Raw genomic sequence first — 543,914 nt, forward strand, 5'->3', positions numbered from 1 at the left:
TATGAGTGTGTCCCCGACCTTAGACCCAAGAAATTTTCTCACAATACTTTACTATTGCGAAAGTTTTTATACTTATGTTGGGAGTGTTTTGGAGAGTTGAAGTTCACAAATTGGTTTTCATGATCAAACCCGTCATTTTTAATAAAATATAGAACCAGTTAAATTCAGCCTAGTCTATCGCAGCGTTTGCGGGACTAATTATTGATTGATTCGACTAAGCTGAAGTTCATCTGAAGACATAATGACAATAAAAAAATATTTAATTTACAACTAAATTAAAAAATAAAACTGAAAACTGGCATATAACACGCAAAACCGCGAAAATTAGGCAATGTTTACAACTATATATTATTATCTGTCTGAGCGAACGAAATGTCTGAGCGGCTTTAAAAATTAGAAATGGTACGTCATCGTTGAATTTTGCTGATTGGTCATTGTTACGGAGATAAACGAGAAACTCAGTGCTCGGGGAAACATCCAGTGTAAGCCACGTAATAGATTATTCTTTGTCTCTTTTGGATAAATATATTTTACATTGGACATAAATTGAAAAGTTGCAAAAAATTATTTTGAAAACAGGTTCGCTTTTATGTCACTAACAACAGGTTTCCTCATTTGCGAAAACGTATGTTTGCATTTACGTTTTAAATAAATCTAATACATGACTTTTGAAACGCCAATTATAACGCTATTGTCAGTTGCGGTGCACGTTATTCATTGTCTGGGGTTGTCTGGCGTCAAAATCAAGAACAGTTTCGCTGATACGCAGGTATTCCAAGAACGGATTCACGAACCCCGTGGATCTATCCACCGATTGTCATGAAACGTCAATCTAGTCTGACTAATCGCTGTCTGAACGTGAAATAAAATATTTCAATTGAGAGAAAAAAAATAACAGACGTACAATAATTCGACTGCACCATACGAGGAGCAGCGAACAACTATAAAGATAACGTGTCGGCGTCATCTAAATTGCTGTATACAGCAGCAAATGAGGTCAAATAAACAGTACTGTATACGACTATCTTCTTTTTTTTTGAATGAACACAACTTGAAAAATGCAAATCGAATAGAGGGAATCAGTGAGGAGAAAATAGTTAAATAGAAAATAGACATGAAAAACGAGAGAGTCAGTCGGGGAAAAATGTTTAAATTGTCCGCGTTATGCTCGGGTCGGCGCAGTACAACTGTCGTGCCTCTGACTAACATAATGCTACCTTGCGGAAATAATTTAATTATGTCACTTGAGACAAGGCACTATCAAGAAATAAATAATGTAAAAATTTATAACAGGGTGACAAAAAATATAATCCATAAATTTCATAATAACTTAAATGAAAATAAAATAAAAATATTCAACAGTCAGATCTTGTTTTCCATCTTTTTGAACAACAATATTTTTTCTTCTTGTTAGAACTGGTATTTTACACTTTGGAACACCTTTGGCGCCAGAGCACAGCCACTCGGTCGGTCATTTGCAGTTTAGCTACGCCAGGCCGCAGATCGCAGCGATGCGGCTTGGGCTGTATTGCCAGTATTGGTATGATTTGGTGCGTTTCAGGGCCTTTCACCTCAGTGTAATTGTGGTAGGTTGTTCAATATGATACAGGGCCTGCTAGTTTCTGATGTAATGATATGATAATGCATGGTTCGATACGAGAAGATATTGAATTGTAGGTAGGCTAATATTATTATTAGTACAAACTGCACTTCTGGATCTATTAGATCTCTGTTTGATATTTTACTATTGAATTAGATAGCACTGGTATTGTTGAAATTGTATTGAATTGGAATGTCGTTAATTATCCTCTAGCTGACTGAATTGAGTTTATTTCGACTTGCTTTACAACTTGACCAAATTTATAGTTTAGCAGGATTATTCCGTCTTAAGCAGAATGTGTTTTGTTCCTATGTGGTGCACGGAGTGCATTGTTTACAGTTTGTTTTAGATTTATTTGGATGGGAATGGCGTTCATTGGTTCAGCGCTCTATGTCTATATCTACAAATTTCATGATGTACAAAGTGTTTGTCATGACTTTCAAACCAACAAACTATTTCAGAAGCCAAGTTGGATTTACAAAATTGAGTATTTTACGCAAAGTGAGGTGAGCCTTAATTATATTTGTTTTAAATTAGGGTAGGATAAACAGTTATCTTAAAATTCACGTGGTTAACTCAATTGATTGAAACATACAAGACTCCATTGACTTCCAAGGGGAAGGGCCCAGCGCGTGCCGCAGTGGGCATTTCGGTTTTGCCGGTTTAATTTTGGATATCCCTAAAACCAGGCACTTTCCTAAAACCTAACGTTTACGATTACTAACAAAGAAATCAAAAATACGGATATCGTGTGATTTAAATCTTTTTAGTAAAAAAAGGCAATTGTGACTGGCGAGACCGAGGGCCCTTTAATTACGTCAACAAAATAAGGCGAAGGGCTTTGCGCTTTGAATTTGGTCTTGAGTTGGCGGTTTTCCCTATTATTGCAGTGTGCAGCTTCGATTAATATATATGATTCCTCTTCAAAACCTACCTAGTTTTTTTTAATTGTCGTTAAATTGCGATTAACAGGCTGCTAAGATACCGGTAGGAGGCCGTTTCATGCTACTGCGATAATATTGCAAGTTCCAAAGCTTTCTTTCTATTACAGCGCATTCTAGTATTCGCTACATTGAATGTGACTAGTGTAGTCTCAAGAATGTTTGCGTATGTCATTCATTCCACACTCCACCTGACTACGTATCCTAAATATCACTCCCAATCACGTGGTAGATCTCGACAGCGTGTAGAGCAGGAGTGTGTGCAACCCTTAATACAGGAAGGCCAGATACGAATAACTGGGTGAGACCAAGGACCGCACCTTGATTTAACATTGCTTTTCAGTAGTTGCACGTGCAAAAATTTTGATTATTGATTTTTGGGTACTCCCGAAGTATGTAAACCAAGATGGTGGACACCGGAACGTAGTATGTGTATCATGTTAGGGTTAACATTTCGAAGATTAGCCAAGTGACTCCTGTAGTATTTGTAGCTGAAATTATGGCCTAACCTGCTACACATACGTTCCGGGTCCGCCTTCTTGGTTCACGTACTTCGGGAGTACCGATTTTGCACATGCGTTGTTCGCTTCTCGCAAGCTAACTGTTAGGGCCTTGTAACGCCATAGGCGTAGATAATATTTGGACTCAGATATAGGTTTTGCAGCGCAAAGGCATTGGAATGACTCACACGTACCAGATTAGAATAAGCCACAAACCTTATACAATCGGCACTTCTCCGTTGAACGCACAATTTTTCCCTGCGGATCGGTCTCTCTCCTCTCGGATTGTTACACAGAGCAAAATAAACCCATCAATTTATTCATATTCTTAATGTTGTAAATATGCCTAATGTTGTGAATATGCCTGTCGGATGCCAGGCATCATATTCCAAGCTTGAAAAATCATACTTCCCTCATGCCAATCTTATGAATGAATTTAGTGAAGTGACACTGGATGTACATTTATTCTTCTTGGTAGTCGTCAACAAACTGATATGCGCAATTGAAATAAATTTAAGAGTCAAATTAAGATCAAAAATGCCAATCAATGACAAATTTTATTGAAATAAACTATTCAAATTTGCCTAAAAAAGATCTTTATCATTTCAAATCTATTCCAAGAGGGAAATTGCATGCACAAACAGTTTATGAAATTCGGCCCTATAGAAGATGTGGCTGGAGGTAAAGCAACAAAAACCTGCGCTCCAGTAGTATGTGAACCAAGATGGCGGACAATTGTATTGCTTACAAACATCTCAAGTTTCTCATGAGCAATAGAAGATATAAAATATCAAGGTTGCCACAGACACTATAGCAGCGTTTCTCAAACTATGTGCCGCGGCACAGTAGTGTGCCGCGAGAGATTCGCATGTGTGCCGCGAAACTTTTTGGAATATTAGAAAAGAAGTTTTTCGTAATAAACATAGGCATGAATGCAACCGGCAAGCTTGTGAGACTTGGGAATCCTTAGTTAAATAGACCGATAATATTATTGCATTTGCGCTGTCGTTTTAGAATAGTTCCGCCATAATTCTATTGTGATATCATATGGGACATCCACCATGATGACTTGCACGTTCATTTAGGAAACAAGAGAGCAAGTTCGAGTTTTGGCTATCTGCTTACAAGTTATATTGAATCATCGATGCAAAACCCATTAAAATAATCTAGCCATTTACATCTCCATGGTTCTTTTAACACGATTTTTCTGCTCTGACTGAAATTAGAAGCAAAAATGGAGTGAGGGAACGTTTTTTCGATTGTTTCTTAAAATTAGCACACATATCGCATTAACATTTGCAGGATAATTTGTTTAGGGCTAGCTTTATATTTTCACAACTGTGCCGCAAGATTTTTTTAATTGCTTAGTGCGACGTGAACAAAAAAAGTTTGAGAACCACTGCACTATAGGTTTCTACTTTGCATTCTTTATTCTATTAAGTTCAGAGCCATACGCCACCTGAAGTTACAGGTTATATCGATTATTCGTAAACACGACCGTAATAATCAGGTCACGAGATTATTATAAGTATCAAGTTTGTACTTACAACTTCTGGTAACTTCTTGATTGGAGTCGTAAAAGTGAGCTCGGCATCCATTGCATGATGTTCTACATTGCGCATTGAGATTTGCTGGACATCGTGCTGTCTCACAGTCGTTTCTCAAGCAGTTTGTAGGGCATTGGTTCCTGCCTAATCCACCAAATACTATCCATAGAAGCGCTTCTATAATGGTAGGTTAAATAACTTAACATTTGAAAATTGAAATGTATTTTACTCAGTTTATTATTTTAGTTTTTCATATAATACAGACTCAATAAAATTCGAATGCAAATAAAATTAGATCAATTGTTCGAATCTGATACTCCGCGCCCACAGGACTAGTGATAACTAGCCAACACACACACACAGCCAAATTATAGTTTATGGTTTACAATATAGAGATCCCCAGCTCGTGAAAAAAAAATCTTCTCTTCCCCACAAGGCAAAATTGCTGGTAATGATATGGAATGCTGGTAATCATTTGAAGCTGCTTTCAAATCCTACACACACAAAATGGATACGGTCTTAGGGATTTTAGGAAGATTTTTTTACATGGGGCAGCGCACACACCCGCCCTGTCCACAAAAAAATTAGCTAGAATGCATGGTTATTGTTTATCACAAGAATATCGTTGCCCTTTCCCACCAAGGCTAGGGAAATGGAGATTCCCCTCGCCCACTACAACAAGGTTAGGTTTATCTCATGGATATACCTAGAGAAGGATAAGTTGCAGGGTTAAGGTTTAACATATGATGATGGCCTGCAAGCCCCCCTCGTACCTCACAAAACTATATCTTAGAATTACGGTTTTCCTATGGAGACCCCCCTCCCCACTCACAAGGCTACATCGTAAGGGTTGATGTTCATCATATAAAGCCCCCCTCATCCGCCCACACACACGGCTAAATAATACGTCAAAGTTTACCCAATGGAGACCCTCTCTCTCCCATGAACACACACAGCCAAATTATAGTACAAGGTTAACTATATAGAGATCCTCCAGCCACAATACTAGTAAAATGAATATAATCCCCTCTCCACAAGGTCGTAGGATTAAGGTTTCTCATATGCAGCACCCCTTAAATGAAGCAAGATTGGGGGTCGAGGTTTTTCATATCAAGACCTCCCCTTTCCGCAAACAAACACACGCCCACAATAATAATAAAACGCCAAACGCCAGATCATATCCCAGATAATTGAAGGTTGCACCAAAACAAAAATGCTAATTTTTTTTCAAATGGTTGTAATACGAATTTGAACTTTTAAGAGAACGCGTTTAGAAAATAATCTCACCTCTGGAAATTGTTCGTTTAGGTAAACCCCAACAAACAGACGTTCCACATTTTGTAGGGCAACCAATCTTCTTATCGTCATCGCAATCAGCATTACCTGCACAGTTTGCGTCAGGACGTGAAGTGTACGTGTTTGTGAGCAGCAGGACATTTGGGATCATATTCTGAAGAAAATTTTTCAACATTGAATTTTCGAACTGCATGTTGGAATTGGAATATGGTGCTATGCTATAGTATGCATTTATAATATTATTTAATCAATATTTGAATGCTTTTGTTCAAAACAATGTTTCGACTCGACATCCTTATGATTCAGATTATATCTTTTCAAAAAAATCCAGTTAATCCAACTGGTGTTTCGATTTCCAGTTTCGGTCGCTTAAAGGTCTGTTGCCTGATCCGGGCAGGCAGTGAAACTTCAAATAACATTTATCAAAGGGCCCAGTTCAATTTAAACCAAGAATTAATTTCAAATTGACCTCGAGGTCAATGCGTTTACGTATTATTGAAACAAACAGAACTCCATGCACTTCCGAGGGTGAAAGCCGTGCTCGCGACGCTCGCTCGTGATCATTTTCTGGCTTGCAGGTTTAATTTAAACGACAGACTAAGGCTGGCTGTGCGCTATGATCGTGAATTAGTGAGCGCGCGGTGTCTGTATCATTGCAATTTGTAGCTTTAGCTAATAGGTTTCGTGTTCAAGGGTTCTCCAGTTATTCAATTGCCACCACAAGTCTTGTGAGTTACCGGTACAGTACCGCAACATGCTACTGCGCTAAAAGTGCAAGATTCAAAGCCACATTCAGATATTTCTATTTCAGCGCAGCTAGGCAGTTGCTATATTGAGTGGAAGAGTGTAGTTCACGTGTCTCGGAAATTTTTCCATGCGTCATTCCACATTCCCACCTAACTACGCATCCTTAATATTACCGGAATGTGCCGGGCGGGAATGTGCAACAATCGACACGCAGCCACAACCCGATCCGCAAGCTATTCAGTGTGGCCCTTGTCAACAGTCAGATTGTCCCAGTCCGGTTCGTTACGCAGAGTTCAAATGAACCCATCATTCATACATAAACCTATTAGTGGTGTGCAGAATCCGGTTGCCGGATTTTCAGGATTTTTCCGATACCGGATTGGATCCGTATTCGAAAATTAGCCACTGAGCGGGATTCATCCGGATTCTGAAAAATCGAAATATTTTTCTTATTGATGGCGCTAATTACAATTTTTTTAAATTTTGGATAGCGAAATCATAAATTTCTCTCTATCCGATGTGCTCTTCGTCAATCTGCACCACACATTTTATTTCGCACGGGATTTGGTGAAACGTCGACGGCGTGTAGTTTGGTATAAGTTTTTGTTCCCATCTAGCTATCTTGAAACTCTAGTTTGCCAATGGCTGGTTCAAGTACCAGCACCGATGCCCTTGCAACACCTGGTGTGATAATCGAAAAAGAACTGGAAGACGCGAGAAACGAAGTTTGGAATAACTTTAAACTACTATTTAATGCAGGGGTGGGCAACATAAGGCCCGCGACGAGATTTTGAACGGCCCGCTGACTGTATCCAACCACACCCTGTAATGTGGTCCGACGCATCGTTCCTGAAAGTTGCCGATCTACTCTCACCGCACTGTCAGTGTAAGCTGGTAAAATAAACAATTGCCTTAGTGAACAAACAATTGCGTTAGCAAACTTGTTAAACATACAATATAAGGTCAAAGCAGAAAGCGTTGTAAACATTCCATAAACATAATCCATATCCACATAAACAGATTTATTATTTTGTCAACCAAAAACAAACGGTCATCGATACGAAAAAAATACATAACACAAATAAAATTGCTTCGGTATTGACAGGAGGGAGCGATACGACCATGAGGTCTTCGAGGTCAACTCCCACCCTATTTTCTGAAGTGAGTAAGTTTCACACTGAAGATGACTATTAGAAAAGTTGGTCTGTCAAATAATACTTTTAAAAATCCAATGTAATCTCAGAAAACTATTGGGGGAGGGCATGTTTTATTGAGAACTCATTTACACAATAAAAGTTTTATGCTTTAGATCAGTGATTCCCAACCGTCGGTCCGTGGACCGGTGCCGGTCCGCGAGGCTTTTTTGCCGGTCCGCGGAAAATTTCATTTTGTTGTTTTTCTACCGTTTCAATTGTTTTACCAAAGACGAAGTTACGTTGGTTTATTACGCAATTTCTCTTCCGCCATCATATTGCTATTGGATACGTGCGGGGTGGCCCGGCGACGTCTTGGCGCCGAGTAATCAATCATACTTTTTGGTTCATCGCAAAAGCGCTCCGTCAAATCTAGCAAGATTCAGAAGCCTGGAAATCAGCATGCGTGCTTTTACTGTTCTGCATGCTTTTCTTGATTAATAGATCAAAGTTATGTTGGTTTATTACGCAATTTCGCCTCCGCTGTCATATTGGTGTTTGATAAGTGCGGTATTATTGGCCCGGCGACGTCTTGGCGCTGAGTAATCACTTTTTTCTTTTTCGGTTCCGATTCATCGTGAAAGCGCTCCGTCAAATTTCGCAAGATTCAGAAACCTGGAAATCAGCATGCGTGCTTTTTCCGCTCTGCATGTTTTTCTTGATTAATCCAAATCCATCCAAATAAAAGGTTATGAATAATTCTTTGTTTAAACCAGAATATATCAAGATAGACAGTATGATATTCCAGAGCATCACCATGAGCATCTAAAAAAGATTGGATACCAAAGAATTTTTGTAATCATCTGGCTCGCCGAGTACTTCATTTTCCCATATCTGGCCCGCCGACTAGAGAAGTTGCCCACCCCTGATTTAATGGGTCAGAATATACTGGTTATGTCAGGTATGATAACTGCAAAAAAGATCTCAAACATGACAAAGCACTTAGTGAGACAAGCCATCTTAAAAATCCTTCGGCTAAATGCCGAGGATTAAGCAATAGTCTGAAAAATAGCCACGGAAGAATATCGAGCTCTTTTCATGTAAAAAAAACATACCCAAAGAAACAAAACCCAAAGTTTTAGATCAGGGGTTCCCAAACCGCGGCCCGCGGGCCAAATCCGGCCCGCGTAACAATTTAAAATGGCCCGCCGAACTTGAGTAAAACGATGTTGTTATGTCATAACCACAGTTTAAGCATGTGTTTATCGCGTAACAATTCAATTATGCCGATATCTCAATAATACGTACCGGTATTACCATGTTTCCCCCAAAATAGAACAGATTATTTCAATTTTCTTTCGAAAAATATAACTAGGGCTTATTTTCGGGGCGTGTCTTTTATTTTCATGAATCAAAAAAAAATTACAAAGATTTTCAAATATAAAAAATATGAAAACAAATATCCATTTACTTAAATGGCACGTATTCCTCTTTCACACTTGTTAGATTAATCATTTTCAACGTGTAGGGGAGATTTCCTGCTATCGACTAGGTGCTACTGACTATACGTCTTATTTTACGGTGAGGCTTATATTAAAATCATTCTTGAAATTCAGGCTAGGTCTTATTTACGGGATTGGTCTCATTTTCACGGAAACACGGTAGGATTACAAAGAGCAGTAATTAAGTAATCAGCCTTATAAGAAAGCTTACAGATGTCAAAGAAACAAACAAAACTAGACTTCACAAATAGACGTTTGCGGGATAAATGGTAGCTTTCATATTTCTGTATTGCAAAGAATCAAACTTCAGCGATTTGTCTTCCTTGCCAATGAAATATTCCAGTTCTGAAGGAATACGACATTAAATGCCATTGTGAGTCAAACAAACAGATTGCAAAAAATGTCAAATGAAAGTGAATCCACTGAACCCCAGCTAAACCGCCGCGAACTTTCGGGCGCTAAACTATTCCGGCCCGCGAACATTCTCCCGATTCTAAATTTGGCCCGCGTCCAATAAAGTTTGGGAACCCCTGTTTTAGATGCTGCAGTCGCTTTTGTCGCTCATGATATAAGGCCATAGAGGGTACTGGATTACAGCAACTTATGAGCTGCTGTATTCAGATTGGGGCAAAGTTTGGTAATGTGCCTGTGATGGACATCATACTGTGTCGAACAACTGTGCAGCGCCGGCTTATTGAGAATGCAGCAGCTGTCAAAAGCTCTCTCATAGATGAAATAAAAGTAGCAGTAAAAAGAAATTCTTATTTCCTGCCACTTTGGTTATGTGGACGGATTTTAAAATGCGAAATTTTATTGGTTTTACTGTACACTTTATCGACGAAATGAACATCCTGAAGTCTCGTATACTAACTGTATACAGTTTTGAGTAAAAACCTTAATCTGGTGAAAATATTCAATTGAGTGTGGAATCTGCTGGTGAACAACTCGGTTCCCAACAAGAGCTTTTATCGCATTTTGTGTTTGTGACTGAACAAGGTAGCAATATAATGGTTGCCCTGGCTAGTTACAAACGTGTGCTCTGTGCTTGTGCATGCTGTGCATGCTTGAGACTGTTCTGAGACATACTTTACAACTTGATGCATCAAGTCGCACAGTAGAACCAATTAATTCTGATGATCAAAAAATGATATTTGTCGATAAAGTGAAAGCAACGTTCAATGGAATTAAAATTTTTGCAAAATTTGTAAAAAAGTCAGGATTACATGATTCTATTTCTCTTGGATTAGTGAAAAGCTGTCCAACACGATGGAGTTCAACTTTAGCAATGCTACGATCTTTCACTCGAACAAGGCTCCAACTGCAAAGAGAATTGTCTGAACGTGGCCAGGGAGATAAATTATTACCTATTAATACAGCAGTAGTATGTGATCTTTTCCAATTTTTATTGCCATTTCCCGAAGCCATCAAATTTTTGGAAGATGATTCATACCCTACGATTCACAGGGTATATCAGTGGATAGAAAACTTAAACGGGGACTAGTTCCAAAACCCAACGATGCAATTTTAACATTTAAAAAAAAGGGGGTTTGTGTGCTTGAGGGAAAAACTTGAAATTCATGATATGCATCGTTTGGATTTGTTCCTAAATCCCATATACAAATCACTCATCGTCTTCGATGATTATGAGAGAAAAAGGATATACGCAATGATTGAAGATCTTTTAGAGCAATTTGAGTTATCTGGCATAACGCCTAAAGTTAGTGTGACCAGGGAGGACCACACTTATGCTCCAGAAAAAAAAGATCAAGATGTTTTGATGATGAGATTTTAGAATGGCAAGACTTGCCACAGCCTGCCTAGAATTTCAAGCAGTGAAGTAGAAACATACGTCAATGCCATATTTGTGTGAATGATGGAAACTTTGGTATTATAAAATTCTGGACCAATAGTGACATAAAGCAGGCTTACCCAAAATTGAGTCGTTTAGCTTTAGGAATCTTGAGTATTCCTGCTTCAAGTGAGCCTGCTTTCAGTTTTTGTGGCAATGTTATGACAAAAAAGCGAGCATGTTTATCTGCATCTTCAGTGGGTGCACTTGCAGTGCTAAATTCGAATGCTAAATTTAGTCCATGAGTTGAGTAAGAGTTACTCAAGTATTTGTTGTTTTTGAAGTGATATCAATAAGCATTATCTGTTGTATAATGAGATTTTTTTAGAATGTCTATATATATATACCGGTATATATATATATATATGTGAGCAAGCATTAATTGTATCATTAATTATTTGAGAAGAATTATTGCAGTTAAGTTAGATGATTGCAGTCTTGTGAATAAGCAGTAATTTTGGATTTCTGCTAGCGTGTTGAATATAGGATATTCAGCCTAACTTAACTTGGTATAATGGAATTGTCCACAGTTTATAGTATAGATTTAAAGTGATCAATGAACAGTAAAATCACACTGTAGGCCATATTTTACTTTAATAAATTTGAGTCGTTTAGTCACTGTTTGATTTTTCGTTATCTTTCTGATTTTCTTTGTTACAGAGAATATGACCTTAACTATGTTTACAAATGGATAAGAATAAGTTTTTTGTTTACTGAAGAATTTGCTGAAGTTTGTGGAAATCTCTACTCGATAAAAGGCAGGATTTTTTCGGATTTATTTTTCAAAGATTTCGGATTCGGACGGATTCTGAATTTTTTTGGACGGATTCGGATTCTATATTTGATTTCTATAACATTGATTACGCTTCTAGGATGCCAATCGAATCACGCTAATCTCATGACTGAAAATAGTCTGGTATAACTGAGAAAAATATACATTAATTATTATTGTTATTGATAGTTGTAAGCAAACTGATATATACAGTCATCGTAAAATGAACAAATTGAACGGTTTTCGATAGTGAAGGAAAATGCCAATTAAAGACAAAATGTATTAAAGTAATTCATTAAAATATACCTATAGGATAAAGACCTTAGACAATTAAAATCAATTAAGCGAGAAAAATGGCATGCACAAACAGTTTTTAATATTGGGCTTTATTTGGAATGTGGTAACTAGAAAATGAAGTAGCAGTTGTTTGTCGACTGGCCATATTAGGACGCTTTTTACGCTGGGTAGCAAATTTCAGATTGTCCCATAATATATTCGCGAGTGCATTTTTTGAAAAAAAACAATTTTAACGAGTTTAGATATGCTGCCAATAGCGATGGTAGATTCTCTATTGAACTGTCGTGGCGGGATAGGGTAATAAGAAGGGCATGGTTTGATTTTATCACGACAGGAGTGGCCTGGAACTATGCGGGAGGTAAAACAATAAAAATCATTTATGGTATTCCACCACAATGACACGACTACCAAAGTCATATTCAAGTTTTTTTTCCATCCAGTAAAAAAAGTTAACATGCAAAATTAAGACGAATAATATTCAAACATGTATTTAAATCAGCTTATAAAAGTTTCCAATGAACTTCAAGTTTTCGTCCTTATATTATGTAAGCACGGATAATAGGCTTAAAATCAGGTAAGTTTTGTCGAAGATTAATATGTTGTGTCGAGATCCGTCTTAGATAGTCTGCAGTACTCATTCAGCAATCGGTAGAATTGCCACTGAAAGTATGATAAAGTAAAATTATATTAAAATGTTTCTTCACCCACAGTGAAATTATTACACACATTTCCCACATATGATATTTTACTAAGTTTTTTTTAATATGTGAACCCCCCCTCTTCACATAACAAATGAAACGTATACCCCACTTTCCCGCACGACAAGATTGCAGCATGGTTAAGGATTATCATATTGAGCTCCCCCCCCCCCCCCCCCCCTCCACACACACACAAGGCTAGCTAGTAGGATTACGATTTATCATACCGAAAGATCTCATCCCCTGAAGGCTACATACTGGGGTTGAGGTTTATCGTTTCGGATAAATTGCAGAGTTAAGGTCTTCTAGATAATTTTTCTAACATCAACCATTTAATCATGGTGCTATGCTATAATGATACAGCATTATTCAATTATTGTTTGAATGGTTTTTTTCAAAACAATGTCTCGACACAACTGCAACATGATTCGGATGCAGACGCGCAGCCGGGATTTTTAAAGGGGGGGTTGCTTCTTGCTGTTTCAAAAGCTTACGCGGATACAGTCGTGTTTCGTTCTGAAAAATCTCCTTTTTCTCTGAAATTCACCACAAATATATTTGAAACATTACATACGTCGACATGTTGGCACTTCTCCATCCCATTCAAGATTAGCTTGACACGTCAATGTAATGCTGGTGCTTCCGTCGTCAAGAACAAAACCAGGTTTGCAAGATATACTGGAAAAAGTAATATAAAAGTAAACTTATGATCAAATATTTTTCAATGTTACACAACCAAGCAGATTATAAACGAAGCCATGATTCCTTTTTACGTTTATCATTTTAACTCTTATAATGTTCCAAATTAATCGACTTGTTTAGTAATTCTTACTTCAACTTTATAATAGGAGTGGGCGTTATTACTAAATGACGGTGTTTGTCGATTTTCAATAACACGTACTACCATTCTCGTACTTACATGCAAGTAAGCGAGTCTTCGGAACAGGAACGCGTTTGGGTTTCCATGTTTATTTGTGGGGGCGAGCAACTGAGTTCTGTAAATGAACGAGAATCGGAATTAAATGCGGTTGAACAGATTGAATAAGTGTGTCCGAGGTAAAAGTAACAAAAAAAAATAGTTTCATATTGCGTGATGATCATATTATCGTAATGTATAATTCAATAGCATATGTCGGCAAAACCTTGGTAGTGTGCAGAATTACACACGTGATAATGCAGTGGTGTGCAAACATGGAATATTTGGACACCAAGATAATATAGTCAACAGGAGCCCAGACAATATTTGAAGAATAATAAATGTAATAGTTCTCAGAGCGACTTGGACTGTTGACTACTAAATATATATAGTAGGATAGACTAAAAATGCGATAACATAAATGTCAACAACTAACGTTCAGTTTCGCATATAACACCTCTACCATAGACCTTGGTGGTACCCGTCACAATGCCATTATCAGTGTCCTCAGAAGAATTCGCAATAATTATCCCTACTTCGGTGTTGATTTTAGAAGCTCTAAACCTCTGCGTCCACACCGAATCCGGCAAATCTGCGATCGTAATTGTTGACGTAATTTGTCAACACATTGTTCTGTCACGAAAATGACATCCATTATTCTATGGAAATAAACTTCTCTCTATTGTTTTCATACCTTTTAACAACGAATTACCCGTGCCATATTTTTTACCTTACGTGAACCTGTATTGCCTGCGGAGTCATCAAAAATTAAAAGTTTAAATAAAATGTAATTAATTAAAAAATTTTTACATAACATTATAAATGATGAATCCTTATTTATCTCTTCAAAACGAATGAAAAAATTCAAATTATTCTATAGCACTTGTCGTTTGCATAATCATATAAATATGCCAATATTCATTCACATACGAAAACGAAAATACCATTTACAGAGTTACAAATCGGTCAAAATTAATATTTCTTACACTTGGATCGTACTTCATTCCCAAAAACGCGTCGTAAACTGAAGCAGATGTCGGATTTTTTCCACGTCCATAACTTAAAAGTTGGTTAAAGTGCTGTATATCGTATATGTTGGCCGGTGAAGCATTGAATCCTTTGCACTTTTCTTCTGCCTGTGCACTTGTGAATCCAAAAGGAAGTTTGAATAAGATCCAAAAACATCTCCGGTTATAAATGAACCCTTCTTCGCGACAGATGTGCTGTTTTTCTGCAAATTATGGAAAATTCATTTATTTTAATGCCATAATCGTTTTCTCTGATAACGTACTGGTTGGTCTCGATGAATTCATTATGTTGAAATCGCAAGTTTAAATTCCATCCCGAAAACCCTTGGGTAAATCGTATTCCGAATATAAAAGAAGCCTTCTTGGAACATCGCGTCGGCCTACATATCAATAGGAATATCCGACTTTTCACTCCAGAATGAAAAGTAAACAGATTGGCGGGCTAAATGTAAATAGACGTCTCACCGTTAACTTGCTACTGACCTCGCTACTACTGATATAATATGAATATATATCAGTCTGTAATTGGACACGTTTAGTGGACATAACGATCGTTTCAATATTATGTTGTTATTGTTATCATTTGAAAATTGCTTTGAAATTTTCAGTGAGTAAAGATTGATTTTTTTGCCAGAAGGCTATTACTTTTATTTATTTTTAAATTTCGCATGAAATCTGACATTTCGTCCAAAATTTTGCTGTATTATTTTATCCATGGGAACACTGGCTGTCCGGTTTGATTCTGTAAATTATTTCTACGCGAAACTCGGGAATTTTTTGTATATATTTAGGCGTAGCTCTCTTGTTTTAGTTGAACTACAATAAAACTCATCTTTTGAAAGGTGGATGACAGTAATTGAATAAAAGTTTAAGAGAAAATAGTACAAATACACGGGATGCCAAAATTAAATTATTTCTATCCCTGAAGCCGGAATCAGGCGATTAGTTGTGATTATGACAGAAGTAGTTGTTTTCAAGCAATCCGGTACTTAATGACAAGAACAAAATTTTCACAACAAAAAGAAAGAAAACAACAACTAGAATAACAAAACAATCCATAGGTGTATTTCGTTTCCAATAAATGATTCTAGTTCTGACATGGGCAAACTATGACATGTGGGGCCAATCCGGCCCGTTGGGTAATTCAATCTGGCCCTCCCGATGCTGCCAAACCAAACTAAAACCAGATTTGGATGATTTAACTATAAAATATTCCAAGGAATTTGTTGAGATTGCGATTAAATTTAGATTTGGCACGATTTTTATTGTTTTCCATTTTTGCTTCTGTAACAATGTATATAGTGTTAATAAATAGTAACGTTTTACGCCACAATTACATGACTCGTCAGTTTATTTTTAAATGTGTTTAACTTATTAAAATATTGTGTTAATTTTTTTAATATACTTATAAGTTGTCAGAAAATCTCAAAAATTATAAATGCGCTTAATTAAAGAATAAGATGCAACACTTACCTTCTGCTGTGGAGCAGATAAATCCCATAAACAACAGCAAAAGTACGTTACTGCCTAACATGATGTGGTGCACAATTACAGCAACAACAAAATAATGATATTTTTGATCAACGCCTTGTTTCACTAATTATTTTTTCAACCGCAAACTTACCCGCCGGCACTTTGTACCATCATCTAATGAGATTATATCTAAATTAATGTCCGTGTGATGTCTCCGTCCAATCAGAAGTTATTTATATTATGTACCGATTAAAAATTCTTTACTACATTCTCCTAATTTATATTGTAAATATGTCCAACACTTCCACTGTTCAACCAGTTCTTTTTAACGGAATGTCGAGTGGCTGCAAAAATTAGAATTGGTACGTCATCGTTAAATTTTTTCTCATTTCTCATTGTTACGGAAATAAACGAGGAAATATGCTCGGGGAAACATCCAATATGACCCATGTAATAGATTTGACTTTTTCTCTTTTGGATAAATATATTTTACATCAGAGTAATAAAAAAGTTTCTGATTCAAACTTTTAAGAACGGCCCTATTTCATCGAACTCACTATATCGAAGATATAAAATCGAATTAATTTAATTCATTTCATTTAAGTGCCTGAAACCATTTAATATAGTTTTCTTTGTCTCTTCTGAATAAATTATTTTACATTAAAGATAAAGTAAAAAGTTTTTAATACAAACTTTTAAGAACGGGTTCTCTTTTGTATCGAACTCACTAACACCCCCGTTAGGAAAACGTATGTTTGTCACTACGTAAGCTGCTTTAACGCTTCAAACGAATCCATTACATGGCGTCAGGGGCGTCAAACTCGTGGGTTTTCAAGGGTCGCATTGCATTTTGGGAATTGTGCAAAGGGCCGCAAACAGTTTTTGATATATTTTGATAATATATACTTAAAGCATATTTTTAGATAGGTGTAGTTTGTGACATATATTGTGATGCAATTAAATAGCCGAATATAGTTTTGTTATTTTTTGAAATTTCAAATGACATTTACATATTAATTTCTTGGTATTTCACTATTATTGCAATATACTGTATTTATTACAAAAAATTTTTTACAGCTATCCAAAATATTTTTGAACATAGATTTGATAAGGAAAGAATAATACATCAACTAAAAATGACCTAATTTAAATATATACCCCTAAAATTTACCAAAATACTACCGAATAAACTCAATGTTTTTTTTTTATTACGTATGTCCTGGCGTTTGGCATCTCTTTTGTGCCACCAGCTTACTAATATGGGGCTGAATTGATTTTACAGTACCAACTCTAATTAACGAGTTCACATGATCGTCGATCATACTGGATCGTTGAGAATGTTTGATTAATTTCAGTAATGCAAAAATATTATATTCATCATTTCATGTATAAATCAGTAAATAAAAGTAATGACTGAGTTTTCGGACCATACATTTCCCGCCACATTTTCTACCATTGGCACCACGTGACATATGACCGCTTGGGTTATGATTTATATATATTGATTTTTAGTAACTATGTAGTTGTATAACTATTATCATCTACAAATACATAAAAATATTCTATTTGAAGTTGATCTTTAAATTTGTCATATTGACTGCTGAGCTTATTCTGATAATGTCTACGTATATTGTATTCATTGTGCTGATAGAAATGTGCCAAATTAAACAATGTGCTTTAGAATTTTGAGAAATACAGAAATATTGCAACCTCCCTTTTTCTTCAAAAATGCCACCTTCTTCGTGTACTTTGCGTTTCATTTAATTGCTGAAGAGTTTTTTTTTCAATTATTTTTTTGCTAGCTTTGGTCATATTGAGAACAAAAAAAATTATTTTTTGAAACTACTTTCTGTAAATTGTCCTTTTTTGTGTGAATAATCAATTTCACTTTGTAAGGTATGAAAAATGTATTACATTTAGATGGAAAAAAACTATTACAATTATTGTTAAGCGTTCAAGGGCCACATTGGAAGTTCGCTGGGGCCGCATGCGGCCCGCGGGCCGCATGTTTGACACCCCTGGCGTAAGTTACCCTATCGCCACTTTTTCGTAGGGATCAATCTGAATTCTATAATATTTTACGTACCATTTTCTCTATATTGTCTACTTAGAACATGAGTAACCCAACGAAGAAAAAAATGCCAACAGCAGCGAGCCCATCAATGAATTTGCTACAGCCAGTGGTGGGATTCAAATTTTTTGGTCAGCCGGTTCCATCATAAAAGTCATATTTTTCATCCCGTTCTGTTACCAAAGTCATATTTTTTTTTCAGCAAATAAACTAATAAACTGATTAATGCTAACCGGTTTGCTGATTTCTTAAATTTCCGTGAGGCGGTTTCATAGAACCGGTGCGAACCGGCTGAATCCCTACCTACTGCCTACAGCGATATCTCACTATATTGGAAGAAATGTCAGTGTGACGATAATAGGAATTACGATTGCCTCATTATCGCCACTTATGTCAACCATTTCAAAAAGCAACTATACGGCTATTGATTGCGTTGTAGTTTAACTTTAATAAATGAAGAAGGAATCTCGTCTAACCCACTACCGTACTATCGAGTCTTGTCTGTCTCGTCACTTTTGATCTACTTGTTTGGGTGACTCAGAAGGCAAGAGGACAAAAGTAAATTAAATGACAAAATATGGAAAATTAATAACATCAACAATAATCAACGAAAAAACGTGAAATATAAAGCTATTACGTATTAAAAATTTCTCTGAACAAGGCTATGAATGATAAATTGGGCTACAGCTAAAAGACCCAAGCCTAACCTGGTACACATACTACATTCCGGTGTCCACCATCCTGGTTCACGTACTTCGGGAGTACCCAATATTTAATGGCAGGCATTCGGGACAAGTCCAATTAGGGCATCTCAGCTTGCTGCACTCAACCCATTTCAGCTGATTACGGCGAAGGTCTGTATTCCTTGTAATTGTAATTCTTTCCGCAAATATCATATTAATCGTCGCCAGGCCGGTTTTCTGTGCTTGGAAGTCTTAGACAACGCAAATCAGATTATTTGTTTCCTTCATTTCAATACCGCGCCTCTGCTCATTTAAATCTTCCTTCATTTCATTCTCTGTCATGATTGAAGTGTTTAATTAATTTAACGCACAAAGGAAGTTTGCGCTTTCTGGGTAAAAAATTGGTCCACTGGTGTGAAGACGTCGGCCAACTCTCCGGGAATTATTCCATGCCTAATTAACGGCTTTTTTGCATAGGAAGTGGGAACTAATAATTTTTTTTATGTTGAAGGCTCCTGAATATCAACAGTTTGAACAGCGATTTCAGAAGTGAGCTTTATCGGTTGAGACAGATCGACGTACCCATGCCCTCTAACCCACGGAAAAAGTTGTTTTTTTTATCCACGGCGTTCAAACTGAAGAGACGAATACCCGCTTTTGATATTGCTGACGGTCATACCATTTTCTAGCGGATATTTAAAAATGCAAGCAACATCCTTTCTGCACCCCAAAAATTTCCTCTCAAAGATTGTCCTATTGATATTAAATTGTCCGATTCATTTTTTAAACTTTTAAATACACAAACATCAAGAGTTTGTGGGAGAGGGCTTCTGTCAGCAGGGCAATACTTCAAAAAAAATTTTGAACTATTTGATCATCAAAATATTGGGTACTCCCGAAGTATGCGCACCAAGATGTCGCACAACCTCAAGCCTAACCTGGTACACAACCTGAGTTCAGGTTGTGCGCTATCTTGGTGCGCATACTTCAGGAGGTCCAAATATTGTTTATGTGAGTCATTCTCCGGCTTGGCATATGAATCGCCATTCGGTCCGTTGTTTGCGTAGTTTCCACCAGGGCCAGCTTAGGAAAAAATAACAAGTGGTGGCACGCATTCGCACAGCCGGCAAAATTAATGCAACTGCTAACTGTTAGGTGGTCCCGAGGAGCAATTTTACAACTATACACATGTTTTGTGCCACAAGGAACCAAAACCTTCTTCTGTTTTTTTTTTATTTGAATCTATCATTGTTTCGTCGCTATTAAATATCTATATAATTTGTTCATAATTGTTCCCAGATCCTGGAAGTAATGACGTGAGTCCTCCACAATGGTTATGCTAATCCGAGCTCGGTCTGATAAATCGGGGTTTCTCTGTTTCAGGTCGCAGATATTTCTGTTGCGCTTCTGAAATCCCTTCCACCAGTCACACCGGTCCCTTATTGCTAAATTTATTTATTTTTTTGTTAGATTTATCGACTAGCCACGCCTGTTGTTTCACTTGTTGTATACTTAATGGCAATGTAACCGCACCAATCCCCACCCTTCCGTGGCACATTAAATTTCTCTGTTGCCGTTTTAATTTTCATTCCTTCGTTGACCGCGCGATATGCATCGATCATCGTCGCACTATTTTCGTGGTAGTCCTTTTTGGCGTGCCATAATGATTTTACGGCGTGGTGGTGTGGCTCATCGTGCTAAGTGTAGCGGCCATGATTCTGAACAGTGACCGCTCTTATTGTAATTAAACTGGCAACGGTAACTTTAGGCATTGAACCTTGACCACTTTGGCGTTGGCGCGATCTCTTTCGGCGTGAGCCGCTTGTAGGTAGGACGTGTAAATTTGTATCCTAACTAATCAAAGGGGGGTTTAGTATTATTAATTAGGCTTAGTTTCAATTTACATCTAATAATTCTGTTTTCCTTGTTTCGTATAGTTATATTTGTCCCTCCTGTGTAATAGCACTGTATTTTACCGGATTTCTGTTTGACAACTAGCCTATTTCACCATTATTTGACTATCATTTAACCAACTTTTATTTAAATTATTCAACAATAAACATCTTTGAACGATCATTTCAAACTTTGAAAAAAAAACATAAGACATAACCGCGTTATCAAGGATAAAGTGCCTGTGCAATCTATCTATTCTTAAACTCAGCCCTCCTTCAAATTCCAACTAGTGTGGCGTACCAAAATTGATATCACCACTCAGGTTCTTTCTGCCAGCTTATCGGACACTGAAGTTGCAATAGATATCGTTCGCAAAACAATCTTCTTGCGGTTCCAATTACAGCAGAGTAACTAAGTTAACTAACTAGATTAATTATACACCTGTAAGAACTTAATACAACCAAATACTCCAATAAGAAATACCTTAAACAAATAAAAACACAGTACAAATACCGTAGGATACATACGCAACACAAGATACGGAATTGGTCTATGACGTCACAGTCATGAACTATTTACTTATAATGGGATACTAAAAACCGGGTAAAACATACCTAGATATACATAAGAAAAACTAGTATGACACTAAAGATACAACACAAATCCTATCTTATCGACAAACACGTAATATACATGGAAATACGCATAGAAATCACACAGGAAATAAACTGCGAAAATAGACTAGTTACGGAAGTGTTAAATACAAGCTAACTAGTGAACAGAGCTATGCCAAACTGGAGAAATAGTAAACCTGTACTACTAATATCATTTTACAACAATAATTACACAAATTAACGGCAATAAAACACTATAACAATAACCTAATACCCAGAGAAATATCTACACTGCCGGCAGTCTGACCAATGACATTAAACAACATGATAGGCAACTCTGACGTCACTCCATAAGACTACAGGCAAAACATTGTATTTCATGATACGCTCCAATGCACATATTTCTCGTCGCCTTTCGCGTCCGTTTTCCGCTCGCTCTTGCTACTCGGCGTCTTTTTTACGTATAGTACCTGCCTTTTTGCGCCTGTAACGAAACAAAATAATCTCTATATCTAAGAAGTTTTGCTTACTTGGAAAGCTGGAATAACAGGCAAGCTGTAAAGAGCAATTCTGGACATCATAGACGTTTTTTTTTATCAGAGAAGATTACAAACGCGATAGCGGAAAGATTAGTGTGGAACATTTTGCAGATAATGACAAAGTTCAAAGTTAGTAATTTTAATGTTTGCGCTTAATCATTGAAATTTCATACAAAACTGTGCTGCGATACAATTCCATAACACAAAGTTTGCACCTATCGAACTTGCTTTTGTAGGTGAATTTATTAGACATATTACATATTCAGTTAATCGTAGGTAACATTGCTGGTACATAATGCATCGTAGATAGGTTTGTTTAAATTTAGGAATTTAGCTCATAGCCCTCTAATTAATATTATCTTCTATGCAGGAGGTTGCAGGGCTGAATTCAACTTGCAGCCTTACCGATCACCTGACGATGCTCATTTAGTTTGGCTCGAGCAAGTCTTCTTGAAATGCTTGTGTGGATGGAAACTACCTATATTTTTTGCCTTCCTCCGATTTTAGACAAATTTATTCTGAGGGATTTCGCATATAATTCTCACTGATTGTTGGCTGTTTATAATTCCTATTGATTGTGAATTCTGATTATAACAATGAGTTGAAAATTTTTTTACCTAATTTACTGGCACCTTTTTCTTGTCAATACTCCAAGCTGAGGTAATAAACATGACAATACATTTATGTCATCTGGAAGCAAAATATGCACACTAATTAATAGTTTGGCACATTGAGATAATATATCATGACAGAAAATACAAGTTAAAGATATGTATGACCATCACATGGTAATTAAAATTAAAAAAAATTAATAGGGGCTGTGGAGTATGGAAAGTTCAAGACAAAGAAAAGAACAAATGTTCATAGCTCATGAACTCTCAATTTTGCCTCCATTGCTTTGTGAAGGCCAGTATATTTCGAGTGGCTGAATTGGTTTACCTTTATGATAGCACGATTTTGTATTTAATATAGCGAGATTATTTCAATTTAATTGAAGTGATATAATTTCCCAAAGCAATGCTTGAATCGTCTAGAATAGATCAGTGGTGTCAAACTCATGGGTTTTCGAGAGCCGCATTGCATTTTGAAAATTGTAAAAAGAGCCGCAAACAGTTTTTGATAATGTATACTTAAAAGATATTTTTAAGATAGTTTTAGTTTGTGACATATATTGTGATGCAACTAAACAGTTGGATTAAGTTTTATTATTTTCTTCAATTTCAAATGCAATTACATATTAATATTTGCATTCCACTATTATTGCAACATTTGCAAGTTACAGTATTTATTATAAAAAATCATAAAATTCTATGTACAACCATCAAAATCATTTTTGAACAAGCTTTGAATAAGGAAAGAATAATACATACACTAAAAATAACTTAATCTAAATATATGAACCTAAAATTAACAAAAATACTACAGTATAAACTCAATGTTTTAATAATTACATTTGTCCTGGCGTTTGGCATCTTTTTTGTGTCACCAGCATACTAAGGCCAGTCTGAAATGATTTTATAGTACCAACTCTAACTAACGAGGCCACATGATCATGGGTTTATCTGGATCTTTACGAATGTTTAATTAATTCCAGTAATGCAAAAAAGTTACTTTTATCATTTCATGTATAGATCAGTAAAAAAACAAATGACAGATTTTTTCGACAAGACATTTTGCACTACATTGCGTGGCATGGGATTGCTTGAATTATTATTGATATTGATTTTTAGTAACTAAGTCGTTGTATAATTATATTAATATACAAACACATGGAAATTTTCTGTTCGAAGTTGGTCTTCGAATTTGTCATATTGACTGCTGAGCTTATTGTGTTTTTTGATTGTATTGATGGAAATATGACAAATTAAACAATGTGCTTCAGAATTTTGTGAAGAGCAGAAATGTTACAACTCCCATTTTCTTCGAAAATGCCACCTTCTTCATGTACTTTGCGTTTAATTTAATTACTCAAGTGTTTTATTCAAGTATTCTTTTGCTAGCTTGATGTGTATTCTTAATTGGGTCAAAATGTGGACAAAAAAAATCAATATTCCAAAACTACTTTCAGTAAATTGTTTTCTGTGTGAATAATCAATTTCACTTTAGAAGGTTTGAAAAATCTATTACATTTAGATAAAAATAAAAAAACTTCCAAAATACTATTACAATTATTGTTAAACGTTCGAGGGCCGCACTGGAAGTTCTCTGGGGCCGCGAGTTTGAGATCCCTGGTCTAGATTGAAGTTGTTCAAAAAATATATGATAGTATTTTATCATGAATGATGATTATACCCCTTCCGGAATTTCTTCTATAGTACTACCAAAAGTTGATGAACCAAATATAACACAGGTGCAGTGAGGTACCCGTAATCCTCATTTCCAAAGCTGTTTTAAGTATGTCTGGCGTGTTTTGTGCCTTTTTACAAATAAGACCGCTTATGCAATCTTACGCTTTGGAATTTTTAGTTATTTTCCTCAAGCCCTGCAGGATGTGGGGGCCATACACAACTCTACCGGAGGGTCAAATGTCTTTGCATGCCTCCATAGGTTGTTTTTCTATTGCAATTTTCTATTTTCAAATGCATTATATTTCTTGGAATCACACTGTCACTGATATGTCGCCAGACTTCTGATATCTCCCCGTCTGCTATAGTTGTCCTGTAAATAAATAATAAGAAATTGAGGATAGACGAATAGTTGAAAGTTTTGCTTTATGTCGGCTTAATTTCTTGATTGATATACTTACTATTTCTGCTATTGCCTCTTGTGCTGCAAGAGTCTCACAATGCTTAGACAGGTTTGTCCACAACTTTCACATCTGAAGAAAGAGAGGAGATTTATTAATTTTCGTTAAGAATAAATAAAGCAGTCTATATGATTCAGAATGGAAAAGCTAATAAATCCAATATCTTATGTTTTATTTAAAAAATATTTTACTGAATTTGGTATATAAACCAACTAATAAAAGGGTTTAGTCAGAAAATTACAAGCATTCGTGGCTCCAAATACTTGAGAAATCAGACTATACAATATAGACCGGTATGAGTGAAATGTTAGGTGAACTTGTTAACACTTTGATTCAATACGCAAATAAAAGTGAATGCGTAATAGTATGTTACAATGAGCAGCAATCAACAATGAGTATATATCCTCACTGATTAAAAAAATCTAACTGGAGGTGCATGAACTATTTGAAACCATAAGGGGTAAGTAAATATGTAATTTCGGCAAATGGGCAACTACGTACCGTACTGAATTAACAACTTCGTAGTATTTGACAAAGGCTGGCTTTCCCACATGTACTTAACAGTGCGATGCCCGGGTGTGATATACAACAATAGTATTCACCTTACCTTTTACCGATTTATTTTTACCCCAACTTTCAAAAATATCATTAAAATCGACAACAACTGTCAAAGCAGGCACGAACACCATTCGTGCTACGCCTTGAAAGCAGCACACATCCGCTCGTTTTCGTCTCGTCAAGTATGTGCATTGGAGCGTGCTATCGAATACGATCTTCGGACAAAAATGCCGGAGTTGCGCATCATGTTGTTTAATGTCATTGGTCTGACCAATGACATTAAACAACATGATGCGCAACTCCGGCATTTTTGTCCGAAGATCGTATTCGATAGCACGCTCCAATGCACATACTTGACGAGACGAAAACGAGCGGATGTGTGCTGCTTTCAAGGCGTAGCACGAATGGTGGTCGTGCCTGCTTTGACAGTTGTTGTCGATTTTAATGATATTTTGGAAAGTTAAGGTAAAAAAAAATCGGAAAAAGGTAAGGTAAATACTATTGTTGTATATCACACCCGGGCGTCGCATTGTTAAGTACATGTGGGAAAGCCAGCCTTTGTCAAATACTACGAAGTTATTAATTCAGTTCTTTGCCCTTTTGCCGAAATTACATATTTACTTACCCCTTATGGTTTCAAATAGTTCATGCACCTCCAGTTAGATTTTTTTTATTCAGTGTGGATATATACTCACTGTTGATTGCTGCTCATTGTAACATACTATTGCGTATTCACTTTATTTGCGTATTGAATCAAAGTGTTAACAAGTTCACCTAACATTTCACTCATACCGGTCTATATTGTATAGTCTGATCTCTCAAGTATTTGGAGCCACGAATGCTTGTAATTTTCTGACTAAACCCTTTTATTAGTTGGTTTATATACCAAATTCAGTAAAATATTTTTTACATAAAACATAAGATATTGGATTTATTAGCTTTTCCATTCTAAATCATATAGACTGCTTTATTTATTCTTAACGAAAATTAATAAATCTCCTCTCTTTCTTCAGATGTGAAAGTTGTGGACAAACCTGTCTAAGCATTGTGAGACTCCTGCAGCACAAGAGGCAATAGTAGAAATAGTAAGTATATCAATCAAGAAATTAAGCCGACATAAAGCAAAACTTTCAACTATTCGTCTAATCTCAATTTCCTATTATTTATTCACAGGACAACTATAGCAGAAGGGGAGATATCAGAAGTCTGGCGACATATCAGTGACAGTGTGATTCCAATAAATATTATTAGAGTACTACATAAATGTTTGCAATAGAAAAACAACCTATGGAGGCATGCAAAGACATTTGACCCTCCGGTAGAGTTGTGTATGGCCCCACATCCTGCAGGGCTTGAGGAAAATAGCTAAAAATTCCAAAGCGTAAGATTGCATAAGCGGTCTTTTTTGTAAAAAGCCACAAAACACGCCAGACATACCTAAAAACAGCTTTTAAAAATGAGAATTACGGGTAACTCACTGCACCTGTGTTATATTTGGTTCATCAACTTCCCTCGAACGATTAACAATAATTGTAATAGTATTTTGGAAGTTTTTTTTTATCTAAATGTAATAGATTTTTCAAACCTTTTAAAGTGAAATTGATTATTCACACAGAAAACAATTTACTGAAAGTAGTTTTGGAATATCAATTTTTTTTTGTCCACTTTTTGACCCAATTAAGAATACACATCAAGCTAGCAAAAGAATACTTGAATAAAACACTTGAGTGATTAAATTAAACGCAAAGTACATGAAGAAGGTGGCATTTTCGAAGAAAATGGGAGTTGCAATATTTCTGCTTTTCACAAAATTCTGAAGCACATTGTTTAATTTGTAATATTTCCCTCAATACAATGAAAAAACACAATAAGCTCAGCAGTCAATATGACAAATTCGAAGACCAACTTCGAACAGAAAATTTCCATGTGTTTGTATATTAATATAATTATACAACGACTTAGTTACTAAAAATCAATATCAATAATAATTCAAGCAATCCTATGCCACGCAATGTGGTGCGAAATGTCTTGTCGAAAAAATCTGTCATTTGTTTTTTCACTGATCTAGACATGAAATGATAAAAGTAACTTTTTTGCATTACTGGAATTATTTAAACATTCGCAAAGATCCAGATTACCCCATGATCATGTGGCCTCATTAGTTAGAGTTGGTACTATAAACTCATTTCAGCCTGGCCCTAGTATGCTGGTGACACAAAAAAGAAGCCAAACGTCAGGACAAATGTAATTATTAAAACATTGAGTTTATACTGTAGTATTTTTGTTAATTTTAGGGTCATATATTTAGATTAAGTTATTTTTAGTGTATGTATTATTCTTTCCTTATCTAAAGCTTGTTCAAAAATGATTTTGATGGTTGTACATAGAATTTTATGATTTTTTATAACAAATACAGTAGGCTAACTTGCAAATGTTGCAATAATAGTGGAATGCAAATATTAATATGTAATTGTAGTTGAAATTGAAAAAATAATAAAACTTAATCCAACTGTTTAGTTGCATCACAATATATGTCATGTCGCAAACTAAAACTATCTTGAAAATATCTTTTAAGTATACATTATCAAAAACTGTTTGCGGCCCTTTTTACAATTTCCAAAATGCAATGCGGCTCTCGAAAACTCATGAGTTTGACACCACTGATCTATTCTAGACGATTCAAGCATTGCTTTGGGAAATAATATCACTTCAATTAAATTTAAAAAATATCGCTATATTAAATACAAAATCGTTGCTATCATAAAGGTAAACCAGTTCAGCCACTCGAAATATATTGGCCTTCACAAAGCAATGGAGGCAAAATTGAGAGTTCATGAGCTATAAACATTTGTTCTTTTCTTTGTCTTGAACTTTTCATACTCCACAGCCCCTATTAATTTTTTTTAATTTAATTACCATGTGATGGTCATACATATCTTTAACTTGTATTTTCTGTCATGATGTATTAACTCAATGTGCCAAACTAATAATTAGTGTGCATATTTTGCCTTCAGATGACATAAATGTATTGTCTTGTTTATTACCTCAGCTTGGAGTATTGACAAGAAAAAGGTGCCAGTAAATTAGGTAAAAATTTTTTAACTCCTTGTTATAATCAGAATTCACAATCAATAGGAATTATAAACAGCCAACAATCAATGAGAATTATATGCAAAATCCCTCAGAATAAATTTGTCTAAAATCGGAGGAAGGCAAAAAATATAGGTAGTTTCCATCCACACAAGCATTTCAAGAAGACTTGCTCGAGCCAAACTAAATGAGCATCGTCAGGTGATCGGTCGCTGCAAGTTGAATTCAGCCCTGCAACCTCCTGCATATAAGATAATATTAATTAGTGGGCTATGAGCTAAATTCCTAAATTTAAACAAACCTATCTACGATGCATTATGTACCAGCAATGTTACCTACGATTAACTGAATATGTAATATGTCTAATAAATTCACCTACAAAAGCAAGTTCGATAGGTGCAAACTTTGTGTTATGGAATTGTATCACAGCACAGTTTTGTAGGACACCCTCTTTAAATGAAATTTCAATGATTAAGCGCAAACATTAAAATTACTAACTTTGAACTTTGTCATTATATGCAAAATGTTCCACACAAATCTTCCCGCTATCGCGTTTGTACTCTTCTCTGATAAAAAAAAAACGTCTATGAATGCCAAGAATTGCTCTTTACAGCTTGCCTGCCATTCCAGCTTTCAAAGTGAGCAAAACTTCTTAGATATAGAGATTATTTTGTTTTGTTACAGGCGCAAAAAGGCAGGTACTACACGTAAAAAAGACGCCGAGTAGCAAAAGCAAGCGGAAAACGGACGCGAAAGGCGACGAGAAATATGTGCATTGGAGCGTATCATGAAATACAATCTTTCGCCTGTAGTCTTATGGAGTGACGTCAGAGTTGCCTATCATGTTGTTTAATGTCATTGGTCTGACAAACCAGCTGAAAGAGAAAGTTACACAGCTGTTCACTAGTGACTCAAGTGGTAAGAATAAATATGGGCATACAGAATAAAACAGAGTTATAGACGTGGTCGTCTCACTAGTTTAGCCTAACCGGCTACGGCCAACCAACAAATTTCCTGTAACAAACAATGGACACCAGCTTTGCAACATTTGATACCTATAAAAATTCCAAACCTTCCCATATCTTCATCTGCTTGATTACACTACGGACAATATAGGCCGCGAGCCGAAGCCCTGAAAAACGCCCAGAAAGTGAGTTTCGTAGCGCACATCAGGTAACTACCTGAAAATGATTTTAAAATGTTCCTTAAAAATTTAGTAACAAATATTGCCTTGTTCCCACTTCCAAAAGTTGCACGTTTTACGGAAAAGACGTTTTTACTACAAGAAATATGTGCTACGATCTGTCCTATATCCTCTACATTTCCGGCAATGAACAATGACTTCTGCATGACGTAACAATTGAATCGAATCAGCGGTTAGCGAGCGGATGAATATTAGTTATTACTGCTCGACCTTGCGTTCAGTTGGGTAGCCTTTCCATAGCCCTGTTTAGTTATTATTGGACACGAAATGGACATACCGATCGTTTCAATATTATGTTTTTCTTGTTCTTTGACACGTTTTTAAAAAGTCGCTTTTCTCTTCGAATACTGGACCAATTGCTTTGAAATTTTCAGTGGTCGAAGATTAATTTTTTCGCTAGAAGGCTATTACTTTTATTTATTTCAAAATTTCGCGTGAATTCTATGAAATTTGATATTTCGTCTAAAATTTTGCTGTATTATTTTTTATCCATGGGAACACGGATTTTAGTCAGTGTCATGACTGGCTGTACGTTTTGATTCTGCAAAATTCTTGCTACTGGAAATTCAGAACTTTTTTGAGGGTACCGGTAGCGTCAAAGGTACCGGTAAAGACTGATTCGCTCTGGTCTGACGTGTCCATATATTTGTGCGTAGCTCTCTTGTTAGTTAAGTTATGCTAAGACGTTGTTGAAAAATGTATAAGTAAGTTATTAAACACTTGTAGATTCTTACCACGGATATGGGCCGTGAAACGAAGCCTTGAAAACGCCCAGAAAATGAGTTTCGTAGCGCACACCTGGTAACTAAATAAATTCTTCAGTCTTGTGTGAAAATGAACATACTAAACGCATTACAGCTTGTTCCACAATCGTGATGCGAAATTGAATATAAGAGGTTCCCGGAAATTCAATAACCATAAGTTTCCAACACATACATAAGAACTATGCAATTCGAGAGCCCTACAGCACACTAACACAAATGTATTCCTGTAAGGCGCGGCGGTGTGGCTCAACGGGCTAAGCGTTAGGAATACGCTCGCCACCGCACCTCTAATTACTCTGCGTGGGTTCGCAGGTTCGAATCCCATGCAGGGATGGTTATGTGCGAGAGGATTGCTGGACTCCTCCCGTCGTTGGGTGGTTCACGTAACCGCTGGTCGGTTACGGCTTCCTCCACCACCAAGTCCATGATCCGAAAACAAACAATACAGTAAAAACTAATCTCATACCCGACTTGGAATGGTAACCGGACGAGAGGCCGTGGTTCGCCATATGGATAAGCTGTCTTATCGGCTTTCCTCTCCCCCGGGATAAATATGTAAATCCTATCCTAATGTTTTGCCTGACCAAAATCAGACTTCCTCAGTCAATCATAATTTATTAGGTAGATTACGAAAAATATGGCATACATGTAACCAACAACAAAAAATACTTTAATTGTGTGACAGGAGTCGCGAGTGACCTCGAAAGCAGCGACACCAACAACGCTGATTCACATTAGCGAATAAATTTTATGTAATAACCACAAGCAGTTTACAACAAGAACAGCATAAAAAGCTACATTCATTTTATAGAAGCTATCAAACGTATTTATTTTTAAGCAATGAAGTCACAAATTAACATCGTGAGCCTGAAAACACATATAAATAAGATATTTCCCACTTAGAAATTTACCGGAAAAGTCAAGAAAATTAAATGAATGTACAATATGTACATAACATAGTGAACAGAAAAATTACGATTAGTCTTTTTTTAGTTTATGTGATTATGTATTTAAACAAAGGCAATATTATTTCTAGAAACAGGACTACGACACTAACAAATGTCCAACAAAACAAATAAATGATACTTATTAAATCAACTGCAATATCTAATTCACTGTTTTCGAAATCCACTATCTCGAAAATCGACTTTTCCTCTATAAGTGTACTGTGATTTTTGCAGTCAATACAAAAACAATACAAATATCTGTGCAATTTTAGTTGATTTTGGCACACTTGCATAAATTATTTTGACTATTTTTCTTACACCTGCAGTTTGCCAACTCAAGAACTGATTTGAGGGCCACATGCTTCTTCAGTGAATCATTGTTGGGTGGAAAGTATAATCCTTATGTTTGCCAGTGTTAAATAGACGTGCCCTGGTATCATTTACATTCTTCATATCCTCTTCATACAGTGAACAAACAATTTCCTCAGCTTTATTTATTAATGCCTCGTTAACCTTAAAAGATCTTCATAGTTGAGAAAAAATGAATTGAAAACCTCAATGAAGTCTCCAACATGAGTTTGATGGGCAGTTCCAATTGCAGAAAAGTGCTAAAGTATTTTAATATGAATAGCCCACCTAAGCTGTTTGCAACTATTATAATTCTCATATACCTTTACGCTTCAAGACTTCTTGTTCAATCCATTTTATAGCACTGATAGCAGCAGGGATTAGAGCCTGCGTTAGATCGGATTGGTGGAACATTGCCATTTTTTTTTTTTGTAGTACAGTATCTAAATAAGGAAGAAAATCATATTTGGAACAGCATGAGTGTAAAAATACCACTAAATACTAACTAATACCTTGAATACATAATGCATTTTATCTGATGTACTCAATGAGCGTATATATGCTCATAGCATGTACTACAGTCCAGCAGTGTTTACATACCATTACTAGACTATATCTACACTAAATGTTGATATATCACAGTCTGAAATGCCCTATGACAGTATGAGTATGGACTATAGACTATATTTTAAAACATCAACTGTCTGTCTACAACTTGATTTCTCACCCCTCAATCGTTTCCAATGCTACTTTCTTTCCACTCCGGCAGTACCTATCATTGCTTCCCAGGTTCTTGTCGACTCTATGAATTTAGATTCAGACCAACCGACATTAGTAAAATTGATTATTTTCTTCTCTTTCACACAACCGTGCATTACAAAAACAGCCATTAATTTTTGTCTGCTGAATAGCCAAGAAGAGTCATTAAATTAATCATAAACATTTCATGCAAGCCAGAAAATATCGTTGTTTGTGACATATTATTCTAGGTCTAGCCTTCCTTGGAGTTACCGCACCGTACCTATTTTTAACGTCTTATGAGCTAATGCTCAACTAAAATTGCTATTTATGGTAAGGATATACAAGTGTTTAATATCTTACTTATACTTTCCAACACCTCCTTAGAATAACTGAACTAATAATAATAACTAAAAAAAAACGATGGAAAGGCTACTCAACGCGAAAGCGAGCAGTAGTAGTACATCTGATATTCATCCGACCACTGGGGATCCACCTACAGCTGACTAATTTGATTGTTACGTCATGCAGAAGTCTGCGTTCATTGGCCCATGATACCGGAAAAGCAGAGAAATAGGACAGATGGTAACACATATTTATTGTAGTAAAAGCGTCTTTTCTGTAAAACGTGCAACTTTTGGAAGTGAGAACAAGGCAATATTTGTTACTAAATTTCTAAGGAACATTCTAAAATCATTTTCAGGTAGTTACCTTATGTGCGCTACGAAACTGAAAGATAAATGGCCTCGGCTCGCGGGCTAATAACAAGATTTTGCCCGGTCGACAACACGAAAATCAGAGCGCGCGATGAAAATCTTAACAAGAGAGAAATGCTCAAATATATGGACACGCAGAACAATTCCCCCAAAATCATATGTGGTGACTTACCAGTACCTGTATCGGGGAACGGGGTACCGTGACTGTCATGGATATTTTAGGTCATAGTCAAGTTTATTTTTTCCATCCAGTACAAAAAGTTAACATGCAAAATTAAGACGAATAAATAATATTGAATACACATTTCACTAGGGAAGGGAAGCCGCGGGGAACCAAAGCTGGTTATCAAGCAGCGACACCCAATCATGTGACAATGATCCATTCTTCTTGATTATATTGAAACATCAATTAAAATATCTCGTGATATGAGTCAACTATGTACCGTATTACCGGATCAGGTACCGAACCACAGTCGAACATTTCACATAAAAACGTTACTAAATAACATTCGTCAACTTAACACCACCTGAATCGGGTTACAAATTTTGGTACAGTGACTGTCATAGTCATGTCAGCCGTTTAGGGCTGATGGACAATTCGACTACACGGACAACTCACCAGGTCTATCTGTAGTCGGGTTGTCCGTGTGTAGTGGAGTTGTCTGCCTCCCAATTTCGTATTCCTAACACTTAGCATGATGCGCCACACTGTCGAGCCAAGAACATACTGTGTCACACATAGCAATGTTTCGTAGCTTGGAACGCTTTTCACAACAACAATTCTCTTGCAAAGTCTGTTTTGCGGCCTCTGGCCAGACCACCTAGCTGTTACAGTCTAACTTGACTATTACAAATTTCAGTACGCCTTCCCTTTTTGGCTACACCCCTGCTAGTGTTAGCTGTGGTGCACGTTACAAATTTCTGCGGCTGTGTAACGTCCAAAACAAGAACGGGTTTGCGAACCTCGTGAATCTCAGAACCGCTTATCATTAAACATCAATCTATTAGCTGTATGAACTTGGAAAAATCTTAACCGCCAGTCTTTTGGTTTTGCTGTTTTATATTCTTAATTAAAGACGGGGTGTATAAATACCAGAATATGACAAATTAAAGTAAATATATCTATATAAAATGATTAAGCTTCATGTCGGCTATGGGTTTCAAGCAGCAAGAAATGCGTTATGTGGCTCGGTATTTTGCTTCCCCGCACTTTCCTACACTACCTGAAGGGTTTTTGGCTACATAAAATAAAATCCATACAAGCATACCGATTATTGATAAGAATTCACGACAACATGGATCTAAGGCAGTGGAGCGAATTGTCATTGAGTTAGATTTGCAATCTTCCTGGAGTCGAGTCGAAGTTTTGAATTCTCAAGTCGGAATAATGATGACAAGACAATTAAATTCAAAATTTTCTACGAACATTTAAAGAGATATTTTACATGTCACGTTAAATACTCTTAAAGTAGAAGTAGTTCAAAATTTTCTCATAAAATTTTAAAAGCCTACAGAAATACATCTGATACAGACTCAATGCATTGAAAAAGAATTCAGTAATTTAGGACAGCACAATATCAAGAATGAATAATAAAACAAATTGAGAGGGGTAACAAAAAAAACAGAACCCATAAAGTTCATGATAACTTACGGTAAATGAAAATATTTTACATAACAATCAACCTCTGTTCAAGTGTATAATTGCACACAAAAATGTCGGCGCTCCGGAAGTATGTGCTGCAAGATGGCGCACAACCTGAACCCTAAACTGGTACACATACTATGTTCAGGTTGTGTGCCATCTTGATACACATACTTCAGGAGCACCAAAATGTCAGTAACCTAGGACAATTTGCACAAAAGTTATGTTTTCTCTAGAAGAGTGGTTCTCAAACTTTTTAAGACACCTTTTTTCAGTATTTGTCAAGTCTCATGCCCACCACAAAAATAACTAGATAACAATACGCTACAAATAACAGATAGTGAGGCGAAAGTATGTTTTATTCAAAATACATGGATGGAATCACAATCTCTAAAAAATAAAGAAATGTAAATATACAAAATAAGGAGGGCAACATCAAATCTAACAAATACTTTAATTTTCAATTAGCCTCACTCCCCCTAAAAAAATGGTCCTTATGGGGCGCGCTCCATGGTTTGAGAACCACTGCTCTAGAATATGTTCAGTCTACAAAAATGCAATTCTTACATACTCACGCATGGAAAAAATTCGATAAATTTAGGAACAATATTATCTAAAAAACTGCATAAATTGCATAGAAAATTTCGGTAATAAAAATATATGTTCATGATAGTACACAGCCAATGCCATTTTAAAATCAATTGCCAACAAATTAACAAGTACGCATCAATTGTAATAATGTCAGTGCTAAACTGCTAAAAATGATTAAATAATGAAAAAGAGATCCATATTGTGGAGCAAGCAGTACTACTACGGTCTGGCACAATTTACACAGCTAATGCAATGAGGAAATGATTAAATAGAGAAAAAGACATCAATGTTAATAATTAAACAGTTCTACTATAGTTTGGAGGCAGTATGGCACATCGTGCTAAGTGTTAGAAATATGCTTGCCACTGTACCTTCTGACTACCCTGCATAGGTTCGATTCCTGTGGAATATTTATGAATGCAAGAATTGCTGGTCTCCTCGTTGCCTCAAGAGGGTTTTACTTACCTGCAGGTAAGTTACGACTTCCTTCACAATCAAGTCCATGCATCTTAAACAAATAACTGGCCAACTGACCCCATCCTGGACAATATGGACTAATAACCAGAGACATTGTGGTTCCCCATATGATTTAGCCATTAATAAGTACACATCAAATATAGATTAAAAACTGCATAAGTGTAATAATGTCAGTGCTGAACTGCTAATAAAAGAGTGCCCTATATTATAGATCAGGGGTATGCAACCTGCGGGCCAAATGCGACCCACAAGAAAGAATGTTGCAGCCCGCGTAGAATGCCAATTTTGAATGGTGAGCGGCCCACAAAATTAAGTTGGTATGTGCGAGTACCGTCATTCCAATCCCTTTGCGTTGCAAAGGTTATACCGGAGTCCAATTTAATATCTATACCTATGACGCCACAATATCCTAACAGCTATCTTGTGCAAAGCGAACAACGCTTGTCATAAAATCACTAACCAAAGTTTTTGTGTCTGCAACAACTAGAAAGCCTATGTTAAATGAAGAAACGGCCCGCCATTTCAATCAATTATTTGTAGCCGGCCTTTCTGTATTTAAGGTTGCACACCCCTGTAAGAGAAACAGTTCTACTATAGACTGATGCAGATTATACAGCTAAGGAAATTTAAAAAATAGTACGTATTAATCATAAATTAAAGAATGCATAATAAAAGTCAATGATTAAATATAGAAAAAAAGGGATGCTATGCTAGATGTATCGTACAGAAAAGTAATTTTCAAACAAGGAATTAAATATAAAGATATGAATGATATTATTAAGAATAAAATAAAAATGGTAGATATTCTGATTCGAATTAATTTATAAATAATTTTGAGAAAGAATTGTAATATGTGAAATGTGATTGAACGTATTCATAAGAAAAATTCTGTTAGCATGTTATGTTCGACTGGTATAATTAATTGTTAGACTTCTTCATTGAAGTCGCAGTTTAACCAGTACAGGCTTATCGCACCTCCTTTAGCCTTGAAATCAAATCTAATATTACATCACTCTGTGTGTATTTTTCAGCAGGGTGAAAAAAAACTACTGATTACTAAATTTATTCCCACATAATGTGAGAATGTCAGTAGTATGGTAGTGGCCATAACAAAAAACATGATGGAGCCAGGGCCATTGTGATTTCTAACCAGATTGAATACACAGTAGAAATGTTTTTATACACATAGGGTGTTGCGATATCATGATCATATAACAATCAAAGCCAGCTATCACCAAATGCTAACTGAAAAAGAATTGTCAAATAAAGATTAATTAATAAAGATAATGAATGATAATAAGAATAGAATTAAGAACGATATGCTGATTCAAATTAATTCTTTGTTTTTGGAAAGAAACTTATGCTGGTTGATTGAACAAATACTCATATTTTGTTAGTATTTAATGTTCAGCTCTTTTGTACTTTTCATAACTCGATGTTAGACTTGTTCATAGCAGTAAATTCATAGCAGTAAATATCCTAAAAAGTTTGTCACTGTTTCATGGCCTTGGCAATGTAAAAAAATTTTTATAAAAATAACTAAATTATTCAAAACATGTATTTAAAATAAATTATAACGTTTTCAGCGAAACCAAAATGTTCGGGTGTTCTTTCCATAGATTTAAAGGCATGTTTTACAACCACTAGATCAAAAATAAAATATTGCTAATTACAATAGATTGCATAGAGGTTATGAAATATCAAAATATTCAGTCATCAAAACTCTGATTTATATTTACGATGCCTGTAGCTGCTGTACCTTCTAAATATCTTCTGTCACAAAGCAAATTAGTCAGCCATGGAAAATGTGAGCATCTAGCACGTGTGTACTGAATCATGAAAATCAGCACAAGAATGATAAGAGCAAACAGGTCTAAACAAACCCACATTGCTATGTATTCACCATTTGACAATCTCCATATTGGATTAGATATGTTGCTAAGCCTTTCACATTCATTTGTTGTTACGTACGTTGTACCCTGACACCAAGTGTATGAAAACAGCCAAGGAGTATTCACAACGTACTGTATAACTGAGATGTTGTTCCGAACAAAGTTTGAGATACTTTCTGGAGTGTGTTCAAGATATCCTAAGTTTACAATGTCAATGTTATTTTCTTTCAGAAAATCAATAGATTGAAAGACTGAAACAAGTCGAAAACCTGGTGCTTGCTCGTGGATGTTTTCACGATTATTACTCGGGAGCCATAATACTTGTTCTTGGGGTAATCCGGAATTAAGAAGAACATTCATTACGACTTCTGTATAATTGAAACGATATGGGTTTCCAGTATATGGACGATACAGATCAAAAATTATACTATTTTGTCCGATCATTCGGGCTATTTGATCTAAACTTGGTATTTTCTGTTGCCGAATTTCTGTCTTTTCTCCTTCTGATAAAAAGCGTACTGTGTTGAACGGGTCCTGCTGAAGAAACCAACTTCCAGCGTCAAGTTCCTGAAGTTCATTCCAAGTAAAAAGCGATGGCGCTTGATCCGGCTTATTCGCAAAAACTTTCTCAATGTTTGTTGTCCTTTTTAGTGAATCCCAATCGTGCATTAAAAATGGAACACCATCCATAGATATCGAGATGTCTGTTTCAACAGCATAATTTGAGCAAGATGCCGCTCCTTTTTCATAAGCTAAAATTGTGTTTTCAGGTGCGGTTGTTACTTTCCCAAGTCTATGTCCAATGAGCAATGGTTTCGGAATAGAGCCCAGTTCTGGTCCGATACAGGGTGACGTGATGAGTAATGGAATGAAGAATACAAGTAAAAATAAAACCAAAACACCAATGTTCGATGACAACCATATAACCCGATTTTCAAATCTCATTATTTCATAAAACATGAGCCAGGACGATGCGGTCACCACAAACAATAAAGCAATGTGCAGAAACGGCCCGGTCATCTTCAAAGCAATAACAGCTGCATAATACTCTTCATTCCATAGTTGTTGAACAAGAATAATTCCGGCAAGAATCAACAGAAACGAGACTACAACACAAATCTTATGGCATAAATGTAGATGTTTCTGTTTCCCTCTTGCAATCATTACAATCCCAGAACATGCCAATATGACGAGATAGAAGACGACCAGTGAAAAAACAACCAAAATTAAAATCCCAAATCCAAACCAGATGCCAGAATTGTCATAAATAAACCACTCAAAGTCATTGTAATCGTTGTTGAAAACGCTCCAGCAAAACAACCACATTGTTGCAAGCATTAAAATTAGAAGCAAAACCGACCACCAAACCTTTTCTACAATTTTCGTTTCTTCATTATCATTATCTGGTATCTTCCATTTGCATCCATAAATTCCACTGTTTATAATACGACAGTAATATTCGATACTATTAGACATGTCCGCTTATAAATGATCAAAATATCAGATATTATCATATCGCTGCCAGTTCACACATCAATCGATTTCAGTAATTTTGGGCCATCAATTCTACTTTGACTATCTGACTATAATAAAAAATATTATTATTTATAAACACACAAAATGCAGAAATGGAGAGAATATTAGGTTTCAACATTACTCCTGGCAGCTGGGGTAGACTGGAATCATACTGTCATACAGTGTACAATGACCTGACGAAATGCGCATTACAACTTTAACATAAACGAAAGTAATCTCAGAATCTGGGTAAATGGTACACAGACGTGGAGGGTTTCCTGAAGTACGCGCCCTCAAGTACTTCTACTCTAGTGGGCGTAGCATAACAATTTTATTAATATAATATTCCTAACCCTGTAACCCCCACCTGAGTACGTCAGCCAAGAATTACATCGCTGTGACATCACAGAGCTTGCTAAAAGTATAGCTATAACTACAATCGTCCGAAATGGCATATGTGCCAACTATAATGAACTCACTAACGTCAGCGATCTTTCTCCTACAGTCTTATCTGTATCGTCTACGAGAAAACGAGAGAAATAGCTTCTCGATTTCAGAAGATTGTCTGCGCGACCATCCGTACCGGTAAACTTTGCAGGGCCGTATTACGGGTCTAGTATAGTTTGGTACGGTACCACAAGTACTTCCAGTGGGCATAGCGTAACGAATTTTGCATATGTTATTCCTAACCCCCACCTGACTATGCCATCTAAAAATTACGTCACTACGACGTCATCATCACGTCATAGGGCTTGCCAAAGTATAATTACGATCGCCCGAAATTGCATCTGCGCCGCCGATGAGAACTTGCTAAAGCCGGCGATCTCTCTCCTATCGTGATCGTTGCGACGAGAAAACGAGAGAAATAGCCTGCTCGATTTCGGGTTATCGTCTGCGCGTTTTGTACGACCATCCGCATACTTCGGTATTACGCCACTGTGACGTTGGAATGACGTAATTTTTCGGCGACGTAGTCAGGTGGGGGTTAGGATTGACCTATGCAAAAATTGTTGAGCCAGGCCAACTAAAAGTGGATGTGGTACTAAACTATACCAGACCCCTGCCTAACTTCGTACAAAAATTTTAAACGATCATATCTTGACTAAAAGGCGTCGTATATTGCCGATTTCAATTATTGTAGCACTGTTATATATACTTCTATTATCTTTTTTTTAATGTTGCATAAAACGGAAATTTTGCCGAAAAATGACTGTCCGGTAACCTATTCAACTGCGCAGAGCGTCGCTCCTAGCCTCCTACTCAAGCTATCATTGTCAAAATGCCATCATTCGATAGTGTATAATTAATTTATCAGAGTGATCGCAAGATGTCGTACGTGATTCGAATAAAATCTAAAGTTCTGAATTATGAATTATTTGTTTGTTGATTGATATTGCTTATTGCAATTTTATTGCAATATTGTTTTATTTTATAAATTGCAATAATGATAAAATAAAAAAAATATGAATTACGTAAAAATATTGAGATTTCACGCTGCGTCAAAAGTTACGTCAAATTGACGCCCGACATAAGGGAGCCAAATTAACATTTTCCGTTTAGATAAAGACGACGTTCCAGTGTAATACTTTTGTATTTTGTTCGAATCATGTGTGAATATATACCAATATCACATTAATGAGAATACGTGTCTTACTTAATCAACGACGTCAAATATCGAATATATGAAACATTAGAAAAAACCCAATGTCCATTATGGCACTGTATACTGACTGACTGACGATTATTTTATGCCTTGAAATCGAAATGACAGTTATTGAATACAGCCGGATGAATTTTATTCACTCGAGATGAAAAATTAATCCAATTTCTAACAAAAATCCTGGGACCTATCTCAATGTTAACAAGATTAAGTTGAAGATTAAACTTTACAATTGGGTTCGCCGCGTGTTTGATATAAATTTATCACTAATAAAGTTAACAGCGTATCATCAAAGCTATCCGTCGAGAATATAAACATTTCGATAACTTACAATACAAGCCCTTTAAAATATTTCATTGTAGATTAAAACGGTTTGCATGATATATATTGACGTATGTATTTCCTGATTAAAATGTATGTATGTATATATGTTTATTTGTCTCGTAAAAAGCAACAAAAGCGTAGATAGATTATCATTACTGAAGACGGGATGTATGCACAAGACCATATTGGCCTAAAACACAAACGTGCAGCATGCACCCTCTTTGAAAAGTTTCAAATAGAAATAAATCGAATACATATAATATGGTCCCTTATACAGACAGCTGTGCAAGGAGAGTGGGTGAGTGTGGTAACAGGGGTAAGGGTGGAGTATACAAAACTGTTTGTACGAGGGAATTTGTGGGACAAGACAACATCCATAAATAAAACATAACACAATACGAGAGAAACTGTATGTATAAATAATACCAAAATTTAGCATTTGGACATAAATACAACACCCTACGTGACTAACGTGTTATTACATTATACTGTTGTGGCGTAACGAAAATAACGAACGAAAGATGTAAAGATAGTACGACGGAAGTTTCAAATAATGCATTTTCGGTCTCCGGTCCGGTGTGAGCGCAAATCCCGACTCCTGTTGCTATATCGATAGCTTAGTAGAACGTTAATGATTGATGTTAAATTAATCCCTGCCGCTCGTCACCGACAGCGGTGGTCATGGACCGCTCGCACTTTCTTTGAAAAACAAATTCCGTGGCCCAATAACTTCCTCATGCTAGGAAAAAACTACAAGAAAAAAAAAACTTGTCATCTAAATGAAGCTCACGTAGAGACAAACATACATTCTCTTAAACGAGGGAACCTGTTGTTATTGCGTACGATACAAAAGAGAACCCGTTCGAAAATTTTAAATTTATCTCTAATGTAAAATATATTCATCCAAAAGAAAATCTATGAAATGGCCCTTTGTCTACAGTACCGGCAATTAAATCTCGGCCGATATTGTGTATCGTATTTTCACTTTTCCTTCGAACGAGCATTTGTTTCCCCAGATAAAGCTAAGGCCGAACTTATTTTGCCTCCCTCGTTTCGCCTTACACCGCGCAAGAGCGTTCGTCTCTCCCCGGTTATGTAAAATACTTTTGTCCAAGAGAGACAAAGCAGAGTCAACTGAATGGTCTCGGCCATCTAGTAAAATGAATTGAATTGACTCCTCGGATATCCAACTATCAGCACATGCATGGTTGAATATAAACCCATGAATACTGAATCTCAGATGATTCTTTTAATTAATGGTTAGGTAGCTTAAAAGGTTTTGACAGAAATTAATAAAGAACTGGTTAAAACAGTAGGAGTATTTGACATGTTTACAATATAAATCAGGAGAAAGTAGTAATCACCGTTTAAAATAAGTGGTACATAATATAAATAAATAAAAAAGTCCGATTGAACGGAGACATCACACGGATTAATTTAGATATAATCTCATTTGATGATGGTACAAAGTGCCGCCGGGTGAGTTTGCGGTTGAAAAAATATTCAGTGAAACAAGGCGTTGGTCAAAAATATCACTATTTTGTTGTTGCTGTAAATGTGCACCATATTATGTTAGGCAGTAACGTACTTTTAGTGTTGTTTATGGGATTTATCTGCTCCACAGCAGAAGGTAAGTGTTGCATCTTATGTTTCAGACAATTATTAATAAATAAAAATTATAACAATATTTTGTTTAGATAAACATATTAAAAAAGAAAGAAAGAACAGCAAGTAAATTTTGCGATACATAAATCTTAAATTTTGCCGATGATTTTCAGTTGTCGCCATAGGCGTAGCAATTGGGGTTGGGGGCCATGGACTAATTCCCGCCCATTATTATATCATTATAATGAATGTAATTTTATTAATTTGCAGAAAAACAGCACATCTGTCGCGAAGAAGGCGGAGTCGTTTATAACCGAAGATGCTTTTGGATCTTTTATGACCCGGATGTGGTAATCACAAGTGCACAGGCAGAACAAAAGTGCATCGAATCTAATGCTTTACCTGCCAATATATACGATATACAGCATTTTAACCAAATTACAAATTATGGACGTGAAAAGAGACCCGGGGCAACCTATGCAGTGTTTCTAGGAATGACGTACAATCCAAGTGTGAGAAATTTTGATTCTTCGTTTGGAAATACCGATTTGGAACTCTGTAAATAGCATTTTCTTTATCGTACATAAATAGATATTGATACTTTTATATGATTGTCCAACCGACAAGGCCCTTAGAATGATTGTAACATTTGTATTCGTTTTGAAGAGATGAAAATGGATTCAACATAATATGATGTATGGTGTTATGTAAACAGAAACTTGAAAGAAACAGAAGCTTTGTCAAAAGTATATGAAAACATAGAGAGAAGTTTATTTCCATAGAATAATACATGTTAATTTCATTACAGAATAATGTATTAAAAAATAGGGATGGGACGATTTCAAATTTGCCGGATTCGGTGTGGGTGGGATGTAAAACCTACACTGAAGTAGCAATTATAATTGATGCTTCTCCCGATGGCTCTGATAATGGCCTAGGAACAACAACTAGACCAACGGATACTTTTCGAGGTGTTCTATGCGAAATTAGTAAGTAAAGGTAATTCGTTGACATTGGTGTTACACATATTTACCTAAAAAATTAATCAACTCCCATTGTTAATGAAACCTTCATCGCAATCTGATTTTATTCGTGAAGGATTTTGGGCGCTCCTGAAGTGTATGTACCAATTTGGTGGTAACTAATTTTGTTCGCCTACTCGACATCAAGTTGTGTAAAGAAACTGAAACCTACTACGGACATGGGGTATAATAGAACTAAAAAAAGGAAAATCGGAATAAAATTATGGCCCAACCCTACCTAACCTGGTACACACCATACGGGGGTACCGGAATTCGCATATTTTATTTTCCCAATGATTTTTAATTTTATGTAGTCATCAGGCATAAAATTACAACACTCCTGCGTTATCGTGAATATAAAAATAATAAATTGTTGGAAATTTTCTAAATTCAATTCAATATTTTCGTGAAAAATCCAACCCAACACAATCCAACATATCTCTATTTGACAAAATAGACCAAATGGACAATAGATTGTTGTCTGAATTGATGATGTTTTTCCGATAAAAATTACAATTATTAGATCAATCAGTTTGAATATTTAGTAGTTAAAGTGTCGATTGGAGAACAATTACAACCTCTAATATTCTAGGAATTTTGTCTGGCTTACCTAGAAACTTCTTCGTTGACTATATAATGTGTCACTCCCGAAGTATGTGCACCAGTATAACGCACAACCTGAACCCTAACCTGGTACGCGTACTATGTTAATGTTGTGCGCAATCTTGGTGCACATACTTCGGGAGTACCTAAAATGTTGGTGTCTAAATATTCGATCTTTGCATTCAAATGCATTATCGCGTGTGCATGTCCATGTTTGTTAATTCCGTGTGTGACCCAAATTACAAAGGTTTTACATGCATATGCTATTGAATTGTGCAATACGATCCTCAAGTAATATAACAGTATTTCTTTCGTTTTCACCACAGACACAATTATTCAATCTAGCCAATCGAATTTAGAACTGATTCTCTTTCGTTTACAGAACTCATTTGCTCTCCTCTACAAATAAACATGGAAACCCAAACGCTTACATGTTCCGACTCGCAAAATTGCATGTAAGTACGAGAATGGTAGTACGTGTTATTGAAAATCGACAAATACCTTAATTTAGTAAACAATGCCTACTTTTAATATAAAGTTGACGTAAGAATTAGTAAACAAGTCAATCAGTTTAATTCTCAAATATCCATCGATGTCAATATAAAACAGTGGTTCCCAAAGATGATCAACCGGGGGCCAAAATTATAAACAGAAGAGTATTCGCGGACCGGGAAAAGTCCCGTAAGGTCGAGACTCGTACGTAATCCTAATACTATATTGGTACATATAATTGAGATACCCGTATAGGTGAATTTTCCCAGATATACACGTGTTTAAACTGTAATAATAACGTAACAATTAGTGGTATATAGTCCGCAAAAAGGAAGTACTGAAGGAGTACCAAAAGTTCGGCGGGCCATATTAAATTCTTACGCGGTTTGGGAACCACTGTTTAAATCCCTGTTCTCACAATTAAAATATGGAGGAATCATGGCTTCGTTTATAATCTGCTTGGTTGTGTAAGATTGAAAAATATTTGATCATAAATTTACTTTTATATTACTTTTTCCAGTATATCTTGCAAACCTGGTTTTGTTCTTGAAGATGGAAGCACCAGCATTACATTGACATGCCAAGATAATCTTGAATGGAATGGAGAAGTGCCAACATGCCGAGGTATGTAATTTGGGTTTTAATATTTGGAAACAGGCTGTAGAAGTTTCAATAAAGTAACTTATTTGTGTTGAGATTTCTTTGCCGTAATGTGTTACCAGAAATTCACAGCAATAATATTAGAAACAATATCTCACTTTTTATTTAAAAAATCAGAAAGTATTTGGCAACTGTCCAACAGATTCATTTTTTTTACAAATTTTTACTCACGATAGAGAGGGTATTGCTATGTTTTTTTTGTCAGCTGTCGAGTGCACAGTACTCAGTTTTGATGGGCAATCAGGACTTATGCAATGCACTGGGAATAAATATCAGAATGAATGCAAGTGAGTGGAGTCTCCCGCAAACTATCTTCAAAATTCAAATTAACCAGTTGATTTAGATTAATTTGTAACAATAATCTTTCTTCAGCTTCGTCTGTGATTCTCACAAACAACTCAAAGGACCAAGAAAAAGAATCTGCAATGAAGACGGGACATGGTCAGATATACAACCAACCTGTGAAGGTGAGAATGTAAAGTATTGATTGGAAGATTCGAAACATTCAGTTTTTGTTATATTTGTTTCTTTTGTGCCAATGAACAATTGAAATCCACCACGTAGTTATTGGGTAAAATCAGACTGATTTTCGTGAACGTACTTTGATAAATTCATTTGGCAAATTTTTCTCATTGGTGAAATTATGAACTACTAAATATTTCTGCGGTTTGCGATATCATCGTGCCCGTTTAAAGTAGTAACACAAACATTTTGGTGCGTTCACATCATATTGCGTTCACAAGTCATTTGTATTTTAGACGTTATTTGCGAACCAATAGATTTCTCGACCGAACAAGGAACATTTGATTGCACGGATGGATATAATTACGCGAGTTACTGCAGGTGTGTTGATTAATATTTTATTCCAATGATATTACTAAGTTGTCTCATACTCAGGTTTGATTGATGATTTGGTAACGCGTATTAGTTATGGCCGGTTGACAAACAAGCCGTTACCGCTTAATATAAGTTTATTTATCCTCGTATGTGACCTCGTACAAACATAAAAGCCGTTATTAATTTGCAATGAAGAAAATTGTAATCGCGTCTTACAATTTATGTTATGAATTCAAATCTCTGCCCGAGGCAAATCAGACCAGACGCGTAACTAAGCGCCATCTACCGCCTCTCTGAAAATAAACAAATATATTTATTCAGGAATGTAAAGTAGGCAGAATTACAGACAGACAAAAATGTTTTTAAACCAAATTGCATTACCTCGAAAATAGTTAAGAGCAAGAGTAGGTTTTCAGACAAGGGGCCAAAAGTTTGCTCACCTAGATTAGAGGTCCCTGTAAAAGTGACGTAAAAATATACGTTTAATGAACAATATTTACAGTGTTACAAAAGCAAAATTTAAAAAAGATAAGCCATGTGCCAAAAGTAAATTTAATCTCAATCTCAACAAATTCCTCAGCTATTTTTTGCTAAAACACCAAAAATTGGTTGTGGCAGCATCAGGCGGGCCGAATTGAAGTACCAAGCGAACGGATTCGGCCCCACGGGCCTTAGTTTGTCTATGTCAGGTTCGGAGTCTGTAGAAGACGATTGCCTTGTCATTTTTTTTTCGTAGTGCGACCTTTGCACAAAGACGTGATGTTAGTGCTCATCTCCTAGTTTACGAATACACTACTGCTCATACAAATCCTTTAATAAAATGAATATTTTTATATATGGAAATAACTCTTATTTAGGTGACCGTACATTTGAACCCATGTACATTTGAACCCATGCGTATATCCACGGGTTCAATCTATATGCGGGTGCTAAAACCCATGGGTTAGGGTTAGTATGGGTTTAACTATCCGTGAAACAAAAAAAATTCCATAGGTTCAATAGCATACAGGTGCAATTGTCATGGGTTCAAATGTACGTGGGTTCAAATGTAATGGAACCCTTATTTAACATCAGTAAAATTAAAAAATTCACTTTTTTAATAGTTTCTACTGCAAATCTGGATTGCAAAGATGGGGAGCAAAAAAAGTAGTTTGTCTTTGGACAGGAGAATGGTCGGAAGAACCACCTACTTGCAAAAGTAAATTTCTTGAATTATTGATATTTAAATTCTCAAACAGTTGAAAGCCAGGTCAATTTGAAATTAATTCTTGGTTTAAATTGGACTGGGCACGTTGAAAAATGTTGTTTGAACAGAATTGAACTCATCAGTATTTTGAATATTCACGAATGTTCTACCGCCTGTCCGGAGCAGGCAACAGGTTTGTGAGCGACCAGAACTGTAAATCGAAAACACTAGATGGATTAACTGGACTTTTTGTAAAAAAAAGGACCTCCAGAAGTATGTGCACCAAGATAGCGCACAACCTGAACATAGTATGTGTACCAGGTTAGGGTTCGAGTTGTGCGAAATTTTGTTGCACATATTTTGAGAGCGCCAAAAAAAGATATAATCCGAATCATATGGCAGTTGTGTCGAGACATTGTTTTGTCAATTAAATAATGTTTTATCACCATAGCATAGCACCAAAATCCAATTCCAACATACAAATTGAAGATTTGATGTTGATAAATTTTTTTCAGAATATGATCCCAAATGTCCTGATGCTCACGAACACACTTCATGTCCTGACAGCAACTGTGACGTCAATGCTGATTGCGATGACGACAAGAAGATTTGTTGTCCTACAAAATGTGGAACGTCAGTTTGTTGGGATTTACCTAAACGAACAATTTCTAGAGGTGAGATTATTTTTTAGATGGGATCTAGCATGAGAGATCTCCGTTTAATCATCTTAACTCCACGATCTTGCCTAAGAGAGGATCTTCATACAATCCCATTTTCTCGTACGATTTATATCGGTGAACTCATATCAATATATAATAATAATTTAGTGAAATAATCTAGACCAGGGGTGTGCAAACTGCGGCCCGCAAGAAAAATTTGTGCGGCCCCCGGAGAAATAACAATTTTAAATGGTGTGTCCGCGAACGGAGTATTTGGTTTAGGTTTTCTGGTACGTGCGTGCAATTCTAATACTTCTGCGCCACAAAGTCTATACCAGAACTTGTGTGCCACTGTCATATTGGCAAAACTAGCTAGCAAAATTATGTTGCAAAATATATAATATACATTACAAAAACGTGTTTTTCACTGAATTGAATTGAAGTCGGTGTGGCGATAAATTTAAATAGCAGTTTCTTCAGAAGTTTATGCGTTTAACTCACTATTTCTATAGAAACCCTAATAATGCCGTGAGGTGGCTAGCAAAAATAAACAATTTTTGTGCATGTAACGACTGGAAAGTCTATATTATAGAAAGGTGTGGCACGCGGCTTCACTCAGTTACTTGAATTTGGCCGGTCAGTGAAAAATGTTGCACACTCCTGATCTAGACTATTAGTGAAATATTTGTTTTCAACTAAGCGAGGTCTCAGATTGAAACAAATTATCTCATTTATTTTATGATTTTCCTGCATTAAGTCGTGATTATATGAACAAACTAAAATAATAAACTTGGTGAAATAGATTAGAATTTTCAGTTCCATTATCTTTGCAACCGCGGACATTCGCACCCCTGTACATTTGAATCAACAGATATTTGCCCCCGCGGATTTTTGCATCTGCGTATCTTCATGGGTGCAATTGTACGTAGGTGCAAATGTACGCGGGTGCAAATGTACGCGAGTGCAAATGTACATGGGTGGAAATGTATGCGGATGCAAATGTCCGTGGGTACATATGTACATGGATTAAAATGTCCATGCAAATGTCTGTGGGTGTAAACGTCCGTGGGTGCAAAAGTATGCAGGTGCAAGTTTCCTGGGTGCAAATGCTCTGTCAACCAATTTTCAAATGTAAAGTTGTTTAACATTTTAATACAGAAGCACTTCTATGGATAGTACTTGGTGGATTAGGCAGAAAGCAATGCCCTACAAACTGCTTGAGAAACGACTGTGATACTGCACGATGCCCAGCAAATCTCAACGCACAGTGTAGAACATCATGCAATGGTTGTCAAGTTCACTTTTACGATTTTAATCAAGAGGTTACCGGAAATTGTAAGTATATACTTAATATTTGTAATTAGCTTATAACCTAATTTTCACCGTCGTAAAAAATATAGAACCGTATAAAACATATAGAACAACATTATAATCCGCAAATGTGGCGTCTTGCCTTGAACTAAAAAGCATATACTATATAACCTAGCAACATATATATACTAGCTCTCTGTAACCCTAACTCTGACATGGACAAACTATGGCTCGCGGGACAAATCGCGCCCGTTGGGTAGTTTAATCTGGCCCGCCCGATGCTTCCACAACCCAACTAAACCCTAATTTTGATGTTTTAGCTAAGAAATTTCCCAGGGAGAAGTCCAAAACTTCGGCCATCCCCTTCTAGATGTACCTTTTCGTATCTTCTATTTATTGTATATAGCTAATTGACAGAGAGAATCTTAAATTTTTATTAGAATATAACCGCTCAAAATTCTGATTAGGCAATATGCAATATAGTAGAGACCAGCATTTGAATGATACTACATTATTTCATTTTGATTTATTTAATTCAGGTCAATGTCCAGGTGGTTATGTCGTGCCAAACTGTAATCAACAACAATGTGAAAACTACAGATGCATCACACACGGCCAGCAGATGCCTTACTACTATGCCAGTCAATACTACAACCCCAACATACTATGTCGTATGAGTAGCTGTGGTGGATGCTTTCCCCAATTCTACGATAGACGTGGGCGAAGAATCAATTGCAGACAAATATTGCAACTTGTATCAAATCCAGGAATTCCTGGTAGGGATAATTTGATTATTTTTTAGGGGGCAGCACATTGCACCCACGTACATTTGCACCCACGGAAATTTGTATCCATACCCATAACAATATTCCACCCGCATATAGATTGCACCGCGGACATCTGTACTCATGTACATTAGCACCCCTGTACATTTGCACCTACAAACATGTGTACCCGCGGATATTTGCACGTGCGTACATTTGCACCCACTCACATTTGCATCCATGTACATTTGCACCCACTCATAACAAAGTCATAGCCACTTGCTCAAGAGTGGATTTATATTTGAGTGTACATGTACATGGGTTGAAATGTCCGGATGTGCAAATGTACGCGGGTGCAAATGTACATGGGTGCTGATGTACGTGATACAAATGTTCATGGGTGCAATCGGTAAATGGGTTCTAAAATCTGCGCGTGCTAAAATAGTGAAACCGATTTTATACAATATTTTTTCCACGAAAACGGGTTTGGTCAAAATTGATTAATAGTTGATCGATCGGTTTTGGTATTTCAACATTGAACAGTGAACAAAGTGTCAAATAGTTAAATTATCCTTTATCAAACCATCTGAAATACATGAATTAATGAAATTTCAGATGCGGTCCTATCTCTTTCATTACTTATAATATCACGAAAGCGTTGTACTACACAACTTTAGTAAAATAGCATATGTGAAAGTTTATAATTTTACTATTTATAATTTTGCTGTGTCTGAAAAAACATTTCAATATAATTTATTTACTTGATCATACTTTCAGTGGCGAATCTACCAATTACCGGATGAGTACTGCAGACTATCGAAGACGGATCTCAACACAACAACAACGTATTAATCTTGAACAAAACTTACCCGATTTAAGTCTGTTATCCGTGTTTACAAAATTTATAGAAGAGGACTTGAAGCATCATCCAAACTTTACTTAAATATATGCTTAAGGACATTTACAATCATGAGAATTTGGCATCCGTGAACAATGAATTAAACTTTTGTGGCCGTGGCATACTAGAAATAATTTTTGGAACCTCCTGAAGTATGTGCACCAAGATGGCGCACAACCTGAACATAGTATGTGTACCAGGTCAGAGTTCAGGTTATGCGACATCTTGGTATACATACTCCAGGAGCACCGATTTTTGTTGTTTTACCTCCAGCAACATCTAGTTACCACATCTCCAATAAGGCCCAATGTCATAAACTGTTTGTCCGTGCCATTTCCCCTTGTGGAATGAATTTTAAAATAACAAAGATCGTTTATAGGCGTATTTGAATTGTTTATTTCAATACATTTTGTCATTATTTTGCATTTTTCATCACTTTCTCCTAATTTTTTATTTTACGATAATTGTGTATATCAATTTGTCATTGACTGGTATTTTTTCATAACTTTCGAACAACTCTCATTTTGTTTCTTTTACGATAATTGTTTATATCAGTGTGTTGACGACAACCAATAATAATAAATGTATATCCAGTGTAAGTTGAGTCTAAATTAAGTCAAAAGATTGGCGCGGGTGGATTATGATTTATCCATGGTCGAAACTGGATGCCTGGCACCCGGCAAGCATAATCATAACGTTAGGAATATGATAGAATAGTTTGCTCTGGGTACCGATCTGAGAGGAGGGATACCGTTAGGCGTTAGGGCTTGTGATTTGGTCGCGGGCGCATTTACGGAGATCGTCCCACAGGCTGGCAAGAACTATTAAGTGATTGAAAGGTAATATGTAGGATACGTAGTCAGATGGAGCTCTGGAATGTCACATCCAAAGAATTTTGAGACACCTGAACTACACTCAATGTACACCCCAATCAATGTAGCAAAATACCGAACTGCGTTGCAACAGATAGCTTTGAAACTTGCACTATTATTGCAGTAGCATAATACAGCACTTTACTCACGACTTAACGGTAACAGAAATCAAATAACCGAGAAAGTTTTGGACGCGGAACATATCACCCGGAGCTGAAACTGCCATAACACGGATACCGAACGTCCACCAACGCGAGATTAGAGCACACAGCTTTTCGACAGCCTCAGTTTATAATCCTGCAAGCCCGAAATGCACACTGCGTCCCGACTCCGAGCACGGCTTTCACCATTGGAAGTGCATGGAGTCCTGTATGTGTCAAACAACAAGAGTAACCACTAAAGCTCATCAACCTCGACAATCCTTTTGGCGTGACGTTTTACCCTACTATAATTCAAAAAAAAAATTGAGGCTTACCTTAGGGCAGTGGTTCCCAAACTTTTTTTTCGCGACCCCAATTTTTATAAAATCAAAGCCTTCATATACTCGCGACTCCACAACTAAAAACGTTCAGCAACTTCAAAAATTAATATATTAGTTTAATTACGACTGTAAGTGGACGTTAGCGGAGAACATTGGCACAAAAAATCTATGAACAAGTCCGGCAAATCACCGGAAAAACAGGGAAGCCACAGAAGATTTGATAACACATGCCATCGTATGAAAAACACGGCGGAACAGTCTCTTAGATCAGAGTTATAACCGTTCTTGGGCGAAACATAGACAGACTTGATAAAATGTGGTAGATTCTAAGAAAGCGTACGATATTTCGGAAATAGTAAGATTGCTTCTAAATTAAAATATTATTTAGTATATATATTCCAACAGGGTCTTCATTATTTTTAGTTTAATATTAACATATTACAGAATGCTCGATTATTAATTCGAACGTAAAACAGAGAATGGAAGTAAAATAGGAAAAAACGTGTATGGAATCACATCTTTTAGGTGACTTTTATTATGTTAGAACTTGTTGTGGTTTCGTGTTTGACTCCTCGGAACGCTTCGAAATTATGTATGAAACGTCTAAATACGCAATGCTGCAATACGAAAATGTTCACTTTCACGCGGAGGCGATGTGGACTTTGCGACTTAACGAAGCGCTTTCGCAGCAGATCGACAATGAAAGTGTAATTACTCGGCTAAGACACCGCCTCGCAACCGATACCCTACTTCTCAAACACCTGATTAAGTGCCAATCGCCAAAAAAAGCAACTTTGTTTGCATATTCGATAACCAATCGACTATAATGGTACAAAATAACAAACCGAAATAATTTCTCGCTGCCTGGCAAAAATCCGATTCGCTTACCAGCGGGTCAACTACTCATTCGGATGCAACATGGTCGAAAAATCTATAAAATGGAAAATATTATTGGCGTTTGTACCACGGCATTTCAATTACATGCCGACCAGTTAAAAAAGTATCGCATGAAAGTTTTACCGAGCAATTTTGGCACCGTTTGCATATTAACCCGATATTTAGACAGAGAATATGCGCATGAATTCTTGATGACAATATAGCTGGCTTTCCTATGGCCTCCAGGATAATGTCACAATTACAGACAGCACAGTGTGCGAAGCACTCACCCTTCAAGCTTCGTTTAACTTTGAATTCTTTCCCGTTCTCATCACAAAAAACGTTCTTAAATTTGCTCATTTTTAAATTTAGACTAAAATACCACCACCACGACAATTGTTTTTTAAATTCTAAACATGAGTAAATTCAATGTAATTTAATGTGGAATAACAATATTTCTACTCCTAATGTGGGACATTTTATTTTTGATATTTTAAAAAACTTAATTTTATAGATCCCATTTGGGTAAATTCCACGATTTCAATTTTTCGAACTTGAATGCGCATTTTTTTTACATTCCAATAATAATTGAACGGCTCCAGAAGTGTGTGTACTAATATGGAGGTAACCAGTAGTGGGATTCAGCCGGTTCGCACCGGTTCTATAGAACCGTCTCATGTGATTTAATGAGAGCAGCGAACCGGTTAGCATTACTGGTTTATTTGCTAAAAAGTATATGACTTTTGTGATGGAACCGGCTGACAAAAAATTTGAATCCCACCATTGGAGGTAACTAATTTCGTTCGCCTACTTTACATCAAGTGGTGTAAAGAGACTGAAACCTATGTACAGGAGGGGGGCAGGGGGTATATTTACTTGGCTAACACAGACAGTCTTCGAACTCGTAATAAAACTAAAATAAGGAAAATTGGAATGAAATGATGGCCTAACCCTAACCTGGTACACACACTCCGAGAAAACCAATTGAATTTCATGCTTCCTAAAATAATGTACTATTGAAATTCTGATAATTTCAATTTTTCGCTCCAATGAACTCTGGCAAATTTCTTTGTATTGAATCTCAATATTTTACTAACTTCTATGTGAACACTGCCGTGAATCGTGGGCTAGGATCACGATCGCTTCAGAGCTGACATGGGCCAACTACGGCCCTTGGGCCAAATCCAGCCCGTTACCTCAATCTGGCCCGCCTGATGCTGCCACAACCAAACGAAAACCATATTTTGATGTTTTAGCTGAAGATTAACGAAAGAATAGGTTGATATTGCGATTAGATTTATAGTTTTAGCACGGGGCTCATGGTTTTCCACTTTTTGCATTCGTAACACTGTAAATATTGTTCCTAGAATGTATATTTAACACCGCACTCACATGGCTCGTCAGTCTAGATAGGCAAAATTTTGGCCTCTGGTTCGAAAAACTTGCCCGCCTCTGCTTTAGAGTAAACCTCGCCTAATGGTAAATCCGGCCCTAGTCCATAGATAATAGAAAAAAAGGTAAAAATAATAGTCCTTTAAGAGAAACCTTCTTTCATTTTTAAAGTTCGGGGTTGTTATTTCTACAAATTACGACAGAAACATTTATTAGCGTTGCGATCCATTGGGCTTATGCCGCGAGAGGTCAGTTAAACATAATTCGGTACTACTGAAGTATGCGCACCAAGATGTCGCACAACCTGAACCCTATCCTTGTACACAACCTGAGTTCAGGTTGTGCGCCATCTTGGTGAGCATACTTCAGGAGGTCCCATAATTCAATGGTTATACCCGTCCACCAGCTACGGTAAAAAAACGTCTCGGCCTTACTCTTTGTTCCACTCTTTTGTCTCTATGCTTTCGTTTTTATTCCAGAAAATATCAATTACATGTATGTGTCTGTGTTTGTTCGCTTCGCAATGATAAGATATACATGGGTGGCGATATTGCAAATTGCGACGGCACGCTGAAAGCGAAACAATTTTAGAAATTGTATGGTTTAATAGGGCCTCGTGCAATGCAAGTTTTTATATAGAATTTGGAATCTGAAAGGGAAGTAAGCAATAATATGGCAAAGTTGCTGATATCAGTGAATTTTATGCCGAATTAAAAATGCAAGCCGTTAGTTGTTAGCAGTTATTATAAAAACTAGACCTTTTGCGTTGAATTTTGCAATCCATAATAATTCAAACACTGATGCTGTAGCTTAGATAATACTTAACAATGAGCCAGTAATAACAGTACAAATCAGACTAAATATGAATCTCAACAATATTTACAGTCATTGAAAGATTTCAAATATTACTGTCGTGTTATAAATAGTGGAATATACGGATGCAAGTGGAAGATATCGGATGATAATAATGAAGAAACGAATATTGTAGAAAAGGTTTGGTGGTCGGTTTTGCTTCTAATTTTAATGCTTGCAACAATGTGGTTGTTTTGCTGGAGCGTTTTCAACAACGATTACAATGACTTTGAGTGGTTTATTTATGACAATTCTGGCATCTGGTTTGGATTTGGGACTTTAATTTTGGTTGTTTTTTCACTGGCCATGTTCTATCTCGTTATATTGGCTTGTTCTGGAATTGTTATAGTTGCAAGAGGAAAACAGAAACATCTACATTTATGCCATAAGATTTCTGTTGCAGTCGTGCTTCTGTTGGTCCTTGTTGGGTTTATTATTGTCCAGCTATTGTGGAAGGAAGAGTATTATGCATCTGTTATTGCTTTAAAGATGACCGGGCCGTTTCTACACATTGCTCTATTGTTTGTTGTGACCGCATCGTCCTGGCTAATGTTTTATGAAATCATGAGATTTGAGAATCAATTTATATGGTTGGCATCGAACATTGGTGTTTTGATTTTATTTTTACTTGTATTCTTCATTCCATTACTCATTACATCACCCTGTATCGGACCGGAATTGGGCTCTATTCCAAAACCACTTTTGATTGGACATAGACTCGGGAAAGTTACGATCGCACCCGAAAACACAGTTTTAGCTTACGAAAAAGGTGCGGCATTTTGCTCAAATTATGCAATTGAAACAGATATCTCGATATCTATGGATGGTGTTCCATTTTTAATGCACGATTCGGATTCATTGAAAAGGACAACAAATGTCGCAGAAATTTTTGCCAGTAGGTCAGACCAAGCGCCATCTCGCTTTACTTGGACTGAACTGGACGCTGGAAGTTGGTTTCTCCAGCATGACCCGTTCAACACAGTACGCTTTCTGTCAGAAGAAGAAAAGACAGCAATTCGGCAACAGAAAATACCAAGTTTAGATCAAATAGCCCGAATGATCGGGCAGAATAGTATTATTTTCGATCTATATACTCCAAATAGCGGAAACCCATATCGAGGAAATCACACAGAAGTGGTAATGAATGTTCTTCTTAACTCTGGATTACCACAAGCACAAGTTTTATGGCTCCCAAGCAGCAATCGTGAAAATATTCGGCAACAAGCACCAGGTTTCCGACTTGTTTCAGTCTTTCAATCTATTAATTTTTTGAATCAAAATAACATTGGCATTGTAAACTTAGGATATCTTGAACACACTCCAGACAGTATCTCAAACTTTGTTCAGAACAATATCTCAGTCATACAGTACGTCGTGAATACTCCTTGGTTGTCTTCATACACTTGGTGTCAGGGTACGACATACGTAGCAACAAATGAATGTGAAAGGCTTAGCAACATATCCAATCCAATATGGAGGTTGTCAAATGGTGAATACATAGCAATGTGGGTTTGTTTAGACCTGTTTGCTCTCATTATTCTTGTGCTGATTTTTGTGATTCAGTACACTCGTGCCCAATGCATGCATTTTTCCTGGCTGAGCAACCTTGTCTATAACAAGGTACACTCCAACAATATTGAAGGCGTCGACAATGTCGATATGAACGATATTGGTGATGAATAGAGTCGCTAGATGCACATACATACTGGGTGATCGAAGAACCATGCCACTTCTCACGCACGTAACTCAAATAGCTTACAGATTTATGTGGTCTCCGCGGACACCAGTTTGAGAACCACTGTTCTGGAAATACTCCTTTTGTGTGAAGCGTCTTGCATTACTAAAACTTTTGGGCACAACCATACAAAAAAAAACAGTTCAAGTGTTAAATAAATTTTCATTATTTTTGTAAGAGTTATTATAAAATATCTAGATTATATTTTTTGGGGTCACCCTTATGTAAAATTTTAAATATCATTTTGAGTTTTTAAATATTGATTTGAGATTGTAAATTCTAAGTACCTAAAGTTATTACCTATATTATCAAAATGGTAGATGTATCTAATACCGATACATATAACAAATATACACCATTCCTAACAAAGACTTAGATTTAATTTTGTTTATATTCCTAGATGTGGTGAATTTTACTTTTTCAGACAATACATAATTTCTGTGCTAACCAGGTTATTTGATATTTTCATGAGAGGGCTATTATGCGATCAAATCAAGGAACTCACATACTACAACGCTTGATGCCATAATAAAGGGACCATGAGTGATGGCGTGCACATCACACAGGGTGTAATAAATTAAGCAGGCAAACTGAAAAACTCCTTCTAAATTATAGTGAACTCTTTATCTTACGCTGACTGTTTGTGCTGAGCCATGTTCGGAGTGAAAGAAATGCGTATAAATACGTCGTATACAAAAATTCTAACGTAATAATGATCGAGGAAGTCAGGCGAAATCTCCACAGTGCAATTCTCAAATATGTAACCACGGTAACAGTGGTGCATCTACAAAAGAGGCGCCCATAACAAAGTATAAAAATGCTCCCATGGATCGTTGATTACATAATTTTGATAACTGTTGTTGAATCAAGATACCTACGCGTTATTACTTAAGTTTCAATGATTTTCAATTTAAATAATTTATTGAAACATTTTACAAATAGAACTTTTGTACCCCATAGCGAAGCGGCGCTCATGACACGAGCCACGGGTGCCATATCCTAGATACGACACTTCACGGGGTCGCGCAACGGTACCGGTATGACTCGCTGGGAGTCGAGTTTTCTTAGCTTCAAAAGATCGGGGAGCAAGCGTGATGAAATAAAGTGTTCCCATACGCCATTAAAACGTTCCCATAAATACAATTCAAATATCAAAATTTTAGGTAACCTATCGGTTCCCCCTTGCAAAATAAAAAAAAACGTCTAGCGTTTTTTTTCATCCTTAAGTACCGGAAATTTAAAATCATTCATATTAATTCCAATGCTGTTGCGAGGTAGTCAACTTGCAAGGACGCAAACGCGAAGCATATGGAGTTGTAATCAGTATTTTATTTTATCCACTATACATGAAATATCGTACACCAATGAATACAGAATGTATTCGAGGTGAAAAGGAGCCGCGAGAAACCAGAACTGGTTATCGAACAGCGACATTCGAGAAAAAAAATCTAATAGTAATTAATAATAGCATAAAAAAGTCGAAAAATTAGCGAAAGAAATACTGAAAGTTGGGATATATGTTTTGGTTACCCATTGTTGGAGGATTAAATGAGGCAGTCAATTAATAGATAAATCTAAGAAAAGAATTTCTTCTCTGGCGACCACATTTCTGATGTTCAAATTTAGTTGGTAATGACACTATTCATTTATTTATCCGCTAAGACAGGGGTTCTTAACGTTTTCTCTGTTAGGTACCCTCCGAGTCACGAAACAATCAACGTGAACCTCCGAATCACGAAACAATCAACGCGAACCCCCAGTAATCAGACACCAAACAAAATGGTGATATATTGACTAACAATTTGCTGTAACGACTGGCACTCACAACAACGCAAGATCAGGGAAAATGTACGCTGAGTTTCAATTGGCACTTATTTCCTCCGGTAGTTACTTTCTTTGTTAAAGGATATTAAAAAAAAGCAACACACGAAAACTCAACTGTCATCCAAGTACCCCTGAAGACATTTTCGTGAACCCCCGGGGATTCGCGAACCCTAGGTTGAGAACCCCTGCTCTAAGAGGTTTAAATGACTAATATAGGCGCGGCGGTGTGGCTCAACGGGCTAAGCGTTAGGAATACGCTCGCCACCGCACCTCTAGTTACTCTGCGTGGGTTCGCAGGTTCGAATCCCATGCGGGGATGGTTATGTGCGAGAGGATTGCTGGACTCCTCGCCGTCGTTGGGTGGTTCACGTAACCGCTGGTCGCTTACGGTTTCCTCCACCACCAAGTCCATGCTTCCGAAAACAAACAATATAACTAATCCCATACCCGACTTGGAATGGTAACCGGACGATAGGCCGTGGATTGTCATATGGATGAGCCTCCTTATCGGCTTTCCTCTCCCCCGGGATAAATATGTAAATCCTATCCTATACAATCAATCTTTTGATAACCTTTGACCCCGGACAAATTCTTTCACATAGTGTACTGTACAGCAGGGGTTCTCAAACTTTTGATGTCGTGGAGCCCTTGAAATTGTTGACTATTATTCACGGAGCCCCAAAATAAATGTTAAAATTGTAACTTCCAGATTAATATTCTTGAGCAAGTTAAAAGTACTTTACTCAATTTAAATGCTGAACCTTTTTTAATAGAGTTAATACAAGTCATAAATATATCTAAATTTCAAACATAAATTATATATACTAAAGCTGTAAATTTGACACTTGACAAACATACTAATAAATTCGGGGTTCGAGTCTTTTCCCTTTTGACATTTTTGGAAGACTTAAAAGGCCGCTAATAATGTGCGCGATTGCATTTTGTTACAATCGCCGATTTTTTCCTCAGCATGGCGGCGTGTATTTGAACCTACAATCTTTACGCCGGTGTTTATTCTCCCTAAATCCAAAATTGCCCTCGGCATATATATACATGTATTGTTACACAATGACGACGTTCATTGCTTTTTTGTTCTCGTGGGGAATTATGAGTTCAATGTGAAAAATATGTTACCATTTTTTAGTCATCGGCGACGAACTGCTGAAAATAATAATTAATGAAGAGGTAGATCCGCAACTCAAATTTCTCGATTGAAAAGCGGCATTCCAAAATATTAAAACTTAAAATGAAAGTTCACACGTTTGGTTTCAGCAGACTCACCTCAGATTGAAAACGCTTTTATAGACATAGTAAATCACCAAATTTGCTGTTATGTTAGATTTTCATCGTAGTAACTGCGAAATCGTCAATTGTGCGTGCGTCAATTGTGCGTGCGATGTACCTTTTTTACCCATTTTGAAACTGCCGACGGAGCCGCACGCAATCAATTGTGCGCGCGATCTGCGATGTACCTTTTTTCATTCTGAAACTACCAACGTAGCCGAATGCAATAAAATAAATTTCAATTGCTCGTATTTTGCCCAGACATTGTGATTTTTTAAACGGCGATATCTTGCTTAATAATAATCTCAAGTACGGAAGAACAAATCAAGTTTGACAAATCCCAAGATCGCAAATATACGACTCCAATTTATTTATAGTTGGCAGTTTATCACATATTTTATGTTATTAGAATAGTATTCTTTCATTTTAGTAATCCTAATAGTAATCTCGAATCAAAGGTGAATAAAGATGAGCACAATTACATTATAACAATGAGACATTTTAAATGCTCGCATCGGTCATGGATTGAATATTTTACGCAACAGAAATCTCGTCATCCGTTTTTTAATCGCGAATGTTGCGCGGAAATTGAACCACCTCCCTCTTAAGAATCCTGGCTGCGCTCCTGCTTATAGATAATGTCATTTTTTAATTCCGTCTCTTTGCCATATTTCGAGGCTATATTGTTGTTAGATTTTATCAAAGCTGTTATTTCTTCTTTGAACAATTACAAAATTAGTCAGTATTTTGAAAAGTAATCGAATAGCTCGCGGAGCCCCTGGGTTTCTCTCGCGGAGCCCTGGGGCTCCGTACGGAGCACTTTGAGAACCTATGCTGTACAGGACCTACTATTGAAAAGTTTGCGATGCTCATTGGACACGTTAGTGGACATAACGATGGTTTTGCATTTTATGCTGGCACTCTTGTTGTTGTTGGTCTTGTTGTTCTTTGACAAATAATTTGATCGATATTAAAAAACCTCTTTTCTCATTGATTACTGGACCAACTGATTTGAAATTTTCAGTGGTTGAAAATGTAATTTTTACTCTAGAAGGCTGTTACTTTTATTTATTCCTAAATTTCTTATTGGATTTGATATTTCGTCCAAAATTTCGCTGTATTATTTTTATCCATGTGAACACGGATTTTAGTTCGCGTGATGACTGGCTCTACGTTTCGATTCTGCAAAATTCTTGCTACTGAAAATTCGGAAATTTTTGAGAGTACCGGTGTAGCGTCAAAGGTAACGACTGAATCGCTATAGTCTACGTGTCCATATATTTGAGCATTGCTCTCTTGTTTTAAAAGTAATTTTTTTTATTTTTACATATTTATCCCGGGGGAGAAGAAAGCCGATTTGACGGCTTAACCATATGGCGAACCACGGCCTCTCGTCCGGTTACCATTCCATGTCGGGTATGGGATTAGTTAGGTATTTGTTTTTCCGAAGCATGGTCTTGATGGTGGAGGAAGCCGTAACCGACCAGCGGTTACGTGAACCACCCAACGGCGGCGGGCAGTCCAGCAATCCTCATTTTATTATTACAAATTTATTTATTAGTATAGTATAGTATTTTACAAATTGACCATTACAAATTGGTTTTCATTTCAAACCTATCATTTTGAATCAAAACAATTAAAATCATATCCAACTTACGGAATACACAACTAAAATCTGACCAATATTTCTACCATGCCCGAAAATAATATGTTTGTTCGAAAAAAGCATATCATAGTTCGATCTTGCTGATTAGCCAATTCTGCGGAAGTTAAATGGAAGTTGATGTCCGGTGAAATGTGCACGTGGTATTTGTTTAGAATCGCTTGAGTAGTTCGAATTGTAAACAAACATAAAAGTAGGCGTGGTTGAGGCGTGTCACAGGAGCGACGAAGGAGTTTTCTTAACGTTTCAATATGAGATTGGAAGGATGTCACAATTTGAACTTTGCATGTGGTTTACGTCTACCAATGGCTGATGGTATACAACTGCTTCTGGTACGGATATCCGGTAGGTGAACTTGAAGATTTGTTTTGCTAAAATAGAAGTTTCACCTGTGAACAACCTTCCCAGCAGTACCTCATCATTCAGTCATTCCAGTGGTATTTATTATGGTATTTTATTTGATAGATTTCATTATATTTAAACAATTCCTGCTCAACAAAGTGAAAACACTCTGTGAAATAACCTTATCAAGCAACGAAACTAAGATGTACGAAATGTTTTCTTGTAACATGCAAGTAAAATTAGTTTTGCCCCTAGTTTTGTGACTCAACTTCAACTGCCCTCTGGTCCTCTTGAGAGGCCATGGCCCACGGTTGGGAATCGTAGCTTCACAGCAAGGAATACAGTATTATCATTCATGAGATTCTAAACTATGAACTCCCAGATCCTAATTAGCTATGCAAGAAAAGCATGTTCTTGACACTTCATTCATTCTTGGCTCGGCGGTGTGGTGCATCGTGCTAAGCGTTAGGAATACGCTCGCCTCTGCATCTCTGATTATCCTGCGTTGATTCGCAGGTTCGAATCCTATGCGGGGATGATCATGTGCGGGAGGATTGCTGAACTCCTCACCGCCGTAGGGTGGTTCACGTAACCGCTGGTCGGTTACGGCTTCCTCCACCATCAAGTCCATGCTTCCAAAAACAAATAACTAACTATTCTCATACCCGACCTGGACCGGTAACCGGACGAGAGGCCGTGGTTCGCCATATGGTTAAGCTGTCTTATCGGCTTTCCTATCCCCCGGGATAAATATGTAAATCCTTCCATTCATGCCGAAAAGCCAATAAAACAGCTTACAGGGCATCTCATTTTAAATGCTGTGTATATGAATCGATAAATTCATTCAACCTTTCTATGTCGTTTATGTTATGTAGTGTCTTCCTCTATTGTTTGGTAACAATAGAGATAGACACTGCTTGCTGCAATTTGGCAAGCAGTAGTTTATTTATCTGCTGAACTGAGTTTAGTGAACATGAGTGATTTAGACATAGTGATATAGTTTCATATTGAGCCTCTGGCCCCGTAAGCAAGTCTAGTATCTGGAACCGGCCCACTGAGGAAAGTAATTGCCCACCCCTGCTCTAATCAGTAGTGCAATGCATGAATTGCGTGAATGTTTGCCAGGCTTCCAGTACGGAATTATAGTATTTGTTTGCAGTTTTTTTTGAACAAATTTTGGTCAGTTGTAGACATGTAATGTCACAAGTGTTGTCAAAAGTCAAAATAATATAACAAAATATAAAGTCAAAAGTAGGGACAGTAGCAGTTGAAGGGCCAATACATAAAAATGAAGATATTGTTATTTAAATACTTTTTATCACATATATTAGTTGATTTTTCACGTGTGTGCATTATTTTTAGTGTGCATTATATTTGCAACAGGTCAACATATTAAATAATTATTTTTATTCCAGGTCTTGGGAGTTGGCTCGAAATTACGATGGCTCTGATTCCACTGAAATTCGCTGGCATGAAACATCAGTGCCCAATCATTTTGCAGAAGGCTATAATGCGATGTCAAGAATATAATGTAAGGGTTTGAAATTAAACTCCAAACTTTTGAATATTAAAATTTAATTATGAACTTTCAAATTAATATCAAGATCAAGGGTGGCCAACTTGTCTTCAACTGAGATCGACTAAATATTTGGTAATATCTTGCGATAAAGAAGTCACACACAATATTGAATGATCTCTAATTTTTGAACTGAACATCAAACCTCTAAACACCAGAAACTAGAGCTCTTGATCAAACATTTTGTAAATTAAAAATAAAGATGGAAAAATCATATACCAGAAATTTTATCAAATTTATATAATATTCGAGAATTATGAATGTGTGAAAATGCCAATAAAATTTCTGGTAGATCCAGCTCTATTTAATATCTATAATATTTATCTATTTAATATGGCAAGCTTGCTATTGGTCAAACAAAACATTGCATCTCCAGCTTCCCAGCCCTGGTCATTACACAAACATTTGTGCCTAATAAAATTGAACTGAGCAATCCTTTCTGATTACGAATAATATGAATATCTTGCAATGAGAATTGATTTCATTTCGTAAGAATGGTATGCAAAATGACAAACGTATCACAACATTAATTTTTATACTATGCAATTCAAGAGTCCTGCTGCGCAATAACACAAATTTATTTCTGTAACGCTTCGTCTGACCATGGTGTAAACTGCTTGTCTGAGGATGTCTGATTTTGGTCAGACGAAACGTTACAAAAATAAATTTGTGTTAGTGTGCAACAGGACTGCGTAGTATAGTATTTTTATTCCTGCAACAGCATCCTCACATTATACGCATACGAATCCACTAATGCAAAGGCATTGAGGAAGGATTGGGAGTTAGCCTTCCGTAACCTCTACTGATAATCAATTTTTGTTACTGAATTTTTTGAAAGCCCTGTTGACATTTCAAAATATAATATCTGTTGTTTTTTCTTGTATTTTAAGGTTTTTATATTTTTAGACTAAGCAAGTTAAATATGTATTATAGGCCTTAATATGTTTTTTCAATAACCAAAATCTTTCCGATTCGGGTAACACTAACCAGTAATATTGGTGGCAGTAGCCTCTTAGCTAGTAGCTGCCCAATTTAAAATGAATATTAAACTTTACTGTGAAATTTATATGGACCTCCAGAAGTATGCACACCAAGATGGCGCACAACCTGAACATAGTATGTGTGTACCGGTTAGGATTCAGGTTGTGTGACATCTTGGTGTGCATACTTCTGGAGCACCATTTATATTTTGAAATTCTGCAATTTTGCATTATTTCAGAGAAGTGGAGATCAAACAATAAAACAGAGAAGAATGTTGAACATCAATGCTGTTGAATATACATCATTCAAATATGCCGGAGATTGTGTGGATAAAAGGTAAGATTAATGAGAGAGAGTGAGACTCGGGAGAGATTCAGGTTTACCCGCAGTGTGTGTACCAGGTTAGGGTTAGATAATAATTTTATTCCGATTTTCCTTATTTTAGTTCTATTACGAGTTAGGACTGTCTGTGTTAGCCAAGTGAATATACCTCTTGCTCATAAGTTTCAGTCCCTTTACACAACTTGAAGTAAAGTACGCGAACAAAATCAGTTACCTCCATATTGGTACACACACTTCTGAAGCGTCGTGATTCATTGTTTCATCAACCAGAAAACAAGCTTTGCAAGGATTAGAAATTTATTCAATGTGGACTGGAGGGAGCGATACATATGCCCATACAGTCATCAGAGTCTACCCCATAGTCACTATTATGTATAAGATTAATATAAATATCTATTTATTTCCCTGGATTGCATGCATTTTTCTTAATATTTTCATGGTCCAATCATGAAATCACCCATATAAACATATTGCTTTTTGTAATTTAAACTAATTTTAGCACATCATGCTAAGCATCAAGAATATGCACACCAGCACTCCATTACCCTTTCTCAGTAACAGCTTTTCACCATCCGTGCACTAGATCAAATAACTAGCTAACTAATCTCAAAGCTGTCTAGTGTCTGTTTGCCATGTGATTTGTCCTGAGTAAATGGAGAGGAGGCGAGACTGATACATGTGTTTAGTAAGGCCCATGAAAGTGAGTATACCAAAGATAATATGTGAAGTCGATTTGCAAAAAATATAGACCTAACAATAACAAGAAATCACAACATTGCATGTCACCCTTATAAATATATTTGTTTTTATTTGACTATTATTATAAATAAATGAATGTACTAGAAATTATACTGTTATATTCAAATCCACCCTTCAACTCGAACAACTAAGACACTAAATGTTGTCATTAGGCCAGTTAATTTAGTCGCATTTTTCAAAATTTCACTACAACAGTATGAAGTGGCCACTCCAAGTTGTCAAGAGGTTCTATTGTGATAATTATTACTAGATAATTGACTCTTTCTGATCTCACAATGCTTATCTGTAAACAAAACATAATTTCATTTACTAAATATTTTGTTTAATTCTTGGATTGATTTTACTTAAACGTAACTTATTTTACAATCACGAATAATTCTACTTATCAATACATTATGTAAAATAAAGCAATGACTAACAACAATGCTTGAATACACAGCCATTAAAGCACCTTGCACATCAACATTAATTTTGATGATTGATGTAGGATATTAATCAAATTTCCTATACATTTTTAAAAGTGTTATATCTTTAACATAATTTCAACGACCATACTGATCATTAATATGTTGTACAAATATAGGATTATGTGACTCAGACACATTTCTTTTCAATTTGGGATTATTCAATTATTGTGATGTCAAAGTTTTTGTATAAATATACAACATATCAGAAACTTTTAATGTTTGTTTACCTGCATGCTTAGCATTCCTTTCATTCATAAATATAATGATTCATAAATAGCCATGAAATTTACTACACATTCTTATAAGTATTGTCCTTGTATTGTGCAAACAAAATCATGTGTGAATCACCCATGATAGCAATTTCCATGCTGTAATAAATTCCATTCTATCGAGTTAAACTTATAACAATCGGAAATTATTCATTAACTTATTATCAATAGGTGTGCTGAGGGTTAACCATTTTTGAGATCTCTCATCGAGGGTTGGTTAGACACTTACAAGTGAATGGGTTTCGAGCTTGTCAAATATTAGTATTAGATTGTAGTTTAATGCGGTCACGTTTTTGCCCAAGCTTATAATATTAGTAAGTTTGGGATGTATATAGCCAGGGCATTTATATCTCATTTAATGACTGTACATACTTGGGAGTTAGATAATTTAAATGGTGGATGAGGAATATCTACTTACATTTAAAAATTTGTTTTCTTTAGATTTGGTTTTATGTTATTGCCCAGTTATAAAAGGAGTGATTGGTTAGCAGAATTGAATGTGCTAAGGAGTTGAAAAAGCTCGCTTTTCTCATGAAAAATTTAATAGCATTTAATAACATTTAGGATTAATTTTTCAAGTTAAATTAAACAAAGAATTTAGATAAATTTCTGAATTTGATCAATTTCATTCAGCTGTATGTCGGGAGTTGATCTTTTAAATAGAAGCTCCCCCAAGGAATCATTATATTAGATTCGAATTTTTATGAATCATGTTTTTCAATTGTAATATAAATTTAATTGTCTTCACCATCTTGACATTGTGAACAAACAATAAACCAATATGAAACTACAATGAATCGCCGATACTAAATATGTAATATGCGATATATATTTTGATATTGTATATTTATGTACCAGGAATTCAAATCAGGCATTTGTATTCGATTCGCATTCATTTTCTTTTATATGGACAAAAAAATATTAAAAACAATAGGTTTCATATCTGCACTCGAATTCAATTTGTCGTAAAAAGTTAAATTTTATTCACAACGAGGTCAAATGTTTTTTATTTGCTCTAATTATATTCCCGATGAACGAGTGTTTGAAAACTCTCAAATTGAAATCAATTTTTAAATTCCGTTTTTATTTTGCTTTAAAATAAATCTGAAACTTGAAATGTACTTGAGATTTTGAGGGACTTCTTACCATTGTTGTGCGAAGTTGTTGAGAATGTTATTTCTACTAGTAGGTATTTGTTTAGTCAATTGTGAAGAGTGGATTTTAGCGAAGTTTTATATAAGTCCAAAAATGAACTGGCTTGTTTGGCTTCCGTAATACTCTTAATTTTCTTCAAGGTTATAGATTAAGTACTTGAAACATTTGAATAGTTGGAGTAAAGTTTAGAATGTTGGAAGTAATTAGTCAGTCAGTAGCTGTTTTGAGTTGCGTGCGACAGTTTTTATAAAGTTCTAATAATGCAGTGTTAGAAATTTGAGTGATACTTTTTAATAAATATGAAAAAAATGCATTGATAGAAAATCCTTGAGTTTTAGATATTTTTTGCATTCATTTCTCATCTTAAATTGCAGTCATCTGCTTCATACTGTTTTTGCCAGTTCATTTGCTCTATTATTGCAGTGCGAGTAATAAAATAAAACAGATTGGTAAGAAATCCAGGGTTTCAGATTTTTTTTTCTTGCTGCTTTTCTCTGTTTTTGCATTGGATTTAACTGCTTCAAACTGGTCCTGAATGGTTTTTGCCAGACTCTCTAATTTTTGACATGCGAGTAATACTTTCCGTTAAATGAAAGAAATTGTAAGGGCAAAACACTTTTGGACGTTCCTGCAGCTATTCCTCATCTTCACTTTGGATTTACCTGCTTCAAACTGGTCTCAACTGGTTTCTACCGGTTCATTGCTGATCGCTTCTAAAATCTAGCTTCTGTCCATAACTTGAGCAAGCCCTAATGACATTTTCATTTTTGTGTTTCAGTCAACTTGAACATGTAGAGATGATGAATAACATATTAAATACCAAAAATGTTAGGAGAAGGAAAAACATGCGAGTCACAAACTCTGAGAAGGTTAGTATTAATTTAAATAATTTTTTCAATTTTGCAGGAATGACAATTTTACTCATACCTTCACGCACATGAGCACCCCCAAGAAGTTTTATCTAGAGCCAACCACAGCCTTTGCGACGCATGTGGCCCGCCAAAGCATTTCATGTGCCCCCTTTGTACTTGGAGAAGGTTGAGAAAGCTAGATACAAAATTTGGACCTTCTGAAGTATGCGCACCAAGATGGCGCACAACCTGAACTCAGGTTGTGTACCAGGTTAGGTTTCAAGTTATGCGACATCTTGGTGCGCATACTTCAGGAGGACTCAAAATTGAAATTTGTTTTTAAACCTTATCCAAAATATATAAACTATGAATTGGTAAAATAATATTTTGTTTCATCTTCGTTCCAACAATTTGACACTATCAAGCAAATGGGAATAGCAACTGTGATATCATATGTGACTTTTGCAAAAACGATTTTCTGAATGTCTCCTTTGCAAAACTTTTTTCACCCCTGGTATAATAGGTGTTTTACCTTTTCAATGTTTCTAAATTATTACTCAATAATTAGGAGTTAGGTTGCGCGACACTAACTCCCAAGCCTTCCTCTGTGCCTTTATGGTAGTGAAAATGTATGCGCATAATGCAAGGATGCTGTAGCAGGAATAAATAAAACTATACAATGCAATTCAACAAGAGTCCTGCTGCACACTAACACAAATGCATTTCTGTAAAGTTTCGTTACAGTCAGACTTCCGCATTCAAGCAGTTTATTCCCCCATACTTGTATTTCTGGTTAATTTTGATTAATTATGTGGTCAATTTAAAGTGTAAAGTCTTCTTGTTGCCAAGTGCTTATTAGTTTCATTGCTTTCATCAAGTATGGTTCACCAAACCACTTCAGACTAATTTGCCACAATGACTCTCCTACAGAACCAAAGTTATAGTACAACAGTCAACAAATCAATATTTCTGTTAAATAAAAAAGCCTGCTTTTGATAGGTTGGAGCTTCAATAAAGTAGAGGCTCATTAGGAACGAGGATTAGCATTGCACAGTGCATGTTTTATGAATCGTCTATATTCTTGCTTACTAGGAGTGTAAGTTTCGGAATTTCAAATGTAAGGGATTTAAATCATTATCACTTAGTAAGAATATAGTAACCAGTAGTAAGTAAGAATACATATGCCTATTCTTGTTTAGTTAAAAGTCTTTGTGCACGGTAACACAAATGCATTTCTGTCATTTTTCGTTCTACTTCTTCTGACAAGCATATCCAACTGGTCTGCTCTCAGAAAGACATTTGTGTTAGTGTGCAGCAAAACTCTTAGACCTATTACCTATGCATGTCTTTATGGTTCACTATATGAAATATTTCTTTAAAATTACTTATTTTCACAGATCATCATTGATATTGATGAGAATGAGGATGAAAGACAGATTGTTAACGACAAGAAATCTTGTGAGTATGCTTTTTGGGTACTCCCGTTATGTGTGTACCAGGTTAGAGTCAGCCATAATTGTTATCCGATTTTACCTATTTTAGTTGTATTATAAGTTTGAGGACTGTCTGTGTTAGCCACGTGAATATACCCTCTGCGCATAGTTTCATTCCCTTTATACAACTTGATGTAAAATAGGCGAACAAAATTAGTTACCTCCATATTGGTACACACACTTCTGGGGCGCCGTTCTATCAACCACTGAAACTATAGGAATTATGGTGATGAATTGTGTATGAGTAAATAATGACAGATTTAAGGCATATTTGCTTGAATACGTATGTCGGGCGAGACAATTTAATATTTGTATAGTTTACATTGAATTGTGTAGGATAATGAATGATGCAATGGAGAAATTATTCTTATGCAAAAATAATACAACTGCCTTCGTTTTCCAAGACTGAATTGTAACGTTTTGACTATAGCAAACTTAAATTTGTGCTGATGTATTTTTAGCCTGCTTTCTGAATGAAAAATGTTATTATTTTAAAATAAAATACTTTGTTATTCAAACTCTATGTAAAAGCTCTCAATAATGTATTATTTGCTCCTTGGAATAAAGTATTATATTGGCCTGGGTATATCCGATGTTGAAATGTCGATTTATTGTGTTTAAAAAATTGTTTGTTTAATCACAAAGAGTTTAATATGAGGTCATATAAATGATCTCCATTTGTCAATAAATCTTTTGTTTACTTTGTCAGTCTTTTGTATGGCAAAAATAGCTCAATTTATCATAAAGATAAAATTTTATTACATTCTTTAAATTGTAAACTTTTTCAAGGAAATGAACTTTTATCTTTTTATTTGAGATTAGATGTTCTTCAAATGACTAGAATACACCTAGGCAGCAGTTTCTACTAATAATTGAACAATTTTCGGTACTCCTGAAATATGTGCACCAAGATGTCACACAACCTGAACCCTAACCTGGTACACAACCTGAGTTCAGGTTGTGCGCCATCTTGGTGCGCATACTTCAGGATGTCCCAATTTTTTTCAAAATTTTCGTATCGCCATCGTAGTTACCATAGATCAGTTATGTCTCCATCAAGTCCATGCATCTGAAATAAATAACTGGTTTTCATTCCCAAATTGGACAAGAAGCTGTGAATCCTATTAAATAAAGCAGTCTTATAAGCTTTTCTCTCCCAAGGATAAAAATGAAAATTCTGATCTTATTTTAATTCAGTATCAGTAGTTTATTTTTACACATGCCGAAAATACACATTATACGAATAGGATTAAGTAAAAAAAGAAAAAAATGCATTTTAGTGTGAAGGAAGACGCGATAAACCAGTAATGGTTATCGAGCAGCGTCACCTACAAGGAAGTCTAACATCAAATTTTATAAAGGAATAAAAAGACGAACATTAAATACTAAGAGAATACGGAAATAGAATATATTCAGGCGACCCGAATATCCGAGTCTCGTTCATAACGAAGGAAGCAAGCGACTCCAGTCACAACAAGCGGGGTAACCATGTCAACCGCGTTTTATTAGATATCAAAGTGATAAACGGACTAAGAAACCTCGCTTGTCAGCTGCAGTAAGGGCCATTGTTTTTGGGGCAGTACCTCATTCGGAAGACATTAATATCAAATTAATTATAATTGATCATGATTTTTTTCTGCCTTTTCAGAGTCCTAATATTCATTTCTCATAATATTACATCCACCATCCGTGATTATTTTTTCCCCATATTTGCTGAGAGGTAAGTTTCATTGCACCCTTAAATGACAGTCATATTGCTGACTTTTTACATTATAACTACTTTATATTTGTTAACCTCGGTATAAGCATGGATGAAGGGTTTTATCCATAATTTTATGGTTGGCCACGCTTGGTATACTATAAACACAATAAAGTCCACACACCTGTACTTAGGGCATTGTGACAAAACAAAGTCTCCTCCTTTGTCTAGCATTCCATCCATTGTTGAATGTAGCTATTATTACTAAACAAAACATTTCACGCCCAATTGTTGCTTCATCAAATACTATTGTGACAATACAATAATGAATGACTCTGTCAGGAGATAGGATTAGGAATTCACTAAGTGAAAACTGTTGATAGGTTTGTCTTTAGTTTTCATTGTAAGATATTTTCAGTGATTAATTTTTATTAATGAACAACCATAATAGGGCAGTGCAGCGCAGGATTTGCGGTACTCCCGTAGTGTGTGTACCAGATTAGGGTTAGGGCATAAGTTTATTCCGATTTCCTTATTTTAGATTTATTATGAGTTCGGAGACTGTCTGTGTTAGTCAGGTGAATATACACCCCTATAGGCTTCGGTCCCTTCACACACATTTTGACATATTTTCATACCCTAAAAAATATACTTTCTCTGGGATTTTGTGCAAGTGAACCATATGCATATAATACAAGGCTGCTGTAGCACAAACGGAGATGAATGTTTTGTTATTCAAGAGTCTTGCTGCACACTAACACAAATGTATTTCTGTAATTTGTGTTGGTGCTTTGAAATTATACAATGGCTGAGATGCATAATGGCAGTGGTTCCCAAACTTTTTTCTGTGGCACCAATTTTCGTGGAATTAAAAAATTATAGATATTTGGTAGCTCCGGAAGTATTCTTACCGAGATGACGCACAACCTGTACAACCCTAACCTTGTACACATACTATGTTCAGGCTGTGCACCATCTTGGTAGGAATACTTCGGGAGCACCAATATTTGTGACCCCACAACAAATAAAGTACAACAATTTCAAAAATCAGTAAATTCTATCTGTACTGTTATACAGATATTCTCGACACATTGTACATTCAGCGGAAGATGTCCCCTAAATATCTTCAAGTGACCCCACCTGGGGTAGCGACCCGAAGTTTGGGAACAACTGCATTATGGTATAATTCTTGACAAGTTTTTTAATACAGTGTATTAAGTAGCCTATATTATACAGTAATAAAGGATCACATTTTATGGTTTTCAATCCTAATAATACAGTTAAATGAAGGAAAACATTTGTTTCAGTTAGATATGGATAGAAGCTCCATTTGATGAGTGTAGTTCTAGTTTTTCTTCTATAATATGCCTTATTAGTATCATTGTTGCATCATAATTTGAGTTTGATTTTGACATCAACAACACTTCTTTATCAAACTGCAAGGTGAGCTTGTATATGTAATTAAATTGATCTCCCGTTTTCTATTATTGATATATAGGATGTCCCTGAGGTCTTGAAATTTTTCAAAATTTCAAAGGGAATTTATCAATACTGTATATTGTTTTGGCCCAGAACTAAAAATACTTTACTGATTAAAAAGCATTACTGATTAAAAAGCAACAAATCTGGTTAAGATATATCGAGAACTGACTTCATAACAAAATTGAAATTTTAAAGGGACTTAACGGACAACCCTGTATGTTTACAAGTAGACGATTACACAAATAATCGGATGAAATATTATAGACTTTTATGGGTATTTGAATGATTGTCAAACAAGATATACTCTTATACATATATATATACATATAGGTTCCATTACATTTGAACCCACGTACATTTGAACCCATGACAATTGCACCTGCATGCTATTGCACCTATGGAATTTTTTTGTTCCACGGATAGTTAAACCCATACTAACCCTAACCCATGGGTTTTAGCACCCGCATATAGATTGAACCCGTGGATATACGCATGGGTTCAAATGTACGGTCACCATACATATATACTCTTATACATACAAGATGTACATTTATAAATGTGATTTAAGGAGCTTTACCACTCACTTAAATGAATGTATTTTTGTAATGGTTCGTCCGACTCAGGTCCACAGATAAGGATAACACATAATTCCAACTAATGTCCAACTAAATTGAATCTAAAAGGATTTCATTTAATATGTGAATGATGTTTGTCGTACATAATGTTAGATACAAAGAAATTTAATTTGGGAAGACTGTTGAAATTTTCATTTCTTCTTTATTTCTATTTTGTTGATGTATAGGTAGCATCGAAGCCTAATAGAAAATCCAAATTTAGTCTCAATACATGAATTTTATTTGTATTTTAACTTCAAACCATTTAAGGAGTTTTGATCTTAGGATAAATTTCTCTTCACTGTACAGCAATTGTGATCTGACAATTTCCTTCCTGGGAACCTTTTATGATCTAATAATATAAAATATAAATGTCATCTTCAGGACAAGTATGGACGGCATGTGAAGTCCAATTCACATATCCTTGCTCAAGCTTGATAGGGTTCCGGTAGATCCCCCTTCTTCCACTGTTATAAGATGTAGTAATTGGCCTGATTATTTCCGCTACACGTTGCTTGTTATTGGAGTTCTTGAAACTTCTCATTTACTGCTACGTTTGACTAGATTTTTTTCTCCTTTTTTAGTAAATATATGCCAGTGAGAGCAGTTGCAATAATATTTAAAATAGTCCATGTAGTACAATGCAAAGTAAAAGTATAGGAGCTTTATCTTTTTGTGTATATTGTCATAGGTGTCAATAAGATCAGATTGGATGGAATGTCTTGATCAGTGCTTCACAAACTTTTTAAGTCGTGCCTCCTTTGTAGAAGTTGCCCAAGTCCCACCTCACAAATAACTATCTAACAATAAGCTAGAAAGAACAGATAGTAAGCTGAAAGTAGGTTTTATTCAAAAAACACCTTGAAAATATGTGGATGGAACATAAATATCCAAAATAAAGAAATGTAAATCTCCGAAATAAGGCAGGCACGATCAAATATAACAAATGTTTTCAGTACTAATTAGCTTCACGTCCCTCGAAAAATTGTCTACGCTTCACCGTTTGAGAACCACTGGTCTAGATTCTGTATATAACTATCTTATTTTCTGTGAGTAACTCTGTAAGAACAGTTTTAATGATAGTTAGCATGCCAAGTTGAACTGTAAGAGTTTTTGTCCACTGGTGTATATTGACAGCTGGAAAATATGTTAGGATTGGATATGATCTCTAAGTTAAATTTACAGAGAGAAAGGATAACCCAACGGCTGATTCACATGGCGTTGCGGCTATATCTAACATTTCTTTTTAGATGAAAATAGTTGTTTTTGAGAGAATTTAAACAATGTAATAAATTGTTTTGCTTGAACCATTTTTGTGCAACACTGTGAAACAACTTACTATCATTTATGTTGAATTAGTATTATGAAATAAAATACGAAAACATGTAATAAGTTCAGGTCCCATTTCAAACGTTAATAATATAAATAATATCAAAATATAATCTCAATAGTTTATTCTTATATTGCCTAAATATACAGATATGAAAGTTCATCCATCTACATTCTAGTATATCACATTTTAGAAAATTTATTGTAGCTAAAGCAAATATTAAAAATAGTTTGTAGTATTTACCTTGTGTGTATTACGTCATTTATGATATTCTATAATCTGTCGGTCACTGACTTTGTCAAACTGCAGTTAATTTTCAGTTTATCTCGTAATAATATTGGTTGCAAAATGTAGGGTGTAGGGAATTCTATTCTATATTGACACTAAGTAAAATTTTATTCAAACTAAAAATCAAAACTTGAGTCAAGGAACATATAGGTTAAGTTTAAGTTTATTTTGACTCCATAATCAGCATAAAAGACGATATAATAATTGCTAAAAACAAAATGAATAAACCTGATTATAGAATCTGGAGAGCAAACAAAACCTTAAGTAAGGTTTAAAGAGTACAGAATTTAGATGGAAAGGTATTGTTAAAAGGAGTAGCACGTGTTTGCACATTCAAAGTAGTATGAACATATTCTAGAGAGAAAATAACTCTCATACAAAGCGTCTTAGATTTCTGAAACTATTGGGTACAAATTATACACAAACAGAAGTTCAGGTGTTGCACAAATTATCTTTGTTTTCGTAAAAGGAATTTTCGTAAAAGGAAAAAAAATTACGAATTCTGCCCTGAGGAGTCACCATGTATAATATGTCTCTTTGAATTCAATCCAAGTTCAAGAACATCATATAAGTTTCTCCAATTTGACAAAGCTACGCAAACATTGAGCGGAAGCAAATGGGTTAATGGTATATTCCTGAGATCTGAATGTTTGCACAGACAAAGTATTCATTTGATATATTGACATAGAAATTTGTTAATTCATCTTTGAAACATGGTTAACCTACCATAATTTATACTCGCCGAAATTATTTATTCCAATAGCCCAAGTATGGACAGATCCAGACTTTATAAGTAGCATAACTGTCTTCAAATTTATAAAATATAACGACTTATTAATGGATATTTCGAGCTTAAATTACGTCAAACTTTTCAACAGCAAACAATGAAGTATCATTAAAGTTATTCTTTAGCTTTTCAATGACTCAAGTATTTTAATTGAACCTCTTAAATCTCTACCAGTATCTTGAATTTCTCACAAGTTTCGTTTTAGTTTAATGCCAATGGCTGATGAAAGGATGTCTGCTAAATGCAAAGCCAGGGTAGGTTTTATATAATTATACTAGTTGTTTGGGGTATTGGTGGCAGATTCAAAATTTTTCTGTATATTTGTTTTCTTTGTCCTGGGTTATCAAGTTTTTTTACTTCTATTCTGGGGCTTATTTTTTTGCTTATAATCATGAATAAGTTGAAGTATATAAATAGATGAAAGTATTAATAATAGTAGGTAATTTAATTTGGTGTGACTTTTTAGATAAACGACATGATCGGATAGGATTTACAGTTTTATCCCAGGGGGGAAAGGAAAGCCGTTAAGTCGGCTTAATCATACGGCAAACCACGGCCTCTCACCCTAATACCATTCCATGTCGGGTATGGGATTAGTTAGACAGTTATTTGTTTTCGGAAGCATGAACTTGATGGTGGAGGAGGCCTTAACCGACCAGTGGTTACGTGAAACCACCCTACAGCGGCGGGGAGTCCAGCAATCCGCTCGCACATAACCAACGTTTTATAGAATTCCAACCTGCGAACCCACTCAGGGTAATCAGAGGTGCTGGAGTGGCAAGAGTGTTTCTAAGGCTTAGCAAGATGAGCCACACCACCATGCTTGGCTCACTCTTTGAACAAGGCTCTGTATATGAAGCCACTGATACACAAGGAGCTAGTTGCAAAATGTTTAAATTTATTGTTCTAGCTCTATTATAATTAGCTCAATATGAATGGATTAGACAGGCTTATCATATTCATTCTTATGAAGGGGAAGGCAGTAAGACAGCTAATTCATATGACAGGAGATGATTTTTTGTACAGTTAGGTCGGGCTGGATTGAGAATACCTTTCCAATTAGTCGCTCAAAATACATAGACTTGGAATTTTAAATCTTAAATTAAAGGGTCTTTTTCTAGTGTCGTGGCATGTTAATGCTGTAGATGAAATCATGGTCTCCATAAGGTGTCCAAAAAATCGGTACTGCCTTTCAAATTCAAGGATAGAACACATTTACTCTGAATGAGATTCAATTGTATACAGCAGTGGCTATCATATGCTAAGGTTTTTTTTACACGGGAGGGTGATATTAATAACCATTGGCATCTCGTCACCCAGTTCGTTTGCTGAAATGTTTGAGAGTCTTGATGCCATTTTTTATTTCAATGTTGTCGTATTTTTTATGGAATAATATTTATGCAAATGTATATTTAATGGTAGGACCAAGACGTCGGTGTGGTGCATAACTTTTTGAGCATTTCGATGTCATTTTTGTTTTTCAACGTCATGGTTTCGACGGGATATTTGAATTCCAACTTTTATTTATTTTGGCTTTATTTCAGAAACCACCACCCCCTCGGCCGAAGCGAATTTCTTCAGCAAAACCAGACACTGTTAATAGGCAGGATGACTCAATATCATTTGATAGTGGGTTTTCTGGTAAGTTGAATCTTAATTTTTGTAATTAAATTTTTCTATTTTGTTTCAATGATTCGCTTTTGGGTTCAGTTTTTTTTTTCAAGTTAACTTTTTCATTTCATACCTGATGATGAAAATCTTTTTTTTTTTATAATATTTAATCTTTTAGATTTGGGGTTTTGAATTAACTTCAGTCAGAGTTATTTCATGTTTACCAGTAATTATCATAGTATTTTTTTCATAATTATAATATTCTATGGCCTTCTTTAGGGAGCTCAAGGGAGCCAAGATGCCGCACATCCTGAACATAGTATGTGTACCATGTTTGGGTTCAGGCTGTGCACCATCATGGTGCACATACTTCAGGAGCGCCTTCTTTAGTAGTAATGTTTTCACACTTTGAATAGGGATGAGTTCATATGAAAACCCAAATTCACTTGTTAACATGTTCTAATATCTGAAATAATCTATAATGCTGGAATTTTTTATCCAGGTTTTGAACTCTTTGAATTGAACAAATTTGGTTATTTGTTTTGTCTTATAATTTACCATTTTATTCAGATATTCAAAACAACAACGGAGCATCTGCCCTGGGCGAAGTTTCTTATGGGAATGAACAGATTGTAAATGCAGGAAGTATGGGTTCCAGTCCATCAATACAAGCCACAACAAGGCCATCATTATCAAGTCAAACTTCAATGAAAAATGACCTTTTGACCCTTAGTCATGCTCCAGTGCTTGAAACTGCACAAAATGAAAACCAATATGAAAACAGTTATAATGTGCCAACTTGCGGGACAAAATTATCTCACGAACCAATGAGCATTCAGGATGAGATGACCATGGTTCATCGAGCGCCAATTAAACCGCTCCAATTCAAACATTCAACATTCAAAGGGACTTCAATGTCAGCAGTCACTATGTCTCGAAATTCTCCTGAAAAGCAAACACCTTTTCACCCTCAAAAAGGGAAATATGAGTTTGCACGTAGCTCATTTGAGAACGCTGACTACTTGAAACCATCGACTATTAAATCTGGATCCATAAGATCTCATGAAAGCAATTCTCCAGGTATGTATTAACGCTTGAAGCTAATTTTTTCCCTTCTACCTTTTTCAGCTATTTATAAAACCATTCTTATAGACGAGACCAGCCTTCTTGCACAAATCTTGTGACAGGACTGCTTTGAAATAGTACTTTTTGATGAGAAATTTCGCACTTAACGATCGAAGAAGGCTTTAGTAAACCACTGATATCATTTAAGGTTGTAAAATCTTAATGCAAGATAGGAGAGGGCCTGTCTGGTCTCTAAATTCCGATTGTCCAGTTAACATGCAACATAACGTTTCGTGTCAAAAAACATTCACCAAATTGCCATATCCATTGAGTTTTAGCAACCGAAAATTACTGAATAAGATAAAAAGTAGGGTACTCCTGTATTGTGTGTACCAGGTTAGGGTTAGGCCATATTTACTATTTATTGCGATTTTCCTCATTTTATTTCTATAATGAGTTTGAGGACTGTCTGTGTTAGCCCAGTGAATATACCCCCTGCCCATAGGTTTCAGTCCCTTTACACAACTTGATGTAAAGTAGGCCAACAAAATTAGTTACCTCCATATTGGTACACACACTTCTGGAGTGCCCACTAAATTGCCATATTCATTGTGTTCAAGCAACTGCGTGTTAATGAAAAATAGAATGTAACAAAAATAAAATTTTCTCTTTTTTCACTTAGATTTGCTCTTCACTTCATCGAAAATGGCTGAAACAAAAATTGAGGAGCCAATGGAGAGTAAAGCTGCGTTGGTTTATGGAACTCTTCGCAAATCAAACTCTAGTGGGAGCTATGGTTCAGTTACAGAATTGTTTAAATCAAAAGTTCGAAATTCATTCCGGAATTCCAAATTTTTCTCGAGGAATTTGGCCACTGAGGTTAGATGTTTATTTGGCGCTCACAAAGTATGTTCACCAAGATGGCGCACAACCTGAACCCTAACTTGTACACATACTATGTTCAGGCCACCCTGGCGCCAGCTTGGTTTATATCTTTCTGGTGGTCCGTTTATTTTATGTGAATATTTGTTGTTAGTACATCTTCATTAAGCTTAATTGGGTACGCAACTGTACATTTATTATATACTCACATATATCATAAGATGGAACGATAGCCTAATGACCAAAGATGGCAAACCACTGACCCGAGGGTCACAAATTGACCCATCATGCTTTTTCAGTGACCCTCCAGGTCATGAATTTGAGCAAAAAATACATTAAAATATAAGTGATAGAAATTGATCATGAAATGTGCTTTATTTCAACGTAACAAAAGTTGAACGAGAATCAAAACTACACAATACTAGTCAAAGATTATGAGACTCAAGAAAAAGATGCAGCAAAGAGTTTCTCATTGACGCACACATTGACTAAAAACCTATGACACACAGTTTCCTTTTCAACAATAGGAATAGAATTTTTGACACATTCATTGAAAAAGGTTTGCTACCTCTGGGTCTTTGATGGTTAACCCAAGGGTACTCCAACTTCCAGGATTCATTGCCCCCTTTGAAAGACTCTCAACACTTGTCACTTGTTTTGACACGTTTTCATCGGTTATTTAGATGCCATGTTTAATAATAAAAAGTCAAAATCTATTGACTTAGCTATTTAAATATTTGAGAATGTTTTATAACTTTTTCAATTGCGGTGGAATGATTCAATGAACCGCTGATAGATAGCGAGAGAGAGAGAGAGGTCTGCTTGAAAGTCAAAGCAAGTGAAAGTTATATTGCTATTGTATTTGAATCGTTTAATTTATTTAACAGGAGAAAGATCCAGCTGCCTCTTTGGAAGTACCGCCATCGAGTGTTGAACTTTACGACCCAACTTTGCCATATCCAGATGATTTCAGAGAAACTGAAGACAATTGGATGTCTTTGTCACATGACTCAGGAGCATTATTCCATCACAAAGCACAATCAAGTCGAATTGTTCTACCAGTACAAATCCCCTCACTCGAAAGAGAGAATATATATGAACAGATACCCACTGATTTTACAAAAAATAATGTAAACAATAATACCAAAATAGCCGATACATCGTTCCTCATTGACATGACAAATAAAACAAAAACAAGACACAGAGATGGCCACACCAGTCCTGGATTTACATTTGATGAACAAAATCGCTCAACAATCGTTCCCAATTTTCAAACCTTCGAAAACGTTAGTGCAGAAGCGTCCGAATGTAACAGCACCTCATTTAGTTCAAAAAGTACAAGCCAATCATCTTTGACTGGAAACTCGAAAACTGCCGAAGAAGAGTCGATTGAAATATTAGATGGAGTAATTCAAAGCCACAGTAGTGAAAGTCGTTATGTTACAATGTCCACTATAAAATCCGCTTTGTCATTCAGAAGCGAGGTCAATATAACACTAGGTGGCGATGATTTACATGGTACTGTGGAACCAAAAGGACAAGAAAGTAACCTAAAAACATCTTTAGCATATTCTCCTTCTAATAACCAAAAACCCCCAATGCATCCATCTACAAGTGAGCCAAAAATACCAAAGTCTCAGAAACTGACCACTTCACCACTAGAGGGATCAACAAACTTTTTAGCCGTTGAACCCACAAATTCAAAACTTAACTCACTAGTTCTGCAAGACCATATTAACGTCTCTGATAAGAGCCTGGCCCCCAATGGAAGTCTGTACGGGCCATCAAGCAATGCATCGATACCTTCTGGTAAAATAACCCCTAAATTGCCTACCGACCTTCCTGATATTCATGGTTCATCGCACATTGGTCATGCTCCATCGACTGTTGTACCTGGTTTATCAATAACCGATGTATTGTCTCAAGAATATACCACATATTTGCCTCCAGATTCCACATTTTTGAACAACCCTCCTTTGCGGTTAAATTCTTCTTTTAAGTCCCAAATTTCCACGACCTATGACACCAACTCCTTCGATGACGACAGTTCGACTTCATTCTCCGGTTCGCAGGAATACGTTCTTTCAGAAGGTTAGTGTAAGATTCAATGAAAAATACATTAATTTTTGTTGAAAATCCACATAAATAAATAAAGGTTATGGTTAATTAAATAATAGGCTCTCCCGAAGTGTGTGTACCAATATAGAGGTGACTAATTTTTTTTCGCTTTCTTCACATCAATTTGTGTGAAGGAACTGAAGCCTATGGGGGTATATGCACCTGGCTAACACAGACAGTTCCTGAACTCCTAATAGAACTCTAATAAAGGAAATCGAAATAAAATTATGGCCTAACCCTAACTTGGTACACACACTACGGGAGTACATACCGGTAATATTCCGCCTTCGACATGTTATCATTGTATCAGATTCGATAGGCCAACACTAGCTTGAGAGTTTCAAAAGTACAATGGTCCAAAACTAGAGTAAATGGGTATTTTTGTTTGTTCATTTCTGGCCTGTGCCTAGTTCACCTAGGTTTGTGTTTTTTGCTCAATTCTTTATGTATGTGTGCGAGTGCATGATATTTCTCATGTTTTAAACTTATTTGAAGGTTTGCTCGCCCTCTGAAATACTCCATTCTGTGTGTATTATGAAGTTTTTAGAATAAACTATTTTCTAAATTTTGTTGTCCACATATTGAAATAAAATAAAGAAATTTTGTTGTCCACATATTGGAATAAAATATTTTTTATTGTTGGATTTTGTCCAGATGCGCAAGAGATTCTTTCCAATGATGGAACAATCAAGAAGACAGGCTGGTTGATAACGAAACATCTCTTGATCCAGAAACGTGGAAAGCTAGAGAAGCCTGGCCGTAGAAAATGGAGGAAATACTGGGTTAATTTAAAAGGTTCGGATTTTATAAACTATATTCTCTTTCAATGAAGTTCAAATTATCACAGCTGATAATGAACAAATACCTGAAAACATTAAAAAAGCTGTTTCTTTTACCTGTTATGTTTTTATCTATTATGAATTGCGATGTAATAAGCCGTATCAGTGGTTCTTAAACGGTGGATGGGCCCCACAATGGAGGCTTAGACAATTATTTGAGGGGATGTGAAGCTCATTAAAAATAAAACTACTTGTTAGATTTGATCTTTCCCGCCTCAATTTGGATATTTACATTCCTCCATTGTTTAGAGATGAAGAGAGCAGTTGTGCTTGTTGTTATTTTTCTTATCCTTTATATTACTTTTGCCTTACAATCTGTTATGTGTAACTTATTTTTAGCTGGTTATTTTTGAGGTGGGGCACGACAGTTGACAAATTCAAAAACGGGGATGCGGCTTGAAAAGTTTGAGAACCACTGCGCTATATCACCCTTATGAAACTAACTATGTACCCAAGCCTTCTTTACTTGGAATTTATGCTCCCTGTAAGGCATAGTATGGATATTCATAGAGTAAGAGTCATGGAAGATCTCATTACTTTCATGTATCTTCTTTAAAAACCCTGTTTAGTTAGTTGTTCATGCTCTTATTCTTAATTTCAGTCTTGTTAGCCATCCTGTGCTTTGTGTATGCAGACTGATTTTATCTGTGTAATTCTCGATTTTTGAATTGGCAAATATGTCAAAAAATATTATGCCTATCATGCTAAATTAGGTTACAAAATAACACGCACGCAAATTATTTGTCAACTTGAAAAAACAAGAGCGAAAAAAAATGGCGATTTTGTAACCTATAAAAATAACTGCGAAGTGAACACTGATGCCTATATCTAGAAAACTATATCAACAAAGAATTGTTTTCTATTTCAGGAGATCGGCTTCTTTTTTACGTTATAACTGATGGCTCAATGCCAGAGGATACTGATCTTCCAGTACTTACATTATCTGTGGGAGGAGCATTAGTACAACCAGTACCTGAACATGTAACCAGGGATAATGTTATGTGCATCAGTTGTGCTGATGGTTCAACTTACTTGCTCCAGGTAAATTTTTGGGCGCTCCATAAGTGTGTGTACCAATATGGAGGCAACTAATTTTGTTCGCCTACTTTACATCAAGTTGTGTAAAGGGACTGAAACCTATGGGCAGTGGGTATATTGCTAATACAGACAGTCCCCGAACTCGTAATAGAACAAGGGAATAAAATAGAGGAAATCGGAATGAAATTATGGTCTAACCCTAACCAGGTACTCATACTATGAGAGTACCAATTTTTGACTCTGTAATAAGAGCACTTTCAATTGTCTGATTTTTCGTATCATTGTTCAGGGCAATATGTTCTGAGTGATAAAATTGTTTTCATACATGTCTCAACCAGTTCTAACCAGTGTAACCATCGGAAATATCACATCTATGTCTTATTCAAGTTTGACTGACTTGTGTTGTGGTTAGTCGGAGACGAAAGCAAATAAATGGATGTTAGGGTTGAGTTCTGTCTTGTTGGATCATTCCACGGAGAAATTTTTTTTCCAGTAATCTTAGAAATTTGCAGTTAGCTGTTAAAATTTTTCTAATAAATTATTTTCACAATTTTAGGCGAACACCCAGACTGAAGTAGATGGATGGATCCAAGCAATTCATGTAGAAGCTGCAACGTTGGTTGCCAGAAATCTGTCTGGTGGAGAAGAAAGTACTCGCAAAAATATCAAAAACTATTTAAAACAAGAAATTGACAAAATGAAACATGAAATCGAAGAGGTAAAAGATCTAATGTTGCTGTTTCAACAATTTAGCTTTGCAATATGTCTTTCATACAGGCAAAAATTGTTGTTAAATGTTGGCCAAAGGGTAAAGTATAAGTTTGTTTTAGTTGGGAGATACAAGTCACCTGCAAAAATTCTTGTTAAGCATTGTCCACAAATTGATTGTGAACAATTGTTCAATTAGGAAAAAAAAAAGTTAATGCTATTCAATAGATAGTGAGTATAATTGATAATGATAATTATCCATATTGAAAGCTCTAATTCTAACTCTAATATGATATCGCAGGTTCAACCCCTATTTCAACTTTCTTACCTAGAGTTAAATAAGCTTGATTGGTAGAGCCAAACTGACACTGGCTTAAAAATAGTAGTGTATGATATAAAATCGGAACGTTTCTTTCTGGTTTTAAATTGAATTTGTCTTCATTAGGATGAAAAAATGAGGAAAATGGCAGAGTTGCAAATGTCTCTTGTGACCGATGTTAAAAGTAAGAAAGCAATTACAGATCAGATATTGAAATGGGAAGAAAATGCAGAGAAAAATCAAGTTCATGTGTTCAGGTGCAGACTTAAACTTCCTTTGCTTCATTGCATGGTTTTATGAATTAAATTTCTCAATCAGATCAGGGCTTCCAAAATGTCAAGCTCACGCTCGATATATAATAAAAATTTTGTGACCCCTGTCAAGTCGACATTGTTATGCAAGCGTGCGCCGTATTACGATCAAACCATGTGCATTATGATTAGAAGCTAGAAATCTTTTGAACTATTCTATGTTTTGCAGCGGTTTATATAACTACTAATAAGTTACGCTTTTCTTCGCCATGCAAGTCCATGGATTTGGAACAATTAACTCAATTCTAAGACCAAACCTTGAATAGTAACCAGACAAAAGACATGATGATTTTTCTCTTGACCAATGAGTTTAGCTTAATGGATTTCTATCTTTTGAGATAAATAAATTTCAATCCTATATAAAACAGTGAAGAATGTTCATTATTCTTTTAATTACATCAAACCAACTTTACATTCACAGGCTACGTTGCTACTTGTCGTCACTAGAGGGCACTGAGCAACCAAATCCACGCTTGGCAATCTCTGCTGTGTGCAAGACATCAAAACAGCTCTTGAGCACCCTCAAGTTGTTCAACATCACAACACTGCATTCATTAGTTGCATCGAAACAACAAAGTCTTGCTCTTTCATCAAAGAAACGAAGCTTTAATCTCAATCTCAAAAGATCCGGTAGTTTTACAGGATCCTTGAAAGATGATTCTTCATCAGTTAAAAGTAGTAAGTACATTTGAATAGTTTGTTACTGGTTTAAATATAAAGTGGTCAGAACGTTGGACCAGTCTATTTTGGCATGACAGCATGAAAATCTATCTGGAACTCCACTCTATTTAGGTTTCAGTGAATTAGGGTAGGCAATTTGCTATTTTGCAGACACATCAAAAAGATACTGACCAGAGTGGGATGAGTTTATTTCTGGGGCCAAGCCAAATTTCGACTTGAGAAGGTTAAGAGTACCTGGGTTTGGTTGTTTTAAATTAGCATACTAAATTATACACGACTTGGGTATATTAGTGGCAATTGGCTATTTGTTCATGCACCTACGGGAACCTGTGTGTCAAATGTGTAACCATTAGCCAATAGATCATCTGAAATGTTTAGTTTTCTACATGGGTTCTCACATATCGATTTGTGATATCCAAACATAGCCTCTGGCTTGATATTTCTTCCTTTTTTCGTTTTCGCAACTGAAATGATTACCTAGTTAGCATTTCCTGTCCCTGTTCTGGTCATATTCTGCTATATTTACAATTTCCCCACTCAGGAAAAAATACGAAGATTCCTATTTTAATTTTCACTTTTTTTTTCACCTCCAGGTCCATCGAAACCAAAAAAGTCATCGATATTTGGTTCATTACGAGGGTTCGATACATGGCGCGGTTCATCATCTAGTGTTAGTGGGGGTAAGAAAAAAAAACATCACCATAGGCCCTCAGTGAGCGGAATCATTTCAGCATTTACATCAAGTTCTAACTCGTCGAGTTTGAAAGATAGTGACACAAATTATGGCAACAAAAAAAGAGTTTCTGCACCAGCGATTGTTAATAGTGACGTAACAATTCGGAAAATGGAGGAACAATTTTCAACTCCGGGGACAGTTTCTGAAGATGACATTACAGATGGTTTTAATTCTGTCGGGGGGTCATTAGATTCATTGCTGCTAGCGCCACCTGATGCATGGTGCGTACCAATTGAATCAGACTCGTCATCAGTACGAGTTTCTATTGGAATAAATGACTTTATAAATGTGACTATGACTTATAACATGACTTTTCGTCAGCTTTTGGAAATTGTTTGTCGACGTAGACAACTTGATTCTAATGATCATTATTTGGTGGGTGAGGGCAGCAATGGCATGGCGTTTGCACCCACAGACAATGACTTACTCTCAGAGGTCAAATGTGAAAGGTTGAAGGTCAAAAAGAAACGCTCATATAGTGTGGATCTGGAATCGAATCTTGAAGGGTTTGGATTCTCAGTTTTACCAAAAGCTCTCTGCTGCCCTCTTGTTGTTGATATTGTGTCACCAGGTGGCAAAGCGGAGTCAGTTGGACTACAGAATGGGGAGGAGATTCTCATCATCAATGGCGAGTTAACAGCTGAAATGAATGAAGATGACGCCCAGAAATCTTTGGAAAATGGTATTAAATGATTTTTGTGTGTTGATTTTTAAAACACACTTTTTAAAACACACTTTAGCTTCAAACAAGGCTCTCTAGCAGAGAGCTACTAGATGCTTTGTTATCTTTATGGCGTTCTGTGTTTGCCATTATTTGACCTTTGACCTATGCATCGTCGTTTTTCTATAACGGGACTGTGCGTCAAAGCCCCCGTAGGGATTTTTCTTTCAAATAATTTTACAATTGTTTATTCGAGTTTTTCTTTTCGATCAGTTGCTTGATAAGTTTTTAGGATTTTACGCGGCTAAAATTGCGGCAACTTTTCTGACACCCCTTGCTTGAAACTCGCAAACTCAAAGGGATTGAGTAGCCATGATTTTGTGGTCTTTATTCATACTGAAAATCCAAATCAAATGAGCTTTTGCTCTACGCAAAGTTTCTGTCCTCCCTGAGCTCATCTTAGGACTGGCTAGGTTCCAAAATACACCCTGGGCGAGACATTATTCTTGAACTTATCAACATCCAGGTTAAGATCTCCGTTCTGGATGCGGTATAGTTAACGAATACGGAGGAAGGTATTTCATGGTTGCGGATTTTTATACACAAAATGTTCTCTGATTGAAATGTTGTATTTCAACTATTCCCAAGTTTTCAATATTTTCTTACTTCCTCATTATGGTCGGAATTCCCTGATATGACTGCCTAATCATATGACGAATCTCAACCTCGATTATCAAAACAGATGGGATCCAGAGATAACCAGTCAATCATATTAGTAGCATTGATTTTGGAGAAAGCCACATTCTAACAGCAATCTCATAAAGCTATGGCTTTTAAATCACCTTACTCACACAGATATTTGAAGTTCCATTTTCTACGCTACAACTACAATCTACCAACTGTCTTTCATTACTTTTATAGAAAGTTGATATAGATATTTTGAACTCTGTAAAGGTACAAAAAATACTAAGACACAAGACAAACATACAGGATGAAAATTTGAAAAACTTCGAATGTCGTGCAAACATGAGACATAATATTACCTTGAGACTCAAAATCATGTGATCAATTGACTTTTTTTTATCTTCAGGTTATCTCAGGCTACTAGTACGAACCCGCAGTTATGAAGCAAATTCAAGATTAAAGACTTGGTGGCCAAATGGCAATCAAGAGGACGACGGTTCGAATCCCAGTGGCTCAGACACAACTTTCTCCCATGAAGACAAAGAGCGCAGTAGAAGTGAACACTTGATGGCAGTATTAGAAGATTATTTGAATAAAATCGTTGTTCCCCCACCACCCGTCACCTCTAATCTTCAGGTTAGTAACAAGGTTGTCTCAAAATGAGATTTTTTTGTCATTCATCCAAAGCATTAGGAATATGCTTGCCACTGCACCTCTGATTACCCTCCGTGAGTTTGCAGGTTCAATTTCCACGCAGGGGTTAATTATGTGCGGGAGGATTGTTGGACTTTTCGTCGCTGTAGGGTGTTTCACGTAACCGCTGGTCAGTTACGGCTTCCTCCACCATCCAGTCTGTGCATCTGAAAACAAATATCTGGCTAACTAATACCATAATCGACATGGACTGGTAATCAGATGGTAGGCTGTGGTCTCCATCTGATTAAGCCACCTTATCCTCTTCTCCGGGATAAATATGTAAATCCTATCTTATAATGTTTGACCTAACTATGTTTGTGTTGTGGGCTGAAGACCTTTGGTTTCGTTACCCATTGTAATAAAATATGATAGGTCAGCCATTGCCGAACCAGAAAGATGCTGGTCCTTTTAAAAATAGAAGCTTTTTCACACTTTAGTGGCGCCACTGAAACAAACTTATTACTTACTTACTATTACACCCCCGATATTCATATGATGATTGACAGCTATTTGTCTGGTATATAGTCCATGATGGATATAGGCAGAATTAACCATATATCCTTCTTGACATAAATATAAAAATCCTATCATTTTTCAATCTTTCTTCTGGTCAATCGAGCAATAGTACTACTAGATCAGTTGTTCTCGATATTTTACTGACCGTGTTCCACTTTGCTGTTTTTTACTCTGGTCGTATACCACCGACAAAGCCCCCTTTTGGGGTAGGGAACAATGGCACAAGAAGCGAGCTATGGGAGTATTTAATAATGTGGCACAACATCCTTTGTGAGCCGACTCAAAAGTTGATTATTGCAATAATTCAGGGCTGCTCGTGTACCACTTAAAAAGCTCCCGCGTACCACTATTGGTACGCATACCACGGGTTGAGAACCACTGTACTAGATAGATACTAATATTGTCAGTGCAAACTATTTTATTTATACCTACTCCTCTCACTTTTTTTAGCCTTCATTCATTCGATCTCCATTCTCATCATCAAGCCGTTTGGAACTTGGTAAAAAGCATGGATCAATAGAAGACATCATGAATCTGTTAGTTGTTCCTCCACCTGAACATAGACTCCAACCACCCCCAGAATTTGGATCTGAATTGAAGGAATCTGAGAACGGAAACAGTAATAATAACAACCATGCTTCAATTTTGACTCCCAAAGAATGTAAGTTTAGCCTTTTGGATAATTGCAATAACTATTGAAAGTTGATGTCGAGACAGACAGTACTAGGATATTTTGTATTAGACTAATGATGAATAATGATAAATAAGGATAACTTGATCACTTTTCTCAAAATAGCAAGTCCATTGGTAGCATTTTGTTAGGCCATAGTAAGATATGACCTAAATGGGCAGTTTGATTTGTTTGGAGATTTCAGGACTATGATCCAACGAAATATACTTGCTAGTACAAATAACTGGTTAACTTTTCCCTATTGCCTTCGTATGGTTGGTTTAAAAAGTTTTACTGAACAACAATTGTGTGAACCAACTGGTCCCTATGATGTTGAGGAGTCCAAAAACCTCATTCACACTTTAATTTCGAGAGGAGAACAATAAACGATCGCCAAGCTTATTTTCCACAATTTCACTTTCAAAGATAAATTGCTAAATTAAAGCTAAAATCTCTTTACTACCATCATTTGATATTTTTTAATATGACTGTTCTTGCACATCTTTAGGTGATGCTTTGATTGACAACCTGCTGCAAAAATCTGAAGCAGTTACAGCATTATGCCGTCGTCTCATGTCACATGACTATCTTGTCAACCAATCAGAATCAAGCTATCTACAGCAATATCCGAATGACATTCAAAAGATTTGGAAAGTTCTGCATGAACTAGTTGACACTGAAAGAAATTATGTGAAAGACTTGGACTGCCTATTAAAAGTAATGTATTATGATTTTCAATAGATTTTCGATAAGTAACTCGTAATAGTGACAAAGTAAATTGACATATGAGAAGGTTTTCCTATTTTATGACAATTTTCTGTTGAACTCATTTTCTATGTGGAATGTTTAGCAAATGGGAATATAGGCAATTTACCTCTTGAATATGTTAATACAATGAATACTATAAAAATAGGACAATCTGTGTTATCATTTAAAGTATTTAATTGTTATTCAAATTTTTTAAATGATGTTTATTCACACATTTTGCTGCTAACAAGGCCCTGTAAAGCAACCATTTATATCTAATAATGAAGCTCCAGAAGTGTACCAAGATGGCGCACATCCTGAACATAGTATGTGTACCAGGTCAGGGTTTAGGCTGTGCGCCATAGTGGTGCACATACTTCGGGGGCGCCCTAATAATATGTGAGGGGCCTTTATTTTTGAAAAGGATCAGAGATTTTTCAGTTTGCCACTGCCTATCCAGTATATATATGTATTCATCCATGAAGTCATAGACCTCGTCAAATAGCTAACAACTATTAACAATCAAAATTGTGGTTTTAAAATAGGTCTCAGTCATAAACATGGCCTGGTTTATAGTATATTCCAATGTGTTCCAGCTTGAGTGGTATTCTATTAATGAGGGAAATGTAAAATTTAGTTTTTATATTCCAGAGATTCTTGGAACCTCTGCATTCGGAAGGAATGCTTGATGTTCAAGATATAGATTCATTGTTGAGAAGTGTTCAAAGAATTCTAAACTTTCAAAGAACTTTTCTAGATGACTTAACTGAAGCTTTAGCCCATGATGGTAAGATGTTGTGTTGACTTATCATTTTACAGCTATGACTGCTCTTGTTCACAACTAGTCTGGAGCAGTCAATTCTTTAGAGTAAAGTAGTCATCCAACCTAATTTTTTGGACCAAAGGATGAAATGTTCAATTTCCTACTATGCAGATTGCACATTCACAGCCCCTTTTGTCCGATGACCTAAACAATAATAACAATAATAAGCCTTTCAATATTACATTGTGTTGAAAAGGTCTCTAGGCAAACAATCACAGATACAATGGACCTACTATGTTTGAACTCCCCAAAATATTTTCGATTTGGTATAGCAATATGGTCTAGCCAATTTAGTATTCCTTCAGTCATCAGCTGGCTGGTTGACCTAAATATTTTTGAAACAAATACATTTTTTCACATTTTTCTCATTCCGTATTTTTTCAATTTTAGAAGTTGATTCTTTTGCATTGAATCGGAGTCTTTTATCTGTGACATCATCGTTTCTACAACACGCTGCTCAGTTCAAACTTTATGCAGTTTTCTCAACCTGTCACACGGTGGCGCAAGACATCATAGAACAAGCAAAATCCGAATCGTCTGATATCAGAATATTTCTAGAAGCAAGAAATCCGAAGCATCAACATTCTTTATCTTTGGATTCTTATCTTATCAAGCCTATCCAGGTTGGTTGTTTGTGTCTTTTCCCAAATTTCCCAAATTCCCCAAAAAGTCTTTTCCCAAATTTCTAGAATTATTTTTGTATGTGACTTTGATCAGGGGCTTTCAAACTTTTGGTGTTATGGAGCCCTTGTAGACGTTGACTAATATTCACAGAAGCCCACAAATAAATTTGCGCCACAAATTTTACACTAAGCAACCATATTAATAAATTAATGTCATATTTGAATTACCACCTAGTTGTCACATTCCGACGCTATCTGTCTAATTTTATTAATGCTGTTATTGCTTATTGAAACAGTTAAAAAAATAGCCAAGTCATTATTTTAATAAGTAAACGAATAGCTCGCGGAGCCCTAGGTTTATCTCAAGGAGCTCCAGGCTCGGTATGGAGCACTTCGAGAACATATGCTTTAGATGGCCTAGCAGTTTAATTGTTAGACTAAACTGTGTTGGTATTGCAGATTACATATCTCAGGTTCTAATCCCTATCATCACCTAGGTTTTAATAAATTGAACCGATCCTTTCAAAAATAATAGTTTTTACGTATCATAGGCCAGCACATAACCTAAGCCTTTTTTTAGAGGTTTTGAACTTCTCTTGTCTTAAATAATAAATGAATAAATTCTCAAAAATTAAATGAGATAATGTAATCTTGTGTGAATGCTTAAAAACTTAAAATAAAGCAGTTGCTGTTATCACCTTTTCTAAGAGAAAAAAATCTTCTCGCCCTCAATTTATACATTGCCATTGTTACTGACCATTTATCATAATTATGCATCTCAAATGCTTCAACAACTTGACATGCCCAAATCCTGTCCACAACGATTTTGATATACAGGGTGGTCGCTAGAAAAGCAGAAAATTTGTCACACAGCTATTTATTATTACAAAGTTTTTTAAAGGCGTATGTTATATTACATAGAATATTACAGAAATCAAATAGAACTTTAAAGATATCGACCTAAAACATCCCAGAACCTAAGAGAAATAAAAACGCATCGAAAAAAAGAGTAAGCACACACTTTATTCATGATCTCGTGTGACCTTCAAATTTTCCTCTTTTCTAGTGACCTTTATAATCAAATTGTCTAATTATTATCTTTACAATGGAATAAATATGCTATAATGCAAAATCAAAGTCATACATAGTTTTTTTTATTTATTTCAGTAGTCACCTGAACATTTCATTTGTCTTAAATTTAGAGAGTTTTGAAGTATCCACTCTTAATTCGAGAACTGCTGTCACTGAGTGAATCCATAGATGTTGTGAGCACCAAAGCACGAAATAGACTCAGATCAGCCTTGCACGCGATGCATGCAGTTGCAAGACATATAAACGATACTCAAACCGTTCATGATGAATTTGGAAGTCAAGGTTTCATTGACGTTATGGATCATGCATCAGAGTATGTTGGACATGATGTGAGTAATAGTTTGTTTGGCTAATGTTTCCTAGGAGGAGAGACGATAATACAGCTTAATCATATTGTGAACCACGGTCTCTCATCCGGTTACTTGTCCATGTTGGGTATAGGATTAGCACACCAGTTATTTGTTTTTCAGATGCATGGACTTTATGCTGGAGGAATTCGTAACTGACCAGCAGTTACGTAAACCAACCTACAGCGGCGAGGGGTCCAGCAATCCTCTCGCACATAATTTACCCCACATGGGATTCAAACCTTTGAACCCACACTTGGTAATCAGAGGTTTGGTGGGGGAACGTTTTGCTAACACTCAGCACGATACGCCACACCACTGAGCCTTATTCACCGCCTGGTTATTCATTCCAGACGCGCCATTCCTGGACTGATAACCAGATTAGAGGCAGTGATTTGTCATCTTAAACCATCTTACCTGCATTCCTCGGGTCTGGTATAGTTTAGTACCACATGCACATCTAGTTGGCCTGGCTCAACAATTTTTGCATAAGCTGATCCTAACCCCCACCTGATTACGTCACCAACAAATTACGTCACTACGACGCCACAGTGGCGTAATAAATAACTCTAAAGTGTACGAATGGTCGTCCAAAACGCACAGACGATCACTCGAAATCGAGCAAGCTATTTCTTTCGTTTTCTCGTTGCAACGATCCCAATATGAGATAGATCGCTGGCGTCAGTGAGTTCGGTATCGTCGGCGCAGATGCCATTTCGGACAATGGTAGCTGTTCTTGGCAAGCTCTATGACGTGATTGTGACGTCGTAGTGGCATAATTTTTGGATGACATAGTCAGGTGCCACCGGAAGTACTTGTGGTACTAAACTATACTAGACCCCATTCCTCTATCTTTTGATATATATTAAAACCCTACCTACCTAAGTTGTTATATAGTGAACCATGTACCATTCTACAACAGCGAAGAGTCCAGTAATTCTTTCACACATAATTATCCTTCTTGGGATTTTGCACAGGGTAATCGAATGTGCAATGACAAATGTATCCTCATAGCATGATGTAGCAATCGTCGAGACAGGTCATAACATCATCTGTAATATCGTCCTTAATCATTATATTCTTTCAGACCACAATGATGCTGAACCTGAATGAGTTATTATGTTATTGCAAGACAGAATGGACAAATTCTCCTGATGAAGTCAATACCAAGATAAAGAAAGGAAATATTATTGAAGCACTAATATTTGGTGAGTACCTTGTGTTAATATGAAAAGATGTGAGGTCTGAGTTAGAGGGCTTTTTGTTGGGTGTTTTTACTGGGCTCTGGCCAGCAGTCAGTGCTGAGAAGAAGCCCCGAAACCCTGAGTCGCTTGACAGTCACTAGAATTCTTCATAGTGTCGATAGCTCTTGGCATTTCGGTGGTTGTCTGCAAATTCACTAAGGAATCATTCTTCTTCATTTCTGAATTAGTTCTTGTGACCTTGCTTTGAAAAATACTTCAAAAAAGATGTACTGGAACCCTTCCGATTTTCTTTGCTTATTTTATCTTCTTAACTTCTTTTCAAGCAAATTTTGCAAAACACAAATAGTGTAGCTCCTTAGTTTCCAATGCACTCGAAGCCCTTCTTTCTAATCCTATGCTTCAACCTCACCCACTGTGTAATAAATTGGATAGGCAATGTCTAATGCAAAAATTCAGGTCTTTTCAAAAATAATTGCTCTTTCCGTATCAGTGGTGCTTGTACAGAGCCTTGTTTGCAGCAAAGATTGCAAAAACGCCACATACAAAATATCTTCTGTGTATTTCAGTTTTTCAAAAGGCAGTTGTGGTACTATGTCGTGGAATTAAACATCGAGAAAAAAAGAAAGCCACACCCCAACATGATAGTGCACCAAACTTGCGATCATCCGTGCAGACAGAATTTATACATTCCGATTTCATTCATGGAACAGAATTGAGTGTTGATGAGAATTTTTCAGGTGAGTTGACAGAAATAATACATGTAAAAGTAAAGTATATAGACTATAAATAATTTCCATATAATGTTTTTTTTCTGGCACCAACTAGGGATTATGAGTATAAGTTTATTCTGAATCATCAGAAGAATAAGCAATAAATTTAGATCGGATAAAATAACATCTTTATGGAAAAAACTATAGATGGCATATCAAATGGTGAACCACAACTTTTTGAGATTAGTCTGATTCAAGTATATGAAAAGTTCAGTTTAATTTTTTTTCACTGCTTAGCCATCATTGGCAGATGAAGCTATAACTAATCAGTACTTCATTGGTGGATAATGGGTTGGTGGGTGCTCAGCGTTGTGGTGCATTGTGCTAAGTATTAGGAATCCACCCGCCACCGCACCTCTGATTACCCTACGTGGGTTCGCAGTTTCGAATTCCATGTTGGGATGATTATGTGCGAAAGGATTGTTGGACTCCTCGCCGCCATAGGGTGGCTTGTGTATCTTCTGGTGGGTTATAGCTACCTTCACCATTAAGTCCATGCTTTCCAAAGCAAATAACTGGTTAACTTATCCGACATGGAATGGTAACCTGTCAAGATGCCGCGGTTCTCCATATGATGAAGCCGTCTTATAGGCTTCCCTCTTTGCCAGAATAAATATGTAAATCCTAAGTTTGATTGGGGCTATTGACAAGTAAGCATACTGAAGGACGTGAAGCATATCCTTCTGCTCAGTCCATAATCCAGTATTCGATATTTTATATATTCAGAAAATAAATTGGAAATATTGAACAAAGTAACGTCACAATCTTATCAACTCTGCTGCGATTCATTAGAAACAAAACAACGAATTGTGAAGACTGTTCGTTATGTTATCAAAGATTGTGCCAGATCGTTAAAAGACTGCACAGATTCATTACAAAGTTCTGAAACACCATTAGATGATGGCACACCATCAGTGGAAAATTTTGCCATGCCCGGTGAAAGTACAGCAGACAAGGATACGAACATAAACGTGGGTTATCTAATTAGACATATCACTAATTTGTTGCAAATACATTTGTCATAGTATCCCAGATAAAACATTTTACAGTTTATTTGTATAATAATAAATGATTTATATTGAATTTTGCTATGGCACAGGCCACAGAGTGACCCAGAAAAACACATAACTCATAAATTTTTCCGAGTACTTTTACAAAAATGAAGTGAATTCTTTAATTTTGTCTACATTTGAACTCCTGCTTGTTGATGACTGTGCCCAGAAGTGTCAATAATCTACAGTAAGTCATCAATCTGTACACAACACAGAACACACAAGAGAGTAATTCTGGAGAGTCTCACATTATGACATATAATAGAATTAAAAATCATTTTCAAGGCTTCAAGCTTGTGAGCGTTGTTATAATAATGTCATTGTCATGAAACATGTACACATATTAGTCTAGGCATGCTGGTTCTTACCTAAAATATCACATAGGTGTTGCAACTAACAATAAGCAAAATGCGAAAGTTTAATTTGAAAAAATTGTTCAATGGAATTCAAAGCTATTCAATTTTGGGTCATCGCAGGTAATACTTTTGTCGTCCTTTTGTAGTGTTGGTTGAGTAACATGACATGTTTCTATATATATTTTTAGGTCAAGACACAGAATGAAAATTTAAAGAGTGATCAATCTGACAGTGACATTGATAGTAACAGTGTCATTAAGATTATCGAACCAACTGCTCGCAAGAAACAAAGAGAATTTTTCTATCGACCAAATGAAGGAGATAGGCGAGGCTCTGAAGCACATATGAGTGATGCCATCACAGACTTGAAAAACTCAATACTACCATCTAGTGGTTCAGTACGAAGTGCTTCTCCGATCCCGATAGAAGGTGCTAAGAGATTGACAGAATCTCCCACACCACCTAGTGACAAAAGAAGTGAGCTTAAAGTTCCAATGACATTACCTTTGCCTACCTATGAAGTTGCAGTGTCAAATATTATGGCTAGCAGTGAATCATTGAAATCACCTAATTTAAGATCCGGACTTTGGATTTCAAGTGCTCCAGCCTCGATTCGATCATATAATACTGGTTCAAATAGGTCACTGGTTAGCTCCTCTTCCAAAGACAGTGTATCGGAATCCACCAAAATTGATAGTTATGCAGATAAGCCAGAATCATCCATCCATGACTGCCAGAATATGGAGCAGGACAACAAAAGCTCGAAATGGGAAAATGTAGAAAATAAATCTCACAACAATATTCCGAAAATGTCCAAGAATGGCTCACCTGCAAGGTATAATATGGTTTATGGTGTAGCTCCTTTTGAAAGTAAATTGTAATAAATATTTTTTAAATATCATCGGGTCCCAGTGTGCCATTTTCGTCCATGCTTTGTGTCTTTGTGACATAAGTATTTGTCCTGTAAAAGTGCCATGTCTTTTATGGAGGATTACGAGATGTAAAATAATATTAACCGATAAATTTCAGATATGTGAGATCGCTATTTGCCATTGGTTATTGGCCATCCCAACCCATAGCCAATCAATTCAAAGAACCAAGCAACCGATCAGTTTTTTTAAGGTTTTTTGTTTAACAGAAAATTATGCTCTGAATATTCAGACACCTTCAGTAAATCAAATTCGTGACAGTCACAAAAATTTGGCGTCTCCCGAGATCGTTTCGATTTACTCGATCCTGACTTGCTTTATTAATGATAAAAATTGTACATGTATTATTGATGTTTGGGCGATCCAGAAATATGTGTACCAATATGGAGGTAACTAATTTTGTTCGCCTGACTGAAGCCTATGGGCAGGGGGTATATCCACTTGGCTATAACAGACAGTCCCAGACTCGTAAAAGAACTAAAATAGGAAAAATTGGAATAAAATTATGGCCTGACCCTAACCTGGTAAACATAGTCACATACTACGGGAGTGCCTATATTTGCTAATCACCAAAGTCAATATTTTATTATTTATCTATAGCAAGGAGTGAAATATTTCTATCTTGAATTCTTCTCTCTTTAACATTCCTATCGTTTTCTACTTTTTCAATATTTATTATCATTATTACAATACACTATTTTCATATATTTTTTACATGAAATATCCTAGATGTTCCAAATATTGTGTTTCAGCCAAATATGTGAGATTCTCAGTATTATCCATCTGTGTTTTTGTGTCTTTATTATATATTAATGAAAAACGTTTGCCAATGGTGTCTTAAGTATGATAATTTCTCTATCCATGTCTTTTTCAACTTTTCATTAATTCTTCAACCTAACAGTAATGAATCGATTAGAAAGCTGTTATGTATTTGACTAATATATTACTAAATTTACTAATGTATTACTAAACTTTTGTATTGACCATGCTCTTTGATAACTGTTGATTTATGAATGAGTTATTTTACCTGTCTTAAATACTGTATTTTCCGATGTTATTTGCTAATGCCAACTTTCTGTATACATAGATTATTATTCTAAATTGAAGTCTCTAAATCCTAATCCAATTAGGAAATTATGAAATTTATTGGCGAAATTGCTTGACAATAATATCAAAATAATCTGTTATTTTAAAAGCGAAATCATGCAGCTTTGGAACAACTATATATGGAAAGTACCATTTCACTATCGGCTCTATTTTTATTTTAATAAAAAATTCGTGCTATGTTGCCTTTTTTTGATAAAGACGATTATCCGGTAAAACTGTTATTATATTCTTGATTGGAAAATTATGTTCCGCAAGTTCCCTATTCTTGTAATAGCTGTAGTTTATTATGGTAACTCTGCCAATAACATCAATTGTTTGAAAACCATGTTGTATTTATTTTTAATGTCACAAATTAATTTTACCTACAGTGTTTATTTTGTCTTTATCATGTTTTAGTTATGGTCTATCCACTGACTCTACAAAACACATGATAAATTCCTGCTTTAGGTGATTAATATCAAAAAATGACACAGCATTTACAAATACTTGATAAAACTTGTGATATATGTGTAGTATACACTGTCATTTTGTATTTTATACTTTCATCACTGTATCATTCGCAATAAATTCATGAATGAAAATCTTGAAAATTACATTTAAACCATTCGGAATGGATAGCGCGTTATTGCCACCAGTTAAATTCATATCGATGATAAATAAAGCACAACCGGTGTTAGCAGAACGATTTAATTTGCCGACGTTCCGAATTTCTATTCAAAAAAACTTTATCAAGGTATGGTATGAAAGCAACACTATCGTAAATATATATAGTGAAAAGAAAGAAAGAAAAATTTAAAATCGTTTTGCTAACACCGGTTGTCCTTTATTTATCATTTCGGTTGGATGTTATATTATGTTGTGGAAATGGAGAAACCTGTTACAAGCCGGTAGTTTTGCGAATGGCTCTGCGATGACGAAAAGGATTCGAAATTGATACCAACAGTATTTCAGACATCAGCCCACCTCGAAAACTTCCTATTACCGCCAGATGACTCTCTTAAGCCGTGCGTATCGTATTTATTCAACACAAACCGGATTGCAGTCAGGTGACTTAGAGTGCAGGAGTGACGTTTTAGTTGACAAAACGGGATTTTTAGACCAAAAATAACATGATTCGTAATTTGGTGATCTTCAGTTGAGGCTCGATTTTAAAAAACGAACAAGGTCAGAATAATATAATTTATGAATTTCACATCGGCACTAAAATTCAGAGAAGAGCAGCAACAGTGGACTATACCGATATCTGTTGGATTTTTGCAGCAGTGAGTGAATTAATGTAGGGTACCGGTACTACCGTACAGTCTGACAGTCAAGGCACTAAAGTTAGAATAGAGAAAAACGATTTCTGAATTTAACTGCCATTAACACCACCCAATAATATAAGGGGACCGAACCTTTTCTGCCTTTCCAGCTATTGCAGTCTGATTGTCATAGAAAACTGGTTGAACTGTGTGTTGGCAGGGATTGTTGGTTTCTCAGTTACCGTAAACGCAGGTAACTTCGGATGGTTTATAACTTCGGATGAAATTTTCAATCGTTTATATCTCGACTAAATTACGTCATATTCTGCTTCTGGCAGTTTCTATGGAGAGTCCTTATATATCTTAATCTCTTATCATATTCAGTCGCCTAATAGGATTTATTTTTTGACACAAAAAATCACCTTTTTGCCAAAAATTGACACCTCGCTTTTGAGCGGCTAAAATAGCGACTTCTATCGACGCTAACTTCACTAAAAGACCGTCAATCGCTAGAGGGCATACACAATGTACAAGGAAAATTACAGTGATCACGAGATGTCGTACGAGATTCAAGTAAAATATATTATTTTGATTTAAAAATTTCGTCAAAATATCGACGTTACGGTGCTTACGCTGAACGTGACGTCAACAACGTGATTCAATTTCGCTCCATTTAAGGCCGACGTCACATTGCGTAACTCGTGCGTAACTCGCTGCGACATTTGAACGCCAGACTATGTGGCGCCACGTGTAGATAAATATAAAGTGAAAACTCCTACCTGATCCTCGTCACCAAATCCTACAAAAACTTAATTATAGCCCCGGTCATATGCTGTTTATTTATTGTGAATCCGATTAATGCACATTAAATTTGTGTGTTAACATTTCGGCATTCTTCGACCGTATAGATGTTGTTGATACGTAAGGCTGATGAACAGCCAGATACGCGTATCTATACTATCACAATGACAAGGTTTTACGATCGGCGATGATAATATATTAAGAGTAGAATGTTGCACAGGTGAGCATGAAACTCTGCACAGGTGCACACAGCAGGAGATTGGAGGTTTTTGGCGTTTTTATCCGTTTCATGTCTATCTGCCTGTGAATACATTATATCTGAATTATCAACACGGCCACAAGCTACACTGTTCCATATTGTTGTCCACTTCCATTTTTTTTTACTTTTACTACCTACCGTAATTCATCATCCATTTTTCTTTTTTATTATTTTCATTCGTTTCATTTTTGTTTTGTATTAAAAATTGTTTTCCATTTTTACTTTTACGACTTATTTTATTCGTCCGTTTTTTATTTTCATTTGTCCCATGTTGTCTCATTTTTGTTTCGTATTGAAACGATCATAATAGCAAGATATAGCACTTTCATGAAATTAAGAATAGTCAAGAGATAAATGGTTTAGTTTTGCGAAACGTCAGGAATAGGGCTGGGCAAAATTATTACATGCGTTGTATTTTGAAGCATTTAGCGGTAATAATTATGGCGCGACACTGTCAAAATCGTCGAGTAAAGTGCTGAGTTCGCAAATTCCGCAGATAAAATTGTGAATTAGTCGGTAACGGTTTTAGCTATAATAACCGTTGGGGTATTGTTTTGTTCAAAAAAAAAGTTAAAACTTGAGGGAAATAGTTATAATTAGTGTCCGACCCGCTATCAGGACCAAAAGCCTTATGACAAGTATAAATGCATAACGGCCGATTTATTCAATCATTATTATAAATAAAAATTCAGTATTCGCACAATCGCGGGTGCAAAGCATAACAACATCAATCATCGTCTTAATAAATATCTCCATCTCGGCGACGATAATAATATCACCGTTCGCTTTAAACTCGAACGATTAATAGTATACAAACGGTGATAAGTAAGATCAAAGCCAACACGTAAGATTAAATCAGAACAAAATTAATTTGGGTTTTGAAATCAGTCCTTCTTGTCTTCAAGAGCTGTTGCCGATGTAAACACACGGGTACACCAGATATATAAAACTTTGATGTCCGCCGACCCGGAAGAATTAATAATCACAAAAACGGCCATCATAGATGAACGTCAGTGTGCGACACGCAAAACGAATCACGGCGTCGTAAGTTCTACGCAGCGACGTTATCACGCGTCACTGATCACGCAGACATTTCTCTCTCACGACGAAGTGACGCAAAGCGAAAAGTGGCCATCCGAAGTTATAAACATTTGGAATACAGATCGGCAGGCAAATAAAGTCAATAATTTGAATGAAAAAAAGTATTGATTGATATGAAACCGAGTTTATCGCGAGGAGAAAGGCTTCAATGTATTATATTCCAAGTTTGGCTTCAATTGAACAATAAACGGCGGAGAAATTGTTCATAATATAGTGAAATCATCCGAAGTTACCTGCTTTTACGGTACCTATCCTAAATGTCAAGATAATCCAGTAGATAGTATGATTTTATCAATTTTCTTCTACATTGTATTTGCTGTTCCTATCTGTGTGAGGGCAAGATCTCGTCCTAATATTGTGTTTATTCTCGCTGATGATCTTGGATATAACGATGTTGGATATCATGGAAAAGAACATCTTTCTGCTTTGAAGACCCCACATCTTGACCATCTTGCTGAAAATGGTGTAAAACTAGAGAATTATTACGTGCAACCACTATGCACACCCACACGAAGTCAACTTTTAAGTGGCAGATACCAAATCCATACTGGTTTGCAGCATAAAAGTATTTGGCCACCAAAACCAAATGCTCTTCCAATTGAAAACATACTTTTGCCTGAGCAACTCAGAAACTGTGGTTACGATACTCATATGGTAGGAAAATGGCATCTTGGATTTTATAAGGAAAAATTTTTACCATGGAATAGAGGTTTTAATTCATATTTTGGATATTTAACTGGAGTTGAGGACTATTACACCCATCAGCATTTTTATCAGCAAATGAGTGGCGTTGATATGTGGGATTCTAAACTTGGTCCTGTCAATAACACATGGGGTGAATACTCTGCTCATTTATTTGCCAGAAAAGCAATCGAAGCCATTGATAAACGAGATCCTGCAAAACCTCTATTTTTATATCTTGCCTACCAGTCCGTTCATGGTCCATTACAAGTACCGGAAAAATATATTGAACCATTTAAACATATAAAAAATGAAGCGAGAAGAGCGTATGCTGGGATGGTTCTAGCAATGGATGAATCAATTCGTAATGTAACTCAGCATTTAGCCGATGTTGGTATTTTAGATGATACAATTATTGTGTTTTCAACTGATAACGGAGGTCAGACATTGAGAGGGGGTAACAACTGGCCATTAAGAGGCAGAAAAGAAACCCTATGGGAGGGAGGAATAAAAGGTGTCGGTTTCGTGCATGGTCGTCGTTTAAAAACTCATCACATAACTCATGATGGACTTCTCCATGTTTCTGATTGGTTCCCAACTTTAGTAGAAGGTATAGCTAGTTGTCCGAAAGTCAATGGAACGCAGCCATTGGATGGCTTCAACCAATGGGACGCCATCCAACAAAAGACTTCATCTCCAAGAAAGGAACTGTTACATAATATTGATCCATTGTACATATCTCATATCAATCGTACTACCAATAGCCTGAAACATGGGTTTGATGTTAAAGTCAGAGCTGGTATTCGTGTTGGTCAGTGGAAATTGTTAACTGGTGATCCAGGGTTTGCAGGATGGGTGAAGCCCCCCGAATCCAACAAGTATGATGATAGTATGTACGAAGGTGAATCAATTTCATCCATCAAAGCAACAAATGTAAAGTTATTTAATATTGAAACAGACCCTTATGAATACCATGATGTAGCTGATAAATTTCCATCTATTGTAGAAAAGCTTCTGACTAGATTAGCAAAATATAATTCTACTGCTGTGCCAGTGAGATTTCCACCGGATGACCCAAAAGCGAATCCTCGATTTCATGGGGGATATTGGTCTCCATGGATGGTTGATTAATAGAAATAAAATATGTAAACTATTGGCTACTCCAATAGTATGTGTACCAAGATGAACATATATTTATATATTTTATTGAGTCATAAGATTATTTTACGTCATGTCCTGAGCCAGGTAGAGTCCATGAGTCATTAGTATTAGCAATCTGTTATTACCTTTTTCTTACATTCCCCTTTCCTTAGTTTAGTAATTTCACCATTTCCCCTGATATTGGTTCTTCACATAATAATATTATAACATATTGGTACATACACTTCTGGAGCGCCAACTGTTGCACTTATCAAACACTCTTGGAAGCATCTAATTATGCTAATGTTTCATAGCTGCTGAGCTGCCTCATTGGTGTGTACAAAACTATTTTATTGCAAAACTGTAGGTACAAAATTTTAAAAGTATGAAAATATAGCAATTGTTACAACATTTGCAAGCCTTTTTATATTATTGTTTGAAGTTTGCTTCTTTACTGTTTCTTAGGTTTGTTCCGAACTATTTTATTACTTGTTTACTCCGAAATTTTTTGTAAAGTTTTGCCCTTCACAAATATTTATGTAAAGTCAAAATTTTGATATAAAAACTAATGGCCTAATTATGTAGTTTGGAAATATGAAAGAAGTTAGAATGCATATACATTGAAAGTAATACTTTCATCAATTTTTACATCATACTGCCTAACATAATATTATACACAATGTCTTATACTGTTCCTAAGTTAAAAGCTTCTGGCTAAAACCTACCAACATGTCCAAGCTATGCGTAACTGAAAAGATCTTAGTCTTTCAAAAAACATAGCTTTTTATGAATTAGTGCTCTGCGCAGAGCCTGGCTGAAAATAAGGAGGTCACACCTCATTAGATATTTTGCCTATGGATGAGTCTTGTAGTAACCTTGTTACTAACTTTCAAAATCTTTTACATGTTCCATGTTCAGTGTTACCATTATAAATTGCAGTTCCATTTAGTACTATATTTCTAGACTATATGACACTTGCACTTATTAATCATAGATTTCCCTGTTTGAAAGTATTATTACTTATCGATATTAAGATCGGTAAGTATGTTGATAGGTGTTTGTTTGTTTGTCTGTCTGTTAGATGCACGCTATATCTCACGAAAGCGAGGTTGAATCTGCTCCAAATTTTGCATGTGCATTCATCATATCTCGGACCAGAAGCCCATTGATTTTGGATGAATTATGTCGTATAATTAGCGAGTTATTAATTAATTAGTGATGGGACACGCGGTGTCACTAAAGAGTCATGAATCAAAACCGCAGTTTCGATCGATAAGTCTTCGGCCTCCGACCGATATTCTCGTTTTAATATTATTGTGTTATTTTTGGCAACTTTCACTATTTGCAGCTATATACCTATGATTTCAGAAGCGATTATGTTATGAATATTTTGTGCGAGGACAATCCTATATTAGCGATTTTATTTGCAATATGTTTCATTCTACTAGATCCTGTCTTGCATTCTAAATTACATTTTAGTTTACTGATTTATTAAATGCTGCTACAATTATTGTTTTGTTCATTTAATATTCGTGCACGTCTGCTAAACAACTTTTCTGGGCCTCACAGTGTGATTGTTGTTAGTTATTATAAGAGGGGCCGACATTTTGTTCATCATTTTGCAATAAGTTTTCATTATATCTTGTAAATCTATTATATACAATGAATTATATTTTCCATTTTTTTTTTTCTCATAATTTTATAAATACCTGAGCTTTCAACTAATTTTGTGCCAAAGGCATTTTAATTTTACTGCAATAAAGTGCAAAACATTTGGTATTTGAAAAGTAGGATGTCTTAGACAAAAAGTGTCCAAATTCTGTACCTCACTAAAAATCCATTGCCTAGTGACTAAAAGCATTAGTCTTATCTGTCATGAAATCCCAGGATAAAATCTTGGGTTTGACTCCTGTGCCACTACCTCACCCATGGTGGGTTACTAGGTAGGCAATGGCAAAGCAGCTCATTACATATCAGGCATAGCCTAAATTGTGTTGTATGAAAAAATTGGATTGTCAAGCTGTCAACTAATTCAGTGCCAAAATCAATATAGTGTAGCAATACTTTAAAAAACAGTTGGCATTTGGAAACTTTTGTCTTACAATCAATCATTAGGTACGATTTGATTTTTGATAAAATTTGGACTGAGATTAAATTGCATTTAAAAATATGTTCCTACTTATATTACAGTTACAGCTGACATGCAAGTATGCATGTTTTAGGCATTTTTAGTTTCATTCTGCTGTATGCTGTGTCCTATGCAAACTCTGATCGTCCAAATGTTGTTTTTATCCTCGCTGATGATTTGGGATACAACGATATTGGATATCATGCGATCAACCATGATTCAGACATGAAAACCCCATATCTTGACCAACTTGCTAAAGACGGAATAAAACTTGAAAATTATTACGTTCAACCGATATGCACTCCATCTAGAAGCCAACTTATGAGTGGAAGATATCAGATACATACTGGATTACAACATGGTGTTATCTTAGCTGGCCATCCTGATGGTTTACCATTGGATAATATAATTTTACCGGAACAACTTAAAAATTGTGGCTACGACACTCATGTGGTAGGAAAATGGCATCTTGGGGATTTTAAAAAGGAATATATGCCGCAATATAGAGGTTTCAATTCATTTTATGGATATTTGAACGGCGCTGAAGATTATTATAAACATACTGTTATGAGCAATATTTATACTGAAGGGGTTGATTTCAGAGATGAAAACGGGCCGTTCAATACAACATGGGGCCAATACTCAGCTCACTTATTCACTGATCGAGCTAAAAAAATTATCGATGGTCGTGATAAGTCAAAACCACTGTTTCTGTATCTTCCGTTCCAATCTGTACACTATCCAATGCAGGTGCCTGATCATTACATGATACCATTTGCTCATATTAAAGATAAAACAAGACGAACATATGCAGGAATGCTTGCCGCTCTCGATGAAGCTGTTATGAATATAACAGAGCATTTGAAAACTTCAGGAATGTTTGATAACACGATTATCATATTTTCAACGGACAATGGCGGACATACAGATTATGGAGGAAATAATTGGCCACTAAGAGGCAGGAAAGCGACTTTATGGGAAGGAGGAGTAAAAGGTGTCGGATTTGTGGGGGGAGGGTATTTAAAAATATCGGATATTAAAAGCAATAATTTCATGCATGTCTCTGATTGGCTCCCAACTTTACTCTCAGCAACAAGTTGCACAAAAATGCCTGGAACTCAACGATTTGATGGTTTCGACCAATGGAATGCTATTCTTCAAAAGGAGCCTTCACCAAGAAATGAACTTTTACATAATATTGATCCGATTGGTCATGCGGCAGGAAAAGAACGAAAATTTGTCAATGGATTTGACATTACCGAATATGCTGCAATAAGATCTGGATCATGGAAGTTGTTAACAGGCGACCCTGGGTTTTCTGAATGGGTCAAACCGCCAGAATCACAAAAATTAAAAAAGGCACTGAACCATGAAAAATTCTGGCCACATATTGCTGTAGCAAATGGCTATGATCCATATTTACATGATAATGGTGCTTCAATCAAGCTATTTAATATTGAAAATGATCCTTACGAGCGAGAAGAATTATCAGCAAAGTATCCTTCTGTAGTGATGGATTTACTAGGTCGACTAGCTTTATATAACTCCACTGCTGTGCCTTGTAGAAACCCTCCTGCAGACATGAATGCGGACCCTAAATATTTCGGAGGGTATTGGGGTCCATGGATTGAAGGATGAAAATAATGCTAATACGGTTTGATGTGCAATAATTTTATTATGGGTTTTAGAAAGTCCTGTTACAATTTCAAATTTTGTTATGAAGTCAGTTTTCAATCTATTTTAACCAGGTTTGTTTTATTCCAATCAGTTTTATTTGAGTTGTTTTCACTTCATTTGATATACCTTTATATGCAAACCATTAGTTGCTCGAAGCTTCAATCAAAGTTTTTCACCTAATTTAACCTTCACCTCGCCGCCGTAGGGTAGTTCACGTAAATGATGGTCGGTTACGGCGCTCTTCGCCATCAAATTCATGCATCTGAAAACAAATAACTGGCCAACTAATCCCATACGTGACATGGACTGGTAACCGGACAAGACATGTTTCGCTATTTATTTCAGCTGTCTTATTGGCTTCCCTCTCTTCAGATAAATATGTAAATGCTTTTATGGTACCTATCCTAAATGTCAAGATAATCCAGTAGATAGTATGATTTTATCAATTTTCTTCTACATTGTATTTGCTGTTCCTATCTGTGTGAGGGCAAGATCTCGTCCTAATATTGTGTTTATTCTCGCTGATGATCTTGGATATAACGATGTTGGATATCATGGAAAAGAACATCTTTCTGCTTTGAAGACCCCACATCTTGACCATCTTGCTGAAAATGGTGTAAAACTAGAGAATTATTACGTGCAACCACTATGCACACCCACACGAAGTCAACTTTTAAGTGGCAGATACCAAATCCATACTGGTTTGCAGCATAAAAGTATTTGGCCACCAAAACCAAATGCTCTTCCAATTGAAAACATACTTTTGCCTGAGCAACTCAGAAACTGTGGTTACGATACTCATATGGTAGGAAAATGGCATCTTGGATTTTATAAGGAAAAATTTTTACCATGGAATAGAGGTTTTAATTCATATTTTGGATATTTAACTGGAGTTGAGGACTATTACACCCATCAGCATTTTTATCAGCAAATGAGTGGCGTTGATATGTGGGATTCTAAACTTGGTCCTGTCAATAACACATGGGGTGAATACTCTGCTCATTTATTTGCCAGAAAAGCAATCGAAGCCATTGATAAACGAGATCCTGCAAAACCTCTATTTTTATATCTTGCCTACCAGTCCGTTCATGGTCCATTACAAGTACCGGAAAAATATATTGAACCATTTAAACATATAAAAAATGAAGCGAGAAGAGCGTATGCTGGGATGGTTCTAGCAATGGATGAATCAATTCGTAATGTAACTCAGCATTTAGCCGATGTTGGTATTTTAGATGATACAATTATTGTGTTTTCAACTGATAACGGAGGTCAGACATTGAGAGGGGGTAACAACTGGCCATTAAGAGGCAGAAAAGAAACCCTATGGGAGGGAGGAATAAAAGGTGTCGGTTTCGTGCATGGTCGTCGTTTAAAAACTCATCACATAACTCATGATGGACTTCTCCATGTTTCTGATTGGTTCCCAACTTTAGTAGAAGGTATAGCTAGTTGTCCGAAAGTCAATGGAACGCAGCCATTGGATGGCTTCAACCAATGGGACGCCATCCAACAAAAGACTTCATCTCCAAGAAAGGAACTGTTACATAATATTGATCCATTGTACATATCTCATATCAATCGTACTACCAATAGCCTGAAACATGGGTTTGATGTTAAAGTCAGAGCTGGTATTCGTGTTGGTCAGTGGAAATTGTTAACTGGTGATCCAGGGTTTGCAGGATGGGTGAAGCCCCCCGAATCCAACAAGTATGATGATAGTATGTACGAAGGTGAATCAATTTCATCCATCAAAGCAACAAATGTAAAGTTATTTAATATTGAAACAGACCCTTATGAATACCATGATGTAGCTGATAAATTTCCATCTATTGTAGAAAAGCTTCTGACTAGATTAGCAAAATATAATTCTACTGCTGTGCCAGTGAGATTTCCACCGGATGACCCAAAAGCGAATCCTCGATTTCATGGGGGATATTGGTCTCCATGGATGGTTGATTAATAGAAATAAAATATGTAAACTATTGGCTACTCCAATAGTATGTGTACCAAGATGAACATATATTTATATATTTTATTGAGTCATAAGATTATTTTACGTCATGTCCTGAGCCAGGTAGAGTCCATGAGTCATTAGTATTAGCAATCTGTTATTACCTTTTTCTTACATTCCCCTTTCCTTAGTTTAGTAATTTCACCATTTCCCCTGATATTGGTTCTTCACATAATAATATTATAACATATTGGTACATACACTTCTGGAGCGCCAACTGTTGCACTTATCAAACACTCTTGGAAGCATCTAATTATGCTAATGTTTCATAGCTGCTGAGCTGCCTCATTGGTGTGTACAAAACTATTTTATTGCAAAACTGTAGGTACAAAATTTTAAAAGTATGAAAATATAGCAATTGTTACAACATTTGCAAGCCTTTTTATATTATTGTTTGAAGTTTGCTTCTTTACTGTTTCTTAGGTTTGTTCCGAACTATTTTATTACTTGTTTACTCCGAAATTTTTTGTAAAGTTTTGCCCTTCACAAATATTTATGTAAAGTCAAAATTTTGATATAAAAACTAATGGCCTAATTATGTAGTTTGGAAATATGAAAGAAGTTAGAATGCATATACATTGAAAGTAATACTTTCATCAATTTTTACATCATACTGCCTAACATAATATTATACACAATGTCTTATACTGTTCCTAAGTTAAAAGCTTCTGGCTAAAACCTACCAACATGTCCAAGCTATGCGTAACTGAAAAGATCTTAGTCTTTCAAAAAACATAGCTTTTTATGAATTAGTGCTCTGCGCAGAGCCTGGCTGAAAATAAGGAGGTCACACCTCATTAGATATTTTGCCTATGGATGAGTCTTGTAGTAACCTTGTTACTAACTTTCAAAATCTTTTACATGTTCCATGTTCAGTGTTACCATTATAAATTGCAGTTCCATTTAGTACTATATTTCTAGACTATATGACACTTGCACTTATTAATCATAGATTTCCCTGTTTGAAAGTATTATTACTTATCGATATTAAGATCGGTAAGTATGTTGATAGGTGTTTGTTTGTTTGTCTGTCTGTTAGATGCACGCTATATCTCACGAAAGCGAGGTTGAATCTGCTCCAAATTTTGCATGTGCATTCATCATATCTCGGACCAGAAGCCCATTGATTTTGGATGAATTATGTCGTATAATTAGCGAGTTATTAATTAATTAGTGATGGGACACGCGGTGTCACTAAAGAGTCATGAATCAAAACCGCAGTTTCGATCGATAAGTCTTCGGCCTCCGACCGATATTCTCGTTTTAATATTATTGTGTTATTTTTGGCAACTTTCACTATTTGCAGCTATATACCTATGATTTCAGAAGCGATTATGTTATGAATATTTTGTGCGAGGACAATCCTATATTAGCGATTTTATTTGCAATATGTTTCATTCTACTAGATCCTGTCTTGCATTCTAAATTACATTTTAGTTTACTGATTTATTAAATGCTGCTACAATTATTGTTTTGTTCATTTAATATTCGTGCACGTCTGCTAAACAACTTTTCTGGGCCTCACAGTGTGATTGTTGTTAGTTATTATAAGAGGGGCCGACATTTTGTTCATCATTTTGCAATAAGTTTTCATTATATCTTGTAAATCTATTATATACAATGAATTATATTTTCCATTTTTTTTTTTCTCATAATTTTATAAATACCTGAGCTTTCAACTAATTTTGTGCCAAAGGCATTTTAATTTTACTGCAATAAAGTGCAAAACATTTGGTATTTGAAAAGTAGGATGTCTTAGACAAAAAGTGTCCAAATTCTGTACCTCACTAAAAATCCATTGCCTAGTGACTAAAAGCATTAGTCTTATCTGTCATGAAATCCCAGGATAAAATCTTGGGTTTGACTCCTGTGCCACTACCTCACCCATGGTGGGTTACTAGGTAGGCAATGGCAAAGCAGCTCATTACATATCAGGCATAGCCTAAATTGTGTTGTATGAAAAAATTGGATTGTCAAGCTGTCAACTAATTCAGTGCCAAAATCAATATAGTGTAGCAATACTTTAAAAAACAGTTGGCATTTGGAAACTTTTGTCTTACAATCAATCATTAGGTACGATTTGATTTTTGATAAAATTTGGACTGAGATTAAATTGCATTTAAAAATATGTTCCTACTTATATTACAGTTACAGCTGACATGCAAGTATGCATGTTTTAGGCATTTTTAGTTTCATTCTGCTGTATGCTGTGTCCTATGCAAACTCTGATCGTCCAAATGTTGTTTTTATCCTCGCTGATGATTTGGGATACAACGATATTGGATATCATGCGATCAACCATGATTCAGACATGAAAACCCCATATCTTGACCAACTTGCTAAAGACGGAATAAAACTTGAAAATTATTACGTTCAACCGATATGCACTCCATCTAGAAGCCAACTTATGAGTGGAAGATATCAGATACATACTGGATTACAACATGGTGTTATCTTAGCTGGCCATCCTGATGGTTTACCATTGGATAATATAATTTTACCGGAACAACTTAAAAATTGTGGCTACGACACTCATGTGGTAGGAAAATGGCATCTTGGGGATTTTAAAAAGGAATATATGCCGCAATATAGAGGTTTCAATTCATTTTATGGATATTTGAACGGCGCTGAAGATTATTATAAACATACTGTTATGAGCAATATTTATACTGAAGGGGTTGATTTCAGAGATGAAAACGGGCCGTTCAATACAACATGGGGCCAATACTCAGCTCACTTATTCACTGATCGAGCTAAAAAAATTATCGATGGTCGTGATAAGTCAAAACCACTGTTTCTGTATCTTCCGTTCCAATCTGTACACTATCCAATGCAGGTGCCTGATCATTACATGATACCATTTGCTCATATTAAAGATAAAACAAGACGAACATATGCAGGAATGCTTGCCGCTCTCGATGAAGCTGTTATGAATATAACAGAGCATTTGAAAACTTCAGGAATGTTTGATAACACGATTATCATATTTTCAACGGACAATGGCGGACATACAGATTATGGAGGAAATAATTGGCCACTAAGAGGCAGGAAAGCGACTTTATGGGAAGGAGGAGTAAAAGGTGTCGGATTTGTGGGGGGAGGGTATTTAAAAATATCGGATATTAAAAGCAATAATTTCATGCATGTCTCTGATTGGCTCCCAACTTTACTCTCAGCAACAAGTTGCACAAAAATGCCTGGAACTCAACGATTTGATGGTTTCGACCAATGGAATGCTATTCTTCAAAAGGAGCCTTCACCAAGAAATGAACTTTTACATAATATTGATCCGATTGGTCATGCGGCAGGAAAAGAACGAAAATTTGTCAATGGATTTGACATTACCGAATATGCTGCAATAAGATCTGGATCATGGAAGTTGTTAACAGGCGACCCTGGGTTTTCTGAATGGGTCAAACCGCCAGAATCACAAAAATTAAAAAAGGCACTGAACCATGAAAAATTCTGGCCACATATTGCTGTAGCAAATGGCTATGATCCATATTTACATGATAATGGTGCTTCAATCAAGCTATTTAATATTGAAAATGATCCTTACGAGCGAGAAGAATTATCAGCAAAGTATCCTTCTGTAGTGATGGATTTACTAGGTCGACTAGCTTTATATAACTCCACTGCTGTGCCTTGTAGAAACCCTCCTGCAGACATGAATGCGGACCCTAAATATTTCGGAGGGTATTGGGGTCCATGGATTGAAGGATGAAAATAATGCTAATACGGTTTGATGTGCAATAATTTTATTATGGGTTTTAGAAAGTCCTGTTACAATTTCAAATTTTGTTATGAAGTCAGTTTTCAATCTATTTTAACCAGGTTTGTTTTATTCCAATCAGTTTTATTTGAGTTGTTTTCACTTCATTTGATATACCTTTATATGCAAACCATTAGTTGCTCGAAGCTTCAATCAAAGTTTTTCACCTAATTTAACCTTCACCTCGCCGCCGTAGGGTAGTTCACGTAAATGATGGTCGGTTACGGCGCTCTTCGCCATCAAATTCATGCATCTGAAAACAAATAACTGGCCAACTAATCCCATACGTGACATGGACTGGTAACCGGACAAGACATGTTTCGCTATTTATTTCAGCTGTCTTATTGGCTTCCCTCTCTTCAGATAAATATGTAAATCCTATTCTAACCGGACTTTATGAATGTTCATACCTTTATTCATATATATTAACAATATAAATATAATGCCATATAATCTTCTATCATTGCCTAAGCTCTTTGCTTATTCTTTATCTAACAAAATGCCTTATGTGGTATGTGCATACATGAAACTGTTGTAATGAAGCACTGCAACGAAATTTCGATTTTTTCAATATTGTTAATTTGTATATTCACTGATAGAACAAAATATTCATGATCAAATTTAGAGATAAACAATTTTTAAACTATATAGTACAACATAGATTTATAGTATTATTTTTAACAGCCTTCAATACCATCATATCTCGTTGCCAAACTGTAAAAAAAAAATTTGAAAACTTTTTTTTCTATAGTTTTGACGTCCCTTCCACAAGATGTATCCTGGTATTTATTTAGTATGTTAATAGTCATGTGCCTGGGGAGTTGCAAATATGTCACACCAGTTTAATTATTGGCAAATAGGACTGTTACTCAAATGCATTTGTAGTATGATTTTAAATTTTCCTTGAATCTCTTATAAGCACTGAACTATCCTTTAAACATTTTAATCTGTGATTTTATTTTTTGATTATAAAATTTTTTTTCATTCAAGTATTAAAGTTTTGTATGAATTTGAAACAAGCTTTTCATAAATTCTTGATTATCTTTTATCTCAATTTTATGAATTCATTTGCATTGATATGTAATATCAGCGACAGCATGGTTCAATAGATATAAATTCAGAAGTACTGAGAGAAACTTGAGAAAATTAGCCATTGCATATCTTCTCAAAAAGTCTGCAATAAAATGTGATGATAATATGAATGTGCTATAGTGCAAATAAAATGTTTTTATACATAGTTTTGTAAAAAAATCGAGTAATTTCAATACAGTAATTTTATAAATTTTGATATACGGCCCGCAATACTAATCAACAACTGAGATTTTCTATTTACGGTAATACTGTGTATATATATGAATTATATTCTACAATTATAAACTGCATATACTACCATAGCATATATATATGAAGGGTTCTCCAAAAAATTTTGCCCAATTCTATAGTATCAACAATTGTGAGTTTAAATAAAATTATGAGCATTAAATTAATTAAATGGAAACTACAAGCACAATAAGAACTATTAATAAACAAACACAAATTTTTTTTTGATTATCATCACTATAAAATTTTCCTTGAAATTTGAAATTTTTTGGACACCCTATATATCCACAGTGCGATTGGTCCCACCTAAGTATTACAATTTTATACTCCTTACCATAGCATATATATATATATGGCCTATATTCAAACTTTGTTTTTTAAAATCTGTGCATTCATGTCGATGACAAATTTATTATTCATGTTTCAATATGCCAAGTAATAATTAAAAGGAAGTTAAAAGTATGATTCATTGGAAATTACCCACCTCTATAAAAGATTCCTGAAATCAGTAGGCCTAAGTATCAGGCACTTTAAAACTATTTGAATTGATTTTGCGTATTTTCATATACCGGTAAGTTATCAAGTCAGGCCAAGTATTCAGATGGAGTTTTCTCTGAATAAGTCTTTACACAAGCTGGCCATTGGTAGGTGAGGAGCTATTATAATTTAGGACAGGAATTTTTTCATCTCTGCATTGTTTAGATTAGTGGTTCCCAAACCAAACGATTGCAATTACGGTCCACGTAATGTTTCAATATGGCCTACCGAACTTAATTGCAATCATTTAACAGTTTTTTTTTGCGTTCTCGGTACCGTCAATTGTTACATCATTATCACAGTTTAAGCATGTGTATATTTGTTACGATTCAATTATACTGGTATCTTAATTATCCGTACCGGTATCGGGCCCCCACTGGCGCTCTACTCTTCTGACCAGTGAATATCCTTCCGCTTCTAATTTTGTCCCCCAGTCAATCACCTTTGGGAACCACTGGTCTAGATCTAGTTCGTTTTGTCAATGTTCCATCATATACATATCTGCTATATTCATTTTTCTCAAGTTTTTTTAATATTAAACTTATCAGTAAATCTTTGTTAATTTCAGATAGATTTCTAAAAGATACATTTAAATACTTAAAAAAAATATAGTTTTATTTGTGAGGGAACCAGCAAGACTCGTTATGTCAACGAACTGCACTTTATTCGGGGGCGATGAACACAAATGCAGTGTTATCATAGGCTTGAAAAGAGGATTCGGTACTTTATCACTGATTGGATGTCTCTTTATGATCGGTACAATATGGCTGTTCCGAAAATATCAGGTGAAAGCTCAACAATTGATACTTTGTTTGAGTATTGCCGCTTTTTTCGATACGATTGGGTACATGATAGGTGATATGACGAAGGATGGACCGCTCTGCGATTTCGAAGCGTGGTGGATGACATATTTTGATTGGACTGTGCTAGCTTGGACCAGCTGTATAACTTTCAATTTGTATCGAATGTTGACGCGTCAAGAACATACTCCGCATTGGTACTTCCATTTTGTTTCTTGGATTTTTCCACCTCTAGTTCTCAGCCTGCTTCCTCTTATTGGAGATAATTACGGACCAGCTGGTGCTTGGTGCTGGATTAAACATGATTCAGTGGCTTGGAGGTTCGTGATTTGGTATGTGCCGTTATTTCTGATTCTAATCTTCATGATTATACTCTGGGGGAGAACTCTGTATCTTCACAAGCGTTCTATACCAAGTTGGCAGGGAGGGCAAGACACCAATGCAGAAATGATGAGAAGTCTTATCGAGGACGATATGAAGACACTGATATGGTATCCTCTCGTTTATCTGGTCTTATCATTCTTTCCACTCATATTAAGAATACACAATGCAGCTACAGATCAAGGGCAAGATATTTATTTCCTTTGGATAATGACAGCGATTACAGCACCTCTACAAGGAGCTTGCAACGCAATTGTATTCGGTCTCGACCCAGAGACAAAATCAAAATTAACGTGGTTGCATATTCGGATGGCTTGGGCAAGTAGATTTTCTCAGAAAGATGTAATACAAGAATACACAGTTGAAAATGATTCAACGGCTTTCGGAGATTCAGAAACAAGAGCAAGTGGAGCTTCTTCAAATAGTGAGAATGTCCCTTATGGGTCCATAGAAGGAAAGCAACTTTGATTCACCCATTTGCTGCAAGAGTATTCATAGACAATCATGATTTGAGTATTTTCTTTTTTATATCTATTGCACTATGAAAAAAAATTAAAGTTGAAGTTAGGTCAAACTTTCACAATTGTTGATAGTTTGCTGGACTAAAAGATATGTGACTCTCTGACAAATTTATCATCAATTTGTCTTTAATCTTTATAATCTTATCTTTACCCTCTAGTGATTACCCTATATCCTCGCATATTGGCCAAGTTTGAAACTCAAATCATACGCAAATAACCCTGATCACACTAAAAATTCAGCTTACACGTAACACTTATCGCACTGAAACGAAATGACAATATGCTTACCTAATTCCAACAGCTACAATTCGAACCAAGTTCTCACAATAAGAACGTGCATGTACACACGCAAAGCAGCTCTTGGTACGCTATGACAGTGATAACAGTCTGTGATTGGTTGTCATGATCGCTTACATGTTTTTGCTATGACAGCAATACCAGTCTGAGTTGGCTTAGAATTTCGATATATATTCACTGTTTTAGTGGTAGATTTATATGCGAGGATATATTCCCATTTTTCCATTCTTAAACCATGGGCTCATTGCGATGCTGTTCTTAGTGTTCTCTATCACTTCTCAGATTTACTGTGAATTTTAAAATCAAACAAACATTTATAAGTGTTCAGATTTTTTGGGGTGATGTAAAATTGTTTTTTCTATATATTAAATTATATTTTGGTAAAAATTCCCATCAATTCAATTACACATCGATATTAATATAGCGGTTCAGTGGTTCTCAAACTTTTTAAGCCACGCCCCCCGTTTTAGAATTTGTCTCGCGCCCCACCTCAAAAATACCTAGCTAACAATAAGCTACAAATAGCAAGGCGAAAGTGTGTTCTATTCGAAAAACATGTTGAAAAAATATATGGATGGAACGTAAATAATGGAATAAATGAAAGTTTTGAAATGTTAATATCCAAAATAAGGCAGGCAAGATCAAATCTAGCAAATATTTTTATTTTTGCTTAGCTTCACACCCCCTCAAAAAATTGTCCACGCCATTTGAGAACCACTTTTCTAAAGGTACCAATACCATATTTACCATAAACAAAGTTATTTTAAAATTATGAATCTTATGAATTTTAAACTTTATTATTTTAGTACATTTTTTTTAAATAAAATTTGGCATCATAATAATGAAGAATCGTTACATTTTACCGTACGTATCTCTTTGCATTGACTCCCGATTTGATATATCGTTTCATTGGTATTTTTTCATAAATCACAAATCATGCTATAAGCAGAAGACACATGGAGCATACACTTGCTTAGCTGTTTCCATACCCGCATCGGCACTCGCAATTAACCAGATTATCACAGAGTGTGAAAGTCTTTTCGTACGGTGTGTTTGTAAGCCTAAGGCTCTGATTATTTTGGAGGTCACTATCGTTTCAGCACTTTTTGTTTATTGTCCTGAGTTATGAAAGGCATGTGCTAATCCTAACCTGTGTTTGTTTTATGCATTGTTACGGGAGTGTTTAACTCATCTATAAAAAAGATACAATACTCCCCATGTTGAGCATCCCCTGTAGGCCCTTACTTTAACACCTCATTCTACATCCTATTTGTTTTATTCGGTGATCGTACATTTGAACCCACGTACATTTGAACCCATGTGTATATCTGCGGGTTCAATCTATATGCGGGTGCTAAAACCCATGGGTAGGGTTAGTATGGGTTCAAATATCCGTAAAACATAAAAAAAATTCCATAGATGCAATAATATGCAGGTGCAATTGTCATGGGTTCAAATGTACGCGGGTTCAAATGTAATGGAACCGTTTTATTCAGGTATTAAATTTAATGTAGTATATTTATATGATACTTTGGTTTAGCTGTGATAAAACTTGTTTTTCAAATCTTACTGAATCCAATATATACTTATTAATGATTGTTATCAATTTTTCCATGATTGATTGCCTTTATGTCATAGTTTCTATTACTACTTTATGCCAGGTGTTCTCTGACTTTTGGCGTGATGAAGCCTGTGAAGGGGTTGACTATGATTTATGCAGCCCCACAATATATTTAAATTAATTAAAATTGAAGAATTATCTATTGCAGGGTGGGCAACTTCTCTAGTCGGCGGGCCAGATGTGGGAAAATGAAGTCCTCATCGGGCCGGATTATTACAATAAATACTTCAGTATCCAATCTTTGTTAAATGCTCGACACTCTCTGTCAACTTTACGTTTCTTGGGATATTCCATGGTTAATAAAACTTAATATAAAATCTAATTTCTAAAATCTATTTATATTTAGGTTCCAAATATAACTGATAACATTAGTGGGGAATGTTTACAACGCTCTCTACTTTGACTTTATATTGTTTGTTTAACAAGTGTGCTAACGCAATTGTTTGTTCACTAAGGCAATTGTTTATATCACCAGCTCGCATTGACAGTGAGGTGAGAGTAGAGCGATTGGCAACTTTCAGGAATGATGCGTCGGACCACATTACAGAGTGGGGTTGGATACAGTCAGCGGGCCGGTCAAAATTTCGTCGCGGGCTGTATGTTGCCCAGCCCTGATCTATAGGAACTTATAGATATTGTCATATTTAATTTACCGCCTCACATTTCCACGGTATTTTGTTGATGGACCTGAGCAATTTAATAATTCGCGGTATTTTGTTGATGGACCTGAGCAATTTAATAATTCGTGTCATCTTTTTATAAACTGTGTCTTTGAATTTATCTCTGTTTCAAATATATGCCAGTATTCTTGTCAGACAAAGTAATCATTGATGGAATAATCGTCCGGTTGCCAGTTCCTGTCAGGTATGAGATTAGTTAGCCAGTTATTTGTTTTCACAAGCATGGACTTGATGATGAAGGAAGCTGTAACCGACCAGCAGTTTCGCGAACCCTACGTAGGTGGGGAGTTCAGCAATCCTTTTGCACATATGGGATTTAAATCTGCGAACCCACACAGGGAAATCAGAGGTTCGGTAGCGAGCATGTACCGTATTTCTAACGCTCAGCACGATGCGCCACATTGCCAATACTCATATACTATCACACTTAGAAACGAAGATTTCTAAGTTGAAATTTAACCACAGATAGGATAAGCAGCCAATCACATGCATATTCCATCCATTCAAGTATTTTCTATATTTTTGTTTGCCAGTTTAAGTATGTTGACTTGTAATATGCCAAGTTTATAGTGTGAATTATATGAATTTAACAATTTATTGTCATTTTATTGCCTCACTTTGTCGAGGGAGATAAAATGTCCATTTTCAATATGGTATTTGTTATAATTAGAGCATTTATATTTTGTGCATTTTTGTACTTTATTTAAATTAGGAATTTTGTCATTTTCATAAAACTTTTAATCATGAAATTACCAATCATGTATAGCTCAACAATATGGGATGTCCAAAATGTATCCAATATTGTCTCCGTTCTAGTTCAGGGCAATTTAAATTATTTTCAATTGATTATTTGTGATTTCGATCATCTGATGCAGCGTTTCTCAAACTGTGTTCCGCGGAACAGCTTCCTCGGAGTGTTCTGCGAGACAGGGATCAAAACTGTGACTAAATTGGTCGCCTCTGGGTCGTAAATTTGTCTCCCAACATGCGGCAAACAGCATTTTTTTAAAACAGTTTTGTCATTTTCCCCTCTTTTGGGTTAAAGCCCTTGCATTATAGAACTTTTTAAACTAAATCATAGATGATTTTATTGTATTTATATTGAGTTAATTTTCTGATAAAAGTTGAAATAAACTTACAATTATCCATTTATTTGTTTCATAGCCTACAGTCCTACACAATGGCTAATACAGCTCTATGTATAATCTCTATTTTACTGAGTGTAGCAGCAAGTAAGACTACAAGACCAAACATAGTTTTTATTCTTGCTGATGATTTTGGATACAATGATATTGGCTACCATGCTCAAAATCATCATTCTGATATGAAAACTCCGTTTTTGGACAAACTCGCTGCCGATGGGATAAAACTGGAAAATTATTATGTACAACCGATTTGTACACCCACACGAAGTCAGCTTATGAGCGGACGTTACCAAATTCACACTGGTCTACAACATAGCTATATCCACCCAGATCAAGCCAATGCTTTACCATTAGATAATATAATTATGCCAGAACAGTTGCGACAATGTGGGTATGACACTCATATGATAGGAAAATGGCATCTTGGGGATTATAAAATCGATTACGTACCATGGAAAAGAGGGTTCAATTCTTATTACGGCTTCTTAACTGGTTCAGAAGATTATTACACTAAAGCTTTTTGCTGGGGGAACGATGGGTGTGGGGTTGATTTTTGGAGTAACTCCGGTCCTACAAATAAAACTTGGGGCCAGTACTCTGCACACTTATATGCAGAAAGAGCAAAAGAAGTTATACATAGCAGAGACAAAACTAAACCTCTATTCCTATACATGGCTTTCCAGTCTGTACACAGCCCTATGCAAGCTCCTGACCAGTATGTAAAGCCTTTTGATCACATTAAAGACAACGCCAGAAGGATCTATGGTGGTATGGTAGCTGCATTAGATGAGGCAGTTGAGAACATTACAAAACAACTTGATGCTGAAGGCTTGTTGGACGACACAATAATAGTGTTTTCAACAGATAATGGAGGACAGACCCTAGCTGGTGGAAACAACTGGCCTCTAAGAGGAAGAAAAGTAACTCTATGGGAAGGTGGTGTCAAAGGAGTTGGATTTCTGCATGGGAAACCACTAGGTGTTCATGGTATAACTCATAACCAGCTTTTGCATGTTTCAGATTGGCTCCCTACTTTATTAGCAGCTACCCAATGTCCAGCAGTAAACGGGACGCAAAATTTTGACGGCATGAACCAATGGAAGGCTATTTTGCAAAAAGAACCTTCTCCAAGGACTGAGATTCTCCACAACATTGATCCAAGATATGATAGAAATAAAGATCAACTTAGTTCTGGAGAATCAGAAAAATTCAACACCAGTAAAGGTCATGCAGCGATCCGTTCCGGGCCATGGAAGCTTTTAACTGGCGACCCAGGATTTGACAAGTGGGTAAAACCACCAGAATGGGTTCAAACTCTCTCAAATACAACTGACTATGCAAGGGAAGATCACACAGTGGCCAAGACCATTCAGTTATACCATATAGAAACAGATCCATATGAAGAATTTGAGTTGTCCGATAAATTTCCAACTGTTGTGGAAGATCTTCTAGCGAAGTTGGCTGCTTACAACAAGACCGCTGTTCCGGTTAGCTTCCCACCAACTGATCCGAGATCTTTCCCAAAAAATCTGGGTGGATTTTGGGGACCCTGGTTATAGAAATATACCAGGTTGTTAAAGTATTTCCCATAAATTTTATTCTATTATTGATTTTTCATCTAAATCAAGGTTATGGTGCTTTAAAAATGACTTCAAGCCCTCAGGTCGAGCGTTATGCAAAATTCAACTTCTTCATTGTGAAAGGAAACCATTTCAGCCCAGGCAAGCAGCGAAGTATCAATTTCGTGATCAGGCCTGTTGCACAACTGGAGTCAAGGCCAAAAATTGGAAAACTATGAAACCAAACTTCATTGCAAAGTTATTTTGAGAGTCCCACTGCTATTTTATAAAGCATCGAGTTATACATAAGAGAGCAATAAATACTCAATATGCAACAAGATTTTTGAAGCCTGTAATTTAATCACCATATATCTATACAGTTTCAGTGGTCCTCTGTGACATTAGCCTCCTTTAAATCTGATCTAGCATAGCCTTGGTCTATATATATTTGTTCAATGAAAACAAACTATCAATTCTAAATTTAACTTTTTAAATCCCTCTGGCATATTTGGGATGTCATTGCCAGAGGGTATAATAATATCTCTGACAAAAATGAAGCATGAGTAGCTATTTTTAAATATGGTGCCAACAGTGCCAGATTTTCACATGATTTATTAATGTGCTTATCTTATTGCCCTATAGCGATATATGCATTCCTTTATGTTATGTCATTATATGCATCAATTTATCCAAATCTGATTTGTTCATCTATATCAGCGTTTCTCAAACTTTTTTGCCTCAGAACACCTACTAGCACGAGGCCTGTCCGCCTGTTTGTTGTCAACTGGGAGACAAATTTCCTACCCAGAGTCGCCATGTACAACAGATATGATGACCAATTTAGAGGCTATCCATATTCTGTGGAACGCTTCAAAGAAGCTCGCGGAACGCAGATTGAGAAACGCTGATTTAAATAGCTAGTAATGGTTATGCTACTGGAAATGACCACTGTTATCTAATCAAAAATTCTAACCGCAATTTACATTCATTGAGATTCATTCATTCACGTGTCATGTGCAATTTCTTAAAAAAATTTTTGATAAACTTGATACTTTGGAAAGTGGCTATGATTATTACCATTAAATTTCAATTATAGGGATTTTGAAATCGTGACTCTCAGTTCTGAGAATAATTAGAAATAATCATATATATGACAGAAATCTGGGTCACGATGATCGAACGCAAAGGTGTGTGTTCCTCTTGGGGTGTTTGGTTAAATTTTCTGGCACAGCATATAGTTCCAATCCTGTCGAACTTTTCACTCTAAGGCAAGGGTTCCCAACCTTTTAAATCTCTTGACCCCTTCTGCAGGCTTCCCCATTGTTCAATATTACAATGGTATTTATAGTGTCATTTGGATTAGTGGATTCCAAATCCGATTATGTTCATATATAATTCAAATAATTCATGCTCAACAATAGGATAACGGTAACACCCTGTGAAATAACTTTATCAAGCAATGAAACTAAGAAGAAATGGGAGTATTCTAGTGAAAGTAAAATCAGTTTCGTGCCTGTCATGGAGGCCCCCCTCCAGCTGCTGAATGGCCCTCTTGGTGGGCCACAGGCCCTCGATTGGGAACTACTGCTCAAAGGTGTAGGTGAAGTGGGTGACTTACTTTTCAACTTAATGCCTCCTGAGCCATCTGACAATTTATTTCAATTTTTTTTTTATCGTGTAGTTCAAGTTTCTTTTCTTTAATCATGTTTCCCACTGTGGTTTTGATAATTTGTCACTTCATATCAGTTTCCAATAAAGCATTTAAAAAAGCTTCGTACTTTGTGTTTAGCAGGTCAAGCGTACATTTAGCAGCTGACTGGTTGTACTGTTGTATAGGACCTTTGTTGGGGCAAAATGTGTGATTAATAGTCATAAAAAGAACTTTTTCTCTAGGTCTTTTTTCTAGTCTTTCTATAGTATTATAAGCATGAGCTTTAGTGGTTTGGCCACCTGGTTTGCTTCCAAACTACAATAGTTTTTTTACCCAGCATTGGTTGCTTGCCCAGAGCCTTGTTTGAAGTGGAAGGCATATAAATATGTTGTACAAAAAAAGTGATGGGATTGGATATTATGAGCAAAGCGAAAGTCCAATTTTTCCAAGTGCATCTGTCGCAAGGTCAAACCTCTCATCAAGACAGAAATTCATTAATATGATTAAACGACTTAACCATGTTTATGAGTCAAACAAAAAATACTGATGTGATTGGGTAATACGAGCAAAGCGAAAGTGTCCCTAGTTTTTGCGAGTGCATCTGCCCCAAGGTCAAGCTTCCTCATCAAGACAGAGATCCGAAAAATATAATTACTTGAGCACACACAACTCCAATGTCTCCCCTAATGTTCAAGGGTCTTGTTTATAAATATTGTTCATCTTGTTATGATGAATATTAAATTTTACTGTTCCAAATACATGACTTGCAGATCAAACTTTATACCTTTCCAAAGGTGATTTATCCAGCATGAACTTACGCATAATTGGTAGACTCACCACTGTAAAGGTACTAATACCCTTATGAATGACACACCTGAATCTTCAAACTTATCCAAGAATATTGCAAGACCTTGATTGAAGAAATTCATTTTATGGTTTTGTTATACAATGACCCTCAGCAATGAGACCAACAAACCATTATTATCTCATGATAACTCCAACACTTCACAATTTGAAATTTTCTTGAGTCAGTATTATTTGCCCGTGCGCATTTGTCATGAAGACTAAATAGCTAAATTAACTAATTCTTTACGGCGCTCCAGAAGTCAGGAAATGTGTGTACCAATATGGAGGTAACTAATTTTGTTCGCCTACTATACACATCGAGTGAGTGGTGTAAAGGGACTCAAACCTATGGGCAGGGGTACAGACAGTCCCCGAACTCATAATAGAACTAAAATAAGAAAAATCGGAATAAAATTGTGGCCTAACCTGGTACACATATACTACCGGTCTACGGGAGTACCTTCTTTCTACTGATGTTCTCAAATGCTTCACAATGAGAATTCTAGCAATGATTGGTATTCAACCATAGTTAGATAATAACTGCATATCTTATGGACCCATTAAAGCCTTCTTGCTCTGCCTTTCTCACTTCTGAAAAGCAAGATCCAGTATTTCTATATTCAAAAATTTATTGATAAAAAAGTATAGAAAGTTGAAAATGAACCAGATATGAAAAAGAACACTTGGAGACTGGAATTGCACAGTTATAATTCTCATTAGGCTGGTGTTTTCTAGTATTTCATGTTCCTTGATTTTCAATTAAATCTACATAGAGTTTTTTACAATTTCAATTTTATTATGAAGTCAGTTCTCAATATATATATCTCAACGAGGGAGGTTTGTTAATTTTTAATCAGTAATTACTGAAGTATTTTGACCTCATAAAAAATCTGTGAGGGTCAAAACAATATATCCCATTTGCAAATGTTAAAAAATATCAAGACTTTATGGCCACCCTGGTTAAAAAAGGTATGCATAGACACTGGCTCTTACAAATTTGGCTATCAGAATTGTTTGGAATTGCACACTGCTCAGTACTAAGAAGGATAGGATAGGATAGGATTTACATATTTATCCCGGGGGAGAGGAAAGCCGATAAGACGGCTTATCCATATGGCGAACCACGGCCTCTCGTCCGGTTACCATTCCAAGTCGGGTATGGGATTAGTTTTTTACTGTATTGTTTGTTTTCGGAAGCATGGACTTGGTGGTGGAGGAAGCCGTAACCGACCAGCGGTTACGTGAACCACCCAACGACGGCGAGGAGTCCAGCAATCCTCTCGCACATAACCACCCCTGCATGGGATTCGAACCTGCGAACCCACGCAGAGTAATTAGAGGTGCGGTGGCGAGCGTATTCCTAACGCTTAGCCCGTTGAGCCACACCGCCCCGCGAAATCTACGGGAATGCTGTCAAAATATTTCCATCACATGAAATTGATCTTTAAATAGCATGCTGTATGTGTATCTAGTGGGAAATTCATGCAGAATAAAATTTATCAAAAACTATGGTTAGTATACAAAAACATTTTTGGAGCAAACATTGCACTAAGCCTATTTGAAAGTAATTAAGTACCAAAGTTCAAATGCAAAGGAGAAATCTAAAAATACTATATCTGTTATGTTACATTCTTTGGCATAACTTATCATAAGTAGCATAAAAAATTTGCGCAATAAACAAAAAAATTGCAGTTATTACCTTCCGGAAAAAAAGCAATTGCAGGTAACTTTCTATGGCATAACTTATTGTATGTAGTATGGAAGATTTGCACAATGAACAAAGAAATTTGGCAGTTGTTATGCTTAGGAATAAAAGAAACTGCAAGTGAATGAATATTTATAGAAACTCATCAACAGACAGTTTTATTCTCAGATTAGATATCTGGAGTTTTCAGCATAGTCTACCCAAGGTATTGCACCCTGGATAGGATAGGATTTACATATTTATCCCAGGGAAGAAGAAAACTGATAAGAAGGCTTAATGACGTGTCACATGTTACCAGACAATGTAACAGTAGACTGCTACTCTAATATTTCGTCCGGTTCAACCCTAAACTTGCTTTTAATAATGTATTTTGTAAATTCTAACGTAAATCAGATTCACTCTACCCAAGGACCCCAATACCCTCCATGATATTTGGGAGAAGCTTTATTATCACCAGGGGGATACCTTGGTGGTACGGCAGTTGCATTATACGTTTTGATTCTTTCTAGTAAAGCTGTCACTACAGATGGAAAATAGGATGAAATTTCATGGCGTTCGTATGGGTCAGTTTCAATGTGAAATAACATGATAGCAGAGATACGTTTATAAGAATGTGCATTCCAACCCTCTAGGTTTTTGTTGGAATCAGACATAGAAGAAAAATATGGATTTATTTTTCGCGACTCTGGTGGATTCACCCAATCAGAAAAGCCAGGATTTCCAAGTAATAACTTCCAAGGTCCAGATCGTATCCCGCATTGAATAGTTATATCTACGCCTTGAATAATTTTTGATTTAATAGGCTTCCCTTTAAGGGGGTCAATATTATGCAAAAGTTCTTTTCTTGGCGATGGCTCTTTCTGAAGAATGGCGTTCCATTGATTAAAGCCATCGAGTGGTTGAGTTCCGTGAATTTTTTGGCAATTTGCCGCTGACAATATAGTAGGAAACCAGTCAGAAATATGCAAAAAGTTACTGCTTTTAACATCCGATATTTTCAAATCCCCTCCACTGACGAATCCGACACCTTTTACCCCTCCCTCCCATAAAGTCGCTTTCCTGCCTCTTAGTGGCCAATTATTTCCTCCATAATCTGTATGTCCGCCATTGTCCGTTGAAAATATGATAATCGTGTTATTAAACATTCCTGAAGTTTTCAAATGTTCTGTTATATTCATAACGGCTTCATCGAGAGCGGCAAGCATTCCCGCATATGTCCGTCTTGTTTTATCTTTAATATGAGCAAATGGTATCATGTAATGATCTGGCACCTGCATTGGATAATGTACAGATTGGAACGGAAGATACAGAAACAGTGGTTTTGACTTATCACGACCACCGATAATTTTTTTAGCTCGATCAGTAAATAAGTGAGCTGAGTATTGGCCCCATGTTGTATTGAACGGCCCGTTTTCATCTCTAAAATCAACTCCATATTCTGTCGAGGATGTTTTTAAATAACGTGTGTAATAATCTTCATCACCATTCAAATATCCATAAAATGAATTGAAACCTCTATATTGCGGCATATATTCCTTTTTATAATCCCCAAGATGCCATTTTCCTACCATATGAGTGTCGTAACCACAATTTTTAAGTTGTTCCGGTAAAATTATATTATCCAATGGTAAACCATTTTTCTGATTTGGATGAAGCACAGCATGTTGTAATCCAGTATGTATCTGATATCTTCCACTCATAAGTTGGCTTCTAGATGGAGTACATATAGGTTGAACGTAATAATTTTCAAGTTTTATTCCATCTTTAGCAAGTTGGTCGAGATATGGGGTTTTCATGTCTGAATCATGGTTGATCGCATGATACCCAATATCATTGTATCCCAAATCATCAGCGAGAATAAAAACAATATTTGGACGATCGGCTACCACAGCGTTATTTAGAATAAATAAACTAAACAACTTTACCCATGCATATCCCATCTGATTTAAAAGCATTGTGTTGGTTATTTTTTAAAACTGCAAATGGAATTAATCGATACCATATATTGTTTTGGCACTCACATATGTATTAAATGAAATAAAAATACTTGACCAATTACTGAATAAAAAAACAACAAACTTGGTCAAGATATATTGCGAACTGACTTCATAACAAGAATGTAATTGTAAAGGTACTTTATGGACACCATATGTATAACAGTTACATAGAAATAAATGCGATGTTGGCATGAAAGTGCCATGATTGACTAAACTAAATGATGAAATTGCACAAAAATTGATTGTTATACAATTTAATAGGAAAGCAAACTAAATTTATTAAGTTTTCAACTCTAAAAAATCATTTGAAAAGCATAAAAAATTACTGCAAATAAGAAAACTTTGTGTACGAAACTGCAAAAATTAAATTAACACAAAAAGGCATAACTGGTAAGAAAAAATACCAGTATTTGATCTTAAAGATATGAAAGCTTTTGACGCTCGTAGTTCAAAGTATGGCACTAGATATAGCCAGTTTAGCCACTCCAATATAATTTTAGTTTCGGTCATAGTTTGTCAGTAAATATGAGAATAATAATCTCAGGACACCACATCAGACACAGTATATATTATATAATATTTAAATATCAATATTTGTGAATTTCTAAATATCAATTTTATAGTTTCTTCATGTCTCATGAATTCAAAAAATATGCAATATTAAAATATGAAAATTTCCGCATTATTTCACCGTTTTGTGAGAATTCCAGTAAACAATATTTTACTGGTCATGGAGTCTTAGCAGGCGCAGGGTTGCATTGTCAAATTCCCTGAATTGGGAGGTAGAATTGGAAGTAGAAATAAATCCTCGGCTTAAATATGAAATAATATATGAAATGCTGTATATGAAACGCTGGCAAAATGCAACGGGGAGTGTTATTACTTATCGATCTCGATCTGTAAGTATGTTGATAGGTATTTGTGTGTTTGTCTGTTAGACACTTTCGTATGTTACGCGATATCTCACGAAAGCGAGATTGAATCTGCTCCAAATTTTGCATGTGTATTTATCATATCATAGAAGCCTATTGATTTTGGATGAATTATATCGTATAATTAGCGAGTTATTAACTAATTAGTGATGCGGATGGTCGATAAGTCGGCGGTTTCTGATCGCTATCTCGGTTTATGATTTAAATTCTAAAGTCAGGGTTAAGTTTTATGTGAAGTATGTCAAAAATTTGAGGGTCCGAATATATTTTGATAAGAGCTTTCTAGGACTCTCCAAGCCTACATTTATTACTTGGAAATTTTTACCAATACATTGACAGCAATCCAACAATACTAAAAAAGGCAAGTAATGCAATGAAATATATTCAAAATCAATAAAGGTATAGGAGAATAAGAAACATAGGAGATACAGAATTCGAGTGAATCTTCAATGTGATAAATCATAAGACTTTTACGACACTACCCGTTAAAAATTTATTTCATCCAAGGGCCCCAAAACCCCCCATGCAATCTTGGGTTCGCGTTTGGGTCAGGAGGAGGGTATCTAACAGGGACAGCAGTAGAGTTATATACAGCAAGTCGATTTAATAGTTTCTTAACAATAGCAGGGAATTTGTCCGATACATCATCATGTTCATATGGGTCAGTTTCTACATGAAATAACTTAACATTTGAGTCGCTGGAGAAAGAGTTTGAATAAAAGTACTCAAATGTGGTGTTACTTGAAAAATCAGTTGTATCTTGATTTGATTCTGGTGGTTTTACCCACTCATCAAACCCTGGGTTTCCAGTTAAAAGCTTCCAAGGACCACTACGTATAGCGGCATGAACTCTAGTATTAAACCCATTTGAATATTCTGCCATATTGGAGTTATAATTATAAACATACAAAGGATCAATATTATGTAAGATTTCTTTTCTTGGAGAAGGGCTCTCCTTCACTATAGAATCCCATTGATTATATCCATCTAAAGGCTGGGTTCCATTACTTTTAGGGCACTTAGCTACTCCTTGGACCAGAGTCGGGTACCAATCAGAAACATGTAATAGTTGATTATGTGTCATACCCCGCTTTCCAAGGGGTTCCCCATACATGAAACCCACCCCTTTCACGCCTCCTTCCCATAGAGTGCCTTTTCGTCCCCTGAGAGGCCAATTGTTACCACCAAACAATGTCTGGCCTCCGTTATCAGTCGAAAACACTATAATTGTATCATCTAAAATACCGGCATCCGTTAAATGCTGAGTTACATTACGAATTGATTCATCCATTGCTAGAACCATCCCAGCATAAGTTCTTCTTGCTTCATTTTTTATATGTTTAAATGGTTCAATATATTTTTCCGGTACTTGTAATGGAGAATGCACAGACTGGTAGGCAAGATATAAAAATAGAGGTTTTGCAGGATCTCGTTTATCAATAGCTTCGATTGCTTTTCTTGCAAATAAATTAGCAGAGTATTCTCCCCATGTGTTATTGACAGGACCAAATTTGGAATCCCACATATCAACCCCACTCATTCTATGATAACCATGCTGATGGGTATAGTAGTCTTCTCCGCCAGATAAATATCCAAAATATGAATTAAAACCTCTATTCCATGGTAAAAATTTTTCCTTATAAAATCCAAGATGCCATTTTCCTACCATATGAGTATCGTAACCACAGTTTCTGAGTTGCTCAGGCAAAAGTATGTTTTCAATTGGAAGAGCATTTGGCTGTGAAGGCCAAATAACACTGTGTTGTAATCCAGTGTGTATTTGGTAACGTCCACTCAAAAGTTGGCTTCGAGTCGGTGAGCATATTGGTTGAACATAATAGTTTTCTAGTTTGATTCCCTCACTAGCAAGATGATCCAAGAAAGGTGTCTTCATTGCTGATTCATGCTCTCTTGCATGATAACCAATATCATTAAATCCATAGTCATCAGCCAATATAAAAATAATATTGGGACGAGATTCAGCTGTCATTATACCAATGCAGCATAGCGTTAATAGGCAGGATAGAACAGTATTCTTCAGTGCCATGACTGGTGCGAGATATGGTTTTAAGATAACTGAGAAAAAAAATATATCATGAGAGTAAGCTATTCATAGTATTACTTTAGACTACTGCACTGTCTGTCTTTTCGATAACAGCAGTCGATGAAGCATTACCAGCCAAAATAATTTTATAGCAACTGACTGTAATCCTGTCATTTTACTTTTTTATGATTGATTATTCCTGGATCTGTGGATATAAAAGTTAAGGATGGTGTGGTGGACTATCATTGGCTCGGTGGTGTGGGGCATCGTGCTAAGCATTAGGAATACGCTCGCCACCACACCTCTGATTACCCTGCGTGGGTTCGCAAGTTCGAATCCTATGCGGAGTTAATTATGGGCGAGAGGATTGCTGGACACACTAGGGTGGTTTGCGGTTTTCCCCACCATCAAGTCCATGCATCTGAAAACAAATAACTGGCCAACTAATCCCATGTCCCAGTTTTTTGTTCCATATTTACATCTAAGTCCACTAAGATTTGTAGTGCGGTAGGTACAGAATATTGAGAATTTTTGTATAAAAATTCAAATTTTCAAACTTCCATCTGTCCTACACATTATCACAGTAAAATTGAAATGCTTTTGGCACAAAAATTAGTTGACAGTTCGTGCACTTAATAACGTGAGTGTGGTATGATTGAAAACTAGGATTCAAATTATATATATATATACCTATATACAATAAAAACAGAATAAAAACTTATTGCAAAACAAGAATTCATAAACAATGCTGAGAAACTTTCTAACACATCAAATACAATTCGAATGGCCTTGAAACTTTATGTTGTGTAGTGGACTCGTGTATAATACAGTGGTTCCCAACCTTCCATGGCTCGTAGCCTCCTACCGGAGGTTTTCAGCACTTATGCCACCTTGTTTATTATTACTTATCGATTTTAATCGGTAAGTATGTTGACAGGTATTTGTCTGTCTGTATGTATGTCTGTTAGATGCACTAGATATCTCAAGGAAGCGAGATTGAATCTGCTTCAGATTTTGCATGTGCATTCATCCTATCTTGGACCAGAAGCCTATTGATTTTGGGCGAATTATGTCGTATAATTAGAGAGTTAATAATTAATTAGTGATGGGACACATGGGGGGATCCTCTAACTTTCGATGGATAAGTCTTCGGTCTCTGACCGATATTCTCGTTTATAGTGTTATTTTGATTGGTAGATTTTAATAAATTCCATTATGCTCAAACAATTCATGCTCAATAGAGTCAAACGACAATGAAAATAGGAAGAACGAGAAGTTTTATTGTCAAGGGGAGGGGAAATCAGTTTTGTGCCCAGCATTGTGGCCCCTTTCCAACTGCTCTGTAGCCCCTTGAGGAGCCAAGGGCCCCCAATCGGGAACCACTGATATACATACATGAATGCATCCAATGCTATAATAAAAACTTATTGCAAAAAAAAGTTGGAACATTTTATAATCATTAACATATCACAATCACAGTCGAGGCCTTGAAAAGTTGTTTATTTCCAAGACTGGTACAAATAATGAATGGAAGAGGCAATAATTGTAGCAGCAATTCATAAAAACTAAAATAAAATGTAATTTAGAATGCAAGACACGATCTAGTGGAATAAAACATATTGCAAAAAACTAAAATCTCTAATGTTGGATAGTCATCGTACAAAATAATCATAACAAAATGGCTTCTGAAATCAAAGGTATATAGCTGCAAATAGTGAAAGTAGCCTAAAAATAAAAATAACAGAACAATATTAAAAATAATACTTTCAAACAGGGAAATCTATGTTTAATAAGTGCAAGTGTTAAAAAATACTCTAATATACTGATCATGGCTAGAAATATGGTAATAAAAAAACTGGAATTAATATTGCTAACACTGACCATGGAACATATAAAAGGTTTTGTAAGTTAGTAACAAGGTTACTACTTGACTCATCCATAGACAAGATATCTGATAACGTGTTAAACTCCTTATTTTCAGCCAGGCTCTGTGCAGTGCACTAATTCATATAAAGCTATGTTTTTTTGAACGACTAAGATCTTTTCAGTTAGGCATATCCTGGACATGTTGGTGGATTTGAACCAGAAACTTTTAACTTAGGAACAGTATAAGACATTGTGTATAATATTATGTTAGGCAGTATCATAATGAAAATATTGCTTCCAGTGCACAGGCCTTTTTTATATTACTAAATTACATTAGGCCATTGGTTTCTATATAAAAATCTTGGACTGACATAAAATACTTGTTTAGGGCAGACCTTTGAAAACATTTTTGGAATACAAGTAATAAAATAGTTCAGAACAAACCTAAGAGACAGCAAAGAAGCGAACTTGAAACAATAATACAAAAAGGCTTGCAAAAGTTGTAACAAATGCTGTACTTTCATACTTGTATTAGATTTAGTAGTTTACTTGAAAATTTTGTACTAACAGTTGTGCAGTAAAATAGTTTAGTAAACACCCAAGAGATAGCTCAGCCGGTATCTAGGGAACCTTGATTGCAAAATTAATATAAACATGCTTTCAAGAATGTTTGATAAGTGCAATAGTTCACATAATTTATTTTCATTAATCAACCATCCACGGAGACCAATATCCGCCATGAAATCGAGGATCAGCCTTTGGGTCATCTGGTGGAAATCTCACTGGCACAGCAGTAGAATTATATTTTGCTAATCTAGTCAGAAGCTTTTCTACAATAGATGGAAATTTATCAGCTACATCATGGTATTCATAAGGGTCTGTTTTGATATTAAACAACTTTACATTTGTTGCTTTGATGGAAGAAATTGATTCACCTTCGTACATACTATCATCATACTTGTTGGATTCGGGGGGCTTCACCCATCCTGCGAACCCTGGATCACCAGTTAACAATTTCCACTGACCAACTCGAATACCAGCTCTGACTTTAACATCAAACCCATGTTTTAGGCTATTGGTAGTCTGATTGATATGAGACATGTACAAAGGATCAATATTATGTAACAATTCCTTTCTTGGAGATGAAGTCTTTTGTCGAATGGCGTCCCATTGGTTGAAGCCATCCAATGGCTGCGTTCCATTCACTTTCAGACAACTAGCTATACCTTCTACTAAAGTTGGGAACCAATCAGATACATGAAGAAGTCCATTATAGGTCATGTGATGAATTTTTAAATGACGACCATGAACGAAACCAACACCTTTTATTCCTCCCTCCCATAGGGTTGCTTTTCTGCCTCTTAATGGCCAGTTGTTTCCCCCAGCCCTTGTCTCCCCTCCATTATCAGTTGAAAACACAATAATTGTATCCTCTAAAATACCGACATCAGCTAAATGCCGAGTTACATTACGAATTGATTCATCCATTGCTAGAACCATCCCAGCATACATTCTCCTTTGTTTATTTTTAATATGTTTAAATGGTTCAATATATTTTTCAGGTACTTGTAATGGAGAATGAACAGACTGGTAGGCAAGATATAAAAAAAGAGGTTTTGCAGGATCTCGTTTATCAATCGCTTCGATTGCTTTTCTGGCAAATAAAGTAGCAGAGTATTCTCCCCATGTGTTATTGACAGGACCAAGTTTTGAATCCCACATATCAACCCCACTCATTCTATGATAACCATGCTGATGGGTATAGTAGTCTTCTCCGCCAGATAAATATCCAAAATATGAATTAAAACCTCTATTCTATGGTAAAAATTTTTCCTTATAAAATCCAAGATGCCATTTTCCTACCATATGAGTATCGTAACCACAGTTTCTGAGTTGCTCAGGCAAAAGTATGTTTTCAATTGGAAGAGCATTTGGCTGTGAGGGCTTAATAACCTCGTGTTGTAATCCAGTATGTATTTGGTAACGTCCACTCAAAAGTTGGCTTCGAGTCGGTGAGCATATTGGTTGAACATAATAGTTTTCTAGTTTGATTCCTTCACCAGCAAGATGATCCAAGAAAGGTGTCTTCATTGCTGATTCATGCTCTCTTGCATGATAACCAATATCATTAAATCCATAGTCATCAGCCAATATAAAAATAATATTGGGACGAGATTCAGCTGTCATTATACCAATGCAGCATAGCGTTAATAGGCAGGATAGAACAGTATTCTTCAGTGCCATGACTGGTGCGAGATATAGTTTAAGATAACTGAGAAAAAAAAATATCATGAGAGTAAGCTATTCGTAGTATTACTTTAGACTACTGCACTGTCTGTCTTTTCGATAACAGCAGTCGATGAAGCATTACCAGTCAAAATAATTTTATAGCAACTGACTGTAATCCTGTCATTACTTATCGATTTTAATCGGTAAGTATGTTGATAGGTATTGGTCTGTCTGTATGTCTGTTTGTCTGTTAGATGCACGCGATATCTCACGAAAGCGAGATTGAATCTGCTCCAGATTTTGCATGTCATTCATCTTATCTCGGACCAGAAGCCTATTAATTTTGGGCGAATTATGTCGTATAATTAGCGAGTTATCAATCAATTATTGATGAAGTGATCTAGATTTTTGTAAAGCGAGAGAATTTTGAGACCCGCCGAGTGTGTGTGTGCGATGTGCAGTGCGCAAGTCACAAGAGCGGATGAATCGGAACTGCAGTTTCTGTTTTGGGGGATCCCCTAACTATCGATCGATAAGTCTTCGGTTTCCAACCGATATTCTCGTTTTCTTCTTTATGATTGATTATTCCTGGATCTGTGGATATAAAAGTTAAGGATGGTGTGGTGGACTATTGTTGGCTCGGTGGTGTGGGGCATCGTGCTAAGCATTAGGAATACGCTCGCCACCACACCTCTGATTACCCTGCGTGGGTTCGCAAGTTCGAATCCTATGCGGAGTTAATTATGGGCGAGAGGATTGCTGGGCACAGTAGGGTGGTTTGCGGTTTTCCCCACAATCAAGTCCATGCATCTGAAAACAAATAACTGGCTAACTAATCCCATGTCCCAGTTTTTTGTTCCATATTTACATCTAAGTCCACTAAGATTTGTAGTGCGGTAGGAACAGAATATTGAGAACTTTTGTATAAAAATTCAAATTTTCAAGCTTCCATCTGTCCTACACATTATCACAGTAAAATTGAAATGCTTTTGGCACATAAATTAGTTGACAGTTCGGGCACTTAATACCGTAAGTGTGGTATGATTGAAAACTAGGATTCAAATTATATATATATATATATATACAATAAAAACAGAATAAAAACTTATTGCAAAAACAAGAATTCATAAACAATGCTGAGAAACTTCCTAACACATCAAATACAATTCGAATGGCCTTGAAACTTTATGTTGTGTAGTGGACTCGTATATAATACAGTGGTTCCCAACCTTTCATGGCTCGTGGCCTCCTACCGGAAGTTTTCAGCACTTATGCCACCTTGTTTATTATTACTTATCGATTTTAATCGGTAAGTATGTTGACAGGTATTTGTCTGTCTGTATGTATGTCTGTTAGATGCACGCGATATCTCACGGAAGCGAGATTGAATCTGCTCCAGATTTTGCATGTGCATTCATCATATCTTGGACCAGAAGCCTATTGATACTGGGCGAATTATGCCGTATAATTAGCGAGTTATTAATTAATTAGTGATGGGACACAAGGTGTCACTATGGAGTAAGAGCGCTGTTTTGGGGGATCCCCTAACTTTCGATGGATAGGTCTTCAGTCTCTGATCGATATTCACGTTTATAGTGTTATTTTGATTGGTAGATTTTGATAAATTCCATTATGCTCAAACAATTCATGCTCAATTAAGTCAAACGACAATGAAAATAGGAAGAACGAGAAGTTTTATTGTCAAGGGGAGGGGAAATCAGTTTTGTGCCCAGCATTGTGGCCCCTTTCCAACTGCTCTGTAGCCCCTTGAGGAGCCAAAGGCCCCCGGTTGGAAACCACTGATATACATACATGAATGCATCCAATGCTATAATAAAAACTTATTGCAAAAAAAAGTTGGAACATTTTATAATAATTAACATATCACAATCACAGTCGAGGCCTTGAAAAGTTGTTTATTTCCAAGACTGGTACAAATAATGAATGAAAAAGGCAATAATTGTAACAGCAATTCATAAAAACTAAAATAAAATGTAATTTAGAATGCAAGACACGATCTAGTGGAATAAAACATATTGCAAAAATGTAAAATCTCTAATGTTGGATAGTCATCGTACAAAATAATCATAACAAAATGGCTTCTGAAATCAAAGGTATATAGCTGCAAATAGTGAAAGTAGCCTAAAAATAAAAATAACAGAACAATATTAAAAATAATACTTTCAAACAGGGAAATCTATGTTTAATAAGTGCAAGTGTTAAAAAATACTTTAATATACTGGTCATGGCTAGAAATATGGTATCAATAAAACTGGAATTAATATTGCTAACACTGACCATGGAACATATAAAAGGTTTTGTGAGTTAGTAACAAGGTTACTACAAGACTCATCCATAGGCAAGATATCTAAAAAGGTATTGAACTCCTTATTTTCAGCCAGGCTCTGCGCAGTGCACTAATTCATATAAAGCTATGTTTTTTGAAAGACTAAGATCTTTTCAGTTAGGCATAGCTTGGACATGTTGGTAGGTTTTAGCCAGAAGCTTTTAACTTAGGAACAGTATAAGACATTGTGTATAATATTATGTTAGGCAGTATCATAATGAAAATATTGCTTCCAGTGCACAGGCCTTTTTTATATTATTAAATTACATTAGGCCATTGATTTCTATATAAAAATCTTAGACTGACATAAAATACTTGTTTAGGGCAGACCTTTGAAAACATTTTTGGAGTACAAGTAATAAAATAGTTCAGTACAAACCTAAGAGACAGCAAAGAAGCAAACTTGAAACAATAATATAAAAAGGCTTGCACAATTGCTGTACTTTCATACTTGTATTAGATTTAGTAGTTTACTTTTAAATTTTGTACTAACAGACTAACAGTTGTGCAGTAAAATAGTTTAGTAAACACCCAAGAGATAGCTCAGCCGGTATCTAGGGAACCTTGATTGCAAAATTAATATAAACATGCTTTCAAGAGTGTTTGATAAGTGCAATAGTTCCCATAATTTATTTTCATTAATCAACCATCCACGGAGACCAATATCCGCCATGAAATCGAGGATCAGCCTTTGGGTCATCTGGTGGAAATCTCACTGGCACAGCAGTAGAATTATATTTTGCTAATCTAGTCAGAAGCTTTTCTACAATAGATGGAAATTTATCAGCTACATCATGGTATTCATAAGGGTCAGTTTCGATATTAAACAACTTTACATTTGTTGCTTTGATGGAAGAAATTGATTCACCTTCGTACATACTATCATCATACTTGTTGGATTCGGGGGGCTTTACCCATCCTGCGAACCCTGGATCACCAGTTAACAATTTCCACTGACCAACACGAATACCAGCTCTGACTTTAACATCAAACCCATGTTTCAGGCTATTGGTAGTACGATTGATATGAGACATGTACAAAGGATCAATATTATGTAACAATTCCTTTCTTGGAGATGAAGTCTTTTGTCGAATGGCGTCCCATTGGTTGAAGCCATCCAATGGCTGCGTTCCATTGACTTTCGGACAACTAGCTATACCTTCTACTAAAGTTGGGAACCAATCAGATACATGGAGAAGTCCATTATAGGTCATGTGATGAGTTTTTAAACGACGACCATGAACGAAACCCACACCTTTTATTCCTCCCTCCCATAAGGTTGCTTTTTTGCCTCTTAATGGCCAGTTGTTCCCCCCAGCCCTTGTCTCCCCTCCATTATCAGTTGAAAACACAATAATTGTATCATCTAAAATACCGACATCAGCTAAATGCCGAGTTACATTACGAATTGATTCATCCATTGCTAGGACCATACCAGCATACGTTCTTCTTGCTTTATTTTTTATGTGTTTAAAATGCTTCCTATATTCATGAGGTACTTGTAATGGAGAATGAACGGACTGGTAGGCAAGATATAAGAATAGAGGTTTTGCAGGATCTCGTTTATCAATCGTTTCGATGGCTTTTCTGGCAAATAAATTAGCAGAGTATTCACCCCATGTGTTATTGACAGGACCAAGTTTAGAATCCCACGTAGCAACACCGCTCATTCTATGATAATCGCAAACATGAGTGTAATAATCCTCAACTCCAGTTAAATATCCAAAATATGAATTAAAACCTCTATTCCATGGTAAAAATTTTTCCTTATAAAATCCAAGATGCCATTTTCCTACCATATGAGTATCGTAACCACAGTTTCTGAGTTGCTCAGGCAAAAGTATGTTTTCAATCGGAAGAGCATTTGGTTTCGGTGACCAAATACTTTTATGCTGCAGTCCAGTATGGATTTGGTATCTGCCACTCAAAAGTTGACTTCGTGTTGGCGTGCATAGTGGTTGCACGTAATAATTCTCTAGTTTTACACCATTTTCAGCAAGATGGTCAAGATGTGGAGTCTTCAAAGCAGAAAGATGTTCTTTTCCATGATACCCAACATCGTTATATCCAAGATCATCAGCGAGAATAAACACAATATTAGGACGAGATCTTGCTCTCACACAGATAGGAACAGCAAATACAATGTAGAAGAAAATGGATAAAATCATACTATCTACTGGATTAGCTTGTCATTTAGAATACCTGAGAAACCAACAATCCCTGCCAACATACAGTTCAGCAGTTCAATCAGATTTCTACAGTTCTATGACAACAATCAGACAATATGCCAAAAAGGTTCGGGTTCCCTACAGTGGTGGGATTCAAAATTTTCGTCAGCTGGTTCCATCATACAAATGTCATATTTTCAGGCGGTTCTCTTACAAAAAGTCATGTAATGCTAACCGGTTCGCTGATCTCATGAAATTCTGTGAGACGGTTTTATAGAACCGGTGCGAACCGGCTAAATCCCACTACTGGTTCCCTAGTATTATTGGGTTAGTGTTGAATAAATAAAATATAGTGCTGATGGCAACAATCCAGAAATCGCTTGTTTTTCTCAATTCTAATTCTCAATGTGTACCAGTACAGCGGTACCGGTACCGGTATAGCACCCTAATTACTGAATTGACCTATTTGAATTATTCACTGCTGTGCTGTAAATCTATCAAATACCATATATGTTAGGAATATTCCACCGTCTCACCGTTGTTGCTCTCTCTGAAATTCATATTCGGAAATACAGGTTATCGACATGATGATGTTCACGTCCTAAATACCCACTTTTTTGCCAAATTCAAATCCATTGCCAAATTAGATTTATGAAAATACCCACGATATCTTCACTGTGCTTAAGAAAACAATTGGCGATTTTAACCAAATTTGACTTTTCCAGAATATCTCCTCCTGTTAAACTTTTTCGCCACCAGCTCATTTTATTCGATGTTACCGGTTCGTTGAGGTAAAGACGTTAGGAGCCACTGATGTAGCCAGAGTAATTATCACCTTCAACTCAAATTCTTGTTGTGTATAGTAAACTATCTTACAAATATCAAAAAAGTATCTTTCTCAATTTGTTGTTATTAAAATTTTGAAATCTTCCCCACCCACTGAAAAAGGTTTTTATTTTTTGATATCCTTGAGGTGTTTTATCGTATGATGATGTTTTTTTATATCGTTTTCAATTAGCTGTTGAAATTTGAAACACCATTATCGGGAAATATTGAGATGTTTTACTATATAATACAATAATTCAATTTCCTGATGTTGTTATTTTTAGATAGTTTTCAATTTTTTTAATTATTAAATATCATAAAAGTACGCTTACTTGTGACGGCTATAAGCTCGATTCAGGCGAATTAGATAACAAAAACATATTTTTAATTATATGATGCTAATATGGCACAAATGGTCAAATCAGATTGATGGAAAAGTTAACGATTGACAGAACGATGGCATGTATTCATATTTATAAGTTATTGGTTTTAGCAATCGGACGAAATGTCATCCTCTCCCTCGTCTTGAACATGGCTGTGGAATTCGTATCTGGCATGTTTTATCTGTAGTAGAGCGAAAATCGTATTTTTCTGAATGGGGATAATTGGAGATAGAAACGCAAAAGTAGTTGAGTTGGCAAAGCACCCTTAGGCATTTAAAGAATGCTTCCCCAAATTAGAATATTGGGCGCCTTACTTATAAATCTTTTTTCTAACATTGCGGCCACCTAGCGGCCTTCTTCAATCAAATTCATCGCCGCTAGAGGCATAGTAAATATGTAGTGGCTGGAGTCCAATTTCTTCGGTTATTTATTACCGTAATCGATTAATAAGCGAGCCCGTACCTGCTTGAGAATATGAAACAATTAAATTCGTATTTTGTTTCCAAGTTGAAAAAAATATTTAAATTAGTAATATTTTCATCAGTATGTCAACGAATGCATATTATTCAACTATCTCGCATTGTTGACGATGTCATAGCAACGCTACACTCATCCTTCCGGTTGTTGGTTTCAGATTTCTGGATTGTGAAATTCCGAAGTTTCAGTAACGGTGCCGTGTCTGATTACCGTCCTCATTATTTCAGTAGTTAAACGCTTCAGAAATGTATTTTGATGACGACGGAGATGGTTCCCCAACTTATGTTGGTAACTTAACGCCATGCGGAATATGCGGCAGGACATTTAACCCAGAAACACTTAAAAGACATCAAGGGATTTGCCAGAAAAATGCTGCCAAGAAGAGAAAAGTATTTGAATCACAGAAACAGGTATTTTCACAGTGCCTAGCCTAAGCTCATTACTGTTTTACGGACATATATCATCCAACTTGGCAATACTGATTTGGCATTACAGCATTCTGGCATTAGGTGACTCCAATTATAATCAGCTTGGTGATATCTTTTGAGGAATATTTTTCTATCTCTACCAGACTGGATTCCATGGCAGGTTCACGCCCGAGGGCGCTAGCGCTCCGCAAAAATGCACGCGAGCGAAATCAATTTTGCACGCCAAAAATTTGCAATTGCTCACCAATGTAAATCGGTTTAAATGGTTTTAAAATCAATAATCCAGTAATATAAAGATGCCAAAATATTATAACTCCACAATTGTCGACAAATACCAGCTTGCAAGATTTGGTCTGATCGAAATATTGCGAAGCAAAAAGACCATGGACCTTTCCCCAACCTTTGACCCGCGAAAAATTCCTCTCATTGTTACGTCCTTTTTTGCATCTTGCTGATTGGCCAATGTCACGAAGTAAACAAGGAAGTCGATGCTCGGGGAAAGGTCCATATCGTGTTGAATGATAGGAAATAGGAATCCCGTGAGAATAGTTATGGACGAAAGGATCGCCTCCGCACCAATGGCCAAGTACGGCTCTGATTCAGCGTATTTTTCATACAATAATTTTACACGAATGTACTGAACAGTACCGGTATCTAAAGTTGCTCAAACACTCTCAAAATTAGTGACAAAGTATGAAAATAATGTTTGGGGTCAAAGGTCAAACGTCCATTTTGCTCTAATTTGACGTATTTTTTATCCATTAATTCTACGTAAAAACACTACCAAAATTAATGACAAAGTATGTCCATTTTGCTCTGGTTCAACGTATTTTTTATCCAATAATTTTATGCGGATGTACTGAACAGTACCGGTATCCAAAGTCGCACAAACACTCTCAAAATTAGCGACAAACTGTAGAAATAATGTTTGGGGTCAAAGGTCAAACGTCCATTTTTTCTCTGATTCATCGTATTTTTTATCCGATACCGGTAATTTTACGCGGATGTATTGAGAGGTATCTGATGTCAAAGTAATTGCACGCGAGTGCAGTTGTTTTGCACGTCGTGAGCTATAATTGCACGCCAGGAATTCTTATTTGCACGCGGGAATTTCTGATTGCACGCCCGATTTCTCGTTCAAAAAGGCCATGAAATCCAGACTGGTATCTCTACCGGTAGTATATAACTCTAGTTGACTAATTCGGTATCCAATTTGGCAATCCTCATAAAATTATTAATTTGGTGTGGCAAAAGAATTTATTCATTTTTTTATTTGTTTTTATATTTTTCTTTTTCATAAGTTATAAGTTTATTGAGTCGAAATAAACTTATAACTTATTCCTTTTACTGAGTGATTTAATTGATTTTAAGTCTCACTTTTTCACTTCCAACCTTATCATGTCTCGATGATATGTGTGTGTGTGTACGTGCGTGCGTGCTTTAATTTGTTTTTATACTTTTGGGTGAGCGAACCTGTACTACTTCTTTTATCAATACCTTTCCATCCAAAATCTGTACGCTTCAAACCTTACTTGAGGTTTTGTTTGCTTTCCCAATTCTATAATCAGTTTTTTGTCTTTATCTATTATTTTATCGTCTACTGCTGATTATGGAGTCGAAATAAACTTATACATATCTGATTTCAACTTCTAGCCTTATTACTGCTGTTCTGTCTGTCAGTCTGTATATTATATCTATTTCAGTATTTCTTTTACCACACCAGTTTCACATTCCTGTTGCATGAAACAAAAAAAGTCTGTTTCACTGCAGGTGCTATGGACAGTAAGACAGTAAAGTGTCAAACTTTGTCGTCAGTGAGAACCTTATTAAGCTCTTTGCCTTTGCTAATGAAGTCTACTCAATACTCTGAATTACTAATTACTTGGATCATTCTGTCATTACTTGGGGTTCTTGAACTTCATGCCCAAAACAACCAAAGGCACAACAAGATCATGGTTTCCAAATTAAATAGGATAAATATTGAAAAGTGGTACCTACCTTAATTTTTTTTTTCTTCTGCAGCGTGATTTGCCAGGTATCTCAAAAATAGCAACAAAGTCAAAACCTCAACGATCAGCTCCAGCAGCAAAAAGCAGATGGAGGCAACAACATGAGGAATTCATTCAAACTGTTCGGTAATTTTGTTACTCTATTTTATTGGTCTATTCCACGTGGTATATATAATGCAATGGTGCTCAAACTACCTAAGTCGCGTTCTATTTTTCGTATTTGTCAAGTCTCACGGCCCACCTCAAACAGTTGACATTGTATGGCAGATTCTAGAATCTGTGAACTAACAACTAACAGCATGAAGTTAAACTCCCAAACATGCACACTAAGGATAATAAAGATACAAGCACAACAGCTCTCTGCAATCTCTAAACAATAAAGAAATATAAATATCCAAACTAAGGCGGGCAAATCAACAAATTTTTTTTTTTTTTATTAGCTTCACGCCTCCTCAAAAAATTGTATATGCCGCCCCTTGTGGTGCGCTCCGCATCGGTCGAGGACCACCGATTTAATGTAAAAGATATTTCTATTTATTGAAAATAGCCCAAAGAAAAGGTGGTGGACCGAGCTTTATGCTCTTTTTGGTATTATTTGTATGTCCATAAGCTCAATTTCAATAATAGTTGAATTTTTACTTGAATTTTAAGTTGATTTTGTGAGAAACCGTAAAAAGCATAAATAGAGTTCATATTTACAACAAAGTTTGACACTGTGCTTGCTTTGTTGGAACAAAAGTAATTCGGACTTATGCTTAAGTTTATGCATCTGGAACAAATAACTGGCAAACTATCCCCGTACCCCACATTCAGTGGCGTAGCCAGGGGGTGGTTTTGCGGGTCGAAACTCCCCCTTTTGAAATGTAAAAAAATAAAATCATTTTTCTGTATCATAGATAGCAATTTTCCGTAGCTTGAAATGCTTTTTAGACCCCAAGACTAATAAAAACACGCTGTTCCAGCGTTCGATCGGCCCCGCTAGCTGTTTCGATCTAACTTGGCCAAAAAAAAATTCAGAACCTCCCCCCCCTTTGAAAATTTTTGGCTACGCCCCTGCCCACATTCACTGGCTTGGCGGCGTGGCGCATCGTGCTAAGTATTATTAAGGATATGCTCTCCACCGCACCTACATGCTTCTGGCTAACTAATCCCGTACCCGACATGGACTGATAATTGGATGAGAATGTTTGCAATATGATTAACCCGTCTTATTACTTTCCTCTTCCCGGGATAAATATTTAACAATTCTCCCATCCTGGTATCCAGGCAAGAAGCTGGGATTCGCCATTTGATTAAGCCATCGTTTGGGTTCTCCTCTCTCTTAAAAAAGTGTGAAATTTCTATCCTTCTATCTATTCTTTATTTGTCATTGCAGAGCTGCACGAGGCGTCACCAAAGCAATCAAAGAAGGCAAAGAGCTGCCACCCCCTCCCCCGCCAACAATAAACCCAGACTATGTTCAGTGTACGTATTGTTTACGCCGATTCAGCAAAAACGCTGCGGAGAGGCACATTCAGTTTTGTGCTGATCAACATAAAAGATTGGAGACCAAAACTAGATCAAAAACCGCAGCGACAGAAAAAGCTGCCGCAAAACAAGAACGCAGAAATGCTTACCGACCTCCGATGCCATCATCAGGGGTTCGAAGAGGAGGAACCTTATTAAACACGGACTCGATTGTAAGCAGCCACTCAAATTCAGCAGCAAGGCAAAGGTCAATGAAATTTAATTCAACTTCAATAAGGCAAGATGGTCGAAGCAATTCTGATGTCTCTAGAACCCGTTCGATGAAAAACGATTCAAAATTCGACACTACTTTACCAGCAAGCGCTGTCGTTAGAACAAGAACTGGTCTAAAAGCTAAAGTGCTCGCAAATAATTCATCGAGTGATATTGATTCGTCAGACTTTGACGCTCCGAAGCGCAGACCGACTGGGTCACAAGGCAGAAGAAATGTTTCTAACGGCCAAGGACATTATCAACCCCCAGCTAACAGCCATGGGGGCAGAACCGGACAGGGACAATCAACATCCAAATCTACCAAATATGACTGGGATTTTAATTTTGAATCAGACTCAACTGACCATATCAAACAAAATGGCGTTCGTAAGACTTCAACAACAAGAACAAGACAGCAGGCTGCTGTGAACCATGGAAACAGTCTATACTCAGGATATAACCATAATAATAATAACTTTGGACAATCGGCGCAAAGTGGATACGAAGACTCATTGAATGATTTTGTCGCAAAAGAATTTGGTTCAAGATATAAAAGTCCAGGCTCTGGTGCAAGTAATCACCAGGGTCATTCTGACGCCTCGTCTCCCTGGGATTCTGATGCATACAGAGGAAGAGGTAGTTATTTATTTATATTACCTATGCATAATAATCGCATATCTGTACTATAAGTAGCTTTTCACTCTTCGGACATTTCAGTGGTGTTGCCAGTAATATTGCTCATACACCAGTATTCTCGATTTTTGAGTGAATGTGCTTTACTTTGCATTGAGCAAGCTATCTTAAAATCCCGAGCGATTCAACCTAAAGTAAATAAATCTTGTAACAGGGATGGCTAAACCTGACCAAATCTAAATTTCATTGCGTAATAATTTATGAATACATTGCGAAATAGCGCTTACGAATATGGAATATCGAATATTTCTAAATTGGTGTTGTTCGTAAATTCGCTGTAGCACATTGGCCTTGAAGCGTTAGACTACTGTGTTGAGTTGACGTTCCAAATCTCATGCCCACCACCTTTCCCAGAGTGTAATAAAATAGGTAGACAACGCCAAACCAGAAAGATTTCAGTCATTCCAAAAAATAGTAGATGACATTAGATATCTGTGGCGCTTGTACAGACCCTCGGCTGTAGAGAGCAGTGAATAAGCATCATATAAACAACGAGTCTTCGAAAATTGGTGGCACATGCCTTTACCTACTTGAAAGTCATTCAATTACTGTAATAATAATATTTCAATCATTTATAGGGGAACCAATGGCTCTCCACAGAAAAGAAGACACATCGTTCGACTCTGAAAAATCAGGCAGTTCGCTTTCCAGCAACTCATCTTCAAGATTTTGTCATGAATGCGGTTCTCGCTATCCAGTTATGACAGCAAAGTTTTGCTGTGAATGTGGAATGAAGCGTATAACAATATAACTTTGCTGTCAGGTTTCAATACTGTGTTATTCCAGACTTTTCTTTTTTGTATATTAACCACCATTGATTGTAAGTGTTTAACTTGGACATAGCGACAATTTGCATTAAAAATTAATTCAAAGTTATTATTTTAGTATCTGATTGGCCAGCTTTGCAGTTTTGAAGTTTTTGGATATCTTGGCATTATGAGTCTCCAAAGTTGTTTTTATTCCAATAATACTTGGTCTGAGCTATAGATTTCCAGCATTTTGATTATTATCCATTAAGAACCTGTCGCTCGAAATTAACTGAATATTTTAAAAAAATGTAACGAAATAAATAAATGAATAACACCCCAACTGACAAAGCTATAATTTTACAAAAATTGCATTATAAGTTCAATCCACTTTGTATAAATTCAAATTTTTAAAGCTAAATCATAATTTATGTGCTTTTATCATACATTTTCAAAGTTATATATTTATATGTAATATTAGATTTATGTATATTGTGTCGCTTTGTTTATCTTGGTACTCGATTGCTGAAAGCAGTTGAAAAGATACATGAAGCCCCAGTCAAAGGTAATTGTGGGTATTTTGCCAACTGAAGTTAAAATAGCTTTGTATAATTACACCATGGTTATGCCCAAGTCCACGATTAAATGCCAAGGATAATATTGAGATTTTTGAACTTTGAGACAAAAGCCTCTCAATAAATTTAGCGGTTGTAAACAATGACTTCAGCATATTTTTTTAACCCAAACTAACTGTAGACTGTTCAGCAATTACTATCACACTTAACTCAATTTTGGTATAAAATAATTGTCATAGAAACTGACTAAAGAAAGAATCATATTCTAATATGGCTAGATCCAACTCTATCGTAATTTTAATTTCAAATCTTTATCAGTTCTTCAACAAGAAATAGTTTGCAAGTACAGTTGTCTAATGGTGTGTATGACCAGTATGAGCATTGCAAGTTTATATAACATACTCGTTTATAATCATTTGATTTGGAATCTTTCAAAGCTAATGTGGTTAGCTCAGCATGATTCCACAATTAAAATTTATTGCTTTTATAATATGACAGTTTTTTTTCTCATTTTTTTGTAGCTAAAACGACTACCAAAACTATTTATTTATGTTGTTGATTCTTTGATTAGAAATTAAGCTACTTGTAAGGGATCTTACAATGTGGAATATGAGTGCCTGAATCTTGATTAAAAACAAGAGACATGGCAGGTTACAGTGTTCGTAAATTCATAAAACTCAAGCTTGAGATTTAGTCAAGCTACTCTGGCATTTGTTAAATCTGAATCAAGATATTTTTTTAAATGTCTCTCAAGTTATTGAAATATGTGACTTGTGCCAGGCTAGCATCTGAACAACACGGTATTATGTGTCACACTACAGTGTTCATGAAAGTCTACTATTACAATTAAATTCCCCCATTTCTAAGTAAGCGCATATGACCTTGTATATCACCTAAAGCAGGGGTGTACAACCTGGGGCCCACGGACCAAATGTCACCCACAAAGAAAAATTTTGCAGCTTGCAGAGAGTTTTTGATTCAGTTTAATTTGGTATGTGCGAGTATTTCCAATCCCTTTGCGTTGCAAATCCCATACCTGAGTCCTACCTATGCCTATGTTATTATAATTCATGTCATAAGATTGAAACCCAAAATTTGTGTGCTTGCAACTACTAGAAAGCCTATGTTGAATGAAGGCGCGACCCGCGGTTTTCATCCAGTTATTTGTATCTGGCACTCATGTATCAAATGTTACACACCCACAAACTAAAGTAATGTTCAGCAATTCAAAATTCACATTCCAAAAAAATCTTTATCATACTCTGTAATATTTTTAACAAGTTTTATTATTTTAATTCTATTGATTTTTTATTGTTCAGGATTTTAAATAAGCCTCTTTGACACCACTAATAGCATTACATCATATTATCCAATTGATTATTTTATTGATTGTTCCGGCACTCCATATCTCGAGTCTTGAATGAGATCCTTTATATATATAATAAACCGGTATTAGCTTTAGTTGAATTCCAATACTCACTTTTTATGCCAACTCAATCAGAGTAAAATTTATTTACGTCTCAACTATGATGTGCACACTGTTGACAAATTTTTTAAAAATCTTATGTTGTATATTTCGTACTTGACCAAAGTTACACTATTTCATTGTGAAACATTTGCATGCAGATTATTAGTGCTTTGAATAATTCCTGTTTATTCAATATTATTCTGCTTATGTTTAATTTATGCTATATTTTTGTACTACTTGGTTCAGAAATATGGCAATCTTTTGAAACGAATCTGACTCTAAATATCTGATTCATTTTCATGTTTGAATTAGTTTCAGTCAACGTTACTTTTTCAAATAGAAATGCCCAGCTATTTTTCTAACAGATTTTGCGTAAACTTGAATGGCATTTTCACAAATTCTAACTTAAACGAACACCCTCAGGTGGAAGACAGTTTGTCAAAACAAACAAATGTAAAATGTACTACACGAGAATCTCTCAAAATAGTGAGCTATTAGGTTCATGCAAAAGTTTTCCGACTTGTCATTGCGTACTTAACTTTCCCAGGTGTGGTTCATGTCCCATAGTATATCAATCCCCCACTTTAAATTCGTCGAGTAATTCTAAATGGCTGGGGTGTGCGACCTGCGGGCCAAATGTGGCCCACACGGAAAAATTGTGCGGCCCGCGAAGCGATTTTTTAATTTCGTTCAATCTGTTTTTGTTTGTGCTACTACATAAAAGCCTATGTTAAATAAAGGTCCTCGGTGTTATTCAGTAATTTGTATCTGGCGCTCCTGTATTAAAGCTTGCACACCTCTGCTATATGGCACTAGTGTTTTATTCGCATTCATCCTAACTTTTATACTTTATTTCACTTCTTACTCTGTGCTCTAGATTTAGTACTGATAATTTTCTTGATAATTGTCCATATATCTATTTATGTTTGTGAAAAGTTCGTTTTTTATGAGCAAAGACCTCACACTGTAAAAAGAAAACATTGTTCTTTTATTTTTGTTATTATTAGAGTGGAATTTGGTTTATCTGCAGAAAGAGTGACAACTCCTGGGGTTTCGAGTGGAAACCGCTTAAAAGAAATTATAGAGAGAGAGAGATTTTATTATTTGTCAACCAGAAAAAACATAAAAACAATGATAATAATACCGACAGAAGACAGGTGGTACAATCACAGGCCTGCATCGGTAACAGAAAATTGAAATGTAACAATTTTGTGGAATTTTACTGTTTACACTGACAAAACTATAGGAGCAAATAGACCTGATATTATAGTAAAAGATTTCATAAAAAAATCCTGTCTGCTAATTGATGTGGCTATACCATCCGAAAGAAACACCTTTGAAAATAAATAAATATATTTGACTCTATATTTGAAAAAATCTTAAAATACAAAGATCTAGAAATCGAGATACAAAAGATGTGGGGACTCAAAACTTAAACAATACCGGTGGTGGTGGGGGCGCTTGGACTTACCGGAAAAGAATTTGAAAAATATGTCCAACGTATTCCAGGAAAAATTAATGCAGGACAGCTCCAAAACACCGTTCTTCTTGGAACAGCTCACATCTAACGTAAAGTATTTTCTATCAATTGATGACCTCAGGAACTTGGAAAGTTCCCGGTCGCCAGAAGGTTGAAATAATAACATAAAAAAGAAACTAAGAAATAATAAAAAAATATAAAGCAATTGAAATAACGTTTCTTCAGTATGGACTGGAGGAAACGATACGACCATGCCATGACATTGACCACGAGTAAGTTCCCACCATGTTCGCACCAATTGAAATAGGCTCACAGTAAAAATATTTATTATTATAAAGCGGTTGTAAATTCTAGAATTCTGCATCTTGAAAAAAGAGGAATATCGACCAAGAGTTTAGCCTGTTCTTAAAAGAAAATGTCTATTTGGAATTTGAGTACAAAAGTTGACAATGTTTGCCCAAAATTTTGTAAAATAGGGTGCTAAAACGTTTTCTCTTTGTTGGGAACGGGATTAAATTGTGATTATAATAATCAGAAAAATAAGAACACGTTTCGCAGTGCGTATCCACAGAAGAAAGGAGGAGTTAGTCAGCAAAGTATTACTTTGGGACCCCAAGCATGGAACGGCAAAGCGTTAGGAATACGTCGTGCTAAGCGTTAGGAATACGCTCACCGCCGTACCTCTCTTGTTACCCTGCGTCGGTTCGAAGGTTTGAATCCCATGCGAGGATAGTTATGTGCGAGAGGATTGCTGGACGCATCGTTGCCGTAGGGTAATTCACGTAACCGCTGGTCGGTTAAGGCTTCTTCTACCATCAAGTCAATGCTTCCGAAAAACGCATACCGGTAACTAATTAATCCCATACTCGACATGGAATGGTAGCCGGACGAGAAGCCGTGGTTCGTCATCTGGTTGAGCCGTCTTGTCGGCTTTCTTCTTCCTCGGAGTAAATATGTAAATCCTACTCATAGAAGACACTGTTCTACATCTTGCAGATTTTCCTAATGCTATGGACAATAGAGAGCTGTGAGGGATGTAGTCAACTCGGTACGGGCCACTCGCCAGATAAGATGATGATGTAATAAATTGTGTTGATAATATGAAGATAGATAAGATAAGTTTATTTCGACTTCATAATCAGCATAAACGGCGACAAAAATTCTCACTCCTAATCCGGGAACGAGAACACCATCCTAGCCTGTGTATCAGTGAATGCTTGTCTAGAGCTTTGTTCCGAGCACAAATGTGAATCGCTTCGTAATATGTCCATAGCCGTAGATCGGGGTCGTTTTTAAAGTAGTGATTCCGAAAATCACAGCTGGGCCGCCATCTTGGTGGATACGCCCCTTTTACGTAAAGGATCGTGAATAAATATTGGATTTCGCGATAAAAGTACGTCCTTTAAAGGGTACTCCCGAAGTAGGTGAACCAAGATGGCGAACACCGGGACGTAGTATGTGTACCAGGTTAGGGTTAGGCCATAAATTTATTCTAATTTTCCCTATTTTTGTTCTATTACGAGTTTGGGGCGTAGCAAAGTGACTCCCGTAATATTTGTATCTATAATTATGGCCTAACCCTAACCTGGTACACATACTACGTTTCGTTGTCCGCCATCTTGGTTCACATACCTCGGAAGTAGGGAGTACCCTCAAAAGTGCACCTTGTGGTGCCGCAAGCAAATAACTTTTTATATATACGACCAAGGTTGATAATTTCAGGCTTTTAACCTGGTCTTGGTGGCAAACTTTATCAAACAGAAGTCTCTTACATTCGCCATGCTGCCAACCGTTTCGAAAGGGTTTCCATATTTATTTCGCGGAAAGGAGAAGCGGATAACACGACTCATGCACTGCTTTGATATAGGGTAGAGTAGGATTTAGATATTTATCTCGGGGGAGAGGAAAGCCAATAAGACAGCTTAACCATATGGCGAACCACGGCCTCTCGTCCGGTTATCATTCCATGTCGGGTATGGGATTAGTTAGTTATTTGATTTTCGGAAGCATTGACGTCATGGTGGAGGAAGCCGTAATCAACCAGCGGTTACGTGAAGCGTGAACCACCCTACGGCAACGAGGAATCCAGCAATCCCTCTTGCACATAACAATTGGTTTATGATCACCCTTTTTTTTTGCTTTATTGTTCATTTGTTTGTGTTTGTGACTTGTTTTCTTTCTTTTTCAGTAAGTGAACGCGTTTAATACATTTTAAACTTAATTTATCAGGTTTCGTTCACTTTCCGGGTTCTTCGCCTTAATCGTTTGTGTATATATGTTTATTTTGTTTTTGCGACTGAATCGAAATAAAATCTTATCTTATTTTCATTGAATACCATTACATATGAAAGAATAGGAAACCGTCAAACAGTCACCAATTTCCCAATGAAAACACGATATTCTCATTTCTTTAATATATATTTATCAAACCAAAGACTACGCCTCCCCAACCTCTTGTACACTTTTCTTTCTATCGCCGCCTCCAAGTGCTTCAGCATTCCACCCATGCTCCATCGCATCTGATAAACTAAACCTCGCGTCTTTATCATGAGTCAACATATTTTGCATTAAATCTTTCATAGACGTCGACAAACTTTTTTGAAATCGAGCTGAGTATTGCAGAGGCCTTGACTGGTCCATCATAAGAGTCTTTATGTTGCCGTCTCGGAAAGGCATCATTGCACACGCCATAGTGAACAATATGACTCCCAGGCTCCACACGTCCGCTAAATCTCCTCTGTACGGTATCCCTGATAACAGTTCCGGCGCTGCATAGGCTGCGCTTCCGCAGTATGTTTCACTGAGATCATTATCTCTCTGTTTTCTCGCAAAACCAAAATCGGCAATTTTTGCTGTATTTTTTCCGCTCAAAAGTACATTTTCGCATTTTAAATCTCGGTGGACGACCTGTTTGTTGTGAATATATTCAATTCCTCGACACATATCTCCAAAGAGCCCAGCCGCTACATTTTCAGGCAATGGTCCTCTAAGTTGTATGAATTCGAGTAGATCTCCTTTTGTGGCTAATTCGATTGGAATATACACTTTATTTTTTGCTTGTATTACCTCTATTGTTTTTATGATGTTTGGATGGTCAAGAACCTTCGAAATAGAAAGTTCGCGTCTCAAAAACTTCTTTTTAAATTCCTCCTGAACCTGGTCCAGTGCGATTATCTTTATGGCAATATGTTCCTCACTATCGTTCTTTTTCCGCGTAGCTTTATTGACAGTTGCGTAACTCCCTTGTCCTAGCACTTGTCCGAGCGTGTATCCCCTTTTCTGCAGTAAACTCTGATCGCTTTTGCTAAAAAGGCCCATTTTTATGGACCTCTAGGCCTCCACTACTTCACAATGGTCCGGCTAACTTACATGCTTCCAAAATAAACGCTTTGTAAAATGAAATCAAGAATTATTCGTTATAAACTATGACGTCACAAAATGTTTGGGATTGGTGGTTTCGGTTACGGGGATTACCCTTATATTCGGAAATCACCATGAAAAGTAAAAAATAAACTCCCTGAAATGCGAATTTTTATTCATTCAAATCTTATAAAATGGAATAATAGTCTATATATTATTTATGAAACTATACCTTAATTTTATCAATAATTTCCAGTATCATGAATATTTATTTCCAAATGAACAAACTTCTCTATTATCAGCTTGTCAAGTTCAACTAGGGTTGCCAACCGTCCTTTATTTCAAAGGACAATCCTTTATTTGAGATTTTTGTCCTCGTTTTTTTTAAGGTGATAATTGTCCTTTATTTTTTCCAACATCGTTTTGCCCGATAGTTATAGTAGTACTGTGTTTGATATTGTTCCGTTTTTAAATTGCCTCCGTTACAACCTCCGTTACAACAACGCCTCCAATTTACAACTTGATTGGAAAAGAGCAGATAAGTGCAGATAACGCAAATTGCAACTTTGGAGAAAAACATTCTCTTCATACTAATGTTCGCACACTAAATGATGGTATTATTAAGGCTAACTGTAGTGCACACATTGTACACAATACATTGAAATTTGCTTTAGGAAATTTGAATGTTGACATTGAAAATATTGTCTTGAAAAGTTACTGTCATGTCTTAATGTCAGCAAAAAGACGAGAAACTCTTATAGAAATTCATATATTTGTAGAGACGGAATTCCATGGAATTCTGCGTCATCTACCTACTAGGTGGCTATCTCTGTACCCATGCATCGAGAGAATCTTACTTTCTTGGAAAGCTTTAAGTTCCTATTTTTTTGAGCAGACCAGCTGAATGTTCCAAACAATTACTTACACTTCTTATGATTGACAATGAGTCAACAGAAGTTCCTCAGCTTATTAAAATGTATTTAATATTTTTACATGTAATGGAGATATTTAAATTAGCTTTTCAAGAACTGGAATAAAATGAAACTTCAACAGCATATGTTTTCATTATTCTTACTAAATTAAGAAATAGGTTAAAATCTCCATCTGATGAAGAATTTATTAGGTATGATGTTCACCAACTTCTTGCAAATGTGAGTGCTGCTGAAGCTCAAGAGGCAACTGAAGGTTTTAGATTATTTCTCCACTCTGCAATAACGTATTTAGAAAAAAGATATGACTTTGATGAAAATTCAACATTTGGAAAATTGGAATCAAAATTATCTGTCCTGAATAACCTTTCTCCAAAATATCAGACACTTGTAAAAATTGTAAGAGCATTTGAAGCTAAAAGACAAACTTAATCTGAATATGAATGACCTATTTGATGAAGATGCACTCATTCAAAAAAAAATTGGCACGATTCAAAGCACAAAACTGTTCACAGAATGCAAAACAACAAGCAGTAAATGGCAATCTTAAGTGTGTTAATGTTTTCAAAATAGTTTCATTTCTGCTCTCTATTCCCGGAACCTCAGCTCATTGTGAACGCATTTTTAGTGTAATGTCATCTAAATGGCGCAGTAAAAGGAACAGATGCTCCATACAACTAATGAAAAGTGAGCTTTTACTATACTTCAATTTGAAAGACACGTGTCGTGTCGTGAATTTTCAGAAAAAATAAAACGTGACCCACAATTGCTGAAGTCAGCAAAGAGTCAGAACAAATATAACTTTAGGAATTATAAACTTATGCAACTGCAAAATTAAAGCTTGATTGGGTCAATGTTAAATGAACATTAAATGAAAAACACATGAAGATTTTTTAATATATCTTTTTAGCTTGTATATAATTTGTATTTCATTGTTTTATATTGTTCTTTCCTGCAAGTTACAAAATAAATGATGACGGTAATCTATGTCCTTTATTGAGACTTTTCATAGTTGGCAACCCTAAGTTCAACTCTGGTTCAAATACAACCATTTTTTCTTAGAACTAATGAAAACTCCAGGCTCGTTTCAGAAACCTTATGGGCCTGAGGAACCAATTTGAGAAGCACCGGTGTGAGGTGCAATGACGAACTAAGCGTGAATTCCCTTGAACGCTGCTAGTGAGTGATGTAAACAGATTTGAAACTTTTTGAAAGAATCAAATTAGAATTACGCTCGTCACCGCTCTGATTACCCTGCGTGGGTTCGCAGGTTGGAATTCCATGCGGGGTCTTCTCCTATATTAGGATTACCATATCCGGAAAGACAAAACTTCTGACAAAATTTTAATGAGACACGTTGATGGATTTTGCGACCAAAACACTTATATATATTATAGTATAAATTCACGATGTTTCCAAAGGCACAAGCTGTCGTCGCTTTCTCGTGAGAATAGAATAAATACAGAACAAAAGGAGCAAAATTGTTGCTCAATCTTTACAACTAGTGACTGAACCCTAGCACGGAATAAAGTACAGGTAAAGGTATTTCAACCAAAATATCGATTACAATATGCTGGCAATTCACATATGTGACATCACAATAATCTGAGTGCGACGCAATCCGTGTTGCACAAAAATGATAGAATGTGACATATTTCTGAAAATATAGGATTTCGTGAATGCGCAATATCTGAAAACTCGGGGATTTGTAGAAGGGATCCACTGTATTCGAAAATTCCTGACATTTAAGCACTTTTTAACATTTCTCCCTGACGCAAACTTGACCACTAAAATCCCGGACATGTCAGGGAAGAATATGGCGTATGACAAGTGACAACCCTATCCTAACGCATTGCTGGTGGTTGACGTAACGGCTGGTCGGTTACGGCTTCCTCCGCAATCAAGTTTATGTATCTGAAACAAATAACTAATCCCATACCCGACATGGACTGTTGACCGGGCGCGAGTCCGTGGTTCGCCATATGGCTGAGCCGTCTTATCGGCTTTCTATCCCCCAGGATAAATGAACATATAAAAGGTTTAGAACCACTGAGCACAGACATAAGACTTTAATATCCGGAGTATGATCATATTACTTACCAACTTCCGCTTGTAAGTTTATTGTCTTGCCACAAGACGTTCCAACGGTATATATCGTTGATTACCTTTTGGTTAAAGTAAATACAACGTGAAAGTGACTCATGGTATACTGTTAAAAAAAACTTAGCAAAATTACCCTATTTCCCATGCAATATACACAGATCACGGCTACATGACGCTTTATAAAACGAGATCACGTCTTTTCCAATACGAAATATGCTACGTATTTGATTACTTATGATTCAAAGACGTGTGGTCCTATTGAATTACTCTACTATTTAGGTATTTTACTGTATCATTAAAAGAAAAATCCTAGCATTCTACCTTTATACGCTTATACTGAAATTTGATCACATATGGGTTAGGCATGGTACGTCCATAACAGTCAAAATCATCTTCGTATCATATCTGGGCGGTGGATAAACAAAACATTCATTTGTATCCATGTATATAAACGCCTACGACTAAAAATAAATTAGTAAATGTTTAACTATAAGATCGATTGAGACATAGGTTATGTTGAATATACTGTTTCTATTCAGTGAAGATATTCAAGATATCAGTTGGCTTTTTGGTAAGTGTATTTGTGTATATTATTCCAGTATACAAGTATTATTATTATTATTTGATGGTGTTTATAACTGGTTTAAATTGGTGTACCAGGACTATGATATTTTAAAGTAAGTTAATCAAACTCTTTTCCTCGTTATGAGGACATATTTTGGTACTCACGTAGTATGTGAACCAAGATGGTGGACACCGGAACGTAGTATATGTACCAGGTTAGGGTTAGGCCATAATTTCAGATACAAATACTACGGGAGTCACCTGGCTATAGTCTTCGAACTCGTAATAAAACTAAAATAAGGAAAATTGAAATAAAATTATGGCCGAACCTTAACCTGGTAGACATACTACGTCCCGGTGTCCGCCATATTGGTTCACATACTACGGGAGTACCCATTTTCATACCATAAAGATAATTCTGAAATTTGTTAACAAGTTGGTATTGTTTACCGGGTATATATTCAGTTCTTTGCGATAGATATTGGTGTTCGGCGCTTCTGCCATTTCTCAAATTGTACTCGTTACGGTTACACGATAGGCGTGGCGTGTGGTTTCTGTTCTCACTATTCTTATGTTTGGCCATTGCGTGATTTAGCGCAATAATACAAATATTCCACTCTTAATTGACCTTCAACTAATTCATTCTTGTGTTTAAAAACATTTATAATTTGTTTATTCTTCTAATTATTTTTAAAGTTAGGTTTCTGAGGCATCGTCGTCAAAAACTCGCCCTGAGCAGCAGAACAGTCTGACTCATCTGATAGATTGGTTACGCAATGCCGAACATTTCGTTACTTATAGTATCTTTAAATACCGTTGGATATCAGTGGATGCTTGTTCACGGTCTTGTTCGCAACAAAAGGGTGTATAAGCGTCGTATAAACAAGAGAGCTATCCTCAAATATATGGACACGCAGCTATGGCAAATGTCGATGACGCCATGGCACACGAAAAAAAACGAATTCCATACAGTTCAAGTTCACCGGAATATTTAAAATAAATAAAAGTAATAGCATTCTAGCGAAAAATTTAATCTTTGACCACTGAAAATTTCAAAGCGATTGGTCCAGTAATCAAAGAAAAAAGCGATTTTTTTCTGTGACAAAGAACAACAAGAAGAAGAAGAGTGCCAGCATAAAACGCAAAACGCAAAACTAACGTGTCCAAAATACAAGTCCAATATACAGAACACGCCGAAAACGTTCTCGTTCTGTTGTATTCCACCGCGCGCCAGTGACTAAATTGCATTTGAGTAAGAATTGGAATATCCGCACGTTTTGTCGATATGCACGGTTTCGCAGATCATCGCTTACCAATGTGTGTCTGATGGCGGTGATTAAATTTTAGTTTTATGCTGAATGAACGTGTTAGGCCATACCACGAACTGCTAAAAGCAAGCAGAAAATAAGTTGAATTTTATGTGCATAGCATAACAAAAACTGAGTTATAATTCGACATTAATAGGTCGTACATAATTGTAGACTTCGACTCAATATTTGAGTCTGTTAGTGCAACTTTACGTCGCATTATTGGGAATTTCAAACGGACGTGCAGCAGCCTAAATTTGCCTATTTTTACAGAACGTTTTGGCTGCATTGGTCAATCATTTCATGATGCGTTAAAATCAGTGTCCGGAACGTTTGTATAGTGCTTATTTATTACGCTCCGATTTCGGTATTTTATAGCTAGTACAGTAGATTAGTGGGAAAGCAAAATTTTTGTTATTTTAGAATTGCTTACCAATGTTTTTGTTGTGCTTATGAGGTATCGCTATACATCTATCCATTGCTTACCAATGTTTTTGTTGTGCTTGTAAGGTATCGATATACATCTATCCATAGCTAAATTTATTTGTATTATATTGTTAAGTCCACAAGTAGAAATACTCTTACTCAACAGTCGCAGTCATAATAGTTTGCTATGCATTTTGAAGCGAAAAAGTGACGTCAGAGATAAGCATTGTTTGTGATGGATCAGCGGCATTTTAGTATCATCGAGTCGTACTAAGAACTAAGAAAAGGGCCGGATTTATTATTTGGCAAGATAGGTTAAGGGTATGTCCCTGCTTTTTATTTTGGGGGAGGGGGGTGGTTCCAATTTAGGGGACGGTAGATATTTTGTTATTAGTGATAAAACTATTTGTAACTTATAAAAATGTATTATGTATTTGACTGATCAACTTCAACGGCATATGAGCCACTTTCTGCATATTCGAATACATTTTAATTACATTTTAATTGCATGGAAATCACCGGGCTGAAGGCAAGAGGCTTCGACATTCAATTTTTAAATCATTTCTAAATAGTTGAGACTTGTTCCAGAATAAAACCTGCTTAAAATGTCATAAAACCGATATTTGTCAATTTATTATCAGATAAATAATTCTTGTCCCAAATCCGTTCGAATATATATATATCTATATATATGTTTAGTTCTATTGCCCTCTACAAAGGCTATTCAAATGGGGATTGGCACCATTCATTCATATTCCTAACTTTTGTTCCAATCTAGTATACCGCATTACGCACTTACTATAAAATGAGAGTGAAATATCTGAACTTTCTGTCAGTATTTTGGTGCACGTCAGCAAATTCATGTTCATTGTCGACCTTATCTTAAAATCCCAAGGGTGTGTTGGGTTCCGTTTTAGTTCACCACAATTTATTTTAAACTTGTACATTCTTAAGTATGAGCGGTTATTTGGTCGCATGGTTTTCCAAATAACATTTTAAATGAATGTTTTTGAAAACTGATTCATTGATATTAATAAGACTATAATTCACTTTTTGTACCAATAAGGCTGGCATGTTAACTCGCCATGTTGGTGCACTTGACCTATCGATGCTAAATATTATATTACTATATTCTCTAGCGTATTCAAGGGCATTAGATCTCCGTCATACTTTGAAACAGCATTATTGGCTCACATAAACGTAGTATGGCGTCACGTTGTGTGTTATGACGTCACGTTTCGTGAATTAACAGTTCACTGACCGCTCACGTATCAGACCGTAAAAAACTGCTGACCAGTAGCTTGCTTGTTATATTTATGTTATTTAATGACGTAATACGACTCTCATCCGTACTTTTTGCTCCGAGCAAGGCTAGACGAAGGCAGCCACTGATATTTAACAATATCTTAAAGAATCTCTCTCCAGACGTACTTTGCTGTCGAAGTTATCCAAAATAAACAAGCGTATATTTTCATCTATCTCGGTCGGTTCATTTGATGAAAGGATTATTGATTGCAAGTCAGGAAAAGTCAGTTTTTAGTAAATTGTTTGAGAAAAGAATAAAATGACGTTGGAAGCGACGTAAGAATTTATATCTTACTGCAAAATTGCATTTAAAAAAAGTTGAATTTCTTATATTGTGGCGTTTGGATAGGGGCGCATAAACGGCAGAAAGATTAAATTGCAAAATGTTTTAATAAAGTCATTTCAAATTGGAAATGATTGAAACTTTTTACTATATTTTACCTAAATGTGAACGTACAAAAACCTTTGTTCAACGAGAGTCGTTCAAAATTGCCAATCAACGATCAAAGGGGCGCGTTTTAAAACTTGCCCATGGTGCCATTTTACGTAAATACGTCAATTTTGACGGTCTTCGCGTGGCCCGCAGGGCCATCCTTGCTATAGCTTATATGCGATCATATGTTATCATACCATATTGCTCAATCAAAATGCTGTGGAAATACAATATTGGTATTTTGCGCTGACCTAGGTCGTTGTTTTGTTATTACTTCCTGATTCAGAAAGCAACGTGACACGGTAGGGTTTGCGACCGTGTTGTTTTTTGAACCTAGTAGATAGCAAGAAATCTCTGCTACACGCCCAAATGAGAGAGGAAAAGTTTATTTAAAAGTAAAGTGGATATCGGTTTTTATATTTTGGCTATTTGAAAAATATCGTAATTTTCTGCTTTGTAATTTTGTTTTTGATAAATGAAAATAAAAGACATCCCCCCAAAATAGGCCCTAGTATGTATATTTTTCAAAGTTTAAATTAAAACAAAAACTTGTATAATTTTCGGGAAACACATCTTACATTTGCAGCTGGTCGTTGCATGGTTTTTATCAGACACTGTATAATTCCAGTGAATTTCTTGGATAGTTATATTCATGATTTTGGTGGGGAATTCCTCATTGTATGTTATGCGTTGCAATGCTCAGCATCAGGAAATCCTCTCTATGTTTTGAATGTATTGTGGTTATTTATGGTTTGACACTGAAACAATCACTTATGAGGATTTGCAAACAAATCATTTTTTTGTATCTTGAACGCTTCGAACGAGGACACAGTAATGCGAGTATAAAGTTGAAATGGTTGAATGTGCCGCATCATTTTGGTTTGACTGGCCTACGGTATTGTTACTAGTAAAAGTAGGATCATTTTTGTATTTGAGCGGTCGCAACTAGGAAGTAAATTTATTTCACTTCGAGGGCGTGCTAGAGATCTTGCTTTTATCAAATTATCTCTTGAAAAATCACTGTTATTCCTGCACTAGCCAGCTCAGTTTTCAAACGTTACGGAATTGGTCAGACTATGGGAAACCAAAGGTATTGTGGTCCTTACTCAGTTACTAAGCGTCTATTTGTACAGATCCTCTTTCTGAGCCAATCGGATGATAGCTCATTCATAGCGATGGCATGCAGTGCCGAACCATTCCCTTTAAAAGCCCCAAGCACTTAAGATTTTGGTGCCCAATATATTAAATGAATTTATAACGAAACTGGTTTTCCATTTTTATTTAAAAAAAAAAAGTAAGTTTAGTGTTTATCGAATTGAGAGCAGGGGTACTCATGTAGTATGGGGACCAAGATGGCGGACACCGGAACGTAGTATGTGTACCAGGTTAGGATTAGGCCATAATTTCAGATACAATTACTATGGGAGTCACTTGGCTAGTCCCCGAACTCTTTATAGAACTAAAAAAGGTAAAATTGGAATAAATTTATGTGCTAACCCTGACCTGGTACACATCTACGTTCCGGTGTCCGCCATCTTGGTTTACATACTACGGGAGCGCCGGGGCAGGTCATGATGCAACAGTTCCTATACTTATAAACATTGATAGAAAGGTTATGATACTTGGGAACTTTATTTCAACCGGGTCAATTTTGAGGTCTGTGTCGCCTGACCAACTCGAATTATTTTAATAAACACTGGGGCATCATTGGAAATTCATCTATGGAAATTTCTGGGATGCCCCCTTTTACTTGGGTGTCCTGAGCATGGGCTTTTTTGCTTAAGTGTTAATCCAGCACTGATGGCATAACGTTAAAAGCGTTAGATTCGATTTTGCTGGCATTGCAGGTTGTGAATGTAACGTTCGAATCCCACATCACCCAGGTTGTAACAAATTGTGTAAGCAATGCTGAACCGAAAAGATTCGGTAATTTGAAATAATAAGACTCTGTACATCTTGTTGGATATCAGTGACTGCTTGTATATGTCCTTGCGCAAAGAAATTCGAAAATAAGCGTCGTATTATCTCCAATACGTTATGCGTAGCCGTTGTCGAAACATCTTTTATTTATGTAAATTTAACTGGTTTATTAATTTCTCATTTTTACAGTTTCAAATGTAGAATTCAACTGGAAATGCAAACCGTCCCTTACGGTGAGTATAAATGCACATTTCATTGAATCATTGAGTTCATGATTATATTATTTTAAATCACAATAAATGAGAAGTGAAGAGGTTCAAAATTATAAGAATGGGTTCTCTTTTGTATCGAAGTCACTAACAACAGGTTCCATCATTTAGGACTTTTAAGTAAACGTATTATTGTCCCCACGTAAGCTGCATTAATATGACACGCTTTACATAAATCTGATACATAACTTTTGAAACGTCAGATCTAACGCTAGCTGTCAGCTGTGGTGCAGTACCTAGCCCAGCGGTGTGCAATCTGCGGCCCGCGGGCAAATACGGCCCTCAAAGAAAAATTGTGCAATTTTGAATGATGTGCGGATCGCAAAATGAGTTTTGCTAATTTAATCTGGTACTACGAGTAATTCTAATCCCTTTGCGTTGCGAAGCAATACCTGAGTTCAATTTATTATCTATGCCTATGACTTTACAATGCCTTAACAATTAGCTTGTGCAAACAACGCATGTAATCAGTAATCAGTAGTTTATTTCATCAGAATGCCACAAGATCAATAACTAATTTTTTTGCGCCTGCTATACATAGTCTGTGTTAAATGAATTAGTGGCCCGCGGTCTCACCCAGTTATTTCTATCTGACCACATGTATTGAAGTTTGCACACCCCTGATCTGGCAGACCACTGCTCTTATCCCATCTTAACATAATACTGTCGTGAGGTGTCGCTTTCACCCAAGTTCAAAAATGTAGCTTCATTTTTTTGATGCGTTGCTCGTTCCGATTTAACTTTAAGGTATGTAATCATTGTTGTAAAAAACTTGTGAAATATACTTTCATTTGCATGAAATTGAATTTCGAATAAATCACGTGGATATGAAAGCAAATTTTACGTGTTTCCTAATAGTGCCAATATTTTATCATGCGATCAAATAAAGTTAACATGGCAAGAGAAAGCGACATGGACGAAGTGATTCTTCTATTTGAACAACCCAAGACTTATATCAGGAGATGGAATCGCTGCATGTGGATACTAATCATCTGCCTGGTGTTCACTCTGCTTATGATTGGTACTCTTATACCTGGTGAGTTATTTGTTTACGTTGTCTTTTTCGGAGAATGTTAGCGATTGCCTACTTAAAATTAAATTGAATACCGATAAAAAGGACTCGTAAACCAGATATTTAGAGTGTCAATAAAGTCTTAACATTTTTTAAAATTAAAAATGGAATTTATCGATACCTTCACAGATGAATTAGATGAGGTAAAAATACCTAAACAATTGCTGATTACAAAACAGTAAACCTGGTTAAGATATATTGTAAACATACTTCATAACGAAATTGTAGAGGAACTTTATGGGCACCATTTGTAGAAGCGAAATATCACAAATAGTTATACCAGAAATATAGGTTTATTTTGCTAAAATGTTTATAGATTTTATTGGGGTTTTTGGTATTTGCTCGAAAAAAGGCTCTTCACATGGAATCACTGAATTATAGCAAGCTACTGTGTATTTAAAAAATCGGCATATCTTCAGTCTGACCAAATTTATTGAACCCTGAAAAAAGTGGTGGTCATGGGACTTGAACCTGGGATCTTTACCTTAAGACATAGTGGTACAAAATGGACAAGTGATGTATCTCTGTGATAAATACTAATTAACGAATTATGTATCATTTTGTACAAAGAACCGCGATACGCTTGCGGCTACGCGAATATCTATTTTAATCTTCTGATGTGAACAATATTAGCGAGTAGCTATACAGCTTTCTTATATATATCAGTTTTCTTGAACCCAAGTCGTTTGCACTCAAATGAACTTGGAGAAGCACGCTAAATGATACACTTATTTTTGTCAAGGAGATGCCTTGCGGTTAGTTAGATACATGATCTTAATCGGCGTTGGAGTGGCCTCCTTTGTAGATGGCTATTGTTATGTTGCAATAAAGATAGCAGGATAAGAATAGGGTGGATATATTGTTGCAATCACCATTTATATGGCCTTTCTTCGTAGAAGGGCGAGGAGGGTACTTGCTTATTCAGTCGTATAATATACGAATTCTTTAATTAATATATAATTATACCTACGTGCTTTGATATCATATTCGAATATTTTTTTGCTTAGAAATTGTATTTTATATAATCAGTTCCTTTATTATGATATACATCGTCATAACGTCGTTCAACTTCGTAGCTATCGGTGATGACATCAGTTTATAACTTTAGTTAACAAATTTGATCATTTTTTCCAAAACCTCACTTTTTACTGACATATAGCTCTATGCAATATGGCTCAGTTCAGTGGTGGTTATGGTTCAGTGGGTCTTAATCTTTTTTATGACGCACCCAATTTGAGTTGGCATAAACCTACGACGAACCCCCCTCTAGGTTTCTGGCAGTTTGGAAGAAATAATTTATAATTATTTACATTTTGACGATAGATCATAATTTTCTTTCGGCGTATAACAGCAAAGAGACGATAAAACAAGTTTAAAAATTACTTATCTAAGCAGTTTTTGTTGTAACGTATTATATAATTTCCATATTACTTAACTTTACAGGTGCCGTTGGTCTAGCCCAAGGCGATAGGAGTGACGACACGCTGGTATATTTGAGCTTAATAGCTTTCATATTTGCCGGGCTATTCTTCATGTTCTGGTACTCGTGTCAAATTGAAACGACAGACGTGCATTACTATGAAAGAGAGGACACGCATAAGTACGTACGCTGTTGCGAAATTTCATAGTATTGATAACTTGCTTTGAGCCCGTCCAATTGACATTGTAGCTATTGTAGTTTGACCAAGTGTGGAGTATTGATGCCTTTGTCTTGGTTCCATTACATTTGAACCCACGTACATTTGAACCCATGACAATTGCACCTGTATGCTATTGCACCTATGGAGTTTTTTTTGTTTTTCGGATAGTTGAACCCATACTAACCCTAACCCATGGGTTTTAGCACCCGCATATAGATTGAACCCGTGGATATACACATGGGTTCAAATGTACGTGGGTTCAAATGTACGGTCACCCTTTGTCTTACACAAGTTACTTCATGGCAAACAACAGCTCCTCACCCATTTACTAGTTCACATCGATTATGTCAGTGGTTCCCAACATTTATTTTTAGGCGACCCAAACTTTTGATGAATAATTTTTTTTTAATTTTCGCGACTCAAGGATATGCTTAAAAATACTAGGCGTTATTCAATGTTCACGTCTACTATTGGGCAATACTTCAATGCAAATATGAAATAAACAATAACATTTGCTAGAAAATAAAAGCAGCAACTTTTAGGTCTTTTTTCAAAACGAGCGACCCAAGAAAAAGTCCGGGCGACCCATAGGTTGGGAAACACTGTAATAGATCCTTTACGGTTGCGGGCATTCTGGTGGTATTTATATGTAACGTACCTAGCTCTAGCTATCGCGGTTATAGTGAGTGTGGGCTTACCATGCGTCCCGCTTTAGGCGGAGCAGTCCCGCTTGTTAGCGTTGTATCCCGCCGTCCCGACAAGTCGTCCAAAAGTCCCGCTTTGGCGTTCAGCCATCCAGCGTAATACACGAACATGTTCTAGTTACTGTTGTTGCTGTGTAGCGCAGCCTACTTACTGAAGATAAATGCGTTATTGCGTTTGTTTCGCTGTTTCCCGCTAACATTGATAGCAAACGTATCGCATGTAAAACCAATACTAATTAGTCTAAATTCGAACTATTTGTACCGGTATCGTTAACGTCAATTCCTTTCTATTTCTCGAACTGAAACCGATATTTGGACAGAGAATAAGCGCATGAAATTTCGATGACAATATGGTCAATAAAGACAGCCAGGATAGCTTTAAATGTAGGCCTATGTGGTAAAATCGTGAAATTTAAAGTTACAAAATCACAGCCGTTGTCTTTGGGGGCGTCCCGCTTTGAAGTCACAAAAATATGGTAACCCCAACTAAGTGTGAAGTATTGATAACTTAACCTTAAACAATTTATATTATCACGATAATTCTCTTCGATCACTCATAACCTCACATTTGACATTATAATCGATTCACCGATTCCTAAACTTAATATTGATAAAGCCATTTTCTCCACGACTGTGCTTGACTTGAGTTCTTTGTATAGTTCTGAGGTGCTAAAACCCATGGGTTAGGGTGAGCATGGTTCAAATATCCGCAAAACAAAAAAATTCCCATAGGTGCAATAGTATGCAGGTGCAATTGTCGTGGGTTCAAATGTACGAAAACCGAAACTTCAGTGTAGTGATTCGCAAGGTATTTCATAATATTATTTTCAAATCATTTTTTTGTGCAGATCTATTAAAAGAAAGGACGACGGGCCTCGTCATATGAGACCAAAATCATTACGAGCCCCTTTGGCAAGCGTAACCAGCATTAAGAAGGGAGGAGAACTTCACGAGAGGACTAGTTTAGTAGAAAATGAAGTCACTGTGAAAGCTGAAATTTAATTTTCATCCAACTATTTCACCAACGAAATTTAGGCCGATTTCAAAGGTTGTAGACCACAAGTTGTGGTATCAATATAAATTACGTAAAGTTACTATAAACAAACGAAAGAAACCTGCTTTAAAAAAGATCTTTTGTAAAGAGCCCCCGCCAAAATAACGCTCTCAATAAAAAATTGTAAATATCCAGTTAGGGTTAGAAATGCGAAAGTTATTTCAAACCCAACTGGATAAATAATAATTTTTAATATTGGTGGAGGCGTTTTTTTAAATCTCACAAATTATTTTTGCAGGGGTTTACAAAAGTTCCAAATCTCACATTTTTATATCAGTGGCGGGGGTTTTGTATAAATAATCCAACAAAATAGATAAAAAAAGCTATAAAGTGGTTAATAATTTGCATACCTGCAATGCAAATTAATTGATATGTGATATGTAAACGCGCAAACGCAAGAAATCCGTCTTCCAAGAAGCAAATTTTATTGAAAAAACTAATTATACACTGTGTCGTCTAGCTAAATTACTATTGAAGTACCAAATTTTTGTAAACATTTATGTGCCATTGAGTTGAAAAATCGTTGCAATGCAGTATGACTTATATACTGGCTGTGATTAATATGACCTTACGGAAGAAGTGTGCTCCAGAAGTGTGTGTACCAACATGAAGGTAACTAATTTTGTTCGCCTACTTTACATTAATTTGTGTAAAGGAACGGAAGCCTATGGGCAGGGGGGATATTCCCTTGGCTAACAAAAAAATCCCAGAACTCGTAATAGAACTAAAATAAAGAAAATCGGAATAAAATTATGCCCAAACCTTAACCCAGTACACACACTACGGGAGTACCGACTTTACTGCCAGATAACGGCGAGTCATTGATGAGGTATTTACAGTGAAATGCAAGTAAAACTTCGGCCATTTTATACATAAAATATGATCTGCCTCTAAATCTCAGCAATCGTCAAATAAGAAAGACATTTGTGAATTTTATTGTAAATCCACAGACAAGGGCGGATATTGGGCACCCATTGCCCACCTAGTGGTTGGTCGAGTCGGCTTGCATCGCAAAACCTCGGAAGTGTAACTTTTTTTTTTTACTCATATTTAATTAAAATATGCAATCATTATATAATTTAATCAAATTCAATCAATCTGTAATGATTTCTATTTTATGTTTATTGAATTATGTTTAAAAAGTTTTGTTTGAACTTTATATGAATGCAGATGAATGCGTAGACGAGTCCTACAGGGACTACAAAATTTATGTTCCCTATAGAACAGTAGTTTCAAACGTTGGGGTGCGCCACACAAGGAGGACGTAAACAATATTTTGAAAGGGCGTGGAGCTAATAACAATTATTTGTTAGATATGATCTTTTCCGCCTCGTTTTTATATTTCTTATTTTGTCAGCCAAAACAACTGCACTAATAAGTGTAACAACAAATTTTGCTTTTTTTTTTAAAAACGTTTCATTTATTATGTTCCTCTCACGTATTCCTAGCATACTTTTGCCTTACTATCTGTTATTTGTAGCTTATTGTTCTGTAGTTATGTTTGAGGTGGGCGCGAGACTTGACAGATCCTAAAAAGGGCGCGAGACGCAGAAAGTTTGAGAACCACTGCTCTAGAATATGTTCCAAATGACCGGGATTCTATTTTTTGTGTCACTCTGTAGAATGTTCGCCTACACTGTTTGTACATGGTTTGCAAGAAAGTCAAGCTACTCAGCACCTGACGTGCCATAAAGTTTTCTCAAACCACTGTATATATGCAGTGAGCAAGATTAAAGAACCTGCATGAAACATGATCATTTCCGAATAATCACTGCTTCTCATGTTTCTGTGGCAGTGGTTCCCAGACCGTGGCCCACGTAACGATTTAATATGACCCGACGAACTTAAATGAAATAGTTAAACACTTCATGTTTTTTCTTTTCATGTTCCAGATATCACTAAGCACGTGTTCATTTGTAAAAATAAAGTTCGGTAATTTATTATATATACCAGTATTGAGAGAGTTTACTCTCCTGGGCAGCGAATATTCTTCTAATTTTGGCCCGCGTTCAATCAACTCTGGGAACCACTGCTCTATGGGATTCTGATCCTATAACTGAGGGATGAAGAGATTTTTCTGAACTTATCATCATCAAAATATGTCTATCTATTATTTCATATTTAATATGTTAATAAGATATTCAAGTACAACGTTCCAACTATTTGGAATACTCTTTTTATATATATATATATAGCAACTGCATTATTTTATTGCCAAGAGCGCTTCAAATTCATGCTACTCTCGAGACAATAATACTGGAAATCTAAACACAAAAAAAACAAAATCACCGAGAACCTTGCAAAACCCCTGAAAAACCACCAAAACAATAGTCCAATAATTTTATAGTAAGAAAAATGTATTTAACTGAATACTGAGGCCAGACCAAATTCTAAAACTCTTTCCGGCCGATTCTTAATGTAAGAGGCTAAAATGCACCGCATCCCGAAAACAATGATCCATTTGGGATAGTAGTAGAACTCTTTGTCACTAATAAAAGACGAAAATATCACAAATTGGTTTTACGTGATCTTTTTTACAAAGTCGTATTGTTCACTCAGTGAATTCTGATTCAGTCCGGATTGATTTGCATTGACTTGCAACTCCTAAATATCTGCTTTTAAATAATACATTGATTCATTTTCAGTCCGGGACTCTAATTCAGTCCGGGACCCTACAGATTTGATTGACTTGTGACTCTGAATATCTGCTTTTATTATATCGATTTGTTTTTTGTTCAACTTCAATTCTGTTACTTATCGTACAATCGAGCCTTTGTAATAAATCAAGTGTTCTTTTACATAGTGTTTTTTTAACATATATATATATTTGAATCTTCAGTTATATTTAGTTTATGCGTGTATACTAAATCAGGGTTGTGCAACAGGCTGCCCGCGGGCCACAATCCGGCCCGCCAAGCCATTCAGTGTGGCTTTTTTCAACACTCAGGTTTTTCTCAATCAAGCATAAAATCCTAATACGTCAGTTTATATTTAACAAGGCGCTCACATGGGTAAAAATCCTTAACGTTTTTCTGCTCCTGTCGCTGCGTAAAAGCTTTCATCGGTTTGTACGGTGCATTCATTACTGTACCGTTAAGCAATAGCTGCATTTTCTAACTTGCCTTTTCCGCTAAAGTTCTGGGCGGTCCCGCTAGATCAACGGTGCACAACCTGCGGCCGTCGTGAAAAAATAATGCGTCCGTCCACATACAAAATCCTATGAACAAAAAAAAAAGTTCAAAATAGATGATTTGGCGGCTATGCTTAAAATATTTGACTATTTATTATATATAGCCTACTTTTGGGGACAAGAAAATTGGGGCGACCGTCCCTCCCCCTTCTCCGACTTTCGATTTTTTTCAAAATTGTGCAACCATTTTGAAACTTGCTGCAATATATCTGCTCAAGAAAAAGTCCACCGAAAAAAAATCAGTTTATAATGCGAATATTATACTTCCAAGCAATCCTATACATACTTCATAATTGGGCAGACTGCACCTCGCATGAGTCAAATACGCGGCTATGAAGTCATAAAAGCAACAACAAAAATTTCGCGCGCCTTTGGCGCGCTCATCAAACCCCTTGAGGCCGTATTGAATATAAATAAATGCCATGTGGCCGCCAATAGCAGAAAGGTTGTGCACCCCTGAGCTAGATGTTGAAAGTTGGCTATATTGCCCACAGACAAAAATGGTGTGGGCTACACCCTTGTACTAAATGTTTAGTATATAACATGTATCCATGCTCGGAATGGAATCCCTAAAAAAGCAGAAGGGGAATAGTCTTTGGCTTGATGTCAGTCAAACAAATTCGCAACAATCATAAAAGCACGGCTCTCGGTTTCAAACTGACAGGGCTTATATATAAGTAAATTTGTTAGTATAAGAAGTATGGTGTGAGACTACAACTTTACAGTCCGGCAAAAACAGCCCGTGTTGTCCCCGGGCGACAGATTGGTATTTATTACATTGTACAAGGAAGTTGCCTGATTAATGTAATGCAAAATGTTTGCGATTCACTCTGTCCAATATGGCGTTAATAAAACTTTCGGCATTCCCTTGGTATATGTACCAGGGAAAATACAGGTTAGGCCATGATTTTATTCCGATTTATTACTAAAGCTTTCCGGTTGAGAATATTTTAGTTCTATTACGAGTTCGATGACCGCCTGTGTTAGCCAAGTGAATATGTAGCCAATTAGTTGTTATGTAACTACAAAATTACACCAAATTGGCCCAATTCGTGAGAAACTCATGAAAACCAAAATTAATTATTCCCGTTATAGCAATTATCAATTTCTCAAAATCCAATTTTAAGATTTAATAGCCTTTCGGTGCCATCCCATGTAAAAATAAAATTTATTTCCAGTAATATTCCAATAACGTAAATTCGAAATATCTTGTTAAAACCAAATTATCCACTTGAGAACAACTTTTTACATCTCATAATTGGAGTAAGTACGTGACCAGGAACACGGTGACTTGGCAATAACAAGTTAATTGCTAGTAATGAACTTCAAGAAAACACTTTTAATAATGTTTGATTATAGTGAACCGAAAGCTAACCAGAAACCGGAATGACGCGTGATTCTTTAATCGTTAATGTAAAAATCTGTTTCTTTATTCTATTTTAATTGCTTGGTAGAAAGCTATATATTCAGCAACGTGTTTTGTTTTAATCAGACTAGATTTGATCAAATTGTGTGTACATTGTATTTCTGTATATATTGTCGGAATTGCAATAAACTCATAAGGTGTTTTCAAACGTCTCCTTACTACAGCCGAAGGCTATCGACAGATAGACAGTTCGAGTTAACGAACGCAAGACAAAACTATTGTCAGTCAATGCTGGGGTTATAATACATAAACCAGACCAATCTACAAACAATCTATGTGTAGTGGTAACTAATCACTATAAATATACCCCTTGCCCATAGGTTCCAGTCCCTTTACACATTTGATGTAAAGTAGGCGATTAAAATTAGTTACCTCCATATTGGTACATACACTTCTGAAGCGCCTAATATTTTTTATCTGTCGCGGAGCTTCTGGAAAAAACTATAGGATGTCTTTTGATTTTATTTCAATTTGCAAATACAGCGCGATATTCAACATTTTTCACAAATCTGAATCCATCTGTCGTCTGCTGTTCAATTTACGTTGAGAGCAGTGGATCGATTCAGGTTTCTCGCGAACCTGTTCCTCCTTCTTTGTGGTATCACCCGTTCTTCATTTGGTTTTGAACTCAAGCAATAAACGGGTCACGTGCACCACAGCGCGACTAGCGCTATATAGCCCATTAAAAAATGCACCATGTCGCTCCTTGGTATCAAATAGGGGGAAAACGATGCTAATGCTTACAATACAAGAAGCAGATGCGCTCCGAATCGAATAATCGACGGGTCCGGATTTGGACCGCGGTCCACCAGTTGAGTAGCCCTGCCTTAGACAACCACAGAAAATGGGTGACGTGCACCGCAGCTGGCACTAGTGTTATATCTGGCGTTTCAAAAGCTATATGTATTTGATTTATGTAAAGCGTTTCATGTTAATGCAGCTTGCATGGTGACAAACATACGTTTACTTAAATGAGGGAACCTGTTGGTAGTGAGTTTATAGCCTTTATAATAGTATTATTTGGCGTTGTATAGTGAAGGAAGATGGGAGCGGCCCAGTCCTCAGCTCGTTCTCCATCGTACCCTCTTTCTGAGATTGCCTGATCTCCACTCCCAGCAACGAATGCAAAGATATCAGAATTCACCAGCACACAATTGATATTTTATTGCCAACTTGATCGACACAATTCTACAGTATCTTGCGGATAAATACTGTTACTTTTTGTCTTGACTCTCGCCTCTTATCTTTTCTAATACAAACCATGACGTGTTTATATATATTAATTTGAGTCCATAATGTACTGTCAAGCACGGCATGAGCTTTTATCTATATTGTCCGATCAAAACAATATAATTTATCCTCGGGCTATGGTCTGCGACGCGAATGACGCACAACAACTGAGAATTGTTGTGACCAACTGGTTTCGTCCTAATTCAACGAATCTGGGTTAAACCCGATTTACAGCTAATAATACTAGTTTTGCCCGAATTACCGAAACTCAATCAACTTGATATTATTTTTCCTACAAGTTCGATACAAAAGAGAACCGTTCATTTTGAATTTCACCACTGACTTACATGCAGAGATAAGTCTAGTCAGTCAGCACAAGAGATCAGAAAGTTCCAACTTGAGGAATTTATAACACGTTTTCCAATCTTAGTATACCTTACTATGCAATTCACGAGTCCTGCTGCACACTTACACAAATGTATTTCTGTAATGTTTCGTCTGACCGAAACCAGACTTCCTCAGACAAACACAGTTGTTGCTCTGCAGCAGGAATCTTGAATTGCATAATATGGTCTGTTTCTTCCTACTACAGCATCCATTACATTCATACGGGTTCACTACCATGAAGTCATTAAAGAAGGACTGGGAGTTGGTCTCGCGTAACCTCTACTGATAGTTAGTATTCCTTCTTTGAAAATCGGAAATTTGGGTTGCGAATTCGCTCCTTTATTGTCTCCAAATTTAAAGTAAAAGCGTCCTTCTCACTTCCACAGCACAATTCCACAGAAAATGAATCGATATTCTTGAGGCACAAGACGTCGGGTACATTTGTTTTGTCTACGGGCAGAAATATTTAGAAAAATTACCTATTGTAATTGATTCAATTGTATAATTATATATTCGTAAATATTGTATTATATGTTAGTATAGGATTTTTTAAATTCAAAATGATCAAAGGCGCAAAAGACCACTGAAGTTATAAGCGCCATAAAACATAACAACAACAACAACAACAACATTTGTCGACAGGCACGCGTGAAATAGGTAGAATTTGCGAAACCGTTGTAAAGATATTCACATACAAAATAATCAAGCCATGCTGACGGAAATAATCAGCGAATTATCTCTGTAATTACGCGTTATAAGTAGGGCTGGGTATTTTCGAATACCTGGTGATTCCAGAATCGAATCGAATTTTTTTTCCGAATCGAATCTCGAATATTTGGAAGATTGATGATCGTATGCGATTTTTTTATTGTAATAAGTCATCCAGACTTTTGAATTGCTGAAAAAATAGAATCTACCACCGAGACGGTTGTCTGAGTGTTCACAAACAATAAGAAACATGTTCCATCAATAATCAACACTCCATCACTCGCATGGTTCTTTTTTGTATCGGATTAATTAATAACAACGGGTTCTCTCATTCCGGGAAATGTATATATGTCACTACGTAAGTTGCTTTAACGCTTCAGACGAGAATATCGGTCAGAGACCGAAGACTTATCGATCGAAAGTTTGGGGATCCCCCAAAACAGAAACTGCGGTTTCGATTCGAAAAATTCTGCAAACCCGAACTGGATTGTTTTGAATAGTTTTCAGCCAATATCAAAAATGTAGGAAACAATAGCCAACTCCCCATGTCGTCGTCGAAATACTACTCGAAGAAATACTTTTATGAAGAATTCTGAAAAAACCGAACTGGATTGTTTCGATTAGTTTCCAGCCAATAGCCTTTTTACCAATCCTATATTTTGTGTCAAATACAACGGCGCTAACCCGGGTTGCGACGTCTATTCAAACACAGCCTAGCGATATTTTGGTGAGGAATTCTGCAACCCCGAACCTGATAGAGGGATATGGACATTGCTTAAACTTTAAAGAGTAATTAATGTTAAAGTAACGAGATACGATCTAGCGGTGTGTATCCTTCGCTCTGACTCACTAGCGTGAAAACTTGCGCATTGGACACGCACACACACATTCAGCGCGTCTCGAAAATCTCTCGCTTTGTAAAATTCCAGATCTCTTCATCACTAATTAATTATTAACTCGCTAATTATACGACACAATTCGCCCAAAATCAATAGGCTACTGGTACGAGATATGATGAATGCACATGCAAAATCTGCAGCAGATCCAATCTCTCTTTCGTGAGATATCGCGTGCATCTAACAGACAGACGGATAAACAGACAAATACCTATCAACATACTTACCGATTAAAATCGATAAGTAATAAATGTAATACATAACTTTGGAAACGCCAAATATAGCGTCACGGTACACGTAACCCCGGAGTAACAAGAAGGGATTCCCAGACTATCACGACATTCCGTTCGCGCGAGAACCCGCTGAATCTTTCCACTGGTTATATACGACTTTGTCATATTCCGAAATTTCTTTGCTGCGCCACTAAACATAAATTGTGGTATTAATCTGGCCTTGTTATAAAGTTTACCAACTCCCGGCCTGGGTTATTTTTTGGGAATAAAAGTTGTTCAATTCTAAATTATATTCACAGCCTAGACATGGGTATTGTACGAGTAGGGCAATCTGTCAATTTGTCTATCTATCAATCAATTTGTAAAAGATTGTTTTGCATTTGACTGAGTGTTCCCGTTGATATATATCGGATATTTACGAAGGGCACTTGAAATTTGATAGTGGAGAATTTCACACACCGCCGGTGATCAATATATGTACTCACAAATGCACGTAGGATATTTAAATCTCTGCGCCTCGTCGCAATGAGATAAACACTCGGTGGAGGGATTCGGAAGTTTGAGCGAACCCTTTCTTAGAATGACCCGATATTCAGCGAGCTCGTTCTTAGGCGTAAGACGACCGCAGGAAATGTGTAACGTGCACCGCAGCTGACAATAGCGTTATACAGGGTGTCCATAAGATCTCTTTACAATTTCAATTTTGTTATGAAGTCAGTTCTCAATATATCTTAACCAGGTTTGTTATTGTTTTAATCAGTAATTGTTCAAGTATTTTTACTGCATTTGATACATCTGAGAAGGCCAAGACAATATTGTAATTTTAAAATATTTTAAGACTTAATGGATACCCTATATTAGGAGTTATTTACTAGGGATGCGGCGAGATTTCGTACGGTGAATTTTCCGGACCTGATTTACCAGATGAAGTATGTCGCATTTTAATGTAGCTTATGTAGTGGGTAGTAGTGGCAGAGGTATATTTATCAAATGAGGCAACTGTTGTGTCAGTGTGTTCGAATCAAAAGATAGCATGTTTTAAAATTCCACGACTGAATGAAACCCACTCAAAAAGAGATACAGCTACCTTTGAACACCACAAAATGGATAGGAATAAGCGTTGGCCATCCTACTGACACTTTCTAAAATGTAAAAAGGTTTCTTTTCTTCATATCAAAAATGGGTGCTCCAGAAGTGTGTGTACCAATATGGAGATAACTAATTTTGTTCGCCTATTTTACATAAAGTTATGTAAAGGTACTGAAACCTATGGACAGGGGGATATTCACCTAGTTAACACAGACAGTCGCCAAACTCGTAATAGAACTAAAATAAGGAAAATTTGTATAAAATTATGGCCCAACTAACCCTAACCTGGTACACATACTTCGGGGAGTACCCAAAAATGAGCACTGATTTCCACAACTGGGGTAGAACTCTAATAATGAGATAAAAAAAAAAATTGACTTAATTTTGATTTCAATTTTATTTCAGATATAAATTAAATTTTAATGATATATAATAAAAAATTATTGCATCGAAAAAAAAAGATCAAAAAGCTGCCATAAATCAATGAATAAGAAATTCAATAATATGAACCTAATTTTTGAATATAATGAAATTATAAATGCGTACAGATAGATGTTGGAATGCTGTAATCAAATTGCTGAGGGCGCATATCGGTATCGAATGCTTTAAACTAGATCGCCGGTTCTTAACCAGTGGGGCATGGTCCACAAATCTATTAAAATTGCTAGAGTTATTGATTGATAAATAATTTAATTTTGATTGTAGCAGCAATGAATGATGCTGTTTTCTGCTTCTGAGTAGTAATTTACATTTCAATTATAAAAGTGGAAGACTCTATATTTTTTATTTTTCTTGTAGTTTTTCCATTGCATGAGAAAGGTATTAAGGTTGAGAACCAACCACTGATCTATTTCAATGACTAAGATATACAATGATATGAATAGATATTTCAAATTTAATACTGATAGACTTTGGATAGACGTTATCAAATCGACACATTTTAGTATCAAGAGCTTAAACGCAGAAGGGCGAAACTTGAAAAAGGTGCCCTGAGAAAATGCACATTATTGATTTTCAAACTCCTGTAATTTTTAATTAAAAATTTTGGAGAATATGGCTTCAAATTATGCATAGATGCCAAATTGCAATCACGGCAAACTCCACATAAAATGGCAGAACAAAAATGAGAGAACATGGCAGTCCAGCATGCATAAAGGATCAAAGGGGGTACATAATGAAGATGTATAGCACTCAACAAAATTAGGCAGGCGACAGAGTCTGGTACTCTCAATAAAGCAAATGATTTATCCATGACGTTTCTGACTTAATATTCAACTTGATAAAAGCAAAAATAAACGAATTAAATTCGATATGAAGATTCAAAGATAAATTGCATTTAATTTCTAACAAAATTAAAGAATATGTTGTCATAGTGATATCACAGATTACTTTTAGTCTTGGTGGCGCTAGAGTACTGCATCCATTGGCTCATATCAAGATCCCCGCGTTTCTCCACGATGCGTTCTAGCATTGGACTAGGAGTCCACTGTGGCACCACATTTCCAAACTTTTCATAATAATGCTTTATACGAGCCAGAACTTTCGGAAGGCCAATTTTACTTGCATAGTGCATAGGACCACCGGTGTGACTTGGGAAAGCGTATCCGTGTATCCAGATCATATCTATATCCATAGGAGAGGCTGCGATTCCATCATCAAGAACTTTGAAACCCTCATTGACGAGAGCGAACACCAATCTTTCGATCACTTCTTCATGATCAATTTTACGCGCAGTAGCTCCAATACGACTCCGGTAATCGCTGATAATTTTCGACACTTCGCCTGACTCAACAGGAATTCTGCCGTTAGGGTAATCGTACCATCCTTTCTTCGTCTTAAGACCGTACCGTCCGACTTCTACAAGATAATCAGGCAATGGGCAGTATCTCAATCCACTTCGAACGTTCTCTTGGGTTCCAGGAATTTGCTGTTTTGGTGTCAACCCAAACGCAGTCCGCATACGATATCCAAGATCGAGGCCTGAAAGGTCATCCACAACATATGCCCCCATTGCGAATCCGTAATCTTTTACTGCTTTGTCGACTTCCACTGGCAACGAGCCTTCTTCGACGAGGTACCAGGACTCAGCTTTGTAATTAAAGTACATTCGGTTGGCAACGAAGCCGTAGCAATTACCAACAAGTACGGTGACTTTACCCATTCTCTTTCCCATGTCCATACAAGTTGCGATTGTCTCACTAGAAGTTTTCGATCCCATGACATTCTCCAAGAGGCGCATCAAGTTAGCTGGAGCAAAGAAGTGCATTCCCATCACCTTTTGGGGCCTTCTGGTAAAAGAAGCAATTTTGTCAATATCTAGAGCGCTGGTATTCGAGGCCAGTATCGCAGAAGGCTTGCAAGCATTATCCAGCGCTTTGAAAACTTTTTCTTTAAGTGAGATCTCTTCAAAAACAGCTTCAATGACTAGATCGACATTTTTTAAATCGTTATAATTCAAAGTACCAGTCACGGCCTTTTTCATCATTGCATTTTGCTGCTTAGTGATCTTTTGATGGCGTTCCATGTCGTCAATGAGTGCATGTACTGATTTCATACCAGCACTGAGAAACTTTTCGTTCATCTCTATAACAATAACTGGAATCCCAGCACGAAGGAAATTTATGACAATTCCTCGCCCCATTGTACCGAGACCAATAACGGCACCGAGCTTTACAGGCATAGGTTTGGAGTTATGCCATGATATATCACTTCCAGGAACGCTCCATTTTTGCACTTGTCTTTCTGCAAAGAATGCATACCTTAGAGCAATTGCTTGGCCAGATTTTCCCAGCATCGATATAATTTCAGATTCCTTTTTCAATCCTTCAGCCAGGGTGCTTTGCGCAGCATATCTTACAGCTTCTATGCAATAAATCGGGGCGTATTGACCTCGAGACTTTTTATGCACAATTTGCGTATATTTTGCTGCAATTTCATCCACACAGTCGGCATCTTTGACTCTTCTATCAGCTGATCTTCTTCCTAATAGAGACTTAGTCGCCACAATTCGAGCAAAAGCAATCGACTCTTTGATAACATCAGTCCCTTTCGAAATAATTCGATCAATAACGTCAAGTTTTGCTGCAGTATTGGCCGAGTACTGTTTTCCTGTAGTGATCCATTGCATTGCAGCATCTAGTCCAGCGATTCGAGGAAATCTCTGCGTTCCACCTGCACCCGGAAGTATTCCTAACTTTACTTCCGGGAAACCCACAACAGCATCTGAACTGGCGACTCTATAATGACAGGACAGCGCAATCTCAAAACCTCCACCAAGGGCGTAACCATGAATCGCAGCCACGACTGGTTTTCTACTGGCTTCAATCTCGTCACAGACATCGCCCAAATGTGTTTTGATGGAATCCCCTCCAAATTCTGAAATGTCAGCGCCGACTGAAAAATGTTTTTCGCTTCCACGTAAAACTATGGCTTCGACTGTTTGGTCATCCAAGGCCTTTTTTAAATACAACTTGATACCCGTCCTCACAGATTCGCTGAGTGGGTTCAATTTACCATTGCTTAGCTTTATAATCGCAATATTCCCATTGACTGAATATTCCGCCATAATATCTGTTTATCTATTATAACAAGAAGTAAATCCAGCTGCCAACTATACCGTTAACCCCACACAAAACAGTAGAACCGTCAGCTTGCAGAAGAGGCAGCAAACAACGTACATTCAGACATTACACAATCTTTGCTAACCCTACGCCGTCATGACACAGCTAAAATTACAGCAACGATGAACAGAACATACACATCGCATTCAAACCAGAACCTACACCTGCAGCAGACTGTTACGCTATACCTTATTTACTTAGGCGACTCGCTTGGGTGGTCTCTGTATAAGCTCGTTCTATTCCTCTATCATCGACAGCAGTGTAAGCGTCGCCCTAGGCATGTAAATTTACCGGCTTTCAAATGCGGCATTGTCTGCAGTCGTTTCGCTGTATGATTAACTGAACACCGGTATTTAATCAACCAATACTCACATTGTAATAAAGAGCTAACCCTTGAATATCCTACTCGCAGATTTGTTTTCTGTTTTTCAGGTCGTTCTGTGATGATCAATACAATGGCTAGTTTATTGAATAAAATGGTGTCTACAACAACAAAATTCGCAGGCTGATGTCTCATCCACGATAAACTTGAATCTATTACGCCACAATAATTAAATGAAGAAATGATCCTGTGAAATAACAATACTAATTCCTTTATTCCTAATTCCTTTATCTTTGCAGAAGTCAATATCTAAGAATGAAAAAAAAAACCTTATAACCTTAGCAACCAACATATTCATATACCCTATCTTTCTACCTTAATTAATTATAATTACTCATACTTATAAAGTTACTGATGGATTTAAATACTTATTGCAATCTGGACTACAATTTTTTTTTTTTTTTTTTTTTTTGTTTACATTTTTTTTTTTATTAATAAAAACATCACATTATCACAACACATTTATATAGACACAATAGCACAAATACAATTGCATTTTAAAAAAACGAGCACACAATAGTTTTCCACTTCTTATTATGGATTGACAGTTTACCATTTTTAGTTGCAATAATCTTTTCACAGTTTATAATATTTTTTATCATATATAAAAATTGGCAAAATTGAGGCCTTTCATTACGCAGTTTACATTTGTATATAAAATATCTGGCACATAATAAAACACAGTTTATACCCTGATTTTGCCCTACCCCCAATAACATTTCTCTATGTGTCAAATTGAAGTTTAATCCATACTCAACGGTTAGCCAAGCGTTAACTATTTCCCAAAATTGCTGCACAAATTCACAGAGATAAAATAAATGTAACACGGTTTCAACATGCATATTACAAAATGTACATTTTGGACTTTGTGTTTTATTTATTCTATATAGCAGGTCATTAGTGGGCACTGCTCGCAAGGCAAATTTGACATGGAATGAACGAAGTCTGGATTCAATAGAGCAATAAAAAACTTTTTCATACAATGTAAACCAATCATCTAAGTTCCTGCACAATTCTTTTGACCATTTTTCTATTTTTTCAGTTGGCGGCAAAATTTTTTCATTACAAAGCTTATCATAAATATATCGAGACGTTTTATCAATGCTTTTAATATCTTCGATAAGACTAAGATGTGGATTGACTGGTGAGGTTTTTGATAAATTAGTTTTCCATTGCTGGGTTATACATGATATAATTTTTAAATACGCTAGCATGTCATCATAAAAACTAGAAAAACAATAATGATGAAAAACATACGGAAACATTGCAAGTTGCTGATTAGAATCACAAATATCTTCAACGAAACAAATATATTTACTATTCCAATCATCCATATATAAAAGTTTTCCTTTGCAAGTTATATTTTTATTAAACCACAAAGGTTCATGTAAATGACTTACATCCCTAATAATCTTGGATTTGAAAATAAACCAATAGTACAGAGTATCTCTCAAACATCTGGAATACATATTTTTGATATACACTCCATGCGGATATACATTTCCATAAAATAAAGCCTTTCCTCCATACAAATTCAAGAAAAACATTTCTATGGATTTCCATGAGACATCAATTTCGTCATTTATTAAACATTTAACCCATCTTAATTTTTGACCAATGAGAAATGATTCCACATCAAGCATATTGACCCCCCCTTCCTTCACAGGTGCAATTAATGTCTTACGTTTTATTCTCTCCCATTTTGAACCCCATAAAAATTCATGGCATATCTTATTTACTTCCATTATAAAACTATTGGGCAGTATTACTGGTAAGATGGAAACTACATAAACCAATAAGCTCAACATCAAAGATTTAATCACAGTGATTTTTCCGAGGAAATCTAGATTTCTTTTGGACCATATTTGTGCAACCATTTTCAGTTTTTGAAGTTTTGGCAAAAGGTTCACAGTAAAAAGATCCGTATCATTTCCACACACATTAATGCCCAAAATTTTAAAACAGCTAGGGTTCCACTGAAGTCCTCGGTCTTGCATAGGAAAATTTTGCCAATTATTATTTGCACCCAGGTATAATGCTTGGCATTTATTCGTATTTATCTTGCACCCAGACATGGTAAAGAAATTATCGGTTTCAGAAAATACTGTTTTAATACTTTTTTGTGACCCATCACAATATACTGTTGCGTCATCTGCAAACAAGGAAATTTTAATTTCTGTATTTCCGAGACATATACCTTGTATATTATGGTCTACAATTTGGCAATAAATAATAGGCTCTAGTCTGGGCAATGAAGTGGTCTAGCCCACCTCTTCATGCACCCAATTCTGGCAACTTTGGTTGGGCATTTTGGCATTTGACTCCATCTATAATCAGCTTGACAATATATTTTTTTATAAAAGTGGATCTTTACTGTTCACTCCCATTTATAAAATTGATCAATTTGGCAGTGGCAATCATGATAAATTTATTAATATGGTGTGGCAAGTAATTTTTATTTATTTATTTTTTATTAACTACCAGTATGTAATTTTTCATGTTCCCTTTACTTAATAACTTCTATATGGTTGTGTGTGTGGGTGCGTGTGAGCGTGTGTGAAATATTTCAATTACTTTAGGTGAGTGAACACGTACCACATCTTCTTGGCAAAACCTTCCATCTTATATACATTCTGTACGTTTTAAACCTTATCTAAGGTTTTGTTCGCTCTCCTGATTTCATAATCAGTTTTTATTTATTTATTTTTAGCATTCATTTTATTGTTTTGCTGATTATGGAGTCGAAATAAACTTATACTTATATACTTAAGTAGTCGAATTCTAATAGTTGACACACTGGGTTCAACAACAGCTATTATTTTTCAAAGCGATCAGATCCATAGGTCAATTTAGCGTTAAGTAAGCGCATCTCCTTCAGGCCCTCTGCATTTTGTTTGTCCATTTGTTGTTGTTTTGTTTCTTTCAGAGTAACCGAAATAAAATTGATTGATCTAATAAAATCGACAAAACAACTCGACAAACAACAAATAGTTATTCATCAATTGATCCAGTTTGGACTGGACGTTCAAAAACTTCCATCCAGACTTTATTGAATTTCGCGTTGCACCAGTTTGGAAAATCAGAACAAACCATTTTTTTTCATAGACCTATCGAGTTGTCTGATCAAAAGTCGAAACATAAAGGTACGGCACGTTGGTAATATCAGGTACCTCACAGATGTATTTTGTTAAAGATAACACTGCAACATAATTTTATAGTAGACTAGATTTCATTTTTCATACACCAACGCAGGCTCAAGTTGTCGGATCAAGAGGCAAAACATACCGGTATTTACCACCCTTGCCCAGGCCTATCGCAAGTACTAGTAGTATCGCCACCAAAATATGATATGGTTGATGAATCAAAACATATTGATAACCATGTAGGCTAACTCATATAAATTCACGGAACCGCTACCTACCTGCCACGGAAAGTAGAAAATGATATAGAGGACTTGCACGGGTCACGTGACTTTGTTACTGGACGGCAATAAAACAAAAACGTCCATTTGGCTCCTGTCAGTTGCAAGTCGGATTATACGTTTCCGTTTTGTTTGGCTGTTGAAAATGGTTATTTCGTATTGTTCCGTTGGCTGTACGTATAGTATAGACAACGAAATGGATCTCCAGTTATATTCCACTGATTTCAAAAGATCCGGAACGTCGCGCAATGTGGATATCATCTATTGGCAGGACTGCTTGGTGTCAAGTTCAGAAGCCTTCTCACTTGTGTTTCACTGTTTGCGCACTTCGTTGATGGTGAGTGATAATGTGGTGATAGTGTGCCGTTATCAATTTTTTTAAATATTCACAAGATCCCTCATTTCAATGGAAAGCAGATGACAAACTACTGTTTTTAGTAGGCCTAGGCATGGGCCTACTTGCAGTTGCAGACTTGACTTGTGTAAGACAGTAAAGAATTAATAATCAATTGCTATAAGGTATTGTTTCCCTAATTAGCAAGTAATCTATTACTAAGTGTGAAAGGTTGAATAGATAACTAAAGTTTAACACCAGTGGTCATGCAAAAAATAACCAGAATTCAATTGAATTCGCCATCTAGGAATACGCTCGCCACCGCCTCTCTGATCACCCTGGTAGTTTCACAGGTTTCGATCCCATGCGGGGATAGTTATGTGCGAGAGGATTGCAGCTCATACTCCCACCGAGGGTGGTTCACATGACCGCTGATCGGTTACGACCATTCCCCACCATCCAAGTCCATGCTTCTGAAAACAAATAACTGGCTCCCCCCAGATAAATCCTATCCTAATGGTGCTTGTACAACTGATCCATAGTGTCTTTTTATTGTCATTGTTAAAAAAGATATGCTACCCGGAATCAAATTCATTTACGACTAGTGGCTGTGGTGGGCTATGGACATAAATTTCACACTCCTTGATCGTTAGAAATCATGAAAACTCTATCTGTATCCATTATCTTACAGATATGGGTGCGACCATGGAATAGATGGATGGTAAAGTATAAGTTGCAACAAGACCACAGTGACACAAGACCTCAGCTTGCGTGACTTGATAATACATCCTCAGTATCCATTTATTGATGCTTATCGTAATGACAAAGTAACTCGTGATTACTGTGGATTGGTGGAGATAAAGTGTCCATTGGGCTTTAACGAAAGCAACTTCAAGACGACCCTATCAAGTAAAAAAAAATTATTTCGGTGGGTCTGGTAGTAAAGGTTTTAGTCTAACGTTGGACACCGATACTACAACCAGATACAGTTGCCAATGAAACTTTCCGCGGCGTAATATTGCGACTTTGTGATCGGAAAGAAAATTCTGATGGGTAGCCGGCTAGCCGCAACCTTTTGTTTAAAGAATATTATGAGATATGACTTAAAAGTCTAAACTTTTATTTGAGAGCTAATTTGCAAATGGTATTCATGGTACCAAATTTATCACACACTTTACAGTAATTATAAATTATATTTGAAAAATAAAGCACATCAAAAATGTATTTTTAAAAAACAATTGGTTTTATCTGCAGATACTAGGTTGATATTGAGATTGACCATTTCAATGCTAAATTTTCTTTAGTCAAAAGGCACACTTGATTCGCAAAGATTTGTGAATGCGCACAGTACACCAATTTGTCTAATGTTTTGATTCCATAGGCAAGAGGTTGTGGATCGGTGCTGCTCAGGATGGGATATTTTGCCTCTAAATGCATATTACGTGTTTCACATGAATCCATCGTGCTCAGATTCGACTGTTTTCAAAGTCTGAAGGCTCCAACAGCCTTATTTTATGGGTACACAAGAGAATTTTCAGTGTGGCATGCATGGGTCAGTTGGAGTCACTAACCTCAAGATATCTATAAGCAAGGATAAGATAACCTGGAAGTAACATTCCATAATTTAGAGTAAAAAATGTATCTGCCTCCACAGCCTGTTCAAATAGAAGATATGATGCCTCGGCGGTAATTTCTATCAAATATTTTACAGTATTATGGTTCTAGTGAAAAGGGGTGTAGGCGGCTTTTTGTGTCTAGTCGAAGGTCTTTTAGATCTAGTCGAAAGACACATTAAATGTTTATGCTAACAACTGCAAATTAATATTGCAACGCATACAAGTTAACAGAATTTGTTGAAATGGTCCTGCCTTTTGCCTTTCTTCAAAATCCACCTTTTTCTAACTATTCTCTTCCTCTCTGGGGATGGCGAAAATTCAAATATCGATGTGACATATAAGCAGCTGATAATGGGTTATCTTCGCTTTTTCCTGAAAATAAATTAAACACTAATCATCATTTGACAGTGCCAAGTTTGTGTATCAGATCAGTAATAAATTACCTGCTAACTAACGAAACAATCAGACAACACCTTCTGACCATTAATGAAGCTTTCTTTCAATTTAAAACGCAACTATGCCTACCAATGTGGGTAGTTTTTAGGATAGAATTTATCTGTGGTTGGGGACAGATTGCAAGGTGCAACATCGTACGATTACCATTCTATGTCGGGATTAGTTAGCCAGTTATTTGTTGTAGAAGCATGGACTTGATGATGGGGGATGTTGTAATCGACCAGCGGTCATGTGAACCACCCTCAGAGTGGGAGGAGAGCTGCAATCCCCTCGCACATAACTATCCCCGCATGGGATTGGAACCTGTGAAACTCCCAGGGGGATCAGAGATGCGGTGGCGAGCGTTTTCTTAGATGGAGAATTCAATTCTGGTTATTTTTGCATTAGCACTGGCGTTAAACTTTAGTTATCTATTCAACTTTTCACACTTACTAATAGATTACCTGCTAACTAGGGAAACAATACCTTATGGCAATTATTGATTAATACCTTACACGAGTCAAGTCTGCAAGTAGGCCTACGCCTAGGCCTACCAATAACAGTAGTTTGTCATCTGCTTTCCATTGAAATGAGGGAGCTTATGAATATTCAAAAAAATTGATAACGGCACATTATGACTTACCATCAACGAAGTGCTGCCCGCAAACAGTGAAACACAAGTGAGATGGCTTCTGAACTTGACACCAAGCAGTCCTGCCAATAGATGATATCCACATTGCGCGACGTTCCGGATCTTTTGAAAACAGTGGAATATAACTGAAGATCCATTTCGTTGCCTATACTATACGTACAGCCAGCGGAACAATACGAAATAACCATTTTCAACAGCCAAACAAAACGGAAACGTATAATCCTCTTCTCCCCCGGGATAAATATGTAAATCCTAATCCGACTTGCAACTGACAGGAGCCAAATGGACGTTTTTGTTTTATTGCCGTCCAGTAACAAAGTCACGTGACCCGTGCAAGTCCTCTATATTAACCTACTAACTACGGTACCATTCAAAAGCACTAAGTCAAATTAGTCTTTTGGAAACTTTTTGGGGACTAAATTTGACTTATGACACTAAACTACAACTCATTGGAGGACAGAATGACCATCCACATATACAAAATATTCCTAAAACAAACACTGCCAAATAACTTGCGAAACTCCAAAAAATGAGCAAACATAACAACGCTTGAAAATCAGTCTGGGTGCCCAAAAATTTCAATTGTTATGTCACCTTGGGCCGTTTGCTGGTCATTGTTACGTAAAAAAGGAGGAAGAGGATGTTCCGGGGAAACAGCCATTGAGGTGTGCAACAATTCATCCATTCCATCGTCGTATCCCACTTTTTTTTCTGTTTCTATGTCGCGAAAATGCTGCTGCCATTGGCTGATATTAAGATTCCCCCGTTTCTCCACAATGCGTTTTAGTCCAATGTGGTAGTGGATATTCCCCCCCTCCCCCCCGAGTGTCGATTTCCTTGTTTATTGGACACGTAGTGGACATAACGATCGTTTCAATATTATGTTGTTGTTGTTCTTGTTCTTTGACACGTTTTTAAAAAGTCGCTTTTCTCTTCGAATACTGGACCAATTGCTTTGAAATTTTCAGTGGTTGAAGATTAATTTTTTTGCTAGAAGGCTATTACTTTTATTTATTTCAAAATTTTGCGTGAATTCTATAAAATTTGATATTTCGTTTAAAATTTTGCTGTATTATTTTTTATCCATTGGAACACGAATTTTAGTCAGTGTCGTGACTGGCTGTACGTTTTGATTCTGCAAAATTCTTGCTACTGGAAATTCAGAACTTTTTTGAGGGTACCGGTAGCGTCAAAGGTACCGGTAGAGACTGATTCGCTCTGGTCTAACGTGTCCATATATTTGTGCGTAGCTCTCTTGTTTCCGTAACAATGACCAATCAGCAAGAAGTCCACAATGACGCAACAATTGCAGTTTGTTCAGTCGCTCAGTTACTTCTTTCGCTCAGACAGATATTCAACGATGGTTATAAACATAGTCTCATTTTCAGAAGTCCATTTGCAACAATCAAAAATTAGTCTCGTAAAAGCTGTGATAGACCAGGCTTAATGTTTGTATCAATAGACCTACCTGTAAGCGGCACTTGGTTTAATGTTTTGAATAAAAATGATAGTTTTAGAGAAGTGAGCCAGTTTGTAAGCACTAACTATCCAAAAAACTCTCAAAAATAAGTGTTTAAAATTCTGCGATGGTAAGGGCAGGGGAAACGTTTATTTAGCTTTAGCCGATATCAATATATTTTCTTGTTGTCTAATAAGAAGGCAGATCGGAGTGCTCCAGTCCTTAGCTTAGTCTATATCGCGCCTTCTTTATGTGGTTGCCTGATCCTCACTCCCAACAACGAACACAAAGAAATCCGTCTTCACCAGCACACAATTGATATATTATTGCCAAATGGTCGTCACAATTCGAAAGTATCTCATGAATATACGGGTGGCCCAAAAGTAGGTATACAGTTATTGAACTATTTTATATGCTTTGAAGCTACTTTATGTTACTTGTTAAGTACAACAAAAATTGCTTATTTTTTTAGATATAATAAATCTAGTGTGAATTTTACATTAGTTTTCTAGCTGCTTGGAAGGTAATACATTTCGTAAATCTTTAGTTTATTTGAGGCTTAATGGCGAATAATTTAAATGAAGAGCAAAGAAAATGGATATTAAAGAAATAAAGATAAAGAAAATAAGAAGCATTAAGTGGCCACCACGCTCACCTGATCTGACACCAATGGATTTCTTTTTTGGGGGTCTTGTAAAGAACAAGGTGTATGAGAAGAATCCCGAAACAATAAATGAATTAAAAGATTACATTCATGACGCATTCAGAGAAATTGATGAAGATCGAAATTTGTGCCGTACTGTGTGTCAGAGTGTTTTGGACAGGTGTGAAGAATGTTGGAGGAGGACATTTTAAGCCCTTAAGAGAAAAAACAGTTTCTGTCCACGATATAGCTAGCATTCTTGAACTTTAAAAGTGCCTAAATGAGAACTACAAACCTACTTTTGGACCTAAACCCTACTTTTAATAACTGTATACCTACTTTTGGGCCACTCTATTCCTTTCTATCCTAAATATCTTGTTGGACACATAAGTGGACATAACGATCGTTTTGCATTATTTTTAGACATCTAGTAAAAAAAACTTAAAAAGTCGCAAAGTCATCGCGCACACAAAACGAATCCCACCGTCAACAGCATTTTTGAAATAATAAAATTAATAGCCTTCTATCAAAAAATACAATTCTTAACCACTGAAAATTTTAAAGCAATTGCTCCAGTAGTGAATGAGAAAAAATTTGCAACAACAGAAGAAAAATACCAACAAGATGATCAACAGCAACAACAAAATAAAAAAAGTGATCCATATGTACATTTCGTATCCAGTAACGATGTATTGGTTAGAGCAACGATTCCCTTACTTTTTGTTCGTGCGGCACCAAATTATCAGGGGATAAAAACCACGACGCACTTACACGAAAAATAAAATATTGGAGCGCCCAATTTGTCACACATTGCTTAAAAGTACCTCTGGAGCGATCAAGCGAATCTGCCAAGTACCGTGTCCATTTGTTTATAACGTTGCGTCACGTTGTTACTTATCGATCTTAAGATCGGTAAGTATGTTGATAGGTATTTGTTTGTCTGTATGTCTGTTAGATGAACGCGATATCCCACGAAAGCGAGGTTGAGCCTATTGAATTTGGATGAATTATGTCGTATAATTAGCGAGTTAATAATTAATTAGTGATGGGACACGCGGTGTCACTATAGAGTCATGATTCGAAACCGCAGTTTCGATCTTTCGAAGTCTTCGGTCTCCGACCGATATTCTCGTCTGTCTGTTGTTCAAGTGTAAATACGATATCAATTCAGTCCACGGTCTGGTATCGAGAAAGTTTAGCTGTGTCAGCGGACATTGTGTAATGTACGTTGTTTATTGTTGCTTTTGCAGGCTGGGAGTTCTAATTAATTTCGATAGCTTCGTGTGGGCTTGAGAATACACTTGGCAGCGGATTTACTTATTGTTGTAAAAATAAACGGCTAGTATGACGGAATATTCAGTCAATGGTAATATTGCTATAATGAAAATTTGCAATGGAAAACTGAACCCACTAAGCAGAGCAGTGAGAACGGGAATAATGACCTGTTTACGGAATGCCTTGGATGACAACTCAGTTGAAGCTGTAGTTCTATGTGGAAACAAGAAAAATTTCTCGGTCGGTGCTGACATTTCCGAGTTCGTAGGTGATTTGATTAAAACAAATTTTGGTTTGGACTGCGACGAGATTGAGGCCAGTAGAAAACCAGTCGTGGCTGCGATTCATGGTTACGCCCTTGGTGGAGATTTTGAGATGGCGTTATCGTGTCATTATAGGTCGCCAGTTCAGATGCTATTGTGGGTTTCCCGGAAGTAAAGTTAGGAATACTTCCGGGTGCAGGTGGCACACAGAGATTTCCTCGAATTGCGGGACTTGATGCTGCAATGCAATGGATCATTACAGGAAAACAGTACTCAGCCAATGCTGCATCGAAACTTGACGTTTTTGATCGAATTATTCCGAAAGGGCCCGATGTTATCAAAGAGTCGATCGCATTTGCTCGACTTGTGGCGACTAAGTCTCTATTAGAAAAAAGATCAGCTGATAGAAGAGTCAAAGATGCCGACCGTGTGGATGAAATTGTAGCCAAATATACGCAAATTGTGCATAAGAAGTCTCGTGGTCAATACGCACCGGTTTATTGCATAGAAGCTGTAAGATACGCTGCGCAAAGCACCTTGGCTGAAGGATTGAAAAAGGAATCTGAAATTTTATCGATGCTGGGAAAATCTGGCCAAGCGATTGCTCTAAGGCAGGGGTGGCCAACCTTTCACATACCATGCGCCACGTTTTAAACATAATGTTTCAAATGCGCCGTAAATCTCTTGTATTCCCACGCCTAATGTCCGCTTCTTGTTGAAATCATATAAATTTATAATACACACACATATATACACACGTATATGTAGTTTTTACAACTTCACATGAATAGAAATTGAGCAAGGAAGTATAATAAATAAAACTGATCAATTTTGTTTAAGTACCGCCTTTATGAGACTTTTGCTGCTGTTTTACTTTCGCCAGTTTTTTTTATTCTTGGAGTTAATGTTGTTACTGAGAGGAGCAGTGCATTCTTCAAATTTAAATCTGTAAGTCTTGACCTCGCTTTGCTTTTAATTAGTTTCATGGCAGAAAATGTTTGTTCACGTCTATATGTCGTTCCGAAACGACATATAAAACCCTGGGCAAATTTTCTCAAGTCTGGAAAATTTTCACGGGGTAACGATTGCCAGAACTTAATAAAGCTATTTTTAACAACGAAGAGAAAAAGGTACGATTAAGAAGTAAAGTTAGGCGTAATATTGTGACAACAGGCCTTTAGTATCAATATCTACTCTACTCTACCCTCGATTCTAATTGGCCTTTGCTGATCAGCTGTTTGGCCTAGCGTCGCGTGATTTTACTCCAGGCTTCTTCGAGATTAGTACTTGCGTCACAGCAAGCGATTTTACGCTTCGCTTTTGTTGACAACGGTCATTTGAAGTTTGGATGAAAAAGGTGGTATTTAGGGGTCATTTTCAGCATGTTGTGGGTTGATTTATAATAAATTTTTTAAGCTTGGGCAATTTAACTGGTTGTTCAATGGTTATTGGGAGATATTTGGGAAGTCTGGGCAATGGAAAATCCATGTTTCAAGCTGATAAATGACGATTTTCTATTTTTCCAGAAGTTCTGAACTTTTTACTTCAGTAGGGAAAAAATAGTGAATTTTAATAATTTTTGCTAAAAGTCTAGAATGAATGTCATAAAGTCCGTCCAAAAGCTGACGTCGATAATCGCCTGTTGTTTAATTCCAACAAGCCGTAAGTGGGCGACGTGGAGTAAGGAGAATAGATTTTAGGTACAATCAAAAGTCACCATGTAAATCGCAAAAAAACGGCTTGGCGTGGAGAAGCCAAGTGCAATTAACAATTTTGGCATGAAAAGAGTTAAAGATGCAATGCGCCACCTCTAATCATGCAATGCGCCACGTTTGGCGCATGCGCCATAGGTTGGCCACCCCTGCTCTAAGGTATGCATTCTTTGCGGAAAGACAAGTGCAACAAGAGAGCTATGCTCAAATATATGGACACGTAGAGTCACATAATTTTGATGACGTCATAGCGAAAAAAAAGTAATAGCCTTCTGGAGAAAATTTTTATCTTTAACCACTAAAAATTTCAAAGCAATTGGTCCAGTATTCGAAGAGAAAAGCGACTTTTTAAAAACGTGTCAAGCGGTACTGAGTTAGCAGTCAGGCAGCATCTTACCTGTACACTGTAGGCCATATACGGTAATTGATCACAGAACAGTTGTTCCCTTGCAAATTTTATGTTGTTTTCACTTTAGGACAGATAATTGATCACAGAACAATTCTTCCCTTTCAAATTTTATGTTGTTTCCAGTAGACTCTCATCAAAATAAACAAATATAGTAGGCTACAAGTGCTACAACGCTTGCATTACTGCACTGGTAGGACCGTGAAAGAATAAGTTACGGTAATTTCATTGTGGTAAGACACCGGTACCGGCACCAGTACCAGTATCGTACTTACGTAATGAGCTACCAGTACCGGTTAGCAGTCAGCCAGCATCTTACCTGTACACTGTAGGCCATATACGGTACCGTAATTGATCACAGAACAGTTGTTCCCTTGCAAATTTTATGTTGTTTACACTTTAGGACAGATATTTGATCACAGAACAATTCTTCCCTTTCAAATTTTATGTTGTTTCCAGTAGACTCTCATCAAAATAAACAAATATAGTAGGCTACAAGTGCTACAACGCTTGCATTACTGCACTGGTAGGACCGTGAAAGAATAAGTTACGGTAATTTCATTGTGGTAAGACACCGGTACCGGCACCAGTACCAGTATCGTACTTACGTACTGAGCTACCAGTACCGGTACCGAACCTGTAGGTCTGATATTCCGTTCCGCATACGATAGGCTATAAAACTTGCATTGCAGCATTAGTAATACTGCGGAAGGAATAAGTCAATTTCACTGCGTTACGGTACCTGTATGGCAACTTACCAGTACCGACCTACAGTAGCTGTAGTACTGAGCAAGACAATCGATCGCGAAACCGCTTGAAATAAGTGTAAAACAGTGTTCCCATGAGTAAAAATAAATACCGCGAAATTTTGTATGAAATATCATATCTCATAGGATTCATATAAAATTTAAGAATAAACAAAAGTAATAGCCTTCTAGCGAAAAAATTAATCTTTAACCACTGAAAATTTCAAAGCAATTGGTCCAGTATTCGAAGAGAAAAGCGACTTTTTAAAAACGTGTCAAAGAACAAGAACAAGAACAACAACAACATAATATTGAAACGATCGTTATGTCCACTACGTGTCCAAAAATGGAGCGTTCCTGGAAGTGATATATCATGGCACAACTCCAAACCTATGCCCGTAAAGCTCGGCGCTGTTATTGGTCTAGGTACAATGGGGCGAGCAATTGTCATAAATTTCCTTCGTGCCGGGATTCCAGTTATAGTTACAGAGATGAACGAGAAGTTTCTCAGAGAGGGTATGAAGTCAGTACACGCTCTCATTGACGACATGGAACGCCATCAAAAGATCACTAAGCAGCAAAATGCTATGATGAAGAAGGCCGTGACTGGTACTTTGAATTATAACGATTTAAAAAATGTTGATCTAGTCATTGAAGCTGTTTTTGAAGAGATTTCGCTCAAAGAGAAAATTTTCAGAGCGCTTGATTATGCTTGCAAGCCTTCTGCGATACTGGCCTCAAATACAAGCACTCTGGATATTAACAAAATTGCTTCTTTTACCAGAAGGCCCAAAAAGGTGATGGGAATGCACTTCTTTGCTCCGGCTAATTTGATGCGCCTCTTGGAGAATGTCATGGGATCCCAAACTTCCAGTGAGACGATCGCAACTTGTATGGACATGGGAAAGCGAATGGGTAAAGTCACCGTACTTGTTGGTAATTGCTACGGCTTCGTTGCCAACCGAATGTACTTTAATTACAAAGCTGAGTCAGGATATCTAATCGAAGAAGGCTTGTCGCCAGTGGAAGTTGACAAAGCACTGACAGATTACGGATTCGCAATGGGGGCATTTGTTGTTGATGACCTTTCAGGCCTCGATCTTGGCTATCGGATGCGTACTGCGTTTGGATTGACGCCAAAACAACAATTTCCTGGAACCAAAGAGAACGTTCGAAGTGGATTTAGATACTGCCCGTTGGCTGATTATCTTGTAGAAGTCGGACGGTACGGTCTTAAGACGAAGAAAGGATGGTACGATTACCCTAACGGCAGAATTCCTGTTGAGTCCGGCGAAGTGTCGAAAATTATAAGCGATTACAGGAGTCGTATTGGAGCTACTTCATGTAAAATTGATCATGAAGAAGTGATCGGAAGATTAGTATTCGCTCTTGTCAACGAATGTTTCAAAGTTCTTGATGATGGAATCGCAGCGTCTCCTATGGATATAGATATGATCTGGATACATGGATTAGCTTTCCCAAGTCACACCGGTGGTCCTATGCACTACGCTAGCAGAATTGGTCTCCCAAAAGTTCTGGCGCGTATAAAGATTTATTATGAAAGGTTTGGGGATGTGGTGCCACAGTGGACACCTAGTCCAATGCTAGAATGCATCGTGGAGAAACGCGGGAATCTAGATATCAGCCAATGGACGAAGTACTCTAGCGCCACCAAGATTAAAAGTAATTTGTGATATCACTATGACAACATATTCTTTAAAAGACCAGAAGTCAAATTAATTTTAGGTTTTTTATATCGAGTGTATTTCGTCTTTCTCTCCCCACAATTTGTACTTCTTGAAATCGAATATTGTACCATATTCACAGTTTGGGAACCACTGGTATATTTGATAATCAGGTCATTTGTATGTGTGGGCTCTTTTATCTCTTGTTTTTTTTATACAACGCTTCTCGCTCCAGATAAGGCAATGCACAAGTAGGAACTGTTACGCAGAGAGCTCCTCATTTTAGAAGAGTTGATATTTTTTTCCGTTCGTTCCTGGCGGGCAAGGGGTATATGCAAGGGCTTACTCTTTTTTTTTGAAATGTAGAAGACAAAATTGTTTGTGTTATACATAGCAATATTCCTTAGCTTGGAACGCTTTTCAGACCTTCTAGAGCTGGGGTCGGCAACCTACGGACCGCGGGCCGGATCCGGCCCGCGACGAGATTTTGACCGGCTCGCTGACTGTACATCAGTTCATTATGATAAATTCATTATGGGCTTTTTGGTCTCTATTTTTTTCTAGTTTAAACTTTACTTTAAACGCGATTTATAATTTTCTTTCTTGCATTAGCGAATAAATATGTGATTAAGATATTGAATACTATTTATGTTATAATCCGGCTTGCCGAGAACTCAGTTACCCCCCCCCCCCTCCTCTATTTAAAAATACGTGTCTACGGCTCTACGCCCTTGGATATATGCCCAGGATCAGTAAGCTTTGATCGTAACATGGTAAAGTCTGTCGACCCACGCCATGGGGCCAATTTGCGTACAAAATTATAAAACTTAGACAAAAGAAAAAAAATTTGAAGTATTTTTTTCAAGTTCAGTACAGCATTTAACCGCTTGAACCCGGCAAGCCGGTTTACCGGCTTGTTTGAGTACGCTCTGTGCCCCGGCAAGCCGGTTTACCGGCTTGTTTTTCGTGTCGGAAGGAATCAACTTTATGATCTCGTATCTCAAGAACCACAATGAGTATTTAAATAAATTTTATATTGCCTGAAAGCTTGTTATTGGGAATAATTATATTGTAAATATCGGTGCTCTAATATACGATGTTTCAGTAAAATTGGCAATTTGAAAGTGCGTATGAAATTATTGTATGATAACAAATATTTAATATAAAGAATTTCGACTTCTCGCCTAAATAGCCACATATTCAATCGGCAATATATGGGGAGAACTTGAATAGCTTTTTCATATACGTATCCAAAACGATTTTACGATGAGCCATTCAAATTTTATGGCCAAATATATTAGATTATCTGTAAATTTAACAGCGACGCTGCGTCAAAATGATGTTCTCGTTGAAGAGAGGCTACGTCTCGTCACGCACAACTTTACGTATATTACGCAAATGCAAATTAACGTGACGATATCCGCAATAACGTTACGTCGAGATGTTATTATTTAAATGTCCGCAGGAAGTAATTAATTAACCCGATGCTACGCATTCAAAATTCGCACTACGCTTTGACTTTGACTGCCCGCTCAAGCCCCATTAAGTTGTGGTTACGTATACGCCATAGGAACAATATTTGGATTTTATTAGCAAATAACGGAACAATAAAGACCATGAAAAATGTATGTACATGAAAGACTGCTTGCTAAAAATTTTAAATTGAATATTGCACTTTGTTGTGCCCGGAACAATGAAGAACATGAAAATATTATGCAGATAAAAGACACATTCTAAATCCAATATTGCACTTTGTTGTGCCAGTTATACCAATGGTTGTTGGTTTCGTTACCTATACATAGGTACTCATTACAGTATTTGTACATATATACTGTCTCGCATCGTTTCAGCAACGCTTTGTCTTTAGCAGCTGGCTTGGTTTTTTGGCAATAATGTAAATTTTGCTGCATACGACGCATCTATTATTAGAACTGGCGTTTTGCGGTAGGGTATCTAGTTCTGGCGACGCATATGATCTTGTTGGAATAAGAGTTGCTCTTTTTGCATTATTAGTTCTCTCAGATATTGATCCATCCACTTGCTTCGCCTAACATTCGTACAATCAGATATTTCGATCTGCAGAGCAGGCAAGTACTTATTTTGATTGATATTTGAACAAATACTGATGGGCGAATAAAACATTTTCCAAGTGAAATTTTATATGACGATAGTAACTTCCCTTCACTTCGCTATTACTGCACGCAGTACTCGACGTCGGTACTTCAATCCATACAGGGTTAATATCATATTGATACTCGGCGACCGATGTCCCGCTGAGAACGTCGTCGTGAAAGTTATATTGCGCATTTTGCCACGCAATACTTTTCGAACGTACTTATCAACATCTTCATGACGGTAGTCACGTGATCGGCTTTTGCGTAGCTGCGTAATCAGTGCGTCATGGCCGCTTATCGAAGTTGTTCACTCGACACAATGATACACAATTAAATATTTAAATATAAAATTGGTTATATGGCAGCCACAATAGTAATTCGAATATCAACAAAAAGCTCACAAAAAACTCTTTATGAACATCAAATATTGGCAGTATATTTTGTACCAAAGTAACAAAATTTCAAGCCAAAACTCACATACATGCAGAAAAATCACTGTTAGATTAGGGTCAATTTTATTAATTTTGACAAAATGTATTTCGAAATGGAAAATACATTCTGAATGCACGATAAAATTTCCTTTCGATTGAAATGTCACACAACGTGCTAACTATAATTGGTAAAAAATTATAAGCGTGCCAAATAGCCAGTATTTAGACTTATTTTATTGTTCTACCAATACGGCGCCGCGAACCTTCAGGGTGAGCGAGTAACTTCGCTCAGAGCCGTCAGAGTTCAAAGAGTTAAATATAAATTTGCGACCTACATCAAAGCTCTACGACCTTATAGTTAACCATAGGTCTAGTAGACGCTATGAAGCAATTTAAACAAAGTATATATATAGATATATATTATATTATCGTTTGAATTTAAAACATGAAAGCACTAATTTTACAGTAGAAATTTACAAAACTTTACTCAAAAATACAAAGTTAATGCATAATATATTTTTGGAAAGAAATTGGAGAAGGGACAAGGTTCATTTACCACCAAATGCAATGCTGATTTCATATAAAAGAAGTCACAAAAGAACTTTCAAAAATAATTTAGTAGTGGCCATGTAAGTGTGACGTAAAAAGTTAATTTTATGAACAATATTTACATTGTTACCATAAAAAACGGAAACAATAATCCTCGTGCCAAAACTACAAATTTAATCGCAATCTCAACGAATTCCTTGAGCTATTTTTTTTGAGCTAAAGCATCATAATTTTTCTTTTAGTTTGGTTGTGGCAGCATCAGGCGGGCCAGATTGAATTACCCAACGGGCCGGATTTGGCCCGCGGGACGTAGTTTTCCCATGTCAGAGTTACATTTAGGATCCTTTGGTTACTCCAACCACCTTATTGTGTCTTATTGGAGCTTATTATCGGCAAAACGAATTTATGATCGAAACATTATGTGACTAATAACTAATTAAACAACGTTCATAACACGTTTTACGTTGTGTGATCATTTCATAAAAATGTTCATTAACTCGTTGAAAATTGGAACGCTTTCTCTTTCATTCACCATCTACGGTGAATTGTTCAAAGCTTTGAAACGTTATGAATACACCTTACGACTTTTGGGTAGTAATTTTTTTTTATTTCAGGGGACCCTAAATATTGAATACCTAATTAATATACGTGAAAGGACAAAGTAATGCACAGCGTATACGAAACAGCGTACGTAATTTCCGCTATCATATAAACTATTTAATGCAAAATATCTGTTCAAAATGTGGATGTAAAATGATGCATACAACGAAAATTAGTCAGAAATGAGGAAATTAAAAACAGACGCTGATTAGTACAATAATAAAAAACATAAAATAAATTGATAATATGCTATCAGTCTATAACAGGGATGTTCAACATAATTGTCAGTGGGTCATATAACCATGGGGAAAATCTTAGTATTGACAAGGGCCACACTGAATAGCTCGGTGACCCGGGGGCACCTGTTGCACACCTATGGTCTATAACAGAGGTGGACAAGGTTTTAGACCAGGAGCCTGAAATTTTCCCAACTAGATTGGCGGGCCATGTAAGTGTGACTTAAAAGTTACATTTTATGAACAATACTTTCAATGTTACAAAAGCAAAAGTGTAAAATAATAATCCTCGTGCCAAAACTAAATTTAATATCAATCTAAACAAATTCTTCGATCTCATTTCAGCTTAAACATCAAAATTTAGTTTCAGTTTGGGTGTGGCAGCATCGGGTGGGCCAGATTGGATTCCTCAACAGGTCCGATTTGGCCCGGAGGTTGTAGTTTGCCCATGTAAGGTCTATAAGCATAGATGCAATTTTCCACGTTCAAAGCATAGCGAGGGAGATGAAAAAATATACAATTCTTGTGCATGACAATTCTTGTGCATGACCGATTAGAATCTACACCGTTTTGCCCGATTTCTGTTCTTGGACATTGGTGATTAAATCATTTTACAAACCAGACGGAGCACGATATTTCATTTCGGACAGGATATATGGATATAATGAAGAGTAACTATTAAAAAATGAAACATAATGATGCATAGTACATAAAAAAAACGTGAAACAGAGAAAATTTTCATTTTCGCACTTTTCATACAAACGTTGCGGGTATCACTAGCTTAAAATCTATTTATAGACGAACGAAGCAAATAACAATAAACCAAAACATATTTTATGCATAGCGGGGGGAATGATGAGTTCCAAACTATGCAAAGAAGGGAATTCAACAAGAATATTAGAAAATAAAGTGAAGCCACTCCAATAAAGAAAAGGGCTGTTTGGCCCAACGGATGAAAAAACATATCCCGCCCATATTACATTCTAGATTAGTTGGGGAACTTGGACCGAATCCCCGCAAGAATGTGTAGGTAAATTACCGCATCAAACACTAGGCAATATTAATTTTTTCCTGTAACATGGGACACAGATTAGTCATGACTGTGGGAAAAGCATGAAAATAAAAAACGAGAGGTGATCATCTATATACACGGAAATAAAATGACAAATATGGTCAATGCGATGTCAGCAAAATATCAACCAAATGAACTGCATGTCATATGCACCGAATGTCATATCACCTCGATAGAACTAAAGTTTTCGTCATACTTATGATCCCGTTATGGGCGGTGGTTCGCAAACGATGAGACGCGGCCCACAACGTAGAGAGGGGGGTAGGCAATTTTTTGAGGGGTGAAGTTAATCAAAAATAAGAATATTTGTTAGATTTGATATTGTCCGCCATTATTTGGATATCAACACTTCTTTATTGTTTATATTTCTTTAACATGTGCACACATTTTCAACCTAGTTTTTGAATAAAACATAGTTACTCCTCACTAGCTGTTATTTGTAGCCTATTGTTTGCTAGTTATTTTTTCGGGGAGGCGCGAGACTTGACAAACTCTCAAAATAATCGGGAGTGCGCAAAAAAGTTGGTGAAGCACTGTTTTATGGACTTGGATTTATAGGTTTCGGAAATTAGTAACATCGTGAAATGAAAATATAGGTTACATTAGATCCGTCAAACAGTCTACTTTATATAAATATTAAAGGATTCTTCATTGACATTTTTATGTAGTTATACATTGGCTACCAAAACTCCTAGCAGTCCAAATAAGAGGACAGACGTGTAGAATGAGAGAGATTGTAGAGAGCTTGCACCGCCGCCATCATCTTTGACGCCGCCATACTTTACGGTCTTGGTAATGGTGTTGCATTTATCTGAAAAACAAATGAGCAAATTGTACAATGTATTGAAAAAAACGTAATTCTGGTCCAGCTCGATTCGATATTGTGAACCAATTCCTAAAAGGTGGTATCCCAAAATGAGCTTTTATGTGAAATATCGGACCCCATAGAGCTCAGAGGGAAATTTGAGAAAAAAAGTATAGAAGCCTCTAGCGGCTTCGACCATTTCAAGTAATGGAGAGTTGAATTTTATTGCGCCATAAGATGCGAAATTGAAATATTGTTGCAACAACAAAAACTATTTAGCAATGCGCAGTTTTGCAGAAAGCATCATACCCTGAACTGGCTTATTGAAGACTAGCACCTACATGCCTGACTGAAATGACTTGTAGGGGCTGGGCGTTTCGAATGGAATATTAGAATCAAATAGTAAATTATTCTAATCGGTTTAGAGCAAAATTTGGAATCGCCCCCATCTTGTTTTTTTTCTTCTTTCTACCAATGGTCGAGGTCAATTTCTCAATTTTGTTTTATTGAAGCCCTATTTTTTCAATGCAAATCTGACATGACTCTTTTATGTAGTGAGTTATTGATGAAAACGTGTTTTTTATTGTTTGTGAATGCTCAGCAATCTGTCTGCGTGATCTATTCTATGTTTCCGGTAATTTATGTGTCTAGACTAGAGGACCCAATGCAATAAGGAAGTTACATACAGCTATATATCTCTCAAGTATTCGATATTCGATTCGAAAAAAATATTCGATTCGATTCTGAAATCAACACTGTCTTAGTCAACACTGTAGCAATCGACTCGCTCAGATATCAGGTTTTTGAGCTTGTCATATTTTCATGTAATTGCCGTCTCAACATACATGGGCATAAACAGCAAAACTAAACAATTCCATTAAGTAAATAACAATATCATATTACCTGTTTCACAAGTGCACCGTGACACAGATAAATTATCAACACATTCTCCCATGGCCTTTTGACTCACACATCCTCGTTCTATATTAATACCGTTCGCTGTAGAAGAAAAAATATATCAAAATCGTGGGTTCGGTGGCCTAGTGGTTTAAGAGTTACACTTAACTATGATTGCATCGCGGATTCAAATTTCGGGGTTTGACTCCCATGTTAACCACCCTACCCAGGGTCCAATAAATTGGGTGAGTGGGCAATGCCGAACGGGAATGATCCAAATTCACTATTCAGCAGTGAATGCTTGCAAAGGCGTAACCAGGGGGCCCGAGGTTGTTACTGTTACGCCTTTCCCAACACCGCTTTACTCTATTTTTGAACGATTTACTGAAAACTTCTGTAGATAGATTTTTTAAGATAATGTTAGATACCAGTGGCTGATTCTATCTAGCATTGTTCGGAACAAAACAAACGAACGAGTAAGGGATAATTCAAATTCCATACCCACCACGTTACTTAGAGTGTAATATAGTGGGTTGGCAATTCTGAACCGGGAATATTCCCTGAAAATAGCAATCACAGCAATGCAGGAAAGTATAACGTCCGCAGTGTAGAAAGCACTCTTTGCAAAATAATTACATACCCAGAAAAATCTACAACCCGAAAAGGTGGTCAGTCGATCAAACTTAAAAAGAAAGAATTTTGTTGTAGGCAAAAAAAGTAGCCCGATGAATATACATAGGAAAACTAGTGCTCAGATACAGACCTGTTGCCGTGAAGCTCGATTGACAAAAGTTCAAATCGGCAGAGCAGTTTTTCAGATGTCCGGCTGTTAATTCTGATGCTTCGCACGATGATTCTAAGCAATGGTAACAAGTCAACGCCTTCACTAAAAATAAAACCATGTAGTTTAGTTGTGTTCTACGATCCAATCACATAATCTAGTCCAATTCCCCCCAATTTGGGCAAAATGCAATAGCTTTGCCTTGTCACCAGAAAACATAGCAGTCCATATGTATACGCAGATACTCGGTTTTCATTCCCTTGCGGGTCGATGTAGTAAAACACATAATAATATAACGGATTTAAGTGCTTCAAAAAGCGGCGAAAACTTCGAAATATAAATTTTTGGACTTTAGCGAACCTATCTATACCCTTTCTGGGAAGAGACCAAAGTTAAAGGAAAATATGGATCCCTATCACTTACGCTAGGGATTCCTAAGATTGATAGAGCATGGGTCAAAATTAGAAGCTAAAAAATATTGCAAAGGCACGTTATCGGTATGTATAACTAAGATACCAAATTGTTATAATACCAAACTGAATTGTTACGTATATACACATGCTTAAACTAAGATAATGACGTAACGATTGGCGGTATATAAAACACACACACAAAAAAACATAAATTGTTAAACTAAATTATTTAACTTCATTTCGGCGGGCCATATTAAATCGTTACGCGGGCCGAAATTGGCCCAGGGGCCGCGGTTTGGGAACCTCTGATTTACGATATATACCACCCAGCTCAATTCAAATTTGTTCTCTCCTCCCTGACTAAGCATGAAACTTTGTTTAAGTTATTTGTTTTATTGTTAACGGGTCAATTGCTAGTGTTAAGCGCAACTCACACACTGGATTTTGTTTGAAAAGTTTAATACGTCGGCATAAATATGTAATACAAAACTAACTACCGTGTTTCCCTGAAAATAAGACCGAGTCTGATTTTTGAAAATGATTTTTAATATAAGCGCTTCCCTTAGACAATAAAAAAGACTCAGTCAATATCGCGAATTTTTTTTTTTCGACCTGTTCCATAGCAAGAAATCTCTCCTACACGTTTCAAATGATTAATAAATCTAGGTTTCGCAGTTATTTTGAATAAAAACGTGTTATTTATAAGTAAATGGATATCGGTTTTCTTATTTTGTATATTTGAAAATCTCGTAATTCTCTACTTTGTAATTTTGTTTTTGATAAATGAAAATATAAGACATCCCCGAAAATAAAACATCCCCCCTAGTGTTATATTTCGGAAGAAAATTGAAATAAGACCCAGTCTTATTTTCGAGGAAACGCAGTACTCCAATGCGGAGAACCGATTTTTGGAAAATAATTGAACTTACAATATATTTCTTACCTTCGCTGAATAGAATTACAGCAATAGACATCACAAGTAACGCATGTACTCCTGGCATTTCTGTTTTCGTTACGTTATTTAATAAATATCTACCAGAAAGAATTAAAATTATTTTACCGAGAGTATCTTCAAGAAAAGAAAGCATAGGCTGGCCTGGTGGCGCGACGGAAGCGTGCAAAACTGGTAATCAATGAGCTTGAAGCAAAAGTCCCGAAAATGAAATCTCGGACGTCCCGTTCGCAGTCCTGCTCGATAACCAACCTAGATTCTGCATCTGTTTCACACATATATCAATGTGAAAAACGTAATTAGACACGAAATGGACCAAAAGATCGTTTTGCTATTGTTGCCGTTGATTTATTTTGGTATTTATTTATTCGTATTGTTATAAAAATATCGCCTTCCTCATTCAACAATTGGAATTTCCAGTAAAGCTAGTATTTTTCGTCAACTCCTAGGAGTTAAGAAATAAGTTATACCTTGCCGTATGATCTTTGGTTTGGATGAGATCAGTTAAACTTTGCCGTTTATTTTGTGTTCTGGTGACATTAGTTGAACTTTAAAGTATATTCTGGCTTTTACACAGCCCAAGTAATCTCGGGTTCGGGTGACACCATTTATACTTTGCCGTGTGATCTCAGGTTCGGGTGACACCAGCTATACTTTGTCGTTTGATCTCGAGTTCGGGTGACACTAGTTAAACCTTGACGTTTACCTTGACGGTTCTGGTGACACTAGTTGTGCTTTAAGTCTATTCTGACCTTATACAGCCTGAGTGATTTCGGGTTCGAATGACACTAGTTGTACTCAAACGACTATTCTGACTTTGTCCGGGCAAAAGTGATCTATCTCAATGTTCGGGTGACACTAGTTATAAATTACCAAGTGCTCTCGAGTTCGAGTGGCACATATTAAACGTTGAAGTCTAATCTGTCTTTGCACAGCCATATGTGATCGCGGGGTCGGGTAACAACACTTTGTCTGTGATGTCGGGTTAGGGTGACTCCAGCTATGCTTTGTCGTCTATTCTGTCTTTGCACGACTTAAAAAGATCTCTCAACGTATCAACAAAAATAACGATAAATGAAAAACGTTCAATTTTAAGCAACCGAAAGTGATAACACATCAGAATTAGTCGAAAAAAAAAAATTGCCAGTGTTTCATACCAATATCGCAAGTCGGAGATGGATTGTTTGCAATTTTTTTTGACGACGGGTATAAATTAATAGATACGTTAGGGCACAGCAAATTCCACAAACTTACGGGTAAAACGCAAAAATAGTCTGTGTCAAGTTGGGATTGCTATGGCTAACAACGTAGTAAAACATTACTGGGATGACAACTCAGTAAAATCCACAAAAATCGACTTGTTACGAACGGTTTTCTCACCTTTGACCCCAAGTTGAATATAATACATGAAGCTATTTGGGCGCGCTTGCAGTAGTCCAGTGGTACCCAATCGATATTTTACTTGATTTGCCTATTCTGGATCTCTTTATTTCCCCCTCACTTTGCATAAAACTCTTTCTCTTTCATTCGTTTAGCACCCTCAGCTGGCGGAACTCGCACTCTGGCGTTTGTTTAGTATGAATGTTCAATAATGTGTCGAAAAGTATGCTCTACAATATCTAAACAATATAGCACTACCATGATTCCTCAAAAATAAAACAAGACCTCATTTCAATTTTATTTTTGAAAAATAACACTCAATCTGAACATAGTACGTGTACCAGGTTAGGGTTAGGCCATAATTTTCTTCCAATTTTCCTTATTTTAGTTCTATTACGAGTTCGGGGACTAGTCAATGACTTCCGTAGTATTTATACTTAAAATTATGGCCTAACCCTAACTTGGTACACATACTATGTTTAGGTTGTGGGCCATCTTGGTGCACATACTACGGGAGCGCCCTTATTTTAAGGGGAAGGATTATATGAAAGACATTCCTAAAATTTAGGCTAGGTCTTATTTTCAGTCTAGGTTCTTATTTTCAGAGAAACACGGTGCTAAATACAATACAATACCAGTAAAACAACACCAAATAGAAATTAATATTTCTTTCCCAAAAAGAACTAAAATCCTCCCCGTTTGGGAAGCGCTCCTGTAGTCGCACATCGCGCTTCTGTCTAACCAGTGTATAATGAATTTACTAATATACCGCCCTTTCGTAATGATATTATCTAACTAACCTTCAGCGCGCAACGTTGATGTCCCACGTTATTGCGTTTGAAAAATAGTAGCGAAAGTTACCTATAATTCAATGTAATCCATACAAAAATGACTTGCAACCTTGTATGTATATGAAGTACTCACTGCTGAAATATATATACTGAGACAAAGGACGCACAGTACTCTTTTGTACTGTAATAGATTTTTAAATAGGGTTGGATACTATAGAATTCCAGTTAAATATTCGTTTTTTTTATAATATTGCAGCAAGCCAGTGTTTTGTATGTTGGTTTGTGTTACGCGTTATTACGACTTCCTCATTATTGACGCGCATAAATTTGTGTAAGGTAACTAGCTATTATTAGTAAATGTGACACAAAATATTTAAATTGCGCATGGTGATGTGACCAGCAGGATCATATCCTGGAATGATGTAATGAGAGTATGGGGTCGTGAAATTTCTAATTTCCAAGGCCGTATTAGCTAGCGCAGTGGTTTCCAAACTTTTTGAAAAAAATTCCATGACGGACCCTTTGCAATTTTTTTAATGATTCCCGGCCATGCGCACAAAAATAAAACATTAAAACAACAACAACAAATATGGTGCGCCCTGTAGTGAAACGAACAAAAGAATACTTATAAAGCGCAACCCTAATGACATGTGCGACATCCAGTTTGTTTCGATAATTGATGAACGTGCAAAAGGGCAGCGTCAGCTCTAGCTCTGCAGTTTGTAAACTTGTGAACTTGAATTTGAGAAATTGAACTCTCTATGTGATATCACAGGCCTACAGCTTTGTGACATCACAACGGGGCAGAGTGATCGTAACAGAAAGTGAAGAATCAGTGTCTCCAGCGGTGACTGCGAAGTAGCAAAAGGCAACGAAATGTGTGTTTGGAAATTTAAGGACTTAATTTTTGTATTATCAAGCTATTAGCCATATTACAGATTTGTTTCGCGGACCCTCCGGAAGTGCTTCACAAATCCCAAAAGGTCCGCGGACCTCAGTCTGGGAACCACTGACTGCTAACGGGTCTGGCCAGAGGCCGGAAAACGTGGGTTCTAAAGAGTCTTTGGTTGTTTAAAAAGCGTTTGAAGCTGCGGAAAATTTCTATGTGTGAAACAGGAAAAAGGTCAAGAGGGGCGGTTCCGACCAACACCATGGCTACGCAGCTGTCGCGACATTTGACGAAGCGCTTCACGCGTAGCTGTGCAAAGTATGTTTGAATAATTGTAGCGATATTTTATGTAATAAATAAATCCACAAACACACATGACCACTGGGTGACCACTGGGTGATATTTGACCACTGGGTGATACCAATGGATATTGCGTCGGACTTTACCTATGTTTGCGATAGGATTTTTTCTTGTGTGTTATTTTTCTCGTTGTTGCTGTTTTGATTCAAGTGTTATTATTAATTTTATTGGTCCCGCCGAACAAGGCACGTTGCAGGCAGGGGAGAGTGTCTGCAAGAGAGAATATCTGCTTGAATTCGCTTGATTGTCGCTTTAATTTGTTTTATTTGTTGTTTGATTAAGAATAAAGTCGCAGTCGAACCTTGAGATCTTCCGAATTTAAGCGTGGTTTATGACGTCATAAGGACCGAAAAAAACTGGGACATGTTGGCATGGCAACCCGATTTCCATCACCTCACTAGAGATTTTAAAAATTGGTAAGGCAATGCCCAGCTGGGAAAATGCCGGTGCAATCGAAATGGACATTCTTACATGTTTGTGTCAGCTTACACGGAGCTTAGGTTAGAGTAAAAGGGTAAAGTCGTCGTAATAATATATAAATGCGAAGGTAAGCCAGGGAAACCTGGCATGACTTGAAATCGCAATATCATTTGTATTATGACGACATGTTTCACTTCAATGCTCCCCCCATCCATCAAGGCATCAAATCTGATTAAGGTTTGTCAATATTTTTCTGTTCCATTCCCATCCCATCCTATAGCAATCATGCTTGTCACATCCTATTCCATCCCACGGGATTCTCATTGGAATAAAATTCAATAAAAATTGTTAAATTTAGGTTTAGCGTCTACTAAATGCACATGCAACACAACAAAATTTACGGACTTTGTTAACTTTATATTCATAACTATTATACATGTGTCCATCAGCCCCTTCACGAAGTATATTGTTAATGCTGAATATATTTTGCTCTTTATAGCTAACAAGAGAGCTATCTCAATTATATAGACACGAAGTCCATAACGAAATGTTTTACCATCATTTCCGAAAAAATCATACGGTTTTCGTGTCCCATGAGAAATACAAATGTGTGCTGTCTCCTCCCATGGGACGTTTCCCATGGAACTCCTATCCCCATGGACAAGCCTGGATATAATGTGCCGATTCAGGATAAATCACAATCAAATTTTTTTTTTAACAATTCAGATTAATTCACTATATTACGGGGATACACCACTGATTATTAAAATATATTTATAGAATTGTGTAGAAATGAAACTAAACATAGCATTTCTGAACTCAAATAGCAGAAAATAGCGCGTTTGGTGTCTTACCATATTTGGTAACAAACTCGAGGGACGTTTATTTGCAAGATGGTGAACGGGTGCACTGATTGTTTATGCCGTGCATGTGATGTTCCGGGTGAAACGGAGGGTATCCGAGTCACAAGGGTTTTGATAATTATAGCAACAAATTGCGTAAAGTAGAAATAAAAAATGAACACGTTGAATATAACATCGCCCACAGAAATAAAAGGTCGAGGGTCATGGAGGGTTAATATTATTCTATAAGGCACCAGGAAATTAATATTTCTAAATTATGACTGAACTATTCACCAAGATGTGTGTGTGTGTGTGTCAAGATATTTGGGCGGATACACTAAATGTTCATACCCTACATGCAGTGGTGGGATTCAAATTTTTTGTCAGCCGGTTCCTCAACAAAAGTCATATTTTTACAGCCGGTTCTGTTACAAACAGAACATTGACAGTAACCAGTAATTCTAACAGGTTCGCTGATATCATAAAATTCCGTGAGACGGTTCTATAGAACCGGTTCGAACCGGCTGAATCCTACAACTGCCTACATGTACGTGACATGTTAAACATGACACTTACCACAAAGAGAGGTCAATAGGTATGAAGGGTTAATCAAACGAACATAATAACGAGGACGAGGGAGGCCACTGATGCAAAAATGTGAGATTTGAGACGTTTTAAAATAACAAATTAGCAATTATTTAGTTAGAGTTAGGAATGATTTGAAATTTTGAATTGCGTGCAATCTGCATTTCTAATCTATACCCTAACTGTATAATTACTAATTTTCTTTATTTTGAGCATTTGCACGGGTGCTTTTTTTGGCTAGGGCAGGGTGGTCCAAGATTGGCAGCTGCGCGGGCCACAAAATATATTTGCATTGTTCGCGGGCCACAAAATTGCCAAGAACTTCGCTCGTTTAACTTCGCTAGTTGCCTCAGCAAGCCATAACGCTAGTCAATTTAGTGACATTAGTGATGCAACAAAATGTCAAAAGATTTTTTTGGTTGATTTTATGACAAAACAACACGAAATGCAATTTTTTGATTCCTCTCCGAATGCGACGCGGGACACAGATAATGAAGCAGCGGGCCACATGTGGCCCGCGGGCCTGGGTTTGGACCACCCTGAGCTGGGGGCTTGTACAAAAAAAAACACCGTCTCATCAAATATCTCTATCTAGTTTTCTTACAATGAAATAACGTATATACTGTAGGATAGACTGTACATAAGACTAGAAGCAAAATAATACGAGCTTCTTAGTACAAGCGTGTTCTGCACGTTTTATACGCTACAAACAGATCTCTGAACATTTCATTATACAAGGATATATGCTTAACTATCAAATGACCTCGCAGTGAAATAAGGTTCGTTCCCCTATAACTCAATTAGTTAACCCGAACATTGAGTAATACCTAAAAATTTCTTTGCTATTTCTATACCACGCTTATTAGCAATCTTGATTGTGATTAATAAGGGCAGGGGCGGAAATATTTATATAGAAGTTCAGGAAATGACCATTGCAAAACAAAGGTTAAGCTATTCACCACGGTGTCGTGTGCCAGTCCTGAATTGTATTTCATCCGCTTCTTGCATAATGTAGTGTAAATCTTATTACATATGGCCCGATGCATCAGTGAATAGTGAGAGTGAAGTATATTTATTGTAATGAAATCATTTCAGAAAACCATGAACTCTAGTTCTATAACAATACGTCATATCTGATGACGTCACTACGTAAGCTACATCAACATGACCCATTTGCTGTCGTCATCCAAATGCTGAAACAACACAAAAAACACATTTGGGAGCGCTGAATATAGCGACATTTCAACGATTGAATCGAATCCTAACTGGTTACCTGCCAAACAGTGGTGTATCTGCGTAAGTTGTCGCCCATTGCGAAGTTTAAAAATGCGCTTCCTTGATCATTGATTGAAAATGAGGATAATTGTACGTTAATATTCAAGTAAAAATACAAGTTTAAATTTTTTTCAAATAAAGACCATTTTATTGAAACATTTTACAATTAAAACTTTTCGCCCGTGTCAGAACGGCGCCCATTGTGCAAGACCTCGAAGAAGAAAACGATATATTAACTGAACGACAACAAGATCAAGAACGTCGTTCCAGACTAGACAATCTAGAGTTCCATAACATCCCTTACACAGTTGGCGAAAACTGTGAAAATTTAATATCTAAAATTTGTAGCAAATTGGATGTCCCCCTACAATCTATTGACATATCAAATTGCCACAGACTTTCAAAATATAACACAAGGAAACCATCACCTATTATTGCTAAGTTCATTAACAGGAAAACAAGAAATAAGATCCTAACGAATCGTCGCAAGCTAAAATCCCTGGATATTTCTACCATCTTCCCAAAATTTCCCAGAGCAACAAAACTTTTCATTGTTGAGAATCTGTCTGACTCCAACAAAGACTTGTTTTTCAAGGCCAAAGAGCGTAAACAATCTTGTGGCTACAAGTTTCTCTGGACTAACAATGGGAAAGTTCTGATAAAAAAGAACTCTGATACAGCTACGATTCCAATCATCACTGAAGATGATCTACTCTTGATAAAGTAGGTTATCAATTCATACTTAATGGTAAATTTTTCCTTTTCCATTACTACTATTTTACTCTCAATAGGTAAATGTCGAGTTATTGTAATAATGTATTAGTAAATAATCCTACTTGTGAAAACAGTTTGAAACACTGTGAACAATTTAATAGTTGCCTGTGTAGCAATATTGAAGTTTCAGATTTGAGTAACATTTCATCTGATTCCGATTTAACGATTATCCATGTAAATATTCGCTCTATTCAAAAAAATATTGACCAACTTACTATACTATTGTCCAAATTCTCTATTTCTCCCCATGTTATAGCCATTAGCGAAACGAAATTGCATAAAAATTCTGCAATTATAAGCCTCGACGGGTATAAATTTTTTCATGTCACTTCTGCCTCGAAATCTGGCGGTGTTGGTGTTTTCATCAGAGATGATGTTAAATCTACAGAGTCCCCAGAATATCATTTAAATTATCCTAATTGTGAAGATCTCTGGTTAGAAATTAGCTTGGCTAATATGGATAAAAATTTGAGTATTGGCATAATATACAAACACCCTAAAAATGATATCCCTGCTTTTACAAGCATATTTGAAAACTGTCTCACAAAATTAACAAGTAAACCCTTTATAATAATGGGCGACTTTAATATAAATTTATTCGCAACATCGAGTAGCACTCAAATTACAAACTACTCTAACATGCTAATTGCTCACAATTCAATCTCACTAATTACCAAACCAACTAGAGTCACACAAACATCATCCACACTTATTGATCATTTTTATTCCAATATAACAAATAAAAAATTAGATTCTTATGTTATTAGATCAGACATTACAGATCATTATCCCATCATGTGCTGTATAAGTGGCATCAAACCACTTAGTAGAAATGATCTCATCATAACGAGAGATATGTCTGCTTTTTGCATTGAAGAGTTTCGCTCAGATACGCAAAACTTGATAAACAATCGCTTTCGTTCATTATATTTGAATTCTCAAAACTATAACGCAATATTTGATGAATTCACCCAATCTTTTGTTGGTCTAATCAATAATCACGCCCCATTTCGACCCTTGTCGCGCCGTAAAAAAAGAATAAAGCTAAAGCCATGGATTACGAAAGGAATACTCAATAGTATTCGCATAAGAAATAAGATGTTCAAGTCACATTATCTAAATGGCAATAGTTCCCAATGCTCTTATTTTAAAAAGTATCGCAACGTACTGAAACACACTATTGATAATGCTAAACAAATCTATTATCAAAACCGTATTGCTTTCTATAAAGGAAACCCGAAATCAACATGGCGAATTGTTAATGAAATTGCATCCACAAAAATAAATCTAGGCAAAATATTGATGTAATTCATCTGGAAAATGGCATTACTATAAATGATAATCATTTGATCGCGCAAGAATTTAATAAGTATTTTTCTACTGTTGGTTCCGCTCTTTCTGAAAAGTTCGGTAATGACATGGATGGCTTCAAAATTTACCTTGGCAAACGAGTAAACCAATCCATATTCTTGAGTCCAGCAACGATGAACGAACTAACTATAGAATTAGCTACCCTGCGGGTCGGGAAGGCAATTGGGGCAGACGGCATTCCCAGTCGCTTTCTCAGATATGTTGCAGATATATTATCACCATGTCTGACAGAGTTCTTTAACAGCTCGCTTCGATTAGGCATTTTCCCATCTTCATTGAAAATCGCCAGAGTCATTCCGATCTTTAAATCTGGTAATACAAAACATGTATCAAATTATAGACCCATATCTATTCTATCTGCTATTAACAAGGTATTCGAACGCTTAATTAATAGGAGGCTAATGGATTTTTTCACAAAACATAGTGTACTTAATAAATCACAGTTTGGTTTTCAAGCCAAACATTCCACTTCGCATGCAATTCTAGACACTATATCCCATATATACGATAAATTAGAGAAAAAAGAATATATTAGTGCAACTTTCTTAGATCTTAAGAAAGCTTTTGACACTGTTAATCACCAAATCTTAGTCTATAAGCTGTGGCATTATGGAATTAGAGGAGTAGCGAGCCAACTCCTGGCAAATTACCTGACAAATAGAACACAATTTGTTCAAATGGGTTCATACTGTTCCCCCACCTTACATGTGACTCATGGAGTCCCACAAGGATCATGCTTGGCCCCGACATTATTCCTTATTTTCATCAACGATCTTGCACACAGCTCCTCATTATTTACAAAATTATTTGCTGATGATTCCAATCTTCTAGATAGCGACAAGTCTCCGGATGTGCTTCAGTCCAGAGTGAACACTGAAATAAGAAAAGTAGCAAATTGGATGAAACAAAACAAATTAACATTAAATGTAAATAAATCAAAAACTATGTTGTTTGCTCCAAGTAAATCCAAATCACAGACATCTGTGAAAATTGAGATTGAAGGAACTATTCTTGACAACGTTAGCTCATTCAAATATCTTGGTATCCACATTGATAACAAACTGCAATGGGACATTCAAATAACCAACACTGCTGTTAAATTAGCCAAGGCGGTAGGAATGCTTTATCGGCTTAGGCGTTATACTTCTTTGTCTACGTTACGCATGATATACTTCGCTCTGTTTCAATCTCATTTGCAATATGGTATTATAGCTTGGGGATCAGCTAATAAAACTTTGTTACACCGGATTGAAGTATTACAGAACAGGGCTATCCGTGCTTTGACCCATGCTGGACCAATGTCAAGATTAGATCCTCTTTACCATAAGAATCAAATAATCAAAATGTCAGACATTTATAAAATCGAGATACTGAAACTCATGCACCAACACCTAAACAATAAACTGCCTATGGCTTTTAAATACTATTTTGTCAAACAGATGAGTGTTCACTCTCATTCAACTCGTTCCGCTGCCAATAGCTCATACCATGTGCCTCGCTTTTCTACCAATCGTTCACAAAGCTCTATTAAATTCATCGGTGTGAAACTCTGGAATACGCTCCAAGACACACTTCGCTCTAAGACTTATAATTCATTCAAAAAAGCACTAAAATTTCTTTACTTAGATTCTTATATCTGTCAGTAGGCTGGCAGAGTTGAAATGTATCTCAGACTGTTTGAAACTCACTTTTTTCAAATTATGGGTGTTACCTTCATCTTGTCATTATTCTCATGATATGCTATCACTATCCTTGTATTATTATTATTTTATTTGCTCTTCAATACTGTGGTATACTCCAATAGTATGTGCTGCTCACAGAGCATGACTTTCTCTCACAAAGCACTTGTGTTTCTTACCTTTATTTGCTCAAGATTCTATAATAAGCTAGGTATCCTTTCACCTTATTGATTTCCATTACTGCTATTTTATTATTTAATAGCATGTGCTCCTTATGAAAGTCACTTCACAAAATAACTGTATTATGAACTCTTATAACAAAGACAAAATTCAAAAACTTTAGTTACCTCTAATAGTCATTGCTTCTTTAATATGCTTTCATCCATTGTAGTTCACATATGTCGTTTAATATTTTCCAATATATATGTGCTCTTTGCAATCCAAAATAAATTGAATATGTCTTTTTCTTAATCATAATTCATTGGTTATATTAGTAGTTCCACTGCTGCTGCTGCAGGGAATTCCCCAAGTAGTCAACAACATTATGCTGCGTCACGCACGTCAGCAATTTCTTTGTTGTTGGCGTGCTCGGTGGAGCATGGCGTTGAGTTGTTTAAATTCGTCAATGCTTTTTTCTATTTAATCGAATCTTCTGTTCTCACGTACATTTTAGTTCCCAAATTGTTTCATTTATTTTTGCTGATTTATTTCTGTATTGTTTGACTTAATCTGCTTCTATAATGGTGTCGCTGACATGATGACTTTTGATAGTCTTTTCGCGATCCCTCGTCTATTGCAGTCCAAATATTGTACCTCTTTCTTTCAATGTATTTATTTAATTTTTACCATTTGTTTAAATGTACAATGTTTTTGCACGACGAAAAATAAATATCTGAATCTGAATCTGAATCATGGCACAAGCCATAGCTGCCACACCCGAGATATGCCACTGCTGCCACACGCGCCATCTGATGCTATAAACTCTGTTGCATATTCAGGCGCGGGACAACCTCTTTTATACATTTCATGTCGTCGTTTATTTGATACCAGCGTTTTAAAAAATAAACTACTGACTGACTAGTACTATAATTGCTGACGTTTTATAACCTAATTCTGCGTTTCTGGCTATATAAGAGACACTCGTTCATACGTTACTACTTTACAAAAACCTTCATAAAAATTTACGAGGCCGAACTCTCGCACACGTAGGAAGAAACTGTAATTAACATTAACTCATGCAGTTAGCTATATTCAGATAGTTCACTGACTCTTCTATGTACGTTAATCGGATATGAGTAATCTCAAAGCTGAAATAGTAATTTATTCAAATACTCAGTCCGATATATCCGTTTTTACATATTGTCCTACAAAATAGACGACTAGGACTGGGCATTTTCGAATACCTGATGATTTCAGAATCGAATCGAATATTTTTCTCCAATTGAATATATGTAATGGTATGTAATTTCCGTCTTTAATAGGTCCCTCAGACACATGAATTGCTAACAACATAGGATCTATCACTCGAACAGTTCGCTGAGTGTTTACACACATTCGCCAAACAAGAAGTGAAATTATCGTCTTAACCGAATCGAATAATTTACTATTCGCTTCAAAATGCCCAGCCCTATAGATGCAAATCGTAAAAAAAAATTGGTTACTTATTTAAAACAGTGGACGTAATCGTAGTTGAATCCGTTGATGTCTTCGAAATTTTAAAAACGGATTCTCTGACGAGGATATGACTGACAACAGGTCTCATCATTTCAGAAAACCTTTACGAACTTATAGCTCAATAACTGTACGTCATAATTACTAATGGCGTGCTCACTACGTAAGCTCCATTAACATGACACCGACACGCTTTACATAAATCTAATATAAAGTTTCGCAACGTCAAAAATAACGCTATTGTCAGCTGCAGTGTACGTTACCCATTTGCTGCGGTTGTTCAATATCTAAAAAAAAGTTCCATTACATTTGAACCCACGTACATTTGAACCACGTACATCTGAACCCGCGACAATTGCACCTGCATACTATTGCAACTATGGAAATTTTTCTTGTTTTACGGATATTTGAACCCATACTAACCCTAACCCATGGGTTTTAGCACTCGCATGCGGATATACACATGGGTTCAAATGTACGGTCACCAAAAAAACGGGGTCGCTGATTACCATGACATTGCTCGAATCCCACCACTGGTTATATCCTTTTTTTCTTTAGTACAAACAAAGCACCCGCTAAAAACAACCTCACCACCGCTCAAAATTAGTAATTATCCAGTTGGGGTGAAGGATTAGGAAAGCAGATTGCGCACGAAAAACAAATTTTGAACCATTCCTAACCCAAACTGAATAATTACCGCCACTACCGTGTTATTTTAAAAGGTGGCGGAGATGTTTTTTTTAAATCTCATTTTTTTGTATGATGGGCGGCAGTGTTCCCTCTAAGAAAATGCTACACTAAGCAAATGTTTATTTCACTGAGCATAAACATTTTAAGTCTGAGCAGAGTCCTACATGATTTACAAACTTTGTGAACTATTACAACAGTATAATATATTATCGGAATGCGAACAAAGTAAAGGTTTAACTCACGGAATGCCCATTCTAGCTAGGCATGGGAAAATTTTAACGAGCCACGCTTTAAAAAGGTAATGTTGCAAGGGCGCGAGATTCAGATTTTACTGCGCGAATGGTCTGGTGGAACTGCGCAATGGCGCACTTTAAAGGGGATTTGATGGGCGGGGGCTTTGTAACAAAGATTCATGTCTACCTTTACAAACTATACTACAAAATATATGACTTGAAGGAAATTTCAGTTACTCGTAGCAAATGAATGTCCGCGCCGAACACTTCAAACGGACCAGAATTCTGCAGAACGATGACATTGTGACTAAAAAATTGTGAATTGACACGTTGACAACAGAATTTAATTGTTCCGGGAAAAGTGACTCCAGTAACGCGGTATAGTAAAAATGAGGTCGTATGCATTAACTACTTTCAAATTTAACAAATGATGCTATTTGGATTCCAAATTATTGACTTGGACCGTAAAATATTCAAAGACTACATAAGGTGTAGTTTTATTTCATAAAATCTTTGGTGTTTCACTTCAAATAAGACTGCAAGTCGCTGACCCCTTTCGATTGATTCTCAAAAATGCACAGTCCAGTGGTTTCCAAATAGGGGCCATTTCCCACCAAGTGGGCCATAGAGCAGTTGAAGGGGGCCACCATTCCAGGCGCAAAGCTGATTTTACTTCTACTAGAATACTCCCCGTTCTTCTTAGTTTCATTGCTTGATAAGGTTATTTCACAGGGTGTCTTCACTTTGTTGAGCATGAAATGTTTGAATATAATCGGATTTGGAATCTACCAATCAAAGTAACACTATAAATACCGCTGGAATAATAAACAACGGGGCTAAAAGCCTCCAGAAGGGGGTCAGATATGTAAGAAGGTTGAGAACCACTGCCATAGACCGACCATTCAAATGCGGTGTAGATATGCGCGTACGCGGAAATATATGAAAAAATATTTCTAATTCGACCTTACTGCTTCCGAAACAGTCTTTATGGCCAACGTCGCTTATAACCCTGCGACGATTGCAATCGTACCCTGTGTACGATTGCTCTTACCTCGGTACTAAAGCAGTTTGGCACGCGTGTTACGGGTTACCCACCTCTGTACTATAGTACAATAGGAATATGACATTTATTCAGAGGTCGTGGAAAGCTCGTCATATAACGAACCACCGCGCTCGTTCATTCACCTGACGGGTATTGTGAACAATCCTCTACCTATTTGTTACAGATGCACGGACGTGGTGTAACAGCGGTTTCTCCAAAATGTTGTGTCCCACTTGGTACTACACGTGGTACAGGTGGGACATGACATTTTGGAGACACCCATGTAACAGGGCATTACATGAATCACCAGCCATCAATGAGAGCTGCGAATACGAGCACCGTAATTATTATAGGTGCGACGCCAAGCATGTTCCAAACGCATAGCACGATGCGCCGAGTCCTCAAAAAGCCAATTATAACGATCAACATAAAAATCGCACTGCGTTGACGGCTACTGTCTCGTTACATAAATCTAACAATCCATCCACAAGAAATAACTTACACAATAAAATTAATTATACAAGCTCTATATTTAGGCCGATACATTGTTCTATTCTTAGGATATAAAAATATAAAGAACGGAAATTGTATTGCAGCTGTTGAATTGTATCAAATGACGAATTAGTGAGATTGCACGCTGCAAATTAAACACACTGCATAATAGGAAGGCATAGTTGTTGTAAAATAGTACTAACTGGTTCAGGACAGTGATGGGCTGGAAAAATCGTAACAGCCGGAACGCACCAAATTCGCAAAAATGTAATATAACACGACACGGACGTTTACAGAACTGCAATGAACTTATATGAAATATGTTTGTGTAAAATTACAAGAGTATTCATAGCAATTCAATACAAATCTTATTATTGAAAAGGTATAGAATGAATATTCATGGGGTTAAAGGTCGGGGAAACATCTAATACACGTTACTGCTGTACTAATTATTGATGTGACATAAAAGGCTTAATATGATGTAACGAACCATAATTTAATAACTAAGTTTACCAGAGAAACTAGACTTTATACCATAATTTTATTTCAACAACAGGAACGCAAATGCAGTAAAATGTCCAACAACCGTAACGCGGTTCCGGTGCGTTTCGGCTGCAGCTCACCACTGGTTCAGGGTATCTCAAACCAACCTTTGAGCTCATGAAGTCGGGATGGGTACAAGTGCTGCTTGGAGTCTGCGTAAGGAAAACGTGAATCATTAAAATTTCAGAAACACAGAACTTAAATCAGGAGTTAATACAGAAGGACTTGTACACAAAATTGATTTTCAAGACTTGCTTTTCTTTCGGATATTCCAATTATTTTCACAGTACCATATTTATGTATGCTATCGTTTCGATCTTATTGGCTGAAAAAAAAACAAAATCGACCATTCACTACTTTCGCGCAATAAAATTTAAACACACAAAAAATCAGACTACTGATAGTTTCTAGTCTGGATAGTCTAAATATTACTGATAAATTATGTTTGTTTTCCTTTCAAATTACTGTTTTGGCATGGATTAACTGACTAATTTTTTTTGAGCTGAAGCGCAAGTTCTGACCGACTTTTGGGCAGAATATTTGAAACAAATTCTACACAGAATAAAGGATTATTAAATTCCGCCAGCATGTTCCTTCACAAGTTCTTTCACTTCATCAGCGAGTTTGTCAGCGTTTTCCTGGAATAATGAGATGTAGGTTCAGTCATGATTGTGTATGTATACATTACACTGCCAATTTTTTATTGAGACAAGATTCTCAGCTTTTTTGTGGTAAAAATTATTTTAACAGCTTTAGAAGAAAAGTTGAATTATTGCGGATTTGACAGCAAACGAAACACAAGAAACCTCTCCAATAAGTTAAAAATATCATCGAATCCTTATGTAACCATTAAAAAAGTGTGCATTAAAGTAATAATAATGCTTCATCTATTGAGGCAATTCCTACATACATAATCGCCTTTTTTGCAGATTACTGAGTCAAAATAAACTTATACTTAATGGTAGAATGCCTGTCCTAAAGGTCGTTTTAGCAAAAAAATTTACTATTCGAGATTGGCGCCTTGATGAAGGTATTCATAATGGGGCAACAAAATAGAGACAGGTTAAGATTTATATACTTTTTCTGGGGGAGAGGAAAGGCAATAAGACGGCTTAATCATATGACGAACCACGGCCTCTCGTCAGATTAACAGTCAGTGTCCGGTATGGGATTAGTTAGTTATTTGTTTAAGGTGCATGGACTTGATAACGACGGTCGACGATGGACAATAACCAGTTTACCTGTGTGTCACTCTCAGCATATACTCTGACAACGTCCTCGGTACCAGAAGGTCTGACAAATGATCTTCCATCGGGATATTTTGATACGACATCGTCTATCAATGTTTGTAGACCTTCAGGGTTGGTTAATTTTTGTTCTGCATCAGTGGTTTTTACAACTGATCGATCTTTCACCTATGAAAAATGCAAGGACTAAAGATTTATTTAAAGTTTAGGATTGGAGTATTGGAAACTATACAAGAGTACTTTGTATTTATCACAGGAGGAAGGAAAGCCCGATAAGACAGATTAATCGTATGGCAAACCACAGTCTTATGTCTAGCCACCATTCATGTCCGGTATGAAAATAGTTAACTAGGTATTCTGGACTGAAGCCGTGTATGGATGGTGGAGGAAGCTGTAGCTGTCCAACGCTTTAAACCAGGGGTGGGCAACATACGGCCCGCAACGAGATTTAGACCGGCCCGCTGACTGTACATCAGTATATTATGATACTACATTATTACATTACTTTTAGTACATTATGATAAATTCATTATGTGTTTTTTGGTCTCTATTTTGTTGTAGTTTAAACTTTGAACGCGATTTGTAATTTTCTTTTTTGTATTAGCGAATAAATATGTGATTAAGATATTGGATACTATTCATGTTATAATCCAGCCCGCCGAATACTTCATTTTCCCACATCTGGCCCGCCCATCCCTGCTTTAAACCTCACTCGAGGTTTCGTTTGATTTTCTGATTCTGTAATGAGTTTTATTTATTTTATTTTTATTCATTACTTTATCGTCTATTATGCTGTTTATGGAGTCGAAATAAAGTTATACTCTAGAGCTACCCTGCAATGGCAAAGATTCCAGCAATTGTCTTGCACATGATTATCCGCCATGGAGTTTGAGCCTGTGAGTACAGCCCAAGCAAAGTCCTTTTAGGTGCGCCTTTTTCCATAATTAGGAGAAATAAACATACTTTAACTTTGAGTTGTCTGTTTGGCAGCTCTGTATAAATCTGACTCCACTCTTTAATCGACCAATCTCTGTTGCATAGAATTGCTTCAACTACTAACATGTCACTCATTGCATCACCAACAGTCTGGAAAAGAAAGCATAATTGACAACAGTGCAAGGGACTATAACGATCAGTAGAGGTTGCGCAAGACTAACTCCCAATCCTTTCTCTATGCCTTTGCGCTAGTGGATCCGTAAGCGTATAATGCAAGGATGCTGCAGCACGAATAAAAATACCATATTATGCAATTCAAGTCCTGCTGCACACTAACACAAATATATTTCTGTAACGTTTCGTCTGACCAAAATCAGACTTCCTCAGACAAGCAACAATGCAACAACAATGCATACTTAATGCATATTAATTTTTTTCAAATACAAATACAAATAAGCAAATACATCCGAGTTGAAAAATAAACTAAGTTTACTCGGGGATAATCGTTAAATAAATGTTCGTTTTTATTCATTATGGGGCTTCGTAAATAATAGTCAACTCCTCAGAGTCTCCGCAACACCAAAAGTTTGAGAATTCCCAAGCTAAGTCAGCATACTATTATAATTTGGTGAAATACTCATCAAAATGTAATGTACCCTGAAAACATACTTCATTAAACTTAAATGTTCAACGAGGGGCAAAAATCCCTGACCGACCTGATTTATCAAATCAATGAAATGAGTCAATTTTTTTGAAGCTTTCAACTGACATTCTGTCGATTCTTTGTTCGTACTTGCTTGTCGAATCTTGTTTTCCGCTTCTGGTTTCAAAATTACCTGAAACACACATGGTTTGTGTTTATACAATAATGAAATTTAAGATAAGGTCAAATCGATATGAATTAATCATATTTAGTATTCTAAATTCTTAATAAATATTCAGTTTCGAGTATTTGAAGACTCTCACAAACTCATCGGTAATATAGTGTTGAGTATAAGACTCTAAACCCAGGGTCAAAAGTCAATTTAAGTCAATCACTGGTTTTGGTCTCACTGGCAGTTATGGTAGGTCCAGTGGTTTTCAACCTTTTTCTTTTCTTTTTCTTCTGTTGCACAAAAAATTCTGTGACCTATTAACTTTCTCATGCAAGGAAAAAACTATGAAACAAATTTTTTTTCGCCAAGATAGACAATTAGCTATTTATACTGGGCTTGTGTCCCAACTGAAAAATGGGGGCTCCCGAAGTATGCGAACCAAGATGTCCATGTGTACTAGGTTAGGGTTAGGCCATAATTTTAGGTATAAATACTACGGGAGGCTCTTGGCTAGTCTTCGAACTGATAATAGGACTAAAATAAGGAAAATTGGAAAAACATTATTGCCTAACCCTAACCTGTTACCCATGTTACGTTCCGATGTCCGCCATCTTGGTTCGCATACTTCGGGAGCACCGAAAAATGTTTCTATGGCTCAGAGAAGTGGATCATGGCCCATTGTTTGAGAAACATTGGACTAGTCCGAATCATTTTATTTAGATCAGAGGTCGACAACCTACGGCCCGCGGAGCAAAATATCCGGCCTGCGACGCTTCACTGAATTATGCTAACAAATTATAGCTGTTTGGTCGATTATATTCTTTACGCAAAAGACTTTCCGTGTAGACTGAATTATATTATAACGTAACAAGTATATAATTCACACTTACTCGTTTAATGAGCATATAATTTAATTATAATTTAGACAAATGACAACAAAACGCAGAAAAGTTGATGCTAAGTGCGAATGGTTTAATGGCGCAAAAAATATTCAAACGGTCAGTCTTCGCACGATGCTTAAAATTTTTTTCTGATTTGTGTGATAAAATGTGATTCATCGGTCATCCATTCGATTTTTAACATTCTAAAAATATGTGCGACCCGCCAATGACTTACAACCTTCAATTTTGGCAAAAGGTTGCCGATCCCTGATTTAGATGACTCAAGAGTTTTCAACAAATGGCTACTCCGAGTTAAACACGAGCGGGGCCAATGACTTGACCCTTCTAAACACTTTTGTCTAGATCAGGGGTGCGCAACCTGCGGCCCAAAGGCCAAATGGGCAAGGGAAAATTGTGTGACCTTAAACCAGTGTGACCAGTAAAACAAGTTTTTAATTTAGATCAATCCGGTATGTGCGAGTAACTCCAATCTCTTTGTGTTGCAAAGCCTATACCTGAGGCCAATTTAGAATCTAGGAAGCCTATATATTAAATTGAAATGATTTTGAAGACATACAATGCTGTAGTAAAATTTCAATTGGCATTAGAATCTAGGAAGCCTATATCAAGGTGCGGCCTACGGTTTCACTCGGTTATTTCTATCTGGCCCTCCGGTATTAAAAGTTGCACACCACCCCTGGTATAGTTTATAAGGAAACGTTCTCACCGTTCCATGCCCATTTGCTTCAAAATAAACTCCAATATCAAAGTCTTTTGCCTTATGATGCAAATGTTTCACTCCAGTCTTAGTACAGGCAACAGGAATCTTTAACCTGTCGGTCAAGTAATTCGTAGAACTTCCATTGGCATAAGCTGTTTGCACAACTCCAACTTCAAGTGAAATGTTTGCCTGAAACGGATGTATTTAAGAGTTTCTTAATATTAGCCGGTTTTATAATTTGTAAATATCATCCACTGAAGTACCTTACGTCAAATTTTTCAGAAATGAATTTTTTTGATTTTCTGTCATCGTTTGAAAATATGATTTTGTCTCAGACTCAATATCAATAAAAAACTATCACCAACTAGAAAACAGTCGTCATGACAACAGTAGTCTATCACCATCCTCCTTGGCATCTTTTATTGGCGCTCAAGAAGTATGTGCACTAATATGTAGGTAACATATTAAGAAAAATAATAAGAAAAATCAGAATAAAATGATGGTCTAACCCTAACCTGGTACACACACAACAAGAATACCCATTTTATTTAACCAACCTCTTGCAGTAGCTCTTTGAACAAGGAAGCAATCAGAGCAGCAATTTTATCGCCGTCTAACATGACAAACTTTCCTTCATCTGTAGCACTGTAATATATCAATCGATCAGCATCGCCGTCAAAAGACGCAAACCTTTCATTCGGCTTGATTGTGATTCCTGTAGGAGTGAACAAAATAAAATTACATGGACAAAGTAGAATAGTAGAAAAAGAGATAATATTTCCGGAATGATCTGGATCTTTCTTGTTTTGCATCACCTGCTTAATTTATTATTTTTGTTATCATAAAATATGTTATCACTGTTATATGTTGATAGGTATTTGTCTGTTTGTTTGTCTGTTAGACACTTTCGTATTTTACGCAATATTTCACGAAAGCGAGGTTGAATCTGCTCCAAATTTTGCATGTGCATTCATCATATCTCAGACCAGAAGCCTGTTGATTTTGAATTATGTTGTATAATTAGCGAGTTTTCAATTAATTAGTGATGGGACACATGGTGTCGCTATTGAGTCAGACTGAAGGAATCGTACATGCGGAAGACTGATGAGTCGGCGGTCTCCAATCGCTATCTCATTATGATTGTTCTCACATATCTACAATCCCAATAGGGCACAAGATAAGAAGTCACTGTGTAAAAAGAGCAAGTTGTACACTCAGACAAAAGCCAGTATGATCAAAAAGTTTCTGGTACAGACAGATAGGATTGCAAGGCCATGAGAAAGAGTTACCACACAAATAGATAAATAAACAAATAGATAAATACTATTATTGAAGGAACCGAAGATGTTCAGCATTGCCTATCTTATTAACGGTTACCAAACTGTTTGTTCGTGCGGCGCCAAACTATCAAGAAAAAAACTCACGCCGCATTTACTCTTATTTTTCAGGGCGTACTTAGCAAAATACCAATGCCACTGGGAACCACTGGTCTAAATTTATTGATGCATGCCAAAATATGTCATGAATAATGAAAGGTAGGTAAGTGGGCATATCAAACATTGAATCAAGGGTGATAAAACATTAGGTAAGGGTCAGGTAGAGTTCACTCGTAGATATCTACAAACAATTTTGGTGTAATATAGATTTTCTGAATAATGCGTTAGAATTTTAGGTAACATGTCTTTCCCCGCCAGAAGACTGATGTCACCCAAACAGTGTCTTTAGTATTTTAGAAGTTTCATAGACGGTTCTTAATATGTAAGCAAATAAGCATGACACTGCAGAAAGAGGCAATACAACATTTACCTGAAGGGCCAGTCTGTTGTATTTTAACAAAATCAGCTCCACAGTTTTCATTCAACTTGCCAATGGTCCCATCATTTAAAATGTTAATTTTCAGTTTTTCTGAAATGTGCTTGGAAAACTCTTTCAACTTTGGCGCACCAACGCCATTAGCACAGTCAACAGTGAGGTCCCCGCTACATGATTTCTGAAATTGAAAGTAAATTTGTTTGAAAGTTGCCAAACCTTCTTCAATAGCTCTTGGTTTAAAGAGGTCAAAAGGGTCAACCAATGACTAGGATAGCAAACAACCAAACCATTCATGTATAGATTTAAGGCTTTAAAAAATAGAAAGATTTTGGTGAAAGGCAAAACCCACCGAAAAAATTTCAGAATGCCCATTTAAAATAGTCTTGGATACTGGAATTAATAATATCTGGAATTCAATTCTGATCATTTCATTTTACAGGAAAATCATAACATAAACCCATATTAATTTAATATTACAAGAAATGAAACATGAAAGAAAACAGTTTAAATCATTGTAGTTCGGGATATGATTAACAAGAAGTTTACTTGGAATAAATATGAGAGGAGGAGTATATATAAGAGTTGGAGAATTCCCACTTCTTTGCGAAACGAATAAGCCACTTTTAGTGGCTGCAGCATAGTTACATGGGAGCTCCAGAAGTATGTGTACCAATATGGAGGTAACAAGTTTTTTTTTACCTACCGTACTTTACATCAAGTTAAAATCCTATTTGTTTCTGGAACCTATGGGCAGAGGGTATATTCACTTGCTAACACAGACAGTCCCCGAACTTGTAAGTTGTAATAGAAACAAAATAAGGAAAATCGGAATAAAATTATGGCCTAACCCCAACCGGGTACACATGCTACGGGAGTACCGTTGCATGAACTTTTCCAATAATTAGCAGTGCATAAATCTCAAAACTTCAATCAATATAAAAACAATATTTACCTCTCCCAGAGCTGACGAAAATGCGTCAGATAATTTCTTATAATAACCTTCTTCCGTTGCTGTTCCATATTTTTCATCGGTATTTTTACAAACAACCAAATAATGAAGTTGAGGAGTAGTCAGGAGTCCGAAGTCTTGATATTTTGCACCGAATGCAGTTACTCCATCCTTTGCTGCATTACTGAGAGTTATGCTACTTGGCCTGTAAGTGGGGGAATCAGATTTAAACTCGGAAGTGATAATAACGGGATATAACTAACTAGGTATGTCCATTTTTGTCAAACATCCTCATTATAAGTTAAATCAATCAATCATCATTTATTCGTCAACACAATTTAAACATGGTACGATATATAAAAAAATATTACAAATACAAGTGGAAACTAACTTAAATTGTGTGACAGGAGTCGCGAGGGACCTCAAGAGGTCTTCAGGCAGCGACACCTACAGGGCTTTCATCATCACGAGAAAAATAATAAGGATGATGGTAAAAATGAGCTGCTCAAAGGCTTAAGATTCTGCCTAACAATTCTATTTTGAGTTTAAACATCAATAATGTGTAAACTTGTGGCAATATTACTTTTCTTTAAATTCCAATAGAGAATGTTATCTTAATCATTTCGATACACAAAAAACTTTTTCTAGTAATACACAAATTTTTTGTGATTAAAAATTAATAAAAAACAAATCGAAGTGGAGCATCAATGAATAAATGTTACTATAGCAGTATTACTTACTGGTCACTCGTCAGAATAATGATATACAAAATAAAATGATAAATTCTGTAATTCCACACTGTATTGATTTTTTTATAAGAGATTCAAATCGTAGAAATTACCTGGTATCTCTTCCAGCTATAACTGAAGCTGAAACCTCCAAATCAATTTTATATTTTTGAACAATGTTTTTCAAAACATTGACCAAATCATCATTACTAGCATTGGCAAGTTCTGTTGCGATGGACTCCCATGATTCTTCTAACATTTCACCCATTGGATCGACTAGCTTCACTCCATTATCTTCCTAAAAAGCAAAAGGAGATGAGGTTTTAAAGCAGTTTTTTGATTGTAGCTACTTAATAACATTGCGCATCAAAAGGTCGAATATTCTGGGCTCAAACTTGTGCCCACTTCCTTTTTTAGGACACCATAAATAGGGTGGGAAATATAACCTATCACTATTGGTAGAATATTATATAATCAGAACCTTAAATTTGTCCAATACAATAAACTGCTATTACTTGTATTTCGTTTGTTTTAAAATAACATAAGAAAATCATATTCCACATGATACCAGTCGTCTTGTTCAAGCATTCTTTTGACACAGGTAACTCACAGATCCAGTAAGACAAAAAAAGCGAATTGAATGACAGGCAACTTCATAGCTTGTAACACAAGCTCTATTTTATAGGCCTCATTCTGAGCACTGAACAAGTCTCTGCACAAGCAGTCACTCTTAGACAAGGGGTCACTATCTTTCAGTTTGACATTGTGTGCCCAATTTGCTACACAATGGTGATTGTCATAGCATTGGAACTAGAAATTCAATATAAATAGGTGTAATGTTTCCATTTTCTCACAAAATTTTTTTCAAGAAAATATTTAAAACAAACCTCTGGGTTATGAGAAGCAGTTGTCATTAGTCCAATTGTTGCTGATTTGAACTTTGACCTCAAGACAGCAAGAAGACCCATTCTGAAGAATACATGGTCCAATATATTTGCTTTGGCACGAAATCCAGCTGTTCCATACGTGATCTGCGAGGTTCCTGGATTTCCATGGACCTCAGATAACTTACGAATATTATCGTAAATGTCAGCCATTATACTACAGTGGACTATAGATAGTAAAATGTAGAAAAAATTAAATGAAATAACATCGCAGAGTGTTGTAATGCGCTGACTCATAATAACAATTTGAATATTTTTGTTGGTGAGCATAAAAATATCAAGTTATTCTGAGATAAAATATTCTCAGTCGCTGATTTGGCTGCCGAAAAGATCAAAGTATGAAAATATTTATTCATGCAAGATGAATGTCCAAAAATAATTTGCAACTATGGAAAAATGAAAAAGAAGAACCTACCAATACCGTCAAAGTTCTGAATAATGCAATATCCAAATTTTTATGTGGTCTATGCAACAGCATTGTACAAGTGAAACATAATAATGTTTGAAAACTATTGTCCTAATAAACCGATATAATAGAGAAAAATAGATGAAACAAGAAATCTTCCAGTTATTAATTTATAGCAGTTCTTAACATAATATACAAACTTTTATCAGGGTTTTCTCAATTTGGTTTTACCACACTATGCAAGATACCTGACAAGTTACCTATCAGTTTTACACAATGTACAAATATAAATGTATATGCTTGGTTGCGAAGTATAGTTCACTTCATATTGTGTAAGCGTATCTAACTACCAGTAGCTGATTTAGTCACCCATTGGAGAGCAGTATACAAATGAATTTTTCATCACTATAGCATTACACTGAATTAGCAAACGAGTATTTGCTCATAATTTCACCCATAAGCTGGAGTTCTGAAATCCACTTATGGCAATACTATTAGCCAAACTGAATTTATCGCTTTCGCAACAATCACCCAGACTGAGGAGTTGATAATACTTCAGCAAGTTGAGGACCAATCGAATTCGATTCTTTCAGTCTGTCTCGAATTAATTCAGCAATGGCACGCTGTGTCCTTCTTTCTAATTTATCAAGTTTTCCTTTTATGTCTCGTTTAAGATCCCAGTCAATTTTTCGAGGAGCAAGATTCAATAAATCCACTTCGTCTTTGACGGTTAAAGTCGGTGTTGCTTTATCAAGCTGCTCAGAAACCTCAGTTTCAACATGGACTGGTTTTACTTTGCCTTGCTCATTAGATACCAGATTTTCGTCGAGAGGAATATAGTTCCTTAATTTCAGTTCAGCGTTCGTCTCTTCTTTTGGATGCTTCGCATCGCTTGAAACTGCGTCTTTATCAGCAGCTCTTTTTCTCATTGCCATCAATTTTTCTCTCCTTTTACGAGCTTGCTCTTCTAATGAACCAACGTCAGCCATTTTGTAAGTCGTATCCTGTCACCGAAGCTGTATAGGGAAGATTTAAATAATACTTTAGTATGTAGTACTGGGTCTACAAAAAAATTCAATACAATTATTACCAAATCAAAATCTAACATCAAGTGACAGCTAGAAATTTCAAAAATAAGAGCAGTATATTGAATATCCAAAAAAGCAGATTTATGCAAATTTTTTGAAAGTTTTTAAAATGGAAAGCAAACAAATGGTAAATTTTGGATAGACAATCATGTAGCCCATTGAACAGATCGTGAGTAAACAGTACATGCCATGTATAATAAAGAGATGACTATTATATTAAACAAGATTTCTGATTCGATCAATCTATTTGCTAATCGCAATTTTGCCACGTATTCTACACACTTATATATCGAGGTTGCAAACTCTTATCATGGAGAGCGTGACTACAGGCTCAGAAAACAAAAGATAATTTATATCAACCAATTCTTGATTACTTGTGATAATTATAAAGGGTGTGGTATGAAGCAAGCCAATGAGAAAATTTGTATAAATATACATATCACTGTCACCAATACCTCAAATTGGATTTCATTACCTCATTCATTTATAAGTGTTACTTAAGTTGAGGGCGCTCCAGAATTGTGTGTACCAAATAGAGGTAACTAATTTAGTTCGCCTACTTTACATCAAGTTGTGTAAAGGGATGGAAGCCTATGGGCAGGGGGTATATTAAGCCTAACCCTAATCTGGTACACACACTACGGGAGTACCGAGTTGAGTATGCCATATGAAATTAGTGCTAAAGTAGCCATCATTAGAAAGTTGAATATTAAACAAAAGCATGAGCAAGATTGAACAGTTAGCTTCCAATAATAATATTTTACAAACAAAAAACAGGTCTGGTTTATTCCATCACCTATAAGCAACTGGTCAGTTAAAGTTCCATTCAAATGTGGGTTTAGTTTACACACTATTTTATCATAGCTTTCCAAGTTGCGGAGGGGCACACTAAGGATTAGTATTTAAATTGGCCAGTCAAAGACTGTAACACTCTTTTAAAACTAAAAATTTTTTTCATGCCAATTTTGCACATCATCAATTCCCCATATAGCAATTCGACATAGCAAAGATCTAATAATTCCGAAGACTAGTAGCCAAATTGGCTAATATGAAATGCATTTGCTAAATAATCAAGCAATAATGAATGTTATTTATATTTCCATTTTGACTCCATCCGATTTTGCTTTGGCTTGCATTTCATTAGAAAATGCATATTCTTTTCCACCTTTTCTTTGGGCCCATATTTGGATGTAAGCTTCAGAGAGAGTAATCATTTGTGGCAAAATGTCGCTCACATGAAGATCTTGCATCTCATACCATTGGTTAGATCCTTGGTGGAGAATATAAACACGATATGTGCCTTTCCCAATGTTCGGGTCGCCATCATGCACAATATTTGCAACCAGATCATAACATGTGTCTTTAATATCTGCATCAGCAGCGACAAATTCCGCGAGATCGATATTTTTGACGGGAAAATTAACAATTGTAGGATTTTTCTCTATGAAGAATAGATTTTTCGTGAATCGTTTGATGTAGAAAATTAAAAACGGAGGGAGACGTGTAAGCTCAAACTTTTTCATGGTGAAATCTCGTTTTCCTTTGTATTCTTTCTCAGTGAGGCCGTTAAATTTTGCAAGAAGGTTAAATAACGGAACTTGTGGGATAATATTTTGTTCCTGTTCGTCCTTGTAGAGAGGGGCAGCAAGTAGGTCTAATGTGAGATATAAAAACGGTGATTTTTGCATTGTTTCTTGGTATTCTGGCAGATCTAACAGTTTCACTTTTTCTTCTTCTGGTAGTTCAGGGTTAGGAACTTTTCTTGAATAAATTTTCATTTCTCCCTGGAAAGTTTCAGTGATGATGCTGGAACTCTTCTTCTTGGTTCCATTTAGGGCAACATGTAAAGAATTCAAAAACCAAGCAAGTAATTCAAGAGGATCACCTTGTACAGTGATTTGGAATCGTTTACGAGAGCAGAGCACAATGCTCTGCAGCATCTCGTGTGGTGACACATGGGCTTTGAAATTACGAGGATTCCATAATTTACGAATCAATTCTCCAAATCTTTGAGTTAAAAGAATCATGATGTCACCAGGTGGCCGTTTAATATGAGAGTAATTCTCTTCTCTCAAAAAATAATCCCTCAATGGAGGGATGTTTGACAACGCTTGTAAAACAACGTTACAATAATCATTCGCTTTGATGTTATTGAGCCCGACTATTCCTGGCAAGTACGTTGTGCTATCGTAAGCTCTACTAAGTTTGGAACTTGTGCTTAATTCAGCGATATGATTCTTTTTAAAAGTAGGGTTAAGAACATAAGTAATATCTTCAAGTGATGAATCTAAAATTTCATAGTTATCAGGGAGGCAGTAAAATTTCAGAGTCCTCAGATTCAAAAATACATGATGATTTATCTCAACACTGTGAGTGTAGGCATGAGATTTTTTGCCCCTTCCTTGAAAATATTTTCCGCAAACGAGACAAGCATAAACGTTCAAATGAGAGAGAGACACTGAGCACAATTTTTCGAAATCAAAATCTAAAACACTGCGTTTAATTGTATCTAAATACGGGCAGCTTCGACTTCTATCAATCTTTGGTTCGTCATCATACCTGTATTCTTCTTCAGACGAATATTCTTCAACCAAAGCTAATATTTTTTGTTCTGGAGCTTCTTGTTTAATTTCACTGTCTGAAATTTTTCGTTTTTTTGCGGGTTCAGAGTTCTCTTCCGAATCCACTTCGTTTTTAATACTTTTTATATCCATGATTAGACCTTCAAAATATACAGATTGTAGAAAAATACAACGCTCAGCGAATAATTTTCCCCACAAAATGCAGCATGAACGAAAATTGAACGTCGGTGTCACGTGTCAAAAAAACTACGCTTGGCTGATTCCGATAGGAAATAAGTTCAAATCTTACGAAAATGATATATTTTAAAAGAATTCAACAACACAACTTCATTATCAAATATTTATAATTCTAAACAACAAAACTTGATGCTAAAAAAACACTCAAATCTTTCGAACTTGAGCACGAAACCACATTAATATTAAAAGATGTTTTCTGGTTAACTCGGGAATTCCCCTTGTAGTAAACTTTTTAAAATGCACTCCTTATTTTCGAATATTTTTGGAAGGAAAAGATGCAAAGGCAAGGTTATTTTTCTAATATTTGTATCAAAAGATAGTAGTTCTAACTAAAATGAACATTGGAAGATTGATGTTGAAACGCAGCTACCCGCAGATAAAGTCGTTACGCAGTATTTTGATACCAGGACACGGTATTGGGATGTTGCAGTAGGATAGGATAGGATTTACATATTTATCCCGGGGGAGAGGAAAGCCGATAAGACGGCTTATCCATATGGCGAACCACGGCCTCTCGTCCGGTTACCATTCCAAGTCGGGTATGGGATTAGATTTACTGTATTGTTTGTTTTTGGAAGCATGGACTTGGTGGTGGAGGAAGCCGTAACCGACCAGCGGTTACGTGAACCACCCAACGACGGCGAGGAGTCCAGCAATCCTCTCGCACATAACCATCCCTGCATGGGATTCGAACCTGCGAACCCACGCAGAGTAGTTAGAGGTGCGGTGGCGAGCGTATTCCTAACGCTTAGCCCGTTGAGCCACACCGCCGCGCCGATTACTCAACAATAATTATCCTAGATATGTGTGAAAAATCAGCCACATAGAATTTCCGCAATTGGGTTGAATAGATATTTTCAATGAGTAATAAGAATTATATTTAAATGTAGAATGAATTAAATGCTCAGGAACATGAAATATGTCTAAATGTGATGCGAAAATTGTATTAAGAAATGCAATACCTACCTACCTTACGCAATACATATGTAATTTTATAGAACGCTTTTGATATGTCTGTATGTGTAAATAATACAAAATTGTTTTGAACTCATATCGTACTAAAGGGATATCGACTTTTTCTAATTCTGATTCCTATTTGTACTTTTACTAGGTTTAAATTGGAAATATGTGATTGGGACACCTTATTGGTTTGCTTCTCATTGGAATAATTACAGTAAATAGGAAAATCATATCCTAATCTAATCTTCAATTTATATTATTTTTATCATGTATTTTTCTAATCATCTTTTCCATGTATGTACTGGTAATCAAACCAAAAGCTGTGTGCTATGTGGTTGAGCCATGTTACAGTGTTATCATCTTCACTCTTCTAACTGTCTAAATGTAAATGAAAATCTTTTCTATCATATATGTCTTTGTTTTTTATGGCCAGTGATTCACTCTGTTATCTTGAGTACTACACTTTCAAATCCCATGATGCTGTGCATATTGCTTGTGGCGGGCCATGGTGCCAAGTTGGAAGAAGACATTAAAAATGATACAACTGGAAAATACAGCAATTTGATTGGTATTCCTAAAGCTTTGTTACCGGGAGTGGACGGGAAACTAATTATGGATTACTGGTGGAAGGTGGTCAATGTACGACAGATATTTAGTGAGGTTTATTTGGTTACAAATGCGGATAAATACAAGCATTTTGAAAGATGGGCAACAGCAAATGATTTTCCTGTTGAAAATATAGTTAATGACGGTTCTACGACACCAGATACAAAGCTCGGAGCTGTTGGTGATTTTGAATTGGTTTTGAGGAATAAAAACGTTGATGATGATGTCATGGTTGTCGCTGGCGATATGCTTTTTGAAGACCAGAATTTCGATATTTCACAAGTAGTGAGATATTTTCACTACAAAGCTGGCGACCTTGCAATTTATTATGAAATGGAACAAAATGAAGCTACAACTTCTCGTGGAATTGTTGAAGTTGATGTAACAACGAATAAAATTTTGCATTTTCATGAAAAACCAGAGCCTGGAGTCACTAATTCACGTTTGGCAAGTGTTGTCTTTTACTGTCTCAGAAAATCTACTTTGGCTACGGTTTCGTCATACCTGCAAGAATACCCAGGGAATGGCACTCGTACATTTGGCAAGTATATGTCATGGCTTATCAATGATAAAAAATACGATGTTTATGGCATGAAATTACCGACTCGTTTTCAACTGATTGGACAAGTGTCACTCACTGATTATCAAGCAAGACTCGATTATTTTAGCGACTTAAAACGACAGCATGCTCGTAAGAGACTTATTACAAGTCGTGCTTATGCTAGGATCGGTTTGATGGGAAATCCGAGCGACGGTTTTTATGGGAAAACAATTTCACTTTCGATATCAAACTTTTGGGCTGATGTTACTATTATGGAGAGTGAAAAACTAGTTTTGACCCCCCACCCTTTAAATGACCCTACGACCTTTGGAAGTTTGCAGGATTTACATGGAATCAGCAGAAAAGAGGGATATCTTGGAGGTTTGAGGCTTCTACAGGCGACATGCAAAAAATTTTACGAGTACTGCAATGACAAAGGGATTGCGTTGTATAAAAAGAATTTCACTTTGAGTTATGACACGAACATTCCCAGACAAGTTGGGCTGGCAGGAAGTAGTGCAATTGTCACAGCAACGTTGAAATGTTTAATGCAATTCTATAACCTCAGTGAAACAGACCTGCCTAAACCGGTTCGGGCCAGTTTTATCCTGAATGTGGAAACTGATGAATTGTTCATCAATGCTGGATTACAAGATCGTGTTGTACAAGTCTACGAAGGTTTGATGTACATGGATTTCAGCAAAGATCTTTTAGAAGGTCGTGGATATGGTAATTACGAGCGTTTACCAGCTAACGACCTTCCTCACATATGGGTTGCGTATTTATCTGATCCAAGTGATTCTGGAAAGATTCATAGCAATGTACGACAACGTTATGATGCCGGTGATACAGAAGTTTGTGAAGCGATGCAGAAATTTGCGGAATACACAGAGAAAGCAAAATCTGCAATTTTAGAATCAGATTGGAGGAAAGTAGCTGAACTAATGAACGCAAATTTCGATTTACGACAACAAATCTACACAGAGAGTTGCCTCGGTGAAGCAAATTTGAAGATGATACAACTCGGACGAGAGTACGGCTCTTCCACTAAGTTTCCAGGAAGCGGGGGTGCAGTGATAGGAATGTGTTTTGATTTAAACAAGTTATCGGACGTCAAACAAGCAATGCAGTCACAAGGTTTTGTTGTCTGTGAAGTTGTTCCCAATCTCGGCAATCAAGCGGAATGAATGGCAGCCCAATATCCCCTTCTATGGAGGAGGCTTTGAAATGGCAGTTTGAACCAAATATAACAATCTCTAGGCTACACTCAACTATATCGATAATCAAGTCTCTCTGTGTGTAGTCTCTGTAATCAAGTGGTGTTATCAATTCAAAATCTGTGAGCTTTTTTTTTTATTAGATGTATACTCTAAATAAAACACCACCCAAGCATATGCTTTTTTGTACAAACCTATCTTTTAATTAATTTATAATAATCCGGTTTTGACAGTGGTCATGAGTTGACCTAGTTTTATCATCAAGTGTTCTTTTTTCTATATATCTTATGGAAGTATTGATTCGAAAAACTTAAAATTGAATCATCTGTCAATATTTTTGATTGTGAATATTTTTCATTAAGTAATTGCGTTTTCAAAATAGTTTTAATTGTTGTTACTAATGTTGCAGAAGAGTTTTTCACAATATCACACACTTACATGTAATATCCCTGTGATTTAGATATTATAATATTAATATGCGGTGGCCTAGTGGTTAAAGCGACATAACTGTCTTTGCATTGCAGGTTATACATCTTCGGTTCAAATCCCATGTCTTCCCAAGATGTAATAAATTGGATAGACAATGCTGAATCAGAAATATTTTGGTCTTTCCGAAAATATTTGCTCCATACTTTAGATATCAGTGGAAGCTTTGTGCATTGCCTTGTTCAGAGCAAAATGCATGGATAAGTATCATAAATGATTGTAGCCATTTTTTTTAAAGATGAAAGTTAATAAGTGCCATCTGTAATCAGCATAATTTTTTAATTCATACCCAATTGTAGCATACGGTATTTCTGTAATTGTATTTCAATACCCACATACAAGTGTCTCTTTGTATATTATATTTGACTTTTATAATTTGGTAATCAACATTTAAGCTGTTGCTTACATGAAAGGATATAAGCCATGAACCTGCAATCTTTGTGTTAATATAAATGTATATTCAACAAATGCCAATAACTAAAGTATACAATTAGTCCCATAACACACCAACAAAATTAACTTTATTAATAATTATAATTCCACTCAAGTTTCTTACCATCTCTGTGATGATAGCATAGTTTATTACTATAAATGTATATTCAACAAAATAATTACAATAACTAAACTATATAGTTAGTCTTATACCATATCAATAGAATTAACTTTTATACTAAAGACCACATGTTCCTATGTCCTTCACAACACAGCTGTTTGTCTAGCATGGTCATTTGTAAATGTTGTGAAAAACCAAGCACCTAAATATTCTTTATACTTCATTACTGCCTTCACCATTCTTTGCACATAAATTACTGTACATTTCCACCCCAACACAGAATCACCTGACACATATTTTGGATCTTTTCTATTTTGAGTATTATTAATAAATAATATTATTATTTCATAATATTACTATTGATATTGTATTACTGCTATGTATCAATAATAGTTAAATAATTGTGATTGTGACCAATCAATTTTTGTGCAATTTTTATACTTTTTAATTGTTATTGTTTTAATTATAGCCTTCATATCAGTAAATATTGTTGCCATATTTTTAAACGACCAATTTTTTTTATGTTCTGTTTTTCAATATAGTACATTTAGTGTAATCATTTTGGAAAAATATATAATTTTGACTAATTCAATTGCATAATTGTTTATGTGTTTGTAACATGCTAAATTGGTTTAGTATTCTACTCTTGTGTTACCCAATGGTAGCCAAATATGATATGATTTTAAAAAATGTTTGAAAAACTTTTTTGAACAAATTAAAGATGCAGAGAAGTGTAGGCCTACATATTAACTTTTTTTTTTAATTCTTGCTGTTCCTGGCATCGTTTTTCATTTCTTTAGAACCCGATGGAACTTCTTCATTAAAGTTATTCTGTATAGCCCGAATATAGCAAAATATGACGATTTCATAAATTTTCTGACAAAAAAACTCTTTTTAACAAAATACGATAGAGATGCAGAAAAGTTTAAACTTTATTTTCAATGTTTACAGCTTTTAGTTGGGAAGTCATTCGAGACAATTATTATTTTCCCTGTTATAACTCAGACTAGTGGTCCAAGTCCTTATCGTACCCTGCGTGGTGCATGTCTTTTGTGTTCATATATTTGAGCATTGCTCTCTTTCCTTATAGTCAAGACTTTTATTTACAATTAATATCATTCCTGAAATCAAGTTAAACTATTTTTTCTTGTATTTGAATTTTCTATTCATTTCTGGACATCTCCCTGCACGTTTGGTTATTGTGAATTGGGTAATTTAGGAAGACTAAACACAAAGTGTACATATGGATCGTTTTGATAAGTTTTCGTTATTTGGATGATTTTCAAATTTTCCCCCCATTTTCTCAGATGGGACTCTATATTTAACCCAAATTTAACTTTACTTCTTTAAATTACGATGGGCAATATTTTATTTTGTTATGCTTGATTACCATAGTATAGCTTGTCCACTGATTTTTCCAGAAAACTCTGGGCTTTCAGTCATTACTATAATCGTACCGATGTACGACATTTGTGTCCATACATTAGGATAGCATTCACATACCATATTTGTAGCTTAGAACAATGTGCCACACCGAGCACTGATCTTTTATAATCATAATTCAGATGAATACATGACATTTTTGTTTAATATTATCACTTTTTAATTTTTCTTTCCTAGTTTATTATAATTATAAAATCCCAATGAATTTACTAATCAGAATGAATTTAAAATGAATTTTCGTTGAAACTTTTCAATGAAATGGAATCAAAACTTCAACTCAAGAACTGGGGGCTTCCTCAGTGTGTTCTGGATCAATACAATAAAAATGGATTGGAATCGATGTTTCAATGGCAGGCTGAGTGCTTGTCTATAAATGGAGTGTTAGGTTTGTAGTTTTTATAGTTATCCTCGTATAGAGAAGATATACGGTAGTTATCCTGAAGTTTTTATACCTATCCTCGTATAGAGAAGATGATAAAATGGCTTAATGAAAAGGCGAACCGTAACCCCTCATCCAAGTCCAATGCTGGAATAGTACATACTTAGTTGCTGGGGGAAGTAATCTATTAACAGTTATGCGAACCATCTTTCTGAAGATATGAGTCTGTCGTTACCGCCACACAGGGGCGTAGCACAGATTTTTCAAAGGGGGGGGGGGATTCAGAAAGTTCTAATTGCTAAGTTAGACCAGCAAGCGGGTCCGGTCTGAGGTCGGAAAATGTGGATTTACAAGCTTCTTGAGCGTTTAAAAAGAGTTTCATGCAATGAAAAATTGCTGTGTATGACACAGAAAAATGCTTTTTTTTTTACATTTTTAAAGAGCGGAGATTCTGACATGCAATGGTGTCCGTCTAATTAGTTTCTATCAAAAGACAACTTTTTTATATGTCATTCATTTATAAGATCATGTGCTTGAAGCCTTTCAAACTGACTGTTTGAATTTGGAGTAAGGAATTGGGGTGGCTGGTTAATAATGAGGTAATGATAAGGGTTCAAAGTTCAAACCAGACATCTCAATAGAGTAAAAATGGCAAACACTTAAATCTATTATTATGGAAAACTTGGCTTTGATTTATACTAGCATCACATTGTTAAAAAATGTTGCCTGCAAAATTCCAATGGCAATAATTTTTTTTAAATGATCTGAAATTCTCTTTAGATGGACGAAACTTGGTCTATGCTGCTCCTACCAGTGCTGGGAAAACACTTGTTGTTGAAATTTTACTTTTAAAGCGAATTCTGGAAACTGGGAAGAAAGCTTTGTTTATTTTACCATTTGTATCTGTTGCCAGGTTTGTTTACTTGAATCTACAATTTAATTCACTTTAACAGCTTCTGGATTTTTTATAAATTGAATATAAATTTATAGGAGTTCAAATCTGGGCTAGGTATTGGTTTGGAAACTTCATAGTCTCAACCGAGCTCAAACTCATTATATCCAATATTCTATGATGTGATTCACGTTGCTACAAAGGTAGTAAATGTCACAAAACTGAATATCTTGAAAAAACAATAGGTTCCTTGCATTTTTTCGCAAGTTCTTAAATTATTGTGTAGTTTTGCGAGCTTGGCGGGTCACCTAAAAAATGTGGTAGGTCAAACCGAAGTTCTTAAAAAACTTATGTTCGCTTTACTCGTAGGTTCATAGGTTAGAAGTCTTTCACACAGTAAAGTAATAACACAAACATTCGCTTGATTAACAGGTAACAGCCTTTAAATGTTTGGTGAATTGGATGAATTTATATATAAATTCGAATATTTGCTAGATATTTGGCTTGAGGCCTGTATTGTTTTATGTAAAATCAAACTCTTTCAATATTCTATAATTGAGTGTTAAGAGTGACAATAAGAGTTTCAGTCACTGCAAGTATCCTTTACAGTTTCAATTTTGTTATGAATTCAGTTACTAATATATTTTAACCAGGTTTGTTTTTTTAATCAGTAATTGTTTAAGTATATTATTAGGTATTTTTGTTTTGTGCCTTGCCCACCAATGTCATAGAAGCAATCATCAATCACTTGCTTGATGTTTTTTTTTTCTTTTTATATTTTACAGAGAAAAACTGTTTCACATGCGAACTCTATTTGAAGAAACAGGAATTCGCGTAGATGGATACATGGGTGGACATGCTCCTACGAACGGTTTCTCATCAGTAGATGTCGCTGTTTGTACAATCGAAAAAGCAAACGGTTTGATCAATAGGTTGATTGAAGAAAAGAATATTGATCAGATTGGTATGTCAAACTAGGGATTTCCATATCTTTACAATAGGATCTGGATTTTTTATGGAAATATTTGCTTTCAATTTTAAATCATCACACCTTAATTTAAATCTGTAATGTTACACCTAAACAGATTTTCTTCAAGTTCTAACACCCAATGGCAAATTATATACTAAAGCAGGGGTGCACAACTCAAATGAGGATACGTGCCAAATTTTTCAAAATAATCTTGTCGCGTGCCACGCACAATTGTGGTATTGTAAATTAACTCCCGCAAAACAAACAATTTCAATAATAATAATACATAATAACGGATATCTATTTATTGAAACAATTTAATGTCCTGAAATACTGCTGATTTTGATATAAACGTGTTATTTTAATGTATATCATAAATAATTTTATTTTTACAAAACCGTTCGCGTGCCACGTTTGATCGTATGGCGTGCCAAATTTGGCACGCATGCCCCGTGTTGTGCACCCCTGTACTAAACTTTGACAGTTGTTATATGATAACAATAACATTTTACTTCTACGTTTAAAAAAATTGAAAGTCATGATCTGGGAAAAATTTGAACAGTGAAACAAATATTGTTTTTATTGTTTGTTTATTGTTTTTTCACAACACTTTACCCAAAATATTCAGCAATAACAAAATGATTTTACTTTTTAAATTGAAACCAATTGTACCCACCTATTACCAATATTACTTTGTAGGTATGCTTGTGATTGATGAGTTACATATGGTTGGTGATGAAGGCAGAGGATATATATTGGAACTTCTGCTAACTAAGATAAGGTATTAGCGACTGTCACATTTGATTTTACATATATTTGCTCATCCGTTAGAGTTTATTCAGAAGAAACTCATTGGAGGTGGAGTGAAGTGTCTGTGGCTAAAATGATTTCAAATATATGTTGGACCACTGTGAGAAATAGATTGATGCCATAATGGTTTGGGGAGGAGATCAGTGGTAGTTAATTCCATATAGTAAATTTTTCGTGATTCTATAAAACACATTTCATGCATAAATTTTATGAGTGTGTAACTCATTCAAATATTAATTTCATTGCCTCACTGTATATTGTGCTAAACATTATGAACATGATCGCCATCTACCTGTGACTTACCTTGAATGGAAAGTGCTCACTTCCCATGATCAGGGATTATGTGCAAAAGCATTGTCTTGCTCCACACCATTACATGGTTGTTAAGTTAGCTAAAACACCACATTGTTTCATCCTGCCCACTTGTGTCTGCTGAAATTACGACTATAGTTTTTATTGATATAAATTTCTATTGAAAATATGGATGAAAATAAAGTCTTAATGAGCACAATTGTTACATTGTGCTTCACCTTATTATATAAACATTAGCCTAGCTGTTGGATAAGCTGTTGTGAATGAACTGGTTTTTATTCAGAGTTTTTCACAGTAACCAAGTCTTTTTGTGACTGGCTCGCTAAGAAAAGTAATTGCCCAACCCTGTTGTAACTCATGCACATTGTGAAGTCGTCGTGCTATTTTATTTGCTTCTCTTTACTCATAGATTCATGGGTAAGAAGTCTCCAACGCAGTCAAGTAATAACACGAACATTCAAATAGTTGGGATGAGCGCTACGTTACCAAACCTGAGTCTTCTTGCTGATTGGCTGGATGCCGCTCTGTATGTCACAGATTTCAGGTACTTGAGCATTAAAAGTTGAACTCAAAAAATATACAAGCTAATACTGGTTGCAAATCTTAGTTTGTCACTCGATGTCACACTGTGTCTATAGACACAGTTGAGCTATTTTTATTTTCTCAAAGAATAATTTCAGTTTTCAGTATTGGATATAACATTTCATTAAAAATTCATCGAAATTTAAAAAAAATGCACATGCTTTCTACATTTTCTAAAAAACTCATTTTTCAAGTTTTGACCCTCTCTCGAGAGTCTTGTTTCACATTGTATGAATTTAGAGTTGACTTTGATGTACATGATAAACTTCAGGAAATATGATACACAAATTAGCGAAGGACATAATTTCAACTTTATACTGAGGAGAAGAAAGATAATATCACAACTTACTCATACTGCAGTCCACTGCCTTACTTGTGGTTACCAATCCAGATTGGGTATGAGTTGCGGGTACACTTCATTTACCAGGTTGGCGTTCAAGATGGATCGAATTCAGAGAAATCTCATCAAAAATTATAAACAACCTTTCCTCATTATTTTACAGACCAGTACCTTTGCAAAGATGTTTGAAAATTGGCTCTGCAATATATGATGATAAAATAAATAAAATAAGAGATTTTGTCCCAGCTTTCAATTGCAAGGTATCTTTTACGTTTTTAATATTGTACTAATTAAAATTAAAGATTCAAACTAAGCAATTCGAAAGTCCTACGGCACACTAACACAAATGTATTTATGTTATGTTTCGTGTGATTAAAGCCAACTTTCTCAGACAAGCAGTTTTACTTTGGTTTACAATTATTTTGGTATCGGGCATGAAGCATATGGTAAGAAATGGGGCTTTATCCAGCCATGCTGACATAGGTGCAACACTAAAACCGTTAATCCATCTTGCCAACTGATATGAAGTGTATTGCTTAAGTATTAATAAGATTTAAAGATGCATATTGTTATAACACTTCAGGCAAATCTCTTTATCTCTTAATGAAACCAATTCTCTAGTGCGATGACCTAGTGGAGGGACTGTGTAAGACTGTATACTGTACAATTAAATTGGGTCAGAAATGCACAACCGCGAAGATCTGCTCTAAATGTAAAATTATTTTACTTAGACCGGTGGTTCTTAACTTTTTTCTTTTGTGTCCTACTTTTGCTGCACACAAAAATGCTGTGGCCCATTAATTTACTCATGCAAGGGAAAAACTACAGTAAAAACAAAAAAAAGCATTTTTGTAAAGATAGACACCTCCACTTTAATAACTAAGATGAGAATTATCACTCAGCAGCAAAAACAACATCATTCTTTGCTACTACAAAGTTTAACTGATTTATCGATAACTCTAGCAATTTATGGCTCACTTGAAAATGTTTCTGTGGCCCAGAAGTGGGCCATGGCCCACTGGTTAAGAACTGGTGGCTTAGACAAAGCTTTGTTCAGAATGAAGGTTTAAAAACACCTTATGCTGTTCAATTTGGGATACTTGAAGCTCGAATTGCCATTGGGCGTTTCCACACATTAACTTTAATGACTCTGCTCTACTCCATATTTGCTTTGTGTTGAAAATTGTTTGGTTTAAACTACTGGTTACTTGTTAAATGTCAAATCTATATTTCACAACAAACTTTGCATCCTCACTTATTTCGAATACTTTTTTCAGAATGATGATGACAACTTGGCAGCTTTATGCTATGAGACATTGAATGAAGGAAATTCTGTTCTAGTGTTCTGTCCGACTAAAAACTGGTGCGAAAAATTAGCGAATAATGTTGCTCATCAGTTTTATGATCTGAACAGGTATTTTATTCCTTCCAAGCTTCTTACAGATGATACAGCTCTCCCAGTTCAGTGTTAACTGTTAATAATATACAGGGTGTCAAAAAAATTTCGTCTGACTTCAGTAATAACAGTCAAAAATTTCCCTGTCATCATTTATAGTTCTTATTGCGCTTGCAGTTCTCATTTATCATGCAATAAAATTCATTTAAACTTACAATTGTTACTACAAAATCAGGCGAAATTTGTGATCTTTTTTTCACACCCTCACTTTAAACAAGGGTCCATACAAGCAGCCATTGGCACGTGAGAAGTTACTATATTTAGGAGGATCGGAATCTATCCATTTTGACTTGACCTGCCTGATGTATGGCAATCTGTGTTATACAAAGGGGTTTGAATCTGAAATATTTAGCCTGCACCAAAATTGTTATATCCAACACTCTAACCATGCCAAGTATGGGCTGCTCCAGCAGCACTGACTTGATAATGAGCCAATGGCCACATAAAAAACTTCATACAAGCAATTGACACAAGATAATCTGGTAAGCAGACATACACAGGCAACCAAGTGGCCATCGTGCCTCTGACTCGAGGCTCATCAGTTTTATGATTTGAACATATATTCAGCTTGTTCTTTGCTTGATTTTACATGACCGCCAAGTTTTTCCATAGTCTTTTGTCCATTATATGGTTAGGCTGTCTTGGAGCATTCCTCTCACGCAGGATAAATATATCCTATCGTAACTTGTAAAACACTTTGGTTTGCCATACGTATAACAAGCATTTAATTTCTATACACAGTTCCCATCAGAAAGACAACTCTCTCCTATTCGTGAAACTCGATCTTGAGACATTGAAAGAAATATTCGAGCAGTTATCTCAATCACCAGTGGGTGTCGATGCAATATTGAACAGAACTCTGCCATTGGGAGTTGCATATCATCATGCAGGTAATGTGATATAAGGGATTGCCAAAATAATAAAATTTAATTGATCTTAATACATTCTGAGCTAATATTTTTGAATAAAAAATATATATCTTAATGATAGCGTAATGTTTAGCAGTACAACAGATAATATGGGTGTATCAGGCATATTCAAATATTTCAGTTTGGGTAATGCAGGAAAGTTGAAACGAGAATATCGGTCAAGAGACCGAAGACTTATCGATCGAAAGTTAGGGGATCCCCCAAAACAGCGCTCTTACTCCATAGTGACACCTTGTGTTCAATTACTAATTAATTAATAACTCGCTAATTATACGACATAATTCATCCAAAATCAATAGGCTTCTGGTCCGACATATAATGAATGCACATACGAAATCTGGAGCAGATTCAATCTCGCTTTCGTGAGATATCGCGTGCATCTAACAGACAAACAGACAAATATCTATCAACATACTTACCGATTAAAATCGATAAGTACTAAACAATGATCTCATTTTTCTACAGTTTTCAGTATTCTTAGTTTTTTCTTCAGATTCATGTACTTGTTTGTGCAAATGTAAGATGATAAAAATAGTTTTGTTAGGAACAGATTTAAGAATGGTTTAATTCCAACAAAGTTTGAATTCCGCTTATGTTACTGAAATAATTTTTGCTTTCAGGACTAACCACAGAGGAGAGAGATATAGTTGAAGCAGGATTTCGTATCGGAGCGATACGTGTTCTCATTGCCACTTCTACTTTGTCATCAGGTAAAGAGTTTGTTTGTATAAAAGATTCAGTCATCATATGCGCCCTGGCCACTTTTACTGAAGTTATATTATATTGAGTTATATATTGAGTTATTTAATAAAATTATATATTGAGTTATACAAGACATTTAATTAACTGGATTTAAAACAACATGTTAATCATTAGGGTCGGCTATTGTATCTGCCCACTAAATAAATTTGAAGTTTTTAGTTCGACATTTCCAAAACCAAATGGACAACTGTTCAGGGCGAACATGATTTGTTGAATTGATATTTTTGAGACTTAAAATCGCGTTCCATTCAAACCACTGCTCATATCACTCTCAAATTTTCAACTTTTAAAGATAGAAAAGCGTACCAGTAGGTACCGCTGAGCGTACCACTGAGTTGAGAAATCACCTCGCTGTATGTTTCCTTCAGATCACCCGCATTGGCATTTTACTATTGGCATTTTACTATTTGAATATCCGGTACCACATGACCTGGGACGTTCTGCTTGGACACCGAACTCACGCGTCTCCAACTCAATCGTGAATTGTGCGAGATTTCCCAATGGCGGTCGCTACCAGGGAAAAAACGACAAATTTGAAAAGTTGTTGTCACTGGGTTATGGTGTTATATTTCCCACATAATTTATTTCAACAAGCTAGTCTTTGTAGTATTGTAACTATTGTACTCCATGCTTATATATATGTGCAAATTGTTTTCGTGTTATATTTAAATCCTTTGAAAGCCTGTACTTCGCATCGTACACCAGGACATATAAATCTTTTTAATATTGTTTCCCCAGGTGTTAATCTTCCTGCAAGAAGAGTTATCATTCGAACACCAACTTTTAATAGAAAAACACTCGATGTTCGAACTTATCTGCAGATGACAGGAAGAGCTGGAAGGAAAGGTGTTGATGATCAAGGTTGGTCTATTACTATGTATAATCGGTATTCAGGGTGTCCATAAAGTCTCTTTACAATTTCAATTTTGTTGTGAAGTCAGTTCTCAATATATCTTAACTTAACCAGGTTTGTTGTTATTTAATCAGTAATTGTTCAAGTATTTTCACTCCATGTAATACATTTGTGAGGGCCAAAACAATATATGTTATTGATAAATTCCCTTTGCAATTTTAATTTTTTTCAAGACTTTATGGACATTTCATACTTTTTATGCTATGTATGCTGTTTATACAGTATATAGATTTGGATTCATTTGAAGGGGGGGGTCTTATGAGGTTGGGATTTGGGAACCACTGCCAACATGTTGCGTTCCAAAACTAACCCACTAAGCGATCGCGTCCATATTTATAGTTTCAAAACAACATTACTTTTTCTTTTTAAATTCCTTGCAGGGGAAAGCATATTAATTTGTCGTCAAAATGAGCAAACTCGTGGAAAATCTCTTCTGACCTCTCGACCATTGCCAGTTAAAAGTTGTCTCATACAAGCTGATAATGAAGAGTTAACAACGAGCATGAAAAGAGCAATATTGGAGGTGAGATTGATAAAACTCTATTTCAAATCCCGTCCATGCCTGGTCTCCTAACCCAGAGTGTAATAAATTGGGAAGACAGTGCAGAAAACGGAAAGATTGCAGTCCTTTCTGTAATTGTTCGGAGCGAAAAGCACATATATATACCGCATACAAAAATAAAGAGCATTCTATTTTTATACCGTTTCGTTTACCCGAGACTTTCAGACTTCTTTGGACAGTCTCTTGTTATCAAAACATATAGTATTCATAACATATACCTTTCTGTAATAGCTCATTACTTAGTAGTGGCGGCTTGTATGTGGCATTGTTCGGAGCGAAAAGCACATATATATACCGCATAAAAAAAAAGAGCATTCTATTTTTATAACGTTTCGTTTAGCCGAGACTTTCAGACTTCTTTGGACAGTCTTGTAATCAAAACATATAGTATTCTTCTCACTATTCCTAGATCATCGTCAATGGTGTTGCATCATCATATGAATCAGTGATGGAATATACAGATTGTACTTTACTTTCAGCTCAGCTGAGAACTCAAGAACCAAAGGTAGGAATCATTTGATACTGTACAGTGGCATTATATTGAGCTCGAATCTTACGACAGTGCCATCTAATATTCCATAAATCATTTTATAGTAAATTTCAAACACAATTTTGTTCTTTTTATGATTACACATGAATACGTCTTTTATATTGAGTTGTTATCTTAGCTATAGTTGCTGCTGCCCTTCTTAGCCCCTCTCTAACTGCTGTGAGTCAATCCTGTATTATGTTTTATTTAATAAATATATTTTATTTTATCGTATATAAATTTTTGCGAGACAAAATGTGAATGTCCGAATCTGATGGGTTTGTCAGTCTCTACGGTACTAGGAAGCGGGAAGAATAAATTCACTGCATACTATGTTCAACATTCACGATCATGCGTCTGGATATAGTGATTAATTAATAATTAGATTTTTTTAATGCTTCATACTGGTAATCAATTATTCTGCATGAAGATGGTTGGCATGTTTGTAACCCAACTCGTTGGCTTTGCTTCTCCATTATGAATATTAAAAATTTATATTATTGTGTACAAATGTTTGTCTTGTTCAGAGTAGGGCGTGTAAAAATCTCATATATAACAGAAAAAAACAAGATATTTTTTTACCTTAAAAAATTTTATTGTTTTTTAAGGTAATTAAAGGGCCAATGACTCGACGTCGCTCATCCATATCTTCCCCAAGTTTGAAAAAAGATTCAGGATTTAATCGAGATGTGATCGAAAATTGTGTGGAATGGTTGGTTGAACATGAGTTTGTACATTTTCAAGATGGTTCCGGTGGAAATGAAGTCAGTGATAGCAAGCGGTGAGATGACATTTAAATTCAATTTCAAAATGGCTTTGCGGTTAGAGTGGTGTAATTGAGCTATGTTGGTATATCAGGCAAAATATCTGATACTCCAGAAGTTTGTGTACCAATATGGAGGTAACCAATTTTGTTGGCCCACTTTACATCAAGTTGTGTAAAGGGACTGAAACCTATGGGCAGGGGGTATATTTACTTGGCTAACACAGACAGTCCTGGAACTCGTAAGAGAACAAAATAAGGAAAATCAGAATAAAATAATGGCCTAACCCTAACTTGGTACACACACTACGGGAGTACCAAATATCTCAGGCCCAAACTCCATGCCCAAACAGCACCCAGGATGTAATAGGCAAAGTCTAAATTGAAGGACTGCTGTCCCATATAATAGTAGCTTACAGTGACTGTTTTTATAGGAAGATATGATAGCATTGTGTATAAGATAATATATTGGTGAGAGATCTGACTGATGTTCATTGGCTTTTACATTATTAGATGTGGCGCATAAAATAACTACCGTAACTGATTGAACCGCGGTACTTGCGAAACTAGCTATTTTTATAGAACGAGATTTTTCTGCATAACTTCAGAAAATGGAATTTGAATTATTTGCAATATTATTATTTCACACTAAATTATTGTAAATACTGGTAAATAGTATATAGACAATGGACATATTTTAAAAAAGCTCTTTATCAGGAAAACCCTAACATACTGGATTGATAAAGAACTTTCTGACCTCCTGAAGTATGCACACCAAAATGGCGCATAACCTGTACTCAGGTTGTGTACCAGGTTGAGATTCAGGGGATGCGACATCTTGGTGCGCATACTTCAGGAGTACCAAATTTTCTTTATTCAACTCCATCTGTCTTCCATCTTATACTATGTCTCTACTTGGTCATAATATTACATACTTTACAGACACATAATTGCAACTCAACTAGGAAGAGCTGCTCTACTTTCCTCTCTTCCAACATCAGAAGCATTGACAGTTCTTGCTGATCTGCACCAGGCTATGAAGGCATTGGCTTTAGATACAGAACTGCATTTGATATATTTGGTGGGATTGGTGTTTTTGTATTTATTCGTAACAGATAGAGTGACTCAATGATCAACATGGCAAACCGCAACCGCTTGTCTGGCTATCATTCCATATCAGGTGTAAAGTAGTTGACCAGTTTCTGACTCAAGATGCATGGCCTTGTTTGAAAAGACCACAACCCTCACATTATTTGTGTACGTCGCCACAATCTCACCTTATTTTGGAGTGTAAAGGAATGAAATAAATAATTGCTCTTAGAAATCATGTCATATGGCGACTGGTCGGTTTTCTACTTCCACCAAGCACATTGTGACGAATCCACCTGGCAAATCAATTTTATTCTTGAACTGAATTGATAACTTGACAATGAAGTATGATTTTTCAGTTGACATCGGCTTACCTCGGTTTCTCTATGGTTTGATATCATATTCTGAACATTTCACAACATCTCCAGTTTAAAAAAATCAATTCTTGTTTGCAGGTGACACCAATCTTCTGTTATAATGAATGGACAGGGCTGGATTGGTATCAATATCTCAATGTTTATGAATCTCTTTCAACTTCTCATAAAAATGCTGCAAATCTGATCGGGGTGACAGAACAGTTTCTCACGAGAATGGCATCTGGGGCCCCGACTTCTACAAGACGTGGAAAACAAGCTGAAAAGATGCAAAGGTTACTGGGGACACATAGAAGGTATATTTTATTCTAAAGAATGCTTGACACATACACACACAGCATGACACATATGTGAGTTTTTACTTTCCACTTTTTAGAAATTTTAGAAATTAAAAAAAAAAGTTTGATTTCTATTTTTGCTTATGCCATTGGCAGCTTGTCTTTTCACCACTTTTATTCTCATATTTAGGATAAGATAATTTAAGTTTATTTTGACTTTATAATCAGCAGAAAAGGCGATAAGATAAAATGATTGATAAAAACAAATAAATTGGATAAGGTTTAAAACGTACAGAATAAAAGATGGAAGGTTTTGCCAATAAGAAGTGGTACGTGTTCACTCACCTGAGCTGTATTTATTCAAATCTGTATTCATATATGAAGCTCAAAAATCAGGGTTGAACATGAGCACCTATATTTTCCGTTGTTTTTATTTCAGTTGCAACCATTCCTCATCTTTAATGCGTATCAAATTGATTATAGCTTTGGTCGATTATTCTTTATATTTTCTGGTCTAATGATGAGGTGATACTATGTCATATAAGTGAGCTATGCTCCTAACTTCCCGCGTTTCGACTACTACTGCATGTGACAAGATAATGCTAATTGTTTTTGTGTTTTATTTTTAAAAGTTTTCTTTTGATTTTCAGATTCTATGCAGCTTTAGCGCTTCATGATTTGGTGCAGGAAGTTCCATTATCGAATGTTTGCTCAAAATATTCCTGCAATCGAGGAATGCTCCAACAATTACAGCAGTCGGCTGCCTCATTTGCAGGTACAATTCAATTCATACAGGACGGGCAAAACGTAGATTAAAATTATGAAATTACTTTGTTGTTAAGAGCCTTTACCCTGGTTTTGGCTGCTTGTATATTAAAAATAAGATTTACAGTAATATTTTTCTGAAGAGAAATGTGAGGTTTTTTTCAAACATCGTATCGAGGTCCATTCACGAGTTCAGGCTGGGTATAGGAATATTTAACCGGAAACAGACCAGCGTTGTACTGGAAACATATTTATTCGCAATATAGCAATCATGATGTGTGCTGGACAATTAAGTAACCATCACGTTAACTTTGAAAAAACAGGGATTGCTGAATTATTCATCTTCTGTGAAATCAATCCAATTCAATGCCTGCAAAAGATTCTGACATTGGTTTTTGATTATGAGTTCCAACTTTCTTTTTATTTTTTCAATTTGGTCAAAGAGATTAAGAATGTTATATTCCATTCCATGACTTGTTATTGTTGCTTCAAAATGATTTCAAGTTTATTAAATTCTGTGGTGTTTTAACAACTTCAATATGACTTCATTTGAGACTGTTCCTAATGAAAGCAGTTGCAAAAATATGTCTTTCTCCATCTCATACCCTAATTTATTAATTCATGAACACCTGCAGTTGCTTCACATTTATCATTCTGTTGTTCAGGTATGGTGACAACATTTTGTCAGGAGTTAGGCTGGTGGAGTCTGGAAGTTCTATTGAGAGAATTCCAAACCAGACTTGCATTTGGTGTTCAGAGAGAATTGATGGATCTGATGCAGGTATTTGTTACATGCACTGTTGCTAATAATCTTCAGTTGTAGATAAATGTATATTTTAAATAAGTATGTGTACCAATATGGAGGTGACTAATTTTATCCGCCTACTTTACATCAAGTTGTCTAAATGGACTGAAGCCTATGAGCAGACATTCACTTGGTATACTCACAGGCATATTTACTTGGCTAACACAGACAGTCCTCGAACTCGTAATAGAACTAAAATAAGGAAAAACTGGAATAAAATTATGTCCTAACCCTAACCTGATACACACACTACCTTTGAATGTTCATATAGCATATTCCATACCACGTCTTATTTTTGCTTTTTGATCCTAGTTTTCTCAATATACATACATATATTTATTAGAATTGTCCGGCAACATGTGCAAGCAAAGCAGAATCCTATTCCATATAATATATTATATACACATATACTATATTTTTTCTTAACTTTTCTATTCCTGAAAATATCACTCCGTGTGACAGCGCAAGATGGTAAATATGTAAATATTATGGAAATGGAAAATAATTTGTAACTTTTATCGCTGCATAACACCTCTTGGATAGAAAATATCATTCATTTTTACTTTATCAACATTTCCAGATATCCCTGCTGAACAGTCAGCGAGCAAGAGCATTGTACACAGCAGGATTGATCACTTGTCAACAAGTATCTCACGCTGAACCGTCTCATATTGAATTGGTGCTCAGGAATGCTTTGCATTTCCAAACGTAAGTTTTGGGGAAAATTCAAACTGAATTTTTGTTAATTGCATAATTTCTATATATACTCATTTGAAGCATTACTACAGGGGTCGGCAACCTTTTGTCACTCGCGGGCCAAAATTAAAGGTTGCAAGTTATTGGCGGGACGCACACATTTTTAGAAAGTTAAAAATTGAATGGATGACCGATGAATCACATTTTATCACACAGATCAGAAGTTAAATTTTATGCAGCGCGCGAAGACTGACCATTTGAATATTTTTTTGCGCCAATAAACCATTTGCACTTAGCATCAACTGTTCAGTGTTTTGTTGCCATTTGTCTAAATTATAATTAAATTAAAGGCTCATTAAACGAGTAATTGTGAATTATATACTTGTTACGTTATAATATATTTTAGTCTACACGTAAATTCTTTTGCGTAAAGAATATAATCGACAAAACAGTTATAATTTGTTACTATAATTCAGTGAATCGTCGCGGGCCGGATTATATTGCTTTGAGGACCGGATCCGGCCCGCGGGCCGTAGGTTGCCGACCTCTGCATTACTAGAACCTCCCTTGTTTTCATGAGCTACGTGGTCTATTGTGTGGTATTTTTCGTGTGATTGACCCACATGTCTCAACAATATGACTTTGATGCAGACGCTAACAAGTACTCAGTTATTCATAAGGGGATACTTTTTTGGGAATAGAATCTATCTGCAGTCATGAGTATATATTTGAATCCGAAATATTTTATCTACAATGCTAAATGAAATGTTTCTATTAGACAGGTTATCCATGAGATAGGATAGGATAGGATTTACATATTTATTTAGATTGCCTATACTAATTTATTATCTTGAATAAACTGAACAGAAATCGTAAAGCAGTGAATGAATCAGATTGGGAAGTGGAGGAACGAAGGAAACAAAGAAACGTTCATGTTACTGGAAAGAGAGGAATCACTGAATATGAAGCTGCTCAGTTGATTATCGATGAAGCAAAGAAAATTTGTGGTGAGTTATTTGATAGTCCAGTGGTTCCCGACCTTTTTTTGCTCGTGGCACCCTTCTGGAGATTTTTAGCACCCATGGCCCCCTGTTTATCATTTCAGTGGTATTTATAGTGTTATTTTGATTGGTTGATTCCAAATCCCAACATGTTCAAACAATATCAAGCTCAGCAAAGTGAAAGCACCCTGTGAAATAACCTCATTAAGCAATGAAACTAGTTAAGAAGGGGGAGTTTTTCTTGTGAATAGGAATGTAAAATCGGTGCTCCAGAAGTATGCGAACCAAGATGGCGGACATCGGAACGTAACATGGGTAACAGGTTAGTGCTAGGCGATAATTTTTTTCCAATTTTCCTTATTTTAGTCCTATTATCAGTTCGAAGACTAGCCAAGAGCCTCCCGTAGTATTTATACCTAAAATTATGGCCTAACCCTAACCTAGTACACATATTACATTCCGATGTCCGCCATCTTGGTTCGCATACTTCGGGAGCCCCGTAAAATCAGTATTGGGTCAAGCATTGTGGCCCCCCTTCATCCGCACTATGGCCCCTGGTTGAGAACCACTGTCAGATAATCAGTAAGGTATTGAATTGAATTCTCCAATATTATAAGAGATGTTCTTGGCTATGTATGCGATAGAGAGAAATAGTTGAATTAATTTTTAAGCTTTACCTGTCACTTATAATTGAGAATTATACTTTAATAAAAATTTCGATCGGTTGAACAGAGTATAAGTTTCGCATTTTCATGTTTGATTGTGTTTTTTCTGGTGCTGTTATGGGTCTCGTTTTTGAATGGGATTAGGTTTAGCTATTTCAAAGTTTTGATTGAATCTTATCTAATCTCTGTACTAGTCATTAGTTTGGTACTTCCACGTTCAGTGTCTTCAAATTATAGCAACATTTGTTATCTTTTTAGGTTCGAAGCAAATAAAAGATGAGAGTTTTACGGCAGAAAAATCCCAGACTAAGAAATCAAAGACACAGTCATCACACAAAGACAATAAGCTGATTCTTTTAACTGAAGAAACTTCAATGAATATTGGGGATAATGGAACAATTGATAATGTCGATAAGGTTACACGAAATAAAACTCTAGATTTAGATCAACTCAATGGTGATTCTGCCAATGTTGCGAGTGTGAAAAGTACAGGCGAATCCCCGAGTAATAATAGAACTGAAAAAGTATTCACAGAAGTGCAAACTGGTGAAGTAGAGTCATTTAGGGATGATCAACCAAATATTAATTGTTTTCAAAATCAATTATTGTCTAGAAAAGCGCCCATTTTAACTAAAGAGTCAATGGAGAAGGGCCTATCAAATTATGAAAAAGTTTCCAAACAATTATCCCCTATAAGTACACAACACACTAGAGAAATGTTCAACAAACAAACAACTGAGTCAAATAGTGAAACATCTGGTGCAACATTGATGCCAGATCCTAATGATGTATCAAAATGTTCATCCCTGGTAGAAACACATAGACCTTATAAACAAGGGTTGCCAGATTTTAACTCCACATCAAAAACTGTTTCCCAGGTAGTAGATTCAGGTTCCAAACAAGGGTTGCCAGATTCCAGCTATGTTGTGAAGGAATCTTCAATTACTGAAGCACATAAATCTTGTAAACAAGGGTTGCCAGATTCTGACTCTACATCACAAACTGTTTCTCTGGTAGAAACATATTCAAGTTCAATTACATCCACCAAACAAGGGTTGCCAGATTCCGGCTCCATTGCAAAAGAATCTTCAATCACTGATACCCAATTACAACTGGTATTGGGTGATGATACAATGAACTCGTCTTTTTCTGACTCTGAAATTAAAAATGATACAAACTCCACTGGTAAAGGAAAGGAGGACTCTTCTAAAATTAATCCAAATTTAGTTACAGTTTCTGTCAATCAAAATAGCAAAATATGTTTGAATGATGACATTGTCTCAAAAGACGGAGAAAAACTTAATCAAAACACTGCTAGATATATAACTAATCAAAGCAAAGGTGAAGATGATGGTATTTCATCAGCAAATTTGAGTTGTTCAGAAACAAATAATTCTAGTATTCTCGAATCAGAGGATATTTTTGCCGAAACGAAATTTGATAACTCAATAACTGTTCTAGATTCTGTGAAAACAGATAATGCTGTTACTATAGTTGAAGATAGCCCAGCAAGTTGCAAAGAACTTGAGTTGAATATTGAAGACTCAATGTCTTCAGACTGGGATCAAAATGATTTGAACATGAATTCAAGCCCCTTAAATAATAGTATTACCCTCTTCTTGAGTCCTGCTAGTTCAAGTGAAAATCAGCAAAATAAGACGAATTCTTTGAATTTGAGTGAATCATCCGATTCTGAATCTCCGATTTCGCTTATTTTTGAAGCTGATTCCTCAGATGATTTGAGTGAAGAAGAATTGGTAGACATGGATGTTCCAATGTTTTCAAATTGTAGTTCTGGTGATGAGAACGGTTCAAAGGCCACATCTGATTACTCAGGAGAAAAACATTGCTTGGATTCGGTTTGTGATGGGAAGAATATTTCTTCGAATAGTGAGATTTCATTGAAAACATCGTTGACTGATTCGCAACTTGATGCAATTATGGATGAGAGCTTTTCACAAGAGAACATTGCACACTCTTCTAGAAAACCGAATAACGAAAATGTTGAAATAGGCACCAAAAAAAGTGTAGGACATAGAGTAGAAGCTGGATTAGGCAAAGTGAAAATGTTCTCAAATGCAACTTTTGAAAATTCTTATGGTTTTTCTGTAACTTCACCAACTCAAACTATATCAAAAAATGATTTGTCAAAAACAACTCAAAACAAAAATATTTATCAAGGACCAGCTCAGTTCTCTGAGAAAAAACAAGAGCCACCTGCTTCGCAAAATAGTGGACATTCTGTCGAGAAGAGAGTGTCAAATAACCTTGTTTCATCTCCTGATATCATAAAAGTGATGGACATCAGTGATAGTGTGATTAGCACACCCTGCAGCTTCAATAAAAACTCCAGAATAAGTGAGAACTTGAAAACTGAGAAATCATTTAGTAATCTGATTCTATCACCTGCCTTCCTTAAAGAGATGGATGTCAGCTTTTCTCCATGTAATTCAGCCGACAATTCTATCATTGCTAGCAACACTGTGACAGGTCTTTCTGAATCCACTAATAATTTGAATAGCACAAAACCCAAACCAATTTGTGACAGATATTATAACAGCAAATATAAAGAGGCAAACACTTCATCTTCACATGCGAAGGGTTCACCTTATGTTAGCCTTAGACAGCCAACTTCAAAAGAAAAATTTTCTGTTCATAATTCTTCGAATAGTAAACCGAAATCAGCTTTACCAACATCATCATTGGCAGGAGATATCCTATCTCCACATGTAAGTCTTGGACAACCAGTGTCTTCTACTTCCACTCCAAAGAGTCATATCCATGCTAAGGTATTGAATCAAAAATGGAAATTACCTTTGAACTCTTTTTCCAATGCTGCTATGTCGCCCTATGTAAGCCTTGGGCAGCCAGTTGACAGTAAAACTATTCTTGAAAAGTCGAAGTTGGTAAAAATTTGTTCTGCGACTGATGTTAGCACAGTTTCTGATAACAGCTTGGAAGATCTCTTCGACATGACAACCTTCGGGTCAAAAAGTTCAAATACAGAAAATTCGAAATTTGATTCAACTTTTTCAAATGAAAATTTAGACAAAGCTTTCAATTTCAGTGATTTATCCTGCAATGAAAGTTTTAGTGATAATATCACTGATAAAAAAATACCAATTCCTGATACAAAGAAATCAACTGATAAGAATAATGCAGTGTTGCGAAAAAGAAAATCTCCAACTGTTATAGTTTCACCTACTCAGTCAAAATCATCTAAAATTGCATCAAATTGCCCAAGTACTCCAAGTAATCATGTAACACATGAACAATTCATTGAAGAAGAGCAGTTAATATTATCATCTCAAAAAAGTCCTATAAATTCGAAACGAAAACTGAAAAAAAAGCACACGAAAGCTAGAGAGTCTATCATCACCGAGTCGAAAAAGAAAATACCAACATCGAAAAATGAAATTATTGAAACCGACTGTAAAAATAAAGAAATAAAAATGACATCACTTAATGATATTATCAATACACAGGATAAAGATGCGAACATCATGAATAATATCAGTTCTGGATTGAATACAGGAGAGGAGAACGGTTTTATTGCCTCGTCCCAAACTTTGGTGCCAACTGCAGTACCCGTTACACAAATCTCACAAAAGTTAACGGCTTCACAGAGTGGGTTGACGATAATTGATGTTTGCTCTCACACTGAGTTATTCAACACTTTCATGAAGGAATGGAATTCTAAAACTTGTTTTTCTTTTGCCGTTGCCACAAGGAGTAATGAAACACATAAGGTAGGTGGCTGAACTTTCAAAGAACGTTTAGCTAGTAGGTAGAATGTATTTTCAAAATCAGGTGTTTATAAGTTTTGAATGTAAGATGTGGATTGGGATAAAATTTTGTCACATTTTTGAATCAGGGGTAGAAGTTAAGGGTTTTAGGCTTTTTTCTGTGTCTCTCGAAACTTTTGAAAATTTATGGACCTACTAGTTGTTACGGTCTAACTTGGCGATTAGGAATTTCAGAACCGCAATCCCCCCCCTCCCCATTCTAAAATCCTGGTTACGCCCCTGACTTGAATTTGAAATGTAATTTTGGAATCACAGGAGGTAATGAAGCGCATAACATTAGTGGTTTATCATTTGATTTTGTAATAAATTTATTTACATTGTTAAGAGACACTTTATATACAAGAATCGAATGTTATTTAACGATATGTAGGAGCTGCTGTTCATCATTGCCTACCTAATTTATTACACTCTCAGGCTAAGGTGGTTCTTGTGGGATTTGAACTAGGATACCTAACCTGTGTTACCGATATAGTTGGGGTCTAGTATTTTAACCCAGGGGTGTGCAACACGCAGCCCGCGGGCCACAACTCGGCCTGTCAAGCCATTTAGTGTGGCCCTTGTTAATACTTGTCGCTAATGTATCCCGTTGCTGCGTGATTTTATAACACTCGTTTAAACTATTATAGTGTGGTGTAATAGTCCTTCATTGTGATTGCTTAGCACTTTGTTGTGTACATGGAACAACTAAAGTTGCTGTGTTGCAATTAACCATGCCCATTAATGTTAATATTGAGAATATCATGTTAGCAAACACACATCTCTATCCGAATTAAAGTAGATGTCTTAAGTTGGGTATATGACTCTCCAACAAAAAATGTTGCACACTGCTGCTTTAACCAATTGACCATGCCCATTAATGTTAATATTGAGAATATCATGCTAGCTAGCAAACGCATCTTCATAACTTTTTAAATATTTATATTACAGCCTCAATTCAAAATTGGTGTGCCGTCCTCTACGACCACTAGTAATCAACAGACAGAAAAAACTGAACAACAGAATTCATACAGCATTGCAGGAATTGCTGTGTGCTGGGGACAGCAAGATGCTTATTATATAACACTAGAATCTGAGGTATTGCTTTTGAATATATAAGTATATACCATAAGTATGAGTTTATTTCGACTCCATAATCAGCAAAAGATGATAAAATAATTGATGAAAACAAAATAAATAAAACTGATTATGGAATCAAGAAAGCAAACGAAACTTCAAGTAAGGTTTAAAGCGTACAGATTTTAAGTGTGAAGGTATTGATAAAAGAAGTAGTACGTGTTCGCTTTTTCTATTAATTCTATTTTCTAATTTTCTAATTTAATTTCTATTAATGGTGTTACTTTATACTTACTGGAGTTAATTATTGGACTCATTGAAAATTTTAACCCTATTTGATATGCTGAATAAAATTTATGAATAAACCGAGTTTTGAACCCAAGATCTCTAGCTTTTTTTGTTTCCTTGTATAAAACATTTTGAAAACTAAGTAACTATTATGTATAGTAGGCATTTAACAATGCTGGTATTGCATGTTGAAGATTATGGGTCTAATCACTATGTCCATCATCCAGTGATTAATTAGACTAAGCCAGAAGGATTTCATTCCCAAAGCATAGTAGCCCTACCATAGTCGAGGCTGCTTGTTTTGAGCCCTTGTCCAAATCAAAAGTGCAAAATGGTTTGTAAAAAGATATCAGTAAGAAACCAACTCAAAGCAAAAACAATTGTAATAATTTTAGTTCTCTTCAATTTTCTTCAGGAGAGTGAAGTAGATGCGACTTTATATCAAGAGAAGCCAGAATTTACTGAGTTGACACCCCCTCCAGTGGCCAAGAAATTAAGTGTTGAACAGCGAATTGACGCAGTGAGATCTTCAAATTGTGCTTTTCAAAGAAAGAATTGCATTTCTGGTGCTTTTTGTATCAAGAAGCAATTTAGAGTTTTGAGAAAAATTGTTGAAACTTCAAATGCTTTTTGGCAGGTGTGTGATTTTGGGAAAACAAATTGAAAAGTTGACCTACTACCTAATATGCTGTGCTGAGCTATGTTGTTGCTAAAATTAAATTATTCTGAATACTTAAAATTGAAATACCTTGAGACTACTGACTCTGGACGTAGATGTTTGAGAAATCATAGTTTGTCTTATTCTGTAGAACTGACTTTGATATTGTGCATTTTGATCGGCGCATACTTTTTGGCAGGCGTGTAACTTGATTTTGGGGAGGAAAACAGATTAAACTGATTATTCACCGCGTGAAGCGTGAAGTATTTAATGTTTCAATTAAAATAAAGTTGAAGATTGAAGTGGGAAAAATAGATATTGTAATTTCGCTCATATGGATATCAGATCTTTCATTCAAATTATTTTCATTGTTCATTTCTTAATTTTCTTAATGGTTGTGTATTGTTTATTGAATTTTATATTTTTATTTTTATAGTGTGTAAACATAGATCATTCTGATGAAATGGACTTCCAAATGTTTCTAATATTAGTTATGTTTATTCAATTTTCATTCCATACAATTTATTCACTCCCTTGTGCTTCTATATTTTTCTAGGACCCAACAGTAGCTGCCTGGATGCTGGACCCTTCAGCTAAAGAAAAAACATTGATTGGCTTGGTCAACCAGTTTATACCTGCAGATTCTCATCTATTAAGAGGTGAATTATTTTTTTCAACAATCTTTTAGTTTGGATTGATGATTTTAAAGAAATCTTTGCAGTACTGGCAGTTGATTTTACCCTACTTTTTCAGGAGTGAACTTTGTTTGAATTGAGAAAAATCACGATATGCAGATTGCAAAATAAGTTCTACGTTGTAGGAATTAGATTCAATTTTTTGATACAAAAAAATGAAGAAGAGCGCTCAAAACTATGAAAACGAGTCAATATTTACAGCATTGCTTGGGGGAGGAAAAAATGTCCGAGCGGCTGCTAAACGTTCTTGTTGATAAGCCAATGCAACTTAAATAAACAAAGATGCAGGGGCCAGGGGAACATCCATTACACACTGAAATATTAAAAAACACACCAGATAACGAATTCTTAGAATCCTATTCCTAACAGTGTGAATGCTGAATTTCAATTAGACCTTTTTTGGCCTGGATGAGTCATAATGGCTGTTCCTGTTGTCTAATTTAATTCAAGTTCATTGTTGTGTATTTTTTTACCATGATTGTGTAATTTGGAGATTATTTTTGGACACGAAGTGGACATAACGATCGTTTCAATATTATGTTGGTCTTGTTGTTGTTGTTCTTTGACACTTTTTGGACATCTAGTGGAAAATCTAAAAAAACGCTTTTCTCTTCCATTACTGGACCGATTGCTTTGAAATTTTCAGTGGTTGAAGATTAAATTTTTCTCCAGAAGGCTATTACTTTTATTTATTTCAAATATTTCTGTTAGCTCTGTGAGATTTGTTTTTTTTGAATTTGGAACTTATTAACTTATTTCTTGGAGACTTTCAATAGAGTATTTGATTTTTTTCTATTTTTTCTAGGTTTGAACAAATGTAGCAACTTTGGTTCCATATCATGTACCAGTAGAAATGATTCTTATGCTCCAGCAAGGATTCGTGCTTGTGCTGAGGCTATTTGCTGTTACCGTGTCATGAAGAAATTAAAACAAGAGCTGAAGAGTGTTGATATGTTGGATATGTACAGTAATGTTGAGATGCCGCATATTAGAAGGTTCGTGGGAAGGGAAAAGCTTTTTACCCCAAATTTTTCTGGTTTTCATATTTCAGGGTTATGTTTTCATAGGGCATTTGGTACAATTCATTTAATTTTTTATCCAGTACAATTTTTTGGCATTCGACAAATACTGACATTGTTTTTCAGCACTTATTTAATTATTTACCAAACATGCCATGCGTCCTTTCTGTCCATATACAGTATATTTAAGCATTGCTTTCTTGTTCCTAGATGCCAATCTAAATGTTAAAAAAATCTCTTATTTTCAGCCTAGCTTTGATGGAAATCAACGGCATAGGATTCGATAAAGAGAAATGTTCATTAGAAATAACAAATCTACATGAAACAGCAAGGCAACTAGAAAGAAAAGCTTACAAACTTGCAAAGAAACAATTCAATATTGGAAGTCCTACAGAAGTGGCAAAGGTAAAGGAGTCTTACTTTCACAAAGTGCTGCTCATCAGCACAAATGTATTTCTGTAATGGTGAAATATTTGGAAAAGCATTTCGAATCTTTCCTTCTTTACGCTAATACAAAAATTTTAACTTGCAAATCTGGTTTTTCACTCCGTAGCTCTGCTGCATTATTATTATGTTAGATGATCTGGAGAATTTCACTAACATAAAATCCACCAACACGAGAGCAAAGATGAAAGAGCGTTACCTAGGTCTGACATGGGGAAACTGCGGCCTGTGGCCCAACTCCAGCCGATCCAGCCAGCCAAATCCAATCTGTCCCACCTGATGCTGCCAAAACCAAATTAAAACTAAATTTGTATGTTTTAGCTAAAAGTAGTTCGAAGAACTTGTTGAGATTGCAATTAAATGTAGTTTCGGCACAAAGCTTATTGTTTTCCACTTTTGCTTTTTTAACACTGTAAATATTGTTCATGAAATTTGGCGCCTGGTAAGTAAACACTGCCCTTCCTTGGCCTAGGTACATAATCAACCCTTATTACTTATCGATTTTAATCGGTAAGTATGTTGATAGGTATTTGTCTGTCTGTTGGATGCACGCGATATCTCACGAAAGCGAAATTGAATCTGCTCCAGAATTTGCATGTGCATTCATCATATGTTGTACCAGAAGCCTATTGATTTTGGATGAATTATGTCGTATAATTAGTGAGTTATTAATTAATTAGTGATGGGACACAAGGTGTCACTATGGAGTAAGAGCGCTGTTTTGGGGATCCCCTAACTTTCGATCGATAAGTCTTCCCTCTCTGACCGATATTCTCGTTTTGCAGTCAGACATTTGGACTATCATAAATAATTTTAGGATTCTGAAATCCTGAATTTTCGTATTATATTGCTGGTTCAAGATATCTTCATTGATATTTCCCACTCTAATAAAAGAAAAGTCCAACTTGAATAAATTTTTAGGTACTTTTTGGTGATCTCGGATTACCTGTGGATGGATCAGATACTAAAACTACCACTGTGACAAGTTCTACACGCCCAGGATTGTGGAGAAAAAAGGGACGGAAAACCCCCCAATCCTGGAGCACAAAAAAAGAAGTTCTAGAAAAATTAAAGAAGTTTCATCCTCTGCCTGAAATTATTCTTCATTGGAGACAAATCAATTTTACTTTATCAAAGGTGTGCATTTTAGTTTTTACCATCAGTGTCAGGAAAAATTGTTTGAGGGGTCCTCCTGAAGTATGCGTACCAAAATGACGGACACTGGAACGTAGTATGTGTACCAGGTTAGAGTTAGGCCATATTTTTATTCCAATTTTCCTTATCGAAGTTCTATTACAAGTTCGGGGACTAGCCAAGTGACTCCCGTATTATTTGTACCTGAAATTAGGGCCTAACCAATAACCATACCCTGGTACACACACTACGTTCCGGTGTCCGCCATCTTGGTTCACATACTACAGGAGTACCGTTTGAAGAGCTGATATTACTTACCTAATTAAATATTAATCAGATGATTGTGCATTCGCATGTTTTGAACTTTGGTTAGTTTGTCGTTTTGAAATGCGATTGCAATGTTGGATAAAGAGACTAGCGGTTCTAAGTTTCATTGCTGTGTCCCACTATGTAATGATGATAGTCATTATACACCAAACTTCGTTTCATTCATTTCCTAAGGATGTTAGACTGTATTGTATTGTCCTGTATTGTCAGTTTATTCGTCGCAAACTTAGGTTTTGCTTATTTTCCAGACTTTTGTTACCGTATGTTATATGATTTGTTGGTTTCATTGAATGTTCTGGTTTCAGAATGCCGAAATAAATGCTATTATTAGGTTTTGGTAATACATTTGGGCGTATAATGTGGATTTCGCATTTATACTGAAACTTCTTCGTCATATGATAAGATATGTTTTTATTTCCATTAACTTCAGCTCATATATGAGAATAGACAAGGCAATATTTGTTGCCTTGTTGGGTTTTGCAAGATAGTTTAGTTTCCTAGGGTGCAAATAAATTATTTTTTATTGACTTGGAAATAGCATCATCATTTAAATAAATTGCTAGGTTATTGCGCTTCTTGAGCCTACTGGCTTCATATGTCTTGGAACTGACATGGGTAAACTAACGCTCGGTGTCCAAATCTGGCCTTTTGGGTGGCTCAATCTGGCCTGCCTGATTTCAGACTGACAATTGCCACCACCGAGGTGAACAGAATTTTGATGTTCAAAGCTAAAAAATCCCTCAATTTGTAGAGATTTTGATTATGGTGAATGTAGTTTTGGCACCAGGCTTATTGTTCTCAAATTTTGCTTTTGTAACACTGTAAATAAAAGTATGTTCATAAAAGTAACTTTTCACGTCACACTTAATTGGCCCGCCAGTCTGGATGGGCAAAAACCTTGCCCACTGTCTTATAATATTTATCGCAGGGTGGTCCAAACCCAGGCCCGCGGGACACATGTGGCTCGCCGCTTCATTTTTTGGGGCCCGCGTCGCATTTGCGCGAGGTTAAACAAAAAATTGCATTTGGTGTTGTTTCGTCATAGAAATAACCAGTAAAATCTTTTAACAAATTGGCACATCACTAGTGTCATTGAATTGACTAGTGTTGTGGCTAGCTGAGGCAACTAGCGAAATTGAATGATGTGCTTGGCAAGTCTAAATTGTTAACTAGTTTCATATATGTTACCGGTAACAAAATAGGCTTCAAAGAAAACTAAAAATTGAATGAGAAATCTATTAGCCTAGGCTGGCTACTCCTGATACCTAAATATTAATGTAATGGCCAACCAATATAATTCCTGCCAGGTGGTTGTTCACAACCAACATGAGTTTGAAAAGCAAGCTGACCAATTCAAACAGATTTTTGACTGGGCATGGGAGGGAAAATACCACAATGCTTGCTCAATATCTCTGTAAGTTGTGTCAGTGACAAACTTAAACAGCATTTTCTCCTTATGGCACTATCTCCGTCATAAAGATTTTGAAATCTTACACTAAATGTAGATATAGTAAAATTTTTGCACGTTTTAGTGAGTTTTTGGTGGTTTTGCATGCTTTGGCTTGATGAATGACAATTAATGACCAATGTGTTCGGACAATAAAAGTGTTTGTTTTGTTTTGCACTGTTTACCTATTCTTGGCACTGATGTGGCCCGCGAACAATACAAAAATTATAGTGTGGCCCGCGAGGCTGACAACCTTGGACCCCCCTGATTTATGATATCATATTTCTATACAGACATTGCATCCTTTGGTTCGAGTTAGTACTTTCTGCAAAGAAACAAAAATGAATCGAATTCATCCTGAATGCATCACACGTTCTATCACTGGTAGGGTCAGTGTTGCCGAACCAAACATTCAAAATGTTCCGAAGTCTTTCTCAATCAATATTGAATCTCAAGAAACTGAGGTAATTAGTTTTTTGTAACTAATCTGTCATGGGATATTTGACGACAACTACTACAAAGTATGGGATGTCTGAAAAATACCTTGTGCTACTTGTCTCATACTGGGTGACTCAAAAAAAAGATTCTATCTTTTAAAAGATATTCTATTCTAAAGAGAACATAACTTTTGTGCTAAAAGCCCTAGATTGAGCCTTAGGAAACAAATAACTATCATACACAATCAGAAGCTCAAGTGTTAAATAGATTTCCTTCATTTTCATAGAAGTAATTGAGAAATTGAGGGGGTTCTTTTTTTCAGTCACCCTGTACTTGGTATATTCTGAGGTGCTATGGTTTTAAAACTTTAGCATAATGAATGAATTCATCCACATCAAACTACTTTATAGCTTGGGCTTGGAGATGCACATGCTTTATATTAGAATTCCATATGTAGAGTTTTCGGCACTCACGTAGTATGTGAACCAAGATGGCAGACTCTGGAACATAGTATGTGTACCAGGTTAGAGTTAGTCAATAATTTTATCCCAATTTTCCTCATTTAGTTCGGGAACTAGCCAAGTAACTACCGTAGTGAAATTATGGCCTAATCCTAACCTGGTACACATACTACGTTCCAGTGTCCGCCGCCTTGGTTCTCATACTACGGGAGTACCGAGTTTTCTTTAACAAAAGTTAGCGTAGCATATAGTAACATAGTGAAATGTTTGGAGTTCGTATAGGTAAAAACCTCTTTAGAGGCATAACTGTGTCATTTTGGGTTAAGGTATCTTCTGAGCATCTGCGGACTTACTGATTCAAGGAGAATAAATATTTCATATGAAGTTATGTGCTCAGCATTTTCTCGGGACTAGTGTAGTGTAGTTTAGTACCACAAGTATCGTACTTCTAGCGGACTTAGCATAACCATTTTTGCTTATGTTATTTCTAACCCTCACCTGATTACGTCATCCAAAAATTATGTCACTCTGATGACACAATCATGTCATATACTATATAGCTTGCCAGAGTATAGCTAAGATGATAGATTAGAAATGACATATGAAAAAATAGTCGCGCCACACCCGTTGTGGTATGAAACTACACGAAACCCGTTTTTCTCTAACCAAGGCTTTAGACCAGCAGTCACTCAATTGTATGCCATTTCTTATAATAGAGAAACTAGATCTTATCATAGTGTTGTTATGTTTAGAAACATCCAGCGATTCGGGAAGTCTGCATAAGAAATTTGTTTATACCTTCTAAGGGTGAGTCCTGCATTTTTGTATAGTATATCTTCTAGAACAGGGGTCTCAAACTCCCTCGCCTTGGTATGAAAGTTTAATGTTAGTGCGGCCCGTAAGTCACTCAGCTCAGTTAGAATGATTGATGCATTTAATATATGATCAGGACAAGTAGAGCAAAACAAAATATTTTATAATCTATCTCCCGAAAGGAATATGAGCTACTAGTACCGTACCTGTAGGCATGATATTCAATGGACCTTTGACCCAAAAAAAAATTTTTTATACCTTTCCATTGCAAATTTTTGGCGCGTATTTTAGAGGTGGCTTCGAGAGTTGAACCCTATAAACCGGGGTATATGTTTCACGTCATCATTTTGATTCAGAACATTCAACAACCTGTTTTTCAACAGTATTTCTAGACTAACTTTTGATTACGGCAATTAAGCTACGACGCCCAAGCAACCAGAATGATCATTGAGTTCTTTGATTCATACTTGAATTTCTGAAACACAACCCAAAACTAACAAATAGCATGCAAAAACGAGGTAATGTTTACAAACATGCCTGAAAATCTTTCTGAGTGACAAGTGTCTGAGCGTTTGCGAAAAAGACTATTGGTACGTCATTTTTTGCATCTTGTTGATTAGCCCATGTTACGGAATAAACAAGGAAGTAGATGCCTCGGGGAAAGGTCCATCACGGAATTACTTACATTCATGTTTTTGACATGTTTTGCGTATAGAAAAATAGAGAAAAAGATTTACCTTTTTGACTTCAATTAATGCTTTTATTGTGAAAAACCAGATGCGGCCTGGACTCACTAAGGCTCCATCTCGGCGGCCCCCAGATAAATTGAGTTTGAGACCCCTGTTCTAGAATCTTCGGTGATAAATCCTTGACCAAGTCGTAACGGTCATTTTATTTTAATGACAATTTCAGGTATGAAAATAGCAATATGAATTTTTATAGATACAGGAACTACGTTAGCAGAGACAGCCTTACTGAACTAACTTGGAAACTTAGACAGAGAGATAGCTATCGCACATTATCACACTCCATTCATATGAACCTGCAAACCCATGGAACAATCAGCTTGGTCCTAATGCCTAGCCTAGCGTGATGTACAAACAATCTTACGGGACATTATTTTCCTAATGGTTTGCTACCTTTGTCCTAGAGCAGTTGTTTCAAAAGTTGATTAACTGGGGGCCAAAATTAGAAGCGGAAGGATATTCGTGGGCAAGGAGGGAGAGGCCAGCGCCGGCAAGGAGTCGATTGCGGTATCGGTGCGTATAATTAAGATACGGAACAATTAATTGTTACGAATTTACACATGCTTAAACTGTGACAATGACGTAACAATTGGCGGTATATAAAACGCAAAAAAGTAAAAACATAGTGTGTTAAAAAGTTCGGCGGGCCGTGTTAAATTTTTACCGTAATTGACCCATGGACGTGGTTTGGCAACCACTGATCTAGAGTTAGCGTTGTACTTTATTACCCAATCCTAAGATTTTGGCTCGCTGTTCAGTGCAAGTAAGAGATTTCTTGAATAAACCTAGGACCAGGGGTAATATATCACAGAGGATTTCCTTCCGAATACATCTTCCCTTACGTGCTAATCACTAGAGATTTGTTCTGACCAAAGTTGAAAACTGCAATATAGCATATGGCTGTATTGATAGACATGGGCTTCCTACAACTACTGACTACTTTGCTAAAGTAAAGGAGGGGTATTTCCCCAAATATCCCCCAACTGACTGCGCCACCTAAGTGCCCGAATAATAATGACAACATTATGAGTTATGTGATATTTTATGACTTTGTTTAGGACAAGGCTGTAAGGCAGCTACTGGGCCTTTCACAAAGACACTATCTAGTTCTCTTTTTTCACTAAAATCACAATCCCATATACCAGAGTTTCCCAAACTTTTTGGGCCGCGGACCCCTATATTATTTTTTACGAACCCCCATCCTATACTAATTTATGCGCGTAACTAAGGAGGGAGGATAATGTTTCATTTGGATTTAGAACACAACAACACAAACAAGCAAACTCGTAGGCCCAACTCTACGACAACGTACTAATTTATTGTATATTAGGATAGGATTTACATATTTATCCCGGGGGAGAGGAAAGCCGATAAGACGCCTTATCCATATGGCGAACCACGGCCTCTCGTCCGGTCACCATTTCAAGTCGGGTATGGGATTAGTTATATTGTTTGTTTTCGGAAGCATGGACTTGGTGGTGGAGGGAGCCGTAACCGACCTGCGGTCACGTGAACCACTCAACGACGGCGAGGAGTCCAGCAATCCTCTCGCACATAACCATCCCTGCATGGGATTCGAACCTGCGAACCCACGCAGAGTAATTAGAGGTGCGGTGGCGAGCGTATTCCTAACGCTTAGCCCGCTGAGCCATACCGCCGCGCCATATTCTTGGATAGTCTCTCACAAATAACTCAACTGGGGTCTACGCCTTTTTCTTGCATCAACGGGGCTCTAATGGCCTTGGCAAAGTCGCACAAGTTCTTGACTGGTGATAACTCAATGATGCATACAATCAATTATTACCGACGATGTAGCTCTGTGACAAAGCAACGATCGTCTACATTTACAACAACTTTTTCACTCCCATTGTTAAGGTCTTGTAACAATTACCATTTGTGATTGCGTTAACTTAAGACTTTATCTCGTTTATGAATGTCTAAGCAACAGTAGATTTACGTTAAATGTATATATTTCAGACTCTCAATATCGCTGCGGACCCCCTGTGTAGTCGTCACGGACCTCCAGGGGTCCGCAGACCCAAGTTTGGGAAATCCCGCCATATACTATGCAATTCGAGAGTCTCTCTGCACATTAACACAAATGTATTTTAGTAACGTCCCGTCTGACCAAAATCAGACTTCTCCAGACAAGCAGTTTACAACAATCATTGATTGTGCAGCAGGAATCTTGAATTGCATTGTACGGTCTGTTTATTCCTGATATAGCATCCTTGCATCACACACATACGGATTCACTAGCGCAAAGGCATTGAGTAAGGATTGGGAGTTAGTCTCGCATAACCTCTACTGATACCCATATATGCTTGTTGCTTATATTTTTGTTTTATTGAAATTTTATCATTTTGCCAAAAATTGAACTTTATTTAAAAATTGCTATTAGTTTTATTATCCCTTCTTCAAAGCTTCTATGTGTCTTCTGTTGTTTCATTTCCTTTTCCACGGCAGTGGGACCTATTCCTAAAACATAAAAAGAATTGTTCAATACAATACAATATAAATCTAAGGTTTCTAATTTGATTTCACATTCATCATTTATATTGAGATGTGCCCTAGAGTTTTAAATAACGGGAATTTTTCATTGAATGAAACGTTTACATACTTTATTAAACAGGGCATAATGTGGTACAAACATTCAAACAGTTAAAAATAGGAATGGATATTTGGTCCCACTCGCCTATTGGGTTGTTATATGATAACCCATACCAATAAAAGACCTCTAATGATAGAATCAGGAAAAGTCCATTTCTGGACAATGTTAAGTTATAATATGAAATTCTAAAACAAATATATTTCTGTGACATTTCTTCTGGCCAATGTCAGACTTCCTCAGACAAGCAGTTTACAACAATTGTTGTGGATTGTTGTAAACTGCTTGTTTGAGGAAGTCTGATTTTGGTCAGACGAAACGTTACAGAAATACATTTGTGTTAGTGTGCAGCAGGACTCTTGAATCGCATAGTATTTTTATTCCTGCTACAACATCCTTGCATTATACGCATACAAATCTACTAGCGTAAAGGCATTGAGAAAGGATTGGGAGTTAATCTCGCGCACCTCTACTGATAGTAATGTTAAGTTACTTTGGTTATACTGCAACGATGTGCATTTTTATCCCACCACTTTGCAGTTAGAGAGTGACTTATTTATTTACCGGCTGGCAAGTCCCACAGTCTAATCCCAACGGGATGTAGATACCACTAGGGAAGAGTTCACATTTTAAATTTGTCGCACACGGTAAACCGCAATCCGCACCACAAAACTCGCCTTGCTGTGCTGGACAAACTAGGCAGCATCTGTAATGAAAAATTTTGGGAAATAAGTGTAAGTTTCACACTAATGAAGACTAAGACTGGCTGATATTTTATGGGCGTGATGACCTATGGCAGCAGTTCGCCCCCCTGAGGAAACCACAGCGCATTAGGACGAGGGTCACAATGCTGGGCGCAAAACTAATTTTACTATTCCCTTTTCAGGAAAACTTCCTTCTAGTTTCTTTGCTTGGCAAGGTTATTTTACTGGGTGTTTTCACTTCGTTGAGCATGAACTTTTTGAATCTGATGAGATTTGGTCAATGAAGAGCAATGAAAATAACACTACTGTAATGATAAACAAGGGGGCATGAGTGCTAAAAGTCTTCAGAAGGGGGCCACGACCCATAAAAGGTTGGGAACCACTGGTCTAGGGGTTAAAGTGTTAGACTTAACTGTGTTGACATCGCAGGTTAAACATCCAGGGTTCAAATCCCATCCCCACCACCTCACGGAAAGTGTAATCAATTGTGTAGGTTATGTTGAATGGAAGGGATTCTTGTTTCTTCATATATAGTAGCTAATGTCGTTGAATGCTTTTTTGGTGTCTTTTTCGGGGCAAAATTTGCGTATAAGGGTTATGGAAAATTCGAAAAATTGTGGGGTTTCAATCATTTTTAAGTAGTAATCAAATCAACGAATCGAGATGTCTATTTAGTAACGGCAAAGGATAAACTTAACAAAAACTGCATATAATTATATTGTGTATCAGCTTTCAAATCTTCTTCAAGTCGGCAATTTAAATTATATTAAATTTCATGGAATGAGTGATAAATTCTGTTTCAAAAATTTTCAATTCGATTCCGAGAATCAAAATATCGTTTTTCGCCCGACAATAATAATTTTTGCCAATTACTGAGAAAATCCCCGTTGACCTTATGTGGGGTGGGGGGCGTTAATTCAGTATTTCTCATTCTAATGCTTTTGAAACAGTCGCCGCGATTACTTGCTCGTTAATGCTTGTCTGACACGTTGTTATCGACTTTTTTCATTTTAACAAAAATAAAAAAGGGGTGCGGGAGGGAAAAACCCCCTGGTTGCGTCACTACATGTATCTGGAACGTTCAACTGGTTACCTATCCCATACCTGACCTAAACTGGTGACTGAACTTCGATTTACTTCTTATGACCAGCTTATTCATAACATTTTGGTTATTGTGAAATCATGAAATAGAAATAGTTTTGTAAATGGGAAACGCAAAAGTCTTTTAAAATTGAAAGCAGAGTCAGATTCATCAAATAATTTTTCTGGTGATAGCCGACCAAATCCGTGTTTTCAAGAACAACAACACACAGGTACCCCAAGGGGTATGCAATCTTTATTACAGAAGGGCCAGATTCAAGTAATTGGTTAAAGCCGCGAGCTGAACTTTTATTTAATTAATGAATAATTTATTGTAGTTTCAGGCACAAAAAAATGTTTTTGCTACTCAGTTTTGTTAATATGACAGTGGTACTGGGGTACTGGTATAGGCTTTGCGACGCAAAGTGATCCCCTTAAAATTGCCACTTCTCCGCGGGCCGCACAATATTTCCTTGCCGGCCGCATTTTGCCGACGGGCGCAGTTTGCACACCACTGACGTAGCCAATAAAAGCTCGACCCCGAGTTTTTAATTTGTCGTTTTAGCTTTGAACAACGATTTTGTCAGCAGTCACGAATAAAAAAATAACTTACCGACAAGCAGGGTTGATGACCGGAGCCTCTCCGTTCGGGCATTCAACCGGAGGGCAGTTTTCTGGACAGAAGCATATCGGGGATATCGCCTTCGAGTAGGAAATTAAACTCGCAAAGAGAAACAAGATAGCGATCCACTTCATGTTTTAGTTGGGTTAGATATGTATTATATAAATCTGTTAAGAAGAAAATTGCATTTTTAATCATATAGGCCCTAAAGCTTCCATCCATACACTATAAAAGTCTGCCCTTCCCAACAGAGAGTAATTTCGTTATTCGGGGGAAATACAGAAAATATTGCTTTCCGTTCGGTGTAGTTGTACTAACATTGCTTATCTATTGGACTCGTTAGTGGACATAACGATCGTTTCAATATTATGTTGTTATTGGTATTATTTGTCTCCTTCATTTTTAGAAAATCGCTTTTCTCTTTGATTACTGGACCAATCGCATTGAAATTTTCTAGTGTTTAAGGATTAAATTTTTTGCTAGAAGACCATCACTTTTGTTAATTTTAAATATTCCGGTGAGCTGTATGGAATTCGTTTTTTGTGTGCTATGACGTCATCTAAATTTTCCACCACGTGACGCTACGTTTCCATATATTTGAGCAGAGCTCTCTTGTTCAGTGTTGTTATCAAAACGTGCAAAACCCAAAGTGCTACTTGCGCTTACCGCAAGCTAATGAGAGTCGAGCAAAAATTGGGAATAAAGCTCTTATAACCCCCTTTTTAGAATCTGTCAAGTCTCTTGCACCCCACCTTGAAAATACCTAGATAACAATAAGCTAAAAATAACAGATGGTAAGGCGAAAGTATGTTATATTCAACAAGAGAGCTATGCTCAAATATATAGACACGTAGCGCCACCCAATGGCAATAATTTTGATGACGTCATAGCGAAAAAAAAAGTAATAGCCTTCTGGAGAAAAATTTTATCTTTAACCACTGAAAATTTCAAAGCAATTGGCCCAGTATTCGAAGAGAAAAGCGATTTTTCAAAAATGATGGAGACAAATAATAACAATAACAACATAATATTGAAACGATCGTTATGTCCACTAAACGTGTCCAATAAACGTGTCCAAAAATTACGTTTAAAATACTTGGATGGAACTTAAATATTGAAATAAATAAAAAGTTTTGAAATTTAAATATGTAAAATAAGGCGGGGAGGATCAAATCTAACAAATATTTTTATTTTAATTAGCTTCACGCCCCCTCAAAAAATTGTATACGCCTCCTTTTAGGGCGTGCCCCACCGTTTGAAAACCACTGTTTTATTCATAGCAAGGGAGGAATGAAGAGTTCCGAAATTGTCAAAGGGTGGAATATATCGAAAAAGGCTGGGTACCACTGGTATAGGGTCCCACTGGTCAACAAAATTCTAATTTCAAGTCAATGGATGTTTCTACAATCTAGTACAGTGGTTCCCAAACCAGGGGTCGCTACCCCAAATTGGGTCGGAGTGAGAGTAGGTGGGGTCGCAAATAGGTCGTGGGGTCGCTGAGGTATGGTAGAGGATTGATGTACAAAACATCTAAGATTTGACAAACCATGTTAAATTTAGTAGTTTGTACCATGGCTTACTGTAAAACGGGCCCATAAACATCGTTCTATGCTTATGCTATAGAAAATGTAGGTGCCCAATGTGACATCACTGCTTGGTTTTAGCTTATTTAACTTAATACCACCACATGACCAAACTCAAAAGTCCAGTGAAAGTAGCTCTAAAGTTCATGAAAAATATATATATTGACCTGGGATCGCACTGGACACTTGAAAGTTGTCTTTGGGGTCGTCCCGAAAAAAGCTTGGGAACCCCTGATCTAGTATTTTCTTGACATCGTTGACTTTAATTGCTACCTGCGGCATATGCGTACTAAGAACAAACCAACGACATTTCTATACTAATCTTTTTCTATTTTGGCTTCGTCTTCCATTTTTTTTGACTGCGTTCCAACTCTCGCGCCAAATATATCTTCTTTATTCTCAGTTCTGAGAAGAATTAATTTACGCGGCTCATATATAGCTTACTGGTCAACGAAATTTTCAAGCTTAGTTTCCTCTCAAGAATTTCTGCTCTACTGTCTAGTATTCCTTGACAGTGCTGACTTGAATTGTTTCTAATCAGTGTAACCAGTGATGTACCGATGTATCGGCAATATCGGCAAATGTTTCGGTATCGGTATATATTTATCTTTTTGATATGATCCAGAGTGTTTTAAAAAATAAGTTGGAATACCAATGACCAAATTAATTTTTGCTTTTAGGGATCGTGAGCTATGAGCAATGCACGTCACCATCCCCATCGAGTTTGAACGGGAATAGGATTCTAACCTATTCTTAGCTATTTATAATTCAAACGATCAACTAGTTTGGATATTTTCTCTGCCAAATTTTTGTATTGACATTTTTAATAGTAATTATGAAGAAATATATCAATCGAATATTAGTGGATTTTATAATGCGTAAAATACAAAATAAGTCGTTATATTGACACAAAATCTTGCGCACGTAACTCAATGTATCAATTCGATAAACATTTATTTAATTTACCACCCTGGTAGCCAAACCTTATGATCAGGGATGGTCATAACCACTGACCATTTCGAACACCTTTCTAAAAATTTGGTCACTGAAATTTCAAATACATTGTAAAATCCCCCACATCAATACTATTCACTTTTCTAAAATCCAGGGACATAGAACTTAGACTTTGATAATGTTATTATTGTAAAGCAGTCATAAGGCATGTGCGATATAAATGAAATTGTGATTTTCTTGCTTCTAAGAAAAGAGACTTAATAAGCACTACGGTATATATACTTATTAATTGTGGTGTTAACTGACAAACACAAAAATAAAAGCAACTAGGCTCCCAGTTTCAAATCAAAGTAGAATCGAAGTCTTTATTAATTAACAGCATACGCACTTTTCGGCACTATTTTTAAATTCTAACTGTTTATCGTCAAGTGCAAGTGTATTTTAGTCATCGATATCGGTAAGCTAAATTCCGACACAATTATCTCTCTACACAGGTATTAAATATTGTGATTCCATCAATTTTAATTTTGTTTAACACAATTTTAGTAGTAGTTTTTTCGTAGATTTATTGCCGTGGCCGCCCAGACTATCTCGTAATATACGATAATAATTGCAACATATTATGGAATAATAAATTCAAAAACATCGACGTGTTATAGGTATTTCTTGTCGGCGCTGATTGAAATCCTTTTATGTCGGCTATAATTTATTGTCGCGACGCGCGATTACGATAAAACACAAAACATGATATAGGTATGTAAAATGTTTTCAATTAAAACGTGGACGGCGGCGCTAAGATCTGTGGGCGATATTCGATATTCTTATAAACACGAAAAACGATATTCGGAAGCCGCGATACTAATATTAAATTCAAATTGAACATCCCTGCATAATGAGTTTTCTAAGTTAACACCGAGATTACTAGCGTCAGTACACAATGCATCTAAATTAATTACCGCATCTGAATCCCAAACATCAATTTCTTATGTTGTATTATATCCCTTTTTCAATCTGAAATAATGTGTAGTATGAATAATGCTCAATGACTATTGTTTTAACCCGTCTGCCCTGCACACTTGAGGTAATAAATACATAGTATCGGAATATCGGCAATATTGGCCTTTTTTTAATATCAGTATCGGTATTGGCGACAAAAATGGTATCGTTACATCTCTAGACTGTAATCCACGTCACGGGCGTCTCCATACTAAGGACAAAACAATTAAAAATATTTCAGCTTTGTTTTCCAGTTTTTTTTACTCGGCCGTGTATCAACTGTCCTGCTTACTGCTATCTTCTACAATCTATGCGCTAGGGATAAATATATAACTCCTACGAGCCAGACAATCTATAGTCGATTGCAACTCTATCAGCATTTATCCCACTTTTGTTCTAGACCAGTGGATCTCAACTTTTTTTCTTTCTTGGCCCATTTTTGTTGCCCAAAAGTTCTTGTGGCCCATTCTACAAGAAAAATCAAGATCCATCTGCGAAAATGAACATTTAAACGTTTATAATTAAAATGTAAATTACTTCTCAGTAGCAGAAAACAGCATCTTCATTGATTGCTGCTACAATCAAAATTAACTATTGTGACATAAATAAAACGAGCAATTTTTAATAGTTCTGGGGACTAACTCAAAATCTTTCTCCGGCCCAGCAGTGGGCCATGGCCTACTGGTTGAGAACCAGTAGTCTAAACCTCGGTTTAAAAATAACAGGGAGTCTATATTACTTATCCGATTATTCATAGGGCTCTCGTAATAGGTAATATACCTTTATCGAAATAGTCTTATAAGATTTTTAATGTATGAAATACCTATACTGGAAATTCAAAGTTAGCTTAATTAGCGGAGACAAAATTCTCTACAAGACAAAATGGTTCTCTCGTAGTATGTGTACCAGGTTAGGGTTAGGCCATAGTTTTATTCCGATTTTCCTTATTTTAGGCGAGTTCGGGGACTGTCTGTGTTAGCCAAGTGAATATCCCCCTGCCCATAGGTTTCATTCCCTTTACACAACTTGATGTAATATAGGCGAACAAAATTAGTTACCTCCATAATGGTACACATACTTCTGAAGCGCCGACAGAATTGATCCTTTTCCAACTCTGAATAATATAAACTGCCTGATGCATCGCCCCATGCCTTCCTTTTATTCACCAAATTATCGTCATATCGAAACCAGACAAGTTCGGCGAAATATTTGATTGGTCATCACATTTTAATATTCAATGACGTTATTCGAACTAACCAATCAGATTATAGCATTTATTTAACCTTGGCCATGCATGTATGAACGGTCCATGGAACCTTTCGTCATCTATGGCCTCTTTATAAACTACACTATTCAAAAATACATTCATCCAAGTTTTTTCAGTTTTACGATGAATTTTCATTCATTTTACTGAAGTTTTCTACAGTGTACGGTTTCCGCTCAAATAATCTACCGTAAACGTATTTTTAAAAATAAACTGGCAAGTCAGCTTTAGCTATTTAGCAGTCTCGATATTGCGCTGATAAAAATAACTAAATTCTCGGCAGATTGCTGAGACATCGATGTATTTTACCAAAATGACAACATGTCAATAAATATATTTCATTACGTCGTGACTTTCAATTTAACTCATTTACATTTAACACCCGTTAGTTTGCATCAGAATAAAATCATTTTAGTTGCGATTTTGTTATAAAAATAGGACTTTGGGCGTTAACTTTTAGCTTGTGCTGATGGGCGATTTGCTTTGACAATAGCCTATAGTGATTAGTGCAACAACGCTACAGCAGTGATTCTCAAACTTTAAGCCGCGCCCCCTTTTTAGAATTAGTGAAGTCTCGCGTCCTCTTCAAAAGTAACTAGCTAACACAGTGGTTCCCAAACTTTTTAGAGTTGGTTGGGACCCACCATTTATTACCACAGCTTATGGCGACCCATCTCGTGATTTTCTAAAAAATAATTTTATTTTTGATAAATGAACACAAAAGACCTCTTCCAAAGTAAACCATAGTGTTATTCTTCAAAGGAAAATAAATCTAAATCCTGTCTAAATTTCGGGGAAACACGGTAAGAAGTGCATATGCTCATTCTTTGTGTAGCAAATTTTTGTTCCTTTGAAAAAATCGTAAAAAGGAAACTTTCACAGATTTGAATTTAAATTCAATTTAATTTCTTTTGTTTTATTGAAGATTTGCGTATTCGAGCCGCCACCGATCCTAATAACCAGTATAATTAATCAAAGCTTTCTACATCTTTTCACGGTGACCGTACTTTTGAACCCACGTGCATTTGAACCCATGCGTATATCCGCGGGTTCAATCTATACGCGGGTGGTAAAATCCATGGGTTAGGGTGAGTATGAGTTCAAATATCCGTAAAACAAAAAAAAAATTCTATAGGTGCAATAGTATGCAGGTGCAATTCTCATGGGGATTAAATGTACGTGGGTTGATATGTAATGGAACCCTTCTCACGACCCACTAAGATTCCTTTTGCGACCTACCAGTGGGTCACGGCCCATAGTTTGGGAACCGCCGAGCTAACAATAAGCTACAAATAACAGATAGTAAGGAGAAAGTATGTTTTATTCACAAAACTCGTTGAAAATGAAAGTAAATATCCAAAATAAGGCATGCAAGATCAAATCTAACAAATATTTTTAATTTTATCAGCTTCACGCCCCCTCAAAAATTGTCTACGCCCCCCCTTCTCGTTTTAGAACCACCAATCTAGTGATAAGTGCATACGACGGTGGTTCTCAATTTTCATCGTTAAATTCCTCCGTTCGCCCATTTTGTAACTCTTTATTCCTTTTCTATGTGCAAGTTATACTCCCACGTTTGTGCCATTTGAGTCAGGGGTGTGCAACTTGCGGCTCGCGGACCAAATGCGGCCAAAAAGGAAATATTGTGCGATCCTTGGAGAAGTGCCTATATTTTGTGTACTTCCGTAGTATGTACAACAAGATGGTGGACACCGGAACGTAGTATGTGTACCAGGTTAGGGTTAGGCTATAATTTCAGGTACAATTACTACGGGAGTCACTTGGCTAGTCCCCGAACTCGTATTTCGTAATAGAACTAATATAGGAAAAATTGGAATAAAATTATGGCCGAACCCTAACCTGGTACACATCTATGTTCAGTCGTCCAACATCTTGGTTGCCCCTCCCTCTAGACCAGTGTTTCCCAACCCAAGTCCGCGGTCTCAAATGATTCCGCAGAGCCTTTAAATGAGTCCGCAACGAGTCAGAATTTCACTGCTGGCCGCAAATGTTTTTGCGAAACTTAGTTAACTATTAGCCAAGTTAGGATTTGCGTTAGAATTAAAAAAAAACATAAAAAGTCAGTTTATCCACATGACATTAATCGCGTCAATAATTACTGGTTACTGAGTAGGGCTGGGCATATATTCGAATATTCAACTATTAGAATAGCACATTTACGCATCGAAAATTTGGTAACACGTGACGCGACAGGTCACTTGCGAGTCGCTTAAGCAAACGATTGGATTTCACAACTCACTTGTGGATTTCCGACGAAAACAAGAGTCTGTACACGCTTCAATAGATTCGTAGTAGGTGTTTTTCGCGAGTTCGAACAACGAGGAATAAATTATTTTTCTGGTAGGTGTAAATGGTGGCAACCCAAATTTTCTAAATTGAAAAGCGGTCCGCGACCGATTAAAAACGCTTTTTTAGACATTGCAAATCGCAAAATTTCGGGTGCTACCGTAGTATACGTACCAGGTCATTTCCTTTAGGATTCTCTGCTTTACTGTCTCCACATTAGTCATGTCGCACAGTAAGTACGCACAGTAGTAATGTCGAATTCACACAGATTTGTCGAAGTCACAAAAATTCGAATCAAATCAAGATGTAATCAGGCACTTTACCACGTATTTTTGCGTCCACGGATTGTCATGATATTTTTTGAGTAGTATTGCTCCTATTTCGTTAACACAACCACAGATTAAAAGAATCACAAATGTGGATGGATTGAATAATTTTGCAACAGAAAAAATCATCGAAAAATCGGCTCTTTAACGAGTGACGTATACGCGATGATTACTTCAGAAGTTGTTCGCGAGAATTTTAAGGCGATGAATATGTATTTTCGATTTACTAATATATATACTTTAAATATATTTTTAATAACTAATAAGTACTAAATTAAGTTGTACATTCTGGAAATTTATAGCAGATAGTAGGATTTTTCCTAACAGCGATAACAAATTCACAAGATCGCAAAAAATATGTATCAAAGCTGAATATAATCAGGCAATATATTCTCTCATTATTATGTTCGCATATGGCAGTGGAATTTAAAAAGAGTAATGCTTTTATCTTGTCGTAAGTCGACCCAACCGCGAGTTATCATGATGAACACAATTAAATTAAAATAGAAATACATTTTAAATTATCGTCGTTGTCATGGAATGAATACTGTGCGACAGAAAAATCCATTATACACCAAAAAAGTCGACTCTTTTAACAAAAGCGTAATTGCGGCGAATTTCCGATTTTGAAATTTCTGTTGTGTTTGGTTTTATTGCTTCTTCACACAGAGTACGGTTGCAATAAACGCACCTTGAGTCCGCAAAGGTTTTCGCCGGTGAGAAAATAGTCCGCGACCAAAAAAGGTTGGGAAACGCTGCTCTAGACACATCATCCCTGCTGTAAGAGCCGATGACTGAATAAAAATAACTACATTTTTATCAGATAAGACATTGATATAATTTACCAAAATAGTAACATGCAAACATAAATGCATAAATTTTTGCCTTCGATTCGTGACTTTCAATTTACCTCGTTTACATCCGTTAATCTATATCCCATTAAAAACATTAGAAGTTGCTTTTATGTTAACGTGCACTTTTGCAAGATGGGCGATTTGATTTGACAATAGCTATAACCTTATGATTAGTACAATAACCTCCAGTCAATCACGCCCAATTTCATTACGCAACACAGCTATTCGGAAAGAAATAAAGTTTATTGTCAAAATTTTCACGAAAATACATATTAAGGTAACAAGATAGAATGAATTTTGCCATCCTTTTCCGTGTTGAATCCTTTGTTTCTTTCCGTCGTGGTACTGTGAAAGAGGAAAAAAAGTAATGAATTTATGTTTTTATTAAAAGTTCTGTTTCGTTATTGCGATCACCCAGATTCAGATACATATCTTATGAATAAAATTACCTAAATCAATTGAGAAAAAATATCAGACATACAATCGCATTCGACGAGGGACGCTATATTTCTGTGTTACGCAGCAGATGATGCCATATAGCATGTTGGCCCTACCATTGGTTGCTCGGGTTGGATTAGGATTTACATATTTATCCCGGGAGAGAAAAGACGCCTCAATCATATGGCAAACCATGGCCTCTCGTCCGGTTACCAGTCCATGTCGGGTATGGGATTAGTTATTCAGTTATTTGATTTCGGAAGTATGGGCTTGATGGTGGAGGAAGTCATAACCGACCAGCGGTTACATAAACCACCGTACGACGGAGATCAGTTCATTTCGCACATATTCATCCCCACGGGGTTTGAACTTGCGAGCCGACTCAGGGTAATCAGAGGTGCGATGGCGAGCGTACCGCATTGCACGATGCGCCACACCGCCGAGATTAAGGACTAGACAAGGGATTTGAACCCGCTGTGCCATCATATTTACGTCTGGGTAATCCCTCAATGCAATATGTACTTTCTAAACCAGGGGTAGGCAAGGTTCGCAGACCGGGTCCCAATATTTTGCCCATTTAGACTGGCGGGCCATGTAAATATGAAGTGAAAGTTACATTTTACGGACAAACATTTTTAGTGTTACAAAAGCAAAAGTGATAAACGATGAGCCTCATGCCAAAACTCTATATGATCGCAATCCTACCACATTCCTTGAGCTATTTTTGTTAAAACAGCAAAATTTGGTTTTAGTTTGGTTGTAATAGCATCAGGCGCGTCTGACTGAATTACCCAACGGGCCGGATTTGGTCTGCGGGCCGTTGTTTGCACATGTCTGTTCTAAACGAATACAATAAAAATTCCGATTTGATTTCTTCCTACCTTGCAGGTTCCGCTGAATCCAAACCAGCCACCGTATCTATCTTCGCGGCCCATCCGGCTTCTTGAACTTTTTATTCCTGGGCTTTTCTTGGGGCAGAATCTGAACGAAAAAGTTGGAATAGTTCAACTATGTAAATACGGGATAACCCGGTAACTCCTCAAAAAGGTCATTTGAGGTCAGAGGTCATTTGGAGCATATTTTAGGCAGAACATAACTTTTGTACAAAGTGTCCTAGATCACTAAACTTCTGGGTACAGTCATACAAAAACAGAAGTTCAAGAGAGGAGTTATTTATTTTCGTGAAGTAATTAGGAAACTCATGGGCTGTGTGTTTTGAACTACGCTGTATGACAAAACTATATTTTGGCAGTATACTATGGGGAGTGGTTTGATACCAGACTCGTTCATAGTAAAACATGCACAACTAGTGATGAGCAGGCGATATACAGGGTTTTAATATTGTCCGTTAAAATTCCAATTTTGTCATGAAGTCAATTCTCGGTATTATATCTTAACCAGTTTTGTTTTATGTTATCTTAGTCAGTTCTTATTCAAGTTTTTTGAGGTTTCTTATTCAAACCTTATTTAAGTATTTTTTTTACTTGACTGGCTGCTTATCGAGAGTCTTGTATCAAGCAAATATGTGGAGTACTTTATAAAGAATAAATATATAAATCTTATCTTAATTAAAAAAAAAAGTTTATTTCTGAACAATGTGACTTAAGTTACTTTGGTTTTAGTGCGACATAGGGCTTCCTTATCTTAATCGCATTGCATCATTCTTCAGTTAGCGAATAATTTACTTATTTATTTACCGGCTTGCAAATCCCGCATTTATATCCAAACTGGATGCGAAATTGGTCACATTCTAGATTCCTCGCACACGGTAAACCGCAATCCCCTTCACACCGTTGTCTTTTCAGTGCTGGACAAACTGGGCAGCATCTGTAATAAAGAATTTTGAAGAATAAGTGAGAGTTTCACACTAATGAAGACTAAGGCTGGCTGCTCATCAATGCCATCTGGGCAAGGTCACCAATGGAAACTAGGATAGTTTGTGAGTGATGGGCTACCACTGTGGGGATGGTGTCCCAAGTGTAGCATTTTAGGGCTCATATTTATCATTCCAGTGGTATTTATAAGTGAAAACACCTGGTAAAATAACCTTATCAAGCAATGAAACTAGGGAAAGGGGGGGAAGATTTCCAGAAGGGAAAGTAAAATCTGTTTTGCGCCTAGCAATAAGGCTTCCTCTGAATGCTTTGTGACCCCCTTGGTGGGCAACGGGCTCCCGGTTGGGAACTGCTGACCTAACGGTTGAAGTGTTAAACTCAACTGTGTTGGAATGGCAGGTTCAACATCTAGGGTTCGAATCCCATGTTCACCACCTTGTACAAAGTGTAATTAACTTGATAGGCAAGTTAAGATCGTAAAGATTCTGTTTCCTCTATAAATAGCAGTTTCTTACATGTCGTTGGATGCTTTTATGGTGCTTTGTTTGGAGAGAAATTCGCGTATAATCGTTGTTTAAAAACTAATAAAATTAGGGGGTCAAGTTATTTTTTCAAGTGGTAGTTATCAAATCAACCAATCGAGATGTTTACTTAGTAACGACAAAGCATGAATATAACAAAAATACAAATGTGGTTATATTGTGTATTACCATAAAATCTTTCAAATTTTATGGAATTAGGGATAAATGCTATTCTATATTTGATCGATTCTGAGAATAAAAATATCCTTTTTTGCCCAGCAGTAACGATTTTGCCTATTACTTAGGAATTCTTGCTGACATTATCTTTTGTATTTATCAATAACTTGGTTAGAAGGCTTATATGCTTAGAAATGATTGCGATCGCATATTTTAAACTTTAAAATACTGTCAAAAACTACTAATAACCTTTCAAAAACCTCCATAAAACCCTCAGGCTGCCATGGTTTATCGCGTTCGTGATTTCGTGCGAGATTTGGTAGTTTTTAATTAGTCCTGTGGTTGGTTACGGATTTTTTGCGAAATACCGATCTAATGCTGTAGTGGAAATGAAACGTTCAACTGGTTAGCTATATCCCATACCTTGCCTACACTAGCGACTGTACTTGGGTTTACTTCCTATGACAAACTTATTCATAAAAGATTGGCTATCGTGAAACAGAAATAGTTTTGTAAACGGGAAACGCCGAAATCTTCAATAATTAAAAGCAGAATTAGATTCATCAAAATAATTTTCCCGTGATAGCCCACCAAACTAGTGTTTGCAAGAAGACACACACACACACACACACACACACACACACACACACACACGTAGAGACACTCACGTAGACCAGCGGTTCCCGAGCTTTTTGTTCACACGGCGTCAAATTATTAGGAAATAAATCTTACAGCGCACTCACACAAAAAAATGCTGCTTTTAAATAAAACTCAATTTTGTGATCGTTAAATTGTGTATTTTGCCTTTTACATTTGTAAACATGTAGGCCTTAGGAATAAAGGCGAAAGGTCAACTTTTTATCCTCATCTCGTATACACAACATTTAAAATGAGAAATGATAAAACAGTTTTAATAAATATAATATGTAAAAATATACGGCGCTCCAGAAGTGTGTGTACCGATATGGAGGTAACTAATTTTGTTCGCGTACTTCACATCAAGTTGTGTAAAGGGACTGAAACCGCTGGACAGGGGGTATATTCACTTGGCTAACACAGACAGTCCCCGAACTTGTAATGGAACTAAAATAAGAAAAATCGGAATAAAATTATAGCCCAACCCTAACCTGGTACACATATTACGGGAGTACCAAATATTCAATCATATTTTAGTTTTGTTCAGCTCAATTCTGGTAATTTTCGTGGCGCACTTAGCAACTTAACTTAGTAACTTAGCAACTCGCCGCGGCGTACCCTTTGGAAACCACTGACGCAGACATTGAGTGTAGAAGACCATTTAACAAAAAAGTCATCATATAACAAAAGTTCGACCCTGAGTTTCTAATGTGTCGCTTTTTGTTCCGAACAAGGTTTTTGACAGCAGTCACAAATAGAAAGATTACTCACGGACAAACAGAGTTGAAGACAGGAGTCTCTTTGTTTGGGCAAGTAACCGGAGGGCAGTTCGGATACGGATACGGACAGTCGCATGGTACCGCCTTCGAGTAGAAAATTAAACTCGCGAAAAGCAGCAAGACAGCGATCCACTTCATGTTTTATCCGGCTTAGGGTTGTACTGATCCGCCTTTACAATTCTGTGAAGAAGAAATTTCAAGTTCTTTGGTATATAGGTTGTCCATAAAGTTTTAAAAGGTTTTGAAATTAAAAACTTTTAAAAATTGGAATTGTAAAAGGACTTTATGGACACCATGCATAAGCCCTAAAGCAGGGGTCGGCAACCTACGGCCCACGGAGTGATATAATCCGGCCCGCGATGCTTCACTGAACAAAACAGTTGTTTTGACGATTATATTTCTTAGGTAACAGAATTTATTGTGAGACAGGTGTGGATTAGGTTTTATTATAATCTAACAAGTATAAAATTCAAAATTACCCCCTTAATAAGCATATAATTTACTTATAATTAGACAAATGGCAACACAACGCAGTGATGATGATGCTAAGGGTTCAATGACGCCGAAAATATGCAAATAGAATTTTTTAAGATGCTATGCAATGAGGAAATAAATCTATATTCTATTCGAGAGATGTATCACTGCTTGATTTTCATTATAAAAAGTATCATCCGTTCAGTTTGCGACCCGCCAATGACTTGCAATCCTTCATTTTGGCCCGCGAGCTACAAAAGGTTGCGCCCCCTCCCCCCCCCCCCCTAAAGCCTCCTTCCATGCACTGTATAAGTCAACCTTACCCGACCGGAAAGGGAATTTTGTTAAGCGGGGCGAATACAGAAAATATTGCTTGGCGTTCGGTGTGGTTGTACTAACATTGGTTATAGGTATTTCGTATTGTTATCAAAATGTGAAATTGAAAGTGCTAGATGCGATTACAATCAGCTAATAAAGGTCGTACATAAATCGGAAATTAAGTAGTCACACATAGCGAGGGAAGAATAGAGAGTCGCAAAATAGCCAAAGGAAGGAATATATTTCTTGACAGTACTGACTTGTTCCAAGTCTGTTTCGAGTGTCATAACGACAAAAAGTGTTTCAGCTTATTAATCTTCTGTTTTTTTACTTTACAGTGTGTCTACTCTCGGCCCTACTGCTATTTTCTCTAATATTCACTTTGAGGATAAATATACAGGGTGTCCATAAAGTCCCTTTACAATTCCAATTTTGTTATAAAGTCAGTTCTGAATATATCCTAACCAGGTTTTTACTTATCGATTTTAATCGGTAAGTATGTTGATAGGTATTTGTCTGTCTGTATGTCTGTCTGTTTGTCTGTTAGATGCACGCGATATCTCACGAAGGCGTGGTTGAATCTGCTCCAAATTATGCATGTGCATTCATCATATCTCGAAGCCTATTGATTTTGGATGAATTATGTCGTATAATTAGCGAGTTATTAATTAATTAGTGATGAAGAGATCTGGATTTTACAAAGCGAGAGCTTTTCGAGACGCGCTGAATGTGTGTGTGCGTATCAGATGCGCAAGTTTTCACGCTAGTGAGTCAGAGCGAAGGATACACACCGCTAGATCGTATCTCGTGATTAATCTTTAAGCATTGTCCATATCCATCTTGTAACTTTGACGTCGTCGCGATGCGCAAGTTTCCTTCGAGAAATTTTCCACGCTATTGAGTCAGAGCGAAAGATACACGCCGCGAGATCGTATCTCGTTACTTATAATTACTCCTTAAAGTTTAAGCAATGTCCATATCCCTCAATCAGGTTCGGGGTTGCAGAATTCCTCACCAAAATATCGCTAGGCTGTGTTTGAATAGCCGTCGCAACCTGTGTTAGCGCCGTTGTATTTGACACAAACTATAGGATTGGTAAATAGGCTATTGGCTGGAAACTAATCGAAACAATCCAGTTCGGATTTGCAGAATTTTTCGAATCGAAACCGCAGTTTCTGTTTTGGGGGATCCCCTAACTTTCGATCGATAAGTCTTCGGTCTCTGACCGATATTCTCGTTTTTTTATTCAGTGATTGTTTAATATTTTTACTTCATTAAACACATCTTTATAATTTAAATTTTTTTTGAAGTCAGTTCTCAAAATATCTTAACCAGGTTTGTTGTTTTTTAATCTTAATTGTTTAAGTATTTTTACTTCATTTAATACATCTTTGAAGGCCAAAAAGTATATGGTATCGATAAATTCCCTTTGCAGTTTGAAAAAATTTGAGACTTTATGGACACCCTATATATAGCTCCTAAGAAATTAGTAGTTGCTTGCAACTCTACCAGTATTTTCCCCTTTTAGATGGCGACCTTGTTTTTCAAAAACCTTGCGTAAATAAAACGGGGGGTCGAAATCACTTGTCTGATTATACATATTCGAGCTGTCGCAATAGATATTGTACCTATATCGTGAAAGTAGAGTCTCTGAGATTTTTCATGTATAGAATACCTATTTTTCAAATTTAAAGTTAGCTTAATAAGCGGAGACAAAATTCGGTACTCCTGAAGTATGCGCACCAAGATGTCGCATAACCTGAACCCTAACCTGGTACACAACCTGAGTTCAGGTTGTGCGCCATCTTTGTGCGCATACTTCAGGAGGGCCCAAAATTCTCTACAAGAAAAAATTAATAGTATTCTAACTCCCGAGTAATGTAAACGGCACTCCCGTAGTGTGTGTACCAGGTTAGGGTTAGGGCATAATTTTATTCCGATCTTCCTTATTTTAGTTCTATAGCAAGTTCGGGGACAGTCTTTCTTAGCCAAGTGAATACTCCCTGCTCATAGTAATTTTTTCCTTTACGCAACTTGATGTAAAATAGGCGAACAAAATTAGTTACATCCATAATGGTACACATACTTCTGGAGCGCCGACAAAATTGATACTATACTAACTCTGAATAATATAAACTGACTGATACACCACTTCAAGTCTCATTTTTATTCTTCCAATTATCGTCATACCGAAACCAGCTTAAATCTCACGTTCAAAGTATTTGATTATTCATCACATTTTAAAATACAATAACATCATTTGAACTAACCAATCAGATTATGGCATTTATTTATTCATGGTCATGTATGTATGAACGATGTATGAAACCTTTTGCCATCTATTTATAAACTATATTTATATTTTATATATATTTATATATTATATATTTATAAACCATCTTTTATAAACTACGCTCTGCCAAAACACATTCACAAACACACAGATTTTTAGCAATTACTGTAAATTTCCATTCATTTTACTGAAAGTTTTCTACAATATACAGTTTCCGATCAAATAATCTACCGTAATCGTATTTTTATAAATAAAATAACAATTCAGCTATTCAGCAGTGCTTATATAGCGATACATTCTTGTCATATTGCCAAGACATCGATGTAACGTAATTTACCGATATGGTAACATGCAAACATGTCAATAAACTTTTGCTCTCAAGTAGTAACTTTAAATTTAACTCATTGACATAATCTGCATCAGATTAAAATCAATACTGTTGTGTTTTGTTATGAAAATAGCTATCCGGATTTAAAATTTTAACTGCGATTTGATTGGACAACACAATGATCTAGTGTGGTGGTTTTCAAACTTTAAGCCACGCCCCCTTTTTAGAATTTGCGCCACAGAAGAAGTCGCGGCCCACTTCAATAATATCTAGCTAACAATAAGCTACAAATAACAGATAGTAAGGCGAAAGTATGTTTTATTCAAAAGTTCCGTCCCGCGGGCCGTAGGTTGCCGACCCCTGTCCTACAAGCTTCTCTTTCATACTGCTTTGGTAAGGCATTTTCATCAAAAAGCGACTGCAAACTACTAGAATGCCTGATCAAATCCCTGTAATTTCCCTAGTCATTTTTGGACACGTAGTGGACATAACGATCGTTTCAAAATTTTGTTTTTATTGTTATTTGTCTCCATCATTTTTAAAAAAATCGCTTTTTTTTCGAATACTGGACCAATTGCTTTGAAATTTTCAGTGGTTGGAAGATAAAATTTTCCCCCAGAAGGCTATTATATTTATTCATTTTAAATATTTCTGTTAGCTCTGTGAGATTTGTTTTTTTTGCAATGACGTCATTAAAAGTTCCGCGGACATCGGACGCCATTTTGTGTCCTACTGTACTGCTTCGCTTGGTGTAAATATATTTGTAGACTGTGATCTGACTGTACGGTAAACCGTACTGTACTGCGAACAGACCTGTCCATATATTTGGGCGTAGCTCTCTTGTTAACTCCTATATTTGAAAGCACCGCTAACTCGTCGATTCCATTACGTAACTCATCTATTGAGAATAAGATAAAGTTTATTGTCAATTTTCTAAATTTTTCATGAAATTGTTTATTGAGGTAACACGATAGAATGAGATTTGTCTTCTTTTTTTTCCTGTTCACTCATCATACACGTGTTGTTGTTATGTTGAATCCTTTATTTCTTCCCGTAAGAGTACTATGAAAGATAATAAAAAGTAGTGAATTTTTATTTTAATGAAAATTTCTGTTTCGTTATTGCGCCCATCCAGATTCAGGTACGTGTCTTATAAATAAAATTAAATCTTTGGGGAAAAATAACAGACATACAATCGCAATTGACGACGGGCCACGAAAGGCTATCAAGTTATAATGTTAGCGATAATGTCACTATATGTCGGCGATGTATATGTACTAATATGAAGATAACTAATTTTGTTCGCCTTTTTTACATCAAGTTGTGCAACATACTGAAACCTATGGGCAGTGGTTATATTCACTTTGTTAACACAGACAGTAATAGAATAAAATTTGAGAAAGTCGGATTTGAAATTATGGCCTAACCCTGACCTGGCACACAAACTACGGGATTAGCCGGAAATCTATGTGTTCCGCAGCAGATGACGTCAGATTTTGACCCTATCGTAGTTTGCAGATCTCCGGTTAAGATAGGATTTACATATTTATCCCGGAAGAGAGGAAAGCCTCTAAGACGGCTTAATCGTATGGCGGACCACGGCCCCTCGTCCGGTCACCAGTCCATGCCGGGCATGGGATTAGTCATTTGTCTGAGATGCATAATGCATAGACTTTGATGGTGGGGGAAGCTGTGACCGACCAGCGGTTACGTGAACCACCCTGCGGCAGCATCAAATTTGTATAATTCGTAACTTCTCAAAAATACGAATCAAAACTAAATATAATGAGGCAGTTTGAAACACTATTTTATGGCCGTGGATTGCCGTCATATTTTGTGTTAATGTTCTTATTTTGTCGACGCAATCGCAGGCTACATTCAACACACAACTAAATTAATAAAGCAAGACAATATAAATAGACTCGGAATAAGCGTCAATTGAATCCTTTGCGCAACTGCATAATTATTACCCGACAACATAACATAACAGAAAAATATTATTCTTCGAAAATCTGGCATTTTTTGCGAGTGGCCTGCCTAATTGCGGCGATAGTTTCATGGAAATTTCCGGATTTTCCCGATTTGCAGCCCAATTTGGTAATTATGGACGGCGCCCTTAAACGTATATCAACCCACGTCTTATCGAACCTTGCTTTATTACATTTTGTGTCGGGTTAATACGCAAAATTCTAGTTAACACCTAGCCAACACCACCGCCTCCGCTCAAAATAAAAAGAAGAAGAAATAATCCACTTACGGTTTTAAGATGAGGGCTAGTAATGCAGATTCCGCTGATAATTCAAATTCCTAAATCATTTTTAACCCAAACCGCAACTGGATAATTACTAATTTATTATTTCAGAACGCGCTGTTTTATCAAAGTTTGCATTAGTGGCGAGGGCTTTGTACAAAAGATCCGTATTTCACAAGCCTTCGGATACAGAAATCATAAACGAGTCTATCCTTCACGATTAACCGATTTTTAAGAGGTAGGCATATTTTCAAGATCTCTCATTGTTCCGATCATTCAGCTGAAGTTATAAAACTTTTTATTGCTTTTATGTGACTCGTGTATCGTGTGCCAAAACATTAATTACATTATCACAAGTACGGTTGCCCTCCCTCCATTAATCCCTATGCGCTTGGCGGACAGCGTAATAAGCTAACCCAATGGTTATTTTGATCCATTATTAATCCATCGAAACAAGGTGTATTGTAAAAAGCGTTGCCAGTAATATAAATAATACGGACGCTCCCGCTTTCCTCAAAGCCTGAATGCTTTGCGGGCCGCACGGAATTCCTTGGCGGGCCGCAGGTTTGTCACCTCTGTTCTTAACGAATGCAATATAAAATACAGATTTGATTTCTTCTTACCTGACAAGTCCCGCAGAATTTAAACCAGTTACCGTATCCGTATCTACAGACCAATCCTTTTTCGCAATCCACATGGCATGATCCACATTTATCACCTAGTCTCCCTGGGCATATAGTTGGGCAGCATCTGAACGAGAAAATTGGTCAGTACTACTCTCTAAATCGGACACGGGCCGCGGGCAAAATCCGGCCTGTTGAATAATTCAATCTGGCTCGCCTGATGCTGCCACCACCAACTAAAGCCAAGGTTTGATGTTTTAACCAGAAATAGCTTAGGGACTTTGCTGAGATTTCGATTAAATTTAAAGCACGAGGCTTAAATATTTTCCACGTTTGCTTCTGTAACACTTTATACATTGTTCATAAAAGAGAACTTTTTACGTCACACTTACATGGGCCGTCAGTCTAGGTGGACAAAATTCATGGATCTTGCGACAAAAACCGTGCCCACCCCTGCTCTAAATACAGGGTAACCTGGTAACCCCCAGTAATTTAAACCAGTTCATTTGGGTCATATTTTAGACAAAGCATAACTCATTCATAAGCGTCTAAGATTACCTCAACTTTCTGGTACAATCATTCACAAACAGAAGTTCAAGTGTTAAATCAATTTTCGGTGCTCCCGAAGTATGCGAACCAAGATGGCGGACATCGGAACGTAACTTGGGTAACAGGTTAGGGTTAGGCGATAATTTTTTTCCAATTTTTTTTATTTTAGTCCTATTATCAGTTCGAAGACTAGCCAAGAGCCTCCCGTAGTATTTATACCTAAAATTATGGCCTAACCCTAACCTAGTACACATATTACATTCCGATGTCCGCCATCATGGTTCGCATACTTCGGGAGCCCCCAATTTTCTTTATTTCCGTGGAAGTGAGTGATTAATCAATTTATGGGTTGTGTTTTTCGGACCACACTGTATTACAAAACTATATTTTACTAGTAAATAGTTGATATAGGAAGTGGTTTGATATCAGTTTCATTCATAGTAAAACATGCAAAACCAGTTAAAGCAAGGGATGTACAGGGTGTTTATAAAGTCCCGTTACAATTCTAATTTTGTTATGAAGTTAGTTCTCAATATATCTTAACCAGATGTATTTTATTTTTTTCAGTAATTATTGAACTTTTTTTTCACTTCATTCAATGCACTTGTGAAGGCCAATATCTTAACCAGGTTAAGTTTGTATTAATCACCGTTTATTCAAGTTTTTTTTTTTTTTTTTCATTTAATGAATCTGTAAGGGCCAACAGACCATATTTGGAATCGATAAATTCCCTTTGCAATTCAAAAAAACAATTCCCAGAGTTCATGAACACCATGTGACTAACGGAAAGATTTCGCTCCTTCTATAATGAGGTAGCTTTTTACCTATTAGCTGATGCTTGTGTGAAAACTTGTTCGGAGCGAAGGATGCGTCACATAGAAAAATATACAACTTTTGTATATCGTTCGTTATCTTAATCTAATTAATATTATTAAGAATCTAGGAATTTCCAGGGAGATGGCGGTCCGGAAAACGTGAATTTTCAAGTCTTGAGTGCTTAATAAGCGTTCTAAGCTACGAGAAATTGCTATGTTGGATAAAGAAAAATGCTTTTTTTACATTTCAAAAAAGGGAGGGGGGGTTCGACCCCGGGCTTCACTTCACACTGTTTATTCACTAATATACCGTATTAGAATACAGATAGGAGGTACTCACCCACAGACAGGCATTTGCGGCTCTCCGTTTACACAACCTATCTTAGGACATGCCAATGGCGACGGACATGGTACGCATGATAAGCCACTGGCATAGGTTAGACTCGCTATCAGTAAAAGAATTACAACAGACTTCATACTTGTTTTCGTTGTAATGTAAGATTTATTTACATCAATATCTAGGATAGAAAAAAAAATTTAATGTGCGTTTCTCAGAAAAAATCGGAACACAATATTTCTATTATCCGCGAGAAGGCGCTAAAAGTCGTGGATTCGTTTACGTAATCTAAACTTGGACCTCCTGAATTATTCGCACTAAGACGGCGCACAACTTGAACTCAGATTGTGTACCAGGTTAAGGTTCAGGTTATGCGACATCTTGGTGGGCATACTTCAGGAACACCCTAAAAATTTTTACTTCTACCTTCTACTTTATTTAAACTATTTTTCAATGCGGCGCAAAAAATATTTTGAATGCTATCCTTCAAAAAAAAATTGCCGACTTCTGCTCAAAGAGATCTCTATTATCTGGAAAAATTGTGAAATTTCCCTACAACTACATACAAAATTTAAATAAAAATTTAGATTAGTGGTCCTTGCAGAAAAGACTTACGTCCACTCCTGCGCAAGGAGATCCCGATTTTCGGGAAAAGTTGTGAAAATTTCTTACAGCTACATACAAAATTTAGATTAAAATTTAAGTTGACATTTGTTAAAGATATTTAAACCATATATGGATGAAATAAAAATGATGTTTTAAATTTTAACTGAAGATAACTAACTATATGATATGGTTCTTTGAAACATTTACCGACTTCTCCCAATGCGGCCCTTTTCACAAAAGATTTTTCTCAACGCGGTCAAACAATTTTGCCCGCCTCATTCGCAAGGTGCTTCTCGAAAGTATTCAGGACACCTTTGATTTCTCTCCTTTTATGCGTTTCCCTAAATTTCGCCAAGTCATAATGATTTATAATTGCAGCTTCCGAAACTAAACTGAGAGTATTAAATACTCGTTTTTAATAAAAAAAAACTAATTCGGTTTCATTACGCGATTTAAATTGGATAAAGACTTCGGCGAACGTCGGACAGACCATAGGGACGCGCTTTTTTTGGTACACCCGAAGTATGTGAACCAAGATGGCCGACACCGGAACGTAGTATGTGTACCAGGTTAGAGTTAGGCTATAATTTTATTTCAATTTCCCTTTTTTTTAGTTCTATTACGAGTTCGGGGACTAGCCAAGTGACTCCTGTAGTATTTGTACCTGAAATTATGGCCTAACCCTAACCTGGTAAACATACTACGTCCGGTGTCCGTCATCTTGGTTCACATACTTCGGAAGTACCAAAATTTCTATAGTTCCATGATTATTATCCTGTGCTTGTTCAAAGTATTTTTTTGCGAAGTTGTGAACATGATTTGTTTTAATTTCAGTCACTTATAAGTAGAACCGAGACTGCTATTCTGCAGAGCCTGATTGATAGCCAATCTGCTAAAATCAGTCACATGGAAAGAAAATCGAAATTGACATTTTTCGATGACTGGCCATAGATATTACATTGTTATTGAGAAGAAAGTGAATATTAAAATTTTAAATATTTAATTGCCGACTCGCGTCCTTTTATGGACTCATTTCTTGTAACAATCTTAAATTAATTTCGTCAAAATATGAGTCGTTTACCGTCGTAATATGAAATAATAAGGAAACGAGAAGCATTGACTAATCTTCTTGTTGATCGATTAGAATAGGGGCGTGGCCATTAGAATACTTTCAACCAATGAGAAAGTATTAAGCATAACATCGTATTAGTGCGTTGTATTGTGGTTATTTTTTGAAGTCATAGAAAGTCATAGAAAAAATACAGTAAATTAGTAGAAATAAATTAAAGCTGTATTTAAGTGATTTTAATAGGTTATGCTTTTAAACAAAATTCCGCGTTTGCAACAAGAGGGGCGTGGTTAAAAATACTCTCAACCAATTAGAAAGTATGAAGCACAAAACCGTGTTAGTGCATTGCAGTGTGGGAATTTTTTAGCCATCAAGACATGAGAAAAATACGATGAATTAATAGGAATAAAATTAAAGCGATTTTCAAGTGAATTTAATCGGTTTTGGTTTTAAACAAAATTTCGCTTTTGCAGCATGACTTTCAAGTTTTTGCTAGTTTGTTATTAACAGATTAAAAATGGCGATTTCGATTTTGTAAACGTAAACACGTATTTTGAAACCGCCCATTCGTTGTTGTTTTTAATCTTAAGTCTTTCCATTGGTAGCTCATAGTAAACTGGACATTTAAAACCTTAATTTTCGCCCGGACTGGGGGACATGCCTGTTCTGTCATGATTATTACAAAGACCATGTGCGCGATGGCTTAGCGCAAGGATGTGCGACATTTAATACAAGCGGACCACATACAAATAACCGGATGAAACCGCAGGCCTCAACTTTATTCAACATAGGCTTTCTAGTAGTTGTAGACTCAAAAAAATTATGGCGTAGCCATAAATTATCAAAGTGGTGATTCTAAAATTTCTAATCTTGCCCAATCTTGTCCAAGACTTGTTCCAAGCAAACCAATGTGTGTCGAAGCGTTCAAGAATTATCCTCCGCTTGGTCGTTTCGCCGTCCGCGACATGCGACAGACTGTTGCTGTTTGAGTCAGCAAGGAAACTACCAAAAAGGCCGGGAATGTGAAAGAAACCAAGGCAGCAGCTAAGGACAATAAAAAAACAGGAGCAAAGAAGTGACTGGAAGCATCTCGCCCCCCATCAACAGCCTAAACCTAAAAAAGTCTCACCCAATTGTTAATTGCCCAAGACCGTATCAGCTAGCGGGCAAGGCCGAAGCGTACGTTTTCAAGAGTCTGAAGGTCAAAAAAGCGTTTTAGATACGAAAAATTGCTATGATTGATACAGGAAAATGCATTTTTTCACCTTTCAAACGAGGAGCATTTTCAAAAGTAATCACTTCATGCTCGTGAAAGTTCCAACAAGAGATGGGATTTTTTGAAGTTGATTTTGGATATTTTATATTTACTTTGTTGTCTACAGGTTACGTCTTTGTGGCAGCTGATTACTCTCAATTAGAAATCCGGATTTTTGCTCATCTATCCCGAGACGAAAAACTTCTCCGGATTTTGAACACTGAATCCGGTGATGTTTTTAAAATGATCGCAGCACAATGGAAGGGTATAGAGGTCGACTCGGTTAGCGCAGAAGAAAGGCAGAGAGCGAAGCAGATTTGTTATGGTGAAAATTATTTCATAAAACATTGATCTTAATAATGATATAAACCTTGTGCATCCTTGTGAATTAATGGGCGCTGTCAATATTGTTTTCCATTATCGCCCGGTAAAATCCGGCCTTAATTGGGACATAAGTTTTTTTTTTTATTTTGCATGTGCAGTTTCATTTTATTTTGCATGTGCATTCATCATATCTCGGACCAGAAGCTTATTGATTTTGGATGAATTATGTCGTATAATTAGCGAGTTATCAATTAATTAGTGATGGGACACAAGGTGTCACTATGGAGTAAGAGCGCTGTTTTGGGATCCCCTAACTTTCGATCGATAAGTCTTCGGTCTCTGACCGATATTCTCGTTTAAATTTCAGTCCTAATTGTTTTTAAATTCTATTCGCAGGCATGTTGTACGGCATTGGAGCAAAAGCGTTGTCCCAACAGCTAGATATTGATGAGAAGTCGGCAGAACAATTCATGGAATCTTTCCTGAGATCGTTTCCTGCTGTCAAAGCGTACATTAGAACATTGGTGAAAGAGTGTGCTGAAAAGGTGGGCAAACGCGAGTTTTGTTTTCTGGCTGTGAAAATAAGGGCTCTATCTCCGAGCCATTTTAAAAACGTCTTCGACCCTCTGTTGATAATGTGCGAGTGACACAACTGCGGTAGGTTAACACTAGACAGGTAACACAATCAATTATTAAAGGCGTTTATTCGACAATGCATCAACACTCTCGACTCCGGAGAATTCATAATTTCGACTCCCGGAAAGTTGGAAAATAGGACTTCGGCTCCGAATTAAATCCTTCTAAAACCATGCCATACTCCGATTTTGTCGTAACTTTTTTTTAAACCATGGTCGCTGGGTCACGGTTGAAAATGCGGATTGTAGATTCGCTAGCCGGTACTCCCGTAGTTGTGTTCCAGATAGGGTTGAGCCATAATTTTATTCCCTGTTTTAGTTCTATTATGAGTTCGGAGACTGTCTGTGTTTGCCAAGTGAATATAGTCCCTGCCATAAGTTTTAGTCCTTTTACACAACCTGATGTAAAATAGGCGAACAAAATTAGTTACCTCCATATTGGTACACATACTCCTGGAGCGCCCGCTAGCCATTAAATGGGTGACTGATTTGCAAATGTATTCTTGTTAGAAAAGTTGGCGTGATTCCAATTTTAGTTTTGAGTCTATTTGAGATCATATTCCTATAGGCATTAGCTTTGGAGATGTCATATTATTGAAAACAAATCTGATCGTTAAGGGATATGGATAAAAACATATTCCGTTTTTTGGCGCTCCTGAAGTATACGTCCCAAGATGACGTGAACCGGAACGTAGTATGTGTACCAGGTTAGGGTTAGGCCATAATTTTAGGTACAAATACTACAGGAGTCACTTAGCTAGTCTTCGAACTAGTAATAGAACTAAAATAAGTAAAATTGGAATAAAATCATGGCCTGACTCTAACTTGGTGCACATACTACGTTCCGGTACGCATACCTCAGCAGTACCCGTTTTTTAATTAACACTGTTTTCTTCTTTTAATGAGTAAACTTCTATTTTTTCCAATCTTTTTTCCAGGGTTACGTTAAAACCCTACTTAATCGTCGTCGCTACCTACCTTCCATCACTGACACCAACATGTCCGTGAGATCTCAGGCAGAGAGACAAGCTGTCAATACCACGGTTCAAGGGTCAGCTGCTGACGTCATCAAGAAAGCTACTGTGAGGATGCATCGTACTATGAGAAAAAAATGGAATATAGTGATCGGGTATGCTGGCAATTTTTTAATTTTATTTTTATTTTCAAAATCTATTTCAGACCTGGGCTATAACTGAATAATCTATAAAACGGTATAGTGAATGCGGTGGGGTGTGGCGCGTCGTGCTAAGCGATAAGAATACGCTCGCCACCGCACCTCTGATTAGCAGGTTCGAATCGAATCATGTACGAAAGGATTGCTAGACTACTCGCCGCCGTAGGGTGGTTCACGTCAGCGCTGTTCGGTTACGGCTTCTCCACCATCAAGTCCGTGCATCTGAAAAAAAAACTAGCTAACTAATACCATACACGATATGGACTGGTAACCGGACGAGAAGCCATGGTTCGTTATATTATTAAGCCGCCTTATAGGCTTTTCTCTTTCCCGGGACAAATATGTAAATCCTATCCTAAATGCTACTATGTACATTCGAGGAACTAGCCATTCGTTCATATACATTGTTCTTGAATCTTCTTCATCATGTCGATTCACTAGAAAGTTCGAGGCTGGCCATACTACCTATATCGATATATTATGAGATCTAGATTTATTAGGGTCATCTTACCTGCGATATCAACATATTCAGAGTTAAGCACACTAGCCACTAGTCTACAGGGCTATCTACTAGGCCGGAGTTCAGATCTTGCAACCGAGCTGTAGTTTGCCGTCTTGTTGAGTCCTTTCATCAGTTTCCCTTTCACTGGATTAAAATGAATCCTATTTTATTTCAGGCAGCAAAGCCATCGATTGACGTCATCAAATCGTCATAAATTTCATGACGTCACTCATCCGGGATGTTACCTAGTTTTACATCTTCATGACGAACTCATGTTCGAAGTTCGTAGTGATATTTTACCGGAAGTTGCGTCACTAGTGCAGTCATGCATGGAGAAATCTGTGAAATTAAATGTTAGGCTGCCAATAAAGCTGTCAAGCGGGGAATCATGGGGTAGTTTGAAAGAATACATCCCGCCCAAAGCATAATTTGTACAGCTGTGATATTTGAGGCGTTTAATTTGAAGATGTAAAAAAGATTCTACCAACATTGTCACCGTCAGATGACAGCAAAGAGACCTGAAAATACTGACTAATTCAGGGCTGGGTATGGCTAATCGGTTAACCGGTTAATGTTACCTGGCCCTGCCATACATCAAAAATAACAGTATTGAAATTGGCTGTCTTTTGGTAACTGATCGATTAGAATATCTGCTCTGCCATTCGAAAACTACTTATTTATATTCTGTGAATATTTATCGCCTATCGGGATCCTCTGATGTAACGCGCCTTTACCAATGATTTAAAATGAATTAGAAAATTAGCACTTGATTCCTCAACTCATTTGTGTTATTTGTCTGTATGTTAATAGTAAACATAACTATTTATTGAATTAGAACCATGGGTGTGCAACCTGCGGCCCGCGGGCCAAATGCGTATAAATTGTGTGGCCCGCGGAGAAGTGTCTATTTCGAGTAGTTTGCGGCCCGCAAAACTAGTTTTTTAATGCAGTTTAATCTTAGTTTAATTAACCCATTTGCGTTGCAAAGCATATACCCGAGTCAAATTTATTATCTATGACGTTACAATGCCCTAACAACTAGCTTCTTTGATACCACGTAAACATTATTTAATTATTTACCTGCGATACTGTTTAATGAATTTAAACCATACTTGATCATAAATTAAATCCTTATAGATATTGGAAAAAATTGAGTACCTGATGTCGTATTCAGCGAGAACATCTGCTTTGCTATCAGGGGTGTACTCAAGGGGGTGATGGTCGGAATCCGCCCCTTTCGAATGTAAAAAACGACAACATTTTTCTGTATCTTAAATAGCAATTTTTCGTAGTTTGAAACGCTTTTTATGCCCTCAAGACTTCTGAAATTCCACGTTTACGGCCTCCGACAGGTTTTGCTACCTGGCGGTCTAACTTTCAGACCCCTCTTTGAAAATTCCTGACATCTCTGTTCGCTATGAATTCCACATTTTATGCTCACCCCAATTCGGACCGAACCGTGCACTCAATTTAACTCTCTGACTGATTTTCAAGCCCGAACTACGTAATATGTTCGAAGCTGCCTGTGTAGATGATGATTTAGTTTGTCTGTCTTCTGCTAATATTTAACAATGCAATACATGTTTATTTATCTCACTGTGTTGTTCCGATCATATACTTTTTGTTTGTTAAGTATATTTCACTGCCATTGTAAAGTTTTTTGCAATAAAAAACATCAAAAATAGTTGTGTTGCCAGTATTTTCCATCCTTATGCATCCTCGGTAAACTCTATTACTGATATGACAAACCATTGTCCCAAAGTATGTGAACCAAGATGGCGGACACCAGAACGTAGTATGTGTACCAGGTTAGGCCATAATTTATTCCAATTTTCCTTATTTTAGTCCTATCACGAGTTCGCGGACTAGCCAAGTGACTCCCGTAGTATTTGTACCAGACATTATGGCCTAATCTGGTGCACATACTACGTTCCTGGGTTCACGTGCTTTGGGATTCCCGATTTGTCTACCTGTCTCTCCTATCCTCGGTAAACTCTATTACTGATATGACAAACCATTGTCCCAAAGTATGTGAACCAAGATGGCGGACACCAGAACGTAGTATGTGTACCAGGTTAGGCCATAATTTATTCCAATTTTCCTTATTTTAGTCCTATCACGAGTTCGCGGACTAGCCAAGTGACTCCCGTAGTATTTGTACCAGACATTATGGCCTAATCTGGTGCACATACTACGTTCCTGGGTTCACGTGCTTTGGGATTCCCGATTTGTCTACCTGTCGCTATTAATGGACGTGAAAAAAAGTTTGTATTGTCACGAATAATCGATATATCCTCGGGGATAGCGTTGATCCAGTCATGTCCATGCTGAAAACGAACAATATGAGTTTCAAATAAAAATATTTGCTGATCTTGGACTATTTTATCATCGTGATCAATCAATGCCTTTGTTTGGGGAATAGCAATAGCCGGGAATCACGCATAATACAGTTTATCCACCTGCCGTTATTAATAGAGAGGTGACTATTGTTCATTTGAACGATCGAGTCGATATTATCGAACATTTATGCACTGTGTATCCTTAAGAGCCTAATCGTCGGAAAATAGTCAGTTCGTACGTTCGTAAGCAAATCAGCGTGGTGGTTAAAGCGTAACTGTGCTGACATTGTAATTTAAAATCTTGGGTTCAAATCCATGCGGAACCGGAAGGAATTAGGGGTTCTTTTGTACAAAATCCCCGCCATTAATGCAAAAATGTGAGATTCGAGAAAAACATCCCCGCCACGTTTGAAAATACCAGACTATCCAGTTCGAGTTAGAAACTATTTGAAAATATGAATTTTCAGCGCAATCTGCATTCATAATCCTAACTAGTTAATTACTGATTTTCTTATTTTGATCTCTGCCGGTTTTTTTGGCGAGGGTTTGTAAAATAGATCCGGCTCAAACACCCACTTCATTATTACAATCCTGATAAAGAACACCGCACACTCGTTTGAAGAATACGATTTGAACAACGAAGATTCCCTGTTTTCTAGGGCATCCATTAATTTTATTTTGACTCCTGCGTATAAAAATTTCCCTACAATTAGCATGTGGCCTATGGAAGTATAGCCTATTGCGGCTCATAAGTTCCAGTGGCCCATAAGGTCGCCCTGTAACTAGTATTTCTCCGCCCCTTTGAGAAGACATAACGTGAGCAGACGCGCGAATATAGATATACCCCCGTCTGTCTTATCCATGGCTACTCTTTTTGTAAACAAATTGCAACAAAGTGCCGTTCACATAAGCGATTATTAACATCACGATTTATCACTGTGTCCCCGGCTTTTATTATGAATATTAGCCACCTGTGACATCAATGAAAATGGTCAATTGTCCACTTCAAAGAAGGCTTATAGTGACCACCAACTCATTGTTCACGATCCAGTTCTGGGGGTTTTGTGTTTTTTAGTTTGGAAGTCAATCAGTAAACGATGGAGTAATAAGACACCTTATCGTAGCAGATTAAAAATGTTTCAAAATTGGAAATAATGTTTTGTTGTGTGTTATTTGTCAATTTGCAACTAAATTTGACATCACTTCAGATTTTCAGATAGTTCTATAAAATAGCTTTTAAAGTTGAACCATTTCTCTACAGAGATTGAATTTTTGTGTTGTACGAGTGTTTTTGTCTCTATCAAAACCAAAATCACTGTGTGAAATCTTTTTTATAGTAATACAGCCCAAGAGTAGTATGAATCTATCTCTATCTCCAAATTCATGAACTGATGCGTATAATACTTCAACAAATTATAATAAACAATACTTTAGTATAAAAATCGTTAACTTACATGAATGTATTATCATACTCTGAAATATCATTTATTAAATAACAGTAATGTCTGATTTGCCAAATGATTGAGCGGCTGTAGTGAAATTACTCCTTGCAAAAAAAATCTCAATCGCGAACTCTTGTTTATCATCAAATCAACTTGGTTCCAAAATCCTTTGCGAACCTTGGAAGTTATTTTTGTCAAGATCTCTTTTAGAGAATATCGCTGTATCTACTTGTTTGAAGAAGTATCTTTCCATTAAGCACGATTCAATGAACAAAAGCCTAAACGAGACTCGATATTACAAACTATTCAGAAGCCTATATAAACAGTTGTGTTCATTATTCTCCGATTAGGTAGAACTGACAAGGACCTCTGAAATAACACGGTTTCTCTATTCGCTTTTTTAACGCCCCACGCTTGAAGAAGTCTGGAGTATATATATTTTCTTTAGGCTTATTATAAGTTAACAAGACAGGACTCGTCTTTTATAACAAATACAACGTATGTACATTAAAAACAGCAATAAAATATCAATGATTTTCCTACGTAATTTGAAATCTATATAGGCGTACGGAACACAGAAGAACTATATTCCTATCCATTCTCTCTGCGTGTATTATAGGTTTTATTATATGAATCACCGCGAAAATTTAGTAAATTTGTCGATTTTTGATGTATTTTTTTAGTAGGATTGTCAAGGGTCATCATCGTTGATTATGTTTATTCTTTACGGTCTGACTGAAGCACGCTTCAAGATTTTCAAAACGTTCAACTTGAGTTGTGAAGAACAATTAATCCTCTATTTCTTGACTCCTTTTCCCTTGACTTACCCCCAAGACCGTGATAATTTCAGACTGCAAGAACGTTTTACACTCAATACGATTTTAATAGTAAGCTCCTCATCGCCAAAGCTAATTTTTGTCATATATTTTGGACTAGGGTATCCCGCAATACATTTTGAAAGAAATAAGGGAGACCTTTCTTAGTAGATGTATAAACAGGGTGCTAACAGTAAAATCTGCGCATCGCTTCAACTGATAAGTCAAATACCTACGCTTGGAATATAGTAGTTTTACTTCCTTTCTCAGGACAATAGCTAATTTTCATCGTGTACTTCTAACTGAGGGTTTTCAAACAATTTTTGGGAAGATTATTGAAGTTATTTAAAGCCCATCTCCAGTCGCGGTATATAAAGCTAGTGAAAGCGGTTAAACTTGGGCATTTCTTGAAATGATAAAGTTGAATATCTAAATTTAAAATTTGCGAAAAGACTTTATCAAATGCTATGGGTTACAAAGAATATATAAAAATTTCACATCAAAAATACCAACTTCTCGCCCACGGCTTCGTCCAGGTGTTCATTCGTTATTTGTTTTCTATTTCTGTTGTAAATTCCGCACAACAGGCGATATCTCATGTCCCAGTGGGTTTTGACAGTTTTGAAGTGGCCTCTCATCTCGTAGTCAACAACTACTCTGGAAGATCGGATTCTGAAACTCATTCCACTTATACATTTGAGTCATACTTTTAGTCTAGTAGATTCATGGCATCCCCATGTAATATAATTTTCGAATCTTAGTTTATTGGACACGAAATGTACATTAGGATCATTTGTTGTTGTTCTTGTTCGTATTTTCCTTCTTTTTGTCAAAAAAAAAATCGTTTTTCGCATTAACTGCTTTAAAATGTTTAGTGGTTAAAGATTGCATTTTTCGTTAGAAGGCTATAACTTGTTTCGATTTATTTCTCGATCAATTTATTTCAAAAATTTCAGTGGACTCAGTGGAATTCATTTTTAGTGCACGATGACGTCATATATCTATGAATAGATATAACGATTAGGTCTGAGCATTTTCGAATACCTGATGATTTCAGAATCGAATCGAATAATTTTTTCAAATCGAATCGAAAAATTGTATGTAACTTTCTTATTGTATTAGGTCCTTCATAGAATACATCGCTCAAGCAGATTGCTGAGCATTCACACACAAAAACACGTTTTCATCAATAACTCACTACAGAAAAGAATCATATGTCAGAATTGCGTTGAAAAAATACGGCCAGCTCTAATAACAATATTACCTATAGTAAGTTTGGTTTAGTTATCTGTTTAAATTTATTTATAGCCACGGCGTTATGTGCTTTCTGTTTTCCCCTTTTTAAGATGAATGAATTTACATTTTGGATATTTTCCTCCCTTTTTTATAACTAGTCTCAGTGTAATATTGAGCACGAAGCTATTTTCAATGGTCGATATTTTAATTGAAAATCACTGTTGGAGTCCCGCAATATACAATATGGTAATGTAAAAAAATTTGAATAAAACAAGGTCATACCCACCCCATCAGAATAAAAAGAGACTCCTCTAATCCACCGCTTCTCAGCCAGTGGGCCATTTTGATATTGGTCACAAACCTATAGCAAATTGCTATCGTTATTGATAAATTCACTCAAATTGGCTGTAGTAGTGAAGGATGGCGATGAAGTTTCTGTTACAGGGTTGCATTCATCATTCTAATATTTTTGAGGAAAGAATTTTGTAGATTTTGTCAATGGGTCACAGAGTTTTTGTGCAACGTAAATAAGCCATGAAATGTGAAAGGTTGAAATCCACTGCTCTAAGCCGAGTGGCGGTCAGGCTCTGGAATGATAAAATTATGTAGATTTAAGATGGTGCATTGCGCGTGAGTAAATGCCGATTGATGTGAGATTTGAAGCAGTTCAAATCGATATAATCAGGAAAACAGCTATCTATACAGTTATCTAAAGTCTAAATCGTGGAAAAAATTTATGGTGAATCTGCCGTGTTTTGTCTTTAAAAAAAACATATATATAAATATGACAGTAACTTTAACTTTCCAACCCTGAAAATTTTCGCGCATTTTAAATCAACTTATCAAATAAAAACATCTCGTTTAAAAATAAACGAAGATCGTTTTAAACTTTCCCTGTACTGTACTAATACCATGTTTAATGTTTGTAAGAAGTTCCTGAAAATTTTCAAGTACCATCTTAAAGGTATCGTTGGAGCAGCTGTGTTACGTAACAATCCTGTTTAAAGAATCCTAAACCAGAAATGCGTAAACGTTGCTGGGTAGGTTTTTCAAAGAAAATGGAGAAAGAACTCTGATATAATGTGATTGATCGGAGTAGCATATACTGAACTACCGCTCCTTTTTCTGTCTTTGTGTCGGTGTTAAGCTCCGAACATCAGTTCAATTACACATCAGATCATATTTCATAGTTTCTTGGAAGTGTGAAGTTTGTTTTACCAACAGTCGTGCACAACGTCGACCAAATATGCAACGCTTGTTGGTAATTACCGTAGGAAACATAGTTTGGACGTAAAAGTAGCTTGAGCCACGGAAAGAGATCTTACTATTTGTTACTAAATAAAATATTTCCGCAATTCCAACATGGCATGTTTTACCTATAGCTTGGGGCGCGCTCCAGATGTGTGTGTACCAATATGAAAGTAACTAATTTTGTTCGCCTACTTTACATCGAGTTGTGTAAAGGGACTGAAACCTATGGGCAGGGGGTATATTCACTTGACTAACGAAGACAGTCCCGAACTCGTTTTAGAACTAAAATGAGGAAAATCGTAATAAAATTACGCCCTAACCCTAACCTGGTACGCACACTACGGAGTACCAAACAAAATATTCGTAATTCCGACTCATCAGTAACGTGCCATGTTTTACCTATAGCTTAATATTTTGTTTTAATTTATATTAATACAAAACATTTACCGTAAAACAATATAAAATTTCGCTTTTATTTTGACAAAATATATGAAAGAACGGAACGTGGTTATAAGAAAAAATCTGATACCTCGAAAACAATGTAATATCCAAGTAAGGTCATAACCTTTTGGCAACGAGTTGTTCAATTTATCACATTCAACATAAAGTAATATTATATCGGAGACAAAGGCGTTCAGAACGTGTCCTCGTATTGTTAAAAGATATTACAATATGACGCTATGAATATCACGCTACGTAAACATTAAATATATTACGTGGCGGATCCAAATATTTGGAAGTCTTATAACAACCAATAGACTCGGATGAAGTAAATTAAATTCTCAGTTTATATTGGAGCGCTCCAGAAGTATGTATACCTATATGGAGGTAACTAATTTTGTTCGTCTGCCTTCTTTACATTAATTTATATAAAGGGACTGAAACCTATGGGCAGGGGGTATATTCACTTAGCTAACACAGACAGTCCTCGAACTCGTGATAGAACTGAAATAAGAAAAATAACAATCAAATTTAGGCCTAACCCTAACATGGTACACATATTACGAGAGTACCTGAATCGGTGCTACAGCGAGTTTCAACATTTAATTTCCAAAATATTCAGTTTCTATTTATTTCTAATGAGTGATTCAGCCGTCGTCTGGAGTCACATTTTCTCAAACAACGTTTCGTCTGACGTTGTTGTATGCATTTGGTAGTGTAATGCACGACATTTGCACTCATTATAACCGTTTTCTTTCCTACTACACCTTGGTGCATACCTATTTACTAACACAAATACAGAGAAAATGAACAGTCAGGTACATTTACATAGTTACATTTAACATGGTTTTCTATTGAAATTTGGCGTATCGCTAACGTTTTGAAGTATATTTCCACTTTCTGAATTTCTATGAATATTACTACATGAATATACTAACAAAGTTAGTAACATTAGTTACAAATATAAATGAGCAACAGCACTTTATAACAATCACAATTTCAGCTTACTTGGGACAGGATAGATATTTGTGAATCACTACTTTGCAAGAAAAAGACAAGGTCATCCGGCTGTCTGATTTAGAAAAACATTTTCAATTGTGAGAAATTTGTACTGATTCACAAGTGTATTTATACATACCGGTACATTTAAAATTCTGTATAAACCTGAAAACAATTTGGTTTACGAGATTCAAGATTACAATTAAATTATAAATCAGAAATGGACCAGGTAATGAAGAACAATTGCAAAGACTTTTTTGCATTTAGTTGGTTTCGTTTTTAATGATTGTCAAATATTTAGTAAAATATACACGTGCAGTATTCCACCGTTTACATGAACTTCATTCTGAGAGATGGTTTCATTTATTTAAATTAACGTGAATCATGTGAGCTCCCGAAATTTTCCGTTTTATTTATTTCGTTTCCCGCAAACTTTCGTTTCAAATCTGAGAATGATAAATTTGATGTTTGAATAATATGAAGGATCCTCTCAACGTACCTCATATTTCAGGACAATGACGCAGTTTTGGTTTTTTAAACTCCCCACGACAAATATTTTTACAGTAGGGACGGACAAAAGTACACTTTTAAAAAAATAAAAAAAATCATCGGAATTTTGGAGTAATCATTTGATGTTTGCATCATCAAGTCCCAGTGCTATCATATTTAAATTATAAATTTGCTTTAGTTACACGAGCTATTTAAATGAGAGGTAAAAATGATGAATTACCTTAAAATTCACGTTAATTTGTTTAAATTTCCACTCAACGTGCAATTCTATTGCGACGTCAGAGCTTCGGAGCACTTCACGCACTCCGTTTCTCTTGTTATTATCTTTTAAAAGTCTCACTCTTACTCTTTTCAGCCAATAAGATATCGCGTAGCCTTTGTTGATTGCTTTTATTTATATCGGTCGTTACGCGAGTCAGCTGGTCGAATAAAACTCCCTGACAAGAGGGACGGATCAGCCAGTCGCATAGCTCACCGATCGCCGCTACTTGGAATACATATCGCCGAACGGAAAGGATCGGGACAGCACTGACTAGCAGGTTTGTTGTATGCGGATTAATAGTTAATATTTTATAAAATAATTATTAGATATTTTGTCTTGAGTTTATTCGAGCATAGAGGCATGAAATTATAAAATTTTTCATGTTTAGCTCAGAGAGAAGAAAACCCGATAAGACGGTACATTGAGTACATTGAATACGACAGTCTTTGTTTTGGTTACCATTTCATGTTTGGGGAGGGAGTAGCTTAGCATTGGCTGTTCCGGTTACACAGACTTGGCGGTTGCGCGACTGAACCTTTGGGGTCGCTAATTATTTCTAAAACTTTCACCTAGATTTGCGGTAAAACAAAATTCAGCTTCGAAAATAGAAAATCCATATAATTTTGCGAACTTGGGTAGCTGTGGGCAAAGTCACCTTATTATACAAGTAATAAGTTGGTCTTCACAAAAAATTATTCACAATGTGGATTATTAAAGAACATTTATAATAGGTGGTATACAACGCTTTGATTGTTTCAAGCCTGTGTTTTTAGAGGGGTAAAAGGTTATGAACGACACTGCTATGTAATAACACACCAAGAATATATCAGTCAACGTAATATATTGTTCTATATTGAATAATATTAAAATAGTTCAGATAAGAGTAATAAAAACACTCGGAATTCATAGAATCGGCGCCATCTTCAAAGAATCTCGTCATTGACTCTTTCATATCAGCACGATGTCTTTATTACTTGGCTTTATGACGCTACAATGTTAACAAAACATATTTGTGATTTAACAATGACTCGTTGACCTGGAACCAACACGAGTTTATGTTTGAGTTCGGTGCTGCTGACTTGGTGTCTCTATTTTGTTTGGCCGGAGATTCAAGATTGTTTGAGTGATAAACGATGACGGTGCGTTAATTATGTATTTGATAGTAGATAAGCGATGTGCTGGTTTATTAAACTTAGTAGTAAATGCATAAGATAGCATCGGAAGTTCGCTTTATTTCGGATGAATAGACAGTCTATCTCACACGGTAGTCTCCGGAACAAATTTTTCACCAATGGTTTGTGAAAATAAGGACAAGTTGTAGTGTAAGCATTGTGGATTTAATTATTTTGCAGGTGCGCTACCAATCACCAACTGAAGATTAAATTTTTTTCACGTCCGTGGCAAAAATCTCCAGTTCAACATAATCTACAAAACAATGTCGTCATCGCGACTGACAACTTTGCAAGTTCACGAACGATTCAAACAAAACTACAACACTTTGTATTCAAAGATGGTAAGAAATACTTAATTTTTATTGTCGATATGGGTTCAATCAAGGATTCCCTTCGCCCAAGACTTCGCCCTAAAAAGGTTCTATTCTCTCAGACTTGAGCTACTTGGACTGCGATCGCCATAATTTGTGTCCTTTGGGTAATTCTATAAGCTGAATAAAATAGCAGACCAGTAAATATCACAATCCTTATGTCATGCCAACATGGTCGCCTCTCAAAATCGTGCCTTTTTTTAATTATCGAATTTCGCCGAGTTTTAAAATGAATTTCACTCTGTTGCATTTTTGAACTGAAAAAGCATTTATACAGATCATCATAACCTGTCGCGTCACTAAATAGTAAGTTCGCATATCGCAGAGGTCGGTATCCATGAAGTAGCTGTTTAAAAAATGGTTAGCCACAGCTGCTGACGGGTCTTCATTTTATTCTGCGTATAATCTTGATTTTTAAATTATTTTAAATCTATTTCTAGTCAACCAGTTCCTGGGTGTGAGAACATGTTGCTATTAATAATAAATAGTTATTCAAGGTAGAGAGTTACTGGAATATCCGCATTACAATCTTGTTTTACACGGGATGTTTCGTTTGAGTCATTCCTTATTTGAACTGCGGAGAGTTTTGTCATTCCAATGCGTATTTGCACAAGGTGTATTTGCGCAAAACCTGTCTTAGTATCTACCAAGCTTGTCTCGGGCATTATTTGAATAGTCTCACTGGCTTGGCCGTTTTGAGTACGTCCGAAAAATAATGATTAAAGTTTATACTAAAGTAAATGTCTTATATGACAAATGTTATTTTTGATCTGTCGGGTTACTATTCAATATTATGTTGAATTTTTACTGGAATCCTGCCTTGATGTATGTTAGAATGTGAATATGATAAAAGATGGCTATTGTTTGTATTTGTACATTTTTATAGAGCCCATTTATTGCAAATCATCTTTGAAATATCTTGAATTTCTTCAAGTTGGATTGGTAATGTAACAGAGAATCCCATATTATGTATTGTGCTCCAGTTTTTATATTCCATTCCCGCGGGTTTTGATTCTTACCCGTTGGCAAATAGGAATATATTTTAATACCTGTGATTCCTTGAAATATTTGTCATTGTTAGTTTCACGCCTAAAATTATTTACTTGATTTCAGATCCCGAAAGAAGATCTTTTTGACGACAGTTTGACGAACCTACAATGGCTTCAAAATCTAAACGTTAACATTGCCAACCCAGTGCCCCCAGTACCAATGGGAAACAGTCCAGATGGGACCAAGCGGGTCAACATGGCGTACCGTAAAATCAGGGGCGGAGACATTGGAATAAATAGATATAAACCAAGGACTGGCGATGTCGCTCAAGCGCATAACTTGGATTCGCCCGTCAAAGGCGATCCCGGTAGTCAAAGCATGGAAAGACAAAACGCTCAGAGATTGGAATCTCGTCTTCTAAATGGGAATAGTAAATCAAAATCTAAGAACAGTAAAAAGAATCCTTTGCCTCCGTTGATCCCACAAAGTCGGACCCCACTGCCTAGCCAGTATAGATCCCGTGTCGGGCCCCAACGTGACTCCCAAAAAGACTCTCTACCGCGTCTAAGCGGAAGCAACGACAGCTTAAAACTCAACACAAAACTTTGCGAGAACGCAATCACGTTAACTGCTTCACCGGAGTTAGCATTACTGTCCGACACCAGGAATCAGTACGTCTTATCCCCGCGCCAAATGGATCGAGATTTGCTGCCAGGACAAGTAGATTACAAAAACAATCCGTATGTCAAACCCCCTTTCTCACATTTAGCCTTGATCTGTATGGCTCTGCGACGAAATCGAGACAAGAAGATGACAGTCCAGAAGATATGCGAATGGATTAAAAATAACTTCATTTACTACAGATGTGTCGGACCAGATTGGCAGGTAAATTTTTATTTTGAGAGTTTCAAAAATCTCGCGTCACACTTTCACAAATTTTACTCAGAACCTTTCGTCTGAGAACTAAGTCATACTTCCTCAGACTAATGGTTTACGGTTTTTGACAGCTATCTCAGTCAGTGACTGACGAACCTATTTATAAGCACAAACCCCGAGTGACTCGCTTGGTGTACGAACCGACTATAAACTGCGAATGCGAATTTATGAGTATAAATAACCTCGAAGTGAAGTCTTGTGCTCGATGGAGAATGTATTTTAAATCAAATATAACCTAATAACCTTGGTGAAATAATTTCGAAGTTTCGATTATGGGTTAGTAATTGGGCTTTCCGTGGTTTGAAATAGTCTTAGACCCTATTTGAGCCCTATTTGAGTATTTGGTTTTACGATGTTCTAGTAAATACATCAATCAGTGCTTGATCTCCCAATGAAAATTTATTTGCAATGAAACCTTTTAGTTCAATTAAAACGTCGCACCGAAAACAACTAAAACTGGTTGTTGAGTTTCGGTCGAAACTAATAACTAACCGATAGCTTGAGTCGAAGAAACAGCGTCTTAGACTGGTATTCTCCAAGGGCAAAGTCGAAATTTTGATTTCGTTAGAACTGATTGAATGTCAGTCAGGATCCGGCCTAAATATTATTTTCTATACCAGAGGTGAGCAACAGTTTTGTCGGCGGGCCATATAACTAACTTCAGACATCTAGCTGGGCCACACAAAAAAATTAATTTTCCCATGTACACAACAAATTAAAAAATTCGAAACGAATTGGCACCGAGCAAAACGGCGAACAAAAACAGTCAGATTATGATATTAGCTTGGTGAGAAGTGTTGACAAGAGTCACACTAAATGGCTTGGCGAGTCGTGTGTGGCCCGCGGGACGCCTGTTCCACACCATGCTCCACCCTCGGCCCTGCATTCCCCCAATCATTTTGCGCGACAAGTTCATTTGGAGTAGCATGTTCTTTCATACAACAGAGGATATATCCTTGGTTATGTGATATATTTAAAACTTATTGCAAACGGTCACGGGATTTAATGGGTCGTTCAAACGAGACGCCATAATCGGTAAAACGAGTGAGTGTTGTTCTCTACCACGTATACTCTTATTACATAACTTCATCCCCACAACGTAAATTGTAGAAGCATATCAGTTAACGTGCTACTTGATGCTGATCAAATCAACGTCACTACTTCTATAGACAAATAAATATAGAGTTGAATTTCAGTAAATTTACGCGGTGACCAAACCTCGCCTTTCTTTGTGCATTAATTAATTCGCAATTGAGTGGCGACCTTCACTTAGATATATATACTCAAAAAGCTCATTACCGTGTAAGTGGGGGTGGGGTCCCAACTTTCTAATATTTATTCTTAACAATGTCGCCTTTGGGCAACAAAAGTTGGACACGTTCCAACTTTATCGCCGGGGACGTTGAAACACTTCGTTACGGTTTTCATAAATTTTGTTGTTCTGCATGTCTTTTCGTACATGTAGTCCTATTTAGTAGACGCTAAATCTAAATTTAGATGGGATGGGACGGGACAGGCATAAATTGCTATAGGATGGAACAGAAAAATGTGTTCCATGAACAAGCCTGACTCAATTTTGGTATGAAGTCAGTTTTCAATATTTCCTAACCAGGTTTGTTTTATTTTATTCTGTGTTTATCAATTTTTAGTAATATATTTTTACACATGTAGGGGACAACAAACTATATGTGTTATCGATAAATTCCCGTTGTGATCAAAAACCTATTTTAGACTTATGTATATATATCCTGGTCGTTTCGTGGTAGAGAATCTCACGGGTTATTGTTTAATGAACAGACTCAGATGGCGTAATATAATCCTACTTTGCTCAATTTGCAAACTTTTCAACGTGTTGATAAGTTTTGAAGTAGGTGCTTGCAATTTTCTCTTCGTGGGTGATTATGTTCGATACCTGCTGGGCGTCGTCTGACTTTCTTATTGTATTAGCATTTGAAAAGCCTTAGTTCGCTAAATATTTGTGATGTAATAATTCAATCGTATAATCATAATTGTTTATCAGATGCCACAACAATAAATTTGCCTACAGGTGAGCGGGTCACGCGCTGTGTCAAATTAAGGACAGAAAATCAGCGTGCAGTATGCGTGATAAAATATACGTACACAGTCTTTGCTCGTACACCACAAAACAAAGAGTCAAGGCGTTATTATTTTATTAGATGTTTGCAAAGCTGATATTGTGTCGATTTTTTTCGAAGACGCAATGTCACATTAAATCATCATTGAATCATCATAGTCTTGATTCGATTTATTTTAAAAATGCTATCCATCTGGTCGATACTTGAACTATAAAATTAAAATAATGGTTCTAAAAAGGACTTTGCACAATGAATGAATGCTGAATTTGTGGTAAATTGGCGCTTTAATATTTCGATAAACGGCTTTATCGTAAAACATAAAAGGCTCTTTGTTCAATATACGATTTCAGGAAGCTGATTTAATTCATTATTAACCTTTAATGAAAACTCAAAATTATAGTTGTTCGAATCTGATCACAACTTAATTCTCAATAACTAAATATAAGACATACATGTTCGAATATTATTTCCTTAATAAGCATAAAAATCTCGCCTAGCCCACTCGAATGCTTAAGTACGGTAAAATTAAAAGGTAAACACGAAACGCGTCTGTGTAAATCACCACACGCTCTACAAACACAGGGCTCAACAGACTGTACAGTAGTTTTAAAAAAACTGTAAATTCGAGCTGTATTTTACAGTAATCGCGATCATAGAAGTTCAGGTTGTATCAAAATTTGTTCATTTTACTCGGCTTGGTTTGGTTATTGTATGATAGACGTCTTGAAGATGCGACTTCATTCCCTATAGTACTATGCGAATTGCTATATGTATACGAAATTAGCAAATTACATACTCACTGCACAATTGCGATACTAAAATTTTAATTTGTATCAAAATTTGTCCATTTTTCTCGGCTTGGTTTGATTATTGTATGATAGACGTCTTAGAATGTGCGATATTATTCCTTATACTATGCGAATTGCTGTATACGATTTTAGCAAATTACATACTTACTGCACAATTGCGATACTAAAATTTTAATTTGTATCAAAATTTGTCCATTTTTCTCGGCTTGGTTTGATTATAGTTTGATAGACGTCTTGAAAGTGCGACTTTATTCCTTATACTATGCAAATTGCTATATACGACTTTATATGCTTATTATATTTAATTATGTTATGCTCACTGGTTTACCTGACCGATTAACTTTGATTGTTCAAGTGGTCATTGCCACCGTCATCGTCTACGATCGATCGCTCCGCGTTGCCAAATATCTTGTAATTCTGCTTGGTTGGCTTGGTTATTTGCTTTAGCTGTATAGGTTTATTTGTCTCACGCCAACTGGTCCACGGTGACACTGCGCTTTAACTCATGTCTGGTGATTCTACAGTTTTTAACATTTCTGTTTTCGTTCACGTTTGAGTGAATTTTTGAAACGGTTGCTCGTGATTTTGGTCTCATCAACTAAGGTTGATTGAACTGCTGATTGACCAATAATATTTAAATCGTTTAAAATTGAATTTTGAAAATTTGATGCGAATTACTTCGAAATCAGACGTAACTTTACGTCTTTAGCAGAAGAATTCAAATCATCTCTGTATGATTAAACACCAAACAATTGTCAGCAAAACTACGCCAACCAGATTACTAAAATCAATTATAATTTGTGGACAAACAGGTTTTTCATCTTTTGGTCATTATTTTGGACAGCATCGTTTGTATTTTCTTTTTTTGCGCGTGGAATTTGCGTTGCAATCTTTTCATATTTACAAAGCAATTTGTATGGACAGGGGTGTGACGGGTAATATGGACGCAAATAATCCAATGATTCCATCGATTATGGTCGCTTTTTTATGTTGACAGCTGCAATTAATATTATAGCCTCGTCAAATAGATTTTGTTTAACAGGAACTCTGGATAAATATTGTTTATTCTGTAAGATCCGCTATCGGGGTTGACATCGTTTTCATGAAATTAACTGGTTACGTGAACCATTTAAGGAAACATGTTTGTTAATTCTGTATTTTTTATTTGTTTGACAACGTCATCTTGATTGACAATGGCTCTTCTTTCTAAAATTGGTGGAAAGCTTTTGAGAGTTGCAGTCCGTATTAATCACACTCGGAGACATAGATATTTCCGAGTGCCATCCCAACGTTTATAATGGGCACCCAGGATTGTTTTATTGTTGTTTTTTGTGCTATTTTTCTTGCCAAATTCAACAAATCAACATTCTTGGTTAAGAAGACCTGCTTTAAACACAAAACAAATGTTGACAAGTGAGATATATTTTATTTATTTCAAGTTTTCCACAAATAGCTTTCACCAAATAAATTGTTTGTGCACATTCGGAGAAAATTTAATCCATCATGTGGTGCTGTTACATGTGTGGAAACGCAAAACGAAAATTGGTGTTCCACTACTAAATGAAAAACCGTGGTAACATTATAAATATGCCAATTTCGCCATCAACACAATAACCACATTCATCGTCTAACAATTTCAATAACCTTTGTGTGAGGTTGATATATAGTCAATGTTATCGGTTTTAACACCAGACATCGTCACCCCACACGTTGATTAATCAATAAGTATTTGGCTTTCTACTATGCCGACGTTAGGAAAAATAACGCGGGCCGAGTATAAACCCATTTCACGAAGATTCGTCGCATATTTTACAATTTTATGAATGAACGAGTTCATACTTATGACGTTAACAATGATAAAAAAAATTATTTAAGTAACCTCGCATTTGTCCTCATATATTTTATTTCGTCTCGTCAAATTCATTTTAATCTATGAATTCGGAATGGCAACTCATTCTCGAAGGGGCTGATGGACACGTGTAAAAATAATAGTTATGAATATAAAGTTAACAAAGTTCATGTATTTTGTTGTTTTGCATGTCTCTTCGTACATGTAGTCCTGTGTAGTAGACGATAAACCTAAATTAACAATTTTTATTGAATTTTATTCCAATTGATTTCACATGGGATGGGATGGGACAAGCATAATTGCTATGGGATGGTATGGGACAGAAAAATATGTCCCAATGACAAGCCTGATATATACCCCCTGCCCATGGCTCTCAGTCCCTTTACACAACTTGATGTAAAGTAGGCGAACAAAATTAGTTACCTTTATATTGGTACATACACTGCTGGAGCGCCGAAAAATTTACAACTTGAAACACCGGACTAACATGTTAAATGCCCCAACAACTCCAATTTTAGTAATTTTACGGTTCATGGGATTTTTGGTATGAAACTTTAGCTAAAATTTTTCCAATTAGAGGTGTTCCCATCATATTTCAAGTCATCAGTAAAACATCCCTGGTGACGTTTTTTTAAATAATATTTTTTCGTTATTTGAAACCCGAAGCTGACCTGAATGTAGAAAAATTAAATCAAATAATTATTGTATCCTCCGGACAAAAGGAAACACTTAGATCCACAATAAAAATAAAAAGATCTCTTCATGGTTTTCAACCTGTACGAACACGGTCATGACACGAATACCCAAGCCTTGCTATTAATTCTCTATCAATGGGCCATGTTCATTCTATATCAGATTCAACAAATATTTTTTGACTGCGTAGGGCAATGAAGAAATACAAATTTAATTAACTCGTAGACACACAATTCTTTTTGTGAGACGACCTTGCATAGTCTTTACTCAACAAACTTTTTATTTGCCGTTTGCCGGCCTAACCTCAAAACCGTATGACGCAATCTAATTCTCCCAAATTTTTCGCAAATTTGATTTTCCGAAAACAATGTTCCAACAATCATCGCAACTAGACGTGTATGTCTGGATACGCATCATGTTTGCTTGCCGACATGGGCGCTTTCTATTGTTTGCGACAAATGGGTTTGAAACGCAACTTGGGCATGGCCCCCCGCGACAAATCGAGACACTCTTGACTAAGCCTAAATATTGCAACTCATATATAACTATCTGTGACGGTGTTTCGGGGTCTGATCAACTGCAAACTCGGAACCAAGGTTTTATTCTCCCTATTACTATGATAGGGAATTTGGACAATTGAAATGGGACATTTTAAAAATCCTTTTTGTAAAGTCGTATCGTGAAATTTGTTAGCCAGATTAGCTGCTCAAGTTTTACTTAGCAGTATCGACAACATGACCCATCATACGCGAATTGCCCCTTGTTTAAATATATCCCCTCGAGGTACTTTAGCAAAACGTTATAGAGTACCGCAGACTTGAATAGGGATATAAATATGCACGTATCGGACACACGTTATAAACAAGTAAGTTTGTATTCGTTCCAGTTCAGAAGGGTCGTTTACGGAAAGTTTTAGTCAGGTTCCTCTTTAGGCCTCTTTAGCATCCTTGATTTCTTATAGCAAATATTTTGAGCTACCTCAAAATGTTGGTTATTTTACCTAATTTTTCATATTGCGATTGCGAGTTATTGGCCTTAGACCTGCCGCACGGAATTGTGTGTATTCCACGTCACGAATTTCATTTTATTACAAAACTTTGTTAATCTTTAAATTTGTTTTAAAGGGAGCGTACCTCGAACCCTAAAGAGAGGCTTGGCGTTTATATGTGCGGACAATAAAGGACGATCTATTGTGTTCCTTTAAACGTAGGCTTCGGGCGGAAATAAGTTGTAAAGGCGCCGATTTTGTTAACTCAGGGGTTGGGCTCCACTTTCGCGTGTATTTTCAAACTTAATATCACATTTAATTGTGTGCTTTAACAATTAAAAGTCGCCGCAAATAAAACGGAAACTCAACTAACCCATGCTGGAAAACTTATGCTTTGAAAAAAAAATTGAAAATTGCCACGCAATGGCCGGCCGTAGCACCACTGCGCGTTTTTCTATTTTGTGCTAATAATGTACTGTAGTGGTGTCCATGATATCGTGTCGCGAAAGCACGTGGAAATTATATACACCACAGGCATACGACTGACAACTTATAACTTTTTTTGAAACCCGCCAAACCACGTATAGCTATCGAACTGACTTAGAATGAGGGGGAATGGAACAATTTTGGCGCTCCAGTAATTTGTTTACTAATATGGAGGTAACTAATTTTGTTCGCTTACTTTGCATCAAGTTGTGTAAAAGGACGGAAACCTACGAGCAGAGGGTATATTCACTTGGCTAACACAGACAGTCGTAATATAACGAAAATAAGAAAAATCGGAATAAAACTATGACCTAACCCTAACCTGGTACACATACTACAGTGTGTACCCAATTTTGCACATACGTGGTTCCTATCTGTTTGAGCGTGCTTGTAGTTTTGTTTCAAGCAAACGTAGATTTATGAGTTTGTTGATATAGGTTCGAATTACGATCATAAGAGCCCCCTACTCACCGATGAGTGAGGTGGCACGTGCAAACTAATGCCACGCAATGTGTTGAAGTGATGCCATCAAATATTCAACCACACGCCGACAATAACAGTTTGACAAATGCTAACACATTTCAAGTCAGTACGGCCAGGGAAATAAAATTCCACTCTTTGGTATTAAATCGTATACTCTGTAGGTGTCCGGGCGAACCGAAGAAGGACAACTAGATATAATATGTCACAAGGAATGCGATAATACAACTCGAATAGGATGACGGTATCGTATGCCACGCCGTCTTTTGTTCTGATCCGAGATTCTACAAGCGTCACTTTTGTTATAGTTCCTTAAGGCGGTACAAAATACGGGCATTGTTTGAATAAAAAATTTTTTTTTAACCCTTTTCAATCTTTGACAGATAATTTTATAGTTTCACGATTGTGAATTGTGAAAAGGAAAACCTCACTCGCTTAGTGTCCTTAAAGATGGCATTCGGGTCATGAAACAATTATTATATAATTATAATTATTTTTGCTATCGTAATTTTCATCATGAGAGCACTTCTCTAATTACTTCAAAACGTGTTCCATTTGTGACTTAAGTTCGGCTAAAATAAATGCTATATAGAACCTCGGAAATTTACTTGTTTTGAAGTCACATTTATCTCCTATGGCAGGGATGCGCAACCCGCGGCCCGCGGGCCAAATGCGGCCCACATGAAAAAATCGTGCAGCCCGCGGATAAGTGCCAATTTTGAATGGTGTACATATTTTGAAGTTATGCGGACTTACTGTTACTCAATTATAAGTCGAAACGATTAAATATTTAGAACGAAGTTTTTGCTAACCCGAATCGAAAGAAATGCAATGTATTTTATACGTTTAATATCATTTTATAATATCTCCAAACGTGGCTTTGCGCAGGAAGCGCCCTCAGAAGCTAATTCGGTGTAGCTTACGCGCAATGGTTAAAATCTAAATCCGGATCTTCGGAATATGGTGATATCGGATTACTATTGTGTTCTTTAGCTCCGATTTGCTCCGTCCTGACACAAAATAGAGTTTTGCTTGGGGCTGGATTGCGTACGTATACAAAAAGGACAACTACTCGGAACAATAGACAAATCGGAAATATGTCACCGCGAATAACAATACTCCATTGTTAAGCCAGGACAAAAACGCTTGTCGCAGATCCTGTTAAAAATCAATTGTGTGCTTAAGTTGGCCGAAATTGGGGCATGGTTTCATCGCGCTTGGTAGATGTATTGTACCCCATTTGGCGTTTGATTAAGTGTGGCTGCTACGGCGTTTCTGTTAATGGAAAAATTGTCAAGTACCCTCGAAGCGTGAACGAGTTTTAACTGACTTTTGTCCATCTCGATCAGACTCGTCTAAAACAAACAAAAGAATGCGTGAATTTAAAATATTTATTATCGCGACCAATCGCGTTCTTTATTTTCAAATTGGAGTGTTTTAAAGGGCTAATGTCGCTGACACGCTTGGTTGCTTTGAATGACCTTTGACACGTAACAGGTACTGACGCATCAGAACCCGGGAGTCGTAATAGAAATTTGAAATGTACTCGCTTGAAATTCAGAATTTGATAAACCAACATCAAAAATTAATTTGTAAAATGTTTTTCAAGAGATTTACAACATATATATGATTACTTATACAAGTAAACAAGAGTGCAATGCTAGAATATGTGGACATTAACGTCGAATGTCAAAAGTTTTTCCATTAATTAAGATAAAACAGCAAAATTTTTGGTAAAATATTGTGCAAATTAGGTGTGGCTTTAAAAAAAATTAGCTTTCTATCGACTGCGTCCATCTTCGAGTACTGGAATTTGAAATCGATTGGGTCATCTGTATTGAAGTAAAGTATTTCTTCACAACAATAACAACATCAACCATCCCCAACAACAACATCAGATAAGCAAAGCGGTGTCGACTTTGTGTCTAATAAGAGTAATCAATTTTGGTTCTTTCCTGAATATTATGAATAACAGCCATTCATGCACTAAGCCTTTGAAACTAGTCGATGGCGACTCAAATTTTTTTCAGAACAACCGCGCTGATTATGGGTTGCGTCTCTAACAGCCTGACATAAAACATTCCGTGTGTGTTTCAGGAAACCAGCTTAGGACAGAACATTAATTCATCAATGACGATGACACTCACGCAAAAAAATACTTAAATTTTAAAATATCGTAATATTGTAAACTGCTTGTCTGAGGAGGTCTGATTTTGATCAGACGAAACGTTACAGAAATACATTTGTGTTAGTGTGCAACAGGACTTGAATTGCATATTACGGTATTCTTATTCCTGCTACAGCATCCTTGCATTATACGCATACGGATCCACTAGCGTAAAGGCATCGAGGAGGGATTGAGAATTAGTGTCTCGCAACCTGTACTGATAGATATATTCGTATGTTGCGTTCATTCACATCGTAACGTTCCTACCTAATCTTAACCGTCCTGTGGGCCCCATCTCGCCAGGTGGTGACAATTGTAATTTATTATTGTCTGGGTCTTATAGTATTAGCGACTAGACATTGATAATCCCCGTGACTAATGGTTAGTGACGGCTTGTATTTGTCGAATGGAAAATGCCAAACTAATAAATGTTTTTGTACCAGAGTTAACCGTTATAAATTATGTAGAACAAATTGAAAATTAAGGTTGTTAATTAAATGCGCTTCATCATGCTTACGTATAACACAATATGTATTTTTCCTCAACTATCAATAGAGGTCACGCTCGACTAACTCTCAATCCTTCCTAAATGCCTTATATTACCTGTATATTACAAGGATGCTGTAGCATGAATAAAAATTACATACTAGGCATTTCAAGAGTCCCGCTGCATACTAACACAAATGTATTTTCTAACGTTTCGTCTGGCCAAAATCAGACTTCCTCAGACAAGCAGTTTACAACCATGTCTTTTTGTTACTCGTATTCTCAATCGTGAATGGCCATGAATATCATTCCTGTGAATTTAATTAGATAGTTGGCCCGGCAATGTCCGCATCTTAAACTCTAGTTCCTAGTTTTTTTTTTTAAATGTTCAAAGTATAGTAACGAGCACAGGAGAATTAAAAGAACGGGCAATCAGGGAAATGCCAAGAGATATGTGAACCCGCTCAGAATTAAAGGAGACTCATATCTGATCAAAGTTATGAGTAACCTCTAAAATGCCAATAGACGTTGCCACAAAACGAACATCTTACTTGGCTCCTTTTTTTTAATTATAAAATCCTTCACAAAATTTAAAGTAATACCTTTTTTTTTATAAAATCATTACGGGAGTTTCTGCCACTTTCGAATTATCTTTTGCGACCTTGCTTTTGCGGAAGTCTCTAATTAAGAGAAAATGGAATGGGGGATATGTTGAAATCGTTTAAGAGTTCCGATTGTAAAATTCTGAAATCTTTATCAGTGTTTGCATTTGTCATCGTAATCGGTTTTTAAAACACAGAGCATTGTTTGTTTTGTCGCCTTATTACGTGAGCACAGCATGTTACGTCCTTGTAATGACGCACGGGACAAGACTATGAACGATATATTATAGATAAGACCAAACGGCACCTCTTGCTACTGTTTCATGACTAGAAGATTTTTTCCAAGTCAAAGTTGCTGTGCATGCAACGTTTGTGTAGTCACGACCCAATGACCCGTCATGATTACGAAGTGATTATGATGCATTTTTGATATGGAACTAGAATATATGTGATAGCGCTATCGCGAGTTTCTCATGCACCCCTAGGTCATAACTATGCCCTGTATGGTTCTATGTACATTGTGTTATGACCGTTTCAGTTACAACGGATATCGGCCGGAATATTGAGTTTTCGATATTTTTCAATTCATTTCACAGAAAAAAGCTCGTATTACTTGGTAATTCAATTCAAAAATCGGACCTCCTGAAGTATGCGCACCAATATGTCGTACAACCTGAACTCAGGTTGTATACAAGGTTAGGGTTCAGGTTGTGCGACATCTTGGTGCGCATACTTCAGGAGTACCCAAAAATCTTTAATTTCTAGTTTTTAGTAACACTTCGCAATTTTTGTTAGTAGTCTAGGACGCTTTGCGCAAAAGCTGTGGGACATATTCTTCCTAGAATACCGGCATTCTGTTTCTTTTTGGTCACACTGTATTTTATTTTATACTGGGCAAATTCCAATATACTAGAATAATTTTGTTCCGACATTCCGAGGCTTATCTTGTCTGTCCTCTAAAACGCGTATTTCTCCTCCGCGTAGGCGGTAAACGCCGCGTCTTTTGTGTGTTACCGAACAATAAGTTTGAATCAACAATAGCCTTCGCCAATTTCGTTTATTACCAAACAAAAAGCGCGTTGTTCAAAATTTCGTTAATATAATAGGGATTTACTGTTAAACAAATAGTTATCTTTGCGAAGAGAAATGACCATACTGTTCTATATACGGCCCAAGCTAAATCAATTAATACTAGTCCTTCGTATGGAAAGTTTTAATAAATAATATAACTCAATAAATACCTTGAAATTTTGGTAATTTTGCTTTGTATTTTCACCAACGCGAAATTCCTACATCGTAATAAAGCCGGCGGATTGATTCAGAAACCGGTGCAATAAATAACATTTGAAAATATTTTGATGCTCGAAATCTAGATAACAGACTCACAGATTCGTAACGACCCGTTATCATCACAAGGTCGTATGCCATACCTAGTCGTTAGGGGCTGTATAGACTGGCACTGAGTCTGTTGGTAGATATTCCGCATTGCCTATGTCTAATTTTTTCGATGTTAAATCTTCCGATGCAATTCCTATGTTTAAATTTGACCACCTTTTCCGAAGTATAAGGATATATAAAATGGATTAACATTTAATTATAAAGTAATCGACACGATATTGCCATAAAATGCTTCTGGTAATGTCACTGTGTAGCATGTCGTTATATATAAAAAAAAACTGGCATGTTATTTCATAAAAATCAGCACAATACTGTGGCATAAAGCGCATGTTAATGTGAATAACAATTTTATTTTAGTATCTTTTGGTTCCACCTATCCTTTAACCTCTTAAAATTAATAAATATTTTTTTACACAGAATTCCATCCGTGACAACTTGGTACGCCACAAGTGTTTTGAACGGGTCGGACGCAAAAATGATGCCGCGGGAAAGGCTGGATTCTGGAGAATCGATGCAAAGTATGAAGAGAAGTTTTCCAGTGGAATGCTTAGAAAAAGAAGATTGGCTTCTGCGGGAGAAGTGAAAGGACAGCCATCGTCTGCGTCGGGTAAGTTAAATTCATGACATAACGCTCAAACAACTTTTGGTACTCCCGTAGTGTGTGTACCAGGTTAGAGTTAAGCCATAATTTTATTCTGGTTTTTCTTATTTTAGTTCTATTAAGAGTTCGGGTACTGTCTGTGTTAGCAATGTGAATATATCCCCTTGCCCATAGGTTTCAGTCTCTTTACACAACTTGATGCAATGTAGGCGAAAAAAATTAATTACCTTCATATTGGTACATGCACTTCTGGAGCGCCCGACTTTTAGCTGGGATAACGCCATACTTATTAACTGTTCTTCCTCTATGCCTGGCGGATCTCTAAGTTACTGAGCAAAGCGATGACCGCTCTCAATTTCGATTCACTTTTTTTATCAAGTAAAGAGAATATTCCAATTTATCAATACACGCAACCTTCTTGGTGCTCTCTTACATTTGGCATGAAGTGAACGGGTTTGTTAAAGTCCTATTTTTATTCTCAGATAAATCTTCCAGTCGAGGTTGCAGCCCTTCAATTGAACAATGCTGCGACTACGATTTCCTTCGCCCAGAAGATTTCGCTGACGGAGATATATCAGGAGACGAATTTCTCGACGGCGAAGGGTTTTCTGGAAGCAAAAAGACTTCTTCGGCCGGTTCCTCAAACAAAGGTTCGGCGGGACAAAAGAGAAAACAGGCAACGCCACAGAAAATTGCAAAAAGCAAAAAAAGTAAACAACAACAGCAACAACAACAATTACAACAACCTAAAGCTGAAAAAATCAATTTATTCGAAGACCAAGCACCGGAGCTTGGTTATCTCAAAGGCGAATTCACTTTTACTAGTATTCTAGAGGAGATGCGACTCAACGGTAGCCATTGCGGTAGCTCTGTGAATTCATCCTTATCTCTACCCAACACCCCAAATCTCGCAGCTTCCCGCAAAAGCAGAGGAAACGCGCCAACTTCCGCCACAATGACCAGTAATGAAAGCCTTTTCACTGATGTCATGCTCCCGATTGACCCGAGCTTGTTGCTGACATCAAGTGGTGGAAGCGTGCATATTCCTAATTCCTCTCCTCTGAATCTCGACATGGACACCGTTCCTCATGACCTGATTGACGACTTTTTCAATACAGATAAACACGCCAGGGCTTCGATCGAGTCTTTGGGTCGAAGGCGTGGCACCGCCCTCAACACACCCACATTTGAACTAGATCCTAACGACGATTTTGACATTGGAATTTCAAAAAGCGTTGAAGCGCTTGACCTTACGGTTACCGGAAGTAAAATTGAACCTCCGGATGGGTGGATTCCTGACCCTACCACCTTAGACTTAGTACTTGGTGAAAAGCAAGACAATTTTGGACTGACGGAGCTTGATTTGGGTGTTGGCGCTTACGATTTCTCCGATTTTTGCGACATTAATGACGAGAATTCACCGCGCGGTAAAAAGAAGAAAGCGCGTAGACGGCCTGGTTCGGCGTCCTCGGGCACCGGATCTACTAACACGTCCCCAAGACGCCCCGCGAATCACCTGTCAATGCCGCCTCAATTGAAAACCTCCTCGCGGGCTTCTTCTCACACATGGCAAGAAACTAAAACTGCCACCGATACTATACAGTCCATTTTAGGAACGGAATTTGATGATCTATTATAATATAGTTATGTGTTTCAGAATTTTAAAATTTCAAATCGCCTATTCTGCACTTTTAAATATATATATTGAAGGAAAAAATATCGAATTAAGTAACAGTTAGTTACAGTGTTTTACTTTTACTACCACCCCCAGTAATTAAGGTTTTCAAGCCCAAACGTGTCGGTGTTTTGTTTAGCACAGAGGTAAATCAAAGTTGTCTGCCTTTATTATATTACTGATAAAATTTAGTTAATGTTCTGCGCTTTTTTTTTTATAGTATCCCTTACTCCGAATCATGACATCTTCGTTAGCTGTGGGCCATATGTAACCAAGCCCGAATGATTCCATTTATCAATGTTTCAAACATGAACAATATAACTTTGCGAATATATATTTAATCGTTTCACAATTGAATACCTATGGAAGTTAGTTTATATAACAGAAGAGTAGTTGTAGTATACATCTACGTAGTTTAATATCCCACGTCATCTTAAACCACCTTATCGAGGTCTTCAAACCAAATGTACGAAACTCAAAAAACTTGTTTTGTGGAAATCAGGAAAACGTATATTTTTGATTATTGAAATACTTTGGTGATTACCGCTTGAAACTTTGATCAGAAAACCGGTTCAAAAAGCGCTTATTCCCTTGTTTTTTTTTCGAACGAAATATTCGCCCTCTTGTCTTGAAATCCTCTACCGAAATGTTTAGTTAAATATCACAAGTAGAAGACTGATAAGGCTAAGAAACGTACGAAATGTTCTATATACATATTTCGTAAATTTAGAATTGGCTTGTATGTGCGGCATGATCTTTACTGTTTAAGTTACATATCACGCGCAGTTAATTTAAAAGAAACCATGCGACATGTACAATATCTCACGTAAATTTATCAACTGACTGATATATATAAATTTCATGTGTGTATGTACTATTGTTTCACAGCTCACTGTAGTTAATAAAGTTCTTCATTTATCTATTTTTCATTTTATTATTTTTTCTACTTTCAGCATCTTTGCACTTATTATTTTTACACCCTGTGACCGAGATTTGTGACGTACTATTATATTATTATGACGTAATTGACCATTGTGACGTGCGCATTCGCAAATAAAAGGAACATATACAATTAAAACGTAAAATTCATACTCCAGCTAAGAGACTTTTATTGATATTTGAAAAATGATTAGTTTTACTTTACAAGTTCAACAACATAAAATTGTGTAATCTAGCTTTAATTTTTCATTACGTTTCGGTTAAATTTTATTACGAAACTGCTATCCGTTCACAAATTTCTTCTGGCACAATAGTATTTAATTCTTCCAATTAAGCGAGTTGACACGGTCATTTACCCTATCCCAATTTTTCAAGTTGTAACTAATCTTTTATTATTTTTATCGCCTTTTTAGAGATATTTTTACACCATTTTATCGTAATTTTTTTTTATTTTTCTCATGAAATAAAGTAGAAAATTGCTTTCAGAAATTTATTACTATATGTTAGACTATCAGAAAATTTATCTATTGTACAGTTCATTTTTCCCGCGCATCTTGAATATTATTTTATATAATTTGTGTTGTACAGTATCATCATTGCCGAAAAGTATTAGAAAGGTTCGTCCATAATATCTTGAGTCCGTTTGACCAAACTGAAAGATGATTCGTATTTTGATTCGTTGCTTGCGTTTATGAAACGCGAAGGCTTGAGTATCAGTAAGATTGAAAAAGGATACTGTATTGTTTTCTCTTTCATAGTGTGTTCACCTAGACCAGTGGTCCCAAACTTTTATGGCTTTTACTCGCCCCCCTTCTGGAAGCTTTGAGCATTCATGCCCCCCCCCCCCCCCTTTTTATCATTTATGGTATTTTACTGGTATTTTGATTGGTAGATTCCAAATCCTATTATATTCGAACAATTAGTGCTCAACAAAGTGAAACCTTTTGTGAAATAATCTTATCAAGCAATGAAACTTGAAAGAAAGGGGAGTTTTCTTGTAAAGTGAAAAGTAAAATTAGTTTTCCGCCTAGTATTGTGGCCCCCCTCCAACTGTAGCCTCAGAGCCTCTGTTTGGGAACCAGTGACTTAGGCAGTATGTTACATCGATGGCAAAATATGGACAAACTGGCATCGTGCTTGAAAATTGAACATGTATTTGATTTTTCGTCCTCAGTGCGTTTCCTCTTTCCGAGGTCAGACGGTTACTTAGTGACTTGGACGCGCCTTGTTTGTGATTTGTGTTTAATTTTATTTTATTGATTTTACGTGTTTATATAACGATCCTTTGGATCAACTGTAATTGTCATTTAATCAGATAGAATTTTTGTCATTTTACGTTTTTAAAATATATATATAAAAATATCCGCATTCGGAAGTAACCCTGGTGCTGATCAAGTTGTCGCAATTTTCATACTATAAATAGAAGAATTTCTCTTTCGAAGCTGCAAAAACCTTACTAAACACTTTAAAAAATGGCCGATGTTTTTTCTATTTTGTAAGGCTCTGTAACGAATTGATGAAGCATAATTTTTTCTCTCAGTATATCTTCATCTTTTTAAATAGAATTTTTTAAATATAAATCAATTGGTGTAAATTGTAAATTGTTTGTAATTTGTAAATTGGTTTATTACTATGGCCGCCTAACAACTCAACAAGCTAAATGGCGTTGTCCCATTTTGACGATTTGTGAATATCCCTCGATAAAACTGATGAAAATATAAAATTGTTTGCTTTTGCTGTTCAATTCAAGACCAAACCAGACCCAATTTACGATCCCTTGTGTGAGATCTCAATTATCAGAGTAAATAAAATTGCACTGAACTCAATTTAAACTGTATAATGTTCTACTTTGCCAACTTTATTTGTTGTAAATATCGCTATTCTTTCTGCTTGTGTTATTTTTTCTAAAAATAAATATGTTTCTTGAAAGTGAAATGTTTATAAGTTTTATCACCCGGGGTGTGGATGAGATCAGCACCGCAACATGCCTGGAACGAAGCTCGATAGCACATCACCAGCTCAATCGGTGCCGCGATAGACGAGGAAGAAAAATGAGCGCTCCAGAAGTGTGTGTGCCAATATGGAGGTAACCTTGAGTGTTGACGAGAGCCACATTAAATAGCTTGTCGGGCCACCTGTTGCACACCCCTGCTTTAAAACCTTTATAAAGAGATAGATGAGGGAATATGTTGGAAAAATGTTCAAATATCTAATAAATATTCGCCTTTTTTAGAGAGAAAAAAAAAATTTCACCAAAAATATTATGTCTGATTAAAAACATCGAAATTTTGAGCACAACACTTCAATTATAGAATTATGTAAATATCAACATCATACCCCTAAAAATAAAATAATTGCTCCAACCAGACAATTTGGCGCTCCAGAAGTATGCGTACCAATATGGAGGTAACTAATTTGGTTCGCCTACTTTACATCAAATGTGTAACGGAACTGGAAGCTATGGACGGGGGAGATATTCACTTGGCTAACACAGACATTCCCCGAAACCCTAACCTGGTATACATACTACGGAAGTAACGAAAAATGTGCAATACGTATCTCGTTGTATATACCTAAAAGTGAAATACATTTCAATGCTTCTCGTCAGAGATGGGGATATAGATACGGTACTGAAGGGAGTGGTGCATGGCGGCTTTAAATGACCACGAGATTTTAAATAAGTTTTCTAAATAAGAAAAACAAGTTGAAATAAAAATTAATTTTCTGTCTTGGATGATACCCAGTACGCACTCGTGTTTTAGCGATGAAACTTTTCAAAAATCTAAGATTTGTAAGTTAACAGTGGATATAAGGGCTTTTTATGGAGTGCTTGAGCCCTGAATCAGGTTCGCATCGAGAGAGAGAAAGAGAGAGATTTATTATTTCGTCACCCAGTAAAAACATGAAATGATGAAACATGTTCGCATCGAAAAGCAATATTCGATTAGAATATAGTACATTCTTTGGAATTTAAACATTGCAAATTGCCCATTCTGCACTTTGAATATATATATATTGTAAAAAAAATGAAAGTCAGTAACTCTGGCCACGGTTAAAAATCACATCTGCAAGCGATAAAGCAAAGTTTATCTAAGTTCTCTACGAGTTCTCTCAGTCGGAGACGACTTTTAAATGTTTCCTAGCATTGTTGGCAAAGTATCACACAATGACGCAGGCAGTGGCTAAGTGGTCACAGGAACACGAACAAAAAGAATTACGATATTGTTTTAGACGAACTTTAATGCGTCATATACCGTCATTTCTATTGACATACGCTCATTTCTAAACGCTTTATTACTTCTTTACTATGCACAAAAAGTACTTTATTTATTCAATCTTTTATGGAACATTAGCTGGCGTTGTGTGCAAGTCGCACACCTGTTTTGGAAACTTAACTTTTAACGTATAAAGGAATAAGTATTATAGTGATAATAATGACATGAAGAATATTAGTAACACTATAGCAAATACAAAGACAAGTTCCTCCCCAGGAACGACAAAATTCATCTCTTGAAGGTAGTTCCTCTCCGGTTCCGAATTAGACTTTAAACATTATATTAAAGCCTCACACTGGTTAAACCATTAAGGGCACGTGGCCCAGATTTTATGATATCCGATCGTAAATTTTTTACAACCTCTAAAAACCGCGTAAGCCTACCACAAACAAATAGTTTATTTACTATTAGTTAATTTACTGTTAGGGATTGGCGTTTTGCTTTGGAGATACAAATTTTGGTGACACGCAATACTACAATAACATGTTTGTAAAGTCAATGAGTTGTTTCAGGATTTATTACTTTATAAATACAGTATAAAGAGCCTGAGTATATCTGAAGTGTTTCAACTCTTGGGTTCATACTAGGGTAAAGTAATTAAGTCAGCCATTTTTGCTCATATACAACTGTAGCTTCATTATGTTATTACAGGTTTGTAAAGCCATTATCGCCCATAAACAACTAGATTCTTGCATTTTGAATCAATGTTTAACAGCATACTTGGGTCTGTTTTGTTTGGTTCTCGGGTAAATTTTAAATTTCTGATAAAATATTGTTCTACGATTTTGTGTCGTCGCGAACCCCGGTGAGTTGCTAAATACGCTGTTTAAAGAAAAAAATTAACGTAACCTGATGTTTGTAGTCAGTTTGAACCCGTTCTGAAACTTTTTGATCCCACAACTGGCTTTAACTATTGGACCACCGCAAAGACTTACATTTTCACTTCAACGCAGTGTTAATCACGCTCTTCAAGTTCAAGTGAGTTAGTACTCAACCGCGGATTTATAAACCTAGTACAAACAAATAGTTAATTTACTTTTAGTTACTTTACCGTTAGGGTTCGGCGTTTTGGTTTGGAGATGGAACTTTTGGTGACACGCAATACTACAATAACAGGTTTGTAAAGTCAATGAGTGGGTTCAGGATTTATTACTTTATAAACAGTAGAGAGCATGTGTTTCAACTTCCGGGTTCATAGTTCATACAAGGTCAAGGTAAGAAAGTCAGCCATTCCTTGCCCATGCACAAATGAACTCTTTGATATACATATGTATGTATTTTGAATCAATGTTTAACAGCACACTTGAGTCTATTTTGTTAAGTTCATAGGAATGGAAGAATTTTCAAATTTAATATTCTGATAATTCTAATACAGGTATCACGCTATGATTATATCATTTTTCATCCTAGCATTTCAAAATACTGGAGTCCATACAACGGCAAGGTAAGAAAGTCAGCCATTTTTGCCCGTACACAACCAGATTCTTAGATATACATATGTGTCTTAAATCAATGTTTAACAGTACACTTGAGTCTGTTTTGTTAAGTTCTTAGGTGAAGTTTCAAATTTTTAATACAAGTATCATTCTACGATTTTGCAGTCTAACATTTCAAAATGCTCACATTATACGGGTGTCGAAGGCGGCATATATTTGTTTTTATATTTTTGAACAACGTCCTTAGCTCCGATTAAAGTTCTGAACTAGAAGTCGCTGCTAAATAAGGAGCTAAAAACAGAATCTTTCTGGTTCGCCATTGACTACTCAGGGCTACTCAACTATTTTTGCTAAAGGTCCGTATACAAAACTTGAAAATTCCTGGGGTCGGGTCCGGTCTTGCCAGAAAATACTGCGCCTAACTGTATTTTAGTGACTCTATCTTTTCGGTTAAAAAGATAAAGAGACGCGATTTGTGAAAAACTGAGTAAACGCAAAATATTCCACATCCTTTTACATATCCCAAGGTCAAGGGAAACAATCTTCCAAAATAAGAAAAAATTAGACGCGGTAAGAATCGAATACTTGAAAGATCCGGATCCGGACCGCGGACCGCCAGTTGAGTAGCCCTGGCCTACTCAAATTATTACACCCGGGACGAGGTGATGGAAATGTGATTTTAGTCTCTGATGCCGCCGAAATTACATCCAGCGCTTTATGAATGATATGTTTTTATTTTATTTTTTCAAATTTTTAAACAATGCATTTTACGTATTTAGCTATGAACAATACTCTGCACAAGGGGTCACTGTTAGAGAAGGAGCTTCTGTAACTTGAAAAGGGAATTATCTGGCTTCGAATTGCCTACTCAATTTATCACACACGACGGGAGGTGATGGAAATATGATTTTAACTTTTGGTGCCACATTTACATCAGTATTTACATACAGCGCTGTATGAATGATATGTTTTTATTTTTTTTTTCAAATTTTTCAAACAGCGTATTTATACGTATTCGGCTCCGAAGTAGGCTCTTCACTAGCACCCACTGTTAGATAATGAGCTGCTGCAGTTTAGAAAGGCTACCCAATTTATCACACTCTAGGCGGGTTGGTGGGGAAGGGATTTTAGTCTTTGGGGCCACAGTAGTTACATCTAGCGCTTTATTGGACACGTAGTGGACATAACGATCGTTTCGTTGTTCTTGTTGTTCTTTGACACGTTTTGAAGAAATCGCTTTTCTCTTTGATTACTGAACCAATTGCTTTGAAATTTTCAGTGAGCAAATATTATATTTATTGCTAGAGGGCTATTTTTTTTTATTTTTGCTATGACGTCATCAGAATTATTGCTACTAGATGGCGCTACGTGTCCATATATTTGAGCATAGCTCTCTTGTTAATGATATGTTTTTTTTTATTTTTTCAAATTTTTAAACAATGCATTTTTACGTATTCAGCTCGGAACAATACTTTGCACTAGCACCCACTGTTAGGTAACATTCTGCTGAAGGTAGGAAAGACAGCAATCGCCCCGATTCTGCATCGTCTATCAATTTATTACACCCGAGATGAGGTGACGAGAATGGAATTTTACCATCGAAGCCACAGAAGTTACATCCATGATATGTTTTTATTTTTTTTCTCATTTTATAAACAGCGTATTTATACCTATTTAGCTCCGAGCAAGGCTCTGCTCTAGCACTTAGTATTAGACAAGAAGCTACTAAAGCTTGTATAACCGAACTTTTCTGGTTCGACATTGCATTAAGGTGTTGGGAATGAAATTTTAGTCTTCGATGCCATCGCAATTTCATCTACCGCTTTAAACGGAGAGATCAGGGCTTCTCGACGGTCTCTTACAATGTTGTGATGATCGTCGAACGCGTTCTTGTTTTATTAGAGCTATAAGTTCGGGCTGGTTTTTCTGAAATTTCGTAACCTGTTCAAATAGCGCATGATTGCCGCCAGGTATAGATGTCAAGATATCCAGATATTCATGTCAAGGATCTTTCTGTGCTCTATATAGATATACAATAGTATACTTTCCTTTAATGCCCTGATGAAGTTTTTTTGAAAAGAAGAAATTCGAAACGTCCGCAATTTACAACTTTTCACCGGTTAGGATTTATTTATCCTTGACATTCAGAAACTGTTGTTAGTAGTGAGTTTGATTAAAAAGAAAACCCGTTTTTCACAGTTTGAATCCAACAACTAGCTTAAACTATAAGGCCAGCGCTCACAAAGGCTCACATTTTCACAGCAACGTAGTGTTAATCATGTCCTTCAAGTTCAAGTATGTTATTTGAGTAAACGTACTCAGACTTCCGATGAATCATTCATTTTACAAGCGGAACTTAAGACAAGTTCGAACAGGATTTATTTTATTAAATAATAATGTCGACGTGTTCGAGTAGTCTTAGTCATCTGTTATGATTTGTTATTTATTACAATACCTGTGAATTGTTCTTCGTTATTGTAATCGTACTGAGTGTAATAAACGTAAAAAACACAACGGTAAAGTTAGGAGAATAGCTCATGTGACAAGTAAGTGAATTCACTAGTGCTAGGTTTTTTCCGAAATTTTCAACATTAAAGGGTTGTTTATACAAATACCTACATTATCCGGTGTACATGTATACATTACTTCGAATTAAGACGAAAAACTGAGTTAAAAAAAATGTCAAATCTTGAAAGTCATTTTGGAAAAAGCTTACCAGTTAATAGAAACCCATCGAGTAGGTGGTTACCGTAGGTTGTCAAAAGAAAACAGTATAAATACGTATTAATAATTCAGGTATGAGACGACTCAATTGAGATACATAATGCATAGAAGTCATTACTTATCGATCTTTAGATCGGTAAGTATGTTGATAGGTATTTGTCTGTTTGTCTGTTAGATGCACGCGATATCTCACGAAGGTGTGGTTGAATCTACTCCAAATTTTGCATGTGCATTCATCATATCAGACCAGAAGCCTATTGATTTTGGATGAATTAGGTCGTATAATTAGCGAGTTATTAATCAATTAATGATGGGACACGCGGTGTCACTAAAGAGTCATGAATCGAAACCGCAGTTTCGATCGATAAGTCTTCGGTCTCCGACCGATATTCTCGTTTTGTTTTTAAGACATCTGCGGGGCGCTGCCAATTGCCTGTTATTGCATTCGTAGTATCTTTATTTGTTGGATCATATACTAATGCGTCATATGAGATTCCATAAATCATTAAGGCTCTTTACAAATACGACCATGCTTTCAGCACGTTAAAGTTTACTCTGTCGGGAATGTGCCATCGAAGACATATGCGTTACAGAGATACATTATATCATCGCCGATCTTGTTTGATTCTCGCAAATTCAAAGACGACCAACTCGCTAACGAGACTTCTGAACACCAACGCATGTCTGTACAAATACAACCATGTCTGTAATACGTTAAATTTTCATTCGCCAAGATTGTACATGCTTAAGAAGTGTATTATATCATCGCCGATACTTGGCTTGAGCGCCGATTCAAAAATGCCCAAGTCGTAACACGCTTACATACTCTAATGCCCATTTTCCCATGCTTGTAATACATTAAATTTTACTCTGTCTAGAACAGTGGTTATTAAACTTTTTAAGCCGCGCACCCTTTTTGAAATTTGCCAAGTCTTGCGTCCGACCTCAAAAATAACTAACTTACAATAAACGAAATATCGGTCGGAGACCGAAGACTTATCGATCGAAACTGCGGTTTCGATTCATGACTCTGTAGTGACACCGCGTGTCTCATCACTAATTAACTAATAACTCGCTAGTTATATGACATAATTCATTCAAAGTTGAAAGGCTTTTGATCCGAGATATGATGAATGCACATGCAAAATTTGGAGTAGACTCAACCTCACCTTTGTGATATCGCGTTCATCTAACAGACAAACAAACAGACAGACAGACAAATACCTATCAACATACTTACCAATCTTAAGATCGATAAGTAAAAACTACAAATAACAGATAGTAGGGCGAAAGTATGTTTTATTCAAAAAACACGTTGGAAATACGTGGATGGAATCGCAATCTCTAAATAATGAAGAAAATGTAAATATCCAAAATAAGGCGGGCAAAATAAAATCTTACAAATATCACGTCCTCTCAAAAAATTATCTACGAACCCCCCTCCCTTGTGGGGCGCGCCCCCCCCCGTTTGAGAACTACTGCCGTAGACATATATTGTATCATCCCTGATTCTTGGTTTGAGTTTACACTAAAATCAAACTAAATCTAAAGATGCCCAAATCACCAACGACACTTCGGGACACCAATGTCTGTTTGTACTAATACAACCATGCTCATATTATTACTTATCGATCTTCAGATCGGTAATTACTTATCGATCTTCAGAGGTATTTGTCTGTTAGATGCACGCGATATCTCACGAATCTGGTCCAAATTTTGCATGTGCATTCATCATATCTCGGACCAGAAGCCTATTAATTTTGAATAAATTATGTCGTATAATTAGCGAGTTATTAATTAATTAGTGATGGGACACGCGGTGTCACTATAGAGTCATGAATCGAAACCGCAGTTTCGATCGATAAGTCTTCGGTCTCCGACCGATATTCCCGTTTGGAATTTTGCTCTGTCCAGAATGTAGCATAGATTACATATGACTTCGCATTTTGTCACTCAGTGAAAAACAGGATTGAGGTCACACTAATTTTTGGGTGTCGCTGCTCGATAACGAGTAGTTTTGGTTCCCCGCGACTTCCCTTCCCCAGTAAAAATGTGTGATCGATTTTTTTTATTTTTCTCTATTTTACATGTTATTTTCAGTGAATGGAAAAAATAACTTGACTATGACGATAATTCAAGGATGCCCAAGTCATCAACGACACTGACGAACTCCAGTGACTATTTGTACAAATTCAAATTTAAATATTTCCGTTCCTATTTATCGAGAATATTTCATAGAAGATATATGCCATGGAAGTGTTCTGTATCATCGCCTAATCTTGGTTGTAATCTGAAAATGATTTTTTTTTTTTTTTGCGTTGCCATTGCCTGTGTGTGTAGGGACGTGCGCGTACGTAACACATCAATACGGATTGTTCAACAAATAATACAAAGACTTAAAATTGCGCCACAGTCAGAATAGATTATAAAAATATTTGACTGAAATGCGCGCAATAAAAGAAAGCAAACATATAGAAAAACAAAAAGAGACAACGTTTGAAAAAAATGCTTATCAACGAAACGTTGGCTATAATCTCCCTTTTTTCGAAAATATGCGAGTTTAAGAATATTTTAGCGTGTTGAAATTTTTTTTTAAAGATGTTTTATTTCTTTATTAGGAAACGTCACTTATGAACTCCAATGACTATTTGTACAAAATCAAATTTAAATATTTCTTTCGTTCCCATACATTGATAATATGCCATAGAAAGTATATGCATTAGAAAAGAATTGTTCCCTCGTTGCGTCTTGTTTGTGACATATAAATGATTTTGTTTTTGCGTTGCCATTGACTGTGTGCGTAGGGACGTGCGCGTACGTAACACAGCAATTCAAATTGTTCAAACAAATAATACAAAGACGTAATATTACGCCACAGTCTACATAGACTATGAAAATATTTGAATGGACTATGCGCAATAAAGGAAAACAAACTTAGGAAAAATACAAAACAAAAACTGACAAGGTTTAAAAATCAATGTTTATCAACAAGGCGAAAATTAGCGAGTTCACGAATATTTTAACGTTTTCAAAATCTGCTTAAAAATATATTTATTCCTTCATTACAAAATATCTTTCACGTTCGAATACTCAATTTTCAAGGATTTGGGAACATGCAAGTTGTGAATTAGGTGATGGTGAATAACTGATAAAGATTCACCCGTGGAATAAATTCTAGATCACGTGATGTGGCGTGAATTGAACAAGATCGAGGACGAGCACAAGGTAAGCCTATTCATTACAACTTCAGCTGAACTTAGTTTCTAGATATACTTTCTATACAAGAAATAGAGTTTATTGTTCGGCGGTTGACGCCTCGTGCTAAGCGTTAAAAATACGCTTATCGCGTGGGGGATAGAGGTGCAAGAGAATTGCTGGACACCTCGCCGCCGTGGGGTGGTTCATGTAACCAGTCGGCCCATGCACCTGAAACTAATCACATACCCAACATGGACTGGTATTAGTTGTAGTTCACTGTATGATTGAGCCGTATTCCCTCATTCCTCCCAAAAGCCGATCATACACATATATATTCGACAGAGAATTGTGTCTTGTTAAAAAATGAATTTCAATAAACAATAATACTTTGTTTGGCTGAGCCATCCGTTGTCGGTTTCACTCATTAATGTTAGGAGTACGCCCGTGTGAATTCTATTTTAAGATACAATAACGTTGTCAAATACAATAGCAACATTGTATGGCTATGAAAGACGTGGTTATTACCATACGAATATTTTTTAAGATCTATATTCAGATCAAATTTATTTGTATATTACGTAATGTAAACGGCTTCACAGAGATTAATATGCAGACCTGTGGTCCAGATTTTTTATTCAATATCGGACTCGACGCGAAGTGGGGCTATAGATCATTTTACTATACTCGACCTTCGCGGCAAATAAAAAATGGCGACGATGCGAAATTTTCGTTTGAATTGATTCGAATATGTCGATTCGGTTCGAATATTCGATTTGAAGTGTCCAGCTCTAATTACAATCGAATCAGTCCAGTAGACATTTTTCATGCCAAGCCTTATTTTGTTTTCGTGATTACTCTTCTAGATGTGATATTGGACTAAAATGAACATGACCCGAAAGGTCAATGAAAACCACTGCTCCAAATTGTGCCCGTAACTCGTTTGAAGATGAATCATCTTTACGTCTGGTTGAATAAGCCTTCCCGGTTAACGAAATCTTTATAATCTTTTTCTATATTTTATAATTTACCGCATAATCCCGATTGTTTGTGTATTCGGGACGAAACGGTTGCCATGTTACTGTGATAAACATTAACTGGCGACGTACTTGTTGTTCTATAGCAACACCCAGTGGCCTAAAACATTCCCCTACGTTTTACTTGATCGAATTGAATAAAAAAATGAAGCTTTTTTTAATTTTATAACAATCAAATAATAAAATGGAATTCCTTAAGGTTTCGGTCCGCTCAGGAACACCGGAATAAATGAGACAGCAATAATATAGACAGAAGACACGGCGTCGAGGGGACTTGTTTTGAATAAATTTAAATAAAATCGGTGCCTGTAAATTAGTTGAATATGAATATTAAATCGATATAATATAAATCGATTCAGTACTCCCGTAGTATGCGTTCCAGGTTGGGGTCGGACCGTTATTTTATTTCAGTATTCCTTATTTCAGTTCTATTACGAGTTCAGCGACAGTCTGTGTTAGCCAAGTGAATATACCCCTGCCCATAGGTTTCAGTCCCTTTACATAACTTGATGTAAAATAGGCGAACAAAATTAGTTACCCCCATATTGGTACACACACTTCTGGAACAACATCGATTCAATCTTTCCATTGTGGAATGATTATGTTACTTCGAACGTCTACGCGGGCGTCGTTTCATAAAATAGAACAACAAACCGTAAACCTAGAGGGCATAATTGGCCTTGGGCCCTATTCGAAAGTTAGATACGAACTTTCTTCTGATGTAGTAAAAATATGCCGTTCCTATTTTTTTTATCAGATATAGCGGCAATTTCATTTTCAAATAGCCAATTTTGGTCGGGCCTGAAATATTAGTTTTTGTGTGCACTACATTTAACAATAAAAACTTCCATCACCCCAAGAAGATTTCCAACAACGACCTCACTACCTCTGTGTCTTCAGGCCTAAATTATATCAAACATACGCAGCCAGATATACCGTATTTCCCGGCGAATAAGACTACCTGGTAAATAAGACGAGGCCCGTTTTTTGGCCTGAAAAAATGGGGTTTTGCATATAACCTCCCAATAAGACGGGCAGTGGAATCGGAATATCAAATTAAAATGTAACGGCTTCTGAGCGGTCAAGGTGTTTGCGCATTCCTTAAAATAACCCATAATGACTTTTCTTGTAGCGCAATCAATATTCAATCCATGAAAACTACGGGAATACAAACTGTCTTTCAATTTTAATCTAATTGTGGTCGATGTAACACGGCAATCTGTGGACATAATAATGTGAGATAAACTGCCTGATTATATTCAGTTTTGATACATAATATATGTTGCTTTGATTCGTATTTTTCCAAATTGAAAAACATGTCTGAGCTGTTGCTGCAACACTTATTTCTCTCAATCGCAATGCTGTCACTCATTATTTTAAGGATATCACCGTAAGAAAGAAACCTTAAGTCAGCGATAATATCCCACAGAGTAAATTTATTTTTAAAAATGAATTTAATATACTTTACATTAATTATATACATATATCATAGTCGGTCGGCCCTGTCGCTAGTTGTAGAACACAAAATGTTTTTCTGATTTGCAATGTCAAAAATCATCTTCAATCTGTCACAGCCAATACTAAAATAAACTTAAGTGGTGTTTCAGTCAAGAAAATCTCGTCCACGTATTAACTTCTTCATCTATTTTAGCATCTTATCACACATGATTATGTAATAACTCGTTTCTCACAAGTGCCATGGATGTTTGAGAATAATAAAGTAATTATTGTGTCTCGTGGCACAAAACATATGTTGAGGGAAATTTGTGATTTAGCGAGAATAAATTCTGACATAAAAGATGTTTACCGCATTAGAGATCACCCTGACAAAAACAAATGACAATTTTCACAAATCGCAATCCGAAGTGTACCGGTAATAGCCGTTCACTCGTGTTGCACACATAAATGCGGCAACTTCAAATATGATATTCACAGCCTTGAAATTCCAGATTCAAAGCGCGAGAACGCCAATTCATTTAAACTGAGCGGATGGGGACGATGGGATGCTAACGAGGAAGATATTTTATAGTTTAAATCGAATAATAAGCCCACTCGAGAAAATTATCATACTCGCCCAATAAGACGGCCCACCTAAAATCAGGCCAAAAATTTGAGTCTAGAAAAGCGACTTATTCGCCGGGAAATACGGTATATGTGATTATTTGAATACACTTTCGAAAGTTCGGTTTTCAACCCTTTTAACTTTGAATTATTGGTACTCCCGTAGTCTGTGTACCAGGTTAAAGTTAGACCATAATTTTATTCCGATTCTCCTTATTTTAGTTCTATCACGAGTTCGGGGACTGTTTGTTTTAGCCAAGTGAATATACCCCCTGCCCATAGGTTTCAGTCAGTTTAAATAACTTGATGTAAAGTAAGCGAACAAAATTAGTTACCTCCATTATCGTACACATACATCTGGAGCGCCCTTCAACCAGTTTGGTCTTTAACACTTCTAACCCTTAAAAAGTTGAATTAAATCCTTAAACTTTTCTTAGCCATTCAGCTCTCAAACATAACCCGACACAAGCGCTTAGAGGGTTAAAATAACGCAGACCAAATATGGAATCATTGGGATTTAAATGGAAATAACAAAAGATCTAATTTTAAGTCTTGAGAGATAGATTTCAATCTGGTTGATGTAAAGATTGTTTATTGTAAGCAAACCATATAAAAGATAGCGATATGGTACGCGAGAAACGTTTCTAATAACATCATACTGACATGGCCGATGAATAGCTGCACTTTTGAAAGCTAAACTGAGCGTTGGATCTTGCTTGATAAGTTAGTCCACGTTATGTTACTTTTTTGCGGAATACCAACGCGGGAAATTACAATGGAGAGTTGTTTTAGTAAATTGACAAAGTCGTTGTTTTGTGAGAATGTTGGGACTGCTTGACGTGGATACTTACTTGATAGCTATTGTTGTAAAGTGGTATGGTTTTTAGAAGTGAATTTTTAACGATAATATTTTTGATTAGAATGTTTTTAGAAATTCTGCGGATTGGGGTTGGGAAGAGTCAATATGTGTTTTCAAGCAGATTTTTGGGCGCTCTACAAGTGTGTGTGTAACAATATGGACTACTTTTTTTGCCTACTTCACATCAAGTTGTGTAAAGGGACGGAAGCCTATGGACAGGGGTATATTCACTTGGTTACCTAAGACAGTAGCCGAACTTGTAATAGAACTAAAATAAAATATGAAATTATGGCCTAACCCTAACCTGGTACACACTACGAGTGTACCGATTTTTGTGGGGAGTTTGTCATTAATATTTTATCACCATTGTTGGAAAGATGAAAGATTTTAAGGAGGACATGGGTAACGATACTATGTATATTTGATTTCAAATTTTTTTTTCCAATTAGATTGCAGATGGAAGTTGGATAAGGTGAATGTGTGTATTCTTGTTTTAGAATTTCGCTGGAATAAACTGGAGTAGCCTTTGGGATTTTTAGTGAACAATATTAATATACCTACTGTATACCAAAAGAGAACGTCTACGAAACGTGCAGCACCTAAAAAGTACTGACAGTTTTGGTAACCCGCTCGTTAAATCACCCATCCGTTAGAGATCCGCAAGTTTTTATGGATGTTTAACCGTTTGCTTGAGTGCGGACCTCGACTATCAGCGGAGATCCTGGGAGCCTTTACCGGCTTGTTTTGTTATTTGGTACACTCAATTTTCAGTTTTATTAATTGAGGTTTTATTTAGAAACGTTTTGGAAATGATGGTCAAACGGTGCCGATTTTAGTCAGTATGGTCACTGTATTCCGCCGAATGCTTAGATTTAAATCACCAGCCAATTCTGATAAGTAGGAATTATATCAGTTTTGTTGTATATCACTAATATTAATATAAATAGGAGAACTGGAGACTTGTAGACAGTAACTATTTCAGATATAATTCAAATCCCGAGTCAAACAATTTATATTGAAATGTTTAAAATTCTTCAAAATATCAAAAATAATTACAAACGTCCAATGCTAATCCGACCCTGATTACATCAGATGAATAACTTACTTAATAACTTACGATTTGTGAAATCCTGGAATTTTGCACGCTAGTCCGATCAATTGTTGGAAATATGTCAATATCCGGCATTTCGTCACACTTCCCACTTATCGCAGTATTTTATCGAATAGAAACAATCTGTTTATTACAAGTACTATCATGCTTGACGCAGGTTCTTACTCAATTGCTATTGATGAAAAATGGAATGATTTCCAGGAGCAAACACCTAACGATTATATACTGATTATACTCGATTTAATTTTTTTAAATACTTGCAGGAGGGAGTAAAATAAGGTCAATGTGTGTATTCTTGTTTATTGGGAGTCTTCCTGGTATATTTTGTTGTTTGCTACACTCAAGGTTTAGTTCAACTATTTGAAGCTTTATTATAGAAACGTTTAAAATCATAATAAAACGGTGTCGATTTTAGACAATCCGGTCACTGTACTCCGTCAAATGCTGATATTTTACATCACCAGTCAATTCTGAGACATAACGTAATATATCAGTTTTGCTATCATTGCTATTATATATAGGGAAAGTAAGACTTGTAGACAGTAATTGTTTTAGATCTAATTTAAATCCTGAGTCAAATTTATATCAGAATGTTTGAAATGCTTTAGGTTTAGAATATAAAGAATAATTACAGGCGTTTAATGATAATCCAATCCCGAGTACATCAGATGAATAACATATTTGCTTAAATCTCTTTTTCACGATTTGTAAAATCCTGAAATTTTGCACGCTAGAGTCCGATCAATTGTTGGCAATATTCTAAATCTGGCCCTTACTATTTATCGCAGTATTCCGTCGGATGGAAACAATCTGATTATTACAATTGTAATATTATCTCTTGTTTTTATTGTAAGTTATTTTAACCCTAAGGACAAAGATAAAGCACGATATATCACGCAAAACATTATAAAGTACTACAATTCAGGACGCTCCTGAAGTGTGTGTACCTATATGGAGGTAACTAATTTTGTTCGCCTACTTTACATCAAATTGTGTCAAGGGACTGAAACCTATGAGCAGGTGGTATATCCACTTCGCTAACACAGACAATCCCCGAACTCATAATAGAACTAAAATACGGAAAATCGGAATAAAATTATGGCCTAACTAACCCTAATCTGGTACACACACTACCGGAGTACCCAATTCAGTGAAAAGCTTTTGGCTACTTTACCCATTTGTCAGGCAATGTACGTTCTTACAGCAGGGGTATGTCTAGAAGGGGGCATGGGAGAATCCGCCCCTGGTATAGGGGTGTGTTTGTTGCTTATTTTGATGATTTGAATATAATAATATTATTACGAACATTTCACTCTTACTTGACCGTAATTTATTCATTCTTATGTATAACAACATCTATAATTTGTTTATCTTCCAAATTATTTTTGAAGTCAGGTATAAGGGGCGTCATTTTTAGAAACTCGCCTCGGCCGCAGAAAAGTTTGACATCCCCTGACCTACAGTAGTGCGTAATGGATCTGTCTGCAGAAATGAGAATTTCGCGGAATTAGTCCATTGGAAGACCCGTGTTTGGTCTATATGGGAAGATTTAATAGTTTTAGATAATTGTATTGAGATGGTCATAAACGTTTGAGTCAAGAAAGTACACGACGAAGAAAAGCAACCAAGTATCCTAAACTCGGGATTGCACCGATTTCCAAATTAAAGAATAACAAAGATTCACAGTGAGCAGACCCTGTGTTGTGAAATTTCTGTGCACGTAGAATTCTCTATATAATAGTCTTCAGAGTTAACCAAATTAGTAGTAATTAACTTCTAATATACAGGGTATCAACTAAGTCCCTTTGCAATTTCAATTTTGTTATGAAGTCAGTTCTCAATATATCTTAACCAGGTTTGTTGTTTTTTAATCAGTAATTATTCAAGTATTTTTACTTCATTTAACACATATGTGAGGGCGAAAACAATATATGGTATCGATAATTTCCCTTTGTAATTTAAAATTTTTTTAAGAATTAGGGACAACCTATATATATTCATTATTTTTCTGCAACAGTATAAAAACCAAAACATAACTAAAGATTAGGAAGTTTTATAAACACACACAACCATGTACTCCAGTCTAAAACGAAGAGTTTCTCAGACGAGATCCGGAACCTATAAAAGAAACGATTGGTTTTTGGACTTCGAGAGACTACCTTGGATGGAATGGATGGATTTGCGTAAGTGTATTGGGTCATACGTGATTCATTGGTCTTGCTGTTTAGTAGAATCAAGTCAAGTTTAATTTTTTCAACCAGTAAAAAACATCAATCGAAAACAAATTACGGGAAAATGATAATTGCATAGATTTACTGGTATATAATCACAAATATATTCTTATGCCGTTTAAATATATTTCCGTAACGTTATATCCAATAGGTCAGACGTCAAGAAATACAATAGTACTAGTGTGCACCAATACTCTTAGAATATTTATTTTTATTCTTGCTATCACATAGGTAGTTGATGCCGCGAAAATCCAATCAATAGCCTAAGATCATTGAGACGTTTGTTTTTTGTTTTTGAATGTATTATCACCTGGAATAGGTATTTCAATGCTCGTCAATTGCTTCAAATAACGAAACGTTCTGCTTTTAGATAAAACCATTTTATAGCTCAGTGCTTCTGTGAATTATTTAGATTAATCTATTTTTACTTATTTTACCTAACATACAGTGGACAAGTACATGTTAAAACATTCGGGATCGAGTGCCGAGCCTGCCATCTGAGACGAGGTGTAAAAAATGCCAAACAAATGTAAATTATTTTCAAAGTATTGTGGCACTTTATGTGGCATGGCTGCTTCTTGTAGTATAAAAAATTATACCAAATTCGTGAATTTTATACCAACCGTCTTATGTGTCTTACACCAACGCTCTGCAACTTTCAGAACCGATGCGAAAGGGTCAATACGTGTCTCTACAGCTACTATATCCGATCTTACTTCAAGAAATCAACATTGCCAAACCTTCGAAACTGCTGCATTTCCTTATCGGCAAAGGTGTTCTGAGTTGGCAGGACGTTGTTGTCATCCAACATAACAGACAGACTGATATGGAAATGAATGCGTAAGTTCCTGTTTTATATATCAAGGTATATTGCCGTTCAAAATGAGATGTGATATGTTGCTATTGAGCCGAAACTATTGGACTACCCTATAGACGGCGGGTTGAATTTTGGATGTCGGAATCTGAAATTTATAATTGCCAAGTTAGACTTTAACAGCTAGAAGTGTGTTTTCAATAGTCTCGATGATCTGAAAAACCGACAGATGGGTTTCCAACCACCTGGCTACGCCCCTGACACACCCGATGATACGCCTGGTTGCCGCCCCAAAATTATCCAACAAGAGAAGTCACATGGGCGACTATCACCAAGCTAATACGATCAACGCGGATATCATTTATATAAATCCCAAGAGCGCGGTCGCGTTCTTATAGCATCAAGAATTGTCAAAATTTATTTGTTTCTGTTACCCAGGCCATTTCTTCGTATAATTATGACAAGAGGAGAAACGGGATTTTATGGATTCCTTGATGCGCTTCGTTCCAGGCACGGAGGATGGCAGGGATACTTGGCAGATATGATTGACATGCACTTCAATCCAGCTATTGTCAGAGGTATTTAAAAGATTTTCGAAATTATTTTATAGTTAGATGCATAAATCAAGTACTGTGTCTCCTTCGAAAATAAGACCTATACTATATAGCGCAAATATTTTTTTTGACTTAGTCGATAGCAAGAAATCTCTTCTATACGTTTTAAATAATTAATAAATAATCTATGTTTAGCTGTTAATTCAAATAAAAAAATGTAATTTGTAAGTAAATCTATATTGGGATTTATTGTTTGTATATTTGAAAGTCTCGTAATTATACTCTGTAATTTTGTTTTTGATAAATGAAAATAAAAGACATCTCCCCAAAATAGGCCTTAGTGTAATTAGCCTATGGTCAGGCGGTATATTCACTTGGTTAACACAAACAGTCCCCGAACTCGTAATAGGACTAAAATAAGGAAAATCGAGATAAAATTATGATCTAACCCTAACCTGTTACACATTTTACGGGAGTACACAGAAAGATGCGAGAAGATATGCTTATTAATTACAGCCAGCAACAAGCTTACAAATCCTACTCGTGCTTATATGGCATGGCGGTCGATACGCTTAGCACCGTGGTTCATAACTGACGCTACCGCTAAGTTTATGGGCGAAACAAATTTTTCACGATTCACTATAACAAATGAGTTTCTACAACCATGGTGTGTTTACGTACGGCAAAGGGCAAATAAAAAGCTAACTAGACAACTTGTGTGAGTCTACTAAGTTACCACAACGTCTCAAATATAGTAGTTAAGTCAGGGTGTACAACATTTAATACAAGAGGGCCAGATACAAATAACCGGGTGAAGACGCGGCTCGCATCTTTATTTAACATAGGCTTTTCAGTAGTTGTAGGCACAAAAAAAAATAGTTTTTTTTGATATAGATCTTATGGCATTATTAGGGGTCTTTGTAGAAATGAAGGTTGAGACGCATAAATCACAACGTTTCAAATATAGTATGCTTTAATCCTATTCCTAACTCACATAGCCAGAAAACAGCACCGTAAAATCTTTATTGTATTATTTATTGATCTGCGCTTTCCTATCATGGAAAATAAACCACGTATTTTCTTCAGATCTCCTTGATGTATTCAAGATAGTTTGTCACGACTTGACACGACTAACACCGGCAGGGTGGTCAGCGTTACCAAGAGCTCTGGGTTTGTCTGTTGCAAGAATAGAACGCGTGAGTAATGTTTGTATATTTTACGGCGTTAACAAATCTTCCCTCAGAACAAGGCTCTGTAGAAGCAGCCATTGATAACTAAAAAGCTACAATTTTTGGCTGAAACCCGTCTAATTCTGCATTGTCTACCATAAAGTCTCTTTACAATTTCAACTTTGGTATGAAGTCAGTTCCCAACATATCTTAACCTGGTTTGTTGATTTTTAATGAGTAATTGTTCAAACATTTTCACCTCATTTAATACATCTGTTTAATTATAATACATCTATCACAAAATTCCCTTTGCCCTTTTAAAATTTGTTAAGTTTTTATGGACATCCTATATATTACATTTTGATTGAGACTTAAATAAATAGTTCGACACAACGCTTTATCTACTAGGCCGTGGTGCCAACTAACGAATAAGTAAATTCTACAACAGTTTAATAAACTCGTGGCGGGGCTCCCGAAGTATGCGAACCAAGATGGCGGACATCGTAATGTAACATGTGTACTAGGTTAGGGTTAGGCCATAATTTTAGGTATAAATACTACGGGAGGCTCTTGGCTAGTCTTCGAACTGATAATAGGACTAAAATAAGGAAAATTGGAAAATAATTATCGCCTAACCCTAACCTGTTACCCATGTTACGTTCCGAGGTCCGCCATCTTGGTTCGCATACTTCGGGAGCACCCTCGTGGCTTATGCTCGTAAACAATACAATCATTTTGAAATGCGATGCAAAATATGACATCATATTGATGTCGTCACTGACAATTTTATTAAAAAAATTTTTTTTTTGAAAAGCTTGGAAAAATACGTTCAGTTTCAACCGTAGTAAATGGTTTGTGTCAAAGAAAGTATATAAATTTAAGTAACGACTGCAGAGACATCCTCGCAATTAAATACTTTTAAGCATTCAATGAACTTCGCGTTTTTATACGTTTAAAACGGCGCTCCAGAAGTATGTGTACCAATATGAATGTAACTGATTTTGTTCGCCTACTTTACATCAAGTTGTGTGAAGGGACTGAAACCTATTGGGAGGGGGTATATTCACTTGGCTAACACAGACAGTCCCCGAACTCGTAATAGAACTAAAATAAGGAAAATCGGAATAAAGTTATGGCCTAACCCTAACCCGGTAGACATACTACGGGAGTGAGAACCTTTGAAAAAGTACATTATAAAAATAATAAAAATTGAAATAATAATTATTTTGCATGATTTCAAACTACATGGGCAATTTAAACTTACGATAATAATAAATTTAGTTTATTACATCACATACAGGCCAGAAGACAAAACAGACTTCTTGTGAACCAAGCTCTTCATTCGTTACTGTTGTGGAGCGGACACAGAGATGATAAAGAAAATATTTTGAACGAATTGTTGATCGGTCTTGTCAAGATTCATAGAGTTGAGATTGCAGGTAAAATGTTTAAGAAAGCGCTTAAAGAAAACTAATGGGCGAATGAGAGTTCCAGTGCCATTGAAAAGAGAACTTATAGTGCCTAAAGCAAATAAAAAAATTCTAAAATTCTAAAATTTCTAATTGCCAAGTTAGACAGTAACAGCTAGTGCGGAAAATGTGGGTTCATCAAGAGTCTTGAATATATAAAAAGCTTTTCAAGCTACGCAAATTGCTATGCACGATACAGAATTTTTTTTACAATTTAAATAAAAGGGGAAGTCCGACACTCACTCTCCTCCCTGGCTACCCCCTGAGCACACGTATGCGTAGTGTGACCTCACTCATAGTGAAACATCCAGATTATGCCTCCGAGGCGTTTAATTAGTGAAGCGTAAAAGCGTCTTCCAAGCATAATACAGTTTTGAAGGTGCTCCCGAAGTATGCGAACCAAGATGGCGGACATCGGAACGTAACATGGGTAACAGGTTAGGGTTAGGCGATAATTTTTTTTCCAATTTTCCTTATTTTAGTCCTATTATCAGTTCGAAGACTAGCCAAGAGCCTCCCGTAGTATTTATACCGAAAATTATGGCCTAACCCTAACCTAGTACACTTATTACATTCCGATGTCCGCCATCTTGGTTCGCATACATCGGGAGCCCCGTTTTGAATATTGCAAATTTAGAAAGCCTGGTTCGGCTAGTTGACATGGTCCACAAGTTGCAAAGATGGAGAATTCCATTGAAATCGAAAGAAGAGGACGCTGTGTTTGACGAATCGGAAAGCAGATCTGATGACGAACAAACGAGAGATAAATCGGATGGAGTTAACACGCCCGGACTTGATTCAGGAATGTCTTTACCAGCTGAAGAGGTTAGAATTTCTTTATGTCTTTTGTACATCAAAGGGGTTGACAAGGTTTTTGTACCAGAAGACAAAAATTTGCCCACTTAGACTAGCGGGCCATGTAAGTATGACGTAAAAATTACATTTTATGAACACAATTTTATTCACAGTGTTACAAAAGCAAAAGTGGAAAACAATAGGACATGTCCCAAAACTAAATTTATTCGCAATCTCAACAAATTCAGATTTTAATAACAACAACTATTTAGTGCATACAGAATTGGTTAAGAGCAGAAATATATGACAGCATCAGTCGGGGCAGATTGAATCACTCAACGGGCCAAATTTGGCCCATGGGCCGTAGTTGTATCCCATATCAGATCTCAGCTTTACTTTGTATGCATACTCATAACAATGGATTGCTATCCCACCAATAATAATTCTTTATAGTCTTCTTCATTTGTATATTGGACTGCAATACACGATGCATCATAATTAAATTTTTATTTTAATTCAATCACCTTAATTAAATTGAGAGAGAGGCTGTGGCCGTGCCAAAACGCCCATTATCCAATTTACGGTCTTCGCTGATTTATTGTTGCGTTCCTTTTTACCTCACGTTGTAGACTTATTAATTTCAGTCAGCCTTGGTGAAAATCTACAATGGCATTAAAATCAACACCTTGCTCGTGGTATTGGCATGGTAAATTGTAAAGAATATGTCGCGTGAAGTTTGATACATAAGAAGACATTCTTGTTTCAATACTGTTCTAATACAACATAAAATATTCAATATTTGACCTATGACCTCTTCCGGGAGGGTTAGGAGTATTTCTTTTCCTCATTTGGGTTTTATCTGATTAGCGTATTATTGCCTTCATTTCCAGGATCTTGAAGTAGCTGCCGTGTTTGGTTTGAGTCGATCTAGCTCACAACAGTCTGGAGGAAATCTCTTAGCTCCGCGTAGTACAAGCTATGGAAAGGGTGAGAAAATTTTGTAGTTAATAAGTTTTTATTTGAATGTTTCAGTGCACTTATAAAATATTCCTTTCTGTTTTTGATAAATGTGTATAGTTACGAAAATGTGCGTATTTCCATATATTTCCTTCCCTTATGACAACTTGATGTAGAGTAGTCGAACAAAACTAGTTACCTCCATATTGGTACAAATACTTCTTGAGCGCCGAAAAAAGTATAACTGTTAATTCACAATAACATTTATGTTATCCTCATATGCAGGCAAAAAGAGAAGGAATCACCAAAGTGTTGATTCTGGATTTGTTTCCCCTGTTCCTTCTGGAAGACGCACAAGAACACCAGATCCTCATGGACTGGGAACGCAAAAGTATAGAGCCAAACCGCCAAGATCTCCAAGAGGAAGGATACAGAGAAGTTATCCAAAATTGAGAACCCTGTCATCGCTTTCAGCAACTGATATGCAGGAGAGGTATACACTGGTAGCTTTTTTTGAAAGACCACAATGCCTTAAGTGCGCTCCACAAGTGTGTGTACAAATATGGAGATAACTAATTTTGTTCGCCTACTTTACATCAAGTTTTGTAAAGGGACTTGGCTAATACAAACAGTGCCCGAACTCGTGTAGAACCAAAATAGGGAAAATCGTAATAAAATGATAGTCTAAATAACCCTAACCTGGTACACACATTACGGGAGTACCGTTTTGAGTGTTTACCTTAGAATTTAAGACAAAGATGGTTTGTATTTTGGATATAAATTTAGTTCTGAATGTTGGTTGAAAGTTTCAAAAAATGATTTTGGCGCGACGTATTCGCGGGAGCAAAGTAATTAAAGTAATGGCCTTAGTATTCTATTCAAAATTTCAAAAGATTATATCAACGGTAACCCAATGTTAATCACGTCCAGATCGGAATATAACAGGCACTTCAATATGTATAATAAAAGAAGCAGGAAATCAGTAAATCACGGTTCATGATAATTTTACTTGGTTGTTTTCAGCCACGTTTTGAGCTTTGATAGAACCCAAAACATTCAAAAAACGACAAATATTATTTCAAATGTGGTAAGGTGCAACAATAATACCAAACGCTAGTTATGCAAAATAAAAAAGAATTTTTCATGCGATGTTTGCCTTTAAAAAGGCTGCAACAAGAAACGTATACATTCTAACAAGCAACAATATTTTTACATGTACGTTTAATTAGATAAATTAAATGAATTCTGCTTTTACTCTAACGGAAAGTTTTTATGAAAAATATTCAGATACTCCTGCACCTGGTATGTAATACATCAAAGTCGTTTATAGCCGAAGCCTTTTAAATTCATCAAATGTCACTGTATTTATCTATAAACAAAATTCCTTTATCAGCGATAATAGGAATGCCCATGCGAAGCTATATATGGTCTCCTATTACTAATACAAACATTACGAAATAAGAATGTGAAGTCTGGGACTGACCCAATACGCTTTAAAAATGAATGTGCGGACTTCTAGTTTCATTTTCGGAATGTCAAAAAGACAGTATTTATTTTAATTTTAAAACTTAAATTATACAATAATTTTAGACTTGTGGCGTGGTTGCGGTACTCCTGTATTATGTGAACCAAGATGGCGGAGACCGGAACGTAATATGTGTACAATGTTAGGATTAGGCCATAATTTTATTCCAATTTTCCTTATTTTAGTTCTATTGCGAGTTCGGGGACTAGCCAAGTGACTCCCTTAATATTTGTACTTGAAATTATGGCCTAACCCTAACTGGTACACATACTACGTTCCGGTGTCCGCCATCTTGCTTCACATACTACAGGAGTATCGTGGTCGCATATTAGCAGCCCGAATTTGTGGTTGCTTTTTCAGAGTATTGTTCGCAGGGGTGATAGGCGCGAAATAGCTCATAACGTACATGAGCTTGTTACCCACAGCTTTCGTTGATAAGTACTATCTTCTTAGTAGGACCCATGTACGCATCTTTCTTTAGATGTTTGATATATCGGACGCAGTGACAAAGTTTATTACAGATTGCCGATGAATTGTTGATTTTTTGCCGCGAGTTCCGCTCAATATCTGAATAAATTTACCAGAAATATCGTCCCTAGTATCTGGAGATATGACTAATATAAGATAGCGTGTTGTTTCGCGTCTTTGCTCTATATTATTTGTTAAGGGTTTATTCCCAGACCGAGTTATGACTTAGCTTAACATGTTCGCTACTGTTAATCAAGTTGTGAGATTTTTCTAATTGCCAGATTTGAAACCAGAGATATATATAACACAGAAAATACGCTCGAATAACACGCCAAATAGCAAACTATCTTTTCGCTTATTGAGGGACAATGTGTATCAAAGATATCGTGAATCTTTTGTACAAGGCCCCCGCCACTGATGTAAAAATGGGATTTGAAAAAAAAAACGCCACGTTTTAGAATAAGTATCAGTAATTATCCAGTTAGGGTTAGGGTTCGAGTTAGGAATAATTCGAAAATTCAAAATTCCAGCGCAATCCGCATTCCTAACCCTCACCCCAACCATTACGTGGATAATTACTAATTTACTTGTTGGCGGTGGTGTTCTTTGGCGAGGACTTTGTACAAAATATCCAATATCGCTTTTGGGTTGCCAGTAGGAATGAATATATGGTCCAAATCGCCAAATAAATGGTCTCCTCTTTAGAGGGAGACTGGGCCGCTATAATTGTATGCTCACCTAAATTTTAACAGCGATGCTTTACAAGGAAATAGTATCCTCCGACATCATAACTTGTCATGTTTTAATATCTCACAAGCCTTCAACAAAAAATTAGCAGGTGGCCAATGTTTATGCATAAACGTTTTATATATAAGAGGAATGTTGTACATAATTTACATTCCTACAACGATGTTTGGATTTATACATCGTAACCAGTTTGTCACTTCTCATCCTCTTTAATGTACATTTTATTTTCGCCCAGTGATTGTGACTTTTTATTTATAATAAATATTGCATCTTTGCAAGGTGAAATCCATTTTCGATTGTGCGAACTATTTTTAAATATTGGCTTCTTTGCCCTAAAAGAGTCTTAGTTCTGTAATTTCAAAAGATATAAAACGTGGTTTTTAATCTCGATCCATAAATCGGCACTTAAATTTTTGACCGCGAAACTAGAGGGTTTTTGGCTGCTGATTCGCATAAAAATTCTTCAAATCTAACGTTTTAGCGCCCACTTGTGTTGGAAGTGAGATTTGTTGTGGCGCAACAATCATTACCCGATCCCTGATCGTTTTTAAGATATTTCAATATAATTAGACCGCGAAAAATCAACAGACTAACGGTCGTTCAATTTTCGGCGAGGGCAGATAATACTAACAGTCAATTTATAATTATGCCTTTGCAATGTCGAATTCTAATTCTAATGCAATATTCTGTCGTTGTTGTGATATTTTCTATTACACAGACTCGACTTCTGACTCGAAACAGCAACGACTCGATCTGACGTCAGAAAATTGACTCAGAGTTTCAACAATAAAGTTCTTGAGATATACATAGACATGACACGAGTTGTAAAGGACTGATTGATTCGTCATCGGGTCCACAACACTTTTAGATAAGCAGAAAAATAAATATGGATAAAAAAACAAATATTAGAGATCGGTAACAATACATAACAATAGAAATAAATTAATTTTTAGTAGCTCACTGGCATACTCTAGTGGTGATAATATTAAAATTAGGTCCGCGATTATTTTATACACTATACAAGACTCGATTCGACTCTCGACTACAATTTCTGAATTTACTGAGACTATGACTTGACAGTCTGATGAACTATTATCCGACTCGACTTCCAACGGGTGGTATAAAAACATTGCTAGGATGTACTTTAAAGTGAACAGGTCGCATCCAAGTATTATTTATGCGACCGCAGTCAAACATTTGCTATGACTATCTTCTTCCAATTTTTCCTGTCCTTCATTTCACAAGCAAGATTCTCCCGTGGTATTCCCGTGACCTGTACGATTTCTTTCTTGTTACTATAGCAGTCGCCGCTGAATCTAAGGCGTCGTCCCTTTATTATGGTTATGATGCTTGTCAGTTTACCGTATAGTGTTTTGTTTGGGATCTTGTCTTACCATGTTACTCCTTTAAACTACTCCAAGCATTTTGTGTAGGCGCCGTCTGGCTTCATGCTTTCTAAGTATTAAGCTTCAGTAATTTTGAAATTTTCTTCACTTTCTCAACTTTACTTTCTTGCAGGATACAACAAGGAAGAGTCTACAATTACGGTCTGAGTCCAAGAGGAAAGAGCAATGCTTGGGAGAATCGGTCACCGACAATTCTACAAACGGACTACGTTGTTCATCCAAACCATGATAATTTATTCATGGATTATTTGATTTACCAGTAAAACGGCTTTTGAAGAAAATCCAACAAATAAAAACTAAATGAATTTAATTGTAATATATTTTGGATGTTAATGCCGAATAACCAGTAAAATGACTTCTAAAGAAAATCAGACTAATAAAACTAAATCGGGTCTAGTATAGTTTAGTACCACAAGTACTTCTAGTGGACGTGGAATAACATATTTTGCATATGACATTGACGTGATTTTTGTATGACGCAGTCAGATAGGTATCAGAAATAACATGTGCAAATATAACATGTGCAAATATGGTTATGCTATGTCTACCAGAAGTGCTTGTGGTAGCATACTGTACCAGACCAAAAAACAATTTGAATGTAATATGATTTGGATGTTAATGCCGATGTAGGAAATCTGTTTTATTATTTCGTTTAGTTTATTTCTGATACTGCTTCTGAATTATTAATGAAATGTAAAAACCTTGAATAGCACTCAGTTTGTGTGTCGCTCATTAAAACTTGGTAACTAATTAAAATTTTATCAGCATGCCATTGCACAAAAAGTTCACATATCATCAAACTGTTTTTATTTTATGTTTCGAGCTATGAAATACATATGTTTAAGTGGTCCATGTTATATTTTGTTCAGAGTTATTGGTATTAGCTAATAAACTTCTTAAGCTTTGATGGAATATAAGTCCAAAATTGTACTATGCTACTTCGTTAATTATAGTGGATTCATGCTAAAGATTTTTCTTCGTTATAGACCAGTGGTTCTTAACCCTTTTTGCATCATTTACCCCTTTAGCGAACAAGATTTACCCCCAATATAGCCATTGGTGATCATTTGTGAACAATTCGTCAAGCGAAGTATGAAGATCTCCAACTTTGTCCAACAACATTTTCTCCGCGAGAGTGGGTTCGGCGAAGAAAGAGTGGTGGGGTAGGAGAGTGACGGGAGGAGGTAAGAATGGAGGGAAGGAGAGAGTGTTGGGGGGGGGGGGGGGAGTGTTGAAGAGTTAGAAATAGGGTCGGTTATATCTGGTCTTAAATACTCTTTCGAATATATTCTTTCGATTCAAACATTCAATGAAATTGTTAAATCCTGATACAACCATAATAATTGAAGGGAATAGAGTAGAGCGGATAAAGATCCATGGCAGGTAAACTCATGTAAAATCCATTACTTGAACAACTACATAACGAGTATATTTAGATAAATAGCGCACATTCTCATAACTTTATTCACACCAAGTTTTAACAGAGTTTATGACAATCTAATTTTACATTTAATTCACCACACTTTTGCTACAAGCTTGCACGACTAATTAAGGTCAAAATGTATATGTCACCAATAGTCAACCTCAAAGAAGCGATCACCACAGACAATTTGGCAAACCCAAATTATAAAGGGACCAGGTCGTTGAAATCGACAATTTGATCACTGATTGCTGCAAAACCAACAAAGGCAAAATCTCTCACATAACGTTTTTCCAATCCGGGTAATGCAACTGTAATTAGAACAACAATCCACGACATGGACATATCTTAACATCTTTACGCGTCGAATACGTGTTGCGAATGCCAAAAACGAAGATGAAACGACACCAGACAAGAGATAAAAAATACAAATCAAGTATGGTCGAGTATCGATTTGTATCAATAAAACGATAAACGGACGTTTCGGTCCACGCAAACGCAGTGATTCAGCGCAGACAAGGGTATCTCCAAACTCTAGTCTGCGTGAGCCGAAACGTCCGTGGACAGAACGTCCGTCAGCCGATAAAACACCTCAAACGTCTATTTAGTAATAGTTTTAAGATATGATTTTTTTAATATTAATAACCTAATATCTGGGAAAATCAAGTGAATTTAAAATTCAAGAACTCCGAACTCCAAACTGGTCAACGTCAAAGCAGCGGCCGCCACAGATAATTTGGCAAACCCAAATTATCGATGAGTCAGGCCATTGAAATCGATGAATCGATCACCGATTGCTACAAAACCACCAAAGGTAGAAACTCTCACCAAATGTTTTCCAATCCAATCCAAGTAAAGCAATTGCAATTAGAATATAACAGTCCACAAATCTCGACGCCTTTACGTGTGGAATACGTGATGCGAATGCCAACAACAAAGACAAAACGACGCCAGAAACCGGTAAAAATTATTAATCAAGTACGGTTGCAAATAATCAAATGTGCTTGTAATAATGAATAATGAGACTATATAATTGGATGCAACCAGCGCACAATGCACTGCATAGGGCGGTAAAATATATATTACAAGAAAATCAATTAAACGTGTGACATCAAACCTCTAAGGCATAATTCATACTGGATGGTTCCGTTTACAGCGTAACAATAAGAGTAGATATAGCTGGTCCCAATTGACGTTCGAATGGCTTCTTTTTCTATAACCAGGCTTTTGCACAGGGTGGGAATCCCATAGGAAACGTACCATGGGATGGGGTGAAGTGCTGGGACAGGCATAAATTGCTATGGGATGAGACAGAAGAAATATGCCCCATGGACCAGTCGGTCTATAACCACAGGATGAAATTCTGATGCAATCGTAATAATTAGAAGGTGGAGCGGATAAGGCTTCATAGCAGGGAAACTAAGGTAAAATCAAACACTCAAACAAGTACATAACGAATATATTTAGGTATATATCTGACCACATTTTCATAGTTTTATTTATACAAAGTTTTAAAATGGAGTTTATTTCACTCCAATTTTAATTTTTTTCATTTTATTGCACATTTGCTACAAACTTGCACTATATATATTGGTGAAACATCTGAATATTGCCGTCCACTCCCATATAAATTACGAACATGAGAAGAACTAGAAACTATTGTGACTGAAAAATGTTGTTCAAACGTTGAACCACAGAAGCAAACAGAGAGCCACAAGGTAGTTTACATCAAATAGTGTTCACTGATTTCATTTATTCATTCAAGACAGTCAAAACTTCCACACATAATGGCAGATGAAAACAAAACACGACAAAATAATTAACGATAAAAAATGACAAGACAAAATGTATAAAATTCATAGACACAACGGACAAACAAAAAAACCCCCAAATATACCAAGAAGATCTCGCCCTGGTGAGGTATAGATTTTCATCAATATACAGACGATCGTTTCATAGTTAAACGGCGGAAACAGCGAAAAACAGTGGTTTTTTCACATAGAAGGAAACAATTATTTAAGGCCACAATGTATAAGCCACAAATCCGTGAATTAACGGTCAACTTCAAAGCTGCGACCGTCTCACACAATTTGACATACCCAAATTACCGACGGCCCGGGCAGTTGAAATCGACAATTTGATCACCGATTGCTATAAAACCAACAAGGGCAAAACTCTCACCAAACGTTTTTGAATCCGAGTAAAGCAAATGCAGTTAGAGCATAAGCGCCAAATACATAATGCAAATGCCAGCAACATAGATAAAACGACACAAACTGATCAAGTATGTTTGTAAACAATCAAATGTGAGCGTAATAATGAGACTAAATAATTTGGTGCAACCAGCGCACAATGCTCTGCATGGGGCGGTAAAATACATGAGAAGAAAACGTAAACAATCAAACAATTTTGACATTAAACCCGAAGGCACATTTTCCTATTGGATGGTTCGTTTACAACGTGACAATGGGAATATATATAGCTGGTCTCTACCGACGCACAAATGGCAACTTTCTCTATTACCAGGCTTAGGCACAGGGGTGGGGTGGGGTGAAATGGGACAGGCATAAGTTGTTTTGGGATGGTATGGGACAGAAAAATATGTCTCATGGACAAGCCTGACTATAACCGTACGATGAAATTAAGAAATTCTGATGAAACCGTAAAAATTAGAAGGTACAGCGGATTAAGCTTCTTGGCAGGAAAATTCTGGTAAAATCCTATGCTCAAACAACTACATAACGAATATATTTAGGTATATATCTGAACACAATTTCATAGTTTCATTTATACAAAGTTTTAACTGAGTTGATGCTGATCTAATTTTACATTTCTCAATTTACGACACATTTGCTACAAACTTGTACTCTGCATATTGCCGCCCAATGACGAACTATTATTTACGAACATAAAAAAGGACTAGGAAGAATAGTGGCTGAAAAACGTTGTTTAAACGGGAATCGACAGAAGCAAACATATGGCCACAAGGTAGTTTACATCAAATAGTGTTCACTAATTTAATTTATTCATTCCAGACAGTTGTACTTCCAGGTGAAAGACAGGTAAAAAAAACACAACACACGATAAGTAACAATAAAAAGGACAATTAAAAAATCCATATACACTGCGGACAGACACAAAATGCCCAGAATAAACTGAAAACATTTCGTCTCGGTCAAATACCGATTTGTATCAATAAAACGGTAAACAGACGTTTCGGCAAAGATCCATCGCAGACAAGCATATCTCCGAACTCGAATCTGCGTGAACAGAAAAGTTGTTGGACCGCCGTGAGCCGGTAGACAATTGAAACGCCTATTTTTTATAGAAATAAGAAGAAAAGATTTAAGTCAAAATGCTCTGCGGGATCCCTATGACTAAGGCACCACTGGGATTCGAACCCAGGATCTCCTGTTTACTAGACAGGCGCTTTAACCAACTAAGCCATGGCGCCAACGGGCTATGAAAAAAGTATATGCATTCACATGTATTTCACTCTGTTTCGCTCTAGCTCTATCGCAGTCTTACCCTATCTACCTATCTAATTCATCAAGATATTCTGCTGTTTGAATCTGGTGTTAAAAAAGTTAAAATGGATTATCGATTAGATTTCGAGTAATTTTTGAGTGTATTATTATATTAACTATCACAAATGTCATCTATCGGCGGCCCCATGTTGTAATGGTTAGCACACTGGACTTTGAATCCAGCGATCCGAGTTCAAATCTCTGTGGGACCTGTGCAGTATGAATTCCTCAGCTATTTTTGAATATTGTTATTTGATGAGAAAACTGTTTATATAAACTCATAATCATACCTCTCTTATTCTGCGCACAGTAATACCGCAAACAGGAGGTAAAACTAGGTGCTTACAGTCATATGCTTTCAAAACAAATACTATCTCGCGTGAGTCGTTTCGTAAGACTAAAAAGATGATTTAATAGAGCACTAATCACACCCTACCAGCAATTGTCAGGATGGCCGAGTGGTCTGAGGCGCAAGACTGTCAACTATCGTTTGTAGTTGGGCGTCCGTCGATTTAATGTTGAACATTACGGTGTAATTTTTTTCAATCTTGCCTCCGAAAGCACTGCTCACGTATACAATTTAACGATTTCCATTCTGTGTATGTCGGTCGCGAAAAAGCTGAACTTCAATTATTGAATTCTTAGAATGTAGAAGAAAAGATTTAAGTCAAAATGGTCTGCGGGATCCCTATGACTAAGGCACCACTGGGATCCGAACCCAGGATCTCCTGTTTACTAGACAGGCGCTTTAACCAACCAAGTCATGGCGCCAATCAGTCATAGACAAAAGTATATGTATTCACATGTTTTTCACTTTCTATCTCTCTAGCTCTATCGCAGTCTTACTTTATCTACCTATCTAATTCATCAAGGTATTATGTTGTTTGAATCTGGATTTCGAGTAATTTTGATCGAAAGTTGTTAATTTCTACTTGACTATGTTTATTAATATATTAATTAGCACAAATCGCATCATCGGCGGCCCCATGGTGTAATGGTTAGCACTCTGGACTTTGAATCCATCGATCCGAGTTCAAATCTATGTGGGACCTGTGCGGTCTGAATTCCTCAGCTATTTTTGAATATTGTAATTTGATGAGAAAACTGTTTATATAAACTCATAATCATACCTCCCTGGTTCTGTTACACAGTAATACCGCAAACAGGAGTTATATTTAAGTGCTTACTGTCATATGCTTCTAAAACAAATACTATCTCGCGTGAGTCGTTTCTGTAAGCCTGAAATATGATTTAATAGAGCACCAATAACACCCTACCAGCAGTTGTCAGGATGGCCGAGTGGTCTAAGGCGCCAGACTCAAGAGTCGCCTCTTTCCTTAAGCTGGGTTATGAGAATTCTGGTCTCCGAATGGAGGCGTGGGTTCGAATCCCACTTCTGACAACGTATTTTCATCACTACAATAAAACACTTAGCAAACACATAGGAGTTGTCAAAAAACTTAAATCAGATACTCTTTCATTAAAATTGGGACTCTAGTAAACATTGTAGTATACAGATTGTAAGGCTTAACAGTCTGAATTAATTTAAAGTTTAAGTGATCCTAATTCATATGTCCGGTACACCTGATGACGTTATGAACAATAAAGCAAGACATAAAACAACTTGTATCATTGGTGTAATGGTTAGCACTCTGGACTCTGAATCCAGCGATCCGAGTTCAAATCTCGATGGGACCTTTATTATATGGTTTTAAGAGAGTCAGTCGTTTGTATACTTTGAGTGTACTCCGAATGCAGAACTGCTCCATCAACTTTGAATTGTTCATATTCAAACCTGAAGAAATTGCATATATTGCAGATTAGTGGAAGAAATAAGAAACTAGTTAAATTTGCTCTGTTCTTCGAATCCGTATTCGTCTCAAGGCCGCACAGTAGCTTAACACATTTGGCCCTCAAATGGATTCGTGACTTTGAAATCAAGTTTATGACTCACGCCTTTTCTGTTCAATCCATAAGAACGAGTCGAAACCCATATTCCTGATTTAGGAGAAATAGAATCTCGAATAATTCTAATTACTAAATACCTGTTAACCATCGTTTGTAGTTGGGCGTCCGTCGATTTCATGTTGAACATCACGGTGTATTTTTTTTCAATCTTTCCTCCGAAAGCACTGCTCACATATACACTTTAACGATTTCGATGCTGTGTATGTCGGTCGCAAAAAAGCTGAACTTTAATTATTGAATTCGTAGAATGTAGAAGAAAAGATTTAAGTCAAAATGGTCTGCGGGATCCCTATGACTAAGGCACCACTGGGATTCGAACCCAGGATCTCCTGTTTACTAGACAGGCGCTTTAACCAACTAAGCCATGGCGCCAATCGCCAACGAATTTGGATCGAAAGTTGTTAATTTCGACTTGATTATGTTTAATATTATTTTAATTATCACAAATCGCATATATCGAACGAATTTTGAATCGAAAATGTTAATTTCGACTTGATTATGTTTATTATTATTTTAATTATCACAAATCGCATACATCGGCGGCCCCATGGTGTAATGGTTAGCACTCTGGACTTTGAATCCAGCGATCCAAGTTCAAATCTCGGTGGGACCTTTGTTATATGGTTTTTAAAGAGTTAGTCGTTTGTATACTTTGAGTGTACTCCGAATGCAGAACTGCTCTTTCAACTTTGAATTGTTCATATTCAAACCTGAAGAAATTGCATATATTGCAGATTAGTGGAAGAAATAAGAAACTAGTTAAATTTGCTCTGTTCTTCGAATCCGTATTCGTCTCAAGGCCGCACAGTAGCTTAACACATTTGGCCCTCAAATGGATTCGTGACTTTGAAATCAAGTTTATGACTCACGCCTTTTCTGTTCAATCCATAAGAACGAGTCGAAACCCATATTCCTGATTTAGGAGAAATAGAATCTCGAATAATTCTAATTACTAAATACATGTTAACCATCGTTTGTAGTTGGGCGTCCGTCGATTTATGTTGAACATCACGGTGTAATTTTTTCCAATCATGCCTCCGAAAGCACTGATCACGTATACACTTTAACGATTTCGATTCTTTGTATGTCGGTCGCGAAAAAGCTGAACTTTAATTATTGAATCCATAGAATGTAGAAGAAAAGATTTAAGTCAAAATGGTCTGCGGGATCCCCATGACTAAAACACCACTGGGAATCGAACCCAGGATTCGAACCCAGGGGCTTTAACCAACTAAGCCATGGCGCCAATCGCCAACGAATTTTGCTCGAAAGTTGTTAATTTCGACTTGAATATGTTTATTATTATTTTAATTATCACAAATCGCATATATCGAGCGAATTTTGAATCGAAAGTTGTTAATTTCGACTTTATTATGTTTATTATTATTTTAATTATCACAAATCGCGTATATCGGCGGCCCCATGGTGTAATGGTTAGCACTCTGGACTTTGAATCCAGCGATCCGAGTTCAAATCTCGGTGGGACCTGTGCGGTATGAATTCCTCAGCTATTTTTGAATATTGTGATTTGATGACAAAACTTTTTATATAAACTCATAATCATACCTCCCTGATTCTGTCACACAGTAATACTGCAAACAGGAGTTGATATTAAGTGCTTACAGTCATATGCTTCTAAGACAAATAGTATCTCACATGAGTCGTTTTTGTAAGCCTGAAATATGATTTAATAGAGCACCAATAACATCCTACCAGCAGTCGTCAGGATGGCCGAGTGGTCTAAGGCGCCAGACTCAAGAGTCACCTCTTTTCTTAAGCTGGAATGTGAGAATTCTGGTCTCCGAATGGAGGCGTGGGTTCGAATTCAACTTCTGACGACGTCATTTTATCATTACCATAAAACACTTGACAAACACATAGGAGTTGTCAAAAAACTTAAATCAGATACTTTTTCATTAAAATTGGGACTCCAGTAAACATTGTAGTATACAGATTGTAAGGCTTAACAGTCTGAATTAATTAAAAGTTTAAGTGATCCGATTTCAAATTTCCGGTACACCTGATGACGTTATGAACAATAAAGCAGAACATAAAACAACTTGTATCATTGGCACCATGGTGTAATGGTTAGCACTCTGGACTCTGAATCCAGCGATCCGAGTTCAAATCTCGGTGGGACCTTTGTTATATGGTTTTTAAAGAGTTAGTCGTTTGTATACTTTGAGTGTACTCCGAATGCAGAACTGCTCCTTCAACTTTGAATTGTTCATATTCAAACCTCAAGAAATTGCATATATTGCAGATTAGTGGAAGAAATAAGAAACTAGTTAAATTCGCTCTGTTCTTCGAATCCGTATTCGTCTCAAGGCCGCACAGTAGCATAACACATTTGGCCCGCAAATGGATTCGTGACTTTGAAATCCAGTTTATGACTCACGCCTTTTCTGTTCACTCCATAAGAACGAGTTGAAACCCATATTCCTGATTTAGGAAAAATAGAATCTCGAATAATTCTAATTACTAAATACATGTTAACCATCGTTTGTAGTTGGGCGTCCGTCGATTTATGTTGAACATCACGGTGTAATTTTTTCCAATCATGCCTCCGAAAGCACTGATCACGTATACACTTTAACGATTTCGATTCTTTGTATGTCGGTCGCGAAAAACCTGAACTTTAATTATTTAATTCATAGAATGTAGAAGAAAAGATTTAAGTCAAAATGGTCTGCGGGATCCCCATGACTAAAACACCACTGGGATTCGAACCCAGGATTCGAACCCAGGGGCTTTAACCAACTAAGCCATGGCGCCAATCGCCAACGAATTTGGATCGAAAGTTGTTAATTTCGACTTGATTATGTTTATTATTATTTTAATTATCACAAATCGCATATATCGATCGAATTTTGAATCGAAAGTTGTTAATTTCGACTTTATTATGTTTATTATTATTTTAATTATCACAAATCGCGTATATCGGCGGCCCCATGGTGTAATGGTTAGCACTCTGGACTTTGAATCCAGCGATCCGAGTTCAAATCTCGGTGGGACCTGTGCGGTATGAATTCCTCAGCTATTTTTGAATATTGTGATTTGATGACAAAACTTTTTATATAAACTCATAATCATACCTCCCTGATTCTGTCACACAGTAATACTGCAAACAGGAGTTGATATTAAGTGCTTACAGTCATATGCTTCTAAGACAAATAGTATCTCACATGAGTCGTTTTTGTAAGCCTGAAATATGATTTAATAGAGCACCAATAACATCCTACCAGCAGTCGTCAGGATGGCCGAGTGGTCTAAGGCGCCAGACTCAAGAGTCACCTCTTTTCTTAAGCTGGAATGTGAGAATTCTGGTCTCCGAATGGAGGCGTGGGTTCGAATTCAACTTCTGACGACGTCATTTTATCATTACCATAAAACACTTGACAAACACATAGGAGTTGTCAAAAAACTTAAATCAGATACTTTTTCATTAAAATTGGGACTCTAGTAAACATTGTAGTATACAGATTGTAAGGCTTAACAGTCTGAATTAATTAAAAGTTTAAGTGATCCGATTTCAAATTTCCGGTACACCTGATGACGTTATGAACAATAAAGCAGAACATAAAACAACTTGTATCATTGGCACCATGGTGTAATGGTTAGCACTCTGGACTCTGAATCCAGCGATCCGAGTTCAAATCTCGGTGGGACTTTTGTTATATGGTTTTTAAAGAGTTAGTCGTTTGTATACTTTGAGTGTACTCCGAATGCAGAACTGCTCTTTCAACTTTGAATTGTTCATATTCAAACCTCAAGAAAGTGCATATATTGCAGATTAGTGAAAGAAATAAGAAACTAGTTAAATTCGCTCTGTTCTTCGAATCCGTATTCGTCTCAAGGCCGCACAGTAGCATAACACATTTGGCCCGCAAATGGATTCGTGACTTTGAAATCAAGTTTATGACTCACGCCTTTTCTGTTCACTCCATAAGAACGTGTTGAAACCCATATTCCTGATTTAGGAAAAATAGAATCTCGAATAATTCTAATTACTAAATACATGTTAACCATCGTTTGTAGTTGGGCGTCCGTCGATTTATGTTGAACATCACGGTGTAATTTTTTCCAATCATGCCTCCGAAAGCACTGATCACGTATACACTTTAACGATTTTGATTCTTTGTATGTCGGTCGCGAAAAAGCTGAACTTTAATTATTGAATTCATAGAATGTAGAAGAAAAGATTTAAGTCAAAATGGTCTGCGGGATCCCCATGACTAAGGCACCACTGGGATTCGAACCCAGGATTCGAACCCAGGCGCTTTAACCAACTAAGCCATGGCGCCAATCGCCAACGAATTTGGATCGAAAGTTGTTAATTTCGACTTGATTATGTTTATTATTATTTTAATTATCACAAATCGCATATATCGAGCGAATTTTCAATCGAAAGTTGTTAATTTCGACTTGATTATGTTTATTATTATTTTGATTATCACAAATCGCATATATCGGCGGCCCCATGGTGTAATGGTTAGCACTCTGGACTTTGAATCCAGCGATCCGAGTTCAAATCTCGGTGGGACCTGTGCGGTATGAATTCCTCAGCTATTTTTGAATATTGTGATTTGATGACAAAACTTTTTATATAAACTCATAATCATACCTCCCTGATTCTGTCACACAGTAATACTACAAACAGGAGTTGATATTAAGTGCTTACAGTCATATGCTTTAAAGACAAATAGTATCTCACATGAGTCGTTTTTGTAAGCCTGAAATATGATTTAATAGAGCACCAATACCATCCTACCAGCAGTCGTCAGGATGGCCGAGTGGTCTAAGGCGCCAGACTCAAGAGTCACCTCTTTCCTTAAGCTGGATTGTGAGGATTCTGGTCTCCGAATGCAGGCGTGGGTTCGAATTCCACTTCTGACAACGTCGTTTTATCCTTACCATAAAACACTTGACAAACACATAGGAGTTGTCAAAAAACTTAAATCAGATACTTTTTCATTAAAATTGGGACTCTAGTAAACATTGTAGTATACAGATTGTAAGGCTTAACAGTCTGAAATAATTAAAAGTTTAAGTGATCCGATTTCAAATTTCCGGTACACCTGATGACGTTATGAACAATAAAGCAGAACATAAAACAACTTGTATCATTGGCCCCATGGTGTAATGGTTAGCACTCTGGACTCTGAATCCAGCGATCCGAGTTCAAATCTCGGTGGGACCTTTGTTATATGGTTTTAGAGAGTCAGTCGTTTGTATACTTTGAGTGTACTCCGAATGCAGAACTGCTCTTTCAACTTTGAATTGTTCATATTCAAACCTCAAGAAATTGCATATATTGCAGATTAGTGAAAGAAATAAGAAACTAGTTAAATTCGCTATGTTCTTCGAATCCGTATTCGTCTCAAGGCCGCACAGTAGCATAACACATTTAGCCCTCAAATGGATTCGTGACTATGAAATCAAGTTTATGACTCACGCCTGTTCTGTTCACTCCATAAGAACGAGTCGAAACCCATATTCCTGATTTAGGAGAAATAGATCTCGAATAATTCTAATTACTAAATACCTGTTAATCGTCGTTTGTAGTTGGGCGTCTGTCGATTTTATGTTGAACATCACCGTGTAATTTTTTCAAATCTTGCCTCCGAAAGCACTGATCACATATACAACTTAACAATTTCCATTCTTTATATGTCGGTCGCGAAAAAGCTGAACTTTAATTATTGAATTCATATAATGTAGAAGAAAAGATTTAAGTCAAAATGGTCTGCGTGATCCCTATGACTAAGGCACCACTGGGATTCGAACCCAGGATCTCCTGTTTACTAGACAGGCGCTTTATTCAACTAAGCCATGGCGCCAATCGCCAACCAATTTTGATCGAAAGTTGCTAATTTCGACTTGATTATGTTTATTATTATTTTAATTATCACAAATCGCATATATCGGCGGCCCCATGGTGTAATGGTTAGCACTCTGGACTTTGAATCCAGCGATCCGAGTTCGAATCTCGGTGGGACCTTTGTTATATGGTTTTTAAAGAGTTAGTCGTTTGTATACTTTGAGTGTACTCCGAATGCAGAACTGCTCTTTCAACTTTGAATTGTTCATATTCAAACCTCAAGAAAGTGCATATATTGCAGATTTGTGAAAGAAATAAGAAACTAGTTAAATTCGCTCTGTTCTTCGAATCCGTATTCGTCTCAAGGCCGCCCAGTAACATAACACATTTGGCCCTCAAATGAATTCGTGACTTTGAAATCAAGTTTATGACTCACGCCTTTTCTGTTCACTCCATAAGAACGAGTTGAAACCCATATTCCTGATTTAGGAAAAATAGAATCTCGAATAATTCTAATTACTAAATACATGTTAACCATCGTTTGTAGTTGGGCGTCCGTCGATTTATGTTGAACATCACGGTGTAATTTTTTCCAATCATGCCTCCGAAAGCACTGATCACGTATACACTTCAACGATTTCGATTCTTTGTATGTCGGTCGCAAAAAAGCTGAACTTTAATTATTGAATTCATAGAATGTAGGAGAAAAGATTTAAGTCAAAATGGTCTGCGGGATCCCCATGACTAAGGCACCACTGGGATTCGAACCCAGGATTCGAACCCAGGCGCTTTAACCAACTAAGCCATGGCTCCAATCGCCAACGAATTTTGCTCGAAAGTTGGTAATTTCGACTTGATTATGTTTATTATTATTTTAATTATCACAAATCGCATATATCGAGCAAATTTTGAATCGAAAGTTGTTAATTTCGACTTGATTATGTTTATTATTATTTTAATTATCACAAATCGCATATATCGGCGGCCCCATGGTGTAATGGTTAGCACTCTGGACTTTGAATCCAGCGATCCGAGTTCAAATCTCGGTGGGACCTGTGCGGTATGAATTCCTCAGCTATTTTTGAATATTGTGATTTGATGACAAAACTTTTTATATAAACTCATAATCATACCTCCCTGATTCTGTCACACAGTAATACTGCAAACAGGAGTTGATATTAAGTGCTTACAGTCATATGCTTTTAAGACAAATAGTATCTCACATGAGTCGTTTTTGTAAGCCTGAAATATGATTTAATAGAGCACCAATAACATCCTACCAGCAGTCGTCAGGATGGCCGAGTGGTCTAAGGCGCCAGACTCAAGAGTCACCTCTTTCCTTAAGCTGGATTGTGAGAATTCTGGTCTCCGAGTGGAGGCGTGGGTTCGAATTCAACTTCTGACAACGTCATTTTATCATTACCATAAAACACTTGACAAACACATAGGAGTTGTCAAAAAACTTAAATCAGATACTTTTCCATTAAAATTGGGACTCTAGTAAACATTGTAGTATACAGATTGTAAGGCTTAACAGTCTGAATTAATTAAAAGTTTAAGTGATCCGATTTCAAATTTCCGGTACACCTGATGACGTTATGAACAATAAAGCAGAACATAAAACAACTTGTATCATTGGCCCCATGGTGTAATGGTTAGCACTCTGGACTCTGAATCCAGCGATCCGAGTTCAAATCTCGGTGGGACCTTTGTTATATGGTCTTTAAAGAGTTAGTCGTTTGTATACTTTGAGTGTACCCCGAATGCAGAACTGCTCTTTCAACTTTGAATTGTTCATATTCAAACCTCAAGAAAGTGCATATATTGCAGATTAGTGAAAGAAATAAGAAACTAGTTAAATTCGCTCTGTTCTTCGAATCCGTATTCGTCTCAAGGCCGCACAGTAGCATAACACATTTGGCCCGCAAATGGATTCGTGACTTTGAAATCAAGTATATGACACATTTGGCCCGCAAATGGATTCGTGACTTTGAAATCAAGTATATGACTCACGCGTTTTCGGTTCACTCCACAAGAACGAGTGGAAACCCATATTCCTGATATAGGAGAAATAGATCTCGAATAATTCTAATTACTAAATACCTGTTAATCGTCGTTTGTAGTTGGACGTCTGTCGATTTTATGTTGAACATCACCGTGTAATTTTTTCAAATCTTGCCTCCGAAAGCACTGATCACATATACAACTTAACAATTTCGATTCTTTGTATGTCGGTCGCGAAAAAGCTGAACTTTAATTATTGAATTCTTATTATGTAGAAGAAAAGATTTAAGTCAAAATGGTCTGCGGGATCCCTATGACTAAGGCACCACTGGGATTCGAACCCAGGATCTCCTGTTTACTAGACAGGCGCTTTAATCAACTAAGCCATGGCGCCAATCGCCAACCAATTTTGATCGAAAGTTGCTAATTTCGACTTGATTATGTTTATTATTATTTTAATTATCACAAATCGCATATATCGGCGGCCCCATGGTGTAATGGTTAGCACTCTGGACTTTGAATCCAGCGATCCGAGTTCAAATCTCGGTGGGACCTGTGCGGTATGAATTCCTCAGCTATTTTTGAATATTGTGATTTGATGACAAAACATTTTTTATAAACTCATAATCATACCTCCCTGATTCTGTCACACAGTAATACTGCAAACAGGAGTTGATATTAAGTGCTTACAGTCATATGCTTTTAAGACAAATAGTATCTCGCATGAGTCGTTTTTGTAAGCATGAAATATGATTTAATAGAGCACCAATAACATCCTACCAGCAGTCGCCAGGATGGCCGAGTGGTCTAAGGCGCCAGACTCAAGAGTCACCTCTTTCCTTAAGCTGGATTGTGAGAATTCTGGTCTCCGAATGGAGGCGTGGGTTCGAATTCCACTTCTGACAACGTCATTTTATCATTACCATAAAACACTTGACAAACACATAGGAGTTGTCAAAAAACTTAAATCAGATACTTTTTCATTAAAATTGGGACTCCAGTAAACATTGTAGTATACAGATTGTAAGGCTTAACAGTCTGAATTAATAAAAAGTTTAAGTGATCCGACTTCAAATTTCCGGTACACATGATGACGTTATGAACAATAAAGCAGAACATAAAACAACTTGTATCATTGGCCCCATGGTGTAATGGTTAGCACTCTGGACTCTGAATCCAGCGATCCGAGTTCAAATCTCGGTGGGACCTTTGTTATATGGTTTTAGAGAGTCAGTCGTTTGTATACTTTGAGTGTACTCCGAATGCAGAACTGCTCTTTCAACTTTGAATTGTTCATATTCAAACCTCAAGAAATTGCATATATTGCAGATTAGTGAAAGAAATAAGAAACTAGTTAAATTCGCTATGTTCTTCAAATCCGTATTCGTCTCAAGGCCGCACAGGAGCATAACACATTTGGCCTTAAATGGATTCGTGACTTTGAAATCAAGTATATGACTCACGCCTTTTCTGTTCACTCCATAAGAACGAGTCGAAACCCATATTCCTGATTTAGGAGAAATAGATCTCTAATAATTCTAATTACTAAATACCTGTTAATCGTCGTTTGTAGTTGGGCGTCTGTCGATTTTATGTTAAACATCACTGTGTAATTTTTTCAAATCTTGCCTCCGAAAGCACTGATCACATATACACCTTAACAATTTCGATTCTTTGTATGTCGGTCGCGAAAAAGCTGAACTTTAATTATTGAATTTATAGCATGTAAAAGAAAAGATTTAAGTCAAAATGGTCTGCGGGATCTCTATGACTAAAGCACCACTGGGATTCAAACCCAGGATCTCCTGTTTACTAGACAGGCGCTTTAACCAACTAAGCCATGGCGCCGACCGCCAACGAATTTTGATCGAAAGTTGTTAATTTCGACTTGATTATGTTTATTATTATTTGAATTATCACAAAACGCATATATCGGCGGCCCCATGGTGTAATGGTTAGCACTCTGGACTTTGAATCTAGCGATCCGAGTTCAAATCTCAGTGGGACCTTTGTTATATGGTTTTTAAAGTGTCAGTCGTTTGTATACTTTGAGTGTACTCCGAATGCAGAACTGCTCTTTCAACTTTGAATTGTTCATATTCAAACCTCAAGAAAGCGCATATATTGCAGATTAGTGAAAGAAATAAGAAACTAGTTAAATTCGCTATGTTCTTCGAATCCGTATTCGTCTCAAGGCCGCACAGTAGCATAACACATTGGCCCTCAAATGGATTCGTGACTTTGAAATCAAGTTTATGACTCACGCCTTTTCTGTTCACTCCATAAGAACGAGTTGAAACCCATATTCCTGATTTAGGAGAAATAGAATCTCGAATAATTCTAATTACTAAATACATGTTAACCATCGTTTGTAGTTGGGCGTCCGTCGATTTTATGTTGAACATCACGGTGTAATTTTTGCCAATCATGCCTCCGAAAGCACTGATCACGTATACACTTTAACGATTTCGATTCTTTGTATGTCGGTCGCGAAAAAGCTGAACTTTAATTATTGAATTCATAGAATGTAGAAGAAAAGATTTAAGTCAAAATGGTCTGCGGGATCCCTATGACTAAAGCACCACTGGGATTCGAACCCAGGATCTCCTGTTTACTAGACAGGCACTTTAACCAACTAAGCCATGGCGCCAGTCGCCAACTAATTTTTATCGAAAGTTGTTAATTTCGACTTGATTATGTTTATTATTATTTTAATTATCACAAATCGCATATATCGAACGAATTTTGAATCGAAAGTTGGTAATTTCGACTTGATTATGTTTATTATTATTTTAATTATCACAAATCGCATATATCGGCGGCCCCATGGTGTAATGGTTAGCACTCCGGACTTTGAATCCAGCGATCCGAGTTCAAATCTCGGTGGGACCTTTGCGGTATGAATTCCTCAGCTATTTTTGAATATTGTGATTTGATGACAAAACTTTTTATATAAACTCATATTCATACCTCCCTGATTCTGTCACACAGTAATAATGCAAACAGGAGTTGATATTAAGTGCTTACAGTCATATGCTTTAAAAACAAATAGTATCTCGCATGAGTCGTTTTTGTAAGCCTGAAATATGATTTAATAGAGCACCAATAACATCCTACCAGCAGTCGTCGGGATGGCCGAGTGGTCTAAGGCGCCAGAATCAAGAGTCACCTCTTTCCTTAAGCTGGACTGTGAGAATTCTGGTCTCGGAATGGAGGCGTGGGTTCGAATTCCACTTCTGACAACGTCCTTTTATCATTACCATAAAACACTTGACAAACACATAGGAGTTGTCAAAAAACTTAAATCAGATACTTTTTCATTAAAATTGGGACTCTAGTAAACATTGTAGTATACAGATTGTAGGGCTTAACAGTCTGAATTAAATAAAAGTTTAAGTGATCCGATTTCAAATGTCCGGTACACCTGATGGCGTTATGAACAATAAAGCAGAACATAAAACAATTTTTATCATTGGCCCCATGGTGTAATGGTTAGAACTCTGGACTCTGAATCCAGCAATCCGAGTTCAAATCTCGGTGGGACCTATGTTATATGGTTTTAACTGACTAGTCGTTTGTATACTTTGAGTGTACTCCGAATGCAGAACTGCTCTTTCAACTTTGAATTGTTCATATTCAAACCTCAAGAAAGCGCATAAATTGCAGATTAGTGAAAGAAATAAGAAACTAGTTAAATTCGCTATGTTCTTCGAATCCGTATTCGTCTCAAGGCCGCACAGTAGCATAACACATTTGGCCCTCAAATGGATTCGTGACTTTGAAATCAAGTTTATGACTCACGCCTTTTCTGTTCACTCCATAAGAACGAGATGAAACCCATATTTCTGATTTAGGAGAAATAGAATCTCGAATAATTCTAATTACTAAATACATGTTAAGCATCGTTTGTAGTTGGGCGTCCGTCGATTTTATGTTGAACATCACGGTGTAATTTTTTCCAATCATGCCTCCGAAAGCACTGATCACGTATACACTTTAACGATTTCGATTCTTTGTATGTCGGTCGCGAAAAAGCTGAACTTTAATTATTGAATTCATAGAATGTAGAAGAAAAGATTCAAGTCAAAATGGTCTGCGGGATCCCTATGACTAAGGCACCACTGGGATTCGAACCCAGGATCTCCTGTTTACTAGACAGGCACTTTAACCAACTAAGCCATGGCGCCAGTCGCCAACGAATTTTGATCGAAAGTTGTTAATTTCGACTTGATTATGTTTATTATTATTTTAATTATCACAAATCGCATATATCGAACAAATTTTGAATCGAAAGATGTTAATTTCGACTTGATTATGTTTATTATTATTTTAATTATCACAAATCGCATATATTGTCGGCCCCATGGTGTAATGGTTAGCACTCTGGACTTTGAATCCAGCGATCCAAGATCAAATCTCGGTGGGACCTGTGCGGTATGAATTCCTCAGCTATTTTTGAATATTGTGATTTGATGACAAAACTTTTTAAATAAACTCATAATCATACCTCCCTGATTCTGTCACACAGTAATACTGCAAACAGGAGTTGATATTAAGTGCTTACAGTCATATGCTTTTAAGACAAATAGTATCTCGCATGAGTCGTTTTTGTAAGCCTGAAATATGATTCAATAGAGCACCAATAACATCCTACCAGCAGTCGTCAGGATTGCCGAGTGGTCTAAGGCGCCAGACTCAATAGTCACCTCTTTCCTTAAGCTGGATTGTGAGAATTCTGGTCTCCGAAATGAGGCGTGGGTTCGAATTCCACTTGTGACAACGTCCTTTTATCATTACCATAAAACACTTGACAAACACATAGGAGTTGTCAATAAACTTAAATCAGAAACTTTTTCATTAAAATTGGGACTCTAGTAAACATTGTAGTATACAGATTGTCGGGCTTAACAGTCTAAATTAATTAAAAGTTTAAGTGATCCGATTTCAAATTTCCGGTACACCTGATGACGTTATGAACAATAAAGCAGAACATAAAACAACTTGTATCATTGGCCCCATGGTGTAATGGTTAGCACTCTGGACTCTGAATCCAGCGATCCGAGTTCAAATCTCGGTGGGACCTTTGTTATATGGTTTTTAGAGAGTCAGTCGTTTGTATACTTTGAGTGTACTCCGAATGCAGAACTGCTCTATCAACTTTGAATTGTTCATATTCAAACCTCAAGAAATTGCATATATTGCAGATTAGTGAAAAAAATAAGAAACTAGTTAAATTCGCTATGTTCTTCGAATCCGTCTTCGTCTCAAGGTCGCACAGTAGCATAACACATTTGGCCCTCAAATGGATTCGTGACTTTGAAATCAAGTTTATGACTCACGCCTTTTCTGTTCACTCCATAAGAACGAGTTGAAACCCATATTTCCGATATAGGAGAAATAGAATCTCGAATAATTCTAATTACTAAATACCTGTTAACAATCGTTTGTAGTTGGGCGCCCGTCGATTTTATGTTGAACATCACGGTGTAATTTTTGCCAATCATGCCTCCGAAAGCACTGATCACGTATACACTTTAACGATTTCGATTCTTTGTATGTCGGTCGCGAAAAAGCTGAACTTTAATTATTGAATTCATAGAATGTAGAAGAAAAGATTTAAGTTAAAATGGTCTGCGGGATCCCTATGACTAAAGCACCACTGGGATACGAACCCAGGATCTCCTGTTTACTAGACAGGCACTTTAACCAACTAAGCCATGGCGCCAGTCGCCAACTAAATTTGATCGAAAGTTGTTAATTTCGACTTGATTATGTTTATTATTATTTTAATTATCACAAATCGCATATATCGAACGAATTTTGAATCGAAAGTTGGTAATTTCGACTTTATTATGTTTATTATTATTTTAATTATCACAAATCGCATATATCGGCGGCCCCATGGTGTAATGGTTAGCACTCTGGACTTTGAATCCAGCGATCCGAGTTCAAATCTCGGTGGGACCTGTGCGGTATGAATTCCTCAGCTATTTTTGAATATTGTGATTTGATGACAAAACTTTTTATATAAACTCATATTCATACCTCCCTGATTCTGTCACTCAGTAATAATGCAAACAGGAGTTGATATTAAGTGCTTACAGTCATATGCTTTTAAAACAAATAGTATCTCGCATGAGTCGTTTTTGTAAGCCTGAAATATGATTTAATAGAGCACCAATAACATCCTACCAGCAGTCGTCGGGATGGCCGAGTGGTCTAAGGCGCCAGAATCAAGAGTCACCTCTTTCCTTAAGCTGGACTGTGAGAATTCTGGTCTCGGAATGGAGGCGTGGGTTCGAATTCCACTTCTGACAACGTCCTTTTATCATTACCATAAAACACTTGACAAACACATAGGAGTTGTCAAAAAACTTAAATCAGATACTTTTTCATTAAAATTGGGACTCTAGTAAACATTGTAGTATACAGATTGTAGGGCTTAACAGTCTGAATTAAATAAAAGTTTAAGTGATCCGATTTCAAATGTCCGGTACACCTGATGGCGTTATGAACAATAAAGCAGAACATAAAACAATTTGTACCATTGGCCCCATGGTGTAATGGTTAGAACTCTGGACTCTTAATCCAGCGATCCGAGTTCAAATCTCGGTGGGACCTATGTTATATGGTTTTGACTGACTAGTCGTTTGTATACTTTGAGTGTACTCCGAATGCAGAACTGCTCTTTCAACTTTGAATTGTTCATATTCAAACCTCAAGAAAACGCATATATTGCAGATTAGTGAAATAAATTAGAAACTAGTTAAATTCGCTATGTTCTTCGAATCCGTATTCGTCTCAAGGCCGCACAGTAGCATAACACATTTGGCCCTCAAATGGATTCGTGACTTTGAAATCAAGTTTATGACTCACGCCTTTTCTGTTCACTCCATAAGAACGAGATGAAACCCATATTCCTGATTTAGGAGAAATAGAATCTCGAATAATTCTAATTACTAAATACATGTTAAGCATCGTTTGTAGTTGGGCGTCCGTCGATTTTATGTTGAACATCACGGTGTAATTTTTTCCAATCATGCCTCCGAAAGCACTGATCACGTATACACTTTAACGATTTCGATTCTTTGTATGTCGGTCGCGAAAAAGCTGAACTTTAATTATTGAATTCATAGAATGTAGAAGAAAAGATTTAAGCCAAAATGGTCTGCGGGATCCCTATGACTAAGGCACCACTGGGATTCGAACCCAGGATCGCCTGTTTACTAGACAAGCGCTTTAACCAACTAAGCCATGGCGCCAATGGCCGACGATCTTTGATCGAAAGTTGTTAATTTCGACTTGATTATGTTTATTATTATTTTAATTATCAAAAATCGCATATATCGGCGGCCCCATGGTGTAATGGTTAGCACTCTGGACTTTGAATCCAGCGATCCGAGTTCAAATCTCGGTGGGACCTGTGCGGTATGAATTCCTCAGCTATTTTTGAATATTGTGATTTGATGACAAAACTTTTTAATCAAACTCATATTCATACCACCCTGGTTCTGTCACACAGTAATACCGCAAACAGGAGTTGGTAATAAGTGCTTACAGTCATATGCTTTTAAAACAAATTGTATCTCGCGTGAGTCGTTTTTTTAAGACTGAAATATGATTTAATAGAGCACCAATAACACCCTACAAGCAGTTGTCAGGATGGCCGAGTGGTCTAAGGCGCCGGACTCAAGAGTCACCTCTTTCCTTAAGCTGGATTGTGAGAATTCTGGTCTCCGAATGGAGGCGTGTTTTCGAATCCCACTTCTGACAACGTCCTTTTATCACTACCATAAAACACTTAACAAACACATAGGAGTTGTCAAAAAACTTAAATCAGATACTTTTTCATTAAAATTGGGACTCTAGTAAACATTGTAGTATACAGATTGTAGGGCTTAACAGTCTGGATTAATTAAAAGTTTAAGTGATCCGATTTCAAATGTCCGGTACACCTGATGACGTTATGAACAATAAAGCAGAACATAAAACAACTTGTATTAATATCTGGACTCTGAATCCAGCGATCCGAGTTCAAATTTCGGTGGGACCTTTGTTATATGGTTTTAAGAGAGTCAGTCGTTTGTATACTTTGAGTGTACTCCGAATGCAGAACTGCTCTTTCAACTTTGAATTGTTCATATTCAAACCTCAAGAAAGTGCATATATTGCAGATTAGTGAAAGAAATAAGAAACTAGTTAAGTTCGCTCTGTTCTTCGAATCCGTATTCATCTCGAGGCCGCACAGTAGCATAACACATTTGGCCCTCAAATGGATTCGTGACTTTGAAATCAAGTTTATGACTCACGCCTTTTCTGTTCACTCCATAAGAACGAGTTGAAACCCATATTCCTGATATAGGAAAAATAGAATCTCGAATAATTCTAATTACTAAATACCTGTTAACAATCGTTTGTAGTTGGGCGCCCGTCGATTTTATGTTGAAGATCGCGGTGTAATTTTTTCCAATCTTGCCTCCGAAAGCACTGATCACGTATACACTTTAACGATTTCGATTCTTTGTATGTCGGTCGCGAAAAAGCTGAACTTTAATTATTGAATTCATAGAATGTAGAAGAAAAGATTTAAGTCAAAATGGTCTGCGGGATCCCTATGACTAAGGCACCACTGGGATTGGGACCCAGGATCTCCTGTTTACTAGACAGGTGCTTTAACCAACTAAGCCATGGCGCCAATCGCCAACGAGTTTTGATCAAAAGTTGTTAATTCGACTTGATTATGTTTATTATTATTTTAATTATCACAAATCGCATATATCGGCGGCCCCATGGTGTAATGGTTAGCACTCTGGACTTTGAATCCAGCGATCCGAGTTCAAATCTCGGTGGGACCTTTGCTATATGGTTTTTAAAGAATCAGTCGTTTTTATACTTTGAGTGTACTCCGAATGCAGAACTGCTCTTTCAACTTTGAATTGTTCATATTCAAACCTCAAGAAAGTGCATATATTGCAGATTAGTGAAAGAAATAAGAAACTAGTTAAATTCGCTCTGTTCTTCGAGTCCGTATTCGTCTCAAGGCCGCGCATGTAGCTTAACACATTTGGCCCTCAAATGGATTCGTGACTTTGAAATCAAGTTTATGACTCACGCCTTTTCTGTTCACTCCATAAGAACGAGTTGAAACCCATATTCCTGATTTAGGGGAAATAGAATCTCGAATAATTCTAATTACTAAATACCTGTTAACCATCGTTTGTAGATTGGCGTCCGTCGAATTTAGGTTGAACATCACGGTGTAATTTTTTTCAATCTTGCCTCCGAAAGCACTGATCACGTATACACTTTAACGATTTCGATTCCGTGTATGTCGGTCGCGAAAAAGCTGAACTTTAATTATTGAATTCATAGAATGTAGAAGAAAAGATTTAAGTCAAAATGGTCTGCGGGATCCCTATGACTAAGGCACCACTGGGATTCGAACCCAGGATCTCCTGTTTTCTAGACAGGCGCTTTAACCAACTAAGCCATGGCGCCAATCGCCGACGAATTTTGATCGAAAGTTGTTAATTTCGACTTGATTATGTTTATTATTATTTTAATTATCAAAAATCGCGTATATCGGCGGCCCCATGGTGTAATGGTTAGCACTCTGGACTTTGAATCCAGCGATCCGAGTTCAAATCTCGGTGGGACCTGTGCGGTATGATTTCCTCAGCTATTTTTGAATATTGTGATTTGATGACAAAAGTTTTTATATAAACTCATAATCATACCTCCCTGATTCTGTCAAACAGTAATACTGCAAACAGGAGTTGATATTAAGTGCTTACAGTCATATGCTTTTAAGACAAATAGTATCTCGCATGAGTCGTTTTTGTAAGCCTGAAATATGATTTAATAGACCACCAATCACATCCTACCAGCAGTCGTCAGGATGGCCGAGTGGTCTAAGGCGCCAGACTCAAGAGTCACCTCTTTCCTTAAGCTGGATTGTGAGAATTCTGGTCTCCGAATGGAGGCGTGGGTTCGAATTCCACTTCTGACAACGTCCTTTTATCATTACCATAAAACACTTGACAAACACATAGGAGTTGTCAAAAAACTTAAATCAGATACTTTTTCATTAAAATTGGGACTCTAGTAAACATTGTAGTATACAGATTGTAGGGCTTAACAGTCTGAATTAATTAAAAGTTTAAGTGATCCGATTTCAAATTTCCGGTACACCTGATGACGTTATGAACAATAAAGCAGAACATAAAACAGATTGTATCATTGGCCCCATGGTGTAATGGTTAGCACTCTGGACTCTGAATCCAGCGATCCGAGTTCAAATCTCGCTGAGACCTTTGTTTTATGGTTTTTAGAGAGTCAGTCGTTTGTATACTTTGAGTGTACTCCGAATGCAGAACTGCTCTTTCAACTTTCAATTGTTCATATTCAAACCTCAAGAAATTGCATATATTGCAGATTAGTGAAAGAAATAAGAAACTATTTAAATACTATATGTTCTTCTAATCCGTATTCGTCTCAAGGGCGCCCCTTATCATAACACATTTATCCTTAAATGGATTCGTGACTTTGAAATCAAGTATATGAATCACGCCTTTTCTGTTCACTCCATAAGAACGAGTGGAAACCCATATTCCTGATTTAGGAGAAATAGTTCTCGAATAATTCTAATTACTAAATACCTGTTAATCGTCGTTTGTAGTTGGGCGTCTGTCGATTTCATGTTGAACATCACCGTGTAATTTTTTCAAATATTGCCTCCGAAAGCACCGATCACATATACACCTTAACAATTTCGATTCTTTGTATGTCGGTCGCGAAAAAGCTGAACTTAAATCTTTTCTTCTATATTCTATGAATTCAATAATTAAAGTCAAAATCGTCTGCGGGATCCCTATGACTGGGATTCGAACCCAGGATCTCCTGTTTACTAGACAGGCGCTTTAACCAACTAAGCCATGGCGCCAGTCGCGAACGAATTTTGATCGAAAGTTTTTAATTTCGACTTGAGTATGTTATTTATTATTTTAATTATCACAAATCGCATATATCGGCGGCCCCATGGTGTAATGGTTAGCACTCTGGACTTTGAATTCAGCGATCCGAGTTCAAATCTCGGTGGGACCTTTGTTATATGGTTTTTAAAGAGTCAGTCGTTTGTATACTTTAAGTGCACTCCGAATGCAGAACTGCTTATTCAACTTTGAATCGTTCATATTCAAACCTCAAGAAAGTGCATATATTGCAGATTAGTGAAAGAAATAAGAAACTAGTTAAATTCGCTCTGTTCTTCGAATCCGTCTTCGTCTCAAGGTCGCACAGTAGCATAACACATTTAGCCCTCAAATGGATTCGTGACTTTAAATCAAGTTTATGACTCACGCCTTTTCTGTTCACTCCATAAGAACGAGTTAAAACCCATATTCCTGATTTAGGAGAAATAGAATCTCGAATAATTCTAATTACTAAATACCTGTTAACAATCGTTTGTAGTTGGGCGTCCGTCGATTTTATGTTGAACATCACGGTGTAATTTTTTCCAATCTTGCCTCCGAAAGCACTGATCACGTATACACTTTAACGATTTCGATTCTTTGTATGTCGGTCGCGAAAAAGCTGAACTTTAATTATTGAATTCATAGAATGTAGAAGAAAAGATTTAAGTCAAAATGGTCTGCGGGATCCCTATGACTAAGGCACCACTGGGATTCGAACCCAGGATCTCCTGTTTACTAGACAGGCGCTTTAACCAACTAAGCCATGGCGCCAATCGCCAACGAATTTTGATCGAAAGTTGTTAATTTCGACTTGATTATGTTTATTATTATTTTAATTATCACAAATCGCATATATCGGCGGCCCCATGGTGTAATGGTTAGCACTCTGGACTTTGAATCCTGCGATCCGAGTTCAAATCTCGGTGGGACCTGTGCGGTATGAATTCCTCAGCTATTTTTGAATATTGTGATTTGATGACAAAACATTTTATATAAACTCATAATCATACCTCCCTGGTTCTGTCACACAGTAATACCGCAAACAGGAGTTGGTATTAAGTGCTTACAGTCATATATTTTTAAAACAAATAGTATCTCGCGTGGGTCGTTTTTGTAAGACTGAAATATGATTTAATAGAGCACCAATAACACCCTAGAAGCAGTTGTCAGGATGGCCGAGTGGTCTAAGGCGCCAGACTCAAGAGTCACCTCTTTCCTTAAGCTGGATTGTGAGAATTCTGGTCTCCGAATGGAGGCGTGGGTTCGAATCCCACTTCTGACAACGTTCTTTTATCACTACCATGAAACACTTAACAAACACATAGGAGTTGTCAAATAACTTAAATCAGATCCTTTTAATTAAAATTGGGACTCTAGTAAACATTGTAGTATACAAATTGAAGGGCTTAACAGTCTGGATTATTTGAAAGTTTAAGTGATCCGATTTCAAATGTCCGGTACACCTGACGACGTTATGAACAATAAAGCAGAACATAAAACAGCTTGTATTATCGGCCCCAAGGTGTAGTGGTTAGCACCCTGGACTCTGAATCCAGCGATCCGAGTTCAAATCTCGGTGGGACCTTTCTTATATGGTTTTAAGAGAGTCAGTCGTTTGTATACTTTGAGTGTACTCCGAATGCAGAACTGCTTTTTCAACTTTGAATTGTTCATATTCAAACCTCAAGAAAGTGCATATATTGCAGATTAATGAAAGAAATAAGAAACTAGTTAAATTCGCTCTGTTCTTCGAATCCGTATTCGTCTCAAGGCCGCCCAGTAGCATAACACATTTGGTCCTCAAATGGATTCGTGACTTTGAAATCAAGTATATGACTCACGCCTTTTCTGTTCACTCCATAAGAACGAGTGGAAACCCATATTTCTGATTTAGGAGAAATAGAATCTCGAATAATTCTAATTACTAAATACCTGTTAACCATCGTTTGTAGTTGGGCGTCCGTCGATTTTATGTTGAACATCACGGTGTAATTTTTTCCAATCTTGCCTCCGAAAGCACTGATCACGTATACACTTTAACGATTTCGATTCTTTGTATGTCGGTCGCGAAAAAGCTGAACTTTAATTATTGAATTCATAGAATGTAGAAGAAAAGATTTAAGTCAAAATGGTCTGCGGGATCCCTATGACTAAGGCACCACTGGGATTCGAACCCAGGATCTCCTGTTCACTAGACAGGCGCTTTAACCAACTAAGCCATGGCGCCAATCGCCAACAAATTTTGATCGAAAGTTGTTAATTTCGACTTGATTATGTTTATTATTATTTTAATTATCACAAATCGCATATATCGGCGGTCCCATGGTGTAATGGTTAGCACTCTGGACTTTGAATCCAGCGATCCGAGTTCAAATCTCGGTGGAACCTGTGCGGTATGAATACCTCAGCTATTTTTGAATAGTGTGATTTGTTGACAAAACTTTTTATATAAACTCATAATCATACCTCCCTGGTTCTGTCACACAGTAATACCGCAAACAGGTGTTGGTATTAAGTGCTTACAGTCATATGCTTTTAAAACAAATTGTATTTAGCGTGAGTCGTTTTTGTAAGACTGAAATATGATTTAATACCAATAACACCCTACAAGCAGTTGTCAGTATGGCCGAGTGGTCTAAGGCGCCAGACTCAATAGTCACCTCTTTCCTTAAGCTGGATTGTGAGAATTCTGGTCTCCGAATGCAGGCGTGGGTTCGAATCCCACTTCTGACAACGTCCTTTTTTCACTACCATAAAACACCTAACAAACACATAAGGGTTGTCAAATAACCTAAATCAGATCCTTTTAATTAAAATTGGGACTCTAGTAAACATTGTAGTATACAGATTGTAGGAATTAACAGTCTGGATTAATTGAAAGTTTAAATTATCCGATTTCAAATGTCCGGTACACCTGACGACGTTATGAACAATAAAGCAGATCATAAAACAACTTGTATTATTGGCCCCACGGTGTAATGGTTAGCACTCTGGACTCTGAATCCAGCGATCCGAGTTCAAATCTTTCTTTTCCTTCTTCATTAAAACTTTTCCTTCTTCATTAAAACTTGCTAGAGTTATACCAATTTTTAAATGCGGGAAAAAAACAACCCTTCAAATTATAGACCAATCTCTATTTTATCTTCAATTAGCATCATAATAGAAAAGTTGTTGTATACCAGAATGATGAGCTATTGTACTCAATTCAGTTTGATAAACAAATGTCAATTTGGATTCCAGACCAAACACTCCACCAGTCATGCTATCCTTGATCTGACATCATTTATATATGATAAAATAGACAAAGGCGAGTATGTTTGTTGTGCCTTCCTAGATCTAAAAAAGGCTTTCGATACCGTAGACCACTCTATTCTCATTCACAAGTTAAGGCATTACGGTTTTAGGGGTAATGCAGGAAAACTGTTACCTGACAGGCCGGTATCAATTTGTTGAAATAGGTCCCCATAGATCCCCAATGTTACCCATCCACTGCGGAATTGTTCAGGGCTCAGTAGTTGGCCCATTAGCGTTCTTATGTTTCATAAACGACCTTTCCAACAGCTCGAATCTTTTGAGTAAACTATTTGCAGATGATGCATGCTTGCTCACCAGCGCGAAGGATCCGACTACACTCCAGCTAAATATGAACAATGAAAATAAATAAAATTTATGAATGGATGTTATGCAACAAGCTAACAGTGAATAAAGATAAGTCAAAAGTAATGGTGTTCAGTTCAAAATCTCACACTAGATACCCCAACCTCGCAATTGGAATCAATGGCAGAAATTTAGAAGTAGTCCAGTCTTATAAATATCTAGGACTCAATATCGACCACCAATTAAAGTGGAACACCCACACTGCTGATTTGCATAGAAAACTATCAAGAACGGTAGGGATCCTGGGTAAGCTTAGATATTACTTACAGGATACCACACTAAGAACCATTTACTTCGCACTTTTTCAGGCCCACATTCAGTATGCCATAGCGGCATGGGGTTCTACAGCTAAAGTAAACATGCGTAAATTGGAAGTCTTACAAAATAGGGCCATTAGAATCCTTTCTTGGGCACCTTTACGTTCCAATTTAAACAATCTATATTATAAGCATAGAGTACTAAAATTACATGACATCTACAAACTAGAAATCTCTAAGATTATGCACCAATTCCAAAACAATCAATTGCCAGCGGCTTTCGACCAGTATTTTCTCACCCTAACTTCAGTGCATAAATTTAACACCCGCTCCTCAACAAAGAGTAATTTTTTGTTCCTCGCTTCTCACTAAGCAAATTCCAAAATTCTTTGAAATATCAAGGTGTTTCAATTTGGAACAGTCTACCCCAAGACCTACGTGAGTCATCTTACATGACTTTCAAATTTAATTATAAAAAATTCCTGATTTCCTCTTACCAACCCACCTGAATTTTCCAAGTCGCTGTTTCATATTTTATCCTTGCTTTGTGTCCATCAAGGTCATATTCAACTCGATCCACAGCCTGCCTGTAATGAAGAGACCTGTTTATTTGCTGTTAAATGCTTGTTGTATTTTATATATTGCAATGTTACTGTGGAATCATCATAATTCATCCCTATTCCTGTTATACTCTATATATGATGATGTGCGCAATCTTATAGAATTTTTGAACTGCTTTATTTATCGCCAGTTTTCTTACCTCCAATCTAACTCAGATTTCCGTGGTCATACAGTCACACACAAGTGCCTATCTTTGAGTTAATAAAACAACTATCTCTTAATACTACAAGCGTTAACTCGTATTATTGTTATTTATTAAGATATTATTATCAATTATTGGTATTTACTAAGTGCAGCTTTATTTAACTAATATAGCATGATACCTTACCGGTACTATAGTGGTTCTCATCATCCTATTTGTATATTTCTAGTGCATTTTGTTGTCTCATGCGCTTTTGTACTGGATCTATCCTATGATTGATAGCTTAGCATTTACCAGAAAAATGCTTTCCTTTTAGCGCTTTTTTTGCCCATTTTTGTCACATTTTCATGTTTACATCTGCCTTCACCTTCGGTAGAGACCTACGATTTTATATTTAAAAATCACTCAAATTCTGAGTGCTACTGAATTCACTTATACTTTCCGGCGGTCTCTACCTTCCTATGCCGTACTTCGGTACGGCGTCAAAATATAACACTATTTACGCATCGATTGGAATAACTAACTCGACTTTATCTTTCTGTTTGTTATTCAATAACCAACTGCTGTTACCATGGCTACCTCGACCAGTGGTGTCGGGAGTCGCATTCTCATATTAACTAGAGTGACACCGTGATATCGGTCACTTAAATGTGTAAAAAGGCCGTCTTCGACTTTATTATTTTATTTATTATTCACGACTTTTACTAGTATCATGTTTGACTTTTTTCTCACTATGATTTAATTTTTAGACTCACTCCCCCAGGTTGACGCTGCTCGATAACCTCTTCTGGTTTATCGCGCCTCCCTTCACACTGAAAGTATTGTTTTATATGTGATTCGTAGTTATTTTTGTCTATTGTGTACTTTTGGTATGTGATAAAATAAACTACTGACTGACTGACTGAATCTCGGTGGGACCTTTGTTATATGGTTTTAAGAGAGTCAGTCGTTTGTATACTTTGAGTGTACTCCGAATGCAGAACTGCTCTTTCAACTTTGAATTGTTCATATTCAAACCTCAAGAAAGTGCATATATTGCAGATTAGTGAAAGAAATAAGAAACTAGTAAAATTCGCTCTGTTCTTCGAATCCGTATTCGTCTCAAGGCCGCCCAGTAGCATAACACAATTGGCCCTCAAATGGATTCGTGACTTTGAAATCAAGTTTATAGCTCACGCTTTTTCTGTTCACTCCATAAGAACGAGTTGAAACCCATATTCCTGATTTAGGAGAAATAGAATCTCAAATAATTCTAATTACTAAATACCTGTTAACCATCGTTTGTAGTTGGGCGTCCGTCGATTTTATGTTGAACATCACGGTGTAATTTTTTCCAATCTTGCCTCCGAAAGCACGAATACACTTTAACGATTTTGATTCGTTGTATGTCGGTCGCGAAAAAGCTGAACTTTAATTATTGAATTCATAGAATGTAGAAGAAAAGATTTAAGTCAAAATGGTCTGCGGGATCCCTATGACTAAGGCACCACTGGGATTCGAACCCAGGATCTCCTGTTTACTAGACAGGCGCTTTAACCAACTAAGCCATGGCGCCAATCGGCAACGAATTTTGATCAAAAGTTGTTAATTTTGACTTGATTATGTTTATTATTATTTTAATTATCACAAATCGCATATATCGGCGGCCCCATGGTGTAATGGTTAGCACTCTGGACTTTGAATCCAGCGATCCGAGTTCAAATCTCGGTGGGACCTGTGCGGTATGAATTCCTCAGCTATTTTTGAATATTGTGATTTGATGACAAAACTTTTTATATAAACTCATAATCATACCTTCCTGATTCTGTCACACAGTAATACTGCAAACAGGAGTTGGTACTAAGTGCTTACAGTCATATGCTTTTAAAACAAATAGTATCTCGCATGAGTCGTTTTTGTAAGCCTGAAATATGATTCAATAGGGCACCAATAACATCCTACCAGCAGTCGTCAGGATGGCCGAGTGGTCGAAGGCGCCAGACTCAAGAGTCACCTCTTTCCTTAAGCTGGATTGTGAGAATTCTGGTCTCCGAATGCAGGCGTGGGTTCGAATTCCACTTCAGACAGCGTCCTTTCAGCATTACCATAAAACACTTGACAAACACATGGGAGTTGTCAAAAAAACTTAAATCAGATACTTTTTCATTAAAATTGGGACTCTAGTAAACATTGTAGTATACAGATTGTAGGGCTTACCAGTCTGAATTAATTGAAACTTTAAGTGATCCGATTTAAAATGTCCGGTACACCTGACGACGTTATGAACAATAAAGCAGAACATAAAACAATTTGCATTATTGGCCCCATGGTGTAATGGTTAGTACTCTGGACTCTGAATCCAGCGATCTGAGTTCAAATCTCGGTGGGACCTTTGTTGTATGGTTTTAAGAGAGTCAGTCGTTTGTATACTTTGAGTGTACTCCGAATGCAGAACTGCTCTTTCAACTTTGAATTGTTCATATTCAAACCTCAAGAAAGTGCATATATTGCAGATTAGTGAAAGAAATAAGAAACTAGTTAATTTTGCTCTGTTCTTCGAATCCGTATTCGTCCCAAGGACACCCAGTAGCATAACACATTTGGCCCTCAAATGGATTCGTGACTTTGAAATCAAGTTTATGACTCACGCCTTTTCTGTTCACTCCATAAGAACGTGTTGAAACCCATATTCCTGATTTAGGAGAAATAGAATCTCGAATAATACTAATTACTAAATACCTGTTAACCATCGTTTGTAGTTGGGCGTCCGTCGATTTTATGTTGAACATCACCGTGTAATATTTTCCAATCTTGCCTCCGAAAGCACTGATCACGTATACACTTTAACAATTTCGATTCTTTGTATGTCGGTCGCGAAAAAGCTGAACTTTAATTATTGAATTCATAGAATGTAGAAGAAAAGATTTAAGTCAAAATGTTCTGCGGGATCCCTATGACTAAGGCACCACTGGGATTCGAACCCAGGATCTCCTGTTTACTAGACAGGCGCTTAAACCAACTAAGCCATGGCGCCAATCGCCAACGAATTTTGCTCGAAAGTTGTTAATTTCGACTTGATTATGTTTATTATTATTTTAATTAAAACAAATCGCATATATCGGCGGCCCCATGGTGTAATGGTTAGCACTCTGGACTTTGAATCCAGCGATCCGAGTTCAAATCTCGGTGGGACCTGTGCGGTATGAATTCCTCAGCTATTTTTGAATATTGTGATTTGATGACAAAACTTTTTATATAAACTCATAATCATACCTCCCTAGTTCTGCCACACAGTAATACCGCAAACAGGAGTTAGTATTAAGTGATTACAGTCATATGTTTTTAAAACAAATAGTATCTCGCGTGAGTCGTTTTTGTAAGACTGAAATATGATTTAATAGAGCACCAATAACACCCTACAGGCAGTTGTCAAGATGGCCGAGTGGTCTAAGGCGCCAGACTCAAGAGTCACCTCTTTCCTTAAGCTGGATTGTGAGAATTCTGGTCTCCGAATGGAGGCGTGGATTCGAATCCCACTTCTGACAACGTCCTTTTATCACTACCATAAAACACTTAACAAACACATAGGAGTTGTCAAATAACTTAAATCAGATCCTTTTAATTAAAATTGGGATTCTAGTAAGCATTGTAGTATACAGATCGTAGGGCTTAACAGTCTGGATTATTTGAAAGTTTAAGTGATCCGATTTCAAATGTCCGGTACACCTGACGACGTTATGAACAATAAAGCAGAACATAAAACAACTTGTATCATTGACCCCATGGTGAAATGGTTAGCACTCTGGATTCTGAATCCAGCGATCCGAGTTCAAATCTCGGTGGGACCTTTGTTATATGGTTTTAAGAGAGTCAGTCGTTTGTATACTTTGAGTGTACTCCGAATGCAGAACTGCTCTTTCAACTTTGAATTGTTCATATTCAAACCTCAAGAAAGTGCATATATTGCAGATTAGTGAAAGAAATTAAAAACTAGTTAAATTCGCTCTGTTCTTCGAATCCGTATTCGTCTCAAGGCCGCCCAGTAGCATAACACATTTGGCCCTCAAATGGATTTGTGACTTTGAAATCAAGTTTATGACTCACGCCTTTTCTGTTCACTCCATAAGAACGAGTAGAAACCCATATTCCTGATTTAAGAGTAATAGAATCTCGAATAATTCTAATTACTAAATACCTGTTAACCATCGTTTGTAGTTGGGCGTCCGTCGATTTTATGTTGAACATCACGGTGTAATTTTTTCCAATCATGCCTCCGAAAGCACTGATCACGTATACACTTTAACGATTTCGATTCTTTGTATGTCGGTCGCGAAAAAGCTGAACTTTAATTATTGAATTCATAGAATGTAGAAGAAAAGATTTAAGTCAAAATGGTCTGCGGGATCCCTATGACTAAGGCACCACTGGGATTCGAACCCAGGATCTCCTGTTTACTAGACAGGCGCTTTAGCCAACTAAGCCATGGCGCCAATCGCCAACGAATTTTGATCGAAAGTTGTTAATTTCGACTTGATTATGTTTATTATTATTTTAATTATCACAAATCGCATATATCGGCGGTCCCATGGTGTAATGGTTAGCACTCTGGACTTTGAATCCAGCGATCCGAGTTCAAATCTCGGTGGGACCTGTGCGGTATGAATTCCTCAGCTATTTTAGAATATTGTGATTTGATGACAAAACTTTTTATATAAACTCATAATCATACCTCCCTGATTCTGTCACACAGTAATACTGCAAACAGGAGTTGGTATTAAGTGCTCACAGTCATATGCTTTTAAAACAAATAGTATCTCGCATGAGTCGTTTTTGTAAGCCTGAAATATGATTCAATAGAGCACCAATAACATCCTACCAGCAGTCGTCAGGATGGCCGAGTGGTCTAAGGCGCCAGACTCAAGAGTCACCTCTTTCCTTAAGCTGGATTGTGAGAATTCTGGTCTCCGAATGAATGCAGGCGTGGGTTCGAATTCCACTTCTGACAGCGTCCTTCAGGCATTACCATAAAACACTTGACAAACACATGGGAGTTGTCAAAAAAACTTAAATCAGATACTTTTTCATTAAAATTGGGACTCTAGTAAACATTGTAGTATACAGATTGTAGGGCTTACCAGTCTGAATTAATTGAAACTTTAAGTGATCCGATTTAAAATGTCCGGTACACCTGACGACGTTATGAACAATAAAGCAGAACATAAAACAATTTGTATTATTGGCCCCATGGTGTAATGGTTAGCACTCTGGACTCTGAATCCAGCGATCCGAGTTCAAATCTCGGTGGGACCTTTGTTGTATGGTTTTAAGAGAGTCAGTCGTTTGTATACTTTGAGTGTACTCCGAATGCAGAACTGCTCTTTCAACTTTGAATTGTTCATATTCAAACCTCAAGAAAGTGCATATATTGCAGATTAGTGAAAGAAATAAGAAACGAGTTAAATTTGCTCTGTTCTTCGAATCCGTATTCGTCTCAAGGCCGCCCAGTAGCATAACACATTTGGCCCTCAAATGGATTCGTGACTTTGAAATCAAGTTTATGACTCACGCCTTTTCTGTTCACTCCATAAAAACGAGTCGAAACCCATATTCCTGATTTAGGAGAAATAGATCTCAAATAATTCTAATTACTAAATACCTGTTAATCGTCGTTTGTAGTTTGGCGTCTGTCGATTTTATGTTGAATATCACCGTGTAATTTTTTCAAATCTTGCCTCCGAAAGCACTGATCACGTATACACTTTAACAATTTCGATTCTTTGTATGTCGGTCGCGAAAAAAGCTGAACTTTAATTATTGAATTCATAGAATGTAGAAGAAAGGATTTAAGTCAAAATGTTCTGCGGGATCCCTATGACTAAGGCACCACTGGGATTCGAACCCAGGATCTCCTGTTTACTAGACAGGCGCTTTAACCAACTAAGCCATGGCGCCAATCGCCAACGAATTTTGATCGAAAGTTGTTAATTTCGACTTGATTATGTTTATTATTATTTTAATTAAAACAAATCGCATATATCGGCGGCCCCCGTGGTGTAATGGTTAGCACTCTGGACTTTGAATCCAGCGATCCGAGTTCAAATCTCGGTGGGACCTGTGCGGTATGAATTCCTCAGCTATTTTTGAATATTGTGATTTGATGACAAAACTTTTTATATAAACTCATAATCATACCTCCCTGGTTCTGTCACACAGTAATACCGCAAACAGGAGTTAGTATTAAGTGCTTACAGTCATATATTTTTAAAACAAATAGTATCTCGCGTGAGTCGTTTTTGTAAGACTGAAATATGATTTAATAGAGCACCAATAACACCCTACAAGCAGTTGTCAAGATGGACGAGTGGTCTAAGGCGCCAGCCTCAAGAGTCACCTCTTTCCTTAAGCTGGATTGTGAGAATTCTGGTCTCCGAATGGAGGCGTGGATTCGAATCCCACTTCTGACAACGTCCTTTTATCACTACCATAAAACACTTAACAAACACATAGGAGTTGTCAAATAACTTAAATCAGATCCTTTTAATTAAAATTGGGATTCTAGTAAGCATTGTAGTATACAGATTGTAGGGCTTAACAGTCTGGATTATTTGAAAGTTTAAGTGATCCGATTTCAAATGTCCGGTACACCTGACGACGTTATGAACAATAAAGCAGAACATAAAACAACTTGTATCATTGACCCCATGGTGAAATGGTTAGCACTCTGGATTCTGAATCCAGCGATCCGAGTTCAAATCTCGGTGGGACCTTTGTTATATGGTTTTAAGAGAGTCAGTCGTTTGTATACTTTGAGTGTACTCCGAATGCAGAACTGCTCTTTCAACTTTGAATTGTTCATATTCAAACCTCAAGAAAGTGCATATATTGCAGATTAGTGAAAGAAATTAGAAACTAGTTAAATTCGCTCTGTTCTTCGAATCCGTATTCGTCTCAAGGCCGCCCAGTAGCATAACACATTTGGCCCTCAAATGGATTTGTGACTTTGAAATCAAGTTTATGACTCACGCCTTTTCTGTTCACTCCATAAGAACGAGTAGAAACCCATATTCCTGATTTAAGAGAAATAGAATCTCGAATAATTCTAATTACTAAATACCTGTTAACCATCGTTGTAGTTGGGCGTCCGTCGATTTTATGTTGAACATCACGGTGTAATTTTTTCCAATTATGCCTCCGAAAGCACTGTTCACGTATACACTTTAACGATTTCGATTCTTTGTATGTCGGTCGCGAAAAAGCTGAACTTTAATTATTGAATTCATAGAATGTAGAAGAAAAGATTTAAGTCAAAATGGTCTGCGGGATCCCTATGACTAAGGCACCACTGGGATTCAAACCCAGGATCTCCTGTTTACTAGACAGGCGCTTTAACCAACTAATCCATGGCGCCAATCGACAACGAATTTTGATCGAAAGTTGTTAATTTCGACTTGATTATGTTTATTATTATTTTAATTATCACAAATCGCATATATCGGGGGTCCCATGGTGTAATGGTTAGCACTCTGGACTTTGAATCCAGCGATCCGAGTTCAAATCTCGGTGGGACCTGTGCGGTATGAATTCCTCAGCTATTTTTGAATATTGTGATTTGATGACAAAACATTTTATATAAACTCATAATCATACCTCCCTGGTTCTGTCACACAGTAATACCGCAAACAGGAGTTGGTATTAAGTGCTTACAGTCATATGCTTTTAAAACAAATAGTATCTCGCGGGAGTCGTTTTTGTAAGACTGAAATATGATTTATTAGAGCACCAATAACACCCTACAAGCAGTTGTCAGGATGGCCGAGTGGTCTAAGGCGCCAGACTCAAGAGTCAACTCTTTCCTTAAGCTGGATTGCGAGAATTCTGGTCTCCGAATGGAGGCGTGGGTTCGAATCCCACTTCTGACAACGTCCTTTTATCACTACCATAAAACACTTAACAAACACATAGGAGTTGTCAAAAAACTTAAATCAGATCCTTTTAATTAAAATTGGGACTCTAGTAAACATTGTAGTATACAGATTGTAGGGCTTAACATTCTGGAATAATTGAAAGTTTGAGTGTTCCGATTTCAAATGTCCGGTACACCTGACGCCGTTATGAACAATAAAGCAGAACATAAAACAACTTGTATTATTGGCCCCATGGTGTATGTTAGCACTCTGGACTCTGAATCCAGCGATCCGAGTTCAAATCTCGGTGGGACCTTTGTTATATGGTTTTAAGAGAGTCAGTCGTTTGTATACTTTGAGTGTACTCCGAATGCAGAACTGCTCTTTCAACTTTGAATTGTTCATATTCAAACCTCAAGAAAGTGCATATATTGCAGATTAGTGAAAGAAGTAAGAAACTAGTTAAATTCGCTCTGTTCTTTGAACCCGTATTCGTCTTAAGGCAGCCCAGTAGCATAACACATTTGGCCCTCAAATGGATTTGTGACTTTGAAATCAAGTTTATGGCTCACGCCTTTTCTGTTCACTCCATAAGAACGAGTTGAAACCCATATTCCTGATTTAGGAGAAATAGATCTCGAATAATTATAATTACTAAATACCTGTTAATCGTTGTTTGTAGTTGGGCGTCTGTCGATTTTATGTTGAACATCACTGTGTAATTTTTTCCAATCTTGCCTCCGAAAGCACTGATCACGTATACATTTTAACAATTTCGATTCTTTGTATGTCGGTCGCGAAAAAGCTGAACTTTAATTATTGAATTCATAGAATGTTGAAGAAAAGATTTAAGTCAAAATGGTCTGCGGGATCCCTATGACTAAGGCACCACTGGGATTCGAACCCCGGATGTCCTGTTTACTAGACAGGCGCTTTAACCAACTAAGCCATGGCGCCAACCGCCAACGAATTTTGATCGAAAGTTGTTAATTTCGACTTGATTATGTTTATTATTAGTTTAATTATCACATATCGCATATATCGGCGGCCCCATGGTGTAATGGTTAGCACTCTTGACTTTGAATCCAGCGATCCGAGTTCAAATCTCGGTGGGACCTGTGCGGTATGAATTCCTCAGCTGTTTTTTAATATTGTGATTTGATGACAAAACTTTTTATATAAACTAATAATCATACCTCCTTGGTTCTGTCACACAGTAATACCGCAAACAGGAGTTGGTATTAAGTGCTTACAGTCATATGTTTTTAAAACAAATAGTATCTCGCGGGAGTCGTTTTTGTAAGACTGAAATATGATTAAATAGAGCACCAATAAGACCCTACAAGCAGTTGTCAGGATGGCCGAGTGGTCTAAGGCGCCAGACTCAAGAGTCACCTCTTTCCTTAAGCTGGATTGTGAGAATTCTGGTCTCCGAATGGAGGCGTTGGTTTGAATCCCACTTCTGACAACGTCCTTTTATCACTACCAAAAAAGACTTAACAAACACATTGGAGTTGTCAAATAACTTAAATCAGATCCTTTCAATTAAAATTGGGACTCTAGTAAACATTGTAGTATACAGATTGTAGGGCTTAACATTCTGGATTAATTGAAAGTTTAAGTGATCCGATTTCAAATGTCCGGTACATCTGACGACGTTATGAACAATAAAGCAGAACATAAAACAACTTGTATTATTGGCCCAATGGTGTAATGGTTAGCACCCTGGACTCTGAATCCAGCGATCCGAGTTCAAATCTCGGTGGGACCTTTGTTATATGGTTTTAGGAAAGTCAGTCGTTTGTATACTTTGAGTGTACTCCGAATGCAGAACTGCTCTTTCAACTTTGAATTGTTCATATTCAAACCTCAAGAAAGTGCATATATTGCAGATTAGTGAAAGAAATAAGAAACTAGTTAAATTCGCTCTGTTCTTCGAATCCGTATTCGTCTCAAGGCCGCCCAGTAGCATAACACATTTGGCCCTCAAATGGATTCGTGACTTTGAAATCAAGTTTATGACTCACGCCTTTTCTGTTCACTCCATAAGAACGAGTTGAAACCCATATTCCTGATTTAGATGAAATAGAATCTCGAATAATTCTAATTACTAAATACCTGTTAACCATCGTTTGTAGTTGGGCGTCCGTCGATTTCATGTTGAACATCACGGTGTAATTTTTTCCAATCTTGTCTCCGAAAGCACTGATCACGTATACACTTTAACGATTTCGATTCTTTGTATGTCGGTCGCGAAAAAGCTGAACATTAATTATTGAATTCATAGAATGTAGAAGAAAAGATTTAAGTCAAAATGGTCTGCGGGATCCCTATGACCAAGGCACCACTGGAATTCGATCCCAGGATCTCCTGTTTTTTAGACAGGCGCTTTAACCAACTAAGCCATGGCGCCAATCGACAACGAATTTTGATCGAAAGTTGGTAATTTCGACTTGATAATGTTTATTATTATTTTAATTATCACAAAACGCATATATCGGCGGCCCCATGGTGTAATGGTTAGCACTCTGCACTTTGAATCCAGCGATCCGAGTTCTAACCTCTGTGGGACCTGTGCGGTATGAATTCCTCAGCTATTTTTGAATATTGTGATTTGATGACAAAACATTTTATATAAACTCATAATCATACCTCCCTGGTTCTGTCACACAGTAATACCGCAAACAGGAGTTGGTATTAAGTGCTTACAGTCATATGCTTTTAAAACAAATAGTATCTCGCGTGAGTCGTTTTTGTAAGACTGAAATATGATTTATTAGAGCACCAATAACACCCTACAAGCAGTTGTCAGGATGGCCGAGTGGTCTAAGGCGCCAGACTCAAGAGTCAACTCTTTCCTTAAGCTGGATTGTGAGAATTCTGGTCTCCGAATGGAGGCGTGGGTTCGAATCCCACTTCTGACAACGTCCTTTTATCACTACCATAAAACACTTAACAAACACATAGAAGTTGTCAAAAAACTTAAATCAGATCCTTTTAATTAAAATTGGGACTCTAGTAAACATTGTAGTATACAGATTGTAGGGCTTAACATTCTGGAATAATTGAAAGTTTGAGTGTTCCGATTTCAAATGTCCGGTACACCTGACGCCGTTATGAACAATAAAGCAGAACATAAAACAACTTGTATTATTGGCCCCATGGTGTATGTTAGCACTCTGGACTCTGAATCCAGCGATCCGAGTTCAAATCTCGGTGGGACCTTTGTTATATGGTTTTAAGAGAGTCAGTCGTTTGTATACTTTGAGTGTACTCCGAATGCAGAACTGCTCTTTCAACTTTGAATTGTTCATATTCAAACCTCAAGAAAGTGCATATATTGCAGATTAGTGAAAGAAGTAAGAAACTAGTTAAATTCGCTCTGTTCTTTGAACCCGTATTCGTCTTAAGGCAGCCCAGTAGCATAACACATTTGGCCCTCAAATGGATTTGTGACTTTGAAATCAAGTTTATGGCTCACGCCTTTTCTGTTCACTCCATAAGAACGAGTTGAAACCCATATTCCTGATTTAGGAGAAATAGATCTCGAATAATTATAATTACTAAATACCTGTTAATCGTTGTTTGTAGTTGGGCGTCTGTCGATTTTATGTTGAACATCACTGTGTAATTTTTTCCAATCTTGCCTCCGAAAGCACTGATCACGTATACATTTTAACAATTTCGATTCTTTGTATGTCGGTCGCGAAAAAGCTGAACTTTAATTATTGAATTCATAGAATGTTGAAGAAAAGATTTAAGTCAAAATGGTCTGCGGGATCCCTATGACTAAGGCACCACTGGGATTCGAACCCCGGATGTCCTGTTTACTAGACAGGCGCTTTAACCAACTAAGCCATGGCGCCAACCGCCAACGAATTTTGATCGAAAGTTGTTAATTTCGACTTGATTATGTTTATTATTAGTTTAATTATCACATATCGCATATATCGGCGGCCCCATGGTGTAATGGTTAGCACTCTTGACTTTGAATCCAGCGATCCGAGTTCAAATCTCGGTGGGACCTGTGCGGTATGAATTCCTCAGCTGTTTTTTAATATTGTGATTTGATGACAAAACTTTTTATATAAACTAATAATCATACCTCCTTGGTTCTGTCACACAGTAATACCGCAAACAGGAGTTGGTATTAAGTGCTTACAGTCATATGTTTTTAAAACAAATAGTATCTCGCGGGAGTCGTTTTTGTAAGACTGAAATATGATTAAATAGAGCACCAATAAGACCCTACAAGCAGTTGTCAGGATGGCCGAGTGGTCTAAGGCGCCAGACTCAAGAGTCACCTCTTTCCTTAAGCTGGATTGTGAGAATTCTGGTCTCCGAATGGAGGCGTTGGTTTGAATCCCACTTCTGACAACGTCCTTTTATCACTACCAAAAAAGACTTAACAAACACATTGGAGTTGTCAAATAACTTAAATCAGATCCTTTCAATTAAAATTGGGACTCTAGTAAACATTGTAGTATACAGATTGTAGGGCTTAACATTCTGGATTAATTGAAAGTTTAAGTGATCCGATTTCAAATGTCCGGTACATCTGACGACGTTATGAACAATAAAGCAGAACATAAAACAACTTGTATTATTGGCCCAATGGTGTAATGGTTAGCACCCTGGACTCTGAATCCAGCGATCCGAGTTCAAATCTCGGTGGGACCTTTGTTATATGGTTTTAGGAAAGTCAGTCGTTTGTATACTTTGAGTGTACTCCGAATGCAGAACTGCTCTTTCAACTTTGAATTGTTCATATTCAAACCTCAAGAAAGTGCATATATTGCAGATTAGTGAAAGAAATAAGAAACTAGTTAAATTCGCTCTGTTCTTCGAATCCGTATTCGTCTCAAGGCCGCCCAGTAGCATAACACATTTGGCCCTCAAATGGATTCGTGACTTTGAAATCAAGTTTATGACTCACGCCTTTTCTGTTCACTCCATAAGAACGAGTTGAAACCCATATTCCTGATTTAGATGAAATAGAATCTCGAATAATTCTAATTACTAAATACCTGTTAACCATCGTTTGTAGTTGGGCGTCCGTCGATTTCATGTTGAACATCACGGTGTAATTTTTTCCAATCTTGTCTCCGAAAGCACTGATCACGTATACACTTTAACGATTTCGATTCTTTGTATGTCGGTCGCGAAAAAGCTGAACATTAATTATTGAATTCATAGAATGTAGAAGAAAAGATTTAAGTCAAAATGGTCTGCGGGATCCCTATGACCAAGGCACCACTGGAATTCGATCCCAGGATCTCCTGTTTTTTAGACAGGCGCTTTAACCAACTAAGCCATGGCGCCAATCGACAACGAATTTTGATCGAAAGTTGGTAATTTCGACTTGATAATGTTTATTATTATTTTAATTATCACAAAACGCATATATCGGCGGCCCCATGGTGTAATGGTTAGCACTCTGCACTTTGAATCCAGCGATCCGAGTTCTAACCTCTGTGGGACCTGTGCGGTATGAATTCCTCAGCTATTTTTGAATATTGTGATTTGATGACAAAACATTTTATATAAACTCATAATCATACCTCCCTGGTTCTGTCACACAGTAATACCGCAAACAGGAGTTGGTATTAAGTGCTTACAGTCATATGCTTTTAAAACAAATAGTATCTCGCGTGAGTCGTTTTTGTAAGACTGAAATATGATTTATTAGAGCACCAATAACACCCTACAAGCAGTTGTCAGGATGGCCGAGTGGTCTAAGGCGCCAGACTCAAGAGTCAACTCTTTCCTTAAGCTGGATTGTGAGAATTCTGGTCTCCGAATGGAGGCGTGGGTTCGAATCCCACTTCTGACAACGTCCTTTTATCACTACCATAAAACACTTAACAAACACATAGAAGTTGTCAAAAAACTTAAATCAGATCCTTTTAATTAAAATTGGGATTCTAGTAAACATTGTAGTATACAGATTGTAGGGCTTAACATTCTGGATTAATTGAAAGTTTGAGTGTTCCGATTTCAAATGTCCGGTACACCTGACGCCGTTATGAACAATAAAGCAGAACATAAAACAACTTGTATTATTGGCCCCATGGTGTATGTTAGCACTCTGGACTCTGAATCCAGCGATCCGAGTTCAAATCTCGGTGGGACCTTTGTTATATGGTTTTAAGAGAGTCAGTCGTTTGTATACTTTGAGTGTACTCCGAATGCAGAACTGCTCTTTCAACATTGAATTGTTCATATTAAAACCTCAAGAAAGTGCATATATTGCAGATTAGTGAAAGAAGTAAGAAACTAGTTAAATTCGCTCTGTTCTTCGAACCCGTATTCGTCTTAAGGCAGCCCAGTAGCATAACACATTTGGCCCTCAAATGGATTTGTGACTTTGAAATCAAGTTTATGGCTCACGCCTTTTCTGTTCACTCCATAAGAACGAGTTGAAACCCATATTCCTGATTTAGGAGAAATAGATCTCGAATAATTATAATTACTAAATACCTGTTAATCGTTGTTTGTAGTTGGGCGTCTGTCGATTTTATGTTGAACATCACTGTGTAATTTTTTCCAATCTTGCCTCCGAAAGCACTGATCACGTATACATTTTAACAATTTCGATTCTTTGTATGTCGGTCGCGAAAAAGCTGAACTTTAATTATTGAATTCATAGAATGTAGAAGAAAAGATTTAAGTCAAAATGGTCTGCGGGATCCCTATGACTAAGGCACCACTGGGATTCGAACCCCGGATGTCCTGTTTACTAGACAGGCGCTTTAACCAACTAAGCCATGGCGCCAATCGCCAACGAATTTTGATCGAAAGTTGTTAATTTCGACTTGATTATGTTTATTATTATTTTAATTATCACATATCGCACATATCGGCGGCCCCATGGTGTAATGGTTAGCACTCTTGACTTTGAATCCAGCGATCCGAGTTCAAATCTCGGTGGGACCTGTGCGGTATGAATTCCTCAGCTGTTTTTTAATATTGTGATTTGATGACAAAACTTTTTATATAAACTAATAATCATACCTCCTTGGTTCTGTCACACAGTAATACCGCAAACAGGAGTTGGTATTAAGTGCTTACAGTCATATGTTTTTAAAACAAATAGTATCTCGCGTTAGTCGTTTTTGTAAGACTGAAATATGATTTAATACCAATAACACCCTACAAGCAGTTGTCAGTATGGCCGAGTGGTCTAAGGCGCCAGACTCAAGAGTCACCTCTTTCCTTAAGCTGGATTGTGAGAATTCTGGTCTCCGAATGGAGGCGTTGGTTCGAATCCCACTTCTGACAACGTCCTTTTATCACTACCAAAAAAGACTTAACAAACACATTGGAGTTGTCAAATAACTTAAATCAGATCCTTTTAATTAAAATTGGGACTCTAGTAAACATTGTAGTATACAGATTGTAGGGCTTAACATTCTGGATTAATTGAAAGTTTAAGTGATCCGATTTCAAATGTCCGGTACATCTGACGACGTTATGAACAATAAAGCAGAACATAAAACAACTTGTATTATTGGCCCAATGGTGTAATGGTTAGCACCCTGGACTCTGAGTCCAGCGATCCGAGTTCAAATCTCGGTGGGACCTTTGTTATATGGTTTTAGGAAAGTCAGTCGTTTGTATACTTTGAGTGTACTCCGAATGCAGAACTGCTCTTTCAACTTTGAATTGTTCATATTCAAACCTCAAGAAAGTGCATATATTGCAGATTAGTGAAAGAAATAAGAAACTAGTTAAATTCGCTCTGTTCTTCGAATCCGTATTCGTCTCAAGGCCGCCCAGTAGCATAACACATTTGGCCCTCAAATGGATTCGTGACTTTGAAATCAAGTTTATGACTCACGCCTTTTCTGTTCACTCCATAAGAACGAGTTGAAACCCATATTCCTGATTTAGATGAAATAGAATCTCGAATAATTCTAATTACTAAATACCTGTTAACCATCGTTTGTAGTTGGGCGTCCGTCGATTTCATGTTGAACATCACGGTGTAATTTTTTCCAATCTTGTCTCCGAAAGCACTGATCACGTATACACTTTAACGATTTCGATTCTTTGTATGTCGGTCGCGAAAAAGCTGAACATTAATTATTGAATTCATAGAATGTAGAAGAAAAGATTTAAGTCAAAATGGTCTGCGGGATCCCTATGACCAAGGCACCACTGGAATTCGATCCCAGGATCTCCTGTTTTTTAGACAGGCGCTTTAACCAACTAAGCCATGGCTCCAATCGACAACGAATTTTGATCGAAAGTTGGTAATTTCGACTTGATAATGTTTCTTATTATTTTAATTATCACAAATCGCATATATCGGCGGCCCCATGGTGTAATGGTTAGCACTCTGGACTTTGAATCCAGCGATCCGAGTTCTAACCTCTGTGAGACCTGTGCGGTATGAATTCCTCAGCTATTTTTGAATATTGTGATTTGATGACAAAAAATTTTATATAAACTCATAATCATACCTCCCTGGTTCTGTCACACAGTAATACCGCAAACAGGAGTTGGTATTAAGTGCTTACAGTCATATGCTTTTAAAACAAATAGTATCTCGCGTGAGTCGTTTTTGTAAGACTGAAATATGATTTATTAGAGCACCAATAACACCCTACAAGCAGTTGTCAGGATGGCCGAGTGGTTTAAGGCGCCAGACTCAAGAGTCAACTCTTTCCTAAAGCTGGATTGTTAGAATTCTGGTCTCCGAATTGAGGCGTGGGTTCGAATCCCACTTCTGACAAAGTCCTTTTATCACTACCATAAAACACTTAACAAACACATAGGAGTTGTCAAATAATTTAAATCAGATCCTTTTAATTAAAATTGGGACTCTAGTAAACATTGTAGTATACAGATTGTAGGGCTTAACATTCTGGATTAATTGAAAGTTTGAGTGTTCCGTTTTCAAATGTCCGGTACACCTGACGCCGTTATGAACAATAAAGCAGTACATAAAACAACTTGTATTATTGGCCCCATGGTGTAATGGTTAGCACTCTGGACTCTGAATCCAGCGATCCGAGTTCAAATCTCGGTGGGACCTTTGTTATATGGTTTTAAGAGAGTCAGTCGTTTGTATACTTTGAGTGTACTCCAAATGCAGAACTGCTCTTTCAACTTTGAATTGTTCATATTCAAACCTCAAGAAAGTGCATATATTGCAGATTAGTGAAAGAAATGAGAAACTAGTTAAATTCGCTCTGTTCTCCGAATCCGTATTCGTCTTAAGGCCGCCCAGTAGCATAACACATTTGGCCCTCAAATGGATTTGTGACTTTGAAATCAAGTTTATGACTCACGCCTTTTCTGATCACTCCATAAGAACGAGTTGAAACCCATATTCCTGATTTAGGAGAAATAGATCTCGAATAATTATAATTACTAAATACCTGTTAATCGTCGTTTGTAGTTGGGCGTCTGTCGATTTTATGTTGAACATCACCGTGTAATTTTTTTCAAATCTTGCCTCCGAAAGCACTGATCACGTATACATTTTAACGATTTCGATTCTTTGTATGTCGGTCGCGAAAAAGCTGAACTTTAATTATTGAATTCATAGAATGTAGAAGAAAAGATTTAAGTCAAAATGGTCTGCGGGATCCCTATGACTAAGGCACCACTGGGATTCGAACCCAGGATCTCATGTTTACTAGACAGGCGCTTTAAACCAACTAAGCCATGGCGCTAATCGCCAACGAACTTTGTTCGAAAGTTGTTAATTTCGACTTGATTATGTTTATTATTATTTTAATAATCACAAACCGCATATATCGGCGGCCCCATGGTGTAATGGTTAGCACTCTGGACTTTGAATCCAGCGATCCGAGTTCAAATCTCGGTGGGACCTGTGCGGTATGAATTCCTCGGCTGTTTTTGAATATTGTGATTCGATGACAAAACTTTTTATATGAACTCATAATCATACCTCCCTGGTTCTGTCACACAGTAATACTGCAAACAGGAGTTGGTATTAAGTGCTTACAGTCATATGCTTTTAAAACAAATAGTATCTCGCGTGAGTCGTTTTTGTAAGACTGAAATATGATTTAATAGAGCACCAATACCACCCTACAAGCAGTTGTCAGGATGGCCGAGTGGTCTAAGGCGCCAGACTCAAGAGTCACCTCTTTCCTTAAGCTGGATTGTGAGAATTCTGGTCTCTGAATGGAGGCGTGGGTTCGAATCCCACTTCTGACAACGTCCTTTTATCAGTACCATAAAACACTTAACAAACACATAGGAGTTGTCAAATAATTTAAATCAGATCCTTTTAATTAAAATTGGGACTCTAGTAAACATTGTAGTATACAGATTGTAGGGCTTAACATTCTGGATTAATTGAAAGTTTAAGTGATCCGATTTCAATTATCCGGTACACCTGACGACGTTATGTACAATAAAGCAGAACATAAAACAACTTGCGTTATTGGCCCCATGGTGTAATGGTTAGCACCCTGGACTCTGAATCCAGCGATCCGAGTTCAAATATCGGTGGGACATTTGTTATATGGTTTTAAGAGAGTCAGTCGTTTGTATACTTTGAGTGTACTCCGAATGCAGAACTGCTCTTTCAACTTTGAATTGTTCATATTCAAACCTCAAGAAAGTGCATATATTGCAGATTAGTGAAAGAAATAAGAAACTAGTTAAATTCGCTCTGTTCTTCGAATCCGTATTCGTCTCAAGGCCGCACAGTAGCATAACACATTTGGCCCGCAAATGGATTCGTGACTTTGAAATCAAGTTTATGACTCACGCCTTTTCTGTTCACTCCATAAGAACGTGTTGAAACCCATATTCCTGATTTAGGAAAAATAGAATCACGAATAATTCTAATTACTAAATACATGTTAACCATCGTTTGTAGTTGGGCGTCTGTCGATTTATGTTGAACATCACGGTGTAATTTTTTCCAATCATGCCTCCGAAAGCACTGATCACGTATACACTTTAACGATTTTGATTCTTTGTATGTCGGTCGCGAAAAAGCTGAACTTTAATTATTGAATTCATAGAATGTAGAAGAAAAGATTTAAGTCAAAATGGTCTGCGGGATCCCCATGACTAAGGCACCACTGTGATTCGAACCCAGGATCTCCTGTTTACTAGACAGGCGCTTTAACCAACTAAGCCATGGCGCCAGTCGCCAACGCAATCTCCATCGCCATCGCCTAATTTTGATCGAAAGTTGTTAATTTCGACTTGATTATGTTTATTATTATTTTAATTATCACAAATCGCATATATCGGCGGCCCCATGGTGTAATGGTTAGCACTCTGGACTTTGAATCCAGCGATCCGTGTTCAAATCTCGGTGGGACCTTTGTTATATGGTTTTAAGAGAGTCAGTCGTTTGTATACTTTGAGTGTACTCCGAATGCAGAACTGCTCTTTCAACTTTGAATTGTTCATATTCAAACCTCAAGGAATTGCATATATTGCAGATTAGTGAAAGAAATAAGAAACTAGTTAAATTCGCTCTGTTCTTCGAATCTGTATTCGTCTCAAGGCCGCCCAGTAGCATAACACATTTGGCCCTCAAATGGATTCGTGACTTTGAAATCAAGTTTATGACTCACGCCTTTTCTGTTCACTCCATAAGAACGAGTTGAAACCCATATTCCTGATTTAAGAGAAATAGAATCTCGAATAATTCTAATTACTAAATACCTGTTAACCATCGTTTGTAGTTGGGCGTCCGTCGATTTTATTTTGAACATCACGGTGTAATTTTTTCCAATCTTGCCTCCGAAAGCACTGATCACTTATACACTTTAACGATTTCGATTCTTTGTATGTCGGACGCGAAAAAGCTGAACTTTAACTATTGAATTCATAGAATGTAGAAGAAAAGATTTGAGTCAAAATGGTCTGCGGGATCCCTATGACTAAGGCACCACTGGGATTCGAACCCAGGATATCCTGTTTACTAGACAGGCGCTTTAACCAACTAAGCCACGGCGCCAATCGCAAAGCAATTTTGATCGAAAGTTGTTAATTTCGACTTGATTATGTTTAATATTATTTTAATTATCACAAATCGCATATATCGGCGGCACCATGGTGTAATGGTTAGCACTCTGGACTTTGAATCCAGCGATCCGAGTTCAAATCGCGGTGGGACCTGTACGGTATGAATTCCTCAGCTATTTTTGAATATTGTGATTTGATGACAAAACTTTTATATAAACTCATATTCATACCTCCCTGGTTCTGTCACACAGTAATACCGCAAACAGGAGTTCATATTAAGTGCTTACAGTCATATGTTTTTGAAACAAATAGTATCTCGCGTGAGTCGTTTTTGTAAGACTGAAATATGATTTAATAGAGCACCAATAACATCCTACCAGCAGTCGTCAGGATGACCGAGTGGTTTAAGGCGCCAGACTCAAGAGTCACCTCTTTCCTTAAGCTGGATTGTGAGAATTCTGGTCTCCGAATGGAGGCATGGGTTCGAATTCCACTTCTTACAACGTCCTTTAAACATTACCATAAAACACTTGACAAACACATAGGAGTTGTCAAAAAAACTTAAATCAGATACTTTTTCATTAAAATTGGGACTCTAGTAAACATTGTAGTATACAGATTGTAGGGCTTACCAGTCTGAATAAATTGAAAGTTTAAGTGATCCGATTTCAAATGTCCGGTACACCTGACGACGTTATGAACAATAAAGCAGAACATAAAACAACTTGTATTATTGGCCCCATGGTGTAATGGTTAGCACTCTGGACTGGGAATCTAGCGATCCGAGTTCAAATCTCGGTGGGACCTTTGTTATATGGTTTTAAGAGAGTCAGTCGTTTGTATATTTGAGTGTACTCCGAATGCAGAACTGCTCTTTCAACTTTGAATTCTTCATATTCCAACCTCAAGAAAGTGCATATATTGCAGATTAGTGAAAGAAATAAGAAACTAGTTAAATTCGCTCTGTTCTTCGAATCCGTATTCGTCTCAAGGCCGCCCAGTAGCATAACACATTTGGCCTCAAATGGATTCGTGACTTTGAAATCAAGTTTATGACTCACGCTTTTTCTGTTCACTCCATAGGAACGAGTTGAAACCCATATTCCTGACTTAGGAGAAATAGAATCTCGAATAATTCTAATTACTAAATACCTGTTAACCATCGTTTGTAGTTGGTCGTCCGTCGATTTTATGTTGAACATCAAGGTGTAATTTTTTCCAATCTTGCCTCCGAAAGCACTGATCACGATTTCGATTCTTTGAATGTCGGTCGCGAAAAAGCTGAACTTATTGAATTCATAGAATGTAGAAGAAAAGATTTAAGTCAAAATGGTCTGCGGGATCCCTATGACTAAGGCACCACTGGGATTTGAACCCAGGATCTCCTGTTTACTAGACAGGCGCTTTAACCAACTAAGCCATGGCGCCAGTCGCCAACGCCATCTCCATCGCCATCGCCTAATTTTGATCGAAAGTTGTTAATTTCGACTTGATTATGTTTATTATTATTTTAATTATCACAAATCGCATATATCGGCGGCCCCATGGTGTAATGGTTAGCACTCTGGACTTTGAATCCAGCGATCCGAGTTCAAATCTCGGTGGGACCTTTGTTAGATGATTTTTAGAGAGTCAGTCGTTTGTATACTTTGAGTGTACTCCGAATGCAGAACTGCTCTTTCAACTTTGAATTGTTCATATTCAAACCTCAAGAAATTGCATATATTGAAGATTAGTGAAAGAAATAAGAAACTAGTTAAATTCGCTCTGTTCTTCGAATCCGTATTCGTCTCAAGGCCGCCCAGTAGCATAACACATTTGGCCCTCAAATGGATTCGTGACTTTGAAATCAAGTTTATGACCCACGCCTTTTCTGTTCACTCCATAAGAACGAGTTGAAACCCATATTCCTGACTTAGGAGAAATAGATCTCGAATAATTCTAATTACTAAATACCTGTTTATCGTCGTTTGTAGTTGGGCGTCCGTCGATTTCATGTTGAACATCACGGTGTAATTTTTTCCAATCTTGCCTCCGAAAGCACTGATCACGTATACACTTTAACGATTTCGATTCTTTGTATGTCGTTCGCGAAAAAGCTGAACTTTAATTATTGAATTCATAGAATGTAGAAGAAAAGATTTAAGTCAAAATGGTCTGCGGGATCCCTATGACTAAGGCACCACTGGAATTCGAACCCAGGATCTCCTGTTTACTAGACAGGCGCTTTAACCAACTAAGCCACGGCGCCAATCGCAAAGGAATTTTGATCGAAAGTTGTTAATTTCGACTTGATTATGTTTAATATTATTTTAATTATCACAAATCGCATATATCGGCGGCCCCATGGTGTAATGGTTAGCACTCTGGACTTTGAATCCAGCGATCCGAGTTCAAATATCGGTGGGACCTGTACGGTATGAATTCGTCAGCTATTTTTGAATATTGTGATTTGATGACAAAACTTTTTATATAAACTCATAATCATACCTCCCTGGTTCTGTCACACAGTAATACCGCAAACAGGAGTTGGTATTAAGTGCTTACAGTCATATGTTTTTAAAACAAATAGTATCTCGCGTGAGTCGTTTTTGTAAGACTGAAATATGATATAATAGAGCACCAATAACACCCTACAAGCAGTTGTCAGGATGGCCGATTGGTCTAAGGCGCCAGACTCGAGAGTCACCTCTTTCCGTAAGCTGGATCGTGAGAATTCTGGTCTCCGAATGGAGACGTGGGTTCGAAACCCACTTCTTACAACGTCCTTTTATCACTACCATAAAACACTTAACAAACACATAGGAGTTGTCAAATAACTTAAATCAGATCCTTTTAATTAAAATTGGGACTCTAGTAAACATTGTAGTATACAGATTGTAGGGCTTAACAGTCTGGATTAATTGAAAGTTTAAGTGATCCGATTTCAAATGTCCGGTACACCTGACGACGTTATGAACAATAAAGCAGAACATAAAACAACTTGTATTATTGGGCCCATGGTGAAATGGTTAGCACTCTGGATTCTGAATCCAGCAATCCGAGTTCAAATCTCGGTGGAACCTTTGTTATATGGTTTTAATAGAGTCAGTCGTTTGTATACTTTGAGTGTACTCCGAATGCAGAACTGCTCTTTCAACTTTGAATTGTTCATATTCAAACCTCAAGAAAGTGCATATATTGCAGATTAGTGAAAGAAATAAGAAACTAGTTAAATTCGCTCTGTTCTTCGAATCCGTATTCGTCTCAAGGCCGCCCAGTAGCATAACACATTTGGCCTCAAATGGATTCGTGACTTTGAAATCAAGTTTATGACTCACGCTTTTTCTGTTCACTCCATAGGAACGAGTTGAAACCCATATTCCTGATTTAGGAGAAATAGAATCTCGAATAATTCTAATTACTAAATACCTGTTAACCATCGTTTGTAGTTGGTCGTCCGTCGATTTTATGTTGAACATCAAGGTGTAATTTTTTCCAATCTTGCCTCCGAAAGCACTGATCACGATTTCGATTCTTTGAATGTCGGTCGCGAAAAAGCTGAACTTTAATTATTGAATTCATAGAATGTAGAAGAAAAGATTTAAGTCAAAATGGTCTGCGGGATCCCTATGACTAAGGCACCACTGGGATTTGAACCCAGGATCTCCTGTTTACTAGACAGGCGCTTTAACCAACTAAGCCATGGCGCCAGTCGCCAACGCCATCTCCATCGCCATCGCCTAATTTTGATCGAAAGTTGTTAATTTCGACTTGATTATGTTTATTATTATTTTAATTATCACAAATCGCATATATCGGCGGCCCCATGGTGTAATGGTTAGCACTCTGGACTTTGAATCCAGCGATCCGAGTTCAAATCTCGGTGGGACCTTTGTTAGATGATTTTTAGAGAGTCAGTCGTTTGTATACTTTGAGTGTACTCCGAATGCAGAACTGCTCTTTCAACTTTGAATTGTTCATATTCAAACCTGAAGAAATTGCATATATTGCAGATTAGTGAAAGAAATAAGAAACTAGTTAAATTCGCTCTCAAGGCCGCCCAGTAGCATAACACATTTTGCCCTCAAATGGATTCGTGACTTTGAAATCAAGTTTATGACTCACGCCTTTTCTGTTCACTCCATAAGAACGAGTTGAAACCCATATTCCTGACTTAGGAGAAATAGATCTCGAATAATTCTAATTACTAAATACCTGTTTATCGTCGTTTGTAGTTGGGCGTCCGTCGATTTCATGTTGAACATCAAGGTGTAATTTTTTCCAATCTTGCCTCCGAAAGCACTGATCACGATTTCGATTCTTTGAATGTCGGTCGCGAAAAAGCTGAACTTTAATTATTGAATTCATAGAATGTAGAAGAAAAGATTTAAGTCAAAATGGTCTGCGGGATCCCTATAACTAAGGCACCACTGGGATTTGAACCCAGGATCTCCTGTTTACTAGACAGGCGCTTTAACCAACTAAGCCATGGCGCCAGTCGCCAACGCCATCTCCATCGCCATCGCCTAATTTTGATCGAAAGTTGTTAATTTCGACTTGATTATGTTTATTATTATTTTAATTATCACAAATCGCATATATCGGCGGCCCCATGGTGTAATGGTTAGCACTCTGGACTTTGAATCCAGCGATCCGAGTTCAAATCTCGGTGGGACCTTTGTTAGATGATTTTTAGAGAGTCAGTCGTTTGTATACTTTGAGTGTACTCCGAATGCAGAACTGCTCTTTCAACTTTGAATTGTTCATATTCAAACCTCAAGAAATTGCATATATTGCAGATTAGTGAAAGAAATAAGAAACTAGTTAAATTCGCTCTGTTCTTCGAATCCGTATTCGTCTCAAGGCCGCCCAGTAGCATAACACATTTTGCCCTCAAATGGATTCGTGACTTTGAAATCAAGTTTATGACTCACGCCTTTTCTGTTCACTCCATAAGAACGAGTTGAAACCCATATTCCTGACTTAGGAGAAATAGATCTCGAATAATTCTAATTACTAAATACCTGTTTATCGTCGTTTGTAGTTGGGCGTCCGTCGATTTTATGTTGAACATCACGGTGTAATTTTTTCCAATCTTGCCTCCGAAAGCACTGATCACGTATACACTTTAACGATTTCGATTCTTTGTATGTCGGTCGCGAAAAAGCTGAACTTTAACTATTGAATTCATATAATGTAGAAGAAAAGATTTAAGTCAAAATGGTCTGCGGGATCGCTATGACTAAGGCACCACTGGGATTCGAACCCAGGATCTCCTGTTTACTAGACAGGCGCTTTAACCAACTAAGCCATGGCGCCAATCGCCAACGAATTTTGATCGAAAGTTGTTAATTTCGACTTGATTATGTTTATTATTATTTTAATTATCACAAATCGCATATATCGGTGGCCCCATGATGTAATGTTTAGCACTCTGGACTTTGAATCCAGCGATCCGAGTTCAAATCCCGGTGGGACCTGTGCGGTATAAATTCCTCAGCTATTTTTGAATATTGTGATTTGATGACAAAACTTTTTATATAAACTCATAATAATACCTCCCTGGTTCTGCCACACAGTAATACCGCAAACAGGAGTTGGTATTAAGTGCTTACAGTCATATGCTTTTAAAACAAATAGTATCTCGCGTGAGTCGTTTTTGTAAGACTGAAATATGATTTAATAGAGCACCAATAACACCCTACAAGCAGTTGTCAGGATGGCCGAGTGGTCTAAGGCGCCAGACTCAAGAGTCACCTCTTTCCTTAAGCTGGATTGTGAGAATTCTGGTCTCCAAATGGAGGCGTGGGTTCGAATCCCACTTCTGACAACGTCCTTTTATCACTACCATAAAACACTTAACAAACACATAGGAGTTGTCAAATAACTTAAATCAGATCCTTTTAATTAAAATTGGGACTCTAGTAAACATTGTAGTATACAGATTGTAGGGCTTAACATTCTCGATTAATTGAAATTTTTAGAGATCCGACTTCAAATGTCCGGTACACCTGACGGCGTTATGAACAATAAAGCAGAACATAAAACAACTTGCATTATTGGCCCCATGGTGTCATGGTTAGCACCCTGGACTCTGAATCCAGCGATCCGAGTTCAAATCTCGGTGGGACCATTATTGCTGTTTTGATTAAGATATAGTACTGTAGCGTTAAATTAATATCATAGGCTACATTTTGATACTGGACACTTGATTACTGGATTATGAATGATTGAAACTCTTCAGCATTTGGGGTGGAATCTGTCAACTGAAAGCTCAACATCATTTTCGAGTTGTGGATTCAAGAACAACTGAGATGTCGTCTACTACAAAATCATGCGATGTTCCTCCAAACCCCCCAAAGCGTAAAAGTCCCACCGACTGTCAAGTTGCCAGTTCTTCAACAATGGCTGACATAACCGATCAAAACATCTCCAACCTAGTCTCTGTACTCGAGAGCACTATTCTTAAGACCCTGCGTCTGGAAATACCAGCATTAATTGAACAACATATCGAAAAATTAGCTATGGATATTTCATCAACAACACCTACTTGTAAATGCATCCAGGAATCTCTATCATCTCTGGATGAGTCAATGAGGCAAGTTAAGACCCAGTTATCCTCGATCAGTGTTATCAAAGAAGAAGTTGGGGAGATAAAATCAAGCCAAGTCTTTATTGCAAAAAAATTCGATGAATTGAGTGCCAATTACAATGAACTCAATACCATTACAGCCAAAAACAACAAAAGAATTCGCCAACTGGAAAGAATTGTAGAAGATCTCGAAGAGGAGGTTGATATTCTTACAGAACGACAAAACGACCAAGAGCGAAGGTCAAGACTCAATAACTTAGAGTTCCATAATATACCATACACAGAAAAAGAAGATTGTGAAAATAAAATCATGAAAATAGCAGCTCGACTCAATATATCGCTACAACCTTTAGACATCTCAAATTGCCAATGAATGTCGAAAGCTAACACTAAAAAACCTTCACCAATTATTGTCCAATTTGTAAATAGGAAAACCAGGTATCAAATATTGAAAAACCGTCGCCATCTTAAATCAGCAAACTTTCATGAAGATTTTCCACAATTCTCAAGATCCACCACAATTTTCGTTGTCGAAAACCTCAGCGACTACAACAAGGACCTATTCTTCAAGGCGAAAGATCTGAAAAATAAGTGCGGATACAAATATCTATGGACGCACAATGGAAAGGTACTAATAAGAAAGAACACATTGACTGCTACCATCCATATTGAGAGTGATGCTGACCTTTCACTAATCAAGTAGGTCACTTAAACATAATTTGTACACTTTACAATGTATTCTTGGAAAAATTTATGTTTTCCTAAATATGGCTACTTGTCTTATATCACATTGCAATTATCTTTTGTCATCTTAAATGGCCAATTCTAGTAACTCTCAATTAGTTTTTTCCAGTGATGTCACAATGTGCAGTAATATAGAAGTTCATAATTTAAAGTCTATCCAATCTTTATCTGACTTAATAATTTTCCATGTAAATATTCGATCCCTACAAAAAAATATTGATGACTTGATAACTCTTTTAAACAATTTTCCATCTCCTCCCCATATAGTAGCAATAAGCGAGTCAAAATTATCAAGTGACAATGTTTCTAATATTAATATGGATGGGTATAGTTTCATACACATGGCTTCTACCACCAAAGCCGGTGGTGCTGGTGCTTTTATCCGTGACGACCTTACCTATAATGAAATTTCAATTTATAATCTTAATTACCCGAACTTTGAGAATGTAAGGTTCGAAATCACTTTGGCCAGTACTGACAATAAATTAATCGTTGGTGTGATATATAGACACCCTCGAAATGATGTTCCTCATTTTACTGACATGTTGGAAACTTCTCTCGCTAAATTGGCAAACAAACAATTTTTGATAATTGGAGATTTTAACATCAACTTACTTTTAACACCTAGTAACGCTCATATTGCAAATTATGCCAATATGCTCATTTCACACAATGCCACATCCCTAATCACTGACCCAACTAGAGTTAGCCGTACATCAGCAACTCTCATTGATCATGTATATACAAATATCAGAAACCTAAAAATAGATTCCCACATAGTTCTGTCAGACATCACAGACCATTTTCCGATCATGTGCTGTCTGAGAGGCATCAAACCATCATATACATACAATCGCAGAATGTCAAGGGACATGTCAACATTCTCAATCGATTGCTTTCGTAGTGATGCAGAGGTAATTTTTGCTAATCAATTTGCTGGAATTAATTTAAATATCCAAAATTTTAATAGTGTTTTTGACGACTTTATAAAGTCATTTGTTCACCTAATTGATTGCCATGCCCCACTTCGACCACTTTCTCGGTGTCAGAAAAGGTTACAATCAAAACCATGGTTAACCAAAGGGCTAAACTCTTGTATTCGACACAAAAATAAAATGTTTAAAACTCACTTCTTGAAAGGTAACAGTTCCCAGAGCTCTTACTTTAAACAATATAGAAATATTTTGTCAAGAACCATAGATAAAGCTAAACAAATCTATTATCAAAATCTTATTGCTACAACCAAAGGTAATCCCAGGTCAACATGGCAAATAGTTGGCCAAATCACAAATGCAAAAAAGAAATTGAAGCATAAAATTGATGAAATTAATACTGAAAACGGTTGTATAACTAGAGATGAACTTTTAATCGCAACAGAATTTAACAAATACTTCTCAACAATTGGGTCCAGCCTGGCTGATAAGTTTTCCAATGATACAGCTAACTTCGAACCTTTTCTTCGCAATCGTGTGAGCCAATCCCTCTTTTTGAGCTCATCCACCGCGAATGAAATTTTAATCGAAATACAAAATCTTAACGACAGGAAGGCTGTAGTACCAGACAACATCCCAGCGCGCTTCATCAAATTAGTTGCGGATATAATTGCCCCTTGTCTCTCAAGATTCTTCAATTCCTCGCTGTTACTTGGAATCTTTCCTTCATCTCTCAAAACCGCCCGGGTTATTCCTCTTTTCAAATCTGGAAATAAAAAATCAATTTCAAATTATAGACCAATATCAATCCTCTCAGCAATTGATAAAATGTTTGAGCGTTTGTTACATAAAAGACTCGCAAATTTTTTAACTAAATATGATGTAATAAATAAATATCAATTCGGTTTTCAGAGCAATTATTCTACATCACATGCCATTTTAGATACAGTATCATATATCTATGATAAATTGGAAAGAAAGGAGTATGTCAGTGCAACTTTTCTAGATCTAAAGAAAGCTTTCGATACTGTGAATCATGACATCCTGATTTCTAAGTTGAGGCATTATGGTATACGGGGAATTGCAAGCAAACTCATTTCTAGTTATTTGAATAATAGATCTCAATATGTTCAAGTGGGATCATACTGTTCTTCTCCCTTACCGGTGACGCACAGAGTTCCTCAAGGTAGCTGTTTGGGCCCTCTCCTTTTTCTCGTATATATTAACGACATAACTTATTGCTCTTCATTATTTTCCAAATTGTTCGCTGACGATACTAATCTCCTTGACAGCGACGAATCTTGTGCAGTTCTTCAGTTGAGAGTAAATACTGAAATTGCAAAAGTGTCAAGTTGGATGAAAGCCAATAAATTAACACTAAACATTGAAAAATCAAAATCTATGTTAATATCTCCATACCAATGCAAATCGAAAAATGTTTTGGAAATCCAAATTGATAATAAAAAATTGGAAAATGTCCATTCCTTTAAATATCTTGGTATATACATTGATAGTAAAATGAAGTGGGATATTCACTTGTCCAACCTGGCCGTTAAATTATCCAAGTCTGTTGGAATGCTATACAAGCTTAGAAGATACACATCGCTTACCACCTTACGCATGATTTACTATTCCTTATTTCAAAGCCATATCCAGTATGGCATAATTTCTTGGGGTTCAGCTGATAAAACCTTATTACACCGCATTGAAATTATTCAGAACCGAGCAATTCGTGCAATTTCTGCTGCCAGTTATATTTCACGACTTATTCCTATTTATCATAGTCTTAAAATTATTAAATTAGCAGATATTTATGACATTGAGGTATTGAAAATAATGCACCAACATCACTGCAAAAAACTCCCTTCTGCTTTCACCAACTATTTTTTAAAACAGAGCAACGTTCACTCTTATGAAACGCGTTCCTCTGTCGGGTGCTCATATTATGTAAATCGCTTCAGCACCAAACGAACTCAAAACTCGATCAAATTCGTTGGTGTTAAATTGTGGAATAACCTCCCTAATAACATTCGATCCAGTAGTTATAATTCTTACAAACATGCACTGAAAAGCCTATATCTTGATGCCTATAGGCCTAGTTGTCATTGATCTGAAAACATTACCTTCTGTTGTTTTCTATATCCATCCATCTTTTTGAAACTTGCCATTTTCTTCTGTCTGCATATTGTGTCCTGGTATTTCCTTACTATTTTCAGCCCAGTGCATTCGACACGAAGTATGCAGATCTCATAATTCATTCTGCACTAATCTGTAGAGCCAATAATTTACTAGCAATCGCTTTGACAGAAAATAGCCACAAATTCAACCCTAGCAGCAAACTCCCGTTGCTGGGTACGCCATCTTGGTGTAGACTGAACGCTGAGTCATAACGCTATTTCGCTGTGCTCCGTACGCAACGAGGCATAACCATTTTATAGATGTCGCTGTTGCGTCCGTCATGACATTCCGTGGTGTATTTTCGATTTGTTGATGTTTTTTATCTGTCTTGTGTTTTATTTAAAAGTAATCTTTTTTTATTCCAAAGTCATTGTGGCATTCCGTGGTTTATTTCGCATGTTTTGCCGCTCTTTTTCTAGTATGATTATAGCCTATTTCATGTTTGGCATCCCGTAGTTACTCAGGTTTTTTTTTGTTGTTTTTCACTTTTCGAATGATTGTGTCCAATTAAGCCAATGTGTAATATTGAGTTCTATTTATTTTTTTGTCTTTTGTATGATCGTGTTAATTTATTAAGTTAATGTGTAATATTGAGTGTCCCGTTTCTTATATTTGCTGCTTAATTTCAGCTACAAGGTGTCGCTGACTAGATGACTCTATGAGTCTTTTCGCGACTCCGCGTCAACTGCAACAAGCCGATATCCATTTGACATTTTGTTACATTATATTATATATTCATTTTTCATATCGCGCATTGTTTTTTGCATGACGAAAATAAATATCTGAATCTGAATCTGAATATGGTTTTAAGAGAGTCAGTCGTTTGTATACATTGAGTGTACTCCGAATGCAGAACTGCTCTTTCAACTTTGAATCGTTCATATTCAAACCTCAAGAAAGTGCATATATTGCAGATTAGTGAAAGAAATAAGAAACTAGTTAAATTCGCTCTGTTCTTCGAATCCGTATTCGTCTCATGGCCGCCCAGTAGCATAACACATTTGGCCCTCAAAGGGATTCGTGACTGTGAAATCAAGTTTATGACCCACGCCTTTTCTGTTCACTCCATAAGAACGAGTTGAAACCCATATTCCTGACTTAGGAGAAATAGATCTCGAATAATTCTAATTACTAAATACCTGTTAATCGTCGTTTGTTGTTGGGCGTCCGTCGATTTCATGTTGAACATCACGGTGTAATTTTTTCCAATCTTGCCACCGAAAGCACTGATCACGTATACACTTTAACGATTTCGATTCTTTGTATGTCGTTCGCGAAAAAGCTGAACTTTAATTATTGAATTCATAGAATGTAGAAGAAAAGATTTAAGTCAAAATGGTCTGCGAGATCCCTATGACTAAGGCACCACTGGGATTCAAACCCAGGATCTCCTGTTTACTAGACAGGCGCTTTAACCAACTAAGCCATGGCGCCAGTCGCCAACGCCATCTCCATCGCCATCGCCTAATTTTGATCGAAAGTTGTTAATTTCGACTTGATTATGTTTATTATTATTTTAATTATCACAAATCGCATATATCGGCGGCCCCATGGTGTAATGGTTAGCACTCTGGACTTTGAATCCAGCGATCCGAGTTCAAATCTCGGTGGGACCTTTGTTAGATGGTTTTTAGAGACTCAGTCGTTTGTATACTTTGAGTGTACTCCGAATGCAGAACTGCTCTTTCAACTTTGAATTGTTCATATTCAAACCTCAAGAAATTGCATATATTGCAGATTAGTGAAAGAAATCAGAAACTAGTTAAATTCGCTCTGTTCTTCAAATCCGTATTCGTCTCAAGGCCGCCCAGTAGCATAACACATTTGGCCCTCAAATGGATTCGTGACTTTGAAATCAAGTTTATGACTCACGCCTTTTCTGTTCACTCCATAAGAACGAGTTGAAACCCATATTCCTGATTTAAGAGAAATAGAATCTCGAATAATTCTAATTACTAAATAGCTGTTAATCATCGTTTGTAGTTGGGCGTCCGTCGATTTTATGTTGAACATCACGGTGTAATTTTTTCCAATCTTGCCTCCGAAAGCACTGATCACGTATACACTTTAACGATTTCGATTCTTTGTATGTCGGTCGCGAAAAAGCTGAACTTTAACTATTGAATTCATAGAATGTAGAAGAAACGATTTCTGTCAAAATGGTCTGCGGGATCCCTATGACTAAGGCACCACTGGGATTCAAACCCAGGATCTCCTGTTTACTAGACAGGCGCTTTAACCAACTAAGTTATGGCGCCAATCGCCAACGAATTTTGATCGAAAGTTGTTAATTTCGACTTGATTATGTTTATTATTATTTTAATTATCACAAATCGCATATATCGGTGGCCCCATGATGTAATGGTTAGCACTCTGGACTTTGAATCCAGCGATCCGAGTTCAAATCTCGGTGGGACCTGTCCGGTATAAATTCCTCAGCTATTTTTGAATATTGTGATTTGATGACAAAACTTTTTATATAAACTCATAATCATACCTCCCTGATTCTGTCACACAGTAATACTGCAAACAGGAGTTGGTATTAAGTACTTACAGTCATATGCTTTTAAAACAAATAGTATCTCGCATGAGTCGTTTTTGTAAGTCTGAAATATGATTTAATAGAGCACCAATAACATCCTACCAGCAGACGTCAGGATGGCCGAGTGGTCTATGGCGCCAGACTCAAGAGTCACCTCTTTCCTTAAGCTGGATTGTGAGAATTCTGGTCTCCGAATGGAGGCGTGGGTTCGAATCCCACTTCTGACAACGTCCTTTTATCACTACCATAAAACACTTAACAAACACATAGGAGTTGTCAAATAACTTAAATCAGATCCTTTTAATTAAAATTGGGACTCTAGTAAACATTGTAGTATACAGATTGTAGGGCTTACCAGTCTGAATTAATTGAAAGTTTAAGTGATCCGATTTCAAATGTCCGGTGCACCTGATGACGTTATGAACAATAAAGCAGAACATAAAACAACTTGTATCATTGGCCCCATGGTGTAATGGTTAGCACTCTGGACTCTGAATCCAGCGAACCGAGTTCAAATCTCGGTGGGACCTTTGTTAGATGGTTTTTAAAGAGTCAGTCGTTTGTATACTTTGAGTGTACTCCGAATGCAGAACTGCTCTTTCAACTTTGAATTGTTCATATTCAAACCTCAAGAAATTGCATATATTGCAGATTAGTGAAAGAAATAAGAAACTAGTTAAATTCGCTCTGTTCTTCGAATCCGTATTCGTCTCAAGGCCACCCCTTAGAATAACACATTTGGCCTTAAATGGATTCGTGACTTTGAAATCAAGTATATGACTCACGCCTTTTCTGTTCACTCCATAAGAACGAGTCGAAACCCATATTCCTGATTTAGGAGAAATAGATCTCGAATAATTCTAATTACTAAATACCTGTTAATCGTCGTTTGTAGTTGGGCGTCTGTCGATTTTATGTTGAACATCACCGTGTAATTTTTTCAAATCTTGCCTCCGAAAGCACTAATCACGTATACACTTTAACGATTTCGATTCTTTGTATGTCGGTCGCGAAAAAGCTGAACTTTAATTATTGAATTCATAGAATGTAGAAGAAAAGATTTAAGTCAAAATGGTCTGCGGGATCCCTATGACTAGGGCACCACTGGGATTTGAAACCAGGATCTCCTGTTTACTAGACAGGCGCTTTAACCAACTAAGCCACGGCGCCAATCGCCAACGAATTTTGATCGAAAGTTGTTAATTTCGACTTGATTATGTTTAATATTATTTTAATTATCACAAATCGCATATATCGGCGGCCCCATGGTTTAATGGTTAGCACTCTGGACTTTGAATCCATCGATCCGAGTTCAAATCTCGGTGGGACCTGTATGGTATGAATTCCTCAGCTGTTTTTGAATATTGTGATTTGAAGACAAAACTTTTTATATAAACTCATAATCATTCCTCCCTGGTTCTGTCACACAGTAATACCGCAAACAGAAGTTGGTATTAAGTGCTTACAGTCATATGTTTTTAAAACAAATAGTATCTCGCGTGAGTCGATTTTGTAAGACTGAAATATGATTTAATTTACCACCAATAACACCCTACAAGCAGTGGTCAGGATGGCCGAGTGGTCTAAGGCGCCAGACTCAAGAGTCACCTCTTTCCTTAAGCTGGATTGTGAGAATTCTGGTCCCCGAATGGAGGCGTGGGTTCGAATCCCACTTCTGACAACTTCCTTTTATCACTACCATAAAACACATAACGAACACATAGGAGTTGTCAAATAACTTAAATCAGATCCTTTTAATTAAAATTGGGACTCTAGTAAACATTGTAGTATACAGATTGTAGGGCTTAACATTCTGGATTAATTGAAAGTTTAAGTGATCCGACTTCAAATGTCCGGTACACCTGACGACGTTATGAACAATAAAGCAGAACATAAAACAACTTGCATTATTGGCCCCATGGTGTAATGGTTAGCACCCTGGACTCTGAATCCAGCGATCCGAGTTCAAATCTCGGTGGGACCTTTGTTATATGGTTTTAAGAGAGTCAGTCGTTTGTATACTTTGAGTGTACTCCGAATGCAGAACTGCTCTTTCAACTTTGAATTGTTCATATTCAAACCTCAAGAAAGTGCATATATTGCAGATTAGTGAAAGAAATAAGAAACTAGTTAAATTCGCACTGTTCTTCGAATCCGTATTCGTCTCAAGGCCGCCCAGTAGCATAACACATTTTGCCCTCAAATGGATTCGTGACTTTGAAATCAAGTTTATGACCCACGCCTTTTCTGTTCACTCCATAAGAACGAGTTAATTACTAAATACCTGTTAATCGTCGTTTGTAGTTGGGCGTCCGTCGATTTCATGTTGAACATCACGGTGTAATTTTTTCCAATCTTGCCTTCGAAAGCACTGATCACGTATACACTTTAACGATTTCGATTCTTTGTATGTCGTTCGCGAAAAAGCTGAACTTTAATTATTGAATTCATAGAATGTAGAAGAAAAGATTTAAGTCAAAATGGTCTGCGGGATCCCTATGACTAAGGCACCACTAGGATTTAAACCCAGGATCTCCTGTTTACTAGACAGGCGCTTTAACCAACTAAGCCATGGCGCCAGTCGCCAACGCCATCTCCATCCCCATCGCCTAATTTTGATCGAAAGTTGGTAATTTCGACTTGATTATGTTTATTATTATTTTAATTATCACAAATCGCATATATCGGCGACCCCATGGTGTAATGGTTAGCACTCTGGACTTTGAATCCAGCGATCCGAGTTCAAATCTCGGTGGCACCTTTGTTAGATGATTTTTAGAGAGTCAGTCGTTTGTATACTTTGAGTGTACTCCGAATGCAGAACTGCTTTTTCAACTTTGAATTGTTCATATTCAAACCTCAAGAAATTGCTTATATTGCAGATTAGTGAAAGAAATAAGAAACTAGTTAAATTCGCTCTGTTCTTCGAATCCGTATTCGTCTCAAGGCCGCCCAGTAGCATAACACATTTGGCCCTCAAATGGATTCGTGACTTTGAAATCAAGTTTATGACTCACACCTTTTCTGTTCACTCCATAAGAACGATTTGAAACCCATATTCCTGATTTAAGAGAAATAGAATTTCGAATAAATCTAATTACTAAATACCTGTTAACCATCGTTTGTAGTTGGGCGTCCGTCGATTTTATGTTGAACATCACGGTGTAATTTTTTCCAATCTTGCCTCCGAAAGCACTGATCACGTATACACTTTAACGATTTCGATTCTTTGTATGTCGGTCGCGAAAAAGCTGAACTTTAACTATTGAATTCATAGAATGTAGAAGAAAAGATTTAAGTCAAAATGGTCTGCGGGATCCCTATGACTAAGGCACCACTGGGATTCGAACCCAGGATCTCCTGTTTACTAGACAGGCGCTTTAACCAACTAAGCCACGGCGCCAACCGCCAACGAATCTTGATCGAAAGTTGTTAATTTCGACTTGATTATGTTTATTATTATTTTAATTATCACAAATCGCATATATCGGTGGCCCCATGATGTAATGGTTAGCACTCTGGACTTTGAATCCAGCGATCCGAGTTCAAATCTCGGTGGGACCTGTCCGGTATAAATTCCTCAGCTATTTTTGAATATTGTGATTTGATGACAAAACTTTTTATATAAACTCATAATCATACCTCCCTAATTCTGTCACACAGTAATACTGCAAACAGGAGTTGGTATTAAGTACTTACAGTCATATGCTTTTAAAACAAATAGTATCTCGCATGAGTCGTTTTTGTAAGCCTGAAATATGATTTAATAGAGCACCAATAACATCCTACCAGCAGACGTCAGGATGGCCGAGTAGTCTAAGGCGACAGGCTCAAGAGTCACCTCTTTCCTTAAGCTGGATTGTGAGAATTCTGGTCTCCGAATGGAGGCGTGGGTTCGAATTCCACTTCTGACAACGTCCTTTTATCATTACCATAAAACATTTGACAAACACATGGAGTTGTCAAAAAACTTAAATCAGATGCTTTTTCATTAAAATTGGGTCTCTAGTAAACATTGTAGTATACAGAATGTAGGGCTTACCACTCCTAATTAATTAAAAGTTTAAGTGATCCGATTTCAAATGTCCAGTGCACCTGATGACGTTATGAACAATAAAGCAGAACATAAAACAACTTGTATCATTGGCCCCATGGTGTAATGGTTAGCACTCTGGACTCTGAATCCAGCGATCCGAGTTCAAATCTCGGTGGGACCTTTGTTAGATGGTTTTTAAAGAGTCAGTCGTTTGTATACTTTGAGTGTACTCCGAATGCAGAACTGCTCTTTCAACTTTGAATCCTGCGATCCGAGTTCAAATCTCGGTGGGACCTGTATGGTATGAATTCCTCAGTTATTTTTGAATATTGTGATTTGAAGACAAAACTTTTTATATAAACTCATAATCATTCCTCCCTGGTTCTGTCACACAGTAATACCGCAAACAGAAGTTGGTATTAAGTGCTTACAGTCATATGTTTTTAAATCAAAAAGTATCTCGCGTGAGTCGTTTTTGTAAGACTGAAATATGATTTAATAAAGCACCAATAACACCCTACAAGCAGTTGTCAGGATGGCCGAGTGGTCTAAGGCGCCAGACTCAAGAGTCACCTCTTTCCTTAAGCTGGATTATGAGAATTCTGGTCTCCGAATGGAGGCGTGGGTTCGAATCCCACTTCTGACAACGTTCTTTTATCACTACCATAAAACACTTAACAAACACATAGGAGTTGTCAAATAACTTAAATCAGATCCTTTTAATTAAAATTGGGACTCTAGTAAACATTGTAGTATACAGATTGTAGGGCTTAACATTCTGAATTAATTGAAAGTTTAAGTGATCCGACTTCAAATGTCCGGTACACCTGACGACGTTATGAACAATAAAGCAGAACATAAAACAACTTGCATTATTGGCCCCATGGTGTAATGGTTAGCACCCTGGACTCTGAATCCAGCGATCCGAGTTCAAATCTCGGTGGGACCTTTGTTATATGGTTTTAAGAGAGTCAGTCGTTTGTATACTTTGAGTGTACTCCGAATGCAGAACTGCTCTTTCAACTTTGAATTGTTCATATTCAAACCTCAAGAAAGTGCATATATTGCAGATTAGTGAAAGAAATAAGAAACTAGTTAAATTCGCTCTGTTCTTCGAATCCGTATTCGTCTCAAGGCCGCTCAGTAGCATAACACATTTTGCCCTCAAATGGATTCGTGACTTTGAAATCAAGTTTATGACCCACGCCTTTTCTGTTCACTCCATAAGAACGAGTTGAAACCCATATTCCTGACTTAGGAGAAATAGATCTCGAATAATTCTAATTACTAAATACCTGTTAATCGTCGTTTGTAGTTGGGCGTCCGTCGATTTCATGTTGAACATCACGGTGCAATTTTTTCCAATCTTGCCTCCGAAAGCACTGATCACGTATACACTTTAACGATTTCGATTCTTTGTATGTCGTTCGCGAAAAAGCTGAACTTTAATTATTGAATTCATAGAATGTAGAAGAAAAGATTTAAGTCAAAATGGTCTGCGGGATCCCTATGACTAAGGCACCACTGGGATTTGAACCCAGGATCTCCTGTTTACTAGACAGGCGCTTTAACCAACTAAGCCATGGCGCCAGTCGCCAACGCCATCTCCATCGCCATCGCCTAATTTTGATCGAAAGTTGGTAATTTCGACTTGATTATGTTTATTAATATTTTAATTATCACAAATCGCATATGTCGGCGGCCCCATGGTGTAATGGTTAGCACTCTGGACTTTGAATCCAGCGATCCGAGTTCAAATCTCGGTGGGACCTTTGTTAGATGGTTTTTAGAGAGTCAGTCGTTTGTATACTTTGAGTGTACTCCGAATGCAGAACTGCTTTTTCAACTTTGAATTGTTCATATTCAAACCTCAAGAACTTGCTTATATTGCAGATTAGTGAAAGAAATAAGAAACTAGTTAAATTCGCTCTGTTCTTCGAATCCGTATTCGTTTCAAGGCCGCCCAGTAGCATAACACATTTGGCCCTCAAATGGATTCGTGACTTTGAAATCAAGTTTATGACTCACGCCTTTTCTGTTCACTCCATAAGAACGAGTTGAAACCCATATTCCTGATTTATGAGAAATAGATCTCGAATAATTCTAATTACTAAATACCTGTTAACCATCGTTTGTAGTTGGGCGTCCGTCGATTTTATGTTGAACATCACGGTGTAATTTTTTCCAATCTTGCCTCCGAAAGCACTGATCACGTATACACTTTAACGATTTCGATTCTTTGTATGTCGGTCGCAAAAGAGCTGAACTTTAACTATTGAATTCATAGAATGTAGAAGAAAAGATTTAAGTCAAAATGGTCTGCGGGATCCCTATGACTAAGGCACCACTGGGATTTGAACCCAGGATCTCCTGTTTACTAGACAGGCGCTTTAACCAACTAAGCCATGGCGCCAATCGCCAACGAATCTTGATCGAAAGTTGTTAATTTCGACTTGATTATGTTTATTATTATTTTAATTATCACAAATCGCATATATCGGTGGCCCCATGATGTAATGGTTAGCACTCTGGACTTTGAATCCAGCGATCCGAGTTCAAATCTCGGTGGGACCTGTCTGGTATAAATTCCTCAGCTATTTTTGAATATTGTGATTTGATGACAAAACTTTTTATATAAACTCATAATCATACCTCCCTAATTCTGTCAAACAGTAATACTGCAAACAGGAGTTGGTATTAAGTTCTTACAGTCATATGCTTTTAAAACAAATAGTATCTCGCATGAGTCGTTTTTGTAAGCCTGAAATATGATTTAATAGAGCACCAATAACATCCTACCAGCAGAAGTCAGGATGGCCGAGTAGTCTAAGGCGACAGGCTCAAGAGTCACCTCTTTCCTTAAGCTGGATTGTGAGAATTCTGGTCTCCGAATGGAGGCGAGGGTTCGAATTCCACTTCTGACAACGTCCTTTTATCATTACCATAAAACATTTGACAAACACATGGAGTTGTCAAAAACTTAAATCAGATACTTTTTCATTAAAATTGGGTCTCTAGTAAACATTGTAGTATACAGAATGTAGGACTTACCAGTCTAAATTTTTTAAAAGTTTAAGTGATCCGATTTCAAATGTCCGGTGCACCTTATGACGTTATGAACAATAAAGCAGAACATAAAACAACTTGTATCATTGGCCTCATGGTGTAATGGTTAGCACTCTGGACTCTGAATCCAGCGATCCGAGTTCAAATCTCGGTGGGACCTTTGTTAGATGGTTTTTAAAGAGTCAGTCGTTTGTATACTTTGAGTGTACTCCGAATGCAGAACTGCTCTTTCAACTTTGAATTGTTCATATTCAAACCTCAAGAAATTGCATATATTGCAGAATAGTGAAAGAAATAAGAAACTAGTTAAATTCGCTCTGTTCTTCGAATCCGTATTCGTCTCAAGGCCGCACAGTAGCATAACACATTTGGCCTTAAATGGATTCGTGACTTTGAAATCAAGTATATGACTCACGCCTTTTCTGTTCACTCCATAAGAACGAGTCGAAACCCATATTCCTGATTTAGGAGAAATAGACCTCGAATAATTCTAATCACTAAATACCTGTTAATCGTCGTTTGTAGTTGGGCGTCTGTCGATTTTATGTTAAACATCACCGTGTAATTTTTTCAAATCTTGCCTCCGAAAGCACTGATCACGTATACACTTTAACAATTTCGATTCTTTGTATGTCGGTCGCGAAAAAGCTGAACTTTAATTATTGAATTCATAGAATGTAAAAGAAAAGATTTAAGTCAAAATGGTCTGCGGGATCCCTATGACTACGGCACCACTGGGATTCGAACCCAGGATCTCCTGTTTACTAGACAGGCGCTTTAACCAACTGAGCCACGGCGCCAATCGCCAACGAATTTTGATCGAAAGTTGTTAATTTCGACTTGATTATGTTTAATATTATTTTAATTATCACAAATCGCATATATCGGCGGCCCCATGGTGTAATGGTTAGCAATCTGGACTTTGAATCCATCGATCCGAGTTCAAATCTCGGTGGGACCTGTATGGTTTGAATTCCTCAGCTATTTTTAAATATTGTGATTTGATGACAAAACTTTTTATATAAACTCATAATCATTCCTCCCTGGTTCTGTCACACAATAATACCGCAAACAGAAGTTGGTATTAAGTGCTTACAGTCATATGTTTTTAAAACAAATAGTATCTCGCGTGAGTCGTTTTTGTAAGACTGAAATATGATTTAATGGAGCACCAATAACACCCTACAAGCAGTTGTCAGGATGGCCGAGTGGTCTAAGGCGCCAGACTCAAGAGTCCCCTCTTTCCTTGAGCTGGATTGTGAGAATTCTGGTCTCCGAATGGAGGCGTGGGTTCAAATCCCACTTCTGACAACGTCCTTTTATCACTAGCATAAAACACTTAACAAACACATAGGAGTTGTCAAATAACTTAAATCAGATCCTTTTAATTAAAATTGGGACTCTAGTAAACATTGTAGTATACAGATTGTAGGTCTTAACAGTCTGGATTAATTGAAAGTTTAAGTGATCCGATTTCAAATGTCCGGTACACCTGACGACGTTATGAACAATAAAGCAGAACATAAAACAACTTGTATTATTGGCCCCATGGTGTAATGGTTAGCACTCTGAACTCGGAATCCAGCGATCCGAGTTCAAATCTCGGTGGGACCTTTGTTATATGGTTTTAAGAGAGTCAGTCGTTTGTATACTTTGAGTGTACTCCGAATGCAGAACTGCTCTTTCAACTTTGAATTGTTCATATTCAAACCTCAAGAAAGTGCATATATTGCAGATTAGTGAAAGAAATAAGAAACTAGTTAAATTCGCTCTGTTCTTCGAATCCGTATTCGTCTCAAGGCCGTCCAGTAGCATAACACATTTGGCCCTCAAATGGATTCGTGACTTTGAAATCAAGTTTATGACTCACGCCTTTTCTGTTCACTCCATAAGAATGAGTTGAAACCCATATTCCTGATTTAGGAGAAATAGAATCTCGAATAATTCTAATTACTAAATACCTGTTAACCATCGTTTGTAGTTGGGCTTCCGTCGATTTTATGTTGAACATCACGGTGTAATTTTTTCCAATCTTGCCTCCGAAAGCACTGATCACGTATACACTTTAACGATTTCGATTCTTTGTATGTCGGTCGCGAAAAAGCTGAACTTTAATTATTGAATTCATAGAATGTAGAAGAAAAGATTTAAGTCAAAATGGTCTGCGGGATCCCTATGACTAAGGCACCACTGGGATTCGAACCCAGGATCTCCTGTTTACTAGACAGGTGCTTTAACCAACTAAGCCATGATGCCAATCGCCAACGAATTTTGATCGAAAGTTGGTAATTTCGACCTGATTATGTTTATTATTATTTTAATTATCACAAATCGCATATATCGGCGGCCCCATGGTGTAATGGTTAGCACTCTGGACTTTGAATCCAGCGATCCGAGTTCAAATCTCTGTGGGACCTGTGCGGTATGAATTCCTCAGCTATTTTTGAATATTGTGATTTGATGACAAAACATTTTATATAAACTCATAATCATACCTCCCTGGTTCTGTCACACAGTAATACCGCAAACAGGAGTTGGTATTAAGTGCTTACAGTCATATGCTTTTAAAACAAATAGTATCTCACGTGAGTCGTTTTTGTAAGACTGAAATATGATTTAATAGAGCACCAATAACACCCCACAAGCAGTTGTCAGGATGGCCGAGTGGTCTAAGGCGCCAGACTCAAGAGTCACCTCTTTCCTTAAGCTGGATCGTGAGAATTCTGGTCTCCGAATGGAGACGTGGGTTCGAATCCCACTTCTTACAACGTCCTTTTATCCCTACCATAAAACACTTAACAAACACATAGGAGTTGTCAAATAACTTAAATCAGATCCTTTTAATTAAAATTGGGACTCTAGTAAACATTGTAGTATACAGATTGTAGGGCTTAACAGTCTGGATTAATTGAAAGTTTAAGTGATCCGATTTCAAATGTCCGGTACACCTGACGACGTTATGAACAATAAAGCAGAACATAAAACAACTTGTATTATTGGCCCCATGGTGAAATGGTTAGCACTCTGGATTCTGAATCCAGCGATCCAAGTTCAAATCTCGGTGGAACCTTTGTTATATGGTTTTAAGAGAGTAAGTCGTTTGTATACTTTGAGTGTACTCCGAATGCAGAACTGCTCTTTCAACTTTGAATTGTTCATATTCAAACCTCAAGAAAGTGCATATATTGCAGATTAGTGGAAAAAATAAGAAACTAGTTAAATTCGCTCTGTTCTTCGAATTCGTATTCATCTCAAGGCCGCCCAGTAGCATAACACATTTGGCCCTCAAATGGATTCGTGACTTTGAAATCAAGTTTATGACTCACGCCTTTTCTGTTCACTCCATAAGAACGAGTTGAAACCCATATTCCTGATTTAGGAGAAATAGATCTCGAATAATTCTAATTACTAAATACCTGTTAATCGTCGTTTGTAGTTGGGCGTCCGTCGATTTCATGTTGAACATCACGGTGTAATTTTTTCCAATCTTGCCTCCGAAAGCACTGATCACGTATACACTTTAACGATTTCGATTCTTTGTATGTCGTTCGCGAAAAAGCTGAACTTTAATTATTGAATTCATAGAATGTAGAAGAAAAGATTTAAGTCAAAGTGGTCTGCGCGATCCCTATGACTAAGGCACCACTGGGATTCAATCCCAGGATCTCCTGTTTACTAGACAGGCGCTTTAATCAACTAAGCCATGGCGCCAGTCGCCAACGCCATCTCCATCGCCATTGCCTAATTTTGATCGAAAGTTGTTAATTTCGACTTGATTAAGTTTATTATTATTTTAATTATCACAAATCGCATATATCGGCGGCCCCATGGTGTAATGGTTAGCACTCTGGACTTTGAATCCAGCGATCCGAGTTCAAATCTCGGTGGGACCTTTGTTAGATGGTTTTTAGAGAGTCAGTCGTTTGTATACTTTGAGTGTACTCCGAATGCAGAACTGCTCTTTCAACTTTGAATTGTTTATATTCAAACCTCAAGAAATTGCATATATTGCAGATTAGTGAAAGAAATAAGAAACTAGTTAAATTCGCTCTGTTCTTCGAATCCGTATTCGTCTCAAGGCCGCCCAGTAGCATAACACATTTGGCCCTCAAATGGATTCGTGACTTTGAAATCAAGTTTATGACTCACGCCTTTTCTGTTCACTCCATAAGAACGAGTTGAAACCCATATTCCTGATTTAAGAGAAATAGAATCTCGAATAATTCGAATTACTAAATACCTGTTAACCATCGTTTGTAGTTGGGCGTCCGTCGATTTTATGTTGAACATCACGGTGTAATTTTTTCCAATCTTGCCTCCGAAAGCACTGATCACGTATACACTTTAACGATTTCGATTCTTTGTATGTCGGTCGCGAAAAAGCTTAAATTTAACTATTGAATTCATAGAATGTAGAAGAAAAGATTTAAGTCAAAATGGTCTGCGGGATCCCTATGACTAAGGCACCACTGGGATTCGAACCCAGGATGTCCTGTTTACTAGACAGGCGCTTTAACCAACTAAGCCATGGCGTCAATCGCCAACGAATTTTGATCGAAAGTTGTTAATTTCGACTTGATTATGTTTATTATTATTTTAATTATCACAAATCGCATATATCGGTGGCCCCATGATGTAATGGTTAGCACTCTGGACTTTGAATCCAGCGATCCGAGTTCAAATCTCGGTGGGACCTGTCCGGTATAAATTCCTCAGCTATTTTTGAATATTGTGATTTGATGACAAAACTTTTAATATAAACTCATAATCATACCTCCCTGACTATGTCACACAGTAATACTGCAAACAGGAGTTGGTATTAAGTACTTACAGTCATATGCTTTTAAAACAAATAGTATCTCGCATGAGTCGTTTTTGTATGCCTGAAATATGATTTAATAGAGCACCAATAACATCCTACCAGCAGACGTCAGGATGGCCGAGTGGTCTAAGGCGCCAGGCTCAAGAGTCACCTCTTTCCTTAAGCTGGATTGTGAGAATTCTGGTCTCCGAGTGGAGGCGTGGGTTCGAATTCCACTTCTGACAACGTCCTTTTATCATTACCATAAAACATTTGACAAACACATGGAGTTGTCAAAAAACTTAAATCAGATACTTTTTCATTAAAATTGGGTCTCTAGTAAACATTGTAGTATACAGAATGTAGGGCTTACCAGTCTGAATTAATTAAAAGTTTAAGTGATCCGATTTCAAATGTCCGGTGCACCTGATGACGTTATGAACAATAAAGCAGAACATAAAACGACTTGTATCATTGGCCCCATGGTGTAATGGTTAGCACTCTGGACTCTGAATCCAGCGATCCGAGTTCAAATCTCGGTGGGACCTTTGTTAGATGGTTTTTAGAGAGTCAGTCGTTTGTATACTTTGAGTGTACTCCGAATGCAGAACTGCTCTTTCAACTTTGAATTGTTTATATTCAAACCTCAAGAAATTGCATATATTGCAGATTAGTGAAAGAAATAAGAAACTAATTAAATTCGCTCTGTTCTTCGAATCCGTATTCGTCTCAAGGCCGCCCAGTAGCATAACACATTTGGCCCTCAAATGGATTCGTGACTTTGAAATCAAGTTTATGACTCACGCCTTTTCTGTTCACTCCATAAGAACGAGTTGAAACCCATATTCCTGATTTAAGAGAAATAGAATCTCGAATAATTCGAATTACTAAATACCTGTTAACCATCGTTTGTAGTTGGGCGTCCGTCGATTTTATGTTGAACATCACGGTGTAATTTTTTCCAATCTTGCCTCCGAAAGCACTGATCACGTATACACTTTAACGATTTCGATTCTTTGTATGTCGGTCGCGAAAAAGCTTAAATTTAACTATTGAATTCATAGAATGTAGAAGAAAAGATTTAAGTCAAAATGGTCTGCGGGATCCCTATGACTAAGGCACCACTGGGATTCGAACCCAGGATGTCCTGTTTACTAGACAGGCGCTTTAACCAACTAAGCCATGGCGCCAATCGCCAACGAATTTTGATCGAAAGTTGTTAATTTCGACTTGATTATGTTTATTATTATTTTAATTATCACAAATCGCATATATCGGTGGCCCCATGATGTAATGGTTAGCACTCTGGACTTTGAATCCAGCGATCCGAGTTCAAATCTCGGTGGGACCTGTCCGGTATAAATTCCTCAGCTATTTTTGAATATTGTGATTTGATGACAAAACTTTTAATATAAACTCATAATCATACCTCCCTGACTATGTCACACAGTAATACTGCAAACAGGAGTTGGTATTAAGTACTTACAGTCATATGCTTTTAAAACAAATAGTATCTCGCATGAGTCGTTTTTGTATGCCTGAAATATGATTTAATAGAGCACCAATAACATCCTACCAGCAGACGTCAGGATGGCCGAGTGGTCTAAGGCGCCAGGCTCAAGAGTCACCTCTTTCCTTAAGCTGGATTGTGAGAATTCTGGTCTCCGAGTGGAGGCGTGGGTTCGAATTCCACTTCTGACAACGTCCTTTTATCATTACCATAAAACATTTGACAAACACATGGAGTTGTCAAAAAACTTAAATCAGATACTTTTTCATTAAAATTGGGTCTCTAGTAAACATTGTAGTATACAGAATGTAGGGCTTACCAGTCTGAATTAATTAAAAGTTTAAGTGATCCGATTTCAAATGTCCGGTGCACCTGATGACGTTATGAACAATAAAGCAGAACATAAAACGACTTGTATCATTGGCCCCATGGTGTAATGGTTAGCACTCTGGACTCTGAATCCAGCGATCCGAGTTCAAATCTCGGTGGGACCTTTGTTAGATGGTTTTTAAAGAGTCAGTCGTTTGTATACTTTGAGTGTACTCCGAATGCAGAACTGCTCTTTCAACTTTGAATTGTTCATATTCAAACCTCAAGAAATTGCATATATTGCAGATTAGTGAAAGAAATAAGAAACTAGTTAAATTCGCTCTGTTCTTCGAATCCGTATTCGTCTCAAGGCCGCCCAGTAGCATAACACATTTGGCCCTCAAATGGATTCGTGACTTTGAAATCAAGTTTATGACTCACGCCTTTTCTGTTCACTCCATAAAAACGAGTCGAAACCCATATTCCTGATTTAGGAGAAATAGATCTCGAATAATTCTAATTACTAAATACCTGTTAATCGTCGTTTGTAGTTTGGCGTCTGTCGATTTTATGTTGAACATCACCGTGTAATTTTTTCAAATCTTGCCTCCGAAAGCACTGATCACGTATACACTTTAACAATTTAGATTCTTTGTATGTCGGTCGCGAAAAAGCTGAACTTTAATTATTGAATTCATAGAATGTAGAAGAAAAGATTTAAGTCAAAATGGTCTGCGGGATCCCTATGACTAAGGCACCACTGGGATTCGAACCCAGGATCTCCTGTTTTACTAGACAGGCGCTTTAACCAACTAAGCCACGGCGCCAATCGCCAACGAATTTTGATCGAAAGTTGTTAATTTCGACTTGATTATGTTTAATATTATTTTAATTATCACAAATCGCATATATCGGCGGCCCCATGGTGTAATGGTTAGCACTCTGGACTTTGAATCCATCGATCCGAGTTCAAATCTCGGTGGGACCTGTATGGTATGAATTACTCAGCTATTTTTGAATATTGTGATTTGAAGACAAAACTTTTTATATCAACTCATAATCATTCCTCCCTGGTTCTGTCACAAAGTAATACCGCAAACAGAAGTTCGTATTAAGTGCTTACAGTCATATGTTTTTAAAACAAAAAGTATCTCGCGTGAGTCGTTTTTGTAAGACTGAAATATGATTTAATAGAGCACCAATAACACCCTACAAGCAGTTGTCAGGATGGCCGAGTGGTCTAAGGCGCCAGACTCAAGAGTCACCTCTTTCCTTAAGCTGGATTGTGGGAATTCTGGTCTCCGAATGGAGGCGTGGGTTCGAATCCCACTTCTGACAACGTCCTTTTATCACTACCATAAAACACTTAACAAACACATAGGAGTTGTCAAATAACTTAAATCAGATCCTTTTAATTAAAATTGGGACTCTAGTAAACATTGTAGTATACAGATTGTAGGGCTTAACATTCTGGATTAATTGAAAGTTTAAGTGATCCGACTTCAAATGTCCGGTACACCTGACGACGTTATGAACAATAAAGCAGAACATAAAACAACTTGCATTATTGGCCCCATGGTGTAATGGTTAGCACCCTGGACTCTGAATCCAGCGATCCGAGTTCAAATCTCGGTGGGACCTTTGTTATATGGTTTTAAGAGAGTCAGTCGTTTGTATACTTTGAGTGTACTCCGAATGCAGAACTGCTCTTTCAACTTTGAATTGTTCATATTCAAACCTCAAGAAAGTGCATATATTGCAGATTAGTGAAAGAAATGAGAAACTAGTTAAATTCGCTCTGTTCTTCGAATCCGTATTCGTCTCAAGGCCGCCCAGTAGCATAACACATTTGGCCCTCAAATGGATTCGTGACTTTGAAATCAAGTTTATGACCCACGCCTTTTCTGTTCACTCCATAAGAACGAGTTGAAACCCATATTCCTGACTTAGGAGAAATAGATCTCGAATAATTATAATTACTAAATACCTGTTAATCGTCGTTTGTAGTTGGGCGTCCGTCGATTTCATGTTGAACATCACGGTGTAATTTTTTCCAATCTTGCCTCCGAAAACACTGATCACGTATACACTTTAACGATTTCGATTCTTTGTATGTCGTTCGCGAAAAAGCTGAACTTTAATTATTGAATTCATAGAATGTAGAAGAAAAGATTTAAGTCAAAATGGTCTGCGGGATCCCTATGACTAAGGCACCACTGGGATTCGAACCCAGGATCTCCTGTTTACTAGACAGGCGCTTTAACCAACTAAGCCATGGCGCCAGTCGCCAACGCCATCTCCATCGCCATCGCCTAATTTTGATCGAAAGTTGTTAATTTCGACTTGATTATGTTTATTATTATTTTAATTATCACAAATCGCATATATCGGCGGCCCCATGGTGTAATGGTTAGCACTCTGGACTTTGAATCCAGCGATCCGAGTTCAAATCTCGGTGGGACCTTTGTTAGATGGTTTTTAGAGAGTCAGTCGTTTGTATACTTTGAGTGTACTCCGAATGCAGAACTGCTCTTTCAACTTTGAATTGTTCATATTCAAACCTCAAGAAATTGCATATATTGCAGATTAGTGAAAGAAATAAGAAACTAGTTAAATTCGCTCTGTTCTTCGAATCCGTATTCGTCTCAAGGCCGCCCAGTAGCATAACACATTTGGCCCTCAATTGGATTCGTGACTTTGAAATCAAGTTTATGACTCACGCCTTTTCTGTTCACTCCATAAGAACGAGTCGAAACCCATATTCCTGATTTAGGAGAAATAGATCTCGAATAATTCTAATCACTAAATACCTGTTAATCGTCGTTTGTAGTTGGGCGTCTGTCGATTTTATGTTGAACATCACCGTGTAATTTTTTCAAATCTTGCCTCCGAAAGCACTGATCACGTATACACTTTAACAATTTCGATTCTTTGTATGTCGGTCGCGAAAAAGCTGAACTTTAATTATTGAATTCATAGAATGTAAAAGAAAAGATTTAAGTCAAAATGGTCTGCGGGATCCCTATGACTACGGCACCACTGGGATTCGAACCCAGGATCTTCTGTTTACTAGACAGGCGCTTTAACCAACTAAGCCACGGCGCCAATCGCCAACGAATTTTGATCGAAAGTTGTTAATTTCGACTTGATTATGTTTAATAATATTTTAATTATCACAAATCGCATATATCGGCGGCCCCATGGTGTAATGGTTAGCACTCTGGACTTTGAATCCATCGATCCGAGTTCAAATCTCGGTGGGACCTGTATGGTATGAATTCCTCAGCTATTTTTGAATATTGTGATTTGATGACAAAACTTTTTATATAAACTCATAATCATTCCTCCCTGGTTCTGTCACACAGTAATACCGCAAACAGAAGTTGGTATTAAGTGCTTACAGTCATATGTTTTTAAAACAAATAGTATCTCGCGTGAGTCGTTTTTGTAAGAGTGAAATATGATTTAATAGAGCACCAATAACACCCTACAAGCAGTTGTCAGGATTGCCGAGTGGTCTAAGGGGCCAGACTCAAGAGTCACCTCTTTCCTTAAGCTGGATTGTGAGAATTCTGGTCTCCGAATGGAGGCGTGGGTTCGAATCTCACTTCTGACAACGTCCTTTTATCACTAGCATAAAACACTTAACAAACACATAGGAGTTGTCAAATAACTTAAATCAGATCCTTTTAATTAAAATTGGGACTCTAGTAAACATTGTAGTATACAGATTGTAGGTCTTAACAGTCTGGATTAATTGAAAGTTTAAGTGATCCGATTTCAAATGTCCGGTACACCTGACGACGTTATGAACAATAAAGCAGAACATAAAACAACTTGTATTATTGGCCCCATGGTGTAATGGTTAGCACTCTGAACTCGGAATCCAGCGATCCGAGTTCAAATCTCGGTGGGACCTTTGTTATATGGTTTTAGGAGAGTCAGTCGTTTGTATACTTTGAGTGTACTCCGAATGCAGAACTGCTCTTTCAACTTTGAATTGTTCATATTCAAACCTCAAGAAAGTGCATATATTGCAGATTAGTGAAAGAAATAAGAAACTAGTTAAATTCGCTCTGTTCTTCGAATCCGTATTCGTCTCAAGGCCGCCCAGTTGCATAACACATTTGGCCCTCAAATGGATTCGTGACTTTGAAATCAAGTTTATGACTCACGCCTTTTCTGTTCACTCCATAAGAACGAGTTGAAACCCATATTCCTGATTTAGGAGAAATAGAATCTCGAATAATTCTAATTACTAAATACCTGTTAACCATCGTTTGTAGTTGGGCGTCCGTCGATTTTATGTTGAACATCACGGTGTAATTTTTTTCCAATCTTGCCTCCGAAAGCACTGATCACGTATACACTTTATTGATTTCGATTCTTTGAATGTCGGTCGCGAAAAAGCTAAACTTTAATTATTGAATTCATAGAATGTAGAAGAAAAGATTTAAGTCAAAATGGTCTGCGGGATCCCTATGACTAAGGCACCACTGGGATTCGAACCCAGGATCTCCTGTTTACTAGACAGGTGCTTTAACCAACTAAGCCATGGCGCCAATCGCCAACGAATTTTGATCGAAAGTTGGTAATTTCGACCTGATTATGTTTATTATTATTTTAATTATCACAAATCGCATATATCGGCGGCCCCATGGTGTAATGGTTAGCACTCTGGACTTTGAATCCATCGATACGAGTTCAAATCTCGGTGGTACCTGTATGGTATGAATTACTCAGCTATTTTTGAATATTGTGATTTGAAGACAAAACTTTTTATATAAACTCATAATCATTCCTCCCTGGTTCTGTCACACAGTAATACCGCAAACAGAAGTTGGTATTAAGTGCTTACAGTCATATGTTTTTAAAACAAAAAGTATCTCGCGTGAGTCGTTTTTGTAAGACTGAAATATGATTTAATAGAGCACCAATAACACCCTACAAGCAGTTGTCAGGATGGCCGAGTGGTCTAAGGCGCCAGACTCAAGAGTCACCTCTTTCCTTAAGCTGGATTGTGAGAATTCTGGTCTCCGAATGGAGGCGTGGGTTCGAATCCCACTTCTGACAACGTCCTTTTATCACTACCATAAAACACTTAACAAACACATAGGAGTTGTCAAATAACTTAAATCAGATCCTTTTAATTAAAATTGGGACTCTAGTAAACATTGTAGTATACAGATTGTAGGGCTTAACATTCTGGATTAATTGAAAGTTTAAGTGATCCGACTTCAAATGTCCGGTACACCTGACGACGTCATGAACAATAAAGCAGAACATAAAACAACTTGCATTATTGGCCCCATGGTGTAATGGTTAGCACCCTGGACTCTGAATCCAGCGATCCGAGTTCAAATCTCGGTGGGACCTTTGTTATATGGTTTTAAGAGAGTCAGTCGTTTGTATACTTTGAGTGTACTCCGAATGCAGAACTGCTCTTTCAACTTTGAATTGTTCATATTCAAACCTCAAGAAAGTGCATATATTGCAGATTAGTGAAAGAAATAAGAAACTAGTTAAATTCGCTCTGTTCTTCGAATCCGTATTCGTCTCAAGGCCGCCCAGTAGCATAACACATTTGGCCCTCAAATGGATTCGTGACTTTGAAATCAAGTTTATGACTCACGCCTTTTCTGTTCACTCCATAAGAACGAGTTGAAACCCATATTCCTGATTTAGGAGAAATAGAATCTCGAATAATTCTAATTACTAAATACCTGTTAACCATCGTTTGTAGTTGGGCGTCCGTCGATTTTATGTTGAACATCACGGTGTAATTTTTTTCCAATCTTGCCTCCGAAAGCACTGATCACGTATACACTTTATTGATTTCGATTCTTTGAATGTCGGTCGCGAAAAAGCTAAACTTTAATTATTGAATTCATAGAATGTAGAAGAAAAGATTTAAGTCAAAATGGTCTGCGGGATCCCTATGACTAAGGCACCACTGGGATTCGAACCCAGGATCTCCTGTTTACTAGACAGGTGCTTTAACCAACTAAGCCATGGCGCCAATCGCCAACGAATTTTGATCGAAAGTTGGTAATTTCGACCTGATTATGTTTATTATTATTTTAATTATCACAAATCGCATATATCGGCGGCCCCATGGTGTAATGGTTAGCACTCTGGACTTTGAATCCATCGATCCGTGTTCAAATCTCGGTGGGACCTGTATGGTATGAATTACTCAGCTATTTTTGAATATTGTGATTTGAAGACAAAACTTTTTATATAAACTCATAATCATTCCTCCCTGGTTCTGTCACACAGTAATACCGCAAACAGAAGTTGGTATTAAGTGCTTACAGTCATATGTTTTTGAAACAAAAAGTATCTCGCGTGAGTCGTTTTTGTAAGACTGAAATATGATTTAATAGAGCACCAATAACACCCTACAAGCAGTTGTCAGGATGGCCGAGTGGTCTAAGGCGCCAGACTCAAGAGTCACCTCTTTCCTTAAGCTGGATTGTGAGAATTCTGATCTCCGAATGGAGGCGTGGGTTCGAATCCCACTTCTGACAACGTCCTTTTATCACTACCATAAAACACTTAACAAACACATAGGAGTTGTCAAATAACTTAAATCAGATCCTTTTAATTAAAATTGGGACTCTAGTAAACATTGTAGTATACAGATTGTAGGGCTTAACATTCTGGATTAATTGAAAGTTTAAGTGATCCGACTTCAAATGTCCGGTACACCTGACGACGTTATGAACATAAAGAAGAACATAAAACAACTTGCATTATTGGCCCCATGGTGTAATGGTTAGCACCCTGGACTCTGAATCCAGCGATCCGAGTTCAAATCTCGGTGGGACCTTTGGTATATGGTTTTAAGAGAGTGTACTCCGAATGCAGAACTGCTCTTTCAACTTTGAATTGTTCATATTCAAACCTCAAGAAAGTGCATATATTGCAGATTAGTGAAAGAAATGATAAACTAGTTAAATTCGCTCTGTTCTTCGAATCCGTATTCGTCTCAAGGCCGCCCAGTAGCATAACACATTTGGCCCTCAAATGGATTCGTGACTTTGAAATCAAGTTTATGACTCACGCCTTTTCTGTTCACTCCATAAGAACGAGTTGAAACCCATATTCCTGATTTAGGAGAAATAGAATCTCGAATAATTCTAATTACTAAATACCTGTTAACCATCGTTTGTAGTTGGGCGTCCGTCGATTTTATGTTGAACATCACGGTGTAATTTTTTTCCAATCTTGCCTCCGAAAGCGCTGATCACGTATACACTTTATTGATTTCGATTCTTTGAATGTCGGTCGCGAAAAAGCTAAACTTTAATTATTGAATTCATAGAATGTAGAAGAAAAGATTTAAGTCAAAATGGTCTGCGGGATCCCTATGACTAAGGCACCAATGGGATTAGAACCCAGGATCTCCTGTTTACTAGACAGGTGCTTTAACCAACTAAGCCATGGCGCCAATCGCCAACGAATTTTGATCGAAAGTTGGTAATTTCGACCTGATTATGTTTATTATTATTTTAATTATCACAAATCGCATATATCGGCGGCCCCATGGTGTAATGGTTAGCACTCTGGACTTTGAATCCAGCGATCCGAGTTCAAATCTCGGTGGGACCTTTGTTAGATGGTTTTTAGAGAGTCAGTCGTTTGTATACTCTGAGTGTACTCCGAATGCAGAACTGCTCTTTCAACTTTGAATTGTTCATATTCAAACCTCAAGAAAGTGCATATATTGCAGATTAGTGAAAGAAATAAGAAACTAGTTAAATTCGCTCTGTTCTTCGAATCCGTATTCGTCTCAAGGCCGCCCAGTTGCATAACACATTTGGCCCTCAAATGGATTCGTGACTTTGAAATCAAGTTTATGACTCACGCCTTTTCTGTTCACTCCATAAGAACGAGTTGAAACCCATATTCCTGATTTAGGAGAAATAGAATCTCGAATAATTCTAATTACTAAATACCTGTTAACCATCGTTTGTAGTTGGGCGTCCGTCGATTTTATGTTGAACATCACGGTGTAATTTTTTTCCAATCTTGCCTCCGAAAGCACTGATCACGTATACACTTTATTGATTTCGATTCTTTGAATGTCGGTCGCGAAAAAGCTAAACTTTAATTATTGAATTCATAGAATGTAGAAGAAAAGATTTAAGTCAAAATGGTCTGCGGGATCCCTATGACTAAGGCACCACTGGGATTCGAACCCAGGATCTCCTGTTTACTAGACAGGTGCTTTAACCAACTAAGCCATGGCGCCAATCGCCAACGAATTTTGATCGAAAGTTGGTAATTTCGACCTGATTATGTTTATTATTATTTTAATTATCACAAATCGCATATATCGGCGGCCCCATGGTGTAATGGTTAGCACTCTGGACTTTGAATCCATCGATACGAGTTCAAATCTCGGTGGGACCTGTATGGTATGAATTACTCAGCTATTTTTGAATATTGTGATTTGAAGACAAAACTTTTTATATAAACTCATAATCATTCCTCCCTGGTTCTGTCACACAGTAATACCGCAAACAGAAGTTGGTATTAAGTGCTTACAGTCATATGTTTTTAAAACAAAAAGTATCTCGCGTGAGTCGTTTTTGTAAGACTGAAATATGATTTAATAGAGCACCAATAACACCCTACAAGCAGTTGTCAGGATGGCCGAGTGGTCTAAGGCGCCAGACTCAAGAGTCACCTCTTTCCTTAAGCTGGATTGTGAGAATTCTGGTCTCCGAATGGAGGCGTGGGTTCGAATCCCACTTCTGACAACGTCCTTTTATCACTACCATAAAACACTTAACAAACACATAGGAGTTGTCAAATAACTTAAATCAGATCCTTTTAATTAAAATTGGGACTCTAGTAAACATTGTAGTATACAGATTGTAGGGCTTAACATTCTGGATTAATTGAAAGTTTAAGTGATCCGACTTCAAATGTCCGGTACACCTGACGACGTTATGAACAATAAAGCAGAACATAAAACAACTTGCATTATTGGCCCCATGGTGTAATGGTTAGCACCCTGGACTCTGAATCCAGCGATCCGAGTTCAAATCTCGGTGGGACCTTTGTTATATGGTTTTAAGAGAGTCAGTCGTTTGTATACTTTGAGTGTACTCCGAATGCAGAACTGCTCTTTCAACTTTGAATTGTTCATATTCAAACCTCAAGAAAGTGCATATATTGCAGATTAGTGAAAGAAATAAGAAACTAGTTAAATTCGCTCTGTTCTTCGAATCCGTATTCGTCTCAAGGCCGCCCAGTAGCATAACACATTTGGCCCTCAAATGGATTCGTGACTTTGAAATCAAGTTTATGACTCACGCCTTTTCTGTTCACTCCATAAGAACGAGTTGAAACCCATATTCCTGATTTAGGAGAAATAGAATCTCGAATAATTCTAATTACTAAATACCTGTTAACCATCGTTTGTAGTTGGGCGTCCGTCGATTTTATGTTGAACATCACGGTGTAATTTTTTTCCAATCTTGCCTCCGAAAGCACTGATCACGTATACACTTTATTGATTTCGATTCTTTGAATGTCGGTCGCGAAAAAGCTAAACTTTAATTATTGAATTCATAGAATGTAGAAGAAAAGATTTAAGTCAAAATGGTCTGCGGGATCCCTATGACTAAGGCACCACTGGGATTCGAACCCAGGATCTCCTGTTTACTAGACAGGTGCTTTAACCAACTAAGCCATGGCGCCAATCGCCAACGAATTTTGATCGAAAGTTGGTAATTTCGACCTGATTATGTTTATTATTATTTTAATTATCACAAATCGCATATATCGGCGGCCCCATGGTGTAATGGTTAGCACTCTGGACTTTGAATCCATCGATCCGAGTTCAAATCTCGGTGGGACCTGTATGGTATGAATTACTCAGCTATTTTTGAATATTGTGATTTGAAGACAAAACTTTTTATATAAACTCATAATCATTCCTCCCTGGTTCTGTCACACAGTAATACCGCAAACAGAAGTTGGTATTAAATGCTTACAGTCATATGTTTTTGAAACAAAAAGTATCTCGCGTGAGTCGTTTTTGTAAGACTGAAATATGATTTAATAGAGCACCAATAACACCCTACAAGCAGTTGTCAGGATGGCCGAGTGGTCTAAGGCGCCAGACTCAAGAGTCACCTCTTTCCTTAAGCTGGATTGTGAGAATTCTGATCTCCGAATGGAGGCGTGGGTTCGAATCCCACTTCTGACAACTTCCTTTTATCACTACCATAAAACACTTAACAAACACATAGGAGTTGTCAAATAACTTAAATCAGATCCTTTTAATTAAAATTGGGACTCTAGTAAACATTGTAGTATACAGATTGTAGGGCTTAACATTCTGGATTAATTGAAAGTTTAAGTGATCCGACTTCAAATGTCCGGTACACCTGACGACGTTATGAACAATAAAGAAGAACATAAAACAACTTGCATTATTGGCCCCATGGTGTAATGGTTAGCACCCTGGACTCTGAATCCAGCGATCCGAGTTCAAATCTCGGTGGGACCTTTGGTATATGGTTTTAAGAGAGTGTACTCCGAATGCAGAACTGCTCTTTCAACTTTGAATTGTTCATATTCAAACCTCAAGAAAGTGCATATATTGCAGATTAGTGAAAGAAATGATAAACTAGTTAAATTCGCTCTGTTCTTCGAATCCGTATTCGTCTCAAGGCCGCCCAGTAGCATAACACATTTGGCCCTCAAATGGATTCGTGACTTTGAAATCAAGTTTATGACTCACGCCTTTTCTGTTCACTCCATAAGAACGAGTTGAAACCCATATTCCTGATTTAGGAGAAATAGAATCTCGAATAATTCTAATTACTAAATACCTGTTAACCATCGTTTGTAGTTGGGCGTCCGTCGATTTTATGTTGAACATCACGGTGTAATTTTTTTCCAATCTTGCCTCCGAAAGCGCTGATCACGTATACACTTTATTGATTTCGATTCTTTGAATGTCGGTCGCGAAAAAGCTAAACTTTAATTATTGAATTCATAGAATGTAGAAGAAAAGATTTAAGTCAAAATGGTCTGCGGGATCCCTATGACTAAGGCACCAATGGGATTAGAACCCAGGATCTCCTGTTTACTAGACAGGTGCTTTAACCAACTAAGCCATGGCGCCAATTGCCAACGAATTTTGATCGAAAGTTGGTAATTTCGACCTGATTATGTTTATTATTATTTTAATTATCACAAATCGCATATATCGGCGGCCCCATGGTGTAATGGTTAGCACTCTGGACTTTGAATCCATCGATCCGAGTTCAAATCTCGGTGGGACCTGTATGGTATGAATTACTCAGCTATTTTTGAATATTGTGATTTGAAGACAAAACTTTTTATATAAACTCATAATCATTCCTCCCTGGTTCTGTCACACAGTAATACCGCAAACAGAAGTTGGTATTAAGTGCTTACAGTCATATGTTTTTAAAACAAATAGTATCTCGCGTGAGTCGTTTTTGTAAGAGTGAAATATGATTTAATAGAGCACCAATAACACCCTACAAGCAGTTGTCAGGATGGCCGAGTGGTCTAAGGGGCCAGACTCAAGAGTCACCTCTTTCCTTAAGCTGGATTGTGAGAATTCTGGTCTCCGAATGGAGGCGTGGGTTCGAATCCCACTTCTGACAACGTCCTTTTATCACTAGCATAAAACACTTAACAAACACATAGGAGTTGTCAAATAACTTAAATCAGATCCTTTTAATTAAAATTGGGACTCTAGTAAACATTGTAGTATACAGATTGTAGGGCTTAACATTCTGAATTAATTGAAAGTTTAAGTGATCCGACTTCAAATGTCCGGTACACCTGACGACGTCATGAACAATAAAGCAGAACATAAAACAACTTGCATTATTGGCCCCATGGTGTAATGGTTAGCACCCTGGACTCTGAATCCAGCGATCCGAGTTCAAATCTCGGTGGGACCTTTGTTATATGGTTTTAAGAGAGTCAGTCGTTTGTATACTTTGAGTGTACTCCGAATGCAGAACTGCTCTTTCAACTTTGAATTGTTCATATTCAAACCTCAAGAAAGTGCATATATTGCAGATTAGTGAAAGAAATAAGAAACTAGTTAAATTCGCTCTGTTCTTCGAATCCGTATTCGTCTCAAGGCCGCCCAGTAGCATAACACATTTGGCCCTCAAATGGATTCGTGACTTTGAAATCAAGTTTATGACTCACGCCTTTTCTGTTCACTCCATAAGAACGAGTTGAAACCCATATTCCTGATTTAGGAGAAATAGAATCTCGAATAATTCTAATTACTAAATACCTGTTAACCATCGTTTGTAGTTGGGCGTCCGTCGATTTTATGTTGAACATCACGGTGTAATTTTTTTCCAATCTTGCCTCCGAAAGCACTGATCACGTATACACTTTATTGATTTCGATTCTTTGAATGTCGGTCGCGAAAAAGCTAAACTTTAATTATTGAATTCATAGAATGTAGAAGAAAAGATTTAAGTCAAAATGGTCTGCGGGATCCCTATGACTAAGGCACCACTGGGATTCGAACCCAGGATCTCCTGTTTACTAGACAGGTGCTTTAACCAACTAAGCCATGGCGCCAATCGCCAACGAATTTTGATCGAAAGTTGGTAATTTCGACCTGATTATGTTTATTATTATTTTAATTATCACAAATCGCATATATCGGCGGCCCCATGGTGTAATGGTTAGCACTCTGGACTTTGAATCCATCGATCCGTGTTCAAATCTCGGTGGGACCTGTATGGTATGAATTACTCAGCTATTTTTGAATATTGTGATTTGAAGACAAAACTTTTTATATAAACTCATAATCATTCCTCCCTGGTTCTGTCACACAGTAATACCGCAAACAGAAGTTGGTATTAAGTGCTTACAGTCATATGTTTTTGAAACAAAAAGTATCTCGCGTGAGTCGTTTTTGTAAGACTGAAATATGATTTAATAGAGCACCAATAACACCCTACAAGCAGTTGTCAGGATGGCCGAGTGGTCTAAGGCGCCAGACTCAAGAGTCACCTCTTTCCTTAAGCTGGATTGTGAGAATTCTGATCTCCGAATGGAGGCGTGGGTTCGAATCCCACTTCTGACAACGTCCTTTTATCACTACCATAAAACACTTAACAAACACATAGGAGTTGTCAAATAACTTAAATCAGATCCTTTTAATTAAAATTGGGACTCTAGTAAACATTGTAGTATACAGATTGTAGGGCTTAACATTCTGGATTAATTGAAAGTTTAAGTGATCCGACTTCAAATGTCCGGTACACCTGACGACGTTATGAACATAAAGAAGAACATAAAACAACTTGCATTATTGGCCCCATGGTGTAATGGTTAGCACCCTGGACTCTGAATCCAGCGATCCGAGTTCAAATCTCGGTGGGACCTTTGGTATATGGTTTTAAGAGAGTGTACTCCGAATGCAGAACTGCTCTTTCAACTTTGAATTGTTCATATTCAAACCTCAAGAAAGTGCATATATTGCAGATTAGTGAAAGAAATGATAAACTAGTTAAATTCGCTCTGTTCTTCGAATCCGTATTCGTCTCAAGGCCGCCCAGTAGCATAACACATTTGGCCCTCAAATGGATTCGTGACTTTGAAATCAAGTTTATGACTCACGCCTTTTCTGTTCACTCCATAAGAACGAGTTGAAACCCATATTCCTGATTTAGGAGAAATAGAATCTCGAATAATTCTAATTACTAAATACCTGTTAACCATCGTTTGTAGTTGGGCGTCCGTCGATTTTATGTTGAACATCACGGTGTAATTTTTTTCCAATCTTGCCTCCGAAAGCGCTGATCACGTATACACTTTATTGATTTCGATTCTTTGAATGTCGGTCGCGAAAAAGCTAAACTTTAATTATTGAATTCATAGAATGTAGAAGAAAAGATTTAAGTCAAAATGGTCTGCGGGATCCCTATGACTAAGGCACCAATGGGATTAGAACCCAGGATCTCCTGTTTACTAGACAGGTGCTTTAACCAACTAAGCCATGGCGCCAATCGCCAACGAATTTTGATCGAAAGTTGGTAATTTCGACCTGATTATGTTTATTATTATTTTAATTATCACAAATCGCATATATCGGCGGCCCCATGGTGTAATGGTTAGCACTCTGGACTTTGAATCCAGCGATCCGAGTTCAAATCTCGGTGGGACCTTTGTTAGATGGTTTTTAGAGAGTCAGTCGTTTGTATACTTTGAGTGTACTCCGAATGCAGAACTGCTCTTTCAACTTTGAATTGTTCATATTCAAACCTCAAGAAAGTGCATATATTGCAGATTAGTGAAAGAAATAAGAAACTAGTTAAATTCGCTCTGTTCTTCGAATCCGTATTCGTCTCAAGGCCGCCCAGTTGCATAACACATTTGGCCCTCAAATGGATTCGTGACTTTGAAATCAAGTTTATGACTCACGCCTTTTCTGTTCACTCCATAAGAACGAGTTGAAACCCATATTCCTGATTTAGGAGAAATAGAATCTCGAATAATTCTAATTACTAAATACCTGTTAACCATCGTTTGTAGTTGGGCGTCCGTCGATTTTATGTTGAACATCACGGTGTAATTTTTTTCCAATCTTGCCTCCGAAAGCACTGATCACGTATACACTTTATTGATTTCGATTCTTTGAATGTCGGTCGCGAAAAAGCTAAACTTTAATTATTGAATTCATAGAATGTAGAAGAAAAGATTTAAGTCAAAATGGTCTGCGGGATCCCTATGACTAAGGCACCACTGGGATTCGAACCCAGGATCTCCTGTTTACTAGACAGGTGCTTTAACCAACTAAGCCATGGCGCCAATCGCCAACGAATTTTGATCGAAAGTTGGTAATTTCGACCTGATTATGTTTATTATTATTTTAATTATCACAAATCGCATATATCGGCGGCCCCATGGTGTAATGGTTAGCACTCTGGACTTTGAATCCATCGATACGAGTTCAAATCTCGGTGGGACCTGTATGGTATGAATTACTCAGCTATTTTTGAATATTGTGATTTGAAGACAAAACTTTTTATATAAACTCATAATCATTCCTCCCTGGTTCTGTCACACAGTAATACCGCAAACAGAAGTTGGTATTAAGTGCTTACAGTCATATGTTTTTAAAACAAAAAGTATCTCGCGTGAGTCGTTTTTGTAAGACTGAAATATGATTTAATAGAGCACCAATAACACCCTACAAGCAGTTGTCAGGATGGCCGAGTGGTCTAAGGCGCCAGACTCAAGAGTCACCTCTTTCCTTAAGCTGGATTGTGAGAATTCTGGTCTCCGAATGGAGGCGTGGGTTCGAATCCCACTTCTGACAACGTCCTTTTATCACTACCATAAAACACTTAACAAACACATAGGAGTTGTCAAATAACTTAAATCAGATCCTTTTAATTAAAATTGGGACTCTAGTAAACATTGTAGTATACAGATTGTAGGGCTTAACATTCTGGATTAATTGAAAGTTTAAGTGATCCGACTTCAAATGTCCGGTACACCTGACGACGTTATGAACAATAAAGCAGAACATAAAACAACTTGCATTATTGGCCCCATGGTGTAATGGTTAGCACCCTGGACTCTGAATCCAGCGATCCGAGTTCAAATCTCGGTGGGACCTTTGTTATATGGTTTTAAGAGAGTCAGTCGTTTGTATACTTTGAGTGTACTCCGAATGCAGAACTGCTCTTTCAACTTTGAATTGTTCATATTCAAACCTCAAGAAAGTGCATATATTGCAGATTAGTGAAAGAAATAAGAAACTAGTTAAATTCGCTCTGTTCTTCGAATCCGTATTCGTCTCAAGGCCGCCCAGTAGCATAACACATTTGGCCCTCAAATGGATTCGTGACTTTGAAATCAAGTTTATGACTCACGCCTTTTCTGTTCACTCCATAAGAACGAGTTGAAACCCATATTCCTGATTTAGGAGAAATAGAATCTCGAATAATTCTAATTACTAAATACCTGTTAACCATCGTTTGTAGTTGGGCGTCCGTCGATTTTATGTTGAACATCACGGTGTAATTTTTTTCCAATCTTGCCTCCGAAAGCACTGATCACGTATACACTTTATTGATTTCGATTCTTTGAATGTCGGTCGCGAAAAAGCTAAACTTTAATTATTGAATTCATAGAATGTAGAAGAAAAGATTTAAGTCAAAATGGTCTGCGGGATCCCTATGACTAAGGCACCACTGGGATTCGAACCCAGGATCTCCTGTTTACTAGACAGGTGCTTTAACCAACTAAGCCATGGCGCCAATCGCCAACGAATTTTGATCGAAAGTTGGTAATTTCGACCTGATTATGTTTATTATTATTTTAATTATCACAAATCGCATATATCGGCGGCCCCATGGTGTAATGGTTAGCACTCTGGACTTTGAATCCATCGATCCGAGTTCAAATCTCGGTGGGACCTGTATGGTATGAATTACTCAGCTATTTTTGAATATTGTGATTTGAAGACAAAACTTTTTATATAAACTCATAATCATTCCTCCCTGGTTCTGTCACACAGTAATACCGCAAACAGAAGTTGGTATTAAGTGCTTACAGTCATATGTTTTTGAAACAAAAAGTATCTCGCGTGAGTCGTTTTTGTAAGACTGAAATATGATTTAATAGAGCACCAATAACACCCTACAAGCAGTTGTCAGGATGGCCGAGTGGTCTAAGGCGCCAGACTCAAGAGTCACCTCTTTCCTTAAGCTGGATTGTGAGAATTCTGATCTCCGAATGGAGGCGTGGGTTCGAATCCCACTTCTGACAACGTCCTTTTATCACTACCATAAAACACTTAACAAACACATAGGAGTTGTCAAATAACTTAAATCAGATCCTTTTAATTAAAATTGGGACTCTAGTAAACATTGTAGTATACAGATTGTAGGGCTTAACATTCTGGATTAATTGAAAGTTTAAGTGATCCGACTTCAAATGTCCGGTACACCTGACGACGTTATGAACAATAAAGAAGAACATAAAACAACTTGCATTATTGGCCCCATGGTGTAATGGTTAGCACCCTGGACTCTGAATCCAGCGATCCGAGTTCAAATCTCGGTGGGACCTTTGGTATATGGTTTTAAGAGAGTGTACTCCGAATGCAGAACTGCTCTTTCAACTTTGAATTGTTCATATTCAAACCTCAAGAAAGTGCATATATTGCAGATTAGTGAAAGAAATGATAAACTAGTTAAATTCGCTCTGTTCTTCGAATCCGTATTCGTCTCAAGGCCGCCCAGTAGCATAACACATTTGGCCCTCAAATGGATTCGTGACTTTGAAATCAAGTTTATGACTCACGCCTTTTCTGTTCACTCCATAAGAACGAGTTGAAACCCATATTCCTGATTTAGGAGAAATAGAATCTCGAATAATTCTAATTACTAAATACCTGTTAACCATCGTTTGTAGTTGGGCGTCCGTCGATTTTATGTTGAACATCACGGTGTAATTTTTTTCCAATCTTGCCTCCGAAAGCGCTGATCACGTATACACTTTATTGATTTCGATTCTTTGAATGTCGGTCGCGAAAAAGCTAAACTTTAATTATTGAATTCATAGAATGTAGAAGAAAAGATTTAAGTCAAAATGGTCTGCGGGATCCCTATGACTAAGGCACCAATGGGATTAGAACCCAGGATCTCCTGTTTACTAGACAGGTGCTTTAACCAACTAAGCCATGGCGCCAATCGCCAACGAATTTTGATCGAAAGTTGGTAATTTCGACCTGATTATGTTTATTATTATTTTAATTATCACAAATCGCATATATCGGCGGCCCCATGGTGTGATGGTTAGCACTCTGGACTTTGAATCCATCGATCCGAGTTCAAATCTCGGTGGGACCTGTATGGTATGAATTACTCAGCTATTTTTGAATATTGTGATTTGAAGACAAAACTTTTTATATAAACTCATAATCATTCCTCCCTGGTTCTGTCACACAGTAATACCGCAAACAGAAGTTGGTATTAAGTGCTTACAGTCATATGTTTTTAAAACAAATAGTATCTCGCGTGAGTCGTTTTTGTAAGAGTGAAATATGATTTAATAGAGCACCAATAACACCCTACAAGCAGTTGTCAGGATGGCCGAGTGGTCTAAGGGGCCAGACTCAAGAGTCACCTCTTTCCTTAAGCTGGATTGTGAGAATTCTGGTCTCCGAATGGAGGCGTGGGTTCGAATCCCACTTCTGACAACGTCCTTTTATCACTAGCATAAAACACTTAACAAACACATAGGAGTTGTCAAATAACTTAAATCAGATCCTTTTAATTAAAATTGGGACTCTAGTAAACATTGTAGTATACAGATTGTAGGTCTTAACAGTCTGGATTAATTGAAAGTTTAAGTGATCCGATTTCAAATGTCCGGTACACCTGACGACGTTATGAACAATAAAGCAGAACATAAAACAACTTGTATTATTGGCCCCATGGTGTAATGGTTAGCACTCTGAACTCGGAATCCAGCGATCCGAGTTCAAATCTCGGTGGGACCTTTGTTATATGGTTTTAAGAGAGTCAGTCGTTTGTATAATTTGAGTGTACTCCGAATGCAGAACTGCTCTTTCAACTTTGAATTGTTCATATTCAAACCTCAAGAAAGTGCATATATTGCAGATTAGTGAAAGAAATGAGAAACTAGTTAAATTCGCTCTGTTCTTCGAATCCGTATTCGTCTCAAGGCCGCCCAGTAGCATAACACATTTGGCCCTCAAATGGATTCGTGACTTTGAAATCAAGTTTATGACCCACGCCTTTTCTGTTCACTCCATAAGAACGAGTTGAAACCCATATTCCTGACTTAGGAGAAATAGATCTCGAATAATTCTAATTACTAAATACCTGTTAATCGTCGTTTGTAGTTGGGCGTCCGTCGATTTCATGTTGAACATCACGGTGTAATTTTTTCCAATCTTGCCTCCGAAAACACTGATCACGTATACACTTTAACGATTTCGATTCTTTGTATGTCGTTCGCGAAAAAGCTGAACTTTAATTATTGAATTCATAGAATGTAGAAGAAAAGATTTAAGTCAAAATGGTCTGCGGGATCCCTATGACTAAGGCACCACTGGGATTCGAACCCAGGATCTCCTGTTTACTAGACAGGCGCTTTAACCAACTAAGCCATGGCGCCAGTCGCCAACGCCATCTCCATCGCCATCGCCTAATTTTGATCGAAAGTTGTTAATTTCGACTTGATTATGTTTATTATTATTTTAATTATCACAAATCGCATATATCGGCGGCCCCATGGTGTAATGGTTAGCACTCTGGACTTTGAATCCAGCGATCCGAGTTCAAATCTCGGTGGGACCTTTGTTATATGGTTTTTAGAGAGTCAGTCGTTTGTATACTTTGAGTGTACTCCGAATGCAGAACTGCTCTTTCAACTTTGAATTGTTCATATTCAAACCTCAAGAAATTGCATATATTGCAGATTAGTGAAAGAAATAAGAAACTAGTTAAATTCGCTCTGTTCTTCGAATCCGTATTCGTCTCAAGGCCGCCCAGTAGCATAACACATTTGGCCCTCAAATGGATTCGTGACTTTGAAATCAAGTTTATGACTCACGCCTTTTCTGTTCACTCCATAAGAACGAGTCGAAACCCATATTCCTGATTTAGGAGAAATAGATCTCGAATAATTCTAATCACTAAATACCTGTTAATCGTCGTTTGTAGTTGGGCGTCTGTCGATTTTATGTTGAACATCACCGTGTAATTTTTTCAAATCTTGCCTTCGAAAGCACTGATCACGTATACACTTTAACAATTTCGATTCTTTGTATGTCGGTCGCGAAAAAGATGAACTTTAATTATTGAATTCATAGAATGTAAAAGAAAAGATTTAAGTCAAAATGGTCTGCGGGATCCCTATGACTACGGCACCACTGGGATTCGAACCCAGGATCTTCTGTTTACTAGACAGGCGCTTTAACCAACTAAGCCACGGCGCCAATCGCCAACGAATTTTGATCGAAAGTTGTTAATTTCGACTTGATTATGTTTAATATTATTTTAATTATCACAAATCGCATATATCGGCGGCCCCATGGTGTAATGGTTAGCGCTCTGGACTTTGAATCCATCGATCCGAGTTCAAATCTCGGTGGGACCTGTATGGTATGAATTCCTCAGCTATTTTTGAATATTGTGATTTGATGACAAAACTTTTTATATAAACTCATAATCATTCCTCCCTGGTTCTGTCACACAGTAATACCGCAAACAGAAGTTGGTATTAAGTGCTTACAGTCATATGTTTTTAAAACAAATAGTATCTCGCGTGAGTCGTTTTTGTAAGAGTGAAATATGATTTAATAGAGCACCAATAACACCCTACAAGCAGTTGTCAGGATTGCCGAGTGGTCTAAGGGGCCAGACTCAAGAGTCACCTCTTTCCTTAAGCTGGATTGTGAGAATTCTGGTCTCCGAATGGAGGCGTGGGTTCGAATCTCACTTCTGACAACGTCCTTTTATCACTAGCATAAAACACTTAACAAACACATAGGAGTTGTCAAATAACTTAAATCAGATCCTTTTAATTAAAATTGGGACTCTAGTAAACATTGTAGTATACAGATTGTAGGTCTTAACAGTCTGGATTAATTGAAAGTTTAAGTGATCCGATTTCAAATGTCCGGTACACCTGACGACGTTATGAACAATAAAGCAGAACATAAAACAACTTGTATTATTGGCCCCATGGTGTAATGGTTAGCACTCTGAACTCGGAATCCAGCGATCCGAGTTCAAATCTCGGTGGGACCTTTGTTATATGGTTTTAAGAGAGTCAGTCGTTTGTATACTTTGAGTGTACTCCGAATGCAGAACTGCTCTTTCAACTTTGAATTGTTCATATTCAAACCTCAAGAAAGTGCATATATTGCAGATTAGTGAAAGAAATAAGAAACTAGTTAAATTCGCTCTGTTCTTCGAATCCGTATTCGTCTCAAGGCCGCCCAGTTGCATAACACATTTGGCCCTCAAATGGATTCGTGACTTTGAAATCAAGTTTATGACTCACGCCTTTTCTGTTCACTCCATAAGAACGAGTTGAAACCCATATTCCTGATTTAGGAGAAATAGAATCTCGAATAATTCTAATTACTAAATACCTGTTAACCATCGTTTGTAGTTGGGCGTCCGTCGATTTTATGTTGAACATCACGGTGTAATTTTTTTCCAATCTTGCCTCCGAAAGCACTGATCACGTATACACTTTATTGATTTCGATTCTTTGAATGTCGGTCGCGAAAAAGCTAAACTTTAATTATTGAATTCATAGAATGTAGAAGAAAAGATTTAAGTCAAAATGGTCTGCGGGATCCCTATGACTAAGGCACCACTGGGATTCGAACCCAGGATCTCCTGTTTACTAGACAGATGCTTTAACCAACTAAGCCATGGCGCCAATCGCCAACGAATTTTGATCGAAAGTTGGTAATTTCGACCTGATTATGTTTATTATTATTTTAATTATCACAAATCGCATATATCGGCGGCCCCATGGTGTAATGGTTAGCACTCTGGACTTTGAATCCATCGATCCGAGTTCAAATCTCGGTGGGACCTGTATGGTATGAATTACTCAGCTAATTTTGAACATTGTGATTTGAAGACAAAACTTTTTATATAAACTCATAATCATTCCTCCCTGGTTCTGTCACACAGTAATACCGCAAACAGAAGTTGGTATTAAGTGCTTACAGTCATATGTTTTTAAAACAAAAAGTATCTCGCGTGAGTCGTTTTTGTAAGACTGAAATATGATTTAATAGAGCACCAATAACACCCTACAAGCAGTTGTCAGGATGGCCGAGTGGTCTAAGGCGCCAGACTCAAGAGTCACCTCTTTCCTTAAGCTGGATTGTGAGAATTCTGGTCTTCGAATGGAGGCGTGGGTTCGAATCCCACTTCTGACAACGTCCTTTTATCACTACCATAAAACACTTAACAAACACATAGGAGTTGTCAAATAACTTAAATCAGATCCTTTTAATTAAAATTGGGACTCTAGTAAACATTGTAGTATACAGATTGTAGGGCTTAACATTCTGGATTAATTGAAAGTTTAAGTGATCCGACTTCAAATGTCCGGTACACCTGACGACGTTATGAACAATAAAGCAGAACATAAAACAACTTGCATTATTGGCCCCATGGTGTAATGGTTAGCACCCTGGACTCTGAATCCAGCGATCCGAGTTCAAATCTCGGTGGGACCTTTGTTATATGGTTTTAAGAGAGTCAGTCGTTTGTATACTTTGAGTGTACTCCGAATGCAGAACTGCTCTTTCAACTTTGAATTGTTCATATTCAAACCTCAAGAAAGTGCATATATTGCAGATTAGTGAAAGAAATAAGAAACTAGTTAAATTCGCTCTGTTCTTCGAATCCGTATTCGTCTCAAAGCCGCCCAGTAGCATAACACATTTGGCCCTCAAATGGATTCGTGACTTTGAAATCAAGTTTATGACTCACGCCTTTTCTGTTCACTCCATAAGAACGAGTTGAAACCCATATTCCTGATTTAGGAGAAATAGAATCTCGAATAATTCTAATTACTAAATACCTGTTAACCATCGTTTGTAGTTGGGCGTCCGTCGATTTTATGTTGAACATCACGGTGTAATTTTTTTCCAATCTTGCCTCCGAAAGCACTGATCACGTATACACTTTATTGATTTCGATTCTTTGAATGTCGGTCGCGAAAAAGCTAAACTTTAATTATTGAATTCATAGAATGTAGAAGAAAAGATTTAAGTCAAAATGGTCTGCGGGATCCCTATGACTAAGGCACCACTGGGATTCGAACCCAGGATCTCCTGTTTACTAGACAGGTGCTTTAACCAACTAAGCCATGGCGCCAATCGCCAACGAATTTTGATCGAAAGTTGGTAATTTCGACCTGATTATGTTTATTATTATTTTAATTATCACAAATCGCATATATCGGCGGCCCCATGGTGTAATGGTTAGCACTCTGGACTTTGAATCCATCGATCCGAGTTCAAATCTCGGTGGGACCTGTATGGTATGAATTACTCAGCTATTTTTGAATATTGTGATTTGAAGACAAAACTTTTTATATAAACTCATAATCATTCCTCCCTGGTTCTGTCACACAGTAATACCGCAAACAGAAGTTGGTATTAAGTGCTTACAGTCATATGTTTTTGAAACAAAAAGTATCTCGCGTGAGTCGTTTTTGTAAGACTGAAATATGATTTAATAGAGCACCAATAACACCCTACAAGCAGTTGTCAGGATGGCCGAGTGGTCTAAGGCGCCAGACTCAAGAGTCACCTCTTTCCTTAAGCTGGATTGTGAGAATTCTGATCTCCGAATGGAGGCGTGGGTTCGAATCCCACTTCTGACAACGTCCTTTTATCACTACCATAAAACACTTAACAAACACATAGGAGTTGTCAAATAACTTAAATCAGATCCTTTTAATTAAAATTGGGACTCTAGTAAACATTGTAGTATACAGATTGTAGGGCTTAACATTCTGGATTAATTGAAAGTTTAAGTGATCCGACTTCAAATGTCCGGTACACCTGACGACGTTATGAACAATAAAGAAGAACATAAAACAACTTGCATTATTGGCCCCATGGTGTAATGGTTAGCACCCTGGACTCTGAATCCAGCGATCCGAGTTCAAATCTCGGTGGGACCTTTGGTATATGGTTTTAAGAGAGTGTACTCCGAATGCAGAACTGCTCTTTCAACTTTGAATTGTTCATATTCAAACCTCAAGAAAGTGCATATATTGCAGATTAGTGAAAGAAATAAGAAACTAGTTAAATTCGCTCTGTTCTTCGAATCCGTATTCGTCTCAAGGCCGCCCAGTAGCATAACACATTTGGCCCTCAAATGGATTCGTGACTTTGAAATCAAGTTTATGACTCACGCCTTTTCTGTTCACTCCATAAGAACGAGTTGAAACCCATATTCCTGATTTAGGAGAAATAGAATCTCGAATAATTCTAATTACTAAATACCTGTTAACCATCGTTTGTAGTTGGGCGTCCGTCGATTTTATGTTGAACATCACGGTGTAATTTTTTTCCAATCTTGCCTCCGAAAGCGCTGATCACGTATACACTTTATTGATTTCGATTCTTTGAATGTCGGTCGCGAAAAAGCTAAACTTTAATTATTGAATTCATAGAATGTAGAAGAAAAGATTTAAGTCAAAATGGTCTGCGGGATCCCTATGACTAAGGCACCAATGGGATTAGAACCCAGGATCTCCTGTTTACTAGACAGGTGCTTTAACCAACTAAGCCATGGCGCCAATCGCCAACGAATTTTGATCGAAAGTTGGTAATTTCGACCTGATTATGTTTATTATTATTTTAATTATCACAAATCGCATATATCGGCGGCCCCATGGTGTAATGGTTAGCACTCTGGACTTTGAATCCATCGATCCGAGTTCAAATCTCGGTGGGACCTGTATGGTATGAATTACTCAGCTATTTTTGAATATTGTGATTTGAAGACAAAACTTTTTATATAAACTCATAATCATTCCTCCCTGGTTCTGTCACACAGTAATACCGCAAACAGAAGTTGGTATTAAGTGCTTACAGTCATATGTTTTTAAAACAAATAGTATCTCGCGTGAGTCGTTTTTGTAAGAGTGAAATATGATTTAATAGAGCACCAATAACACCCTACAAGCAGTTGTCAGAATGGCCGAGTGGTCTAAGGGGCCAGACTCAAGAGTCACCTCTTTCCTTAAGCTGGATTGTGAGAATTCTGGTCTCCGAATGGAGGCGTGGGTTCGAATCCCACTTCTGACAACGTCCTTTTATCACTAGCATAAAACACTTAACAAACACATAGGAGTTGTCAAATAACTTAAATCAGATCCTTTTAATTAAAATTGGGACTCTAGTAAACATTGTAGTATACAGATTGTAGGTCTTAACAGTCTGGATTAATTGAAAGTTTAAGTGATCCGATTTCAAATGTCCGGTACACCTGACGACGTTATGAACAATAAAGCAGAACATAAAACAACTTGTATTATTGGCCCCATGGTGTAATGGTTAGCACTCTGAACTCGGAATCCAGCGATCCGAGTTCAAATCTCGGTGGGACCTTTGTTATATGGTTTTAAGAGAGTCAGTCGTTTGTATACTTTGAGTGTACTCCGAATGCAGAACTGCTCTTTCAACTTTGAATTGTTCATATTCAAACCTCAAGAAAGTGCATATATTGCAGATTAGTGAAAGAAATAAGAAACTAGTTAAATTCGCTCTGTTCTTCGAATCCGTATTCGTCTCAAGGCCGCCCAGTAGCATAACACATTTGGCCCTCAAATGGATTCGTGACTTTGAAATAAAGTTTATGACTCACGCCTTTTCTGTTCACTCCATAAGAACGAGTTGAAACCCATATTCCTGATTTAGGAGAAATAGAATCTCGAATAATTCTAATTACTAAATACCTGTTAACCATCGTTTGTAGTTGGGCGTCCGTCGATTTTATGTTGAACATCACGGTGTAATTTTTTTCCAATCTTGCCTCCGAAAGCACTGATCACGTATACACTTTATTGATTTCGATTCTTTGAATGTCGGTCGCGAAAAAGCTAAACTTTAATTATTGAATTCATAGAATGTAGAAGAAAAGATTTAAGTCAAAATGGTCTGCGGGATCCCTATGACTAAGGCACCACTAGGATTCGAACCCAGGATCTCCTCTTTACTAGACAGGTGCTTTAACCAACTAAGCCATGGCGCCAATCGCCAACGAATTTTGATCGAAAGTTGGTAATTTCGACCTGATTATGTTTATTATTATTTTAATTATCACAAATCGCATATATCGGCGGCCCCATGGTGTAATGGTTAGCACTCTGGACTTTGAATCCATCGATCCGAGTTCAAATCTCGGTGGGACCTGTGTGGTATGAATTACTCAGCTATTTTTGAATATTGCGATTTGAAGACAAAACTTTTTATATAAACTCATAATCATTCCTCCCTGGTTCTGTCACACAGTAATACCGCAAACAGAAGTTGGTATTAAGTGCTTACAGTCATATGTTTTTAAAACAAAAAGTATCTCGCGTGAGTCGTTTTTGTAAGACTGAAATATGATTTAATAGAGCACCAATAACACCCTACAAGCAGTTGTCAGGATGGCCGAGTGGTCTAAGGCGCCAGACTCAAGAGTCACCTCTTTCCTTAAGCTGGATTGTGAGAATTCTGGTCTCCGAATGGAGGCGTGGGTTCGAATCCCACTTCTGACAACGTCCTTTTATCACTACCATAAAACACTTAACAAACACATAGGAGTTGTCAAATAACTTAAATCAGATCCTTTTAATTAAAATTGGGACTCTAGTAAACATTGTAGTATACAGATTGTAGGGCTTAACATTCTGGATTGATTGAAAGTTTAAGTGATCCGACTTCAAATGTCCGGTACACCTGACGACGTTATGAACAATAAAGCAGAACATAAAACAACTTGTATTATTGGCCCCATGGTGTAATGGTTAGCACTCTGAACTCGGAATTCAGCGATCCGAGTTCAAATCTCGGTGGGACCTTTGTTATATGGTTTTAAGAGAGTCAGTCGTTTGTATACTTTGAGTGTACTCTGAATGCAGAACTGCTCTTTCAACTTTGAATTGTTCATATTCAAACCTCAAGAAAGTGCATATATTGCAGATTAGTGAAAGAAATAAGAAACTAGTTAAATTCGGTCTGTTCTTCGAATCCGTATTCGTCTCAAGGCCGCCCAGTAGCATAACACATTTGGCCCTCAAATGGATTCGTGACTTTGAAATCAAGTTTATGACTCACGCCTTTTCTGTTCACTCCATAAGAACGAGTTGAAACCCATATTCCTGATTTAGGAGAAATAGATCTCGAATAATTCTAAATACTAAATACCTGTTAACCATCGTTTGTAGTTGGGCGTCCGTCGATTTTATGTTGAACATCACGGTGTAATTTTTTTCCAATCTTGCCTCCGAAAGCACTGATCACGTATACACTTTATTGATTTCGATTCTTTGAATGTCGGTCGCGAAAAAGCTAAACTTTAATTATTGAATTCATAGAATGTAGAAGAAAAGATTTAAGTCAAAATAGTCTGCGGGATCCCTAGGACTAAGGCACCACTGGGATTCGAACCCAGGATCTCCTGTTTACTAGACAGGTGCTTTAACCAACTAAGCCATGGCGCCAATCGCCAACGAATTTTGATCGAAAGTTGGTAATTTCGACCTGATTATGTTTATTATTATTTTAATTATCACAAATCGCATATATCGGCGGCCCCATGGTGTAATGGTTAGCACTCTGGACTTTGAATCCATCGATCCGAGTTCAAATCTCGGTGGGACCTTTATGGTATGAATTACTCAGCTATTTTTGAATATTGTGATTTGAAGACAAAACTTTTTATATAAACTCATAATCATTCCTCCCTGGTTCTGTCACACAGTAATACCGCAAACAGAAGTTGGTATTAAGTGCTTACAGTCATATGTTTTTAAAACAAAAAGTATCTCGCGTGAGTCGTTTTTGTAAGACTGAAATATGATTTAATAGAGCACCAATAACACCCTACAAGCAGTTGTCAGGATGGCCGAGTGGTCTAAGGCGCCAGACTCAAGAGTCACCTCTTTCCTTAAGCTGGATTGTGAGAATTCTGGTCTCCGAATGGAGGCGAGGGTTCGAATCCCACTTCTGACAACGTCCTTTTATCACTACCATAAAACACTTAACAAACACATAGGAGTTGTCAAATAACTTAAATCAGATCCTTTAATTTAAAATTGGGACTCTAGTAAACATTGTAGTATACAGATTGTAGGGCTTAACATTCTGGATTAATTGAAAGTTTAAGTGATCCGACTTCAAATGTCCGGTACACCTGACGACGTTATGAACAATAAAGCAGAACATAAAACAACTTGCATTATTGGCCCCATTGTGTAATGGTTAGCACCCTGGACTCTGAATCCAGCGATCCGAGTTCAAATCTCGATGGGACCTTTGTTATATGGTTTTAAGAGAGTCAGTCGTTTGTATACTTTGAGTGTACTCCGAATGCAGAACTGCTCTTTCAACTTTGAATTGTTCATATTCAAACCTCAAGAAAGTGCATATATTGCAGATTAGTGAAAGAAATGAGAAACTAGTTAAATTCGCTCTGTTCTTCGAATCCGTATTCGTCTCAAGGCCGCCCAGTAGCATAACACATTTGGCCCTAAAATGGATTCGTGACTTTGAAATCAAGTTTATGACCCACGCCTTTTCTGTTCACTCCATACGAACGAGTTGAAACCCATATTCCTGTCTTAGGAGAAATAGATCTCGAATAATTCTAATTACTAATTACCTGTTAATCGTCGTTTGTAGTTGGGCGTCCGTCGATTTCATGTTGAACATCACGGTGTAATTTTTTCCAATCTTGCCTCCGAAAACACTGATCACGTATACACTTTAACGATTTCGATTCTTTGTATGTCGTTCGCGAAAAAGCTGAACTTTAATTATTGAATTCATAGAATGTAGAAGATAAGATTTAAGTCAAAATGGTCTGCGGGATCCCTATGACTAAGGCACCACTGGGATTCGAACCCAGGATCTCCTGATTACTAGACAAGCGCTTTAACCAACTAAGCCATGGCGCCAGTCGCCAACGCCATCTCCATCGCCATCGCCTAATTTTGATCGAAAGTTGTTAATTTCGACTTGATTATGTTTATTATTATTTTAATTATCACAAATCGCATATATCGGCAGCCCCATGGTGTAATGGTTAGCAATCTGGACTTTGAATCCAGCGATCCGAGTTCAAATCTCGGTGGGACCTTTGTTATATGGTTTTAAGAGAGTCAGTCGTTTGTATACTTTGAGTGTACTCCGAATGCAGAACTGCTCTTTCAACTTTGAATTGTTCATATTCAAACCTCAAGAAAGTGCATATATTGCAGATTAGTGAAAGAAATAAGAAACTAGTTAAATTCGCTCTGTTCTTCGAATCCGTATTCGTCTCAAGGCCGCCCAGTTGCATAACACATTTGGCCCTCAAATGGATTCGTGACTTTGAAATCAAGTTTATGACTCACGCCTTTTCTGTTCACTCCATAAGAACGAGTTGAAACCCATATTCCTGATTTAGGAGAAATAGAATCTCGAATAATTCTAATTACTAAATACCTGTTAACCATCGTTTGTAGTTGGGCGTCCGTCGATTTTATGTTGAACATCACGGTGTAATTTTTTTCCAATCTTGCCTCCGAAAGCACTGATCACGTATACACTTTATTGATTTCGATTCTTTGAATGTCGGTCGCGAAAAAGCTAAACTTTAATTATTGAATTCATAGAATGTAGAAGAAAAGATTTAAGTCAAAATGGTCTGCGGGATCCCTATGACTAAGGCACCACTGGGATTCGAACCCAGGATCTCCTGTTTACTAGACAGGTGCTTTAACCAACTAAGCCATGGCGCCAATCGCCAACGAATTTTGATCGAAAGTTGGTAATTTCGACCTGATTATGTTTATTATTATTTTAATTATCACAAATCGCATATATCGGCGGCCCCATGGTGTAATGGTTAGCACTCTGGACTTTGAATCCATCGATCCGAGTTCAAATCTCGGTGGGGCCTGTATGGTATGAATTACTCAGCTATTTTTGAATATTGTGATTTGAAGACAAAACTTTTTATATAAACTCATAATCATTTCTCCCTGGTTCTGTCACACAGTAATACCGCAAACAGAAGTTGTTATTAAGTGCTTACAGTCATATGTTTTTAAAACAAAAAGTATCTCGCGTGAGTCGTTTTTGTAAGACTGAAATATGATTTAATAGAGCACCAATAACACCCTACAAGCAGTTGTCAGGATGGCCGAGTGGTCTAAGGCGCCAGACTCAAGAGTCACCTCTTTCCTTAAGCTGGATTGTGAGAGTTCTGGTCTCCGAATGGAGGCGTGGGTTCGAATCCCACTTCTGACAACGTCCTTTTATCACTAGCATAAAACACTTAACAAACACATAGGAGTTGTCAAATAACTTAAATCAGATCCTTTTAATTAAAATTGGGACTCTAGTAAACATTGTAGTATACAGATTGTAGGGCTTAACATTCTGGATTAATTGAAAGTTTAAGTGATCCGACTTCAAATGTCCGGTACACCTGACGACGTTATGAACAATAAAGCAGAACATAAAACAACTTGCATTATTGGCCCCATGGTGTAATGGTTAGCACCCTGGACTCTGAATCCAGCGATCCGAATTCAAATCTCGGTGGGACCTTTGTTATATGGTTTTAAGAGAGTCAGTCGTTTGTATACTTTGAGTGTACTCCGAATGCAGAACTGCTCTTTCAACTTTGAATTGTTCATATTCAAACCTCAAGAAAGTGCATATATTGCAGATTAGTGAAAGAAATGAGAAACTAGTTAAATTCGCTCTGTTCTTCGAATCCGTATTCGTCTCAAGGCCGCCCAGTAGCATAACACATTTGGCCCTCAAATGGATTCGTGACTTTGAAATCAAGTTTATGACTCACGCCTTTTCTGTTCACTCCATAAGAACGAGTTGAAACCCATATTCCTGATTTAGGAGAAATAGAATCTCGAATAATTCTAATTACTAAATACCTGTTAACCATCGTTTGTAGTTGGGCGTCCGTCGATTTTATGTTGAACATCACGGTGTAATTTTTTTCCAATCTTGCCTCCGAAAGCACTGATCACGTATACACTTTATTGATTTCGATTCTTTGAATGTCGTTCGCGAAAAAGCTAAACTTTAATTATTGAATTCATAGAATGTAGAAGAAAAGATTTAAGTCAAAATGGTCTGCGGGATCCCTATGACTAAGGCACCACTGGGATTCGAACCCAGGATCTCCTGTTTACTAGACAGGTGCTTTAACCAACTAAGCCATGGCGCCAATCGCCAACGAATTTTGATCGAAAGTTGTTAATTTCGACCTGATTATGTTTATTATTATTTTAATTATCACAAATCGCATATATCGGCGGCCCCATGGTGTAATGGTTAGCACTCTGGACTTTGAATCCATCGATCCGAGTTCAAATCTCGGTGGGACCTGTATGGTATGAATTACTCAGCTATTTTTGAATATTGTGATTTGAAGACAAAACTTTTTATATAAACTCATAATCATTCCTCCCTGGTTCTGTCACACAGTAATACCGCAAACAGAAGTTGGTATTAAGTGCTTACAGTCATATGTTTTTAAAACAAATAGTATCTCGCGTGAGTCGTTTTTGTAAGACTGAAATATGATTTAATAGAGCACCAATAACACCCTACAAGCAGTTGTCAGGATGGCCGAGTGGTCTAAGGCGCCAGACTCAAGAGTCACCTCTTTCCTTAAGCTGGATTGTGAGAATTCTGGTCTCTGAATGGAGGCGTGGGTTCGAATCCCACTTCTGACAACGTCCTTTTATCACTACCATAAAACACTTAACAAACACATAGGAGTTGTCAAATAACTTAAATCAGATCCTTTTAATTAAAATTGGGACTCTAGTAAACATTGTAGTATACAGATTGTAGGGCTTAACATTCGGGATTAATTGAAAGTTTAAGTGATCCGACTTCAAATGTCCGGTACACCTGACGACGTTATGAACAATAAAGCAGAAAATAAAAAAACTTGCATTATAGGCCCCATGGTGTAATGGTTAGCACCCTGGACTCTGAATCCAGCAATCCGAGTTCAAATCTCGGTGGGACCTTTGTTATATGGTTTTAAGAGAGTCAGTCGTTTGTATACTTTGAGTGTACTCCGAATGCAGAACTGCTCTTTCAACTTTGAATTGTTCATATTCAAACCTCAAGAAAGTGCATATATTGCAGATTAGTGAAAGAAATGAGAAACTAGTTAAATTCGCTCTGTTCTTCGAATCCGTATTCGTCTCAAGGTCGCCCAGTAGCATAACACATTTGGCCCTCAAATGGATTCGTGACTTTGAAATCAAGTTTATGACTCACGCCTTTTCTGTTCACTCCATAAGAACGAGTTGAAACCCATATTCCTGATTTAGGAGAAATAGAATCTCGAATAATTCTAATTACTAAATACCTGTTAACCATCGTTTGTAGTTGGGCGTCCGTCGATTTTATGTTGAACATCACGGTGTAATTTTTTTCCAATCTTGCCTCCGAAAGCACTGATCACGTATACACTTTATTGATTTCGATTCTTTGAATGTCGGTCGCGAAAAAGCTAAACTTTAATTATTGAATTCATAGAATGTAGAAGAAAAGATTTAAGTCAAAATGGTCTGCGGGATCCCTATGACTAAGGCACCACTGGGATTCGAACCCAGGATCTCCTGTTTACTAGACAGGTGCTTTAACCAACTAAGCCATGGCGCCAATCGCCAACGAATTTTGATCGAAAGTTGGTAATTTCGACCTGATTATGTTTATTATTATTTTAATTATCACAAATCGCATATATCGGCGGCCCCATGGTGTAATGGTTAGCACTCTGGACTTTGAATCCATCGATCCGAGTTCAAATCTCGGTGGGACCTGTATGGTATGAATTACTCAGCTATTTTTGAATATTGTGATTTGAAGACAAAACTTTTTATATAAACTCATAATCATTCCTCCCTGGTTCTGTCACACAGTAATACCGCAAACAGAAGTTGGTATTAAGTGCTTACAGTCATATGTTTTTAAAACAAAAAGTATCTCGCGTGAGTCGTTTTTGTAAGACTGAAATATGATTTAATAGAGCACCAATAACACCCTACAAGCAGTTGTCAGGATGGCCGAGTGGTCTAAGGCGCCAGACTCAAGAGTCACCTCTTTCCTTAAGCTGGATTGTGAGAATTCTGGTCTCCGAATGGAGGCGTGGGTTCGAATCCCACTTCTGACAACGTCCTTTTATCACTACCATAAAACACTTAACAAACACATAGGAGTTGTCAAATAACTTAAATCAGATCCTTTTAATTAAAATTGGGACTCTAGTAAACATTGTAGTATACAGATTGTAGGGCTTAACATTCTGGATTAATTGAAAGTTTAAGTGATCCGACTTCAAATGTTCGGTACACCTGACGACGTTATGAACAATAAAGCAGAACTTAAAACAACTTGCATTATTGGCCCCATGGTGTAATGGTTAGCACCCTGGACTCTGAATCCAGCGATCCGAGTTCAAATCTCAATGGGACCTTTGTTATATGGTTTTAAGAGAGTCAGTCGTTTGTATACTTTGAGTGTACTCCGAATGCAGAACTGCTCTTTCAACTTTGAATTGTTCATATTCAAATCTCAAGAAATTGCATATATTGCAGATTAGTGAATAAAATAAGAAACTAGTTAAATTCGCTCTGTTCTTCGAATCCGTATTCGTCTCAAGGCCGCCCAGTAGCATAACACATTTGGCCCTCAAATGGATTCGTGACTTTGAAATCAAGTTTATGACTCACGCCTTTTCTGTTCACTCCATAAGAACGAGTCGAAACCCATATTCCCAATTTAGGAGAAATAGATCTCGAATAATTCTAATCACTAAATACCTGTTAATCGTCGTTTGTAGTTGGGCGTCTGTCGATTTTATGTTGAACATCACCGTGTAATTTTTTCAAATCTTGCCTCCGAAAGCACTGATCACGTATACACTTTAACAATTTCGATTCTTTGTATGTCGGTCGCGAAAAAGCTGAACTTTAATTATTGAATTAATAGAATGTAAAAGAAAAGATTTAAGTCAAAATGGTCTGCGGGATCCCTATGACTACGGCACCACTGGGATTCGAACCCAGGATCTCCTGTTTACTAGACAGGCGCTTTAACCAACTAAGCCACGGCGCCAACCGCCAACGAATTTTGATCGAAAGTTGTTAATTTCGACTTGATTATGTTTAATATTATTTTAATTATCACAAATCGCATATATCGGCGGCCCCATGATGTAATGGTTAGCACTCTGGACTTTGAATCCATCGATCCGAGTTCAAATCTCGGTGGGACCTGTATGGTATGAATTCCTCAGCTATTTTTGAATATTGTGATTTGATGACAAAACTTTTTATATAAACTCATAATCATTCCTTCCTGGTTCTGTCACACAGTAATACCGCAAACAGAAGTTGGTATTAAGTGCTTACAGTCATATGTTTTTAAAACAAATAGTATCTCGCGTGAGTCGTTTTTGTAAGAGTGAAATATGATTTAATAGAGCACCAATAACACCCTACAAGCAGTTGTCAGGATGGCCGAGTGGTCTAAGGGGCCAGACTCAAGAGTCACCTCTTTCCTTAAGCTGGATTGTGAGAATTCTGCTCTCCGAATGGAGGCGTGGGTTCGAATCCCACTTCTGACAACGTCCTTTTATCACTAGCATAAAACACTTAACAAACACATAGGAGTTGTCAAATAACTTAAATCAGATCCTTTTTTTTTAAATTGGGACTCTAGTAAACATTGTAGTATACAGATTGTAGGTCTTAACAGTCTGGATTAATTGAAAGTTTAAGTGATCCGATTTCAAAAGTCCGGTACACCTGACGACGTTATGAACAATAAAGCAGAACATAAAACAACTTGTATTATTGGCCCCATGGTGTAATGGTTAGCACTCTGAACTCGGAATCCAGCAATCCGAATTCAAATCTCGGTGGGACCTTTGTTATATGGTTTTAAGAGAGTCAGTCGTTTGTATACTTTGAGTGTACTCCGAATGCAGAACTGCTCTTTCAACTTTGAATTGTTCATATTCAAACCTCAAGAAAGTGCATATATTGCAGATTAGTGAAAGAAATAAGAAACTAGTTAAATTCGCTATGTTCTTCGAATCCGTATTCGTCTCAAGGCCGCCCAGTAGCATAACACATTTGGCCCTCAAATGGATTCGTGACTTTGAAATCAAGTTTATGACTCACGCCTTTTCTGTTCACTCCATAAGAACGAGTTGAAACCCATATTCCTGATTTAGGAGAAATAGAATCTCGAATAATTCTAATTACTAAATACCTGTTAACCATCGTTTGTAGTTGGGCGTCCATCGATTTTATGTTGAACATCACGGTGTAATTTTTTTCCAATCTTGCCTCCGAAAGCACTGATCACGTATACACTTTATTGATTTCGATTCTTTGAATGTCGGTCGCGAAAAAGCTAAACTTTAATTATTGAATTCATAGAATGTAGAAGAAAAGATTTAAGTCAAAACGGTCTGCGGGATCCCTATGACTAAGGCACCACTGGGATTCGAACCCAGGATCTCCTGTTTACTAGACAGGTGCTTTAACCAACTAAGCCATGGCGCCAATCGCCAACGAATTTTGATCGAAAGTTGGTAATTTCGACCTGATTATGTTTATTATTATTTTAATTATCACAAATCGCATATATCGGCGGCCCCATGGTGTAATGGTTAGCACTCTGGACTTTGAATCCAGCGATCCGAGTTCAAATCTCTGTGGGACCTGTACGGTATGAATTCCTCAGCTATTTTTGAATATTGTGATTTGATGACAAAACATTTTATATAAACTCATAATCATACCTCCCTGGTTCTGTCACACAGTAATACCGCAAACAGGAGTTGGTATTAAGTGCTTACAGTCATATGCTTTTAAAACAAATAGTATCTCGCGTGAGTCGTTTTTGTAAGACTGAAATATTATTTAATAGAGCACCAATAACACCCTACAAGCAGTTGTCAGGATGGCCGAGTGGTCTAAGGCGCCAGACTCAAGAGTCACCTCTTTCCTTAAGCTGGATCGTGAGAATTCTGGTCTCCGAATGGAGACGTGGGTTCGAATCCCACTTCTTACAACGTCCTTTTAGCACTACCATAAAACACTTAAAAAACACATAGGAGTTGTCAAATAACTTAAATCAGATCCTTTTAATTAAAATTGGTAATCTAGTAAACATTGTAGTATACAGATTGTAGGGCTTAACAGTCTGGATTAATTGAAAGTTTAAGTGATCCGATTTCAAATGTCCGGTACACCTGACGACGTTATGAACAATAAAGCAGAACATAAAACAACTTGTATTATTGGCCCCATGGTGAAATGGTTAGCACTCTGGATTCTGAATCCAGCGATCCAAGTTCAAATCTCGGTGGAACCTTTGTTATATGGTTTTAAGAGAGTCAGTCGTTTGTATACTTTGAGTGTACTCCGAATGCAGAACTGCACTTTCAACTTTGAATTGTTCATATTCAAACCTCAAGAAAGTGCATATATTGCAGATTAGTTAAAGAAATAAGAAACTAGTTAAATTCGCTCTGTTCTTCGAATTCGTATTCGTCTCAAGGCCGCCCAGTAGCATAACACATTTAGCCCTCAAATGGATTCGTGACTTTGAAATCAAGTTTATGACTCACGCCTTTTCTGTTCACTCCATAAGAACGAGTTGAAACCCATATTCCTGATTTAGGAGAAATAGATCTCGAATAATTCTAATTACTAAATACCTGTTAATCGTCGATTGTAGTTGGGCATCCGTCGATTTTATGTTGAACATCACGGTGTAATTTTTTCCAATCTTGCCTCCGAAAGCACTGATCACGTATACACTTTAACGATTTCGATTCTTTGTATGTCGGTCGCGAAAAAGCTGAACTTTAATTATAGAATTCATAGAATGTAGAAGAAAAGATTTAAGTCAAAATGGTCTGCGGGATCCCTATGACTAAGGCACCACTGGGATTCGAACCCAGGATCTCCTGTTTACTAGACAGGCGCTTTAACCAACTAAGCCATGGCGCCAATCGCCAACGAATTTTGATCGAAAGTAGTTAATTTTGACTTGATTATGTTTATTTTTATTTTATTTATCACAAATCGCATATATCGGCGGCCCCATGGTGTAATGGTCAGCACTCTGGACTTTGAATCCAGCGATCCGAGTTCAAATCTCGGTGGGACCTGTGCGGTATGAATTCCTCAGCTATTTTTGAATATTGTGATTTGATGACAAAACTTTTCATATAAACTCATAATCATACCTCCCTGGTTCTGTCACACAGTAATACCGCAAACAGGAGTTGGTATTAAGTGCTTACAGTCATATGCTTTTAAAACAAATAGTATCTCGCGTGAGTCGTTTTTGTAAGACTGAAATATGATTTAATAGAGCACCAATATCACCCTACAAGCAGTTGTCAGGATGGCCGATTGGTCTAAGGTGCCAGACTCAAGAGTCACCTCTTTCCTTAAGCTGGATTGTGAGAATTCTGTTCTCCAAATGGAGGCGTGGGTTCGAATCCCACTTCTGACATCGCCCTTTTATCACTACCATAAAACACTTAACAAAGACATAGGAGTTGTCAAATAACTTAAATCAGATCCTTTTAAGTAAAATTGGGACTCTAGTAAACATTGTAGTATACAGATTGTAGGGCTTAACAGTCTGGAAAAATTGAAACTTTAAGTGATCCGATTTCAAATGTACGGTACACCTGACGACGTTATGAACAATAAAGCAGAACATAAAACAACTTGTTTTATTGGCCCCATGGTGTAATGGTTAGCACTCTGGACTCTGAATCCACCGATCCGAGTTCAAATCTCGGTGGGACCTTTGTTATATGGTTTTAAGAGAGTCAGTCGTTTGTGTACCTTGAGTGTACTCCGAATGCAGAACTGCTCTTTCAACTTTAAATTGTTCATATTCAAACCTCAAGAAAGTGCATATATTGCAGATTAGTGAAAGAAATAAGAAACTAGTTAAATTCGCTCTGTTCTTCGAATCCGTATTCGTCTCAAGGCCGCCCAGTAGCATACCACATTTGGTCCTCAAATGGATTCGTGACTTTGAAATCAAGTTTATGACTCACGCCTTTTCTGTTCACTCCATAAGAACGAGTTGAAACCCATATTCCTGATTTAGAAGAAATAGATCTCGAATAATTCTAATTACTAAATACCTGTTAATCGTCGTTTGTAGTTGGGCGTCCGTCGATTTTATGTTGAACATCACGATGTAATTTTTTCCAATCTTGCCTCCGAAAGCACTGATCACGTATACACTTTAACGATTTCGATTCTTTGTATGTCGGTCGCGAAAAATCTGAACTTTAATTATTGAATTCATAGAATGTAGAAGAAAAGATTTAAGTCAAATTGGTCTGCGGTATCCCTATGACTAAGGCACCACTGGGATTCGAACGCAGGATCTCCTGTTTACTAGACAGGCGCTTTAACCAACTAAGCCATGGCGCCAATCGCCATCGCCATCGCCACCGCCTAATTTTGATCGAAAGTTGTTAATTTCGACTTGATTATGTTTATTATTATTTTAATTATCACAAACCGCATATGTCGGCGGCCCCGTGGTGTAATGGTTAGCACTCTGGAGTTTAACCAGCGATCCGAGTACAAATCTCGGTGGGGCCTGTGCGGTATGAATTCATCAGCTGTTTTTGAATATTGTGATTTGATGACAAAACTTTTTATATAAACTCATAATCATACCTCCCTGGTTCTGTCACACAGTAATACCGCAAACAGGAGTTGGTATTAAGTGCTTACAGTCATATGCTTTTAAAACAAATAGTATCTCGCGTCAGTCGTTTTTGTAAGACTGAAATATGATTTAATAGAGCACCAATAACAACCTACAAGCAGTTGTCAGGATGGCCGAGTGGTCTAGGGCGCCAGACTCAAGAGTCACCTCTTTCCTTAAGCTGGATCGTGAGAATTCTGGTCTCCGAATGGGGACGTGGGTTCGAATCCCTCTTCTTACAACGTCCTTTTATCACTACCATAAAACACTTAACAAACACATAGGAGTTGTCAAATAATAATAAACATAATCAAGTCGAAATTAACAACTTAAATCAGATCCTTTTAATTAAAATTGGGACTCTACTAAACATTGTAGTATACAGATTGTAGGGCTTAACAGTCTGGATTAATTGAAAGTTTAAGTGATCCGATTTCAAATGTCCGGTACACCTGACGACGTTATGAACAATAAAGCAGAACATAAAACAACTTGTATTATTGGCCCCATGGTGAAATGGTTAGCACTCTGGATTCTGAATCCAGCGATCCAAGTTCAAATCTCGGTGGAACCTTTGTTATATGGTTTTAAGAGAGTCAGTCGTTTGTATACTTTGAGTGTACTCCGAATGCAGAACTGCTCCCTATGACTAAGGCACCACTGGGATTCGAACCCAGGATCTCCTGTTTACTAGACAGGCGCTTTAACCAACTAAGCCATGGCGCCAATCGCCATCGCCATCGCCACCGCCTAATTTTGATCGAAAGTTGTTAATTTCGACTTGATTATGTTTATTATTATTTTAATTATCACAAACCGCATATGTCGGCGGCCCCGTGGTGTAATGGTTAGCACTCTGGAGTTTGAATCCAGCGATCCGAGTACAAATCTCGGTGGGGCCTGTGCGGCATGAATTCCTCAGCTGTTTTTGAATATTGTGATTTGATGACAAAACTTTTTATATAAACTCATAATCATACCTCCCTGGTTCTGTCACACAATAATACCGCAAACAGGAATTGGTATCAAGTGCTTACAGTCATATGCTTTTAAAACAAATAGTATCTCGCGTCAGTTGTTTTTGTAAGACTGAAATATGATTTAATAGAGCACCAATAACAACCTACAAGCAGTTGTCAGGATTGCCGAGTGGTCTAGGGCCCCAGACTCAAGAGTCACCTCTTTCCTTAAGCTGGATCGTGAGAATTCTGGTCTCCGAATGGGGACGTGGGTTCGAATCCCACTTCTTACAACGTCCTTTTATCACTACCATAAAACACTTAACAAACACATAGGAGTTGTCAAATAACTTAAATCAGATCCTTTTAATTAAAATTGGGACTCTACTAAACATTTTAGTATACAGATTGTAGGGCTTAACAGTCTGGATTAATTGAAAGTTTAAGTGATCCGATTTCAAATGTCCGGTACACCTGACGACGTTATGAACAATAAAGCAGAACATAAAACAACTTGTATTATTGGCCCCATGGTGAAATGGTTAGCACTCTGGATTCTGAATCCAGCGATCCAAGTTCAAATCTCGGTGGAACCTTTGTTATATGGTTTTAAGAGAGTCAGTCGTTTGTATACTTTGAGTGTACTCCGAATGCAGAACTGCTCTTTCAACTTTGAATTGTTCATATTCAAACCTCAAGAAAGTGCATATATTGCAGATTAGTGAAAGAAATAAGAAACTAGTTAAATTCGCTCTGTTCTTAGAATTCGTATTCGTCTCAAGGCCGCCCAGTTGCATAACACATTTGGCCCTCAAATGGATTCGTGACTTTGAAATCAAGTTTATGACTCACGCCTTTTCTGTTCACTCCATAAGAACGAGTTGAAACCCATACTCCTGATTTAGGAGAAATAGATCTCGAATAATTCTAATTACTAAATACCTGTTAATCGTCGTTTGTAGTTGGGCATCCGTCGATTTCATGTTGAACATCACGGTGTAATTTTTTCCAATCTTGCCTCCGAAAGCACTGATCACGTATACACTTTAACGATTTCGATTCTTTGTATGTCGGTCGCGAAAAAGCTGAACTTTAATTATTGAATTCATAGAACGTAGAAGAAAAGATTTAAGTCAAAATGGTCTGCGGGATCCCTATGACTAAGGCACCACTGGAATTCGAACCCAGGATCTCCTGTTTACTAGACAGGCGCTTTAACCAACTAAGCCATGGCGCCAATTGCCAACGAATTTTGATCGAAAGTTGTTATTTTCGACTTGATTATGATTATTATTATTTTAATTATCACAAATCGCATATATCGGCGGCCCCATGGTGTAATGGTTAGCACTCTGGACTTTGAATCCAGCGATCCGAGTTCAAATCTCGGTGGGACCTGTGCGGTATGAATTACTCAGCTATTTTTGAATATTGTGATTTGATGACAAAACTTTTTATATAAACTCATAATCATACCTCCCTGGTTCTGTCACACAGTAATACCGCAAACAGGAGTTGGTATTAAGTGCTTACAGTCATATGCTTTTAAAACAAATAGTATCTCGCGTGAGTCGTTTTTGTAAGACTGAAATATGATTTAATAGAGCACCAATATCACCCTACAAGCAGTTGTCAGGATGGCCGAGTGGTCTAAGGCGCCAGACTCAAGAGTCACCTCTTTCCTTAAGCTGGATTGTGAGAATTCTGGTCTCCAAATGGAGGCGTGGGTTCTAATCCCACTTCTGACATCGCCCTTTTATCACTACCATAAAACACTTAACAAACACATAGGAGTTGTCAAATACCTTAAATAAGATCCTTTTAATTAAAATTAGGACTCTAGTAAACATTGTAGTATACAGATTGTAGGGCTTAACAGTCTGGAAAAATTGAAAGTTTAAGTGATCCGATTTCAAATTTACGGTACACCTGACGACGTTATGATCAATAAAGCAGAACATAAAACAACTTGTTTTATTGGCCCCATGGTGTAATGGTTAGCACTCTGGACTCTGAATCCAGCGATCCGAGTTCAAATCTCGGTGGGACCTTTGTTATATGGTTTTAAGAGAGTCAGTCGTTTGTGTACCTTGAGTGTACTCCGAATGCAGAACTGCTCTTTCAACTTTAAATTGTTCATATTCAAACCTCAAGAAAGTGCATATATTGCAGATTAGTGAAAGAAATAAGAAACTAGTTAAATTCGCTCTGTTCTTCGAATCCGTATTCGTCTCAAGGCCGCCCAGTAGCATACCACATTTGGTCCTCAAATGGATTCGTGACTTTGAAATCAAGTTTATGACTCACGCCTTTTCTGTTCACTCCATAAGAACGAGTTGAAACCCATATTCCTGATTTAAAAGAAATAGATCTCGAATAATTCTAATTACTAAATACCTGTTAATCGTCGTTTGTAGTTGGGCGTCCGTCGATTTTATGTTGAACATCACGGTGTAATTTTTTCCAATCTTGCCTCCGAAAGCACTGATCACGTATACACTTTAACGATTTCGATTCTTTGTATGTCGGTCGCGAAAAAGGTGAACTTTAATTCTTGAATTCATAGAATGTAGAAGAAAATATTTAAGTCAAAATGGTCTGCGGGATCCCTATGACTAAGGCACCACTGGGATTCGAACCCAGGATCTCCTGTTTACTAGACAGGCGCTTTAACCAACTAAGCCATGGCGCCATCGCCATCGCCACCGCCTAATTTTGATCGAAAGTTGTTAATTTCGACTTGATTATGTTTATTATTATTTTAATTATCACAAACCGCATATGTCGGCGGCCCCGTGTTGTAATGGTTAGCACTCTGGAGTTTGAATCCAGCGATCCGAGTACAAATCTCGGTGGAACCTGTGCGGTATGAATTCCTCAGCTATTTTTGAATATTGTGATTTGATGACAAAACTTTTTATATAAACTCATAATCATACCTCCCTGGTTCTGTCACACAGTAATACCGCAAACAGGAGTTGGTATTAAGTGCTTACAGTCATATGCTTTTAAAACAAATAGCATCTCGCGTGAGTCGTTTTTGTAAGACTGAAATATGATTTAATAGAGCACCAATAACAACCTACAAGCAGTTGTCAGGATGGCCGAGTGGTCTAGGGCGCCCGACTCAAGAGTCACCTCTTTCCTTAAGCTGGATCGTGAGAATTCTGGTCTCCGAATGGAGACGTGGGTTCGAATCCCACTTCTTACAACGTCCTTTTATCACTACCATGAAACACTTAACAAACACATAGGAGTTGTCAAATAACTTAAATCAGATCCTTTTAATTAAAATTGGGACTCTAGTAAACATTGTAGTAGACAGATTGTAGGGCTTAACAGTATGGATTATTTGAAAGTTTAAGTGATCCGATTTCAAATGTCCGGTACACCTGACGACGTTATGAACAATAAAGCAGAACATAAAACAACTTGTATTATTGGCCCCATGGTGAAATGGTTAGCACTCTGGATTCTGAATCCAGCGATCCAAGTTCAAATCTCGGTGGAACCTTTGTTATATGGTTTTAAGAGAGTCAGTCGTTTGTATACTTTGAGTGTACTCCAAATGCAGAACTGCTCTTTTAACTTTGAATTGTTCATATTCAAACCTCAAGAAAGTGCATATATTGCAGATTAGTGAAAGAAATAAGAAACTAGTTAAATTCGCTCTGTTCTTCGAATTCGTATTCGTCTCAAGGCCGCCCAGTAGCATAACACATTTGGCCCTCAAATGGATTCGTGACTTTGAAATCAAGTTTATGACTCACGCCTTTTCTATTCACTCCATAAGAACTAGTTGAAACCCATATTCCTGATTTAGGAGAAATAGATCTCGAATAATTCTAATTACTAAATACCTGTTAATTGTCGTTTGTAGTTGGGCATCCGTCGATTTTATGTTGAACATCACGTTGTAATTTTTTCCAATCTTGCCTCCGAAAGCACTGATCACGTATACACTTTAACGATTTCGATTCTTTGTATGTCGGTCGCGAAAAAAGCTGAACTTTAATTATTGAATTCATAGAATGTAGAAGAAAAGATTTAAGTCAAAATGGTCTGCGGGATCCCTATGACTAAGGCACCACTGGAATTCGAACCCAGGATCTCCTGTTTACTAGACAGGCGCTTTAACCAACTAAGCCATGGCGCCAGTCGCCAACGAATTTTGATCGAAAGTTGTTATTTTCGACATGATTATGTTTATTATTATTTTAATTATCACAAATCGCACATATCGGCGGCCCCATGGTGTAATGGTTAGCACTCTGGACTTTGAATCCAGCGATCCGAGTTCAAATCTCGGTGGGACCTGTGCGGTATGAATTCCTCAGCTATTTTTGAATATTGTGATTTGATGACAAAACTTTTTATATAAACTCATAATCATACCTCCCTGGTTCTGTCACACAGTAATACCGCAAACAGGAGTTGGTATTAAGTGCTTACAGTCATATGCTTTTAAAACAAATAGTATCTCGCGTGAGTCGTTTTTGTAAGACTGAAATATGACTTAATAGAGCACCAATATAACCCTACAAGCAGTTGTCAGGATGGCCGAGTGGTCTAAGGCGCCAGACTCAAGAGTCACCTCTTTCCTTAAGCTGGATCGTGAGAATTCTGGTCTCCGAATGGAGACGTGGGTTCGACTCCCACTTCTTACAACGTCCTTTTATCACTACCATAAAACACTTAACAAACACATAGGAGTTGTCAAATAACTTAAATCAGATCCTTTTAATTAAAATTGGGACTCTAGTAAACATTGTAGTATACAGATTGTAGGGCTTAACAGTCTGGAAAAATTGAAAGTTTAAGTGATCCGATTTCAAATGTACGGTACACCTGACGACGTTATGAACAATAAAGCAGAACATAAAACAACTTGTTTTTTTGGCCCCATGGTGTAATGGTTAGCACTCTGGACTCTGAATCCAGCGATCCGAGTTCAAATCTCGGTGGGACCTTTGTTATATGGTTTTAAGAGAGTCAGACGTTCGTATACTTTGAGTGTACTCCGAATGCAGAACTGCTCTTTCAACTTTAAATTGTTCATATTCAAACCTCAAGAAAGTGCATATATTGCAGATTAGTTAAAGAAATAAGAAACTAGTTATATTCGCTCTGTTCTTCGAATCCGTATTCGTCTCAAGGCCGCCCAGTAGCATACCAAATTTGGTCCTCAAATGGATTCGTGACTTTGAAATCAAGTTTATGACTCACGCCTTTTCTGTTCACTCCATAAGAACGAGTTGAAACCCATATTCATGATTTAGAAGAAATAGATCTCGAATAATTCTAATTACTAAATACCTGTTAATCGTCGTTTGTAGTTGGGCGTCCGTCGATTTTATGTTGAACATCACGGTGTAATTTTTTCCAATCTTGCCTCCGAAAGCACTGATCACGTATACAATTTAACGATTTCGATTCTTTGTATGTCGGTCGCGAAAAAGCTGAACTTTAATTATTGAATTCATAGAATGTAGAAGAAAATATTTAAGTCAAAATGGTCTGCGAGATCCCTATGACTAAGGCACCACTGGGATTCGAACCCAGGATCTCCTGTTTACTAGACAGGCGCTTTAACCAACTAAGCCATAGCGCCAGTCGCCAACGCCATCTCCATCGCCATCGCCTAATTTTCATCGAAAGTTGTTAATTTCGACTTGATTATGTTTAATATTATTTTAATTATCATAAATCGCATATATCGGCGGCCCCATGGTGTAATGGTTAGCACTCTGGACTTTGAATCCAGCGATCCGAGTTCAAATCTCGGTGGGACCTTTGTTAGATGGTTTTTAGAGAGTCAGTCGTTTGTATACTTTGAGTGTACTCCGAATGCAGAACTGCTCTTTCAAGTTTGAATTGTTCATATTCAAACCTCAAGAAATTGCATATATTGCAGATTAGTGAAAGAAATAAGAAACTAGTTAAATTCGCTCTGTTCTTCGAATCCGTATTCGTCTCAAGGCCGCCCAGTAGCATAACACATTTGGCCCTCAAATGGATTCGTGACTTTGAAATCAAGTTTATGACTCACGCCTTTTCTGTTCACTCCATAAGAACGAGTGGAAACCCATATTCCTGATTTAAGAGAAATAGAATCTCGAATAATTCTAATTACTAAATACCTGTTAACCATCGTTTGTAGTTGGGCGTCCGTCGATTTTATGTTGAACATCACGGTGTAATTTTTTCCAATCTTGCCTCCGAAAGCACTGATCACGTATACACTTTAACGATTTCGATTCTTTGTATGTCGGTCGCGAAAAAGCTGAACTTTAACTATTGAATTCATAGAATGTAGAAGAAAAGATTTAAGTCAAAATGGTCTGCGGGATCCCTATGACTAAGGCACCACTGGGATTCGAACCCAGGATCTCCTGTTTACTAGACAGGCGCTTTAACCAACTAAGCCATGGCGCCAATCGCCAACGAATTTTGATCGAAAGTTGGTAATTTCGACTTGATTATGTTTATTATTATTTTAATTATCACAAATCGCATATATCGGTGGCCCCATGATGTAATGGTTAGCACTCTGGACTTTGAATCCAGCGATCCGAGTTCAAATCTCGGTGGGACCTGTGCGGTATAAATTCCTCAGCTATTTATGAATATTGTGATTTGATGACAAAACTTTTTATTTAAACTCATAATAATACCTCCCTGGTTCTGCCACACAGTAATACCGCAAACAGGAGTTGGTATTAAGTGCTTACAGTCATATGCTATTAAAACAAATAGTATCTCGCGTGAGTCGTTTTTGTAAGACTGAAATATGATTTAATAGAGCACCAATAACACCCTACAAGCAGTTGTCAGGATGGCCGAGTGGTCTAAGGCGCCAGACTCAAGAGTCACCTCTTTCCTTAAGCTGGATTGTGAGAATTCTGGTCTCCGAATGGAGGCGTGGGTTCGAATCCCACTTCTGACAACGTCCTTTTATCACTACCATAAAACACTTAACAAACACATAGGAGTTGTCAAATAACTTAAATCAGATCCTTTTAATTAAAATTGGGACTCTAGTAAACATTGTAGTATACAGATTGTAGGGCTTAACATTCTCGATTAATTGAAAATTTAAGAGATCCGACTTCAAATGTCCGGTATACCTGACGACGTTATGAACAATAAAGCAGAACATAAAACAACTTGCAATATTGGCCCCATGGTGTAATGGTTAGCACCCTGGACTCTGAATCCAGCGATCTGAGTTCAAATCTCGGTGGGACCTTTGTTATATGGTTTTAAGAGAGTCAGTCGTTTGTATACTTTGAGTGTACTCCGAATGCAGAACTGCTCTTTCAACTTTGAATTGTTCATATTCAAACCTCAAGAAAGTGCATATATTGCAGATTAGTGAAAGAAATAAGAAACTAGTTAAATTCGCTCTGTTCTTCGAATCCGTATTCGTCTCATGGCCGCCCAGTAGCATAACACATTTGGCCCTCCAATGGATTCGTGACTGTGAAATCAAGTTTAGGACCCACGCCTTTTCTGTTCACTCCATAAGAACGAGTTGAAACCCATATTCCTGACTTAGGAGAAATAGATCTCGAATAATTCTAATTACTAAATACCTGTTAATCGTCGTTTGTAGTTGGGCGTCCGTCGATTTCATGTTGAACATCACGGTGTAATTTTTTCCAATCTTGCCTCCGAAAGCACTGATTACGTATACACTTTAACGATTTCGATTCTTTGTATGTCGTTCGCGAAAAAGCTGAACTTTAATTATTGAATTCATAGAATGTAGAAGAAAAGATTTAAGTCAAAATGGTCTGCGGGATCCCTATGACTAAGGCACCACTGGGATTCGAACCCAGGATCTCCTGTTTACTAGACAGGCACTTTAACCAACTAAGCCATGGCGCCAGTCGCCAACGCCATCTCCATCGCCATCGCCTAATTTTGATCGAAAGTTGTTAATTTCGACTTGATTATGTTTATTATTATTTTAATTATCACAAATCGCATATATCGGCGGCCCCATGGTGTAATGGTTAGCACTCTGGACTTTGAATCCAGCGATCCGAGTTCAAATCTCGGTGGGACCTTTGTTAGATGGTTTTTAGAGAGTCAGTCGTTTGTATACTTTGAGTGTACTCCGAATGCAGAACTGCTCTTTCAACTTTGAATTGTTCATATTCAAATCTCAAGAAATTGCATATATTGCAGATTAGTGAAAGAAATAAGAAACTAGTTAAATTCGCTCTGTTCTTCGAATCCGTATTCGTCTCAAGGCCGCCCAGTAGCATAACACATTTGGACCTCAAATGGACTCGTGACTTTGAAATCAAGTTTATGACTCACGCCTTTTCTGTTCACTCCATAAGAACGAGTCGAAACCCATATTCCTGATTTAGGAGAAATAGATCTCGAATAATTCTAATTACTAAATACCTGTTAATCGTCGTTTGCAGTTGGGCGTCTGTCGATTTCATGTTGAACATCACCGTGTAATTTTTTCAAATCTTGCCTCCGAAAGCACTGATCACGTATACACTTTAACAATTTCGATTCTTTGTATGTCGTCGCGAAAAAGCTGAACTTTAATTATAGAATTCATAGAATGTAGAAGAAAAGATTTAAGTCAAAATGGTCTGCGGGATCCCTATGACTAAGGCACCACTGGGATTCGAACCCAGGATCTCCTGTTTACTAGACAGGCGCTTTAATCAACTAAGCCACGGCGCCAATCGCCAACGAATTTTGATCGAAAGTTGTTAATTTCGACTTGATTATGTTTAATATTATTTTAATTATCACAAATCGCATATATCGGCGGCCCCATGGTGTAATGGTTAGCACTCTGTACTTTGAATCCATCGATCCGAGTTCAAATCTCGGTGGGACCTGTATGGTATGAATTCCTCAGCTATTTTTGAATATTGTGATTTGAAGACAAAACTTTTTATATAAACTCATAATCATTCCTCCCTGGTTCTGTCACACAGTAATACCGCAAACAGAAGTTGGTATTAAGTGCTTACAGTCATATGTTTTTAAAACAAATGGTATCTCGCGTGAGTCGTTTTTGTAAGACTGAAATATGATTTAATAGAGCACCAATAACACCCTACAAGCAGTTGTCAGGATGGCCGAGTGGTCTAAGGCGCCAGACTCAAGAGTCACCTCTTTCCTTAAGCTGGATTGTGAGAATTCTGGTCTCCGAATGGAGGCGTGGGTTCGAATCCCACTTCTGACAACGTCCTTTTATCACTACCATAAAACACTTAACAAACACATAAGAGTTGTCAAATAACTTAAATCAGATCCTTTCAATTAAAATTGGGACTCTAGTAAACATTGTAGTATACAGATTGTAGGGCCCAACAGTCTGGATTAATTGAAAGTTTAAGTGATCCGACTTCAAATGTCCGGTACACCTGACGACGTTATGAACAATGAAGTAGAACATAAAACAACTTGCGTTATTGGCCCCATGGTGTAATGGTTAGCACCCTGGACTCTGAATCCAGCGATCCGAGTTCAAATCTCGGTGGGACCTTTGTTATATGGTTTTAAGAGAGTCAGTCGTTTGTATACTTTGAGTGTACTCCGAATGCAGAACTGCTCTTTCAACTTTGAATTGTTTATATTCAAACCTCAAGAAAGTGCATATATTGCAGATTAGTGAAAGAAATAAGAAACTAGTTAAATTCGATCTGTTCTTCGAATCCGTATTCGTCTCAAGGCCGCCCAGTAGCATAACACAATTGGCCCTCAAATGGATTCGTGACTTTGAAATCAAGTTTATGACCCACGCCTTGTCTGTTCATTCCATAAGAACGAGTTGAAACCCATATTCCTGACTTAGGAGAAATAGATCTCGAATAATTCTAATTACTTAATACCTGTTAATCGTCGTTTGTAGTTGGGCGTCCGTCGATTTCATGTTGAACATCACGGTGTAATTTTTTCCAATCTTGCCTCCGAAAGCACTGATCACGTATACACTTTAACGATTTCGATTCTTTGTATGTCGTTCGCGAAAAAGCTGAACTTTAATTATTGAATTCATAAAATGTAGAAGAAAAGATTTAAGTCAAAATGGTCTGCGGGATCCCTATGACTAAGGCACCACTGGGATTCGAACCCAGGATCTCCTGTTTACTAGACAGGCGCTTTAACCAACTAAGCCACGGCGCCAATCGCAAACGAATTTTGATCGAAAGTTGTTAATTTCGACTTGATTATGTTTAATATTATTTTAATTATCACAAATCGCATATATCGGCGGACCCATGGTGTAATGGTTAGCACTCTGGACTTTCAATCCATCGATCCGAGTTCAAATCTCGGTGGGACCTGTATGGTATGAATTCCTCAGCTATTTTTGAATATTGTGATTTGATGACAAAACTTTTATATAAACTCATAATCATACCTCCCTGGTTCTGTCACACAGTAATACCGCAAACAGGAGTTGGTATTAAGTGCTTACAATCATATGCTTTTAAAACAAATAGTATCTCGCGTGAGTCGTTTTTGTAAGACTGAAATATGATTTAATAGAGCACCAATAACACCCTAGAAGCAGTTGTCAGGATGGCCGAGTGGCCTAAGGCGCCAGACTCAAGAGTCACCTCTTTCCTTAAGCTGGATCGTGAGAATTGTGGTCTCCGAATGGAGACGTGGGTTCGAATCCCACTTCTTAAAAAGTCCTTTTATCATTACCATAAAACACTTAACAAACACATAGGAGTTGTCAAATAACTTAAATCAGATCCTTTTAATTAAAATTGGGACTCTAGTAAACATTGTAGTATACAGATTGTAGGGCCCAACAGTCTGGATTAATTGAAAGTTTAAGTGATCCGATTTCAAATGTACGGTACACCTGACGACGTTATGAACAATAAAGCAGAACATAAAACAACTTGTTTTATTGGCCCCATGGTGTAATGGTTAGCACTCTGGACTCTGAATCCAGCGATCCGAGTTCAATTCTCGGTGGGACCTTTGTTATATGGTTTTAAGAGAGTCAGTCGTTTGTGTACCATGAGTGTACTCCGAATGCAGAACTGCTCTTTCAACTTCAAATTGTTCATATTCAAACCTCAAGAAAGTGCATATATTGTAGATTAGTGAAATAAATATGAAACTAGTTAAATTCGCTCTGTTCTTCGAATCCGTATTCGTCTCAAGGCCGCCCAGTAGCATACCACATTTGGTCCTCAAATGGATTCGTGACTTTGAAATCAAGTTTATGACTCAGGCCTTTTCTGTTCACTCCATAAGAACGAGTTGAAACCCATATTCCTGATTTAGGAGAAATAGATCTCGAATAATTCTAATTACTAAATACCTGTTAATCGTCGTTTGTAGTTGGGCGTCCGTTGATTTTATGTTGAACATCACGGTGTAATTTTTTCCAATCTTGCCTCCGAAAGCACTGATCACGTATACACTTTAACGATTTCGATTCTTTGTATGTCGGTCGCGAAAAAGCTGAACTTTAATTATTGAATTCATAGAATGTAGAAGAAAAGATTTAAGTCAAAATGGTCTGCGGGATCCCAATGATTAAGGCACCACTGGGATTCGAACCCTGGATCTCCTGTTTACTAGACAGGCGCTTTAACCAACTAAGCCATGGCGCCAATCGCCAACGCCATCGCCATCGCCATCGCCTAATTTTGATCCAAAGTTGTTAATTTCGACTTGATTATGTTTATTATTATTTTAATTATCACAAACCGCATATGTCGGCGGCCCTATGGTGTAATGGTTAGCACTCTGGAGTTTGAATCCAGCGATCCGAGTACAAATCTCGGTGGGACCTGTGCGGTATGAATTCCTCAGCTGTTTTTGAATATTGGGATTTGATGACAAAACTTTTTATATAAACTCATAATCATACCTCCCTGGTTCTGTCACACAGTAATACCGCAAACAGGAGTTGGTATTAAGTGCTTACAGTCATATGCTTTTAAAACAAATAGTATCTCGCGTGAGTCGTTTTTGTAAGACTGAAATATGATTTAATAGAGCACCAATAACACCCTACAAGCAGTTGTCAGGATGGCCGAGTGGTCTAAGGCGCCAGACGCAAGAGTCACCTCTTTCCTTAAGCTGGATAGTGAGAATTCTAGTCTCCGAATGGAGGCGTGGGTTCGAATCCCACTTCTGACAACGTCCTTTTATCCCTACCATAAAACACTTAACAAACACATAGGAGTTGTCAAATAACTTAAATCAGATCCTTTTAATTAAAATTCGGACTTTAGTAAACATTGTAGTATACAGATTGTAGGGCTCAACAGTCTGGATTAATTGAAAGTTTAAGTGATCCGATTTCAAATGTCCGGTACACCTGACGACGTCATGAACAATAAAGCAGAACATAAAACAACTTGTATTATTGGCCCCATGGTGAAATGGTTAGCACTCTGGATTCTGAATCCAGCGATCCGAGTTCAAATCTCGGTGGAACATTTGTTATATGTTTTTAAGAGAGTCAGTCGTTTGTATACTTTGAGTGTACTCCGAATGCAGAACTGCTCTTTCAACTTTAAATTGTTCATATTCAAACCTCAAGAAAGTGCATATATTGCAGATTAGTGAAAGAAATAAGAAACTAGTTAAATTCGCTCTGTTCTCCGAATTCGTATTCGTCTCAAGGCCGCCCAGTAGCATAACACATTTGGCCCTCAAATGGATTCGCGACTTTGAAATCAAGTTTATGACTCACGCCTTTTCTGTTCACTCCATAAGAACGAGTTGAAACCCATATTCCTGATTTAGGAGAAACAGATCTCGAATAATTCTAATTACTAAATACCTGTTTATCGTCGTTTGTAGTTGGACGTCCGTCAATTTTATGTTGAACATCACGGTGTAATTTGTTTCAAATCTTGCCTCCGAAAGCACTGATCACTTCGATTTTTTGTATGTCGGTCGCGAAAAAACTGAACTTTATTTATTGAATTCATAGAATGTAGAAGAAAAGATTTAAGTCAAAATGGTCTGCGGGATCCCTATGACTAAGGCACCACTGGGATTTGAAACCAGGATATCCTGTTTACTAGACAGGCGCTTTAACCAACTAAGCCATGGCGCCAATCGCCAACGAATTTTGATCGAAAGTTGTTAATTTCGACTTGATTATGTTTATTATTATTTTAATTATCACAAATCGCATATATCGGCGGCCCCATGGTGTAATGGTTAGCACTCTGGACTTTGAATCCAGCGATCCGAGTTCAAATCTCGGTGGGACCTGTGCTGTATGAATTCCTCAGCTATTCTTGAATATTGTGATTTGATGAAAAAACATTTTATATAAACTCAATATCATACCTCCCTGGTTCTGTCACACAGTAATACCGCAAACAGGAGTTGGTATTAAGTGCTTACAGTCACATGCTTTTAAAACAGATAGTATCTCGCGTGAGTCGTTTTTGTTAGACTGAAATATGATTTAATAGAGCACCAATATCACCCTACAAGCAGTTGTCAGGATGGCCGAGTGGTCTAAGGCGCCAGACTCAAGAGTCACCTCTTTCCTTAAGCTGGATTGTGAGAATTCTGGTCTCCGAATGGAGGCGTGGGTTCGAATCCCACTTCTGACATCGTCCTTTTATCACTACCATAAAACACTTTTCAAACACATAGGAGTTGTCAAATAACTTAAATCAGATCCTTTTAATTTAAATTGGGACTCCAGTAAACATTGTAGTATACAGATTGTAGGGCTTAACAGTCTGGATTAATTGAAAGTTTAAGGGATCCGATTTCAAATGTCCGGTACACCTGACGACGTTATGAACAATAAAGCAGAACATAAAACAACTTGTTTTATTGGCCCCATGGTGTAATGGTTAGCACTCTGGACTCTGAATCCAGCGATCCGAGTTCAAATCTCGGTGGGACCTTTGTTATATGGTTTTAAGAGAGTCAGTCGTTTGTATACCTTGAGTGTACTCCGAATGCAGAACTGCTCTTTCAAGTTTAAATTGTTCATATTCAAACCTCAAGAAAGTGCATATATTGCAGATTAGTGAAAGAAATAAGAAACTAGTTAAATTCGCTCTGTTCTTCGAAACCGTATTCGTCTCAAGGCCGCCCAGTAGCATAACACATTTGGCCCTCAAATGGATTCGTGACTTTGAAATCAAGTTTATGACTCACGCCTTTTCTGTTCTCTCCATAAGAACGAGTTGAAACCCATATTCCTGATTTAGGAGAAATAGATCTCGAATAATTCTAATTACTAAATACCTGTTAATCGTCGTTTGTAGTTGGGCGTCTGTCGATTTTATGTTGAACATTACGGTGTAATTTTTTCCAATCTTGCCTCCGAAAGCACTGATCACGTATACACTTTAACGATTTCGATTCTTTGTATGTCGGTCGCGAAAAAGCTGAACTTTAATTATTGAATTCATAGAATGTAGAAAAAAAGATTTAAGTCAAAATAGTCTGCGGGATCCCTATGACTAAGGCACCACTGGGATTCGAACCCAGGATCTCCTGTTTACTAGACAGGCGCTTTAACCAACTAAGCCATGGCGCCAATCGCCAACGAATTTTGATCGAAAGTTGTTAATTTCGACTTGATTATGTTTATTATTATTTTAATTATCACAATTCGCATATATCGGCGGCCCCATGGTGGAATGATTAGCACTCTGGACTTTGAATCCAGCGATCCGAGTTCAAATCTCGGTGGGACCTGTGCGGTATGAATTCCTCAGCTATTTTTGAATATTGTGATTTGATGACAAAACATTTTATATAAACTCATAATCATACCTCCCTGGTTCTGTCACACAGTAATACCGCAAACAGGAGTTGGTATTAAGTGCTTACAGTCATATGCTTTTAAAACAAATAGTATCTCGCGTGAGTCGTTTTTGTAAGACTAAAATATGATTTAATGGAGCACAAATATCACCCTACAAGCAGATGTCAGTATGGCCGAGTGGTCTAAGGCGCCAGACTCAAGAGTCACCTCTTTCCTTAAGCTGGATTGTGAGAATTCTGGTCTCCGAATGGAGGCGTGGGTTCGAATCCCACTTCTGACATCGTCCTTTTATCACTACCATAAAACACTTAACAAACACATAGGAGTTGTCAAATAACTTAAAATCAGATCCTTTTAATTAAAATTGGGACTCTAGTAAACATTTTAGTATACAGATTGTAGGGCTTAACAGTCTGGATTAATTGAAAGTTTAAGTGATCCGATTTCTAATGTCCGGTACACCTGACGACGTTATGAACAATAAAGCAGAACATAAAACAAATTCTTTTATTGGCCCCGTGGTGTAATGGTTAGCACTCTGGACTCTGAATCCAGCGATCCGAGTTCAAATCTCGGTGGGACCTTTGTTATATGGTTCTAAGAGAGTCAGTCGTTTGTATACCTTGAGTGTACTCCGAATGCAGAACTGCTCTTTCAACTTTAAATTGTTCATATTCAAACCTCAAAAAAGTTCATATATTGCAGATTAGTGAAAGAAATAAGAAACTAGTTAAATTCGCTCTGTTCTTCGAATCCGTATTCGTCTCAAGGCCGCCCAGTAGCATAACAAATTTGGCCCTGAAATGGATTCGTGACTTTGAAATCAAGTTTATGACTCACGCCTTTTCGGTTCACTCCATAAGAACGAGTTGAAACCCATATTCCTGATTTAGGAGAAATAGAATCTTGAATAGTTCTAATTACTAAATACCTGTTAACCATCGTTTGTAGTTGGGCGTCCGTCGATTTTATGTTGAACATCACGGTGTAATTTTTTTCAATCTTGCCTCCGAAAGCACTGATCACGTATACACTTTAACGATTTCGATTCTTTGAATGTCGGTCGCGAAAAGCTGAACTTTAATTATTGAATTCATAGAATGTAGAAGAAAAGATTTAAGTCAAAATGGTCTGCGGGATCCCTATGACTAAGGTACCACTGGGTTTCGAACCCAGGATCTCCTGTTTACTAGACAGGCGCTTTAACCAACCAAGCCATGGCGCCAATCGCCAATGAATTTTGATCGAAAGTTGTTAATTTCGACTTGATTATGTTTATTATTATTTTAATTATCACAAATCGCATATATCGGCGGCCCCATGGTGTAATGGTTAGCACTCTGGACTTTGAATCCAGCGATCCGAGTTCAAATCTCGGTGGGACCTGTGCGGTATGAATTCCTCAGCTATTTTTGAATATTGTGATTTGATGACAAAACATTTTATATAAACTCAATATCATACCTCCCTGGTTCTCTCACACAGTAATACCGCAAACAGGAGTTGGAATTAAGTGCTTACAGTCACATGCTTTTAAAACAAATAGTATCTCGCGTGAGTCGTTTTTGTAAGACTGAAATATGATTTAATAGAGCACCAATAACACCCTAGAAGCAGTTGTCAGGATGGCCGAGTGGCCTAAGGCGCCAGACTCAAGAGTCACCTCTTTCCTTAAGCTGGATCGTGAGAATTGTGGTCTCCGAATGGAGACGTGGGTTCGAATCCCACTTCTTAAAAAGTCCTTTTATCATTACCATAAAACACTTAACAAACACATAGGAGTTGTCAAATAACTTAAATCAGATCCTTTTAATTAAAATTGGGACTCTAGTAAACATTGTAGTATACAGATTGTAGGGCCCAACAGTCTGGATTAATTGAAAGTTTAAGTGATCCGATTTCAAATGTACGGTACACCTGACGACGTTATGAACAATAAAGCAGAACATAAAACAACTTGTTTTATTGGCCCCATGGTGTAATGGTTAGCACTCTGGACTCTGAATCCAGCGATCCGAGTTCAATTCTCGGTGGGACCTTTGTTATATGGTTTTAAGAGAGTCAGTCGTTTGTGTACCATGAGTGTACTCCGAATGCAGAACTGCTCTTTCAACTTCAAATTGTTCATATTCAAACCTCAAGAAAGTGCATATATTGTAGATTAGTGAAATAAATATGAAACTAGTTAAATTCGCTCTGTTCTTCGAATCCGTATTCGTCTCAAGGCCGCCCAGTAGCATACCACATTTGGTCCTCAAATGGATTCGTGACTTTGAAATCAAGTTTATGACTCAGGCCTTTTCTGTTCACTCCATAAGAACGAGTTGAAACCCATATTCCTGATTTAGGAGAAATAGATCTCGAATAATTCTAATTACTAAATACCTGTTAATCGTCGTTTGTAGTTGGGCGTCCGTTGATTTTATGTTGAACATCACGGTGTAATTTTTTCCAATCTTGCCTCCGAAAGCACTGATCACGTATACACTTTAACGATTTCGATTCTTTGTATGTCGGTCGCGAAAAAGCTGAACTTTAATTATTGAATTCATAGAATGTAGAAGAAAAGATTTAAGTCAAAATGGTCTGCGGGATCCCAATGATTAAGGCACCACTGGGATTCGAACCCTGGATCTCCTGTTTACTAGACAGGCGCTTTAACCAACTAAGCCATGGCGCCAATCGCCAACGCCATCGCCATCGCCATCGCCTAATTTTGATCCAAAGTTGTTAATTTCGACTTGATTATGTTTATTATTATTTTAATTATCACAAACCGCATATGTCGGCGGCCCTATGGTGTAATGGTTAGCACTCTGGAGTTTGAATCCAGCGATCCGAGTACAAATCTCGGTGGGACCTGTGCGGTATGAATTCCTCAGCTGTTTTTGAATATTGGGATTTGATGACAAAACTTTTTATATAAACTCATAATCATACCTCCCTGGTTCTGTCACACAGTAATACCGCAAACAGGAGTTGGTATTAAGTGCTTACAGTCATATGCTTTTAAAACAAATAGTATCTCGCGTGAGTCGTTTTTGTAAGACTGAAATATGATTTAATAGAGCACCAATAACACCCTACAAGCAGTTGTCAGGATGGCCGAGTGGTCTAAGGCGCCAGACGCAAGAGTCACCTCTTTCCTTAAGCTGGATAGTGAGAATTCTAGTCTCCGAATGGAGGCGTGGGTTCGAATCCCACTTCTGACAACGTCCTTTTATCCCTACCATAAAACACTTAACAAACACATAGGAGTTGTCAAATAACTTAAATCAGATCCTTTTAATTAAAATTCGGACTTTAGTAAACATTGTAGTATACAGATTGTAGGGCTCAACAGTCTGGATTAATTGAAAGTTTAAGTGATCCGATTTCAAATGTCCGGTACACCTGACGACGTCATGAACAATAAAGCAGAACATAAAACAACTTGTATTATTGGCCCCATGGTGAAATGGTTAGCACTCTGGATTCTGAATCCAGCGATCCGAGTTCAAATCTCGGTGGAACATTTGTTATATGTTTTTAAGAGAGTCAGTCGTTTGTATACTTTGAGTGTACTCCGAATGCAGAACTGCTCTTTCAACTTTAAATTGTTCATATTCAAACCTCAAGAAAGTGCATATATTGCAGATTAGTGAAAGAAATAAGAAACTAGTTAAATTCGCTCTGTTCTCCGAATTCGTATTCGTCTCAAGGCCGCCCAGTAGCATAACACATTTGGCCCTCAAATGGATTCGCGACTTTGAAATCAAGTTTATGACTCACGCCTTTTCTGTTCACTCCATAAGAACGAGTTGAAACCCATATTCCTGATTTAGGAGAAACAGATCTCGAATAATTCTAATTACTAAATACCTGTTTATCGTCGTTTGTAGTTGGACGTCCGTCAATTTTATGTTGAACATCACGGTGTAATTTGTTTCAAATCTTGCCTCCGAAAGCACTGATCACTTCGATTTTTTGTATGTCGGTCGCGAAAAAACTGAACTTTATTTATTGAATTCATAGAATGTAGAAGAAAAGATTTAAGTCAAAATGGTCTGCGGGATCCCTATGACTAAGGCACCACTGGGATTTGAAACCAGGATATCCTGTTTACTAGACAGGCGCTTTAACCAACTAAGCCATGGCGCCAATCGCCAACGAATTTTGATCGAAAGTTGTTAATTTCGACTTGATTATGTTTATTATTATTTTAATTATCACAAATCGCATATATCGGCGGCCCCATGGTGTAATGGTTAGCACTCTGGACTTTGAATCCAGCGATCCGAGTTCAAATCTCGGTGGGACCTGTGCTGTATGAATTCCTCAGCTATTCTTGAATATTGTGATTTGATGAAAAAACATTTTATATAAACTCAATATCATACCTCCCTGGTTCTGTCACACAGTAATACCGCAAACAGGAGTTGGTATTAAGTGCTTACAGTCACATGCTTTTAAAACAGATAGTATCTCGCGTGAGTCGTTTTTGTTAGACTGAAATATGATTTAATAGAGCACCAATATCACCCTACAAGCAGTTGTCAGGATGGCCGAGTGGTCTAAGGCGCCAGACTCAAGAGTCACCTCTTTCCTTAAGCTGGATTGTGAGAATTCTGGTCTCCGAATGGAGGCGTGGGTTCGAATCCCACTTCTGACATCGTCCTTTTATCACTACCATAAAACACTTTTCAAACACATAGGAGTTGTCAAATAACTTAAATCAGATCCTTTTAATTTAAATTGGGACTCCAGTAAACATTGTAGTATACAGATTGTAGGGCTTAACAGTCTGGATTAATTGAAAGTTTAAGGGATCCGATTTCAAATGTCCGGTACACCTGACGACGTTATGAACAATAAAGCAGAACATAAAACAACTTGTTTTATTGGCCCCATGGTGTAATGGTTAGCACTCTGGACTCTGAATCCAGCGATCCGAGTTCAAATCTCGGTGGGACCTTTGTTATATGGTTTTAAGAGAGTCAGTCGTTTGTATACCTTGAGTGTACTCCGAATGCAGAACTGCTCTTTCAAGTTTAAATTGTTCATATTCAAACCTCAAGAAAGTGCATATATTGCAGATTAGTGAAAGAAATAAGAAACTAGTTAAATTCGCTCTGTTCTTCGAAACCGTATTCGTCTCAAGGCCGCCCAGTAGCATAACACATTTGGCCCTCAAATGGATTCGTGACTTTGAAATCAAGTTTATGACTCACGCCTTTTCTGTTCTCTCCATAAGAACGAGTTGAAACCCATATTCCTGATTTAGGAGAAATAGATCTCGAATAATTCTAATTACTAAATACCTGTTAATCGTCGTTTGTAGTTGGGCGTCTGTCGATTTTATGTTGAACATTACGGTGTAATTTTTTCCAATCTTGCCTCCGAAAGCACTGATCACGTATACACTTTAACGATTTCGATTCTTTGTATGTCGGTCGCGAAAAAGCTGAACTTTAATTATTGAATTCATAGAATGTAGAAAAAAAGATTTAAGTCAAAATAGTCTGCTGGATCCCTATGACTAAGGCACCACTGGGATTCGAACCCAGGATCTCCTGTTTACTAGACAGGCGCTTTAACCAACTAAGCCATGGCGCCAATCGCCAACGAATTTTGATCGAAAGTTGTTAATTTCGACTTGATTATGTTTATTATTATTTTAATTATCACAATTCGCATATATCGGCGGCCCCATGGTGGAATGATTAGCACTCTGGACTTTGAATCCAGCGATCCGAGTTCAAATCTCGGTGGGACCTGTGCGGTATGAATTCCTCAGCTATTTTTGAATATTGTGATTTGATGACAAAACATTTTATATAAACTCATAATCATACCTCCCTGGTTCTGTCACACAGTAATACCGCAAACAGGAGTTGGTATTAAGTGCTTACAGTCATATGCTTTTAAAACAAATAGTATCTCGCGTGAGTCGTTTTTGTAAGACTAAAATATGATTTAATGGAGCACCAATATCACCCTACAAGCAGATGTCAGGATGGCCGAGTGGTCTAAGGCGCCAGACTCAAGAGTCACCTCTTTCCTTAAGCTGGATTGTGAGAATTCTGGTCTCCGAATGGAGGCGTGGGTTCGAATCCCACTTCTGACATCGTCCTTTTATCACTACCATAAAACACTTAACAAACACATAGGAGTTGTCAAATAACTTAAAATCAGATCCTTTTAATTAAAATTGGGACTCTAGTAAACATTTTAGTATACAGATTGTAGGGCTTAACAGTCTGGATTAATTGAAAGTTTAAGTGATCCGATTTCTAATGTCCGGTACACCTGACGACGTTATGAACAATAAAGCAGAACATAAAACAAATTCTTTTATTGGCCCCGTGGTGTAATGGTTAGCACTCTGGACTCTGAATCCAGCGATCCGAGTTCAAATCTCGGTGGGACCTTTGTTATATGTTTTTAAGAGAGTCAGTCGTTTGTATACTTTGAGTGTACTCCGAATGCAGAACTGCTCTTTCAACTTTAAATTGTTCATATTCAAACCTCAAGAAAGTGCATATATTGCAGATTAGTGAAAGAAATAAGAAACTAGTTAAATTCGCTCTGTTCTCCGAATTCGTATTCGTCTCAAGGCCGCCCAGTAGCATAACACATTTGGCCCTCAAATGGATTCGCGACTTTGAAATCAAGTTTATGACTCACGCCTTTTCTGTTCACTCCATAAGAACGAGTTGAAACCCATATTCCTGATTTAGGAGAAACAGATCTCGAATAATTCTAATTACTAAATACCTGTTTATCGTCGTTTGTAGTTGGACGTCCGTCAATTTTATGTTGAACATCACGGTGTAATTTGTTTCAAATCTTGCCTCCGAAAGCACTGATCACTTCGATTTTTTGTATGTCGGTCGCGAAAAAACTGAACTTTATTTATTGAATTCATAGAATGTAGAAGAAAAGATTTAAGTCAAAATGGTCTGCGGGATCCCTATGACTAAGGCACCACTGGGATTTGAAACCAGGATATCCTGTTTACTAGACAGGCGCTTTAACCAACTAAACCATGGCGCCAATCGCCAACGAATTTTGATCGAAAGTTGTTAATTTCGACTTGATTATGTTTATTATTATTTTAATTATCACAAATCGCATATATCGGCGGCCCCATGGTGTAATGGTTAGCACTCTGGACTTTGAATCCAGCGATCCGAGTTCAAATCTCGGTGGGACCTGTGCTGTATGAATTCCTCAGCTATTCTTGAATATTGTGATTTGATGAAAAAACATTTTATATAAACTCAATATCATACCTCCCTGGTTCTGTCACACAGTAATACCGCAAACAGGAGTTGGTATTAAGTGCTTACAGTCACATGCTTTTAAAACAGATAGTATCTCGCGTGAGTCGTTTTTGTTAGACTGAAATATGATTTAATAGAGCACCAATATCACCCTACAAGCAGTTGTCAAGATGGCCGAGTGGTCTAAGGCGCCAGACTCAAGAGTCACCTCTTTCCTTAAGCTGGATTGTGAGAATTCTGGTCTCCGAATGGAGGCGTGGGTTCGAATCCCACTTCTGACATCGTCCTTTTATCACTACCATAAAACACTTTTCAAACACATAGGAGTTGTCAAATAACTTAAATCAGATCCTTTTAATTTAAATTGGGACTCCAGTAAACATTGTAGTATACAGATTGTAGGGCTTAACAGTCTGGATTAATTGAAAGTTTAAGGGATCCGATTTCAAATGTCCGGTACACCTGACGACGTTATGAACAATAAAGCAGAACATAAAACAACTTGTTTTATTGGCCCCATGGTGTAATGGTTAGCACTCTGGACTCTGAATCCAGCGATCCGAGTTCAAATCTCGGTGGGACCTTTGTTATATGGTTTTAAGAGAGTCAGTCGTTTGTATACCTTGAGTGTACTCCGAATGCAGAACTGCTCTTTCAAGTTTAAATTGTTCATATTCAAACCTCAAGAAAGTGCATATATTGCAGATTAGTGAAAGAAATAAGAAACTAGTTAAATTCGCTCTGTTCTTCGAAACCGTATTCGTCTCAAGGCCGCCCAGTAGCATAACACATTTGGCCCTCAAATGGATTCGTGACTTTGAAATCAAGTTTATGACTCACGCCTTTTCTGTTCTCTCCATAAGAACGAGTTGAAACCCATATTCCTGATTTAGGAGAAATAGATCTCGAATAATTCTAATTACTAAATACCTGTTAATCGTCGTTTGTAGTTGGGCGTCTGTCGATTTTATGTTGAACATTACGGTGTAATTTTTTCCAATCTTGCCTCCGAAAGCACTGATCACGTATACACTTTAACGATTTCGATTCTTTGTATGTCGGTCGCGAAAAAGCTGAACTTTAATTATTGAATTCATAGAATGTAGAAAAAAAGATTTAAGTCAAAATAGTCTGCGGGATCCCTATGACTAAGGCACCACTGGGATTCGAACCCAGGATCTCCTGTTTACTAGACAGGCGCTTTAACCAACTAAGCCATGGCGCCAATCGCCAACGAATTTTGATCGAAAGTTGTTAATTTCGACTTGATTATGTTTATTATTATTTTAATTATCACAATTCGCATATATCGGCGGCCCCATGGTGGAATGATTAGCACTCTGGACTTTGAATCCAGCGATCCGAGTTCAAATCTCGGTGGGACCTGTGCGGTATGAATTCCTCAGCTATTTTTGAATATTGTGATTTGATGACAAAACATTTTATATAAACTCATAATCATACCTCCCTGGTTCTGTCACACAGTAATACCGCAAACAGGAGTTGGTATTAAGTGCTTACAGTCATATGCTTTTAAAACAAATAGTATCTCGCGTGAGTCGTTTTTGTAAGACTAAAATATGATTTAATGGAGCACCAATATCACCCTACAAGCAGATGTCAGGATGGCCGAGTGGTCTAAGGCGCCAGACTCAAGAGTCACCTCTTTCCTTAAGCTGGATTGTGAGAATTCTGGTCTCCGTATGGAGGCGTGGGTTCGAATCCCACTTCTGACATCGTCCTTTTATCACTACCATAAAACACTTAACAAACACATAGGAGTTGTCAAATAACTTAAAATCAGATCCTTTTAATTAAAATTGGGACTCTAGTAAACATTTTAGTATACAGATTGTAGGGCTTAACAGTCTGGATTAATTGAAAGTTTAAGTGATCCGATTTCTAATGTCCGGTACACCTGACGACGTTATGAACAATAAAGCAGAACATAAAACAAATTCTTTTATTGGCCCCGTGGTGTAATGGTTAGCACTCTGGACTCTGAATCCAGCGATCCGAGTTCAAATCTCGGTGGGACCTTTGTTATATGGTTCTAAGAGAGTCAGTCGTTTGTATACCTTGAGTGTACTCCGAATGCAGAACTGCTCTTTCAACTTTAAATTGTTCATATTCAAACCTCAAAAAAGTTCATATATTGCAGATTAGTGAAAGAAATAAGAAACTAGTTAAATTCGCTCTGTTCTTCGAATCCGTATTCGTCTCAAGGCCGCCCAGTAGCATAACAAATTTGGCCCTGAAATGGATTCGTGACTTTGAAATCAAGTTTATGACTCACGCCTTTTCGGTTCACTCCATAAGAACGAGTTGAAACCCATATTCCTGATTTAGGAGAAATAGAATCTTGAATAGTTCTAATTACTAAATACCTGTTAACCATCGTTTGTAGTTGGGCGTCCGTCGATTTTATGTTGAACATCACGGTGTAATTTTTTTCAATCTTGCCTCCGAAAGCACTGATCACGTATACACTTTAACGATTTCGATTCTTTGAATGTCGGTCGCGAAAAGCTGAACTTTAATTATTGAATTCATAGAATGTAGAAGAAAAGATTTAAGTCAAAATGGTCTGCGGGATCCCTATGACTAAGGTACCACTGGGTTTCGAACCCAGGATCTCCTGTTTACTAGACAGGCGCTTTAACCAACCAAGCCATGGCGCCAATCGCCAATGAATTTTGATCGAAAGTTGTTAATTTCGACTTGATTATGTTTATTATTATTTTAATTATCACAAATCGCATATATCGGCGGCCCCATGGTGTAATGGTTAGCACTCTGGACTTTGAATCCAGCGATCCGAGTTCAAATCTCGGTGGGACCTGTGCGGTATGAATTCCTCAGCTATTTTTGAATATTGTGATTTGATGACAAAACATTTTATATAAACTCAATATCATACCTCCCTGGTTCTCTCACACAGTAATACCGCAAACAGGAGTTGGTATTAAGTGCTTACAGTCACATGCTTTTAAAACAAATAGTATCTCGCGTGAGTCGTTTTTGTAAGACTGAAATATGATTTAATAGAGCACCAATAACACCCTAGAAGCAGTTGTCAGGATGGCCGAGTGGCCTAAGGCGCCAGACTCAAGAGTCACCTCTTTCCTTAAGCTGGATCGTGAGAATTGTGGTCTCCGAATGGAGACGTGGGTTCGAATCCCACTTCTTAAAAAGTCCTTTTATCATTACCATAAAACACTTAACAAACACATAGGAGTTGTCAAATAACTTAAATCAGATCCTTTTAATTAAAATTGGGACTCTAGTAAACATTGTAGTATACAGATTGTAGGGCCCAACAGTCTGGATTAATTGAAAGTTTAAGTGATCCGATTTCAAATGTACGGTACACCTGACGACGTTATGAACAATAAAGCAGAACATAAAACAACTTGTTTTATTGGCCCCATGGTGTAATGGTTAGCACTCTGGACTCTGAATCCAGCGATCCGAGTTCAATTCTCGGTGGGACCTTTGTTATATGGTTTTAAGAGAGTCAGTCGTTTGTGTACCATGAGTGTACTCCGAATGCAGAACTGCTCTTTCAACTTCAAATTGTTCATATTCAAACCTCAAGAAAGTGCATATATTGTAGATTAGTGAAATAAATATGAAACTAGTTAAATTCGCTCTGTTCTTCGAATCCGTATTCGTCTCAAGGCCGCCCAGTAGCATACCACATTTGGTCCTCAAATGGATTCGTGACTTTGAAATCAAGTTTATGACTCAGGCCTTTTCTGTTCACTCCATAAGAACGAGTTGAAACCCATATTCCTGATTTAGGAGAAATAGATCTCGAATAATTCTAATTACTAAATACCTGTTAATCGTCGTTTGTAGTTGGGCGTCCGTCGATTTTATGTTGAACATCACGGTGTAATTTTTTCCAATCTTGCCTCCGAAAGCACTGATCACGTATACACTTTAACGATTTCGATTCTTTGTATGTCGGTCGCGAAAAAGCTGAACTTTAATTATTGAATTCATAGAATGTAGAAGAAAAGATTTAAGTCAAAATGGTCTGCGGGATCCCTATGATTAAGGCACCACTGGGATTCGAACCCTGGATCTCCTGTTTACTAGACAGGCGCTTTAACCAACTAAGCCATGGCGCCAATCGCCAACGCCATCGCCATCGCCATCGCCTAATTTTGATCCAAAGTTGTTAATTTCGACTTGATTATGTTTATTATTATTTTAATTATCACAAACCGCATATGTCGGCGGCCCTATGGTGTAATGGTTAGCACTCTGGAGTTTGAATCCAGCGATCCGAGTACAAATCTCGGTGGGACCTGTGCGGTATGAATTCCTCAGCTGTTTTTGAATATTGGGATTTGATGACAAAACTTTTTATATAAACTCATAATCATACCTCCCTGGTTCTGTCACACAGTAATACCGCAAACAGGAGTTGGTATTAAGTGCTTACAGTCATATGCTTTTAAAACAAATAGTATCTCGCGTGAGTCGTTTTTGTAAGACTGAAATATGATTTAATAGAGCACCAATAACACCCTACAAGCAGTTGTCAGGATGGCCGAGTGGTCTAAGGCGCCAGACGCAAGAGTCACCTCTTTCCTTAAGCTGGATAGTGAGAATTCTAGTCTCCGAATGGAGGCGTGGGTTCGAATCCCACTTCTGACAACGTCCTTTTATCCCTACCATAAAACACTTAACAAACACATAGGAGTTGTCAAATAACTTAAATCAGATCCTTTTAATTAAAATTCGGACTTTAGTAAACATTGTAGTATACAGATTGTAGGGCTCAACAGTCTGGATTAATTGAAAGTTTAAGTGATCCGATTTCAAATGTCCGGTACACCTGACGACGTCATGAAGAATAAAGCAGAACATAAAACAACTTGTATTATTGGCCCCATGGTGAAATGGTTAGCACTCTGGATTCTGAATCCAGCGATCCGAGTTCAAATCTCGGTGGAACATTTGTTATATGTTTTTAAGAGAGTCAGTCGTTTGTATACTTTGAGTGTACTCCGAATGCAGAACTGCTCTTTCAACTTTAAATTGTTCATATTCAAACCTCAAGAAAGTGCATATATTGCAGATTAGTGAAAGAAATAAGAAACTAGTTAAATTCGCTCTGTTCTCCGAATTCGTATTCGTCTCAAGGCCGCCCAGTAGCATAACACATTTGGCCCTCAAATGGATTCGTGAGTTTGAAATCAAGTTTATGACTCACGCCTTTTCTGTTCACTCCATAAGAACGAGTTGAAACCTATATTCCTGATTTAGGAGAAATAGATCTCGAATAATTCTAATTACTAAATACCTGTTAATCGTCGTTTGTAGTTGGGCGTCCGTCGATTTTATGTTGAACATCACGGTGTAATTTTTTCCAATCTTGCCTCCGAAAGCACTGATCACGTATACACTTTAACGATTTCGATTCTTTGTATGTCGGTCGCAAAAAAGCTGAACTTTAATTATTGAATTCATAGAATGTAGAAGAAAAGATTTAAGGCAAAATGGTCTGCGGGATCCCTATGATAAAGGCACCACTGGGATTTGAACCCAGGATCTCCTGTTTACTAGACAGGCGCTTAAAACAACTAAGCCATGGCGCCAATCGCCAAAGAATTTTGAACGAAAGTTGTTAATTTCGACTTGATTATGTTTATTATTATTTTAATTATCAAAAATCGCATATATCGGCGGCCCCATGGTGTAATGGTTAGCACTCTGGACTTTGAATCCAGCGATCCGAGTTCAAATCTCGGTGGGACCTGTACGGTATGAATTCCTCCGCTATTTTTGAATATTGTGATTTGATGACAAAACATTTTATAAAAACTCATAATCATACCTCCCTGGTTCTGTCACACAGTAATACCGCAAACAGGAGTTGGTATTAAGTGCTTACAGTCATATGCTTTTAAAACAAATAGTATCTCGCGTGAGTCGTTTTTGTAAGACTGAAATATGATTTAATAGAGCACCAATATCACCCTACAAGCAGTTGTCAGGATGGCCGAGTGGTCTGAGGCGCCAGACTCAAGAGTCACCTCTTTCCTTAAGCTGGCTTGTGAGAATTCTGGTCTCCGAATGGAGGCGTGGGTTCGAATCCCACTTCTGACATCGTCGTTTTATCCCTACCATAAAACACTTAACAAACACATAGGAGTTGTCAAATAACTTAAATCAGATCCTTTTAATTAAAATTGGGACTCTGGTAAACATTTTAGTACACAGATTGTAGGGCTTAACAGTCTGGATTAGTTGAAAGTTTAAGTGATCCGATTTCAAATGTACAGTACACCTGACGACGTTATGAACAATAAAGCAGAACATAAAACAACTTGTTTTATTGGCCCCATGGTGTAATGATTAGCACTCTGGACTCTGAATCCAGCGATCCGAGTTCAAATCTCGGTGGGACCTTTGTTATATGGTTTTAAGAGAGTCAGTCGTTTGTGTACCTTGAGTGTACTCCGAATGCAGAACTGCTCTTTCAACTTTAAATTGTTCATATTCAAACCTCAAGAATGCGCATATATTGCAGATTAGTGAAATAAATAAGAAACTAGTTAAATTCGCTCTGTTCTTCGAATCCGTATTCGTCTCAAGGCCGCCCAGTAGCATACCACATTTGGTCCTCAAATGGATTCGTGACTTTGAAATCAAGTTTATGACTCACGCCTTTTCTGTTCACTCCATAAGAACGAGTTGAAACCCATATTCCTGATTTAGGAGAAATAGATCTCGAATAATTCCAATTACTAAATACCTGTTAATCGTCGTTTGTAGTTGGGCGTCCGTCGATTTTATGTTGAACATCACGGTGTAATTTTTTCCAATCTTGCCTCCGAAAGCACTGATCACGTATACACTTTAACGATTTCGATTCTTTGTATGTCGGTCGCGAAAAAGCTGAACTTTAATTATTGAATTCATAGAATGTAGAAGAAAAGATTTAAGTCAAAATGGTCTGCGGGATCCCTATGACCAAGGCACCACTGGGATTCGAACCCAGGATCTCCTGTTTACTAGACAGGCGCTCTAACCAACTAAGCCATGGCGCCAATCGCCAACGCCATCGCCATCGCCATCGCCTAATTTTGATCGAAAGTTGTTAATTTCGACTTGATTATGTTTATTATTATTTTAATTATCACAAACCGCATATGTCGGCGGCCCCATGGTGTGATGGTTAGCACTCTGGAGTTTGAATCCAGCGATCCGAGTACAAATCTCGGTGGGACCTGTGCGGTATGAATTCCACAGCTATTTTTGAATATTGTGATTTGATGACAAAACTTTTTATATAAACTCATAATCATACTTCCCTGGTTCTGTCACACAGTAATACCGCAAACAGGAGTTGGTATTAAGTGCTTACAGTCATATGCTTTTAAAACAAATAGCCAGACTCAAGAGTCACCTCTTTCCTTAAGCTGGATTATGAGAATTCTGGTTTCCGAATGGAGGCGTGGGTTCAAATCCCACTTCTGACAACGTCCTTTTATCACTACCATAAAACACTTAACAAACACATAGGAGTTGTCAAATAACTTAAATCAGATCTTTTTAATTAAAATTGGGACTCTAGTAAACATTGTAGTATACAGATTGTAGGGCCTAACAGTCTGGATTAATTGAAAGTTTAAGTGATCCGATTTCAAATGTCCGGTACACCTGACGACGTTATGAACAATAAAGCAGAACATAAAACAACTTTTATTATTGGCCCCATGGTGAAATGGTTAGCACTCTGGACTCTGAATCCAGCGATCCGAGTTCAAATCTCGGTGGGACCTTTGTTATATGGTTTTAAGAGAGTCAGTCGTTTGTATACCTTGAGTGTACTCCGAATGCAGAACTGCTCTTTCAACTTTAAATTGTTCATATTCAAACCTCAAAAAAGTTCATATATTGCAGATTAGTGAAAGAAATAAGAAACTAGTTAAATTCGCTCTGTTCTTCGAATCCGTATTCGTCTCAAGGCCGCCCAGTAGCATAACACATTTGGCCCTCAAATGGATTCGTGACTTTGAAATCAAGTTTATGACTCACGCCTTTTCTGTTCACTCCATAAGAACGAGTTGAAACCCATATTCCTGATTTAGGAGAAATAGAATCTTGAATAGTTCTAATTACTAAATACCTGTTAACCATCGTTTGTAGTTGGGCGTCCGTCGATTTTATGTTGAACATCACGGTGTAATTTTTTTCAATCTTGCCTCCGAAAGCACTGATCACGTATACACTTTAACGATTTCGATTCTTTGAATGTCGGTCGCGAAAAGCTGAACTTTAATTATTGAATTCATAGAATGTAGAAGAAAAGATTTAAGTCAAAATGGTCTGCGGGATCCCTATGACTAATGTACCACTGGGTTTCGAACCCAGGATCTCCTGTTTACTAGACAGGCGCTTTAACCAACCAAGCCATGGCGCCAATCGCCAATGAATTTTGATCGAAAGTTGTTAATTTCGACTTGATTATGTTTATTATTATTTTAATTATCACAAATCGCATATATCGGCGGCCCCATGGTGTAATGGTTAGCACTCTGGATTTTGAATCCAGCGATCCGAGTTCAAATCTCGGTGGGACCTGTGCGGTATGAATTCCTCAGCTATTTTTGAATATTGTGATTTGATGACAAAACATTTTATATAAACTCAATATCATACCTCCCTGGTTCTCTCACACAGTAATACCGCAAACAGGAGTTGGTATTAAGTGCTTACAGTCACATGCTTTTAAAACAAATAGTATCTCGCGTGAGTCGTTTTTGTAAGACTGAAATATGATTTAATAGAGCACCAATATCACCCTACAAGCAGTTGTCAGGATGGCCGAGTGGTCTAAGGCGCCAGACTCAAGAGTCACCTCTTTCCTTAAGCTGGATTGTGAGAATTCTGGTCTCCGAATGGAGGCGTGGGCTCGAATCCCACTTCTGACATCGTCCTTTTATCACTACCATAAAACACTTAACAAACACATAGGAGTTGTCAAATAACTTAAAATCAGATCCTTTTAATTAAAATTGGGACTCTAGTAAACATTTTAGTATACAGATTGTAGGGCTTAACAGTCTGGATTAATTGAAAGTTTAAGTGATCCGATTTCTAATGTCCGGTACACCTGACGACGTTATGAACAATAAAGCAGAACATAAAACAACTTTTATTATTGGCCCCATGGTGAAATGGTTAGCACTCTGGATTCTGAATCCAGCGATCCGAGTTCAAATCTCGATTGGACCTTTGTTATATGGTTTTAAGAGAGTCAGTCGTTTGTATACTTTGAGTGTACTCCGAATGCAGAACTGCTCTTTCAACTTTGAATTGTTCATATTCAAACCTCAAGAAAGTGCATATAATGCAGATTAGTGAAAGAAATAAGAAACTAGTTAAATTCGCTCTGTTCTTCGAATCCGTATTCGTCTCAAGGCCGCCCAGTAGCATAACACATTTGGCCCTCAAATGGATTCGCGACTTTGAAATCAAGTTTATGAATCACGCCTTTTCTGTTCACTCCATAAGAACGAGTTGAAACCCATATTCCTGATTTAGGAGAAATAGATCTCGAATAATTCTAATTACTAAATACCTGTTTATCGTCGTTTGTAGTTGGACGTCCGTCAATTTTATGTTGAACATCACGGTGTAATTTGTTTCAAATCTTGCCTCCGAAAGCACTGATCACTTCGATTTTTTGTATGTCGGTCGCGAAAAAGCTGAACTTTATTTATTGAATTCATAGAATGTAGAAGAAAAGATTTAAGTCAAAATGGTCTGCGGGATCCCTATGACTAAGGCACCACTGGGATTCGAAACCAGGATCTCCTGTTTACTAGACAGGCGCTTTAACCAACTAAGCCATGGCGCCAATCGCCAACGAATTTTGATCGAAAGTTGTTAATTTCGACTTGATTATGTTTATTATTATTTTAATTATCACAAATCGCATATATCGACGACCCCATGGTGTAATGGTTAGCACTCTGGACTTTGAATCCAGCGATCCGAGTTCAATTCTCGGTGGGACCTGTGCTGTATGAATTCCTCAGCTATTCTTGAATATTGTGATTTGATGAAAAAACATTTTATATAAACTCAATATCATACCTCCCTGGTTCTGTCACACAGTAATACCGCAAACAGGAGTTGGTATTAAGTGCTTACAGTCACATGCTTTTAAAACAGATAGTATCTCGCGTGAGTCGTTTTTGTTAGATTGAAATATGATTTAATAGAGCACCAATATCACCCTACAAGCAGTTGTCAGGATGGCCGAGTGGTCTAAGGCGCCAGACTCAAGAGTCACCTCTTTCCTTAAGCTGGATTGTGAGAATTCTGGTCTCCGAATGGAGGCGTGGGTTCGAATCCCACTTCTGACATCGTCCTTTTATCACTACCATAAAACACTTTACAAACACATAGGAGTTGTCAAATAACTTAAATCAGATCCTTTTAATTTAAATTGGGACTCTAGTAAACATTGTAGTATACAGATTGTAGGGCTTAACAGTCTGGATTAATTGAAAGTTTAAGGGATCCGATTTCAAATGTCCGGTACACCTGACGACGTTATGAACAATAAAGCAGAACATAAAACAACTTGTTTTATTGGCCCCATGGTGTAATGGTTAGCACTCTGGACTCTGAATCCAGCGATCCGAGTTCAAATCTCGGTGGGACATTTGTTATATGGTTTTAAGAGAGTCAGTCGTTTGTATACCTTGAGTGTACTCCGAATGCAGAACTGCTCTTTCAAGTTTAAATTGTTCATATTCAAACCTCAAGAAAGTGAATATATTGCAGATTAGTGAAAGAAATAAGAAACTAGTTAAATTCGCTCTGTTCTTCGAAACCGTATTCGTCTCAAGGCCGCCCAGTAGCATAACACATTTGGCCCTCAAATGGATTCGCGACTTTGAAATCAAGTTTATGACTCACGCCTTTTCTGTTCACTCCATAAGAACGAGTTGAAACCCATATTCCTGATTTAGGAGAAATAGATCTCGAATAATTCTAATTACTAAATACCTGTTTATCGTCGTTTGTAGTTGGACGTCCGTCAATTTTATGTTGAACATCACGGTGTAATTTGTTTCAAATCTTGCCTCCGAAAGCACTGATCACTTCGAATTTTTGTATGTCGGTCGCGAAAAAGCTGAACTTTATTTATTGAATTCATAGAATGTAGAAGAAAAGATTTAAGTCAAAATGGTCTGCGGGATCCCTATGACTAAGGCACCACTGGGATTCGAAACCAGGATCTCCTGTTTACTAGACAGGCGCTTTAACCAACTAAGCCATGGCGCCAATCGCCAACGAATTTTGATCGAAAGTTGTTAATTTCGACTTGATTATGTTTATTATTATTTTAATTATCACAAATCGCATATATCGGCGGCCCCATGGTGTAATGGTTAGCACTCTGGACTTTGAATCCAGCGATCCGAGTTCAATTCTCGGTGGGACCTGTGCTGTATGAATTCCTCAGCTATTCTTGAATATTGTGATTTGATGAAAAAACATTTTATATAAACTCAATATCATACCTCCCTGGTTCTGTCACACAGTAATACCGCAAACAGGAGTTGGTATTAAGTGCTTACAGTCACATGCTTTTAAAACAGATAGTATCTCGCGTGAGTCGTTTTTGTTAGATTGAAATATGATTTAATAGAGCACCAATATCACCCTACAAGCAGTTGTCCGGATGGCCGAGTGGTCTAAGGCGCCAGACTCAAGAGTCACCTCTTTCCTTAAGCTGGATTGTGAGAATTCTGGTCTCCGAATGGAGGCGTGGGTTCGAATCCCACTTCTGACATCGTCCTTTTATCACTACCATAAAACACTTTACAAACACATAGGAGTTGTCAAATAACTTAAATCAGATCCTTTTAATTTAAATTGGGACTCTAGTAAACATTGTAGTATACAGATTGTAGGGCTTAACAGTCTGGATTATTTGAAAGTTTAAGGGATCCGATTTCAAATGTCCGGTACACCTGACGACGTTATGAACAATAAAGCAGAACATAAAACAACTTGTTTTATTGGCCCCATAGTGTAATGGTTAGCACTCTGGACTCTGAATCCAGCGATCCGAGTTCAAATCTCGGTGGGACCTTTGTTATATGGTTTTAAGAGAGTCAGTCGTTTGTATACCTTGAGTGTACTCCGAATGCAGAACTGCTCTTTCAAGTTTAAATTGTTCATATTCAAACCTCAAGAAAGTGCATATATTGCAGATTAGTGAAAGAAATAAGAAACTAGTTAAATTCGCTCTGTTCTTCGAAACCGTATTCGTCTCAAGGCCGCCCAGTAGCATAACACATTTGGCCCTCAAATGGATTCGTGACTTTGAAATCAAGTTTATGACTCACGCCTTTTCTGTTCTCTCCATAAGAACGAGTTGAAACCCATATTCCTGATTTAGGAGAAATAGATCTCGAATAATTCTAATTACTAAATACCTGTTAATCGTCGTTTGTAGTTGGGCGTCTGTCGATTTTATGTTGAACATCACGGTGTAATTTTTTCCAATCTTGCCTCCGAAAGCACTGATCACGTATACACTTTAACGATTTCGATTCTTTGTATGTCGGTCGCGAAAAAGCTGAACTTTAATTATTGAATTCATAGAATGTAGAAAAAAAGATTTAAGTCAAAATGGTCTGCGGGATCCCTATGACTAAGGCATCACTGGGATTCGAACACAGGATCTCCTGTTTACTAGACAGGCGCTTTAACCAACTAAGCCATGGCGCCAATCGCCAACGAATTTTGATCGAAAGTTGTTAATTTCGACTTGATTATGTTTATTATTATTTTAATTATCACAATTCGCATATATCGGCGGCCCCATGGTGTAATGATTAGCACTCTGGACTTTGAATCCAGCGATCCGAGTTCAAATCTCGGTGGGACCTGTGCGGTATGAATTCCTCAGCTATTTTTGAATATTGTGATTTGATGACAAAACATTTTATATAAACTCATAATCATACCTCCCTGGTTCTGTCACACAGTAATACCGCAAACAGGAGTTGGTATTAAGTGCTTACAGTCATATGCTTTTAAAACAAATAGTATCTCGCGTGAGTCGTTTTTGTAAGACTAAAATATGATATAATGGAGCACCAATATCACCCTACAAGCAGTTGTCAGGATGGCCGAGTGGTCTAAGGCGCCAGACTCAAGAGTCAACTCTTTCCTTAAGCTGGATTGTGAGAATTCTGGTCTCCGAATGGAGGCGTGGGTTCGAATCCCACTTCTGACATCGTCCTTTTATCACTACCATAAAACACTTAACAAACACATAGGAGTTGTCAAATAACTTAAAATCAGATCCTTTTAATTAAAATTATGACTCTAGTAAACATTTTAGTATACAGATTGTAGGGCTTAACAGTCTGGATTAATTGAAAGTTTAAGTGATCCGATTTCTAATGTCCGGTACACCTGACGACGTTATGAACAATAAAGCAGAACATAAAACAAATTCTTTTATTGGCCCCATGGTGTAATGGTTAGCACTCTGGACTCTGAATCCAGCGATCCGAGTTCAAATCTCGGTGGGACCTTTGTTATATGGTTCTAAGAGAGTCAGTCGTTTGTATACCTTGAGTGTACTCCGAATGCAGAACTGCTCTTTCAACTTTAAATTGTTCATATTCAAACCTCAAAAAAGTTCATATATTGCAGATTAGTGAAAGAAATAAGAAACTAGTTAAATTCGCTCTGTTCTTCGAATCCGTATTCGTCTCAAGGCCGCCCAGTAGCATAACAAATTTGGCCCTGAAATGGATTTGTGACTTTGAAATCAAGTTTATGACTCACGCCTTTTCTGTTCACTCCATAAGAACGAGTTGAAACCCATATTCCTGATTTAGGAGAAATAGAATCTTGAATAATTATAATTACTAAATACCTGTTAACCATCGTTTGTAGTTGGGCGTCCGTCGATTTTATGTTGAACATCACGGTGTAATTTTTTTCAATCTTGCCTCCGAAAGCACTGATCACGTATACACTTTAACGATTTCGATTCTTTGAATGTCGGTCGCGAAAAGCTGAACTTTAATTATTGAATTCATAGAATGTAGAAGAAAAGATTTAAGTCAAAATGGTCTGCGGGATCCCTATGACTAAGGCACCACTGGGTTTCGAACCCAGGATCTCCTGTTTACTAGACAGGCGCTTTAACCAACCAAGCCATGGCGCCAATCGCCAACGAATTTTGATCGAAAGTTGTTAATTTCGACTTGATTATGTTTATTATTATTTTAATTATCACAAATCGCATATATCGGCGGCCCCATGGTGTAATGGTTAGCACTCTGGACTTTGAATCCAGCGATCCGAGTTCAAATCTCGGTGGGACCAGTGCGGTATGAATTCCTCAGCTATTTTTGAATATTGTGATTTGATGAGAAAACATTTTATATAAACTCAATATCATACCTCCCTGGTTCTGTCACACAGTAATACCGCAAACAGGAGTTGGTATTAAGTGCTTGCAGTCATATGCTTTTAAAACAAATAGTATCTCACGTGAGTCGTTTTTGTAAGACTGAAATATGATTTAATAGAGCACCAATATCACCCTACAAGCAGTTGTCAGGATGGCCGAGTGGTCTAAGGCGCCAGACTCAAGAGTCACCTCTTTCCCTAAGCTGGATTGTGAGAATTCTGGACTCCGAATGGAGGCGTGGGTTCGAATCCCACTTCTGACATCGTCCTTTTATCACTACCATAAAACACTTTACAAACACATAGGAGTTGTCAAATAACTTAAATCAGATCCTTTTAATTGAAATTGGGACTCTAGTAAACATTGTAGTATACAGATTGTAGGGCTTAACAGTCTGGATTAATTGAAAGTTTAAGGGATCCGATTTCAAATGTCCGGTACACCTGACGACGTTATGAACAATAAAGCAGAACATAAAACAACTTGTTTTATTGGCCCCATGGTGTAATGGTTAGCACTCTGGACTCTGAATCCAGCGATCCGAGTTCAAATCTCGGTGGGACCTTTGTTATATGGTTTTAAAAGAGAGTCAGTCGTTTGTATACCTTGAGTGTACTCCGAATGCAGAACTGCTCTTTCAAGTTTAAATTGTTCATATTCAAACCTCAAGAAAGTGCATATATTGCAGATTAGTGAAAGAAATAAGAAACTAGTTAAATTCGCTCTGTTCTTCGAATCCGTATTCGTCTCAAGGCCGCCCAGTAGCATAACACATTTGGCCCTCAAATGGATTCGTGACTTTGAAATCAAGTTTATGACTCACGCCTTTTCTGTTCTCTCCATAAGAACGAGTTGAAACCCATATTCCTGATTTAGGAGAAATAGATCTCAAATAATTCTAATTACTAAATACCTGTTAATCGTCGTTTGTAGTTGGGCGTCCGTCGATTTTATGTTGAACATCACGGTGTAATTTTTTCCAATCTTGCCTCCGAAAGCACTGATCACGTATACACTTTAACGATTTCGATTCTTTGTATGTCGGTCGCGAAAAAGCTGAACTTTAATTATTGAATTCATAGAATGTAGAAGAAAAGATTTAAGTCAAAATGGTCTGCGGGATCCCTATGACTAAGGCACCACTGGGATTCGAACCCAGGATCTCCTGTTTACTAGACAGGCGCTTTAACCAACTAAGCCATGGCGCCAATCGCCAACGAGTTTTGATCGAAAGTTGTTAATTTCGACTTGATTATGTTTATTATTATTTTAATTATCACAAACCGCATATATCGGCGGCCCAATGGTGTAATGGTTAGCACTCTGGACTTTGAATCCAGCGAACCGAGTTCAAATCTCGGTGGGACCTGTGCGGTATGAATTCCTCAGCTGTTTTTGAATATTGTGATTTGATGACAAAACATTTTATATAAACTCATAATCATACCTCCCTGGTTCTGTCACACAGTAATACCGCAAACAGGAGTTGGTATTAAGCGCTTACAGTCATATGTTTTTAAAACAAATAGTATCTCGCGTGAGTCGTTTTTGTAAGACTGAAATATGATTTAATAGAGCACCAATAACACCCTACAAGCAGTTGTCAGGATGGCCGAGTGGTCTAAGGGACTCTAAGGCGCTAGACTCAAGAGTCACCTCTTTCCTTAAGCTGGAATATGAGAATTCTGATCTCCGAATGGAGGCGTGGGTTCGAATCCCACTTCTGACAACGTCCTTTTATCACTACCATAAACCACTTAACAAACACATAAGAGTTGTCAAATAACTTAAATCAGATCCTTTTAATTAAAATTGGGACTCTAGTAAACATTGTAGTATGCAGATTGTAGGGCTTAACAGTCTGGATTAATTTAAAGTTTAAGTGATCCGATTTCAGATGTCCGGTACACCTGATGACGTTATGAACAATAAAGCAGAACATAAAACATCTTGTGTTATTGGCCCCATGGTGAAGTGGTTAGCACTCTGGATTCTGAATCCAGCGATCCGAGTTCAAATCTCGGTGGGACCTTTGTTATATGGTTTTAAGAGAGTCAGTCGTTTGTATACTTTGAGTGTACTCCGAATGCAGAACCTCTCTTTCAACTTTGAATTGTTCATATTCAAACTTCAAGAAAGTGCATATATTGCAGATTAGTGAAAGAAAAAGGAAACTAGTTAAATTAGCTCTGTTCTTCGAATCCGTATTCGTCTCAAGGCCGCCCAGTAGCATAACACATTTGGTCCTCAAATGGATTCGTGTCTTTGAAATCAAGTATATGACTCACGCCTTTTCTGTTCACTCCATAAGAACGAGTGGAAACCCATATTCCTGATTTTGGAGAAATAGAATCTCGAATAATTCTAATTACTAAATACCTGTTAATCGTCGTTTGTAGTTGGGCGTCCGTCGATTTTATGTTGAACATCACGGTGTAATTTTTTCCAATCTTGCCTCCGAAAGCACTGATCACGTATACACTTTAACGATTTCGATTCTTTGTATGTCGGTCGCGAAAAAGCTGAACTTTAATTATTGAATTCATAGAATGTAGAAGAAAAGATTTAAGTCAAAATGGTCTGCGGGATCCCTATAACTAAGGCACCACTGGGATTCGAACCCAGGATCTCCTGTTTACTAGACAGGCGCTTTAACCAACCAAGCCATGGCGCCAATCGCCAACGCCATCGCCATCGCCTAATTTTGATCGAAAGTTGTTAATTTCACTTGATTATGTTTATTATTATTTTAATTATCACAAACCGCATATGTCGGCGGCCCCATGGTGTAATGGTTAGCACTCTGGAGTTTGAATCCAGCGATCCGAGTACAAATCTCGGTGGGACCTGTGCGGTATGAATTCCTCAGCTATTTTTGAATATTGTGATTTAATGACAAAACTTTTTATATAAACTCATAATCATACCTCCCTGGTTCTGTCACACAGTAATACCGCAAACAGGAGTTGGTATTAAGTGCTTACAGTCATATGCTTTTAAAACAAATAGCCAGACTCAAGAGTCACCTCTTTCCTTAAGCTGGATTATGAGAATTCTGGTTTCCGAATGGAGGCGTGGGTTCAAATCCCACTTCTGACAACGTCCTTTTATCACTACCATACAACACTTAACAAACACATAGGAGTTGTCAAATAACTTAAATCAGATCTTTTTAATTAAAATTGGGACTCTAGTAAACATTGTAGTATACAGATTGTAGGGCCTAACAGTCTGGATTAATTGAAAGTTTAAGTGATCCGATTTCAAATGTCCGGTACACCTGACGACGTTATGAACAATAAAGCAGAACATAAAACAACTTTTATTATTGGCCCCATGGTGAAATGGTTAGCACTCTGGATTCTGAATCCAGCGATCCGAGTTCAAATCTCGATTGGACCTTTGTTATATGGTTTTAAGAGAGTCAGTCGTTTGTATACTTTGAGTGTACTCCGAATGCAGAACTGCTCTTTCAACTTTGAATTGTTCATATTCAAACCTCAAGAAAGTGCATATAATGCAGATTAGTGAAAGAAATAAGAAACTAGTTAAATTCGCTCTGTTCTTCGAATCCGTATTCGTCTCAAGGCCGCCCAGTAGCATAACACATTTGGCCCTCAAATGGATTCGCGACTTTGAAATCAAGTTTATGACTCACGCCTTTTCTGTTCACTCCATAAGAACGAGTTGAAACCCATATTCCTGATTTAGGAGAAATAGATCTCGAATAATTCTAATTACTAAATACCTGTTTATCGTCGTTTGTAGTTGGACGTCCGTCAATTTTATGTTGAACATCACGGTGTAATTTGTTTCAAATCTTGCCTCCGAAAGCACTGATCACTTCGATTTTTTGTATGTCGGTCGCGAAAAAGCTGAACTTTATTTATTGAATTCATAGAATGTAGAAGAAAAGATTTAATTCAAAATGGTCTGCGGGATCCCTATGACTAAGGCACCACTGGGATTCGAAACCAGGATCTCCTGTTTACTAGACAGGCGCTTTAACCAACTAAGCCATGGCGCCAATCGCCAACGAATTTTGATCGAAAGTTGTTAATTTCGACTTGATTATGTTTATTATTATTTTAATTATCACAAATCGCATATATCGGCGGCCCCATGGTGTAATGGTTAGCACTCTGGACTTTGAATCCAGCGATCCGAGTTCAAATCTCGGTGGGACCTGTGCTGTATGAATTCCTCAGCTATTCTTGATTATTGTGATTTGATGAAAAAACATTTTATATAAACTCAATATCATACCTCCCTGGTTCTGTCACACAGTAATACCGCAAACAGGAGTTGGTATTAAGTGCTTACAGTCACATGCTTTTAAAACAGATAGTATCTCGCGTGAGTCGTTTTTGTTAGACTGAAATATGATTTAATAGAGCACCAATATCACCCTACAAGCAGTTGTCAGGATGGCCGAGTGGTCTAAGGCGCCAGACTCAAGAGTCACCTCTTTCCTTAAGCTGGATTGTGAGAATTCTGGTCTCCGAATGGAGGCGTGGGTTCGAATCCCACTTCTGACATCGTCCTTTTATCACTACCATAAAACACTTTACAAACACATAGGAGTTGTCAAATAACTTAAATCAGATCCTTTTAATTTAAATTGGGACTCTAGTAAACATTGTAGTATACAGATTGTAGGGCTTAACAGTCTGGATTAATTGAAAGTTTAAGGGATCCGATTTCAAATGTCCGGTACATCTGACGACGTTATGAACAATAAAGCAGAACATAAAATAACTTGTTTTATTGGCCCCATGGTGTAATGGTTAGCACTCTGGACTCTGAATCCAGCGATCCGAGTTCAAATCTCGGTGGGACCTTTGTTATATGGTTTTAAGAGAGTCAGTCGTTTGTATACCTTGAGTGTACTCCGAATGCAGAACTGCTCTTTCAAGTTTAAATTGTTCATATTCAAACCTCAAGAAAGTGCATATATTGCAGATTAGTGAAAGAAATAAGAAACTAGTTAAATTCGCTCTGTTCTTCGAAACCGTATTCGTCTCAAGGCCGCCCAGTAGCATAACACATTTGGCCCTCAAATGGATTCGTGACTTTGAAATCAAGTTTATAACTCACGCCTTTTCTGTTCTCTCCATAAGAACGAGTTGAAACCCATATTCCTGATTTAGGAGAAATAGATCTCGAATAGTTCTAATTACTAAATACCTGTTAATCGTCGTTTGTAGTTGGGCGTCTGTCGATTTTATGTTGAACATCACGGTGTAATTTTTTCCAATCTTGCCTCCGAAAGCACTGATCACGTATACACTTTAACGATTTCGATTCTTTGTATGTCGGTCGCGAAAAAGCTGAACTTTAATTATTGAATTCATAGAATGTAGAAAAAAAAGATTTAAGTCAAAATGGTCTGCGGGATCCCTATGACTAAGGCACCACTGGGATTCGAACCCAGGATCTCCTGTTTACTAGACAGGCGCTTTAACCAACTAAGCCATGGCGCCAATCGCCAACGAATTTTGATCGAAAGTTGTTAATTTCGACTTGATTATGTTTATTATTATTTTAATTATCACAATTCGCATATATCGGCGGCCCCATGGTGTAATGATTAGCACTCTGGACTTTGAATCCAGCGATCCGAGTTCAAATCTCGGTGGGACCTGTGCGGTATGAATTCCTCAGCTATTTTAGAATATTGTGATTTGATGACAAAACATTTTATATAAACTCATAATCATACCTCCCTGGTTCTGTCACACAGTAATACCGCAAACAGGAGTTGGTATTAAGTGCTTACAGTTATATGCTTTTAAAACAAATAGTATCTCGCGTGAGTCGTTTTTGTAAGACTAAAATATGATTTAATGGAGCACCAATATCACCCTACAAGCAGTTGTCAGGATGGCCGAGTGGTCTAAGGCGCCAGACTCAAGAGTCACCTCTTTCCTTAAGCTGGATTGTGAGAATTCTGGTCTACGAATGGAGGTGTGGGTTCGAATCCCACTTCTGACATCGTCCTTTTATCACTACCATAAAACACTTAACAAACACATAGGAGTTGTCAAATAACTTAAAATCAGATCCTTTTAATTAAAATTGGGACTCTAGTAAACATTTTAGTATACAGATTGTAGGGCTTAACAGTCTGGATTAATTGAAAGTTTAAGTGATCCGATTTCTAATGTCCGGTACACCTGACGACGTTATGAACAATAAAGCAGAACATAAAATAACTTGTTTTATTGGCCCCATGGTGTAATGGTTAGCACTCTGGACTCTGAATCCAGCTATCCGAGTTCAAATCTCGGTGGGTCCTTTGTTATATGGTTCTAAGAGAGTCAGTCGTTTGTATACCTTGAGTGTACTCCGAATGCAAAACTGCTCTTTCAACTTTAAATTGTTCATATTCAAACCTCAAAAAAGTTCATATATTGCAGATTAGTGAAAGAAATAAGAAACTAGTTAAATTCGCTCTGTTCTTCGAATCCGTATTCGTCTCAAGGCCGCCCAGTAGCATAACAAATTTGGCCCTGAAATGGATTCGTGACTTTGAAATCAAGTTTATGACTCACGCCTTTTCTGTTCACTCCAAAAGAACGAGTTGAAACCCATATTCCTGATTTAGGAGAAATAGAATCTTGAATAATTCTAATTACTAAATACCTGTTAACCATCGTTTGTAGTTGGGCGTCCGTCGATTTTATGTTGAACATCACGGTGTAATTTTTTTCAATCTTGCCTCCGAAAGCACTGATCACGTATACACTTTAACGATTTCGATTCTTTGAATGTCGGTCGCGAAAAGCTGAACTTTAATTATTGAATTCATAGAATGTAGAAGAAAAGATTTAAGTCAAAATGGTCTGCGGGATCCCTATGACTAAGGCACCACTGGGTTTCGAACCCAGGATCTCCTGTTTACTAGACAGGCGCTTCAACCAACCAAGCCATGGCGCCAATCGCCAACGAATTTTGATCGAAAGTTGTTAATTTCGACTTGATTATGTTTATTATTATTTTAATTATCACAAATCGCATATATCGGCGGCCCCATGGTGTAATGGTTAGCACCCTGGACTTTGAATCCAGCGATCCGAGTTCAAATCTCGGTGGGAACTGTGCGGTATGAATTCCTCAGCTATTTTTGAATATTGTGATTTGATGACAAAACATTTTATATAAACTCAATATCATACCTCCCTGGTTCTGTCACACAGTAATACCGCAAACAGGAGTTGGTATTTAGTGCTTACAGTCACATGCTTTTAAAACAAATAGTATCTCGCGTGAGTCGTTTTTGTAAGACTGAAATATGATTTAATAGAGCACCAATATCACCCTACAAGCAGTTGTCAGGATGGCCGAGTGGTCTAAGGCGCCAGACTCAAGAGTCACCTCTTTCCTTAAGCTGGATTGTGAGAATTCTGGTCTCCGAATGGAGGCGTGGGTTCGAATCCCACTTCTGACATCGTCCTTTTATCACTACCATAAAACACTTTACAAACACATAGGAGTTGTCAAATAACTTAAATCAGATCCTTTTAATTGAAATTGGGACTCTAGTAAACATTGTAGTATACAGATTGTAGGGCTTAACAGTCTGGATTAATTGAAAGTTTAAGGGATCCGATTTCAAATGTCCGGTACACCTGACGACGTTATGAACAATAAAGCAGAACATAAAACAACTTGTTTTATTGGCCCCATGGTGTAATGGTTAGCACTCTGGAATCTGAATCCAGCGATCCGAGTTCAAATCTCGGTGGGACCTTTGTTATATGGTTTTAAAAGAGACTCAGTCGTTTGTATACCTTGAGTGTACTCCGAATGCAGAACTGCTCTTTCAAGTTTAAATTGTTCATATTCAAACCTCAAGAAAGTGCATATATTGCAGATTAGTGAAAGAAATAAGAAACTAGTTAAATTCGCTCTGTTCTTCGAATCCGTATTCGTCTCAAGGCCGCCCAGTAGCATAACACATTTGGCCCTCAAATGGATTCGTGACTTTGAAATCAAGTTTATGACTCACGCCTTTTCTGTTCTCTCCATAAGAACGAGTTGAAACCCATATTCCTGATTTAGGAGAAATAGATCTCGAATAATTCTAATTACTAAATACCTGTTAATCGTCGTTTGTAGTTGGGCGTCCGTCGATTTTATGTTGAACATCACGGTGTAATTTTTTCCATTCTTGCCTCCGAAAGCACTGATCACGTATACACTTTAACGATTTCGATTCTTTGAATGTCGGTCGCGAAAAGCTGAACTTTAATTATTGAATTCATAGAATGTAGAAGAAAAGATTTAAGTCAAAATGGTCTGCGGGATCCCTATGACTAAGGCACCACTGGGTTTCGAACCCAGGATCTCCTGTTTACTAGACAGGCGCTTTAACCAACCAAGCCATGGCGCCAATCGCCAACGAATTTTGATCGAAAGTTGTTAATTTCGACTTGATTATGTTTATTATTATTTTAATTATCACAAATCGCATATATCGGCGGCCCCATGGTGTAATGGTTAGCACTCTGGACTTTGAATCCAGCGATCCGAGTTCAAATCTCGGTGGGAACTGTGCGGTATGAATTCCTCAGCTATTTTTGAATATTGTGATTTGATGACAAAACATTTTATATAAACTCAATATCATACCTCCCTGGTTCTGTCACACAGTAATACCGCAAACAGGAGTTGGTATTTAGTGCTTACAGTCACATGCTTTTAAAACAAATAGTATCTCGCGTGAGTCGTTTTTGTAAGACTGAAATATGATTTAATAGAGCACCAATATCACCCTACAAGCAGTTGTCAGGATGGCCGAGTGGTCTAAGGCGCCAGACTCAAGAGTCACCTCTTTCCTTAAGCTGGATTGTGAGAATTCTGGTCTCCGAATGGAGGCGTGGGTTCGAATCCCACTTCTGACATCGTCCTTTTATCACTACCATAAAACACTTTACAAACACATAGGAGTTGTCAAATAACTTAAATCAGATCCTTTTAATTGAAATTGGGACTCTAGTAAACATTGTAGTATACAGATTGTAGGGCTTAACAGTCTGGATTAATTGAAAGTTGAAGGGATCCGATTTCAAATGTCCGGTACACCTGACGACGTTATGAACAATAAAGCAGAACATAAAACAACTTGTTTTATTGGCCCCATGGTGTAATGGTTAGCACTCTGGACTCTGAATCCAGCGATCCGAGTTCAAATCTCGGTGGGACCTTTGTTATATGGTTTTAAAAGAGAGTCAGTCGTTTGTATACCTTGAGTGTACTCCGAATGCAGAACTGCTCTTTCAAGTTTAAATTGTTCATATTCAAACCTCAAGAAAGTGCATATATTGCAGATTAGTGAAAGAAATAAGAAACTAGTTAAATTCGCTCTGTTCTTCGAATCCGTATTCGTCTCAAGGCCGCCCAGTAGCATAACACATTTGGCCCTCAAATGGATTCGTGACTTTGAAATCAAGTTTATGACTCACGCCTTTTCTGTTCTCTCCATAAGAACGAATTGAAACCCATATTCCTGATTTAGGAGAAATAGATCTCGAATAATTCTAATTACTAAATACCTGTTAATCGTCGTTTGTAGTTGGGCGTCCGTCGATTTTATGTTGAACATCACGGTGTAATTTTTTCCATTCTTGCCTCCGAAAGCACTGATCACGTATATACTTTAACGATTTCGATTCTTTGTATGTCGGTCGCGAAAAAGCTGAACTTTAATTATTGAATTCATAGAATGTAGAAGAAAAGATTTAAGTCAAAATGGTCTGCGGGATCCCTATGACTAAGGCACCACTGGGATTCGAACCCAGGATCTCCTGTTTACTAGACAGGCGCTTTAACCAACTAAGCCATGGCGCCAATCGCCAAAGAGTTTTGATCGAAAGTTGTTAATTTCGACTTGATTATGTTTATTATTATTTTAATTATCACAAACCGCATATATCGGCGGCCCAATGGTGTAATGGTTAGCACTCTGGACTTTGAATCCAGCTATCCGAGTTCAAATCTCGGTGGGACCTGTGCGGTATGAATTCCTCAGCTGTTTTTGAATATTGTGATTTGATGACAAAACATTTTATATAAACTCATAATCATACCTCCCTGGTTCTGTCACACAGTAATACCGCAAACAGGAGTTGGTATTAAGCGCTTACAGTCATATGTTTTTAAAACAAATAGTATCTCGCGTGAGTCGTTTTTGTAAGACTGAAATATGATTTAATAGAGCACCAATAACACCCTACAAGCAGTTGTCAGGATGGCCGAGTGGTCTAAGGGACTCTAAGGCGCCAGACTCAAGAGTCACCTCTTTCCTTAAGCTGGATTATGAGAATTCTGGTCTCCGAATGGAGGCGTGGGTTCGAATCCCACTTCTGACAACGTCCTTTTATCACTACCATAAACCACTTAACAAACACATAGGAGTTGTCAAATAACTTAAATCAGATCCTTTTAATAAAAATTGGGACTCTAGTAAACATTGTAGTATGCAGATTGTAGGGCTTAACAGTCTGGATTAATTGAAAGTTTAAGTGATCCGATTTCAGATGTCCGGTACACCTGATGACGTTATGAACAATAAAGCATTACATAAAACAACTTGTGTTATTGGCCCCATGGTGAAGTGGTTAGCACTCTGGATTCTGAATCCAGCGATCCGAGTTCAAATCTCGGTGGGACCTTTGTTATATGGTTTTAAGAGAGTCAGTCGTTTGTATACTTTGAGTGTACTCCGAATGCAGAACTGCTCTTTCAACTTTGAATTGTTCATATTCAAACTTCAAGAAAGTACATATATTGCAGATTAGTGAAAGAAAAAGGAAACTAGTTAAATTAGCTCTGTTCTTCGAATCCGTATTCGTCTCAAGGCCGCCCAGTAGCATAACACATTTGGTCCTCAAATGGATTCGTGTCTTTGAAATCAAGTATATGACTCACGCCTTTTCTGTCCACTCCATAAGAACGAGTGGAAACCCATATTCCTGATTTTGGAGAAATAGAATCTCGAATAATTCTAATTACTAAATACCTGTTAATCGTCGTTTGTAGTTGGGCGTCCGTCGATTTTATGTTGAACATCACGGTGTAATTTTTTCCAATCTTGCCTCCGAAAGCACTGATCACGTATACACTTCAACGATTTCGATTCTTTGTATGTCGGTCGCGAAAAAGCTGAACTTTAATTATTGAATTCATAGAATGTAGAAGAAAAGATTTAAGTCAAAATGGTCTGCGGGATCCCTATGACTAATGCACCACTGGGATTCGAACCCAGGATCTCCTGTTTACTAGACAGGCGCTTTAACCAACTAAGCCATGGCGCCAATCGCCAACGAATTTTGATCGAAAGTTGTTAATTTCGACTTGATTATGTTTATTATTATTTTAATTATCACAAATCGCATATATCGGCGGCCCCATGGTGTAATGGTTAGCACTCTGGACTTTGAATCCAGCGATCCGAGTTCAAATCTCGGTGGGACCTGTGCGGTATGAATTCCTCAGCTATTTTTGAATATTGTGATTTGATGACAAAACATTTTATATAAACTCATAATCATACCTCCCTGGTTCTGTCACACAGTAATACCGCAAACAGGAGTTGGTATTAAGTGCTTACAGTCATATGCTTTTAAAACAAATAGTATCTCGCGTGAGTCGTTTTTGTAAGACTAAAATATGATTTAATGGAGCACCAATATCACCCTACAAGCAGTTGTCAGGATGGCCGAGTGGTCTAAAGCGCCAGACTCAAGAGTCACCTCTTTCCTTAAGCCGGTTTGTGAGAATTCTGGTCTCCGAATGGAGGCGTGGGTTCGAATCCCACTTCTGACATCGTCCTTTTATCACTACCATAAAACACTTAACAAACACATAGGAGTTGTCAAATAACTTAAATCAGATCCTTTTAATTAAAATTGGGACTCTAGTAAACATTGTAGTATACAGATTGTAGGGCTTAACATTCTGGATTAATTGAAAGTTTAAGTGATCCGATTTCAAATGTCCGGTACACCTGACGACGTTATGAACAATAAAGCAGAACATAAAACAAATTGTTTTATTGGCCCCATGGTGTAATGGTTAGCACTCTGGACTCTGAATCCAGCGATCCGAGTTCAAATCTCGGTGGGACCTTTGTTATATGGTTTTAAGAGAGTCAGTCGTTTGTATACCTTGAGTGTACTCCGAATGCAGAACTGCTCTTTCAACTTTAAATTGTTCATATTCAAACCTCAAGAAAGTGCATATATTGCAGATTAGTGAAAGAAATAAGAAACTAGTTAAATTCGCTCTGTTCTTCGAATCCGTATTCGTCTCAAGGCCGCCCAGTAGCATAACACATTTGGCCCTGAAATGGATTCGTGACTTTGAAATCAAGTTTATGACTCACGCCTTTTCTGTTCACTCCATAAGAACGAGTTGAAACCCATATTCCTGATTTAGGAGAAATAGAATCTCGAATGATTCTAATTACTAAATACCTGTTAACCATCGTTTGTAGTTGGGCGTCCGTCGATTTTATGTTGAACATCACGGTGTAATTTTTTCCAATCTTGTCTCCGAAAGCACTGATCACGTATACACTTTAACGATTTCGATTCTATGAATGTCGGTCGCGAAAAGCTGAACTTTAATTAATTATTGAATTCATAGAATGTAGAAGAAAAGATTTAAGTCAAAATGGTCTGCGGGATCCCTATAACTAAGGCACCACTGGAATTCGAACCCAGGATCTCCTGTTTACTAGACAGGCGCTTTAACCAACCAAGCCATGGCGCCAATCGCCAACGAATTTTGATCGAAAGTTGTTAATTTCGACTTGATTATGTTTATTATTATTTTAATTATCACAAATCGCATATATCGGCGGCCCCATGGTGTAATGGTTAGCACTCTGGACTTTGAATCCAGCGATCCGAGTTCAAATCTCGGTGGGACCTGTGCGGTATGAATTCCTCAGCTATTTTTGAATATTGTGATTTGATGACAAAACATTTTATATAAACTCAATATCATACCTCCCTGGTTCTGTCACACAGTAATACCACAAACAGGAGTTGGTATTAAGTGCTTACAGTCACATGCTTTTAAAACAAATAGTATCTCGCGTGAGTCGTTTTTGTAAGACTTAAATATGATTAAATAGAGCACCAATATCACCCTACAAGCAGTTGTCAAGATGGCCGAGTGGTCTAAGGCGCCAGACTCAAGAGTCACCTCTTTCCTTAAGCTGGATTGTGAGAATTCTGGTCTCCGAATGGAGGCGTGGGTTCGAATCCCACTTCTGACATCGTTCTTTTATCACTACCATAAAACACTTTAAACACACATAGGAGTTGTCAAATAACTTAAATCAGATACTTTTTCATTAAAATTGGGACTCTAGTAAACATTTTAGTATACAGATTGTAGGGCTTAACAGTCTGGATTAATTGAAAGTTTAAGTGATCCGATTTCAAATGTCCGGTACACCTGACGACGTTATGAACAATAAAGAAGAACATAAAACAAATTGTTTTATTGGCCCCATGGTGTAATGGTTAGCACTCTGGACTCTGAATCCAGCGATCCGAGTTCAAATCTCGGTGGGACCTTTGTTATATGGTTTTAGAGAGTCAGTCGTTTGTATACTTTGAGTGTACTCCGAATGCAGAACTGCTCTTTCAACTTTGAATTGTTCATATTCAAACTTCAAGAAAGTGCATATATTGCAGATTAGTGAAAGAAAAAGGAAACTAGGTAAATTAGCTCTGTTCTTCGAATCCGTATTCGTCTCAAGGCCGCCCAGTAGCATAACACATTTGGCCCTCAAATGGATTCGTGACTTTGAAATCAAGTTTATGACTCACGCCTTTTCTGTTCTCTCCATAAGAACGAGTTGAAACCCATATTCCTGATTTAGGAGAAATAGATCTCGAATAATTCTAATTACTAAATACCTGTTAATCGTCGTTTGTAGTTGGGCGTCCGTCGATTTTATGTTGAACATCACGGTGTAATTTTTTCCATTCTTGCCTCCGAAAGCACTGATCACGTATACACTTTAACGATTTCGATTCTTTGAATGTCGGTCGCGAAAAGCTGAACTTTAATTATTGAATTCATAGAATGTAGAAGAAAAGATTTAAGTCAAAATGGTCTGCGGGATCCCTATGACTAAGGCACCACTGGGTTTCGAACCCAGGATCTCCTGTTTACTAGACAGGCGCTTTAACCAACCAAGCCATGGCGCCAATCGCCAACGAATTTTGATCGAAAGTTGTTAATTTCGACTTGATTATGTTTATTATTATTTTAATTATCACAAATCGCATATATCGGCGGCCCCATGGTGTAATGGTTAGCACTCTGGACTTTGAATCCAGCGATCCGAGTTCAAATCTCGGTGGGAACTGTGCGGTATGAATTCCTCAGCTATTTTTGAATATTGTGATTTGATGACAAAACATTTTATATAAACTCAATATCATACCTCCCTGGTTCTGTCACACAGTAATACCGCAAACAGGAGTTGGTATTTAGTGCTTACAGTCACATGCTTTTAAAACAAATAGTATCTCGCGTGAGTCGTTTTTGTAAGACTGAAATATGATTTAATAGAGCACCAATATCACCCTACAAGCAGTTGTCAGGATGGCCGAGTGGTCTAAGGCGCCAGACTCAAGAGTCACCTCTTTCCTTAAGCTGGATTGTGAGAATTCTGGTCTCCGAATGGAGGCGTGGGTTCGAATCCCACTTCTGACATCGTCCTTTTATCACTACCATAAAACACTTTACAAACACATAGGAGTTGTCAAATAACTTAAATCAGATCCTTTTAATTGAAATTGGGACTCTAGTAAACATTGTAGTATACAGATTGTAGGGCTTAACAGTCTGGATTAATTGAAAGTTTAAGGGATCCGATTTCAAATGTCCGGTACACCTGACGACGTTATGAACAATAAAGCAGAACATAAAACAACTTGTTTTATTGGCCCCATGGTGTAATGGTTAGCACTCTGGACTCTGAATCCAGCGATCCGAGTTCAAATCTCGGTGGGACCTTTGTTATATGGTTTTAAAAGAGAGTCAGTCGTTTGTATACCTTGAGTGTACTCCGAATGCAGAACTGCTCTTTCAAGTTTAAATTGTTCATATTCAAACCTCAAGAAAGTGCATATATTGCAGATTAGTGAAAGAAATAAGAAACTAGTTAAATTCGCTCTGTTCTTCGAATCCGTATTCGTCTCAAGGCCGCCCAGTAGCATAACACATTTGGCCCTCAAATGGATTCGTGACTTTGAAATCAAGTTTATGACTCACGCCTTTTCTGTTCTCTCCATAAGAACGAGTTGAAACCCATATTCCTGATTTAGGAGAAATAGATCTCGAATAATTCTAATTACTAAATACCTGTTAATCGTCGTTTGTAGTTTGGCGTCCGTCGATTTTATGTTGAACATCACGGTGTAATTTTTTCCATTCTTGCCTCCGAAAGCACTGATCACGTATATACTTTAACGATTTCGATTCTTTGTATGTCGGTCGCGAAAAAGCTGAACTTTAATTATTGAATTCATAGAATGTAGAAGAAAAGATTTAAGTCAAAATGGTCTGCGGGATCCCTATGACTAAGGCACCACTGGGATTCGAACCCAGGATCTCCTGTTTACTAGACAGGCGCTTTAACCAACTAAGCCATGGCGCCAATCGCCAACGAGTTTTGATCGAAAGTTGTTAATTTCGACTTGATTATGTTTATTATTATTTTAATTATCACAAACCGCATATATCGGCGGCCCAATGGTGTAATGGTTAGCACTCTGGACTTTGAATCCAGCTATCCGAGTTCAAATCTCGGTGGGACCTGTGCGGTATGAATTCCTCAGCTGTTTTTGAATATTGTGATTTGATGACAAAACATTTTATATAAACTCATAATCATACCTCCCTGGTTCTGTCACACAGTAATACCGCAAACAGGAGTTGGTATTAAGCGCTTACAGTCATATGTTTTTAAAACAAATAGTATCTCGCGTGAGTCGTTTTTGTAAGACTGAAATATGATTTAATAGAGCACCAATAACACCCTACAAGCAGTTGTCAGGATGGCCGAGTGGTCTAAGGGACTCTAAGGCGCCAGACTCAAGAGTCACCTCTTTCCTTAAGCTGGATTATGAGAATTCTGGTCTCCGAATGGAGGCGTGGGTTCGAATCCCACTTCTGACAACGTCCTTTTATCACTACCATAAACCACTTAACAAACACATAGGAGTTGTCAAATAACTTAAATCAGATCCTTTTAATTAAAATTGGGACTCTAGTAAACATTGTAGTATGCAGATTGTAGGGCTTAACAGTCTGGATTAATTGAAAGTTTAAGTGATCCGATTTCAGATGTCCGGTACACCTGATGACGTTATGAACAATAAAGCATTACATAAAACAACTTGTGTTATTGGCCCCATGGTGAAGTGGTTAGCACTCTGGATTCTGAATCCAGCGATCCGAGTTCAAATCTCGGTGGGACCTTTGTTATATGGTTTTAAGAGAGTCAGTCGTTTGTATACTTTGAGTGTACTCCGAATGCAGAACTGCTCTTTCAACTTTGAATTGTTCATATTCAAACTTCAAGAAAGTACATATATTGCAGATTAGTGAAAGAAAAAGGAAACTAGTTAAAATAGCTCTGTTCTTCGAATCCGTATTCGTCTCAAGGCCGCCCAGTAGCATAACACATTTGGTCCTCAAATGGATTCGTGTCTTTGAAATCAAGTATATGACTCACGCCTTTTCTGTCCACTCCATAAGAACGAGTGGAAACCCATATTCCTGATTTTGGAGAAATAGAATCTCGAATAATTCTAATTACTAAATACCTGTTAATCGTCGTTTGTAGTTGGGCGTCCGTCGATTTTATGGTGAACATCACGGTGTAATTTTTTCCAATCTTGCCTCCGAAAGCACTGATCACGTATACACTTTAACGATTTCGATTCTTTGTATGTCGGTCGCGAAAAAGCTGAACTTTAATTATTGAATTCATAGAATGTAGAAGAAAAGATTTAAGTCAAAATGGTCTGCGGGATCCCTATGACTAAGGCACCACTGGGATTCGAACCCAGGATCTCCTGTTTACTAGACAGGCGCTTTAACCAACTAAGCCATGGCGCCAATCGCCAACGAATTTTGATCGAAAGTTGTTAATTTCGACTTGATTATGTTTATTATTCTTTTAATTATCACAAATCGCATATATCGGCGGCCCCATGGTGTAATGGTTAGCACTCTGGACTTTGAATCCAGCGATCCGAGTTCAAATCTCGGTGGGACCTGTGCGGTATGAATTCCTCAGCTATTTTTGAATATTGTGATTTGATGACAAAACATTTTATATAAACTCATAATCATACCTCCCTGGTTCTGTCACACAGTAATACCGCAAACAGGAGTTGGTATTAAGTGCTTACAGTCATATGCTTTTAAAACAAATAGTATCTCGCGTGAGTCGTTTTTGTAAGACTAAAATATGATTTAATGGAGCACCAATATCACCCTACAAGCAGTTGTCAGGATGGCCGAGTGGTCTAAAGCGCCAGACTCAAGAGTCACCTCTTTCCTTAAGCCGGTTTGTGAGAATTCTGGTCTCCGAATGGAGGCGTGGGTTCGAATCCCACTTCTGACATCGTCCTTTTATCACTACCATAAAACACTTAACAAACACATAGGAGTTGTCAAATAACTTAAATCAGATCCTTTTAATTAAAATTGGGACTCTAGTAAACATTGTAGTATACAGATTGTAGGGCTTAACATTCTGGATTAATTGAAAGTTTAAGTGATCCGATTTCAAATGTCCGGTACACCTGACGACGTTATGAACAATAAAGCAGAACATAAAACAAATTGTTTTATTGGCCCCATGGTGTAATGGTTAGCACTCTGGACTCTGAATCCAGCGATCCGAGTTCAAATCTCGGTGGGACCTTTGTTATATGGTTTTAAGAGAGTCAGTCGTTTGTATACCTTGAGTGTACTCCGAATGCAGAACTGCTCTTTCAACTTTAAATTGTTCATATTCAAACCTCAAGAAAGTGCATATATTGCAGATTAGTGAAAGAAATAAGAAACTAGTTAAATTCGCTCTGTTCTTCGAATCCGTATTCGTCTCAAGGCCGCCCAGTAGCATAACACATTTGGCCCTGAAATGGATTCGTGACTTTGAAATCAAGTTTATGACTCACGCCTTTTCTGTTCACTCCATAAGAACGAGTTGAAACCCATATTCCTGATTTAGGAGAAATAGAATCTCGAATGATTCTAATTACTAAATACCTGTTAACCATCGTTTGTAGTTGGGCGTCCGTCGATTTTATGTTGAACATCACGGTGTAATTTTTTCCAATCTTGTCTCCGAAAGCACTGATCACGTATACACTTTAACGATTTCGATTCTATGAATGTCGGTCGCGAAAAGCTGAACTTTAATTAATTATTGAATTCATAGAATGTAGAAGAAAAGATTTAAGTCAAAATGGTCTGCGGGATCCCTATAACTAAGGCACCACTGGAATTCGAACCCAGGATCTCCTGTTTACTAGACAGGCGCTTTAACCAACCAAGCCATGGCGCCAATCGCCAACGAATTTTGATCGAAAGTTGTTAATTTCGACTTGATTATGTTTATTATTATTTTAATTATCACAAATCGCATATATCGGCGGCCCCATGGTGTAATGGTTAGCACTCTGGACTTTGAATCCAGCGATCCGAGTTCAAATCTCGGTGGGACCTGTGCGGTATGAATTCCTCAGCTATTTTTGAATATTGTGATTTGATGACAAAACATTTTATATAAACTCAATATCATACCTCCCTGGTTCTGTCACACAGTAATACCACAAACAGGAGTTGGTATTAAGTGCTTACAGTCACATGCTTTTAAAACAAATAGTATCTCGCGTGAGTCGTTTTTGTAAGACTGAAATATGATTAAATAGAGCACCAATATCACCCTACAAGCAGTTGTCAGGATGGCCGAGTGGTCTAAGGCGCCAGACTCAAGAGTCACCTCTTTCCTTAAGCTGGATTGTGAGAATTCTGGTCTCCGAATGGAGGCGTGGGTTCGAATCCCACTTCTGACATCGTTCTTTTATCACTACCATAAAACACTTTAAACACACATAGGAGTTGTCAAATAACTTAAATCAGATCCTTTTAATTAAAATTGGGACTCTAGTAAACATTTTAGTATACAGATTGTAGGGCTTAACAGTCTGGATTAATTGAAAGTTTAAGTGATCCGATTTCAAATGTCCGGTACACCTGACGACGTTATGAACAATAAAGAAGAACATAAAACAAATTGTTTTTTTGGCCCCATGGTGTAATGGTTAGCACTCTGGACTCTGAATCCAGCGATCCGAGTTCAAATCTCGGTGGGACCTTTGTTATATGGTTTTAGAGAGTCAGTCGTTTGTATACTTTGAGTGTACTCCGAATGCAGAACTGCTCTTTCAACTTTGAATTGTTCATATTCAAACTTCAAGAAAGTGCATATATTGCAGATTAGTGAAAGAAAAAGGAAACTAGTTAAATTAGCTCTGTTCTTCGAATCCGTATTCGTCTCAAGGCCGCCCAGTAGCATAACACATTTGGTCCTCAAATGGATTCGTGTCTTTGAAATCAAGTATATGACTCACGCCTTTTCTGTTCACTCCATAAGAACGAGTGGAAACCCATATTCCTGATTTTGGAGAAATAGAATCTCGAATAATTCTAATTACTAAATACCTGTTAATCGTCGTTTGTAGTTGGGCGTCCGTCGATTTTATGTTGAACATCACGGTGTAATTTTTTCCAATCTTGCCTCCGAAAGCACTGATCACGTATACACTTTAACGATTTCGATTCTTTGAATGTCGGTCGCGAAAAGCTGAACTTTAATTATTGAATTCATAGAATGTAGAAGAAAAGATTTAAGTCAAAATGGTCTGCGGGATCCCTATAACTAAGGCACCACTGGGATTCGAACCCAGGATCTCCTGTTTACTAGACAGGCGCTTTAACCAACCAAGCCATGGCGCCAATCGCCAACGAATTTTGATCGAAAGTTGTTAATTTCGACTTGATTATGTTTATTATTATTTTAATTATCACAAATCGCATATATCGGCGGCCCCATGGTGTAATGGTTAGCACTCTGGACTTTGAATCCAGCGATCCCAGTTCAAATCTCGGTGGGACCTGTGCGGTATGCATTCCTCAGCTATTTTTGAATATTGTGATTTGATGACAAAATATTTTATATAAACTCAATATCATACCTCCCTGGTTCTGTCACACAGTAATACCACAAACAGGAGTTGGTATTAAGTGCTTACAGTCACATGCTTTTAAAACAAATAGTATCTCGCGTGAGTCGTTTTTGTAAGACTGAAATATGATTTATTAGAGCACCAATATCACCCTACAAGCAGTTGTCAGGATGGCCGAGTGGTCTAAGGCGCCAGACTCAAGAGTCACCTCTTTCCTTAAGCTGGATTGTGAGAATTCTGGTCTCCGAATGGAGGCGTGGGTTCGAATCCCACTTCTGACATCGTCCTTTTATCCCTACCATAAAACACTTTACAAACACATAGGAGTTGTCAAATAACTTAAATCAGATCCTTTTAATTAAAATTGGGACTCTAGTAAACATTTTAGTATACAGATTGTAGGGCTTAACAGTCTGGATTAATTGAAAGTTTAAGTGATCCGATTTCAAATGTCCGGTACACCTGACGACGTTATGAACAATAAAGAAGAACATAAAACAAATTGTTTTATTGGCCCCATGGTGTAATGGTTAGCACTCTGGACTCTGAATCCAGCGATCCGAGTTCAAATCTCGGTGGGACCTTTGTTATATGGTTTTAAGAGAGTCAGTCGTTTGTATACCTTGAGTGTACTCCGAATGCAGAACTGCTCTTTCAACTTTAAATTGTTCATATTCAAACCTCAAGAAAGTGCATATATTGCAGATTAGTGAAAGAAATAAGAAACTAGTTAAATTCGCTCTGTTCTTCGAATCCGTATTCGTCTCAAGGCCGCCCAGTAGCATAACACATTTGGCCCTGAAATGGATTCGTGACTTTGAAATCAAGTTTATGACTCACGCCTTTTCTGTTCACTCCATAAGAACGAGTTGAAACCCATATTCCTGATTTAGGAGAAATAGAATCTCGAATAATTCTAATTACTAAATACCTGTTAACCATCGTTTGTAGTTGGGCGTCCGTCGATTTTATGTTGAACATCACGGTGTAATTTTTTCCAATCTTGCCTCCGAAAGCACTGATCACGTATACACTTTAACGATTTCGATTCTTTGAATGTCGGTCGCGAAAAGCTGAACTTTAATTATTGAATTCATAGAATGTAGAAGTAAAGATTTAAGTCAAAATGGTCTGCGGGATCCCTATAACTAAGGCACCACTGGGATTCGAACCCAGGATCTCCTGTTTACTAGACAGGCGCTTTAACCAACCAAGCCATGGCGCCAATCGCCAACGAATTTTGATCGAAAGTTGTTAATTTCGACTTGATTATGTTTATTATTATTTTAATTATCACAAATCGCATATATCGGCGGCCCCATGGTGTAATGGTTAGCACTCTGGACTTTGAATCCAGCGATCCGAGTTCAAATCTCGGTGGGACCTGTGCGGTATGAATTCCTCAGATATTTTTGAATATTGTGATTTGATGACAAAACATTTTATATAAACTCATAATCATACCTCCCTGGTTCTGTCACACAGTAATACCGCAAACAGGAGTTGGTATTAAGTGCTTACAGTCATATGTTTTTAAAACAAATAGTATCTCGCGTGAGTCGTTTTTGTAAGACTAAAATATGATTTAATGGAGCACCAATATCACCCTACAAGCAGTTGTCAGGATGGCCGAGTGGTCTAAGGCGCCGGACTCAAGAGTCACCTCTTTCCTTAAGCTGGATTGTGAGAATTCTGGTCTCCGAATGGAGGCGTGGATTCGAATCCCACTTCTGACATCGTCCTTTTATCACTACCATAAAACACTTAACAAACACATAGGAGTTGTCAAATAACTTAAATCAGATCCTTTTAATTAAAATTGGGACTCTAGTAAACATTTTAGTATACAGATTGTAGGGCTTAACAGTCTGGATTAATTGAAAGTTTAAGTGCTCCGATTTCAAATGTCCGGTACACCTGACGACGTTATGAACAATAAAGCAGAACATAAAACAAATTGTTTTATTGGCCCCATGGTGTAATGGTTAGCACTCTGGACTCTGAATCCAGCGATCCGAGTTCAAATCTCGGTGGGACCTTTGTTATATGGTTTTAAGAGAGTTAGTCGTTTGTATACCTTGAGTGTACTCCGAATGCAGAACTGCTCTTTCAACTTTAAATTGTTCATATTCAAACCTCAAAAAAGTGCATATATTGCAGATTAGTGGAAGAAATGAGAAACTAGTTAAATTCGCTCTGTTCTTCGAATCCGTATTCGTCTCAAGGCCGCCCAGTAGCATAACACATTTGGCCCTCAAATGGATTCGTGACTTTGAAATCAAGTTTATGACTCACGCCTTTTCTGTTCACTCTATAAGAACGAGTTGAAATCGATATTCCAGATTTAGGAGAAATAGATCTCGAATAATTCTAATTACTAAATACCTGTTAATCGTCGTTTGTAGTTGGGCGTCTGTCGATTTTATGTTGAACATCACCGTGTAATTTTTTCAAATCTTGCCTCCGAAAGCACTGATCACGTATACACTTTAACAATTTCGATTCTTTGTATGTCGGTCGCGAAAAAGCTGAACTTTAATTATTGAATTCATAGAATGTAGAAGAAAAGATTTAAGTCAAAATGGTCTGCGGGATCCCTATGACTAAGGCACCACTGTGATTCGAACCCAGGATCTCCTGTTTACTAGACAGGCGCTTTAACCAACTAAGCCATGGCGCCAATCGCCAACGCCAACGCCATCGCCATCGCCTAATTTTGATCGAAAGTTGTTAATTTCGACTTGATTATGTTTATTATTATTTTAAATATCACAAACCGCATATATCGGCGGCCCCATGGTGTAATGGTTAGCACTCTGGACTTTGAATCCAGCGTTCCGAGTTCAAATCTCGGTGGGACCTGTGCGGTATGAATTCCTCAGCTGTTTTTGAATATTGTGATTTGATGACAAAACATTTTATATAAACTCATAATCATACCTCCCTGGTTCTGTCACACAGTAATACCGCAAACAGGAGTTGGTATTAAGCGCTTACAGTCATATGTTTTTAAAACAAATGGTATCTCGCGTGAGTCGTTTTTGTAAGACTGAAATATGATTTAATAGAGCACCAATAACACCCTACAAGCGGTTGTCAGGATGGCCGAGTGGTCTAAGGCGCCTGACTCAAGAGTCACCTCTTTCCTTAAGCTGGATTGTGAGAATTCTGGTCTCCGAATGGAGGCGTGGGTTCGAATCCCACTTCCGACAACGTCCTTTTATCACTACCATAAACCACTTAACAAACACATAGGAGTTGTCAAATAACTTAAATCAGATCCTTTTAATTAAAATTGGGACTCTAGTAAACATTGTAGTATACAGATTGTAGGGCTTAACAGTCTGGAATAATTGAAAGTTTAAGTGATCCGATTTCAGATGTCCGGTACACCTGATGACGTTATGAACAATAAAGCAGAACATAAAACAACTTGTGTTATTGGCCCCATGGTAAAATGGTTAGCACTCTGGACTTTGAATCCAGCGATCCGAGTTCAAATCTCGGTGGGACCTGTGCGGTATGAATTCCTCAGCTATTATTGAATATTGTGATTTGATGACAAAACATTTTATATAAACTCAATATCATACCTCCCTGGTTCTGTCACACAGTAATACCGCAAACAGGAGTTGGTATTAAGTGCTTACAGTCACATGCTTTTAAAACAAATAGTATCGTTTTTGTAAGACTGAAATATGATTTAATAGAACACCAATATCACCCTAACAGGAGTTGGTATTATGTGCTTACAGTCACATGCTTTTAAAACAAATAGAGTCGTTTTTGTAAGACTGAAATATGATTTAATAGAACACCAATATCACCCTACAAGCGGTTGTCAGGATGGCCGAGTGGTATAAGGCGCCAGACTCAAGAGTCACCTCTTTCCTTAAGCTGTATTGTGAGAATGCTGGTCTCCGAATGGAGGCATGGGTTCGAATCCCACTTCAGACATCGTCCTTTTATCACTACCATAAAACACTTTACAAACACATAGGAGTTGTCAAATAACTTAAATCAGATCCTTTTAATTGAAATTGGGACTCTAGTAAACATTGTAGTATACAGGTTGTAGGGCTCAACAGTCTGGATTAATTGAAAGTTTAAGGGATCCGATTTCAAATGTCCGGTACACCTGACGACGTTATGAACAATAAAGCAGAACATAAAACAACTTGTTTTACTGGCCCCATGGTGTAATGGTTAGCACTCTGGACTCTGAATCCAGCGATCCGAGTTCAAATCTCGGTGGGACCTTTGTTATATGGTTTAAAGAGAGTCAGTCGTTTGTATACCTTGAGTGTACTCCGAATGCAGAACTGCTCTTTCAACTTTAAATTGTTCATATTCAAACCTCAAGAAAGTGCATATATTGCAGATTAGTGAAAGAAATAAGAAACTAGTTAAATTCGCTCTGTTCTTCGAATCCGTATTCGTCTCAAGGCCGCCCAGTAGCATAACACATTTGGCCCTCAAATGGATTCGTGACTTTGAAATCAAGTTTATGACTCACGCCTTTTCTGTTCTCTCCATAAGAACGAGTTGAAACCCATATTCCTGATTTAGGAGAAATAGATCTCGAATAATTCTAATTACTAAATACCTGTTAATCGTCGTTTGTAGTTGGGCGTCCGTCGATTTTATGTTGAACATCACGGTGTAATTTTTTCCAATCTTGCCTCCGAAAGCACTGATCACGTATACACTTTAACGATTTCGATTCTTTGTATGTCGGTCGCGAAAAAGCTGAACTTTAATTATTAAATTAATAGAATGTAGAAGAAAAGATTTAAGTCAAAATGGTCTGCGGGATCCCCACGACTAAGGCACCACTGGGATTCGAACCCAGGATCTCCTGTTTACTAGACAGGCGCTTTAACCAACTAAGCCATGGCGCCAATCGCCGACGAATTTTGATCGAAAGTTGTTAATTTCGACTTGATTATGTTTATTAATATTTTAATTATCACAAATCGCATATATCGGCGGCCCCATGGTGTAATGGTTAGCACTCTGGACTTTGAATCCAGCGATCCGAGATCAAATCTCGGTGGGACCTGTGCGGTGTGAATTCCTCAGCTATTTTTGAATATTGTGATTTGATGACAAAACTTTTTATATAAACTCATAATCATACCTCCCTGGTTCTGTCACACAGTAATACCGCAAACAGGAGTTGGTATTAAGTGCTTACAGTCATATGCTTTTAAAACAAATAGTATCTCGCGTGAGTCGTTTTTGTAAGACTGAAATATGATTTAATAGAGCACCAATAACACCCTAGAAGCAGTTGCCAGGATGGCCGAGTGGTCTAAGGCGCCAGACTCAAGGGTCACCTCTTTGCTTAAGCTGGATTGTGAGAATTCTGGTCTCCGGATGGAGTCGTGGGTTCGAATCCCACTTCTGACAACGTCCTTTTATCACTACCATAAAACACCTAACAAACACATAGGAGTTGTCAAATAACTTAAATCAGATCCTTTTAATTAAAATTGGGACTCTAGTAAACATTGTAGTATACAGATTGTAGGGCTTAACAGTCTGTATTAATTGAAAGTTTAAATGATCCGATTTCAAATGTCCGGTACACCTGACGACGTTATGAACAATAAAGCAGAACATAAAACAAATTGTATTATTGGCCCCATGGTGTAATGGTTAGCACTCTGGACTCTGAATCCAGCGATCCGAGTTCAAATCTCGGTGGGACCTTTGTTATATGGTTTTAGAGATTCAGTCGTTTGTATACTTTGAGTGTACTCCGAATGCAGAACTGCTCTTTCAACTTTGAATTGTTCATATTCAAACTTCAAGAAATTGCATTTATTGCAGATTAGTGAAAGAAATAAGAAACTAGTTAAATTCGCTATGTTCTTCGAATCCGTATTCGTCTCAAGGCCGCACAGTAGCATAACACATTTGGCCTTAAATGGATTCGTGACTTTGAAATCAAGTATATGAATCACGCCTTTTCTGTTCACTCCATAAGAACGAGTGGAAACCCATATTCCTGATTTAGGAGAAATAGAATCTCGAATATTTCTAATTACTAAATACCTGTTAACCATCGTTTGTAGTTGGGCGTCCGTCGATTTTATGTTGAACATCACGGTGTAATTTTTTCCGATCTTGCCTCCGAAAGCACTGATCACGTATACACTTTAACGATTTCGATTCTTTGTATGACGGTCGCGAAAAAGCTGAACTTTAATTATTGAATTCATAGAATGTAGATGAAAAGATTTAAGTCAAAATGGTCTGAGGGATACCTATGACTAAGGCACCACTGGGATTCGAACCCAGGATCTCCTGTTTACTAGACAGGCGCTTTAACCAACTAAGCCATGGCGCCAATCGCCAACGAATTTTGATCGAAAGTTGTTAATTTCGACTTGATTATGTTTATTATTATTTTAATTATCACAAATCGCATATATCGGCGGCCCCATGGTGTAATGGTTAGCACTCTGGACTTTGAATCCAGCGATCCGAGTTCAAATCTCGGTGGGACCTGTGCGGTATGAATTCCTCAGCTATTTTTGAATATTGTGATTTGATGACAAAACTTTTTATCTAAACTCATAATCATACCTCCCTGGTTCTGTCACACAGTAATACCGCAAACAGGAGTTGGTATTAAGTGCTTACAGTCATATGCTTTTAAAACAAATAGTATCTCGCGTGAGTCGTTTTTGTAAGACTGAAATATGATTTAATAGAGCACCAATAACACCCTAGAAGCAGTTGCCAGGATGGCCGAGTGGTCTAAGGCGCCAGACTCAAGAGTCACCTCTTTCCTTAAGCTGGATTGTGAGAATTCTGGTCTCCGAATGGAGGCGTGTGTTCGAATCCCACTTCTGACAACGTCCTTTTATCACTACCATAAAACACCTAACAAACACATAGGAGTTGTCAAATAACTTAAATCAGATCCTTTTGATTAAAATTGGGACTCTAGTAAACATTGTAGTATACAGATTGTAGGGCTTAATAGTCTGGATTAATTGAAAGTTTAAATGATCCGATTTCAAATGTCCGGCACCCTGGACTCTGAATCCAGCGATCCGAGTTCAAATCTCGGTGGGACCTTTGTTATATGGTTATAAGAGAGTCAGTCGTTTGTATAATTTGAGTGTACTCCGAATGCAGAACTGCTCTTTCAACTTTCAATTGTTCATATTCAAACCTCAAGAAAGTGCATATATTGCAGATTAGTGAAAGAAATAAGAAACTAGTTAAATTCGCTCTGTTCTTCGAATCCGTATTCGTGTCAAGGCCGCCCAGTAGCATAACACATTTGGCCCTCAAATGGATTCGTGACTTTGAAATCAAGTATATGAATCACGCCTTTTCTGTTCACTCCATAAGAACGAGTGGAAACCCATATTCCTGATTTAGGAGAAATAGAATCTCGAATAATTCTAATTACTAAATACCTGTTAACCATCGTTTGTAGTTGGGCGTCCGTCGATTTTATGTTGAACATCACGGTGTAATTTTTTCCGATCTTGCCTCCGAAAGCACTGATCACGTATACACTTTAACGATTTCGATTCTTTGTATGACGGTCGCGAAAAAGCTGAACTTTAATTATTGAATTCATAGAATGTAGAAGAAAAGATTTAAGTCAAAATGGTCTGAGGGATCCCTATGACTAAGGCACAACTGGGATTCGAACCCACGATCTCCTGTTTACTAGACAGGCGCTTTAACCAACTAAGCCATGGCGCCAATCGCCGACGAATTTTGATCGAAAGTTGTTAATTTTGACTTGATTATGTTTATTATTATTTTAATTATCACAAATCGCATATATCGGCGGCCCCATGGTGTAATGGTTAGCACTCTGGACTTTGAATCCAGCGATCCGAGTTCAAATCTCGGTGGGACCTTTGCGGTATGAATTCCTCAGCTATTTTTGAATATTGTGATTTGATGACAAAACTTTTTATATAAACTCATAATCATACCTCCCTGGTTCTGTCACACAGTAATACCGCAAACAGGAGTTGGTATTAAGTGCTTACAGTCATATGCTTTTAAAACAAATAGTATCTCGCGTGAGTCGTTTTTGTAAGACTGAAATCTGATTTAATAGAGCACCAATAACACCCTAGAAGCAGTTGCCAGGATGGCCGAGTGGTCTAAGGCGCCAGACTCAAGAGTCACCTCTTTCCTTAAGCTGGATTGTGAGAATTCTGGTCTCCGAATGGAGGCGTGTGTTCGAATCCCACTTCTGACAACGTCCTTTTATCACTACCATAAAACACCTAACAAACACATAGGAGTTGTCAAATAACTTAAATCAGATCCTTTTGATTAAAATTGGGACTCTAGTAAACATTGTAGTATACAGATTGTAGGGCTTAATAGTCTGGATTAATTGAAAGTTTAAATGATCCGATTTCAAATGTCCGGCACCCTGGACTCTGAATCCAGCGATCCGAGTTCAAATCTCGGTGGGACCTTTGTTATATGGTTATAAGAGAGTCAGTCGTTTGTATACTTTGAGTGTACTTCGAATGCAGAACTGCTCTTTCAACTTTGAATTGTTCATATTCAAACTTCAAGAAATTGCATTTATTGCAGATTAGTGAAAGAAATAAGAAACAAGTTAAATTCGCTATGTTCTTCGAATCCGTATTCGTCTCAAGGCCACACAGTAGCATAACACATTTGGCCCTCAAATGGATTCGTGACTTTGAAATCAAGTTTATGACTCACGCCTTTTCTGTTCACTCCATAAGAACGAGTTGAAACCCATATTCCTGATTTAGGAGAAATAGATCTCGAATAATTCTAATTACCAAATACCTGTTAATCGTCGTTTGTAGTTGGGCGTCTGTCGATTTTATGTTGAACATCACCGTGTAATTTTTTCAAATCTTGCCTCCGAAAGCACTGATCACGTATACACTTTAACAATTTCGATTCTTTGTATGTCGGTCGCGAAAAAGCTGAACTTTAATTATTGAATTCATAGAATGTAGAAGAAAAGATTTAAGTCAAAATGGTCTGCGGGATCCCTATGACTAAGGCACCACTGGGATCCGAACCCAGGATCTCCTGTTTACTAGACAGGCGCTTTAACCAACTGAGCCATGGCGCCAATAGCCAACGAATTTTGATTGAAAGTTGTTAATTTCGACTTGATTATGTTCATTATTATTTTAATTGAAACAAATCGCATATATCGGCGGCCCCATGGTGTAATGGTTAGCACTCTGGACTTTGAATCCATCGATCCGAGTTCAAATCTCGGTGGGACCTGTGCGGTATGAATTTCTCAGCTATTTTTGAATATTGTGATTTGATGACAAAACATTTTATATAAACTCATAATCATACCTCCCTGGTTCTGTCACACAGTAATACCGCAAACAGGAGTTGGTATTAAGTGCTTACAGCCATATGCTTTTAAAACAAATAGTATCTCGCGTGAGTCGTTTTTGTAAGACTGACATATGATTTAATAGAGCACCAATAACACCCTACAAGCAGTTGTCAGGATGGCCGAGTGGTCTAAGGCATAGGTTCTCAAAGTGCTCCGTACGGAGCCCCATGGCTCCGCGAAAGAAACCCAGGGGCTCCGCGAACTCTTCAAAATACTGACTCAAAATTTTGTAACTGTTCAAAGAAGCAATAACAGCATTGATAAAATCTGACAACGATATAGCCTCGAAATATGGTAAAGAGGCGGAATTAAAAAATGACATTACTTAAAAGCAGGAGCGCAGCCAGGATTCTTAAGAGGCAGGTGGTTCAAAATTGGAATCGGAAATTTCCGCGCAACATTCTTCGCGATTAAAAAAACGGATAACGAGATTTCTGTTGCGTAAAATATTCAATCCATGACCGATGCGAGCATTTAACGTGTCTCATCGTTACTCACGTTTGGTTCGAGATTACTATTAGGATTACTAAAATGAAAATACTATTCTAAAATAACACAAAATATGTGATAAACTGCCAACTATAAATAAATTGGAGTCGTATTTTTGCGATCTTGGGATTTGTCAAACTTGATTTGTTCTTTTGCACTTGAGATTATTTTTAAGCAAGATATCGCCGTTTAAAAAATCACAATATTTGGGAAAAATACGAACAATTGAAATTTATTTTATTGCATTCGGCTCTGCCGGTAGTTTCAGAATGAAAAAAGGTACATCGCGGATCGCGCTCACAATTGACTGTGTTTCGATTTCGCAGTTACTACGATGAAAACCTAACATAACACCAAATTTTATGATTTGCAAAGTCTATAAAAGCGTTTTCAATCTGAGGTGAGTCTGCTGAAAACGAAACGTGTGATCTTCCATTTTAAGTTTCAGTTTTAATATTTTAGAAGGCGTTTTTCAATTAAGAAATTTGAGTTGCGGATTTACCTCTTTATTAATTATTATTTTTAGCCTTCATCGCCGATGACTATAATATGGTAACATGTTTTTCACATTAAACTCATACTTCCCCAAGAGAACAAAAAGCAATTAACGTCGTCATTGTGTAACAATACATGTATATGACGAGGGAAATTTTTGATTTAGGGAGATTAAGCACCGGCATAAGATGTTTAAAGGTTCAAAAACACGCCATGCTGACGAAAAAAATCGGCGATTGTAACAAAATGATATCGCGCACGTTATTAGCGGCCTTTTAAGTCTTTCAATGTCAAAAGGGAAAAGATTCGCCCCCTAATTTATCAATATGTTGGTCAAGTGCCAAATTTACAGCTATAGTATATTATGTTTGAAATTTAGATTTATCTATGACTTGTGTTAACCCTATTAAAAAGGGTTCAGCATTTAAAATAAGTAAAGTACTTTTAACTTGCCCAGGAATATTAATCTGAAAGTAAAATTTTAACATTTATTTTGGGGCTCCGCGTATAATATTCAACCTTTCAAGGGCTCCGCAACACCAAAAGTTTGAGAACCCCTGGTCTAAGGCGCCAGACTCAAGAGTCACCTCTTTCCTTAAGCTGGATTGTGAGAATTCTGGTCTCCGAATGGAGGCGTGGGTTCGAATCCCACTTCTGACAACGTCCTTTTATCACTACCATAAAACACTTAACAAACACATAGGAGTTGTCAAATAACTTAAATCAGATCCTTTTAATTAAAATTGGAACTCTAGTAAACATTGTAGTATACAGATTGTAGGGCTCAACAGTCTGGATTAATTGAAAGTTTAAGTGATCCGATTTCAAATGTCCGGTACACCTGACGACGTTATGAACAATAAAGCAGAACATAAAACAACTTGTATTATTGGCCCCATGATGTGTAATGGTTAGCACCCTGGACTCTGAATCCAGCGATCCGAGTTCAAATCTCGGTGGGACCTTTGTTATATGGTTTTAAGAGAGTCAGTCGTTTGTATACTTTGAGTGTACTCCGAATGCAGAACTGCTCTTTCAACTTTGAATTGTTCATATTCAAACCTCAAGAAAGTGCATATATTGCAGATTAGTGAAAGAATTAAGAAATTAGTTAAATTCGCTCTGTTCTCCATATTCGTCTCTAGGCCGCCCAGTAGGATAACACATTTGGCCCTCAAATGGATTCGTGACTTTGAAATCAAGTATATGACTCACGCCTTTTCTGTTCACTCCATAAGAACGAGTTGAAACCCATATTCCCGATTTAGGAAAAATAGAATCTCGAATAATTCTAATTACTAAATACCTGTTAACCATCGTTTGTAGTTGGGCGTCCGTCGATTTTATGTTGAACATCACGGTGTAATTTTTTCCAATCTTGCCTCCAAAAGCACTGATCACGTATACACTTTAACGATTTCGATTCTTTGTATGCCGGTCGCGAAAAAGCTGAACTTTAATTATTGAATTCATAGAATGTAGAAGAAAAGATTTAAGTCAAAATGGTCGGCGGGATAAGTATAAGTATAAGTTTATTTCGACTCCATAATCAGCATAACAATACATTTGACAGATAAAAACAAATAAATAAAAACTGATTATGAAATCAGGGGAGCAAACAAAACCTTAGATAAGGTTTATAGCGTACAAAATATAAGATGGAAGGTTTTGCCAAGAGGAAGTGGTACGTGTTTACTCACCTAAAATTATTAAGTTATTTCACACACGCTCACATGCACCCACCAGCCACACACACACACACACAACCACTGAGAATTTATTTAAGTAAGAATAAAACGCGATAAATTTAGGGTATACTATACAGTAAACAAAAAAAAATAAATACTAGAAAAGAAAAATCCCTATGACTAAGGCACCACTGGGATTCGAACCCAGGATCTCCTGTTTATTAGACAGGCGCTTTAACCAACTAAGCCATGGCGCGAACCGCCAACGAATTTTGATCGAAAGTTGTTAATTTAGACTTGATTATGTTTATTATTATTTTAATTATCACAAATCGCATATATCGGCGGCCCCATGGTGTAATGGTTAGCACTCTGGACTTTGAATCCAGCGATCCGAGTTCAAATCTCGGTGGGACCTTTGCGGTATGAATTCCTCAGCTATTTTTGAATATTGTGATTTGATGACAAAACTTTTTATATAAACTCATAATCATACCTCCCTGGTTCTGTCACACAGTAATACCGCAAACAGGAGTTGGTATTAAGTGCTTACAGTCATATGCTTTTAAAACAAATAGTATCTCGCGTGAGTCGTTTTTGTAAGACTGAAATCTGATTTAATAGAGCACCAATAACACCCTAGAAGCAGTTGCCAGGATGGCCGAGTGGTCTAAGGCGCCAGACTCAAGAGTCACCTCTTTCCTTAAGCTGGATTGTGAGAATTCTGGTCTCCGAATGGAGGCGTGTGTTCGAATCCCACTTATGACAACGTCCTTTTATCACTACCATAAAACACCTAACAAACACATAGGAGTTGTCAAATAACTTAAATCAGATCCTTTTGATTAAAATTGGGACTCTAGTAAACATTGTAGTATACAGATTGTAGGGCTTAATAGTCTGGATTAATTGAAAGTTTAAATGATCCGATTTCAAATGTCCGGCACCCTGGACTCTGAATCCAGCGATCCGAGTTCAAATCTCGGTGGGACCTTTGTTATATGGTTATAAGAGAGTCAGTCGTTTGTATACTTTGAGTGTACTTCGAATGCAGAACTGCTCTTTCAACTTTGAATTGTTCATATTCAAACTTCAAGAAATTGCATTTATTGCAGATTAGTGAAAGAAATAAGAAACAAGTTAAATTCGCTATGTTCTTCGAATCCGTATTCGTCTCAAGGCCACACAGTAGCATAACACATTTGGCCCTCAAATGGATTCGTGACTTTGAAATCAAGTTTATGACTCACGCCTTTTCTGTTCACTCCATAAGAACGAGTTGAAACCCATATTCCTGATTTAGGAGAAATAGATCTCGAATAATTCTAATTACCAAATACCTGTTAATCGTCGTTTGTAGTTGGGCGTCTGTCGATTTTATGTTGAACATCACCGTGTAATTTTTTCAAATCTTGCCTCCGAAAGCACTGATCACGTATACACTTTAACAATTTCGATTCTTTGTATGTCGGTCGCGAAAAAGCTGAACTTTAATTATTGAATTCATAGAATGTAGAAGAAAAGATTTAAGTCAAAATGGTCTGCGGGATCCCTATGACAAAGGCACCACTGGGATCCGAACCCAGGATCTCCTGTTTACTAGACAGGCGCTTTAACCAACTAAGCCATGGCGCCAATCGCCAACGAATTTTGATTGAAAGTTGTTAATTTCGACTTGATTATGTTCATTATTATTTTAATTGAAACAAATCGCATATATCGGCGGCCCCATGGTGTAATGGTTAGCACTCTGGACTTTGAATCCAGCGATCCGAGTTCAAATCTCGGTGGGACCTGTGCGGTATGAATTTCTCAGCTATTTTTGAATATTGTGATTTGATGACAAAACATTTTATATAAACTCATAATCATACCTCCCTGGTTCTGTCACACAGTAATACCGCAAACAGGAGTTGGTATTAAGTGCTTACAGCCATATGCTTTTAAAACAAATAGTATCTCGCGTGAGTCGTTTTTGTAAGACTGACATATGATTTAATAGAGCACCAATAACACCCTACAAGCAGTTGTCAGGATGGCCGAGTGGTCTAAGGCATAGGTTCTCAAAGTGCTCCGTACGGAGCCCCATGGCTCCGCGAGAGAAACCCAGGGGCTCCGCGAACTCTTCAAAATACTGACTCAAAATTTTGTAACTGTTCAAAGAAGCAATAACAGCATTGATAAAATCTGACAACGATATAGCCTCGAAATATGGTAAAGAGGCGGAATTAAAAAATGACATTACTTAAAAGCAGGAGCGCAGCCAGGATTCTTAAGAGGCAGGTGGTTCAAAATTGGAATCGGAAATTTCCGCGCAACATTCTTCGCGATTAAAAAAACGGATAACGAGATTTCTGTTGCGTAAAATATTCAATCCATGACCGATGCGAGCATTTAACGTGTCTCATCGTTACTCACGTTTGGTTCGAGATTACTATTAGGATTACTAAAATGAAAATACTATTCTAAAATAACACAAAATATGTGATAAACTGCCAACTATAAATAAATTGGAGTCGTATTTTTGCGATCTTGGGATTTGTCAAACTTGATTTGTTCTTTTGCACTTGAGATTATTTTTAAGCAAGATATCGCCGTTTAAAAAATCACAATATTTGGGAAAAATACGAACAATTGAAATTTATTTTATTGCATTCGGCTCTGCCGGTAGTTTCAGAATGAAAAAAGGTACATCGCGGATCGCGCTCACAATTGAC

General features: G+C 37.0%; 22 protein-coding genes, 3 long non-coding RNA genes, 335 other non-coding genes and 10 pseudogenes across 367 annotated transcripts; 258 read left to right on the forward strand and 112 right to left on the reverse strand.

Annotated features, from left to right (window-relative positions):
* Positions 1-12,049: 12,049 nt before the first annotated feature.
* On the reverse strand, positions 12,050-16,599 carry LOC120345793 (uncharacterized). 2 transcript variants are annotated; one of them, XM_078115160.1, is made up of 4 exons: positions 16,300-16,599; positions 13,802-13,877; positions 13,457-13,560; positions 12,050-12,844 (listed from the first exon to the last, which is right to left on the reverse strand). In XM_078115160.1, exons 1-4 carry the CDS (start codon positions 16,358-16,360, stop codon positions 12,819-12,821), a joined length of 267 nt encoding a protein of 88 aa, XP_077971286.1. In that variant the 5' UTR covers positions 16,361-16,599; the 3' UTR covers positions 12,050-12,818. The 2 variants fall into 2 exon arrangements, with proteins under 2 accessions (XP_077971286.1, XP_077971285.1); XM_078115159.1 differs by lacking the exons at positions 12,050-12,844; positions 13,457-13,560; positions 13,802-13,877 and adding exons at positions 14,490-14,548; positions 14,785-15,029 and having other exon boundaries at positions 16,300-16,594.
* An 11,883-nt stretch (positions 16,600-28,482) lies between these two features.
* Positions 28,483-29,458, reverse strand: LOC144425904 (uncharacterized). Its single transcript, XR_013477717.1, has 2 exons — positions 28,992-29,458; positions 28,483-28,734 (listed from the first exon to the last, which is right to left on the reverse strand). It is a non-coding gene; the product is annotated as an uncharacterized LOC144425904 (long non-coding RNA).
* A 4,794-nt stretch (positions 29,459-34,252) lies between these two features.
* On the reverse strand, positions 34,253-39,426 carry LOC120345811 (glycerophosphodiester phosphodiesterase domain-containing protein 5-like). Its single transcript, XM_039415364.2, has one exon. The coding sequence runs from the start codon at positions 39,286-39,288 to the stop codon at positions 37,630-37,632; it is 1,659 nt and encodes a 552-aa protein (XP_039271298.2). The 5' UTR covers positions 39,289-39,426; the 3' UTR covers positions 34,253-37,629.
* A 3,356-nt stretch (positions 39,427-42,782) lies between these two features.
* On the forward strand, positions 42,783-51,947 carry LOC120346399 (P-selectin-like). The gene is made up of 13 exons (XM_039416126.2): positions 42,783-42,941; positions 43,187-43,428; positions 43,725-43,905; positions 44,924-44,996; positions 45,554-45,657; positions 45,899-45,980; positions 46,066-46,160; positions 46,452-46,536; positions 47,634-47,728; positions 48,232-48,390; positions 49,534-49,710; positions 50,226-50,462; positions 51,228-51,947. The coding sequence occupies exons 1-13, from the start codon at positions 42,881-42,883 to the stop codon at positions 51,251-51,253; spliced, it is 1,617 nt and encodes a 538-aa protein (XP_039272060.2). The 5' UTR covers positions 42,783-42,880; the 3' UTR covers positions 51,254-51,947.
* A 3,918-nt stretch (positions 51,948-55,865) lies between these two features.
* LOC120345628 (glycerophosphodiester phosphodiesterase domain-containing protein 5-like) lies at positions 55,866-58,201 on the forward strand. Its single transcript, XM_078115510.1, has one exon. It carries the CDS (start codon positions 55,993-55,995, stop codon positions 57,502-57,504), a length of 1,512 nt encoding a protein of 503 aa, XP_077971636.1. The 5' UTR covers positions 55,866-55,992; the 3' UTR covers positions 57,505-58,201.
* Positions 58,202-65,485: 7,284 nt separating this feature from the next.
* LOC120345627 (uncharacterized) lies at positions 65,486-99,913 on the forward strand. 2 transcript variants are annotated; one of them, XM_078115348.1, is made up of 23 exons: positions 65,486-65,562; positions 68,997-69,087; positions 70,467-70,527; positions 78,307-78,403; positions 78,944-79,453; positions 80,121-80,317; positions 81,208-82,411; positions 83,093-83,233; positions 84,146-84,318; positions 84,872-85,033; positions 85,469-85,599; positions 86,075-86,331; positions 86,928-87,752; positions 88,822-89,051; positions 90,078-90,288; positions 90,806-91,014; positions 91,696-91,831; positions 92,258-92,490; positions 93,693-93,911; positions 95,017-95,137; positions 95,701-95,871; positions 96,631-96,875; positions 97,501-99,913. In XM_078115348.1, the coding sequence occupies exons 2-23, from the start codon at positions 69,044-69,046 to the stop codon at positions 98,191-98,193; spliced, it is 6,270 nt and encodes a 2,089-aa protein (XP_077971474.1). In that variant the 5' UTR covers positions 65,486-65,562; positions 68,997-69,043; the 3' UTR covers positions 98,194-99,913. The 2 variants fall into 2 exon arrangements, with proteins under 2 accessions (XP_077971474.1, XP_077971475.1); XM_078115349.1 differs by lacking the exons at positions 65,486-65,562; positions 68,997-69,087; positions 70,467-70,527 and adding an exon at positions 76,470-77,016.
* A 1,866-nt stretch (positions 99,914-101,779) lies between these two features.
* On the forward strand, positions 101,780-106,761 carry LOC120346335 (arylsulfatase I pseudogene; annotated as a pseudogene).
* On the forward strand, positions 106,705-108,730 carry LOC144425603 (arylsulfatase B pseudogene; annotated as a pseudogene).
* A 70-nt stretch (positions 108,731-108,800) lies between these two features.
* LOC144425604 (arylsulfatase I pseudogene) lies at positions 108,801-112,538 on the forward strand (annotated as a pseudogene).
* On the forward strand, positions 112,482-116,588 carry LOC120345394 (arylsulfatase B pseudogene; annotated as a pseudogene).
* Positions 116,552-121,483, forward strand: LOC120345395 (cyclic AMP receptor-like protein A). Its single transcript, XM_039414826.2, has one exon. It carries the CDS (start codon positions 116,664-116,666, stop codon positions 117,666-117,668), a length of 1,005 nt encoding a protein of 334 aa, XP_039270760.1. The 5' UTR covers positions 116,552-116,663; the 3' UTR covers positions 117,669-121,483.
* Positions 121,483-123,363, forward strand: LOC120346033 (arylsulfatase I pseudogene; annotated as a pseudogene).
* A 2,768-nt stretch (positions 123,364-126,131) lies between these two features.
* Positions 126,132-129,678, reverse strand: LOC120345436 (arylsulfatase J pseudogene; annotated as a pseudogene).
* On the forward strand, positions 127,565-328,122 carry LOC120346425 (uncharacterized). Of its 2 annotated transcripts, none has more exons than XM_078115547.1 (5): positions 127,565-127,568; positions 310,690-310,790; positions 311,934-312,695; positions 325,218-325,407; positions 325,884-328,122. In XM_078115547.1, exons 2-5 carry the CDS (start codon positions 310,713-310,715, stop codon positions 327,038-327,040), a joined length of 2,187 nt encoding a protein of 728 aa, XP_077971673.1. In that variant the 5' UTR covers positions 127,565-127,568; positions 310,690-310,712; the 3' UTR covers positions 327,041-328,122. The 2 variants fall into 2 exon arrangements, with proteins under 2 accessions (XP_077971673.1, XP_039272091.2); XM_039416157.2 differs by lacking the exon at positions 127,565-127,568 and adding an exon at positions 309,431-309,554 and having other exon boundaries at positions 310,630-310,790.
* LOC120345437 (arylsulfatase J pseudogene) lies at positions 130,138-132,201 on the reverse strand (annotated as a pseudogene).
* LOC120345277 (arylsulfatase I pseudogene) lies at positions 132,231-135,812 on the reverse strand (annotated as a pseudogene).
* On the reverse strand, positions 135,880-136,308 carry LOC144425833 (arylsulfatase J-like). The gene has a single exon (XM_078115552.1). The coding sequence runs from the start codon at positions 136,306-136,308 to the stop codon at positions 135,880-135,882; it is 429 nt and encodes a 142-aa protein (XP_077971678.1).
* LOC120345279 (arylsulfatase I pseudogene) lies at positions 136,337-142,235 on the reverse strand (annotated as a pseudogene).
* LOC120346047 (uncharacterized) lies at positions 142,497-151,116 on the forward strand. The gene is made up of 4 exons (XM_039415681.2): positions 142,497-142,903; positions 144,944-145,056; positions 146,306-147,285; positions 147,921-151,116. Exons 1-4 carry the CDS (start codon positions 142,739-142,741, stop codon positions 148,091-148,093), a joined length of 1,431 nt encoding a protein of 476 aa, XP_039271615.2. The 5' UTR covers positions 142,497-142,738; the 3' UTR covers positions 148,094-151,116.
* LOC120345912 (testis-specific serine/threonine-protein kinase 3-like) lies at positions 154,011-154,990 on the reverse strand. Its single transcript, XM_039415502.2, has one exon. The coding sequence runs from the start codon at positions 154,927-154,929 to the stop codon at positions 154,048-154,050; it is 882 nt and encodes a 293-aa protein (XP_039271436.2). The 5' UTR covers positions 154,930-154,990; the 3' UTR covers positions 154,011-154,047.
* LOC120345835 (uncharacterized) lies at positions 158,536-170,222 on the forward strand. Of its 4 annotated transcripts, none has more exons than XM_078115589.1 (5): positions 158,536-158,574; positions 164,148-164,191; positions 165,117-165,263; positions 166,743-166,899; positions 168,492-170,222. In XM_078115589.1, the coding sequence occupies exons 2-5, from the start codon at positions 164,173-164,175 to the stop codon at positions 168,643-168,645; spliced, it is 477 nt and encodes a 158-aa protein (XP_077971715.1). In that variant the 5' UTR covers positions 158,536-158,574; positions 164,148-164,172; the 3' UTR covers positions 168,646-170,222. The 4 variants fall into 4 exon arrangements, with proteins under 4 accessions (XP_077971715.1, XP_077971716.1, XP_077971714.1 ...); XM_078115590.1 differs by having other exon boundaries at positions 158,543-158,574; positions 165,086-165,263; XM_078115588.1 differs by lacking the exon at positions 158,536-158,574 and adding an exon at positions 162,413-163,128.
* LOC120345665 (peroxisomal bifunctional enzyme-like) lies at positions 178,237-181,696 on the reverse strand. The gene has a single exon (XM_039415197.2). It carries the CDS (start codon positions 181,419-181,421, stop codon positions 179,235-179,237), a length of 2,187 nt encoding a protein of 728 aa, XP_039271131.2. The 5' UTR covers positions 181,422-181,696; the 3' UTR covers positions 178,237-179,234.
* Positions 191,635-197,075, forward strand: LOC120345918 (peroxisomal bifunctional enzyme-like; annotated as a pseudogene). Its single transcript, XR_013477689.1, has 3 exons — positions 191,635-192,567; positions 193,828-193,855; positions 195,162-197,075. The product of XR_013477689.1 is annotated as a peroxisomal bifunctional enzyme-like (transcript).
* Positions 198,114-205,431, reverse strand: LOC120345868 (uncharacterized). Its single transcript, XM_078115534.1, has 4 exons — positions 205,347-205,431; positions 203,973-204,095; positions 203,216-203,311; positions 198,114-202,318 (listed from the first exon to the last, which is right to left on the reverse strand). The coding sequence occupies exons 1-4, from the start codon at positions 205,402-205,404 to the stop codon at positions 202,176-202,178; spliced, it is 420 nt and encodes a 139-aa protein (XP_077971660.1). The 5' UTR covers positions 205,405-205,431; the 3' UTR covers positions 198,114-202,175.
* On the reverse strand, positions 213,376-216,630 carry LOC144425756 (uncharacterized). Its single transcript, XM_078115350.1, has 3 exons — positions 216,069-216,630; positions 214,693-214,915; positions 213,376-214,351 (listed from the first exon to the last, which is right to left on the reverse strand). The coding sequence occupies exons 2-3, from the start codon at positions 214,790-214,792 to the stop codon at positions 214,107-214,109; spliced, it is 345 nt and encodes a 114-aa protein (XP_077971476.1). The 5' UTR covers positions 214,793-214,915; positions 216,069-216,630; the 3' UTR covers positions 213,376-214,106.
* LOC120345458 (phosphoacetylglucosamine mutase-like) lies at positions 219,869-229,695 on the reverse strand. The gene is made up of 10 exons (XM_039414916.2): positions 229,369-229,695; positions 228,595-228,779; positions 227,757-227,958; positions 226,799-226,982; positions 225,550-225,707; positions 224,999-225,181; positions 223,292-223,411; positions 222,603-222,725; positions 221,634-221,807; positions 219,869-221,030 (listed from the first exon to the last, which is right to left on the reverse strand). The coding sequence occupies exons 1-10, from the start codon at positions 229,693-229,695 to the stop codon at positions 220,965-220,967; spliced, it is 1,722 nt and encodes a 573-aa protein (XP_039270850.2). The 3' UTR covers positions 219,869-220,964.
* LOC120345461 (coiled-coil domain-containing protein 12-like) lies at positions 230,347-230,820 on the reverse strand. Its single transcript, XM_039414918.2, has one exon. The coding sequence runs from the start codon at positions 230,818-230,820 to the stop codon at positions 230,359-230,361; it is 462 nt and encodes a 153-aa protein (XP_039270852.2). The 3' UTR covers positions 230,347-230,358.
* Positions 230,893-233,741, reverse strand: LOC120345460 (ubiquitin carboxyl-terminal hydrolase 39-like). The gene has a single exon (XM_039414917.2). The coding sequence runs from the start codon at positions 233,631-233,633 to the stop codon at positions 232,011-232,013; it is 1,623 nt and encodes a 540-aa protein (XP_039270851.2). The 5' UTR covers positions 233,634-233,741; the 3' UTR covers positions 230,893-232,010.
* LOC120345593 (uncharacterized) lies at positions 234,885-237,197 on the forward strand. The gene has a single exon (XM_039415114.2). The coding sequence runs from the start codon at positions 235,041-235,043 to the stop codon at positions 237,030-237,032; it is 1,992 nt and encodes a 663-aa protein (XP_039271048.2). The 5' UTR covers positions 234,885-235,040; the 3' UTR covers positions 237,033-237,197.
* On the forward strand, positions 239,725-301,697 carry LOC120345594 (DNA polymerase theta-like). Its single transcript, XM_078115021.1, has 32 exons — positions 239,725-239,929; positions 240,704-240,836; positions 241,601-241,779; positions 242,485-242,566; positions 243,317-243,451; positions 243,993-244,089; positions 245,107-245,243; positions 246,027-246,175; positions 246,835-246,924; positions 247,715-247,837; positions 248,270-248,412; positions 248,861-248,956; positions 249,589-249,761; positions 250,686-250,824; positions 251,288-251,502; positions 252,135-252,259; positions 252,915-253,030; positions 253,635-253,762; positions 254,618-254,757; positions 255,675-259,165; positions 260,150-260,296; positions 260,979-261,200; positions 261,778-261,880; positions 262,722-262,911; positions 263,184-263,340; positions 264,301-264,516; positions 266,581-266,751; positions 267,939-267,993; positions 297,475-297,672; positions 298,068-298,216; positions 299,245-299,435; positions 300,158-301,697. The coding sequence occupies exons 1-32, from the start codon at positions 239,803-239,805 to the stop codon at positions 300,408-300,410; spliced, it is 8,070 nt and encodes a 2,689-aa protein (XP_077971147.1). The 5' UTR covers positions 239,725-239,802; the 3' UTR covers positions 300,411-301,697.
* Positions 271,087-273,951, reverse strand: LOC144425638 (serine protease HTR4-like). The gene is made up of 3 exons (XM_078115023.1): positions 273,751-273,951; positions 271,918-272,059; positions 271,087-271,223 (listed from the first exon to the last, which is right to left on the reverse strand). The coding sequence occupies exons 1-3, from the start codon at positions 273,891-273,893 to the stop codon at positions 271,218-271,220; spliced, it is 291 nt and encodes a 96-aa protein (XP_077971149.1). The 5' UTR covers positions 273,894-273,951; the 3' UTR covers positions 271,087-271,217.
* Positions 282,355-286,693, reverse strand: LOC120346686 (uncharacterized). The gene is made up of 4 exons (XM_078115022.1): positions 286,422-286,693; positions 284,179-284,308; positions 283,363-283,462; positions 282,355-282,388 (listed from the first exon to the last, which is right to left on the reverse strand). Exons 1-3 carry the CDS (start codon positions 286,565-286,567, stop codon positions 283,400-283,402), a joined length of 339 nt encoding a protein of 112 aa, XP_077971148.1. The 5' UTR covers positions 286,568-286,693; the 3' UTR covers positions 282,355-282,388; positions 283,363-283,399.
* Positions 290,521-294,963, reverse strand: LOC120346685 (uncharacterized). The gene is made up of 3 exons (XR_013477570.1): positions 294,421-294,963; positions 292,717-292,843; positions 290,521-290,904 (listed from the first exon to the last, which is right to left on the reverse strand). It is a non-coding gene; the product is annotated as an uncharacterized LOC120346685 (long non-coding RNA).
* Positions 328,123-345,734: 17,612 nt separating the features above from the next.
* On the forward strand, positions 345,735-356,881 carry LOC120345986 (uncharacterized). The gene is made up of 9 exons (XM_039415607.2): positions 345,735-345,896; positions 346,607-346,784; positions 347,197-347,336; positions 348,399-348,508; positions 349,782-349,920; positions 350,588-350,775; positions 351,636-351,732; positions 351,988-352,195; positions 355,961-356,881. The coding sequence occupies exons 1-9, from the start codon at positions 345,785-345,787 to the stop codon at positions 356,109-356,111; spliced, it is 1,323 nt and encodes a 440-aa protein (XP_039271541.2). The 5' UTR covers positions 345,735-345,784; the 3' UTR covers positions 356,112-356,881.
* Positions 356,882-360,648: 3,767 nt separating this feature from the next.
* Trnat-agu (transfer RNA threonine (anticodon AGU)) lies at positions 360,649-360,722 on the reverse strand. The gene has a single exon. It is a non-coding gene; the product is annotated as a tRNA-Thr (tRNA).
* A 1,358-nt stretch (positions 360,723-362,080) lies between these two features.
* Positions 362,081-362,197, forward strand: Trnal-caa (transfer RNA leucine (anticodon CAA)). Its single transcript has 2 exons — positions 362,081-362,118; positions 362,152-362,197. It is a non-coding gene; the product is annotated as a tRNA-Leu (tRNA).
* Positions 362,198-363,061: 864 nt separating this feature from the next.
* On the reverse strand, positions 363,062-363,135 carry Trnat-agu (transfer RNA threonine (anticodon AGU)). The gene has a single exon. It is a non-coding gene; the product is annotated as a tRNA-Thr (tRNA).
* A 169-nt stretch (positions 363,136-363,304) lies between these two features.
* Trnaq-uug (transfer RNA glutamine (anticodon UUG)) lies at positions 363,305-363,376 on the forward strand. Its single transcript has one exon. It is a non-coding gene; the product is annotated as a tRNA-Gln (tRNA).
* An 803-nt stretch (positions 363,377-364,179) lies between these two features.
* On the forward strand, positions 364,180-364,251 carry Trnaq-uug (transfer RNA glutamine (anticodon UUG)). Its single transcript has one exon. It is a non-coding gene; the product is annotated as a tRNA-Gln (tRNA).
* Positions 364,252-364,833: 582 nt separating this feature from the next.
* On the forward strand, positions 364,834-364,911 carry Trnaq-cug (transfer RNA glutamine (anticodon CUG)). Its single transcript has one exon. It is a non-coding gene; the product is annotated as a tRNA-Gln (tRNA).
* Positions 364,912-365,708: 797 nt separating this feature from the next.
* Positions 365,709-365,780, forward strand: Trnaq-uug (transfer RNA glutamine (anticodon UUG)). Its single transcript has one exon. It is a non-coding gene; the product is annotated as a tRNA-Gln (tRNA).
* A 233-nt stretch (positions 365,781-366,013) lies between these two features.
* On the forward strand, positions 366,014-366,130 carry Trnal-caa (transfer RNA leucine (anticodon CAA)). Its single transcript has 2 exons — positions 366,014-366,051; positions 366,085-366,130. It is a non-coding gene; the product is annotated as a tRNA-Leu (tRNA).
* A 232-nt stretch (positions 366,131-366,362) lies between these two features.
* On the forward strand, positions 366,363-366,440 carry Trnaq-cug (transfer RNA glutamine (anticodon CUG)). Its single transcript has one exon. It is a non-coding gene; the product is annotated as a tRNA-Gln (tRNA).
* A 797-nt stretch (positions 366,441-367,237) lies between these two features.
* Positions 367,238-367,309, forward strand: Trnaq-uug (transfer RNA glutamine (anticodon UUG)). The gene has a single exon. It is a non-coding gene; the product is annotated as a tRNA-Gln (tRNA).
* A 233-nt stretch (positions 367,310-367,542) lies between these two features.
* Positions 367,543-367,659, forward strand: Trnal-caa (transfer RNA leucine (anticodon CAA)). The gene is made up of 2 exons: positions 367,543-367,580; positions 367,614-367,659. It is a non-coding gene; the product is annotated as a tRNA-Leu (tRNA).
* A 232-nt stretch (positions 367,660-367,891) lies between these two features.
* On the forward strand, positions 367,892-367,963 carry Trnaq-cug (transfer RNA glutamine (anticodon CUG)). Its single transcript has one exon. It is a non-coding gene; the product is annotated as a tRNA-Gln (tRNA).
* A 566-nt stretch (positions 367,964-368,529) lies between these two features.
* Positions 368,530-368,603, reverse strand: Trnat-agu (transfer RNA threonine (anticodon AGU)). The gene has a single exon. It is a non-coding gene; the product is annotated as a tRNA-Thr (tRNA).
* Positions 368,604-368,692: 89 nt separating this feature from the next.
* On the forward strand, positions 368,693-368,764 carry Trnaq-uug (transfer RNA glutamine (anticodon UUG)). Its single transcript has one exon. It is a non-coding gene; the product is annotated as a tRNA-Gln (tRNA).
* Positions 368,765-369,567: 803 nt separating this feature from the next.
* On the forward strand, positions 369,568-369,639 carry Trnaq-uug (transfer RNA glutamine (anticodon UUG)). The gene has a single exon. It is a non-coding gene; the product is annotated as a tRNA-Gln (tRNA).
* A 582-nt stretch (positions 369,640-370,221) lies between these two features.
* Trnaq-cug (transfer RNA glutamine (anticodon CUG)) lies at positions 370,222-370,293 on the forward strand. Its single transcript has one exon. It is a non-coding gene; the product is annotated as a tRNA-Gln (tRNA).
* Positions 370,294-370,908: 615 nt separating this feature from the next.
* On the reverse strand, positions 370,909-370,982 carry Trnat-agu (transfer RNA threonine (anticodon AGU)). The gene has a single exon. It is a non-coding gene; the product is annotated as a tRNA-Thr (tRNA).
* Positions 370,983-371,071: 89 nt separating this feature from the next.
* On the forward strand, positions 371,072-371,143 carry Trnaq-uug (transfer RNA glutamine (anticodon UUG)). Its single transcript has one exon. It is a non-coding gene; the product is annotated as a tRNA-Gln (tRNA).
* A 233-nt stretch (positions 371,144-371,376) lies between these two features.
* Trnal-caa (transfer RNA leucine (anticodon CAA)) lies at positions 371,377-371,493 on the forward strand. Its single transcript has 2 exons — positions 371,377-371,414; positions 371,448-371,493. It is a non-coding gene; the product is annotated as a tRNA-Leu (tRNA).
* A 232-nt stretch (positions 371,494-371,725) lies between these two features.
* Positions 371,726-371,797, forward strand: Trnaq-cug (transfer RNA glutamine (anticodon CUG)). The gene has a single exon. It is a non-coding gene; the product is annotated as a tRNA-Gln (tRNA).
* A 565-nt stretch (positions 371,798-372,362) lies between these two features.
* Positions 372,363-372,436, reverse strand: Trnat-agu (transfer RNA threonine (anticodon AGU)). Its single transcript has one exon. It is a non-coding gene; the product is annotated as a tRNA-Thr (tRNA).
* A 728-nt stretch (positions 372,437-373,164) lies between these two features.
* Positions 373,165-373,238, reverse strand: Trnat-agu (transfer RNA threonine (anticodon AGU)). The gene has a single exon. It is a non-coding gene; the product is annotated as a tRNA-Thr (tRNA).
* Positions 373,239-373,408: 170 nt separating this feature from the next.
* Trnaq-uug (transfer RNA glutamine (anticodon UUG)) lies at positions 373,409-373,480 on the forward strand. Its single transcript has one exon. It is a non-coding gene; the product is annotated as a tRNA-Gln (tRNA).
* Positions 373,481-374,701: 1,221 nt separating this feature from the next.
* Positions 374,702-374,775, reverse strand: Trnat-agu (transfer RNA threonine (anticodon AGU)). Its single transcript has one exon. It is a non-coding gene; the product is annotated as a tRNA-Thr (tRNA).
* Positions 374,776-375,599: 824 nt separating this feature from the next.
* Positions 375,600-375,671, forward strand: Trnaq-cug (transfer RNA glutamine (anticodon CUG)). Its single transcript has one exon. It is a non-coding gene; the product is annotated as a tRNA-Gln (tRNA).
* An 812-nt stretch (positions 375,672-376,483) lies between these two features.
* Trnaq-uug (transfer RNA glutamine (anticodon UUG)) lies at positions 376,484-376,555 on the forward strand. The gene has a single exon. It is a non-coding gene; the product is annotated as a tRNA-Gln (tRNA).
* A 582-nt stretch (positions 376,556-377,137) lies between these two features.
* On the forward strand, positions 377,138-377,209 carry Trnak-cuu (transfer RNA lysine (anticodon CUU)). Its single transcript has one exon. It is a non-coding gene; the product is annotated as a tRNA-Lys (tRNA).
* A 567-nt stretch (positions 377,210-377,776) lies between these two features.
* Positions 377,777-377,850, reverse strand: Trnat-agu (transfer RNA threonine (anticodon AGU)). Its single transcript has one exon. It is a non-coding gene; the product is annotated as a tRNA-Thr (tRNA).
* Positions 377,851-377,939: 89 nt separating this feature from the next.
* Trnaq-uug (transfer RNA glutamine (anticodon UUG)) lies at positions 377,940-378,011 on the forward strand. The gene has a single exon. It is a non-coding gene; the product is annotated as a tRNA-Gln (tRNA).
* A 1,360-nt stretch (positions 378,012-379,371) lies between these two features.
* Trnaq-uug (transfer RNA glutamine (anticodon UUG)) lies at positions 379,372-379,443 on the forward strand. The gene has a single exon. It is a non-coding gene; the product is annotated as a tRNA-Gln (tRNA).
* Positions 379,444-380,012: 569 nt separating this feature from the next.
* Positions 380,013-380,086, reverse strand: Trnas-aga (transfer RNA serine (anticodon AGA)). Its single transcript has one exon. It is a non-coding gene; the product is annotated as a tRNA-Ser (tRNA).
* An 89-nt stretch (positions 380,087-380,175) lies between these two features.
* Trnaq-uug (transfer RNA glutamine (anticodon UUG)) lies at positions 380,176-380,247 on the forward strand. The gene has a single exon. It is a non-coding gene; the product is annotated as a tRNA-Gln (tRNA).
* Positions 380,248-380,480: 233 nt separating this feature from the next.
* On the forward strand, positions 380,481-380,597 carry Trnal-caa (transfer RNA leucine (anticodon CAA)). The gene is made up of 2 exons: positions 380,481-380,518; positions 380,552-380,597. It is a non-coding gene; the product is annotated as a tRNA-Leu (tRNA).
* Positions 380,598-381,619: 1,022 nt separating this feature from the next.
* Trnaq-uug (transfer RNA glutamine (anticodon UUG)) lies at positions 381,620-381,691 on the forward strand. Its single transcript has one exon. It is a non-coding gene; the product is annotated as a tRNA-Gln (tRNA).
* Positions 381,692-382,258: 567 nt separating this feature from the next.
* Trnat-agu (transfer RNA threonine (anticodon AGU)) lies at positions 382,259-382,332 on the reverse strand. Its single transcript has one exon. It is a non-coding gene; the product is annotated as a tRNA-Thr (tRNA).
* Positions 382,333-382,421: 89 nt separating this feature from the next.
* Trnaq-uug (transfer RNA glutamine (anticodon UUG)) lies at positions 382,422-382,493 on the forward strand. The gene has a single exon. It is a non-coding gene; the product is annotated as a tRNA-Gln (tRNA).
* Positions 382,494-382,726: 233 nt separating this feature from the next.
* On the forward strand, positions 382,727-382,843 carry Trnal-caa (transfer RNA leucine (anticodon CAA)). Its single transcript has 2 exons — positions 382,727-382,764; positions 382,798-382,843. It is a non-coding gene; the product is annotated as a tRNA-Leu (tRNA).
* Positions 382,844-383,074: 231 nt separating this feature from the next.
* Trnaq-cug (transfer RNA glutamine (anticodon CUG)) lies at positions 383,075-383,146 on the forward strand. Its single transcript has one exon. It is a non-coding gene; the product is annotated as a tRNA-Gln (tRNA).
* Positions 383,147-383,714: 568 nt separating this feature from the next.
* Positions 383,715-383,788, reverse strand: Trnat-agu (transfer RNA threonine (anticodon AGU)). The gene has a single exon. It is a non-coding gene; the product is annotated as a tRNA-Thr (tRNA).
* An 89-nt stretch (positions 383,789-383,877) lies between these two features.
* Positions 383,878-383,949, forward strand: Trnaq-uug (transfer RNA glutamine (anticodon UUG)). The gene has a single exon. It is a non-coding gene; the product is annotated as a tRNA-Gln (tRNA).
* Positions 383,950-384,177: 228 nt separating this feature from the next.
* Positions 384,178-384,294, forward strand: Trnal-caa (transfer RNA leucine (anticodon CAA)). The gene is made up of 2 exons: positions 384,178-384,215; positions 384,249-384,294. It is a non-coding gene; the product is annotated as a tRNA-Leu (tRNA).
* Positions 384,295-387,719: 3,425 nt separating this feature from the next.
* Positions 387,720-387,793, reverse strand: Trnat-agu (transfer RNA threonine (anticodon AGU)). The gene has a single exon. It is a non-coding gene; the product is annotated as a tRNA-Thr (tRNA).
* Positions 387,794-387,882: 89 nt separating this feature from the next.
* On the forward strand, positions 387,883-387,954 carry Trnaq-uug (transfer RNA glutamine (anticodon UUG)). The gene has a single exon. It is a non-coding gene; the product is annotated as a tRNA-Gln (tRNA).
* Positions 387,955-388,187: 233 nt separating this feature from the next.
* On the forward strand, positions 388,188-388,304 carry Trnal-caa (transfer RNA leucine (anticodon CAA)). The gene is made up of 2 exons: positions 388,188-388,225; positions 388,259-388,304. It is a non-coding gene; the product is annotated as a tRNA-Leu (tRNA).
* A 233-nt stretch (positions 388,305-388,537) lies between these two features.
* Positions 388,538-388,609, forward strand: Trnaq-cug (transfer RNA glutamine (anticodon CUG)). Its single transcript has one exon. It is a non-coding gene; the product is annotated as a tRNA-Gln (tRNA).
* Positions 388,610-389,177: 568 nt separating this feature from the next.
* Positions 389,178-389,251, reverse strand: Trnat-agu (transfer RNA threonine (anticodon AGU)). Its single transcript has one exon. It is a non-coding gene; the product is annotated as a tRNA-Thr (tRNA).
* An 89-nt stretch (positions 389,252-389,340) lies between these two features.
* Positions 389,341-389,412, forward strand: Trnaq-uug (transfer RNA glutamine (anticodon UUG)). The gene has a single exon. It is a non-coding gene; the product is annotated as a tRNA-Gln (tRNA).
* Positions 389,413-389,645: 233 nt separating this feature from the next.
* Trnal-caa (transfer RNA leucine (anticodon CAA)) lies at positions 389,646-389,762 on the forward strand. The gene is made up of 2 exons: positions 389,646-389,683; positions 389,717-389,762. It is a non-coding gene; the product is annotated as a tRNA-Leu (tRNA).
* An 871-nt stretch (positions 389,763-390,633) lies between these two features.
* Positions 390,634-390,707, reverse strand: Trnat-agu (transfer RNA threonine (anticodon AGU)). Its single transcript has one exon. It is a non-coding gene; the product is annotated as a tRNA-Thr (tRNA).
* Positions 390,708-390,796: 89 nt separating this feature from the next.
* On the forward strand, positions 390,797-390,868 carry Trnaq-uug (transfer RNA glutamine (anticodon UUG)). The gene has a single exon. It is a non-coding gene; the product is annotated as a tRNA-Gln (tRNA).
* A 587-nt stretch (positions 390,869-391,455) lies between these two features.
* On the forward strand, positions 391,456-391,527 carry Trnaq-cug (transfer RNA glutamine (anticodon CUG)). The gene has a single exon. It is a non-coding gene; the product is annotated as a tRNA-Gln (tRNA).
* A 568-nt stretch (positions 391,528-392,095) lies between these two features.
* Positions 392,096-392,169, reverse strand: Trnat-agu (transfer RNA threonine (anticodon AGU)). The gene has a single exon. It is a non-coding gene; the product is annotated as a tRNA-Thr (tRNA).
* An 89-nt stretch (positions 392,170-392,258) lies between these two features.
* Positions 392,259-392,331, forward strand: Trnaq-uug (transfer RNA glutamine (anticodon UUG)). Its single transcript has one exon. It is a non-coding gene; the product is annotated as a tRNA-Gln (tRNA).
* Positions 392,332-393,714: 1,383 nt separating this feature from the next.
* Positions 393,715-393,786, forward strand: Trnaq-uug (transfer RNA glutamine (anticodon UUG)). The gene has a single exon. It is a non-coding gene; the product is annotated as a tRNA-Gln (tRNA).
* A 233-nt stretch (positions 393,787-394,019) lies between these two features.
* On the forward strand, positions 394,020-394,136 carry Trnal-caa (transfer RNA leucine (anticodon CAA)). The gene is made up of 2 exons: positions 394,020-394,057; positions 394,091-394,136. It is a non-coding gene; the product is annotated as a tRNA-Leu (tRNA).
* Positions 394,137-395,472: 1,336 nt separating this feature from the next.
* Trnal-caa (transfer RNA leucine (anticodon CAA)) lies at positions 395,473-395,589 on the forward strand. Its single transcript has 2 exons — positions 395,473-395,510; positions 395,544-395,589. It is a non-coding gene; the product is annotated as a tRNA-Leu (tRNA).
* A 231-nt stretch (positions 395,590-395,820) lies between these two features.
* Trnaq-cug (transfer RNA glutamine (anticodon CUG)) lies at positions 395,821-395,892 on the forward strand. Its single transcript has one exon. It is a non-coding gene; the product is annotated as a tRNA-Gln (tRNA).
* Positions 395,893-396,460: 568 nt separating this feature from the next.
* Trnaf-aaa (transfer RNA phenylalanine (anticodon AAA)) lies at positions 396,461-396,534 on the reverse strand. Its single transcript has one exon. It is a non-coding gene; the product is annotated as a tRNA-Phe (tRNA).
* Positions 396,535-396,928: 394 nt separating this feature from the next.
* On the forward strand, positions 396,929-397,045 carry Trnal-caa (transfer RNA leucine (anticodon CAA)). The gene is made up of 2 exons: positions 396,929-396,966; positions 397,000-397,045. It is a non-coding gene; the product is annotated as a tRNA-Leu (tRNA).
* Positions 397,046-398,381: 1,336 nt separating this feature from the next.
* On the forward strand, positions 398,382-398,498 carry Trnal-caa (transfer RNA leucine (anticodon CAA)). Its single transcript has 2 exons — positions 398,382-398,419; positions 398,453-398,498. It is a non-coding gene; the product is annotated as a tRNA-Leu (tRNA).
* A 231-nt stretch (positions 398,499-398,729) lies between these two features.
* Positions 398,730-398,801, forward strand: Trnaq-cug (transfer RNA glutamine (anticodon CUG)). The gene has a single exon. It is a non-coding gene; the product is annotated as a tRNA-Gln (tRNA).
* A 568-nt stretch (positions 398,802-399,369) lies between these two features.
* Positions 399,370-399,443, reverse strand: Trnaf-aaa (transfer RNA phenylalanine (anticodon AAA)). The gene has a single exon. It is a non-coding gene; the product is annotated as a tRNA-Phe (tRNA).
* A 394-nt stretch (positions 399,444-399,837) lies between these two features.
* On the forward strand, positions 399,838-399,954 carry Trnal-caa (transfer RNA leucine (anticodon CAA)). Its single transcript has 2 exons — positions 399,838-399,875; positions 399,909-399,954. It is a non-coding gene; the product is annotated as a tRNA-Leu (tRNA).
* Positions 399,955-401,285: 1,331 nt separating this feature from the next.
* Trnal-caa (transfer RNA leucine (anticodon CAA)) lies at positions 401,286-401,402 on the forward strand. The gene is made up of 2 exons: positions 401,286-401,323; positions 401,357-401,402. It is a non-coding gene; the product is annotated as a tRNA-Leu (tRNA).
* Positions 401,403-402,273: 871 nt separating this feature from the next.
* On the reverse strand, positions 402,274-402,347 carry Trnaf-aaa (transfer RNA phenylalanine (anticodon AAA)). Its single transcript has one exon. It is a non-coding gene; the product is annotated as a tRNA-Phe (tRNA).
* Positions 402,348-402,741: 394 nt separating this feature from the next.
* On the forward strand, positions 402,742-402,858 carry Trnal-caa (transfer RNA leucine (anticodon CAA)). Its single transcript has 2 exons — positions 402,742-402,779; positions 402,813-402,858. It is a non-coding gene; the product is annotated as a tRNA-Leu (tRNA).
* A 231-nt stretch (positions 402,859-403,089) lies between these two features.
* Trnaq-cug (transfer RNA glutamine (anticodon CUG)) lies at positions 403,090-403,161 on the forward strand. Its single transcript has one exon. It is a non-coding gene; the product is annotated as a tRNA-Gln (tRNA).
* A 568-nt stretch (positions 403,162-403,729) lies between these two features.
* On the reverse strand, positions 403,730-403,804 carry Trnat-agu (transfer RNA threonine (anticodon AGU)). The gene has a single exon. It is a non-coding gene; the product is annotated as a tRNA-Thr (tRNA).
* An 89-nt stretch (positions 403,805-403,893) lies between these two features.
* Positions 403,894-403,965, forward strand: Trnaq-uug (transfer RNA glutamine (anticodon UUG)). The gene has a single exon. It is a non-coding gene; the product is annotated as a tRNA-Gln (tRNA).
* Positions 403,966-404,198: 233 nt separating this feature from the next.
* Trnal-caa (transfer RNA leucine (anticodon CAA)) lies at positions 404,199-404,315 on the forward strand. Its single transcript has 2 exons — positions 404,199-404,236; positions 404,270-404,315. It is a non-coding gene; the product is annotated as a tRNA-Leu (tRNA).
* Positions 404,316-405,185: 870 nt separating this feature from the next.
* On the reverse strand, positions 405,186-405,259 carry Trnat-agu (transfer RNA threonine (anticodon AGU)). The gene has a single exon. It is a non-coding gene; the product is annotated as a tRNA-Thr (tRNA).
* A 750-nt stretch (positions 405,260-406,009) lies between these two features.
* Positions 406,010-406,083, reverse strand: Trnat-agu (transfer RNA threonine (anticodon AGU)). The gene has a single exon. It is a non-coding gene; the product is annotated as a tRNA-Thr (tRNA).
* Positions 406,084-406,826: 743 nt separating this feature from the next.
* Trnap-ggg (transfer RNA proline (anticodon GGG)) lies at positions 406,827-406,898 on the forward strand. Its single transcript has one exon. It is a non-coding gene; the product is annotated as a tRNA-Pro (tRNA).
* A 547-nt stretch (positions 406,899-407,445) lies between these two features.
* Positions 407,446-407,519, reverse strand: Trnat-agu (transfer RNA threonine (anticodon AGU)). The gene has a single exon. It is a non-coding gene; the product is annotated as a tRNA-Thr (tRNA).
* A 110-nt stretch (positions 407,520-407,629) lies between these two features.
* On the forward strand, positions 407,630-407,701 carry Trnaq-uug (transfer RNA glutamine (anticodon UUG)). The gene has a single exon. It is a non-coding gene; the product is annotated as a tRNA-Gln (tRNA).
* A 567-nt stretch (positions 407,702-408,268) lies between these two features.
* Positions 408,269-408,342, reverse strand: Trnat-agu (transfer RNA threonine (anticodon AGU)). Its single transcript has one exon. It is a non-coding gene; the product is annotated as a tRNA-Thr (tRNA).
* A 1,367-nt stretch (positions 408,343-409,709) lies between these two features.
* Trnat-agu (transfer RNA threonine (anticodon AGU)) lies at positions 409,710-409,783 on the reverse strand. The gene has a single exon. It is a non-coding gene; the product is annotated as a tRNA-Thr (tRNA).
* Positions 409,784-409,893: 110 nt separating this feature from the next.
* Trnaq-uug (transfer RNA glutamine (anticodon UUG)) lies at positions 409,894-409,965 on the forward strand. The gene has a single exon. It is a non-coding gene; the product is annotated as a tRNA-Gln (tRNA).
* A 530-nt stretch (positions 409,966-410,495) lies between these two features.
* On the reverse strand, positions 410,496-410,569 carry Trnat-agu (transfer RNA threonine (anticodon AGU)). The gene has a single exon. It is a non-coding gene; the product is annotated as a tRNA-Thr (tRNA).
* Positions 410,570-410,679: 110 nt separating this feature from the next.
* Positions 410,680-410,751, forward strand: Trnaq-uug (transfer RNA glutamine (anticodon UUG)). The gene has a single exon. It is a non-coding gene; the product is annotated as a tRNA-Gln (tRNA).
* A 567-nt stretch (positions 410,752-411,318) lies between these two features.
* Trnat-agu (transfer RNA threonine (anticodon AGU)) lies at positions 411,319-411,392 on the reverse strand. Its single transcript has one exon. It is a non-coding gene; the product is annotated as a tRNA-Thr (tRNA).
* A 394-nt stretch (positions 411,393-411,786) lies between these two features.
* Positions 411,787-411,903, forward strand: Trnal-caa (transfer RNA leucine (anticodon CAA)). The gene is made up of 2 exons: positions 411,787-411,824; positions 411,858-411,903. It is a non-coding gene; the product is annotated as a tRNA-Leu (tRNA).
* Positions 411,904-412,134: 231 nt separating this feature from the next.
* On the forward strand, positions 412,135-412,206 carry Trnaq-cug (transfer RNA glutamine (anticodon CUG)). The gene has a single exon. It is a non-coding gene; the product is annotated as a tRNA-Gln (tRNA).
* Positions 412,207-414,507: 2,301 nt separating this feature from the next.
* On the reverse strand, positions 414,508-416,929 carry LOC144425793 (uncharacterized). The gene is made up of 3 exons (XR_013477659.1): positions 416,465-416,929; positions 415,504-415,671; positions 414,508-415,107 (listed from the first exon to the last, which is right to left on the reverse strand). It is a non-coding gene; the product is annotated as an uncharacterized LOC144425793 (long non-coding RNA).
* A 950-nt stretch (positions 416,930-417,879) lies between these two features.
* Positions 417,880-417,953, reverse strand: Trnat-agu (transfer RNA threonine (anticodon AGU)). Its single transcript has one exon. It is a non-coding gene; the product is annotated as a tRNA-Thr (tRNA).
* A 110-nt stretch (positions 417,954-418,063) lies between these two features.
* On the forward strand, positions 418,064-418,135 carry Trnaq-uug (transfer RNA glutamine (anticodon UUG)). The gene has a single exon. It is a non-coding gene; the product is annotated as a tRNA-Gln (tRNA).
* Positions 418,136-419,171: 1,036 nt separating this feature from the next.
* Positions 419,172-419,288, forward strand: Trnal-caa (transfer RNA leucine (anticodon CAA)). Its single transcript has 2 exons — positions 419,172-419,209; positions 419,243-419,288. It is a non-coding gene; the product is annotated as a tRNA-Leu (tRNA).
* A 231-nt stretch (positions 419,289-419,519) lies between these two features.
* Trnaq-cug (transfer RNA glutamine (anticodon CUG)) lies at positions 419,520-419,591 on the forward strand. The gene has a single exon. It is a non-coding gene; the product is annotated as a tRNA-Gln (tRNA).
* Positions 419,592-420,625: 1,034 nt separating this feature from the next.
* Trnal-caa (transfer RNA leucine (anticodon CAA)) lies at positions 420,626-420,742 on the forward strand. Its single transcript has 2 exons — positions 420,626-420,663; positions 420,697-420,742. It is a non-coding gene; the product is annotated as a tRNA-Leu (tRNA).
* Positions 420,743-420,973: 231 nt separating this feature from the next.
* On the forward strand, positions 420,974-421,045 carry Trnaq-cug (transfer RNA glutamine (anticodon CUG)). Its single transcript has one exon. It is a non-coding gene; the product is annotated as a tRNA-Gln (tRNA).
* A 702-nt stretch (positions 421,046-421,747) lies between these two features.
* Trnaq-uug (transfer RNA glutamine (anticodon UUG)) lies at positions 421,748-421,822 on the forward strand. The gene has a single exon. It is a non-coding gene; the product is annotated as a tRNA-Gln (tRNA).
* Positions 421,823-422,390: 568 nt separating this feature from the next.
* On the reverse strand, positions 422,391-422,464 carry Trnat-agu (transfer RNA threonine (anticodon AGU)). The gene has a single exon. It is a non-coding gene; the product is annotated as a tRNA-Thr (tRNA).
* A 742-nt stretch (positions 422,465-423,206) lies between these two features.
* Trnaq-cug (transfer RNA glutamine (anticodon CUG)) lies at positions 423,207-423,278 on the forward strand. The gene has a single exon. It is a non-coding gene; the product is annotated as a tRNA-Gln (tRNA).
* Positions 423,279-423,626: 348 nt separating this feature from the next.
* Positions 423,627-423,743, forward strand: Trnal-caa (transfer RNA leucine (anticodon CAA)). The gene is made up of 2 exons: positions 423,627-423,664; positions 423,698-423,743. It is a non-coding gene; the product is annotated as a tRNA-Leu (tRNA).
* Positions 423,744-423,974: 231 nt separating this feature from the next.
* On the forward strand, positions 423,975-424,046 carry Trnaq-cug (transfer RNA glutamine (anticodon CUG)). The gene has a single exon. It is a non-coding gene; the product is annotated as a tRNA-Gln (tRNA).
* Positions 424,047-424,613: 567 nt separating this feature from the next.
* Positions 424,614-424,687, reverse strand: Trnat-agu (transfer RNA threonine (anticodon AGU)). The gene has a single exon. It is a non-coding gene; the product is annotated as a tRNA-Thr (tRNA).
* A 110-nt stretch (positions 424,688-424,797) lies between these two features.
* Trnaq-uug (transfer RNA glutamine (anticodon UUG)) lies at positions 424,798-424,869 on the forward strand. The gene has a single exon. It is a non-coding gene; the product is annotated as a tRNA-Gln (tRNA).
* A 567-nt stretch (positions 424,870-425,436) lies between these two features.
* Positions 425,437-425,510, reverse strand: Trnat-agu (transfer RNA threonine (anticodon AGU)). Its single transcript has one exon. It is a non-coding gene; the product is annotated as a tRNA-Thr (tRNA).
* Positions 425,511-425,599: 89 nt separating this feature from the next.
* Positions 425,600-425,671, forward strand: Trnaq-uug (transfer RNA glutamine (anticodon UUG)). The gene has a single exon. It is a non-coding gene; the product is annotated as a tRNA-Gln (tRNA).
* Positions 425,672-426,251: 580 nt separating this feature from the next.
* Trnaq-cug (transfer RNA glutamine (anticodon CUG)) lies at positions 426,252-426,323 on the forward strand. Its single transcript has one exon. It is a non-coding gene; the product is annotated as a tRNA-Gln (tRNA).
* Positions 426,324-426,889: 566 nt separating this feature from the next.
* On the reverse strand, positions 426,890-426,963 carry Trnat-agu (transfer RNA threonine (anticodon AGU)). The gene has a single exon. It is a non-coding gene; the product is annotated as a tRNA-Thr (tRNA).
* A 394-nt stretch (positions 426,964-427,357) lies between these two features.
* Positions 427,358-427,474, forward strand: Trnal-caa (transfer RNA leucine (anticodon CAA)). Its single transcript has 2 exons — positions 427,358-427,395; positions 427,429-427,474. It is a non-coding gene; the product is annotated as a tRNA-Leu (tRNA).
* A 231-nt stretch (positions 427,475-427,705) lies between these two features.
* Positions 427,706-427,777, forward strand: Trnap-cgg (transfer RNA proline (anticodon CGG)). The gene has a single exon. It is a non-coding gene; the product is annotated as a tRNA-Pro (tRNA).
* A 568-nt stretch (positions 427,778-428,345) lies between these two features.
* Positions 428,346-428,419, reverse strand: Trnat-agu (transfer RNA threonine (anticodon AGU)). The gene has a single exon. It is a non-coding gene; the product is annotated as a tRNA-Thr (tRNA).
* An 89-nt stretch (positions 428,420-428,508) lies between these two features.
* Trnaq-uug (transfer RNA glutamine (anticodon UUG)) lies at positions 428,509-428,580 on the forward strand. The gene has a single exon. It is a non-coding gene; the product is annotated as a tRNA-Gln (tRNA).
* Positions 428,581-428,813: 233 nt separating this feature from the next.
* On the forward strand, positions 428,814-428,930 carry Trnal-caa (transfer RNA leucine (anticodon CAA)). Its single transcript has 2 exons — positions 428,814-428,851; positions 428,885-428,930. It is a non-coding gene; the product is annotated as a tRNA-Leu (tRNA).
* A 1,054-nt stretch (positions 428,931-429,984) lies between these two features.
* Trnaq-uug (transfer RNA glutamine (anticodon UUG)) lies at positions 429,985-430,056 on the forward strand. The gene has a single exon. It is a non-coding gene; the product is annotated as a tRNA-Gln (tRNA).
* A 731-nt stretch (positions 430,057-430,787) lies between these two features.
* On the forward strand, positions 430,788-430,859 carry Trnaq-uug (transfer RNA glutamine (anticodon UUG)). The gene has a single exon. It is a non-coding gene; the product is annotated as a tRNA-Gln (tRNA).
* Positions 430,860-431,092: 233 nt separating this feature from the next.
* Positions 431,093-431,209, forward strand: Trnal-caa (transfer RNA leucine (anticodon CAA)). Its single transcript has 2 exons — positions 431,093-431,130; positions 431,164-431,209. It is a non-coding gene; the product is annotated as a tRNA-Leu (tRNA).
* A 231-nt stretch (positions 431,210-431,440) lies between these two features.
* Positions 431,441-431,512, forward strand: Trnaq-cug (transfer RNA glutamine (anticodon CUG)). Its single transcript has one exon. It is a non-coding gene; the product is annotated as a tRNA-Gln (tRNA).
* Positions 431,513-432,080: 568 nt separating this feature from the next.
* On the reverse strand, positions 432,081-432,154 carry Trnat-agu (transfer RNA threonine (anticodon AGU)). The gene has a single exon. It is a non-coding gene; the product is annotated as a tRNA-Thr (tRNA).
* Positions 432,155-432,243: 89 nt separating this feature from the next.
* Trnaq-uug (transfer RNA glutamine (anticodon UUG)) lies at positions 432,244-432,315 on the forward strand. The gene has a single exon. It is a non-coding gene; the product is annotated as a tRNA-Gln (tRNA).
* Positions 432,316-432,548: 233 nt separating this feature from the next.
* On the forward strand, positions 432,549-432,665 carry Trnal-caa (transfer RNA leucine (anticodon CAA)). The gene is made up of 2 exons: positions 432,549-432,586; positions 432,620-432,665. It is a non-coding gene; the product is annotated as a tRNA-Leu (tRNA).
* A 231-nt stretch (positions 432,666-432,896) lies between these two features.
* On the forward strand, positions 432,897-432,968 carry Trnaq-cug (transfer RNA glutamine (anticodon CUG)). Its single transcript has one exon. It is a non-coding gene; the product is annotated as a tRNA-Gln (tRNA).
* Positions 432,969-433,535: 567 nt separating this feature from the next.
* On the reverse strand, positions 433,536-433,610 carry Trnat-agu (transfer RNA threonine (anticodon AGU)). The gene has a single exon. It is a non-coding gene; the product is annotated as a tRNA-Thr (tRNA).
* An 89-nt stretch (positions 433,611-433,699) lies between these two features.
* Positions 433,700-433,771, forward strand: Trnaq-uug (transfer RNA glutamine (anticodon UUG)). The gene has a single exon. It is a non-coding gene; the product is annotated as a tRNA-Gln (tRNA).
* A 233-nt stretch (positions 433,772-434,004) lies between these two features.
* Positions 434,005-434,121, forward strand: Trnal-caa (transfer RNA leucine (anticodon CAA)). Its single transcript has 2 exons — positions 434,005-434,042; positions 434,076-434,121. It is a non-coding gene; the product is annotated as a tRNA-Leu (tRNA).
* Positions 434,122-434,352: 231 nt separating this feature from the next.
* Trnaq-cug (transfer RNA glutamine (anticodon CUG)) lies at positions 434,353-434,424 on the forward strand. Its single transcript has one exon. It is a non-coding gene; the product is annotated as a tRNA-Gln (tRNA).
* A 567-nt stretch (positions 434,425-434,991) lies between these two features.
* On the reverse strand, positions 434,992-435,065 carry Trnat-agu (transfer RNA threonine (anticodon AGU)). Its single transcript has one exon. It is a non-coding gene; the product is annotated as a tRNA-Thr (tRNA).
* Positions 435,066-435,175: 110 nt separating this feature from the next.
* Trnaq-uug (transfer RNA glutamine (anticodon UUG)) lies at positions 435,176-435,247 on the forward strand. Its single transcript has one exon. It is a non-coding gene; the product is annotated as a tRNA-Gln (tRNA).
* Positions 435,248-435,814: 567 nt separating this feature from the next.
* Trnat-agu (transfer RNA threonine (anticodon AGU)) lies at positions 435,815-435,888 on the reverse strand. The gene has a single exon. It is a non-coding gene; the product is annotated as a tRNA-Thr (tRNA).
* An 89-nt stretch (positions 435,889-435,977) lies between these two features.
* Trnaq-uug (transfer RNA glutamine (anticodon UUG)) lies at positions 435,978-436,049 on the forward strand. The gene has a single exon. It is a non-coding gene; the product is annotated as a tRNA-Gln (tRNA).
* Positions 436,050-436,630: 581 nt separating this feature from the next.
* Trnap-cgg (transfer RNA proline (anticodon CGG)) lies at positions 436,631-436,702 on the forward strand. Its single transcript has one exon. It is a non-coding gene; the product is annotated as a tRNA-Pro (tRNA).
* A 569-nt stretch (positions 436,703-437,271) lies between these two features.
* Trnat-agu (transfer RNA threonine (anticodon AGU)) lies at positions 437,272-437,345 on the reverse strand. The gene has a single exon. It is a non-coding gene; the product is annotated as a tRNA-Thr (tRNA).
* Positions 437,346-437,739: 394 nt separating this feature from the next.
* Trnal-caa (transfer RNA leucine (anticodon CAA)) lies at positions 437,740-437,856 on the forward strand. The gene is made up of 2 exons: positions 437,740-437,777; positions 437,811-437,856. It is a non-coding gene; the product is annotated as a tRNA-Leu (tRNA).
* A 231-nt stretch (positions 437,857-438,087) lies between these two features.
* Trnaq-cug (transfer RNA glutamine (anticodon CUG)) lies at positions 438,088-438,159 on the forward strand. The gene has a single exon. It is a non-coding gene; the product is annotated as a tRNA-Gln (tRNA).
* A 569-nt stretch (positions 438,160-438,728) lies between these two features.
* On the reverse strand, positions 438,729-438,802 carry Trnat-agu (transfer RNA threonine (anticodon AGU)). The gene has a single exon. It is a non-coding gene; the product is annotated as a tRNA-Thr (tRNA).
* A 394-nt stretch (positions 438,803-439,196) lies between these two features.
* On the forward strand, positions 439,197-439,313 carry Trnal-caa (transfer RNA leucine (anticodon CAA)). Its single transcript has 2 exons — positions 439,197-439,234; positions 439,268-439,313. It is a non-coding gene; the product is annotated as a tRNA-Leu (tRNA).
* A 230-nt stretch (positions 439,314-439,543) lies between these two features.
* Positions 439,544-439,615, forward strand: Trnaq-cug (transfer RNA glutamine (anticodon CUG)). Its single transcript has one exon. It is a non-coding gene; the product is annotated as a tRNA-Gln (tRNA).
* Positions 439,616-440,325: 710 nt separating this feature from the next.
* Positions 440,326-440,397, forward strand: Trnaq-uug (transfer RNA glutamine (anticodon UUG)). Its single transcript has one exon. It is a non-coding gene; the product is annotated as a tRNA-Gln (tRNA).
* Positions 440,398-440,966: 569 nt separating this feature from the next.
* Trnat-agu (transfer RNA threonine (anticodon AGU)) lies at positions 440,967-441,040 on the reverse strand. The gene has a single exon. It is a non-coding gene; the product is annotated as a tRNA-Thr (tRNA).
* Positions 441,041-441,434: 394 nt separating this feature from the next.
* Trnal-caa (transfer RNA leucine (anticodon CAA)) lies at positions 441,435-441,551 on the forward strand. Its single transcript has 2 exons — positions 441,435-441,472; positions 441,506-441,551. It is a non-coding gene; the product is annotated as a tRNA-Leu (tRNA).
* Positions 441,552-441,782: 231 nt separating this feature from the next.
* On the forward strand, positions 441,783-441,854 carry Trnaq-cug (transfer RNA glutamine (anticodon CUG)). The gene has a single exon. It is a non-coding gene; the product is annotated as a tRNA-Gln (tRNA).
* Positions 441,855-442,423: 569 nt separating this feature from the next.
* Positions 442,424-442,497, reverse strand: Trnat-agu (transfer RNA threonine (anticodon AGU)). The gene has a single exon. It is a non-coding gene; the product is annotated as a tRNA-Thr (tRNA).
* Positions 442,498-442,586: 89 nt separating this feature from the next.
* On the forward strand, positions 442,587-442,658 carry Trnaq-uug (transfer RNA glutamine (anticodon UUG)). The gene has a single exon. It is a non-coding gene; the product is annotated as a tRNA-Gln (tRNA).
* Positions 442,659-442,891: 233 nt separating this feature from the next.
* On the forward strand, positions 442,892-443,008 carry Trnal-caa (transfer RNA leucine (anticodon CAA)). Its single transcript has 2 exons — positions 442,892-442,929; positions 442,963-443,008. It is a non-coding gene; the product is annotated as a tRNA-Leu (tRNA).
* A 231-nt stretch (positions 443,009-443,239) lies between these two features.
* Positions 443,240-443,311, forward strand: Trnaq-cug (transfer RNA glutamine (anticodon CUG)). The gene has a single exon. It is a non-coding gene; the product is annotated as a tRNA-Gln (tRNA).
* Positions 443,312-444,021: 710 nt separating this feature from the next.
* Trnaq-uug (transfer RNA glutamine (anticodon UUG)) lies at positions 444,022-444,093 on the forward strand. The gene has a single exon. It is a non-coding gene; the product is annotated as a tRNA-Gln (tRNA).
* A 233-nt stretch (positions 444,094-444,326) lies between these two features.
* On the forward strand, positions 444,327-444,443 carry Trnal-caa (transfer RNA leucine (anticodon CAA)). The gene is made up of 2 exons: positions 444,327-444,364; positions 444,398-444,443. It is a non-coding gene; the product is annotated as a tRNA-Leu (tRNA).
* A 231-nt stretch (positions 444,444-444,674) lies between these two features.
* On the forward strand, positions 444,675-444,746 carry Trnaq-cug (transfer RNA glutamine (anticodon CUG)). Its single transcript has one exon. It is a non-coding gene; the product is annotated as a tRNA-Gln (tRNA).
* A 569-nt stretch (positions 444,747-445,315) lies between these two features.
* On the reverse strand, positions 445,316-445,389 carry Trnat-agu (transfer RNA threonine (anticodon AGU)). Its single transcript has one exon. It is a non-coding gene; the product is annotated as a tRNA-Thr (tRNA).
* A 394-nt stretch (positions 445,390-445,783) lies between these two features.
* On the forward strand, positions 445,784-445,900 carry Trnal-caa (transfer RNA leucine (anticodon CAA)). Its single transcript has 2 exons — positions 445,784-445,821; positions 445,855-445,900. It is a non-coding gene; the product is annotated as a tRNA-Leu (tRNA).
* Positions 445,901-446,130: 230 nt separating this feature from the next.
* On the forward strand, positions 446,131-446,202 carry Trnaq-cug (transfer RNA glutamine (anticodon CUG)). The gene has a single exon. It is a non-coding gene; the product is annotated as a tRNA-Gln (tRNA).
* A 710-nt stretch (positions 446,203-446,912) lies between these two features.
* On the forward strand, positions 446,913-446,984 carry Trnaq-uug (transfer RNA glutamine (anticodon UUG)). Its single transcript has one exon. It is a non-coding gene; the product is annotated as a tRNA-Gln (tRNA).
* A 569-nt stretch (positions 446,985-447,553) lies between these two features.
* On the reverse strand, positions 447,554-447,627 carry Trnat-agu (transfer RNA threonine (anticodon AGU)). The gene has a single exon. It is a non-coding gene; the product is annotated as a tRNA-Thr (tRNA).
* Positions 447,628-448,021: 394 nt separating this feature from the next.
* On the forward strand, positions 448,022-448,138 carry Trnal-caa (transfer RNA leucine (anticodon CAA)). Its single transcript has 2 exons — positions 448,022-448,059; positions 448,093-448,138. It is a non-coding gene; the product is annotated as a tRNA-Leu (tRNA).
* A 231-nt stretch (positions 448,139-448,369) lies between these two features.
* On the forward strand, positions 448,370-448,441 carry Trnaq-cug (transfer RNA glutamine (anticodon CUG)). Its single transcript has one exon. It is a non-coding gene; the product is annotated as a tRNA-Gln (tRNA).
* A 569-nt stretch (positions 448,442-449,010) lies between these two features.
* On the reverse strand, positions 449,011-449,084 carry Trnat-agu (transfer RNA threonine (anticodon AGU)). The gene has a single exon. It is a non-coding gene; the product is annotated as a tRNA-Thr (tRNA).
* Positions 449,085-449,173: 89 nt separating this feature from the next.
* Trnaq-uug (transfer RNA glutamine (anticodon UUG)) lies at positions 449,174-449,245 on the forward strand. Its single transcript has one exon. It is a non-coding gene; the product is annotated as a tRNA-Gln (tRNA).
* Positions 449,246-449,478: 233 nt separating this feature from the next.
* Positions 449,479-449,595, forward strand: Trnal-caa (transfer RNA leucine (anticodon CAA)). Its single transcript has 2 exons — positions 449,479-449,516; positions 449,550-449,595. It is a non-coding gene; the product is annotated as a tRNA-Leu (tRNA).
* Positions 449,596-449,826: 231 nt separating this feature from the next.
* Trnaq-cug (transfer RNA glutamine (anticodon CUG)) lies at positions 449,827-449,898 on the forward strand. Its single transcript has one exon. It is a non-coding gene; the product is annotated as a tRNA-Gln (tRNA).
* A 1,015-nt stretch (positions 449,899-450,913) lies between these two features.
* Trnal-caa (transfer RNA leucine (anticodon CAA)) lies at positions 450,914-451,030 on the forward strand. Its single transcript has 2 exons — positions 450,914-450,951; positions 450,985-451,030. It is a non-coding gene; the product is annotated as a tRNA-Leu (tRNA).
* A 231-nt stretch (positions 451,031-451,261) lies between these two features.
* On the forward strand, positions 451,262-451,333 carry Trnap-cgg (transfer RNA proline (anticodon CGG)). Its single transcript has one exon. It is a non-coding gene; the product is annotated as a tRNA-Pro (tRNA).
* Positions 451,334-451,900: 567 nt separating this feature from the next.
* On the reverse strand, positions 451,901-451,974 carry Trnat-agu (transfer RNA threonine (anticodon AGU)). The gene has a single exon. It is a non-coding gene; the product is annotated as a tRNA-Thr (tRNA).
* Positions 451,975-452,084: 110 nt separating this feature from the next.
* On the forward strand, positions 452,085-452,156 carry Trnaq-uug (transfer RNA glutamine (anticodon UUG)). The gene has a single exon. It is a non-coding gene; the product is annotated as a tRNA-Gln (tRNA).
* A 567-nt stretch (positions 452,157-452,723) lies between these two features.
* On the reverse strand, positions 452,724-452,797 carry Trnat-agu (transfer RNA threonine (anticodon AGU)). The gene has a single exon. It is a non-coding gene; the product is annotated as a tRNA-Thr (tRNA).
* Positions 452,798-453,539: 742 nt separating this feature from the next.
* Positions 453,540-453,611, forward strand: Trnap-cgg (transfer RNA proline (anticodon CGG)). The gene has a single exon. It is a non-coding gene; the product is annotated as a tRNA-Pro (tRNA).
* A 569-nt stretch (positions 453,612-454,180) lies between these two features.
* Positions 454,181-454,254, reverse strand: Trnat-agu (transfer RNA threonine (anticodon AGU)). Its single transcript has one exon. It is a non-coding gene; the product is annotated as a tRNA-Thr (tRNA).
* An 89-nt stretch (positions 454,255-454,343) lies between these two features.
* On the forward strand, positions 454,344-454,415 carry Trnaq-uug (transfer RNA glutamine (anticodon UUG)). The gene has a single exon. It is a non-coding gene; the product is annotated as a tRNA-Gln (tRNA).
* A 233-nt stretch (positions 454,416-454,648) lies between these two features.
* Trnal-caa (transfer RNA leucine (anticodon CAA)) lies at positions 454,649-454,765 on the forward strand. Its single transcript has 2 exons — positions 454,649-454,686; positions 454,720-454,765. It is a non-coding gene; the product is annotated as a tRNA-Leu (tRNA).
* A 231-nt stretch (positions 454,766-454,996) lies between these two features.
* On the forward strand, positions 454,997-455,068 carry Trnaq-cug (transfer RNA glutamine (anticodon CUG)). Its single transcript has one exon. It is a non-coding gene; the product is annotated as a tRNA-Gln (tRNA).
* Positions 455,069-455,637: 569 nt separating this feature from the next.
* Trnat-agu (transfer RNA threonine (anticodon AGU)) lies at positions 455,638-455,711 on the reverse strand. The gene has a single exon. It is a non-coding gene; the product is annotated as a tRNA-Thr (tRNA).
* Positions 455,712-455,800: 89 nt separating this feature from the next.
* On the forward strand, positions 455,801-455,872 carry Trnaq-uug (transfer RNA glutamine (anticodon UUG)). The gene has a single exon. It is a non-coding gene; the product is annotated as a tRNA-Gln (tRNA).
* A 233-nt stretch (positions 455,873-456,105) lies between these two features.
* Trnal-caa (transfer RNA leucine (anticodon CAA)) lies at positions 456,106-456,222 on the forward strand. Its single transcript has 2 exons — positions 456,106-456,143; positions 456,177-456,222. It is a non-coding gene; the product is annotated as a tRNA-Leu (tRNA).
* A 231-nt stretch (positions 456,223-456,453) lies between these two features.
* Positions 456,454-456,525, forward strand: Trnaq-cug (transfer RNA glutamine (anticodon CUG)). The gene has a single exon. It is a non-coding gene; the product is annotated as a tRNA-Gln (tRNA).
* Positions 456,526-457,235: 710 nt separating this feature from the next.
* On the forward strand, positions 457,236-457,307 carry Trnaq-uug (transfer RNA glutamine (anticodon UUG)). The gene has a single exon. It is a non-coding gene; the product is annotated as a tRNA-Gln (tRNA).
* Positions 457,308-457,540: 233 nt separating this feature from the next.
* On the forward strand, positions 457,541-457,657 carry Trnal-caa (transfer RNA leucine (anticodon CAA)). The gene is made up of 2 exons: positions 457,541-457,578; positions 457,612-457,657. It is a non-coding gene; the product is annotated as a tRNA-Leu (tRNA).
* A 231-nt stretch (positions 457,658-457,888) lies between these two features.
* Trnap-cgg (transfer RNA proline (anticodon CGG)) lies at positions 457,889-457,960 on the forward strand. Its single transcript has one exon. It is a non-coding gene; the product is annotated as a tRNA-Pro (tRNA).
* Positions 457,961-458,692: 732 nt separating this feature from the next.
* On the forward strand, positions 458,693-458,764 carry Trnaq-uug (transfer RNA glutamine (anticodon UUG)). The gene has a single exon. It is a non-coding gene; the product is annotated as a tRNA-Gln (tRNA).
* Positions 458,765-458,997: 233 nt separating this feature from the next.
* Trnal-caa (transfer RNA leucine (anticodon CAA)) lies at positions 458,998-459,114 on the forward strand. Its single transcript has 2 exons — positions 458,998-459,035; positions 459,069-459,114. It is a non-coding gene; the product is annotated as a tRNA-Leu (tRNA).
* Positions 459,115-459,345: 231 nt separating this feature from the next.
* On the forward strand, positions 459,346-459,417 carry Trnap-cgg (transfer RNA proline (anticodon CGG)). The gene has a single exon. It is a non-coding gene; the product is annotated as a tRNA-Pro (tRNA).
* Positions 459,418-459,985: 568 nt separating this feature from the next.
* On the reverse strand, positions 459,986-460,059 carry Trnat-agu (transfer RNA threonine (anticodon AGU)). Its single transcript has one exon. It is a non-coding gene; the product is annotated as a tRNA-Thr (tRNA).
* An 89-nt stretch (positions 460,060-460,148) lies between these two features.
* On the forward strand, positions 460,149-460,220 carry Trnaq-uug (transfer RNA glutamine (anticodon UUG)). Its single transcript has one exon. It is a non-coding gene; the product is annotated as a tRNA-Gln (tRNA).
* A 233-nt stretch (positions 460,221-460,453) lies between these two features.
* Trnal-caa (transfer RNA leucine (anticodon CAA)) lies at positions 460,454-460,570 on the forward strand. Its single transcript has 2 exons — positions 460,454-460,491; positions 460,525-460,570. It is a non-coding gene; the product is annotated as a tRNA-Leu (tRNA).
* Positions 460,571-461,440: 870 nt separating this feature from the next.
* Trnat-agu (transfer RNA threonine (anticodon AGU)) lies at positions 461,441-461,514 on the reverse strand. Its single transcript has one exon. It is a non-coding gene; the product is annotated as a tRNA-Thr (tRNA).
* Positions 461,515-462,265: 751 nt separating this feature from the next.
* Positions 462,266-462,339, reverse strand: Trnat-agu (transfer RNA threonine (anticodon AGU)). Its single transcript has one exon. It is a non-coding gene; the product is annotated as a tRNA-Thr (tRNA).
* An 89-nt stretch (positions 462,340-462,428) lies between these two features.
* Trnaq-uug (transfer RNA glutamine (anticodon UUG)) lies at positions 462,429-462,500 on the forward strand. The gene has a single exon. It is a non-coding gene; the product is annotated as a tRNA-Gln (tRNA).
* A 233-nt stretch (positions 462,501-462,733) lies between these two features.
* Trnal-caa (transfer RNA leucine (anticodon CAA)) lies at positions 462,734-462,850 on the forward strand. The gene is made up of 2 exons: positions 462,734-462,771; positions 462,805-462,850. It is a non-coding gene; the product is annotated as a tRNA-Leu (tRNA).
* Positions 462,851-463,722: 872 nt separating this feature from the next.
* Trnat-agu (transfer RNA threonine (anticodon AGU)) lies at positions 463,723-463,796 on the reverse strand. The gene has a single exon. It is a non-coding gene; the product is annotated as a tRNA-Thr (tRNA).
* An 89-nt stretch (positions 463,797-463,885) lies between these two features.
* Positions 463,886-463,957, forward strand: Trnaq-uug (transfer RNA glutamine (anticodon UUG)). The gene has a single exon. It is a non-coding gene; the product is annotated as a tRNA-Gln (tRNA).
* A 233-nt stretch (positions 463,958-464,190) lies between these two features.
* On the forward strand, positions 464,191-464,307 carry Trnal-caa (transfer RNA leucine (anticodon CAA)). The gene is made up of 2 exons: positions 464,191-464,228; positions 464,262-464,307. It is a non-coding gene; the product is annotated as a tRNA-Leu (tRNA).
* A 231-nt stretch (positions 464,308-464,538) lies between these two features.
* Positions 464,539-464,610, forward strand: Trnaq-cug (transfer RNA glutamine (anticodon CUG)). Its single transcript has one exon. It is a non-coding gene; the product is annotated as a tRNA-Gln (tRNA).
* A 569-nt stretch (positions 464,611-465,179) lies between these two features.
* Trnat-agu (transfer RNA threonine (anticodon AGU)) lies at positions 465,180-465,253 on the reverse strand. Its single transcript has one exon. It is a non-coding gene; the product is annotated as a tRNA-Thr (tRNA).
* An 89-nt stretch (positions 465,254-465,342) lies between these two features.
* Positions 465,343-465,414, forward strand: Trnaq-uug (transfer RNA glutamine (anticodon UUG)). Its single transcript has one exon. It is a non-coding gene; the product is annotated as a tRNA-Gln (tRNA).
* Positions 465,415-465,647: 233 nt separating this feature from the next.
* Trnal-caa (transfer RNA leucine (anticodon CAA)) lies at positions 465,648-465,764 on the forward strand. The gene is made up of 2 exons: positions 465,648-465,685; positions 465,719-465,764. It is a non-coding gene; the product is annotated as a tRNA-Leu (tRNA).
* An 870-nt stretch (positions 465,765-466,634) lies between these two features.
* Positions 466,635-466,708, reverse strand: Trnat-agu (transfer RNA threonine (anticodon AGU)). Its single transcript has one exon. It is a non-coding gene; the product is annotated as a tRNA-Thr (tRNA).
* Positions 466,709-467,102: 394 nt separating this feature from the next.
* Trnal-caa (transfer RNA leucine (anticodon CAA)) lies at positions 467,103-467,219 on the forward strand. Its single transcript has 2 exons — positions 467,103-467,140; positions 467,181-467,219. It is a non-coding gene; the product is annotated as a tRNA-Leu (tRNA).
* Positions 467,220-468,091: 872 nt separating this feature from the next.
* On the reverse strand, positions 468,092-468,165 carry Trnat-agu (transfer RNA threonine (anticodon AGU)). The gene has a single exon. It is a non-coding gene; the product is annotated as a tRNA-Thr (tRNA).
* An 89-nt stretch (positions 468,166-468,254) lies between these two features.
* On the forward strand, positions 468,255-468,326 carry Trnaq-uug (transfer RNA glutamine (anticodon UUG)). The gene has a single exon. It is a non-coding gene; the product is annotated as a tRNA-Gln (tRNA).
* Positions 468,327-468,559: 233 nt separating this feature from the next.
* Trnal-caa (transfer RNA leucine (anticodon CAA)) lies at positions 468,560-468,676 on the forward strand. Its single transcript has 2 exons — positions 468,560-468,597; positions 468,631-468,676. It is a non-coding gene; the product is annotated as a tRNA-Leu (tRNA).
* An 870-nt stretch (positions 468,677-469,546) lies between these two features.
* Positions 469,547-469,620, reverse strand: Trnat-agu (transfer RNA threonine (anticodon AGU)). Its single transcript has one exon. It is a non-coding gene; the product is annotated as a tRNA-Thr (tRNA).
* An 89-nt stretch (positions 469,621-469,709) lies between these two features.
* Trnaq-uug (transfer RNA glutamine (anticodon UUG)) lies at positions 469,710-469,781 on the forward strand. The gene has a single exon. It is a non-coding gene; the product is annotated as a tRNA-Gln (tRNA).
* A 581-nt stretch (positions 469,782-470,362) lies between these two features.
* Positions 470,363-470,434, forward strand: Trnaq-cug (transfer RNA glutamine (anticodon CUG)). Its single transcript has one exon. It is a non-coding gene; the product is annotated as a tRNA-Gln (tRNA).
* Positions 470,435-471,001: 567 nt separating this feature from the next.
* Positions 471,002-471,075, reverse strand: Trnat-agu (transfer RNA threonine (anticodon AGU)). Its single transcript has one exon. It is a non-coding gene; the product is annotated as a tRNA-Thr (tRNA).
* Positions 471,076-472,010: 935 nt separating this feature from the next.
* Positions 472,011-472,084, reverse strand: Trnat-agu (transfer RNA threonine (anticodon AGU)). Its single transcript has one exon. It is a non-coding gene; the product is annotated as a tRNA-Thr (tRNA).
* A 1,396-nt stretch (positions 472,085-473,480) lies between these two features.
* On the reverse strand, positions 473,481-473,554 carry Trnat-agu (transfer RNA threonine (anticodon AGU)). The gene has a single exon. It is a non-coding gene; the product is annotated as a tRNA-Thr (tRNA).
* Positions 473,555-473,643: 89 nt separating this feature from the next.
* On the forward strand, positions 473,644-473,715 carry Trnaq-uug (transfer RNA glutamine (anticodon UUG)). The gene has a single exon. It is a non-coding gene; the product is annotated as a tRNA-Gln (tRNA).
* Positions 473,716-473,948: 233 nt separating this feature from the next.
* Trnal-caa (transfer RNA leucine (anticodon CAA)) lies at positions 473,949-474,065 on the forward strand. The gene is made up of 2 exons: positions 473,949-473,986; positions 474,020-474,065. It is a non-coding gene; the product is annotated as a tRNA-Leu (tRNA).
* Positions 474,066-474,296: 231 nt separating this feature from the next.
* Trnaq-cug (transfer RNA glutamine (anticodon CUG)) lies at positions 474,297-474,368 on the forward strand. The gene has a single exon. It is a non-coding gene; the product is annotated as a tRNA-Gln (tRNA).
* A 567-nt stretch (positions 474,369-474,935) lies between these two features.
* Trnat-agu (transfer RNA threonine (anticodon AGU)) lies at positions 474,936-475,009 on the reverse strand. The gene has a single exon. It is a non-coding gene; the product is annotated as a tRNA-Thr (tRNA).
* A 1,390-nt stretch (positions 475,010-476,399) lies between these two features.
* On the reverse strand, positions 476,400-476,473 carry Trnat-agu (transfer RNA threonine (anticodon AGU)). The gene has a single exon. It is a non-coding gene; the product is annotated as a tRNA-Thr (tRNA).
* An 89-nt stretch (positions 476,474-476,562) lies between these two features.
* Trnaq-uug (transfer RNA glutamine (anticodon UUG)) lies at positions 476,563-476,634 on the forward strand. Its single transcript has one exon. It is a non-coding gene; the product is annotated as a tRNA-Gln (tRNA).
* A 233-nt stretch (positions 476,635-476,867) lies between these two features.
* On the forward strand, positions 476,868-476,984 carry Trnal-caa (transfer RNA leucine (anticodon CAA)). Its single transcript has 2 exons — positions 476,868-476,905; positions 476,939-476,984. It is a non-coding gene; the product is annotated as a tRNA-Leu (tRNA).
* A 231-nt stretch (positions 476,985-477,215) lies between these two features.
* On the forward strand, positions 477,216-477,287 carry Trnaq-cug (transfer RNA glutamine (anticodon CUG)). The gene has a single exon. It is a non-coding gene; the product is annotated as a tRNA-Gln (tRNA).
* A 567-nt stretch (positions 477,288-477,854) lies between these two features.
* On the reverse strand, positions 477,855-477,928 carry Trnat-agu (transfer RNA threonine (anticodon AGU)). The gene has a single exon. It is a non-coding gene; the product is annotated as a tRNA-Thr (tRNA).
* A 110-nt stretch (positions 477,929-478,038) lies between these two features.
* Positions 478,039-478,110, forward strand: Trnaq-uug (transfer RNA glutamine (anticodon UUG)). The gene has a single exon. It is a non-coding gene; the product is annotated as a tRNA-Gln (tRNA).
* Positions 478,111-478,678: 568 nt separating this feature from the next.
* Positions 478,679-478,752, reverse strand: Trnat-agu (transfer RNA threonine (anticodon AGU)). The gene has a single exon. It is a non-coding gene; the product is annotated as a tRNA-Thr (tRNA).
* Positions 478,753-478,841: 89 nt separating this feature from the next.
* On the forward strand, positions 478,842-478,913 carry Trnaq-uug (transfer RNA glutamine (anticodon UUG)). Its single transcript has one exon. It is a non-coding gene; the product is annotated as a tRNA-Gln (tRNA).
* A 233-nt stretch (positions 478,914-479,146) lies between these two features.
* Trnal-caa (transfer RNA leucine (anticodon CAA)) lies at positions 479,147-479,263 on the forward strand. The gene is made up of 2 exons: positions 479,147-479,184; positions 479,218-479,263. It is a non-coding gene; the product is annotated as a tRNA-Leu (tRNA).
* A 231-nt stretch (positions 479,264-479,494) lies between these two features.
* Positions 479,495-479,566, forward strand: Trnaq-cug (transfer RNA glutamine (anticodon CUG)). The gene has a single exon. It is a non-coding gene; the product is annotated as a tRNA-Gln (tRNA).
* Positions 479,567-480,133: 567 nt separating this feature from the next.
* Trnat-agu (transfer RNA threonine (anticodon AGU)) lies at positions 480,134-480,207 on the reverse strand. Its single transcript has one exon. It is a non-coding gene; the product is annotated as a tRNA-Thr (tRNA).
* Positions 480,208-480,317: 110 nt separating this feature from the next.
* Trnaq-uug (transfer RNA glutamine (anticodon UUG)) lies at positions 480,318-480,389 on the forward strand. The gene has a single exon. It is a non-coding gene; the product is annotated as a tRNA-Gln (tRNA).
* A 566-nt stretch (positions 480,390-480,955) lies between these two features.
* Trnat-agu (transfer RNA threonine (anticodon AGU)) lies at positions 480,956-481,029 on the reverse strand. Its single transcript has one exon. It is a non-coding gene; the product is annotated as a tRNA-Thr (tRNA).
* Positions 481,030-481,423: 394 nt separating this feature from the next.
* Trnal-caa (transfer RNA leucine (anticodon CAA)) lies at positions 481,424-481,540 on the forward strand. The gene is made up of 2 exons: positions 481,424-481,461; positions 481,495-481,540. It is a non-coding gene; the product is annotated as a tRNA-Leu (tRNA).
* A 231-nt stretch (positions 481,541-481,771) lies between these two features.
* Trnaq-cug (transfer RNA glutamine (anticodon CUG)) lies at positions 481,772-481,843 on the forward strand. The gene has a single exon. It is a non-coding gene; the product is annotated as a tRNA-Gln (tRNA).
* Positions 481,844-482,410: 567 nt separating this feature from the next.
* On the reverse strand, positions 482,411-482,484 carry Trnat-agu (transfer RNA threonine (anticodon AGU)). Its single transcript has one exon. It is a non-coding gene; the product is annotated as a tRNA-Thr (tRNA).
* Positions 482,485-483,225: 741 nt separating this feature from the next.
* Positions 483,226-483,297, forward strand: Trnaq-cug (transfer RNA glutamine (anticodon CUG)). Its single transcript has one exon. It is a non-coding gene; the product is annotated as a tRNA-Gln (tRNA).
* Positions 483,298-483,864: 567 nt separating this feature from the next.
* Positions 483,865-483,938, reverse strand: Trnat-agu (transfer RNA threonine (anticodon AGU)). Its single transcript has one exon. It is a non-coding gene; the product is annotated as a tRNA-Thr (tRNA).
* Positions 483,939-484,353: 415 nt separating this feature from the next.
* On the forward strand, positions 484,354-484,470 carry Trnal-caa (transfer RNA leucine (anticodon CAA)). The gene is made up of 2 exons: positions 484,354-484,391; positions 484,425-484,470. It is a non-coding gene; the product is annotated as a tRNA-Leu (tRNA).
* A 1,017-nt stretch (positions 484,471-485,487) lies between these two features.
* Trnaq-uug (transfer RNA glutamine (anticodon UUG)) lies at positions 485,488-485,559 on the forward strand. Its single transcript has one exon. It is a non-coding gene; the product is annotated as a tRNA-Gln (tRNA).
* A 233-nt stretch (positions 485,560-485,792) lies between these two features.
* On the forward strand, positions 485,793-485,909 carry Trnal-caa (transfer RNA leucine (anticodon CAA)). Its single transcript has 2 exons — positions 485,793-485,830; positions 485,864-485,909. It is a non-coding gene; the product is annotated as a tRNA-Leu (tRNA).
* Positions 485,910-486,140: 231 nt separating this feature from the next.
* Trnaq-cug (transfer RNA glutamine (anticodon CUG)) lies at positions 486,141-486,212 on the forward strand. Its single transcript has one exon. It is a non-coding gene; the product is annotated as a tRNA-Gln (tRNA).
* Positions 486,213-486,779: 567 nt separating this feature from the next.
* Positions 486,780-486,853, reverse strand: Trnat-agu (transfer RNA threonine (anticodon AGU)). Its single transcript has one exon. It is a non-coding gene; the product is annotated as a tRNA-Thr (tRNA).
* A 394-nt stretch (positions 486,854-487,247) lies between these two features.
* Positions 487,248-487,364, forward strand: Trnal-caa (transfer RNA leucine (anticodon CAA)). The gene is made up of 2 exons: positions 487,248-487,285; positions 487,319-487,364. It is a non-coding gene; the product is annotated as a tRNA-Leu (tRNA).
* Positions 487,365-487,596: 232 nt separating this feature from the next.
* Positions 487,597-487,668, forward strand: Trnaq-cug (transfer RNA glutamine (anticodon CUG)). Its single transcript has one exon. It is a non-coding gene; the product is annotated as a tRNA-Gln (tRNA).
* A 730-nt stretch (positions 487,669-488,398) lies between these two features.
* Positions 488,399-488,470, forward strand: Trnaq-uug (transfer RNA glutamine (anticodon UUG)). The gene has a single exon. It is a non-coding gene; the product is annotated as a tRNA-Gln (tRNA).
* Positions 488,471-489,051: 581 nt separating this feature from the next.
* Positions 489,052-489,123, forward strand: Trnaq-cug (transfer RNA glutamine (anticodon CUG)). The gene has a single exon. It is a non-coding gene; the product is annotated as a tRNA-Gln (tRNA).
* Positions 489,124-489,690: 567 nt separating this feature from the next.
* On the reverse strand, positions 489,691-489,764 carry Trnat-agu (transfer RNA threonine (anticodon AGU)). The gene has a single exon. It is a non-coding gene; the product is annotated as a tRNA-Thr (tRNA).
* A 415-nt stretch (positions 489,765-490,179) lies between these two features.
* Trnal-caa (transfer RNA leucine (anticodon CAA)) lies at positions 490,180-490,296 on the forward strand. Its single transcript has 2 exons — positions 490,180-490,217; positions 490,251-490,296. It is a non-coding gene; the product is annotated as a tRNA-Leu (tRNA).
* Positions 490,297-491,313: 1,017 nt separating this feature from the next.
* Trnaq-uug (transfer RNA glutamine (anticodon UUG)) lies at positions 491,314-491,385 on the forward strand. Its single transcript has one exon. It is a non-coding gene; the product is annotated as a tRNA-Gln (tRNA).
* A 233-nt stretch (positions 491,386-491,618) lies between these two features.
* Trnal-caa (transfer RNA leucine (anticodon CAA)) lies at positions 491,619-491,735 on the forward strand. The gene is made up of 2 exons: positions 491,619-491,656; positions 491,690-491,735. It is a non-coding gene; the product is annotated as a tRNA-Leu (tRNA).
* Positions 491,736-491,966: 231 nt separating this feature from the next.
* Trnaq-cug (transfer RNA glutamine (anticodon CUG)) lies at positions 491,967-492,038 on the forward strand. Its single transcript has one exon. It is a non-coding gene; the product is annotated as a tRNA-Gln (tRNA).
* Positions 492,039-492,605: 567 nt separating this feature from the next.
* Trnat-agu (transfer RNA threonine (anticodon AGU)) lies at positions 492,606-492,679 on the reverse strand. Its single transcript has one exon. It is a non-coding gene; the product is annotated as a tRNA-Thr (tRNA).
* Positions 492,680-493,073: 394 nt separating this feature from the next.
* Positions 493,074-493,190, forward strand: Trnal-caa (transfer RNA leucine (anticodon CAA)). The gene is made up of 2 exons: positions 493,074-493,111; positions 493,145-493,190. It is a non-coding gene; the product is annotated as a tRNA-Leu (tRNA).
* A 232-nt stretch (positions 493,191-493,422) lies between these two features.
* On the forward strand, positions 493,423-493,494 carry Trnaq-cug (transfer RNA glutamine (anticodon CUG)). The gene has a single exon. It is a non-coding gene; the product is annotated as a tRNA-Gln (tRNA).
* A 714-nt stretch (positions 493,495-494,208) lies between these two features.
* Trnaq-uug (transfer RNA glutamine (anticodon UUG)) lies at positions 494,209-494,280 on the forward strand. Its single transcript has one exon. It is a non-coding gene; the product is annotated as a tRNA-Gln (tRNA).
* Positions 494,281-494,513: 233 nt separating this feature from the next.
* Positions 494,514-494,630, forward strand: Trnal-caa (transfer RNA leucine (anticodon CAA)). Its single transcript has 2 exons — positions 494,514-494,551; positions 494,585-494,630. It is a non-coding gene; the product is annotated as a tRNA-Leu (tRNA).
* A 231-nt stretch (positions 494,631-494,861) lies between these two features.
* Positions 494,862-494,933, forward strand: Trnaq-cug (transfer RNA glutamine (anticodon CUG)). The gene has a single exon. It is a non-coding gene; the product is annotated as a tRNA-Gln (tRNA).
* A 567-nt stretch (positions 494,934-495,500) lies between these two features.
* Positions 495,501-495,574, reverse strand: Trnat-agu (transfer RNA threonine (anticodon AGU)). Its single transcript has one exon. It is a non-coding gene; the product is annotated as a tRNA-Thr (tRNA).
* A 394-nt stretch (positions 495,575-495,968) lies between these two features.
* Positions 495,969-496,085, forward strand: Trnal-caa (transfer RNA leucine (anticodon CAA)). The gene is made up of 2 exons: positions 495,969-496,006; positions 496,040-496,085. It is a non-coding gene; the product is annotated as a tRNA-Leu (tRNA).
* A 232-nt stretch (positions 496,086-496,317) lies between these two features.
* Trnaq-cug (transfer RNA glutamine (anticodon CUG)) lies at positions 496,318-496,389 on the forward strand. The gene has a single exon. It is a non-coding gene; the product is annotated as a tRNA-Gln (tRNA).
* Positions 496,390-497,119: 730 nt separating this feature from the next.
* Trnaq-uug (transfer RNA glutamine (anticodon UUG)) lies at positions 497,120-497,191 on the forward strand. Its single transcript has one exon. It is a non-coding gene; the product is annotated as a tRNA-Gln (tRNA).
* Positions 497,192-497,772: 581 nt separating this feature from the next.
* On the forward strand, positions 497,773-497,844 carry Trnaq-cug (transfer RNA glutamine (anticodon CUG)). Its single transcript has one exon. It is a non-coding gene; the product is annotated as a tRNA-Gln (tRNA).
* A 567-nt stretch (positions 497,845-498,411) lies between these two features.
* On the reverse strand, positions 498,412-498,485 carry Trnat-agu (transfer RNA threonine (anticodon AGU)). Its single transcript has one exon. It is a non-coding gene; the product is annotated as a tRNA-Thr (tRNA).
* Positions 498,486-498,900: 415 nt separating this feature from the next.
* Positions 498,901-499,017, forward strand: Trnal-caa (transfer RNA leucine (anticodon CAA)). Its single transcript has 2 exons — positions 498,901-498,938; positions 498,972-499,017. It is a non-coding gene; the product is annotated as a tRNA-Leu (tRNA).
* Positions 499,018-500,050: 1,033 nt separating this feature from the next.
* Trnaq-uug (transfer RNA glutamine (anticodon UUG)) lies at positions 500,051-500,122 on the forward strand. Its single transcript has one exon. It is a non-coding gene; the product is annotated as a tRNA-Gln (tRNA).
* Positions 500,123-500,355: 233 nt separating this feature from the next.
* On the forward strand, positions 500,356-500,472 carry Trnal-caa (transfer RNA leucine (anticodon CAA)). The gene is made up of 2 exons: positions 500,356-500,393; positions 500,427-500,472. It is a non-coding gene; the product is annotated as a tRNA-Leu (tRNA).
* Positions 500,473-500,703: 231 nt separating this feature from the next.
* On the forward strand, positions 500,704-500,775 carry Trnaq-cug (transfer RNA glutamine (anticodon CUG)). The gene has a single exon. It is a non-coding gene; the product is annotated as a tRNA-Gln (tRNA).
* A 567-nt stretch (positions 500,776-501,342) lies between these two features.
* Positions 501,343-501,416, reverse strand: Trnat-agu (transfer RNA threonine (anticodon AGU)). The gene has a single exon. It is a non-coding gene; the product is annotated as a tRNA-Thr (tRNA).
* A 663-nt stretch (positions 501,417-502,079) lies between these two features.
* On the forward strand, positions 502,080-502,151 carry Trnaq-cug (transfer RNA glutamine (anticodon CUG)). Its single transcript has one exon. It is a non-coding gene; the product is annotated as a tRNA-Gln (tRNA).
* A 730-nt stretch (positions 502,152-502,881) lies between these two features.
* Trnaq-uug (transfer RNA glutamine (anticodon UUG)) lies at positions 502,882-502,953 on the forward strand. The gene has a single exon. It is a non-coding gene; the product is annotated as a tRNA-Gln (tRNA).
* Positions 502,954-503,186: 233 nt separating this feature from the next.
* On the forward strand, positions 503,187-503,303 carry Trnal-caa (transfer RNA leucine (anticodon CAA)). Its single transcript has 2 exons — positions 503,187-503,224; positions 503,258-503,303. It is a non-coding gene; the product is annotated as a tRNA-Leu (tRNA).
* An 855-nt stretch (positions 503,304-504,158) lies between these two features.
* Positions 504,159-504,232, reverse strand: Trnat-agu (transfer RNA threonine (anticodon AGU)). Its single transcript has one exon. It is a non-coding gene; the product is annotated as a tRNA-Thr (tRNA).
* Positions 504,233-504,321: 89 nt separating this feature from the next.
* On the forward strand, positions 504,322-504,393 carry Trnaq-uug (transfer RNA glutamine (anticodon UUG)). The gene has a single exon. It is a non-coding gene; the product is annotated as a tRNA-Gln (tRNA).
* A 233-nt stretch (positions 504,394-504,626) lies between these two features.
* On the forward strand, positions 504,627-504,743 carry Trnal-caa (transfer RNA leucine (anticodon CAA)). Its single transcript has 2 exons — positions 504,627-504,664; positions 504,698-504,743. It is a non-coding gene; the product is annotated as a tRNA-Leu (tRNA).
* A 230-nt stretch (positions 504,744-504,973) lies between these two features.
* On the forward strand, positions 504,974-505,046 carry Trnaq-cug (transfer RNA glutamine (anticodon CUG)). The gene has a single exon. It is a non-coding gene; the product is annotated as a tRNA-Gln (tRNA).
* A 551-nt stretch (positions 505,047-505,597) lies between these two features.
* Trnat-agu (transfer RNA threonine (anticodon AGU)) lies at positions 505,598-505,671 on the reverse strand. Its single transcript has one exon. It is a non-coding gene; the product is annotated as a tRNA-Thr (tRNA).
* Positions 505,672-505,760: 89 nt separating this feature from the next.
* Positions 505,761-505,832, forward strand: Trnaq-uug (transfer RNA glutamine (anticodon UUG)). Its single transcript has one exon. It is a non-coding gene; the product is annotated as a tRNA-Gln (tRNA).
* Positions 505,833-506,065: 233 nt separating this feature from the next.
* Positions 506,066-506,182, forward strand: Trnal-caa (transfer RNA leucine (anticodon CAA)). The gene is made up of 2 exons: positions 506,066-506,103; positions 506,137-506,182. It is a non-coding gene; the product is annotated as a tRNA-Leu (tRNA).
* A 231-nt stretch (positions 506,183-506,413) lies between these two features.
* Trnaq-cug (transfer RNA glutamine (anticodon CUG)) lies at positions 506,414-506,485 on the forward strand. The gene has a single exon. It is a non-coding gene; the product is annotated as a tRNA-Gln (tRNA).
* A 730-nt stretch (positions 506,486-507,215) lies between these two features.
* On the forward strand, positions 507,216-507,287 carry Trnaq-uug (transfer RNA glutamine (anticodon UUG)). Its single transcript has one exon. It is a non-coding gene; the product is annotated as a tRNA-Gln (tRNA).
* Positions 507,288-507,520: 233 nt separating this feature from the next.
* Positions 507,521-507,637, forward strand: Trnal-caa (transfer RNA leucine (anticodon CAA)). The gene is made up of 2 exons: positions 507,521-507,558; positions 507,592-507,637. It is a non-coding gene; the product is annotated as a tRNA-Leu (tRNA).
* Positions 507,638-507,869: 232 nt separating this feature from the next.
* Trnaq-cug (transfer RNA glutamine (anticodon CUG)) lies at positions 507,870-507,941 on the forward strand. Its single transcript has one exon. It is a non-coding gene; the product is annotated as a tRNA-Gln (tRNA).
* Positions 507,942-508,508: 567 nt separating this feature from the next.
* On the reverse strand, positions 508,509-508,582 carry Trnat-agu (transfer RNA threonine (anticodon AGU)). Its single transcript has one exon. It is a non-coding gene; the product is annotated as a tRNA-Thr (tRNA).
* Positions 508,583-508,671: 89 nt separating this feature from the next.
* On the forward strand, positions 508,672-508,743 carry Trnaq-uug (transfer RNA glutamine (anticodon UUG)). The gene has a single exon. It is a non-coding gene; the product is annotated as a tRNA-Gln (tRNA).
* Positions 508,744-508,976: 233 nt separating this feature from the next.
* Positions 508,977-509,093, forward strand: Trnal-caa (transfer RNA leucine (anticodon CAA)). Its single transcript has 2 exons — positions 508,977-509,014; positions 509,048-509,093. It is a non-coding gene; the product is annotated as a tRNA-Leu (tRNA).
* A 231-nt stretch (positions 509,094-509,324) lies between these two features.
* On the forward strand, positions 509,325-509,396 carry Trnaq-cug (transfer RNA glutamine (anticodon CUG)). Its single transcript has one exon. It is a non-coding gene; the product is annotated as a tRNA-Gln (tRNA).
* A 569-nt stretch (positions 509,397-509,965) lies between these two features.
* Trnat-agu (transfer RNA threonine (anticodon AGU)) lies at positions 509,966-510,039 on the reverse strand. The gene has a single exon. It is a non-coding gene; the product is annotated as a tRNA-Thr (tRNA).
* Positions 510,040-510,791: 752 nt separating this feature from the next.
* Positions 510,792-510,863, forward strand: Trnaq-cug (transfer RNA glutamine (anticodon CUG)). The gene has a single exon. It is a non-coding gene; the product is annotated as a tRNA-Gln (tRNA).
* Positions 510,864-511,431: 568 nt separating this feature from the next.
* On the reverse strand, positions 511,432-511,505 carry Trnat-agu (transfer RNA threonine (anticodon AGU)). Its single transcript has one exon. It is a non-coding gene; the product is annotated as a tRNA-Thr (tRNA).
* Positions 511,506-512,784: 1,279 nt separating this feature from the next.
* Trnat-agu (transfer RNA threonine (anticodon AGU)) lies at positions 512,785-512,858 on the reverse strand. The gene has a single exon. It is a non-coding gene; the product is annotated as a tRNA-Thr (tRNA).
* An 89-nt stretch (positions 512,859-512,947) lies between these two features.
* On the forward strand, positions 512,948-513,019 carry Trnaq-uug (transfer RNA glutamine (anticodon UUG)). Its single transcript has one exon. It is a non-coding gene; the product is annotated as a tRNA-Gln (tRNA).
* A 233-nt stretch (positions 513,020-513,252) lies between these two features.
* Trnal-caa (transfer RNA leucine (anticodon CAA)) lies at positions 513,253-513,369 on the forward strand. The gene is made up of 2 exons: positions 513,253-513,290; positions 513,324-513,369. It is a non-coding gene; the product is annotated as a tRNA-Leu (tRNA).
* A 231-nt stretch (positions 513,370-513,600) lies between these two features.
* Positions 513,601-513,672, forward strand: Trnaq-cug (transfer RNA glutamine (anticodon CUG)). The gene has a single exon. It is a non-coding gene; the product is annotated as a tRNA-Gln (tRNA).
* Positions 513,673-514,240: 568 nt separating this feature from the next.
* Trnat-agu (transfer RNA threonine (anticodon AGU)) lies at positions 514,241-514,314 on the reverse strand. Its single transcript has one exon. It is a non-coding gene; the product is annotated as a tRNA-Thr (tRNA).
* An 89-nt stretch (positions 514,315-514,403) lies between these two features.
* On the forward strand, positions 514,404-514,475 carry Trnaq-uug (transfer RNA glutamine (anticodon UUG)). The gene has a single exon. It is a non-coding gene; the product is annotated as a tRNA-Gln (tRNA).
* Positions 514,476-514,708: 233 nt separating this feature from the next.
* On the forward strand, positions 514,709-514,825 carry Trnal-caa (transfer RNA leucine (anticodon CAA)). Its single transcript has 2 exons — positions 514,709-514,746; positions 514,780-514,825. It is a non-coding gene; the product is annotated as a tRNA-Leu (tRNA).
* Positions 514,826-515,057: 232 nt separating this feature from the next.
* Trnaq-cug (transfer RNA glutamine (anticodon CUG)) lies at positions 515,058-515,129 on the forward strand. Its single transcript has one exon. It is a non-coding gene; the product is annotated as a tRNA-Gln (tRNA).
* Positions 515,130-515,860: 731 nt separating this feature from the next.
* Trnaq-uug (transfer RNA glutamine (anticodon UUG)) lies at positions 515,861-515,931 on the forward strand. Its single transcript has one exon. It is a non-coding gene; the product is annotated as a tRNA-Gln (tRNA).
* A 233-nt stretch (positions 515,932-516,164) lies between these two features.
* On the forward strand, positions 516,165-516,281 carry Trnal-caa (transfer RNA leucine (anticodon CAA)). The gene is made up of 2 exons: positions 516,165-516,202; positions 516,236-516,281. It is a non-coding gene; the product is annotated as a tRNA-Leu (tRNA).
* Positions 516,282-516,512: 231 nt separating this feature from the next.
* On the forward strand, positions 516,513-516,584 carry Trnaq-cug (transfer RNA glutamine (anticodon CUG)). Its single transcript has one exon. It is a non-coding gene; the product is annotated as a tRNA-Gln (tRNA).
* Positions 516,585-517,152: 568 nt separating this feature from the next.
* Trnat-agu (transfer RNA threonine (anticodon AGU)) lies at positions 517,153-517,226 on the reverse strand. The gene has a single exon. It is a non-coding gene; the product is annotated as a tRNA-Thr (tRNA).
* Positions 517,227-517,316: 90 nt separating this feature from the next.
* On the forward strand, positions 517,317-517,387 carry Trnaq-uug (transfer RNA glutamine (anticodon UUG)). Its single transcript has one exon. It is a non-coding gene; the product is annotated as a tRNA-Gln (tRNA).
* Positions 517,388-517,620: 233 nt separating this feature from the next.
* Trnal-caa (transfer RNA leucine (anticodon CAA)) lies at positions 517,621-517,737 on the forward strand. Its single transcript has 2 exons — positions 517,621-517,658; positions 517,692-517,737. It is a non-coding gene; the product is annotated as a tRNA-Leu (tRNA).
* A 231-nt stretch (positions 517,738-517,968) lies between these two features.
* On the forward strand, positions 517,969-518,040 carry Trnaq-cug (transfer RNA glutamine (anticodon CUG)). Its single transcript has one exon. It is a non-coding gene; the product is annotated as a tRNA-Gln (tRNA).
* Positions 518,041-518,609: 569 nt separating this feature from the next.
* Positions 518,610-518,683, reverse strand: Trnat-agu (transfer RNA threonine (anticodon AGU)). Its single transcript has one exon. It is a non-coding gene; the product is annotated as a tRNA-Thr (tRNA).
* Positions 518,684-519,077: 394 nt separating this feature from the next.
* On the forward strand, positions 519,078-519,204 carry Trnal-caa (transfer RNA leucine (anticodon CAA)). The gene is made up of 2 exons: positions 519,078-519,125; positions 519,159-519,204. It is a non-coding gene; the product is annotated as a tRNA-Leu (tRNA).
* A 231-nt stretch (positions 519,205-519,435) lies between these two features.
* Positions 519,436-519,507, forward strand: Trnaq-cug (transfer RNA glutamine (anticodon CUG)). Its single transcript has one exon. It is a non-coding gene; the product is annotated as a tRNA-Gln (tRNA).
* Positions 519,508-520,075: 568 nt separating this feature from the next.
* On the reverse strand, positions 520,076-520,149 carry Trnat-agu (transfer RNA threonine (anticodon AGU)). Its single transcript has one exon. It is a non-coding gene; the product is annotated as a tRNA-Thr (tRNA).
* An 89-nt stretch (positions 520,150-520,238) lies between these two features.
* Trnaq-uug (transfer RNA glutamine (anticodon UUG)) lies at positions 520,239-520,310 on the forward strand. The gene has a single exon. It is a non-coding gene; the product is annotated as a tRNA-Gln (tRNA).
* Positions 520,311-520,543: 233 nt separating this feature from the next.
* Trnal-caa (transfer RNA leucine (anticodon CAA)) lies at positions 520,544-520,660 on the forward strand. The gene is made up of 2 exons: positions 520,544-520,581; positions 520,615-520,660. It is a non-coding gene; the product is annotated as a tRNA-Leu (tRNA).
* A 231-nt stretch (positions 520,661-520,891) lies between these two features.
* On the forward strand, positions 520,892-520,963 carry Trnaq-cug (transfer RNA glutamine (anticodon CUG)). Its single transcript has one exon. It is a non-coding gene; the product is annotated as a tRNA-Gln (tRNA).
* Positions 520,964-521,697: 734 nt separating this feature from the next.
* Trnaq-uug (transfer RNA glutamine (anticodon UUG)) lies at positions 521,698-521,769 on the forward strand. The gene has a single exon. It is a non-coding gene; the product is annotated as a tRNA-Gln (tRNA).
* Positions 521,770-522,002: 233 nt separating this feature from the next.
* On the forward strand, positions 522,003-522,119 carry Trnal-caa (transfer RNA leucine (anticodon CAA)). Its single transcript has 2 exons — positions 522,003-522,040; positions 522,074-522,119. It is a non-coding gene; the product is annotated as a tRNA-Leu (tRNA).
* A 232-nt stretch (positions 522,120-522,351) lies between these two features.
* Trnaq-cug (transfer RNA glutamine (anticodon CUG)) lies at positions 522,352-522,423 on the forward strand. Its single transcript has one exon. It is a non-coding gene; the product is annotated as a tRNA-Gln (tRNA).
* Positions 522,424-522,988: 565 nt separating this feature from the next.
* Trnat-agu (transfer RNA threonine (anticodon AGU)) lies at positions 522,989-523,062 on the reverse strand. The gene has a single exon. It is a non-coding gene; the product is annotated as a tRNA-Thr (tRNA).
* Positions 523,063-523,152: 90 nt separating this feature from the next.
* On the forward strand, positions 523,153-523,223 carry Trnaq-uug (transfer RNA glutamine (anticodon UUG)). Its single transcript has one exon. It is a non-coding gene; the product is annotated as a tRNA-Gln (tRNA).
* Positions 523,224-523,456: 233 nt separating this feature from the next.
* On the forward strand, positions 523,457-523,573 carry Trnal-caa (transfer RNA leucine (anticodon CAA)). Its single transcript has 2 exons — positions 523,457-523,494; positions 523,528-523,573. It is a non-coding gene; the product is annotated as a tRNA-Leu (tRNA).
* A 231-nt stretch (positions 523,574-523,804) lies between these two features.
* Trnaq-cug (transfer RNA glutamine (anticodon CUG)) lies at positions 523,805-523,876 on the forward strand. Its single transcript has one exon. It is a non-coding gene; the product is annotated as a tRNA-Gln (tRNA).
* Positions 523,877-524,445: 569 nt separating this feature from the next.
* Positions 524,446-524,519, reverse strand: Trnat-agu (transfer RNA threonine (anticodon AGU)). The gene has a single exon. It is a non-coding gene; the product is annotated as a tRNA-Thr (tRNA).
* A 394-nt stretch (positions 524,520-524,913) lies between these two features.
* Trnal-caa (transfer RNA leucine (anticodon CAA)) lies at positions 524,914-525,040 on the forward strand. Its single transcript has 2 exons — positions 524,914-524,961; positions 524,995-525,040. It is a non-coding gene; the product is annotated as a tRNA-Leu (tRNA).
* Positions 525,041-525,271: 231 nt separating this feature from the next.
* Trnaq-cug (transfer RNA glutamine (anticodon CUG)) lies at positions 525,272-525,343 on the forward strand. Its single transcript has one exon. It is a non-coding gene; the product is annotated as a tRNA-Gln (tRNA).
* A 568-nt stretch (positions 525,344-525,911) lies between these two features.
* Trnat-agu (transfer RNA threonine (anticodon AGU)) lies at positions 525,912-525,985 on the reverse strand. The gene has a single exon. It is a non-coding gene; the product is annotated as a tRNA-Thr (tRNA).
* Positions 525,986-526,074: 89 nt separating this feature from the next.
* Trnaq-uug (transfer RNA glutamine (anticodon UUG)) lies at positions 526,075-526,146 on the forward strand. Its single transcript has one exon. It is a non-coding gene; the product is annotated as a tRNA-Gln (tRNA).
* A 233-nt stretch (positions 526,147-526,379) lies between these two features.
* Trnal-caa (transfer RNA leucine (anticodon CAA)) lies at positions 526,380-526,496 on the forward strand. The gene is made up of 2 exons: positions 526,380-526,417; positions 526,451-526,496. It is a non-coding gene; the product is annotated as a tRNA-Leu (tRNA).
* A 231-nt stretch (positions 526,497-526,727) lies between these two features.
* Trnaq-cug (transfer RNA glutamine (anticodon CUG)) lies at positions 526,728-526,799 on the forward strand. Its single transcript has one exon. It is a non-coding gene; the product is annotated as a tRNA-Gln (tRNA).
* Positions 526,800-527,533: 734 nt separating this feature from the next.
* Trnaq-uug (transfer RNA glutamine (anticodon UUG)) lies at positions 527,534-527,605 on the forward strand. The gene has a single exon. It is a non-coding gene; the product is annotated as a tRNA-Gln (tRNA).
* A 233-nt stretch (positions 527,606-527,838) lies between these two features.
* On the forward strand, positions 527,839-527,955 carry Trnal-caa (transfer RNA leucine (anticodon CAA)). The gene is made up of 2 exons: positions 527,839-527,876; positions 527,910-527,955. It is a non-coding gene; the product is annotated as a tRNA-Leu (tRNA).
* A 231-nt stretch (positions 527,956-528,186) lies between these two features.
* On the forward strand, positions 528,187-528,258 carry Trnaq-cug (transfer RNA glutamine (anticodon CUG)). The gene has a single exon. It is a non-coding gene; the product is annotated as a tRNA-Gln (tRNA).
* A 566-nt stretch (positions 528,259-528,824) lies between these two features.
* On the reverse strand, positions 528,825-528,898 carry Trnat-agu (transfer RNA threonine (anticodon AGU)). Its single transcript has one exon. It is a non-coding gene; the product is annotated as a tRNA-Thr (tRNA).
* A 394-nt stretch (positions 528,899-529,292) lies between these two features.
* On the forward strand, positions 529,293-529,409 carry Trnal-caa (transfer RNA leucine (anticodon CAA)). Its single transcript has 2 exons — positions 529,293-529,330; positions 529,364-529,409. It is a non-coding gene; the product is annotated as a tRNA-Leu (tRNA).
* A 231-nt stretch (positions 529,410-529,640) lies between these two features.
* Positions 529,641-529,712, forward strand: Trnaq-cug (transfer RNA glutamine (anticodon CUG)). The gene has a single exon. It is a non-coding gene; the product is annotated as a tRNA-Gln (tRNA).
* Positions 529,713-530,279: 567 nt separating this feature from the next.
* On the reverse strand, positions 530,280-530,353 carry Trnat-agu (transfer RNA threonine (anticodon AGU)). Its single transcript has one exon. It is a non-coding gene; the product is annotated as a tRNA-Thr (tRNA).
* Positions 530,354-530,442: 89 nt separating this feature from the next.
* Trnaq-uug (transfer RNA glutamine (anticodon UUG)) lies at positions 530,443-530,514 on the forward strand. Its single transcript has one exon. It is a non-coding gene; the product is annotated as a tRNA-Gln (tRNA).
* A 233-nt stretch (positions 530,515-530,747) lies between these two features.
* Positions 530,748-530,864, forward strand: Trnal-caa (transfer RNA leucine (anticodon CAA)). Its single transcript has 2 exons — positions 530,748-530,785; positions 530,819-530,864. It is a non-coding gene; the product is annotated as a tRNA-Leu (tRNA).
* Positions 530,865-531,095: 231 nt separating this feature from the next.
* Positions 531,096-531,167, forward strand: Trnaq-cug (transfer RNA glutamine (anticodon CUG)). The gene has a single exon. It is a non-coding gene; the product is annotated as a tRNA-Gln (tRNA).
* Positions 531,168-531,734: 567 nt separating this feature from the next.
* On the reverse strand, positions 531,735-531,808 carry Trnat-agu (transfer RNA threonine (anticodon AGU)). The gene has a single exon. It is a non-coding gene; the product is annotated as a tRNA-Thr (tRNA).
* Positions 531,809-531,918: 110 nt separating this feature from the next.
* Positions 531,919-531,990, forward strand: Trnaq-uug (transfer RNA glutamine (anticodon UUG)). Its single transcript has one exon. It is a non-coding gene; the product is annotated as a tRNA-Gln (tRNA).
* A 233-nt stretch (positions 531,991-532,223) lies between these two features.
* On the forward strand, positions 532,224-532,340 carry Trnal-caa (transfer RNA leucine (anticodon CAA)). The gene is made up of 2 exons: positions 532,224-532,261; positions 532,295-532,340. It is a non-coding gene; the product is annotated as a tRNA-Leu (tRNA).
* Positions 532,341-533,316: 976 nt separating this feature from the next.
* Trnaq-cug (transfer RNA glutamine (anticodon CUG)) lies at positions 533,317-533,388 on the forward strand. Its single transcript has one exon. It is a non-coding gene; the product is annotated as a tRNA-Gln (tRNA).
* Positions 533,389-533,955: 567 nt separating this feature from the next.
* On the reverse strand, positions 533,956-534,029 carry Trnat-agu (transfer RNA threonine (anticodon AGU)). The gene has a single exon. It is a non-coding gene; the product is annotated as a tRNA-Thr (tRNA).
* An 89-nt stretch (positions 534,030-534,118) lies between these two features.
* Positions 534,119-534,190, forward strand: Trnaq-uug (transfer RNA glutamine (anticodon UUG)). Its single transcript has one exon. It is a non-coding gene; the product is annotated as a tRNA-Gln (tRNA).
* Positions 534,191-534,423: 233 nt separating this feature from the next.
* Trnal-caa (transfer RNA leucine (anticodon CAA)) lies at positions 534,424-534,540 on the forward strand. Its single transcript has 2 exons — positions 534,424-534,461; positions 534,495-534,540. It is a non-coding gene; the product is annotated as a tRNA-Leu (tRNA).
* A 231-nt stretch (positions 534,541-534,771) lies between these two features.
* Positions 534,772-534,843, forward strand: Trnaq-cug (transfer RNA glutamine (anticodon CUG)). Its single transcript has one exon. It is a non-coding gene; the product is annotated as a tRNA-Gln (tRNA).
* A 566-nt stretch (positions 534,844-535,409) lies between these two features.
* Positions 535,410-535,483, reverse strand: Trnat-agu (transfer RNA threonine (anticodon AGU)). The gene has a single exon. It is a non-coding gene; the product is annotated as a tRNA-Thr (tRNA).
* Positions 535,484-535,572: 89 nt separating this feature from the next.
* Positions 535,573-535,644, forward strand: Trnaq-uug (transfer RNA glutamine (anticodon UUG)). Its single transcript has one exon. It is a non-coding gene; the product is annotated as a tRNA-Gln (tRNA).
* Positions 535,645-535,877: 233 nt separating this feature from the next.
* Trnal-caa (transfer RNA leucine (anticodon CAA)) lies at positions 535,878-535,994 on the forward strand. Its single transcript has 2 exons — positions 535,878-535,915; positions 535,949-535,994. It is a non-coding gene; the product is annotated as a tRNA-Leu (tRNA).
* Positions 535,995-536,951: 957 nt separating this feature from the next.
* On the forward strand, positions 536,952-537,023 carry Trnaq-uug (transfer RNA glutamine (anticodon UUG)). The gene has a single exon. It is a non-coding gene; the product is annotated as a tRNA-Gln (tRNA).
* A 233-nt stretch (positions 537,024-537,256) lies between these two features.
* Positions 537,257-537,373, forward strand: Trnal-caa (transfer RNA leucine (anticodon CAA)). The gene is made up of 2 exons: positions 537,257-537,294; positions 537,328-537,373. It is a non-coding gene; the product is annotated as a tRNA-Leu (tRNA).
* A 793-nt stretch (positions 537,374-538,166) lies between these two features.
* On the reverse strand, positions 538,167-538,240 carry Trnat-agu (transfer RNA threonine (anticodon AGU)). The gene has a single exon. It is a non-coding gene; the product is annotated as a tRNA-Thr (tRNA).
* An 89-nt stretch (positions 538,241-538,329) lies between these two features.
* Trnaq-uug (transfer RNA glutamine (anticodon UUG)) lies at positions 538,330-538,401 on the forward strand. Its single transcript has one exon. It is a non-coding gene; the product is annotated as a tRNA-Gln (tRNA).
* A 2,979-nt stretch (positions 538,402-541,380) lies between these two features.
* On the reverse strand, positions 541,381-541,454 carry Trnai-aau (transfer RNA isoleucine (anticodon AAU)). The gene has a single exon. It is a non-coding gene; the product is annotated as a tRNA-Ile (tRNA).
* Positions 541,455-541,543: 89 nt separating this feature from the next.
* On the forward strand, positions 541,544-541,615 carry Trnaq-uug (transfer RNA glutamine (anticodon UUG)). Its single transcript has one exon. It is a non-coding gene; the product is annotated as a tRNA-Gln (tRNA).
* Positions 541,616-541,848: 233 nt separating this feature from the next.
* Positions 541,849-541,965, forward strand: Trnal-caa (transfer RNA leucine (anticodon CAA)). Its single transcript has 2 exons — positions 541,849-541,886; positions 541,920-541,965. It is a non-coding gene; the product is annotated as a tRNA-Leu (tRNA).
* A 793-nt stretch (positions 541,966-542,758) lies between these two features.
* Trnat-agu (transfer RNA threonine (anticodon AGU)) lies at positions 542,759-542,832 on the reverse strand. The gene has a single exon. It is a non-coding gene; the product is annotated as a tRNA-Thr (tRNA).
* Positions 542,833-542,921: 89 nt separating this feature from the next.
* Positions 542,922-542,993, forward strand: Trnaq-uug (transfer RNA glutamine (anticodon UUG)). The gene has a single exon. It is a non-coding gene; the product is annotated as a tRNA-Gln (tRNA).
* Positions 542,994-543,914: the final 921 nt, after the last annotated feature.

This window comes from Styela clava, chromosome 8 (genome assembly GCF_964204865.1).
Source record: "Styela clava chromosome 8, kaStyClav1.hap1.2, whole genome shotgun sequence".
Lineage (NCBI taxonomy): Eukaryota > Metazoa > Chordata > Ascidiacea > Stolidobranchia > Styelidae > Styela > Styela clava.

Coding starts and splice junctions, on each gene's coding strand:
- LOC120345986 (XM_039415607.2), top strand. CDS start 345,785: ATGTACTCCAGTCTAAAACGAAGAGTTTCTCAGACGAGATCCGGAACC. Junction 347,337..348,398: donor CAATCCAGCTATTGTCAGAG/GTATTTAAAAGA, acceptor TATTTTCTTCAG/ATCTCCTTGATGTATTCAAG. Junction 349,921..350,587: donor TCATAGAGTTGAGATTGCAG/GTAAAATGTTTA, acceptor TTGCAAATTTAG/AAAGCCTGGTTCGGCTAGTT.
- LOC120345395 (XM_039414826.2), top strand. CDS start 116,664: ATGTCAACGAACTGCACTTTATTCGGGGGCGATGAACACAAATGCAGT.
- LOC120345868 (XM_078115534.1), bottom strand. CDS start 205,404: ATGCCAGGAGTACATGCGTTACTTGTGATGTCTATTGCTGTAATTCTA. Junction 204,096..205,346: donor TGTAATTCTATTCAGCGAAG/GTAAGAAATATA, acceptor TTTTATTTTTAG/TGAAGGCGTTGACTTGTTAC. Junction 202,319..203,215: donor ACGGTGCACTTGTGAAACAG/GTAATATGATAT, acceptor TTTGTTTTTCAG/ATAAATGCAACACCATTACC.
- LOC144425638 (XM_078115023.1), bottom strand. CDS start 273,893: ATGAAGTGGATCGCTATCTTGTTTCTCTTTGCGAGTTTAATTTCCTAC. Junction 272,060..273,750: donor GTCATCAACCCTGCTTGTCG/GTAAGTTATTTT, acceptor TTTTCATTACAG/ATGCTGCCTAGTTTGTCCAG.
- LOC144425833 (XM_078115552.1), bottom strand. CDS start 136,308: ATGGCACTGAAGAATACTGTTCTATCCTGCCTATTAACGCTATGCTGC.
- LOC120345461 (XM_039414918.2), bottom strand. CDS start 230,820: ATGGCTGACGTTGGTTCATTAGAAGAGCAAGCTCGTAAAAGGAGAGAA.
- LOC120345793 (XM_078115159.1), bottom strand. CDS start 16,360: ATGTTAGGCAGTAACGTACTTTTGCTGTTGTTTATGGGATTTATCTGC. Junction 15,030..16,299: donor TATCTGCTCCACAGCAGAAG/GTAAGTGTTGCA, acceptor CATAATTTGCAG/AAAAACAGCACATCTGTCGC. Junction 14,549..14,784: donor GAATGAAGTACGATCCAAGT/GTAAGAAATATT, acceptor ATGACTCCGCAG/GCAATACAGGTTCACGTAAG.
- LOC120345912 (XM_039415502.2), bottom strand. CDS start 154,929: ATGGGCCTTTTTAGCAAAAGCGATCAGAGTTTACTGCAGAAAAGGGGA.
- LOC120346399 (XM_039416126.2), top strand. CDS start 42,881: ATGTTAGGCAGTAACGTACTTTTAGTGTTGTTTATGGGATTTATCTGC. Junction 43,906..44,923: donor AGGTGTTCTATGCGAAATTA/GTAAGTAAAGGT, acceptor TTTCGTTTACAG/AACTCATTTGCTCTCCTCTA. Junction 49,711..50,225: donor TCAAGAGGTTACCGGAAATT/GTAAGTATATAC, acceptor TATTTAATTCAG/GTCAATGTCCAGGTGGTTAT.
- LOC120345811 (XM_039415364.2), bottom strand. CDS start 39,288: ATGTCTAATAGTATCGAATATTACTGTCGTATTATAAACAGTGGAATT.
- LOC120345627 (XM_078115348.1), top strand. CDS start 69,044: ATGTTAGGAGAAGGAAAAACATGCGAGTCACAAACTCTGAGAAG. Junction 82,412..83,092: donor GGAATACGTTCTTTCAGAAG/GTTAGTGTAAGA, acceptor GATTTTGTCCAG/ATGCGCAAGAGATTCTTTCC. Junction 95,872..96,630: donor TGTTGATGAGAATTTTTCAG/GTGAGTTGACAG, acceptor TTATATATTCAG/AAAATAAATTGGAAATATTG.
- LOC120346047 (XM_039415681.2), top strand. CDS start 142,739: ATGTATTTTGATGACGACGGAGATGGTTCCCCAACTTATGTTGGTAAC. Junction 142,904..144,943: donor TATTTGAATCACAGAAACAG/GTATTTTCACAG, acceptor TTTCTTCTGCAG/CGTGATTTGCCAGGTATCTC. Junction 147,286..147,920: donor TGATGCATACAGAGGAAGAG/GTAGTTATTTAT, acceptor AATCATTTATAG/GGGAACCAATGGCTCTCCAC.
- LOC120345458 (XM_039414916.2), bottom strand. CDS start 229,695: ATGCTCACCAACAAAAATATTCAAATTGTTATTATGAGTCAGCGCATT. Junction 227,959..228,594: donor ATAGCTGGAAGAGATACCAG/GTAATTTCTACG, acceptor CCCCACTTACAG/GCCAAGTAGCATAACTCTCA. Junction 222,726..223,291: donor TCATTGATTTGATAAATCAG/GTCGGTCAGGGA, acceptor TTTCTTTTCCAG/ACTGTTGGTGATGCAATGAG.
- LOC120346686 (XM_078115022.1), bottom strand. CDS start 286,567: ATGAAGTGGATCGCTGTCTTGCTGCTTTTCGCGAGTTTAATTTTCTAC. Junction 284,309..286,421: donor GTCTTCAACTCTGTTTGTCC/GTGAGTAATCTT, acceptor TCTTTATTACAG/ATGCTGCCCAGTTTGTCCAG. Junction 283,463..284,178: donor AATGCGGGATTTGCAAGCCG/GTAAATAAATAA, acceptor TTTTTCGTTCAG/ATTCTGCCCCAAGAAAAGCC.
- LOC120345593 (XM_039415114.2), top strand. CDS start 235,041: ATGTTACAGTGTTATCATCTTCACTCTTCTAACTGTCTAAATGTAAAT.
- LOC120345594 (XM_078115021.1), top strand. CDS start 239,803: ATGGAATCAAAACTTCAACTCAAGAACTGGGGGCTTCCTCAGTGTGTT. Junction 247,838..248,269: donor GAAAGGTGTTGATGATCAAG/GTTGGTCTATTA, acceptor AATTCCTTGCAG/GGGAAAGCATATTAATTTGT. Junction 248,413..248,860: donor TGAAAAGAGCAATATTGGAG/GTGAGATTGATA, acceptor CACTATTCCTAG/ATCATCGTCAATGGTGTTGC.
- LOC120345665 (XM_039415197.2), bottom strand. CDS start 181,421: ATGGCGGAATATTCAGTCAATGGGAATATTGCGATTATAAAGCTAAGC.
- LOC120345628 (XM_078115510.1), top strand. CDS start 55,993: ATGCTTGCAACAATGTGGTTGTTTTGCTGGAGCGTTTTCAACAACGAT.
- LOC144425756 (XM_078115350.1), bottom strand. CDS start 214,792: ATGTCGGGGCCAAGCATGATCCTTGTGGGACTCCATGAGTCACATGTA. Junction 214,352..214,692: donor AATTGTGTTCTATTTGTCAG/GTAATTTGCCAG, acceptor TTGTATTACCAG/ATTTAAAGATCGGAATGACT.
- LOC120345460 (XM_039414917.2), bottom strand. CDS start 233,633: ATGGATATAAAAAGTATTAAAAACGAAGTGGATTCGGAAGAGAACTCT.
- LOC120345835 (XM_078115588.1), top strand. Junction 164,192..165,116: donor AATGCAAACCGTCCCTTACG/GTGAGTATAAAT, acceptor GATCAAATAAAG/TTAACATGGCAAGAGAAAGC. Junction 165,264..166,742: donor GATTGGTACTCTTATACCTG/GTGAGTTATTTG, acceptor TTAACTTTACAG/GTGCCGTTGGTCTAGCCCAA.
- LOC120346425 (XM_078115547.1), top strand. CDS start 310,713: ATGTCGTCATCGCGACTGACAACTTTGCAAGTTCACGAACGATTCAAA. Junction 310,791..311,933: donor ACACTTTGTATTCAAAGATG/GTAAGAAATACT, acceptor ACTTGATTTCAG/ATCCCGAAAGAAGATCTTTT. Junction 312,696..325,217: donor GTGTCGGACCAGATTGGCAG/GTAAATTTTTAT, acceptor TTTTTTACACAG/AATTCCATCCGTGACAACTT.